This window comes from Hypanus sabinus, chromosome X1 (assembly GCF_030144855.1).
Source record: "Hypanus sabinus isolate sHypSab1 chromosome X1, sHypSab1.hap1, whole genome shotgun sequence".
Classification (NCBI taxonomy): Eukaryota; Metazoa; Chordata; class Chondrichthyes; order Myliobatiformes; family Dasyatidae; genus Hypanus; species Hypanus sabinus.
Genome location: NC_082738.1, coordinates 48,220,719 through 48,797,434, shown reverse-complemented (window position 1 = coordinate 48,797,434; position 576,716 = coordinate 48,220,719). Strand labels below are relative to the sequence as shown.

Genomic DNA, 576,716 nt, shown 5'->3' with positions numbered 1-576,716 from the left:
AGAACTGCCACTTACTGGATGTTTATTGTTTTTTGCACCATTCTCTGTAAACTCTAGAGATTGATATGTGTGAAATCTCAGGAGATAAGCAGTTTCTGAGGAAACCAGAGGTCCATGAGCCACATGAAGGGAGGGGTCAAGGTAGAGAGGGTCAGCAACTTTAAATTCCCGGGCTCAGTATATGAGTGCAATTATGAAGAAAGTATGACTGTGCCTCTGCTTTTTTAGATGTTTGCAAAGACATGTTTGCATGACATCTAATAATTCGCAAACTTCTATAGATGTGTGGTGGAGAGTGTATTGACTGGTTGCATCACTGCCTGGTATGGAAACACCAGGGCTCTTGAACGGGAAATCCTACAAAAAAATAGTGGATACGGCGCAGTCCATTATTGGTTAAAGTTCTCCACGCCACTGGCCACATCCACATGGAGTGCTATCGCAGGAAAACAACATCCATAATCAGAGACACCCAGCTCTCTTCTCACTGCTGCTATCAAGAAGGTACAGGATCCTCAGGATGCAACACCAGGTTTAGGGTCTTGAACCAGTGGGGATGACTTCATTCAACTTCACTCCCCCCATCACTGAACTGTTCCCACAACCTATGGACTCACTTTCAAGGACTCTTCATCTCATGTTCTCGATATTGATTGCTTATTTATTTTTTTTATTATTATTATTAATTTTTCCTTATTTGTATTTGCATAGATTGTTGTCTTTTGCACATTGGTTGTGTGTCCACCCTGGTGGTTCATTGATTCTGTTATGGTTTTTGGACTTATTGAATATGCCCACAAGGAAACAAATCTCAGGGTCATGTATAGTGACATATATGCACTTTGATAATAAATTTACTTTGAACTTTTGAAATTTGAACTCAAACCACTTGTCTGACACCAACAACCATTCCATGGTTGAAGTCACTTAGATCACGTTTCTTCCCTATTCTGGTTTTGGACTGAACAACAATTGAACCTCTTGACCATGTCTGCATGCTTTTATGCATTGAGTTGCTGCCACATGATTGGCTGATTAGATATTTTCATTAATGAGCAGGTGTACCTACTAAAGTAGCCACTGAGTGTAAATAATAATTACTGCAAATTTAGTTACTGAATGTTACTGCATGAATTACTGCAAATATTCAAAGGTAGTAAGTGAAATGATTAGTTGTGACTAAAAGCACAGCTTTGATAAGCTGGGAGTATTGAGCTAGAAATTGAGGATGATGGTGTGAAGGGAGAAGGTCAGAGATCATGGTAGAAGGCTTAAAATTCTGTGAAATGGGAATCTCTACTTCATTCGCAAAGTCCATTTCCAACTTGTATTAAATTTTAATCCAAAGATCATTGATTTTAAAAAATCCTTTTGGAGCATAATTTGATTTTTAAAAATTACAAAATTCCATAACTGGTCTGCTTTATTCTTTTTGCCTAATCTTTTGCTTTGCATTAGATTTTCTGAAATCTATGGGCTAGGATAGCTTACCATTGGCAAGCTATATATGCAGTCAGGAGAAAATGAAAGCAAAAGAAAGTGAGACCAGTAAAAGAAAAGTAACCATTGATGGAATTTAACAATTTAAAAAATTATGCATCATTAAATTTAAGATGATTAATTGTCAGATCTGTGTGGTGCAGTGATGAGTGTGGTTGCTGCTTCCCATGTAACCTTGCTGGATGCTTTCCCACAATGCACCCCCAAGTTCAATTGAACTACAGGAGCAGGCTGTTTATCCTCCACTAGGACATCTTCATGGCAGAAAGAGAAAGAGATCATAATGAAATAAGGTAGAAAAGTGTAACACTTGTCTGCAGAGAAACAAAGTAAAGAAACGCAAAGTGATCAGTTCATTGAGTTCCAATACTCGTAGCACAGTTTAGCAGAACTTAAAAACTAAATGACTGAAGAAAAGCTTTTGATTTATGGTCCTGCTACTTTCTGTGAATTCTCTTCTGGTTCGTATTGTCTCTGGAAGCCTGTACATTTAAAGCATTTTGACAATTAGGCTTGCCCCAGGTTCTTTAGTAATGAACATTACAGGCAAATCATTAATGGCCATGGAAAGTTGATCCTGTTCAGAGCTAACACTGTAAAGGTGTGAGGGCAAAGCAAAATCCTCAGGGGGATGAATGTGAAGGGGAAAACCTGTCCAGTTTCTGAAATTTGGAGAATTCATTTCTTATATGTTCACTTACATTACAAAAGAGAATGAATCCATTCAGCCCATTGAGTCTCTGCTGGTTCTCAGAGCAATCCCACCAATGCTTTATCTCGTAATACTTTCTCTCAACACCACCTGCCACCAGGAGGATAATTAGCTGCTGTAAATTACTACTAGCCAAAATAATGCTAGGGATTTGACAGAAGGGTGGAGCATTGGGGGTAAATGCATACAGTTACAAGGAGTATGTGCCGAGTCCAACAAACAACATCCTTGTTCAAGATCAAACTGGTATCCACTGAGCTTTGTGGCTGCGACATTGTCTGTTATGTCACTTTGCTACCCTGACTTGGGTCAAGTATTGTGCATGTTGATAAGGAGAGGCTCACAGTCGGAAAAGATATTCATAATTTCTACAGTTTGTGTCCCAATCTGTGTTGCGAAAGAAATAATACACTTGTATCTGCATATCTTATCTTATTGTCATCATTATCTTTAGTTTGGCAGATGTAAACTGCAAACTTAACAATTTGTAATGTTCTTTTTTTCAATGTGGCCGTGTTTTCCAGAAATTTTCGGCCACAATGATTCAACACCCAACAGCCTTTCACACAAACTCAAAATTTAAAACTAACTCTACTTTCTCACTGATGTGTTTGTTGGCTCCCAGGCAACATGTGCCTAATTTAACACTTTAATTATCGAGTTTAACTACTGTCTTGGTATGTCCTACCTAAGACTTTAACATCTTTCACCCTCACAAAGTGCTAGAAACTTGTATTTGTCTCACTTTGGCCACTCGTCCATATCCCATTCATTATCCAGCCATTGATGACTGCACTTTCAGTCATCCATTCATCCAGAGCAGACACTGGCATTCCCTTCCCAAATTCTCTATCTTTTGTAAGACAATCCTTAAAATTAGTCCCCACCTAATATCTCAATCTTTGCCTTCACATCTATTTCTGCCTGTATTTTAAGGATTTATTTGGGATGTTTTTATTTAAAGCCACTAAATAAGACAAGTTAGTTTTAGTTATATGTCCCTGTATATTACTTAAACATTATTATAACATTCAATCCTACCAAATTTTACCAATCACTTTCCAGATTTGCATTTCCTTTTCGATCAAGTTTGATTGCAACTGATTAACCTCTCAGACTAATGAATAACATAACTGGGTAGATTAATGCTCAGATGATTTGCCCAGCTAAGGAAAGTCATGTACCCTGCCACTGTTGTGGAAAGTTATGGAGCTTAATGAGTCCTAGTGTGTGAATACTTGCAAAGGCCAATAGAAATGTGCACTGATGAAGCTGAATTAACTAGCACCTTTTATTAGTGTTCATTTAAGTATTATAGTGTTTAATTGAATTGGGGCTACATAAATGAGTGGTGCTTATAGTTCCATCAAACAATTTACTATACTTCTTCATCAATGTTACTGTATTTTCTAGTTTTTCTGCTATTGGGTGACAAGGTAGCATTGCGGTTAGCATAACACTTTACAATGCCAGTGAATGGGGTTCAATTCCTGCCACTGTCCGTAAGAAGTTTGTACATTCTCCCCAAGACTCTGTGGGTTCCCTCTGAATGCCAACTGACATCCATAAGCTACTATAGACAATAGACAATAGGTGCAGAAATAGACCATTCGGCCCTTTGAGTCTGCACCACCATTCTGAGATCATGGCTGATCATCTACTATCAATACCCGGTTCCTGCCTTGTCCCCATATCTCTTGATTCCCCTATCCATAAGATACCTATCTAGCTCCTTCTTGAAAGCATCCAGAGAATTGGCCTCCACTACCTTCCAAGGCAGTGTATTCCAGACCCCCGCAACTCTCTGGGAGAAGAAGTTTTTCCTTAACTCTGTCCTAAATGACCTACCCTTTATTCTTAAACCATGCCCCCTAGTACTGGACTCTCCCAGCATCTGGAACATATTTCCTGCCTCTATCTTGTCCAATCCCTTAATAATCTTATATGTTGCAATCAGATCCCCTCTCAATCTCCTTAATTCCAGCGTGTACAAGCCCAGTCTCTCTAACCTCTCTGCGTAAGACAGTCCGGACATCCCAGGAATTAACCTTGTGAATCTACGCTGCACTTCCTCTACTGCCAGGATGTCCTTCCCTAACCCTGGAGACCAAAACTGCACACAATACTCCAGGTGTGGTCTCACCAGGGCCCTGTACAAATGCAAGAGGATTTCCTTGCTCTTGTACTCAATTCCCTTTGTAATAAAGGCCAACATTCCATTAGCCTTCTTCACTGCCTGCTGCACTTGCTCATTCACCTTCAGCGACTGATGAACAAGGACTCCTAGATCTCTTTGTATTTCTCCCTTACCTAACTCTACACCATTCAGATAATAATCTGCCTTCCTGTTCTTACTCCCAAAGTGGGTAACCTCACACTTATTCACATTAAACGTCATCTGCCAAGTATCTGCCCACTCACCCAGCCTATCCAAGTCACCCTGAATTCTCCTAACATCCTCATGACATGTCACACTGCCACCCAGCTTAGTATCATCAGCAAACTTGCTGATGTTATTCTCAATGCCTTCATCTAAATCATTGATGTAAATCATAAACAGCTGTGGTCCCAATACCGAGCCCTGTGGCACCCCACTAGTCACTATTCAGAACTATTGAAATAATACCGAAAATACCTTTCCAATAATTTTGTAAACAAGGGCAAGACCAAAACGTGGGTCAATGAAGCTACTTCAGAATGACATCTGTCACAGGTTGGATTAACATGAGAGTAAAATCGAGCAAGTTTATCCTTGGACATGTGAGCCCTATGGACAACCTTAAATTGTATTAGGGCATGTTTAGCACAAATAGAAGAGGAATTGACTAATTGTAAAATTTTCTCCCACTGCTCAGTGGGTATAAGACAATGAAGTTCTTTTTCCCATTTCTTCTTAACTTTTTCTGAAACTTCTGGCTGTATTTTCATGATCATATTATAAATGGTGGCTACTAAACCCTTCTGGCAAGGATTCAGAGCTAAATTTTTTTCCGTAATGTCCATTGGACATAATTTCGGAAAAGACTGTAACATATTATTCAAGAAATTTCTAACTTGCAAATATCTAAAAAAAAAATGAGTTTTAGGTAAATTATATTTATTAGATAGCTGTTCAAAGGACATAAAACTATTGTCTAAAAATAGATCACGAAAACATGTTATACCTTTTGTTTTCCTTTATACAAAGGCTTGATCCATAAAAGAGGGTCGAAAAAAAAGTTAGATATAATAGGGCTTGATAAGATAAACTTATTCAAGCCAAAAAATTTATGAAATTGAAACCATATTTGCAATGTATGTTTAACTATGGGATTAGTTAATTGTTTATTCAAATTAGATAAAGAAAAAGGAAGAGAAGATCCTAAAATTGAAAACAATGAAAAGTCTTGTACAGATTTACATTCCAAATTTACCCATTGTGGGCAAGATGCTATAATTGATCCTTGTGTCCAAAATATTAAATATCGCATATTGACTGCCCAATAGTAAAATCTCAGGTTTGGCAAAGCCAAACCACCCTCCTTCTTAGGCTTCTGTAAATATTTTTTTGTCTAGGATTTTTATTCTGCCACAGATACGAAGATATTTTGGAATCAATAATATAAAAAAAAATTTAGGAATAAAAATTGATAGTGCTTGGAATAAATATAAAATTTTGGTTAGCACTATCATTTTAATAGCATTAATTCCACCAACCAATGACAAAGATAATGGGGACCACCTGGTAACAAGTTGCTTAATTTGGTCAATTAAAGGTAAAAAATTAACTTTAAATAAATCCTTATGTTTCTTTGTAATTTTAGTACCCAAATAAGTAAAATGATCTGTGACAACTTTAAATGATAAGTGTTTATAAACTGGAACTTGCATATTTAATGGAAATAATTCACTCTTATTAAAATTCAGTTTGTAACCAGAAAAGCTACTAAACTGAGCTAGCAAGGACGAAATAGCAGGAATAGATCTCTCAGGGTCAGATATATATAGTAACAAATCATCAGCATATAATGATAACTTATAAGTCCCTTCCCCATGGGTAATACCCAAAATATTAGGTGATTCACAAATGGCGATAGCTGAAGGTTCCAAAACAATGTCTAATAGTAAAGGACTTAAAGGACAGCCTTGCCTCATACCACGGAATAACTGAAAAAAAGGAGATCTTTGGTTATTGGTGAAAACCGAAGCCAAAGGTTTATAATATATTAACTTGATCCATGATATAAATTTCAAACTAAAATTAAAATGCTGCAACGTATTAAATAAATATGGCCATTCAACTCTATCAAATGCTTTTTCAGCATCTAAAGAAATGACATATTCTGGTATTTTGGATGACGGAGTATAAACAATATTAATCAATTTTCTGATTTTAAAAGATGAATAATGATTTTTAATAAATCCAGTCTGATCTTCAGAGATAATTTGAGGTAATATATTTTCTAATCTAGTGGCCAAAATTTTACTGAAAATCTTAAAGTCTGTATTCAGCAAAGATATAAGCCGATAGGATGCACATTCAGTGGGGTCTTTATCTTTTTTTAAGAATTAGAGAAATAGAGGCATCATAAAAAGATTGTGGTAATTTACCTACAGTTAACACATCTTTAAAAATTTTACAAAGCCAAGGAGAGAGTATAGAGGAAGAGGATTTAAAAAATTCTGCAGTATAACTATCCAGACTAGGGGCTTTACCTGAATTCATTGAAAAAAATAGCCTCTTTTATTTCAGTTTCCGTAATTGGTGCGTCTAGAAGTACACAATCTTCTGTAGTTAATTTTGGGATATCCAATTTTCTTAAAAATTTATCCATTATAGAAGAATCCTCAACAAATTCTGATTGATATAAAGAATTATAAAAATGTTGAAAGGCTTTATTTATCTCTTTATGATCAATCGTCAAAGCGCCATCTCGTTTACAAATCTTAGTAATTTGTCGTTTAACCGAAGCAGTTTTCAATTGATTAGCCAATAATTTGCCAGATTTATCTCCATGTACATAAAACTGGGTTCTAGATTTAATTAACTGATTTTCAGTGGAAGCCCTCTTCAGGTAACCTGATGCTTCAGGAGACCAAGTTTTAACTTGTCCTCTAACTTAATGGAGTCTCTCCAAGTGCATAAAGAGGAAATAGCTTTATGGTTAAAAGAAAACAAGTTTTTCTCTTTAAAAATTCACAGAGTTGCTCTGTTGCTGGTAGCATTTGCACAAGTTTAACAAAATTGTGGATACTTGTACATAACAGGAACTTGTGAGAATAATATTCATCATTATCCCAAGCATATTTGTAGTACCTCTTTTCTCAGTGTGTGGGGAACCTGCAGACAATTTCACTGAATGGCCTCAAGGGAAATTGTGAATTCCAGAATGTCTGACACTTTCAACCCATTGGGACAGACAATCAGTCAGATAGAACAACCAGCCACTTTCTTACTTGGGACATTATTGCAGAAGTATTTGTATAAAGGCACTTGCACTATCCACATTCAAGATCAGGTGACATATTCAGCTCGTCCTGCATGTATGAACCTTGATCATTAGCTAGCACCCTATGCTTATGGACACAAACACATAAGGGCCAACCTGTATTAACAAATGATAACTTATGATTTCACCATTTATTTTATCGCTGTACACTTAAATAGGATTCATATTTCACATCTATAGAAAGGAAAACTTTTTCCCTCTCTATTGTTTTTATGGAATTGCCACACAGTTTGTCCCAGTCCAGTCATCGGATTGACCATACAAGATTTAATTAATCAAATCAGTTAAAATTAGACCAAAAACAAGTCAGTTGTTTTTTTTTTGACTCACTTAAGAAGACAAAAAGCAGGAGAGGGCCAGGTGGTGGTGGGGTACCTGTTCTACCATTTGACAAGATTGTGGTAAATCCAATCTTGAATGCAATCAGAGGGATGTTTAATTTTGATAGGATGACCTATTAAGATCTTAAGCAGCTTAATGTAAGGATGATAATAGAGGAATTCAATTGGATCCAGAATTTATTGAGGTCTGCACAGCAAGTTCAAACTTGTTTTGAATTAGAGGCAGAATCATACAATCAAAGAATGTCGCAAAAGAAGCCGGTGCTTGAATGCAGTAACCTGGTGAAGTCACTTCTAAAATTCACAATTGCTTTATTTAAAATGTGCCTCCTGTGATGCGATTTCTGATTATAGCATTACAGTGGTTACGCTAATGGATTTGTGATCCAGAAGCCTGGTCAGCATGGAAACAGGGGTTCAATTCCCACCACACACACGAGGGAATTAAATGCCATTAACTAAATATATTTGAAATATAAAGCTAGTATCAGTAGCAGTGATTGTAAAATACTTCAGGAAAGGAAATTTGTCTTTCTTATTTGGCCTGGTGTATATTTGACTCCAGACTCTCAGCACCTGGTTTCTGCAGTTGTTCAGAAAGACCCCCTGTTGTACCCAAGTGACATGAAAATAACAGTAGGGAATTAGACTAAATAAGCAAATCCAGTATTCACCTAGGTATTGGATATGGACACAACAAAAGCACGTGAGCCCTGTCAACTCTCCACGATCCTCCTGCCCCTTTACCTGAGAATAAGCAGGCCCATATATTAGTCAAGCCACCGCTTTACATGGTTACACTTAATGCATTATACCATTTAGCCAATGGAATAAGGAACCACTAAGAATGCAATAAAGAAAGGGAAGCTAGATTATGAAAATAAACGAGCACAAAATATAAAAATGGATGATAAAAGTTTTTATAATTGTATAAAGTGGAAAACGGTGACTAAAGTGAACATAGGCCCCTTGGACAGTGAGAAGTGGAATTGATATTAGGTAGTAAGTAAATGGCTGAGGTATTGAATGACTATTTTGTGTCAGTCTTCAAGGTTTAAGGACATGTCTAACATGCCAAAGAGAGAGGATATTGATACAATGGGAGATACAATAGCTCAATACAATAGCTATCACTAAAGAGGTAGGGCTGAGCAAACTTGTGGGCCTAAGGATAGACAAGTCCCCTGGTCCTGATGGAGTACATCCCAGGTTACTGAAAGAAACGGCAGAGGTTATAGTTGAGGCTTTGGTGATAATTTACCAAAATTCTCTGGACTCTGAGCAGGTCCCAGTGGATTGGAAGACGACGAATGTCACACTACAGTTCAAAAAAGGATGTAGGCAAAAGATAGGTAACCATAGGCCAGATAGTTTAATGTCTGTAGTTGGGAAAATGCCTGAAGTCATCATTAAAGAAGAAATAGTGAGGCATCTGGAAAGAAATGGATCCATCAGGCAGATGCAGCATGGATTCAGCAAAGGCAGGTCCTGTTTGAAAAACTTACTGGAGTTCTTTGAGGACCTAATGAGCGCAGTAGATAGAGGGGAACAGATGGACGTTATTTACTTGGATTTCCAGAAGGTGTTCAATAAGATGCCACATAAAAGACTTATCCATGAGATAAGGATGCATGGAATTGAGGGTGATGTATTAGCATGGATAGAACATTTGTAAACCAATAGGAAGTAGAGAGTTGGATACATGGGTGTTACTCTGGTTGGTTATCAATGGTGAGCGGTGTGCCATAGGGGTCAGTGCTGGGCCCACAACTGTTCACGATGTACATTAATGATCTAGAAGAGGGGACCAAGTGTAGTATATCTAAGTTTGCTGATGACACTAAACTGAGTGGAAAAGCAAATTACGTGGAAGATACAGAGAGTCTGCAGAGAGGTATAGATAAGTTAAGTGAGTGGACAAGGGTCTGGCAGATGGAGTACAATGTTGGTAAATGCCAGGTCATCCACTTTGGAAGGAAAAATGGAAGATCAGATTATTATTTAAATGGTAAAAGGTTGCAGCATGCTGCTGTGCAGAGGGACTTGGGAGTGCTTGTGCATGAATTGCAAAAGGTTGGTTTGCAGGTGCAGCAGGCTATCAAGGTATGATTTGCAAGGTATGCAGGCTAACCAGGTATGATTTGTGGAGAGCTATTTCAAGGGTGAAAAGACAATTTTGAATGAGTTTGGAGATGACATTGGATGTATGACAACTCTGGAAGGGTTTGCAAGACATTACTTCCTACAAAGAGAAACCCAATAGCATAAATGGCAGCAATGAACTACAAGATGAACTCAATGCCTTCTATGCCTGCATTGAAAGGGAGAACACAGCTACAGCTGTGAAGATCCCTGCTGCACCTGATGACCCTGTGATCTCTGTCTCAGAGGCTGATGTTAGGCTGTCTTTAACGAGAGTGAACCCTCGCAAGTCAGAAGGTCCCGATGGAGTACCTGGTAAGGCTCTGAAAACCTGTGCCAACCAACTGGCAGGAGTATTCAAGGACATTTTCAACCTCTCACTGCTACGGGTGGGTTCCCACTTGATTCAAAAAGGCAACAATTATACCCGTGCCTAAGAAGAATAATATGAGCTGCCTGAATGACTATTGCCCAGTAGCATTCACATCTACAGTGATGAATTGCTTTGAGAGGTTGGTCATGACTAGACTGAACTCCTGCCTCAGCAAGGACCTGGACCCATTACAAATTGGCTATTGCCACAATAGGTCAACGGCAGATGCAATATCTGTGGCTCTTCACACAGCTTTAGACCACTTGAACAATACAAACATCTATGTCAAGATGCTGTTCATCGACTATAGCTCAGCATTTAATACCATCATTCCCACAATCCTGTTTGAGAAGATGTAGAACCTGGGCCTCTGTACCTCCCTCTGCAATTGGATCCTTGACTTCCTAACCGGAAGACCACAACCTGTGCGGATTGATGATAACACATCCTCCTCGCTGACGATCAACACTGGTGCACCTCAGGGGTGTGTGCTTAACCCACTGCTCTACTCTCTCTATACCCATGACTGTGTGGCTAGGCATAGCTCAAATACCATCTATAAATTTTCTGATGATACAGTTATTGTTGGTAGAATCTCAGATGGAGATGAGCGGGCGTACAGGAGCGAGATATGCCAACTAGTGGAGTGGTGTCGCAACAACAACCTGGCACTCAGCGTCAGTAAGATGAAAGAGCTGATTGTGGACTTCAGGAAGGGTAAGTTGAAGGAACATATACCAATCCTCATAGAGGGACCAGAAGTGGAGAGAGTGAGCAGTTTCAAGTTCCTGGGTGTCAAGATCTCTGAGGATCTAACCTGGTCCCGACATATCAATGCAGTTCTAAAGAAGGCAAGACAGCAGCTATACTTCATTAGGAGTTTGGAGAGTTTTGGAATGTCAATAAAAACACACAGAAACCTCTATAGATGTACTGTGGAGAGCCTTCTGACAGGCTGCATCACTGTCTAGTATGGAGGGGCTACTGCACTGGACCGAAAGCTGCAGAGGGTTGTAAATCTAGTCAGCTCCATCTTGGACTCTAGACTACAAAGTTCCCAGGACATCTTTAGGGAGCAGTGTCTCAGAAAGGCAGCGTCCATTATTAAGGACCTCCAGCACCCAGGGCATGCCCTTTTCTCATTGTTACCATCAGGTAGGAGGTACAGAAGCCTGAAGGTACACACTCAGCGATTCAGGAACAGCTTCTTCCCCTCTGCCATCCGGTTCCTAAATGGGCATTGAACCCTTGGACACTACCTCACTTTTTTAATATATTATTTCTGTTTTTTGCATGATGTTTAATCTATTCCATATACGTATACTGTAATTGATTCATTTATTCATAATTATTTTATTTTGTTTTTTTTCTTCACATTATGTATTGCTCTGAACTGCTGCTGCTAAGTTAACAAATTTCACGTCACATGCCGGTGATAATAAACCTGATTCTGATTCTCATTCTGATTCATTGATGGAGGGATTGAATTTAAGAGCAGGGAGGTTATGCTGCAACTGTACAGGGTACTGGTGAGGCTGCATCTGGAGTACTGTGTGCAGTTCTGGTCTCTACACTTGAGGAAGGATATACTGGCTTTGGAGGCGATGCAGAGGAGGTTCACCAGGTTGATTCCAGAGATGAGGGGGGTTAGACTATGAGGAGAGATTGAGTTCCCTGGGACTGTACTCGCTGGAATTCAGAAGAATGAGAGGAGATCTTGTACAAACATATAAAATTATGAAAGGGATAGTTAAGATAGAGGCAAGAAAGTTGTTTCCACTGGTAAGCGATACTAGAACTAGGGGACGTTGCCTCAAGATTTGGGGGAGTAAATTTAGGATGGAGATGAAGAGGAACTGCTTTTCCCAGAGTGGTGAATCTGTGGAATTCTCTGTCCAATGAAGCAGTGGAGGCTACCTCAGTAAATATACTTAAGACAAGGTTGGATAGAGTTTTGCATAGTAGGGGAATTGAGGGTTATGAGGAAGAGGCAGCTGGTGGAGATGAGACCAAGGTCAGATCAGAAAGGCACCATTCTTATTGAATGGTGGAGCTGGTTCGATCAGCTAGATGGCCTACTCCTGCTCCTTTTTCTTATGTTCTGACTCCTTCAACATCTGCAGAATAGAATAATGCTGGATTTGTCCAGATGAGGTTCCATAGCTATTACACAGTCAGGAGGAACCAACTTTGTGAGTTCACAACTTTTGGCTTCAGATTCATGAATTGTGATGTCTTGGGTCAAACACTCTTGATTGACCTGAGGTGGAGGCCCCCACCTTCTCCAAATGATGTAGAGCTTATTGGAACCAACACTGAGGGCAACAAGGGTACAGAATGAATTGTGGGGGTGGGGCAGATTTTACCACCGGATCTGGATTGGCAATAACTGCTGATTGGGTTGGTCAAACCCAAAGTTCATTCTGTAAGATCTGGACTGACAGGCTTTGGGAGACTCAACAGTAACCATTTCTAGTCTTGTTATCTATCTGATCCCTCACTCCACCTTGACACTCACATAAGGCAACCAATCCTGGTGAAATGAATGGCATCAAGAAACATCGAAGTGTTGTGCATGCCAAGCAAAGAAAATAGCGTAATCTAGGTCAATCTGAGTGCTCCCAGGACCAGATGAAAGCTCCACAATCCTGCCAAAATGCACAATAACCTTTTTGAGAGATTCCCAAGTCCCTACGCACAAGCATTGAAGGATGAAGGCAATACACATGCATCAACACTCAACATTACCTTCATTCACTGTACCAAGTTATTCAATACATTCACTTGCAATGTGTTCATGTTAAACTTGATAGTTTATGAAATTATGTGATGCATAATTTGACAGTCAGAAACTTTTTCCCAGGGTAGAAATGTTAAGGTGGAGGGAGAAAGTGTGGGACAACTTTTTTTTTCCACATAGAGTGGGTGGTAGTGGAACCAGATACAATGCTGACATTTAGACAGAAAGACGAGTATGCAGGGAATGGAGGCGGTATGGATCATGCACAGCTGGAAATGCTAATTTAGTTTGGCACCATGTTCAGCAGAGACACCATGGGCCAAATGCTCGAGTTTAAGTTTATTGTCGTCAAAGGCATACATACGTATGGTATAAGTACTGTGAAAATTGGCTTTTTGCAGCAGCAGCACTGTGTTATAGGAAGAATTCAATCACAAGTGAACATAAATTTAAATTAACATGAATTATGCAAAACTTCCGTGTGTATAAAATAAGCAGAAAAAAACCATCAACAAGATTGAGAGAGAGGGAAAAGGTTAAGGTTTTTCAGGTCAATTTGAGAACCTGATGGCATAGAGGAAGAAGTTGCTGCTGAATTTTGAGATGTAACTGCCAGCTCCTGTCTGTTGGCATGAATAAGAAGGGTGTGTGGCCCAGATAGTGGGGGTCGCTGAGACTTTGCCTTCAGTAGATGCCCTCAGTGATGGGATACGTGTGCCACCATTCTCAGTAGGCTCTTGCATTCCTGTGCATTGAAGTCTTCATACAAAGCAGTGAAGCAACCAGTCAGAATGCTTTCCACTGGACATGTGGCAGAGTCTTTGATGACGTGCTGAAGCCCCTTAAACATCTAAGAAAGTAGAGATGCTGGTGCACAACCTTCATGTTTGCATCTGTGTGCTGGACACCCAGAAGCTTGAAGCTTCTAACCCCTTTGCACTGTAGACCCCTGTATGAGCACTGGTGTGTGTACTGTGCTGAACTGTTGTATACATTGCCACTAATGCTTCATTCCCAAACATTCCACCAATGAACATTTGAGAAGCCTCATTATCCAGTGGTGGCATTGAGAAACAGGTTGTTGTGCTTGCACCATTCTACCAGCCACTCGGCCTCCTCTCTACGCTGTTTCATCATTGATGAGGCCAACCACTGTTGTGTCATCGGTGAACTTGATTTGGTTTCTAGCAGTGCAGTTACTAGTCAGCAGTGTGAACAACAGTGGGCTGAGCACACAGCCCTGGGAAGTCAATAAGCAGCATCCTGCCATATGAGGCACCATTTTCCAGAGGCTATGATGTCATCAGAGGATGGATTTAAGCAAAAAGTGAACTGCAAATGTCCAATGTAGCTGGAAGATGGGATTTAATGCCATCCATATCCAGCCGCTCAAATATTGTTGAGGCAGGTTACTGTCGCACTCTTGGGCACCAGGGTGATGCTGAGTGAGACCCTGAGAAATGTCCAGTATGTAACATTGGAACTGAAAATCATCTGACTTACTGTATTGAGGATGCTGATATTCTAAACAATCTGTTTTTCAGAATGAAGGTTGATTTAAGAAATAAATTATCTTTGAGATGATAAAAATCAAATGAAAATGAGAAAATAGAATTTAAGGGATAGAAATTACACCCACTTAACATCAGAGAGTAATTTAAGGCTTGGACAGACACATTTTCCCACAGAAAATGGAAGGCAACAGAAGTAACTCACAGTCTGAAGGAAAATGCTGCTAATGCACTGTGCTGGAATCATGGGAACATAGCAAAAGGAATCATGCAACTGCCTAACTTTTGAATGAGATCATGGTTTATCAGTGACTTAATTACATATGTTCAGATTCAGATTTATTTATCACATACAGGGAAATGCATTATTTGTGTTATCAACCAAAGCACCCAAGGATGTGCTGGGGCAGCCTGCAAATGTCACTACGTATTCCAAAACCAACATAGCATGCCCACATACATGCTTTTCCCATGATCTGTTAATCCATTATTTAATAAAAAGATATAAATTTTAGATGGAAACTAAACAATTGACATTGTGTTGGTTCCTAATTGGAAGCCAGCATGATGTTACAGAAATAGCTTTTACTAAATAGCTAGGACATTTATCGAAATATATTCAGTCAACTGTTAAAAATCACCTTAAAGATTTTCTATACATGTTGTATGAAAATAGATTAGAATTAGTTTCTAGTGTGTACCAGGTGCTCAAGGAAAAGAGTGAATTACATGTGCTAGCCAAGTTTCTTTTTGATCATTTTATTTGCTTTCCAGTGGGGCAGCTAAGCATTTGATAATTTGACCCCGTTAGTTTCATTGCTTGATTTTTCCGAGTGAGTTCTAACTACGTACTTTGTTTTGATGTAGCACCAAAACATAGCCTTGGTGTAGATCCATTGACTGAATTTAGTTGGTGAGAATGGAACCCCTGACTGCAGGTGGAAGAGTTGAATTTATGAATTCATATTCAATTGTAATTCTTCCACATTCACTATACCAGCATGTGTCCATTATCTACTAACCTTTGCCTTGAGCTATAAGTCAAGTATTGCATACTGAACAAAAGTCAGGATCAGTAGAATTGCCAGCAATAGATCCACAGGAGAAATTCTCTGGTTTTTAATATAATTTTCTTTTTCTTGCAATTTCAGATTGATTTGAAAGACTGGGTAGTGTGAATTGAAAAGAGAAAGTAACTCAAATTCTGTGAATTGTATAAATTGGCCTTGTGCTTGAGCCTTGCAGTGAGATGTTTTAAATTAAAACTGAGTTGAATTATTTAAAGTAATAGTGAGATTGGACCTTCATCTATTCCTCATTTTATTTTTCCATATGTAGGCTTGTGTTCTGCTAAATTCTAGTAGCACAACAGTAGATATTAATTAAGCATTAAATATCCATATTTTTGTTCTTATCTCATTACAAACAACATTGAACATAGAACAGTACAAAACAGGTCCATTAGCCCACAATGTTGTACTGAATCTAATCAAATGGCCAATGAAACTCATCTCTTCTGCCTGCACAATGTCCATATCCTTCAATTTCCCTCACATTTGTGTGCCTATCTAACTGGTAAAAATTCCTAACATTTCTGCTTCTACCATCAACCCAGGCAGGCATTCCAGGCAGGTAACGCTGTAAAAAAAAAAGAAAAAAACTTGTCCATCGCATCCCCTTTGGAATTACCTCCTCTCACCTTAATTGCATGCCCCCTGGTATTATACATTTCAACTCTGGGAAAAAAGGTAGTGTGTCAACTCTATCGATGCCTCTCATAATCCTATAAACTCTGTCAGATTTCCCCTTAGCCTCTGCCACTTCAGAGAAAACAATCCAAGTTTGTACAACCCCTGGTTGTAGCACATGCCCTCTAATCCAGGCAACATCCTGGTAAACCTCTTCTTCACCTTTTCCAAAGCCTCGACATCCTTTCTGTAATGGGGTGACCAGAACCAATACCCTTGATGTGGCCTAACTTGAGTTTTATAAAGCTGTAACAAAACTTCCTGAGTTTTGAACTCAGTACCTCAACTAATAAGAGCAAGTATGTCAAATGCCACCTTAACCACCCTATCATCCTGTGTAGCCACTTTCAGGGAATTATGAACTTGGACCCCAAGATCCCTCTGCTTATCAACACTGTTAAAAGTCTTGCCCTTAACAGTGTACTTACTGCCTCTTTACATTTGACCTACCAAGGTGCACCACTTTCACATTTGGTTCGGTTAAACTGCATCTGCCCTTTCTCTGTCCACATCTGGAAATAATCTACATCCTGTTGTATTTTTTGCCAGTTATCTACACTATCCACAATGCCACTAATCTCACTTCTAACCCACCCATCTACATTTTCATTTATATATATCGAGCAGCAAAGGTCCTAGCACAGATCCCTGCAGAACACCATTAATTATGGACCTCCATTTAGAATAAATCACTTTGACTACTACCGTCTGTCTTCAATGAGCAATCCAGTTCTGTATCCAAATGGCCAATTCTCCATGGATCCCAGGCATCTTAATCTTCTGGATGAGGGATCTTGTCAAATGCCTTACTAAAATCCAGGTAGACAACATCCACAGCTCTACCTTCATCAATCACCCTCATCACCTTGTTAAAAAGCTCAATCAATTTAGTGAGATATGCTGGGTCTCCCTAATTAGGCCATGGTTTTTCAAATGCTCATAAATCTTATCTGTAAGAATTGTCTCCAGTAACCTCCTTATCATTGACATAAGACTCACCAATCTATAGTTTCCAAAATTATTCCTGTTCCCTTCTTGAATAATGGAACAATATCAGCAACTTGCCAGTCCTCCAGGAATTGGCCTGTGTTTAGAAATGACATCAAGATATTGGTTAAGGCCCAAGCAATCTCTTTTCTTGCCTCTCTCAATAACCTGGGTATATCCCCTCAGGCCCTGGGGATTTATCCACATTAATGCTAAGAGACCTAACACTACCTCATCCTTTACCTCAATTCCCTAGCCTATCAATACTCTCAGCACCAATTTTCCAATCCTCCACGTCCTTCTCCTTGGTGAATACTGATATAAAGTACTCATTAAGGACCTCATCCACATCCACATTCAAACAAATGTTCTTCCCTTCATCCTTGGGTGGTCCTACTCTCTCCCCTTGTTCTCTTCTTTCTCATGATGTATATAATTGCCAAAGAATTTTCATGGCCCCTCCTGGCTTTCTTAATTCCCTTCTTGAGTTTTTTTTCTGGTTTCTTTATTATTCTCGAGGGCTCTGTTTGATTCTAGCTTTCGAAGATTTACATACTTTTCCCTTTTCTGATGTGGACTTGCCCAACAACAGCTGTTCCTAGTTGACTCTCTCTAGTTCCTGCCTTATGCTCTCATAGTTTGCCCTGTTCCGATTTAATACTCTCCCACGACATCCATACTTCTCCTTGTCAAAGTATAAAAACTTAATGTAATCTCGAGATTCATTTTCTAACAGGCATCCACAAAACAAAGAATCCCAATAGAACCCATTAAAACAAAAGCAGACCATCGTGTGTAACGATAAAGAAAAAGGTAAGCAAATAGCATTCAGAACTGCAGTTCACAAAAGTGAGTCCACAATGTGATTGTTGCAGGCCACAGCCACAGTTTGGCGCAGAGGTGAGTAAACCTCACGGAGCAGCAAGATGAAGTTCAGTGTGGAGTTGAGTCAAACTCGTGGAGCAGCGATTGAACTGGCCCATCCCTGGCCTCTTGCCTCGACACCCTGACCTTTTCAGTCTGGTCTGGTGCTTAAATTGTCCAAATCTCAGGTTATTCCTTACCCAGGCCCTGCTGCTTCAATATGCTCTTGGGCTGGTGCCCCACCACCTCAATTCGGCCCGTACCCAACATTTCGGACTCAGCTCAGTGCTTAAATCAGTCAAACCTTGGGTCTTTCCTCACTCTCAGGCCCAGGTCTGAGCCCTTCTGCCTTGACTCTGCATTGCCTTTGCTCTTCTCGCCTCAGTTCTGCCGAATCGAATTGCCTCTAAGTCTGCACCGACCTGGACTCTACTGCTTCAATTCAGCTGGTACACACCATGCCGCAACTGCCCTGCAACTTCAAGGCTTAAGTTCCCACTGCAAAGGTGCCATGTCGTACAGGTGGTTCAAAAGCTCAACTCCAAAAGGGAGGTTACAGGCTATTGTTTGCAGTGACCATTTAGCAGAAAAGATGTGATTAATAAAATATTTAGTTGTTTTCTTTGTTACATTTGCTCACCTGAAAGTTGCTGAGCTTCACCAACACCATCCAAAACCAGACTTATCTATAGCTATCTTAAAATTGAAGGAGCTGTGGTAACTTTTCCTAACCGCTCACACAGTGAAAGGTCAGTCACCTGGCCAGGCTCATTGACCAACATCAGGTCCAGTATGGCCCCTCCTCGTGTTGGACTATCTGTACATTGAATGAAGGAACCATCCTGGATGCACCCAACAAATTTTGCCCCATCGCAACCTCTTGCACTAAAAATGTCCCAGTTTACATAAGGAAAATTGAAGACCCTATGACAACAACCCAATTCTATTTACATCTTCCCTTAATCTACCTGCATATTTGTTGCTCAATTCAGATAGCACCAGCCTATCCTCTCTCACACACTGTCTTCGAAAGCTAGAATCAAACAGAGCCCTTGAGAATAATAAAGAAGCCAGAAAAAAAACTCAAGAAGGGAACTAAGAAAGCCAGGAAGGGCCATGAAAAGTCCTTGGCAATTATATACATACATGCACATCATGAGCAAGAAGATAACAGGAGTGACTGAGAAGGTGGTGCATGGGGCAAGGTTTCAGGTTCTTGGATCATTGAAACCTCTTCTGGGACAGGGATGACCTGTACAAGAGGGAATTGGAGGGGAACCAATATCCTAGCCAGGAAGTTTACTAGTACTACTCAAAGAGTTTAAGCTAGTTTGGCAGGGGATGGGAACCAGAGCACCATGTCAGAAAGTGAAGAGATAGAGAGGAAGGTAGATGTCAGGGACAGTGAAAACAGGCAGGAGCAAAGTAATAGATATGATGGCATGGATTGTTTGATGTGTGTGTGTTTTAATGCTAAAAACATTATGGGTAAAGGTGATGAACTTAGAGCATGGATCAGTACATGGAACTGTGATGTTGTGGACTTAACAGAAACTTGGTTGAAAGAGGGACAGGAATGGGTAGTTAATGTCCTGTGTTTTAAATGTTTAAGGAAAGATAGAGACGGAGATAAAGGGAGGGTAGGAGGGAGTTGCACCACTAATCATGGACAATATCACAACTGCACTCAGAGGGGACATAATGAAGGGCTTGTCCATTGAATCGAGACGGGTTGAACTCAAAAATAGGAAGGATGCAATCACTCTGATGTGATTGTACTGAAGAGACTGGGGAACAGGCAGTTGGCTCACAAATAGAGAAAGATTGGAGTCAGTGTGTGAGGGAGGATAGGCAGGTGATAGAGAAGGGACGCACTCAGACCGACGGTTTGAGATGTGTCTCTTCTAATGCAAGGAATATTGTGAACAAAGCAGATGAGCTTAGAGTGTGGATCAGTACTTGGAGCTATGATGCTGTGGCCATTACAGAGACTTGGATGGCTCAGGGACAGGAATGGTTACTTCATGTGCCAGTTTTAGATGTTTCAGAAAGGACAGGGAAGGAGGCAAAAGAGGTGGGGCATGGCACTGTTGATCAGAGATAGTGTCATGACTGCAGAAGATGTGGACGTCATGGAGGGATTGTCTACGGAGTCTCTGTGGGTGGAGGTTAGGAACAGGAAGGGGTCAATAACTCTACTGTTTGTTTTTAATAGGCCGTCCAATAGTAACAGGGACATCGAGGAGCAGATAGGGAAACAGATCCTGGAAAGGTGTAATAGTAACAGAGTTGTCAAGGTGGGAAATTTTAATTTCCCAAATATCTATTGGCGTCTCCCTAGAACGAGGGGTTTAGATGGTGTGGAGTTTGTTAGGTGTGTTCAGGGAGGTTTCTTGACACAATATGTAGATAAGCGTACAAGAAGAGAGACTGTATTTAATTTGGTATTGGAAAATGAACCTGGTCAGGTGTCAGATCTCTCAGTGGGAGAGCATTTTGTAGATAGTGATCACAATTCTATCTCCTTTACAGTAGCATTGGAGAGGGATAGGAACAGACAAGTTAGAAAAGCGTTTAATTGGAGTAAGGGGAATTATGAGGCTATCAGGCAGGAAATTGGAGGCTTAAATTGGAAACAGATGTTCTCGGAAAGGTACAGAAGAAATGTGGCAAATGTTTGGGGGAATTTGCGTGGACTTCTGCATAGGTACATTCCAATGAGACAGGGAAAGGATGGTAGAGTACAGGAACCATGGTGTACAAAGGCTGTAGTTAATCTAGTCAAGAAGTAAAGAAAAGTTCAGAGAGCTGGGTAATGTTAGAGATCTAGAGGATATAAGGCTAACAGGAAGGAGCTTAAGAAGGAAATTAGGAGAGCCAGAAGGGGCCATGAGAAAGGCTTGGCGAGCAGGATTAAGGAAAACCCCAAGGCATTCTACAAGTATGTGAAGAGCAAGAGGATGAGACGTGAAAGAATAGGATCTATCAAGTGTGACAGAGGGAAAATGTGTATGGAACTGGAGGAAATAGCAGAGGTACTTAAATAATACATTTCTTCAGTATACACTACAGAAAAGGATCTTGGTGATTATAATGATGACTTGCTGCGGACTGAAAAGCTTGAGCATGTAGATATAAGAAAGAGGATGTGCTGGAGCTTTTGGAAAGCATCAAGTTGGATATGTCCCCAGGACTGGATGAAATGTACCCCAGGCTACTGTGGGAGGTGAGGGAGGAGATTGCTGAGCTTCTGGCGATGATCTTTCCATCATCAATGGGGACGGGCGAGGTTCCGGAGGTTTGGAGGGTTGTGGATGTTGTTCCCTTATTCAAGAAAGAGAGTAGAGATAGCCCAGGAAATTATAGACCAGTGAGTCTTACTTCAGTGGTTGGTAAGTTGATGGAGAAGATCCTGAGAGGCAGGATTTATGAACATTTGGAGAGGTATAATATGATTAGGAATAGTCAGCATGGCTTTGTCAAGGGCAGGTTGTGCCTTACGTGCCTGATTGAATTTTTTGAGGATGTGACTAAACACATTGATGAAGGTAGAGCAGTCGATGTAGTGTATATGGATTTCAGCAAGGCATTTGATAAGGTACCCCATGCAAGGCTTATTGAGAAAGTAAGGAGGCATGGGATCCAAGGGGACATTGCTTTGTGGATCCAGAACTGGCTTGCCCACAGAAGGCAAAAAGTGGTTGTAGACAGGTTATATTCTGCATGGAGTTTGGTGACCAGTGGTGTGCCTCAGGAATCTGTTCTGGGACCCTTACTCTTCGTGATTTTTATAAATGACCTGGATGAGGAAGTGGAGGGATGGGTTAGTAAGTTTGCTGATGACACAAAGGTTGGAGGTATTGTGGATAGTGTGGAGGGCTGTCAGAGGTTACAGCAGGACATTGATAGGATGCAAAACTGGGCTGAGAAGTGGCAGATGGAGTTCAACCCAGATAAGTGTGAAGTGGTTCATTTTAGTAGGTCAAATATGTTGGGAGAATACAGTATTAATGGCAAGACTCATGGCAGTGTGGAGGATCAAAGGGATCTTGAGGTCTGAGTCCGTAGGACACTCAAAGCAGCTGCGCAGGTTGACTCTGTGGTTAAGAAGGCATAAGGTATATTGGCCTTCATCAATTGTGGAATTGAATTTAGGAGCTGTGAGGTAACGTTGTAGCTATATAGGACCCCAGTCAGACCCCACTTGGAGTATTGTGCTCAGTTCTGGTCGCCTCCCTACAGGAAGGATGTGGAAACCATAGAAAGAGTGCAGAGGAGATTTACAAGGATGTTGTCTGGATTGGGGAGAATGCCTTATAAAAACAGGTTGAGTGAACTCGGTGACGGAGGATGGGAGGTGACTTGATAGAGGTATATAAGATGATAAGAGGCATTGATCATGTGGATAGTCAGAGGTTTTTTCCCAGGGCTGAAATGGCTGCCACGAGAGGGCACAGTTTTAAAGTGCTTGGAAGTAGGTACAGAGGGGATGTTTGGTAAGTTTTTTACTCAGAGAGTGGTGAGTGCGTGGAATGCGCTGCTGGCGATGGTGTTGGAGGCGGATACGATAGGGTCTTTTAAGAGACTTTTGGATAGGTGCATGGAGCTTAGAAAAATAGAGGGCTGTGGGTAACCCTAGAAATTTCCAAGGTAGGGACATGTTTGGCACAACTTTGTGGGCCGAAGGGCCTGTAGGTTTTCTATGTTTCTACTATCACTCAGGTCCTTTTCATCAGACTTTTCCTTGACTCCCCATACTCACTGCATAGGATCTCATTCTCTTTTCTATCCATGTCATTGGTGCCAATGTGCAACAGAAATTCTGGTTGCTCACTCCCCTCTGAAGAATATTCTGCAGCTCTGAGATATCCTGGACCCTATCACCTGGGGGGGGAACATCCTAATGTCTCTTTTGTGGCCACCAAATCTCCTGCCCATTCCCCTAACTATCAAGTCTCTTTTCATTATCACTCCACCTGACTTTACCCTTCCCTGCTCAGAGTCGGCTTCAGTGCCACTGGCCTGGCTGCTGCTGCTGCTGTGCCCTATTAGGTCATCCCCCCCACCCCCAAACCCCAGGCAGTATCCAGGGGTACACTTGTTGCTGAGGGGAATGGCCACAGGAGACCCCTGCACTGGCTGCTCACTCCCCTTATTTGTTCTCGTGAAGTAGATTCACCTATGTACTGTTTGAAGCCTGCACTCTGGCTGTGATTCCTTGGGAATAGTTTAACCTATGAGGTTATTAGCCTCCCGGATGATACATCCAGCTCCAGCTCCCGTTCCTTGACCTCATCAGTTGGGAGCTGAAGTTAGGTGCACTTCCTGCAGATGTAAACATCAGAGAGACTGTTGGTAACCTGAGTTCCCACATCGCACACGAGGAGCATTCCATTGCTTGAATTATCATCTTGCCTACACTTGTTAGGCATCTAACTTCTCAAACTTAAGTTCAACAATCAAAGAATGACTCCAAAAAGCTCAACACCCTTAGCCTCTTCCTGCTCTTGCCCAAGGTTGTTGAACCAAAGCCTGGTCACTCTAACACTGGCCCACTCACACAATGGCCACTCTGCTTAAACCTAACTTCTTTTTATTGTCCCTTGCTGAGGTACCTATAAACCAAGTAATCTTCCGACAGGCAGTGCTTGCTTTTTAAATCTGGCATGCAAGTTCCACAGGGAACTGCTTCCAACACCCTCTGCAATCTCCTGCTCTGCAGACTAACTTTCATGATTTAAATGAGTATGGATGATAAATCTTCCCTGTCACTTCAGAATAAAGTTACAATAGTATGGGGAACCCAGGAAGAGTCCTTGTTCAGATCATCCTGCCCTGAATTGGTGTTACTCTGAACAGGATCCATACATTGAATTAGGTTTTCAGTTTACTTTACTATTGGGACAGAGTCTGTTGCCAGTAGCAAGCACCCACATTTGCCATTAATCAACTGAGTTATTTCAAAGTTTTTGTCAATCTGCTATTATGAGTATGTTCTACATGGCGTAGTAGATCCTTGCATCTCATGGATTGGACTTTGTGAAACTTGACACCTATAATAGCTGAAAAGAAACATTTTGACATATGGCTAAACTGTACCCCTTGCCTGAACCAGCTGCCAGCTCAATCATAAGCTTTTGACTGTTTTCTGATAGCTGAATTTCAAAATTTATCAAAAGACAAAGTAGTTGAATATTTCAAGTTAAAACTTTGTGTCTTTAATTGACTTTAGTTTTTTTAAAAACTGTTTAATTTTTAAAAAATGTAAATTGTCTAATACAATTCTCCCATTTAGAATATAAAGCATAGAAATCTGCAGCACATTACAGGCCCACAATGTTGTGCTGGCCATGTTATCTATTCTAGAAACTGCCTAGAATTACCCTACCGCGCAGCCCTCTATGTTTCTAAGTTCCATGTAACTATCTAAGGGTCTCTTAAAAGACCCTATTGTAACTGCCTCCACCACCATCACCAGCAATTCATTCCACGCACCCACCACTCTGTGTGAAGCCAATAGTCAATCTTTTCCTTTGAAATTACTTGTGGGCAGATTCTCCTGCACAGGTTCTGAGAACTTTATTGAATCATTCTATTAAAATGTTGCTGATAAAGTGCAGCCAGCAAGTTTGGGAATTCCACATTTACATGGGAACCTTAACTTGATGGTAAACACAAGAGATTCTGGTGGGTCTCAGCCTGAAACATCAACTGTTTATTCCTCTCCATAGATGCTGCCTGATCTGCTGAGTTCCTCCTTTGCCATCATCACATGTGAGACTAATAATAGGAAGTGTCCAGCCGATGTCTAACAAACAAAAATCATGAAAACAGTTATTTTGTGCTTTACTTACAGGTAAAAGGTGTGTTTTACTCACTAGTTCTACCTGAGAAACTCTTATAGCAGTCCCTTTTAAAAACAACTAATATAAAAACAATAATGTGGAGGAATTGGTTTAGCTGTTAGACATGGATCGTAATTTTATGGAGTAAATGAAATGCTGTTTCTTATCTCTTTTACTGTGCAGACAGCTTTAGTTTTGAGATTGAACCTTTCTTAATGTGTTAAGGCTTTCCTGCTTTACAAGGAATTTATAACATTGTTCAATGAAAACTGTTATATAATTGTAAGTTTGAAATGAGAAATAGCAATGATTATTTCCCAGGGCAAAAATATGGCAACAGCATGCCTTGCTATGCATTTAATTGTGCAATGTACCAATCTAATTGCTATCACGCCCCTGAAGAAGGTTGTTGGCACATTGGTCTGAACAGTGTGACTGTAAGGAATTAAGCATATAGGAGATGCATGTCTTCATTTATTTTCACATGGAAATAGGAGCGTAAGTAGGTACCTGGCTCTTTAACCTACCCTACTATTCAATACGATCATGGCTTTCTATTCCAGGTTTTAGCTCCTCCTGTGTGTCAGGTCCTGATAGCCCTCAATCCGTCCATCTTTCAAAAGTTTTTCTACTGCCACTTCAAATCAATCTATGATCTAGCCAACTCATTTCTCCATTTTAAAATGGGTTCATGATAAATGTAGACTTGGGAATTTTCAGAAATCAAATTGATGCAATTTATTGGTTTTTATTTGTCAGCATCACTGCTTTGTTAGAAAGAGTAGCAAGTTTTCAGCTTGGCCAGTTGCTTTGGCCATTACTATGGCCACCACCCATTTTAATGTACTTTTTCAAGATATGGAATAAGCATGTTGAGCATATTCATCCAATGCAGGTCCTGTGAGATGGAGCAAGCTCTATGCAGCCTATCCTAACGCCATTCTCACAACACCCTGACATCCTTTGACAGCTTGCTTGTGGGAAAAGAATTTTTAAAAATACAAACGTTTGTAAATTAAAACTTTTCAAAAAGATCTTAGAAATTAAAAACATTAATATAATTCTTTAATGCTGACTCCCTGCCATGCATCTGATGCTGTTGCATGTTTCCCCTTAAAAAGTAAAAACATTCTGACAAACTATTTTAACTATAAACAGAACACAGATGCTCTTAAACATAACTGCAGTGGTTCAAAAATGGCTAGACACATTAGAATTAAATATCCCATCAATTTTGCTGGATACTGCACTGCCTTCCAGATCTCTTTCTCCCCTTTGAAAAAGTTGGGAGAAAACAGGATAAGGACGATGCGAAAAAACTGCTTGTGTGGAGAGTACTTGGGATCTGGAACTCATTGCCTGTGAAGGTGTTGGGAACAAAATCATTTCAGATTTTAAAGGAAACTTGTTAGGTCCTTGAGGGAATATAACTTGTGGAGTAGTGGGAAAGAAGACACAGTTTGATGGATTGAATAGTGTCCTAAATGATACCGATCTAATGATTCTCCAGGTCCTCCCAAGGTTATGGCCACCCAACTAATGGACAGTCCGTACATAAGATTAAGCATTTAAGAGACTGTTGGGGTGGATTTGCCAGCTGCTGTGAGGTGTAGCATGTTTTGAAGAGAGCCCAGTTTTGAAGAGAAAGCTAAACGGTTGGGCTAAATGCCACTGTATAACTATATGTTGCTTTTTGAACGTAGAAGATTATAGCACAGTACATGCCCATGATGTGCCAACCCTTTAACATACTCTAAGATCAATCTAACACTTCCCTCCTACATAGCCCTCCATTTGTCTATCATCCATATGCCTATCTAAGAGTTTCTTAAATGTCCTTAATGTATCTGCCTCTGCACCCCCCCCCCTTTGTAAAAGATCTATCTCTGTCATACCTCTTATACTTCCCTCCAATTTCCTTAAAATTATGACCCCTCGTATTATCTATTTCCAGCCTGGGAAAATGCCCCTGGCTGTCCACTCAGCCTATGCCTCTTATCATCTTGTACACCTATATCAAGTCACCTCACATCCTCCTTCGCTCGAAAGAACAAAGCCCTACCTTGCTCAACCTATCCTCATAGGGCATGCTCTCTAATCCAGGCAACATCATGGCAAATCTCCTCTGCACCCTCTCTGGGCTTTTATTTTTATTTGTTGGCCTACTTTTATATTTAAGCATATTGCCATGCTTCTGACTTGTGAGCTGTTGTTGGGTAATGAGCAGTTCTCTGGGGGAAAAAAACTGTCGTAAATTAGGGAGGATCTGTAACTGTGATTCATGATTTATTGAGCCTTTCAAATATAGTTCATGAAACTCTACAGCATGCCTTTGTTTTCCCTTCTGTTTAATGAAACCATTGAGCTTCCTTTTAAATACATTCGTGAGACATCTACAGTGCCTATCCAGCAGCAAGATGCCATCATTTTCCATTTGGTTTGTGATAGAAAAGTTTCCCAGTTGTGGAAGTAGCATTAAGAATTAGATTTTCTTTTTGGACTTTATATAAAATAAAAGGGATGAAACAATAATGACATTAAAAAGTTCTAAGATGTTTAAGGAACATTGATATGAATTTACTTTGTTTGACAAACAGAATGGCTTATTTAGACCTATTAGGTACATGAAGAGTGGTCTTTGACAAGGAGAAATATCCTTATGGGTAACTTGGGAGTTAAGGATAACCTAAAGATTATGAAAGGTGGACAGAGAATAGGAAGGAAGACTGCTGTCTTTAATGACAAACCCAACAGTGATGATAGAGACACAGTTAGAGTCATGGAGTTTAAAAAAGATTAGAGATTAATGAATATAGTCTATTTGGGGATAAAACTAGAAGTTGACTAATTATGGATAGCTCAAATAAGTATAGAGTTTATTGAAGCAATCAGAAGTTATAATTGCAAAGGGGGGAGTTGATGCTACAGGAACAAGACCATTATTTCAGTGTTTCTTTTTAATTAAATTACATTTAAAGTCTAGTACAAATACAATACAAATACAAATATTTTATTGTCACCAAACAATTGATACTAGAGTGTACAATCGTCATTGAATATTCATTGAATTAATAAATAGAAAACAGAAGTAAACTTGCTTTTGGATGAGTTAAACTGACCAAAATATTAGTGCAACGGCTTCAAAGAGAGAATACAGGCAAATGAGTCTAGCTTTGATGGGCATCTTGGTGAGCATGGACCAGTTCGAATGAAGAACCTATTTCTTTGCTATGTAACTATCACTAACAACATTTGATGAGCAGATAAGGAATGAAGACCAAAATTATCAGATCAATTACTTGGACTCAAAAGTATTCAAAATGATTAAAGCTGTAATTTGACTCTTGCCAAGAATTTGTGACTTGTAACTCCATAGTCAGACCTTCTGTTCCCACCAGCCGTTCCCTGTGTTATGGCACCTTCCTATGCAACTGCAGGAGAGGAAACACATGAACTTTCACCTCCTCCCTTCCCACCAGCAAAACACTCAAACATTCTTTCCAAGTGACCTATTGAATAATTCCTGCAGTTTTTATACTTTCTTCAAATTTATAGCATCTAGAGCTTTTTTTTGATTTTCAAGAATTTGTGGATCTAATGTGGCAGTAGAGAAGCCCTGTTTGCACTGAGGCTGTGACCAGGCAAAGGGAAGAGATAGCTGGCTGGCTGCTGCCAGACTTTGACAATATCAGGGGTGATTGGTAAGTTCGTGCCTAAGGTAGAAGGAGTCAATTTTAAAAAACCGAGCACATTTATTTTTCAACATAGTCCCCTCCTACATCTAAACACTCAGTCCAGTGGTCATGGTGCATACGGATCCCTTCTTTGTGGAAGTGGTCCACGGCAGGGGTGATTGGTAAGTTCATGGCCTAAGGTAGAAGAAGATGAGTTATTAACTTCAAGCTTTCTGCATTATCACCCAAAGAGTTGAGCTGCAAGTGCAAATAACGAGAGCGTCTTGGACCTGCAGGTGGTCCACAGCAGGGGTGATTAATAAGTTTGTGGCCTAAGGTAGGAGATGAGTTATACAGCTCTCGTTACATGCACATGCAGGTCAACTCTTTGAGTGATTATGCAGAAAGTTTGAAGTTAATAACTCATCTCCTTTTACCATAGGCCACAAACTTATCAGGCCCCTTGCTGTGGCCCACTTCTGGAGGTCCAAGATGCCAACTTTTACAAAGAAGGGATCCGTCTGCTCCACGACCACTGGACTAAATGTGTACATGTAGGAAAAATAAATGTGCTAGGTTTTCTAAAAGTGACGCCTTCAACCTAGGCCACGAACTTATCAGTCACTCCTCGTATGCTGCTTTGAAAATCTGGTTCTAAACCTAATTTTCTGTGCTTTGTGTGTTCCACTCTCACCCTTCTCTCACACGTTACTTCACCTATTAAACTGGATTTTAAGCTAGCCATGAAAGACTGCACTTCTAGAACCATGGCAAAGGCTTTCACAAGGAGTTTATTCATTTGGTAAAAGTTGGCACTAAAGTTGTGAATTTTGGATGCAGGTAACTCAAGTAAATTTCCATTATTAAAGAATCCGTAACTGCTTGATTATGTGCTAACCCATTGTGCCCATGTTGTTTCAAGGCTCATGCAAATTAAACGAAGGCTACTGGAAGATTATGGCTGAGCTTTTCATTTACTGCTGATAGTCACACTGAGAGAAGGAATGGAATTTAAATATAACGGAGCAGGTGTTTCAACTGGAATTAATTTAGAGCATTCCAATTGGGTGCTACAGCAAATACTACACATTTTGCAAAGCAATCAGCTGGAACACTTCTCTCTGGGTTAAGAATAGTGTCCAGGTAGTTAAAATGCAATTTTACAATACAGGGTGAAGCTGAAGTAAGGAGGCGCAAGACACATGTTTATAGCTGAAAAGAAGGCAAGGCTGCACTCTATAATAATTGCTTCAAGTAATTTTTCTGCTCTGCTTGCTCACACAAGTCCTGCAGAAAACAAAATCCTTTTTGACTCAGACAGTTTGGAGTAAAAAAATTCAAACTCCATTTGCAAACATCGTTTTGCAACTGAAGGATTTCCAAAGTGCTTCACAACCAGCATTGTTTTGAAATATTGTCACTACTCTGATTTAGAGAAGTCAGTATTTTAGATTTGAGTGTTGAGTTTTAATCCACTTCTAAGTTGGTTTGTAATAATTTTGTAATATAAAACCACAATTCATATACAAATTGTTGTTGGAGAGTGCTCATGAATAAAAAGATTATAACAATGTTTTTAATTAACACAAGGTGATGATAGGGAGAGTGAAGAACCTATTATTTAAACTGTTGAAGAGCATGGAGTGGTTATATTATATCCTTAAATGGACAATCAAGGAATCATTGGATATCCGTGGAAGTCCTTAAAATGCTGGGGAAGCCAGCTAGTTGGGGATGGGAGTTAATAGGCTTCTCTCTGTGCTCCAAGTAAATTATCCTTATCTGATGCAGTCGGTGCAAAATGGAAGAGGCTCCTTATCACTGCCTGAATCCATGGCTCCCTGATCGAGCTGCTAGTGCATGAGTGGGAGGAATCATAGCTGTAGGAAATGAAGCATGTTTGTAGCTATCTTGGGCTGGATTCTGTGGGAAATTCAGTGTGGATTCTAGCTATAGTATCTTGTATTCCTCCTGCTGCCTCGTCATCCATGATATGGGAAAAAAAATATGGGAATGCATGTTGGAAAGATTATTAAAGCCATTAACATTTCATTGAAAGTAATCTTACAGAAAACTGTCTGGCAGATCACACTTTAGAACTTAGAGCAGTACAGCACAGGAACAGGCCCTTCATGGCAGAGCTGATTAAATTACAAATCAAATGCCCAACTAAATAATCCATTTTGCTTACACAGTGTTTGTATCATTCCATTTCCTGCACATTCATGTGCCTATCTAAGAGCCTCTTGAACACCCACCACCACCACTCCAGGTAGCGCATTCCAGGCACCCACAACTCTTGTAAAACAAAAATACAGTCGGCCCTCCTTATCCGCGAGTTCCACGTCCACGAATTCAACCAAATGCGAATCGAGAAAACCTGGAAGTGCTCTTCCAATTCTTGTTGTTTGAGTATGTACAGACTTTGTTTTCTTGTCATTATTCCCTAAACAATGCAGTGTAACAACTATTTTACACAGCATTTACATTGTATTAGGTATTATAAGTAATCTAGAGATGATTTAAAGTATACGGGAGGATGTGTGTCGGTTATTGTGGATCGGAATCGAAAAAAAATGGAAGTTCTCTTACAAAGTAAGTCGGAACAGGTACATCCGGTATTATTTAGCGTCAGTCAGTCAAACGTTTGTCTTAGTATATAGTATATATTTTATCTTCTATGCATATAAAACACTTAAGAACGTATGTTTCAACTCCAGGCTTGGGAACGGAAGTTCCCGAGTTCGATCCAGTGACTGATCACTATCGAGTGCGCATCCGTGCCTGGTTGATGTGGAGGATCAAAACCCAATAATTAAACCACTGCGTTGCTTAGTAATAATTGTAGCTTTCATCGGGCAGGGGCTTTCTCACTTTATCCTTCAAAATTGTTGCGATCATTGACCGACGTAGCCTAACTCTTTTCCAATGACCGATGGCATTTCACCTCTTTCCGATCGCTTTATTATTTCCACTTTAGTTTCAATCGTGATTGTGATTACTTTCGTGAACAGAAACACTGTGGATTCAGAGCTCCGGCACCGGGTCTTAATGTCCGCCACACTGAGACAGGTTAAATACGGTCCGGGGTTCCGCTGAGTCCTAAGGTCCACCGCATTGCAACAGGTTGAATAAGGGACTTGAGCATCTGCATTTTTTGGTATCCGCGAGGGGTCCCGGAACCAATCCCTCGCGGATAAGGAGGGCCGACTGTATGCTTTGAACTTCCCCCCTCTCACCTTTAATGCATGCCCCTGGTATTAGATATGCCTCTCATAATCTTATAAACCTCTATCAGATCTCCCCTCTGCTTCTGCCACACCAGAGAAAACAACGAAGTTTGTCCAAACTCTACTGTAAGTGCATGCTCTCAGCATCAAGTAAACCTCTTCTGCACACTCCACCACACCTCAACATACTTCCTATAATTGGACGACTAGAACTGAATGCAGTACTCAAGATGTGGCATAATTAGAGTTTTATAAAGCTGCAACATAACTTCCAGACTCTTGAACTCGATTCCTCAGCTAAGAAAGGTAAGCATGGCCTATGCCTTTTTTTTTAATCACCCTATCAACTTGTGTAGCCACTTTCAGGGAGCTCTGAACTTGGAGCCCAAGATACTCCTGTTCATCAACATTGCCAATGTCTCTTTACTTTTGATCTCCCACAGTGCAATGCTTTATATTTGTCTGGGTTAAACTCCATCTGCTACTTCTCTGCTCATATCTGCAAGTGAAGTATATCCGGCTGTATTCTTTGTTAGTCTTCTATGCTATCCACAACACTATCAATCCTCATTTCATCTGTAAATTTACTAACCCACCCATCTAGGTTTTCATCCAGATCATTTTATATCAAACAACAGAGGCCCCAGTACAGGTGTCTATAGAACACCGCTGGTCATAGACCTCCAGCTAGAACAAGTCTCATCAATCATTACTCTTCTTTGGCCAAGCCAATTGTGAATCCAAGCAGCCAATTCACCATGGATCCTATGCATCTTTATCTTCTACATGAGTCTCCCATGAGGGACCTTGTAAAGACCTCACTAAAATCTATATAGACATCATCCATAGCTCAACCACCATCAGTCACCTTGGTCACATCCTTGAAAAGCTCAGTGAAGTTAGTAAGACGTGCCTCACACATGCTGCTTTTCCCCAGTTAGGCCATGGTTTTCCAAATGTTCATAAATTCTACTCCTAAGAATCTTCTACAGCAATTTCCCTACCACTCACATGCGACTCACTGGTCTATAGTTTCTAAGAGTATCCTTGCTTCTCTTTTTTAATAACAGAATGACAATCCTCCGGGATATTGCCCGTGGTTAGAGAGGACATGACGATATCGGTGAAAGCCACAGCATTCGCATCTCTTGCCTCGCTCGATAACCTTGGGTATATCTTAATTAGTCCTGGGGACTTATCCACTTTAACGTTCTGAAAGAGACTCCCTTATTTCAAAATGCCCTAGCAAATTAGTGCTCTACACTCATCTCCCTATCCTTGACTTCTTTCTCCTTGGTAAATACTGATGCAAAGCACTCATTTAGGACTTATCTCATATCCTCTGCCTCCAAGCAAATGTTCCCTCCTTTATCCTTGAGTGGCCCTACCTCTTCCCTAGTATTTCTCAGCTTTAGATTTATATATAGAACGCCTTGGATTTTCTTTAATCCGCCTTGCCAATGACTCTTCATGGCCAGTGTATTCTTTCCTGACTTCTTTATAATGCTGAATGGTTCTGTTTGATCTTAGTTTCCCAAGCCATGCATTAATTTCCTTTTAGCTATTGACTAAATTCATCATCTCTCTTGACATCCAAGGTGACATTATCTTCCTTCTCCTCATCCTTCGTTCATTATTGGAACATACCTGTCTTGTACTCATTGCACTTGGTCTATAAACACCATCCATATGTGAGATGTGAACTTGCCCAAAAACAAGTGTTTCCAATTTGCTCTCCCTCATTCTCCCACTGAAAGTCCAGTCACCTGGCCAGGCACATTACGCAATGCCAGGTCCTGTATGAGTTTTTCTCTTATTGTGCTATCCGCATATTGTTTTAGGAAACCCTCCTGGATGCACCTAAAAAAATGCTGTCCCATCCTAACCTCTTGCACTACAGAGGCCCCAGTCTATATTAGGGAAGTTGAAATTACCCTCTACAACAGGGGTTCTCAACCTTTTTCATGCCATGGACCAATACCATTAAGTGAGGGGTCTGTGGGCTCCAGGTTGAGGGTACCTGCTCCACAACAACCCTGTTGGTTCCACACCTTTCCCTAATGTGCCTGCATACCTGTTCCTCAATGTCGCAGTGGTTATTGAGTGGCCCCGTAGTATGATCCCATTAAAGTGATTCTACCCGTATAGACTCAGTGGATGAGCTCTCCATTATGACCCCTTTGAGTGAAGCTGTGATATGTCCCTCATTAACAGTGCAACCACCCCGCCCCCCCCTCCCGGACCTTTTACTTCCTCCTCTGTCTTTTCTAAAACATTAAACCCCTGGGACATTAAGCACCCATCTATTGTGCCCTTAAGCAAGTCTCTTATGGCCACAACATTGTGGTTCCATGTAATGATCCATACTCAGAAGTTCATCATCCTTACCCATAACACTAGCATTGAAAACTTTGTACACGTATTTCAACCTACTGTCCCACTGAGTCTATCACTTTGCTCCTGCCTGTTCTTCCTAGTAATGATGTCTACCTTCCTCTCATCCCTCCACTTTCTCACCTGGTGATGTGGTTCCCATCCCCTGTCAAACTAGTTTGACAACACACACAACGCGCTGGAGGAACTCAGCAGGTCAGGCAGCATCCGTAGAAATGAACAGTCAATGTTTCAGGCTGAGCCCCTTCGTCAGGACTGAAGAGGGAGGGGGCAGGGGCCCTATAAAGTAGGTGGAGGGAGGGTGGGAAGGAGAAGGCTGGTGGGTGCCAGGTGAAAAACCAGTAAGGGGAAAGATCCAGGGGTGGGGGAGGGGAAGCAGGGAGGGGATAGGCAGGAGAGGTGAAGAAGGAATGTAAGGGGAAAGCACTATGGGTAGTAGAAGGAGGCGGAATCATGAGAGGTGATAGGCAGCTAGAAGAGGAGACAGAGTGAAGGTGGGATGGGGGAAGGGAGGGAGAGGGAATTACCGGAAGTTGGAGAATTCAATGTTCATGCCAAGGGGCTGGAGACTACCCAGACGGTATATGAGGTGTTGCTCCTCCAACCTGAGTTTGGCCTCATCATGGCAGTAGAGGAGGCCATGTATGGACATATCAGAGTGGGAATGTGAAGCAGAGTTGAAGTGGGTGGCAACCAGAGATCCTGTCTATTGTGACGGACGGAGTGGAGATGCTCGACGCAGCAGTCCCCCAATCTGCGTCAGGTCTCGTCGATGTAGAGGAAGCCGCACCGGATGCAATAGATGACCACAACAGACTCACAAGTGAAGTGTTGCCTCACCCGGAAGGACTGTTTGGGGCCCAGAATGGTGGTAAGAGAGGAGGTGTAGGGACAGGTGTAGCACTTACGCTTGCAGGGATAAGTGCCAGGTGGGAGATCTGTGGGGAGGGATGTGTGGACCAGGTAATCATGGAGAAAACGATCCCTACGGAATGCGAAGAGGGGTAGAGAGGGAAAGATGTGCTTGGTGGTGGGGTCCTGTTGAAGGTGGCGGAAGTTGCGGAGGATAATGTGCTGGATCCGGAGGCTGGTGGGGTGGTAGGTGAGGACAAGGGGAACATAGTCCCTGTTTTGGTGACGGGAGGATGGGGTTAGGGCCGGAGTGCGGGAAATGGAGGAGATGCAGGTGAGGGCATCATTGATGACGGCAGAAGGGAAACCATGATCCTTAAAGAAAGAGGACTTTGAGTTATCCTGGAATGGAAAGTCTCATCCTGGGAGCAGATGCAGTGGAGACGGAGGAACTGGGAATTGGGAATGGCATTTTTGCATTTGGCAGGGTGGGAAGAGGTATAGTCGAGGTAGTTATGGGAGTCAGTGGGTTTATAGAAGGTGTCAGTGGACAGTCTGTCTCCAGAGATGGAGACTGAGAGATCGACAAAGGGGAGAGAAGTGTCTGAGATGGACCAAGTGAATTTGAGGGCTGGGTGGAAGTTAGAGGCAAAGTTGATGAAATTGACGAGCTCAGCACGGGTGCAGGAAGTAGCACCAATGTAGCTGTCAATGTATCGAAGGAAAAGTTGGGGAGCAGTACCAGTATAAATTTGGAGCATAGACTGTTTCACATAACCCACGAAGAGGCAGACATATCTGGGGCCCATGCGAGTGCCCATAGCTACACTCCTGGTCTGAAGAAAGTGGGAAGAGCCAAAAGAGAAGTTATTAAGTGTGAGTACCAGTTCCGGCAACCTGAGGAGTGTGGTGGTGGTGGGGAACTGGTGAGGTCTATTGTCCAGAAAGTAGCAGAGGCGTTTGAGGCCTTCTTGACGTGGAATGGTCAAGAAAGCTGCGGAAGGCTTTGAGGTCAAGAAAGTAGTTTGACAACCCCCTCCAACACCTACCAAGTATCACTAGTGAATCTCCTGGCCAGGATGTTAGTTCCTCTTCAGTTGACATGCAGTCCAAACCTTCTTGTACAGATCACCCCTGCCCCTGAAGAGGCTGCAAAGACTTAAGAACCTGAAATTCTGCGCTTTGCACTAATTCTCAGTCTCTCATTCATCTATTCTATCTTTTTATTCCTGCACTGACTAGCATGTGGCACTGGAAGAAAACCAGCAATTACTACTTTTGAGCTCCTGATTTTCCACCTCTTTCTTAACTCCCTGTACTCACTGTGCAGACCTATTCCCCCTTTTTACCTATATTATTGGAGCCAATGTGCACCATGACCGCTGGCTGCTCACCTTCCCCCTTGAGAATGTTCTGCAGCTCCTTTGATCCTGGCGCCCAGGAGACAACACACCGCACTGGTATCTCTTTACTAGCCGCAGGATTTCCTGTTTTTCCCACAACTATCGAGTCTCCTATCAGCATTACTCTGTCTGACTTTACCCTTCCCTGCTGAACCTCCGAGCTGGTCACAGTGCCACTGACGTGACAGCTGCTGTGGTATCAAAAGGGGTAATCGTATTCCTGAGGGGAATGACCACTGTGGAATCCTGCGCTGACTGCCTTCTCACTTTACCTCTCCTGGTCGCCACCTATCTTTCTGCAGCCTGTACTTTGGGTATGACTACTTCAGCGAAAGCCTTATCTAAGAAGCCTTCAGCTTCACAGATGATACTGAACACGTTCAACTCCAGTTCCATGACCCACTATGTCAGCAGCTGCAGCTGGGTGCCCTTCCTGCAGATGTAGTCATCAGGGAGACCATGAGATTCCCTGACTTCCCACATCTTGCAAGGGGAGCATTCCACTGCCTTAACCACCATCCTGCCTACACTGAATCAAGGGCTAAGTAATTTACAGTCAATAGGAGCATAGCTGTTCTCACCTGTGAACTCTCACTAAAGCCTATTCTGGTAATGCATGCACCCCATTTCAAAGTTAAGGGATGAATTGCAGACTGTGGGGTGAAATTTCAAGTAGTTGATGTTCCTCAGAAGCCAGTAATAGCAAAGGCACTGTTATTAATTAACAGCCAATTGACTTTTTAATCTGAAGGGGTGAAAATCCAGGAAATTTGCATTCGTCACTGTCTTGATTAGAGCATTGAACATAGAACAGTGTAGCATCGGAACAGGTCCTTTTCCCCACAATGTTGTGCCGATCCAATTAAATTAGTAATCAGATGGCCAGCTAGACTAATCTCTTCTGCCTACACAATGTCCATATCCCTCCATTTTCCTCACAATCTTGTGCCTATCTAAGCACCTCATAAAAGTCTGCCTCTACCGCCTCCCCAGGGCAGCACATTCCAGGTACGTCCTTTGAAATTAACCCCTCTCACCTTAAATACATGCCCTTGGGCATTAGATATTTCAATCCTGGGAAAAAGTTACTGTCTGTCTACTCCATCTTTGCCTCACGTAATCTTATAGACATCGATCAGATCTCCCCTCAGCCTCCACTGCTCCAGAGAAAACAAACCAAGATTATCCAGCCTCCAGTTATAGCGCATGCCTTCTAGTCCAGGCAACATCCTGGTAAACCTTTTCTGCACCTTCTCCAAAGTCTCGATGTCCTTCCTGTAATGGGGTTTGTTAGAATCGTGTGCAGTACTCCAGTTGTGGCCAAACTAGTGTTTCATAAAGCTGCAACATAACTTTGTGACCTCTTAACTCAGTGCCTTGACTAAGGCAAGCATGCTGTATGCCTTCTTAACTACCCCATCAACTGTGTAGCCACTTTCAGGGAGCTAAGACCTTGCACCCCAAGATCTCTCTACTCATCAACGCCGTTAAGGGTTTTTCATCCATTTTCATTTTCATCCAGGTCATTTATATATATATATATCACAAACAGCAGAGGTCCCAGTGCAGATCCCTGTGGAACTCCACTAATTACAGACTTGCCCTAGAATAAATCCTTTCAACCACTACCTTCTGTCTTCCATGGGCAAGCCAGTTATGTATCTAAACAGACAATTCTCCGTGGATCCCATGCATCTTAATCTTCTGGATGAGCCTCCCATGAGGGATCTTGTCAAATGCCTTACTAAAATCCATGTAGACAATATCCATAGCTCTACCTTCATCAATCACCCTCATCACCTTGTCAAAAAAATTCAATCAAGTTAGTAAGGCATGAGTTGCCCTGCACAAAGCCATTGCTGGCTCTCCCTAATTAGGCCATGGTTTTCCAAATGCTCATAACTCCCATTCCTAAGAATTCTCTCCATTAACTTCCCTACCTCTTACATGAGGCTCACTGGTCTATAGTTTTCAGGATGATCTCTGGTGCCCTTCTTGATTAATGGAACAAAATTAGCTACTCGCTAGTCCTCCGGAACCCTGCCTGTGGCTAGAGAAGGCATGAAGATATTAGTCAAGGCCCCATAAATCTCTTCTCTTGCCTCTCTCGAAAACCTGGGGCTCTGGAGACATATCCACCATAATGCTCTTCAAGAGACCAACACTCCTCCTCCTCAACTTCAAAATATCCTAGCTCATCATCAATACAATCCAATCCTCCACATCCTTCTCCTTGATAAATACTAATATAATGCACTCGTTAAGGACCTCATCCACGTCCTCTGCATCCAGACAAATGTTCCTCCCTTCATCTCTCCCTTATTGATTTAAGAAACCTTCCTGGATGCATCTAACAAATTCAGCCTCATCTGAACCACTTGCACTAAGAAGGTACCAGTTTCTATCAGGAAATTTGAAGACCCCCATGACAACATCCCTATTGTTTTTGCACCTTTGCTTAATCTGCCTGCACATCTTTTCCTCAATGTCCCAGTGACCTTTGGGGATCTGCAGTATAAATTAGCAAAAAAAAGGTGGCACACCTGAGGACTGGGAGAAATTCAGAGACCAGCAGAGGAGGGCAAAGGGCTTAATTAGTAAAAGGAAAAAAGATTATGAGAGAAAGCTGGCAGGGAACATAAAAGCTGACTGTAAAAGCTTTTATAGATATGTGAAAAGAAAAAGATTGGGCAAGACAAATGTAGGTCCTTTACAGTCAGAAACAGATGAATTGATCATAGGGAACAAAGACATGGCAGACCAATTGAAAAACTACTTTGGTTCTGTCTTCACTAAGGAGGACATAAATAATCTTCCGGAAATAGTAAAGGACTGAGGGTCTAGTGAGATGGAGGAACTGAGGGAAATACATGTTAGTAGGGAAGTGGTGTTAGGTAAATTGAAGGGATTAAAGGCAGATAAATCCCCAGGGCCAGATGGTCTGCATCCCAGAGTGCTTAAGGAAGTAGCCCAAGAAATAGTGGATGCATTAGTGATAATTTTTCAAAACTCCTTAGATTCTGGATTAGTTCCTGAGGATTGGAGGGCGGCTAATGTAACCCCACTTTTTAAAAAAGGAGGGAGAGAGAAACGGGGGAATTATAGACCGGTTAGTCTGACATCGGTGGTGGGGAAAATGCTAGGGTCAGTTATCAAAGATGTGATAACAGCACATTTGGAAAGAGGTGAAATCATCGGACAAAGTCAGCATGGATTTGTGAAAGGAAAATCATGTCTGACGAATCTTATAGAATTTTTTGAAGATGTAACTAGTAGAGTGGATAAGGGAGAGCCAGTGGATGTGGTATATTTAGATTTTCAAAAGGCTTTTGACAAGGTCCCACACAGGAGATTAGTGTGCAAACTTAAAACACACGGTATTGGGGGTATGGTGTTGATGTGGATAGAGAATTGGTTGGCAGACAGGAAGCAAAGAGTGGGAGTAAACGGGACCTTTTCAGAATGGCAGGCAGTGACTAGTGGGGTACTGCAAGGCTCAGTGCTGGGACCCCAGTTGTCTACAATATATATTAATGATTTAGACAAGGGAATTAAATGCAGCATCTCCAAGTTTGCAGATGACATGAAGCTGGGCGGCGGTGTTAGCTGTGAGGAGGATGCTAAGAGGATGTAGGGTGACTTGGATAGGTTAGGTGAGTGGGCAAATTCATGGCAGATGCAATTTAATGTGGATAAATGTGAAGTTATCCACGTTGGTTGCAAGAACAGGAAAACAGATTATTATCTGAATGGTGGCCGATTAGGAAAAGCGGAGATGCAACGAGACCTGGGTGTCATTGTACACCAGTCATTGAAAGTGGGCATGCAGGTACAGCAGGCGGTGAAAAAGGCAAATGGTATGTTGGCATTCATAGCAAAAGGATTTGAGTACAGGAGCAGGGAGGTTCTACTGCAGTTGTACAAGGCCTTGGTGAGACTGCACCTAGAATATTGTGTGCAGTTTTGGTCCCCTAATCTGAAGAAAGACATTCTTGCCATAGAGGGAGTACAGAGAAGGTTCACCAGATTGATTCCTGGGATGGCAGGACTTTCATATGAAGAAAGACTGGATCAACTCGGCTTATACTCGCTGGAATTTAGAAGATTGAGGGGGGATCTTATTGAAACATATAAAATTCTAAAGGGAGTGGACAGGCTAGATGCAGGAAGATTGTTTCCGATATTGGGGAAGTCCAGAACGAGGGGGTCACAGTTTAAGGATAAAGGGGAAGCCTTTTAGGACCGAAATGAGGAAAAATTTCTTCACAGAGAGTGGTGAATCTGTGGAATTCTTTTGCACAGGAAACAGTTGAGGCCGGTTCATTGGCTATATTTAAGAGGAAGTTAGATATGGCCCTTGTGGCTAAAGGGATCAGGGGGCACGGAGAGAAAGCAGGTACAGGGTTCTGAGTTGGATGATCAGCCATGATCATACTGAATGGCAGTGCAGGCTCGAAGGGCCAAATGGCCTACTCCTGCACCTATTTTCTATGTTTCTAAAACAATCGGAGTGATTGCACCCTTCCTATTTTTGAGCCCTCCATTATTGTTACTTCTGAGTGCATATCTGTGTGACATTTTCTCTGATTAGTAGTGCAACTCCAGCCTTTTACCCCCCCCCCCTATCTTTTCTAAAGCATTGAAACCCTAGGACATTAAACACCAATTCCTATCCGTCTCTTAGCTAAATCTCTGTAATGGCCACACCTTTGTAGTTCCATGTGCTGATCCATGCTCTAAGTTCATCACCTTTATCCATAATTCTCCTAGCATTAAAATACACACACTTCAAACTATCTGTTCCACTTATTTTGTTCCTGCCTGTTTTTACTGGCCCTGACAGCTACCTTCCTTTCTATTCCTTTATTATCTGACCTGGTGCTCTTGTTCCCATCTCTTTACCAAACTAGTTTAAACTTTCAAAAGTAGCAGTAGTAAACCTCTCACCCAGGATTTGGTCCCTTCCAGTGCAGGTCGCTCCATGTAGATATCAAACTATTTAATTAATGGCTGTAGTTTTGGCAAGTGACTGAAGAGATGAGAGGAGCACTGGATCATTTGGAATTGCGGTGTGAATTTATTTTTTACCAGAAGATCTTCTGACTTTTGTGCTGCAATTTGAATCCATCAGTGCAAACACACTATTCGAGTGGCTTGGGTCTTCATGAATTTCACACCTACAATTTCCAGGGGTCAATAACAATTCTTGAATTTTCAATCAATGCTTTGTCTAAGTGTAGTTCATCTTATTCTTGTCTCCCTTTTCAGCCTGATGTTGGTGGAAACTGTACACACACCACTCTGAAGATGCACTAACAGCGTCAAAAGGAATGATTGCTCTGGGTATGCAAGGCTGAAAAAGCATTTTAAAACCTTGAATGAGTCCAAGGCAATGTCTGCATGGTTTATGTTATGTTTTGTAACTCCAGAATCTAATTGAAAGAAAACCACAGGAGCTGGGATAATGGTCTACATAGTTTTGCTTTAGTGTGATGCTCACATATACTGTGGTGGCATAATAACCTATTGCATATAACCCATAATGAATCGTGTAAACAAACAGTGAATGCTTAATCAAACAATGTACTGTACTTACAATATTACCCAAATACTGAATATACTACAATCCTCCCTGCTTAGCTATAAGCTCCAAAACAATATGGCATGCATCTCAACTCAAATATGTAACGTATTGCTCTCTCGTCATGGTTATAATACTATATATATTATGACTACTATATAGCCATCCACAGCATAGTAAATTTTAAATTGTCCCATTCAGGCCTAAAGATTTAATTGCTGTGGAGGAATTCTTACACCTGTGGGGTAACATCTTTTCTGACAGAGGTGTGGGGGAGTGGGTGGTGTTCACTCTACTTGGCAGGTCAGAATTGTGGCTGAGAAATAATCTCAGATTCTGGGGCATCCTCCGTGTTGGTTGTAGGATTTGTGTCTGGGACTACAGGAAGTGGTTCTGACAGCTCTGTCACCTTCCTTCTCAAATAATTAGCTCTGCTCTCCTCAACTGACCAATGTGTTGTCTCCAGATGACATCAGGCACAGTTCCCACTGTGTAGGAGACTGGCCCAGTTCTGTCCTTAATCTTTCCACGTACCCACTTTTGATCATCTCTGTAGTCCCTCACCAGGACTGCTTGTCCAGGAGTGAAACATCAAACCTTCTTTTTTGAGGAGACTTCAACTTGTCTCAGCTCTTTGTCCTGCGTATGCCTTCTGAGATTGGGTTTGAAGAGATCCAAGCATGGGCACAAGGGATAACCCAGGAACAGCTTAGCAGGTGAGTTGTTGGTTGTGGTCTGTGCTGCATTGTGATATGCAAGGAGGAAATTGCTTAGTATCAGTGTGGTGGGTGCTGCTGACATTGCTCATAGTCTGTTCTTTAGACTCTGGATAAACCTTTCCACCAAGCCATTTCTAACTGGGTGGTATGGTGCAGATGTAATATATCTTATTGCATTTATTTTCAGGAATGACTGAAACGGTTCTGCGACAAACTGTGATCCATCGTCACTGACTAAGTGTTCTGGAACACCAGTCCTTGAGAAGAGGCTTCTCAACACATCACCAGTGTGCACACTGTGGTGGAGGCTATTGGGACACTCCTGGCCACTTTGTAGCTACATTCACTACTATCAAGAAATTGTGCAAATGAATGGTCCAGTAATATGTACGTGAATCCTCTGCCAGGGCTATGCAGGTCATTTCCATGGATGGAGAGTGTCTGCTCTTGGCATCTTCTGGACATGTTGGCATCCCGAACAGGGCTTGGCAAACTACTTGATCTACTGATTTATCCCAGGCCACCAGACAAAGCTTTGAGCCAACACTTTCATTTTGACCTTGCCGAGATGACCGGCAGGTAGCTCCTTCAACGCTTTAGCTCTCAGCTTGGATGATACAACAACTCTCAATCTCCACATAAGGTAAACCCCATCAAGGGCAAGTTCATCCTGGCACTGGTAAAAATGGGGGACAGGAAGCTCTGCTGCACATTCCAGTCATTTTGGGTGGCCCTGTAGACCTGAGACAGTGTGGGGTCTTGTCTGTTTTCCCTTTGAATCATCCCTGCTTTAATAGGAAGACATTTGAATTGCGTTAGGGAGAATATGTGAAGAGGGGTGTCCTCTTTTGTAAATTTTTCAGGTATTTTCTTTTTCAGGGGTAAATGGGGCAAATGGTATTTCCATGATTAGTCATACTCTTAATTCAATCTTGTAATTGTGTCCTCTCAGAAACCAAGCCCATCTCATGTTGCTGCTGTTAGTGGAACACCCTTCTGTTGTTCAAAAGTGGACACCAGTGGTTGATGGTCAGTGATGAGTGTAAACTCTCTCCCATTCAAGTACTGGTTGAAACGTTTTACACACCAAACCAGACTCAGTCAATCTGTGCATAATTTTTCTCTGCAGTGGCAGGGGAACGTGATGCAGAGTCTATGGGGCATTCACTTCCATCACTCATAACAATGTATGAGTACAGTGTCTGATGCCACCGTTTCCTTGTGCGTCAAAAATGTGATCACAGTAAGTGATGCTTGATTTAGAGAATTCACACTTGTTCCATTGTGCTCTGAGCCCATAATCTTCTAATCTTTTTAACACTGTCTTGAGATTTTGGAAATGTTCCTCATCATCCTTACCAGTGACAATGATGTCATCCAGGTAACACTGAGTGTCTGGGCAGCCTTGCAGCACCTGGTCTATAGGTTTCTGACAGAGTACATATGCAGATGCTAGTCCAAGAATAAGTCTATGATAGTGATAAAGCCCTCTGTAAGTGTTTATGATGAGAAAAACTTTGGACTCTTCTTCCATCTCCATCTGTAGGTAGACCTCAGCTAAGTACACTTTGCTGAAGTGTTTTCCTCCAGAAAAGTTTGTAAAGAAATCCTCTAACCTGGGCAGAGGGCATTGATGTACTTTCAGTCCTGGGTTGATGGTGACCCTGAGATCACCACAGATTCTGACAGACCCATTCTTATTGGCTACTGGGACCACTGACATTTTCCGTGGGCTCTATTCAACCTTGGAAAGAATTCCTTGAGCCTCCATGCGATCTAGCTCTTAGCTAATTTATCGTGGATGTTATAAGGAACTGGCCGGGCTTCGTAAAGTTTGGGTGTGCCATTTTCATTTAACACTGTTTTACCCTTGATATGCTTGAATTTTCCAATGCTGTGACATTATTCAGCAACTTTCTTAATTTACCTTCAGGTGTCTCTGTTGCAGGGGATGTGGCAAATAGTGGATGGATCTCCAAGTTGTAGTTGTCTCAGTCAATCATGATCCCACAATGCTGTCCCTCCTGTTTTACCATATACAGGCCCAATGTGGCTTGTTGGTTGTTGTATTTCACTGTTACAAATGTCATTCCCACAGGAGTCATCTTTTCTCCAGTATGTTATTAATTGGGTAGCCACAGGTTTCAATTCAGTGTCTCTGAAATACCATTCAAACTCAATTTGTGGAATGACTGAAACAGACATTGTCCAATTCCAATTCAATTTTAATTAATTTGTAGTTCACTTCTGGTGTAAGCTTGTCTTGTCTCATGTTAGTTTAAATCTCAAGGCAACCTAATCTTGTGGCATTCTCATCGTTATCAGATTTTTCATCAACAGCATATAGATTAGTGCTCTTTTTGAAGCAGCAACTTGAATTTTTATCTTTTTCTCTTCCCCTTGCAGTCCATTTACTTTTGTCCACCTGACATGTTCTTTGTATGTCTCCTACTTTGTTGCATTTTCTGCAAGTTTTGCCTTTAATTCTGCATTGGTCTTGTCTTTGTGAGCCCCTTCCACAACAGTGAAAGAATTGGTTTGGTTTCTGATTTGACTATGGAGTTTTGTTCATGATTACTTTCATTCCTGATTTCAACTTACTTGCATCTCTGGCTGCTGTTTCCATTGTTATGGTGATTTCACCTGCCCATTTAAATGCAAGTTGTGCTTCAGTTAGCAGCTGTTTATGAATGCTTCCACAAACGAAATGCTCTCTCAGTGCATCATTAAGCTTATCACTGATCTGACAATGCTCGGACATTTTCTTCAACTCAGCCATGTAAGCTGAAGTTGAGTACCCTTTCTTTTGATTCCACTTATGAAACCTGAAGTGTTCTGCAATCAACAATGATTTTGGTTCTAAATGTGCTTGCATTATGTTCATGATACAGCAAAGTTCATTTCGGCTGGTTTGGTAGGAGCAGTTAAACTTCTAAGCAAAATGTACTGTATGCTTTTCCATCAATTGCACTCAGTAACACTGGCACTTATTTCTTATTGGCTGTTTGATTTGCTTCAAAATACTGCTTAATTCATTCAGTATACGCCAGCAGTTAATTGTTGTGCAATCGAATGCATCTATCTTTCTAATATAGCTAGCTACTTCTGCTTTATTATTATTATTACCCAACATTCACTGTTCATAAACCCGTGAACATACAATTTGCTTGTTAATTTTGTCTGCTTTTTCACCCTTTAGTTTTAACTAGACTGTTTCTCTCTTTTCCAAAGAAACATGTACTGTGCTTTTTATTAACTCGAATGTCTTTCTGTCCTTCTGACAAAAAAAAACGTGGTGCACTTCAGCAGGTAGGTAGTCATCTCGGGTTAATTTTAAAGCTTCCCATTTGCCACTGTTATATTTTTTAACTCTAGAAACTAGTCAAAAGAAATACACAGGAGCCAGGATAATGGCCTACTTAATCAATGTATTTATAATATTACTCAAATATTACTGAATTATGGAATACAGTTTACATAGAAATTCAAATACAACATTAAAACAGTACCAATTCAATGTAATGTAAAAAAATGGGAGTTAAATTTTTTTTTAGGGAGTTAAATTTGAAGAAAACGAGATCTGAATTTTAGCTCATAAAATGAGCAGGACTTTCTTCCAATAATGAAACCAAGCTCATTTGCCAAATAATAAACTTATGTTCCTGCCTTCTGTAGATAACTGAATGTCAACATTCTATGATGTTTCACACTGATCTTCTGTGCAAGGTCGTAAAGCATTGTGGATGTGAATGCTGTCAATAGGAGAGGGCTAGAACATATGCCAACTTCAATAAATTCCGGCAGCTGGATAAGCTATGTCGTCAGTTCAGCCAAATTTCAAACCTTTCAATATTTTTTTGTTTCTTAATGTCTCTGCATTATAAATGTTAAATGGCATTAAAATTAGTAATTATTAAATTAAAAATAAAACACTTAAAACTATTTAAATATTAAGTATTTAACAATATCTTCAATTTTTTTCAATTCAATGAAATGAAGATTAAGGGTTGAAGGTACTTTCATAGATCCTTCAGCTGGATTCCCCATGAGGATTCCAAGTTTGCAACACAGTCTTTAAAAGATTGACGAAGAGCAGCACAAAGCTTGACATATAAGGTAATATACTGTCACGTCACAGAGTCTGCATAAGATCGTAGGTAATGTCAGAGACAGAGAATAGAGAGAGTACAGAGACGATTTAGTAGAATGTTACCTGGGTTTCAGCACCTAAGTTACAGGGAAAGATTGAACAAGTTAGGTCTTTATTCTTTGGAGCGTAGAAGGTTGAGGGGGGACTTGATAGAGGTATTCAAAATTATGAGAGGGATAGATAGAGTTGACGTGGATAGGCTTTTTCCATTGAGAGTAGGGGAGATTCAAACAAGAGGACATGAGTTGAGAGTTAGGGGACAAAAGTTTAAGGGTAACATGAGGCAAATTTCTTAACTCAGAGAGTGGTAGCTGTGTGGAACGAGCTTCCAGTAGAAATGGTAGAGGCAGGTTCGATATTGTCATTTAAAGTAAAATTGGATAGGTATATGGACAGGAAAGGAATGGATGGTTATGGACTGAGTGTGGGTCAGTGGGACTAGGTGAGAATAAGCATTCGGCACAGACTAGAAGGGCCGAGATGGCCTGATTCCGTGCTGTAATTGTTATATGGTTATATTTATACAACACTGAAGCAGTCCCTTCACCTCATGCTGACCAAGATGCCTCATCCAGGCTAGTCCCATTTGCCAGTGTTTGGTCGGCTCAACCTCTTCCTCCAGCAACTCATTCCAGATACATACCACCCTATGTGTTAAAAAAAAAGTTGCCCCTCAAATTCGTGTTAAATAATAATGGTTGTCTCTCAGGGTCTGAGGAAGACTACATTGTGCAGGGTGGAGTGTTTTTTGGAGGTTGAGTTGCGAGCTCGACATCAACCCGGCATGGATGGAGAGCCCGCTCAGGGACAGCCTGTCACTGGATCGAACTCGGGAACCTCCGTTCTCGAGCCCAGCTCTGATCTCACTGCACCTCCAGGTTGCACAATGTAACCAGCGTGTGAAAGATATTAAAGTGGAAAGCCTTGCACAGAGACAATCCCACTCTCTCGGCCTCACAAATCAGGATCCAGTGGCACGAAGAATCGTTACGTCTGGCAACTTCCTTGGCTGCATTGGATGGCCACGCCTTCTTAAGTGTTATGCCGCACCCTACGCACTCCACAATGTGCTTCTGCAACCCCTTCTCAGCCGTTGAACCCCCGGGGTTTGCTCCGCCTAATCCACCAAAGCAGTCTTCGCATGCTGGGATGAGCAAGTTCCTAACTCACCAAGGGTTTCAGACCCGTTGGCTACCCTCACTTGGTTTTGCCAGCCTGTCGAAGCTGTTGCATGCAAACAGCTATGAGGAGCCACGGGTGAGAGCTGGACGTTGGTGGGGACCGATAGATGACGAGCCACTCAAAGGAGTGTGAAAAGCCCCCATCTAGAGGTGCTACCCCTCCCATGCACCCCATAATAATAATAATAATAACATTTATAGAGCACTTTTCAGACAGATGATGTAGTTCAAATTGCTGTACAATGGGATAAAATGCAAACATGAATATAAAATAGAAAATAAAATTTGAATAAACATGAAAATAAAAGACAAAAAGATGTTAGTTAAAAGCAAGGTTAAATAAATAGGTTTTGAGCTGGCTTTTAATCGTGTCAGCTGAGCCTGCATCCTTTATAGTTTTAGGTATTGAATGCCACAGTTTAGGAACATGGTTCAAAAAAGGTGACCTGCCGATTATCTTTTGAGGGAGATTGTATAAACTTATGAGACTGGTGGAGACCTGGGAGCTTGAGCATGATTATAAAACCAAAACAATTCAGTGATAAACTCTGGTCACAGACGGCTACAGCATTAAAAACAAGTAAGAGAACTTTAAAACCAATTCTAAAAGATACAGGAAGCCGTTGCAGAGTATCTGGGATGGGAATGATATGTTCCCTCATCCAAGTTTTAATTAAAAGTCCAGAGATGGCATTCTGAATGAGATGAAATTTTTCAATAGTTTGGTTTAGAAGGCCAGTAAAAAGTGCATTGTAATAATTTAGTCTATTTGATATAAAGGTTTGTATGTGAAATATATGTGAAAAGTGAATTTGTTTTTCATTATGTGACAGAAACAGATGTAGCTTTGGTCACTTCCTGGAAGTGGGAATTAAAATTCAAATATGATTCAAGGATAACACCCTGGTTAGTTATTTCTGATTTTACAAGAGGAGCCAAGTTCCCAAGTTTGTCAAGAAGTCCATCTTTTTTGGCTTTGGGACCAACTAAAAGTGTTTCAGTTTTATCTTCAGTTAGTTTTAAGAAAAAATTACTCATCCATTTGTTTATCTCATCAATACCAGAAGCCAGAGAAGATAGGGTTATCACCATCAGGCTCAGCTGAAATATAGAATTGTGTTTCATCTGTGTAAGTGTGGAAATCAAGTTTATGTTCTCTAATGATGTCTCCTGAGGAGAGCATGTATAAGGAGAAGAGTAGGAAGCCAAGCCAACTTCCCAGAGCAACACCAAAAGGTACATCGTATATCTCAGAAAATTGGTCTTGACGACAGACAAAAAAAATTCTCTCTAAGATATATGAATGAAATCAATTAAAGGCACTACCAGAGAGGCCAATCCAGTTCACATGGTGATTGGGGAGAATGGTGTGCTCAATTGTGTTGAAGGCAGTATTTAGATCCAGAAGAATTAGAACTGAGACTCTGTTAGCATCGGTGCTGAGCCCAAGGTCCCTGTCAATTTTGGTAAGGGCTGTCTTTGTGCTGTGGTTTGTTCTAAAACCTGACTCAAACTTTTTTAGAATATTGCTCCCATTCAGAAAGTTGTTGAATTAGTTGAAAATGACTTTCTCAAGAATCTTGTCCAGGAAGGGAAGATTTGATCCAGGCCTGTAGTTAGTTAGCACCTCACTATCAAGGTTTGGCTTTTGAAGTAGGAGTTTGACAGTCACAAGTTTGAAGGCACTTGGAAAAACTCCATTTTCAAGGGATGTGTTAATAATTTTCCTGACAGAATGAGAAGTCAGAGTTAGAAGATGGGGGAGGGGAGAAAGAAGTACATGGAGGTAGGTGATAGGTGAAACCAGGAGTGGGGAGGGGTGAATTAAAGAGCTGGAAAGTTGATGGTGAAAGAGACAATGGGCTGGAAAAGCAGAAATCTGATAGGAGAGGGTAGAAGACCATGGAAGTAAGGGAAGGGGAGGAGCACCAGAGGGAGGTGATGGGCAGGTAAGGAGATAAGGTGAAAGAAGGAAACGGGAATGGGGAATGGTGAAGGAGAGGGGGAGCAATTACAGGAAGTTAAGAGAAACCAGTGTTCATGCCATCAGGTTTGAGGCTACCCAGAAGAAGTTTAAAGTGTTGCTTAACCTGTTCCTCGTTGTGGCAGTAGAGGAGGCCATTAACTGACATATTGGAATGGGAATGGGAAGTAGAATTGAAATGGGTGGTCACCAGAAGATCCTGCTTTTTTGGCGGATGGAGCATAATTGCTTAGTGAAGTGGTCTCCCAGTCTCCATCGGGTCTCACTGATATACAGGAGGCCACACCGGATACATTAGATGGCCCCGACAGACACACAGATGAAGTGTCACCTCACATAGAAGGACTGTTTGGGGCCCTGAATGGTAGTAAGGGAGGAGGTGCAGGGGCAGATATGGCACTTGTTCCGCTTGCAAGGGTAAGTACCAGGAGGGAGATTAGTAGGCAGGGACAAATGGAGAAGGGAGTCACATAGGGAGTGATCCCAGTGGAAAGTGGGGGGAGGGGAGCTGTGCCTGGTGGTGGGATCCCGTGGGAGGTGGCGGAAGTTATGAAGAATTATGTGTTGGATGCAGAGGCTGGTGGGGTGTTAGGTGAGGACAAGAGGAACCCTTTCTTTGGTGGGGTGGCAGGAGGATGGGTAAGTGCAGATGTACACAAAATGGAAGAGATGCATGTGAAGGCAGTGTTGATTGTAGAGGAAGGAAAGCCCCTTTCTTTGAAAAAGGAGCACATCTCATTAATTCTGGGATGAAAAACCTCATCCTGGGAGCAGATGTGGCGGAGATGAAAGAAGGGGATGACATTTTTACAGGTGACAGAGTGGGGAGAAGTATCGTCTATGTAGCTGTGAAAATCAGTGGGTTTATAAAAGATATCAGTAGGTAAGCTGTCTCTAGAGATAGAGACAGAGAGATTGAGAAAGGGGAAGGAGGTGTCAGAAATGGACCAGGTAAATTTGAGGGCAGGGTGGAAGTTGGAGGCAAAGCTGATGAAGTTGATGAGTTCAGCATGGGTGCAGGAAGCAGCACCAATGCAAATATCGTCATCGCGTAGGAAAAGTTGGAGAGTTATGCTGTTGTAGGCTTGGAACATAGACTGTTCTACATAGCCATCAAAAAGGCAGACATTGCTGGGACCCAGTGTGAATAGACAGATGGTTTACTCTTTGTTACAATCCTTGGAGTTCTGAATCAGAAATACTTGTAAATTTTGATACGGTTGTTGTCTTTTTACAAGGTTGTCTATAGAGGTTACAATATCTGTAGCTACACTCTCCCTAATGAAGTAATCCTGTTGATAAAAAAAATTACGAATTCCTCACACCTACTGGCAGATGTTTGACTGAGGACATTATAGGTTAGGGCAGGGTTCAACAGTCGGTTTATAGTTGAGGCTAGTTTTTCCTCAAAAATATCATGGTAGATTTCTAACCTCGTTTACCTCCATTTTGTCTCAGCGACTCTGCACGATCTTTTGATCTCACGGACAGAATTATTTAACCATGTCGATGCTTTGTTAAGCGATTTCTTTTTAACCCTAAGTGGGGCCACTGTGTTTAATATATTTGTCAAGTTATTGTTGAAAGAATGAACCATTTCATTTTCTGAACAGTTCAGGTTCATAGTTCAGATAAACTGTCCAGCTCAGAGAATTTAAGTTATATTGCAGCATCAAGAAACCATTGTATCTGTAATTTCTTTCATGGTCTTGGTTACAGGCAGGAGGGCATCAAGAAGTACATAAAAATCTTTCCCCTCTCAGCTCAACTGTATGCTCTCTATTTCTTGATTCCTCAACTCTGGGGGCAAGGAAGAAAAACTTGAGTGCATTCACTCTATCTCTGCTCTTCATGAGGTTTGTGGTGAGCCTGGATTCCTGGTTTCTGATTGAATTAAGCGGCCCAATATTGGTATTCAAATGATTTTTATAAAATTCCAAATGTATTGCAACTTTGCTTCTCAACTTAAAAGTCCTGTGTGCAGCCTATAATGAAGATATGTGCCACTGAAGACAATGTGAGTGTATTAGGGAAATGGTAAAATAGAAAATGTGCTGTTTGTGGAGCAATTCTAGAGAGCACTAGTGTTTGATAGGTAGGATTACATTCATCTAAAAGACTCCAGTCATTTATGTGTGCCATTCATCAGGCTAAGCTTAAAAATGTTTGGGGATTTTGAGATGGTTCTTTTTATTTTTGATTACGTGTACAGCATGATCAAAACAAACTGCCTGCACGGCACTGACTTGCACACTGCAAGTTTACAGAAGCTGTCAAGGAAAGAAATAGGGAATTGTAAGAAGCCCATACAAACATAACAAAATGAACAATTGATTTAACGCAGATTAGTTTGTAGACTCTTCTGACCTGCCTCAATTTACCTGTACAAAAGCATCTTCTCCACATCCACTCTACAATTCCCAAAAGGCACTGTGGAATCTTTCTGACCTATATGTGAGTGATCACTATCAACAACATCAAAATAAATTCTCTGTTTGACCTTTAGAGCTGTTGGTTTTCAGTCTCCTACTATCTATTGATTGTAAAATGAGATGGATTTCAGCAGCAGCAGAAGATATCGAAATGTATATACAGTAGTTTTTTTTAATGATATTATGTTGAAAATTGAGATTTTACAAGCACCAGGAGAAGTAACTAGGGACTATTTTGCTCAAAGAAATCCTTTGAATTTCTCAACACCATATTTCATAAGTGGTGCTGACCTGAATGGTATACTTGGGAAATTGAGGAGATTTAAGACTAGCACGTGTCCCATTGGAGAAGTATTTCTCAAACCACTGATGCAATATAATTGCAGATGAGCTGGTTTGCATTTGAATCAAGTGTGAGACCACACCCAGATACTTGCTTCCTATTTAATAGAAATACCATCCTTTGTTGAAGCCCTGTGTGCCAAGCTCTTGATTATATCGGTTACTATTGCTGAGGATTATTTTTAATTTTCACTGTTTGAAGTGGTGCAGTGGTCAATTTTAAAAGATATCTGAAATTTTTCTTTAAATCTCCTTTAAACATTTTAGGACAGTTTATGATTGAGTTTGCATGTTTTTTTCTTAATTCATGAGCAATTCAATTCTAAAAGCACAGACAAATCAAACAGAACTGATGGCAGGTGATTAATTTAAACAATACTGTGCAGAAGTGCTTCATAAGTCAGTCTCGCACCACAGACAATATAGAATGACTGATCTCGCTCCAGAATCAGCTAGACTCCAGCCATGTTTAACACCACAAATGTGTTATATGTAGACACTTAAAATTTCAAGCTATTAATATTCTAATATGAAGGTTTCTAATTTGTTTCATTGGAATTTCAAATCAAGATTGTTAAACTTGGTTTGAAAACTAGTGAGCCAAATTTTACATGGAATTGAGAAGAATTAAACTTTTAGAAATTCTGGGTAGCAATGTTAGTTTCAGTATTATTTATTGTTTATTTCTTATTTGGAAAAAATTACTTAATTTGGATATCCAGATTTCATTCCAGAAATTAGACCATTATAATAAATAATCCAGATTCATCCTGCTTGCTTTAACTAGTTTAATATCAAGAACTCTGTGAGAGATAATTTGCTAATAAAAATGATCTAGTGCTTTCCCAGCATATATGATGAATAAACTATTTTTGGGCTTCCAGCCAGATACAGGTATCGATTTTAACCGATGTTTTGATGCCAAACTCTGCCATCTTCATCAGGATGATGCCTGGGCATGTCTAGTCCAGTGGTACATATACCCCCATCGTCCGTGCCTTCTGATGAGTTAGTCCTCATTCAATCGGGTTTCTGCTGTCCCACATTGTTTACAATCAAATTCCAGTTCTTAGAGCGAGACCTTTGCCTTTGTTAAAATTCTTTTTCTCTAGCTTTCAATGCCTTTCTTTACCAGGCGGTGCCAAAAGCCATTGTCATGACACAGTAGTTTTGCGCTTTCAAAGTCAATACCATCCACAAATCCGTAAGGAAACTCAAATCACAGCTTATGTGGGTCAAAGATAGATAGATACTTTATTGATCCCAAGGGAAACCTGTGCCACAGTAACATTACAACTGCACAGATATATAAATATTAGAAGAGAAGTAAGAAAAAATAAATAAAAACTTACCTCAAATAGTCTTAACAGTAGGAGGCTCTTCACTTTCCTGACCTATAGGTTGACTCATTATAGAGCCTCACAGTCGACAGTAAGAAAGACCGCATATAGCTCTCTTTGGAGCAGTGCAGTTGTCTTAGTCTATTACTAAAAGTGCTCCTCTTTTCAGCCAAGGTGGCATGCAGAGGGTGAGAAACATTTTCCAGAATTGCCAGGATTTTCTGTAGGGTCATTTGTTCTACCACAGTCTCCAGTGTGTCCAGTTTGACTCCTGTGACAAAGCCAGCCTTTCTAATCAGTTTATTGAGCCTGTTGGCATCACCCATGTTGATGCCATTGCACCAGTACACCACTGCTTAGAAGATTGTACTGGCGGCAACAGAGTGGTAGAACATGTGAAGAAGAGCAAACATGAGGAAATCTGCAGATGCTGGAAATTCAAACAACACACACAAAATGCTGGTGGAACACAGCAGGCCAGGCAGCATCTATAAGGAGAAGCACTGTCGATGTTTCGGGCCGAGACCCTTCATCGGGACATGTGAAGAAGAGGCCTGTGTACTTCAGTGTCCTCAAGAAGCAGAGGCGATTCTGGCCCTTCTGCTTCACTCAAGTCTGTCATCCAGGTGCACCCCCAGGTACTTGTAGGTCCTCACCACATCCATGTCCTCACCATCAATAGTAATAAGGAGCAGTGTAGGTTTAGTCTTCCTAAAGTCCATCACCATCTCCTTTGTCTTACTGACATTGAGCTGCAGATGATTCAGCTTGCACCATTTGACAAAGTTCTCAGCTTCTCAAGATTCCCTGAGAATGCGGAGCAGTGTAAATTGGCCAGACGGGGCACATGGTGGAAATTCACATTAAGGAGTACATGAGGTGTATCCGTTTGGGTTATCTGCAGAAATAAATTGGTGGTAGCAGAACATTGCATTCACAATGGCCAAAGAATTAACATCGATGGCACAAAACTACTGTGCCATGCCAATGGGTTTTGTGACTGCCAGTGAAAGAAGCCATTGAAATAAAACTAGAGAAAAATCGTTTTAACAAAGATGAACGTCTTGCTCTAAGGAAGAACTAGAATTCAATTGTAAACAATTTGGGACAGCAGAAACCTGATTGGATGAGGACTAACCAATCAGGAGGAATGGACGGTGGTGGTATATAGACCACTGGACTAGACATGCTTAGACATGATCGCTAATGAAGATGGCAGAGTTGGTCATCGAAATTGGCCAACAGTTTACCACATCCAATTTTGTTATCCTATAGCCTGCTTCTTTGGGCCAATTGAAATCAACTCAGTGATGATAGTTTAGTTCCAGAGATCTGATTCTAGGACACTTCTTAAGAATTTCTGCACAAAAAGTGAGAGTAATTCCCATGACATCAACAAGTGTTAGTTTAAAACAAATTTGCATTTGCCGAGAGATCTGGAAATTGGCAAATGGTGACCTAAACATTGGTCAACCAGCAGGAAATAGATAAAAAAAATAATCTATTGTAAAATCCTACAAATGTATAAGGGAATTAGTTTCAAGATAAGAGGAAGTAGCAGAGAAGAAATTGTATTGGGCAAAAGAAAAATACAGAAGCATTCAACAAATATTTTAGATTTATCTTCACAGTGAAACAAAGTTAGGAATTGTAGGGAACTGAAGATCTCATTCAGGTGAGGAATAAATAGTGAAGTGGATGTAATGGAGAGTTAAGAGATTCTCAGGTTCCACAGTTATTGTGGATGCATAGGTCATCCAAAATTTCTATGTGCCAGGTTACCATGCCTTTGATGATGGGAGTCTAGCATTTTCCTTGTGGGTAACATTAGACATAGTGATCATTTTTATTCTCTCCTTTGAAAAGGAGAGAAAAGATCAGAAATCCAACTGCAGAGTCCATTCAAACTATGCAAATGTTTTTTATTAAAAACCTGATACTTGCACATATGGAGGAAACTTCCAGAGATTTGATCAGGGTTCTCTGTGCAGATGATGAACAAGCGTACAGTGCTCATGATAAAAAAGCACAAGAGATTTGGCAGATGCTGGAAATCCAAGCCACACACACAAGATGCTGGAGGAACTCAGCAGGTCAGGCAGCATCTACAGAGAGGAATACATAGCCGATGTTTCAGGCCAAGACCCTTCATCAGAAGTGGATAAGGAGGGGGAGGAAGCCAGAATATGAAGGTAGCCGAAGTATTACAAGCTGGGAGGTGATAGGTGAAACCAGGTGAGGGGCAAAATGGGTGTGTTGGGGAAGGGTTGATGCCACCCATTGGAAGTTATTCTGTGAAAAAGCGATCAGTCTCACACTGTGATTGGAACCCTACCTCGGTTTTAATGTTCGAACTGCCTGCATGGTGGTCTGACATGATTATGTCAGATACTAAGTGGCTTAAGGCATCCACTATCTTCCAGGAATTTCTTATTTAATTGTTTTCTTGGTGTTGGTCTTTAATTCTTTTTCCAGCCCTGAATCCTGAATGCCAATATGTCCATTCCCCACTTCCCCACTGCCAATTGCAGTCCCTCATCCCAAGATAAAGATCTGATTCCCATTGCCTCTTCCCCTCCTCAGTGCAGTGTCACCTTAACGCCTAGCTATTTCAGCACAAAATCTCTTGTGGGCTTGATGAATCCACACCTGGAAATTCGATACAATTTGTGGCTCCATCCTAAGGGTGGGTTAGAACATGGACAGGCTCATTGCTATTGAGGCATTGAGCCAACTAATTAAGATAATGATGGCAAATCACACTAATCCTGTCTGCCTGCATGTAGTCCATTTCCTTCTATTTGCTGCATTTTCACATGTCTATATAAGAGCTTCTTAAACACCTCTATCATATCTGCCTCCGCCACCACGCCTGGGAGCTCATTCCAGGCACTAACCTAGTCCAAGCAGAAAAATACTTGCCCCATTCATCTCCTTTGAACTTGCACCCCTCACATTAAATTCATCATCACCACCACAATTAAACATATTGGCACTAGGACTAAGATGCAAGCTACTTATTCTATCTGTAATCCTGATCATTTTATAAACTTATATCAGTTCTCCCCTTAGGTTCCGATACTGCAGACAAAACAACCTTAGCTTGTCCAGTTTCTGCTTTATGGCATATGCATTTGGTAGATCAACTAAATTGTTTTCTGGGAAGAGTGATTTTTTTTTGATCTGGGGAACCTATAGCTAAAGGACTTTATTCCAAGGATAGGCTGTTATAGGTTAAGATTTAAAACATCTTTACCCAAAGGATGGGTAAAGACATTTTACCCAAACCTTTGAAGCTTTTCACCCAGTTCAGTTGTTGAGTAGGATCAAGAACTGAGAGTTCTGGTAATGGATGCTGGTGACAAAGTGAGATGAAAATTGAGGATTAGTCAAGATCTTATTTAATAGCAGAACAAGTTTGAGGGGCACATTGGCCCATAACCTGCTCCTGTTTCTCGTTCTTATGGATTTTTTATGGGATTTATGTAAGCTGGGTTCCTTTTTGCTACTGCGGCTAACTTCTTCTATGAACTATGAGATTTTGCATAAAGTTACAATATTTGCTTTAATGAACTGGATGCGATTTTCCATTTGCTGAGAGCTGGAAGTGGTTCTAGTAACGGATCTCAAGATATTGTCAAGCAAATAAGTCTTAATGCATTATGCATTATTTTTTGCTGCTGCTATTGGAATTTCAGCTTTGAAGCCTGCCTTCTGAATGACAGCTCCTTAAAACGGAACTGTTGGATGCAAGAGGAAATGAGTGTAATCAAGTGAACAACGCATACAGAGGAACTTTGCACTTGTTCATACTTTTATGTCAAATTGATACGTACTATTCTAATGGAGTTGTTTACTCTATAAAAACTAAACAATCCAGTTAATTATTGTGTTTAAGTAGCACACAAAGGGATATGCCAGAAGCATGTTAGCAAGTGCATAAAATTAATACTCTCAGCAATTTCAACCCTTTTGAAAGAGTTGAATTGCACACAATAGCACCACTATTGCGGAATTGTAGAGAAGTGTAGTGCCAGAGTATCAAGCTGTTCAGCCTATTGTATCTATCCTTTATCGGACAGAATCCCGAAAAAAGGTGCAATGACCGAATGAGCTCCTTCTTTAGCATTAACTTTCACACATGGCATTCAGTATATTTATTTTCACCTATCAATGGAGTGTTCTGGCTACAGAATGTGCAATACACTATAATGAAATGGACAAGAACAATAATGTTACAGGAGCATCATGGTGCTCTGATTTGGACTATACTAGGTCTTGCTGGCTCTGACCTTCTGCCTGTGGTCCACATGCCTGTAATTCACTGGTCTGGAAACAGAAGGGCAGTTTTGCTAGTATTTCATATCCTTGAACTGGGCAGAGTGAACTGAATTACAGCTGGGAGGTGGAACTTTACCTTCTGTTAGGGATGTCATGGGTTTTATTTTCTGATGTTCAGGGGCATTTTACAATTGAAATAAATAATTTAAGAACAAGTATTAAAAGTGATTAATTCAAAATACCTAAAAGTACTTACTGTTGTTAATAATTCCTTGAGCAATTATTGCCATGTGTTGGCATGTGGCCTAGTGGATATGGCATTGGTCTAGTGATCTGAAGGTCACTGGTTCGAGCCTCAGCTGAGGCAGCGTGTTGTGTCCTTGAGCAAGGCACATAACAACACATTGCTCTGCGACGACACCGGTGCCAAGCTGCTTGGGTCCTAGTGCCCTTCCCTTGGACAACATCGGTGGCGTGGAGAGGGGAAGGCCTGCAGCTTGGGCAACTCCCGGTCTCCCATACAATCCTGCCCAGGCCTGCGCCCTGGAAACCTTCCAAGGCATAAATCCATGGTCTCACGAGACTAACGGATGCCTATTTAATTATTCCCATACGGGTCTGATCTGATGCAGGCTCTGAGGTGATTTCTTAGATGGAAGTCTAGGACTTTTTTGGGTTCAAATGACTGACACCAACAAGCTTCTGTCCTTTGTCATAGTTCCTTTATTATTGTTTAGTCAACATCCTCAAGATTTGTAACAAGTGCCATTATGGATCACAAGGACAGAAGCAGTTCCAGACACATTTCCCTGATCTTTCAAGGATAGGTAATAATTGCATCACTGACATTGTTGCTGGCATCCTGAAATACAATGTCCTGCAACAAAAGACAATGGGAAGAAATAAGTTGTGGTGTTTCTTGGCTCAGCCAGGAATACTGACAAATACCAGGAGGAGCATGACATTGCCAGAGTACAGTGGGACTAGAAATTCATTTGTATTATGCCAAATTCAGCAGCTTCGTGGGACTGAAAATTGCATTAGCACGAAGTAAAAGATTATTGCACACACATTTTGGATGCCTTATGTATGGCTTGCAAATATTATTTGCTGGTTTTTGGCGAGATTTTGAGGTTTATTAATATTGTTTCTCTGTTACCAAAAATGTTATCAGCAGCAGCACAACTTTCAAAATGTATTAACCATGTCACTGTTCACTCAAAGAACCAGCTTGTATTCAGATGAGAATGTAATATTTGAAGGGCTAATTGTATTAAACCTGTTTCCTAGAGTGCACACAACTGCATGTATTCAGCTCATATGGAGCACTTCCCCTTCCCTGCGCCTTCAAGTGCTGTGCTACAGCCATTACTGACTTCCAGGGCTATGCCGTACAAATGGTGCCTCACTGGCACTTGTGGGACTAAGCCACAGGAAGTAGACAGGAAGTCAATATCCATCCCAGCCTTACAGGGGTAGATGACTTGGTGCAGCACTGTCTGCACAGTGAATATTGCCAAAAGGCAGTCCTTCTGCATATCTCCAGCCTGTAGTATGAGTTTGTGTAAGCATCATTCCTCCTTCACCCATTCCAGTCTGCATCTACTGCACTATTCTGTACCATTGCATTAGGGCAGCTTGAAATATGACTCTGTATTTGTGGTCCGCAAGAGTCACCAGCACCCAGGTGTCACTTTGCACTGCACAGCAGGTGAGATCAGCCATTGCTTGCCAGAATGGAAAAAGAGAAGGTCAGTGGTGAAGAATGCAGAAGCAGCAGTTGAAAATGCTCACCAAGGCGACCATAAAGAGCTGCAACAATACGAAGGCAAAGACCAGCAGCCACTCAACTCAAATGCATATGCTAAGTTTCCCTGAAGATAACCATTTCTTGCCAAGCTGGGAGGCAGTATCCTGGGAAGCCTCTCAAGTGGCCCATAACATCTATCTGTTCCTGAATACTCAAGACACTTGTACACTCGTACGGTCTTTTAAACCATACACTATTAAAAGAACAGTGTGCAGTTAGTGTGACACAAGTTAACTACTTTCACCTTTGTGATGGAACTGCGTCGTAGCTCATGAATTCTAGTAACTTATTTTAGCTTGAAATGCATACAGACTTCCTGCATGATTAGACCAGGCTCAAGCTTCTAATTTGCTAGTTGGTTTCAATCAGACATCTCAGCAAGGTTTTATGCAAAAATAAAGATTTAATTGTATGAGCAGTTGGATTTTACTGTGAGCACTGCAGGGAATCCACCCAAGAGCTCCTAAATGACTGGAGCTGAGTCAGAAACTTCCTTTTCCTTCTTGTCTCAGTGAACCAGGTGTCTCCCCTGATGAAACGTGCTCCTCTAATTTAACCTTTTCCTTCACGGTGTAGGGATCGAAGTTGCAGTTCTCCGAGGATCAGTGCAGCCACCTTCTCCTGTTCTGCCTGATTCCAATAGCTTCCTTCCTAGTGTCTGTGGAAAGCCTAGAAAGGGAAAACGTTGTGAAGTTCAGACATCTGCGCATCTCAGCCCTCCCCAGTGTGCCTCATGACACAACAAGAACACTTGCACAGCAGAGCAGCCCTGCTCCTTATTGCTCTTAATTTCTGTATCCAGTTGAAGATGCAGCCTGTGAAATGGATGAGCTAGTGATCCAGGGTGGGCTGCTAGCATGGAGCATCTGCACAGGAGCTGAGAGTTTCAGTGGAGCCTAGTATATGAGGATGTGTCTGATTGCCAGCTTTGCAGACACACCTATGCTGTTGCTGCCAAAGGAAGCCTAATGCTCCCTGGGTCCTGCATTGTGGGCCACAACTATCAGTCTTTGATATTTGGTTGTGATTAGAATCTAAGTGCTCGTGCATTGGTGGTGTCAAACAGCATCCATCAGATCGAGCACTCTCTCCTCAAGAGTCATCGACTTCCTGATGTGAGTTCCCTTTGGTTCAGAACACCGGTCGCCTGTCTCTGGTCATCTCTGCCTATAGGAGGTAACTTCAGTGAGAGGAGGTTGAGTAGGCATAATGTATTGGCCATCTTGGATGGAGTAATATGTGAGAGTGTTGATGTAGGGGACTAGTGGAGTGAGGAACAACGTGTACTACTGAATCATGTGCAAGTGAGTGAGTGAGCAAACTGGTGCAGGCGTGGTGACTGTATAACTGTGAGTCTGGGGTTGAAGGACAGATTACCTTGGTTGCATCATTAGTGAAAGAATCTCCATGTTTGAATGTTGCCCGTTGCCACAATGAGAATGTCCCCACCTTCCAGGCTCTTCTACCTAACCCTGGGCATCCTCTCTCCCTGTCCGGCAGGTCTGAGCTTTGCATATCCTGCAGCGCCAGTGCTGTTTGCAGGGAGCGTGAGACTGAGGTGATGCAGTACGTTACTGGCCCCAGTGTAAAGAAAGAAGTGGAGCAGACTGGGGAAGGGTAGGGAGAAGAGACACAATAGAGAGTGGGGGGGGGGGATCTTGTGGAGGGCAGCAAGGAGAGTGACTTGAGGAAGGAGAGAGCAGAATAGTTGGGATGTGACATGGCAGAAGTCGAAAGGAAGAAGGGTGGCAGTACAAGCTTGTATGAGAGTGTTAAAAGAGAAGGCTTAGCAGACTGTGAACAGAGGTGAAGGTAGGAGCTAGAGATGGAATGAAGAAGTCAAAGCAGGTCAGTAGTTGAGGCAGTGTTGCTGGCAGCAGAGACATCTCTGACAATCCCCTCACTGTGCTGTGTGCAGTGATCCCTCGAGAGTCCCTGTGGCCAGGGATTTCTATAGGGTCTCCATACTCCTTCGGCCTCCCCTCACTAAGGCTCTCTGCACTCTGGTAAAAATGGGTCAGCCTGGAAGTAAACAGCTGTGTGTGTGTGTGTGTGTGTGTGTGTGTGTGTGTGTGTGTGTGCGCGCGCAGTCAGAAGCTGCCTGATGGGGTTGCAGCCCTGAGAAATATGACTTGAGGCTTTCAGTAATACAAGTTGTTTCTTAAATAGCATGCTGTCACACAGGAAAGCCTAAGTATACAGCTTTTTAAACCAAGTTGTGTAACAGTGCAATCCTTTTAGAGCTTTTAACACAGTGTTAGTGAGACTGCAATGCCATTTTAAAGTCAAGAAAGATTGTGCAGGTGTATTTCCCAGGATATTTAGCGGTCATTTGACTATGAAGTTTGCTTGGGGAGAGTTATCAAGTAGCCATGGTGACTGTGATCCTGATCAAATGCCTCAATACTAATCCACACGGGGAATTCATTTTGAGGGTGGGAACAGGAATTAGAAAATTAGAAAAAAAGACTCACAACTGGCAGCCAAATAAGACTTGCTTCTGGATTTTCCCTTCAGCTCAAACATAGAATTCACTTTCCATTAAGTGAACTGGTTATTATTATCTTTTATCTTCAGTTCTGCCATAAAAAATACATCAAATGGAACATTGTTGACTCAAACTGTTACTTTGAAAAATAATAACTATTACATGTACAGGGAAAATTTTCCGTTAGAAAATGAAAATCTGACTTTATTTCAGGATCTGTAGATGTGATTTCACAATGGGGTACAAATTGCAGAAGGATGCCCATAAGGAAACATAATCTAAACCCAAGGCAAAGTTTCTGATTGGCACTGAAGTTATTTTGATGGTCTAGATAACATTGTTGCCTGAAAATAGAGCTTAATGGAAAAGATGAATCAGATCAGAACTGTCAATGTTATTTTTTATGTTTTTGTATGAAGACATTCAACCCACTGCGTCTGTGCTGGTGCTCAGAATGCTCCTATCAATCCTATTGCCCCACTTATTTCCCTGTAACCTATTGTCTTCCACAAGCCTATGATTCCACCATGACTCTCCTGTTCCCCATCTACACTAGGGGCAATATAAAATAGCTAACTAATCTATGAACCCACATAACATTGGGACATTGGAGGAAACTACAGCACCTGGAGGAAATTCATGCAGTGAAAGGGGAAATGTGCAGACTCCACACAGACAGCACTTAAAGTCAGAATGCAATCTAAGTAATGCTTTAATGCTGAAACTAAAGATGTAATCCTGAGATTTATAAATCAGACCACGTTTGGAGTATTGCGATCATTTTGGACCTCATAACTAAGAAAAGATGTGCTGGCATCGGAAAGAGTCCAGAGGAGGTTTATGAGAATGATCTTAGAAATGAAAGGGTTAAGGTATGCGGAAAGTTTGATGGCTCGGGGCCTGGAGTTTGAGGTGGGAATCTTGAAGGGGCTAGTTAGAGTGAACGTGGAGAGGATGGGAAACTCTAGAACCAGAGGCACAAACTCAAAATACAAGAACGGAGACAAGGAAGAATTTTTTTAGCCAGAGCGTAATAATTTGCAAAATTGGTTGACACAGACATCTGTGAAGATCAAGTCATTGAGTATATTTAAAGCGGAAGATAATAGGTTCCTGATTAATGATGGTGTCAAAGAATATGGGGAGAAGGCAGGAGAGTGGGGCTGAGAGGTAAAATAAATCAGCCACGATTGAATAGTGGAGCAGACTCGATGGGCTGAATGGCCTAATTATGCTCCTATGTTGTATGGTCTAAAGTCACAGAAGCTGTGCAGCACCTGCTGCACCATTGTGCCATCTCTAAATTCAGAAGAAAGCTTAGTATCTTCTGTCTAAAGCTTCCCCCCCCCCCCCCCCCTTTCATAGTTGTTCAGTGTTGCAGCTTTAATAGTACAGTAACCTGAGCTGTGACTGGCACTTGCTTGTTCCAAGCCAGGGGGGGCTGAGTACAGTTTTTGTTATCAGAGGACCTGGCATGAATGATGAAATGTTGCATAAAATATGCACATGAAGCATGAGCTGTGCAGATCTGAATGCGTCTGTGTTTTGCAATTTAATCACACTGATTGATGTTTGATCCCTCTTGTGTTAAACGAGCAGCTGAAGGAAGGAAAAATGAGTGAATGACATTAAATTGTAAAATGCAGGAACCTGAGGAAAATTGTTTTACATCAAGCAAGCACAAAGCTTTAGAAAGGCAAAGGAGGATTGTTCTCTGTGATCCTGAGTTGTGGCTCCCACACATTGTTATGCGTTAAGCATTTCAATCCTTGTACAACTTAATTAAAGAGCAAACTTCGCAAAATGTTGGTAGAACTTAGTGAAGTGTAGATTCTGCGAAGGTGAATTGGATCCACGTATTGATTTCTGTCTTCCCATTTCTCAGGCCTGGGATTCTGGTGGTAAAGCTGACACATACATAATTTTATCTGATCTCTAAAACATGGCAGCATATGTCACATTGTGGAGAGGAGTTACACTGCAGGTGAACAGCCAACTGCTATTTAAAGCTGTTTACATTTTACTAAAGGCTTCAAATAACCTCAATAGTGGCACCTACTGTAGAAGAATAAATTAGGTGGTTTCCTCAGATGACATTTGATATAACCATGTTTTTAGAATTCTTTGGCTTCAGCCAGGCAGGCAATCCAGGAAGTGTTTGGCTTGGAGTACCTTTTTCCCATCACTGCAGAAGGCACAGGTCCAGCATGAAAATAATATGGAAACTATTTTGAACAAGAGAAAATCTGCATATTCTGGAGATCTAAGCAACACACACAAAATGCTGGCGGAACTCAGCAGGCCAGGCCGCATCTAAGGAAAAGAGTACAGTTGATGCTTTGGACCAAGACCCTTCATCAGAATGGGAGAAAAGAAAGATGAGGAGTCAAATTAAGAAGGTGGGGGTAGGGGAGGAAGAAACACAAGGTGATAGGTGAAACCAGGAGGGGAGAAGGGGTGAAGTAAAGAGCTGGGAAGTTGGTGAAAGAGATGCAGGGCTGAAGAGGGAAGAATCTGATAGGAGAGGACAGAAGGCCATGGAAGAAAAATTGAACTCCTCCCCCTTTTCCCTTCCATGGCCTTCTGTCCTCTTTTATCAGATTCCCCTTTCTCCAGCCTTGTATCTCTTTCACCAATCAACTTCCCAGCTCTTTACCTCACCCCTCCCTCCCTCCCTCCCGATTTCTTTGTGCTCTTCCTTACTCAGATTCATCTATTTTTCTCCAGTCCTGATGAAGGGTCTCAGCCCAAAAGATCCACTGTACTCTTTTCCATAGATGCTGCCTAGCCTGCTGAGTTCCTCCAAAAATTTTTGTGTGTTGCTTGGAAAATATTTCAGATTATTTTGGCTGCTGCGTAAGCAGTGTTTGTAGTACCAGTACTCTGGGTTATTACTTCAGATACTACTCTAGAAATAAGTTGCCAATTTAAGTGATGGAACTAAGGAATGCTGCAAGAAAAACACCATTCAGCCTACCAAATATATATTGGGTCTTTCTTCATGTGAGCCAATGCTACTTAAATCTTTTTCTCTGTACCCTTTTTATCAGATGATTATGCAGTTATGATTTTTCTTAAAAATCAAGCTGCAGCAGCTGGAAATGTGAAATCAAAGCAGATAATCTCGGAAAAAACTCAGGCCAGGGAACATCTGTGCAAAGGGAAACAGTTAACATTCAGGTTTCATTAGATTTGAACTGTTTCTCTTTCCATAGATGCTGCCTGACCCACTGAGTTTTTGCAGCATTTGCGATAAATTTTCTTGGCCGGATTCATTAATTATTTGTGGCAAACACTTATGCATGCTGTTTATCTTCTGTGAAGAACTCATTTCCAATCTCCTACTTAATTATTTTTTGAAAGAACCTTACAATGCCAAGTAGTGGAAGCAATCTGTCACTAATTGCCCCGTTCTGGCCATTCATAATCACACCGATAATGGCAGTTTTCCTTTATGAATATTGCTTGCCAAGTTGTTTCTGGCTCTGATGATAAGTAAGTCTGATGGAATGAGTTATGAATGTTCTCCAGAAGAAGAAAACAAATTGGCTTGGGTATTCTCCAGGCTTGCTTTTGGGTGCTGTTGATGTTGAGTGAGCCTTACCGAATATAATGTCATTTCTTGGAGTAATGTGCCAATACAGAGAATGCATTTCAGGTTGGGGCTTTGGATTGTTCTGAAATGTTATGGGAGAGAGAGGACCTGTTATGGAGAGGTTAAAGTGAAGACTGGATGCTGGTGGTAGTGTCTTGCAGTCACCAGTTGGAGGTACTTGGTGAATCTGCAACGGTTACCTGAAGAAGTGTGATGAATTCAGGAAGTACTGATTGTGTAGCAGCTGAAGAACAGCTGGTCAGTTGACTGAAGTTCAACAGCTTTTGGAGGTGCAGGATTTGTTGATGTTGGGGAGGGTTGTGGGAAGAGTTAGGAACAACCTGAAGGGTAGCCAGATAAGCAAACACATTAATTGGAATCCACTTGTCTCTATTCTCGATGCCAGGATAGGATCTATTTGGCGGCAGGGGCGGGGGGGGGGGGGTGGTTTCTTTCAAGTTACACAGAAGCAGACTTCAAGTACCGTGAACACCAGCATCTGCAGAAATGGCTTGCAGAGGGCTGGGCCCACTCCAACACGAATAAGGATCTTCAGAATGGTGTCTATGATGCCCAGGACCCTCTCTGCCAGATACTTGGCATGACTTAGATTGAATATCATGGACTTTGTGAATAGCTCGGTAAGACCCAATTATCACTCACATCTTTTCATTCGTAAAAACATGATGATAGAGGATGTTGGAGTCGTAGAGAAATACCACATGAAAACTGGCCCTTCAACCCACTGGGTGTATGCCAACCTTGAACCAGCCATTCACGCTAATTCTATGTTAATCGAATTTATTAGTCTCATGTTTTCATCAGCTCCCCACAGATTCTACCACTCACCTACACAAAGGGCAATTTGCAGTGGCCAATTAACCTATCAACCCACACTTCACATCTTATTTCATGACAATTTTTTAAAAATGTCCATTCCCTCTGATAACACTCCAAATCTGTTCACTTTATCCATTTCTTGCTTTTATTTCCATGTAGAATTCATTTAATTACAAATTTGAGACTATAAGAGGAATTGATTTTTTCTCTTGTTGGGCTTGCTTCATACCTTGATTGATCAATCAAAAGCTTATTATAACCTGCCCTCAGCACTTTGAGCTCTCACTCATTAACCCTTTACTGTTTTATTGATTGAGGCTCTTCTGGTCAGTGACCATTTTATTTGCCTGAAATCGGACCAACCACTGCCATACTCGGCTTCATCTGTTACCTTGATTAATTTCTTTTCTTGTTTTGATACACCTCCAGCTCATTGACATATTCACCAAGAGTCTTGTTTTGATATATTAGACTGCAGCCGATGGTGGCCACTGAGTTGCAGTTCCATAGTCTACCCTGAACCTTTCTGTCATCCCTGAGACTATTGACTGCCTCTAGCCTCCTTTGACTCCACTATGCTCTTTGTGTTTCCTCCCACTTGTTGGTCCTCTTCAGCCAGGCTTCTAACTTGGAGTCGAATTAGATATCAACAATATTTTTCTGCCTGAAGGTTTTCCACTGCTCTCCAACCTGACTGTTTAGTGATCTGCCTTTTTGCTATTAACAGAATTACTGTTCTCTCCTTTGCATTTCACTTCCCTTCTCTTGGGACATTCTCCCTACTCCCCCAAAGTTACCTTTTTCTGCACTTGCAGCTATTTCTGAAGCTTTGAATGTTTCCCCCTGTCAGTTTCAGCTTTACTGTTGTGTTCCCATATTCCCACCTATATCTGTTATGCAACATTTACACTTTTCTTGAACCAGACCATTTTATCCCATCCCATATTCAATCCTGCTAACATACATCATGATTACTTGTGACTCCTTCAACTGAATTCTGAAACCTTACAGCTGTTTGATTTGCTTGCCTTTCCTACCTGCCCAGTAATCACCCCTGACAGCACACCTTCCTATCCCTTACCTCCTTGCTTCAAACCAACCACTACCATATTTGGGTTAAGTTAACAGTCAAGAGCCAATGGCATTACAGGAAAGTTACTGGCATGGTTAGACCAATGGCTGATCGGTAGGAGGCAGTGAGTGGGAATAAAAGAATCCTTGTCTGGTTGGCTGCCGGTGACTAGTGGTGTTCCACAGGGGTTGGTGTTGGGACTACTTCTTTTTATGCTGTCTATTAATGATTTAGATGATGGAATAGTTGGCTTTGTCACCAAGTTTGCAGATGATATGAAGATTGGTGGAGGGGCAGATAGTTTTGAGGAAACAGGAAGGCTACAGAAGGACTTACACAGATTAGGAGAATGGGCAAGAAAATGGCAAATGAAATACAATGTTGGAAAATGTATGGTCATGCACTTTGGTGGTAGAAATAACTCTGCAGACTGTTTTCTAAATGGGTAGAGAATCCACATATCTGAGGTGCAAAGGTCTTGGGAGTCCTTGGGCAGAAAACCCTAAAGGTTAACTTGCAGGTAGAGCTGGTGGTGAGGAAGGAAAATGCAGTGTTAGCATTCATTTCAAGAGGTCTAGAATACAAGAGCAGGGATGTGATGGTGAGGTTTTATAAGACACTGGTGAGGCTTCATTTTGAGTATTGTGAACAGTTTTGTACTCCTCATTTAAGAAAAGGTGTGCTGGCATTGGAGAGTGCCCAGAAGAGATTCACAAGGATGATTCCAGGAATGAAAGGGTTATCATATGAGGAGCATTTGATGGCTGTGGTCCTGTACTTGCTGGAACTTAGAAGTATGAGGGGGATCTCATTGAACTCTTTTGAATGTTGAAAGGCCCAGACAATAGATGTGGGAAGGATGTTTCTCATGGTGAGGGAGTCACTGACAAGAGGGCACAGCCTCAGGATAGAGAGGCATCCAGTTAAAACAGAGATGCGGAGAAATTTCTTTAACCAGAGGGTGGTGAATCTATGGAATTTGTTACCACAGGCAACTGTGGAGGCCAGGTCATTGGGTGTATTTAAGGCAGAGATTGATAGATTCTTGATTGGCCACGGCATCAAATGTTACAGGGAGAAGGCCGGGGAGTGGGGCTGAGGAGGGGAAAAAAGGATCAGTCATGATTGAACGGTGGAAAAGACTCAATGGGCCAAATGACCTATGTCGTATGGTCTTCTACATATTTCACGCAAGACCCCCTACCATATCTTATTATGTCAGGGATGGCGAACCTTTTTGAGAGTGTGTGTCCAATTTGGTAATAATCTTCTAAAAATTTCTCTTGTGTGATGATAATTTTGAGAAGAGAATATCATTGATTTATTAATTAATAACAATAGTTATTTTTAAGGTAACATTTTTAAGGTAAAAGGATGAGTCCTGTTGCTTATTTACATGAATTCATTGTTTTAATAAAAATATAGCATTGGTGGTAAAGATAATCATTATGTATCATTTTATTATGGGTGGGATTTAATGAATCAAGGGGTGGCACTGCATAAAGTGTGCTAACAGAACTTTTGTACATGGCATTGGTTCGCCAGCCCTATCAAGAGCCCTAATAGCTTTCTGTGTACATCATTCCATAAACCCTTGTGTACTATCAGTATATCCTCATAAATGGCTAGTTGATTTTCAACAAACAAAAGTATCCACCAATAAACTTAAAGGACGTACTTCAGAAACTATAAGCTCAAAATGCTGAGAGAGCTGAATGGATCTATATTACAGTGACAAAGATCCCCTGTAAAGCCCGTTTGACACTACCAGTTGGGGCTGAATTTCCAGAAAGTAATACTGTACCCAGGATGACAGCTATGCACAAGTTGTTCATTGCAAAATGATGGTGACAAACTGTTGTTCTATTCGTTGGGATTAACTGTGTGGAAGTTTTTACTGTCATTAGAGTGCATGGGAAAATATAATTACTAGTTATCACATTTTTATTGATTTAAATAGGGTTGTGTACACTTGAAACAAGAAAATATTGCACCAATTTTTGATTTGATTTAAAAAGAATTCTGAAATCCCATCTGCAGGAATTTCTTTATTAATCATCCTGGGAATTTTGCTGCAGGGATGGCCATGGTGGATTAGGGGGCTTTTGGAAATACGTTTTGTATCTGCTCAACCTGATTTTAATACATCAGGACTTTTGCAGAATAGCTGTTTTTGTCTCCAATGCATTGAAACAAAAAAGCTGCTGCTCTTTATTTCTTTGAATGACGAGTAATCTTGGTTGTAAGCAACAGACCTTCTCATGATTCAATGGCACAATGCTGAATTTCTCCTGTGCACAATGGATGAACATGTTCATAGGGATTTTTTAAATTGTAGGGTCTTTCTTGAAATCAAGTCAACTCAAGCCTTAAAGCTATTTACCTATCCGTGGTTTATTGGAATTGTATCACAGACATAGGAAGATTTACAAGATTTGTTTAGATTCTCTGGGGTGAATGACTGATTGGGAGAAACAAGACTGCAGGGATATGAAAAATATTTTGCGGCAAAGTGGTTGGTTATTGGTTAGTACAGAATTGGTGGGCTGAGTGGTCTCATTCTTTGCCTGAGCAAACTTACAACATCACAGGTGCATAGCATCAGACATGCAAAATTCACAAGAAATGCACAAAGTAAGTGTAAATTGTACACAATTTTATACAAGAGGCACACAATTAGAACAAAAAAAAAATCCAAAGTCCATTACGATGCAAAGTGGTGATAGTGTTCCTATATTGAGGTAGGGATTGAATTTGTTTAAGTTATTCCAGGAACTGAATGGTGGAAGGGCAGTAGCTATTCTTGAACCTGGTGATGTGGGACTTCAGGTTTCTGTACCTGCTGCCCAGTGGTGTGAAGGTCCATGCCATTTATGAGGCCTGGGAGAACAATGAAGTTGATTCTATAAAGTTAGGCCTGCTTTGATATTAATTCAATGACAGTGCCCTACTTGCCTACTAGGGAAACATTTTCTTCTGGATTGACCATTCTTATTTGTTATTGATAATGCCTTTCCTCATGAAGGTAATTAACATTTTGCTTGTGTCATCTGCCACATCTACCACCTTTCCTTCTATTCAAGATTCAAGATTATTTAACGTCATTTCCAGTACACAAGTGTAAAGGAGAGTAGAGTAATTGTTACTCCGGATTTGATGTAGCACAGAAAGAAACACAATAAGATAATGAACATTGTAATAAAAAAAACACAAATACGTAAGTGACCTCCTATACTGCACATAGATTGATTGTATGTCCATAAAGTGACGCAAGGCACAGGAATGACTGTACATAAGGCGACTCTGACAGAAAATGATTAAGTAGTGGTGTTGGAGGGGTGTGAAGGAGTGGGTTAGTGTGCGGAGGTGTTGAACAGCCTTACTGCTCGTGGAAAGTAATTGTTTTTGAGTCTGGTGGTCTTGGCGTGAACGCTACGTAGCCTCCTCCCTGATGAGAGTGGGACAACAGTCTATGAGTAGGGTGTGTGGTATCTTTCATAATGTTACTGGCCTTTTTCCGGCACCTTTCTATATATATGTTCTTGATGGTGGGTAGCCTGTTGTAAAGCCTTCCTGTCTGCTGCAATGCAGTTTCCGTACCTTGCACATTAGGATGTTGTCCTGTAGAAAGACATGAGTATAGATGTGCGAAGTCCAGTTCCCTTTAGTCTTCTCAGGAAGCAGAGGCATCCTGATTGTGTAGAATGTGTTCTGGGACCTTGAAAGTTGTGTGAGATGTGCACTCCCCAACCTGCTTGATTTCCCCTATTAACCTCTCTCTAGCAACTGTCATTAAAGACCATCTTGGAGTAAGTACATGAGCTTGTAGGCCCACACTCATCTGCCATCAGATGTCTTAACGGTCCATGATCACTACCACATTATTTGGCTTTTGCACTATTCATTTGATTGGTAACTTAGAGTAATTTCTGTCTTATTCTTTACTGCTGCCGCAGACCATCAAATTTCATCACGTATGTTTGTGACAATAAACTTGATTGATTATCCACCCTCTTCTTGGCGATCTTCTTTCAACCCCCAACCCCAAAATCCTCTTGCCAACTCACTCCACAATGGTGAAAGTTGGGCTGGAATTTACTGCTTCATAGTTGTGGGTTATAGAATCAAAGTTATACAGCATGGAAACGGGTCCCTCCGCCCAATCCATCCATGCTGATCAAGGTATCTATCCAAGCTAGTCCCATTTTCCGTTTCATAAACAAAAAAAAGTCTGGTTCAGGATCCCTTTAAACTTTTTCTGTTCACATATCTGTCCTAGTCGCTCTTAAACATTGTAATTGTACCCAGCTCTATAGCTATCTCTGGCAACTCATTCTGTAGGCACAGCATCCTCCGTGTGTAAACAATTCCCTCCAGGTCCCTTTAAAATATTAACCCTCCTTCTGTAAATCTAGCTTTAGACCTCTTTACCCTGGAAAAAAGACTCTGATTATCCAGTTAATCTCCACCCCTCATAATTTTGTCTTACCTTTATAAGATAACCTTTCATCTTCCTGTATGCCAGGGAAAAAGTGTTTCAACCTCTCCTCATAACTCAAACCCTCCTGGTAACATCCTTGTGAATCTTTTCGGTACGCTTTCCAGTTTAATGACATTCTTCCTGTATGGATCAAATGTTGGAGTCCTTCCAAGGGTCACTACACCCCTAATTCAGCCCGGAGGTTATATTTTCATATCACACCTTTAGACTAAGTGAGCAGCCTGATTCCCATTTGCAAAGAGGTCAAGAATTTGGGGATGGAGATTAAACATGGCAAAAGAATTGGGATGATTTGAGGGAATTCGTTTCCACACCGTGAATAGTCAAGATTTGAAATTCACTGCCTAAAGGGAAGTAGAGGCAGATTCAATCATCGCTTTCAAAACTGAATTAGATAGATAACTGAGAAAGAAAATATATTCAGTTAAAGAGTTAAGGAGTGGGCCTAATTGGATTTCTTATAGGGAGACAGCATAAACAAAAGGTCAAATGGCTTTCTTCAATGACCCTTCCCATTTTTTGACTCCATTCTAACTCCCTTTTTGCCATCTAGATTTACTAATAGACTCTGCAATGGCAATAGCTTGGAACAAAAGGGCAGGGTTGGTCAAAGATTTCGGAGTTATAGCCTCAGCCTAAGAAGATTGGGTGTTGAGGTAGTTCAGGGCATTGCTGTGGTGGAGTTGGGGTGGGAGGGAGTCAGGCAATTGTGCTGCCAGAGAATTACAAGATTAGGAGGTTGGGGTCTGGACCTTGGATGGTCAATGGATACTCATGGTTGAGAGTGTGGGAGAAAGGGTTCTTTATCTATGTTCTTTTGTCCACGTTTCCACTTTCTATCTACTCTCATTTATCTTGTTTCTCCTGATGATATCCCCAGTTCTGATCTATCAGAGATATTTCTGTCAGCCTCCCTCCCTGCAGCTTTACGAGCTTCTTTTGTCCCCTCTTCAGTGCTGACAAAGCATTGGCCCTCTTTCTCTTCCTCCAGATAGAAACATAGAAAACCTAAAGCGCAATACAGGCCCTTTGGCCCACAAGTTGTGCCTACCTTAGAAATTACTAGGTTTACGCATAGCCTCTATTTTACTGAGGTCCATGTACCTATCTAAAAGCCTCTTAAAAGACCCTGTCGTATCCACCTCCAACACCATTGTCAGCAGCCCATTCCACGCTCTCACCACTCTCTGAGTAAAAAAAAACTTACCCTGACATCTCCTCTGTGCCTACCTTAAACCTGTGTCCTCTTGTGGCAACCATCTCAGCCCTGGGAAAAAGCCTCTATCCACACGATCAATGCCTCTTAAATGCCTATAATATATCTGCCTCCACCACCACCCCAGGCAGGATGTTCCATTCACCCACCACTGTGAAAACCCTACCTCTGACAACCCCCCCCCATACTTACCTTAAAGCAATACCTCCCCACCCCCCTTATTAGCCATTTCCACTCCTGGGAGAAAAAAGTCTCTAGCTGTCAACACATCTTGTACACCTGTATCAGGTCACCCCTCATCCTCCTTCACACCCACCTCACCCGAGAGAGAAAAGCCCCAGCTCGCTCAATCTGTCCTCATGAGACACACTCTCTAGTCCAGTCAGCATTTCCTCCTCGCTCTCTCTAAAGCCTCAGCATCTTTCCAGCTGTTTATGCTTTTATTCTGAAACAAGACATTGTTATGCAACTGAATTCCAGAGCAACCATCCTTGTTAGCAACCTTCCTGTTTTGAAATCTATCCTTAAAGGGAATTCATTGTTTTTAGCCAAGCATTTTCAAAGATATTTCATGCAGCTTTTTATCTAAGTGTAAACTTTCCCTCTTTTCTTTGATATTAAGTGCCCTGTGGCATGAAATCAAGCATCCCGTGTGTCTATTTGTTCTGTTACTCTTTCCTGGGCGATAGTAACTAATTAATATAACAAATATACATTTTTTTGGAAGACTTTGGTAGTGTAAAGAGACATGTTTTACAGAAGTGACATTCTGACCTCTACAAAATATGAAAAATATGTTGTGGAAAGTGCTATCAAAGTTATTATTGATGTAAAGTCATCCAATCATCTCCCAAAGCTCATTGCTGTGTCATTCTTTTGTTTCATCATGAAGACATGGGAATTATTGGGCTTCTTCTGCCCACAGCTTTCTGTTCCACAGACTGAACCCCATTTATCATTCATGGGAGTACTTCAGTCTGCATTTATACACACCAGCCTCTCCAATTTTAAAATCTCCTTGCCAATGCAACATTTGATGTTTAAACTTTTAGTGCCTTCCTCCCCTTCAGCATATTTACTGAAGCTGATCAAAAATTGAACAAGTTACCAAATTTCCTCCCTCCCCTGCTAGGAAGAAGAATTACTGGGCCATAACCTTTTGCTGAGAGCCCGTGCATGGGAACAGATTGTGATGGATCTTGCTGTGCAGGTGGGTGCTTTCATACTCTCCCAACCAGTGTGTTTGGCTGAGTGTGAATTCCAGTGTGCTCCAGGCTCCCACTTCACACCCGTGTCTACACTCTGACCATCCCTCCATTCTACCCTCCCCTCTAATGTAATGCAACCCATTTACAGTACATTTCAGCGCTGAATCTTGAGGGGGGAGGAAGGGAATGAAGCAGAAATAGAACATAGAACAGTACAGGACAGGAACAGGCCCTTCAGCCCACAATGTTGTACCGAACCAATTAAATTAATAATCAAATGGCAAATAATCTCTTTTGCCTGAACAATGTCGATATCCTTCAAGGTTGTGGTCCTTCTACATCTTCTGAAATTCCATGTAGTTATTTATAAGGCACATTACATGATCTCAAGTTACACTACTTAAACACATGTGCTTTGCTCCTTCCACACATGAAACTTGTTTCTCGGCAGAATGAGGACAAGCTGACATGGCTTCTCCACCCAGAACCAGTTTGGTACTTGGTTTTAAGCAATTCTGAACCTCTTGGCTGAAGTGTTTTCCAGGAGATGGCACAAAATTGGTCTTCATTCCCTGAGGATTCAGTATTCTTCGTTCAGCATATCACCTGATGCAGCCTGTGTACTAACAGGAGCTTGTGGATCAATGTTAGTCAATGCTGGAAAAACCTCGTTCCATTTGGTAAACTATTGTCGATTACTTTTCATTGACTCTGTTATCGGTCTCATTCCATGTCTGTTTAGATTTAAAGTTTCTCTAAGATCTGAGCTGATTTCATTTCAGCTTCACCTACCACACTTTAAAACCTATGTACATGAATCAGCTTGAGTTCCTCCTGCTGCTTTATGGCTGAGCTGGATTAATTCTGAAATACATGGAAATCTGGTGGTTGGCAGCAACAACAGCGGTGACTGAATTCAGTCTGTCAATGCTCATTTCATTTTTGGAATATGAGCCCAGAGTCTGGAGGACAGCTCTGGTTTAGAGCTTCTGCACTGGCATAAACACTGGCTTCAAAAGAGCCTCTAGAGCACGACAGTCACGTTTGATTACTGGAAAAGCCATCTAAATATTGTGAGGTAATAGAAATAAGAGGCATTGTGGGAGGTTTTGACTAAACTACATTAAACAAGCAGTGTGGAGAGGAGTGGGTTTAGAAATGCACTCAGCTGGGCTACTGTTGTATCGCGGCCCAGCTTATATCTAGTGAGGGAGACGGAGGAAGTGTTTTCCAGTGTTGTAGATGATTGCCTGTGGCATTCCTTGCTGATGGTGTTCATGTTTTGCTTTTCTAGCATTGTGCACATTGTGTATATGTGCTTGTCTGCCTGCCTAAGCTGTTAGTGGGGAGGAGGAAGGGAATGCAGGAAAACCCTGGTTGGCTGCCCATGGAGAAAACTGCTTTTGGTACAGCCCAGCATCTCAGAGACCAGTGTGGATAATTAGTCCATGTCCATTCAGTTCCAGGGGCCAGCTGTCAGCATTCTGAAATCATTACCAGGACGGTGTTACAAAGGCCTGAGCAGTGACCAGCTCCGCAGCAGAAGGAGTGTAGTGAGGACTGCACGCTAACAATATTAACCCAGCTGATGGAAAGCTGTCCCTGAAATTGAACTCTGCGGCATTAGTTGCAAAAAAATGTAAAATCATATTTATATAAAAATTACCTATTTGGTTTATTACTCAATTTTCACAGTAAGCTCAGTGTTGCAAATGAACTGGGCTAATAAATTCATGCCCGCAGCAAGAGTATTATTCATAACAGCAGACAATTAGTGGTGTATTTTACCTGAGAATCTTGCATGCCACTTATGTTAATCTCATGGTAAACTACAATGATATGGTCTGCCCCTCAATTCTATCCACTTTGTTGGGTATTTGAAAACAGATTTAGTTTGGTTGGTAGAAAAATGCATTCAATTACGTGAGAATATTCGCCTTTGCCTCCAGATGTTTTAAACTCTCCAGATTTTTGTTTTTGGCAGCATTCCTACCATCAGGGGTTAACCTTGTAGTCTGCTGTTCATCCATTTCCAGTGTGAAATATTTGTGTGTGGTGCTCAGAACTGTCATTTTTTTCTGCGACAAATGTGTTTAATTAGTGTCCTGTGCCACCCATTGCGTCATTATAGTTGGGAGATGTACCTTCACCAGGTAAAGCTGTTTCATTTTCCCAAGGTGAATGTTCTGTTAATTACTTCTCTTTGTCATGAATTTATTCCTCTGACAAATACTGTCCTGCCTGTTAGGACCGTCACAGTTTCAGTAAAGATGAATGTCAACTTCTCTAAATCCATAGTCATTTATCCTTCAGGTGCCTGTGTTATTTGATAATCATTTTTACTGTATAAATGTTCTCCAGTGCATGGTTGATATGCATGTGCATTGTTTTTCTCTGACAGCAAATTTGCATGTCTTTCTTTATTCTTTCAATAAGTATTTTCTCCAGCAAATGTCTTAGACTATCTGTCACTGATAGTTGTTTCTGAGTTGTCTCAAGACCACCATCTGGAACACACCCACACCACCAAGCATCACGCCATTATTTCTCAGATCATCACTGAACTCGCCTCATCAAAAAGTCTTAACCCCTATTCTCACCTTCACCCCACATACCTCCTAATTTTCAGTGTATTGTACTTCCCAAGATTCATAAACACAACTGCCCAGGTGGATTCATTACTTGAGCCTATGTTTACCTGACGGCTTAATTTTTCTCACCGTCACCAGCACTTCATCACCTGTCAGCCCTCCCCTACTTCTGCATCTCTAATGGTTTTGTACCTATTTGTTGATTTTCACCACCATCATCCTTAATTCCTGAACAAGAAAATCTCAGCAACATTATGTCTAATATCTACCACACTCTTACCTTCATGGGGTCTGCCTTTAATCCTACTGTCCTCTACCCCATTTCTGAGGAAAAGTGGTTGACCAGCACCATTTGTAAGCCTACTGACTCCCACACCAACCTTCTGCCATGAGAGGACAATCACGTTTTCAGTTTCTGTCACCGTTGCCAAGAAGTGTCATTGAGTTACACAGCCAAGAAGTGGGCTCTTTAGCCACTACATCAATGTTGATCTCTTTGCCCATCCAGACTAATCCAATTTGCCTGTGTAGCCCACCTGGCTTGCTGCTTACGTCCATCCAGGGGAATCAGCTTTTGGCCCTGCCAAACAGGGTATTCAAGTTTGGGTGGATGCTGAGTAATATATCCTAGTACAAACCCCCAACGCAAAATATCAGGCAGTACACCATATGTGATTAAATGATTACACTTTATATCTCTTACTTTATATCACATATCTCTATGTGGTTAGTAGACAAAAAAAAAAAGAAAAGAAAAAAAGTGCCACTTTTATTAAATAGCTCGTGCACAAAATTCGTTGGAGCTCACGCCTCAGGTATTCCTCCACAAACGACCTCCGCCGAAATGTCACCGAACTCCGGACCCTCGAATTCCTGTATACGCCATCTGGTAATCACCGAGCGCTCTCCGCACTCTTCCTTCCTCTTCACTCTCCTCGACTGAAAGGCTGCAAAAAACCCCGCTCCCAGTCATACAAGAAAGAATAACATTTCTCTCCATTGGTTAGCCACCCGTTATCTCTAGTTATAACCCGAACATCGCGTCTACAGAAAAACCATTACCTCAGCAGTTAACATTACAGAGAAGCCACTACATTCTCCCCCCACCAAATTTAGTCATGCCCTCATGACGTTGAGATAATTCGTCAACCCTTCCTGCAAAACACAGAGCCCAATCCAGGTACAAAAGGCAGTGATTAAGCTCCCCACAACAGTCGAGATCACGCCCTGTTCCCCAGGCGCTACCTAGGCCAACCTATCTGGTGGTCTCCTAATTCTCTGAGATTTCTGTACCTCCTCACCTAACTCTTCAGGCTCAGATGCTACTGGGGAAACTTCTGGTTTACTTGGCGAGGCCTCCCCCAGCCTCTCACTCGTGCCCCCCTGCAATTCGGAGCCCCTGTCCCATGTCCAGACCCTGCCTCCTCTCCTTCAGGCTCCTGCTGTAACCCAGACTACCCACAGTTGGCACCCCCAGTTCACCTGGCTCAGTGGGAGAAGGGCCAAGGGTCTCTGCCTCCCCACTAACTCCCCACCGATTGTTAGTGAAAGGCAGCATGTACCACACATCCAGGTCCTCATCCTCTGAATCAGTATCCCTCTCATGGGTGGGGCCTGGCCCAGCCTCTCCGGCTGGGGGCCCCGCAGTCGCCCCGCGTTTTTGCAATGTCCTCTTACTAGGTGTAGGCTCGAAGTTGGGCTCTGGATCTACCTGCACCTCTTGTCCCAGGGGCAGCAGGTGGTTCCGATGGGGAATCTTGATAGGACCCTTCCCCTCCTCTGGTCTCACCCGGAAAACCAGTACGTTTGGCATCTGACTCTCCACCACATAGGGAGTGGCTGCCCAGCGGTCAGCCATCTTGTGCTTTCCAGGTAGCCCCATATTCCTTATGAGGACTCGGTCTCCCGGCAGGAGTTGGGAGAACCTCACTTTCTGATCATACCTCCTCTTATTTCCACAATTCTGCTTTCTGGCCGCGACCCCAGACAATTCATAAGCCCTTTTCAGCTCCCTCCTCATGTCAGACACTTACTTCAGATAAGGCTTCGGGGGTAAGTCACCCTCGTCAGTCCCAAAACAAAGGTCAGTGGGCAACCTCACCTCGCACCCAAACATCAGATAATATGGTGAGTAGCCAGTAGCTTTGTTTCATGTAGAGTTCTAACTGCGAACCAGATGCCCAACGTGTTGACTGCACCGGCTCTTCTTGCTGATCTCCAGAGTCCCGAGCATGTCTAGCAACATCCGATTAAACCTCTCTGAGAGGGCGTGGTCCTTGACTTCTCAACTCCCAGCATGTCCAGTAACTCATAGATGAGCTTACTCTCAAAGTCCCGTCCCTGGTCACTACGTATCCACCTGGGAAGGCCATAATGCACGACATACTTCTCCCATAACACTTTTGCCACCGTAGTTGCCCTCTGGTCCTTGGTAGGGAAAGCCCATGTATACCTGGTGTAGTGGTCCGTGATGACTAAGACATTCGAAATGTTGCTGGCATTGGGTTCTATTGACAGGAAATCCATACACACCAGGTCCAGGGGCCCCACACTCTGCAAGTGGGACAAGGGAGCTGCCCACGTAGACAGTGTTTTCTGCCGTATGCATCGAATACACGACTTGCAGTATTCTTCGCGATATGATTTCAACCTTGCTGACAGCTTTAACCATACACATCTGTCAAATTAACAATTCATCTGGGGTACGAATATCTACCCCGCTCAACCCGCACACATTAATTATTGGTAGACGTTCAGATACACACCAGTGCTTGAACCCAGCTGCATCCGTAACAGCACTAATTTAAACAGGGTGATCACACAGCATCCAACGGAATCAAGTCCCGGATGTAGCCACCACAAATGTAGCCAACTGGCTTGCCACTCACGTCCATCCAGGGGAATCAGCTTTTGGCCCTGCCAAACAGGGTATTCAAGTTTGGGTGGATGCTGAGTAATATACCCTAGTACAAATCCCCAACGCAAAATATCAGGCAGTACACAATATGCAATTAAATGATTACACTTTATATCTCTTACTTTGCTATGTGGTTAGTAGACAAAAAAAATAAAAGAAAAGAAGTGCCACTTTTATTAAATAGCTCGTGCACAAAAATCGTTGGCGTTCACGCCTCAGGTATTCCTCCATAAATCAACCTCCGCTGAAACGTTGCCGACCTCCGAACCCTTGAATTCCTGTATACGCCATCCGGTAATCACCGAGCGCTCTCCGCACTCTTCCTTCTTCTTCACTTCTCCTCTACCACGGAAAACCCTGCTCCCAGACATACAAGAAAGAACAACATTTCTCTCCATTGGTTAGCCACCCGTTATCTCTAGTTATAACCCAAACATCGCGGCTACAGAAAAGCCATTACCTCAGCAGTTAACATTACGGAGAAGCCATTACTTTAGCCTTAGCAGTTAACGTTATAGAGAAGCCATTACACCTGCATTAAGACTGCATCTTTCTTTACCTTGCCAATTAGTGTCTGTTTAAATGCTTTTAAAATGTACTAATTGTGTCTGATTCCACCACCTCCACTGGCAGTGTGTTCCAGATATCAACCACGGTCTGTGTAATGAAAGGCAACACGAGTGAATCTCCTGATGAAGGGTTTCAGCCCGAAACATCATTATTACCTCCTCCCATAGATCCTGTCTGGCCTGCTGAGTTCTGCCAGCATTTTGTGTTTTTTATTCTGTGTAATGAAAAAGTGTTTTTTTATAACAAGCTTTCCCTGCCAGTATAACAACTATTTTAGCACTTTAACATTTAAACAAATTTAGCACAGTGGCAGCATTTTAATGAATAAGGACCCTTTTGGTTTACAGTACCATCAACCACACTTCTCCCTGCATTTACCACAGATTACTCCTTTTCCCTGACTCTCCAGAACCACAGTTGCATTCCCCTGTCTTTGTTTTCTAATCTTCATGTCCCATGGCTCACGTAGTACCATTTGTGTGGTGGATGTTTGAGTTAATCCAGATTTCAGATTAAGTCTACATTGTTTTCCCTACTACTGTCCTTTCTAGGTTACTGTTGGATTCTGTTCCTGTGACCTGTTTGTAAAGCTGCCAGTTTGCAAGTTGGAAGTGAGGCCGCAAGCTGAGTTTCCAGTTGGCAGTCCCGCAGCAGCTAGCAAATTCATCCTGGTGTTCTCTCAAACGCTCGTTTGTATGCACACACTGCACGTCATTTGGCTGCTTGTAATTTTAGGAGGACCTGTACTGTCCAAATCAAAACATAATGAGGGTATTGGCGCAGGGAAAGAGGCTGACGGTAGCCTGGAATTTGTGTTCACTGTAATGTTGATGGCATCAGTGCTCTCGATTATCATGGAATTCATCAGGTAGCAACTTCCAGTGTCTGCTTTGGTGCAGCTGAATGGAAGCCTGAGAATTGCCATTCAGTGTGCCTTGCTCCTCCATTAGTCTTTTTGCTATACCTTCCAATGTTAGGGACTTCGTATTAAAATACTGTACTTATCCTGCAGGTATGTACAAAATTATGAGCAGCATAGGTAGGTTGGAGAGTGGGAAATCTTCCTCAGTTGGAAGCATCTAAAACCAGTGGGTGCAGGTTTAAGGGTATTGACTAAACAGGTTAGAAAGTAATTGAGGAAATCTTTGTGTAACTTTTGAACATAGAACATAGAACAGCCCAGCACAGGAACTTTTTTATGTCTCATCCTTCTCAACCCCACCTCTCTTTCATTATTAGAGTCATAATGTGTGAAGAGGGAATGCACAAAAACAGGCCCTTCAGCCCACCATCAACACCTTTTATACTAATTCTACACACACCCCCACCACTCACCTACACACTTGGGATAATTTACAATGCATCGGTAAGCTATCAGCTAGCACTTGTTTTTAACATGGGACAGAAAGAAACTGGTGTACTCAGGGAACACACATACAGTCACAAGGAGAGTGTGCTAACTCAATGAGACAGTGATTGAACCTGAGTCTTTGGTTCTGCTGGCCAGCTACACAACTGATCAACCCAGAGAAAGCAAAGGAATCTTGGCTAAAGCAAAACAAAAATACTTTTAGCAACAGTTAGAAAAGGAAGGATTGGGGGCAACTGATTTGTAAAGTTAATAAAAACACAAAATGCTGGCAGAACTTAGCAGGCCAGACAGCATCTATGGGAGGAGGTAGTTCATCATGAAGGGTTTCGACCCGAAACATCGTCACTACCTCCTCCCATAGATGCTGTCTGGCCTGCTGAGTTCTGCCAGCATTTTGTGTTTTTATTTATTTCCAGCATCTGCAGATTCACTCGTGTTGAATTGTAAAGTTCATGTTTCTAGTATATCAGAGATCTGTTTTAGATTTAGTACATTATATGAAAGGGCAGTCAGAGTGGATCAAAAAAGCCCCAACTTTTCATGGAGAGTTGTGGCTGAACATGGCAAAGACGACTCCTTTCAATGACTTACAGTTGTGAATCTGAGAACTACCCAGATGCTGATTTTGTAAAGGTTATATCTGAGCTTTGCATCTTGGATTCACATCACCTCCTGATTTACTCAACTCCTCTCACCTAAATTTCCTGAGGATGTTGTGCATAAATGAGGAGGAGAACTGAGAGCCTTGGTGTTATTTTGACAGTAAATTAATAAATGTAAATGAAATATTGATTGCAGGAAGAACAGTGCAGATGCTTGCATTTCCACCGATTTTTATAAGCAGGTATGCCAGTGGAATTGCATTTCAAAATGGTGTGACATCTATGGCTTTTAGGATCAGAAGAGTGTTTGATATTTTTGCCCTGCACCAGTCTATGAACCCACAATTTTTGTAAATTCATGGTTTTGAAAGATTATGATAATTATATGTTTTTGCAGCAGCTTACCCTGTTTAGTACAATTTGGCTGTCAAGTAGTGCTGCTTTGCATACAAAAACCTCAAGGGAATGAAAATGCTGGTTACTGAGAAGAAATGAATGTTAAGAAAGTCACATAAAAATAAATTACTTCAAGGGGATGTGAAATAGTGTTTGTAGCAATTCTAAAGATCTAGGAAATCGCAAAGAAATTATATCAAATCAAAATTTCTGTAAGTGCATTTTGAACAGTTGTTTCCATTATAATTGCAAATTCAGGTTGTAGCTGCTTGAGTCATATTCTCTACATTTGCCAATGACAAATTTGAAAATTTTAGTATGTGGGAATTTACTAGTATTTGTGAATGGTTCAGAATGCATGCAAGCTTGAAAGTGACTCCTATGTTTGAGGTGATGGACCAGATATTTATTGGCAAACATGCTCTTGCCTATATCAAAGGTATATGTTTTTTTAATCTCTACTGACTTTGTACAAATAAAAGGGCTTGAATTTCATTTGTGATTCAAGATATTTCTTTATTGTTACCCAGTGCATTAAATGTAAGGCAAGGATTAATCTGGAAAATAATGCTAATGAAGAATAATTAACTCTTGTATTTATTTTCTGTATAACAGCTCATTGGGTTGTATAGATTTAAATCTTATTTACTGTAAATTAAACTTTTCAACAGTCAGTTTTGTTGGAATTTGAAAAGTAGTAAGATGTAAGCTTACAATCAATGGCACACCATAACCGTGGGGAAAAATGAAAAGCCTGAAACCATTTCTGAATTTCAATACGTTCCTAATTCCATCTTGTAAAAAAGACTGAATGTGCAGGCCATGCCTCACAAAATGAACAGTTAATGTGAGTGCAGTTCCTAAAACTGTAGTTGCAAGGAAATAGTAAGGAATTGAAGCTCATCTTTATTAGATGGTATATACTTTCTGGTTATGAAGTCTAAATGACAAGTTCAAATCTATTTCCTTATTTATAGTTATATACAAATGCTTAGGAGAATTAATTACTGCAATCTCAGTTGACAATAATTGGGGACCTTGTTTGTAACTTTGTAATTGTAGATCAAACCTTGAAATATGTTTTTAAAAAAGATGAATTGCAATCAACTGAATCTTTGCAGAAACAAATTGAAATCACTAATGGACTCCGATCCAAAATTGAATTCAAGATCAGCATTCCATCTGCTGCAGATAATAATGGATTAAGTATCCAGCTTTTCCATTTATGTCAAATCTTTGTGGTGTTGCCTTTATTTTAATCTTGACTACATGTTATGACTTCAGTCTTCACTTCATGTTGAACATTTTATGCTGACATTTAATCAATGTTCAAATTATGTGCTTTGGTGCAATGAGAATACCTACTAAGAGACTCACTTTATTGTGTTTCTTTAACAAGCATATTGCCATGTGCTAGTAGGTCAGAAAACAGCAAACATCTCAATGTAGTTTCACTTTCCGTTTCATCCTGAGATATAAATTAATCTTGAAAAGAATGAAACAAGCTCGTTTAAAATTGTAGGAGAGAGCTCTGAGAGTTAAAACTATCAGTTTTTCTCATACCGCCCATAATATTTCAATAACTTTTAGAGACAAAAGTATAATGCAACTTGCATGCACAGTTCTATTGTCAAATGTTTATTGTAAATATATTTTGGAATCTTTTTGATTCCGACATCACTTGGTTATATCTGGGCATCAGTAAGTATTTCTAACTCATTTTTAATAACATGTAATGGGAAAGACTACAACAGGTCAGGTCAGATAATAAGTTGGGGAGAAGATTGGCAGATGAAATTTAATCCTGAAAAAACATAAAGTGATGTATTTTGGGAATTCAAGCAAGGATAGGATATAAGCAGTAAATGGTCAGGCACTAAGGAACACTGATGGACAGAATCACTTTAGGGTTCAAATCCATAGTTCCCTGAAAGTGGACAGGTTGTATTTCCAGCTTTTCCATTTATATCAAATCTTTGTGGTTCCTGATAGTGGGAGAAAATTTGCCATGCAATCCATACATAAGTACATTGAGATACGAGGGGTGATTGATAAGTTTGTGGCCTAAGATAGAAGGAGTCAATTTTAGAAAACCTAGCACATTTATTTTTCAGAATAGTCTCTTCCTACATTTACACACTTAGTCCAGTGGTCGTGGAGCATACAGATCTTGGGCCTCCAGAAAGTGTTCACAGCAAGGGTGATTGTTGTTCATGGCCTAAGGTAGAAGGAGATGAGTTATATTGCTCTCGTTACGTGCAGTTCAACTCTTTGAGTGATAATGCAGAAAGTTTGAAGTTAATAACTCAACTCCTCCTACCTTAGGCCACAAACTTATCAATCACCCCTCGTAGCACAAAAGGGACAAAAAACAAAGCAGAATGCAGAATATAGTATTACAGTTACGGACAAAGTACGGGGCAACTAGACAAATAAAGTGCAAAGTCCTAGACGAAGCAGATTGAGAGATTAAGTTTATTATGTAAGAGGTTCATTCAAGAGTCTTGTAACATTGTAACAGGAGCTATCCTTGACTCTATCTAAAGGCAGTTTATTACCTAAATAACGGAAGATGGTAGATGACTGCAGTATCGAGGGATTGAGGTGATCTTGAGCATGAAATGAAAAATATCAGCAGGCAGAGGTAGCAATTGGTTAGAAAGGCAAATGGCTGATTGGCCTTCATTGCAAAAGGGATTGAGTTTATCATGTGCCTCCCAGGTGCCAGGGTCAGGGCCGTCTCATATTGTGTGCACAACATTTTGGAGCGGGAGGGGGAGCAGCTGGACATCTTGCTACATATTGGTACCAATGACATAGGAAGGAAATGCAATGAGGTCCTGAAAAGAGAATTTAGAGAGCTAGGTAGAAAGCTGAGAAGCAGGAGCTCCCAGATAGTAATTTCTGGATTGCTGCCTGTGCCACGCATAGAAACAGGATGATTTGGCAGATAAATGTGTGGTTGAGAAGCTGGTGCAGGGGGCAGGGCTTCAGGTTCTTGAATCATTGGGATCTGTTCTGGGGAGGTATGACCTGTACAGAAGTGACAGGTTGTACCTGAACCTGAGGGGGAGCAATATTCTCGCAGGCAGGTTTGTTTGAGCTGTGGAGAGGGTTTAAACAAACTTGGGAGGTGGGGGGTGGGAACCGGAGTGAAGGGACTCAGGATAGGACGGATGGTAAAAAAGTAAAGATGGCGTGCAGTCAGACTGTCAGGAAGGGCAGGGAGGTGATGGGACTTAGTTGCAGCCAACAGGCTGAGTATCAAATTATTAGGGATGCAGAGTCAGAAAGGACAGCAAATACGGTACTCAAGGTGTTGTATCTAAATGTGTGTAGTAAAAAAATAAGGTGGATGATCTTGTTGCAATATTACAGATTGCCAGGTAAGATGTTGCGACCATCACTGAATTGTGGCTGAAGGATGGTTGTAGTTGGGAACTGAATGTCCAAGGTTACACATTATATCGGAGGGATAGGAAGGTAGCCAGAGGGGGTGGTGTGGCTCTACTAGTAAAGAATGGCATCAAATCAGTAGAAAGCTGTGACATAGGATTGGAAGATATTGAATCCTTGAGGGTTGAGTTAAGAAACTGCTGGGGTAAAAGAACGTTGATGGCAGTTATATACAGGCCTCCCAACAATGGCTGGGAGGTGGACCACAGGTTACAGCAGGAAATAAAAAAGGCGAGGCAAAAGGGCAATGTTATGGTAGTCATGGGAGATTTTAACATGCAGGTCAATTGGGAAAATCAGGTTGGTAATGGATCTCAAGAGAGTGAGTTTGTTGAATGCCTAAGAGATGGCTTTTTAGAGCAGTTTGTCATTGAGCCTACTAGGGGATCAGCTATACTGGATTGGGTGTTATGTAATGAACTGGAGGCGATTAGGGAGCTTAAGGTAAAAGAATCATTAGGAACCAGCAATCACAATATGATTGTGTTCAACTTGAAATTTGATAGGGAGAAAGTAAAGTCTGATGTAGCAGTATTTCAGTGGAGTAAGGGAAATTACATTGGTGTGAGAGAGGAGTTGGCCAAAGTAAATTGGAAGGAGCTGCTTGCAGGGATGTCAGCAGAGCAGTAATGGCGTGTGTTTCTGGGGAAAATGAGGAAGGTGCAGGACATGTGTATTTCAAAGATAGAGAAATACTCAAAATGGTAAAATAGTACAACCATGGCTGACAAGGGAAGTCAAAGCTATTGTAAAAGCATAAGTAAGGGCATACAATAAAGCAAAAATTAGTGGGAAGTTAGAGGATTGGGAAGTTTTTAAAAACCTACAGAGAGCAAATAAAAATCATTAGAAGGGAAAAGATTAAATGTGAAAGCAAGCTAGCAAATAATATCAAAGCGGATAGGAAAAGTTTTTTCAAGTATGGTAAAAATAAAAGAGAAATGTGAGTGGATATAGGACTGCTAAAAAATGTGGCAGGAGAAATAATAACGGGGGACGAAGAGATGGCTGATGAACTAAATGAGTATTTTACATCAGTTTTCACTGTGGAAGACACTAGCAGTCTGCCTGATGTTGTAGTGTGTGAAGGAAGAGAAATGGGGTGCAGTTTCTGTTACAAGAGAGAAGGTGCTCAAAAAGCTGAAAGACCTAAAGGTGCATAAGTCACCTGGACCAGAGGAACTGCACCCTAGGGTTCTGAAAGAAGCAGCGTTAGGAATTGTGGTAGCATTAGAAATGATCTTCCAAAAATCATTGGACTCTGGCATGGTGCCAGCGGACTGGAAAATTGCAAATGTTACTCCATTCTTTAAGAAAGGAGGAAGGCAGCAGAAAGGAAATTATAGACCAGTTAGCCTGACCTCAGTGGTTGGGAAGATGTTGGAGTCGATTGTTAAGGATGAAGTGATGGAGTACTTGGTGACACAGTACAAGATAGTACACAGTCAGCATGGTTTCCTTCAGGGAAAATCCTGTCTGACAAACCTGTTGAAATTCTTTGAGAAGATTACAAGTAGGATAGGTAAAGGGGATGCAGGTGGATGTTGATATTTGGACTTTTAGAAGGCCCTTGACAAGGTGCCACACATGAGACTGCTTACCAATTTAAGAGCCCATGGTATTATAGGAAAGTTACTAACATGTTAGGGCATTGGTTGATTGGTAGGAGGCAGCGAGTGAGAATAAAAGGATCCTTTTCTGCTGGGCTGCCAGTGACTAATGGCATTCCGCAGGGGTCAGTGTTGGGACCACTTCTTTTTATGCTATATATCAATGATTTAGATGATGCAATAGATGCTTTGTTACCAAGTTTGCAGATGATATGAAGATTGGAGGGGCAGGTAATTTTGAGAAAACAGGTAGAATGCAGAAGGACTTAGACAGGTTAGGAGAATGGGTGAGAAGGTGACAAATGAAATACAATGTTGGAAAATGCATGGTCATGCACTTTGGTAGTAAAAATAAATGTGTGGTATATTTTCTAAATGGGAAAATCCAGGAATCTGAGAGGCAGAGGAACTTGGCAGTCCTTGTTCCAAACACCCTGAAGGTTAACTTGTGGGTTGAGTCAGTGGTGAGGAAGGCAAATGCATTCATTTCAAGAGGACTAGAAATAAGAATAAGGATGTATTGCTGAGGCTTTATAAGGCATTGGTGAGGCCTCACCTTGAGTATTGTGAACAGTTTTGGGCCCCTCATTTTAGAAACTAAGTGCTGGCATTGGAGAGAGTTCAGTGGAGATTCACAAGGATGATTTCAGGAATGAAAGGGTTATCATACGAGGAACATTTGGTGGCTCTGGGTCTGTACTCACTGGAATTTAGAAGGATGAGGGGGGATCTGATTGAAACCTTTTGAATGTTGAAAGGCCTAGACAGAGTAGATGTGGAAGGGATGCTTCCCATGGTGGGAGAGTCTAGGACAAGAAGGCATAGCCTCAGGATAGAGGGGCACCCTTTCAAAACAGAGATGCAGAGAAATTTCTTTAGCCAAAGGGTGGTGAATTTGTGGAATTTGTTGCCACATGCAGCTGTGGAGGCCGGGTCGTTGGGTGTATTTAAGATGGAGATTGATAGGTTTTTGATTGGACATGGGATCAAAGGTTATGTGAAGAAGACCAGGAACTGGGGTTGAGGAGGAGATAGAAAAAAAGGGTCAGCTATGATTGAATGGTGGAGCAGACTCGATGGGCCAGATAGCCTAATTCTACTCCTATGTCTTATGGTCTTATTTTGTTAATCAGCCTCATGTACAGCACATTGTCAAAGGTCTTCTGAAAACCCAAGTACACAATATCTCCAGATTCTCCTTTGTCTATCCTGCTTGCAATTTCTTCAAAGAATTACAACAGATTTTCCCTTGAGGAAACCATGCTGACTATGGTCTATTTTATCATGAGCTTCCAAGTACCCCAAAGCCACATCCTTAACAATTGACTCCAGCACCTTTCCAACTACTGAGGTCAGACTTACTGGCTGATAATTTCCCTTCTTCTACTTAACCTCCCTTCTTTGAAGAGTGGAGTGACACTTGCAATTTTCCAGTCCTCTGGAACCATTTCAGAATCTGGTAATTCTTGAAAGATCATTACTAATGCCTCCACAATCTCTTCAGCCACCTCTTTCAGAACCCCAGGGTGTACACCATCTGGTCCAGGTGGCTTATCAACCTTCAGGTCTTTCAGTTTCCCAATGATCTTCTCCCCTCTAATAGCAACTGCACTCACTTCTGCCCCCTGACACCCTCAATCTTCTGGAATACTGCTGGTGTCTTCCACAGTGAAAACTGATGCAAAATACTTATTTAGTTCATTCACCATCCTTCCAATCCTCTAAGTTCCCACTAACTTTTGCCATATTATATGCCCTCACTTTTGCTTTTATGCTGTCTTTGACTTCTCTTGTCAGCCACAGTCACGTCATCCTACCTTAAGAATACTTCTTCACCTTTGGGATGTTTCTATCCTGTACCTTCCAAATTGCTTCCAGAAACTCCAGACATTTGTGCTCTGCCATCACCCCTTCCAATTAACTAGCCAGCTCCCCTCCCATGCTTCCCTTTTAATTCCCTTTACTCCACTTGAACATCTGACTTTAGCTTCTCCCTCACAAGTTGCAGAGAGAATTTTATCACATTCTGATCACTGCCTCCTTCGGGGTTGTTTACCTTAAGCTCCCTAATAAAATCCAGTTCATTACCCAACACTCAGCATAGCTGATCCCATAGTGGACTCAGCCGCAAGCTGCTCTAAAATGCTATCTTGTAGGCATTCTGCAAATCCTCTCTTGGGATCCAGCACCAACCTGATTTTCCCAATCAACCTGTGTATTGAAATCCTCCATGACTATCGCAACATTGCCCTTTTGACATGCCTTTTCTATCTCCCATTTTAAGTTGTAGCCCATATCCTGGCTGCTGTTTGGAGGCCTGTGTATAACTCCCATCAGGGTCTTTTCCCCCTTGTTGTTTCTTAACTCTACCCACAAGGATTCTCCATCTTCCAATCCTATGTCACCTCTTTCTCACAATTTGATTTCATTATTTTTAAATCATTGGAGCCACCCCAACCCTCTGCCTAGCTGCCTGTCCTTGCAATACAATGTGTGTCCTTGGATGCTACACACCTGATAATACTCTTCTTGCAGTCACAACTCAGTGATGCCCATGAAGTCACACCTGCCATTCTCTAATTGCTCTACAAGATCATCTTCTTTATTCCACATACTGCGTGCATTCAAATAAAACACCTTAAGTCCTCTATCCATCACCCTTTTACCTTTCATCTCACTGTCTGCAATGTTGCCCTATCATCTGCCTGTCCTTCCTGACAGTATCACTACACATTGCCTCTGCTTGTAAACCAACAACCCTATCCTCAGCCCTATCATTCCGGTTCCCACCCCCTTGCCGAATTAGTTTAAACCCTCCCCAGCAAACATGCTGGAAAGCATACTGGCCCCTCTTGGGTTCAGGTGTAACTCATCCTTTTTGTACAGGTTGTACCTTCCCCAGCAAAGATCCCAATGATCCAGAAATCTAAAACCCTGCCCCTGCTCCAGTTTCTCAGCCACACATTCATCTGCCAAATCATCCTGTTCCTCCCCTCATTGGTGTGTGGCACAGGCAGCAATCCAGTGATTGCTAGCTTGCTTTTCAGCTTTCTACCTAGCTCCCTAAGTTCTCGCTTCATGGCCTCCTTGCTTTTCCTACCTGTGTCATTGACGTCAGTATGTGCCAAGACTTCTGGCTGCTCACCCTCTGCCTTTAGAATGTCATGGACCTGATCTGAGACAGCCCCGACCCTGGCACCAGGGAAGTAACATACCACCCAGGTGTCCTTATCATGGCCATAGAATCTCGTGTCTACTCCTCTAACTGTGGAGTCCGCTCTCTTCTCCCCTCTTCCCTTCTGAGCCTCCAGTGCCAGAGACCCAGTGATGTGAATGTGTGTGTAACCTCCCGGTCAATTTGCTCATGACTAATTTTGTATCCAGTTTAATGAGGATAGTATTAATGATGAAATTGAAGAATATTTATCATTTTTGCAGAATCTATTTGTTTTCCTCAATGTACTAAATGTGCAGGCAATGTCATCCAACAAATGCATCATTGTCTGCAGAAAATTGGTAGGAACTGTGGATTGCATGATTTTAATTCCTTTTGAAATATACTCTTTGACAAATAGATGAATTCTCGCCAAGTTTTTCAAGATCTTTGGAAGTTGTGTGGATTCTCCCCAGTATAATGGCTATTGACCAGTTTCTAGACTGTGGAATTGAATCCATGAAGTTTTTTTCAGAAACGATCCTCTGCAACAGGTGCACTGCTAATCAGTTTTCTGCAGATAAGTGAATGTTTGAACATGAGCCTGACATCACCTATTTTGAATTTTGCCTGCAAATCTGCCACCTCCAGAATAATGAACAGCGTCACCTTCTTCCCTTGAGCTTTGCTTCTTGCTGTAGCAGGCCCCCTACAAATGCCGGTGAGTTTGTTAGTCATGGAGTGTTACTTTGTGAGATTTCTCAATCTGTTCTAGTTAGAACTGTCTGATGGGCATCTGACTATACATAGACTAGGGAGAAGAATATTAAATGACTGAGTTACAGCTGCCCTGTCAATTTGCTTTCTGAACCCCAAACTACAAGTGGATGCATTCTTAGTGAAATGCAGAAGGAGACAGTGTGACATTGTGCATTGAGTAAGAGCACACATTGATCTGCAAAAGTAAAGGAAGTCTGTTACTTTTGTCACGTAAAGATCAATTGTAATACTGAAACTAAATGAATCTGCTCAAATAAAGCCACATAATGATCTGCATCTGGCTTTATCAGAACATAGTTTCTCAGTTTCCCTTCCCCTAGGGAAGAATGTGTGCTATAGACAAGAATGTCCAGATCAGAATGAAAGAAACTTTTATTGGTAAACTCTATGAAAAGATACTGTACATTATTAGCACACTGTGTGTGCCCAAAACTGAAGGCACAAGAATTGCTTGTTCAATATTCAACTGTTAAATTCAACAAAATGTCTAAACAAAGATCCCCTATCAAAACAAAGGACTGATAGCGTTCAGTATGTAAAGTCCATTCTTTGACCTGAAGACATTTTCTAATTCTGGGGCATTGCATGCTCTAGTTACTTCTGTAATTACTAATGGACTTTTCTTATTGGAAGATAAGCAAACTGGCTATTTCAATCGGTACATTTAATGTCAGAGAAATGTATACAGTATACATCCTGAAATGCTTTTTCCTCACTGACATCCACAGAAACAGCAGAGTGCCCCAAAGAACGAATGACACTTAGATGTCAGAACCCCAAAGCCCCCCTCCCCCTCCTATGCATAAGCAGCAGCAAAGCAATGGCCCCCCCACCAGCAACAAAAGCATCTACAGCACCCCCCACCGAGCACTCAAACATGTAGCAAAGTATCAATAAAGACACAGACTCACAGTGCCCCAAAGACTACTCATTCACCCAGTAATTCAATATACCACAGGCTCTCTCTCTCTCTCTCTCTCTCTCTCTCTCTCTCTCTCTCTCTCTCTCTCTCTCTCTCTCTCTCTCTCTCTCTCTCTCTCTCTCTCTCTCTCTCTCTCTCTCTCTCTCTCTCTCTCACTCTCTCTCTCTCTCTCTCCCTCTCTCTCCCTCTCTCTCCCTCCCTCTCTCTCCCTCTCTCTCTCCCTCTCTCTCTCCCTAATAAGGGAAAAAGAGGTGTCCCCATTTCACAGCAGGAGGGGAGACATAACAAAACAACTCACTGATTTATGGTGTTAGAAGTCTGTTGTGTCATTTTTTCTGAGCTCTGTGCCCAAAGAACAGCAGCCAGTTCACTGCTTACGATCTTCCGTCTCCCATGCGGTGGCACTGGCCTCGAGTCCGCCCACTTCCAGGGCCATGAAAATCCGGCATCCTTGGCATATCGAAAAGTGGCCGATCGTGGGGACCCGTGAGCGGGTCCCATTTCCGCAAAGAACTGAAGTCAGCGTGTTCAATCTCCTTATTGGCCACTTGTCAATACAGTGGAATTCTTCATAGAAGTGGGCATCCCAGCCCTTCTTTTGGGTCATTGGTATTGGCTTATTATTGTCACATGTACCAAAATACAGTGAAAAACTTCCACATCAGTGATCCGGGATGTTAGACAGTGCACTCAGACTGCTTGAACGGCAGCTTTCTGGACATCAGGTCCCGTGGTTCTGAGTGTCAGGGTGCAGGGCCAGGTAAGCTCAGACTCAGGCCTGGGATTTTCCGAGAGCACTACACTGTCTGTACGTGAAGCTCTATCATTCATGTGTTGCCGCTGCATGTAGTGTTTTAGGAGATGTACGGTAAATCTACTGTCTTGTTAAGTAACAGTCACTGTGGACAGGAAACATTCCCCTTTCAAAAAGGCCAAACAAAGCTAATTAATGGCCTACTCTTCGCTCATTGGGTTTGTGGGATCTACTGTGTGCAAGTTGGCTCCTGTTTTATTCAAAGTTTCAAAGATGTTCGTCGTATTTGTGAGATGGAGGGATGTGAAATCTAGTCTCTTACTGCCTGAACAATTATGTTGAGAAGGTTTGAATATGACAATAGATAGACGAAGCAACAGTGCCTTCACAATCTGCTGGAGGAACTCAGTGGGTCAAGCAGCATCTGTGGGAAGAAAAGAATTATCAATGTTTCAAGTCAGGACCTATGTGGATACAATAGAATCTTTGCGGATGCAATAGGGTCTTTTGAGAGCCTCTTAGATAGGTACCTGGAGCTTAGGAAAATAGAGGGCTATTTGCTAGGGAAATTCTAGGCAGTCTCTAGAGTAGGTTACATGATCAGCACAACATAGTGGGCCGAAGGACCTGTAATGTGTTGTAAATTTCTATGTTCTGTGTTCTATATTCTTCCACAAATGCTGCACTATAACAATTAGGATTACCATTTGTATAGAACAAAATAGGAAATGTCACAGTGTTCACAGAAATATGACGAGGTTCAGTTATATAATACTGTTTTTATCAATTTTCCAGTTGAACATTGACATTTCTGGGGTGTGAAATGCTGCAGTTATCACTTTGTGGTGTTTTGTGTTTCTGAGAAATTGACCAGGCCATTCAAGCCTTGATTCATCCTTGCCCGCCATCATGATTTATGTTCTAGGGCAGCAAGTATTAGTGTCATCCCTTTCAATACTCTTTTGAAAACATTGTGAAAAAGCTTGGATTGCTTTGATGTGGGAGCACAGTCATTGAAACAAATAGGTTTTCCCAGGATAACACTAGACTGAGGTCTCTTATTTACCTTGTGTCCTCCACCCTACCTCTACCCTACAGTAACCCATGTTGTTGATCAACCCTCCCACTAACCAACTGACCCCCATGATTCTATTACTCTAGGATGTAGCCCTCAGTCTCCAGCACTCTTTATTCCTCCTACCCCGCCATTCCCACTTTTGTCATGTATCTGATTATTGTCCCAATCCTTGACCAATCACCCACACAATCCCAGCTTTCCTTTGACAGATCCTTCTGACTACCACCACCCTTGCCCACCCAAGAAAAAGCCCCCAGTCCTTCTTCCCACTGTACCAGTGACATACAGCTCAAACCTTGGTTGACTCTAGATCTGTCAGCCATCCACAATTTCCGAATCTCACCTCTAACCTGATTCTTAGGTGGCAATTTTTGATTCCCTGAAAATGTGTACTTAAACTTTGAGGAGGCAGTGAGACTACCAACAAAATAGTTCTGGGAGTCCTGCTCCAACTCCTTTCTGGGACATGGGATTTTCCAGGTCACAGGATACCATATCATAGGAGTTCAGGCACAAATCCTTTTCTATAATTTAAGACTGAATATGTTGTGGTCATCTCCAGCTACTGACAAGGTAATATGAATTTATATCACGTATTTCTAAGAAGTTTGAGGTTGATCATTATACCATTAATAAAGATTAAAGCATAAAGCCATGGGCTTTGATGACAGCAGTCCACATCATTTTTGTCTCTGTAGGACTTTGTAGAATAACAGAGCAACCTGTTTTTGACTTTATAGATAACGTTCCAGATTGAAAGAACATCGAATTGGAGAGCTGATTGTCATTTCTTTTGAGTGATGGGATGACAAGCAGTAACTTGTATTTTAGCCTCTTGGAGATGGCTCATCTTGCTTAATCACAGTCTGCAAACTTGTGGATCTAACTGTAATATTAATGCAGTTGGCGTGTTCAGCACCTCCTTCCGTCTTTCAGTCCGATAGAAGTACACTTTGGATTGCTGGAGGTTGCACTCTAACAGTTTGAATTCAGTTTGTTTCTTTCTGAAGCTTGCTTTAATGGAAAAGTTGTGTTTATGCATGCACATAGTTTGCAGAAGTTAATATAATTTGGAAGGAAGACCATAAATAATCAAAGAATGGTTTAAAAATAATGAGGGTTGCAGCACATATTATATATCTAACAAACTGAATTTGCAGTTTAGTTGCATTCCATAGTGTATGAGTGGAGTTGAGGAATCTAAATTGTGAAGTTCTTAGATGAAAATATTTGGTTCTTTCCATTGCACTGATTGGATATTCAGAGCGATATTTTGATGTAAGTATACATTTAATGTAAAATTTCTGTTCCTGAGAACTGTCCCTATGCCGAGTTCTCTGTAATGTTTGTTTTCCATAGGTACTGATATCATATCCTACATAGACCATTATAGAATAAAGTCAAATTAAACTAATCCCTTCATTTCCTGCACATTCAAACACCTATCTAAAAGCCCCTTCAATGTTTCTCTCATATATGCTTCCACTATCATCTCTGGCATTGTATTCCTAGCATTTACCACTCTCTATATTTAAAACAAATCTTATCCTTCACATCCCGTTTAGACTTTTCCCCTTCTCCCCTCTCACCTTAAAGCTGTGCCCTCTTGTAGCCAACATGCACTCAGTGGCCACTTTATTAGGTACATCTGGACACCTCATTAATGCCAATATCTAATCAGCCAATCATGTGACAGCAGCTCAATGCATAAAAACATGCTGACATGGTCAAGAGGTTCAGTTGTTGTTCAGACCAAACATCAGAATGGGGATGAAATGTGATCTAAGTGACTTTGATCGTGGAATGATTGTTGGTTTGAGTATCTCAAAAACTGCTGATCTCCTGGGATTTTCTCACACAGCAGTCTCTGAAGTTTACAGAATGGCACAAATAATAAAAATATATCCAGGGAGTGGCAATGCTGTGGATGAAAATGTCTTGTTAATGGGAGAGGTCAGAATAGAATGGCCAGACTGGTTCAAGCTTACAGGAATGCAATAGTAACTGAAATAAGCCCAAGTTACAACAGTGGTGCACAGAAGAGCATCTCGGAATGCAGAACAGATCAAACCTTGAAATGGATGAGCTACAGCAGTAGAAGAGCATGAACATACACTCAACGGCCACTTTATTAGGTACAGGAGCTACACAGGATACACTGAGTGCATCTACCCTGAGAAAAAGAGATTCTGGCTGCCTATATCTCACAATTCCTTACATACATTTGCTATAAATCTTCGATTTCATTGAATATTCACCCTGACAATAGCCATTATTAAGCTAACGTAATACAGTGGATTCCAGTTAATTAGGACATTTGAGACCAATATATTTTGGCCCAATTAAGTGGCTGCCCCAATTAGCTGAAATAGGTAAAAAGGCATAAAAAAGACAAACTACCATTTAACTGAGTAGCAATTTATGTACTTAAATGAAATACAGAACAAATTAGAACACTACCAGTACTATGACATATTATAAAACTGTGTATTTGTTCCTAATAGTTATCGATGGAGGAATTCTTCCAGTGTACACTGCCACGCTCTTTGGACTGATTGTAAATGAACAAAAGCAGCACAGACACCTGTAGTTATCGGCTACATTCATACATTGCTTTCAATGGTTGCATCCTGCAAATCCTCATTTTCATTGTAACATTCAAGATGATCGTTGTTACTTCAAATTCTTCATGGTTCCTAACTTGTTGAAGTAGTGAAATTGTTTCATTTTCATTCCTGGCCTTTTCTGGCATCTCCAACCCTCAAAGCTTGAATCCACTGCAAGCAAAACAGTTCTGAAGTGTCTTACTGCTTGTTTGTTGCCAACTATCAGTGACAAAAATCAGGGCTTTTTGAACAGAAACACATGCAACTGATGCTTTTTTAAAAACTGTCTGCTCTAAGTTCGGCGTAGTGTCGTAACAGCCACACAAATGCATGCAACAGTCACTAGTTAGAAACTGTTCGACAGCAGTTTTCTGTCCCAATTAACCGTAATCCACTGTATATACCAAAGCCAGTAATTGATGAATGCCATGAAACACTTTGTTATTTATTATTATCAGAAACTTGAAACTTCAAAAATAGATGAGGGAATTTGTGTAAAATTGGATTTCAATAAATCAGGGTTTTTTAACCCAGAGAGTCCCTGTACTGTATAACTATCATATTACCATTTCTTTGATTCACCACAATAGTAACTTGCTGCATCAGTGCCAACATTCTTTCATGATGACTTTTCCATTTTAGTCAATGTGGGAACTATAAGTTCTTCCATAGATGGGGCAGTTGGTGGTTGACTGAGCAGGCAGGTGGATAGTTTGAGAGGCTATGTACTCCTACAATTGTTTACGCAGGGCTTCTTTGTGCTCTTGATGCATGGACTTAAGGCTGTCCACACCATACCAATACTCCTCCTTCCTTTTCTGTAGTCATGGGCTGAAGATCCACTGGAGACAGTAAGAATGTTGTATTTCTTCAAGGAGGCATTTAGCACCTGCTTGAATATTTTCCTCTGTCTGTCTTGTAACTTCTTCCATGACAGAGTTTGCAAATATTCTAAGTAGGTGAATCTGATTTTTTTTTTGGCTTCCATCCTTTGTTGACAGAGAACATTGTGATTTCTTTGGGTTCCTTTTGTAATGTCTGAAAAACTGTGGATGTAAAATATTCTCCAGTGTGCTTCTATCTTGGGTGGAACAGCACAAATTGCATCACTGTGATCAGTGTTTCATTTATTCAAGGGTAAGTATTTGTGGCTAATAAGTCAGTTATAAAATGGTTCTGTTGGAAGATTAACGTTAATCAGTTTTCAATTTGTTCTGCCAAGATAGAGCTTTCCTGTGCTAGGAAGTAGTGGGTATAAGGAGTTAGAATTAACATTTTGGAATCAGCAAGGTTTTTTGCTGTGTAACTATATCTGTTAACTTTACTCAATTATCTTCAGTACCAAGAAAGCCTGGTGATAAAGCACAATGCCCCACCAATATTCTGGACCTCCACTGCAACAGTACAGATTTATCAAATTTTAGCAGACTTTTATCTCTCATCTCTGTCAACTTTTATGCAAAAGGATGAAACTAAATGAGTGCTGGTACCCAGACATTTGCTGTGTCACTGCCTGGTAAAAGCAAAGGTATTTATCCTTCACTTAAAACATTGTCTGAAGTAACTGGAAAATGGGCAAAGTCTAAAGTTTTTATTATTTTGCAATCAAAATCGTGTAGTTAATTGTATAGTGTTGTTTACGCAATTGGCGTCTGAATTTATTTCTTAATTATGAAGAATTAGTTACTAATAATTCATCAACATTTTGTTTTCTGTAGAAAGATTGGAATATAAATTAGAATTCTGACTCTGTAAAGTGCATGCTTTAATAGAGACAAACGTTACCCTGAATACTTTGCACACAGGTCAGGTTCTGGTTATCGTTTCTAAGTAAAATAGCAAAGAAAATGTTTTATATTAGCCAAGAAATTCAATTGTGTTGCATTGTTTCTTTTCAACATTAACTCAGTTGGAGCTTGACTTTAGTTGGAGTGAATATGGTAACATCCATTGCCAAGTCAATGGCCTTTTGACTTGAAGGTAAGAGTCAAAGCAACAAAATCAATTATGGTAAAGGAAGCAGGAAATGTACCATTAAAGATTCATTCCACTACTATTTGAAGTTGGAAGAACTGTATTCAAATTTTAGATGAGCTTAATTATAATTTCTTTGATATCCATTTCCTTCCCAGTAATGTTATAAACTAGTGCTTTGCCACATTCTAGACTTAACTTTTATGGTGTTTTTGTCATCAGTATTCCATCCTCCATCCAATATAATGTCCATCCTGTGTTGAACGCTACTGTCCAGATATCATCCCACACTACATCTCATCTCCTGCTTCACTCGACCAATTAAAATCTCTTGTTAGCCTTTAGAAATGTTTCCAAAGTTGCCCTAATTTAGTTATAAACTCTCCACCAGAGCCCTCTTCCTGCGTACATTCTGTTGATACCTCCTTCTAACGCATCTTTTGTGATTTCAACATCCATGTTAAGACCTTTATCGTGGTCACGTGATCTGAAATACATCTAAACTCTTCTGCTTGCTTTATTCATAGTCAAAATTCTTCTTAACTCTGGTTCTTTGGCCAAACGTTGATTCTTCTGTTGACTACTAATACATGAGAACCCGCCCATCACTCAACTACCTTCAAATGAAGACGCACCTGTTGGAAATAAACGTAGATTATTCTTAAGATTACTTGAATGTCTCTGAACAATTTATTTTTCCTTTGGATATTGTATGAGAAGCTTTCTTTCCATGTGTTGTGAGCTAGGGGCCTCTCGGATTTTCCCCTCCTGCAGCTGAAGTGATTGATTTGTCAAATGATGGAGTGACCAGCCACATCTTAAATGAGCTTTAATTTTTTTTAAATCCTCATTGACTCATTGGAAACAGAAAAGTACTGAATTCCATCTAATTTGTTTCTGAACATTGAACTGGCCTTTAGAATCCTGGCTGGATTTGAATTCTCCACAAAAGTATAAGTTAGAATTGTAAAGGAAAGCAAGTTCTTTCTTAAAAAGACACTACATTAACCTTGGCATTGAGCTCATTGATGTTATAAAACAATAAACTAATTTTCTGGATAATAATATTTACACATGGTTATTGTATGTTTTCATTCTCAGATCCCTTTTGATATCTTAGGACTTCCCATTATTTTTCTGTGGTACAGTTGGAATAGCTGAGCACTCCACCAATAATTAAACGTCTTTCCACTTGTACAGCTGTTAGATCCAGAATTTAGTTCTTCATATCTATCTAATGTTGTATTGTTTTATGTTACCATATCTGAGAGTAAAGGATTAATGTGAAAACTATTTGCAAAAGAAATGGTCTATTTGATGTCCTAGTGTGAGTGATTGAAAGTTTCCATTTAGAACTAAATTGTAAGATCATATATCTCTCTGCGAACAGCTCAAAGTTCTTATCCTAAAAGCAGGTGTATCATCTAGGTTTTTAGTATGCTGCCATAATTTAAGAAACACTGGGTGAACTTCAGAACTTCTCAACATGTAACATTATATTTAAAATGATAATGAAGCTACCAATGACGTCCTTTCAGCTTTTATCGCTTTAAAGGCATTAAGGTCTTGCTGTGCTTCACTGGTTATTTCATTAAAGTTCGAGCAAATGGCACATAAAGATGACGTTTGTGATCTGATCTGTAAAATGAACTCTGCTATAAACAGGGTGGCTTGTTGGAGCTCTGCTGTGTTCTGTTAGGAAGCTTTCCCACCTTCTGTAGCTAAAGAGTTTCAACCCTGACACTAGGGGAACTCTTGTAGGGCAGGTTGGAAGGATAAGCCAATCACATGCTCACTGTGTATAGGTTGTTGCTTAATTAACCTTGCTGAGTAACATTTCCAGCTTTTAACATGCTATATTTCAAACCCTTATCTGAAAATGATTTCAATTTCATAAATGTACTAAAGCTTGACAAGAAATTCGATAAAATATTCAGTTAATATTTAATCATAAGATTTAAAAATAGCGTGGGTGGAGGTCAAGATTCATCTCAATCGAGTGCAAGTTCTCCTGTAAAGCTAATAAGTAGGTTTGTCTACTGCCTATTGCTGTCCGAAATTCAGTGAAGTACACTGATGGATTTTCATGACCCTTCTAAGTGAAATAGTTGGCTGGGGCATAAAATGGAAATATTAAACCTTACTGATAGGGAGCTCACATTATGCTGAAGCAGATGTGAGGGATGGTTTTAACATATGAACCAGCTGTATCTTAATGCTTGATGATCTCATAATAAGAGCTAAAATAATCCATCCTCCATTACTTGAGCCTTGACAACAGTTAGAATTTGCACTGGTGTAAGAGGTAGGTTAATAGTACTGTTTCTTGGGAAAACAAGACAAGTGCATGCAAAGCAAGTTATTTAGAATTGGTGGTTATTTTCAATTAGAACTTAATAATTTGACAAAAATGTATTGCATGCAATTCATTATATTGAACCGAGGTTCCTTTCTATAATGTTCAGTGAAGAGCTAACTTTTAGCTATTTCTTGTACTGAAAATATTTAGAACAACTGTTTTCTTTCTAAACACTTCATTCACCAAAAGGTTGCCAGATCTTTTCCTGATTTCTAACAAAAAGTAAACTGCTGGAAGAACTCTGCGAGCAACATTTGTGGAGTAAAATGGATGGTCAACATTTTGGGTCATGACCCTGCATCAGGGCCTACCTTGATGAAAAATGCCAACCATCCTTTTGCCTCTACCAGTGTTGCTTGACTCTCTAAGTGCTTCCAGCAATTTTTTTAGTTTGCTCCAGTTTCCAGCATCTGCATTCTCTTTTGTCTCTTTTCCAGGTCTACTTGTAATCCTTAAGACTAATCATTGGTTTCCATGTTTTCATATCTCCCATCACGCAACACTCCATTAAGGATATCTGTAGTTATTTTAAGAAGTCATGTCATCAAAATGAGCTCAGATACTTACTCTTCTCCATAATCTTCTCTCCAAAAACTTATTTGCAGGTTGTACAACAACACCAGCACTATGTCAAATTTGACTGTACTGCCTAACTCAGATTCCCATGTACTGTTGATGCACCGTAATGTTAACAAAATAGTTCAATAATAGCAGTATATAAAAAGCCAACTTCATCTGTTAGTCTATTTTAAAATACAGTTATGAGCTAATGTCCCTAGGCCTCCCGTCCCATGATCCTTTCCCTTCTCCAGCTCTGTATCCCTTTTGCCAATCACCTTTCTGGCTCTCAGCTTCAACCCCACACCCTCCGGTCTTCTCCTATCATTTCACATTTTCCCCTCCTCCTCCTACTTTCAAATCTCTTACTATCTTTCCTTTCAGTTAGTCCTGACGAAGGGTCTCGGCCCGAAACGTTGACAGTGCTTCTCCCTATAGATGCTGCCTGGCCTGCTGCATTCCACCAGTATTTTGTGTGTGTTGCTTGAATTTCCAGCATCTGCAGATTTCCTCGAGATCATTTTTTTAATGCTAGTTGTCTCTCACCAGAATTTTAGTTCCCTGTTCTGAACATAAACTTTTTGTTAATTATCCATTATAAATAGGGCTTGAATATTTTGTGACCTTAACTATTAAGACAAACCAAAATATCGCAAGGCCTGCAAGGAAAATAGGATTTTAGTTTTCCCACCAATAACTTTCTGTACAGGCAAATAAATATCAGCCATTTTTATGTATTCTGCTTTAAAACGTCATACATGGGTTTCAAAATACTCAAGTACAATACTGATTGATCCCAATTGTTTGTGGGGTTCTGGAGATAAAGACCAGGCAAGTAAATATGCTTGCAGAGATGGTGTGATAAAACATAATGTGTCTACCAACATGAGATTTTGTCAAAGAACTGATTAAGCTCATCTGTAGTTATTATTACTATAGCCCATGATTTAGTTTCACTTTGCGTAAGTGGAAAGTAAATGAAAAGTAGGCCCAGGTTTAAATTAAAGATTGAATTGCATTCCATTGGTGCAGATTTTTTTATTCATCCCAGTGGAATATAGGATCTCCTGTAATGTAAAAATACCCAATTTTCATTAACCTTTCCAAAAAATGAAGAAACAAAATCGAGATGAACCAACAGTGATCTCCAGCTAGTGATTTTTTTTTTGAAATATTGACATTGTATTTAATACAATCACTAGGGGGTGTTGTTGAGTGAGATTATTTTTATTTTCCTTTAAATATGATAATGTTATATGTAATTTTTCTGATGAAATGCAAATATTAATTGGAACTAAGTGTACAGAATGTGTTGTCACAGATGGACTGTTTAGCTACTTGTAGTCTGGAAATATTTGGATAAAATGCAAAACATGAAATGCATGATAATTATACCATCTGGATTTATTTCACTTTACTGTGACTTACTGTAATGAGAGACTTGAAATAAATCAACAACATTGAAGCTACCCAAAATAAGACAAAATTCTGCCTTTTTACTAGAGATTAAATCAGTTTGTCCTCCAAAAGTGACCAACACAAAAGATTAAAATACTGAAAACAGAATCAGGCAACACCTATGGAAAAAAACCAAACAAACTAAAGTTTCAGATTGATGATGTTTCGCAGAAGTTAAGATTAAAAATTAAATATGTTTAATGTTGCAAAAACTGGTGAGCGAACTACAGGCCTGTCTGTGTCACGGGTAGACTAAGAGAAATGAATGGTACAGGCGGCAGTGGTGCTCGCTAAAAGAGTGGTGAAGGAGCATTGCAATAAGCAGTATTGTGCAAAAGTCTTAGGCACATATAAAAAAACTTCTGTAAAGTGAAGATTTCAAAAATAATGGAATGAAAAGTTTCTAAATATCTAAAAATTGCTATAAAGAGCAGTAAACAGTAAAAAAAAACTAAACTTATCAACTAAATCATCAAATTTGGTGTAGCTACCTTTTGCCTTTAAAACTGCATCAATTTTCTTCAGTACTTCGTCATGCAGTTTTATAAGAAAATTGACTAAAGATTGTTCAAAGCATCTTGGAGAACTTGATACAGTTCTGCAGGTTTGGCTGTTTCACTTGCTTCTGTCTCTCCAGGTAATCCCAGGCAACCTTGATGATGTTGAGATCAGGGCTCTGTGGAGACCATACCATCTGAAACCATATAAAAAAGTCTAGGGTGCCTAAGACTTTTGCACAGTACTTTACAATAATGGAACTTGCTGTTTCCACAACAGGGAAGCAGATTTGGCTTAATAATCAGCATATGATATCAGAGTTATATATTTTTAATGGATTATCCTCTCAGCAGTGAATCAGCACTAATCTCGAAGCTATCAATCTCCACTTTAAATATACCCAGTAACTTGGCCTCTATAACAGCCTGTGGCAATGAATTCCACAAATTTGTTACCCTCTGGCTAAAGAAATTCCTCCTCATCTCTGTTCTAAAGGGATGCCCTTGTATTCTGAGGCTGTAGCCCAGAATCAGTTCTGGATTCAATCTCAGCACTTTCTCGTGGCATTAGCAAGAGCACATACTGGGTGGATTTCCTAGGGTAGTATGAATTCCTTGGGGAAGCCTTCTGACAGGCATAGGTCAAGTGGAAAAGTGTGCCCAATTGAGGGAACATGAATAGGTAGGTCCATTTCAGGATCTTATGTGACTAGTTTCATCGAGGCTGAGTTCTGGAAGAAACTGGACTGTCCCTAAATTCCACTTCCCTTGCAGAAGACACCTTAGAACTTTGCAGCAATGGAATTTGGAATGTCAAATAAAGGCTTGACATTCCTGCCCAATATTGCAGCAAAAGACTTAACAAGGATCTTTTGCACTGCAGTGTATATACAGTATGTTAGCTCACCAACTTAAACTCATTTTTCTTTTCCAGCTTTTGATTGCACAAAGAGAACATAAGTAACCTGCCATAAGCCATCATTTTAGCGGTGACAAGAAAACCTTTTTCTCTGGTGGACGGGTGCCAACATGCCTGTGGCTTCAGCTCATTCAGACGATGCAGGTGGGTTGTACAAGCTCTTCTGTGCCACCCGACTGCTTTTGCAGAGTTTTTGATGTATTAGCTTTATTTATGGATACAGGTACTGTAACCGTTGGTCTGGCTCTTGTTTGGGAAAATAAATGCAATCAATTATCTTAATATTTGAGAAATATTTAGATTAGCACTTGAATGCTATAGCACAGTAGAATAAGTTCCCCAAAGCAAGGATTAATATAGCTAGGTACTTAATGGCTTGCACAGGCACAGTGGCTTAAGTGCCAAGCTAGTTTGCTCACTAGCTGTTTCTTTGCCTGATTTTCTTACTTTGGAGTGACTTGAGGCATTTTGTTATTGTCAATGGTGCTGTACAAGTATATGTTGTTGCTGTGCATATTATTCAAAAATTGGATATGTATGTTGTTATTGTCACATACAGGTGCTATAATGTGTATTAGTTATAACATGATTGATGGATTAGGAAAAGTCATTTACAATATGTTGGCTGCATTGGTTATAACACAATCACGTTCAGGAAAACTTTTTTTTAAATATTTGTTATTTAGAGGCATCTATGGCCTGTTCTGTTATAATGTGGTTTTTCTATGAGAAGTTTCTTAGGAAAGTAACCATCCTGTTATTGCAGAACTACCTGTAGTTTATTCTTGTTAATTGCTTCACATTGAAATGGTTTCATGCTTCTTAGAGGAGAATGGGGAATGTTAAACCAATTTAAACTATTTTTGTCGCAATGACTCACAACCAAGTCCATGAGCTGTTAATTTGGTAGTCTTTTATTTTAACTTTGAGGACTAAGAAAACAAAAGTTATCATTATAACTTAAAACTTTATTCCTATTTCATTCTCATTCTTGCTTGTTTAGCACATAATGTGATTGGGATCTTTATTGGGTTGGGTAGGGCAGTGGATGTGGTCTATGTGGACTTTAGCAAAACATTTGACAAGGTTCCTCATGAGTGACTCATCCAGAAAGTCATGAGGCATGGGATAAGTGGAACCTCGGTTGTTTGGATAAAAAATTGGCTTAAAGGAAGAAAGCAGAGGGTAGTTGTGGAATGAAAGTATTCTGCCTGGAGGTCGGTGACTAGTGGAGTGCCGCAGGGATCTGTCCTGCGACTCCTGCTATTTGTGATTTTTATAAATGACCTGGATGTAGAGGCGGAAGGATGGGTGAGTACGTTTGCAGATGACTTGAAGATTGGAGGAATTGTGGATGGAGCTGTAGGTTGTCGAAGGTTACAAGAGGATATAGACAGGCTGCAGAGTTGGGCAGAAAAATGGCAGATGGAGTTCAATCCGGACAAGTGTGAGGTGATGCATTTTGGAAGGACAGTCCAGAAGACTGAGTACAGGATTAATGGTCAGTTACTTAAGAATGTAGATGAACAAAGGGACCTTGGAGTTCAAATCCATACATCCCTCAAGGTTGCTGTGCAGGTTGATAGGGTAGTTAAGAAGGCCTATGGGATGCTAGGCTTCATTAACAGGGGGATTGAGTTCAAGAGTAGAGAGGTCATGTTGCAACTCTACAAATCTCTGGTGAGACTGCACTTATAGGTTTGTGTTCAGTTCTGGTCACCTCATTATAGGAAGGATGTGGAAGCTACGGAGAGGGTGCAGAGGAGATTTACCAGGATGTTGCCTGGTTTGGAGAACAAGTCATATGAAGCAAGGTTAGCAGAGCTGGGACTTTTCTCTTTGGAGCGTAGAAGAATGAGAGGGGACTTGATAGAGGTCTACAAGATTATGAGAGGCATAGATAGGATGGATAGTCAGTATCTGTTTCCCAGGGCACCAATAGCAAACACCAGAGGACTAATGTACAAAATTAAGGGAGGGAAGTTTAGGGGAGACATCAGGGGTAAGATTTTTTATACAGAGGGTTGTGAGTGCCTGGAATGACTTGCCAGGGATGGTGGTGGAGGCTAAAACATTAGGGGTATTTAAGAGCCTCGTGGACAGGCACATGGATGAAAGAAAAATGGAGGGTTATGGGGTAGTGTGGGTTTAGTATTTTTTTAAGGATTATATGGGTCGGCACAACATGGAGGGCTGAAGGGCCTGTACTGTGCTGTAGTGTTCTATGGTTCTATGGATTTCATCAGCAGGTTGCATTATTTGTTTCCTCAAACAGCAAGCAGTCACTCTCCTTGCCAAGAACTGACCAGGCCTAAGTCTGCTTAACAGAGTATTCATAAGGAACATTTGTACACTGATCCATTGTTCCCCATGGTTACCATGGTAGTTGATTTTTCTAATCTCCTTGTTACACTAAATTACAGCAACCCTAAATCCTAGTTTCATTAGCCAGGTTGCTTCATTTTGCAGACTTTAATGTTGATGCAATGGATAAGAGTTCATCTGAGATATAGAGCCAGTTTCAAACAATTGTACTCGAGTGTAAAACAGTCAAAATTTTGTTTGCATTTATCTGTGGCTATTGATTAGTTGCATCTCCGGCTATTATCTAGAGGTTTATGTAGTTGAAGTATTTTGTGTTAATATGGATATGGTTAGAATTATGAAAATGCCGGATATTACAGCATTTTCTAATTAATTGATAATTTGTTGATAGTTATTTTTAAATAGTTGCCTTGCTTGAAAATGAACAAATAGTTTCCATTTAATGACTTGAAATTCATTAAACTTTCTTCATTACAGCTGGCAGTTACAAAGGTAATTGTTGTTGTAATTTGGTGTTATTTAGACGGGGCCCTTTGTGTTGCCTTCTGCATCAGAACAACCACAAAGTAATAAAGCAACACCCAGAATAAAATTAGGGTTCGCTTCGTAGGAAAAGGTGAAAGCTCGTGCTTTTGGAGTCATGGAGCTTTTGAAATAATTCTTCAAAATCTGAAATGTTCTGATCACGGAAATGCAGAACCATGTTCAGTCTTTGAGTTGTGAGGATCAAATTCAAAGATCACATGAGAAATATGTGGTGCTGGCTATCGAATAACTTCATTGCATCAATTTTGTTTCAGAAAATGGAATATCAAAGTAATATAAACTCTGATCCAGTTTAGATGTATGAATACCATGGGTGAAATGCAATCTTCTGAATTGCAGATAAAGACAACAATGTCTTGTCAAATACTTGCCGGTGTTTTAGTCAAATAGAGCAGATTCTAGTTAATTGGGGCATTGATTAATTGGGACAGCCAGTTATTTGGACCAACTCTCAAAGAACAAAAGCTAATTGAGAAAATAGCTGGGATTCCCTTGTTTATTTGGGACACCATGCCTCTTAATTGGGACAGGAGGCTGTTGCCAAACAGTTTCTAACTTGCATCAGATGCATGCACTTGCATTGTCATTAGACACTACACCATGCTGTGAGCAAATCATTTTTAAATAACATCCATTGAGTATGTTTACTTTAAAAGCAGTGATTTTTGTCACTGATAGTTGGTGAGAAATAAGCAGCAAGACAATTCAGAACTGTTTTGCTCACTGCAATTTCAAGCACTCAGGCTTGGAGATGCCTGAAGTGGTCAGGAAAATGAAACTATGTCACTACTTCAACAAGATAGGGACTACAAAGGACTTGAAGATATCAACAATCACTTTGAATATTACAATGAAAATAAAGATTTGGTGGATGCAATCGTCGATATATATAGTATGAAGGCAGTCCATCATCTACACGAGGTGTCTGTGCTGATCTTGTTAATTTACTGTCAATCAAAAGGACGCAGCAGTGTACACTGAATTCCTCTGTTGATAACTATTAGGAACTAATACACAGTTTTATAGTATTGTAATAATATTGAGAATGTTCTAATTTATTTTGTATTTCATTTAAATAAATTATTTATTTCTCAGTTAAATGGTACTATGTCTTTTTTTATACCTTTTTTAACTATTTACATAAAACTTTGGATAATTGGGGCAGTCACTTAATTGGGTCAAAATGTACTGGGCCCATTATGTCTCAACTAACTGGAATCCACTACATTTATAGTATAAGATGTGTCATTTGAAATTTTAGTGCCTAGGATCACTTCTGCTTAAAGGGTGGAAGCTGCTGTCTCCATGGGAGTTGAGACCCATTCATACTAATGGATTGTTTGAGACCCGTTTATGTGAGTTGAAACCTGTTCGCACTAATGGGTTGTTTTTTTTTACTTCTGTGTATCTGCTTCCTGACACCATTGGCTCATTAAGGATGGCCACTTGATGTATGTGCCTAGTCAATGGGAATCTCCATTGGTGGCAGGTTTTATGGTCTGATTTGTTCCTGCTCTCTTCAAATGTGTGGACAAGCACTTCCCAGCAAACGTCATTGGTTAGAGGACAACAATCAGTACTAGGATTTTCTCTCTGATTTTGTGAGTTGCAGGAGCAACTTTAAAACAAAAGCATATAATATACTTAAGGTTAAAGAATTGTGTTTAAATGAAAATTACTGACTATCCAAGGTCTTTCTAGAAATTACACATATTTTCCTTTATGAGCTGGCATAATGCTGGCTGCATTTTTCAATTTAGGGAAAAGTGCTATTTCCAACATTTCCACTTACACAAATTGGTAATGAAATCAAATTCAGAATTCTCTACTTATTGAATAAATCCCATGTTCAGAAGGCATAAAGGTCTATTGAAGGTCTGTTTTCAGCAGACAGGAAATAGACTGGGGCTACAGTCTCTCCAGCTTAGCACCACGATTAGGGTATCAGAACTGAACTGGGTAGCATAAACAAAAAAAACTACAGAATGCAGAATATAGTATTACAGTTACAGAGAAAGTGCAGTGTAGGCAGTCAATAAGGTGCAAAGCCACAATGAGGTAGACTCTGAGCTCAAGAATCCATCTTATTGTACAAGACATCAGTTCAATCATCTTAAACAGTGAAAATGAAGCTGTCCTTCAGCCTGGTGGTACATGCTTTCAGGCTTTTATACCTTCTACCTGATGGGAGTGGGAAGATGAGAGTCTATCTGGGGTGGGTGGGATATTTGATTATATTGACTGCTTTACTAAGACAGCGAGAAGTATCTTAGGCAGAGTCCATGGAGGGGAGGCTGGTTTATGTGATGTACTGAACCCTCTGCAGTTTCACGTGGTCTTGGTAGAGCAGTTGCTATATCAAGTTGTGAGATACCAGGATGGATGAAGATCAAAGGGGACCTGTCAAATTTCCTTGGCCTCCTGATGAAGTAGAGGCACTGGTGTGCTTTTGTTGCTCTGGCATCTGCATGGTTCTATACACAGAGAAGCTGGCTTGTTGTTGGTTTTTGGTCTTATTCTGGTTTTTACCCCCTTCCTTTCCATTTCTGATGAAGGGTCTTGGCCTGAAACATCAACTGTTTATTCCCCTCCATAGATGCTGCCTAACTGTGGCCGGCAAAGTGTGCCAACTGCACCTGCTCACTTCTTTTAAACGCTCTCTCTCTCTACCCAATTCAATGTTTTCTCAGAACTGTGGCATGCAAAATGGGCTGATTGCCCCAGCTTGCTTCTTTAAAGCTCTCTCTCTCTCTCTCTCTCTCTCTCTCCATACAATCCAATGACTCCTCAGGACTGTGGTGTGCAAAATGTACCGTCTGTAACCACTCACTTCTCTTAAACTCTCTCTTTCACTACACAATCATCACTATTGGTCCGACCAGTCAGTCTCCATGCTACAGGACTGTTGTGATGACATCAACTGGAATGTCTTTCATGATGAGGATGTCTCCAAGTTCACGGATGGAGTCACGAGCTTCATCTAGAAGTGCAGAGGATGTTGTCCCACAAAAATCAGTCAGGGTCTACCCAAACCAGAAACCATGGGTCAACAGTTCCACGGATGCTGCACTCACTGCGCGGGATAGAGTTTTTGCTGCCGGTAACCACCAGGAACTCAAGAAATGCAACTACGATCTGCGCAAAGCCATCAAGGCAGCAAAACGACAATACTGGGACAAAATCCAGACACAACTTTCCACCAACAACACACGTAGCTCATGGCAAGGTCTGCACACCATCACAGACTTCAAAGCTAAACACAGTGGTGCTGCCAACATCATTAACTCTCTCCCAGATGAGCTAAATCCTTTTTACTCTCGATTCAATGTTGCCAACACTGAGCCCCTGAGGAGAGCCGCTGATGCGACCGGCAGCTTGGTCGTCTCTGAGGCTGAGGTACACAGGTGTTTCCAACAGGTGGACAGTCGCAAGGCATCCCGGGGGGGGGGGGGGTACTCAGGATGTGCGCAGCAGAACTGGCTGGTGTGGTTACAGACATTTTTAATCTCTCCCTCTCCCAGTGTAGAGTGCCCTCCTGCTTCACCGTTGTCCCTGTACCTAAAAAGACCAAGGTAACATGTCTGAACGACTGGCGTCCTGTCACACTCATCTCAATAATAAGCAAATGCTTTGAGAGGCCGGTCAAGGACTATACCTGTAGCATGTTACCACCCACACAGGACCCTCTACAATTTGCCTACCAACACAACTGATCTACAGATGATGCAATAGCCACAGCTCTACACACCGTCCTTACACTCCTAGAGAAGAGTTTATGTGAGAATGCTGTTCTTGGACTACAGTTCAGCATTCAACACCACAATTCCATCCAGGCTTGACAAGAAGCTCAGAGACCTCGGCCTTCACCCTGCCTTGTGTAGCTGAATCCTGGACTTCCTGTCAGATTGCCGGCAGGTGGTAAGAGTGGGCTCCCTCATCCCTGCCCCCTGACCCTCAACACAGGTGCCCCTCAGGGCTGTGTACTAAGCTCCCTCCTTTGTTCTCTGTACCCCCATGACTGTTTCACTACCCACAGCTCCAATCTGCTAATTAAATTTGCAGATGTTACTACATCGATTGGACTTGTCTCAAATAATAATGAGGCAGCCTACAGAGAAGTCATCACCCTGACACAGTGGTGTCAAGGAAACAAACTCTCCCTCAATGTTGCAAAAACAAATGAGCTGGTTGTGGACTACAGGAGGAATGGAGACAGGCTAACCCCTATTGACATCAATGATCTGGGGTTGAGAGGGTGAACAGCTTTAAGTTCCTCGGCATAAACATCACCGAGGATCTCACATGGTCTGTACACACCAGCTGTGTGGTGAAAAAGAACAACAGTGCCTCTTTCACCTCAGATGGTTGAAGAAGTTCAGCATGAGTCTCCAAATCCTAAGAACTTTCTACAGGGGCACAATTGAGAGCATCCTGACTGGCTGCATCACTGCCTGGTATGGGAACTGTACCTCCCTTAATCGCAGGACTCTGCAGAGAGTGGTGCGGACAGCCCAGCGCATCTGTAGATGTGAACTTCTCACTATTCAGATCATTTACAATGACAGGTATATAAAAAGGGCCCGAAAGATCATTGGAGACCCGAGTCACCCCAACCACAAACTGTTCCAGCTGCTGTCATCTGGGAAATAGTACCGCAGCATAAAAGCCAGGACCAACAGGCTCCTGGACAGCTTCTTCCACCAGGCCGTCAGACTGATTAACTTACGCTGACCCAATTGTGTTTCTAAGCTAAGTTGACTGTTCTGATGTGCATCTTACTGTACATATTACAACTTACTATAATTTACACATTGCACATTCAGACAGAGATGTAACAAAGATTTTTGCTCCTCATGTATGTGAGGGGTGTAAGAAATAAAGTCAATTCAATTCAATGACTCCTCAGGACTGTGGCATTTTGTATGTGTTGCTCAGGATTTCCAGCACCTCCAGAATTTCTTGTGTTTATTAGAACATTCCTTCAAGGTTCAGAGTTTGCACGTTGTTGAAGCTAAATTGATCTTTCCATCTTTACAAAATGTTTTATTAAAGGTAAACAAAATGCAACTGTTAAGCTGCCATACTGCACACAGAGGTAAAGCTATTTGACTCTGCTAATTGTAAGTGGACAAAATGGAGGGGTGGTATTGATTTACTGGAATGCTGCTTCATAAATGTGTTTTATCTTCAGTAATGGGTAGAACACTGTACCTTCATATTAATTTCAGTGAGTTACTTGGAATGGAAATTTATGATGAAATGGTTGTTAAGCTGTGGTCATGGATTAAGAAATGAGCCAAAATTTTTGTCACTTATGCAGAGCAGTCTAAGTTCCAGTGACACTCCCCTATTCTTTCAGTGCTACACTGACAACTGAATTAATGCTGCTTCATGCGCCCATGTTGAGCTTGTCAGCTTAATCAACTTTTCCTCCAACTTCCGCCCTTTCATCTCTCTCCCCTTTCTTGATCACTCTGTTTTCTTCTCTGGAAATAGACTTTCTACTAATATCTTTTATACTTTCACAGTTACCTTGACTATATCTCTTCCCATCCTGTTAATTTCCTTCATCTCCTCTGCATCTGTTCTCAGTATGAGACTTTTCATTCCAGAACATCAGAGATGTCCTCCTCCTTCCAAGAACGGGATTTCCCTTCCTGCTCTCATCTATATCTCCTTCATTTCCCACACATCCGCCCTCTCCCATCTTCCCTCCTCCATAACAGGAATAGAGATTCACTTGTCCTTACCAACCAGCCCATGAACCTCTGTATCCAGCACATCATTTCCTGTAATTTCTGCCATCTTCAATGGTGTCCTGCACACCTTTCATCTCCCCTCCGTACACTCTCCCCTTTCCACAGGGTTCACTCACCATGTGACTGCCTTGTCCACTTATCACTTCCCACTGATCTTCCTCCTATTACTTAACCCTGCAAGTGGGACAAGTGCTACACCTGCCCCTCACCACCATTCATGGACCCAAATATTCCTTCCAGATGAGGCAACACTTCACTTGTGAGTCTGTCAGTGTCATCTACTGTATCTGACGCTACCTCAGCGAGACCTGGCATAGATTGGGGGAACCACTTCATTAAGCACCTTTGTTCCATCCACCACATATGGTGGGACTTCCTGGTGGCCACCCATTTTAATTTGACCTTCCATTCCCATGTCAACTTGTTGGTACACGGCCTCCTCTACTGCATCAATGAAGGCCCTCTCAGGCCGGAGAAGCAACACCTCATATTCCATCTGGGGAGCCTTCAATCTGATGGCATGAAAATGGATTTCTCTAATTTTTGGTAATTTTGCCCCTCCCCTTATTTTTGCATTCCCCATTCTGGCTCCCCTCCTACTTCCCCTTCTATCCCTTCTCCTCACCTACCTATCACCTCTCTCTGGTGCCCCTTCTCCTTCTCTTTCTCCCATGGTTAACTTCTTCTCAGCCCTTTACCTCTTCCACCTGTCACCTCCCAGCTTCTTATTTCATCCCCTTTACCCCTCACCTGGTCTCACCTATCACCTGCCAGCTTGTACTCATTCTCGTCCCCCTATCTTCTTATTTTGGCTTCTTCCCCCTTCTTTTCCAGTCCTGATGAAGGGTCTCGGCTCAAAATGTTGACGGTTTATTCCTCTCCATAGATGGTAACTGACCTGCTGAGTTCTTTTAGGATTTTGTGTGTGTAGCCAAAATAGACGTTCGACTTTGCTGATATTTGCTTTACTTTTATCCCAGTAAGTACAAGTTTGAAGTGTGTGAGTGGTTTTCAGAATCCAGATGTAATTGTGTTTTTTTTCCTCTGTTTTAATATTTATTATGGTTTTGAGTTGATGGCATTGTCAGATTTAACTGAGCAATGGGCCTTGTACTGGAGCCTTTTCCTTGAACCACCATCTCAGCTTTCATTTCTTTTTCACTTAGTTCTTCTCAGTAAGCAGCCCAGGTTTTAAATTGATGCACTGTGCATAGTACAGTGTTGAAGGCAGATTTTTGAACCTTAGTCTGGAATTACTCAAACTACAGAGTAATAAATGGTCATGATGATCAATCACTCCCTTAGTTTACATTTTTCTGTATATGAAATCCAATAGATCCATGTAAAATTAATGCACTTGCTCAGCCCACCAGGACATTAATAAAACTGTGACAAGTATTTCAATATAGGCAGTGAAAATAAATCTAATATCTGGTACTCACTGAACAGAGATAAACTATAAATTTGGAGCTCACTGAAGTGAATGGCTTGGGATTTTCTGGAAATAATTAATTAAATCTACCTCATTTCCCCGGCTAAAGCAAGCAGATTATAAAGGGGAATTGTCTTCTTGACGTTTGTTGTTGGGAAGAAGTGAAATGAAAGGTGTGCTGCTGCCATAGTAACATTGATATAAAGTTGTTTCAATATGTAAAACCAATTGAGTTACACATTAAAACAACATTTTCTGCATTAAGATTGTGATCCCATACATTTCTTTCTCTTCTCTCAATTAAATACTGTCAAAATTTCAAAACCTCATTCAGATAATTTGATATGCATCCACTCTTGGCTGTCTTGTTTGCATATCTAGAGAATGTCCTCATAAGATGATTAATTGGAGGTGAGGCACAGGAGGATGATGCCAAGTCCAATATTTTTCTCTCCTATATCTGGGGCTTTTAGAGCCATGCTTACCCTCAGTATAGATTTAAATGTTCATTTCTGCTACTTCTTTAAAGCATCTCCAACTGAGAAGAAATAGTAATGAAGGTTAGTAAAGGAGGAAATAAAGGAGTGAGTTGTAAGTGGAATGGAACAAATTGAGAAAAGATTAATTTTTGTATTGAATTTTAGGAGTTCATTACGCTAAAGTGAAACTATGATGAAATTTGAGTGTACGAATGAATGAATACCTGTTAAAAGCCTGGCAGATTATTAGCAATTTATTCAGTTGCAAATCACATGCAAAATATAACTTTAAAATCAAAACTTTGTACTTTAACTTTACTGCCACCATAATTTGACTGTACCAAACCATTTTGGTGTTTTGTGGGAGGTTCTATCATCCTTCATTTCTGCATGGAAAGGTTTCACTCACCATTTGGAGAAATACTCAAAGTTATCCAAAAGGAATGCATCTGGGGTTTTAGTAACATCCCTGCAATATTGACGAATAAATAAATCTTAGGTTCAGTGGTGTCATGTTAGCGTTTTGAGTCTTGAGTACTCTGTTGCTGCTCAATGAGACATCTGGGGAGTTTCTAAATAATGCAGAAAATGCTGCAGGGAAGAATGCAACAGGATGGAGCTCTGAGCAAGAATTCAATCATTCAGATCATAGAGCAGGTCTTATAGAGACATAGAAAGGAAAGAAACAAATTGGATTCACAGATAATTGCTTCACTGGCAATGAATTAATTTTGAATTGCAGTAACTGCTGCAGGGAAGTGCAGTTTTCAAATTTGTATAAAAACTGGGTTTGGCAAATATTAGTAAAATGAATGGCCAGACATTTAAATAGCTAAAGTGCTGGATAGAGAAGTAAAATGCAAATAGAAATTTAAACCACATCTACACAAAGATTACACATCAAAAGCAAGACTGGTGTTGATATGGGCATCTTCATACAAAGTGATTAATACCTGGAATAAGGGTCGTTGGAAGAGCATTGCTATAACCAGTGGGCAGAATGGTGCAGTGACAGACTGGCTGAAAAGTTGCTTTTCACAAGCCCGTTTCTTGTAACTCAAGTGTTTAATGCATTCCTGCTAAATTCCTATTTGGATTAATTTATAACAGGCATTTGGGTGGCATGGGAAGCATTTGTTAATATTGTGTATCCCTAAATAAAATAATTAAAAAGTAATTTTGGGTGAAATTATTTGGCACTGCATGAAAAAAACCACATGCTTTTTGTGAGTGTCCAGTGCTCAGAAGTGGACACTCAGAAGTGCTATGCACATGAGTCAAGATAAGGTGGTGGGGACAGAAGGTAAAGAGGTCGTTCCATTGGGAGTTGGATGAAGAGGTTTGTTGAGCATGAACATATGGTAACATCACAACTGTCATGGGCTGAAGGAGAACTGCAATAAGACAAGAACTCAAAGGTTACTTCTGTACAGTTCGTTCCTGTTATGTTTTGTAACTCAAAATATAAAAATAATTGAAAGAAAAACACGGAGCTGGGGATAACGTGTGTAGTCCAGTTTCTTTTTTCACTTTAGTGAGGCACCTATATATGGTGTGATGGCATGATGACGTATGCCATTCACATATTTTTACATATAACCTGCAATGAATTATAGAACTAACAAAGAATGCACAATTAAACAATATATTTACAATGTTACACAAATATAACTGAAATATTAAATACACAACATTCCTCCTTGCTTAGGGATAAACTCCAATTCAATATCGAATGCATCTCAACTCAAATTGTAATGTATTGCTCTCTAGTCATCTTCACATATATACATTCAAAAATTCAAAGATTCAAAGTACATTTATTATCAAAGAATGTATAATTTATACAAACTTGAGATTTGTCTGCTCGCAGGCAGCCACAAAGCAAGAAACCTGAGATAACCCAATTAAAAAAAAGACCAACAACCAACAGAGGGAACGAGGGAGAAAAAGCACTAATCATGCAAACAATAGAAGCAAGCCACAGTTCATCATAAAGTGGGGAAAGCCACCGTGAAGCTCCGAGACGCGAAGTGTGTAGCGGTAGGAGCAGACTCACAGCCTCAGCACCGTGGAGAGAGAAGTGAGTATTGCAGGAGAGCAAGTAAAATTGGCCTGAACCACGCCTCTAGTCCCAGCACCCTACCGTTCCAGTCTATCTGGGGCAGCGTTTAAATAGTCCAAACTGGGTCTTTCCCTGCTGGGCCCCAGCACGGGGCTTAGACTTTGCCAACCAGCCCAAAACCATTCTTATCCTTTCCAGATCGGCTCAGCACTTAGAGCAATCCAACCTGCCACGTGGTTTAGGTGGATGGGCACCAAAATTTCTCCACCTCGACTCCTCTTCAAATCGCTCATTCCAACTCCATCTCCATCTCTGAAACTGCCTTGAAAACGTATATATATATATATATATTCAGTATACTGTACTGCTATTATATAGACATCCACAGTGTAGTAAATTTTGAATTGTCCCAATCAGGCCTAAAGATTTAATCCCTGTGGAAGATTTCTTACTCTTGTGGGATAACATCTTTCCTGACCCGGTTGGCTGTGAAACAATCTCAGGTTTGGGGACATCCTCTGTGGTGGTTGTGGGAGTTGACTCTGGGTCTGTAGGAAGTGGTTATGACAGCCCTGAGCATCTTTATTCTGGACCTGATGGCATCCTGAACAGTGCATGGCAAGCTGCTCAGTCTTCTGATTTATCCCAGGCCACCAGACAAAGCTGGAATTTTGGAATTACTGCTCCACATTCCAGTCATTTTGGGTGGCCGTGCAGACCTCAGACAGTGTGGGGGTCTGTTCTGGTTTCTCTTTGGATCATCTCTGTTGTAATAGAAAGATTTTTAATTTGCATTAGGGAGAATACATCGAGGAGTGTCCTCATTTGTAAATTTTTCAGGCATTTCCTTTTCCAAGGGTAAAAGAACAATCCAAGAGTAAAAGAAGCATCCATGATTAGTTGTCCTTTTGAATTTGATCTGTAATTGTGTCCGCCAAGAAACAGCCCATCTCTGTATTGGTGCTGCTGCTGTTAGTGGAACACCTTGCTGTGGATTGAAAATGGACACTCGTGGTTGACTATCGGTAATGAGGGTAAATTCTCACCCATACAAGTACTTGTTGAAACGTTTTACACCACAAACCAAACACAAGGCCCCTCTGTCAATCTATGCATAATTTTATTCTGCAGCAGTAAGGGAACGTGACTATGGGGCATTCACTTCCATCACTCATAATGTGCAACATGACTGCACCTAGACCACAAGGTGAGGTATCGCAGACAAGCTTCACTGGACGATGTGGATCGTTATGTGTGAGTACAGTGTCTGACGTCACCATTTCCTTTACCTTTTGGAAAGACACCTCACACTGCTTTGTCCATTGCCATTTCTTCCTAATCTGTAGTAAGGAGTTCAAGGGATGCAAAACAGTCACCATACTTGGCAGGAACCTGTTATAGTAATTGACAAATCCTAAAAAGGACCATGACTGAGACAAGTCATTTGGCCTTAGGACATTCACCACTGCTTGAATGTTCCAAGCACACTTGTGTAAATCTTGTGGATCAATGGTATGATCACAGTAAGTGATGCTTGGTGTAAAGAATTCACACTTATGTTGTGCTCTGAATCCATAATCTTCTAATCTTCTTAACACTGCCTTGAGATTTTGGAGATGTTCCTTGTCATCCTTACTGGTAATAATGATGTTGTCCAGGTAGCCTTGAGTGCCTGGGCAGCTTTGCAGCACCTGGTCCATTGCTTTCTGCCAGCATGCAGGTGCAGATGGTTCTCTAAAAATAAGCCCTTTAAGTGATAAAGCCCTTTGAGGGTGTTTATGGTGAGAGACACTTTGGACTCTTCTTCTATCTCCATCTGTAGGTAGGCGTTAGCTAAATCCACTTTATTGAAGTGTTTCCCTCCAGAAGGGTTTGCAAAGAAATTCTCTTTCCTGGAGTATTGATCAACCGTCACCACACCGTACTGGGTCACCACAGATGCTGACAGACCCATTCTTCTTGGCTACTGGGACCATTGGTGTTTCTCATTGGCTCCACTCAACCTTGGAAAGAATTCCTTCAGCCTCCAGAATCAGAATCAGGTTTATTATCACTGGCATGTGTCGTGAAATTTGTTAACTTAGCAGCAGCAGTTCAATGCAATACATAATATAGAAGAGAAAAAAATAAATAAATCAATTACAGTATATGTATATTGAATAGATTAAAGATCGTGCAAAAACAGAAATAATATATACTTTAAAAGTGAGGTAGCGTCCAAGGGTTCAATGTCCATTTAGGAACCGGATGGCAGAGGGGAAGAAGCTGTTCCTGAATCACTGAGTGTGTGCCTTCAGGCTTCTGTACCTCCTCCCTGATGGTAACAGTGAGAAAAGGGCATGCCCTGGGTGCTGGAGGTCCTTAATAATGGACACTGCCTTTCTGAAACACCTCTTCTTGAAGATGTCCTGGGTATTTTGTAGGCTAGTACCCAAGATAGAGCTGACTAAATTTACATCCCTCTGCAGCTTCTTTCGGTCCTGTGCGGTAGCCCCTCCATACCAGACAGTGATGCAGCCTGTCAGAATGCTCTCCATGGTACAACTATAGAAGCTTTTGAGTGCATTTGTTGACATATGAAATAACCATATAACCATATAACAATCACAGCACGGAAACAGGCCATCTCGGCCCTCCTAGCCCGTGCCGAACTCTTAATCTCACCTAGTCCCACCTACCCGCACTCAGCCCATAACCCTCCACTCCTTTCCTGTCCATATACCTATCCAATTTTACCTTAAATGACACAACTGAACTGGCCTCTACTGCTTCTACAGGAAGCTCATTCCACACAGCTATCACTCTCTGAGTAAAGAAATACCCCCTCGTGTTTCCCTTAAACTTCTGCCCCCTAACTCTCAAATCATGTCCTCAATCTCTTCAAACCCCTAATAAAGTATAGTTGCTGTCTTGCCTTCTTTATAACTGCATCAATATGTTGGGACCATGTTAGATTCTCAGAGATCTTGACACCCAGGAACTTGAAACTGCTCACTCTCTCCACTTCTGCTCCCTCTATGAGGATTGGAATGTGTTCCTTCATCTTACCCTTTCTGAAGTCCACAATCAGCTCTTTCGTCTTACTGACGTTGAGTGCCAGGTTGTTGCTGCAGCACCATTCCACTAGTTGGTATATCCCACTCCTGTACACCCTATCGTCACCACCTGAGATTCTACCAACAAAGGTGGCATCATTAGCAAATTCATAGATGGTACTTGAGCTATGCCTAGCCATACAGTCATGGGTATATAGAGAGAGTAGAGCAGTAAGCTAAGGACACACCCCTGAGGTGAGCCAATGTTGATTGTCTGTGAGGAGGAGATGGTATCACCAATCCGCACATGTAATATAGCTCATAGACTACTTTATCACAGATGGTATAAGACACCAGATGGCTTTGCAAAACTTAGGTATGGCATTATCATTTAACATTATTTTACCTTTGATACAATTGAGTTTTCCAGTGTGATCCTTGAAGACTGCTGTGGCATCATCTAGTACCTTTCTTAATTTGCTTTCAGCTGACTCTATTGTAGGGGATGTGGCATGTATTTGGTGGATGGATCTCCAATCAAGTTGTAGTTGTCTCAGGCACTCACACCCCCACAATACAGCCAGTTCCTGCATGCCTGTGTTTACTTGGGCTGCCTGCAGAGTCTCAGCCTCAATGGCCCTGTGCATGTTGAGACCAGTAACAAGTTCTGGATGGTCACTGGGCCACAGGAGGAATGGTGTCGAGCCCCCACCCCTAAACATCTGTCACAGCCCCGGAGACAAGCATAGCTGGAATGATGCTTTGTCAGTTGTCGAAGCTTAAATGCATTTGTTCCCCAATTACAAACACATTCTCTGCATCCGTGATCTTTGTATCTTTGTCACAAGGCTCTCTCTTCACTATAGGACAAGGCAACCTCCAACCGCACCCCCCCCCCCGCCCCGCCCCAATCAATCAAAGACAATATCCACTCTGTAAATAAATGCTGCCCCCTAGGGTCAGGTTTCTGAACTCCTTTGGAATCCCTGAATGCCCCTCGATCCAGACCAGTCTCTCAACCTGCCCCCTGCCTTCATACCCCATTAACGATATCTCATTTCCGAAAGCATTCATGAATACTTAGAAAATGTAGTCATTATTTTATTGAATAAATGAAAACTGAATGTGTTAAGTCTATACCAAATTTAATAGCAGAGCAGTATATTGTATCACCCTTTATTACTTTAAATAAAATTTGCTGAAATTTGTTCTTTTTTTCCTCAAGGAATTGAGTCAAAGGATAATTATTTCAAATTATAGGATTTTATTTAGTAGAAAAATAATAGCTTTTTTCTGCACCAAATTCTGGAGGCCATACATGCTTCTTGCTCAGTGAATTATCACTAGACATGTTGGCTTTGACAGAGCAGTTCACTTCCAAGTTGGGGTCTTTTTCATTATATTTGACAAATAAGGAATGAATTGTTCAACAGCAGATTTTAGTGACACAGTTTCATAGGTATTACCATAACTTGTAAAATCATGGCAAGTTGTGCAGCTTTTAAGACCATCTTCAATAGGTTACTTGGATCCAATAATCTTCTCAGTCCTAAGCCCCATCTTAAAATTGCTTACTGTTGTGTTGCCATGGTATGAGTTTTAGTGGACATTTAAGGACTATGTAAACTACATGGTTTGACATACATTGTTCTGTTGTTCATGATTGATAGTTGACAGCTTTCAGTAAAGGATATTTTGTTAGTAACTTCTTCCTTGTTTCTTGCCTCAGTGAAAAACCAGACAAAATAGCCCAAAAACCTGCAGTTAAGACTAAACACAAGATATTCTGCGGTTGCTGGAAATCCAGAGTAATGCATTGAAAATATTGGAGGAATAAACAGTCGACATTTCGGGCTGAGACTTTACATCATTACACTTCATCATCATTACATTACAGTATTTTGCAATGTGATTGATCACCAGGCCATACGGTCGTGCTTTCTTTAGTTCACTATATTGATTTACTTGTACAATAGCAACAATATCCAGGTTGTACAGTGTTTGTCCTTAGTTATGTATGAACTGTATGTTCCATGGGTTTATTACTTTTCACAGTTAAGAATAAACCCAGTGTCAAATACCATAATGGGTCTTCACAAGAAATATAGGAGTAAAAATTCTTCTTTACATAAAAAATGGGTTGTTAATGAGAGGTGCACCAATTTTGATGGTGACTGTGGGAGGGCAGTATGCCAATGTACATGCAGTGAAACTCGTCACACACATTGGAATCAGTACCCCATGCCTCGTTTGAGTAATTGTGAATAAAGTTGGTGATGGGTGAAAAATTGTATGCAATTCATGTCACTCAATTGTCACCAGTGGCTTCTGGGTGCAAACATATCATAATAGCTGCAGCACTGGGTTTTACATTAATTCCATTATGGTGTCCATTACAGTATCATACTATGTTATTGATCACCAGGCCATATTCTAGTGCTGTCATATGATTTATTTGTACAATAGCTACAATATCAAAGTTGTACAGAATTTTTCCTTAGTTGTGTAGTATATTCAAAGACCTCAACGGTGCAACAGGCGGACGAAGTTACTTCAAACTCAACGGCTGTGAAGGTGGATGAAGGCTGCAACAAATCCATCAGCTCCAGTCGTCATGGTTTCCATGCCATTGGAATCAGTTGGTTGATTTGTGAAGTATCATGTGCTTCTTGGAGTGCAACATCAAGTACACGTTAAACGAATACATGCACAGGCGTCTTCGCTGTGTGGAAACGGAACGAAGACCATCATCCTCGACCTCGAGGGATAGCCAGGACGACGAGTATATTCCATGGTATTAGGATCCTTATGATTCTTTAATCAGTTTCTAAATATTTCTCCACACAGTATAAAATAAGAACATATGAAATAGGAGCAGGAGTCAGCCATCTGGCCCTTGGAGTCTGCACTACCATTTATCAAGATCTTCATATCTCCATATCTCTTCATATTTCATTAATAACTGGAAATATATCGACCTTGAACTTGAATGACCTCAACAGTTAAGAATCCTCAGACCTGTAGGGGAGAGAATTCCAAAGTTTAACCTCCCTCTGATTGAAGCAATCTCTTCTCATTTTGATCCTAATCAACCTATTTCTTATTCTGAGTCTGTGACCCTTGCTTCTCAACTTTCCAGCTGGGGAAACATCTTCCCAGCACCCAACCTGTCAAATCCCTTAAAGCATCTGGAATGTTTCAATGCTTCTAACGCTGGAGAATATAGACCTAGTTCACCAGATCTCGCCTCATATTGTGAAGCTGAACCTTAGCAGTCAAGCAGTGTATTTTCAAAGAATGTTTTCTTGGTATTGATGAATCGGATCAATTGTCTGTGTACAATCAATCTGATGTTATCCGACAATAAGTTGTCCCCTCTACTGCTGTTTTGTATCATATCAAGGAACTGAATCCTTTCAAAAGTTACATTAATTTTAATAGGGGAGTCTAGAACCAGAATGCACAGCCTCAGAATTGTGAGATGCCCAGTTAGAACACAGATGAAGAGAAATTTCTTTAGCCAGAGGGTAATGAATCTATGGAATTCATTGTCATAGACGGCTATGCAGGCCAAGTCTTTGGGTATGTTAAAGGCAGAGGTTGATAGGTTCTTGATTGATCAGGATGTGAAAGGTTACGAGGAGAAGGTGGAAAGAAAAGTTGAGAGGGATGATGGAATGGTGGGTCAGACTCAATGGACCAAATGGTCTAATTCTGCTCCTATGTCTTATCATCTATTACATGAGCTGCTTTAGCATTGCTTGACTATAGTATACTGCGATGTCATGATGTCATCCTAGTATGTGGTAATAATACTATCTGAGCATTATCCATGTTGAAAATTATACTTCATTCCTCCAATGAACTGCTTAGAAATTTAGTGATTCTGTTTGTGAAACTGTGTACCTCCCTAATTCTTTGGATTTGAACAAAATTGCCAGAGTACCTTTTCAGCAAAAAGCAGAAAATTTACAGTGCCGGACTTGTTCAGGTTATAAAAAGGGGATTTTTCTTTCTGCATCCAAACAGTCTCTGTCTTGCTTTGGCAAATAAACAACAAGCCTCTTACTGTGAACAGATTAAAGTAAATTCTCATTTAAGGCCAGAGGAGCTCTTTGGATCTCTGGATAAATACTGTTGTTCTCATCAAAACACTGCTTGCCTTTGATTGCGGACATTTAATGAGTTGACGCATAAAGCAAATCCCAAGGATTTGCTTCCAGGGAAGTTTTGTTGGATTAATACAAACAAGAGAGAAAGCTGTGATGTTTCCAAACAAAATAGAAAAAAAAATGTAGTTTGTTTTGTCCATTTTGAGCATTAATTTAGATGCTTAATCTTTATCATAACCACATCAATAATATCAACATTTAAACTAACGGTATATCAATTGACCTTATTTATTTTTTATTTAGAGATACTGCACAGGACCAAGCCCAGTGAGCTATCACCATCCAATTACACCCATGTGCTGTAACTAATTAACAACTAACCTGTGTGTCTTTGTAGTGTGAGAGTGAGAGGAAACCGAAGCACCCGGAGGAAACCCACGTGGTTATGGGGAGAACATATGAACTCCTTACAGATGGCAGTGGGAATTGAAGCTAGGTTGCTGTTGCTGTAAAATGATGTGCTAACTGCCCCGCTACTGTACTGCCCTGGAATGAAAGTAATCTGAGCACTAAAGTATAATATGTCCAAACAAAATTGTACTAAAATTGGGGAGAAATGCTTGTGTTTCACAGCTGTATGTAAAGGATAGCATTTGAGGGATTTTATCTAATTAGAGTAAATGCTTATATCTTATAAAACCTCAAGGCATTGGTGATGAACTGAATTCATCAATAGCAGATTCTTTTTATTTATTCAAATTTGTGATAAGAACATAATTGGAGAGGCTAGCACTTCTAATCCTTCCACAACTAACTCCTGAACTTGAAGTTAAGAAGACTCCACTATATTATAAGAGTTGGAAGGCAGGTCTGGAGTCACAAAGAAATCAAACCCAGCAGAGAGGAAGGCAGATTCCCTCCCTGAAGGAGGATTGTGAACCCAAATGAGTTTTATGACAACCTCTTTTTTTAATGGACAACATTGCTGAGAATAGCTTTCTAGTTTAAATTTCCCAAATAACATTATGGGCTTTGTTCTTGTGGTCCTTGGATTAATATTTGAACTATTGAATATTTCAGGCCTAATTGATATTTATCCAGTACCCTAATCTATCTGGTACTTTTTTTCCCTGCAATTATTGTAGCGTTACACATGTGGAGTGTGTAAGGGAGCAGCTACGTAATTTTTGGTGGGCTGTTTCTTTGTGCATGTGAGAGAGAAAGAGATAGAAAGAAATGGCAGTTGTAAGATGAGTCATTGGACACCTGACTAGACCACCTGAAATCAAAAATATATTTTCTCATCCTCTCCATAAATCTCTGTGCCACCTCGATCCCAACATAATTTTGTCTTCCACATGTACAAGATGTTGTGAGACCACACTTGGAAGTATTGTGTGCAACTCTGGTTGCCTAGCTATAGCAAGAATGTTATTAAGATGGAAGTTGTGCAGAAAAAGATTCACTAAGGTGACACTGGGACTGGAGGGTTTGAATTGTAAAGAGAGACAGAACAGACAATAGGAGATTCTTCTCTAGAGACTAGAAGGATCCATACTGCATAATTCCAGGCGCAGACTTTTTCCATGCTCTCAATCTTCTTCTTGGCCTCATTCTATTTCTGATCGATCTCTCTCTCTCCCCCCCCCCCCTCTGTTTCTGTATGTCTCTCTCTGTCTGTCATTGTGTGTTTCTCTGTGTCTGTTTCTCTCACTCCCTCTCTCTCTCTTCTCTCTTTCCATCTCTACATCTCTCACTCCCTCTGTCTCCCCCTATGTCTCACTCTCTCCCTGGCCCTCTCTAACTCTGCATATAGCTATACTCCTCTGCAACACAGTTACTTTAGACACCAAGTTTTGAGTAGCTGAGAGTTTCTGATTTCAGGTTTTTATCTTCCAGCAGCTGTCATCTACATATCAGTGCTTCCTTACCAGATATTCAGTGGATATCTGTCTTTAGTTGGTCAAAGGATTTGCACAATGCAGTTTGTATTATGCCAGACAACATGATAAAGATATCTGAGTGAAGTGTGAGTACTTATTTATCACTACCTGCTCAGTCCAGCTCAATGGAGAATTGATTGTTTTTGGCATTGGGCCCAGGAAGAGAACCCACGTTAGCTATTTGGAGATTCACATGAATAATGTCTACACCTGTTGACCTATCTTTAGCCTGGTGATTCAGTGTACTGTTTATTTCCTTCAATTAAATTGTTTTATTAACATGTTCTATCTATCCTATTATCATATACAAATTTTTTGTAAATTAATCCTCATTGATGTCAGATGAATCAAATTCCGACCTCTCTACAGCAGTGAGCCACCCTTCATGGACGTTGGAATGTGCAGATAGTGTTTATCTTGATGATAGATGATGAGGAGAAGACTTTTTTTGGTGTTATTTTGTGTTTTTATGCATTTATGTTACCCAGTGATCCCACTTAATTTCTTTCTTCGTAACATGCTGCATCCTCATCTGCAGTATATTTGCCAGAGTTCCTAACTGTTCTGATGCCATTTGCAATGGAAGTTGCTTCTGATTCCAATAGTGATAATATTAACGGAATTGGGCCTGATGCATGAGCACCTTATAGGCTTCAATTTCAATCTGGGTTTGAGTCTAGAGGCAGAGATTAAGCCTTTCTTAATTACCGTTGTTTGTCTTGAAGTTAAACAGACCAAGCTTCTGTCTTTATGCTCAGCAATATCCCTGTGGCAGATTTTTTTCTCTCTCTCAATCTGTTTTCTGTTGTCATTATTTCTCTTTATTTTCAATCTGTTCTAATTTCTTCTTGGCCTTGTCTCTTTGGTGACATCCTCTTTATACACCAGTCATACAATGCCTATCTTCCTGAGCCTTGCCCTTTCTGTTCCTCGCTCTGTCCATCTCTTACTCTTCATGCCTTGTCACTTTTCTAGACAGAGAGATGGGGAATCAAAACCCATCAACAACCACAAAAGGTTCTCCTCTCTCCAGATCTTATGAAAACATTGTCAAGCTCTCATTTCTCTTCATCCACTCTATACTGAAGATGCCATAGAGTGATGCAGCATTGAAATAGGTTTCTTGGTCTACAACCATCAAACACCCATCTACATTAATCCCATGTTATTCTCTCCATATCCCATATCCTTACCCCAGAGCCTATACACCAGGGACAATTTACAGTGGGCTATTAACTTATCGAAATGCATGTGTGAAAATGTGCAAACTCTACACAGAGAGCACCCAGGGGGGGATTGAACCTGATTGACTGAAACTGTGAGGGAGCAGCTCTACTAATTGAATAGTAGCAGTAGTTATAGTGTATATGGATTTCTGCAAGGTATTTGATAAGGTACCCTATGCAAGACTTATTGAGACATGGGATCCAAGGGGACATTGCTTTGTGGATCCAGAACTGGCTTGCCCACAGAAGCCAAAGAGTGGTTGTAGACGGGTCAGATTCTGCATAGAAGTCGGTGACCAGTGGAGTGCCTCAGGGATCTGTTCTGGGACCCCTATTCTTTGTGATTTTTATAAATGACCTGGATGAGGAAGTGGAGGGATGGGTTAGTAAATTTGCTAATGACACAAAGGTTGGGGTTGTTGTGAATAGTGTGGAGGGCTGTCAGAGGTTACAGCGGGACATTGATGGGATGAGAAACTGGGCTGAGAAGTGGAAGATGGAGTTCATCCCAGATAAGTGTGAAGTGATTCATTTTGGTAGGCCAAATATGATGGCAGAATATAGTATTAATGGTAAGACTCTTGGCAGTGTGGAGGATCAGAGGGATCTTGGGGTCCGAGTCCATAGGACACTCAAAGCAGCTACACAAGGTTGACACTGTGGTTAAGAAGACACACGGTGTATTGGCCTTCATCAGTCGTGGAATTGAGTTTAGGAGCCGAGAGGTAAAGTTACAGCTATATAGGGCCCTGGTCAGGCCCCACTTGGAGTACTGTACTCAGTTCTGGTCGCCTCACTACAGGAAGGATGTGGGAACTATAGAAAGGGTGCAGAGGAGATTTACAAGGAGGTTGCCTGGATTTGGGAGCATGCCTTATGAGAATAGGTTGAGTGAACTTGGCCTTTTCTCCTTGGAGCGATGGAGGATGAGAGGTGACCAGTTAGAGGAGTATAAGATGATGAGAGGCATTGATCATGTGGATAGTCAGAGGCTTTTTCCCAGGGCTGAAATGGCTAGCACAAGAGGGCACAGTTTTAACGTGCTTGGAAGCAGGTACAGAGGAGATGTCAGGGGTAAGCTTTTTTTACGCAGAGCGTGGTGAGTGCATGGAATGGGCTGCCAGCAATGGTGATGGGGGCGGATACAATAGGGTCTTTAAGAGGCTTTTAGATAGGTACATGGAACTTAGTAAAACAGAGGGCTATAGGTAAGGCTAGTTATTTCTGAGGTAGGGACATGTTCAGCACAACTTTGTGGGCCAAAGGGCCTGTATTATGTTGTAGGTTTTCTATGTTTCTGTGTTTTCTAACTACTATGTGGCTCCAGACTGAGAGCTTCCAGACTGTGTATAACCAGTCTCAAGTGCCATTCCCCAATGTTTGTTCTTTGTGACAACTCACCTTGACTGAGCTGGAAGATATTTAGATGAAACTTTGCTTGTCCTTCTGTAACATGCTGAAATGACAAGTTAGGAGGTATACTGTTGAAAGGTTTAATACTAACTGATGAAGCAGTGTATTTGCAGTTCAAGAAAAACAACTAACCTAAAAACACAGCACAAATTTGACTGACTAGATCAATAAAGATTGCAAATTAAATTAAGGTATGTCAGAATGTTGTTGTTTAAACAGCTCATTAATGAAATTAGCTGTACTTGCTTGTGATTATAGCACTTTGTCTTTTTTTTGAGAATAAGAATTCGGCAATTAATTTTAACACTGCCTTCTAAATGAATCTTCGTAGTAATCTAAGTACGTGAAGAGTGCCTCCCCTTTGAAAGGAAATCAATAAAATTTACAGTGTGCCATCATTTGGCATTTTGTTCTTCCTAACCAAACTGCAATCAATTTATATTAAATATTTATTATTAGTCTTGCAAGCCTCAATAAGACATGAGTATTTCTTCTCAATATGGACCAAAACTGCCTTTGATTAAGATTTAGCTGGTCTCTGAAATAGGTGCATTGTGTTTATCAATGGTCTCTTTAACTCAGTGCAGGAAGATACAGCAATAAACTGTTGGTTTGCCAATTGCAGCCAGAGGTTCAATTTCTACCATCCCCGTTTCAGGTGTGATTTTTCAGCTAAGTTACCATATAGGAGATGAGGAAAAGCCAGCTATATCTCTGCTGGAGAAAGACTTGGACAAATTAAATATTAGCTTCACTTGTAACATGTACATCAAAATACTGAAATATAGAGTAAAGTGTGTTATGTCCATCAATAGCCAACAGAGTCTTAGGATGTGCTGGGGGCAGCCTGCAAAGTATTGCCATGTTTCTGATGCCACCATAGCATGATCACAACTTATGAACCCTCTTCTGTGCCTCATTGGAAAACAGAGCAAGAACTTCCCTACTTCACATGCTGACTACTCTACCTCCCATGACTTATCTGCAGAATATGTAGGAACATAAAGAATAACAGAATTGGCCATGAATGCGCCACCATTCAATAAGGTGAAAGTTGACCTGGTACTTCAGAACAACTTCCCTGCATTAAGCCTATATCACGTGATTTTCCCTACAATCTAAAATTTAGGCAATATTCGAGCCAGTAGATTCAAATATTATCTCTTGAAGTATAAATATGCCTTTGAATGTTGATGGAGCAAGTGGAAGCAATTTGTTGGCTGGAAACAACATGTTATAAGTCACTTCCTTTCCTTCTAACAGTAGGTATTATGCAACAGAGCAGCTAAATACTCCTATCTATTTTGGAATAAATTTGAGAAGCTCCTTGAATATCCATGTCCTCAGTGATGTTGTGGCCCTGTACAAGATCCAAACACAAGGCTGACATAATCGTGCTCAAAAAGAGGTGTTAAGTGATTACCCTTGCCAGCATCATCCTGAGGTCCCTACCATCCCAGCCAACTGAATTCGCTCCATTTGATAGCAAGATCCATCTGAAATCCAGCAAAGAACATGGGACCAGAAGGCAGCTGAAATAGTGTGCTCTGGAATTAGCCACACTCCAGCCAAGCTGTTCCATTACACAGTTGTGGAAAATTGCACCATCAGGAAAAAGGAGCAAGGCAAATCTGATCTGGCTAATTTCAGTTGTTTGCAGTGTTATGGAAGGGGTCAACAATAGTCTTATCAAGTGGCACCAACTGACTAATAGCCTCTCCAATTGATGTGCATTTTGGGTTTTGCCAGAATCAATCAGTTGCAGACTTTATCACCATCTTGGTCCAAACATGGACTAGACCTCTGAACTCCAAGGTTGAATTAAGATTGACTATATGATTATAATTACTGGAGGTCAGTCATCACAGGAGATTGATCCTGGAGTTACTCAGGGCAGTATCCTAGCTCTAGCTACTTCATCTAAATCTAGTTAGGCCATTCTAATGTCTGAAGTTTGTTGATGACTACACAATGTTTGTCTCCTCAGAAAACAAATAAAATTATGCCTGCATGCATCAAAACCTAGAGAATGTTTCATGTATCCCATGATAAGTTATTCACTTCCTGGCTCCCCAAGTTACACTTGGGTGTCTCACTTACAAGATGGGTGTACTGGAATGTTCTTCACTTGTCTAGGTGCATGCAGCTCCAACAATAACGAAGAAGCTTATTACCATTAATAATAAGTAGCCAATAGAGTCAGGTCAACTCTTTGAGTGATTATGTAGAACGTCTGAAGTTAATACCTCATCAGGGGTGTTGATAAGCTTGTGGCCTAAGGTAGAAGGAGATGAGTTATTAACTTCAAACTTTCTGCATAATCACTCAAAGAGTTGACCTGCATGTACATGTAACGAGAGCTGTATAACTTATCTGTATAATTGTATAACTATCTGTGGACACTTTCTGGAGCTCCAAGATCCGTATGCTCCACGACCGCTGGACTAAGTGTGTAAATGTAGGAGGGGACTATGTTGAAAAATAAATGTGCTAGGTTTTCTAAAATTGACTCCTTCTACCCTAGGCCACGAACTTATCAATCACCCCTTGTGTAGTTATTCTTCAAATCTCACTATTCCTTCATGTTACTGTGACGAGAATTCCATCCCCAGCAGCAATGGGGCAGCATTTTCAACAGAGCAACTTTATTAGTTCACTGTTTTCTCTTGTCACTTGCACATAGACAGTAAATGCTGACTATGCCACATCCATAAAACGTGAAGGAAATAGCACACCTCTCATTCAAACTTTGACCAGGTTACAGACTTTGATGGATTTATAACATTAGATAAAGAAAACCACCTGTCACCTTCTCACTATTTATTACTCAAATATCATTTTGAGTAAAGATTCAGGTGTGATTACAGATGTGTAGCGCTTGTATGCCTGTGCTGTAGGATTATTCATACATCATTTCAATCACAATTTGTTCAACATTAAATTGAACTGTAAATCTGTAGCTGCACTGTAATATCTGTTTGACTCTGACCTGTCAAATTGTGCTGAATATCAGCAAAAAGTACACAGTATACTTTTGGAGGGGCAGACAAAGCAAACAAGATCACAGTTTTAATTAGAGTTAGAGTAGGGAAAACGAGTAAAGCTCCTTTAAGGTCCATACAACTTAGATGAATTGATGGCAAAGTAGAAGTAATTAGGTGAGGTCCAATAGCTGTTACAGAGAAGTGGCTGTATGATGATCAAGGTTGGGAAGTATTTTAGAGCACTTAACATTTAGACTTGAGCAAAATCGAAAAGGTGGAGTGGTAATGTGGACAGAAACAATAGAGAGAAATGAATTTTGCTTAGAAAACCAGTTTAGGACTCACTGAGAAACAGCTAGAGACAGGAAACTGTTGGGATGCCATAGGTCTGCTAAGAGTGGGTAAATTAGAAGCACGTGTAATTATGATAGTACAATAATCACGGGCTGACTGAATCCTGAATCCACATACAGATTGGGAAAATTCTACATACAGAATGTAACGTCTACAAAATGGTTATTGATATTGCTATTTTGATGAACCAGCTACTGTAGTTAGTTCTACCATAAACAATAAGAAAGGGTTAATCAATAATTTTATACACCCTATCTTCGTTACATGCGGGGGATGTGTTCTTTGCAGTCGATGCATAATATGAAAACACATATTGTGAATAATTATTTAAATAGAGAAAATAGGGATGTGTTCCAGAGGGCTTCCTAAATATGTTTTATCAGTAATTTATTCATATTTTCATATCAATACGACACAAAATCAGTACCACAAGGCAACATTCGTATTATATTTCATCAATTTAAGGTAATATTCAATGTAATAAATCATAGAAAGTTAACATACTAGGGTGTACAGTACTCACCAACAATGACAGGTGTGTTCGCTCTGGGAGAGGAGTGGGTGTTGTGGGTTGTCAGGATCATATCAAGCATAGCAAGGGGTGAAGGAAGACTCACAGAACTCTTAGAACTGCTGGCAGCAGGAGATGACCCGGTTTGAAGAAAGTGGTGAGGGTTGTTTGCTTGGCAGCATTTTGTTTTTCAGCATAAGTTTGCTTGTAGGGAAGAAGGGTTGACGGCAGGGAACGACTGAAATGCTGACTCCGTCCTAAACTTGGGTCCATGTCCACCGCCATTTGTGCCAAATGTTCCGACTTCCAATTTCTATCATTCCCTCACCATTGGTAAACTCCTGGCATTTTCAAAATCGTCTGTTGCTTGCAGTATGTGAGAGATAGTTTGTCGGAAAAAATATACGCCTTGGATATGGATCACACCTTGGTCGAGTGGTTGAATCAGCTATGTTGTGTTAGGCGGCAGGAAACGCACTGTTATGTCAGGATGAATGTTGTCCAGATGTTTAGGATGGGCTGGCGCATTGTCAAGCAACAAGAGAGCTTTAAAGGTAAGATTCTGTTCCCGGCAGTAGCGCCTCAGAGCTGTGATACCTTCAGCTGATGCCGCGTGGTTTATAATTTCCAACTTTTTTTCAAGTGTTAAAGTGGTTCCCTGCTACTCGGCTGATGGCCCAGAACATTCTGATTTTTGTTCTTATTCTCATCGGAGTTAAGAGAGGTGGGACTGCGCAGGTGTGTGACGCTGGGCAGTGAAGCGGGGAAAAATTGAAAAGAACACAGCCTTAAACAGCGGGCAGCGGAGTGAGCCGGGAGCAGAGTGTAGGCTTAAGGGCCTTGACTCAACGGGCTTAGATGGAAATGGGTGAGACAAGGTAGGTTTAGGTTTCAGTTTTTCCTGAAAGGGGAAGTATGAGTGTGAGGGCAGCTTGTTGTTCTCGGTGTCGGATGTGGGAGGTCCTGGAGTCTCGTAGCCTCCCGGAAGTCCAGGTGCATTGAGCTGCAGCTCCTAAGGGACCGTGTTAGGGAACTAGAGCTGCAGCTCGATGACCTTCGTCTGGTCAGGGAGAGTGAGGAGTTGACAGAGAGGAGTTACAAGCAGGGGTCACACCAGGGCCACGGGAGGCAGACAGGTAGGTCACGGTTAGGAGGGGGAGGGGGAAGAGTCAGGTACTAGAGAGTACCCCTGTGGCTGTACCCCTTGACAATAAGTACTCTTGTTTGAGTACTGTTGGGGGGGGGGCAGCCTACCTGGGGGAAGCAACAGTGGCCATGCCTCTGGCACAGAGTCTGGCCCTGTAGGCAGTAATAATAGGGGACTCGATAGTTAGGGGGTCAGATAGGCGATTCTGTGGACACAGTCAGGAGACCTGGATGGTGGGTTGCCTCCCTGGTGCCAGGGTCTGGGATGTTTTTGATCGTGTCCAAGATATCCTGAAGTGGGAGGGTGAGGAGCCAGAGGTCGTGGTACACGTAGGTACCAATGAGATAGGTAGGAAAAGGGAAGAGGTCCTGAAAGGAGAATATAGGGAGCTAGGAAGGGAGTTGAGAAGAAGGACCGCAAAGGTAGTAATCTCAGGATTACTACCTGTGCCATGCGACAGTGACAGTAGAAATGGAATGAGGTGGAGGATAAATGTGTGGTTGTGGGATTGGAGCAGGGGGCAGGGATTCAAGTTTCTGGATCATTGGGACCTCTTTTGGGGCAGGTGTGACCTGTACAAAAAGGACGGGTTACACTTGAATCCTAGGGGGACCAATATCCTGGCGGGAAGGTTTAATAGAGCTGTTAATAGAGGCTTTAAACTAATTTGGCAGGGGGATGGGAACCGGAATGATGGAATGGAGGAGAGGGGAAACAGAACTAGATCTAAGGTAGTGAGCAATAAGGATGTCAGGAAGGACAGGCAGGTGATGGAGCAAATTTGCAGCCATTGGGATGAGTTGCAGTGCAATCAATGCAAAAAGCACCAAATACTGGACTTAAGGTGTTATACTTAAATGCACACAGCATAAGGAATAAGGTGGATGATCTTGTTGTACAGTTACAGATTGGCAGGTGTGATATTGTGGCCACCATTAGACGTGGCTAAAGGATGCATGTCTCTGGGAGCTGAACGTCCAAGGATACACCGTGTATCGGAAGGATAGGCAGGTAGGTAGAGGGGGTGGCTAAGAAATCTTTATGGGTTGGGCTAAGAAATCGCAGGGGTTGAGCTAAGAAATCGCAGGGTAAAAGGACCCTGATGGCAGTTATCTACAGGCCTCCAAACAACTGCAGTGATGAGGACTACAAATTACAACAGGAAATAGAAAAGGCCTGCCAGAAGGGCAGTGTTAGGATAATTGTAGGGGATTTTAACATGCGAGTGGATTGGGAAAATCAGGTCAGCACTGGATCTCGAGAGAGAATTTGTAGAATGTCTACGAGATGGCTTTTTAGAACAGCTTGTTGTTGAGCCCACTAGGGGATCGGCTGTACTGGATTGGGTATTGTGTAATGAACCAGAGGTGATTAGAGAGTTAGAAGTGAGGGATCCCTTAGGAGGCAGTGATCATAACATGATTGAGTTCACTGAAATTTGAGAAAGAGAAGCCGAAATCCAATGTGTCAGTATTTCAGTGGAGTAAAGGAAATTAGAGTGGCATGAGAGAGGAACTGGCCAAGGTTGACTGGAAAGGGACACTAGCAGGAAGGATGACAGAGCAGCAGTGGCTGGAGTTTATGCGAGAAGTGAGGAAGGTGCAAGACAGATATATTGCAGAGAAGAAGAAATTTTCGAATGGAAAAAGGATGCAACCGTGGCTGACAAGAGAAGTCAAAGCCAAAGTAAAAGCAAAGCAGAGGGCATACAAGGAAGCAAAAATTAATGGGAAGACAGAGGATTGGGAAGCTTTTAAAAGCTTACAAAAGGAAACTAAGAAGGTTATTAAGAGGGAAAAGATAAACTATGAAAGGAAGCTTGCAAATAATATCAAAGAGGATACTAAAAGCTTTTTCAAGTATATAAGGAGTAAAAGACAGGTGAGAGTAGATATAAGACTGATAGAAAATGATTCTGGAGAAATTGTAATGGGAGATAAGGAGATGGTGGAGGAACTGAACGAGTATTTTGCATCAGTCTTCACTGAGGAAGATATCAGCAATATACCGGACATTCAAGGGTGTCAGGGAAGAGAAATATGTGCAGTCACAATTACGACAGAGAAAGTACTCAGGAAGCTGAATAGTCTGAGGGTAGATAAATCTCCTGGACCAGATGGAATGCACCCTCGTGTTCTGAAGGAAATAGCAGTGGAGATTGCAGAGGCATTAGCAATGATCTTTCAAAAGTCGATAGATTCTGGCCTGGTTCCGGAGGACTGGAAGATTGCAAATGTCACTCTGCTATTTAAGAAGGGGGCAAGGAAGCAAGAAATTAAACTATAGACCTGTTAGCTTGACATTGGTGGTTGGGAAGTTGTTGGAGTTGATTGTCAAGGATGAGGTTACGGAGAACCTGGAGGCATATGACAAGATAGGCAGAACTCAGCATGGTTTCCTTAAAGGAAAATCCTGCCTGACAAACCTAGTGCAATTTTTTGAGGAAATTACAAGTAGACTAGACAAGGGAGATGCAGTAGATGTTGTGTATTTGGATTTTCAGGAGGCCTTTGACAAGGTGCCGCACACAAGGCTGCTAAACAAGGTAAGAGCCCATGGAGTTATGGGAAAGTTACATACGTGGATAGAGCGTTGGTTGATTGGCAGGATACAGAGAGTGGAAATAAAGGGATCCCATTCTGGTTGGCTGCCGGTTACCAGTGGTGTTCCACAGGGGTCCGTGTTGGGGCCGCTTCTTTTTACGTTGTATATCAATGATTTGGATTATGGAATAGATGGCTTTGTGGCTAAGTTTGTTGATGATACAAAGATAGGTGGAGGGGCCAGTAGTGCTGAGGAAACAGAGACTCTGCAGAGAGACTTGGATAGATTGGGAGAATGGGCAAAGAAGTGGCAAATGAAATACAATGTCGAAAAGTGTATGGTCATGCACTTTGGTAGAAGAAATAAACGGGCAGACTATTATTTAAATGGGGAGAGAATTCAAAGTTCTGTGATGCAACGGACTTGTGAGTCCTCGTGCAGGATACCCTTAAGGTTAACCTCCAGGTTGAGTCGGTGGTGAAGAAGGTGAATGCAATGTTGGCATTCATTTCTAGAGGAATAGAGTATAGGAGCAGGGATGTGATGTTGAGGCTCTATAAGGCACTGGTAAGACCTCACTTGGAATACTGCGTGCAGTTTTGGGCTCCTTATTTAAGAAAGGATGTGCTGACGTTGGAGAAGGTTCAGAGAAGATTCACTGGAATGATTCCAGGAATGAGAGGGTTAACATATGAGGAACGTTTGACCGCTCTTGGACTGTACTCCTTGGAGTTTAGAAGAACGAAGGGGGACCTCATTTTGAATGTTGAAAGGCACAGACAGAGTGGATGTGGCAAAGTTGTTTCCCATGGTACGGGAGTCCAGTATGAGAGGACATGACTTGAGGATTGCAGGGCGCCCATTCAGAACAGAGATGTGAAAAAAAATTTTTAGCCAGAGGGTGGTGAATCTGTGGAATTTGTTGCCACAGGCGGCAGTGGAGGCCCAGTCATTGGGTGTATTTAAGGAAGAGATTGATAGGTATCTGAGTTGTCAGGGCATCAAAGGTTATGGTGAGAAGGCGGGGGAATGGGACTAAAGGGGAGATTGGATCAGCTCATGATGAAATGGCGGAGTAGACTTGATGGGCCGAATGGCCAACTTCTGCTCCTTTGTCTTATGGTCTTATGGTCATGACATTGGACACTTAGGAGGCATAGTTAAATATTTCAAGCACAAAATCACTGCACTGTAGGTAAAACCAACAGAAGTTTAAGAGTGCAAGATCGCACGTCCACACCTTGTCAAAACCTATGCGAGACTGGCGGGAGTGAGACTGTGAGACATGCGCACATGACTTGTATTGGCGGGAAAGCAGTGCTCCTCGCATAACTGTGAGTTTTGGACGCATATAAGGAGATGTTGGTAGAAATAGGTTCCTTCAATAACTGTGAATCCGCATAGTCTGAAGACGCATAGAAAGAGCATAGGGTGTAGTTAAGGACAGTTTAGGGAAGAGTGACCATAATATGATAGGACTTTTTTATTGATGAATATTGTTAGTGATTTAGTACATCAAAACATAAATAAAACGAACTACAAAGAGATGGGGTATGAGTTTGTTGTGGTAGATTTGGAAACTGGATTAAAAGGCTTAATACATAGTTTATAATGAATATATATCCATGTAAAATGCAAAAACCCAACAGGAAAAGTAGTGTGTTGTGATTAGCAAGAGACAGTTTTCAATAAAACGATCCATAATATTGTTTTATAAAAGAGGAGTAAAGGTTGAAGATTGGGAACATTTTATTAATCATGAAAGAAAATGGAAAATACAGTATTAGGAAGGAACACTAAAGCAGACAGCAAAGGTTTCTATCGTTACATGAAACAAAATGAATGTCTAAAGTTGATGTGGGACCTGCCCACATTGCACTGACCCCTCTATTAACCTGGCTGGTCACAGGTTCATTTAATTGCTTTAAAAAATTGTTAAGATCTGGCCTATATCCTGTTAATTAAATGTGGAAGTGCCAGGATTTACTCAATCTTATCAGTTGGAAATGGCGTTTTTAATGGGTTTCTAAACCTGTAGTCTCAAAGAGACTAATTTTTGGCTTGCAGTTTGTGACATAATTCCTCTGCTCCTGAAATCCTGTGAGATTTAAGAATAAAGAAATGTCAGACACCACCTCTTCTCAATAAATCAGCATGGTATATTTTCCTCAGTTGGCCATAATCATTTTTATCAATCCCTTCTGTATTCTCTCAAGTTCAATAAATATTCATTCTGTGTTATACAGCAGTTCTTTCTACACTGTTCTCATGAATGGGCTTGATAGATAGATATGCAGGATGATGAATTGGCGAGAGACTGTTGTGTATGATTTACAGTGAGGTTCATTCCATCCATCAGTCAAACATGTGAGAAGGGGAGTGTCCCTGGGAATTTATCTCCGTGTTTAGGAACAACAAAATAAGAAAATTGGGCACTGAGATGCAAACCTATCTTGAAAAATCAGAATTCCACTTTGTGCCATCATGGCTCAGCCACAAAGGTACCTTGTCAGTGACACTTACCCTACAGCAAGTGGACTCATTGCTAGAAGGGAAAGGAGGGATTAGCAATCAGCCTGCTGGTGTGCAGTGACTAAAAGTCAGTTAAATTTTACTGTTGCTTTACCCAGCCTGTGGTTCAGTTCAACCTTCATGAAAATGTGCTCATAATTGTCCAGTGCTAGAGGAAAGCAAATTGTGCCATCCAACAAAGCTGAATGATTTAATTCAATTCTTGTGTGTCCATGTTTATTTCAGTCCTGATGGTGCTATACATTCTAATTTACATGGGCATATGTCAGCTTGATGAGGGTCAGTGCTCTTCCCAGCAGCTTAGCTGTAGTTATGGAAACAGAAGCAACAGTATCGGCTGCAGCGTTATAAATCAGCACAAACGCCTTTGTCATTGTGATGGAACATATAGCAATTATCTTCATCAAATGCCGTGGTGAAATATTGTCACGCACGGTATTTAAAGAGTTTTTAAATTAAATGTTCCTGGTTCCCTTTTATCTGTTGGTTAGAAAAGAATGATAAGGGGGTTTATGTTATGTCACTTAATAGAATAAAAATGAACCAGTGTTGCTTTTACACAGGGAAAGGCAAATTATTTACGCTGTTGAACTCTGACATTTAGAATTCTAGACATAAATTTTGTTTGTCGTCAGTCCATGCAGTCTCTGATCCTTTCTAATCCTTTAAGACATCCACTAGTTTTTTTCTGGAGTTTATCACTAAACATAAATAAATAAATAGCATCCTCTTTATTCCAGAGACAGTGGAGGCCAAGTCAGTGGGTGTAATTAAAGTGGAGATTGATAGGTACTTGATTGGTACGTGTGTCAAAGGTTACAGGGAGAAGGCAGTAGAATGGGGTTGAGGAGGATAATAAATCAGCCATGATGGAATGGCAGAGCAGACTCAATGGGCTGAATGGCTTAATTCTGCTCCTATGTCTTCTGCTCTTTAGAGCATTTATACTAATTTATTTTTAAAATTATATTGTTTAATATGCTGCAGGTTAAAACTGTAAGGGAGAATTAAATGTATTTTAATCAAGGCAAAATTTCTTCTAAGTTTAGAAAGTTTCTAAGTAAATTTATTACTAATGTACGTATATGTTACCATATACTACCCTGAGATTCATTTTCTTGCAGGCATTTACAGGGAAATAAACAATGGAATTTATAAAACTCTATACATAAACAGACAAAGCTGACAAACAACTTATGTGCAAAAGAAGACAAATTGTGTAAATAAAAATAATATTGAGAACATGAGTTGTAAAGAGGCCTTGAAAGTGAGTTGGTGATGATTGAAGTTCTCCATGCCGGTTCAGGTAATCTGATGGTTGTTGGGTAGTAACTGTTCCTTAACCTGATCGTGTGGGACCTAAGGCTTCTGAACCTCCTACCTGATGGTACTAGTGAGAAGTGAGAGTCGTTGATGATGGATGCTGCTTTGTTGTGGCAGCTCTCTATATGTATTCAATGGTGGGGAGGGCTTTGCCTGTGATGGGCTGGATCACACCCACCACTTTCTGTAGCCTTTCCTGTTCCTGGGCATTGGAACTTCTACACTAGGCAGTTAGGATACTCTCCATTGTCCATCTAAAGATGTTAACGTTTTTGATGATGTGCCAAATCAACGCAAGCTTTTAGGAAATAGAGGTGCTGACATGCTTTTGTGCTGACGCTTATGTGCTGGTCCCAGGACAGATCCTCTGATATGTTGACATCAAGAAATTTAAAGCTATTGACCCTCTCCACCTCCGATCTCCTGATGAGGACGGGCGCATGATCAGCTCTTTGGTTTTGCCGATGTTGAGAGAGAGGCTATCGTTGTGACACCACTCAACCAGATTTTCACTCTCCCTCCTATATGCCTTGCTTATACACTGCAGAAGAGGGAGAAGATAACCAGAGCAGGCCATTCAACCCCCGGAGTTAAGGGAGAACTTAATTTATCATTTCTCCCTTAACCCTTGTACAATAAAAATATACATGCTTCAGCTGATTATTGTAGGTGGCATTTTTCAAAGACTGAGAGAGAAAGTCCTGCTTTGATCTGTGAATCCCGTAGAAGAAATCTGAGGTCTTTTCTTAAAGGAAGGAATATTTTATTTATTCCAGTAATGTAATGCCACTTGAATCATGAGATTTAGTTGTAGGTTTGCAGTGATATGAATAAGCTGACAGAGTGACTAGGTACAGTCAGTAACCTGAGGTCCAACTGCAGTTGCCAATTGTGCTTGTTTGTTTATCAGTTCTCCATATTGTTAGGCTTAGCTCCTTGGAGCGTAATTATATTACTGCTTCGAAAAAATTATTTCCCCCAAAATACTAAGCAGCAAAAAATTACAGTGGGCCAAGGACATTGGTATTTCTGCTTCCAAGCATTCAGCTGTGACAGTATGAAAATTCAATAAAATATTTTAAAACTGCAACTCACTACCAACTATGCTCAATCATCTTTACAGGGCAGATATAGGTAGAGAGTCTGATACTGTTTATTTTTTATATATAAGTATAATAATTTATCCTTAACATTTACTTTGCTTTCCCTAGGGCACATTTCCCTAAATCATATTAAAACAAACTAGCATATTGATATTGATGTCTTTCTATTCATTGCTTCAAATTTACAGAATTAAATAGATCTCAATATAATGTATCTATTTTCAGTCAGTTCACTGCTTTGTTATTTACTGTGTATTTATTGTGAAGCTTGTGTATTTATTGTCTTCTGACTTAAACAATACAGTGGTTACACAAGGAAGTCTGCAGATGCTGGAAATTCAAGCAACACACACAAAATGCTGGTGGAACACAGCAGGCCAGGCAGCATCTATAGGGAGAAGCACTGTCGACGTTTCGGGCCGAGACCCTTCATCAGGACTAACTGAAAGGAAAGATAGTAAGAGACTTGAAAGTGGGAGGGGGAAGGGGGAAATCCGAAATGATAGAAGAAGACCGGAGGGGGTGGGATGAAGCTAAGAGCCGGAAAGGTGATTGGCAAAAGTGATACAGAGCTGGAGAAGGGAAAGGTTCATGGGACAGGAGGCCTCAGGAGAAAGAAAGGGGGAGGGGAACACCAGAGGGAGATGGAGAACAGGCAGAGTGATTGTGAGAGGGACAGAGAGAAAAAAAAGAGAGAGAGAAAAGGGGGGGGGGGGATAAAAAAAATAATTAAGGGATGGGGTAAGAAGGGGAGGAGGGGCATTAACAGAAGTTAAAGAAATCAATGTTCATGCCATCAGGTTGGAGGCTACCCAGCCGGTATATAAGGTGTTGTTCCTCCAACCTGAGTGTGGCTTCATCTTTGTTTACGAGATACAGTTGTTACCTTATTTACCAAATTTTGAGTGACTGAAATTTCTGAAAATGAAAAATTTTCACATAAGTAGCAGTTTTGATAGTTGTTGAGCCTGGTGGAGGAGCCTTACTCAGTATTAAAGCAAACCTAGTATTGTTGGGAGAGGTCTGGACTGTCCTTAGACTGGCCAATGAGCTACAGTCAGCCTCCCAGAGGAAGATTATGCTTGGGATCACTTTGGAAGCATTGCGTTATGCTATGATAAAGGAAGAACTTGGAATGATGGAGAATCTCTCCCGTGTTTGAAGTTCCTTGAAAGTCAAGATGATATGGTTTAATATGTTGGAAATTCGGCCTGGAAAGAGAATTCTTCATAAACCATCTGCTCTTAGACCAAGCTTAGATAGAATGCTCAAATTCAAGTCGTCACTTTTCAGAGTTTTCACAATTCAGAGAGAAAAATTCTAGTAAATCCAGTGAAACTTGTCGCCATGTTCAGTTACAAATGTGGATGGTTGGTGCCAAATTGGGATTGCCACCTACAAGAATGGGTACATTGAGATTAAATGAAAGGTAAATGTTATGGGACAATTAAGTGTGATCTCAACCTGTCCCCATTATGGCTGTTTCTATGTTTAATGGGGGTGTGTTTGGCTGCCAGCAGGTCAACTGCTTTCTGGGTGCTGGCTAATTTTTATAACAGAGGCATCCATAATTAACATCATTAGCACTTGGCCATATGGGTACATTTTGAATGGACTTAAAAGGCATTTGAAGAGCTCAGGAAGACTGCTTCTGGATACAAGACAAGGTTGAGCAGTGCTGGATGTGGGTGTTTGAAAATAAGATTGTCTGACATCAGTGAAGCCTCATTTCCCTCTGAATAGAGAATAGAATATTCTTTAAACATGGTCAGATGGATGCTGGAGGATTGTGGGGGAGAAAGGGAACAGTGGTTGCAATGCTGCAGTTTTACATTAGAGCAAGCATCACAACCATTGTCCGTTGTGTGTGGTATGACAATAGTTATTGTAGTGGGGTGCAGAGGGTTTTAGTTGAAGCATGACAAAGGATTATTCTCTCTTGATGGCAAAAATATTGAAGATGAATGATAATATTATTTAAAACTTTTGGGCTCCAAATCAGAGCAGTTATATACATAGACTCAGTGTCCACTTTATTGTGTACCTCCTGTGTCTAATAAAGTGGCTAAAAGTGTATGTTCATGGTCTTCTGCTGCTGTAGACCACTGTTATAATGCATGGCTATTTGAGTAACTGTCACCTTCCTGTCAGCTTGAACCAGCCTGGCCATTCACCTCTGACCTCTCTCATATCACGATGTTTTTGCCCACAGAACTGCCACTCACTGGGTTAGTTTTTGTTTTTCACATCATTCCCTGTAAAGTCTAAAGACTGTTGTGTATGAAAATTCCAGAAGATCAGCAGTTTCTGAGAGATTCAAACCACTTTGTCTATTGTGTTGTTGCCTGATAGCACCCTGATAGCTGCAAGTTTCAGTTAGACTGATTTTCAAAGTGATAAAGGAAATATGTGGCTTTCATCCTCTTTCCCTGCATTGCACTGTCCATCTTTGCATTAGATTATCCCTAATCCGTGACTAATATGGCAGAGTGCTGAAGCTAGTTGTGCCACTGACTTGCAGTTTCAGAGTGTTAGGTTCAATCCCAACCGCAAAGGCTTTTTAATTTCTTCTAGGTGCTCCAGTTTCCTCCCACATTATGCAGATTGTTGGATGAATTGGCCATAGTATATTGCCATCTTGGGCAGGTGAGTGGTAAATTCAAGGGATCGTGATGAGGATCAGAATAAAAAATAGGGATTACTGTAGGATTAGCATAGGTTGATGGCTGATTGTTAGCATGCACCCAGTGGGCTGAAGGGCTTGTTTCTGCGCTGTATCTCTCTAAGAGACTATAAATCTACGATACGTTCCTAGCTTTACATCACATTTTGCAATATTTTTGTCACCATGTGGCTGTGAAGCATATCTAAGCCAAAAATAATAATGAAGTATAGTGAAAATAAGTCACTTGTTCTACCATGTACAAAATAAAAGCACGTGTGGGACCTTTGTAAGTGAAATGCATTCTGCTCTTTTTTCCCTGTTGTTAAGGTATTATGTGCATCTCATTTATGCAGAGTGACCAAGTATCATAGTCTTTTAACAAAATAACTCTCTGACTACAGGCTCCAATTTGGGCAGTATTATCATCACCATTCTTTTTTAATTAGATGCATTTGTTACCTTTGAAAGCAATAATGCTTTTGGACTGTGAATTTGCCACAAATTATTTTAATTTCTGTTGCAAAGGTAGAAAGTGTCAGGTAATTGCTTGTGAAAGCAAAAAAAAAAATAATGGGTATTTATTTGAATCTTTTTTTAGCTGGTACCCATAGTTAGATTCTTAAAATAGGGTCATAGGGGACTACAGCACAGAAACAAGCCCTTCAGCCCATCTAGTCCATGCTAAGTTATTATTCAGACTAGTCCCATCAACCCACATCTGGACCACGTTCCTCCATACCCCTCCTATCTCTGCACGTATCCGCCTTCACTACCATTGCTGGCAGCCCATTCCACGCACTCACCACTCTCTGAGTGAAAAGCTTACCCCTGGCATCTCCTCTGTACCTACTCCCCAGCACCTTAAGCCTGTGTCCTCTTGTGGCAACCATTTCAGCCCTGGGAAAAAGCCTCTGACTAGGCACACGATCAGTGCCTCTCATCATCTTATACACCTCTATCAGGTCACCTCTCATCCTCCGTCACTCCAAGTAGAAAAGGCCAAGTTCACTCAACCTATTCTTATAAGGCATGCTCCCCAATCCAGGCAACATCCTTGTAAATCTCCTCTGCACCCTTTCTATGGCTTCCACATTCTTCCTGTAGTGAGGCGACCAGAATTGAGCACTGTACTCCAAGTGGGGTCTGAGCAGGGTCCAATATAGCTGCAACATTACCTCTCGGCTTTTAAATTTAATCCCACGATTGATGAAGGCCAATGCACTGTATGCCTTCTTAACCACAGAGTCAACCTGCGCAGCAGCTTTGAGCGTCCTATGGACTCGGACCTCAAGATCCCTCTGATCCTCCAGACTGCCAAGAGTCTTACCTTTAATACTATACTCTGCCAAATTAATTGTTACCTGGATGTTCCAGATTTATGATACCTACCTTTTTTTTGTGAAAGCATGTTTAGACTAAGCTCCTCCCCCCCCACTATCTTAAAATCCTTCAACTGATTCAAGAGCTATTCCTAGTCCACGTTGTTGCAATCATTCCTTGCTGTAATAAATTAGGTCTTATCTCATTTTTGGGCCTTTGTTTCTGTTAAACCTTTTTCTATTTTTTCTTGATTGTACTAAAACTACAGTTTGTAATTGAAAATTATAACAATAATTCTCTCACACAGATCTCACAGAAATGCTCACCTACTGATAATCTTTCCAACAGTCTAGCTTCCATTCCTAAAACTAAATTCAACTTGCTGTGTAGAATTCAATGTTAAGACCACTGAGTGATGGTGAGAATTTCAGCAGCTTCCATTTTCAGCCGAGATTAGCCTTTGTTAGAGGTGGTTTGGTCCTGTAAACTGCTGCAGTGGCATTTTCAGTTTTGAATGAGTACGTATGTAAATTATTTTAATTTCTGATGAATGAAAAATAACTTCAGCGGTAAATGATCTTGACATTAAACTTCACCTCCATCCCTGTGATAAGATGTGAGATTCCTACAGTGTAATTTGGAACATGATTCCTGTTTAACAGTCGTTCTACTTGTTTCCAAGAGCTCGATAAACCTGATAAAATCAAAGAGAACTAACAAATCAAAAAAGTGGCTTGTTTGACATTCTGTTGATTTAGAAGGACAGGAGTGCTCTCAGCTCCCAATGAAAGATGAAAAGTGTAAAAATTGCTGGAATCAGAAATCAAAACAATGGAATACTGAACCTCTGTGGAAAGAGAAACACACTGAATGATTCAGTATGAAGACCCTTTGAGAGAAGGAAGATCTTTAACCTGATGACGTGAAATGTTAACTTACTCTTTCCAGAGATGCTTCTTGACCTGCTGATTATTTCTAGCATTTTCTGATTCTATTTTGGTCTCTTTTTCACTTCTATCCCTTAAGGATGGTCTTCCTCAACCATAATGACATCCACTAATAATTAATAAAAAATCAGAGGGAACAACTGGACTGGTTATCACTCTTTATGGGAAAAAATGTTCCTTGTTCAATTGATGGTTGTAACCTTCATTCAAACTTGGTGTCTTCATAGTTCTCTTTGATTCCAGATTTTTGATTCCAGATTTTATTCAATGTTTATAACACCCATTTTCCTTCCTTTCTTTAAAAAAGAGTCTAGCACAGCATTAATCCATCTTCTGCTGGTATTCTTTTCTGACAACTGCTATCTTATCCAGTGCTTTGCACATCAGAATTCTACAGTTGTCTTCAATAATTTCTAGCGGTAAAATGCAACTTCACTGTTTCAACATCTGATAAAATATTTGTTTGCACAGTAATCTGTTGGATTTGACAGACACCTCATTGACTCTTTTGAAAACTAATAAATAAGAATGTGTGCAACACAATGTGTCCAGCATCTGTAGAAATCCCTTGTGTTTAAAATAAGAATGTGTGCAGTTTGATTGATTTAACCTGTCAACTCAGAGCCAAGGAAGTCAGGAGATCGAAAACTAAAACCTGTTACTGTGTATGCATACAGGATTGAGGCTGACTGTGTGTAAACGTAGGAAATCCAAGCAACTGGACACTTATCTCAGTTAGAGGATGGATAACTAACCTGGTAATCCTCAATTTGAATGAAAATTATATTTTGAAAGTTAATGGAAATTAGACGAATTACAATATTTAAAGCGCAAGTTGCCTTTTGCCATACCCCATAAGAAAGCATTGTACATTTAAATGCTTTCCCCTCTAACCATGTGTACACTCAGTAGTCACTTCCTTAGGTACAGGAGGGGAACTCGGCGTAGTCTTCTGCTGCTGTAGTCCACCCACTTCAAGGTTTGACATGTTCTGTGTTCAGAGATGCTCTTTTGCACACCACTGTTGTAACGCATTTATTTGAGTTATTGTCACCTTTCTGACATTTTGAACCAGTCTGACCATTCTCCGCTGACCTTTCATTAACAAGCCAAATTCACTCACAGAACTGCCACTCACTGGATGATTTTTGTTTATCACGCCATTCTCTGTAAACTCCAGAGACTGTCTATTTATTTATCTATTTATTTATTTATTTATTTATTTATTTATCTGTTTAATTTTAGAAAATTACAAAGAATAAATGTGATGATAAAATAGTAAGAAAAATAATATTAACACTCCCCCCTCCCCTTAACCCTCCCCCCCTTAACCCTTGTCTAAAGAAAGAAAAAAAGAAAGAAGAGAAAGATTGCCTGGATATCGGAGGATCCCCACATGCTCCATGGAGTTCAAAATAATTTTAATATTTATTTTAACTTTCCCCAATTACTTTATAATTTTATCTTCAAAGGACCTATGTATTTAATCCTATCTTTTGTAAGTATGGGAGGCAAATTTTCAAAAATATATCATATTCACTTCTTAATTTGTATGTAATTTTTTCAAGTGGAATACAACTATGTATTTCACTATTCCAATGATCCATAGTTAAATATAAATCAGATTTCCAAGTAACTGCGATAACTTTTTTGGTTACTGCCAATGCAATTTTTATAATTTTTTTCTGATACTTATTCAATTTAAGTTTCGGTATTGTCCCTTCAATGTCTCCTAATAAAAATAATACTGGACTATGTGGGAGTTGTACTGCAGTAATTTGTTCCAATAAAAGTCTTAGATTTATCCAAAGTGGTTGAATTTTAAAACAAGACCAAGTAGAATGTAAAAAAGTACCAATTTCTTGATTACATCGAAAACATTGGTCAGACATATTTGAATTTAATCCATTTATTTTCTGTGGTGTTATATATAATTGATGTAAAAAATTATATTGTATTAATCTAAGTCAAACATTTATTGTATTTCTCATACTATCAGAACATAATCTTGACCAGTTTATTCCATCAATTTTAACATTCAAATCAGATTCCCATTTTTGTCTTGATTTATGAATTCCTAATTTAATTGTCTGTTTTTGAATCAAATTATACATACAAGATGTAAATTTTTTAATTTTTCCTTTTTGAATTAATATTTCTATTTCACTGGGTTTTGGCATCAACATTGTTTGACCCAGCTTTTCTCGTAAATAAGCCGTTAATTGAAAATAACAGAAAAGAGTGTTATTTGATATTTTATATTTATTTTTTAATTGATCAAATGACATCAATATACCTCCTTCAAACCAATCACCTATTTATTTAATCCTCTTTTGGAACCAATTATGTAAAAGTTTATTATCCATTGTAAAAGGAATAAGCCTATTTTGAATTAAAGACTCCAGAGACTGTTGAGTGTGAAAATCCCAGGAGATCAGCAGTTTCACAGATACTTAAACCACCTGCCTGGCACCAATAATCACTTCACTGTCAAAGTCACTTAGATCACGTTTCTTTCCTATTCCGATGTTTGGGCTGAACAACAACTGAACCTCTTGACCAAGTCTGGATACTTTTATGCATTAAGTTGCTACCAATGATTGGCTGATTCGATATTTGCATTAAGGAGCAGATGTACAGGTGTACCTGATAAAGTGGCCACTGAGTGTATCAGAACGTAATATTTTGTCAGGATGACAGGTTTGAGTCCTGAATAGAATGGTGAAAATGTATTTCATTTCCGAAAGCACTGAAGAATTTCTAATATTTAGTGTTCTTAGGTTAAGTGAAATTAAATGATTATATTTGATGGTATATTTATCTAATCTGTAATTGAATGACACAATGTCTGCAACCACTGCACCCTCATTTAATATTAGATTGAGTAAGCCTCAAAATCTCTTTGCTTCTGCATTATCAAGGAATTCAAGTACCTTGAACATGTCAGTTTAGTACCAAAGCCATTGAATGTTAAATGGAAAGATTGGAATCAATTTTATTCCATTAATTAAAGCCTGTAAGGACAGCAGAAAATCTTTTTGCCAGGTTTAAACTCCTTTCTTCTTTCCACATGCTTTGAAAAAGGTTCCAATGTAAATGTAGAAAAGATTGCTAGATCATTCACATTGGAAAGATTTTTTTTTAAAAAACACAATGCATACTGGAAATCTGAAATAAAAACAGAAAATGCAAATCAGGCAACATCTATAGAAAGAGAAACAAAACTATTTTTTAACGGTAAAAGATTAGCTTTATTTGTCACCTCTACATCAAAACATCAAAACTAACAGTGAAATGCATTGCTTGCATCAAATCAAATCAGCGAGAATATTTCTGGGGGCAGAAAGTATTGCTGTGCTTCTGGCAGTGACGAATCCTAACCTGAGCACCTTTGGAAAGTGGGAGGAAATCAGAGCACCAGAGGAAACTCACACAATCATGGGGAGAATGTACAAATTCCGTACGGGCAGCAGTAAGAATTGAACCCCGATTGGTGTTCACTGTAATAGATTTACACTAACCACTATGCTAGCGACCCTTTATCAGATCTGAAACATTAACTCTGTTTCTCTTTTAACATACTGCTTGATCTACTGAGTGTTTTCAGCATTTTTTTTCTTTTCATTTAAATTTTTAATTTCATTTTGCTTTGAAAATGGGCTAAGTGAGTTCCTTATACCCTGCAAGCTGACATTGTCCAATTGAGCATGTGTTGCAATAAGAAGGATACGTGGCTTGGGATAAACTTCAAAACTTGTCTTCCAGAACCAAAGGCAATTCAGCCTGGAATTCCAGGATTTGGATGAGGTTTGATCTCCCTGAGACTTGTAAACAGCTTCAGACTTGGATCAGTCAGTACAATAGTACTTCACGTACGCTCTGTCCACCAGAGAAAGCAGGATCTCCCAGTGGCCACAGGTTTTAATTCCACGTCCCATTCCCATTCTGATATGTCTATCCATGGCCTCCTCTACTGTCGAGATAAAGCCACACTCAGGTTGGAGGAACAACATCTTATGTTCTGTCTGGGTAGCCTCCAGCCTGTTGGCATGAACATTGATTTCTCTAACTTCCATTAATGCCCCTCCTCCCCTTCTTACCCCATCCTTATCTATCTATCTATCTATCTATCTATCTATCTATCTATCTATCTATTTATTTCCCTTTTTTTCTCTCTCTTTCCCGCTCACAATAACTCCTTGCCTGTTCTCTATCTCCCTCTGGTGCTCCCCTCCCCCTTTCGTTCTTCCAAGGCCTTCCTTCCTATGATACTCCCCCTTCTCCAGCTCTGTATCCCTTTTGCCAATCAACTTCCTAGCTCAGCTTCATCCCTCCCCCTCCTGTCTTCTCCTATCATTTTGTGTCTCCACCTCCCCATCCCACTTTCAAATCTCTTACTATCTTTTCTTTCAGTTAGTCCTGACGAAGCGTCTCGACCCGAAATGTCGACAGTGCTTCTTCCTTTAGATGCTCCTGGCCTGCTGTGTTCCACCAGCATTTTGTGTGTGTTGCTTGAGTACAATAGTAATATGACTTTCTGAGAGCACTGAAGATTCTAATGAAAAATTACTTTGGAATAGTTGTTTTCTAGCCTTTGAAATGTAACTTCTGTTTCAAGCTGCTGACATGATGTTGTGGTACATGGGTAACCTTATTCACTTAATGAGTGGTTACTGTGTTTGAAAAGAGTGTTGACACTGTAGTAAATCGAAAATAAAGCATAGAACATGAAGGTTTTATTGACAAACCTGGCTTGAATGCTTTGACATTTGGGGAACATTGACTTGAGTTCTTTTGAATTATTTGATATAAAATTACAACCTGGCTTTGTGAAGAAATAAATTTGCAAAGAAATTTAAGGGTGAGCAGAAATCTAATTCACACAGAATACCAATGTACATAATGGGAAATAAAATCACCATTCAACAGATTTCAACTCAGATCTTTCAGATTGAGAAGAAAGATCGTTCAAAATTGTTGCTAAATCTTGTTTTCCCAAAAAACATTCTAATGGTTAGTCCTAATGAAGGATCTTGGCCTGAAGCATCAACTGTTTATTCTTTTCAAAAGATGCTACCTGAGTTGCTCAGTTCTTCCCGTGTTTTGTATGTATACTCTGCAAGGAGCTTGTTAAGTTTTCTGATTGGAATCCAACTCTATCAACTGAAGTGCGTAGGGCCATGAGACTCAGGAGCAGAATTAGGCCGAGTCTCTCTGCAATTCCATCATGGCTGATTTATTATCCATCTCAAGCCCATTCAATGAATAAAGCATTGCCATATGAAATAAAGACTAACAAACTGTTGTGGAGCACACCATTTCAGATTCAGATTCAGATTCAGTTTATTGTCATTTAGAAACCACAAATGCAATGCAGTTAAAAAAATGAGACAACGTTCCTCCAGAATGATATCACAAAAGCATATGACAAAACAGACTACACCAGAAATCCACATAACGTTTGGCAATCCCCAATCCAGAGTCCGGAGAGGCACATTTATGTGCATTACGGAGTGAAATTTTGGAAGGAAGTGATCAGGTACTTACAAAATTTGAAAAAAAAGTTACTGAACTCTCTAATGTGCAGATTACGAAGTGTCTGTAATCTGTAGTGGCATCCAACATTTTGAAACATCCATTTGGAAATTCGATTGTCTGTTTGAAATCAGCAGAAAGCCTAAGGTGTGCACAGAGAAGCATGTTTTCATAGCCAAACGAGAGCCTGCTTCAGCAATAGTTAAAATTCATTGAAGTCATAGAGAACTACAGCACAGAAACAGATCTTTACCTTTAACAGGACAATACCATAATAGACAACACAATATCAACCAACAATTTACAAGACAATAGTACAAACAGCCATGAGCAATCCACAATTAGTAGAATGGTCACATGCGCAAATGTCAATAATCAAACTTAAATAATGTGAATATATGAACAGACTCAATAATTATCAACAGAACAAGAAATCAGAATCAGAATCAGGCTTATTATCACTGGCCTGTGTTGTGAAATTTGTTAACTTAGCAGCAGCAGTTCAATGCAATACATGATAATATAGAAAGAAAGAAACAAAAATAAGTAAATCAATTACGGTAATTATATATGTATATTAAATAGGTTAAAATAGTGCAAAAACAGAAATAGTATATAAATTAAAAAGAAATAAGATAGTATTCGTGGGTTCAATCTCCCTTTAGGAATCATATGGCAGAGGGGAAGAAGCTGTTCCTGAATCATTGAGTGCGTACCTTCAGGCTTCTGTACCTCCTTCCTGATGGTAGCAATGAGAACTAGGCATGCCCTGGGTGATGGGGGTCCTTAATGATGGACGTCGCCTTTCAGAGGCACCGCTCCTTGAAGATGTTTTGGATACTACAGAGGCTAGTACCCATGATGGAGCTGACCAATTTTACAACTTTCTGCAGCTTCTTTCGGTCCTGTGCAGTAGCCCCTCCATACCAGACGGTGATGCAGCCTGTCAGAATACTCTCCAAGATGCATCTATAGAAATTTTCGAATGTTTTGTGTGACAAAACAAATCTCTCCAAACTCCTAATGAATTATAGCCACTGTCTTGCCTTCCTTATAGCTGCATTGATACGTTGGGACCAGGTCAGATCCTCAGAGATATTGACACCCAGGAGCCTGAAATTTCTCACACTCTCCACTTCAGATCCCTCTATGAGGATTGGTATGTGTTCCTTCATCTTACCCTTCCTGAAGTCCACAATCAGCTCTTTCATCTTACTGACGTTGAGTGCCAGGTTGTTGCTGTGACAGCACTCAACTAGCTGGTATATCTCGCTCCTGTACGCCCTCTCATCACCATCTAAGGTTTTACCAACAACTATCATCAGCAAATTTATAGATGGTATTTGAGCTCCACAAGGAGAGCAGGAAAGAGTATTTAATGGATGTTGTGCACGAATAGTTAGGGTATTACACCTGAGTGTTTTGTTGAGAAGTGTCAGAGCTGATGTGTAGTCCTGGTGGTGATGGACTTTTAACGTCTCCCTGATGGCAGTTTGGTGAATAGGTGCTAGGGTGGGTGTGTCAGCAACAAATTTTCCAGCTCTTTTAAAGCACTTTTCTTCATTCAGGTGATGAACAGATCTTTGTCGGTAGCTGACAGCCAATGATCCTCTCCGCTGAATGGACCACTCACTGCAACCTGGACTTGGAGAGGGAGGAGGCAGTGGGAAACCAAATGGTGATGGAGGTGGTCACAACACTCTCACTGATGGCTGAGTAAAGATTCATCAGGATACACCTTGAGAGATCAAGTTTCCTAAGCTGGTGCAGGAAGAACAGTCTCTGCTGGGCTTTCCTCGTGATGAATTTAACATGTTTGTCCCACTTCAAAGTATTGGTAATGATTGTCCCCAGGAACTTGAATGACTGGACCACAGACACAGCCTGACCATTAATTTCCAAGCGGCGCAGGTAGGGTGTTCTCGGCAGAAGTTAATCCTCATTCCCACTGTCTTGGTAGCAATAAACTCCAAGTTGTTATGAGCACATCATGCTGCAAGATGCTCTACCCCTCTTTGATAGCAGATCACATCATTATTAAAATGAGACCAAGTAGTTGTGTCATCTGCAAGAGATTTCTCTGTGAAGGTATAAAGTGGGAACTGGAGGGATGAAAGAACACAGCTCTAGGGAGAGCCTGTGCTTATTGACATTGGACTGGACTAGTAGGAGCCCAGCCTTACATACTGCTCCCTTCCTGTCAGGAAGTTGGTAATCCACTGACAGATACTGTAGGATACAGCCGGCTGGGTTAGCTTGCTGTCGAGCAAATCTGGAACAATAGTGTTGAAGGTGGAGCTAAAATCCACAAACAAGAGTGTTGGGATGTCCAAATGTTGAAGAATGTAATGAAGGCACAAGTTAACTGTATCCTCAACTGAGCAATTTGCTCTGTAATCGAACTGTAGTGAATCAAGAAGAGGATCAGTAATGGACGTAAGGTAGGCTAACATCAAACATTCAAAGATATTTGTAATTTCTGAAGTTAGAGCGCTTGGCCTATAATCATTAAGTCCAGTGATCTTGTCTTTCTTGGCAATTGCAAGAATTGTAGCAACTTTAAAGCAGTCCAGAACCCTGAATAATTGCAGGGAGGTGTTAAATATCTCAGTGAAGACAGATGCTAGAGTATCAATTGAGACACCATCAGGGCCTGTAGCTTTCCTAATTTCTGTTTTCCAAGAAGTTTGAGAATGTCTTCATGCTTCACAGAAAGTATAGTGTGGGATGGAGGGAGGGGTAAGAGGGAGAGGAGGCTGAAGAAGGTGATTGGAGCTGCGGTGAAAGGGAGCGGAGGTTAGGGCCTCAATATTTCAGGATCAGAGGAAGTGAGCAGAGATAGATGTTGATTGTCCTTATCAAATCAACAAATTGATTGAGCTGTTTGAAGTTGGTAAGACTTTGCAGGGAACTCCAGACTATCCAGGTATTGTTGTTGAAGTCTCTCTCCTGCCAATCATTGTAAGTAACTTCACTATCTCTTCTGGTACTCTGGTTCTCATCCCCCTGCAACTTTAGTTTACCCCCCCCCCCCATGCCCCCTGTTTAGTACTAGCCATCATTACTGCTGGGATACAAATCCCCCTCCAGTTCAGGTACAAACCGTACCTTCTGTACAGGTCCCACCTTCACTGGAAGAGAGCCCAATGATCCTAAAATTTGAAGCCCTCCCACCTGCAGCAACTCAGCCACTTGTTGACTCGTATGATCTTCCTACTTATGGCCTCATTAGCACGTGGCACAGGTGACAGTCCTGAGATCACAACCCTGGAGATCCTTAGCGCCAAGCTTCCTGAACTCACTTTGCAGGACCTCATCGCCCATCCTACCCATATCATTGGTAATGACGTGGACTACAATCTCTGGCTGCTCACACTCCCACTTAGGAATACTGTGGACTCAGTCCAAGGTGACCCTGACCCTGGCACCTGTGAGGCAACAAGCTATCTAGCAGTCTTGTTCTCATCCACAGAACCTCCCTTCTGTACCCCAAAGCAATGAATCCCCTGTCGCTATAGCTCGCCTCTTCTCTCCCCCTTCCCCTCTGAGCCACGGAGCCGGACTCAGTGCCAGAGACCTGCTCACTGTGGCATCACCCCATTCTGTCACCCGCCACCAATAGTATCCAAAGTGGTATGCTGATTACTGAGGGGAGCGACCACAGTGGTACCCTACACTGGCTGGCTATTCTTTGTCCCTCTCCTGACAGTCACCCAGGTACCTGCTGCCTGCAAATTAGGCGTGACTACTTCCCTGTAGCTCCTATCTGTCACCCCCTCATTCTCTCGTATGAGTTAAAGGCCACTGAGCTGCAGCTCCAGTTCCTTGATACAGTCTCCAAGGACCTGCAGCTCACTACACTTTGTGCAGCTATAGTTATCATGGAGGCGGGAGGTCTCCCAAAGTCCCCAGATCTCACACAAGGAACATACCACTAACTTTGGACCCATTCTCAGTGCGCTAGCAATGTACTAACAAAACAAACTTACTAAAAACTTACTTAGAGCCTCCACTAAAGCTAAAGCCGGACCACTCTAACACTGCCTCCCACACACAATGGCCATCCTACTTACACCTCCTTCCTTTTTATTGGCTCAAACAATGACTCACTCCCATTGAGACCTGCAGTTTTCAAAAGGCTCCCGTCCTGCAAGATGTCTCTCCTTCACCTGGTAAAAGCAACTAACTTGACCAAGAGTCTGTGGAGACTGGAGGCTTCCTTTGAACGTTCTCCCAGATCCCAGTTAACATTGTTAATATTCAAATTTTCTGTTACATATTCACAACATTAAATTAATAACTCTCTTATTGTTCACTTTCCATGACTGTTTCCTACTTATCACCACCAATGTGTGACCCAATCTCCCTCCCACATGTAGTTTCCCACTCTTGCCAGTTAATGATTTCATATTTAGTCATTAACCACTTTCAGTGGGCACTTACTCAATCTGCCTCTTTTTTTCCCAACATTTCCCTCACACCTGCACTGTTAACATGGTCAATAATTTCCATTCAGATTTCATTCAGTGCTCACTCTGTTATCTTTACTTCCTGCTGCAGTCACCTGGGGCTGTTTTGCAATTGGTCAGGTATTAACTGGATTTACTTTTGTTCGATGTGATTTTTTAAAAATCACGGTGTTTTCCACTCAGTTTTGTTTTTTTAGTTGCTGCTCTCTCCCATTTCTTCAAATGTAATGGGCACTGGCAACTTCTCCAGATTTTTGTTGTTGTCCCCTGTTGTACCAAAATGAACTGCTGCGTTGCATTACAAATTAATTATTTGTCACAGTACCATCTGACATATTGGTGAATAATTACATTGCTAAATAAAAATGGCACAATCCACCAGGAGAGTAAATGGCATTCATCCTTAGAACATGGGTCCAAATTTTAACTGCATGCCAGTGTAGGATAAATAGATTTGCCACTGTGTGAAATCTTCAGGCAGTCAGGGTACAGCAACCTATGTGGCATATGTAATATTGGCTGGAATCACTTTAAAACTTGTTTCATATGATGAACTACTCTCTGCATTCTTTCAGCTTTAGTCAGAGATGGAATTGGCCAGAGAGAACCCCATTCTGTGGAGAAAGCCACTGTGGAGAAATACTGTTTACTTGACACAGAAATCTTTTCATTAAATAACTAATGGGGTCTAAGTCCATAGATCCCTCAAAGTTGCTGTGCAAGTTGATAAGGTGGTTAAGAAGGAGCATTGTGTGATGACGATTATTAGTCAGTGAATGAGTTCAGGAGCTGTTGCTGCTCCATAAAACCCTGCTTAACCACACTTGGAGTTGTGCTCAGTTCTGGTCACCACCTTATAAGAAGTGTGTTGAAGGTTAAGAAAGGTGCAGAGAAGATTTACCAGGATACTGCCTGGACTGGAGAACATGTCTTAAGAGGACAGCCTGAGCAAGATAGAGCTTTTCTCTTTGGAGTGAAGGAAAGGTGACTTAATAGAGATATAAGTTTGCAAGAGGCATAGACAGAATGAACAGCTAGCATCTTTTCCACAGGGTACCAATGGCTAATACCAGAGGACATCCTTTTAAGGTGAGTGGAGGAAAGTTTAGGAGAGATGTCAGAGGTAGGATTTTTACACAGAGAGTGGTGAGTGTCCAGAATGCACTGCTGGTGATGGTGGTAGAGGCTGATGCACTCAGGACATTTAAGAGACTCTAAGGTAGGCACATAGAAGAAAGAAAAAATAGACGGCTGTGGGTTATGTAGGAGGGAAGGGTTAGATTGATAGAGGAGTTGGTTAAATAATCAGAAAAGCATCATGGGCCAAAGGGCCTGTACTTTGTACCATTTTACATTCTATAAGTAAGTCCCCAACTACTCTACATCCATGATAAAGGTCACTGACATACCCAAACAAAAGAAATTGACAGGTCATGACATAAAAATAAAATAAATTCTTCTTTTAGAAGCTTAGCTTTTCAAACCTGGTAGGTTGCGGGACTAGAGGCCACTTCAAGGCGACACGTGCCACTGCAATCCGTATGCAAAAGAGAAGTGATGAATGCAGCATACATGAGTTTGAGTGCACCTTTATGGACTGGGTGTACTATATGGAATAATCAGGAGGTATTGTTGTAACAGGCACTGGTGTTTGGTTTGAAAACAGCTGTCCTCAAATATTGTTGAAGCTCAGAAATACTGCACTAATGTTACAGTTAGGCCCGCCTGCTGTATGATAAGGACTTCTTTGGCATTTCAGCGCCAGTGCTTTGTATTGTGGAATATATTTTGTTCGGGTAATTTCACTTACTTACTCTCTCCATCTCATCAAGTCATGACCTTTCATCTCTGGCCCACTATGTCTTGATGTGTCCTGGACTAACCCAGATACAGACGTAGTTTCCACCTTCTTTCATGTTGAATGGTGTTTAAGAGTAACAATAGAGATTGCAGATCTGAAGCAGGTAGTAAACTGTTGGAGGAACTTGGCAGCAACGCTTCCTCTAATTTGTAATGATCAGTGTGCGCAAAAATCTTGTGTTGTGCAATTTTTTGCCCAGTGACAACAACATGTACTCACTGAATTTTATATATAGAGATATTCATTTTAACAGCTAGCAAAACACTGACAATAAGAACTTTGATCTCCTTTGGGTCTGATTGTTTTTACTTTTGTTCATCTGCACTCTCACATAACGTATGTAGCAGCCCTGTGGTGGGTATTAAAGGATTTTCTCTCTGGAGCTTTTGCACACCATCCATATGTGATTTGCTTGCTAAATGACACTTTAAAAAGTCAAGTTTCCAAATATCACTCCACTTCTTCCCACTTGCAAATTCTCCAAAATCCTTAGCATCACAACAAGCACCGGTTTCTGTATTTCTCGTAGCTGCACGTTCCTGACCTCATGAGCTTTCGGTGTAGCAGTTTCTACTGTTTTATTAAGTCATTCCGCTTTAAATGAACTAGCAGTTCTTTTGTGCTTCATGCTCTTTGCTTCTTTGGAATTCAACATAGTGAATTGATAAGTTCTTCAATAAAAACAGTATAAAATAGTTCTAAAATCTCCAGTCAAATCATCGCAAATTCCACATTGTCAACACCATCGGAATCAGAAACTGGAAAAGGAAATGTGATTGTGTATGATCATGAAATATACTCAACATGCCAACGAGGTAGAGGGTGACAACTTATTGTGCACAGTTTCTTTGTGTGCTAGTAGCAAAAGATGCGTGTACGAGTGCATACATGTGCACACCTTAGAGGGAGCATTGCTTGGCAGGTTTGGCAGCACCTGTGGAGGTAAAGCAATAGCCAACGTTTTGATTCAGGACCCTGCAGCCAAGAAGCTGCAGTCACATGATGAAAATGGTTGCTGGCATACATACCGGTGTAGATTGCCAAGCCAGTGTGTTGCAGTGGCATAAATAAGAACTGTCTCCTGTGCTTCAGAAGCACGTCTTTCCTTTTTGTAATCAATAGGTAAACTGATCCTTTTCATTTACAGGCTGTTGCTAAACGGAAATGTTCTATGAGATCCAGTGACACAATACATCTTGGTGCTGCTTGTCAGTTTCAGCAATGATTTATAGCTGTGACCTTCTTAGGATCTGACTTGTCTAGTTAATCCAGAAATAAAATACTCATTAGCTGAAAATAGAATAGAATATTTCCCAATGCTTTATGGGCTGGGGGTGGGGTTTGTCCATCGATGTATTTTCTTCCTTTCTGAGGTAGCTGTTGATTTTCACAGGCTGTGGATGTGATGCGAACTTTTTTTTCACACTCATTACGGAAATGGATGACGGTGCTGGACTGGAATATTTTCCCAATTGTACAAATTGACATGCGTAACTTGATGCACTGACTTCAGAGGCTTCAGGCTGTAAGAGACTGACAGGATACAGGCCTTTCAATAAAGTAATGCTGCTTTCTAGCCACCTGCAGTTACCTACTTGAATCTGGGCCTCTCCCTGTCAGTTTCTGTGCCCTTCAGTTGAAACTTTTGACTGATAAAGACACCAATCAGCAGGATGTGAGCAGGGTGTTTGTTTCACTTTCCAGTCTAAGTAGCCGGGCTAATCACAAGTGAAGATAGAATGGCAGGTTTCAATAGAAGGCCAAACATCTGTGCACTTGCCTGCTCATCATAACATCTGTTGGAATTGTTTGAGGAAATAACGGGCAAGATAGACAAAGGAGAGTCAGTGGATGTTGTTTACTTGAACCTTCAGAAGGTCTTTGATGAGGTGCCACACATGAGGCTGCTGAATAAGAACCAATGGTATTACAGGAAAGATACTAGCATGGATAGAAGATTGGCTGACTAGCAGAAGGCAAATTGCAGGAATAAAGGAGGTCTTATAAAGGAGGTAATTTAGTGAGGGGAATCGATGAAGGGTGACATTTGAGGAGGGGTGTTAGTATAGCAGCCTAATGTAATGACTAAATTAAAGGAAAACTAAAAGATATTAGAAGCATAGAAAACCTACAGCACAATACAGGCCCATTGGCCCACAAAGTTGTGCTGAACATGGCATTACCTTAGAAATTACCTAGGGTTACCCATAGCCCTCTATTTTTCTGAGCTCCATGTACCTGCCCAGGAGTCTCTTAAAAGACCCTCTTGTATCTGCCTCCACCACCGTTGCCGGCAGCCCATTCCACGCACTTACCACTCTCTGAGTAAAAAAACTTACCCCTGACATCTCCTCTGTACCTTCTTCCAAGCACCTTAAAACTATGCCCTCTCGTGTTAGCCATTTCAGCCCCGGGAAAAAGCCTCTGACTATCTACACGATCAATGCCTCTCATCATCTTATACACCTCTATCAGGTCACCTCTCATCCTCTGTCGCTCCAAAGAGAAAAGGCCAAGTTCACTCAACCTATTCTCATAAGGCATGCTCCCCAATCCAGGAAACATCCATGTATTATATTGAGGGGAGGGGTCACAAGGAGTAACTCAGAGAAAATGATTCTAGTTGAGAGTGAGTCTTAAATTTTACAAAAACATAAATATCACACCGCCTCAAACAGATTATGTTAAAAATTTAGCATGCATTGTCCTCATTTGGCTCAAACAATCAGTATCATTCTCGTTGGGGCATTCAACTAACGGGTACTGGGAAATTAAAGTAAGTTTTTCTTTCAGTTGTGGGTTCACTCAGGCTTCTGGAGCTAGATTCTAGGCTTCCTCCCTTCCTTACCACAAAATCACTGGAGTGTCTGTCCCTGTGCTGCCGGCAGGCAGTCTGAGGCCATCCATTATCCAGAAAGCAGAGGTTGCTCACTGATTTCTTCTCAATCATTCTGTGTGGAATGTGCCTGTAATCCGGTGGTTAAAAATACTGTAACGCTAAATGACACGGGAGTGGCCTTAACCACCAGACTGCTGTATTTCCTGCTGTCAGTTCATAACGTCCCCTTCAAATGTGATTCCACTGCACTAGTGTGATTAATGGAAGATTATTACATTGCCATCCCAAAACAACCTCAATCACACAGATCCTATAATTCCAAGAAACACTTGTGTTTCTGGAATCATCCAGCTCAGTTTTGTCGCAAAGTAATTTTTATATAGAGATGTGATAGGCATGTGATTTCAGGATCACAAAGAAGTGTTTGCAATGTCTCTGTACTGGGCACCTTCTAGTATGAAATGGTGTCTGGGGTGGTTTGAACTGAATAATGTAATTCATTCAGATTCAAGTTTGGATTTCATTACCCGAAGCATTAAGTGTGCTAGTCTTTAGTCTCAAACCTTCCTTATTAAAATTAATCAGTCCTGATGTAAGCCTGTAACAAAGACTGTCAATATGCAATGAATCAATCTATTGTTTGTTGAACTTTGTGTTAAATGCAACTGTGATGAGGATATTCACAAATAACACTGATTGGGTACTAGCGAGGCTAGTTGGATTATTTCTCCCAAAATTGATTGTCTGGATTTGATTGGTTCATGTAGTGGACATTATAGCTCAGTTACGCCTTCATACGACTGTTTTAACAGTAGAGTTGTGTTATTGTTATTTTATTCCCATTTCCTTTTTCTCAAGGACGATGTGTATTTTCTTTTAAAGTCTGTCTACATTAAAACAGTCTCAATCTCTTTGGTGTGGCAATAAAACAAGTAGTAATTGTTTGCATTGTATTCAGCAGTGAATCTGTTAAATCAATAATGGATTTAAAAGCAATTGTCACCATGTAGGATGGAGGAACTGGATGATGGTGGATGTTAGTTTCAAAAGCCTGCAGTTGACAGCCTAAATTAAATTTTGCTTTGGTTTTTGATTTGGTGTAGGATTTCTTGCAGCTGTAATATATTCCACTGACCAGTTAGCTGCCAAGGAGATAATAAATTCTCACATTTAGTCTAATAAAACTGGAACTGTTCATGTTTCCCAGTGTCCTACCTTGGCTGCTTCAGAGCCCAAACTACAGGATTGATTGTGTCAATCTCAGTCCCAAAGGGGTGCCTAAGAAGAACAATAAGATGACTTTTCAAAGCATTCTAGAAGTGCATATTTAGAGATTTTTGAACTTTAGAGATTTTATCACTTATAAGTGATAAAGATAGACATGATAATTGAAATAAAACCGGCAACAATTCTCAATCTTCACTATCACCCAACTCTAACTCAGTGAGAAAATGCCAGAGAATTTCCTAATAGAGCCAATCTTTTGCTAGCTCTAGAGACATATTCTTCGCAAATGAGTTTCCAAGCCATGAGTGTTAACATATCATTCTATGCAACCTCAGGAGATTGTGATATCCAGCTAAGTCTCAACTCTTTGTAATTGTAGTACCTACCACAAACCCCAGTGGTTCTGAATTTTGATTATTTGAGTGGTAATGCTGATCAATGCATATCTATATTGCAATATTTTAGAGACGGGAGGGAAATGGACAGTCAACATTTTTGATCGAGATCCAATGCGAAATGTTGATTGTCCATTTCCCTCCATAGATGCTACCTGACCCATAGATATCTTCCAGCTCTTTGTGTGTTGAAACATTTTGCTTCCACGTTACTGTGCATGACACCAATCCAGTCACCAAACAGAAACATCATGGAAAGCATTGCAGGTCCACTGCAGCCTTTGCAATAACTTTGAGTTGAACTCAAACTCATAGAACACTACAACACAGAAGTCAGCCCTTCAGCCCATCTAGTTCATGCTGAACTGTTATTCTACCCATTCCCATTGACCCGCACTTGGACCATAGCCCTCAATACCCCTCCCATCCATGTTCTGTTCCGAATCTCTCTTAAATATTGCAATTGAACTTACATCCGCCACATCCACTGGCAGCTTGTTCCACATTCCCACCATGCTCTGAGTGAAGAAGTTCCTTCTCATGATTACACCTGCTATGAATCTTGCATTTTGGGACTGACGCTCCACAGTCATTAGTGGGACGTGTTGTACACATTGCTCATCAAGACCAATGGAAAACCTGAAAACTACAGGTGAAATTTCCCTAATAGATCATCTGGTTGGAAATCACAACTGCAATGATGTATCTTCAAAAGTAAAAAAAAAGCATCAGTTAAAACTATTGCAGTTTACAAGATATTAGTTATTTGTTCGTCATATCAGTGATGTTTGAGCAGTGGCGAATCAGAGATCAGGAGTGAGAGAAGGAGTGACTCACACAGGTTGGTGAGTGTGCATTAAAAAGCAGTTTTTCGTAGGAGTTTTGGCATTTGAACAGCAGCCAATCAGAGACCAGGATTTATTAGCAAGTACAAATTAAAATAAGGTAGGGACAAGTGGAGTGGCCTTTGTTGGAGGGGACAGAGCTGGAGTGGGGATTTTGCAGCTTTAGCGAGGAAAGGCTTGAGTGAAAGAAGGCAAAAACCTGTAGGTAGTTTTTATTCATTTTATTTATTGTTTCCTTCTTTATAAGTGCACAGTTAGAACAGTAGGGAGGCCAGGCAAGATAGTTGACTGCTCCTCTTCTGGGATGTAGAAAAGCAGGTACACCTCTCGGGTCCCTGATGGCGTCACCTTTAAGAAGTGTATCCTGCTGCAGCTTCTAACACTCTGCGTTAAGGAGGTGGAGCTGGAACTGGATGAACACTGGATCAGTCAGCAGGCTGAGAGAGTGATAGAGAGGTAGTTACACCCAAGGTGCTGGACACAGGAAACGGGCTGACAGTCAGGAAGGGGAAGAGGTTAAACAGCCAGTGAGAGTACCCCTGTGGCCATCCCCCTCACTTCTGATCCTGTTGGGTGGGGGGAGGGGGTGACCTAACAGAGGAAAGTCACAGTGCTCAGGTCTCTGGGACTGAGTCTGGCTCTTTGGCTCAGATGGGCAGCAGGGAGAAGAGGCAAGCTATGGTGATGGGAATTCATTAGTTAGGGTATCAGAAAGAAGGTTCTGTGGATGAGAACAAAATTCCCAAATGGTATGTTGCCTCCTGGGTGCCAGGGTCTGGGACATCTCAGACCAAGTCCTCAGCTTTCTTAACCATGAGGGTGAGCAGCCAGAAATCGTGGTCCGCGTCGGTACCAATGACATAGGTAGGAAGAGGGATGAGATTCTGCAAAGTGAGTTTGGAGAGCTAGGTGCTAAGTTAAAGGACAGGACCTCCAGGGTTGTGACCTCAGGTTTGCCACCAGTGCCATCTGCTCGTGAGGCCAGAACTGGGAAGTTCATGCAGTTTAGCATGTGGCTAAGGAGTTGGTGTAGGAGCGAGGGCTTCAGATGTTTGATTCATTGGCTCTCTGCCAGGGAAGGTGAGACCTGTACATAAGAGACAAATTGCACCTGAACTGGAGGGGAGTCTAATATATTAGTGGGAAGGTTTGCTAGTACTACATGGGGGTGGTGGGGGGCTTGGATAAACTACAGTTGCAGGGGGACAGGAACCAGAGTGCCAGATGTTGTGGAGACTGATGTTGTTAAGACCTCAGACAAAGTCAAGAAGCAAAATGTTGATCATGGTAGGATTAATCTTCTGTATATTTCAATGCAAGAGGTATGGCAGATGAGCTCAGGGGATGGATCAACACCTGTAGCCATTAGTGAGACTTGGTTGCAGGAGGGGCAGGGTTGGCAGCTCAATATTCCAGAATGTTTTGGATGTGATAGAGCAGGAGGGGTTAAAGGGGGAGGGGTGGCATTAGTAGGCAGGGAGATGTCACAGCAGAGTGGGAAATTCATCTAGTGAGGCTTTAGGGTGGAACTGAGGAATAAGAAAGGTATGACCACATTAATGGGACTATATTACAGACCACCCAACAGTCCAGGATTTAGAGGAACAAATTTAAAGAGAGATCGCAGACTGTTGCAAGAAATAAGGGTGTGATAGTAGCGGATTTGAACTTTCCTCATATTGACTGGAACTCCCATACTATAAAAGGACTAGATGGGATAGAGATTGTCAAATTTGTTCAGGAAATTTCCTTAATTAGTATGCAGAAGTCCCTGTGAGAGAGTGTGTGATACTTGATCTGCTATTAGGGAATGAGACAGGGCAAGTGAAAGAAATTTGTGTAGATGAATACTTTCCATCTAGTGATCAGAATGCCATTAATGTCAAGGTGCTGTAATTAAACAGGTCTGTTCCTCAGGTTGAGATTTCAAATTGGAGAAAGGCCAATCTTGATGGTATCAGCAAGTGTGGATTGGAACAGGCTGTCTTCTGGCAAAGGTGTACTTGGTAAGTGGGAGGCTTTCAAAAGTGAAATTTTGAAAGTACAAATCTATATGTATCTGTCAGAATAAAAGGCAAGGATAACAGGTTTTAGGGAACCTTGGTTTTTGAGAAATATTGAGGCCCTTGTTAAGAGAAAAAGGAGGTGCATAGAAGGTATAGACAGGTAGGAACAAATGAGGTGCTGATGGAATATAAGAAATGCAAGAGAACACTTAAGAAAGAAATCAGAAGGGCTAAAAGGAGGCACAGTGTTGCTCTAGCAGACAAGGTGAAAGGGAATCCTAAGTGCTTCAACAGATGCATAAAAAGCAAAAGGACTGCAAAGGACAGAATTGGTCCTCTGGCTGATCAGTGTAGTAATTATGCATGGAGCCAGAAGAGATGGGGAAGCCTAAATAGATATTTTGCATCTGTATTTACTTGGGAGACAGACACAGAGTCTATTCAAGTGAAGCAAAGCAGTAGCAAGGTCATGGACCCCGTGCAGATTACAGACGAGGAGGCGTTTGCTGTCTTGAGGTAAATTAGAGTGGATAAATCCCCAGGGCCTGACAGTGTTCACTCAGACCCTGTGGGAGGCAAATGCAGAAGTTGTAGGGGCCCTAGTAGAGATAATCAGATCATCCCTAGTGACAAGTGAGGTACCGGAGGATTAGAGGATAGCTAATGTTGTTCCTCTGTTTAAGAAAGACTCTAAGAATAAACTAGGAAATTATAGGCCAGTGAGCCTGACGTCAGTAGTGTGAAAGCTATTGGAAGGTTTTCTAAGAGACCAGAAATATGAGTATTTGGATAGACAGGGATTGATTGATTTGGGATAGTCAGCCTGGCTTTGTGTGTGGTAGGTCGTGCCTAACCAATCTTGTAGAGTTTTTCGAGGATGTTACCAGGAAAGTTGATGAAGGTAAGACAGTGGATGTTGTCTGCATGGACTTCAACACGGCAATGGACAAGGTCCTGCATGGGAGGTTGGTCAAGAAGGTTTAGTCTCTTGGCACTCAAAATGTAGTAAATTGGATTAGACATTGGCTTTGCAGGAGAAGTCAGAGAGTGGTAGTAGATGGTTGCCTCTCTGACTGGAGGCCTGTGACTAGTGGAGTGCCGCCGGGATTGGAGCTGGGTCTGTTGTTACTTGCTATCCATATCAAAGATCTGGATGATAATGCGGTTAACAAGATCAGCAGATTTGCCAATGACACCAAGCTATGGGATCTGGACCAGCTGGAAAAATGGGCTAAAAAATGGCAGATGGAATTTAATGCAGACGTGTGAGGTGTTGCACTTTGGTAGGACCAACCAGGGTAGGTCTTACACAGTGAGTGGTAGGACACGGAGGAGTGTGGTAGAACAAAGGGATCTTGGCATACAGGTCCATAATTCATTAAAAATAGTGTCACAGGTAGATAGGATCATAAAGAAAGCTTTTGGAACAGTGTCCTTCATAGATTAAAGTATTGTGTACAGGAGTTGGGATGTTATGTTGTTGTACAAGACATTGGTGAGGCCTAATTTGGAGTACTGTTTGCAGTTTTGGTCACCTACCTATGGTAAAGATGTAAATAAAGTTGAAAGAGTACAGAGAAAATTTACAAGGATGTTGCTGGGACTGGAGGACCTGAGTTATAAGGAAAGATTGGACTTTATTCCCTAGAATGTAGAAGATTAAGGGGAGATTTGAAAGAGGTATGCAAAATTATGAGTGTGTAGATCTATATAACTAGAGGTCATGAGTTAGGGGTGAGAAGTGAAATGTTTAATGGGAAGCTGAAGGGAAACTTCATTATTCAGAGGGTGGTGAGAATGTGGAACGAGCTGCCAGCACAAGTGGTGGATGCGATTTCGATTTCAATGTTTAAGAGAAGTCTGGATTGGTACATGGATGGGAGGGGTTGATCATGTCTTTGCATTACTTAGTGACCTGGAACATTGATGCTGGATCATGGAACACAATTAAACTGTGATGACTTTCGGAAGCTTACAACTACTTAGGTTTCACCAACCATAAAGCAGCCCTTCACTGACCATCTGCCAATGAGATTTTGCAAGTACCATCTATACTGATAATAATAGGGAAATCATGGAAGCAAGAACTTTTAGGTTTTTTTACAGGACATAGAACAGAATATCCAGTTACATGAACATTGCATGCACACATTTTTACAATTGCAGATTGATTGTGGACTCCAGGAAGGGGAAGTCAGGAGAACCTACACATCTTCATTGAGGGGTCAGTAGTGGAAGGGTGAGCAGTTCAAGTACCTCGATGTCAACATCTTAGACGATCTATCTTGGGCAGCAGCTTTTCTTCATTTAGAGTTTGAGGAGATTTGGTATGTCACCAAAGACTTGCAAATTTCTACAGGTGTACCGTGGAGAGCACTCTGAGTGGTTGCATCATGGCATGGTATAGAGGCTCCAATGCACAGGATTGAGAAAAGCTGCAGAGGGCTGTAGATTCAGCCGGCTCCATCAAAGGCACCAGCCTCCTCACCATTGAGAATATCTTCAAAGGGCAGTGTCTCAATAAGGCAGCATCATCACTGGGAGCCCTCACATTTCAGGAGAGTCCTTCTTTTCAGGGAGGAGGTACAGGAGCCTGAAGACACACTCAATAATTTAGGAAGGGCTTCTTCCCCTCTGCCATCAGATTGCAGAACGGTTCATTAAAACTACCTCACTAATTTACTTTCTTTTTGTACTAATTATTTATTTTTATATATTTCTTATTGAAACTTGTAGTATTGTTTATGTATTGCACTGTACTGCTGCTGTAAAACAACAAATTTCCCATATCAGTGATAATAAATATGATTCTGATTCTGACATCATTCAAATTTAACTTGCAAGTTAAATAATTAACTTGAAGAAGCGAAGTAAGACATCAAACATCAAATGCAGAGCAGTGTTTTATGAAACATACTAAACTATGAACAGACGAGTAACTCTTATTTTCATGCCACCATTTAAAGTGATGGCACAAAATTAATTTGGATGTGATGTAAAGATTTTATAAAATTTAGCTTTATTTGTAATATGCACACCAAAACATCAAAACATACAGTGAAATGCATCATTTCTGCAAAGACCAACACAGCTCAAAGATATGCTGGGGATAGCCTGAAATTGTCACTACGCTTCCCACACCAACATAGCATGCCTACAACTTACTAACCATACGTCTTTTTTTGGAATGTGGGAGGAAACCAGAGCACCCAGAGGAAACCCAGCAGTACAGTGCAATACATAAACAATACTACAAGTTTCAATAAGAAATATATAAAAATAAATAATTAGTACAAAAAGAAACCCAAAGGAAACCCAGGGAAAACACACAAACTTCCTACAGGCAGTGGCGGGGATTGAACCCCAATCTTCCGATTGCTGGTATTGTAAAGCATTATGCTAACTGCTAAGCTACCATGTAGTTTGATAGTTATATTATAGTTATGCTATGTTAGTGCATTTCCTTTATAAGATCACTGTTTGCATTTCTTCTTCGAGACTGGTTCTGTCCGTGCTCTGTATCTTGGTTGTTGCAATAAAGAAATAAAGTATTATTTTCTTTGTTCCTAATAGGGAGTTAGCATTATTAATTCCATAAATAAAGGAGATTGAATGTAAATCCATATAATGGTTAGAGAACAAAAGGTGGATATTTGGCCTATCAGATGCATCCTTGCTCAACATGATCATTATCCAACTAATTCCACTGCCCATATATTTTGAATGCTGAATTTAATCTGCCGCTGCTCATACCCTTGGCGTGGCTTTGCAGACACCAATTACTTGCTGTTTAACAAAAAAAAATCTGAATTAAATAGATGTAGAAACTTGTGCAAATAATGACATCAAAAATTTGGTGTGATTCTTTGTAATTTTCACTTTGCAGACGTTCGCTGCATTAGTGAAATTGCAGCTGTTAACCTGTTCCGTTCTTGACTTGGTGACTTGCAAAATAGGAGCTTAAAACTCTGAGATGCCTGTGCTAGGAAGTCATTGCAGGCCCGATTAAAGAGGAAATCATGATGATTTCAGTCCTGGGCTCAACTTGACACTGCTGAATTGAATGTCATGTTTTGTGATGGAAGTGAACGGCTGTTCCATTAGTGATGCAGCTGATGCTCAGTTCAGCTCTGACCTATAATAATTGTGCCTGAAGCTTTCACCATTTCAGACCGATGGAATTCAATCTTTGATTCAGCAACATGGTTTGAAACTCCAAAGCCAACATTTCCAGCTCCTGCTGTGCATGACCTTGTCAGCAGTGACAGCGTGTGATTCAAGACTAAGACGGTCCATGTAAAATTATATTCTGCTCTCAAAGTGGTCGAGAAATTAATTTAACCAACACATTTGGAATCGTTTCCAAAGTTTACTTTTGCCAAGAATGTTTTCACGAGTTGAATACTGATTGGAACATTTCCCACGAGGATACTAGTACCCAAACCCTAAAATGTGTCTGTTAAATTCCAGCTGTCATTTTCAATCCATTTTTGCAGCTGGAAAAATGGCAGATGGAACTTAATGCAGACAAGTGTGGGATGCTGTGATTTAAGAGGACCAACATGGTAGGTCTTACACAGTGAGTGGTAGGAGTGCGGTAAAACAGAGGGATCTGGGAATAAAGGTCCATAATTCACTGAAAGTGGGTTCACAGGTAGATAGGGTTGTAAAAAAAGCTTTTGGAACATTGGCCTCAACCTGGGTATTGAGTACAAGAGTTGGGATGTTACGTTGAAGTTGTATAAGACATTAGTGATGCCTAATTTGGAGTATTGTGTGCAGTTTTGGTCACCTGCCTATAGGAAAGATGTAAATAAGATTGAAAGAGTACGGAGAAAATTTACAAGGATGTGAGTAATAAGGAAAGATTGAATAGGTTAGAACTTTATCCCCTAAAATTTGGAAGACTGAGAGGAGATCTGATAGAGGTATACTAAATGATGAGGGACATAGATAGGGTAAATGCAAGCAGGCTTTTCCCACTGGGGTGGGCCAAGACTACAACTAGAGGTCATAGGTTAAGGGTGAAAGGTGAAATGTTTAAGGGAAACATGAAGGGAAACTTCTTCACTCAGAGAGTGGTGAGTGTGGTGCATTTGATTTTGATTTCAATGTTTGAAAGAAGTTTGGACAGGTACATGGATGGGAGGGATATGGAGCGCTATGGTTGGGGTGTAGGCTGGTGGGACTAGACAGTTTAAATGATTTGGCCTGGACTAGATGGTCCAAAAGGCCTGTTTCTGTGCTGTATTTTTCTATAACTCTATAAACGAAGGCCTTTCAGTCCCCACACTTAGTCCAGTATCACACATCAGCATTGTATGACGCTGTCAGCTTGGTTTTGTCCTTCTACCTGTATCGAAGCAGAGGCTAAAGAGCAAGGCTCCAGAGATAAGGACAACAGAAAGATGGTTGCAGGAGGCAGAAGAGTGGCTGTGGGATTGCTTTGAGTCAGTGGACTAGGCTGTGTTCAAGGACTCATCAAAGGACTTGAATGAATATGCCACAGTTGTCACGGACTTTACAAAAATAGTTGTAGATGAGTGTGTCCCCTCAAAATCAGTCAGCATCTTCCCCAGCCAGAAGCTGCTGAGCACATTCAGGTCTGGTGACCAAGAAGTCCAAGTACAACCTCTGGAAAGGCATCTCTCGTGCAAAGTGGAAATTCTTTTTTTTTAAACTTTTTTTTTATTGAGTTTTCAGATAATACAGAAAGAAGAAAAAAAATACCCTTCCCCCTCCCCCTAACATCCCTATAGAGAGAGAGTGGGGGAAGAGGAGAGAGGAGAGGGAGAGGGAAAGGGAGAGGGAGAAAGAGAGAGAGAGAGAGAGAGAGAGTGTGCGTGTGCCTGGATATCAGAAGATCCCCACATGCTCCACGGAGTTCGTAATAACTTTAGTATATATATTTATTTATTTCCCCAAATAACCAATTATTTTATCTTCAGAGCACCTATATATTTAATCCTGTCTTTTGTAAATAAGGGCGCCAAATTTTCAAAAATGTTTCATATTTATCTCTTAAATTATAAGTAATTCTATAAGTGGAATACAGCTGGAGATTTCATTCTTCCAATGGTCTATACTTAAGTATGCATCTGATTTCCAAGTAACTGCAATAGGCTACTGCCAGTGCAATTTTTATGAATTCTTTCTGATATTTATTCAATTTGTGTCTCGATTTTATCCCTTCAATATCACCTAATAAAAATAATACTGAATTATGTGGAAGTTGTGTTCCAATAATTTGTTCCAATAAAACTCTTAAATTTGTCCAAAAAGTTTGAATTGTAGAACAAGACCAAGTAGAATGTAAAAAAGTACCAATTTCTTGGTTACATTGGAAACTCTGATCAGATAAATTTGGATTTAATTTATTTATTTTTTGTGGTGTAATATATAATTGATGTAAAAAAATTATATTGCACTAATCTTAACCGGACATTTGTTGTATTTGTCATACTATCAAGACATTGTCTTGACCAATTTGTTTCTTCAATTTTAATATTCAAGTCACTTTCCCATTTTTGTCTTGACTTATGGACTCCTTGTTTAATTGCCTGTTTTTGAATCAAGCTATACATACAAGAAATAATTTTTTTTAGTTTTTCCTTTTTGAATTAAAGTTTCTATTTCATTAGATTTTGGCAATAACATTGTTTGACCTAATTTTTCTCTTAAATAAGCCCTTAATTGGAAGTAACAAAAAAGTGTTGTTTGATACTTTATATTTATTCTTTAATTGATCAAATGACATTAATATACCTCCTTCAAAACAATCTCCTATATATCTAATCCCTTTTTGAAACCAATTATATAAAAGTTGATTATCAATTGTAAAAGGAGTAAGTCTATTTTGAATTAAAGATCTCTTTGCTAATAAAGATTTCTTTGTCTCATCATCAACATTTATCTTATTCCATAAGTCAATCAAATGTTTTAATATAGGAGATTCTTTCTTTTCCCCGTATCCATTTAGATTCCCATTTATATATAAAATCTTCTGGTGTATTTTCTCCTATTTTATCTGGTTCTATTCTAATCCATGCCGGTTTATCTTTCTCAAAAAAAGATGCAATAAATCTAAGTTTATTTGCTTTATAATATTTCTTAAAATTTGGAAGTTGTAACCCTCCTTGATCAAATTTCCATGTCAATTTTTCCAACGATATTCTTGACATCTTACCTTTCCAAAGAAACTTCCTCACATATTTATTTAACTCTTGAAAAAACTTCTGGGGTAATTGTATTGGTAGTGATTGAAATAATTATTGTAGTCTAGGGAATATATTCATTTTTACAGTATTTACTCTACCTACTAATGTTATTGGTAATATCATCCATTTATCAAGATCTTCTTGAATTTTTTTCAATAATGGTAAGTAATTTAATTTGTATAAGTTCTTTATATCATTATCAACTCTTATACCTAAATATTTTATACCATTTGCCGGCCATCTAAATTGAGTTATTAATCGACATTGACTCTAATCTCCTTTAGTAAGAGGTAAAATTTCACTTTTATCCCAATTTATTTTGTAACCTGATATTTTCCCATATTCTTCTAATCTATAAGATAATTTACGCAATGAGTGCAATGGGTTTGTTAAATAAAGCAGAACATCATCAGCAAATAAGTTAGTCTTGTATTCTTCCTGATGAACTTTGAAACCCTTAATATCTGGGTCCATTCTAATTAATTCAGCTAATGGTTCTATCGCCAACAGAAATAAAGCAGGTGATAATGGACAACCTTGCCTAGTTGACCTTGTTAACTGAAATGGTGTTGAAATTTGACCATTTGTCACTACTTTAGCTTTGGGATTAATATTTAAGGTTTTAATCCATTTTATAAAAGATACCCCTAATCCATATTTTTCCAATACCTTAAATAAAAAATCCCATTCCAATCTATCAAATGCTTTTTCTGCATCTAAAGCAACTGCCACACTCATTTCCTCCCTCTTTTGAGCCAACTGAATTATACTAAATAACTGAGTTACATTAGCTGCCGATTGTCTATTTTTAATAAATCCTGTTTGATCCATATGTATTAATTTTGGTAAGTATTTAGATAGTCTGTTAGATAAGATTTTTGCTATTATTTTATAATCAGTGTTTAACAAAGAAATAGGTCTATATGATGTTGGCTTTAAAAGATCTCTATCATTTTTTTGGCAATACTATTAAAATAGCAGTCGAAAAAGATTCTGGAAGTTTATGCGTTCTTTCCGCTTGATGTATTAACTCCATAAAAGGAGGAATTAATAAATCTTTAAACTTTTTATAAAATTCAGGCGGAAAACCATCTTCTCCTGGAGATTTATTACTTTGAAATGATCCTAAAGCTTCTTCAACTTCTTTTAATGGAAAAGGCATATCTAATCCCTTCTGTTCTTCCGTATTTAATTTTGGAAGAGTTATTTGTGATAAAAACCTTTCTATCTTGACATTATCATTTTGTGATTCTGATTTATACAATTCAGAATAAAAATTCTTGAAAGTTTCATTAATTTCTAAAGGTTTATAAGTAATTTTATTTACTCTTGTTCGAATTGCATTTATCGTTTTAGAAGTCTGGTCTGTTTTTAACTGCCATGCAAGGACCTTATGTGATCTTTTGCCTAGTTCATAATATCTCTGTTTAGTTCTCATAATTGCTTTTTCTGTTCGATATGTCTGAAGTGTATTATATTGTAACTTCTTATTAATAAGTCATCTTCGTTTTTCTTCTGTCATATATCTTTGAGATTCTTTTTCTAATTTTGTAATCTCTTTTTCCAATTTATCTATTTCTATCATATATTCCTTCTTAATTTTAGACGTGTAACTTATTATTTGACCTCTCAAATATGCCTTCATTGCTTCCCACAATATAAATTTATCATCAACTGAATGTGAATTTGTATCTAAAAAAAAACTGAATCTGCTTTTTCATAAAATCACAAAAATCTTGATGTTTTAGTAATATTGAATTAAATCTCCATCTATAAATTGATTCCTCTTTATCTATCATTATCATTGTCATTATCAAAGGAGAATGATCTGACAATATTCTCGCTTTATATTCCATATTTTTCACTCTGTCTTGCATATTCGTTGATAATAAGAAAAAATCTATCCTTGAATATGTTTTATGTCTATTTGAATAAAATGAATAATCTCTTTCTATTGGGTTAATTCTCCTCCATATATCAATCAAATTTAAGTCTTCCATCAATGATAGAGTTAATTTTGCTATTTTTGATTTTGTGACAACCTTTGTTGATCTATCTAAAACTGGATCTAGACAAAAATTAAAATCTCCACCTATTAATATTTTGTCATGTGTGTTAGCCAAATTCAAAAAGACCTCTTGTATAAATTTTACATCATTTTCATTTGGTGCATAAATATTCATAAGTCCATAGTTCTGAAAAAATTTGACAATGTATAATTATATATCTCCCCGCCTAATCAATTAATCCATCTTGTATTTTAATTGGTAAATTTTTATTAACCAAAATTGCAACTCCTCTCGCCTTTGAATTAAATGAAGCTGCAATAACATTTCCAACCCAGTCTCTTTTTAATTTCTGATGTTCTATCTCTGTTAAATGTGTTTCTTGTAAAAAAAGATATATCTATTTTCATTTTTTTAATGTATGTTAAGATTCTTTTTTTTCACCAGTCCATTAAGCCCATTAACATTAAAACTTAAAAAAATCAGTAAATTAGTCATTATTTTCAATTATGTTACTCCAATCCATAATAATACCTAATCTTTCAACTTTCGTGGTATCTTGGGAAATCTTTCTAAAATTCTCCATGTTGCTATGTGTGTCCCCACCGACCATCCAGGCAAAAAGGTAGAAGAAAAATAAAGAAAAAAAAAACAAAATACCCCCCTACTAATGTTGTGAAAAAAAAGAACACAACATTACCCCCCTCTTTTGTATGGGTCATGGCGATCGCCATGATTACACACGTGAATACCGTAGTAATCGATCCAAAGCTCCCCAGCCCCCCCCGCAACATAAAAAAGTATATATATAAGAAGAAGAAAATACTATTCTCAATTAGTATTTCTGAAATTTTGCTTTTCTCCCCTATGTCATCCTTAAATGTCCATCACTTCCATTCATTGTCTCTATCTTTATCTTTAATCCATTACACTTGGAAATCTCTATGTGTAATTAGTGAGTAGTTGGAAGTTTTTATGCGAACTCCTCCGCTTCTCGATAATCGGTAAAAAAAATCTTCTTTTTCCCTCCTCCAAAAAAATTATCAGTGTTGCTGGGTGACGCATTATAAATTTATAACCCTTTTCCCATAAAACTTTTTTCACTGGGTTAAATTCCTTCTTTCTCTTCGAAAGGTTATAACTTATATCAGGATAGAAAAGAACTGCCTTCCCTGCTATCATCAATGGCCCGTTTCTCTTTTTGGCACGTTGGGCAGCCGCCTTCAGGATCTTTTCTTTATCTTGGTATCTTAAGCATTTTATCAAAATTGATCGTGGATTTTGGTCAGCTTGAGGTCTTGACCTTAAGACTCTGTGAGCCCTTTCAATTTCAATTAGAGTTTCTCCTTCCATTTCCAATTTTTCAGGAATCCATTTTAGAAAAAAATTTGTTGGATCTTCTCCTTCTATATCTTTTTTAAGTCCAACAATTTTAATATTGTTTCGTCTACTAAAATTTTCAAGCTTATTAATTTTTTCCAACATTTGTTTTCTTTCTGATGTCCAGGCAGTAATATCATCTTCCATTTTATTCATTCTTTCAACCATGTCTTCCATTGTAGTTTCCAAATCTATAATTCTCTTTTCCATTTTTCCTCTCTTTTTGTCATTTTCTCAAACATAATTTCCATATTTATCTTTTTTAGATTACTTTTAATGCGTCTAATTTACGCATTATTTGCATCAAAGTCTTTTCTATATTTCCAGAAGAACTTTTACCTCCATCTTCGTCTGATTTTTCCAGAGAATCTGAATCTACCTCAGATTCACTTTCACTTTCGGTTTCAATCGTAACTGGGGTTTGTAGTTCAGGTTGCTCTCGTTTGCGCATGCTCCTTCCTTCACGTTGGCACAGTTCTCGTTGGTCTTTTTCTTTAGAAATGGTCGATGTTGCCGCAGTTTCCTGTTCTGTATCGCCGGTGGTAAAATGTACCTGAGCCCGTGGTTCTTTGGCAGAGGTGGGCCTTGATTCTGTTCCAACTTGTGTTGTCTTCACGGTAGTAGTTTTCTTCATCTTCTGTTTGTGAGACATAACTTGAAACAATCTGGAGTAGTTTATAAGTAACTTTTAGAAAGTATTGACTAACTTTTCTTCATTTAAACATTAATTTACTGATTTTTTACGGGAGAGCTGGGTTCCAGCGTCTCGATCCTACGTCATCACGTGACGTCCCCCGCAAAGTGGAAATTCGAGACTAAACCTGAATCGCTGAAGGATGTTCCACAGCTGTGGTAGGGCTTGAATGTTATCACCTCTTACAAAGTGAAACCAGGCGACACAGGTGACAACAAGGCTTCTCTCCCAGATGAGCTCCATGCCTTTTATGCTCACTTTGACCATCAAAATATGGAGGCACCTTCACAAACTTCCACAGCCCCCAATGACCGTGTGATTTCAATCTCTGAAGCTGACATGAGAGCATCCTACATGAGGGTGAATCCACAGAAAGCATTTGGCCCAGATGCAGCACCTAGCCAAGTATTAAAGACCTGTGCTGATCAACTGGCTGGAGTGCTCACTGAGATCTTTAACCTCTCCCTTCCCCAGTCTGAGGTACTCGTCCGCTTCAAGCAGGCTTCAATTATGCCAGTGTCTAAGAAGAACGTGAAAACCTGCTTCAATTACTATGATCCAGTAGCACTTATATCCACAGTGATGAAGTGTTTTGAGAGGTTGGTAATGAAACATATCAACTCCTCCTGAGATGTAACTTGAATCCACTCCAAATTGTCTTCCCAGCACAACAAATCCACACACCAGATGCCATCTTATTGGCTCTTTATTGACTACAGCTCGACATTCAATACCATCATCCCCTGAAAAATAATCAATAAGCTTTAAGAGCTTGGCTCAGTACCTCCTTGTGCAATTGGATCTGGGTTTCACTTGCAGACTCCAATCAGTTCAGATTGGCAACAGCATCTCCTCCACAATCTCCATCAGCACAGGTGCACCACAGGGCTGTGTGCATAGCCCCCTGCTTTACTCACTATACACCATTGACTGTGAGGCAAAACACTACTCCAATGCCATATTTAAGTTTGCTGATGACGCCAATATTGTTGGCTGAATCAAAAGTGGTGACAAATCAGCACATAGAAAGAATATTGAAAATCTGGTTGAGTGGTGCCACAACAACAACCTCTCACTCAATGTCAGCTAGACCAAGGAGCTGATTATTGACTTCAGGAGGAGGAAACCAGAGGTCCAGGAGCCAGACCTCATTGGGAGATCAGAGGTGGAGTGGGTCAGAAACTTTAAATTTCTCAGTGTTATCATTTCAGAAGACCTATCCTGGGCCCAGCATGTAAGTGCTATTACAAAGAAAGCACGGCAGCACCTGTATTTCCTTGGAAGCTTGCGAAGATTCGGTATGACATATAAAACTTTGACAAACTTATACAGGTGTGCGGTGGACAGTATAGTGATAGGTTATGTCATGGCCTGTTATGAAAACACCAATGCCCCTGAATGGAAAATTCTACAAAAAATAGTGGATGCAGCCCAGCCTATCATGAGTATAGCCCTCCCAACCGTTGAGCACATCTATATGGAGTGCTATCGCAAGAAAGCAGCATCCATCATCAAGGAGCCCCATAATCAGGCTATGTTCTCTTCTCACTGTTGCAATGAGGAAGAAGGTAAAGGAGCCTCAGGGCTCACACCACCAGGTTCAGGAACAGTTATTACCATCAGGCTCTTGAACCAGTGGGGATAACCACTCAACTTTACATCACTAAACAGTTCCCACAACCTATGAGCTCATCTTCAAGGACGCTTCATCTCATGTTCTCAATATTTATTGCTTATTTACTTATTATTATTTTTTTCTTCTGTATTTGCATAGTTTGTTGTCTTTTGCACATTGGTTGTTTGTCCGTCCTGTTGGTTGCAGTCTGTAGTGTTCTCGCTCGGCGTGTTAAGATAACGCTGAGCTAAACACCGAGTTAAACCTTTGTCAATGATGACAGGATCCCAGTAAGATTAACCATTTACTGTTCACTCTTCCACATTAACGTATGGTGAAAACTGTTGATAAAACTATACAAGATTTGTACAGCATTTGTTTCCTTCTTATTACATTTACATCATAAATACTTGCAAGGTAAAACTACAAAAACTACATTACATTAAAGTGCAGCATACAGTCAGAATCTACCTACGCCATTGACTGCTTTAAATACACTTCAATGCAAACTATCCGCAACTCTTTAACTAACGAAAACATAAACATTATCGAACGTCGTTACTTTTAACAGGATCGGCGTTAACATTTTAATTCAACATATCAATTACCTCATAACTCACAGCGTTGCCTTCACAATGTTCCTGGTGCGTAGAGAGAAAACGTTGCTGCTTGCTTGCACTCGCACGTGTCTCGACCCCCACCTTCCCGTTTCTCCAAACCGGTATTTTCCCACAGGACGCGGTGAAACCGGATGTGACGTCATCGCATGCCGCGATATCTCACAGACAAGTTTAAACAATCCTAACTTTAACTAGAATGCTAACAAATGAATTACTAACAGAAAATATTATAAACTAAATAACTGCCATAAAGGCAACACACAGTCTTTCATTGGTTCTATTGTGTTTCTTGGAATTACTGTGAATGCCCGCAAGAAATCTTAGGGTTGTATATGGTGACATATATGTGCTTTGATAATAAGTTTACTTTCACCTTAGAACTTTGGTACTCTTTGGCCAACTAGCAGGGTTTAATACACAAAGTTGACCTTGGCGCAATATGCATTTAGCCAAGATAGAGTGAACAGCAGGCAGGAATTAATATCCAGATGTCCAGGGCACCAGATACAGTGCTTACCTGCGGTGTGCCTCCCTAGGGTCATTAATCCTAGGGAATCAAATGACTTTGTCTCCTTAAGTTTTAAATAATTCTGAGATGGCAGAATCCTGAGCAAATGACGTGCACATTATTAAAAGAGGTATTTTCAGTTTAGTGCTACGCCAACAGTTCATAATTGAGTGATAGTATCGCACAGCACAGAAACAAGCCCCTCAGCCCGCCAAGCCCATGCAGTCCATCAGTTATCCATTCCCTTCTACTGGCACTTGGTCCATAGCCTTCCATACACTGGTGATTCAGCCAATTATCTAAATAAATGTTGAAAAGTACCCTCTTCCACCACCTATTCTGGCAGTGTGTTCCAAGTTCCAGCTATTCTCTGGGTGAATTCATTCTTTCTTAGCCCCCTCCTAAACTCCTTTTCCCTCACCCGAACCACAAGTCCTTTTGTTTGGAGCATTGAAATCAGCAGGGTGCAGCGCTGTTTTAAGCCACTGAGTTTGTCCTACTCAGCTGTTCTTTTCCGGTATCTCTGTAAGTTTTTTCTTCCAAAAAATTACACAATTCCTGTTAGACTCCTGCCATTCAAGTTGCAACCACCACCAGTTGACACATTCCAATTTTTACTCACTTGTATAAGAACAGAATTTCAAGTACCTAGTTCTTCTGTGTTCTATATTAAAGGTAAGCTTAAGATGATCTACATTTTCTTGAATTAATTAAATTTGCTTTAAAGTACTTCTAAGGATGTGATGTTTAAAAGAAAATTTGTACCATTTAATTGTTTGATTGATTTTTAATTATTTCTGAATATTCCTGAATGCCACAGACATTCAGAAACTTTCAGAACCGTTTAAGCAATGAAGCCTGCTAATATGGGCATAGTTTTTTTCCAGCTATCAATTTCCATCAGTTAACTGGGTGTGACTTGTTCTGATTGGCTCATCTGACAATATTGTGCCACACAAGGCCATGCCTTCTGTAAGGTTTAATTTTATTTACTTATTTAGAGATACAGCACAGCAACAGGCCCTTCCAGCCCAACATCACCCAATTACACCCATATGACCAATTAATCTACTAACCTGTGTATCTTTGGAATATGGGAAGAGACTGGAACACCCAGAGGAAACCCATGCTGTCACAGGGAGAATGTACTAACTCCTTATGGACAGTGGCAGAATTGAACTTGGGTCACTGGCACTGTAATAAAGTTATGCTAACTGCTCTGTAACCGTGCCATCCCAACGGGCTTGATTTTACTCATGAAATTGCAATCATCATGAAGAATGCAAAATATAATCAATACATTCCATAGCTTCAGCCTAAAATTGACTTCCTCTAAACCTCTTTAGCAGATCTCTCCTTATTCTCCTCTGTTACTTGTCCGTTGTATCCAACAGTGACAAGAGATCAGTGTGGGAGCATTTTTAAAGTGGAAAATCCATGGCACTGGAGCAGTTCCTCTCTCCTAACCATGGAAGTTCAGGTCCAGTGGTATGAACAGTCGTCACAACTGGGGTCTTTCTTGTTTGAAGTAAAGGCCATGACATCTTCTGTGCTTTGTCATGTCCTTCACTCTTCACAAAGCATTGCAGAACCAATCTCCTGGTCGTTGGATATCACTGTTGATCTCATCTGCCCAGCCTGCCCGGAGTTGACTTCACATACTTTGGCAGGCATGTCCTTATCTCACCAGGGCATGAGGCCCGCTGTCTAACCCACCTGTCGAAGTGGTGTTCCAGGGTGTGGCCGCTACTGCATGCAAACAGCTACTTGGAGCCATAGGAAAGAGCTGAGTGTCCAATGGGGCCCAAAGGTGAGTGAGTTGCCCCACAATCAACATGACAAGCACCTTTATCAGAAGTGCTACCCCTCCCTGGACACCCCATACACTCCCATCCTCCTCTGTGGTAATAAGAAAACAGTGTTGGCACGTGGCCAAGTGGTTAAGGTGTTTGTCTAGTTATCTGAAGGTCACTAGTTCGAGCCTTGGCTGAGGCTGCATGTGTGTCCTTGAGCAAGGCACTTAACCACACATTGCTCTGCGATGACACCAGTGCCAAGGGGACTTTCCACTTGCAGCATGGGCAACTGCCAGTCTTCCATTTAAAAAAAACCTTGCCCAGGCTTGCGCCCTGGAAACTTTCCAAGGTGCAAATCCATCATCTATCGAGACTAACGGAGGCCTACAATAAGAAAACAACATATTCCCCATTCTGTTCCCATAACTGCATTTCTGCATCCTTGGAACTTGTAAAAGCCTTCAAACCTTTCAAAATTTGGTGCCCAAAGTATGACCAATCTAGGCTTATAGCTGTAAATTTAGTATTAATTACAGGCTTTTGCACTCTATGCCTCAGTTAATAAAAAAGAGTCAGTGGACTTATAATCTATGTGTCATAATAGGTACACTACATTACAGTAGCAACAGGGCCCACACTGTTTGGGTAGTGGCTTATTACTGAAAGCTTCAGGAGTGTTCCTTGAGCATTTCTGAACAGGCATTGTAACTCTGAGGATGGGAATATGCAATTCAATATTGGGAACAGAACCTGGATATGGTTGTCAGAGGGAAGAGAGAACCAATACTTGTGGTTTTAGTCAGAGCCGAAGTACAGTTGATGATCAGATATGTGACTAGGGTGGTTGCCAAGGACTCCTAAGAAGTGGGGAGAGTAAAGGGGCAAAGGGTGGGGGTGAGGGACAAACCTGAGTTAAACAGTGGATGGGAGATGGGAAGGGAGTTCTAGACCTTGGTTAATTGGAAGGGTGGGGATAGAGAAGGGCACCCATATGTCATTTATGAGTTCGGAATGAACAAGGTGTGAACTTGTGTCAACCTTTGTCATATTCTCCTTTATTTGGCCTCATCTTCAACTTGATTACCCACTGACCTCTGCTGTTGGTACAGTCCTTTTCCACCAGTTGGACAATGTACATTTTGATGTCTGAAGTTAGAGCACAGAGGTTTAAGAGGAGTAAGTGGTTTAGATAAGATGTAAGGAAGAATATTTTCCACCAAGAAATCTGAAAAACATGGGCTTCGGAGTGGTGGAGATAGGTATATCAAAACATTTACAAAGTACTTATGTAAGCACTTGAATTGTCAAGATGTGATAAGCTATGGACCAAATGCTGGTAAATGGGAATAGTGCAGATGGGCATGCAATAGTCTGCAAGGACACGGTGGACCAAAAGGCCTGTTTTTGTCCTGTATGACTTTGCTATAATTCTATGTATCTGGAGTGTAATGGACCCATGTCCTCTTTAAAGGTAGCACATTGGCCCATTCTCTTGCACTTCCCAGACTCCCAGAATTCCAGTTTAACATCCTCATTTCATTGAAATTAACCCTCTTTCAGTTAAGTACTTTTATTCCAGGTACGAAAACTAATCTAAACCATATGATATTGTGCTTGCTATTCCCAAGATGCTCCCATAACCCCCCCCCCCACCCCAACTCCGAACTTTCTTCACTTACCTCACTTCATTGGCCTTATGAGCACAAATCGTACAAGTCAACTTACCTCTCCTTTTCTGCCAATACAATATTTGGTCATTCAAAGTGGAATGAATCGCTATTTCTTTTTAGAGTTGATGGACTTCTCAGAAATTTGCTAGAAAATCTGTTCCTCCATCTATCCTGCTTACATTAAATTAGTCAGTTCAGTATTTCACTTTCAAGCATACTTTTTCTTGCTATTTTCTTAAATAAAATGACTTACCCTCTTTTTCCCTCCTTTTTTATTTTGAATAGCTTCCATCTCGGAACAGTAAGTGTTTAATCTTCCTCTTTTTCATCCTCCTCTTCCATTATCTAGGATGAATAAATATGTACTGTAATTTTAATAGTTTGCTCATTAAAAACAGAAAAGAGAAAGAAATAAAAATTATCAATGTCAAAGTAATGAGATAGAGCTGATGAGATAGTAATGAGATAGCTGGATTATCTGAAATTACTCTACCCAGTGCTGAGTCAAAAGGCTATAATGTGCCCAGTTGGAAGATGTAATGTTCCTCTAGCTGACTGCTTCTATTTAGGGAGAATTTGTTTAACTACCTTTAAGGTAGAAATATGATTCACAGAAGCATCGGCAACATTCATAGCAAATAAAGAAAGGAATGAGTTGTAAAAGGTACCTAAAGAGTTTCATTTGAGCATCGAACAAAGGGGGAAATCTTATAGAATTTCAAGAAGTATTCCCGGAGATTGGGCCACAGGAAGTGCTGAATGGCCTGAAGTGAGGCACAGAGGTTCAAATGGTTTGAATCTCATTCTGATTCATTGGTTTTATAACTTGCTGTGTTTATTGAAACACAGCAAGAAATTGAGCAAGAACTAATTATATTCAACAGAATGCACTTCACCTTTGAGTAAGTATCGTTATTGTATTACGAATATTTACTAAAACATTATTTATCCTTAATTTTTGTGCTTTTTTATTCCAAAAGACAGAAGGCCTCTATTTCTAACTCTCTTCACAGCATTATCATGTGCCAAAGGGTGCTAATGTTGAGGAAGTGCTTGTGAAATTTAGTGAGTGCTATAATGTAGGAAGTCATTAAAGCATAGAAAAAGGATCTGTAGGCCATTCACCCCTTTAAACAGCTCAGCCATTCAGTACAAACATGACCAACCTCCTATCTCACTACCATAGTTTTGCTCTCTTCCTGTGATGCTTTTTGTATCTAGAAATCAATTTGCTTCCTAGTTAGGTGTTTTCTGTGACAGAGAATCCCGTTCATTCAACACCCTCTGAGTGAAGAAGTTACACTCTACTTCAATCCTAAATTCCTTACCAAATCCTGATTCCAAATCTGCCCCCCCCCCCCCCCCAACCACCTTTTCCCTGTAACTGGCCCTCAGGGCCCTATTAGAACTTTGAGTGCTTCAACAAGGTCTCCACTTATCCATCTATGCTCAAATGCCTCAGAGTCTGATATTGCATTATCAGATATTGTAAGACCAATCCTTAATCAGCTAGAGTTGTGAATCCTAACTGTGACTGATGATATCTCTAAAATTGACTCTTTTGTTCCATTGATTATAGACTCTGCTATGAAGTAAAAACAAAATTATCAAAATTTAGGTACAGTGAGTTAAAGATTATGACATTATATTTATGACACGGTCATACTCAGTGACAAGATACAAGAATGTACATTGTAATGAACCACTGGCCAGTCATCTGTGAGATCCAGCCCTATACTATCATGCTCTTGATATTCTCTTGAGATGTTATGTTTCTCTTAATTCACTTTTCTCAATGTATTTATCTTTTTTCCTGCTTTCTTTTCATTCACTGGCGCTAATTTGTATTTAATAACTCCCTCATTTGTGTTCAATGCCATTAATTGTCATTTTCATTCCCATACTCTTTCTCTGATTTGTTATTTTGAAACATTGCTTGCTTATTTATTGATCTATCTATCTATCTATTTATGTATGTATGTATGTATGGGATGTGGGTGTCGCCAGCTAAACCAGCATTTATTGCCCATCCCAAATTGCCCTTGAGAAGGTGGTGATGAGCTGCCTTCCTGAACCGCTGCAGTCCCTGAGGTGCAGGTACACCCACAGTGCTGTTAGGGAGGGAATTCCATGACTTTGACCCAGTGATAATGAAGGAACAGCGATATATTTCCAAGTCAGGAAGGTGAGTGACTTGGTGGGGGATTTCCAAGTGGTGTTCCCAGGTATCTGCTGTTCTTGACCTTCAAGATGGAAGTGACCGTGGGTCTGAAAGGTGCTGCCTTAGGAACTCTGGTCTGTTGTTGCAGTGCATCTTGTAGACAGGACACACTGCTGCGACTGTTCATTGAGGGTGGAGGGATTGGATGCTTGTGGAAGGGGTAACAATCAAGTGGGCTGCCTTGTACTGGATGGTGTTGAGCTTCCTGAGCTGCACTCATCCAGGCGAGTGGCATGTATTCCATTACACTCCTGACCTGAGCCTTGTAGATGGTGGACGGGCTTTGGGGAGTCAGGAGGTGAGTTACACGCAGCAGGATTCCTAGCCTTTGACCTGCTCTGGTAGCCACGGTGATTGTATGGCTAGAACAGTTAAGTTGCCTATCAATGGTAACCTTCAGTAATGGTGTTACCACTGGATGATGGCTAGAGCCTCTCTTGTTGGAGAGAGTCATTGCCTGGCACTTGCGTGGCTCGAATGCCACTTGTCAGCCCAAGCCTGGATATTGTCCAGGTCCTGCTCCATTTGGATATAAACTACTTCACTATCTGAGGAGTCACAAATGGTGCAGAACATTGTGCAGTCATCTGTGAACATCCCCATTTCTGAACGTATTAGGGAAGAAAGGCCATTGATGAAGCAGCTGAAGATGGCTGGTCCGAGGACACTTCCCTGATGAACTCCTGTAGTGATGTCCTGAGGATGAGTTGATTGGCCTCCAACCACCACAAGCATCTTCCTTTGTGTCAGGTATGATTCCAACCAGCGGAGGGTTTTTCTCCTAATTCCCATTGACTCCCATTTTAGCCAGGACGTCTTGATGCCATATTTTGGATATCGAGGGCTATCACTCTCACCTCACCTCTGGTATTTAGCTCTTTGGTCCATGTTTAATTGGTGTCATACAAAATAAATATGCAAAATGTTGCCTCTTGTTATAATTTCATAGACGTTCATTTCTAATTCTTACTTATATCATTTGTTTTCTTTGAGATTGAACTATCAGTGAAGATAAGCCTTGTGTTTTTTTTTAATTGTTATTAAGTGATCAAGGTCTAAGATTTATTGTTCTAAGTCCTAGTACATCTAAGCAAACTATTGTTAAGCCATAAATTATAGTCATATTAAAAATGATTCTTTGTTCTTTACATTTAATTTGAAATACTGGCAGATTTTATCTATTGGACTCAAAGTTTTATTGGAAAGCACAGCATTTTTCTGTGCAGTACCAGTGAATTACAGCTACCTTTGTGTCCTTTGTGTCCACATACTCCTTTGTGTCCACATAGAGCACTTGTTACAGTTTTGATCCATCTTCTCTATGGATGGGATGTGCATACACTAAGTGGCCTTGAATCGTATATGCAGTGACGTCAAACAGTGTGGAATGGATTTTTTGATGTTATGTGTAAAATTTATTTGCACAATTAAACTCCTTTGTGGAGAATATCAGAATATCACTCCCTCCTTGCTACTGATACTGTAGAGACTCATATGTCCAGCTGACAAACTTCTTGGAGCAATTCTGTGTCTGATGCCTTCCTAATCATTGCCATTAACTTATCAAGTACTCATTGTCAGACCCCTCTACGATCACCCAGTTGTTTTTGCTTTACCCCAACATTCAGTTCCTTGTACATCCACCCCCACCACTGAATCATAAATATCTTTTAATACCACCAGGCACATGCACACTTCCCCCACTATTACCTGTCCATGTGCTCATTTCAGCACCACTACATCGCACATCCAGCTCATTACTCCACAACAGCTTCTGATTGCAAGCCTGATGTGCTGTTCCCTTGATCCCATCCTTGGTGCTTCAGCCTCTGATTCTCACCGACTGCAGGCCTAACCTTTCCTACCTCACAGCAGTCTCTGCACTAAACACAGCCTCCTTGATCAATAGCACAGCTAGCAGAGGAAAGACATCTCTTCATACAACTTGTCTGAGACCTGTTCTATCACTCTGAATACCATGGGCTTTTAACATATAGAATTTAATACTTCCCACTGATAAAAGAATTTCCAGCTAAGTTCCTTTGAGTACTGTTGTGTGATCATCATACATTGTATCTAACATCACATCAACAGAATGTACACAATTATGGTTTACAGGATATCATTATAATTGAAAATGTAGCTGATATTAGAATTTGGCAGAGGCTAGATGATATTTAACTGAGTTTTAATGTGACTTTGTTTATCTTGCCATCCCATCAGAAAGGACTTCTGTAATGCTTGAATGACCTTGGACAGGACTGAGTGTTCCAGCAGAGTGCCATTCATAGAACCACACCTCAACACCATCAGAGTTGAGGCACATTCGCAGGAGGTGGCTTCTCCTGGTATAGAACACAACAATTAATCAAGATATAACAAGCAGCTTTGCAGTTTCCTAGGGACTAGATGCTGCAGTCAAACCGATGCAAGGAAATGTACCTTATGGTTAGAAGCTTGATTGTAATGATTTGGATCTGTAATTGCCTCTCAGGGCATGTTCCTAACTTTAAATTGTGCAAAGAAAGCAAATGTTAATGCACAGCTCCTGAGGAAGAACCTCACTGGGCCCCTTCCCCCATTGTTTCCAGCTGCACTCCCCTCCTCCCTTATTTGATTCCATGCTCCACCTTCCATTCTTAACAGATTCCATCGCCTGCAGCACTTTGTTCCCTCCATCAAGACTTCTCAGCCTCTGACGCTATTTCTACCCTTCCCTCCTCCACTTACCTACCACACCTCCTCACCTGGATCCACCAATCAGTTGTCAGCTCTTGCCCAACCCCTTCCTGTCTTCTCTTTATATTGACTGCCTCACCTCTATCTGTCAGTCTAGATGTTTCAATCCAAAAGATGTACAGTCCATTTCCTCACACCAATACTGCCTGACCTGCTGAGTTCCTCCAGCTTCTTGTTTGCTGCTCTGTTCTTGCCTGGATCTAGCACCAGAGGGAAAAACTGGCAGCGAGAATTGAATACTTTTGAAGCAGCTCCCTCTGTTTTCCATACATTCAATATATTTATTGCAAGTAATAACTTGCTTGCAGATACTGCTTTCATATGGAATAACAGGACACTCTGCCTCCCTGTTATGCAATCAGTCAGCAGAAGTCTGGAAATGAGATGTAATAGGAATCTCATTCATTCATTCATGACCCTCTATGCTCCTTTGTTTCATGCTCCTGTGAATCAATTGTAAAAGGATCACTTTCATGATGAAATATCGCCACATTTCTTTCAATTTTACAACCTCTGAGAACTCTATGTGCATTGCCCAGCTCTGACACCCCACCAGTGGCAGCTAAGCCTATATCTCTCTCAGTCCTAGGCCCTGAAATTCCTTTTATAAATCTCCTTCCTCCATTAAAACTGCCATATTTTATGCCCTAAAGTCCTGAGAAGACTTTTGCGATGTTTTTCCATGTTGAATGGGTTGTATGAATGCAAGTTATTCTAAATTAGTCACAGCACCATTGATGGGGAACTGCCTGTTTTCCCAGAAATAAACCAGCCAACTTTTTATCCAGTGAGTTTTAAGCCAGAATTTTAAATTAGTATTTCAGATCCTATTGTGTCAAAAGTTGTTTTAAAATTGGAGTAAGCTCACAGCAAGCAACACAGGCTCACTTTAAATTAATGTATTGTAATAATGTTTTTATTTCTGGATAGGGAAATAGAGGCTTGTTATGGAATGAATGTAGGAGTAGGTCTTTTGGCATGAAGACCAGGAAACACTTCTAGTGTAAAGAGTGGAGAGCATGAAAACTGATCACAAAGAGCAGTTGATACTAGCTCAACTGCCCAGTAAAGTAATTGTAAGAAGTCTTGCCAGGAGAGTTTATGTACGCTTCTAAAGATAAATGTGCTGATCGCTGGCATCATCTCTCTGGGTCTGAACACTGCAAGTGCATTCCTTCATACCTTGAAATTTTCAGAGATAATTTAACAATATCAGAATTTTAATTTTACTTTTTTTCTTGTTTTCCTTTCTGAAACACTAGTTGCAGGACTTCCAACAGGGTATCAGCAAGCATCTTTAGCAAATTGATCTATGGGTCATTTTTGAGCTAGAGTGTGTTAGGGCATTTGTTGTAAAATAAAATGCTACAGCAAAATCTGCCTCAGTACTTTTCATTGGAGGTTTACAGGAATATATAAAGATTTGTTGGGGGAGGGCACTATATGGGTTGAAAAAGGGTAGGAGCAAAGGAATGATGCTGAGGCAATCTCAAGTTTGAGTCTTAAACTTGTGGATTGAAAGAGATTGTAATTATAAGGTGAATTGGGATAAGAAAATCCAATTGTGTCACTCCAAGGTGATATGCAGGGAGACTGCAATATCATTTTAAAGGACTTAGGAGCATGTAAGTTCAAACAAAATCCTGAAGAGGCACGTAAAAGAACAGAATCAAAAGCCTAGGATTGGCACATTATTTTTCAAATGTGACCTCAAATGTAAAATCCTTTTGTTCCAATATTCTGCATTGTACGTTTAGGTTAATATGGTTCTCCTTAAGATAAGGGTACTGGTTCTCGGGCTATAGAAGTCTTTTTATATCATAAATACGCATTTGACAAGTGAGGTGTAGAATAAAGCTCCCTCCACAAAGCCTTGACAGTGCAGCTTCGCCCCAATCATATGAACACCAGAGTGATGTTTCATTCCATTTTGAACACTCATTATGTTGCAAGATTACCAATTAGTGCTGAAGTAGGAAGCAATTATTACTGTAGGCCCATTTCATTAGAAATTCAATTAAGAGTGTTCAAATATATTTTTAATCAAGCATTAGTTCAACATATTCTATATTGCAGTGCTTAAATGTGCATTTCTTTGTAGTTCAGGCAGTTTTAAATGTACATATAACATTGCCACCAAAATACTGTATTCCTTCTGTACTACTCATGTGGATTAAATTAAGTTGCAAATGTTGTCCAGTGGCAGAGAAGGTACCTCAGAAAATCCATTGATTTGGTATTACAGTAGCTTTCAAGTTGGTTGCTAAAAGCTCATTTCATAAGACTTCACTGTGAGCACAAATGTCACTTCCAAGAACCAATAAATCAGAGCTGGAGGATGTTTTTGATAAACTTATAAATCAGATGCTTGTTTTTGTTTATCAAAGTTTTTTTTATAATGGATCAGAATTGAGAACGAAAAAGCTGTGCATTTCAATGCTGCCTTTGTGGTCCATCTTGCACGGTGTTAATTTGGATTATGTAATACACAAATAACTCACACTGCAGTATTGCTCCTGAAGCCTGTCCCACCATTCATTGAAATCACAGCCAATCCTTTCACAGACCCAGCTCCATTTTCCTGCCTGATCCCCGTAATTCTTGATTCCCCCATAGATTAAATGAGTCAATATTCACCACTCCCTGGGTAAACAATTCCAAAGATTTACTGCCCTCTAAATAAAAAATGCAATGTCTATCCCAGTTGTATGTGTGTGACCCATTGTCCTGAGACTCTGGCTCTCCTTCCAGACTTCCCTTGGAAGGAAACACTGACAAAATTTACTTGTCAAAGCAGTGTGTTAGTCCCTGTCTCATTCTTCTACATTTGAGGCATTCTGCCCAATCTTTCTCCAGGCGATAGTATACTCATTCTATAATTTAATGAACCTCTGCTGCTCCATCCCTGCTGTCTATTTGTTAAGGAAGGAAACCAAGACTAAGTACTCCATGCTGGTAACACAAAAGCCTTGCAAGCTGAAAGCAAAATTTCCTTTTCTTATGCCCCATTGCCCTTGCAGTAGAGATTAGCATTCCACTTGCCTTCGTAATATCTTGCTGTACCTGAATACTAACTCTTTCTCATTCGCCTGTACTGCAGCCTTGTGTTGATGTTGCCAATATTCAGAGAAAGTATTGACACAAAAAGATGGCAAAGTAATACCATTAAATGTAATTTTAAATCTATTCTAGCCAGGACTTAGGCCACTGGCTTCATGAAGGCCCAAATAAATGCAAATTTCAGTAATTCAAACATTATGAGGTCATTTCAGTGGAAAACCATGTAAGAGTGTGTATCTGAATGATTCTTTTCAAGTTCATTTGGAGTTTGATTATAAATATTGACTACAAATGGGCATTGATAAATATTCCCTTAATTGAATATTGCTATTTCATGTCAGTTTTGAGTTAAAAACTTCTACTTTTACATAAATTATCAATTACATTGTATCTATAAATCAAGAAATATTTTAATCATGGTGGAATTATTAAGAAACAGGCAAATCCAAGCAACTAGTCCTACTTGCAGGCATGTAAACCTCATGAGCAACAGACATGAGTTTGGTCTTGATATGGCACTGGGAATCAATCGTGATAAGGAGAAAAGGAATGTCCATCTTACTAGGAGGAGGAAGAGGAGAACTCCATCCAGTTAAGGTGTTTAGGGGTGTTCAGTTGATGCAACTAAGACTTAAAGCATTAATTGTTTCTTTTTCCATAGAGGCTGCCTGACCTGGTGAGTGTGCTCAGTAATTTCTCTGTTTAGGGATCAAACTTTTCATGTATTCTTGGGTGATGAATAATATTTTGGACTGGTTTAATGAAGAAGATGGTCATGGGGGTCTGCAAACACAACTTTAGCCACATAGTTGAGCAACAATATCATCTTTGGGGCCAGTCAACTGTTTGATGGCCCTGAACTTTCAGTCTCAGGCTTCTTCCAGGCAGTGGTCATAGGCAGAATAAAATTGTACAGTACAGAAACAGGCCATTCAGCCCAACTTATCCATGCACAATTCCATATTAATCCCATCTCCAAGCACTTGGTCCATAGCTGTCTGTGCCTGCGGAATTTTAAGTATTCATCAAGACATTTCTAAACTGCTGTCAACTAGTCCACTTCACCCATTTTCTCCAGAAGAGCATTCCAGGTACTTAACATTTTCTGGGTGAAGAAGTTCCCCCTCATATCCTCTGTGAATCTCTCACCCTTAATCCTAAACCTATATCCTCTACTTTTATCAATCTCTGATATAGGGAAATCTTTTCCGCAGTCTACCATATCTATATCCCTCATAATTTTATATACTTCAATCTCCTCTTCAAATCCTCTGGTTCAGGAAGAAAACACTCATCTTCTCCAGTATCCCTTATAGCTAAGTTGCTCCATCCCTGGAAACATACTGGTAAATCCCCTGCGGCACTATTACATTCTTTCTGTACCTTGGTGACCAGAACTGCATATTGTACACTAACTGAGGTCTGATCAATGCTTTACAAGATTGGAGCATGAACTTCCTCCTGTATTCAATGGCCAACTAACAAAAAACTGTCATTTATGCCTTGCTAGCCACATTGTCTAAATGCTTTGACAGCTTCAAGGATCAATGTCTTGTTCCCCTGTTTCTCAATACTTCCTAAGACCCAACCATATCCCGGTCTCAATGCTTCTTCCAAAATGCATTACCTGACATTTGTCTGGATTAAACTTCATCTGCCATTTTTTTAGCCCATTTCACCAAAGCACTGATATTTCCCTGCTGCCTAAGACTACCTTCCACACTACTAACAACTCTACCAATTTTTGTGTCATCCACAAACTGGTATTTGACAGCTACATCCAAGTCATTCACAGGTACTGTATTACAAACAGCAAGGATTCCTACACTCCTTGTGGAACACAACCTATCACAGGCATCCAGTTGCAAAACCCATCACCCTCTGCTTCCAATTGCCAAGTCAATTTAAGATCCAGTTGACCAATTTGCCCTGGACCTCATAAGTCCTAACTTATTGAACCAGTCTCTCAGTTATGACCTTGTAGAAGGCTTTACTATAGTCCATGGAAATCACATTTACTGCTCTGTTCTCATTGATACAATTGGTCACCGCTTCAAAGAATTCAATCAAATTAGTTAGGTAAGACCTGTCCTTAAAGTCATCTTGGTGATCACTGATTAGACCCTGTCCTTTCAAGTGATCATTAGTCCTCTCCCTGAGAACGTGCACAATCACTTCCAACAGTTATTGCATTAATGCAATCAGCAAGTTACTGAATGCTCTTTAGGTTAGGAATTTTCTGTTGGACGTCAGCCTTCCGATGCCTGTTCCGATGCCTGTTCCTAATCAGAGAACAACCTGAATTTGGACTTAATTAACTCCTGGATCACCCAGCATTCTCATCAAAGCAGACCTGGTGTTTTCAGGGACAGGTGTTAATTTTGTTGACTGTACTTTCTGACTGAAATTGCAATTGACAAAACTTGAGTTTGCCTCTACCTTTTTAGGGGTTTGCAAAGATTTGGCATGACATCTAAAAATTTGACAAACTTCTATAGATGTATGGTGAAGGGCATATTGACTAGTTGCATCACAGATTGGTATGGAAAAACCAATGCCCCGAATAGAAAGTAGTTGATATGGCCCAGCCCATCATGAGTAAAGTCCTCCCCACCATTGAGTACATCTACATGAAACACTGTTGCTGGAAAGCAGCATCCATCATCAGGGACTCCCACCACCCAGACCATGCTCTCTTCTTGCTGCTGCCATCAGGAAGGTGGTACAGGAGCCTCAGGACTCACATTACCAGGTTCAGGAACAATTATTACCCTACAACTATCAGGCTCTTGAACCAAAGGGGTAACATCACTCAAATTCACTTGCCCCATCATTGAAATGTTCCCACAACCTATGGGCTTACTTTCAAGTACTCTATAACTCACATTCTGGATATTTATTGTTCAATTATTTATTATTATTATGTTTTTTTTCTCATTTTGAATTTGCATTGTTTGTTATCTTTTGCACATTGGTTGTCTGCCTGTCCATTGGGTGTGGTCTTTCATTGATTCTGTTGTGCTTCTTGTATTTACTGTGAATGCCCACAAGAAAATGAATCTCAGTGTTGTATATGGTGACATTTATGTACTTAAAAATAAATTTACTTTGAACTTCTGAAAGGGGAATTTACCCAGGGTTCCGAAATAGTCAAAACCCTCTGGAGACTTTGTAGATGCCTTGACCAAGATACTTTTCTCGGCATGTGTCTTTGACTCCATTTCACATCAAACTAGCCATTAACCCTCACTCCCACCCCTGCACCACACGAAACCAAAAAGGATGTATAACAACTGAATAGAAACAGGCTTTGGAAACATACATATTCATGATTTATATATTGAATGAAATGTGGCACATACATAGATGGGAGATTATGAGCTTCATAATGAAGGTCTCGGTCAGAAACGTCAACTGTACTCTTTTCCATAAATGCTGCCTAGCCTTCTGAGTTCTTCCAGCATTTTTGGGTTTCTTTGATTTCTAGCATCTGCAGATTTTCTCTTATTTGAGGTTATGAGGGGTAAGAGGGGAGTATTAGCTATTGGACGGGGTTAGGATGGGTAAGCAGAGAGGTTCCAGAGTGATTTGGATAATACAGCAGGTATGTAACACCATAAGAAGAGAGTGGTATGTTGACTTTCAGAGCAAGAGGGATTAACTACAGGAGCAAGGATGTCTTGCTGTAATAATGTGATTCCTTGGTGAGACAACATCTTAACTACTGTGTTTAGTTTTGATCTCCTTATCTGAGAAAAAATGTTCTTACTCTGGAAGGAGTGCAGCGAAGGTTCACCAGACTGGTTCATGGGATGCCAGGATTTAAGTATGAAGAGAAACTAGGACAATTGGGATGATATTGACCCGAATCATTGAAACTTTTCAAATCCTCACTGGACTGGGCAAGCAAGATGCAAAATGGATTTTCCCCAGAGGTGGAGAAGGCCAAGTCCAGTGTTACGGATAAAGGATATACCATCTAGGTTGTGATGAGGTGAAATTTCTTCACCCTTGGAGAGATGAGCCTGTGGAACTCTCTACCACAGAAGGCAGTTAAGCACACTAATTAAATGGATTCAAAAAGATGATATTGTACTGATGGCTAAAATAATTGACAGAGGCAGGAAGAAAACATGGTGAAAATGGCCTAGTCCTACTCCATATTGCTAATTAACAAATAAAATAAAATCTGCAGATGCTGGAAATCCAAGCAAAACACACACACACAATGCTGGTGGAACTCAGCAGGCCAGGCAGCATCTATGGAAAAGAGTATTATCGACATTTCGAGCTGAAACCCTTTGGCAGAGTGGAGCTTCAGTCACAAATTCAGAACCTTGCATGCCTAGAGGAGGAAGAGGAGGAGATGCTAAGGGACCTCAGACATACTGTAAGTGTGAACTTCTTCAAGAGACAGAGCTAATTACAATCACTAAACTGGGTTTTCCCTGCCACCCAACACAGAGAACGACATCACCAGTGTCCTCTTCAGCCATTCCATTCCACTGTTTGAATGGCTGCTCCCCAAATCACAGCATGACTTCTAGCCATCTAGAAGCATGACCTTTACTGTACCTAACTGCTGAAGATGGTGCCAGTGAAAAAAATTACCAAAGGCAATGCCTTTCAGACAGTTCACGAAGCTGTTTCTTTTACTTCTTTCAAATCTGATTCTGCTACTATTGGAACCTGGGATTTACATTTTGATGGTGTGCTTTCGGGCCGATCGAGCGATCTGGCTCTTTGCTATGTCCGAGGGAGTTCGGGAAAGTTTGGAGCAGAGAGTGTGGCCTGGAGAGAGGGCACGAGCCCAAGATCAACTCTATTTCTCACCCATTAAAGCATCAAGCAAGATTGAAAGCAACAAGGATGAGAGCAGAAGGTGAGTGGGTGTTCAGCCGCATTTGCCTGTGTTCGACTGGTCCCTTTTCTTCTTGCTCACTGCTGCTAGAGGAGGGTGCCTGCATTTCACTGGTCTCTCTCTCCCTCTTGCTCATTGCTGCAGGAGTCTTGGGTCTTGGGGAAGGTTTAATTGACACGATTTGTGGATTGGACTCTGTAGTTCATGTTATGATGCGTTTCTGGTTTCTCGTTACTCTTGTTTTTTTTATTGCAGTTTTGTATGATTTTGATCAGGGTGGACTGGCTCTATGGCCAGCAGTCAATGAACAGTGCAGCACTAACTCGAACTGAACTGAACTAAACTGAACATTCCTAGACTGGTTCAATGACTCTGTGGTTTGATGTTTTCTGTTCTGTGTTTTTTGCTGTTTGCAGGTTGGGTGTTTGATGTTTTCTTTGAATGGTTTCCATGGTGTTTCTTTGTTTCGAGGCTGTTTGTGGGGAAGGCAAATCTCCGGGTTGTATACTGCATACATAATTCAATAATAAATGTACTTTAAATCAAATCAAGTTTAATTGTCACTCAAACTGTACATGGATATATCCAAATGAGACGGTGTTCCTCCTCTAGGACTAAGGTGAAAAACATACACGCACATTCAAAATTACAAGAAAGAAAATTAATAACATTGTCAGGTAAGAAAACACATTTTTAGTTCAAGATCTTGAGTGACAACTCCTACAAATTGATGGAGCCTGGCAGTCCAGTCTGTAATTCCACCAATCCAACACTGGAGGGCAGCACTGATGGGAGAGGCCACCCCAACCAAGCTCAGACGGCACGCTACAACACAAGCCTGCAGCTTGAGGCCTAGTCCTCACTACAACCGAGGTGACACTGCTGCCCAGCTACCTATCTCGTCACCAAGCAAAGGAAGCAGGCTCGTGGCAATCAATGTCTGACAGGGTCTTATGATCGGAACAGAGACATCCAAGACAGTTACCCATCGTTTCACTGCATGCTGCCTTCGCGTCAGCTCGATGGCATCAACTCCAGTGTCTGCGAGTAGCAGGCAGCAGCATGGTCTTCACCCAGGTCAGCTCTTCCGAACCCAATCCAGCAAGTCCCTCGGCCTGATGGTTCAACTTGCCTCCCTCGGCCCAACAGCCCAACTCGAATCCCTTGGTCCTACCTGACTCTCTCTGCCTGATGGCTCGAATTGCCTTTGCTGAACCGCTGGCTGGCTCTTACTACACCCCAGCCAGCTACTCCGAACAATAAACAGCTCACTGATGTGGTAGACCTACTGTACAGGTAGCTATTTGAGTCAAGAATAGTCTTACTATGTATATAAAAAAACACTTAAAGAGAAAAGAACTTTGGTTGGCCCCCTGAGAGACCGCTGCATGTAAATGTGTTGCCATTTTACTGGAAGATATCCAACAAAATGTAATGGATTCGGCCCAATCTTTGAATCTGTGAATCTTTAAGAGAACTGCCAAGAGTGACATCAACGTAGGTCTCATGAAATCCTTAGATACCACTAATTGAGAGGGACATTGGAGCATCCTTCACAAGTTTACTTACCTGTACAATTTATCTCCTCTTGTGTCTGCTACCTTTTGACATTCAACATTGACTTAATTTACAAATCCCTAGCACACATAATCTCAGTTCGAAATGATATTAAGGAAGGATCCATCATCGTTCTAACACTCTTCTCATTAAGTATCACCGCAATCTTGCATCTACGTTCAACAAGTCTCCATCTGGAGAAGAGCTAATCTATTGGGAAAAATGGGAGTTTTTTTTTATTTATTGTGAGAACCAAAGACACCCCAAACTCAGACACTGTACTTTTAGTACAGAGATAATGCTGACACATGTGCACATTAGGAGGACAAGTTTCTTATCATCATTGAAATGAAAACAAAAATATCTGAAATACTGTAACAGAAAATGCCAAGATTTTAGTACAGCCCTCAGGGCTGTGTCCTAAGCCCCCTCCTTTACTCTCTGTATATCCATGATGGTGTCACCACCCACAGCTCCAATCTGCTAATTAAACTTGCTGATGATACTAAACTGATCGGCCTAATCTCAAATTATAACAAGGCAGCCAACAGAGAAGAAGTCATCATCCCAACACAGTGGTGTCAAGAAAGCAAATTCTCAATCAATGTCACTAAAAGAAAGGAGCTGTTTGTCGACTACAGGAGGAATGGAGACGGGCTAACCCCTATTGACATCAATTGACCCGAGGTTGAGAGGGTGAAAGGCTTTAAGTTCCTCAGTATAAACATCACTAAGGATTTCATGTTGTCCGTACATACAGGCTGTGTGGTGTAAAAGGCACAACAGCACTTCTTTCACCTCAGACAGTTCAAAGTTTGGTATGTTTGGTAAATCCTAAGAACTTTCTACAGGGACACAATTGAGAGCATCCTGACTGGCTGCATCACTGCCTGGTATGGGAACTGTACTTCCCTCAATCACAGGACTCTGCAGAGAGTGGTGCGGACATCCCAGCACATCTGTAGATGTGAACTTCCTACTGTTTACAGGGACAGGTGTGTAAAAAGGGCCCAAAGGATCATTGGAGACACGAGTCACCCCAACCACAAACTGTTCCAGCTGCTACCATCCGGGAAACGGTACCGCAGCATAAAAGCCAGGACCAACAGGCTCCGGGTCAGCTTCTTCCATCAGGCCATCAAACTGATTAATTCATGCTGATGCCATTGTATTTCTATGTTGTATTGACTGTCCTGTTGTACATAATATTTATTATAAATTACTGTAAATTGTACATTGCACATTTAGACAGATGTCACAAATATTTTTACTCATGTATATGAAGGATGTAAGTAATAAAGTCAATTAAATTCAATTTAGCAAAGATAACGTTTGCTTCCTGTTTTTTGTTGTTTCAAAAGTTTCCAAAGATACCTTTAATGTCAGAGAAATGTATACAGTATGCATCCTGAAATTCTTTTTCTTCGCAACCATTCACGAACAGAGGAGTGCCCCCAAAGAATGAATGACAGTTAAATGTTAGAGCCCCAAAGTCCCCCCTCAGCTCCTCTCTCTCCCATAAGTGGCAGCAAGCAATGAGTACCCCCTCACCCCATGTGCAAAAGAAGCATCGACACCCATCACCGAGCACTCAAGCATGAGCAGAGCAACAGCAAAAACACAGACTACTTTGTTCAGCCGGTATTCTACATACCACAGGCTCACTCTCTTAATAAAGAAACAAGAGGTGCCTCAGTTTCATAGTAGGAGGGGAGACATAACAAACAACTCACTGGTTTACGATGTTATAAGTCCGTTACATCTCTTTTTTTGAGCTCTGTGCCCAAAGATCTCGGGTCTCTGGGCACATAGCCGTAGATCTTCTGTCTCCCCCGACAACATACAGATCTCCTGCCGTGACACCGACCTTTGATACACCCATCCAGAGCCCTGAGCTAGGCCTCCAAAGGTGAGCCGAATTCTTAGGCTGAGCTCTTGGCGTGCTAAGCAACGGCCAGTTGTGAAACCCTGAGCGCGGGCCCCATTCCCACAAAGAACCATAGTCAGCACGTAACTCTAGGTCAGGGTCTTCAAAAGAACCTGAAAGGGAAAAATAGAGATATTAAAGATGGAAATAGAGCTATTTTAGTTAGGATGTGGCTGTCGTGACTTCTTTTCAATGAAGAGTTATCAACCTCGTTCTCTCATTAATCTTTGAGCATGGTTTGGAAAGATCTCATTAGCCTGTGACGGTCTCTACACTGAGTTGTTATATCTGTTAGCACTACAAGATCTCTATCTAACGTGAGCAAGAAATGTAACTTATCTTCATGTTGACAGTACCAGAATGTTCAGTGTGAAGTTCTTCCAAAATCTGTTTTCTCAATGCATTTGGATTGACAGCTCTTCGTCTCTGTTTAACACAACCTTGTTCTCTTGACATCTTATGTAATCGACCATAGTATGATACAGTACCATGTTTTCACCTGGACATTTGACAGATCTGAGGCATTCTTTCAATGGTGTATACCTGCTTAAGTACAATATTCTTTTGTGTCTTTTCAGCTAGCTCCATTGTTGTAACTAGAACATCATCATCTACTACTTTATTCAGTTTATTCCACCTGCATCTACATTTAGTCCAAAATTAATCACCTCTCTATTTATGGATGCACATATTTGTTAGTGTGACTAAATGAACACTTCATCTAATATACAAAGATTTTCTTCTTTGGTACTTAATGCTATTATACATCATCTTGAGTGAACTGACAATGATCTGATTTTCATTGTATCTTGTCCACCAGAGTGTGAAAGGTAGTCAGTTACGCTTTAGCACATAATTTTGAATGCGAACACAGGCCCTTATGTGTATTAATTGTCAAATATGGCAAACTCTCCTTATCCACATTAATTTATATATGCATTTGACAGATGAAAGCTTTATACATAATGGGAACTAGTTAAAGGGAACTAATTCTGATTAACTATATAGTTCAATGTCATTTTGTAATCACTGCTGTTTTGTTGGTTTTAGATAATATTGCAATTAGTGTTGCCCAATATGGCTTGACATCACTAGCATTTTGTTCTAAGATACTTGACTCTTCCTTCACCAGGTCCTTTAAGGTAAATAGGACAGGTCAAGGTTTACGACGCTTCATCAGAATATAGTTCAATATGTTCAATTTAATGCCAGAGAAATGTATACAATATACATCCTGAAATTCTATTTCTTTGCAAAACATCCATGAAAACAGAGAAGCCCCCAAAGAATGAATGACAGTTAAATGTTAGAACCCCAAAGCTCCTCCAACTCCCCCCTTCCACGCATAAGCAGCAAAGCGACGATCCCCCCTCCCCCATGAGTAAAAGCGCATCTGCACCCTCCACCGAGCACTCGTGTGCAGCAAAGCATCAATAAAGACACAGTACCCCAAAGACTACTCGTTCACCCGGTAATTCGACGTATCACAGGCTCTCTCTCTCTCCCTAATAATGGAAAAAGAGGTGTCTCTGTTTCACAGCGAGAGGGGAGACATTACAAACAACTCACCGATTTATGGTGTTAAAATTCTATTGCATCACTTTTTCCGAGCTCTGTGCCGAAAGAACTTGGGTCTCTGGGCACACAGCCAGCAGCCAGCTCGCTGCTTTCAATCTTCCGTGTACTCCCACAGAAGGATAACCAGATGGCTTGAGTTGCAGCAATAGATTGAGGTGCTTTTATTTGTAAAAATAGTGGAAAAACAAAAACCTGGACGTCCACATCAAAACAAGAAAAAGAATGAAAAAAAAATACAATATATATATAGCTTACAATTGTCACCTGTCTGGTTCACAGCCACCCTCAGACTAAACAAAAAAAAACCCAAAGCCTTGGTAACCCGAGGCTTCTAACTGCTAAGCCCCTCCCCCTAGACCAACCAAAAGCTAATTAACTCAATTATCTTCCATTTCACCCAACCTGAAACTCTACTGCCAGTTCTCACAATAGACACATATACCTCATTATAGGAGTCACCATTTCCCAATTAAATAACTTAAATAAACCCCCCAAAACTTTACCACAAGATGAGTAATTAGGTAACCTGGTATCCTCCAGCATCAGCACACCTGTGCAGGTCGCTGCTGCCTCTATGTTAGACAGCTCTCTGCAGCAGCTCTGTTTCAGACCCAGTGACTGTGGAGGGGAGAAACGTCAGATTATCATGACACTTTGACAAAACACTTATTGGAAAGATGAATATGAATAAATTGATCTGAGATAATTAAACTGTGACATAGTGTGTTTCTTTTTTTTCCATAACTATTACTGCTGGGGATGAGTGTAAGATTGTGACTGTTGATTTATTGTGACGCGTGCACTCACCACAATGACGGAGGGGAATAATGTGTGTGGATGACCCTTTGAGTGTTTAACTGAACGTGCCTTGTGCCGTCTGTAATCAGTGATGGGCCTTCGTCACAGCCGCACCCTTGGCATATCGAAAAATCGCTGGTTGTGAGACCCTGAGAGCGGATCCCATTCCCGCAAAGAATTGAAGTCAATGTGTGACTCCAGGTTGGGGTCTTCAAAACAACCCTGAAAAGGGAAAAAAGAGATATTAAAAATAGAAATAGATCTGTTTCCAAAGATGCAAGCAAAGGAGTCGCCATTAGGTGCCGTCATCCTCAGCTCCGCCCTCAGACATATTTGTTTAAGTATCCCAGACATTTTTGCTTAATTTCCTAATTACTATATCTAAATGTGACTTTGATGCATTCATGCCAAACATTTCTCTCGAACTTGCTCCAAATCTAAGAGCCAATCCTTACTAGTTGATCAATGTAATTAGCTGGAACAACTTGTAGTTTTACATGTTAACCATTATGACTTACCAACCCTTTCATCTGACCTAAAGTCTTTAGTATTTGCCTGAATATATTTACAAATTCACTACTATTTGCTCCAGTGATGCCTGACTGCACACACTTAGGTATGATTCAGCAACTTGCTGTCACATTGATGCTTATGACAACACACTAACCACATAACACTACTTTGTCTTGATGTCACTCTGCACTCCAACTTTGCTGCTGCTGGTGTAAACACTAACAAAACACAGTTCTCCATTGTTGTAAATGGTGTCAATGCTCTGTACATTTGGTCTCATGGCTGTTTACTGTTACACAACCTTCTGTGAATAAATCACACCACATCAGTTGCTTTGGCTAACTAAGTTAGATTTACAGTCGCATTCTGAAAGTATTCCCTTTTTTACCACTTTGTTGTTTCAAATTGAAATGCGTGCCGTAACTATAATGGCTGCTGTCACATAGTTTGAATCAACATTCACAATTTGCTGGGGGAATTCGGCAGGTCAGGCAGCATCTATGAAAACAAATAGTTTGGATTCTGCTTTGGAATTGTGGCCTTCTGGAAAGTTTTGTGACTGGAAATTGCCATCATGTTTGATTAATTTAATGGCATTCTTTGAATATGTGACTAGTAGAATAGATAAGGCGGTGTGATATGTTTCAATTTTCAGGAGGTTTTCAATAACCTTTCACACAGGAACTTGGTCAACAAGGTGACAGCATGTGGAATTAGGATAATATATAGGCATGGGCAGAGGAATAATTAACAAAAGGAAGCAAAGAATGAGAATAAACAGGTCTTTCAAATATCAGTAGATTGTAACTCAGTAATCAGTGATTTTTGCCTGGTATTTGAATCTGGTATTGTCGCATTTGAACAACAATGGGTTTGGACATGCATGAAAAGGATCACCTCATAAAGCTTATTTTAATATCTCTTTCTTCTAGTCTGGCACATTCCATGCGTGGTGCACATTGTGCCTGAAATGCCAAGGACTGGACACCTTGAGGCAACCTGCCCTGGGGTTGGAGGCCTGTCTGTATGTGTGAAGGGGCACGTGGGCAGGAAGCTGGGAAAGGGGCTTGTTTTGATGTTGTCTTGTTTTATCTTGTTGTTGTTGTTGCTTGTGTTGCTCTGCTGAACGTTGGTGCCGGCATGTGTGACAACACTTGCGGGCTGCCCCAGCACATCCTTGGCTATGTTGGTCGTTAACACAAACAATGTGTTTCACTGTCTATTTCGATGTGCATCTGATAAATAAATCTGAATCTGTATGTCAGTTGGGAGCGAGCAGAACTTCATGCGCCAATGGTTACAACAGAGATACGCGTTGGTTATTATTGAAGATTTTGCAGCTGAGCATTAAGGAAAAATTAGTCACAGTGATGGCTGAGGACTAATTGAGATAGATCATTCAATTTTATTCTATGGGGTTGTTCTACGACAAGGAGTTGGCTTCCTTCACTGAGGCATGGTAAGTGCCATGGGGATGTTACAGTCCTCTGTGCCAAGTAAAGTAACAAGGATCAGGTGCTACCCTTTACCATATTGGCTGGCTCAGTGAGCAATTGCATACAGCCAAATGATACAGCCTTGTTAAGTATTTGTATGTCAGTAAAACATAATTTAACCAGATAGAATTGCTTCTCTATTGTTCTGAGACAAATTTATTTTAAATGTGAAAATGCATTACTCGTTTTCACCCTAAGTATCCTTTATTAAAACAGAAATATTTAATACCTTGAACGGTGAAGCCTACATATAATGAAGTGACATTAAGAAGCAATGCATCCATATTACTATTTAATTCACCTAATGTATTTAAACACTGTCTTACAGCATCACTTTGAATTGTGGTTTCTCTTTAGTAAAGGATAATAACATTCATGACAATATAAGTTGGCCAAGAGTTTGATAGAAATATTGTTCATTGTTTTTGGGATAAGTACAAACTGAGTAATACTCATACACTCATACACCTGCTTATTAATGCAATATCTAATCAGCCAATCATGTGGCAGAAACTCAATGAATAAAAGAACGCAGACATGGTCAAGAGGTTCATTTCTTGATCAGACCAAACATCAGAGTACTATCAGAGTAGAAATGCTATCTAAGTGACTTTGACTGTGGAATGATTGTTGGTGCCAGATGGGGTGGTTTGACTTTTTCAGAAACTGCTGATCTCCTGGGATTTTCATGAACAACAGTTTCTAGAATTTACAAAAAATGGTGCAAAAAACAAAAAAAAAAATCCAGTGAGCGGCAGTTCTGAGGCCATAAAAGCCATGTCAATGGGAGGTCAGAATAGAATGGCCGGACTGGTTCAAGCTGACAAGAAGGTGACAGTAATTCAAATAATCACTTGTTACAACAGTGGTGTGCTGAAGAGCATCTCTGAATGCACAACCTATTGAACCCTGAAGTGGATGGTCTACAGCAGTAGAAGACCACAAACATACAGAAATACACTCAGTGGCCAAGTTATTGGGTACCTCCTGTACCTAATAAAGTGGCTACTGAATGTATATGACTAATAGCTGTTGTTCTATCATTAGCAAAGTATCTTTCAGGGCCCCTACACGTTTTTGAAATTGTGGGTAGTAGGAAAACTGTGAAGGAATAATTATACCCACACAGTTATTCAAAATATCATAACAATTTTTGACATGCATTTTTATTGAACGATATAGTATACTCTTGGCATCAGGGGCTGACAGTCTTTTACATTGTTAAGAACTATGAAAGCAGTTAGTTATGCACAGTAATGTGGAAAGTGGACCTCCTAGCTTATGTTATTGGAAGTGCCACTTAAAGGATTTTGATGTTACCTGAAGTAGATCAAGCTGGAGAGCTTTTCTGGTTGAAATCACACCAGATATGAAACAGGAAAAAAGACATTCTTATGCACAACTCATGTTGGCATGTCTTTCATTTTTCTAGTGTCACGCAGCTTCAAGACCAGATGAAGGGTCTTGATCCATAACATTGACTGTCCATTTTCCTCTCTTCATGCTGCCTGACCCACTGAGTTCCCCCAGCTTTTTGTGTCTTGCAATAGATTCCAGCATCTGTAGTCTCTTGTGTCTACAAGTACCAATTCATTTTTTTTCACCCACTTCTGCATGCTTTGACATTGACTGAGACACGGAGCTCCACTTGTAGAATTAGGAACACAGCAGGCCAGTTTATTGCTTTTTGCACTATAACACTATGTTAGGTCATTGGGCAACTTTAGACAAACTGCTCAAATACCTACCAAAGTCAACAGTGTTATGCACAGCCAATAGTGAGGACTTTTGTCTAATGCTTATCTGCTGTAATACTTGTTCCACATCTACCTCTGGAAGTAATATAGTGTAATCACTTTGGGTAGGTTCAAAGTGCTCGAGGCTGAAGGCAGCAAAATGTCCATTAGTGAAGAGCCATGTTTCCAGAAGGCATAAATGACTCTTTCATCCTGGGTGAGCAAGGGTGCACTTCTGAAGGAATGAATGCTTAGGGCAAGAGCTATTTCCGAATCCTTCAGTTCCTCACACCATGTGCATTTCAACTATATTGCCTCATCCTAGATAGAAGAGCCATGCAAATATCAGTTCTGGAATTAAACAGTTCATTGGTCTCCTCAAGATGAAATCGGACAACATAACTGAAGGCCACATACTGCACATACTTGGCAAATGCAAGACAAATTCTGATGCTGGGGGAAGTGTAATAAGTAGACCTAGGGTCTGAAAAGTAGCAGGGCAAGATGATCAGGAGGCAGAAGGCAGCTGCTAGGGGGATTTTACTCTCAAATTCTATAGCCTCATCTCCCATAAATTGGGATTTGGCTGCAGAAATAAAGAGCATTTTCACAAGGAACCTAGAAATAAAAATTTCCCAGTGTTTCTGAAGTGACAAATCTTTAACAGAAATCTAGTAAATGAATAGCAAGCAGAGCCCAAATGGAACATAAAATCTCAAATCCAACTCTGCTGGTCCATTTACACTGACTGTAGTGAATGATTGAACGCTTGCCCCATTTACTTCAGTAACTTGTAACATCTGTATTTCCTGATCAATGGCACCACAGTAAAGAATTCACATCTTCACATGAAAGTGCTTATTTGTGAGGATTTCCACTCAGCAAGAGGCTGATAACCTTGATATACCTTATGAGATTATGAAATTCCTTTCAGTAATGCTCCACTATGTGGGGATTACCCATTCAGGAGAGGGTGGCCATCACTTCTGCCAGTCTCTTCTTTTTACAAGTGTGGTCACCTTCCAATGCACAAAGTCCACTGGCATGCCTCTAATTGACCAGAGCCCCTTTGAGTGATTGTGGGAGTTGCCTCTTTCAGCCCTGCAGCCTCTGCCTGTGTTGTTAGGAGAAATGTGCCTTTAAGAGATGTCAACTTCTGAAGGCTGTGCTGCAAAAGGTTAGAAAATATAAAACAATGATTTGATGTCTCTTTGAGAATTTCTGGATAGTCATGGGGACATCAGATCATTGTTTTATAGATTCTAGATATGACCTTCCTAATGCTATTTAAAGAAATGATTTTTGACAATAAATATCATGTCATGATTTTTTTTATGGGAACCCGATTTGGCAGCAGTGGTTAATGCAGTCATCTTTTAGTGCACCAAAATGATAGAATCCAATTCAAGGCAAATGTGTGGCATTTGTTTGATATAAAAGTGTTCCTGAATTTTAAACAGATGGTTTAACATGAAAGGGTCATGCATATAGATTTGCAAAGCCTTACCTGTACAAATTTACAAAGTATCTATGGATATAAGCAATTTTCCATCTTGAACAGCCATTGGGTTTACAGTATAAAGCAGTGCTGCAAGAAGAGGTGCTGGCCTTCATATGATAACTGTGAGTCTACGGTACATCCCCCTTGGAAGAACATAATGTCAATACTCTAAGGACAAATATGAACAATGTCCCATTCAATATTTCTTCACAACTTAAATTTTGTAACTTATTATCTAGTTATTCCTGCTTGCATGGGCATATAGACTGCCACATTTCCTACAATAGTTATTCCATTCATAAGTACCATTTGGGGTAAAATATATCATGAAATGCTGACACTTATGATATGCTGTATACATAGTAGCTCTTTTATTTTCTTTATATTATTAAAATTCATGATGTTATAAACAAAACTTAATATAAAGCTGACACAAGAGAGCGTAGATGCTTGAAATCTGGTGCAACCACACAAAGACGCTTAATAACCTCAGCCGCAATTACGGAGGGATATGAACAGTCCAATGCCAAGTTAAATTATTTCAGAATTTTGTACATCTGAATGAGATCTCATTTTTCTAACTTCTAGTGAATACCAGCCTAGCTGTAGCAGACTTTTCTCACGAGACATCCACCATCTCAACCTTTGGTCCACTCCTATTGCAGATGTAGACTATCTTAGGTAAGAAGACCAAAATTACACACACATCCTAGGTGTTGTCTCACCAAGGCCCTGTGTAACTGTACTAAGATTTTTTTTGTAATATGAGAAACAAAATTATTATAGATGCTGGTAATCCAAAATAACAACAAATATGAGAAATGCCCATCAGATCAAATACTGTACAAATGCTGCAAAAAACATTATTCTTATTTTAATTTTACATTCGACAGTTAATCATTTAAGGTTTCTTCCTCAGTAAAAAAAGATGATCCATTTTGCTCAAGTTTGGAAGAAATTACAGCTTTAGAACTCAAACAATTGGTTTGATTAGTCACTGAAACAAAATGCATCTGGGTAATGATCTTTTGAGAAATAAAATTAGTAGCTTTCACAGATGAACGATATTATGACAAAGCAAGTGAGGCAAAAGGTGTGATTGGATGTCTTTGGTTACTGCTCAAAAAAGACAAAAGCAATTGATGAGCAAATCTTACTGTGTTCTTAAATTGCTTTAAAATGTTTAATCTGTCATTTCTTAATGTGATGGTTCAGTTCAATTCTCTGTTATGTGGGAGGATTACATCAGGTACTTAATAGACACTTAATTTAAGTGAGATAGGGGATGATTTTCTGAAAGAGCTAGACTTCATTAGCTTGTAAACTCTAGGTTACATGATAAAACTGAGATAAGAGAACTTGCAATTCTTGGAAGTAGGTGGAATACAAATTAACAGCTGCCAGTACATTGACTGGCACTCCACAGGAAAAAAGTGTGTACAAAGTCTACAGGTGCAAGTTAAATGAGTGAAGAAACTTGACGTCAATGGACTTGATATTTGAAGTGTGGACATGTGTGTCAACAGCTGAGTTCAAAGACAAATTGTTCTGGGTGAAATTGCTGTGGAAGGAAAACTAATTGAAATAGTAAAAATCAAGTAAGATACATTATGCATATGTTTAATATAGAGATTATCAGAATAATTCAAAGAAAAGGTGGAGTCTGTGGAATGACATTCTAATTCCTTTTTATTGATTTGTTCATGGGGTGTGGATGTCATTAGCAATGCATATATTTGTTGCTTACCCCTAATGGCCCTCTCACTGTGGAGGTTCCTTAAGTCAAAGATAGGTCAGACCAGGTAAGATTTGCCTCCTTGATGGACATCAGTAAATCAAAGGGTTTTTGCAACAATCTAGTAGTTTCTTAGATGCTATTATTGTGACTATGCTTCAGTTCCAATTTTAATGATTTGAACGTAGATTCCCAGCCGCTGTGCTGGAAGTTGACCACATGTTGATAGAATAATGATTTAGGACAGGGTTTCCCTTCATGTCATGGAGCCTTACCATTAAATAAGGCCCAGGTTGGGAACTTCTGGTCTAGAACATAGAATGTAGGACACTACAGCACAGCACAGGCCCTTCAGCCCACAATATTATGCCAATCTTTTAACATACTCTAAGATCAGTCTAACCCTATCATCTAACATAGCCCTCCATTTTTCTATCATCCATGTGCCTAACTAAGAGTTTCTTAAATGTCTGTAATATATCTGCCTCTGCCACCACCCCTGGAAGAGCGTTCCACACACCCACAATACTCTCTGGGTTCAGGCTTCTGGAAGTAACCACGATGCTCTTAGACTATACTTGTGCCGCAAACTGTGAATTTGTCTGACTTTGCATGGAGAACGATATGCGAGATATGGAGATCAATCTAATCAAATCAGAAAGCATAGACTACCTGCCGCATCAATTATTTTCCTCACAATTCATGGACATAATGGAATGATTTGTTGAAATGTTTTTATTTTGCAAGTTAAGCTGTTGCTGGGGAGGGAATGTTTGCAGTCATGTGTATAAACAGATAAAAGGCTCAGATGTGAAATAGTTGAGCAATGGAGAAGGAGGTAATGGAGGATGTATTTGCATTAGAGCTTGACAGTTCAGGCTAACTGGAAGCTCTGAAGGGAGGCCAGTATGGGAGAAAAGTGGCCATGTGTTCTAAATATAAAGATTATGTATGAGACTCAGCATGATCTCAGCTCCCCTCATTAGCTTTAAAGACAGTAGCCACCATTAGAACAACATGGCAACTTCTCTATAAGAAGGGAAAATATGAAAGGAAAAATACCAGAAGTTTTTTCAGTCATATAAAGAGTAAAAGGGAGGTGACAGTTGATATTAGACCACTGAAAAATGATGCTGGTGAGGTAGTAATGGGAGATAAAGAAATGGCAGATGAATTTAATGGGTACTTTGCATCTGTCTTCACTGTGGAAGACACTAGCAGTGTGCCAGTGGTCCATGAGTGTCAGGGAGTAGGAGTGAGTGACATTGCTATTACAAAGGAAAAAGTGCTAGGCAAACTCAAAGGTCTTCAGGCAGATAAATCACCTGGGCCAGATGGACTACATCCCAGAGTTTTGAGAGAGGTTGCTGAAGAGATAATGGATGCATTAGTCATGATCTTCTGAGAATCATGGTCCTGGAGGACTGGAAGATTGCAAATGTCACTCCACTCTTTAAGAAGGGAGTGTGGCAAAAGAAAGGAAATTATAGGCCAGTTAGCCTACCCCAAGTGGTTGGGGAAGTGTTGGAGTCTATTATTAAGGATGAGGTGCCAAGGTACTTGGAGACTAATGATAAAATAAGTTAAAGTCAGCATGGTTTCTGTGAAGAGAAAACTTGCCTGACAGATCTGTTAGAGTTCTTCAAGGAATTAACAAGCAGGGTGGACAAAGAAGAGGCAGTGGATGTCACGTACTTGGATTTTCAGAATGCATTTGATAAGGTGCCACACATAAGGCTGCTTAACAAGATAAAATCTTATAGTGTTACAGGAAAGATACTGGCATGGATAGAGGAATGGCTGACAGGCAGAAGGCAGCGAGTGGGAATAAAGGTGACCTTTTCTGGCTGGCTGCTGGTAACTGCTGCTTTTCACGTCTTTTGTCAATGATTTAGATAATGGAATTGATGGCTTTGTGGCAAAGTTTGTGGATGATACGAAGATAGGTGGAGGAGTAGGTAGTGCTGAGGAAGCAATGAGATTGCAGCAGGACTTAGACAAATTGGAAGAATGGTCAAAAAAGTGGCAGATGGAATACAGTGGGAATGCATGATAATGTGTTTTGGTAAAAGGAACAATAATGTGGACCATTACCTAAATGGGGAGAAGTTTCAAACACCAGAGGCATAGAGGGATTTTGGAATCCTTGTGCAAGACTCACAGAAGGTTAATTTACAGGTTGAGAATGTGGTAAAGAAGGTAAATGCAACATTGGCATTCACTTTAAGGGGAATAAAATATAAAAGCAAGGAGATAATGCTGAGCCTTTATGAGACACTAGTCAGATGGCACTTGGAGCATTGTCAACAATTTTGGGCCCCATATCTCAAAAGAGGTGCGTTGTTATTAGAGAGAGTCCAGAGGAGGAACACAAGGATGATTCTGGGAATGAAGGGATTAACATATTAGGAGTGTTTGGCTGCTTTGGGCCTGTATACACTGGAATTTAGGAGAATGTGGGGGAGATCTCATTGAAACCCACCAAATGTTGAAAGGACTAGATAGCATGGATGTGTAGAGGATGTTTCCTTTGGTGAGGGTATCCAGAACTAGAGGGCACGGCCTCAAAATTGAGGGGTGACCCTTTAGAACAGAGGTAAGGAAGAAGTTTTTTAGCCAGAGAATAGTAAATCTGTAGAATGTTCTGCCACAGACTGCGGTGGAAGCTAAGTCCATGCATATATTTAAGGCGGGATTTGATTGTTTCCTAATCAGTTGGGGTATCAAAGGATATGGCAAGAAGGCAGGTGTGTGGGGTTGAGTAGATTCCAGGATCAGCCATGATGGAATGGCAGAGCAGACTTGATGGGCTGAATGGCCTAATTCTGCTCCTATGTTTTATGGTCCAGTTTCCTAAACAAACCTTGAAAAAGAGATTTGTATGGAGACTGATGTATCTTGATGGATGAATGATGTGGAAGTCTCTTTAGACCTGCGAGCGCAACATGAGCCAGGAGGTGGGTGGCCAACTTTCCAGACATTTGGATGAATTTTGTAGGGCTAGATACTCTGCCAACTTTTCTTCCATTGTATCTTCACAGGCTGTCCCTTGGGATCCAGGGTGACTTGCTTCCACTCTGCTTTTATGGGTTCTCAGGGGTGTAATTAGGTCAATATGGAAGCTGCATGCTCTCCTACAGCTGGTGCAGGTCGTGTATAGTTTGTAATGAATTGCACTGCTTTTGCTACTATGCACTCTTAGTGCATGAACTCAGAACAGTTCCAAATGATCCCATTCCTCTTTGAATGATCATGAGCTAGAGGTTCAGAGGAGTGAGTGGAGATGTTTTTCTTCTTCAAGTAAGCTTTCAGCACATTCATGATTCTTTTCTTCCTTTCACCCGCTAATCTCATGACAAAGCTGAGAATAGTATGTCTGCTTTGGGAGTCTGGTGTCAGTCATAAGAACAGCCAGGCCTGCGCAGCAAAGCTGACTAAGTCTAACCCAGGGCCTTAGTAGTGGCCTGAAAAATAACACTAATATGTATTCGTTTTTGTTCTGGTCAACTTGTTGAGTTTTGCAGAAACAGCATTAGTGGTCTTTTTAAATACCTTGACAATAAGATGTGTGTAAAGTTAGTATCACAAACTACCATTTCTTGACTATTTTAATAAAGCTTCAGTTTTGTGAACAATTCATTAACCTTGCCTTAACCTAATAGAATTATTTTGCAAGTTACAAGGAATATGAGTAGTAGGTGGAGAAAAATGCTCTGGCATCTTGTCACATTGGTGGAGAAGAGTGGGCCAGGAACCTGCTGTTCACATCTGGAATGCCCAAGTAAGAATTCATTTCCTTTACATTTTAAAACAGTAAATAACTAACATAAAGAACTTACTCTCACAAAGTCAGTCCATGCTGGAAAAATAAATATCTTTAATTTACACATTTTGATGGATCATGGATTGTGCATTAGGAATTGTTTATGGGACACAGCGAGGCCTCTGAGGTCGTTTTTCTTTATGAGTGGGAGGATACATGAACCACTGGTCGGTTTATTTCAATTAGCATATCTAAATGACAGAAGCAGTGAGAAAGAGCATGTGCTAAGGACCTCTTGTTAGAGTGATTTGGCTCACTGATCATAATATCACATTTTCACCCAGAATTTATAGGCTTCAGCAACAGCTGGCACTTTTGGGGAAATCTATTTTACAAAACCTATTTGTGGCCACCCTGTTTAATTCAGAGAATTAAAATGAAAGTGCTTCATTTTAGAACTTCACAATTTAAGAAAGCTGGTGAGACAATGACCTACTATGTTTTGTGTGCTGCACAAGCTAATTTCAGGAAATACGAACGTAATAGATTATTAGGGCTTAACAGTGTGGATTGAGAGATGGGAACTTTCCATTCTGGGATTCTCTATGCACATGTGGAATAGCATGGCACACACAGGTATTCATTGCTGCAGAGCTCATGTCTTAATGCCACTTCTCAGAATTTGTTCCAGCTTAGAGAATTTTGCAGAGAGAGCACTAGTAGTATTTTTCAGTGCCTTGACTAAAGTATGTAAGGCATGTGTGAAGTTAATATCGGTCCACAACAGAATCTCAGAGCACTGTAGACCTGGGTCCACATGATTTAAAGGAGAACTCGGCTCAATTAATTCCTTTCAAGTTACTTAACTCTTCTTCAGGCCCAAAATGCTGCCTGATATGTCACCCACCACACATCTCCAATGCTGCCTCATACGGCACCACCAGCCAACCCCATGCAAGCTTGTAATCCTTGCCCATTCTAATTCCACTATACCTGAGAAAACATTGGTGATCCTGGAAGAGGGTCCAGTATTGAGACCCAGACAGATGAGGAGAGCCAAGACGAGTGGCAACATAGAGATCTAGGTGATGGTGCTGCTGCCTCACAGTTCCAGTGATCCAGGAGCAGTGTGACATAACCCTAACCCTAGTTTTATAAATACTTGACAGAGGGATTGGATGGAGAAAGGGAGTTATCATCAATATAGACCAGGAGCTGGGTTAGAGTCAGTTGTGACCTTAAGTTCAGACTGGGTGGATTTTGCACATTGCCCTCTCGCGCTGAACAGCTGAAGCCGGAGACTTAGAAACTGCCGGTTCGGTCGAGAGTAAATTGCCTTTAATCACCAAGCCCGAGGGAAATGGGGAAACAAAGAGTCAACGGTCCGGATCATAACACAAACAAGGTAAATTTAAAGGGAACCCAATCCGGACCATGACAACTCTTGATGATATATGTTGAAGTTCCTCACCCAGAGTGCGTTCTCTGCTCTTGCTACTCTTAGTGTTTCTTCCAAGTACTGTTCAGCGTACGGTACTGATATATGAACTGGAAGAAGTGGCAGGACAGGTTAAGAAATTGTTGAATAAGGTGTATAAGACCATTTCTGGCCTTTATAAAGATGGCAGTCATGCTTAATTTCCATAAAAGACTGGTTCAGCCTCAGCTGGAGTAACATGTTCCATTCTGGTTGCTTCATTATAGGAAAGAAGTGGAGACATTGGAGAAGGTCCAGAGATTTATGAGAATGCTTCTTGGGATCAGAGCTGCAGTTAAAAGTATCGATCAGAGAAGCTGAGACTTGTTTTTTGAGGGAAGACTGAGAGATCTGTTAAAAGTAATATAAACTGATAAGAGATCAGAACAAAGCGGATAGCGGGAGGTTGTTCCAATTGATGGAAGTATTGAAGAGCAGATATTGCACACATAAAAGGAAGTGAAAGAGAATTAATAGTGATTTCAGGAAAAATCCTTTTCATGTAGCATGTGGTTGGAATCTGGCTGCAGATGTAGTGGAAGTGGGATCCATTGTGGCCTTCATGTATACTGTACGTAGGGTGGAACAATTTGCCAGGGCACGGAGAAAAGGCCATGAGCTGCATTGAGTGCGTTACACTTGTGGAAAGTCAGTGTGGTCATGTTGGGCTTCTCCCATGCTGTAAACATACCCTGATTCTGTTCCAGAATGATAGGTTATCAGGTAGAGTTATTGTTGCATATCTTTGACATGCTGCTATGAGGCTTTGTAGAACCTAGAGCCATTGTTGAAATTCCTAGTCTTGTACCTACTCAACTCTGTACCATTTTGCTAAAGCTGTGCCGAGGGATTGTAATGGAGGAGTCTGGGATGTTAACTCTGAGAGCAAAACTGTCAGGCTTTTGCTTGCCTAATATGGGTCTCCTTTTCTAACATAGGCTCTAATGCCACATTTCATGAGGGTGCTCCCAAAACCGACTGAGAGGGTGATGACTCAAAACCAAACCTATCAGTTTTATGAGAGGAAAAATCGGTCCTTGAATAATATTAGTATTGGGCAAGGCTTGATGCAGATTAGAGGCCAAGGCCTCTGTGTGACCTGGGGTATTCAGGGATATGGGGAACACTTTTCTCTAATTTTAAGGGAGTTCAGTGCAAAGTTTATCCTGTGTTCATTTGGCCTCATCAGTTTCTCTAATGAATTTAGTTCTCAGCAGACCTGATAACATCATCATGGCTTAACTTTTGAACTTCAAATAGGCCTATACTTCCCTGGAGTGTGAAATCCTGTCAGAGCATCACAGGGACATACAACATAGGAAGAGGCCATTGTATCATCTGATCCAAACCAACTGTCAACCTTTCATTTATACTAATTTTACATTAATCCACATTCTCCATCAGCTTAGGATTCTACCATTCACCTACACACCAGCAGCCAATTAACCGATCACTATGCATATTTTTGGGATGTGCGAGCAAACCAGAGCACCAGGAGGAAACCCAAGTGGTCACTGAAAATTCACACAGAAAGCACCAGAGACTGGGAAAGGAATAACACTACCTGATTCCCTTAAACAGACTGTTGCCTCAGTGAACTTTTGATATGCCGTTTTTCCTTGGCACTACTGGACTAAATCAATAGGTCACAGATAGGATCCAGTGGAATAATATATTAAAAGATTGTGTGCAATTGGATTTTAGTTGATGCTCATGAAGCCTTTCCCTGTGAGCTCCCAATAATCCTGGCAAGAGAGTCAAAGAGAAGATGCAACAAAGGTATTTTTGCCAGAAAGTGAGATACTAAAGGATACTTACATTTGATGGTTCCAGCTGGACACTGCCTCCACTTTGTGAACTGTTGTCCACAAGTTCGACTAGCAGAAATAAAGGGGAAAATGGGAATTAATTAATCCATAATCAAAATTAATTTAAACTAAGTTACAAAGGCACATGTACTGTAATTACTTGGGAATCTAATGAGCAGCATTGTATGAACTTGGAAGGAAATAGGAGCTGTCGATCTGACAGCTACATTTTGGTGATTTTATTTCCACATATGAATAGAATAGAGGCTGGTGGGGCATCTGTCTAGTGCACATTGCTGTCAGAATCACCCCACAATGTTCAAAATTGAGTAATGTATGATACCTGTCATAAACTCAATTGTTATTAGGATTAGAATTGTGGACTTGGTTGATTATTGTGTTCTGTTTAGTTAATTAGAATTTTAGCCATCTCTTTTGATTATGCATAAACGTACAAATTAGTATGAGAATGAATTTTGCTGATATTGTCCATTAATATATTTTCTGTGCCATTACAGAAAGAAACCAATGCAGTACCTTGCACACTAATCAATTTATTTAAGCTTTAAATGCGGCTATTTGCATAATACATTTTCCCCTAATAACTGGACTAAAAAGCTTAAATATGTTTGCTTTTAATAATAAAACCCATCTCATTTAATGAACTTCTTCCGTGCCCTAGATGTACACCTGCCCTTTAATTAACTATAGTCCACAAATATATAAAGTACATAAGAATTTCTTTGCATATTGACTATTCACGTTGGCGGCAGCTGTCACTTAATGTTAACTTGAGTAGGCTTTCTGTATTGTCCCACTGGATTTAACAGCTGTGAGATGATGATTCTTATTTCTGTTTAAAACTTAAGATGCCGGGTAGGTTTGAGGATCCAGTAGCATTAAAGATAATGTCCCATGATTATGTTCCCATTGCATTATTCTCACTTGATTTTATTTGTTTCATTTTATTTTAAAGATCCAATTGTTGCCACAATATCTACTTTCATACTGCATATTTTAATTTGAAAGCATCCAGTGACATAAATTATTGTTCTGTAACTTTAATGAATGAAAGCACTCTAGCATATCAACTGAACCATGTATTGAAGCAAGTGAAAAACTGCTGGAGGGAAATGGTCAGGCAAACTTCTGGGTCAAGACCCTGAGCTGAAAGAGTAGAGGGGAGAGTTGGTGCATTGATGACAAGGTTACTGTGTGATATGGCAGTGACTGGAGCAAAGCTCAGGATGGCTACCTGAGTTGGCTGAAGAAGCAGGAAAGGACAGCTTTTGGCTATGGCTGAGGAGGAATGACAGAAATTGGGGGACCAACTAACCCCATTGGAAGCTGCAGAAGGTGGCAGGGAGATGTACCAAGGCTAGGGGAGCAAAACATCAATGAGAGGTGGTCTCTGGCTGATGACCCTGTAGCTGACCCAATGGCATTGTTGGAGGTGCGGCAGGCAGCAATGCCAAGCAGGAAACATCTTCCAGTAAATCTCATTGGGTCAAAACACCAGACTGAAAGAGCAGAGGGGAGGTAGCCAGTATCAAGAGGTGAGGGTAAGGCATAGGACAAAAGCTGGCAAGTGGATCCAGTTAAGGAGGGGTGATTGACTGACAAGGAAAAGCTGGAATTGTGACAGAGGCTGGGTTGCAATGGAGGCAACAAAGAGCTGCAAATGATCGAATATGAAAGGAAGGTGAAGCATGGAAACAGTAAGGGAAGTGGGGTGGCAGATGGAAACAGGGACCCAGTTAGAGGAATGCTGATGTGCAGATGGAGTGGATAGAGAAGGTGAAAGAAACTGGGTGGTTGAAGGCTGATGGATGGGGTTGCATGTGTGTAGGAGGAATTGGGTAGACTAGGAGGAGAAATAAAGGGACAGAGGAGAAGCAGGTTACCCGAAATTGGAGAATACAAATTTCTTGTCATTGGATTATGGACTAACCAGGTGGAATATGAGGTGCTTTTCTTTGCATTTACACTTGGCCTCGCCCTAGCAATGGACAGAAAGACGAAGTGGGAAAGCGGAGGGGAATTAGTATGGCTTACAACCAGGAGCTCCAGATGGCTATAGCAGATGGAGCGCAGGTGCTTAGCAAAACAGTTGCCTAGTCTGTGCTTGGTCTCACCGATATAAAGGAGGCAACATCAAGAGCACTGAATGTAATAGATCAGGCTGGAGGAACTCCATGTGGAGATGAACATGAAGAGTGTACTTAACATTGCTTGTACTTAAGGCAGCTACATTGCTGTGAGAATTCCCAAAATTCAGACTACGCATAAACTGGTGTAATGTTATTTCAGATAGAAACATAGAAAACCTACAGCACAATACAGGCCCTTTGGCCCACAAAGTTGTGCCAAACATGTCCCTACCTTAGAAATTACTAGGCTTACCTACAGCCCTCTACTTTTCTAAGCTTCATGTACCTATCTAAAAATCTCTTAAAAGACCCTACCATATCCGCCTCCACCACCGTTGCTGGCAGCCCATTCCACGCACTCACCACTCTGAGTAAAAAACTTACCCCTGACATCTCCCTGTTCCTACTCCCCAGCACCTTAAACCTGTGTCCTCTTGTGGTAACCATTTCAGTCCTGGGGAAAAAACTTCTGACTATCCACACGATCAATGCCTCTCATCATCTTATACACCTCTATCAGGTCACCTCTCATCCTCTGTTGCTCCAAGGAGAAAAGGCCAAGTTCACTCAACCTATTCTCATAAGGCATGCTCCCCAATCCAGGCAACATCCTTGTAAATCTCCTCTGAAACCTTTCAATGGCTTCCACATTCTTCCTGTAGTGAGGCGACCAGAACTGAGCACAGTATTCCAAGTGGTCCTATATAGCTGCAACATTACCTCTTGGCTCCTATATTCAATCCCACTATTGATGAAGGCCAATGCACCGTACGTCATCTTAACCACAGAGTCAACCTGCGTAGCTGCTTTGAGCGTCCTATGGACTCGGACCCCAAGATCCCTCTGTTCTTAACTTTTCAGTGTTTAAGTTCTCAGATGTTAATGAAGTGTTTGGTTGAGTGCTTCCAAATAACACAAGAACAAACCTGAAACAGAATAATCTCAGATCATTTGTTTCTTTAATAATTTGTAAAATTATATTTGTTAAATAATAATTATATTAGACTATGATTATGATATATTGATGATATATATAATTATTAAATAAATGAGTCATTGAAAAGTACAGCACAGAAACAGGCCCTTTGGCCCATCTAATACATACTGAAACCATTTAAATTGCCTTTTCTCAATGACCTACTCCTGGACCTTGGCCCTCAATATCCCTACTATCCATGTACCTATCCAAACTTCTCTTAATCATTGAAATCAAGCTTGCATGGACCACTTGTACTGGCAGCTCATTCCACACTCTCACAACCCTCTGAGTGAGGAAGTTTCCCCTTATGTTCCCCTTAAAGTTTTGACATTTCACCCTTAACCCATGACCTCTGGTTGTAGTCCCACCCAACCTCAGTGGAAAAAGCCTGTTTGCAATTACCCTATCTATATTCCTGATAATTTTGTATAATCTGTCAAATCTCCTCTCGATCTTCTATGTTCCAAAGAATACAGTCCTAACCTATTCAATGTTTCCTTATAACTGAGGTCCTCCAGATCTGGCAATATCCTTATAAATTTTCTCTGTACTCTTTCAACCTTATTTACATCTTTCCTGTAGGCACATAACCAAAACTGCACACAATACTCCAAATTAGGGCTCATCAGCATCTTATAAAATCTCAACATAACATACCATCTCCTGGACTCAGTACATTGATTCATGAAGGCCAATCTGCCAAAAGCTTTCTTAACAGTCCAATCTACCTGTGATGCCACTTACAATGAATTATGGACCTGTATTCTCAGATCCCTTTGTTCTACCACACTCCTCAATGCCCTGCCACTCACTGTATAAGGTATACCCTGGTTGGTCCTACCAAAATGGCAAAATCTCACACTCGATGCATTAAATAACATCTGCCGTTTTCTAGCGCATTTTTCCAGCTGATGCAGATCCCTCAGTAAGCCATGATAACCTTTCCACTAGAGCTACAATCTCGGTGTCATCTGTAAATTTGCTGAACTAGTTAACCACATTATCATCCAGATCATTGACGTAGATGACAGACAACAAAGGACCCAGCACCGGTTCCTATGGCACACCAGTAATCAGAGAGGCAACCCTCTACTACTACCCTCTAGCTTCTCCCACAAAGTCAATATCTAACCCAAATTACTACCTCATCCTGAATGTCGAGTGACTGAGTTTTCTTGACCAGCCTCCCATGTGGGGCCTTGCCAAATGCTTTACTGAAGTCCATGTTGACAACATCCACTGCTTTGACTTCATCCACGTTTCTGGTAACTTCCTCAAAAAACTCTATAAAATTGGTTAAACATGACCTACCACACACAAAACCATGTTGACTATCCCTAATCAGTTCCTGTCTAGCCAAATAATTATAGTTCCAGTCCCTTAGAATACAGTACCTTCCAATAACTTGCTCACTACTGATGACAGATTCACTGGCCTATAATTTCCTGCTTTATGTTAAAGCCTTTTTATCATTGGAAAAACATTGGCTATCCTCCAATCCTCTGGTTCTTCTCCTGTCACTAAGGATGTTTTAAATATCAGCAATTTCTGCACTTGCCTCCTGCAGGGTGCAAAGAAACACCTTGTCAGGACGTGGGGATTTATCCAGACTGATTAAACCTTCCTGATAGCCAACACCTCCTCCTCTGTAATCTGTATAGGGTCCATGAAGTTGATGCTGCTTTGCCTCACTTCTACACAAAATGCTGGAGGAACTCAGCAGGCCAGGCAGCATCTATGGAAAAGAGTACAGTCAACGTTTCAGGCCAAAACACTTCAGCTGGACTGTTTGATCCGCCACTGATCTCCCTCCTGGCTCTTACCCTTGCAAGTAGACAAGTGCGTCACTGCCCCTAAACCTCCTCCCTTACTACCATCCAGGGCTCCAAACAGTTCTTCCAGATGAGGAGACACTTCACCTGTGAGTCTGTTGGGGTCATATACTGTGTTTGGTGCTCCTGGTATGGCCACTTCTATACCAATGAGACCTGACATAGATTGGGAAACCGCTTCACTGAGCATCTACATTCCGTCTGCCAGAACGAGCGGGATCTCCCAGTGGTCACCCATTTTTATTCCATTTCCCATTCCCATGCCTCCGATATGTCCATCCATGGTCTCCTCCACTGATCAGGATAAGACCACATTTAGATTGGAGGAACAACACATTATATTCCGTTTGGGTAGCCTCCAACCTGATGGCATGAACATCGATTTCTCAAACATCCAGTAATTCCTGGAATTCCAGTAATTAAGTACAGATGCAAAGAATGTATTTAAGATCTCCCCTGTCTGCTTTGGCTCCACACATGAATTACCATTCTGATCTTCCAGAGCACCAATTTTGTCTCTAGCAATCCTTTTGCTTTTAACATGTCTGTAGAATCCCTTAGTATTCTCCTTCACCTTGTCTGCTAGAGCAGCATCATGCCTTCTTTTAGCCTTCCTGATTACTTTCTTAAGTGTACTCTTGCATTTCTTGTACCTCATTTGTTCCTACCTGCCTATACCTGCTATGCATCTCCTTTTTTCTCTTATCCAGGGCCTCAATATCTCTTGAAAACCATAGTTCCCTACACTTGTTATCTTTACCTTTTATTCTGACAGGCATATACAAGCTTTGTACTCTCAAAATTTCATTTTTGAAGGCCTACAAACTTTCAAGTACAACTTTGCCAGAGAACAGCGTGTCCTATTCCACACTTGTCAGCTCATTTCTGATACCATCAAAATTGGCTTTCTCCACTTTAGAATCTCAACCCGCGATCAGACTATCTCTTTGCATATTTACTTTGAAACTAATGGCATTGTGGTCACTGGATGCAAAGTGTTCCCCTGCACAAATTTCTGTCATCTGCCCTGTCTCATTCCCAAATAGCAGATCCAGTAGTGCACACTCTCTCATCGAGACTTCTATGTAATGATGATGAAATTTTCCGGTACAAACTCTATCCCATCCAGCCCTTTTACAGTATGGGAGTCCCAGTCAATATGAGGAAAGTTCAAATCACCTGCTATCACAACCTTATGTTTCTTTTAATAATCTGTGATCTCTCTACAAATTTGTTCATCTAAACCCCTGGACTATTCGGCAGTTTGTAATATAGCCCCATTAACATGGTTATACATTTCTTAATTCTCAGTTCCACCCCTAACGCTTCACTAGACAAGTTTGTCAGTCTGTCCTGACTGAGCACTGCCGTGACATTTTCCTGACTAGTAACGTCACCCCTCCTCCTTTAATCCCTCCCACTCTGTTATGTCTAAAAAAAACTAAACCCCGGAATATTGAGCTGCCCCTCCTGCAACCAATTCTCACTAATGACTACAACGTCATAATTTCAGGTGTTGATCTATGTCTTGAGTTTATCTGCCTTTCCTATGATACTCCTTGCATTGAAATATACGCAGCTCAGGACACTAGTCACATCATGCTCAACCTTTTGATTCTTGACTTTGTCTGAGGTCTTAACGACATTTTTCTCCACAACCTCTCCACTAACTGTTCTGGCACCGTGGTTCCCATCCCCCTACAACTCTAGTTTAAACCCAACCGTGTAACATTAACAAACCTTCCTGCTAGGATATTAGTCCCCCTCCAGTCCAGATGCAAACCATCCCTTCTGTACAGGGCCCACCTTCCCTGGAAGAGAGCCCAATGATTCAAAACTCTTATCCTCTCCTTCCTAGAACTCTTTTAGTGGCCAATAAAACATTCTACATTCAGTATTTGTTAAACCAAGGGGCCTTCCAGGATTCAGACAATATTCTTCCCCTCAACAACACACACAAAATGCTGGAGAAACTCCTTAGCCATGTATTAAACTGTATAATCTTTTTAGTAATAATAATTAAATAACTAATGATTTGTATCTTGACATAATGTAAATTTTACAGAACATGTTAGAAAGAAACTGTTGCACCCTGAAATCCCTGTGAATTCCTGAGGGTGAATCACAGGATGGTAATTTAATCACAAACCTGAAAAAGAAACTGAAAACATATTGATGAAGCCGAAGCAATTTGTCAAAGGATTGAATTTTGATGATTATCTGTAATCCTTCCATAATATTATACCATATATATGCTAAGTTACAGATAGAATCATGATAGAGGACTTTTGAGGCGCAGAATGATTCATTGGCCCTCCCAGCATATTAGGCTATTTAAGATGCTGAAGGTAATAGGAAAGTCCGTTTCTTTCAATAACCCAGTCATTTCTTCCTGGTATCCAGATAAGGATTATGCATCACTCAAGCTGTGGATTAAAGATTTTGACATCTGACGTGTAAATTAGAATGCTATTTCAATTCATTATTCTTTTGTGACCAATATATGGTGGAGCATAATTTACAGCATTTGAAAGCAAAAGCTTGCAATAGCACAGTGCCTGATATCATGCCTGTTGGAAGTATCTCAAAATGCTTCATGTACAGTGGCTAATTCTGAAGCTGTTGCTTGCCGTGCTATGAAGGCAGTAGACTCTGTGGTTTTGGCTATATCTGTGAAAATGGAGAGAACATCAACATATCATTGATAACTTTTCTTCAGATTGTCATTGTCTATTTTTTACACTATCGATTAGGGGAAGTCGTGATAAAGGGTCTCAGCCCGGAACGTCAACTGTTTACTCCTTTCCATAGATGTTGCCTGGCCTGCTGAGTTCCTCCAGAGTTTTGTGTGTGTTAGTGAGGGGAAGAATATTGTCTGAATCCTGAAAGCCCCCTTGGTTCAACAAATGCTGACTAGCATGTTTTAATGACCACTTAAGCCAGAAAAATTGTCATCTGAAGTACAGTGTCGTCCACGCTGTAGCGCTTCCTCAAAATGACACTGAGTCTCTGCTGTAATCAAGACCTGGAAAGGAGCTTTGGACCGAGCACGAAAGCTTCAAGTTTGCAACCTCCTACCATTTGGCTCATGGCACAACATCCAAATGTGATTGTGACATGAGCTGAAATTAAAATGAGTACATAGACTTTGACATATAGAATAATACTTAGAGTACACTGTCAGTTTGAATTTCCACTCGTGTTTTCCTGGACTTTAATGACACTAATGTGATGACATAATTTTCTCAACTGGAAGGAACATAACTCTGCTGATGATGCCTAAATCATTTTAGATTCTTTTGTTAATTACATTCCTGAGAAACATATACAAACCATATTCTGATCTTAGCTTCAAATAATTTAATGATCAAAGTATGGTCTCCTGTACAGATTGGGTGACAGCTTTACAGAACACCTCTGTTCACTTTACAAAGATGACCCTGAGCTCCCAAGGCTGTCACTTTAATTCTCTCTGACGTCCCTACCTTTGGCCTCCAACACCTTTCCAATGAATTTTAACATAATCCAAGAAATAGAACGCCATCTTCCATTAGAGTACATTGAACCCTTGGGTGCAATGTCAAATTCAATAGTTTCAGATAACTGGATGTTATAGTCTGCATCACAATTGGCTTGTTAAAATTGTAGGTAATCAACCTGTAACCCAGATTAATCCAGTTTATCTCTCTTGGGACACCACGGTAGCGTAGTGGTCAGTGTGATGCTATTACAATTCGGGCTGTCGGAGTTCAGAGTTCAATTCCGATGCTGTCTGTAAGAAGTTTGTACGTCCTTCCCGTGAGCATATGGGTTTCCTCTGGGTGCTCCAGTTTCCTCCCACAGCCCAAAGATGTCCCTGTCAGTAGGTTAATTGGTCATTGTAACTTGTCCTGTGATTAGGCTAGGATTAAATCGGGCTTGCTGGGTGCTGTGGATGTTAGGCCTGAAGGGCCTGTTCTGCTGTTCTAAATAAATAAATAAAAATACAGATGCTACCTGACAGGCATTCTCTTTTATTTTAAGATTTTCATCAATTATTACATTCTGATATCAATGCTTCAACATTGTTTTTATCTGCACTCTGTTCTGTCCTCATTCATCTCTTCCAGATAGCCAAAAATCCTTCATCCCTCTGTCTCAGATGGCACCAGCAAGTCTGACTTCCCATTCTGTCAAGATTCATGCTTTTTATTTTCCCTCCCCTCTCTTCTAAGCAACATAAAATATGCTTACTTCCTCTGTTTTCCAATTCTTATCAGCTCAAACTGCCTAAGCTGCTGAGTATTTCTAGAATTTTCTGCTTTTATTTTCAAATAAAGCATCTGGCTGTGTTGATCGCAATTCAGATTGATAGTGGGTTCAGTTACCTTTGAGGTAAAAATTTTGTTTCAGAGAAAATTGTAAAATAATAAGCTTCCATTTTGATTGAACGTTTGTAATAATAAAGATTCCAGGGCTGGGGAGGAATACCATCAGTTACTAGAACAGGTGAGCAGATGCTTCGACAGTGAATACTGAGCAAGCAGCATGACAGAACACACACCCTTGCTACACTGCTGACTAATTACTTGCCAAGATAGCATCTTGCTGCTTGGCCTTTACATGTCTATGACATAATGTGTCGAAAACTTGGCTGGAAATAATTGCCTGAGGCTTTGCAAAGACATTTTTATTTTTTTAAAAATCAAAGTTGACATGCAAAATCTAAATTAGAATCTAAACTGCAAAAATAAACTTGAACTTGCCTGTGGATTATCAATATTGTCCTTAGGAAGTTGGGGATAAAGTGGGGGGGGGGGGTTGTGATCCAGCAGAAACATTTTAACATTTTGCAAAAGCTGTTTTGAATAAGGAATTATGTTAATGAAGAATGCAAATAAGATCAGTAAAAACTAAAAACAGAGCTAATGTTTCAGGTTGATAAATTTTTGGTGATTGACTAGAAATACTCACTTTGTTTCATTTCATTTATTTATTTACTGAGATACAGTGCGGAACAGGCCCTTCGAGCTGCACTGCCCTTCAACCCTCAATTTAATCCTAGCCCAATCACAGGACAATTTACAATGACCTACCAACTGGTACATCTTTGGGCTGTGGGTGGAAACCAGAGACCCCAGAGGAAACCCATACCGTCACGGGGAGAACGTACACACTCCTTACAAGCAGCAGCGGGAATTGAACCTGGATTGCTGGTACTGTAAAGTGTTGTGCTGACCACTATTTACCAACACATCTTCCACATATGCTACCTGACTTGCGAGGTGTTTCCGGAGCTTTCTGAGTCTATTGTAGACTTTGAGCAATAGTTCGTATCATATTCTATCTCTGTAATGAAAGACGTCTCGAATGAGCTAATCCCATCTCTGATCAGTGCCATTTTCCACAAAATCAGTTGTTACACAATGGCAGGAAACTACAGGAGGCTAATAATGAACATCTGGTTGTGACTGGACTTTGATGCAATGGCAAGAATCTTAGTTGATGACCTGACTTTCCCCATTAACCTTCTGCTAGAGATAATGTGTGAAGATTTTGTTAGTTTGGTAATTGTTTAAGTAGTTTTTAAATAATACTTTGCCCCATTACATTTCTAATTTGTTAAAGTAACATTGTTATTTAATCTATGGATGGTTATCACAGAACTGGACAATTGAAGTTAATACTTCACCCATTTTGTAACAGTTGAAGTGAATGTAAAACACTTTTTCTCTGTATGTCTTCAAAATAATGAGACACTATGCAATCAGGGTTAGCACTGGACTGTGTACTGAACATTAGTGATCTCTCAGTAAACATCACAAGAACATTTTCTGGTCATTAACACATTTCTAGTAGTAAGAGTTTGCCTAGTGCAAACTGCTTGCTCCTTTCCAAACCTACAGCCATGACTGCAGTGCAACAGTGCTTCGCTGGCTGGAAAACATTTTGGACTGAACCTGAGATTGCAGAAGGTGCCATAAAAATGGTCCTTCCTAGTTAGCAAGTAAATCAGACAGACATATTCATGCCTGTATATATTGCTATTAAGGGGTTGTACTGGAGGAAACTAGTGGGCAGCGTGGTAGCGTAACAGTTAGCAATATGGTTTACAGTGCCAGCTGTAAGATCAGGGTTCAATTCCTGCCACTGTCTGTGAGGTGTTTGTATGTTCTCCCTGTGACCACATGGGTTTCCTCCCACAGTCCAAAGATGTATGGTTAGGGTTAGTAAATTGTGGGTAACCCTTGCGCAATCCCCACTAATTTGATTTGATGCAAACGATGCAGTTCACTGTGTGTTTTGATTTACGAGGGGTGATTGATAAGTTTGTGGCCTAAGGTAGAAGGAGTCAATTTTAGAAAACCTGGCACATTTATTTTTCAACATAGTCCCCTCCTACATTTATACACTTAGTCCAGCGGTCGTGGAGCATACGGATCTCGGACCTCCAGAAAGTGTCCACAGATGGGTGATTGATAAGTTCATGGCCCAAGGTAGAAGCAGATGAGTTGTACAGCTCTCGTTACATGCACATGCAGGCCAACTCTTTGAGTGATTATACAGAAAGTTTGAAGTTAATAACTCATCAGTTAATAACACATCAAGGGGTGATTGATAAGTTCATGGCCTAAGGTAGAAGGAGATGCGTTATTAACTTCAAACTTTCTGCATAATCACTCAAAGAGTTGAGGTCCAAGATCCGTATGCTCCACGACCGCTGGACTAAGTGTATAAATGTAGGAAGGGACTATGTTGAAAAATAAATGTGCCAGATTTTCTAAAATTGACTCCTCCTACCTTAGGCCACGAACTTATCAATTACCCCTCGTGCATGTGACAAGTAAAGCTAATCTTTAAATCCTTATCTTTATTTGACTCAACAACCATCTGCCAGAGGAACTCAGCGGGTCAAGCAGCATCTGTGGGGGAGAAGGAACTGTCAACGTTTTAAAATCAATGTCAACAATTCCTTTACCTCCACAGATGCTGCTCAGCTCACTAAATTCCTCTAGCAGATTGTTTGTTGCTCCAGATTCCAATGTCATTTGGTATCTCAAATGGAGGTTTTGTGCAGTTTCATGGAAGTGGGATGGTAGCTGGATGAAATAAAAGCTAGCCTTTTCAGGGCAAATCATTATGGTTGCCCAAGCCCTCCTGAGTGGCTAACTGTTGCCGGGTGTTCATGAATCAGTAATTATGCTGCCATGATGTGAGAAGCAGAGTAGGTTATCTTCCATTTGAAAACTGCATGGTAATATTATGGCCTGGGAAAAAATCATTGGCAGGGAAAATGGATAGGAATTAAAATGTCACCAATTGACATGGAGGTTTGGTGTTCTAAGAGCTATTTAAACTGTAAATGTATAATGGATATTTTCAGTGCTGGAGAGGTGGGCATCTGGTATAACTAACGTACAATAGCGGTTGAAGTAGCTGATATCAATTACATCAGCTGACAGTGACCCCTCCCATTGAGGATTCTGGCCAATTCGAATTGTGTATGTGTGTGTGCGTGTGTGGATAAAGCAGGGTTTGGAGTACTTCGCTGGACAGAAGCCACTGAGAGAGACTGTAGGCATATTAAACTGTTTGCTCAGTCAAACATAAAACCTGTCAGATTCTCTTCTCGTTGAAAAACTCTGTAACAGCCAGCTGGCATATAGCTTGCTTGACCTCCAGAAGTAGAAAGAGGGCCATGAGAGCCTGTTCCTTTACCACAGAGAGCAGAGGCAGAAGGATAATTCAGAGCTTAGGTAAAGCCCAGCATGGCTAATGGTCAGCCCCATACTCCCTCCTCACAAGTGGTTTCTTCAGCATCTTTTGAAGGGACGGAGTCAAGTCAAAGCAAAGGCGGTAAGATTTCTGTGAAAAATGAGCTACTTGGATCATAAATATCATCACAATACTTGCTGTAATGAGGATTTAGTTGTTGTTTTCAAGTACATTGTGTTAGCTAAGCTGGTATATTGTTAACAGTGCACAGCACTCGTATTTGTTGAACTGCATATTAGAAAGAATTATATTGTCATAAAAGCATTGTTCCAACTCTGTATGCTTTGCTAGATTCTCTTAAATTATTCTAGTTTATTTGTTTTCTTTGTACTTTGCCTTAGCTCCTTATGAAATTATAAAACATCACAGAACTGGAACAATGAGGACTACTTGAAAAATTGTTATTTCAAGCCAATTTTGACTCAGCTGCAGAAACTGATGCCAAGTGTCAAATCTGGGTGCAGAGTAAGAATGGCAGAAACTTGTCATGTCACTACCAGCCGGAGTACGGAGTGTGAGGTATTTTACCTTGCAGTGATGTTGTCACCTTGTGGAGCTTTAAACGAGTGAAACCTTTGCCGGGTTTACACAAACACCCCAAGTAAGCAGTAATAGTTTTGCATTTCATTTAGCTGCTCTGCTCTCTCAACATTAATTAAAGATGGGGTACTTCCCAGCACTTTCTGAGGAGCGTTGGCCCAAAATAAAACTTGGTGCTTCTTGACAATATATTCCCCCTCCCTCGTAAGGTGGTGCTTATGCATGGTGTACTTGTAACCTGGCAATAGAAATCAGTGCAGTCACAAACATACTCACTGCACTGGTGTCAAGTTTTAACCAGGTGCAAAGCTATTTTGAATAAACTGCCAAACAAAGAGTAAACAATAAAGTATGTCCACATTGAAATTTTTAAAAAAATTTTATGTTTAGATTTTTTGTTACTCAAAGACCGTGTTAAACGAACCCTGCCTAAAATGACTGTTCACAACAAAAAAAAGCCCTTAAAATGAAAATGTGTCCTGAAAATTGCATTTGAAAAATAAACAAGAGTTGGAATAGCTGAGCCGGAGTTAGATAACTTGCTCTAGCTTTCCATCAGTTTGTCCTAGGAGTGATCTTAACTTGTTTTATATTGCTAAACTTCTATTATCTAGTGAATAAATAATCAATAGTCTCAGAAAATCTTGAGGGCATGTCTTTGAAATCAGTTTTCAGTTTCCTCAGTCCGGCTGAGTAAGGGTCCAGACAGGCACACGTTCAGTTGATTCTGTGATGCTATACTTATATTGGACTTGGACTTTGGGAGTTAGCAGTACAAATTAAGTTAGGCAACAAATGAGCTGTAAAGGAAGGCAAATTTAATGTTCGCATTCATTTTGAGGGGACTAAAATATAAAAACAAGGATGCAATGCTGAGGCTTGTTAAGGCAACAGTCAGACCATATTTGGAGTATTGTGATCAATTTTGAAATTCATACCTAAGAAAGGATTTGCTGTTGTTGAAGAGGCTCTGGATGAGGCTCACAAGAATGATCCCAGGAACAAAAGTGTTAACGTATGAGAAGCATTTGATAGCTCTGGGCCTGTACTCACTCGAGTTTAGAAGAATGGTGGGCAGGGGGATATCATACAGGAGAGGATGTTTCCTATAGTGGGAGAATCTAGGACCAGAGGACGCAGCCTCAGAATAGAAGGCTGAATAGAACAGAGAAGGGATTTCTTTAGTCAGAGGGTGGTGAATCTGTGGAATTCAGTGCCACAATCAGCTGTGGAGGCCAAGTCATTGAGTATATTTGAAATGGAGGTTGATAGGTTCTTGATTAGTCAGGGTATCAAAGGTTATGGAGAGAAGGCAGGAGAATGAGGTTGAGAGAGAAAATAAATCAGCCTTGATTTAATAGAGGAGGAGACTCAACAGAATGGCCTAATTCTGCTCTTGTGTCATATGGTCTTATTGTGAAATAATGATAGGAATCAAGACTGGATTGTTAACAGGAGAGATGGAACCAAAAGCCATTATAGTGTAAATATATTAGGTTAATAAACTTAATTGCAAGAAAACTGATCAAATATTTGAAGGGGAAGTCTATATGGACAACCGTTTCATGCTAAAAACATGATATTCATGTGCCTGTGTGTCTGCAATTAAGAATACAGTATATCACTCCTATTTCTCTCTTCCCCTGCCTTTCTTACTCACCATCTGTATCCAGAGATACCGGCCACATGATAGACGCACTGCCACCTGGCTGGTCGGAGGACACACCACATGCCAATCAACATTTGGTCCTCCCAACTAATCAATGCACACCTAAATTATTGGTCACCTTAATTGTATTATCGTGCCCAGCCCCATGCTATAAAAGGTGAGGCATGTCCTGGTTCACCCTCTCTTATAGACCACCTCATTGGAGGTAAGTGCATTGATTTATGTTTGGGAAGGTCTATCGTTTGTCCTGGTAAGGGAGCCGCAACTATCCAAGGTCAAGGGGGATAGCTGTTGTAGTGCTTTTCCCTTGTTCTTTGTATGTGTAACTGTACCCTGTCCCCACACTGCTTCCTGTGTATTGTAGTTGCTTGTGTTGACCCAACTACCCCTTGTAAATAAATTCCTTATTATTAAAACTGTGTGTGTCCAGGCCTCTACTGTTGAGACTCAAAGAACCGGTTATTTTCCATCAAAACACCATCACCTTCCAACATCCCCCCCCCCCCCACCCAGTTCAGTCTCACTTTTTATCATTTATTTAATTGTCTATTGTGTAAGACTCAACACCAAAAGGTTGGCACAATGGCCCAACCAGTAAAACTGCTCCCTCACAGTCCATTGACCCAGGTTTAATCCTGATGTCAGATGGTGCCTTCTTGGAGTTTACCTATGACCACCTGGATTCCCCCGGAGGTGTCTGGTTTCCTCCAACGTTACAAGGCTGTGCAGATCGGTAAGTTAATTAGCCACTGTAAATTGCCCCTAGTGTGTAAGTAAGTGGTAGGATCTGGAGGGAGGAGATGGCATTGATAGTTGGTTTATTATTGTCACATGTACCAACGTGAAAAGCTTTGTCTTGCTTACAGATCATTTCATCACATCATTACATTGAGGTTGTAGAAGGGAAAAGAATTAACAGAGTATAGTGTTAAATTTTCAGAGGAAGTGCAACACAGGCAGACAATAAGGTGAATGGCCATAACAATTGTTAAGGTCAAAAGTCCATCTTACTGCACAAGAGATTCAGTAGTCTTATAACAGTGGGATAGAAGCTGTGCTTGAACTTAGTGGGATATGCTTTCAGACTTTTGTATCATCTGTACCGGCCAACAATTTTTTTCTTAAGTGTTGCTTCCTCAGAATTTCTTTTGTTTACCATAGACCACTTGAAGCTGAACAGAAATATAATTTCAGACTACTTGTATCGCATAGGAATTGGGAGAAACAAGAAATTAACTTTTATTGAATATATTGAGTTTAATTGCATAGCAGTGCTGCCGCTTTGCAATAGTTCAACAAAGCTAAAACCGTTTTGTTGATGATTTTTGCTTCTCGCTTAAGTATCCAACAATAATCAACCAGCATTGATGGATTCCAGATGCTCTGATACCGGTTCACCATGATGGCAATGTCCTGGTGAAGCCTTTCACCACGCTCCTCACTGATAGCGCCAGGATTTGCAGGGAAGATGACTAAATGGGAATGCTGAAATTTAATCTTTAGTGACATGTTGCACTTAATTGTTTTGTACACTTGAAGCATGTTGTCAACCAGCTGCACATAGTTTGGTGCTCTGTAGTTGCCAAGAAAATTTTCAACAATGTCCTTGAATACCTTCCATGTGATTTTCTCCAGTCCCACTAGAAATTCTTCGAATTGCCTGTCATTGGTGACCTGTTTGATTTGTGGACCAACAAAAACACTTTCCTTAATCTTGGCATCAGTTATTCTGACTTGAATTATGAATTGAAATAACCATATACTGTAGGTGATTTTTGAAAACGTGGTGCATGATGGGGAGATGTCATGTTGATTTTCAAAATCAGCAGCTCAAAGTCCATAAGGCACACCCAAAGTCTTCAGGAAGCAAAATCTTTTTTATCCAGTGTAGTGGTGAAGAAGAGAGAAGATCGGGGGTAGGAGGGATCTTTGATTATGTTGGTTGCTTTCCCAAGGTAGTGAGAAGAATACACTGGTGTTATTGCAGGATTATTGTGGATGATTGATAGTCAGTAAGGACTGAAAGGTCTGTTTCCCTACAGAATAACTATAAAAACAGTTCCACAGTATATCAAAATGGAAAATGTTGGAAGCACTCAGCAGGTCGAGCAGCATTCATGGGGAGGAAAACAGAAATAATGTTTTGGATCCTTCATCAGAACTAGAAATGTGAGAAGACAAATGAGTTTTATGTTGCAGAGAGGGGGAGGAGTGGTGAGAACATAATTCCTACCTTGACATTTCTTATCTTGAAGACCAGCAGCTGAAGATGGAAAGGAAAGCAAAACGGATAGGCACAGATATGGAAAGTGGTTTTTATTTTTATTTGAAGATGCAGCATAGTACCGGGCTCTTGCGGCCCAGCGAGCTGCAATTACACCCATATAACCAATTAATCTACTAACCTGCACATCCTTGGAATGTGGGAGCATTTGAAGAAAATCCACATAATCATGGGGAGAACTTTCAAACTCCTTACAGACCACGGTAAAACTAAACCTGTGACTCTGGCACTGTAGTAGCATTATGCCTACAGACACCCTACCCTAGGTTCATCTAAAATTGTTAAGTTCAACATTAAGTTCCATGACTGAGATATTCTCAGATGGAGAATGAGCTGCTGTTTTTCAAGCTGGCAGTAGGCATTGTTGGAGCAGCATGGGAGGTGGAAGGAAGAGAGATTGGAATGGGAGTGGACAGAGAATTAGTAATGGGATACTAAAGCTGTTGCTCAACTTGTACACCTAGTAAAATACACTAAATTGGAAGAAATTCCAGTGAATTGCAGCTTCACCAGGAAACAGTGCTTGATTGGGGGCATAGAAGAGATGAGATGAAAGGTCTGGTGTCACATTTCCTTCGGTTGTGAGGAGGGGAGTGGATACTGCAGATGAATAGGTGGACCAGATAGTTACAGAGAATTTGGTCCTTTCAGAGTGCTGAAAAGAGAAAAGGACTGGGAATGCTTTGCCTTGTGGTGGAATCCCATTAGGATTGGCAGACAGTTGCTGCTTGACCTGCTGTGTATTTTCCGCACTTTGTATTTCCATGCCAGATTTCCAGTACCTCAAGTACTTGGCTTGATACTTTCATCTATAGCATGAAAATCACTTAATAACAATCAAAGGAAAACTTCACAGAAAAGTGCCACATCAGTGTTAGAGATAGAAACTAGAGAAATAGTTATCCTTTAATGATGAATACACAGTACCTAGTACAGATTTCTATTTCCATGTAAATTAAACCTGAATTTCTGATTGAATATTTGGGGGAGAATTAGAATATATTAGTAAATTTGTTACGCTCCACTGAATCGAATCTCTGAGAACCTTAGAAATGATGGAGTATGTGTTAAATGAAGAAGCTGATATACTTCCTCTGTTTATGGCAACTGCAAATCATATGTTTCTTGCAATTGTCTTGGTAATTAAAAAGCATGTGAGTCATCAAAGCAATCACTGCTCACCTTTAACACAGTAAATGTTTACAGCTAGTGTATTTAATTCAGAAATGATGCTGATTAGTCGTTGGAAATTTATCAGAATTGATTGAAACCTTGGTCCAAGAGGTGGCATGTAGAGTTAACATCAATTGTATCTTTTTGATTTCTAAACATCACATTCTCCCCTCTTATTTTTGACTCTTAAATGCAATAAATCAGAAGAGCTCATTTATTTTCAATGCAAATGATCCATTTAATTGTAATGCAGCGTGCCAATATAATTGCACTGCATGGTTATGTAGCCGAGCTGTGATAATAGTGTTAACGTATTTAGTAGAACCAGTATTGTACAACCCACGCTATTCCAAACAGTTGATATAAATCACCTGAACACTTTAGCTAGCATGTGTCCAAATTTTCACCATCTTCCACAGGCAGCCATAGCTTCCATGAACAGACCAAGAGCCATAAAATTACTTCCAAGATGCATAAACTGACACAGACTTTCTGAATAAAATATTTAAATATTTCTCTATAATTTAGTTTTTAATTAAGTTGATATTTATTGACTCTGGAGATTTTATCAGAATAAGAACAGCAAATGGTTAACTCCCTTATGTATTCATTCAGCATGACATGCCAATGAATTAATGCATTGAACTGTAACATGGTAGAACTAGGAACTGTGCCCACACAGTTGCAATTCCAAGTGCAGTGCACGGTTTTCTATGGTGCCAGTAGTGATGTTTGTAGAAGCTTCGGAGGAATTTGTAGTTTTCAGGGAAACAATGCTCCCTTTAGCCTAGTGTTAGACAATTATTCAGTAAAAAATGTTCAAATACCTACAGATTTGGGGGACTGAGAATAATATTCTATCAAATATTTGATGCCAAAAAATTGTCTGCTACATGTCACTTCAGTCTTTGGACTAATCATTGTCTTTGTGCCTTTTTATTTAATAGTGGAAAGATGGTAGGGAGGCTATAATCAGCCAAGATTATTCTTGCTACAGTAGGCTGGATTGGTGGGCTGAATAAGTAATTAATATTCATGAATTTTAGAAGTATGGTGTACTTGCAGTGTTCCACCCCTTCCAATTCCATCACTCCCTCAACCCTTCACTATGAGAAAGCACCAGGAGATAATTAGTGATCACAGATGGAAATTTCAAGTTCCAGAGGTAAGTTTGAAAAATTAGACAACAAGTTGTGACAATCTGATTAGAAGTGTCTCAAACTTGGTACCACAGGCTAAAATGTAAAGTATTTCAACACTCACTGATGGGGCAAGGGCACAGGATGAAAGATGACTGTATCTCCAACGTTATACTACATGGAGAGGTGACCCAATGTCTACTGATGTCCTCCATATAAATGGGGGTTTAGTCTTGTGGGAAAGTAACGCTATTAAATAACGCTACCTCCTCCCCACCATTGAGCACATCTACATGAAACACTGTTGCTGGAAAGCAGCATCCATCATCAAGGACCCCACCTCCCAGGACATGCTCTCTTCTTGCTGCTGCCATCAGGAAGAAGATACCCGAAGCTCAGGACTTATACCACCAGGTTCAGGAACAGTTATTACCCCCAATCATCAGGCTCTTGAACTAAATGGGATAACTTAACTCAACTTCATTTGCCCAATCAGTGAACTGTTCTCTCAACCTATAGACTCACTTTCAAGAACTCTTCATCTTGTGTTCTCAATATTCCTTGTTTATTTACTTATTATTATTATTTCTTTAGTATTTGCACAGTTCGCTGTGGTCTTTTATTGATTCTATAGTGTTTCTTGAATTTGCTGAGTATGTCTGCAAGAAGACAAATGTCAGGGTTGTATATAGTAACATACATGTACTTTGATAATAAATTTACTCTGAACTTCCATGATTTGCACATTTGATTGAGCAAATTGCAAGTGTATTGAAAAGATATGCAAAATAGTGATAATTTTATGTAAGAGAAAGGTTTAGATCAGCAGTCTATATTCAAAGTATATTTTTCTTTGGTTAGGGCTTGTCCTAACTCTAATGTGTGGTGTATGAAATACATTAAACTGCCAAGGAAGAAGGCTTAACGACTTGCATGCTGTTATTTGTGTAAAATTCTTATTTCATGAAATGAACATGTCCACAACAACACTCCTCTGAGGCTAAAATGCAAAGCATTTCAAGAGCAAAGGAGGCTTCACTGGCCAGGGCATGGGTACAGGATGAAAGATGGCTGCATCTCTAAGTTTACACTAATTGGAGAGGTGACTCAAGCTAAGAGATCAGTACAGTGCCCAGGACACAATTTTTAGTGTTTTATACACGGTAAATGTATGCAAAAAAACAAACAGGAATTGACCACTCTGTCCCTGATTTCCTGGTGTCCATGTCCTTTTATTACTTTAATGTACAAAAATCCACCCACCCCTGTCCTTGAGTCCACTTGAATAGAGAATTCTGAAAATTCACCTCCCTCTAATAAGAAATTTCTTCTCAGCTCAGTGATCCCTTTTAAACTTCCTAAGACACATCTCTTTCCTTTGAACTCTGGAGACTGTGGGTCTTGTCTAAGATCAGCTTCCCATCACTGGAATCAATTTGCTGAACTTGTGGTCCACTCTTGTCTGTTGGAAATACAATATATCCTTCCTTCAGTAGGAAAACCGGGGCAGCATACAATATCACAGTTGTGCTTTCGCCTGTGCTCTTTCAATGAAAGTGAAATCTGATTTAAAAACAGAAAATGGTGCCGGTCAGGCAGTATCTGTGGAAAGCGAAACAAAATTAATGTATCAAGACAAACCCCATCTTCAAAACTGGGAAAGGGAAAAAGCAAGTAGTCTATATCAGAATGGGTTAAGTCATCCAATGTGATATTGCCCTAGTTTTTCTCTCAGTACACCTAACCACTTGTATTCTTTTGTCTGTGTTCTTCCTCTCTAACAATCCTCATTTTACAGATTTTTATGAATGAAACACTGGCTCACTCTCCCAGGGCAACTCTAACCTCCTCTCAGCCTACTAAAAATGTCTCCTTTCTCCTATCCATCTCTCCTCCACCCACCTTACATTTTTTTTTTCTCATTTCCCATTCTAATGACTTGAAACATTAACTTTGTTTTCTTTCTTCAGATGCTACTTGGCCTGTTGAGAGTTTCCAGAACCACACATAATTGCAGCAAGTTGTCTTTTTTAATATAATTGCAGTAACACATCATTACTTTGATGCTCAGTCAAAGCAAGGACAACATATCATTTATTTTCTTAATTGTTTGCATTAATTTTGAGTGACTCGTGTCTGAGGATACCCAGAGCTGTCTCAAAACCAGAAATTTTCAATCTCTTGCTATTTTAAAACACTCCACTTGTCTGTTATATCAACAAAGTGGATGACTTCACATTTTACAAATGGTTTCTAATAGATCCGATTATTATCAGATAATATATACAATATACAACCTCAAATACTTGTCTTCACAGACATCCATGAAAAACAGAAGAATCCCAAAAGAATAAACAACAGAAAAACACTAGAACCCCAAAGCTCCCCTCTGCCTCCCTCCCTCCCCCCCCCCCCCCCCCCCCGCACAAGCAGCAACACATCAGACCTCTCCCCTCCCACTGGCCCGTTTCAGCAAAAATTATCAGCTCCCACCACCCACCAAACAGCAAAGCACACAATGAGAGACCATGATCTGCAGTTGACAAAGCTGTAGTTTACCCAACAGTTCGATTATACCACAGGCGCTCTCCATCTCTCACTAAGAAGGCACAGAGATATCACCTATTTTCACAGTGAAAGGGGAGACGAGTCACTGTAATGATATTATAGTCTGCCACGTCACTTTTTCATACATCTGCCACAGCAAAATCATGATGTTCCATCTCTCGCAACGCCTCAGTCCACAACAATGGCCTTAAACTGGTCGACTGCAGGGCTGCACCATGGAGGTGCCATCTTCCAAGTCGTGCCTGGAGATTGTTGGAAAGCGATCGGCCGACAAGCTCCAGGAACGGAAACTCATCCGCTGTGGGGGAAAGAAAAGTTTAGGTGCTATTTGCAGATCAGGATCTTGATAGAACTCCAAAACACTTAAAGGGACATTAAAGAGAGGAATTAAGCTGTTTTTCACAGATCGGCTTGACGAGGCAGCCACTTGGCACCGTCTTAACTCCACATCCCATCCCTTTTACCATGCTTCCTTGTCTTGACTCTTTTCCCCCAATACCCCTTTGGATCCTCTTCCCAACTTACACTGTCCCCAACCTTGAATTGTCAGCCAAATTAAAAATATTGTAACTGGGCTATGAAAACTCGCAGCATTGGTTTTGATAAGTGGGAATCTATAGTTTATGACAGAGGTGAATTGAGTCATTGGATGCGGGTAGGGATGTGTTACAATTACAGTCAGTGCTTTCAAACTCCACTGTGCCATGAATAAGGCTGCAGATTCATACAGCACTCCAAAGCGTTAGTCAATGACACTTTTAGCTGTTATACTTATGGCAGACGCTGTCCCTTCACAATCAGCTTATTTAGTCATCAATGGAAATCAGTGCATTATAAGGCCTGACCACAGTTTGGAAGCTGCATATCATATAAGAGAGAAAGCTATCAGCCAGCAGTGCTCCATGTAACTGTCTGGCACAGTACAGAAAGAATGCTAATATTGTAGACAATTACAGTTAGATTTGCTATACAGTGGCTAAAGTTTACCAAAAAAGCCTGTCAATATTTTTTTTTTGTCTGGAAGCACATGCGTTAGGAGGATCTACTAGAGGATTCTAAGATAATGCAAGATTTTCAAAAGGTAAATAGTGAAAGAAAATGAAGATTGACAAATAGATAAACTCAAGATTATCATGAGGGGAGAGTTAAAATAATTAAATTTATGCAAGAGATTATCTGACCATCAAATGCTTTCATGTGTGCCAGTTTCTAAGTTTGATTTGGCGCTAGGAGCTTTGATCTTCCTGCCATATCACGGTGTGCAAGGTTGGTCTATGGGCTCCTTGCCTTAAAGGAAAATCCTTACAATAACCCCAGAGAATTTAATGTAATTTGAGAGAGAATTTGATATATAAAAGAAGAATGAAGGAATATAAGAACAAAATGTGGTTAAAGCAGTTCCTGTTAAGGACCCAATGAAGTGAAATTGGGCACAATGTACTGAGAGATAGTCTCTTGTGTTTCTTTGACGATATGACAAAGTTAGATTTTAGTTGTGATTCTGCAAGCTGTCTGAAGTCATTGGATAACATCTGTCAGATGTGATCCTTTTTTAACAATGCCGGTTTAGTTCCAACGGTGGAAAATGCAAATAGAGCTGCAACCATGAGATTTCACTAATGACTCCTTACACATTTTCAAGGTCAACCTGCAGTTGCAATTTATTATAACATAATGATAATCCCTTTTGTTTTCAAATACTGACGATTCTGGTTCTGTCTCTCTCCATTACTTTATTCTTGCTCTGACCTCCTGCATCATGTTTTTCTTCCCTGCAGAGCAGTTGGCAAATCATTTATCATTGCCCACATCCTCCTTTTAATTTGCAAAATATAGGGATAATGCTTCCTAACTGTACTTGCAAATAAAGATCCTATTATGGAAAGTGCTTTAATTCACAGTGATCACAATGACAATTGATCACCATTGCACAAATGGAATATGCAGTGAATACAGGGTTTAATTTCATTAAACCATCACTCAAATAACTTGCATATTGCTTTATGTAGTGCTTAGTTATGTAGTTTCTGTGTAACTCACATAGGAAATTCCAGCCCTTTATTATTCACCAGATACTTAGTTTTAATTCTATTGATATCTCTTAATCATCTTGATTTTTCTGTGTTTAAATTTTCACTTTCTTACCTTTGCAAATTAATTAGCTGCAGTAATTAATGTCTCAAGGCACAATTGCACATACAGTCCAAATTGGCTAAGGTGAAAAATACATGGTTTTAATTAAGCAATACTTGATCTACCTTGAACAACATCCCTTATTTTGCTGTTTTGTTGATTCATAAGTTGGCTCATTCACATTGATTAAATGGAAGTGCCAATGTATTGATGTCATGTTCTATTCCCATGGAGGGGTGTTGTGAGTAGTCTGGTTGTTAAAATGGAGTTGGTTGAACAGATCAAATACAAAGGCCAGGTTACATTAACAAGGAATAGAAAGGCCAGGGGAGGGACAGCCCTTGAAATGTGTATTAGGTAAGTCTGTATTGTGGTGACATAAAACTTTGCAACGAGCCTTATGCCATTCAAACATTGAAACAAAAATACTAGGAAAACGGTTCATGTCATATGAACCAATAGTGACTTGCATATCCAGTTAGGGCATTTTCTATTTTTTTGTTCCCCCCACTCATCACCCCTACTGGGGCATAGGCCACCAACAGCAGCTTGCCAAAGTCCTCTGTCCTGGGTGGTAGAAGGTTCGTCGGCCCTGTGGCTTCTACAGACCTGCGGCTTTCACCACACAACTTCATATGTCTTCGAGATGGAGCTTCTGATGGCATCTCTGTAGCTCTGGGTTTTACAGGATGGGGTTGATAGCCCCATGTTGAACTCTCCTCTTTCAGCACCCAGGCTTGGGATTGTCCATGGAGAAGATGGGTACATTTGTACTGGAATTAATTGTGAGGATCAAACAAACAATTTCAGTGCTTGTTCATCATGAGGAGGCTCAGGAAGAGAATATAGTAAATATTTTGGTCAGATAAGGTTAAAAAAGAGGCAACTTTGATTTTGTTTTGTTTTTGCCTGGTATCTATGTATAACTTCACAGGTAACACTGCAAAACATCAGAATCATCTACTGAGAATACTGAGATGAATTACAGCTTCTCGTCTTGAGTGAAATCAGTTAATTTGGTACAGACTAGAGGTTTAATGGAAACTTATACAATGTGGCTCATTTACAAAAAAAATCTGGAGAGAGAGGATGAGAGTGTGTGTGTGTGTGAGAGAGAGAATGAATTTTCAAATGAAGTTCCTCTTCTTTGTCAGTCAGCCCCTTTTGAGCCAACCATTTTAAAGAAAACTTGTATTTGATGTTGCTCTGGTAAGCTGTTTGAGTGCATAGACAGCTTGTATCCCAAGTGGTTGTTGATGTCTGAGATTGTCCTGAGCTGTCAAATTCATGACAAACCAAGAAGCTTTCATTTATATTGCACTTTTTTTTTACCTCAGAATGCATGGTCACACTATTCAACCAGTGATTTAGGTATGCATTCGAAGTTCAAAGTAAATTTATTGTCAAAGTACACATATGTTATCATATGCAACCCTGAGATCCATTTTCTGTGGACATTAACAGTAAATACAAGAAACACAGTAGAATAAATGAAAGACTGCCCCTGACAAATGTACAAAAAAACAAGAAACTATGCAAATACAAAAGAAAAAAAGAAGTATTAATAAGTAGATAAGCAATAAATAAGGAGAACATGAGCTGAAGATTCCTTGAAATTGTGGGAACTTCAGTGATGGGGCAAGTGAAGTTGAGTGAAGTTATCCCCTCTGGTTTAATATCCGGATGGTTAAGGGATAATAACTGTTCCTGAATTAGGTTGTGATGCACCCAGTCAATATACTCTTTCACCATACATCTACAGAAATTTATCAAAGTTTTAGATGATGTGCTGAATCTTCACAAGCTTCCCAGAAAGTAGAAGCATTGCCGTGCTTTCATCATGGCTGGACCCAGGACAGAACCTCTGAAATGATAACACCAAGGAATTTAAAGTTGCTGACTCTCTCCACCTCTGATCCCCCGATGAGGACTGGCTCATGGACCTCTGGTTTCCTCCTCCTGAAGTCAAAAACCAGCTCCTTGGTCTTGATGACACTGAGTGAGAGGTTGTTGTTGTGGCACTACTCAGCCAAACTTTCAGTCTCCCTCCTAAATGCTGATTCATCACCACCTTTGATTCAGTCAACGCCAATGGTGTCGTCAGCAAACTTGAATAGGGCATACAAAAAAGCTGGATGAACTCAGCAGGTTGGGCAGCATCCGTTGAAAGGAGCAGTCAATGTTTCAACCTGCTGAGTTCATCCAGGTTTTTCATACGTCTTGATTTGACCACAGCATCTGCAGTGCACTTTGTGTTGAATAGGGCATTGGAGCTGTGCTGAGCCTCACAGTCATAAGCATAAAGTGAGTAGAGCAGGGGGCTAAGCACACAGCCTTGTGGTGTACCTGTGCTGATGGAGATTGTGGAGGAGATGTTGTTACTAGTCCAAACTGACTGGAGTCTGCAAGTAAAGAAATCGAGGATCCAATTACACAAGGAGGCATTGAGCCCAAGTTTGTGAAGCTTAATGACTTTGAATAGATGATAGTATAGAATGCCAAGCTGTGGTGGATAAAGAGCATCCTGATGTATGCTTCTTCACTGTCCAGATGCTCCACGATTGAGTGAAGAGCCAATGAAATGACATTTGCTGTTGACATGTTGTGATGATAGGCAAATTGGAGCAGATCCAAGTCTCTTCTCAAGCAGGAGGTGATATGTTTCATCAACAGCCTCTCAAAACACTTCATTACAGTAAATACTACTGGATGATAGTCATTGAGACAGGTTACTGCGTTCTTCTTAAGCACCAGTATAGCTGAAACCTGTTCAAAGCAGATGGGTACATTAAGACTGTCGAAGTGGGAGGTTAAAGATATTGGTAAACACTCTGGCCAGCTGATCAGCACAAATATTTAGTACTTGGCCAAATATCCCATCTGGGCCAGATGCTTTCTGTGGGTTCACCCTGCTGAAGGATTCACTCACGTCAGCGTTATAGACCAAAATCAGAGTCATCAGTGGCTGTGGGATTTTGAAAATCTTTTTCTATATTTTGATGATCAAAGTGAGCATAAAAAGCATTGAGCTCATCTGGGAGTGAAACCTTCTTTTCACCTATGATGCTTGGTTTCACTTTGTGGGAGCTGATAGCATTCGAGCCCTGCCGCAGCTGTGGAGCGTCCTTCAGTGATTCAAGTTTGGCCTGGAATTGCCACTTTGCATGTGAGATGGCTTTCCTGAGACCTTTTGTACTTGGTCCCCAGACGTGAATACCCTGATCTGCCCCTCGCCAGATTGCGAATCTCATGTTCCACACCGAGGCTTCTGATTGGGGAAGATTCTGAATGATTTTGAGGGGACACACTCACCTGTGACTAATTTTATAAAGTCCACATCTACCGTGGTGTATTCATTAGGATCCTCTGAGTTCTTGAACATGGTCCAGCCCACCGACGCGAAGCAATCTTGTAGCTGCTCCTCTGTCTCATTCAATGTTGTTGTGCCAGTAGTAAAGAAATAGAATCATACAGCACAGGGATCAGCTATTCAGCCACTGAATCCACACCAGCTAACAAGCACTCATATAGGTACATCCTACTTCAACACTCCTTGTACTCTCCTCCACTTTCCCCAGATTCCACTGCTTACCTTAGTACAAGCAGAATTTTACAACAGGCATTTCAAACCCCAACCTGCATGAATGAGATTTGATTGATTTCTGAGCTGAAATATTATTCAAGTGTAGATTTTAAGAAGACAAAGCAGGTATTCTCTTGAGTGCCGAAGAATAAGAATTGATCTTGTTGAAGTGCATGGGTTTCTTTATGGGGGTGAACAGGGTAGATGTTTCTCCTGGCTACGGTGTCCAGAACCAGCATTACAGTCTCAGGGTAAATTTTTTATGTCAAACAGAGATAGTGTGCAGGCTCAGTCAGTGAGTTTATTCACAGAAACTGTTGCGTAATAACAGAATTGAAGAATGTGTGTTTACTGCAGGAAAATGGCATTGATGTAACATACCAGCTTACTGAATGGCAGAGCTGGCATGAGCCAGTCACACCACAACAGTGGCTGCTAGGCAGAAAAGTGACTACCAAGTGCAGTAAGTGCAGGCAGGTAGTGCTGTGGCTATCCCTTCTAAGTCTATGGCACTGTGGATGGCTTTTCTGTACAGTATGGAAAGTAAAAGGCTAGGGGTATTGCAGTGATGGGGGATTTAATTGTAAGGAGTAGACAGGTGTTCCTGTGGCTGAATATGAGAATCTAAGATAGTATGTTACATCCATGGTGCCAGGGTCAAGGATGTCTTGAAGTGAATACGGTCACTCTGGAGGTGAAGTTTGAGTGAACAAACTATGTTGATGGATAGAAATAAGTGAGGTTCAGCAGTATGAATGTAAAGAGGTTGGAGCCAATTCATAAAGCAGAAATTGCGTGACTACTTCCTGTGCTGGTGGGTATCAAAAGAGAATAGAATGATGTGTGGCTGTAAAAATGGGTAGGAGGGAGAGATTTAGGTTTCTGGGACATTGGGACTGGTTATGGGGAAGGTGAGACTTGTATGAGCAGGATTGCAATGACATTTGGGTGGATTTAAACTAAATAAACAAGCAGAAGAGAAGCTGAGCTAGGAGCATAAAGATAAAGATAAAAACAATACATAAGAAGCAAAACAGGTGACAGGGGCATGGTCTTGCAGGTGAGGTAACGTTTGTGTCACCTCAGTCACAGTGTGGAAGTTGCAGCAAGGAAAGTGTTAATTATTATAGAGGCAAGAATAATTTACAGATAGTGTGCGGACAACCCAGACAGGAGAGTCCTTTGAAGTGAAGCCTTTGGACGTAGTTTCCCTTTTGCACAGAAGAGGCCAGGAGCCATTTTGGCTTACTGAGGTAAGATAAGAGGGTAGCAGAAGGATTTAAGGAACACACACCAGCTAGGCAACAATTGCTTTACTAACTTCAAAGTATCATCAGTTGTTAGCTTATAGTTTCTATTGACTTTAAACACCTATTTTGTGAATGATGATTGATCTTGCAAGTAAGGAATTTGAACATACAGAGTAAGGGCCAGTAACATCATGAAGGATCCCACCCATCCTACTCGGGGACTGTTTGTCTCACACTCCCATCAGTGAGGAGGCTACGTAGCATCCATGCCAGGATCACCAGGCTCAAAATCAGTTATTTTCCACAGCAATAAGGCTGATCAACACTTCCCCGCACTAACCCACCCCTCTACACCCTAGCCCCTAGCCACCACTACTTTATCATTTCCTGTCAGTCACCTTATGTACAGACACTCCTGTGCCTAGAATCACTTTACAGACATACAATCTATATATATAAGATATTGTTATGTATTTATATTTATTGTGTTTTAAAATTATTATTGTGTTCTTTATCTTATTGAGTTTATTGTGCTGCATTGGATCCGGAGTAACAATTATTTCATTCTTTACGCATAGGTTAAACAAACTTGAATTTTTCCCAGCTGGTCAATATAACTGCTAGTCAATTTTGCATAAAAATGGCATGTCTCTGTTCAGACTTCAAGGCAGGCGCCATACTGTTATCCTTGTGAAAAAAAGCAAATAAAGTGTGATTGATGTGCAAGTGTGAGTTTTCAGAGCCCAGTTAACTGGCAACACCAGCACCAATAAGAAAATGCTCAGCCCATGTACCCTTGCCAATCAAATGCAATTACCATGGTGATGTTCTCAGTCATCAACTACTGGAGCACCATGACCAGAAGCTGAATGGAGCAACCACTTAAAAAGCTGTAGTCACAGGAACAGGTTGGAGCTTGGTTTTCCTGTGGTGAAACATTCCTCCAAAACAATCTACAAAGCACATGTGCACATGTCAGGAGCATGATGGAATACTCTCTCCTTCCTCACATTAGCTTGGCTCCAGTAACAATCTAGAAGCTCAGTAGCGTTCAGGACAAAGCAACTGGTCCACCGCCGTAAGCATAGACTCCCTCCACCACTGTAGCACCTTAAGCTTACAGACACAGAATTGTCTGCACCAATTCACAAAGACTTCTAGATGGCAGTTCCCAAATCTACAAATGACAAGGACAGGAAGTATGAGAACAACCACCACAGACCCCCAATATCACCTGAATGTTTCCCTTCTTCCCCGTCAAGCTCTTACCTTTCTGTCACTCTGCTTCATCACCACTGCATTGAATTACTGAAAGTCCCTGTGCCATATCAGTGCCTTCCCAAGGGTATCTGATGAGGGGTACTAAGTGCTGTCCCTGCCAGCATCCCGTGAATGAAGAGAACAGTGATCTATTGTGTTTCTGCTTTTCTTTAGATAAGTAATTTCTTGGCCTTTGAGGCTGATGGGTTCTCACAGTTGCACTGGTTGAGTGTGTTCAGCATTACCCTGAAATGTTGCATCAATGTCCATGAAAATTTGATCCTTTGAAATATTGCAACGGCCTCAGTCCCTGGAAGTTAAATCTATGGGTTTCAATGCAGTTGATAATATCAGTGCCTCTTTTGTAATAGAAACAGCGAGGGACAGAGCTTGAGCCATGCTATAAATAGGCAGAAAGAATGGTCTAGGAATAGGTAATATGTTGAAAATAGGCTTTTGTGCAATGCCTTTTAATACAGACTTTTTGAGAATGTGTTGCACAGAAAAGTGGAAAAACAGACATTCATATCCTGATGTGTTATAACATGGCACAAATCCTGTAACATCTGATACTGCCACACCCCAACAGAATTACCTTTGTATTCTTAAATTATAAATCAAAGTTTGGAGGAAGTAATTGCAGTAGGCCAAGCAATCTTATAGTAAATTTCAAACGGGTTTCATTCTAACTGAATAGTTGAAAGGATTGTGTTGCCCCTGATTACTTCATTGGTTCTGTGGTAATTGTAAGGTTATGTGAGAGACCTTCCAGAGTGTGGTGTGGGTTGCAATGTTCCCACAGTAAATCCAGTTCCTTTGAAAAGAAATAACTCACCAACACTTGTTCAAGTGCAATACCTTATGAAGTGTTTTTGTTTCTCTGTGAGGTTGCATGGTGAAGTATTTTCTTTAGAAAACAACAGGGATGTTTACCCACTGCAATAAATGTACATTTACATTCTAAACTGTCTTCCCAGATAAACTTTACATTGGAAGTAACTTCTTCCAGGTTCTGAGATCATTTGATATAAAAGCTCTTACTTGCCTTTCAAATTAATACTTAGTTTTGTGGGTGTGGTACATTTTCCGGGCTCCAACTTAGGAGAGGTTTCAAACTCCAGCCACAACCACATGGTTGACTCAAAACCTTAAAATAAAACAAATATAACCAATCTCATTCCTCAGTAATTAAAGGGTCTCTATATTGTTTTCTTAAATAATAGAAGATTATTTTGGGAAACAGTGTATGAAGATAATTGTGGGGTGTTAAGGCCTTAAAATTCGTCTTGTCAGAGGGCGACTTGTGCACTCTTGAAGTCGACTCTGTTAAGAAGGGAAATGCAACATTGAGAAGTTTGATTTTGGCTTCAATCAAAAGCAGTAGAAACTCAGATGATTAAAACACCAAGTTTGTAAGTTCCATGCCTTAAAACTAATTTTCTGAAGCTTGAATTGTGTTTATAAGGCACTTGCTGTTTAATTTGCTGCTTTTAAATGGGATTAACTACTGTTTTTAAATGTAGGACATTAGTGATAATAGAGAATAAGAGTTGATGCACATTGATTAGGTGAAAGTAGGCTTTGAAATTTAGAAGTGTGTCGCCCACACAACCTGATGATCATTTGCCAGATGCCATTGATTTTCAAAAACATGTTCTGGCAGTGGGCTGTATTTCTCCAGCTCCTTTAATAGGTTAAAGCCCTTAAGAATGATCTTCTGCCATTTTGCATATCGTTTTGACAGGTAGTGAAAGAAATGCATTTGTAAAGTGCCTTTTTGATTCCCAAAACATCTCAATGTGTTTTACGACCAATAAAGGCCTTTGCTGATGTATGATTATTGTTGTTTAGAAAACTTAGCATCTGATTTATGCATAGTGCAAGGGGAAGTCTGAGGAAGGACATGATGGAGTTATACAAACCCTGAAGGGAACATATAGTAGGAAACCTTTCCACTTAGAGATGACTGAAAGGAGAAGGTTTAGTCTGAGGGGTAAGAGATTTGAAGAGGATCCAAGGAAGGTTTTCTCTTTCGCCTAGAGGATAGTTGGAATCTAAAATACACTGCCTTACTTACAAAGTATCTTAATGAACAACTGAATTGTCAAGGTTTTGATGGTTTCAGACTGACTGCAGGTAAATTGCATTAATACAGATAGCTTCTTGATGCTTGGCATGGACATTTTGTATCCAAAAAGGGCCTTTTGTGTGCAGTATGACTATGATATCTGTCAAAAAACACTTGTCTTGAAACATCAAAAACGCCCTTAATGGAAGAATCTTTGAAGCTGGTCATAAAACGATGAAAAACATTGAAAACGACTGAAATGAAATTGGGAGCCTACATTACCACACTTCTAGCTGATTTGTTGGACACTGTTTGTAACTTCAGGGCAAATGGATTTTTTTCCCTTTGGGGGGAAAAAATCTTTTCTTAGAACCTCTTGATTTTTTTTTTAGAACTAGAATCTAGTGAAAAGTTACATCTGTGAAATAATATTACATTTGTCACATGTAAAATGATGGCATACAGCAACAAATCTACTCCAGAACAGAGAGGGAATGATTGGATGAATATTTGCTATCGAAACCTGGTCACCCTGGTGCCATAAATCACTGTGATTAAATTGAAACATCCAATTTGAATACAGCTACCCTCCAATCACTGACTTTTTCTTAGGATAAAATTACCCTGCTGTTATTGGGGGAAGTTGCTTTAATTTATTTTACATTCTGTTTCCTCCAGTCTATAAATAGATTTTTTTTTGAGGCAAACTGATTTTTTTTTGTTGTTTTGAATCCTGACTAATGGTCCATCCCATTTTCAACCTATTGGCTGACATTGTGTTGTCAATGGAGACACTGGTGTAAATATAAAGTGCATTAACTGTATTGTGATATGGAACTTCGGACTTGCAAGTAAGAAATTCTTTTGCATAGTTATTTTAACTCCCTGCCTTTAGACAAAAGCAAATTCACAAACTCAGCAGAGAAGGAGGATGAAAGTAATTTTTTATTCCTCCGCTTTCAAAGTTAAACTGCTCGTGTAACCAACTGGAATGTGCTTATTTTGATTTTTTAAAATATTTTGAAAGCAAAAGGCCAAGGTCAAAAATTATTGCTGGTTTTTGAGTCAGCTAGTTTATAAATGAGGGCAGAATCAAAGGGATTTTACAAACATTTACAGACTCATTGCTTGATCCCTGGATTGAGAATTTAGTGCAGGTTCTAAGGTGTAGGAAGCAGATCAGATTTTCTCCTCCTTTGTGGCATCTGTTATCTATGTGTTACTTAACGTTATGTAAATTAGTCTGAAACCAAGCTTATGGACGCTCAGTTTCAGACAATTAGATTAAATCTTACTTCCAAGGGCAACATTTTATGTCGCCTTTTGCTGGTATCAGAATTGAAATTATGTATTTGCAAGTATGGTGTGATGGTAATTCCAAGCAGAGCGTTCACATATTGACGTCTCCACAAATAAGTCAATTAGATCTCTGCCTTGCCACTCAGTGCATCTGAACCTGGCAACTGGATTCTGTCTGAAGGAACTGAAGAGCTGCTCAGAGGATGTAACGTATCTCATTCAACATGGAGGAGTACTTATATGTCAGTTGATGAGGTTGACCTAGTTGTAAATAAAGTACAACGTATAGTTTTATATCTGGAAGCAATGAAAAATTATGCAAGGTTGGAGCCACAATCCCTAGTGAGTCGCACCCTTAGGCTGATGAATGTTCTATCTCTGTGAACTAATGCACTTATACCAACCTTGGAACTCTTCCTTTTCAGTTGTGAGGCTGCAGTTGCTTCAGTTATATCCTGGCTTCCTGCCACCAGGCCTGTTCAATATTTCTCCTGTGATTCTATTCCGCAATTGTTTTACAACTAACTGCCTAGCTAGGCCAGTAAGAGTCAACTGTTCAAACTGTGTGCTGCTTCCCAGCCCTTTAGGATATTAATGAACTAATTTTATTTTGCAGTTATCGCTTAACCTGACTAGAGCATGTAACTTAACAAATATTTAATCTTGGAGCTTGCTATGGTGGGATTTGAATGATAGGTGACTTCACTGCCATATCCAGTTGTCAATCACACTGGAGGTGTTGATTATGCCTCTTTGGTGGGGCTGTGCTTCGAGATGTAAAATCCTACCTTCCTTCAGAAATGTCAGACTGCAGTCTCAAGAGGTACTTGCAATGTTGCTGAAGCTTACTTATAAAGCTGCCAACTTGATTACCAGGGAATGAACTTCATGGCATTTTTCATTTGTCTGCCTTTTTGTATGCACACTGTTAAATCTGCAGTCACTAGACAAGAGTTTGCAGCTCCATATCAAAAATACTCTAACAAGTAATTTACTGGAAAGTAATATTTATGCAGATACCGCTGTTAACCCTGGTGATTTTTCGAAGGGCAGGATGATGGGTGCATGATATTATTTGATGCATATATTACAGATTCTTCCCTGTTTCAGATACCCTATCCACTTCTGACAAATACATGAGCAGATGGCATTTGGTATTGTTTTATAGAGTTACAGAATATGGAAACAGGCTTTTCAGTCCAATTCATCCAGAACGACCAAGTTGCCTGTCTGAGCTACTCCCCTTTTGCCTGTATTTAGTCGATATCCCTCTGAGTGCCAATGTCTTTTTATACGTTGTAATCGTACCCTGCCTTGACCACTTGTTCAGTCTCGTTCATATAACAATCATCTGTGCGAAAAAGTTCCTCCCAGGTCTCTTTTAAATATTTCTCCTCTCAGCTTAAATCTGTGACTCTTTTCTCCTGCAAAGATTACAACCATCCACCTTGTATATGATTCCACGTCCCTCTGAAAAGTCAGTTCTCTACCTCCTATGCTCCAGGGGAAAGGGTCTCGGCTCTCCAGCCTCTCTTTATTATTCAAGCCCTCCAGTCTTGGTAGCATCCTCATGAATATTTTCTGCATCCTTTCCAGGTTTATGATACTCTACCTATAGAGTGGTGGCCCAAACTGCACACTGCAATCTAAGTGTGGTCTCCTCAGAGACTTGTACAGTGGTGACATGGCATCCAAGCTCCCGCACTCATTGCCCTGACTGATGAAAGCAAGTGTCCCAGATGCCTTCTTTATCACCCTGACCTCAATCCAGACTAACCTAGCAAGCTGGAGCATGAAAAATTAAATTGAATATTTATGGCAAGTTTATTGTTTATAATCATGGTTTTGTGGCGACCCATTTCCTGGCACATCCGAACCGGCTCACAATTAGATAGCCTACGGGGGTTTGCGAGCACAGAGCTTTGGAGCCTCTGCGCCACGGGGGGGCAGGTTGAGGGAGGCTTAAAAGTGAGGCTGAAGATTTCGAATAAAGTTTTTTCCTTCGACTGCAGTTACCGACTCTGTGTCGTAATTTTAGCGCTGCATGTAGCACACCGCTACAATTGGTGACCCTGACGGTCCAAACAATTTTTGGACCAGAAATGACCAACGCCGCCTCTGTTCTTGCGGTTTCGTTGAAACTGCCGGGTTTCTGGACACAGCGACCGAACCTATGGTTCCAGCAAGCAGAAGCCCAACTCCACGTTCGCCAGATCACCTCAGAAGACACCCGCTACTACTACGTGGTGAGCTCCCTCGACCAGGACACAGCAGCCCAGGTCGCGGAGTTCGTACAGTCGCCCCCGGTAGACGGCAAGTACACGGAATTCAAAGCCCTGCTCCTCAGGACTTTCGGACTCTCACGGCGCGAGCGGGCTGCCCGTTTACTGCACCTGGATGGCTTGGGCGACAGACCTCCATCGGCTTTAATGAATGAGATGTTGTCTCTAGCCGACGGACACACAGGCCTCATGTTTGAGCAGGCATTCCTGGAGCAGCTGCCCGAGGACATACGCCTGCTGCTGTCCGACGCGGATTTCAGTGACCCCCGGAAGGTGGCAGCCCGGGCGGACTTGCTGTGGAACGTCACAAAGGTGAGCGGGGCTTCCATCGCACAGATCTCCCAGCCACGCTCCCGGCAGCAAACCAGTCCAGGCCCGGCCGCAGAGCCCGCCAACCCCCGTCCCAATGAACACTGGTGCTTCTACCACCAGCGGTGGGGCGCAGAAGCCCGCCGTTGTCGCCCGCCCTGCAAGTTCCCGGGAATCGCCAGGGCCAGCCGCCACTGATGGCTAAGGCGGCTGGCCATCAGGAAAGCCTCCTGTATGTGTGGGATAGAAGGTCGGGACGCCGGTTTTTGGTCGATACTGGTGCAGATATCAGCGTTTTACCTCCGACGAGTTACGACACCCGCAGCAGGGCACCGGGTCCCCCCCTGAGGGCCGTAAACGGCAGCACAGTAAGGACCTATGGCACCCGTCAGGTGCAGCTACAGTTCGGCTCCAGCCAGTTCACGTGGGACTTTACACCGGGTGCCGTAGCCCAACCGCTTCTGGGTGCGGATTTTTTACGGGCTCACAGCCTACTGGTCGACCTGCCCAGGAAGAGACTGGTACACGCTGAGACCTTTCAGACGTTCTCCCTGGGTGCAGCCCAGTTGCCAGCCCCTCACCTCAACTCCATCACGCTGTCCGACAATGACTTCACCAGGGTCCTGGCGGATTTCCCATCGGTTCTGGCACTGCAGTTCACAGCGGCCATGCCCAGGCACGGCGTACAGCACCACATCCCGACCCAGGGACCACCCCTCCACACCTGTGCTCGGCGGCTTCCCCCGGACAAGCTCCGACTGGCGAAGGAGGAGTTCCAGAGGATGGAGGAATTGGGGATCATCCAGCGGTCCGACAGCCCATGGGCCTCCCCCCTGCACATGGTGCCCAAAACGATGGGAGGCTGGAGACCGTGTGGCGACTACCGCAGGCTGAACGAGGCTACCACACCGGACCGCTACCCTGTGCCGCACATTCAGGACTTTGCAGCAAACCTGCACGGCGCACGGATCTTCTCCAAGGTAGACCTCGTCCATCAAATCCCGATGCATCCTGACGACGTCCCCAAAACGGCTCTCATCACCCCGTTTGGCCTTTTCGAGTTCCTCCGCATGCCGTTCGGCCTGAAGAATGCCACACAGACGTTCCAGCAACTAATGGACGCGGTGGTACGGGACCTGGACTTCGCGTTCATCTATTTGGACGACATCCTCATAGCCAGCAGCAGTCGTCAGGAGCATCTGTCCCACCTCTGTCAACTCTGCGCCCGACTGAGTGAGTACGGTCTTACAATCAACCCCGCCAAATGCCAGTTCGGACTCGATACCATTGACTTCCTGGGCCACAGGATTACTAAAGACAGAGCAACCCCTCTGCCCGCTAAGGTAGATGCGGTCCGCCACTTCCCCCGACCCACCACGATCAAAGGCCTTCAGGAATTCGTAGGTATGGTCAATTTCTACCACCGCTTCCTCCCTTCAGCTGCCCGGATCATGCGCCCCCTGTTCGCCCTGATGTCGGGTCCGAGCAAGGACATTACCTGGGACGAGGAGTCCGCCGCCGCTTTCGTTCAAACGAAGGAAGCTTTGGCGAACGCCGCGATGCTAGTACATCCCAGAATGGACGCCCCTACCGCCCTCACAGTGGACACATCAAACACGGCAGTCGGTGGGGTGCTGGAGCAGCTCATCGCAGGTCGCTGGCAACCCCTGGCGTTTTTCAGCAAACACCTGCGGCCACCCGAGCTCAAGTACAGTGCTTTCGACCGGGAACTGTTGGCGCTCTACCTGGCAATCCGGCATTTCAGGTACTTCCTAGAAGGTCGGCCCTTCACCGCGTCCACGGACCACAAACCGCTTACCTTTGCGTTTACGAAAGCGTCCGACCCCTGGTCGTCCCGCCAGCAACGCCACCTGTCCTACATCTCTGAATACACGACGGATGTCCGGCACGTCTCAGGTAAGGACAATGTCGTGGCGGATGCGCTCTCTCGCCCTACCGTTCATGCCCTTTCCCAAGGGGTAGACTTTGAGGCACTGGCAGAGGCACAGCAGGTAGATGAGGAGATTCCGAGTTACAGAACCGCAGTCTCCGGTTTGCAGCTCCAGGACCTCCCCGTAGGCCCGGGTGAGAGGACCCTACTCTGTGATGTCGCCACCGGCCAGCCCCGTCCTGTCGTCCCAACAGCCTGGCGGCGCCGTGTTTTCGACTCCATTCATAACTTGGCACATCCCTCCATCCGGACGACTGTCCGGATGGTTTCCAGCAGGTTCGTTTGGCACGGACTCTGCAAACAGGTCAGTGAATGGGCCAAAACGTGCATGCACTGCCAGACGGTCAAGGTGCAGCAGCACACCAAAGCCCCACCGCAGCAGTTCCATCCCGCCCACCGGCGTTTCGACCACATTCATGTGGATATCGTGGGCCCCCTGCCAGTGTCGTGTGGAGCGCGGCACCTCCTGACTATCGTGGACTGGTTCACAAGATGGCCAGAGGCGGTCCCGCTCACCGACACCACCTCCGAATCTTGCGCCCGAGCCCTGATCACCACCTGGATATCTCGCTTTGGTGTACCGGCCCACATTACCTCCGACAGAGGCGCCCAGTTCACCTCCAGCCTGTGGTCAGCTATGGCCAGCCTTTTGGGGACAGCTGCACCACACAACTGCCTACCACCCACAGTCGAACGGGCTAGTGGAGCGTTTCCACCGTCTCCTGAAGTCGGCCCTCATGGCCCGCCTGCGAGGAGGCAACTGGGCGGACGAGCTTCCCTGGGTCCTACTCGGCATCCGCACAGCGCCCAAGGACGACATGCACGCCTCGTCGGCCGAGTTGGTATACGGCGCGCCCCTGGTCGTCCCCGGGGAGTTCCTACCAGCCCCACGGGGGCAAGAGGAAGATCCCACAGCAGTCCTGGGCAGACTACGCGAGAAGCTCGGTAACCTGGCCCCCATACCCACTTCACAGCATGGGCGGAACCCGACCTGCGTACCCAAAGACCTGCAGAACTGTAAGTTTGTGTTTGTACGAAGGGGCGGGCAGCAGCCATACGAGGGGCCGTTTATGGTGCTCCGGAACAACGGGTCCACGTTCGTGCTGGACGTTGGGGGGAAAGAGGAGGTTTTCTCGGTGGACCACCTCAAACCGGCCCATGTGGACCTGGCGCAACCGGCCAAGTTTCCGGCACCTCGGCGCAGAGGCCGACCTCCCAAGCAGGTTCCGGCCCAGACTGTGGACATTGGGGGGTGTATCGCCAGTTCTGGGGGGGGGGGGGGGTTATGTGGCGACCCATTTCCTGGCACATCTGAACCAGCTCACAATTAGATAGCCTACGGGGGTTTGCGAGCACAGAGCTTTGGAGCCTCTGCGCCACGGGGGGCCGGTTGAGGGAGGCTTAAAAGTGAGGCTGAAGATTTCAAATAAAGTTTTTTCCTTCGACTGCAGTTACCGACTCCGTGTCGTAATTTTAGCGCTGCGTGTAGCACACCGCTACAGTTTAACAAAAAAAAACATAAGCAGAGTAAATCACTCCACCCTTCATGTTTGGTCTGTCATTCAGTAAGATCAGTGGCACTTTCCTGCATTAACCTCAAACTCTTGATTATCTTAATATCTAAAATCCTAACAATTTTTCTTCTGAATATACTTAGTGACTGAACCTCCACTGCTTCTTGTTAGTAGTTTAGCAGCACTGCTGGGTGCTAATTACTGGGCTAGTGGTCCCAAGGCCTAGACTAACAAGGCCTGTGTTCAAATCCCACCTCGGCAACAGGGAAGTTAGTCTCTACTCCAGAGATTGCTTCACAAATGACATTGATAGATTTTGGATATTAAAGAATTCAAAAATGTTAGGACATGAAAATGATCTTTATGGTAGAACATCTGTTATGAACTTGTTGACAAGAGGAGCAGGCTCAGGGGATGATGGCCTCTTCCCAATTATTTTTCTTATCTTATTAACTTCCCTCTGGATGAATAAAATTTCTTCCGATCTCAGTCTTGAAATATTTATGTACCTATGTACCACTTTTGTGTGTGTGTAGATGAAAACACGAGATTGCTTTGTTGAATATTTGTGGAAGTTCTTTAATGGCTGTGTTTTCAAAGATGGAATATGAATAGTCTTCAACTAAACTGGCAAAAGGAATGAAAATTAGTGTAACTCATTCCAGTGTTTTGCAAATAACTAAAATCTGTATTACTTTAGGAACAAACTTAAATAAGAAAAGCAGCTGCAATGTTACTTTTCATTTTGAGAGGACTAGTATATAAAAGCAAGGATGTAATGTAAAAACACAAAATATAAAAAGACTATAAGACTGAGAAGAAAAGGCTATAAGTCCAAGTCCATATCGAAAATGCAGGAGACCTGGGTAACATTCTCCAGGCCCTTCCCTCTCCAGTAGCAGAGCAATCAAAAGGCAGGCAGCTGGCGGCCATCTTACGCATTCGCCTTGATGTTTCAAACTCCCTCATCGCTTTAATCAGTGAACAATAGAAACTTTAATTGGTGAAATGGAGTTGAGCATTGACCCACAGCCTCCCTGCTAAGAGGTTTGCATGCACTGCCTCTGCCTCCCAGAATCTTCTCAGAGACTGCAGAGTGCTGAAGCACCCAAACTGCCTCCAAACTTCTGCATTAGCCTTCAAGTTTCAATCTCCCTCATTGCTTCAATCAGCAAAATGGAGATGAAAGTCAGCTTGTTCTCCGTAGCCGTCCCACAGTCTGCTCGCCTTAAGAGTTGCACATGCTGCCTCTGCTTCCCGGAACCTACTCATGACTGCAGAGCGGAGGAGCACCCAAATGATCTCCAAACTGTAAATCACAGGCTCCAGCAGTTTCAGAATCACATTCAAGATGAAAAACAAATGTAAAAGACATAAAAGAAATGAAATATATGATTTCATGAAGTCCACATTTGGGGTATTGTGAATAGTTTTGGGCCCCTTTCCTAAGAAAGGAGGTACTGGCACTGGGGAGGCTCCGGAGGAGTTTCCTGAGAATGGTTTCAGGAAAGAAAGGGTTAACATATGAAGAGTGTTTGATGGTTCTGGGCCTATACTCACTGGAGTTTAGAAGAATGAGGGGGATCTCATTGAAAGCTATTGAATATTGAAAGGCCTAGATCAGTGGTTTCCTAGACCACATCCCCAGTGCAACCCACCCCTTTCCGGTCATTACATAAAAACTATAAAGAGCTTTGATTTATGATGCACAGTGAAAGAAAATAGGAACAGCAAATTCATAGCAGTGACAAACAATTGCAAAAACTATGCAAATCTATTTAAAGCTACAAATAGATTTAATTATAGTGAAACAATCTGAATCAACAATTTTAGAACACAGATTAGTCATGCAACTATTCACTACATTGCATTTTCACATTTTGATGAGATGATGGGCTTGGTGCAGTGATACCAGCTTCACAACATCAGGCCTAATGCCACGAAGGAGTCTCAGATCCCCACATTCAGTAATTTGTAGTCTGTTTCGTTGCTTTGAAAAAAGTTGGGTGACTGCACAGAAACTGTGCTCCACTAAGTATGATGTCAGAAAGGCAATTAAAACATACTGACTTTTTTCTTTATACTCTGATAACAGTATATAATGATTTAATAAGCCAATCACTTATTTTTTTATGACAAGCTGTGTCTGAATTGCACATGAATGGTAAATAAGTTAGGTACAGCTTTTTTCAAGAAAGTAATAACCCCATGATTGTGTCCTGACATTGATGTTGCCCCATCTGTTGCACAAGCAAGAATGTCAGTGAGCAGAATGTCCTTCTCTTTGAAAAATTGCTCAACAACCTGAAATATTGACTCACCCTTTGTATCTGTTTCTCATCCCCTTGCAAATACTGCAACAAATCTTGAATCATGCTTGCATCTTTCATGAAGCAAACTTAATCAGGAAGCAAAGAGTCATTGCCTGGCAAAGTTCTGTTGTTCTAAATGTATTTCACAATGCGTCTTCTATATTCTCAAACATTTCACCTATTTGTCTCTGAGCAGAGTTGTCACTGAGTGGAATTGCTTTAACCATTTGGTCTGGTGACTTATGTAAAAGTGTACTCAGAATCTCCCTTACTGCTGGCAGAATCAGTCCTTCCCCTATTGTATGGGGCTTTCCAGTTTTAGATGAGCAATAACATGTTGTATTAAACATGTAAATCATCACTGTTTTGTTGTGAAGTGCTGGCTGACATGTTTTGAAATGTTATCCGGTTCTCTCCAGTAATGTTATGTCTCAGTTTGGAAAAAATTAGAAGTAGAACTTTTGATCCCCGATTCAATTTTGAGAGAAGATAGGGGTCTTTTGCCAAATACTATCATTTAATTTGAATTATTTTATATGGTTTCCTTTCAATTTTTTTATAAATATGAATTGGCGGTTGATGACTCTTTTTCTTATATAGATGGTAAGACGTATTGCTCCGGGGGGTTGATTCCTAATGTTTTTTTCCCTTTTGTTTTTGTAGTCAGTGGGTTTTTTTCCTTAGTTAGATGGTTTTTTCCCCTCCTTTTCCTTACATATAATTTTTTTCCATTTTTATATATCATGATCAGCTTTTTTTCAGCTTTATCAATTGTATACATATTAATTTGTTGAAGTATTGTATCATTTTATAGCTGTAGAAGATTTTGTACCAATAAAAAGATTCTAAAAATGAAATGTTATCCGTTTCAGAAAGTTTTCACAAAGTGACTGAAAATAAGCCAAGTTCTTTTTTTTTATCAGAGTGTATTCTCTTCAAATATTCGAGGAGCCTGGATGGCTTCATTGTCACACTTGAAAAAAAATCACACAACAGACACATTGACCACTGTTGATTTCTTAGTGCAAGTACAAATCCATATTTCAGATTCTCCACACTAAACTGTCTACACCATTTTGTCATTTTGTCTGCTTTTGCCATTTTCGTTATGGATTAATGACCACGGTCAATCACCTGCTGTTTAAATCTAACCTCAAGTGTTGTGATCAATAAAGAGGAAAGTTATGACATCATTGTAGCTCAGGCAAAAGCTGACTCTGCCTGAAGGTACATAAAGTGGAGCAGTGATATCTTGGTTAGGCCACGGGCTGGAGAAATGTGGTCAAGATCATTGAAAGGGTAGATTCTAAACTTTACCCCATTGAATGCTATACCCTAATTCACAGGAATTGTTACTGTGTGTTTAGAGTATGGGAATCGTACTAGCTAATGATGTACTACAGTATTTAACAACAATAATGCACAAGCCAGACCTGGAGATAATACAGTTTCTTCAGTCCAGATTTTTCATGATATTGCCAAATACAGAAGTGTAACATTACTTTTCAGCAACTATGACACGCTTTGAGCAAAGTCTGAGAAGAGTGGGTTAGCAAGAGATGAGGTGATTACGTAATTGCTGTAATCAATCATGAGACACTGAGGATCAATGCTTATAATAAGTAATGTATTTCTTAAATTAATCCTGTAATCTTTCAGCTGCCCACCCTTGCTCATCCACCACACCCTTTATTATTTATCATCCCCTGAGAAACTCCCACTGCCCCCGGAGGATGATATCACTCACTTTGGGAACCACTGGCCTCAAGAGAATGGATGTGGAGATGATGTTTCCTATAGTGGTATAGTCTAGGACCACGGGGCACAGCCTTCAGAATGGTGAGGAATTTCTCTGGCCACAGGGTAATGAATCTGTGAAGTTCATTGTCACACACGGCTGTGGAGGCCGAGTCATTGGGTATATTTAAAGTGGAGGTTGATAGGTTCTTGATTAGTAACAGGGAGAAGGCAGGAGAACAAGGTTGAGAGGGATAATAAATCAGCTATGATGAAAGGGCAGAGCAGACTTGACAGGCTGAATGGTCTAATTCTGCTTTTATGATCTAAGAGCAGAGATGTTTTGTAGGAGTCCATATGTCTTTGTTGTACTAGTATTTGGAGTATAATCTATGCGTGATGCATGAAAATGGACAGTTCCCTCATGTTTGGTAATAAGGTCACAATTATAAATCTGTCAGACAGACTTGCTCCAGTGCATGGGCAGGGGAGACCTATTTGTGGAGGCATGGTGCAGATGCTTAAAATAAATTGCCCACACCATGCCATACCCTGTTGTGGTTGGCTATCATTTTAAATTGCAGGAAACCTGCTCGAGGACCCAGGGTTCTCCTTGAGTAGCAGATAAGCCTCTGATGCTACCTGTAATTTCAACCAAAGGGCGAGAGACATCCAGCAAAATAGATTTACTCTTTTCTTAAGTGCCCTTGAAGGATGAAAGAAAGGGGAATACTCCTCCAGGCCCTTCAAGGAAGGCTTGGCCAATTTGGTCTAGTCCTTTCTCATCCCTCACCTGAATGTTTTTTCATCCACCAAAGGGTTTGTGCCATGGATCATTCCTGTGGGTTCTGGATGCAGCCCTCTTTCAGTTGAATTTATCACTGCTTGGAGAGATTGTGTATGATTGTTAATGGTGTCCTTCTGTGAATTGAAGAATTTCATAGTTGTATACTTTGATAATAAAGTGAACCTTTGAAGAGAAGCCAAGAGCCTTGAGATACTCTCACTTTGTATCTCCCAGTGCATTCAACAGCTCAGTGTTGGCTCACATATTCCTTTTTGCTCTCTTGTGTGAATCATTAAAACTAGTGGAGAACTTTCACAGAAAATGGGAAATGGCTAGTGGCTGACATACAACCAGTTCAACTCCTTGAGACTGTCCTGCCATCTGGTCTCTAAACTCAAATCTACTTACCAACCTTTCTGCTACTTCATATGAACTAGTTTATTTATCTTTATTTAATGAACAGTTGTGCTTTTTTCATTGTCTTTGGTTAAAAATTATAGTGAGCATCTTGGTCACTTTTTGAGCATTAGCAACTTCAGCCATTGTTGGAAAGACTCAGGCTTGTGCTATTTCAGGATAGAAAACTACATGTTATGTCGTGAATTGTGTTGCTAAATTCAGTCTTTATGACATAATGCTAGAATCAGTTGAAAGAAAGAGTTTGAGTAATGAACTTAAATGTTAACTCGGTGGTCATGGCAACGGAAGGGATCATAAAATTCAGATTGGGGCTTTACCTGAAAGAGTAATAATGTTATAGGATATGCAATAATTGAGCCAAGAGAAATTTTCAGAAATTGATAATAGGCAATGTTAAAGGGTATACTTTGTAGTCTATCTACTTTGACCAGGCTATTGGTTATCTCTTAGTCCAAGCTATTGATCTCCTGTACTTCTGTCTCTTCATGTGGCTTCATACCAAATTTTGTTTCATAGCTGTCCCAAGAAGTAGCTTGAGATATTTTATTACATTAATGGTGCAATAGGAATACAAGCTGTTATAGATCCATGGCCTTTTCTGAGACCTTTCATTATCTTCTTTTGAATGACAGTCTGATCAAATTGAAAATTCATCAGATCAAGCAAGTCACTTAGTTTCCATTTCACTGTGCTGTGAGGTTTAAGGGGGAATTGGTGACAATACTGCTGGAAGGGTGTGATAGCACACTAGGAAGCAAAGATTTTCAAGGATGTTTCCAACTTTGAAGAGCTATAAATAGAAGAGAGAAGACAGCTCAAAGAATTATTTATATGACACTTCTTAAGGATCAAGAAGAACAAGAATGTTCCTCTCAATGCCAAATGAAGGAAAATGTAAAAGGAAGACTGCAAATCTGAAATAAAACCACAAAATGCTGGAATCACTCAGTGGGTCAGCCAGCTTCTGTGAAAGAGAAACAGAGTTAATATTTCATATCTGAGACCTTTCATTAAAGCCTTTATTCTGATGAAGGTCTCAGAGCTAAAGTGTTTTTTTTCTTACTCTCTTTCCACAGATGCTGCCTGTTCACTGAGTTTCCAGTGTTTTCTGTTTTCATTGCAGATTTACAGCATCATCAGTTTTGTTTAAAATTGATTTACTGGAATTTGGGAAGAGGTTGACTAAAGTAAGACTTCTGTTTATGGAACAGGAATGATTGGGATAATGTTGTATCTTAACAAAAAGGATGAAGAATGACTTTCGGAATGGCATATGCCCACTGACACAGAATTTATGGATATCAACTATAATGGCATCTACCAAACCTCAAGGCAATGATGCAAGTTCCAAAAAAAAACACCATGCTGTCTTAAAGGAGAATCACTATAAACATTTGATAATATATCTCATGATGTTAATAATATATATTACTGTATTCTCCTCTTCACCACAAGCTGATTCAATATTATTTAACAAAAGATTTAAAATATTCTGGTAATCGCCTCTTTTTGGTAGAGAGTCTGACCTTACTCGACACAGAAAAAATTACTCTTCATTCTGCGGTGGAAATCTCTACTGACTCAGCCATCTCAGAGGGTGTTGTCCTGAGTATAATTAACATCTGGTTGGGCCACTCCTAACTACGAAAATGGGCAGAACTAGATACATTTCGGTCTCCTAGATATATGGTGCTGAGCTGCATCTTCAGCTCAAAGTTAGGTTAGAGTCCACGTTAAACCACCTAGTGTATGTGCCCTGCCCTCCTCATCCGATATGTCCAGCTGATTTGTCACCTGTACTTGACCCCATATTGCTTCGTCAGCAGTTGTGTCTGGCATCAGAAAGAGACTGAGAGAATGTCTGTTTCTGTGGTATTTCCTGGCTTTGAAAACAATATGCTGTCAAGGTGAAAGCCCATACTTGGAAATCATTGAAGCTTTCACTTTAGGAGACAGAAAAATCAAGATATTCTAATGCTGAACTGACAGTAATTATACTCAGACACCACATGGACAAAACAGTACCAGAACCATGTGGAGATGTATCACAAGACAAACTCTCAGAATGTTGATTAGTAAATAGGTACATCAACAGATTGTGGCAATTCTTTGGAATGTACGAAAGTTTCTTAAACTTCAGTCCACCTTCACATCCTTTTTCAAGAATAATATTGAAAATGGCCTTTAACTTCTCTTGTACTGGGTGTAGTCCTGCAGTGTCTGAATTCATTTGCTAAGAAAGTATACTTCCCGCTATTGTTCTCTAAAAGTAGCAGACACAAACAAACCTGTGCGGGGTCGCAGTTATAAATGAATAAGCCCTTATGCGAGATGACAGTCAAAAACTCTTGGACTGCTTCCCTAACACTGTCAGTTAATAGACATGACTCCTATTCAGCTTCAAAGTCAAAGTAAATTTATTATCAAAGTACATATGTCATATGTCATATATGAGATTCATTTTCCTGTGGGCATACTCAGCATATCTATAGAATAATAACTATAACAGGATCAATGAAAGATCAACTAAAGTGCAGAAGACAACAAACTGTGCAAATGCAAATATATTATAATAAGTAACAACAAATAACATGAACATAAGACAATAAGATAGAGTCCTTAAAGTGACACCATTGGCTGTGGGAACACCTCAATGATGGGGCAAGAGTGTAGTTATCCCCTTTTATTCTAGAGCATGATGGTTGAAGGGTGCTAACTGTCTTGAATCTGGTGGTGTGAATTCTGAGGCACCTGTGCCTTCTGCCTGATGTCTGCAGTGAAAAGAGAGCAGAGCCTGGGTGGTGGGGATTTCTGATGATGAATGCAGCTTTCCTCCGACAGTGCTTCATATTGATGTACTCATACAGATGGTAGAGCTTTAACCGTGATATACTAGCCAAGTCCACTATCTTTTGTGGGATTTTCCATTCAAAGGCGATGGTGTTTCCATACCAGGCCATGATGCAGCCAATCAATACACTCCACTACACACCTATAGAAGTTTGTCAAAGTTTTAGATATCATGCTGAATCTCCACAGACTCCTAAGGAAATAGAGGCACTGCTGTGCTTTTTGCATAATTGCACTTATGTGCTGCACCCAGGACAGATTCTCAGAAATAATAACTTCTAGGAGTTTAAAGTTGCTAACCTTCTCCACCTTTGATTCTCTAATGAGCACTGGCTCATGGTCCTCTGATTCCCCTCTCCTGAAGTCTAAAAACAGTTCCTTAGTCTTGTTGACATTGAGTGAGGAGTTGTTATGGCACCACTCAGCCAGATTTTCAATCTCCCTCCTGTAAGCTGATTCATCACCACCTTTGATTCGGCCCACAACAGTGGTGTCACCATTAAACTTGAATATGGTGTTGGAGCTGTGCTCAGCCATACAGTCCTGTGCAAAGAGAGTGGAATTGAGGTGTAAGCACACATCCCTGTAGTGCACCTGTGCAGATGGAGATCATGGAGGAGATGTTGTTGCCAATCCAAACTGACTGGGTTCTACAAATGATGAAATCGAGGATCCAATTGCCCAAGGAGATATTGAGGCCAAGGTCTTGGAGCTTAATGATTAGTTTTGAGGGGATGATGCTTTTGAATGCTGAGCTGTAGTTGATAAACAGCGACCTGATGTATGCATCTTTGCTATCCAGATGTTCCAGGGTTGAGTGAAGAGCCAATGAGGTGGCATCCACTGTGGACCTGTTGCTCCAGAAGGCAATTTGGAGCAGATTGAAGTCATCTCTCAGGCAGGAGCTGCTGTGATTCATCACCAGCCTCTCAAAACACTTTATCACTGTAGGTGTAAGTGGGTGATGGTCATTGAGGCAGATCACCACGCTCTTCTTGGCACCAGTATGATTGAAGCAGGTGGGCTCCTTGGAGGCAGTAGTGAACAACTGCCGACAGGTATTTATTTTATTTGAGGAAAAGGTCAATGTTGCAGTGACAGCATTTGATTAACAGTCGGCTTGAGATTTCCAAAAGTGCTGATGGATCTAATGTGCTTCAACAATGGGTGTTTTCCGTTTAGTTTCAGTTATTTTCTCTAAGAAGCCTGCCAATTTCTGCCTCCAAATTTGACCACGTTGCATCAGACATTGCTCTTAGCTGGAAGAACCATAATGGAGTGTCAGCATTGGCATAGGTTTTGGCTTAGGTGCTCTTTAAAATGCTCAGTTCACCTTTGAAAGCTCCTTCGTCCAGCCTCTTCTCAACAGCTTGGTTACAACTATTTGTGGTGATGTTTTAACTTGTTATTTCACTGTCAAGTCAGTAACTTCAGTCACTTCAGTGCTTTCATTTGTATAGGTTTTTGAAATTAACTTTGCCTGTTTAAATTGGAATCACATGTTCTCTGGCCACCAACTTACACACTCACTTTGGTTCACCAGTACTTGACCCACTGTGAAGCTCAAGTGTCACGTCTCTGTCCTCTTTCATGATGACACTAAGTGGTTCCTTTCATTAAATATTGTAAATGTAGCATCTGCATGGCAGTCATCACTTTCTTCATGCTATTAGAGTGGTGGATACTCTGAAAATAATGAGTATTTAATTTTGTTTGTTCAACTTAATGCTTACTTGTTTGTGCAAGCTCTGCCAATACTCTGACACTTTTTCTTGCATTAACCTGCATTCAGATGGCATGTTTCCCTGCACAGCAGTAACAGCCTCTGTTTACCTTTGAAAGTGATGTTCATTTTGTGTCAAAGCATGTTTTTTCCACTTACTTCATGTGCACACAGTTACATGGAACACCTGCTTTCATTCGCAACTCGTGGACAATTTTATTTACTAATTTCACTGCTTAAGTAACTTTCATGAAGGTCAGATTCACCGCTGAATCTGGTCGTAATTGATTCTCACACTCACCTGTCGGCAAGCATCTGGGAGGGTGCGCAATCATAATTGTGGTCTTGGGACAACTTCCTCAGTTCAGTTCCTAATGTCACAGTAGCATAGGAATTAGCATAGTGCTTTATGCCAGGAGCTGAAAGAGAGATTGTTCAGGGTAAGAATCAGTCCTGCCAGATGGAGGAGGGTTGTTGTGGTAACTACTTTAAAAAAGGACCACTTGACAATTTGATGGCCAAAAGAACATCTTTATCTGGGACAGCAAATGATATTTACAATAGAGGCTTCCAGGTACCTCGTGCGGCATGGGTGGTGGAACTATATACAATGCATACCAGAAGTAAAACCCCGCTGACCCCGGAACCAGCTTCTTATTACCAACAACTTCCTGATTAGTATAAAACTTACTTTTAATAATACTTGCATTACAACAATTGTAGTGGAGGGGTACTGGTTAGGTCTGTTGTCAGGAGGAAGAGGACAGGTTTAAGGCCTTCCTCATAGGGGCTGGAAGTGTATAGGGACGTGGAGTATTGTGTTCAGTTTTTGTCATCCTGCTTTAGGAAAGAGTGCAGAAAAGATTTACAAGGATGCTGCCAGAACTCGAGGGACTGGGTAATAGGAAGTGTTTGGACAAGCAATTACTTTATTCCTTGGAGTGTAGGAAACTGAGAGGTGATCCGATAGATATGTATAAAATCATGAGGTGAATGTACTCTGGCTTTTTTCCCCAGAGCTGGCAAATCAAGAACTAGAAGGCATAGTTCTAAGATGAGAGGGGAAAGATTTAATAGGAACCTGAGGCGCAACTGTTTTTTACACAAAGCGTGGTGTATATGTGGAATCAGCTGGAAGAGGAAAAGGTGGAGGCAGGTACAATAATAACTTTTAAAAGACATTTGGACAGATTTGGCAGGTTTAAAAGGTTATGGGCTAAACACTGGCAAATGGGACTAGCTTGGGTGGGACACCATTGACCAGTTGGCCAAAGGTTCTGTTTCCTTGCTGTATAACTCTATACTCCATGGCAGAATGGTTACAAGGATAGAAGGCATATGATCATGGAGGGATTTGGAAACAAAGGAAATATTAAGGTTTGAAGGTTTTGCTGAATGAGGAGCCACTAGAGGATCATAAGCACTGGGTGATTGGGCCTAAGTATGAGTCAGGAAACAAGGAGAATATTTTTGGATCACCTCATTAATGTAGAGGGAAAGGTATGTGACTGGTCAGGGGAACATTGGTTTTATAGAGTTTGATAAAAATACCTGTATGAGGGGGTTTTAGTGACAGAGGATATGCCCCACCACAGTTGAAGTGGAGTGCTTGTCCAGAAAGACAAAAATATGGCATCTCCACAATATTATCCAGTGAAAGTGGGGCACATTTATCATTACCTTAATGCTGGTAACACCTTGGTTGATGACATTACCTATCTTGACTCTTGAAATGTTCTGGGTGGGTTATTTATGTTGTGTCATCAGAAGAGTATAGGGATAACAATTGCAATATAGACTGGGATCTTGTTAATTTTCCATGGGCACAATTAGTAAAAGTCAATTAGAACAGTTTCCAAAATGAAGCCCTTGCCAATTATATCCTGTGCCAAATCTCACAGGAAATGTCAGCACTCTGAGAGAAGTGGCTACTGAGGTAACAGAAATGTAGAATTGTCTTCTGGCTTAGGCCAATGGTTTCAATCAGACATTTATGTCTTTAGAAGCACAGTAAGATTTGGTTACATCAGATCCAGTCTTACTTTTATGCCAAAATGCTTGGGTGCTTCCAGTAATGTGTTTGATATGATTTAGAGTAGGATGGATGAGTCTCTGTTTATTGAGATATCTCTGGAGATTACTTTTGTCCTAAATGCTCTTTCTGCTTTTGCGTTCTGAAGCTAATAAAATTTAATATTTCCTTTCACCAAATGTCTTGGCCTTTATGAATGAAATGAACTTTTTCTACAATAACTATATAACTTTTGAAGCTGTCCACCTGTATCTTAATCTTTTGATATGTTTTTAAAAGACATTTGAATTTACCTTGATGTAGGTGACAAGAAATCATAGATTCATGCATTTGCTAGTTCATATTACAGAGACCTAATTAAGTTGAAATTATTTTAAAAATTCAGTGACAGAATGTGGATATGGCTAGTAAGGTCTGGCATTTATTAATCTTTTTTTGCCCTTGGGGAGGTGGTGTTGAGTTGCTTGTGGTGAACTGCTGCCATGCTTCTGGTGAAGATGTATCCATTGGGTAGTAGAGTCAGAAGTTCCTGGTATTAAACCCACTTAAGACGACAGACGCGGGATATATTTTCTTATTAGGATATTGCATTATGTAGAGGGTGACTGTGTACCCATGCACCCGCTATTCTCATTCTTCTTGACGGTCAAGGTCGCAGGCTGGGGAGTGCAAGTACAGTGCTTCCTGTATAGTGCACATTACACGTATCTCAGCTGCAGTGTGCAGGCAGTATTGGGACCAAATATTTAGGATGGAGGGCCGATCACATGAGCTGCCTTTGTCTTGACTCGTGTTGAGTTTCTTGAGTATTCTTGAAGCTGAACTCTCCCAGACTTGTGCCTTGTGGATGGTGGAAAGGGGTGGAGAACCAGGAGTTGAGTCACTTGCTGCAGGATAGCCAGCCTCTGACCATCATTATCTGTGTGACATGAGAAGTTCTACAAATGCTAGAAATTCAAAGTAACACACATATCATTATTTCTGTGAGACTTGAAGTTATCCGTCATCAGTGGTGGCCTCTGGAGTGTTGAATGTGAAGGACTTGGTGATGGTTGTGCCATTGAACATCAAGCAAATCTTGCTCCATGGAGGTGCAGGCTGCTCTGTTTTCTGATGGATGACAAATGCAGCTGAACATTGATCAACCTTTAGTGAAAAGCTTCGAAAGCAAGACCACTGATGCACTGGTTCAAGATCGCGAGGACCAGAATGCAGCTCTGAGGAACCGCATTGAGCACAAGGTGGAGAGAATTGACCTCCAACACCCACGGCCCTTTATCTTTTGAAGTGTGATTCCATCTAGTGGAGTAGTTTTCCTTTGATACCAATTTGTTACAAGGCCTCTTTGATACCACACATAGTCAAGCACTTTAAAGTGAAGAGCTGCCACGCTTACTTCACCTTTGGAATTCAGTTTTTTCTTGTACTAAGGTATTCTGGAGCAGAGCCTGTGCTTGAGAGCACTGTTGATAACGCCTTTCATCACTTGAGGAGGTGAATGATTTTCTCTTTAATTGTTCACCATTTATGATTAGAGAGAGGAGCTTTGATCTAAAGCACTGCTTGTAGACTTTCTCAGATACATGCTGTGTTCACTGTTTAGGAATCATAGCCTCATGTTGCAGCTGCAGCAGGATCTTTCTTTTAAGACTTCTTTGGTGCCACTTCCAGTGTGTTCTTCTGCATTCCCCATTGAACCAGGGTTGACCACCTGGTTTGAGGATAACGGCAGAGTGAGAAAAATGGCAGGCCACGAGGTTACAGATTATGCAGAGCACAATTCTGCAGGTGATGATGATCCACAATGACTCCGAGATGGTAACTCTGTCTCAGTTAGTGCAACAATAGTACCATTCAACATGGTGGAAGGTGTCCATTTGTGAAGATGCTTTTTTGTCTGCGCTCCACAGGATAGTTGAATAATTAGGATCAAGTTGGATTTGCACCCCACGGGAGATGTTGTAGTGTTCTGATCAAATAACATTCATGGTTGAGGTTAATTTAAAGTCATAGAGGGATACAACAGCAAAACAGCCCTTTGACACAGCAAGTCTGCTTTGACCATCAGCATTTCTTGCCTTAATCCCATGTTAATCTCATTTCTTTAATTCTCCCTCCCTTCTCATCAACCCCTGCAGAATCTGTCACTCACCTACACAATATAGGCGATTTACAGTGGCAAAATCACCTACTAACTTGCACGTCTTTGTGATATGGGAGGAAACTGCAGTGAAGAAACACATGCAGTCACAGGAAGGATATGGAAACTCCACAAAAACAGTATCTAAGGTCAAGATTGCACCTTGGTTTTTAACGTGGTGAGGCAATGGCTCAAGCAGTTGCACTAATTAAGAGTAGAGAGTGAGGAAAAGGTGGCTAGAAATACAATGACTAGCTGGTGGTGAGTTGGGGGTGGACAGTGATGAGGGTGAATGGGAGGGAGGTGCAGGTTACTGATCAGTAAAGAGGAACGAATGTTGCTTTGCAATTCTGTGTTTGAAATCTGCTCACCAGCAAGTGTGTAACATAAGAAGTGCTGTTGAAAGAGCAGAACAATATTCAGAAGGGGTTTGAAAGATGATTCCACCCAGTTTGTTGGAGAAAGGAGAATCAGAATTAGAATCGGACTTTAATCGCCAAGTACCTGTGCACATACAAGGAATTTACTTTCGGCAGATGTTGTCTCTTTGATAACAATAATAATGATAAATATAAATGAAAATATAGATTATACATACAAGTAGTGCAATCCAAGTAATAGTTAGCCGACAGTTAACTGTTCAGCAAAGTGACCGCAGTAGGGAAAAAACTTCTCCAGTGCCTATAAGTCTTAGTCTGGAGGGATCTGAAGCGCCTACCAGACGGAAGGAGTTCAAACAGTCCGTGCGCAGGATGGAAGGAATCCTTTATGATGTTCCCCGCCCTCTTCTTCAACCTGGAAGAGTACAGGTCCACAATAAAGGGCAGGGAGGCTCCAATGATGCGCTCGGTGTTCCCTAAGTTTGAGTGTGTAAGTTGCCAGTAAACCGTATTAATGTCAGTGGTGGTAGCAAGAAGTTACAAAGCAACTCTATAGAGGCTTATTGTAGTACTTCTGAAGTGAATAAAGAATAGCTAAGGTTGCTTTTGGGTTTTCTCATCAAAGACCACATGGGCTTCAGAGAGATTAGGTGGAAGGGCAGACTAACGTACCAAGTATGTAGAAATAAAAGCTCAAAGTAAAATTTATTATCAGAGGACATACATGTCACCACATATAACCCTGAGATTCTTTTTCTGCGGGCATACTTAGCAAATTTATAGAACAGTTACTGTAAACGGGATCTGTAGACTGTAAACATCAGGAACTATAAACTGTAAACAAACTGTAAATGCAGATAATGAATAAATAGCAATAAAAAACAAACGTGAAATGACTATATAAAAGAGTCCTTAAATGAGTGTAGTTAACCCTTTTGCTCAAGAGCTTGATGGTTGAGGGTTAGTAACTTGGTGGCATGAGTTTCAAGGCACCTGCACCTTCTACCCGACGGTAGTAGTGTGGTGATGAAAAAAATATCTTTCCAACTCCATTGATCATAAACTAATGACCAATCCATTCACAAATTCTGAAATCACGCTCCATGTGCATGCCAGTCTCTCTGCCAGGAGTACAAGCAAACAAACTTGTCACCAATAACCACCTAGCAAATCCTTTCATAATCAAGTGTTCATATTCCAGAACAAACTTTTTACTATTGTATCAAAAGTTGAAGATGTGAGAGCTCCTCCTTCAGACTCACTAAAATGGAATTGGTCCCACAGCTGATGTGATGCTATATTGACATATTCAATATATCACGAAAAAGATATCAGGAAAGCTTTGGGGATTTTAATGACATGATTCAATATTTATCAATTAAACTTTTGTTGCAATTTCAATCAGAATCTACCTTAGGAAAGGATCCAAAGATTGTTTGGTTGATCAGTTGTATCCAAAAGAAAGCTCGGGGATCTCTCATTCCAGAATAATTTTTTATTTCCTGTATCATGTTTCCCTCTCTGCAATGGAGGTGCTCCTTTCCCTGATGACTCTATTCTACAAACTGGTGTTGCAAGAGACTGTCTTAGTGCAATATGTTATTTATTTGTAAGCAATTGAATGGAATGTGAGTTATTATCTGAAGATGTAGCAGAGTTCCTGTAAAAGCTATCAACATGGACAAGTTGGCCTCTGGGTGGCTATGGTTTAGGTCATTTTAATTTGCAGTAATGAGAAGCCCACATATTTTTGAAAATTGAGGCAGAAGGGTACAAAAGCAAGCTATATTTCTTGCTGATTAATCAAGGTAAAATATGACACTGTAAAATTGAAGTATTTTCACCTATTGACTATACAGGGCTTTTGCAGGTCCAAAATTGTACTCCTAGACTGGATAATCTTTTTTAAAGATAAAAGTTTTTATCAATGATTTTTACAATGTTAGGAGAGCCCAATGGAATTTATAGAAAAAAAAGTTTAAAAATTAGTGTAATTTTCCAGTATTAGGTGGTGATTTGAATTCGTGCACTGTTTCTTCAGTTCTGGAACATGGCCATGTAAGTGTCCTTCATCAAATAGGTCTGAACATTTTCAACTTCTATAAGACCTGTGTTCCTTATCTATCTCGAATTCCCTCTTAAGCCAAGTAGCATGTTGGATTATATCGGTTAGCATTCAAGTGTCAATTCCATCGGTGATCCAGAGTCAGTTATAGGCCAAACTGGGTTAAGTGCAGCAGATTTTATTTCCTGAAAGAAATCGGAGATTAGTACAACTGTACTATATTTTCATAGTCACTATTGACGCTAGTATTTTTAATCCAGATTAATTTAGTTATTTGAATTTTCATTCCTTATGTGTATGGTAGGATTGCAACACATGCCCATGTCATTAATTCAAGCCTCTGAATATTAATCCATTAATTAAACCAATGTACAACTTCCAAGCATGACAAAGCTTCTTAATAAGCAGGTATCTCAGCTTTAGATAGGTTCTCCTTTTACTCTCTTTATTTCATATTTCTCAATTTCATAATGATTCATTTTACCTTCAGGGAGCAGAAATATGTTACTCACCAAGGACCATTCTGATGCTTTCCCATCATTAACAGCCAGGGCAGAATATCTGTAAGACAACTGGGAATGAGAAACTCATCATTGATCTTCTGAAAAGTTTAATATGTTATGTTTTGTTCCTATAACAATTGTGCTAAGTAGAATTTTGTTTTATCTGTTTTCTTCCTGTTACCCTATAATTTTTCGGTGTTAGCTGCATTCATGTAATTTTCTTTAAGATTACCACAGCCCCAGCCTCTGCTAAAGCCACAGCATGCCATAAATTATTCCATAGCAACCTTCTGAATGCAGAAATTTCTCTTGGCTTGTATTAACACAAATTACATTTTCAAATGCCTACCCTTTGTCATCAAAAGAAGTTTTTTTTTTCCAGATGCATCTGCCAAAACTCTTCATAATTTAAACATTGTCAGTAAGTCATTTCTCAGTATTCGCTGATTCACTGAAAAATTTCAGAATCTTCCAGAATCTCTTTATAACCAGTATTTTGAAACCGGTAGAGTGTAAACCTATAAAATGACCAGTGATTGCCATCTTATTTGGTCACACCAGTGGTAGCCATGTTCATGTGAGGTCATACACTGTAAATGTAGCAGCTATGAATGGAAAATTAGAATAACCCACAAAACACTGGAAGGTCTGAGTGAGTCGGGCAGCATCTATGGAGGGAAATGGGCAGTTGATGTTTTGGTTTGAGAACCCTTTGTGATGGATAGTCACTGTCCTGAGACAGGAAGAATCATGTTTGCTAAACTTGCTTTCTAAACACAGCATCTGCCATTTGTAAGATCAAGAACAACTCTCAGTGAACTTCCAACAAACACTTTGACTCTCATTTTACGACCAGAAACTAAACAATCTTCAGTTCTTAAATTGTAAACGGAAAACTGTAATCAGCTTGAAGGTTGTGGTGAACTATATATACCTGTCTGGACACACCCCTCTGCTGACTGCTCCTGTGGCTCCTCCCACAGACCCCTGTATAAAGGCTGTTGGAGGCACTGCTCCTCCCTCAGTCTCCAGGATGTTGTGTGGTGGTCTCTTGCTACTAATTGTGGTCTCTTGCAGCTAATAAAAGCCTATCGTTCGCCTCCCATCTCCGAGAGTTATTGATGGTGCATCAAAGGTAAAACAAGTACTCTATTAGAATAGCTTTGCAATCAAGCTCTGTAGATAGAAGATGTTCTGTCTGGGAGAAGTAAGATGCTACCTCACTGCATCTGCTTTATGGCTTGAGAGGTGCAATATAAGACAATGGGTTTTTTAAATTTGGGTTGTTTCAAGCAGACAATCTGATGCATAAGTTGCTTAGTTCAAGGAAGCTTAAAGAACAGATGGATAATATCATTTATCTTATCAATACTGATGTATTTATAGTTAGAAGGTTTATGTACTCAGAAGTTGGCTTTACCACCTTAATTGAGGTCTATATCTTCAGAGATGCTTTTGTGAACTGGACATCCGAGGAAATATCATGCACATGTGAAGTCACCCAAGTGGAAGAAAAGGGTATACATATAGAAAGCACTTCAGGCTTATGAGGTAACGAACATCAAGGAGAATTGTAGAAGAATTGCAGGGTGAATGAGAGACCATTCCTCCAGCTTTGGTTTCTGCGACAGATGACTTGTCAGCATCGTGGTATATCTTTTTAGTTTATAGGAATTGTACCTGTGTATTAGAATTGGTTTGTGTTTTGGAAATGTTTAGGATAGAAATCCTCTGAGTTTTGAATGTGTTTTAACAATGTTGTTTGGATTTAAATGTGTATCACTGGAAAAATGAACTGTATCTTAAACCACTTTGTTAGCTGGAAGTATCTTCTCCTTGGGGACCCACCACTCAAATAGTGGTTATTGGCAGCTAAATATAAATGTTAGTGTAGTAGTTAGTGCAATGCTATTGCAGCTTGGATATCGGGGTGTGGAGTTAATTTCTGGTGTTCTCTGTAAGAAGTTTGTACATCCTTTGAGGGTGTGGGTTTCCTCTGGGTTCAAAGGTTAATTGGTCAATGTAAATTGTCCTGCAATTAGGCTAGGGTTAAATAGATGGGTTGCTGGTGGTGTGGTTTGTTGGGCTGGTAAGGCCTGTTGCATGCTACATCTTTAAATAAAATAAGAAACTTACCATAGAGAATAAACAGGGAAGTGAACTGGTCTTTGAAGGTTGAGTAATTACAGTATAATCTCCCTTTAGTGAGAGTACTCATGGCTATTTCTATCCAATAGGGTTTTTGTTTGCGTTTAGAACTTTGCAGTCAGCAAAACTAATACCTTCATAGGGACTGTCAGGTGCTCAGGAAGGACACACGGCTTTAGTAGTGGGAGAGTGGTCAAGGAGCAGGAGGGCAGCAGAAACCCCAGAGGGGGAGCAGAGAGAGAGGGACTCACCGAACTTAAAACAAAGAGAGGAGGGAAAATTTGAAGAGACTGCAATGGAGTAGCAAAATGGAGACTACTCGAGACACAGAGATGCTGGAATTTCGAGCAACACACACAAAGCTCGAGGAACGTAGAGAGGCAGACAGCATCAATGGAGGAAAATGGACTGTTGACATTTTAGGTTGAGACTCTTCATTTGAATGGAAAAGACTTGATTTTTCAACAAAATAGTAGTGTTAATTAATAAAAGCAAAGGTTTAGCTTATGGTCAGATGAAAAAGATGCAATCCACAAGATGTTTGTGTGAATATGAGATTGATCCTTCCAGAATGCAATGGGGACCTGTGTTATAGATGAGCACCTATTGTCTGCTATTGGAGTTGCGGGAAACAAACCTCAGTTGCTTATTTTTTACAGCAATAGTTACTCTTTTTTTCTATATCATGAATTGCATTGTACTGCTGCCACAAAGTTAACAAATTTCATGACATGTTGGTGATATTAAGCCTGATTTTGATTCTGTGCTGCTGGGAATATAGTATAAAGTTTTACTGCTTTCAGCAATGGACTGGGCTGAGGTTTGGGTGAGATGACCACTGATTTTAGTGTGTGTCGGTTGGAGCTCCAGTACAAATTCTAACCTGGAGTTGATAAGCCAGAAGTCAGCATGTTATATTGCATTAATCTAGTGACTTTAATGTCCTCTTTTTTCTATAGAGGGAAACTTCAGCCCCATCAGCCACCTCAGAAACCACAAAGCTGGAGTGAAAACAAATCAGCATTGTCCTTGAAGGATCCCAAGAAGATGAGGAACCAGAAAGTGTACATTGTGTACTGAATATAGCTTAATTATAGTCCCATATAAGTATTGTAACATTTATTCCCCTCGTAAGACAAAAAACTATCAAACCTGGCATTGGCTTAACTTATTTGTAATTGCACTGGACTTCTTCCAGCTCGTGGCAATATTCACAAGAATGATCTATTTCACTGTCTCCTTCCATTGAGGAGCTATTGTGCAGGAGCCCAGTGCAGGGCAGTTAAAAATTAAATCAATGTCATAATCTTCCACAGAGAAGAAATACTGGAAAAAGACAATAGGAAAGTAAATGGGAGTGTGAGTTGCTGCAACTGATCCTTAATTTTTTAGCAGGTTATAGTAATTAAAGAGAAATAATTTAGTGTTTAAGATCTAACAATTAAATGAGATACAGCTTGATGCTTTGTAATATACACCATATTACTAAGACCATGGTTACAAACCAGTAACTTGATTAAATGTATGGTCTATTAGAATAACATAACAGGCTATTTAGACAGGCTCTGTGGTTTCGATCATCTTCAGTATCCAGGCTGTTGTCTGGTTTTCACCTGAGAGTTCTTTGATCCAGATGCTGTGGTTAATGACCGATTTAGCACAAAATTGTTAGGCCATTGGACTCGCAACCAGCCAAGGAACTAACCAGATGGCCATAAATGCAAATATTTGTCTCAAATTTGTCATGAATGTACATCCAAACAACCCATAGAAATTGAAAAATTGAACCAATTGAAGGATATTGCTGGCAGATTTGTTACCATATGTCACCACATGATTAATGAGATAAGCGAGGCTGAGGCAGAGTTAGAATGTTTTGGAGTCCAGAGCTTCAATAATTCTTAATTTAAATCTTTGCATGAAGGTGACAATTCTTGTTATAGCTCTGATAGATTGTAATGAAGCCCTCATTCTTATTCATCCAAACATGTGGATTCCTGGTTTTGACTTGACTGAAGCTCTGGTGAGCTCGCATCTCGGTATCTCAACTAAGCAACTATTCATGACTATTCATCACTATTTATAATTTACTACTTATTCCTCCTTCAATTAATGACACCATGGGCTGTAGGATGATGATATAATAGCCACAATCAAAGTAATAATTACTTTGTTGCATAATTTAGCTGCTGTAGTTACAGTAGTTGTCACTTTCATTGTCTTCATAAAGGGAATGGTTTGAGTCCAAATGCATTTATAATCACCTGAGTGCTTTCAACAATTTCCCACATGCCGCTTTAGAGTACATTTGCTCAGAATTTTCTGGAAGCATAAATTAATGTGGTGGACTGGCATTTGTATTGTTTGTGCTTTGCATATTTTCAAATCCAGAGATGTGCTGCCTTTGACTGAGGCAGAATTCAAGGCATTAGAGACTGGTTGAGGCAGCAGGGGTCTGGCAGATCATAACTCAGGGTAACAATTTGGGGCTTAGAATGGTCTTTGGCAGACTAGACAGTAGCAGTAGCTGAACTGATTGGAGTCTGTGGTGAGCTGGGGCTTTTGTGAGATATTAGTTGGTCGTGCACTGAATTTATTTATGGTGGGTTCTGATCGTGTAATCCATTCTAGATGTGCTTTCAACATTTTGTCTTTCATATGGAAAGCAATATATAATTGTACCTTTTGTGTCAGCTGGGGCTCAATAAGAAACACTCTGCCTTCGGAAGTAAAAAGTTAAAGGTTTGAGCCTACTTCCAAACATATGCACTAAATCAAGGCCAGTGCTTCAATGCGATGTTGAAAGGGTGATGCACAGTGGTTAAAGCCATCTGTCTAATCAAATACACTTTAAAGATTTCATTGCATATTTCAAAGAAGACCCAACAAGTTATCAACTGTATTCTGTCCAATATTCATCTCTCAATCAACATCATGATGAAAACAGATTGTCTGCTCGTTATTACATTGCTATTTGTGTGAGCATCCTGGAATAAATGACTTGCTGCATTCTATCTGTTGCAAGTCATAGAGTCATAAATGTGACTGAACTTCAAAACATACTTTGAGGCTCTCATAGGTACTACAGAACTGCTTGGTTTCTGCTGTAGTGTTTTAGACATGCTGTGAGCTCTGGATTTTGATTTGCATGTTGTGCTCTTCTGGTTTAGTGAACTTGTAAGTACCCCATTCCAGGATGATTTCTGTTGTTATATGTCCATCTGTTCCTGGTAGTACATAGCTGGTCTTGACAGGACATGTCTCATATAAATAAGTTTTCAGGTGCACAAAAGTAAAGGTTCAAGAATGTTTTCCAAGCATCTTCAACAGCTTATAACATTCCCACCGATTCTTGGGAATCAATGTCCCATTACTGCTCAAAGTGAAGTAGAAGCATTTGGAATGGCAGATATGCATAGACAGAAGCTGAGAACTTGATAAACTACCCACGCATCATCCTTGTCAGGCACCTCCTGCCCCACCTGAGGAGAGTCTGCACTCTCCCTCAATGGCATTATCAGCTGACTGAGAACTCACGAAACAACACTGGATACTTAGCATCCTCAATACCAAGGAATGCTCATGAAGAAATAATGGAAGAATGTTTCTAGGCCAATTGGATTCTGATGGTATAATATTGCTCACTTCTACAGGCAGCTAATCCATTTATCTGAGTTTCTCTTCAACCATATAAAATGAGTTGTCAATTCCCTGGAATTGTCCTGAATATTGGGGAACTGCAAAAGGTGAACTTGCTTGAAGCAGCTGGCTCTGCCTTATTATTTGATTAGCATTCAATTCTGTATTAAATATGAATTAGACTAAATCATGTGCTGCAGTGATGTCACCAGCTGTGGTCATGTTTAGATTTAAGATGCCCACACCTGACAATGGAAAACAATGACAGAATGATACACAAAGTATACTGCAGATGCTGTGGTCAAATCAACACGTACAAACACACTGGAGGAACTCGGCAGGTTGGGCAGCATCCGTTGAAAGGAGCAGTCAGCGTTTCGGGCCGAGACCCTTCGTCAGGACTGAAGGAGGAGGGGGCAGGGGCCCTATAAAGAAGGTTGGGGGAGGGTGGAAGGGTAATCATGGTTTCCCTTCTGCCGTCATCAATGATGCCCTCACCTGGATCTCCTCCATTTCCCACACTTCAGCCCTCACCCCATTCTCTCGTCACAACAATAGGAACCGTGTTCCCCTTGTCCTCACCTACCACCCCACCATCCTCCAGATCCAGCATATTATCCTCCACAACTTCCGCCACCTTCAACAGGAGCCCACCACTAAGCACATCTTTCCCCCTCTACCCCTCTTCTGCTTTTCGTAGGGATCGTTCCCCCCGCAACTGCCTGGTCCACACGTCCCTCCCCACAGATCTCCCACCTGGTACTTATCCCTGCAAGCGTAAGTGCTACACCTGTCCCTACACCTCCTCTCTTACCACCATTCAGGGCCCCAAATAGTCCTTCCGGGTGAGGCAACACTTCACTTGTGAGTCTGTCGGGGTCATCTATTGCATCCGGTGCTCCCGGTGCGGCCTCCTCTACATCGGCGAGACCCGACGCAGATTGGGGGACCACTTCGTCGAGCACCTCTGCTCCGTCCGCAACAACAGACAGGATCTCCCGGTTGCCACCCACTTAAACTCTGCTTCACATTCCCATTCGGATATGTCCATACATGGCCTCCTCTACTGCCATGATGAGGCCAAACTCAGGTTGGAGGAGCAACACCTCATCTACCGTCTGGGTAGTCTCCAGCCCCTTGGCATGAACATTGAATTCTCCAACTTCCGGTAATTCCCTCTCTCTCCCTTCCACCATCCCACTTTCACTCTGCCTCCTCTTCTAGCTGCCTATCACCTCTCTCATGATTTTGCCGCCTTCTACTACCCATAGTGCTTTCCCCTTACATTCCTTCTTCACCTCTCCTGCCTATCCCCTCCCTGCTTCCCCTCCCCCACCCCTTGATCTTTCCTCTGATTGGTTTTTCACCTGGCACCTTCCACCCTCCCCCACCTTCTTTATAGGGCCCCTGCCCCCTCCTTCTTCAGTCCTGACGAAGGGTCTCGGCCCGAAATGTTGACTGCTCATTTCAACGGATGCTGCCTGACCTGCTGCGTTCATCCAACTTGTTTGTACATCTTGAGAGAATGATAAGGGTGGCTCAAAATAATAAACAAATAGTTAGCTAGAAGCTCAAGTCTTCTGAAGGATACACTGAGGTATTGAACTTTGCGGTTACTATAGGTTCTCCCTTGATGATTGCAATTAATGTTTGAACCTCTGATTTTAATGGCACATTTTGTAAGAAAGAGAGAAACAGAAATCTGCTCAGTGGCTGCTTTATTTGGTAACTCCTGTACCTAATAAAGTGACCACTGAGTGTATTTGTCTTATGCTGCTGTAGCCCATCCACTTCAAGGTTCAATGTGTTGTGCATTCAGAGATGCTCTTCTGCGCACCACTGTTGGAACACGTGGTTACTTGAGTACTGTCGTTTTTGTAAAGGGCTAATCTGTGTGCTAGTTGAATGTCTAAGCACCACCGTGACCTTGAACCTACCTGAACTTTGATTTACTGTTTTGGGAATACTGTAGGGTAACATAATTGGAAGAAATGTACATAATTCACTATCACCGACATAGAGTTGGTTTTGATTTAAGAGGCTGGTCTGATGTGATGATGATATTACATAAAAGGCTTTTAGCGTGCTTTTGTTGTGTAGGGTTTGCAGTTCAATAAAATGTGTTATGGGTTTCGTTAAGCATAAAACCCCTCACTTTGTTGTGCTGAAACCTACAATACAACCATGAGAATGCAATACCACCATAGGAACATGAAAGTTAGTTGAATGCAGAGGGTGGGACTCATGAAGGGTGGTGACAAGAGATGATTAGTTTTGATTCAGTGGTTTGAGCTGCTGATAATGTATTGGTCCCCTTACTGCTGTATTTCATATAAGTGGAAGGGGTATAAAAATAGAGCAGTCAGGGGGCTTGGTGGTAGCTTTTCAGGCCTCACCAATGGGCAGGTGGCAAATGGCGCTGCCAATTGGGCAGAACAGGAAGTGTGCTGCAGTAAAAGGGGTCAACACATAGCTATATAAGTATTCTAATGCTTGCTCTGCTCTGTCCTAATAAACGTAGCTTTCATTAGATAATTAGAATTTGTGTCTTTCTGCCTATCTGAGCTGCTTCCGAGAACCCTTTGTTGTAATGAAACACTGTAACTTTCCTGTCAGCTTGAATCAGTCTAGCCATTCTCCTCTGACCTCTCCCATTAACTAGGCATTTTTGCCCACAGAACTACTAATTACTGGATATTTTCTTCTTTTTTTTGTACTATTCTGTAAACTCCAGAGACTGTTGTCCGTGAAAATCCCAGGAGATCAGCAATTTCAGATACTCAAACCACCCCATCTGGCACCAACAGTTATTCCACAGTCAAAATCATTTAGACCATGTTTCTTCCCTCATTTTGATGTTTGGTCTGGACAACAACTGAACCTCTTGACCATGTCTGGATGCTTTTTATGCATTGTGTTGCTGCCACATGATTGGCAGCTTAGATATTAACGAGCAGGTGTACAGGTGTAACTGATGAAGTGGTCATTGAGTGCATATTGAATTGATAAAGCTATTCAATCTTACTGGTGGAAGGCATCTTAAAAGGATAGAGTTTCTGATGTGAGGGTTGCAATGACAAATTCTACAATATATTTTTTTTCTGAAATTCTCTCCAATACATTTCGGACAAATCAAATGCTAAAGGGTATAGGTTTAAGGTGAAAGGAGAAAAGTTTAAAGGAGATGAGCAAGACATATTAGAGGCTCCCAGGGGATGAGATAGAAGCAAATATGATAGTGATGTTTCAGAGGCTTTTGGACAGATACATGAACAGACAAAAAACAGTGTGTGGGTAGATGGTATTAGTTTAGAGTGGCTGGCACAGACATGTGGGGCTGAAGGGCTTGTTTCATGGACTTTACTGTTCAATGTTCTTCATTCATTTGTCAGAGTAAACCAGGTTCTAAAGCTTCAGGAATAAGACAGTTGGATATTGATGCTCTTTTAAACAAAATTCTAAACTTGGAAGAAAGTATCTGCAAGGTCCAAATATTTCTTTATGAAAAACCTTAAAAATCCTACATGAATATAAAAATAAAAAGATTTGGTTATGATATTTCTTTCCCTCCTATTTTAAAAGGTATTACTCAATCATTTAAAACTACCATTAAATAACTTGAAAAGAATGACATTGTTTAATAAGCAAGGTTCATACTTTAATATTCACATGGTGTAATTACAAGCCAATGCATGATCATTGCCCGTCTTTTATAATTCTTCTTCTCAGGATGTGTTGGCTATGGAATTTGTTATATCATTGTCTCTCCATAAGTGAACACTGAAAACACATCTTTGAAATGGTTTGTTAAAAATTTACACACACATCAATGACTTCCTCATAGTAACCTGGGTCATCTTCACAATAGAGGATTTTACTTATTTTATGTGGTTGGTGTTTGCATTAATGGAGTGGATTCCTAAGATCAAAACATACTGTGACAATTTTTTTTTTTGCCTTGGTCTGTTCAATCCTTGTGGCTAAAATATTTCCAGATTCAATAGAATGTTTTGGTTTGTTTTTTGTACCTTGTTAAAGTCCCACTATGTCTGGCAGTGATCATCACCTATCATTGTCAGGTTGTGCTAGTTGAAAGAGCAGAAATCCTATGAGCTGAGTCCAGGTCGTTTGAGTCATTTTTATATACTGACAATGTATGGTTTAATAATTAAAAGGATTCGAGCAACACACACAAAATGCTGGAAGAACTCAGCAGGCCAGGCAGCATCTATGGGGAAAAAAAAGTATAGTTCTTTAATGTCATTTCTTGATAACTAAATAATTGTTACTCCGGATCTGAAAGGGAGAGTAGGAGAGAGAGGGGGGAAAAGAGATAGGAAAGACCATTTGCTCAGACATAGAATTACACAGCCCCTTTGACCCAACTCAGTTATGCTGTTCAAATTGCCGATCTAGTCCCATTTGCCTGCATTTGGCCCATTTCCTTTGAAATCCTTCCTACTCATGTCCCTGTGCAAATGTCCTTTCAACATTGTAATTGTAGCCACTTGGCTTTGACTGCTCATTCCATATACCCACCATGAAAAGTTTGAACTCATGCCTCAAGTTTTTTTTTCCTTTTCAGCTGAAATTTACGTCCACTAATATTGGACTTGGGATACAGGATGGTACACAGACATGTTCCCACAATGTTGGAATAATGTGTTTTTACACAGTTTGCAATTAGAAATTAGAGAACTTGAATAAAGTTTGTCCATTGTACTTGACTTGAAGATTGAACATTACTTCTAATACAGTGTGATTTCAATCCTACTATGAGCTTCTGGAATCAAAGATCCTCACACTAACAGTTCTCTTTACACTCCTTAATGGCTATGTATTCTCCTCAATGGTGTCCCCATTATCTCCTGTAGCTGTCCCTAATACATCTCAGTATCAACACCCTAGATGAGGTTTTCTTCTCAGCTCCTGTCACCATCCCAGGAGTTACCAGCTCTCAACGCTGCCCTTGGGCTTACCTCCGATCCTTTTATCACCACCCAACGGGAATCCCCCATCTCTGTCACTGCCTGGCATCCTCTTTACCCGTCACTACCACCATTCTGACAACAGCACAGGGACGCCCCTCGCCCAACTCCATTTTCTCATTCTTCTGTAGGTCTTTGTTATCCCTCTCTCTTAGGAGTCTTCCCCACCACTCTGTCATCACACCAGGAGTCTCCGCACTTCCTCCTCTCTTCTCTCCTCCCTCCTCCCCCCCTCCCCATTCCCAGCCTCTGTCAATGACCTGAGGATCTCAGGTGCTGTCACATCTTGGGAGTTACTCTGACCTTTACATTGGACTCTCGTTTTTGGAGCTTGTACAATAACTACTAGCAAGAAACTATGAGGAAAAAATACTTCATTACAGGTTACACAATCTTAGGATGGTAAATATAATAAACTCATTGGAAATAATTTTGTCAAATTCTATGTGGTTGGGCACCAGTTGATATTTAAATATTGTGAAGTTTAACAACATATAGTACTGTGCAAAAGTCTTAGTCACATGTTAAAAAAAAATGTAAAGCCAAGATGCTTTCAAAAATAATGAAATGTAAAGCTTCTAAATATCAAAAATTTGACTATAAAGAGCAGTAAATGGTAAAAAACCAAATCAAGTCAATATTTGGTGAGACCACCATTTGCTGTTTAAAATGCATCAATTCTTTTAGGTACACTGTTGTGCAGTTTTATAAGAAGGTCAGCTGGTAGGTTGTTCCAAGCATCTTAGAGAAATTGCTACATTTCTTCTGCAGACATTGGCTATCTCGCTTGCTTCTGTCTGTCCAGGTAATCCCAGACAGCCTCGATGATGTTGATCAGGGTTCTGTGGAGGCTGTACCATCTATTGTAGAACTGCTCGTTCTTCTTTTCACTGAAGACAGTTCTTTATGACCTTGGCCGTGTGTTTTGGGTCATTGTCCTGCTGCAGAATGAAGTTGGTATCGATGAGCCACATCCGTGATAGATGAGAATCTGCTTGTACTTCTCAGCATTGAGGATCCCATTAATTCCGGATCACCAATTCTATTTGCAGAAATGCCGCTCTAACCCTGCAGGAAGCCTCCACCATGCTTCACTGTTGGCTGCAGGCACTCTCCAGCTCCTCTGTGGACAAGCTGCCTCCAGTTTGAGTCAAAAATGTCAAATTTTGACTCATCATTCCAGAGCATTTGCTGCCATTGTTCAGCACCCCAGTCCTTGTGTTCCTCTGTGTTGATGATTCTCTTGGCTTTGTTTCCACTTTAGAGGAATGGGTTTTTGGCAGCAACTCTTCTATGAATACCACTTCTGACAAGACTTCTCTGGACTATAGCGGGAGGGTACTTCAGTTCCAGTGGTTTCTATGAATCCAGAGCTGATAGCAGTGCTGGACTTCTTCCAATATAGAAATGATGTCAGTTTGATGTATCTCTCGTCTGCTCATTCAGATTCCATGGCTGACCACTGTGTTTCTGGCCCTCTGCCTTGCCTGTCTTTTTCTGCTTATTCAGAAGAGCTTGGACAGCACATTGAGGTGTCTGCCACAAAATTTCTGCTTGGGAGAGACTTGGCCGACACAGGATGACCACCTTGTGTCTTGTTGCTGTGTTCATTCTTGCCATGGTGTAAGAATTGATCATTTGAAAGTTAAACTGTTACATCTGCCTCGCCCTCACCTTTATCCTTTGCCCAGTTTGATTCCTTCCACACCCATTTCTGTTTCAGTTAATCAGTTTAGATTATTCAGTTCATGATATCATTGATCATTAGCACTTGTTAGTTATCTTTATTTCATCATGCACTGGGCGAAATACTTATATAAAGCTTGATTACTTTATGAAAAATAGCCTATGACTAATATTTTACTTTCTTGGACAAAGTACAACAATTTCTCTGTAACATTTAATTGTTTGGAAAATGTTTGAAAATCTAAAATTTGCTCTTTTCTGCTGATACATGTTTCAAAAAAACAAACATCTAAAACAAAATTTATATAAAAAATCTAGGGTGCCTAAGCCATTTGCACAGTAGTGCCGATGTTTGACCATGCAAATATAGTGGTTAAAGACTACAGAAGAAGCATACCTCATTTTTCAACATTGCCCTAAATGTATGTCCAGGAACAGTCAATTCTGAATTCAGGAAATGTTACAAATCCCATCGTGCAATTCCCTTTGATTTCTGGATTCCTCCAGAAAGATTCCTGTGTAGGTTACACATGTTTGAGTAGAAAAGCTGTAGTTAAGTTAACCCACTGTCAAAGTGTTTGGTGAGAATAATGGACTGTGGGTTCCCAGTGCTCATTAAACCACTTTGATCTTTGAACAAATTGTAGAGGTGCAATATCGGCAGACCTGCTGTGTGTGCCCACAATCCCACTTCACAGTCCTGCTTGCTCTGCCTAGTTCATTCTATGTGTACTGGAGCTCTGAGTGAAGTTCTCAGCTTTATTTGTGCTCACTAGCTTTACTAATGAGCTGTTTGATTCATGGATAGGAAATTCTCTATGGCACTTGGCATCAAGTAATTTAATGTTTGAGCCAAATATCCGAGCTCTAACAATAAATTCCTCTTTAATAGACCCCACCTCAATGATGCATGCTTCCAAATGCCACCCTGCATTTCTCTTGGAGGAAAGTACCAATTTAAAAATGTCAAATATTCCCACGTTATTTTGTTTATCAAAAGCGGAAACATTTGCAGTTTGCAAAACATCCATTTTTGAAACTTTAGATGATTATCTGATTTGTGCTAAGCCCTGTGAGGTAAGTAACAGAGCTTTCAATAAAATCTGAAATACAAAATGAAACAACTGCTTGCCATAATGTGGGAATAATTTGTCTTCACATTCAGGTCACTTTGGGGATTAGAAAGTTTGAAAAAAAAATTGAGTTCAGGAGAGATCTGAAATTAATGTTCTTGGTGATAAGGAAATACTGCCCTTGATTGGCCAATGCTACAAAAGGTAGTGGATATTGCTTAGTCCATCACAGATAAAGCCCTCCCAACCAATGAGCAAATCTACACAAGATGCTGTCACAGGAAAGCAGCATCCATCATCAGAGACACTCACCCAGAAGACGCTCTTTTCTCTCTGCTGCCATCAGGAAGAAGGTACGGGAGCTTCAGGACTCACATCACCAGGTTAAGGACCAGTTACTTCCCTTCCACCATCAAGCTCTTAAACCAAGGGGGATAACTCCACTCAACATCACTTGCCCCATTACTGAAATATTCTCACGACCAATGGACTCACTTTCAAGGACACTTCATCTCATGTTCTCAATATTTATTATTTAGTTGTTTATTATTCATTTATTTTTGTATTTACAGTTTGTCTTCTGCACTTTGAGCAGTCTTTCATTGATTCTGGTATGGTTATTATTCTATAGATTTATTGAGTATGCACACAAAATGAATCTCTGTATATTGTGACATACTGTATATGTACTTTGATAATAAATTTACTTTGAACCTCGATATTGAGGAACTGAGAGCTAGTTAGCTACTGTAGCGATGGGATACCAGTACAATTGCACACATTCAGTTGGGCCTTGAGGATGTCTCTGAAAATTCTGCATATTTGAAGCAATTTTCACACATCTACAGGATTCACTGCTTCATATGCAAATACAGGGCTTTTAATTAGCTATTCTGTCTCACTGGCCAAAGTTCCGATTTGTACATACTGTTTGGGGGAAAGCATTCAGTTGTAAAATATAATCAAAAGAAAGGATCTTTTTACTTGTCCTGATATTGTGATTATCAAATAAAACAAGAACAAAAATGAATTGAAGTGCTAACTTGAAACATTCTTTAGATATATAGAAACATTTGTCTATTTATTCCAATTTATTGTATAATAAAAATAATTAAATTATTTATTAAAATATTTTGTTTATTCCGTTCCTGGCATATATGGGGAGGAGTAGAGCGAGGTGTTGAAGTGGTTGGTAGCCAAAAGGAACTTGTTCTTAAGTCTTGAGCCTTCACCACTTGTAAACTTCACCCGAGAACAATTTCTATTAAATACTGTTTAATAGAACAATATTAATTGTTTTCCTATTAAAGTTGTTTTCCTATTAAATACTGTTAGTTGTTTCCAGATGTTCCAATTGAAATGCCAAATGAAAGATGAAATGAGCATTTCATGTCAGCATTTGATAATTAGTTGTTTATTAAATCAAATCTGATTCAAGCAGGTAATTTCCTTGCAAGAATTGTATTTATTAATATTCAAATTCATGAACAGTTGCCAAAGCAATGTGCCATTTGTATCAGAGCTCGCAAGGTTCATAAATCTGCTTTTCCTCTCTGTCACACGATGCCTTTTACTAAAAACTTGTTCTGCTCATAGTTGCTTCACTATTTGGTGGAAAATTCTCTAATGTAGTAGTATTTATTTGGTAGCGACAAAGCATAAAAGTTAATGACCAAAGTAGTCTTTTTTTTAAGAATTCTTTTGATTACCATTGTAACAGTTGCAGTTTTTAAAACCATTTAAAGCTCAGATGAGGTGGAAATTGCTGTGCAAATATTTTGTAGCTTAGACAAATGTTTGCCATTTCAGACAAATTTGCAAATGTGTTTCCTGTTTTGCACAGTGCAGATGCTTTTAACAGAATGATTTAATCAATATTTAAATCATTGTATAGTTTATTGCTGTTGGGTATTAAGCACTCACTAAGTGCAAAATCCTCCAAGAATATCACGGTTGCTGATCTGACACTTCCACAAGTGAACTTTACTGCAATTTTCAGTGTATGCTGTAGGTATATTTGTCATACAATATAGGAACAGGCCCTTTGGCCCAACTCGGCCGTGCTAACCATGATCTAGCTACCTGATCTAGGTATTGGGGCCGATTGTTATTTTCTGTTTGAAATTGATGTAAAACCATTGCTTGTTTAAAATTAGCTTTATTTGTCACATCTACATCAAAACATACAGTGAAATGCTTTGTTTGTGTCAATGCCTAAGATGCGTTGGGGGAAGCTCGCAATTTTCTCCATGCTACCAGCACCAATGGAGCATGCTAACTTACTAACCCTAATTCATATATCTTTGCAACGTGAGAGAAGTGGCAAGAATTGGACCCCGTTACCATGCTGCTCCACAGTTGCCATTGTTGGTGACAGTGGGTACTCTATAATACTTTCCTAACAGAGATTTATTACAATAATGCTGGTAGGGTAAAGGTATGTCACTGCACTTCCTGATCCCCAGAGATCCCAGTTGTGGCAAGCTCAGCTCATTACCAAATGGACCCCAAGGTAAAGCAGTCAGGATTAAGGCATGTGGTGCATGAATAAGACAGACTTTTATGAGTCTTTGGCAAACTGCCATATGTTGTTTTGGGTCCATTATATAGTCAAAATGGTTTTACACAAATCATTCATTTATATGTGAAATAATAAACGGAGACTGGATCCTGAGCTGCCCACCAGTGTACGGATCCAGCTAAAAGTTGGGCACTGTTCCCATTCACTGGAATTTTATTTTATTTTATTCACTTAATGATATAGCACAGGAGCAAACCTTTATGGTCTGATGAGCCCACACCACCCATGTGACCAATTAGCCTTCTAACCTGCATGTCTTTAGAATGCGGGAAGAAACGAGCAACTGGAGAAAACCCACAACTCCTTAAGAGTCGGTGGTGGGAATTGAACCCGGATCGCTGGCACTGTGATAGTGTTTAAAATGGTTGCTGCACCGCCATGCCAACCCGATGGTTTTCTGTTTTGCAGGTGATTGGAGGAGTGTGTGGAATTCAGCTGACAATTGGTGCCATAGGCTCCCCAAATTTTATTTGCTTTGTACTTGATGTACATATATTTAGGAAGGATTGTTTGGAATGAGTGAACAAAATAACCAAAAGATGTCAATAACCAAAACGAGTCGCTCCAGCAGCCCAGGTTTAATCTGGTTTCCTCCCACACCCCAAAGATGTACAGGTTGGTAGTTTAATTAGCCCCAATTGTAGGATTTGAGAGAAGTTGGCAGGAATTATAGAGAATAGGTTGAAGGGAAAATTAATGTGGAGAAACAGCTCTGCAAGCTGACATGCACTTGTTGGCACAGAGTGGCCTCATCTATATCATGAAGAAATATGCAAAAGAGTTTTGCTTAACCATTTGATCAGTGTGTTTGGAATTACTGCACTTGGATCAGTATTCTAAATGGAATTGAAATCATCCATCTTTTCCTAAGATCTGAAGCTTTTGCTCAGAATTGAAATGAATGGCATTAATACTGATAAAAAAAATGATAAAAAGTCTGTAAAGCAGTTACTTTGTCTTGGAACTTGCAATTACCCTGAGAAACATATTGAACTGCCATTAAAAAAATGGAAGGATTTTTTTAAGATTGATTATAAATGATCTTAAGGTTATGCTGCATAAGGAATGCTGTCAACATTAAATATGTTTGTATTTAATTCCTTTGTCAGCTTTTTGAATGGTGCTATTAATCTTTGTAGAGTTAATTGTATGCTAAATTTATAGTTAGTTTCTGCTTTTCCAAATTTTAGATAATTTGATGAGGAAAAAACATAGAAACATAGAAAACCTACAACACAATACAGGCCCTTCGGCCCACAAAGCTGTGCCAAACATGTCCCTGCCTCAGAACTACCTAGGCTTTACCCATAGCCCTCTATTTTTCTAAACTCCATGTAGCCATCCAGGAGTCTCTTAAAAGACCTTATCGTTTCCACCTCCACCACCGTTGCCGGCAGCCCATTCCACACACTCACCACTCTCTGCGTTTATATTAAAAAAAAAACTTACCCCTGACATCTCCTCTGTACCTCCTTCCAAGCACCTTAAAACTATGCCCTCTCATGCTAGCCATTTCAGCCCTGGGAAAAAGCCTCTGACTATCCACACGATCAATGCCTCACATTATCTTGAACACCTCTATCAAGTCACCTGTCATCCTCCGTCGCTCCAAGGAGAAAAGGCCGAGTTCACTCAACCTATTCTCATAAGGTATGCTCCCCAATCCAGGCAACATCCTTGTAAGTCTACTCTGCATCCTTTCTATGGTTTCCACATCATGTAGTGAGGTGACCAGAACTGAGCACAGTACTCCAAGTGGGGTCTGACCAGAGTCCTATATAGCTGCAACATTACCTCTCAGCTCTTAAACTCAATCCTATGATTGATGAAGGCCAATGCACCGTATGCCTTCTTAACCAGTTTTTTAAAAAAAATAATTTTACTTTGTCTTTATTTTAAACGGATAACCTACCTCAACCCCTTCTCGCCTGCCCTGTTGAGCCAAAGCCTTCCTACTCTGTCTCCTACTACTCCGTCGCCCGCTCTGTAATCTGTTTTTTTAAACTCTTCTCGCTGTTCTCACTGGTCGACCTCCATGCGCTTGCGCAGTTGTGCCCCGTTCAAACGTGTGAAATATTGCTGGTTCTGATTGCAGAATCTTTTTGTTTGGTTTACAATTGGTGCAAAAGCCTAAGCTCCAATCAGCTGAAGGTGCCATGTTGTTGCCCTGACGTAATTATTGGAGGAAAGCTGCCTGTTTGCCAAAACAGCTGGCATTAGGTCCAGACAGCAGCAGTTCCTGTACACTTAAACGGTACAGCGTGTACACCCTAAGCAGGGATTTTTATACTTAGGTGAAAGTTGGCACCCTGATAAGCATCATGCTCTGGAAGCTGAAGTTGGAACACTGATGCACCATCAATAACTCTCGGAGACGGGAGGCAAACGATAGGCTTTTATTAGCTGCAAGAGATCACCACACAACATCCTGGAGACTGAGGAAGGAGCAGTGCCTCCAATCGCCTTTATACAGGGGTCTGTGGGAGGAGCCACAGGAGCAGTCAGCAGAGGGGTGTGTCCAGACAGGTATATGTAGTTCACCACAGACATACTGTAATTAAACCTGAAATTTCTAGAAAGGCTCAGTATTTCCTCTGACATTTGTGGAACAAAGTCATCTTAGAAATTGCATTTTAAAACATACCATCTCATTGTGAAAGGACTCTGGATGTTAATGTATCCTTGATCACTCTGAGATGTTGAGCAATCAGAACTCTTTATACTGTTAAAATATGTGGATACTGAAAGGCCTGGATAGAGTGGATGTGGAGAGTCTTGGATCTGAGGACACAGAATAAAGAGATGTCTCTTTGAAACTGAGAAGAGGAATTGCTTCAGCCAGAGGGTGTGAACCTGAGGAAGTCATTGCCACCGAGGGTTCTGAAAGCCAAGTCATTGTGTGTATTTAAGGCAGGGATTTATAGGTTCATGATTGATAGAGGTTTAAGAGTTACAGGGAGAGTGTGAGAGAATGTGGTTGGAAGAATAAGCAGCCCTGACTGAATGGTGGAGCAGATTCAATGGGTCAAGTTGTCTGTTTCTGTATGCTTTTAGATTTTGCATTAATATGGAATCCAGCCTTGTACCTGTCCTGTTCTGTGTGGCATGGATTCTTACTACTAAATGAAAATCAGGTTTGCACAAAGGGACACAAACCTGAAACATTGACTGTTTAGCTTTCCACAGATGTTGCCTGACTTGATGAGTGTTCCCACATTTTCTGCTTTCTTTTTATTAAAAGTTAGATAGTGCACTGCCCCATTGGAAGCTTTCCATTCCCAAGCTTGCAATGAGGAATTGCAGCTGTCAGCCTGGGCCACAGCGCAGTGCAAAACCAATAATTTTAAAAAGATTCTTATAATACCAAGCCTGTATTTAGCTGCAATTTGCCCAATGCCAGTGCAAGCCTTGTTAATGCTGGCCTTTTTAGCATTTCATTCTGTCCCACTCAATAGCCAAAATAGATACAAGAGGAGAAAATAACACTGCCATGCAGTGTGCAGCTCTAAGATTGTTAATAAGGCACTTGTGAAAGAGCTGAAGGCTAATTCCACCAAATCCTCTATCGATTTAAAATGCTAAAGGTGGAATTAAAGGCATTCTGTCATTCTGCAAGAAAAGTTGGAATGATAATTTGATCTATTACCATAGCTGATCTTTCAGTTTAGTAGAAAGGAAAGTAATGAAAATGGGTATGTTTTATAATAATGTTATTTTAGCATTTGAGTTTTACACAGGGTATCTATATTGAAACGGGTTTAATCATTCTCCTGTTATCACCTCCCAGGATGCAACCAAAGTGTTGGGGCAGTTTAAAAATAAAATACATAACTTTTCATGAATTTGTGTTTGGAACACCGGAATCCAATGTGGACAGATGGAATATATTAGAATAATTAAACTATCCTTTCAGTGCCCAAATCTGAATCTGATTCAAACTTTACTTTTAGGTTTCTTGGAGGTGTGAAAAGTCTAGAACTGGTGGCAGGAGCAAAACACCTCTTCCTCCTGCTGATTGATAAGGGTCGTTGGAGGCCCCCTCAAGGAAGCCCCTGTCGCCCCAAGCCTTCATTTCTTATTCCACCCATCAGTGATGGCCACCATTCTGGTTGTGTGCCTCTTTGATCTTACTCTCCCCATCAGATAAGCCAGACCCCCATGGCTCCTATTATTTGTGCTGCCTCTCAGACCAATGGTTATGTATCAATTTGTCTTTGGTTGTACACATTGTCATGATTATAAGGAGAAATCAGCCTTCATTTAAACTAGCTACATTATATTTGGGTTAATGAGCATTAAACACTACTGTTTGCTGCTTTCCCAAAGGCCCAAGAACACTCTGGAGAACCATAAATAGACAAAACTTTCTGACGTGACATCGATAACCACTGCAATTATATTTATTTAAACACCTCATCCATTGCTTTGCATCTTAGCCTTCAAAAGATAAAATTTCACTGAAGCAATCATGTGATTACAACAGGCACTAAAAAAGTGCAGAGTCTACAATTGCACCAGCTCACACCTTAAATTCTGCTGAGATCTTCAGCTATTTTGGGATTAAAAGAATTTGGAATGCTCTAGAATCTGAAGAATATTGATTCTTCAGGTTAGACATAATGGGTAAAGAGGACAAAAGGTTTGGAATTGAGAATCTGGAGGTTGAAAACATCCAGTAGACACTTGGGATTGGCTGAGGGAGAGGACTGGAGTATAGTGAGGGTTGAAATGTCCCATTCAATTTTCTGGATTGTATTCAAGAGATTGTCCACATTCTGCATTAGGAGATCATTATAAATGCTGATTTCTAATGTGGGAAGGCTTTAAAACTCCAAGCCTCAAGATGAGGGTTTCAATAACACTGAGGGTGAAAAGCATTACTGTGAGATGAAAACTGATTGGGCAATGGAATCAATGTGATATAAAGACATTTATTCAGAGGAAAAAATCTACATCCAGTTTAAATCAGAACAAAATGGAGTTGGAGCCTGAAGCCTATAGTCTTCAATGTCACCAATGTTGTCCAGAGATATTGACTTTCACCTTATGAAAATGGTCATGCTTCTCATGCAGACAAATAGGCCTTGGCACAGAAGAGAACATAGATTGTATTAGAAAGCTTTTAGCATTGGAGATAAAATTGCTTGATGGATGTATTATGTGGAGTAAGACATATTGAAATCAAACTGTGAGCTGTGAGGAAGAGACATAAACATAGAAGAAATCATAAAGCTGACATTGACCAGCACATTCCAAATGGAAATTCTGTCAAAGCCATAAGATATGAAAGCAGGGGCTTGTGGTAACTTCTGTTCTGGCTAAATATTCAACCAATGTGACAAATTTTAAGACTCTGAGCTCCAGTTGCATCAGTGCAATGCGATCCACTCCAGGGTCATAACTATCCAAAGTTGAGAGTCTGCTATTATGGGATTTCACAGTTGCATCTGATTGTCAGTTAGTCATTTTGTGGGATAATGTCCATCCCTACTTGCCCAAAAAAATGGGCAATAACTCTGCCTCCGTGCCTGTAATAGAATTATCTCCCTGGTGTTTGAGTTGCTACTTCAGGGTTTACATCCTGCACATTTTACCTTTTGCATATTGGTTGTTTGTCAGTCTTTATTTATGGCTTTTCATCGATTTTGTTGTAGTTCTTCAGTTTACCTGTACATGCTAGTAAGAACATGAATCTCAAGGTGTATGGCAACATATACATACTTTAACAATAAATTTGCTTTGAACTACAACTATGAAGGAATGTCAATATTGTTAAAGCCAGGATGAAGAAGGACCTGGAGGGCAGTCTCATGGTGGCAGCGATCCCATGTGCCCTCTCTTGTCATCATTCCAGTGGAGTACTATGATTACTCTTTAAGTGTTTTAGAGGGCACCAGTCTGGGTGGCGCTGTCATTTCAAATCAAGCTCTTTGCTAGAAATTTGCAGTAAATCAAGTAGTTTCGAAAAAAAAAAGAGGAATGCAGGTTACAACTTTGCCCCAGACTCACAATGTGAAGTCATTGTACCAGCTGTGACTGGTCCACTTTATATAATTGGATTGTGAAACTTGCATGAGAGCATCTTAGAGTGGATTGAAATTGAATTACTCACCTACTGTACCTACTTCCTATCCCTTTGCTTATACTGACCAATTCTTTGGAAAGCCAGTGAGTATTGTGAGTTCACCCAGTAAAGTAAATTCATGCCATGACATTCTACCATTAGTATTTGTTAATAAATTATAAGGAAATATGAAGTTGCTTGTTGGTTTGTTTTGAAAAAACAAAGTTAGTATGCTTTTCACTTTAGCAGTAGTCGCAGCACTCCACTTAAGGCATGGATAGATTTTTGCATAGCAGAGGAATTGAGGATTGAAGGGAAAAGGCAAGTACTGAGTCCATGTCAGATCAGCCATGATTTTATTGAATGGTGAATCAGGCTTGATGGGCCAGATGGACTACTCCTGCTCCTGTTCTTCATGTTCTTATAATGCAAGCAAACGGGCTGAGTATTAATAGGCAAAAAGGCTGGCATAAATGGAGTGGACCGAAGGGCCGGTTTCTATGCTGTATAAATCTATGACTCTAACTCTTCTTTTCTCTTTCTCTTAGATTTCCAGCATCAGCATTTTTTTAACGTCCATTGACCCTTTACTGTTCGCCTTGCTTTAATCTGCGTTGGTACGCAGCTAGCTGTGTAACTCAAATGATCTGGCTGCATGTGGCACTGAACGCTAGGAATAATTGAAGTGTAGTAACAGATCAGTCATAATCCTGCCAATATACAGTATTTTAACATTATTGCAACATTGCCATTTTTGCCTCAGCAAATATCCACTTATAAACCAAGTGTTTTTGGTAACCATGATGCTTATTGGCACAAAGTAAATAACTGAGGAAAAGCACTGATAAAGTCTGTAATTTGTTTCAACTTCCACTTACGGAAACATGTTGGAAATGGAGCTTTTTGTCAAGAGGTTCCAATTTTAGTTATTGAACACATACATCATATTTTTGCTCGAGAAGCTTAATGCTTTCTGTAGGTAAATGGATGAAGAGCATAGTGAGAGGTCGCTCAGGAATATATGCATATGTAACAGATTTACATTGAGTAATCCAGCTACAAAAGAGGTTAATAATTATAATAAAATCCTAATAATCTGCTATCTTATTCTTTTATTTTATCACTTAGTGTGAAAGCAACAGCATAACTTTACATCTGTATATTTGCATTGACATCATAATTCAGCTAATTTTGTAATGGTTAATAAGTTTTGATTGGTACAATCAGTCTGATTTTACCAGATATAATTGCAATTTTTCATTGTTTATTTTGCTAAAACATTGAACTATCCACCTTCAATTGAGAAACTTGTAACTTAAAAATTCAAGTTATTAGATGATTTATAGAAAGTGGCTTTAAAGTGAGAGAAATTATGGTTTACACCACACATTATATAAACAGTATTCAGCAAGTCATGGCTAATTAATCCATTGGCTACGTGTAGGCCCCAATACTTTTCTGCTTACTGGTACCTTTAGTCGCAGAGTTGATTAACATCTCCATGATATGCAGTGTTGAGAGAGAAAAATGTGTTTAAATCCATTCAGAGCCCCAAACAGTCCTCACAGATGACACTTCACCTGTGAATCTGTTGGGGTATCCGGTGTTCCCATTGTGACCTCCTGTATAAAGGTGAGACCCGACATAGACTGGGAGACCACTTCATCAAGTACCTTCACTCCATCTGCCTCAAAAACTGTGGTTTCCTGGTGGCCACCCATTTCAATTCCACTTCCCATTCCCATCTGCAGATGACATTCCATGTCCTCCTCTACTCTCGTAATGAGGTCACACTCAGACTGGAGGAGCAACACCTTATATTCCATCCGGGTAGCCTTCAACTTGGTGGCGTGAACATCAATTTCTTGAACTTCTGCAAATTGCCCCTCCCTCTCTCCTTCACCATTCCCCATTCTTGTTTTCCTCTCACACCTTCGACACTTACCTTCCCATCACCTCCCTCTGGTGCTCCTCCCCTTTCCCTTTCTTCCATGGAATTCTGTCCTCTCCAGCACTTATCTCTTCTAGCAATCAACTTCTCACTCTTTACTTCACCTCCCTCTCTCCTGGTTTCACCTATCATCTGCCACCTTGTACTTCTTCCTCCCCTTGCCCCACCACCTTATTCTGACTTCATTTCCCTTCCTATCCAGTCCTGCTGAAGGGCCTCGGGCTGAAACGTTGATTATTTACTCTTTTCATAGATGCTGTCTGACCTGTTTTTCCCTCCAGCATTTTGTGTATTTAAATCTCACTGAGATGTTAGCTGTGGGGTTCAGGCCATTGGAAAATGATACTGGACAGATAGTAATAGGACAAAGAAGTGGCACATCAGCTTAATAAATTTTTTATGTCAGTCTTCACTGTGGAAGACACTAGCAGTATGCCAGGAATTCAAGAGTGTCAGAGAGTAGAAGTGAGTGTAGTCACTATTATTAAGGAGAAGGTGCTTGAGAAGCTGAAAGGTCTGAGGTAGATAAGTCACCTGGACCAGAAGGATCCACCATTGGATTCTGAGAGAGGTAGCTGAAGGAAGTGTGGAGACATTAGTAGCGATCTTTCAAGAATCACTAGATTCTGGAATGGTCCAGGGGACTGGAAATTGCAAATGTCACTCTTGAAAAAGAAAGGGAGGCAAAAGGCAGGAAATTATAGGCCAGTTAGCCTGACTTCAATGATTGGCTGTGGAGGCCAAGTCATTGGGTATATTTGAAGTGGAAGTTGATAGGTTCTTGACTATACCTAGGTTACGGGGAGAAGGCAGGAGAATAGAGTTGAGAGGGATAATAAAGCAGTCATATTTCAATGGCACAGCTGACTCAACAAGCCAAATGGCCTAATTCTGTTCCTGTGTCTTATGGGTTGATTTGGAAAAGATAAATATGATGGGGAATGATTTGATGGAACCACTTAGAGAACTGAGCAGATTTGGGCTAATTGGTGTAACTGAATAGATTAGAATGTGGCCCCATTGTCATGATGTAAAGAATTTATGACAAAGATATAGAGAAACAAATATATGAAACTAGGGTATCAACTACTGGGGTTAATGGAGTCAACATTTAAGAATCAGTTGAATGAGGCTAATTGTGAGCAACATCAGTAGATGGGATAAAGAGCATTCTCAAAAGGAAGATTATTATTGAATTGTGTTGACTGAGTTAGATGATTTGATTCTTTGTGGGAATCCCTTTGTATTTAGTTTAAGTACAAGTGTAACGTATCCCGTAACTGGAGAACTTACCAGCAAAGATAGAGAGGTCCGTTGAAGTCTGATGTCACTATTTTCAAACGTTTTTATTGATAAAGGGACACAAAAGTAGGGTTAATACAAACATTCAGATAGTGCACATCGTCAACACTCAATCTAAAGTGCGGGTATATTAATAATCATCATTAAGGAGCGAGCTCTGCTGGTGTCTAGGGGTTAATAGATTGTCCGTTGAAAATATAAAAGTCACTCAGGAGCCTGCCCTTTGAAAATCGCTGGGTTTCACGTGGGGTGACCGAGAGAGAGAGATTGGGGGGGGAGAAGAGAAAGAACTTGCCGAGTCTTGATGAATCTTCCGTGAAATCGGGGGAGCGTTGGTTTCCTCTCCCCGATGTTAGTTAAAAGCGGTTTTCTGTGATTCCAGCCACAAATTCCAATCCCGGAATCTGACGCACGTGGCTTCCTTCAGAATGGCTTCCCACTACTGCGGAAACACTCTCGTGTCTTCTGGGTGCGTCTAAGGGGCTGTCCCCCTGAGTCTCTCCTTTATACCTCCTCACGGGGTCGCAGGTGTCAATCAGGTTGGGAGGATGCAATCTCTCTCTCAACCAGCCCACCTTGCCCGAGGGCTTTTCAAGTGGTCTCCATGAGACAATAGTCGCTGGCATCTTATTCTGTATCCCTGGTGGGACCTGCAATTTGGTACGTTTCTCTCTCTCTCTCTCCTACTGGGTCTACCGACCACCCCCCCCCCCCCCTTCGACGGGTGCTCTTGCGATTCTCACAAAGGAGGGGGCTGGGATCATAACACCTCCCCTCTTAAAAAACGTTTTTACCAGCGGTTAAAAAGGAGTGGTCCACAGTCTTACAGGAGTTTTGAATCTAACACAATACACAAGTTTTTCTTTTCACAAAATACTACCGTTATACATTCAAGTCAGTATCTAAATAGTTAATGATTACAGTGTCCCTTTCTTTAATATCTTAACATGGCGAACTGTACATCAGACTTCAATTCAATAACCACCTATTTATTTTTTTTCCCTAAGCAACAAAACTAAGGAGGTGTGACCTTAGCTTAGGTGCATTTACAAAAATTTACGCGAATACTAATCGTTTCAGTCGTTTAACTTAACCGGTAGGTCTCCAAAGGGCTGTCTTTAGTATTCACAGGCTTTGGCGCAAACCCGTTCAACCTGCCTGGCTGTCTAACAATGGCATCTCCATTAACCGTCGCCTCTTTTTCGGCGAGCCCCTCCGTGGGGAACTTGAGTAATTTTTCGTGGTGAACTCCCGCCAGCCTCATTCATCGGGGTTATTTTTGCAACACCATGCCCCAAACTTAGACCCTTTTCACCCAATTCTTTGATTTTACCCAGGTGGCTGGCCCTTTTATCAGTCCCCTTCAGGCTATTGGTGTTTGATTCGAACTCTTCGCTCAAGCAGCCTTTTCACACCCCATCCTGCATCCTGGCATAACAATAGAGTGGGGGGCCCCGCTATCCCCCGGCTCACTCTGTGAGCGATCTGCCAGGTTTAAGATTTCTTCCTTTGATCTGGAAACTACAGGCTTTTCGTTTCCTTCGCCAACAATCCTCACCCCCCCCCCCATTCTTAAATTCTGCCCGATTCACTGGCCTCCCAATTTGGTGTCAAATCCCGGACAAGAAACCCAACTGTTACGAATCCCGTAACTGGAGAACTTACCAGCAAAGACAGAGAGGTCCGTTGAAGTCTGATGTCACTATTTTCAAACGTTTTTATTGATAAAGGGACACAAAAGTAGGGTTAATACAAACATTCAGATAGTGCACATCGTCAACACTCAATCTAAAGCACTGGTATAGTAATAATCATCATTAAGAAGAGAGCTCTGCTGGTGTCTAGGGGTTAATAGATTGTCCGTTGGAAATATAAAAGTCACTCAAAGTCTGCAGGCCTCAGCCCTTTGAAAATCGCTGGGTTTTCCGTGGGGCGACCGAGAGAGAGAGATTGGGGGAGAAGAGAAAAAGAACTTGCCGAGTCTCGATGAATCTTCCGTGAAATCGGGGGAGCGTTGGTTCCCTCTCCCCGATGTTAGTTAAAAGTGGTTTTCTGTGATTCCAGCCACAAATTCCAATCCCGGAATCTAACACACGTGGCTTCCTTCAGAATGGCTTCCCGCTACTGTGGGAACACTCTCTCGTGTCTTCTTGGTGCGTCTGAGGGGCTGTCCCCCCGAGACTCTCCTTTATACTTCCTCACGGGGTCGCAGGTGTCAATCAGGTTGGGATGATGCAATCTCTCTCTCAACCAGCCCACCTTGCCCGAGGGCTTTTCATGTGGTCTCCATGAGACAATAGTCGCTGTTGTCTTTATTCTGTATCCCTGGTGGGACCTGCAATTTGGCACGTTTCTCTCTCTCTCTCTCTCCTATTGGGTCTACCGACCACCCCCCCCCCCCCCCCTTTCGACAGGTGCTCTTGCGATTCTCACAAAGGAGGGGGCTGGGATCATAACACAAGTAATTAAAGATAGATTGAATTTGATCAAACCACAGCAAGTCATTCTAATCTTGATTAGTGAGATCATATTTGAATATTGAATAAGTTTTGGAAACTCTAACTTAAGGAAAACATTGAATGATTGAAAAGGGCTTAGTGAAGTTATACAGGGATCATTCATGTGGTGTTACTGTTCTTAATAATGAAAGATTCTCAACTGGCACTGAATGAAAGTATTGAGTAATGTGACTTTAGCTTTTAAACTTCTGATGTTAATACAGGTTATTTCAACTAGAGAATATTCTAAAATTAGATACTACAAGTTCACAATTAGTAAGTCATGAATTGTGAGTTTATGACTTCTTTCCCACATAATAATTAAGCAAAATATGATGAGATGAAGGGGAGTTAGAACTGCAGTGATGAACACCTTAAGCAAAGGTGCATAGCTGCATGATTGGGAATGATGATGGGAGGATTACAAGTGTAATGAAAAATGGTTAAGAGTCATGTCTTCCACAGAACATTTCATGATACTTAATTATATCCACACTCCTGGAATGGAGGAATTTGTGCTACCTGTTGTCTGTTTGAAAAGCTGATCTAAGCAGGATTGTGAAACTTAAGGAAGACACTAAAATTCCAGCTGAACTAACCTAGATTGTGAAACTTCAGGAAGAAATTTGCTTGACAAGCTTTATATTTATTGCATTTCTTCAAAAGAATATTAAGTGGCAAAGGATGTATATCAAACAGATTGTAATTGACCTGTAGGATGACAGAACATTGTAGGGTAAATGATTTTTTCTCATTCTACAGTTCTTTTGTTGCACTTATCATAGTACAGGTGATGCCTAAGATAAGGACCATTGTTGTTAGTGATGGATGATGTAGAATTTGAGGTTGAGATGAATTGTATTGTGAATGGGTGAAACAGAATTTGCAAGCAAAAATGGGCATTTTGATGAATGAAGAGTTGATCCTCCATTCTTGTCTTTCTAACATATTGTAGATGTTTTAACAATAACTATGCAATTATCTACAGCATTTTAGCCACTAAATCATAGAATAGATTCTAATTTTGTGTCTAATGTATTAATAACATATCATTAGATATTTTATGCAAGGAACACAAAACACAAAATATATTGATTACAGCATGTCTTTGTTAATGAAAGAGATATAGAAATATATTTTTAGTTAACTACTACACTGCCAGATGAGGATTTTTTTTTGTGCTCTGTTGTAAACAATTTTTTTTTGTTCTGAGTGGAGAACTTGAAATGAAGCTTACTTTGCTTTAATACTATCCTTAGAATTGACAAATCCTGTGTCAACTAAATTATCTTGGTGAGTTTCAAATTGTCTAGCTATAAAAAAGAAAATGATAACTGTGACTCTATGATTTACTGAACCCTGGAATATTTTATCCATGAGATACAAAGGAAGAACTACAAGGATGCACACAACCAATTGTTACCAGGATTTGTCTGATGCTATTTTTTTTTACCTCTTCAGTTTTATCCCACTATATTGTAAGATTGATTGTTCTTCTGGAATAATCTGTTGTTCCACTGATAATTCTTCATGATTCAATGGGGGAAGTGGACATTATAAATAGGTCAGTCCCACCTCAGTAAATATATTCACCATTTTTCTCTGTTCTTTTTACAAACCAGAACACTGTCAGATGCAGTTCTCAATTGCCTTGGCAAAAAAGATCAGCAAAGCCAGTGTAGATTCTGACTCTCTTCACAGTTCTGCAAAAAGTAATTGGTCTATTTTCCATTTGTATGTGGTTTACTGAATTGTCATCTTCAAGGTTTCTCTTACTTATCTCTGGCTTTGTTTTACTTTATTTAAAGCCAAGAACACTTCCCACTCCTTGTACATCCTTATAATACTTGGAGCTTTCTGTTTACTGTCTTCAAGACTATTTAATATCATTTCCTGTACACAAGTGTAAAGGAGAACAAAATAATCTGTACTCCAGCTCTGCAGCACAAAAAAAACCAATAGGATAAAGAATGCAATAATAAAATAACATATTAAATATAAATACATGGTATAATTGAAAAAGCTGGTCTTTCACACAAAGAGAACAAATGTCACTACTCAAGGATGGATCATGAAGGAGTTAATGAAAATTCTATCTTCATCACCTGGGTTGCTTCTACTTGAATAATATATAGCACCACAGCCTAATTTAAAATGCCTTATATTACCAACAAGTCCCATGCAGAGTGGCATGCAATGTAATTGGACATATAATTGAATGCTACCATCGTATTTTCAGGGTTGACTTGGCACCCTGGTGCAAAGTCAATTCTGAATCAGCCGTGGATAAATGCTGCTTGCTTTGACATCGCAGTAAGGAATGTGAGTCTATCATTAATGAGACAAATGTCTTCTTGAAACAAATAGCCACTGTTGTTTTCTTTTATTGAAAACAGGTTATTACCACTACCTAGAAAATGCTTATCCAGTTATCTTAAACTCAGTCTCTCTTTCAGCTCAATTATAGATTGGCTTTAAAACAAAAACAAAAATTTATTGCTGAAACATATTTATTTTGTTGTGGATGCAACAATACAGTGAAAAAAGTGGCAGAGATAATTGTGTACTCTTATGGAGGTCAACATATTCTGTCTTAATATTCACACACTGCCACTCCTGGCAAAAGTGGACCATTTTGGGTTAGATTTTTATGTAGTAGATCACCAACGATCACTACCTCCAGTTAGATTTACTCCTGCAACCTTTTACCACAGAAATGATATATTGCAATGATGCAAATAGTTTATTTGGGACATGAGGTGAACAGGACAACAATATGAGTATCACTTTCAATCAAAAATATTTTAAGATTGACAAATAAACAGAGAAAAGATGGATAGGAAAGTAAAATGAAGGCACAGTGCTGATTTTAGTTTCTAACTAGATACAAAAAGCATACAAGTTTGTATTTAAGTTTTGTTTCAGAGGAACAGAAAGGAAGAGATTTTGAAATTTCTCTAAAAGCTTCAATAGCTGAGGGAGTGATGCACTATTCTTGTAATTACTTACAAGAGAACCCAGTTTTCTTACCAGTACAAGCATGTACACCAGGCTTAAGGATGGCTTCTACCCCATTGTAATCAGACTGTTGTACAATAAGATGGATTCTTTACTTCACAATCTACCTCACTATGATCTTGCATATTATTGTTTACCTGCACTGCACTTTTTCAGTAGCTTTTACATTTTATTCTGCATTGTTATTGTTTACCTTATTCTAGCTCGGTGCACCATGTAATGATGTGATCTGTATGCAAGACAAGCTTTCCTCTGTATCTTGGTACACATGATCATAATAAACAAAGGGCGGGAATGGAATTAGTGTTAAAAGGGATCATTATAACATTATGTAAAAAAAAAACACGTTACTAACAGCACTGTAGTGGCGGGAATCTGGCACAAATTGCCGCCCTCGCTTGTGTCCTGTCAGTAATGAATGATTTGGTTTAATGAGGCTGCCTAAAAAGTCAGATGTTGGGAAGACTGGGCGATCAGTGCTGAGATGTGGTCTCTGGACAGCACAGTGAGTATGATCTACTATTAGCGATTGGCAGTTGCTGCTCCGAGTGTTGGCACACCACACGTACCATCTTCTGATTTCTCCTGTGCACTCCGAGTGTTAGGGGCATAATTGTCAGATGTCCTTGTCTGTGTCAGCTACCTGTTAATTATCATCATTTTTATTTATGTGTTTAAATAGTAAGAGATAGCTGGTGACTAAATACTATCTGGAACAGTTGTGACCTTGTGACAAACATGATGAAGTTCTACCTTAGCTATCTCATGACCAAGAAAGTTCTCATTAACCTCACTTCAGTTCATCAGCAATTACAATTCCTTTCTATCAGAAAGTTGACCCAGATTTGGGAAGCTCTGCAAGGAACAATGGTGAGCTAAGTGTGCAAAAACTCCCAGTATGACATTATAGATCAGATATCAACCTGGAAAGAATGTCAAACATCTGGGATTTGTGGACATTCAATGCAATGTCTACATGTATAGTATTAAGGATAATGTGCAGTTAAAGAAGTTCCTTTTATGTCTTCTAATTGTTTAGTGTAAAGAACATGGTTTGCTTACAGCTATATTTTGCATAAATAAATTATGTTATGTATATTTTAAAAATTCTAAGTTAGTATAATGTGCAGAATAAAGAATAGAAATATTGTGGCATCTTATCAGGCTTTATTCCAAGTGTCAAGCATAACCCTTCTCCTGCAAAGCTACCTACTGTAGAAACAAAGGACAATGGAACAATGTGTCTGCTCCAGCTGGGGCCTGCTGCAGGGAACAGTCGTATCAATCATGAGCTAGCATCAGCACTTCTCTGTTGGTGAGATTAATGATGCCTCATATTGCCCTGCTTTGTTAAACCAGAATACTTGATCCTGGACCTGAAAATAAGTTCGGGCATTGTGCTTGACTTCACCAATGCGCTCCAAAATTTCAACTTAGCATCTGGTTGCATGACAAAGGCCTGAACGAAATCAGTTATCAACTTTATTTTGGGTCATGTGTAAAGTCTAATAGAATATTTGGATTCTGGTCAGGTTGATGTTTTGTAACTCCAAAAACTAGTCAAAAGAAAAACACGGGGGTCCAGGAAAACATGTCTACTTAGTTATTCTTAGTGAGGCATTCACCTATAGCGTAATGCCATTCACGTACTTCGGACCCCTGCAAAGAAACAAGTGCTGCAATTTTTTTTAAACTTGAACATCTCTCTCTCTCTCCCCCCTTCCATGCTTCAACAGGTAAGTAGTTGTCTCGGGTTCGTTTTAAAACTTAATTGTTGTCACTGTTAGGTTTTGTAACATGATAAGTGATAGAAAGAAAAATACGTGATTAGTTGTTCGCTTGAATTCAATCTTCTAATTGTGTCCTCCAAGAAATAGAATCCATGTCTGTATATATGTGTTGCTGTTAGAGGAACACCCTTCTGAGATTTGAAAATTGACTCTAGTGATGATCAGTAATGAGGGTAAACTTGCTCCCATACAGTACTGGTTGATATGTTTTACACCCCAGGCTCAAGGTGTTTCTGTGCATAATTTTTCTCTGCAGCGGTAAAGTACTGTGACGCAAAGGCTATGGGGCATTCACTTCCATCGTTCAACATGTGACATAGCTGTACCTATACTTTAAGGCGATGTGTCACAGGCAAACTTCACAGGACAATGTGGATCATAATGTGTGAGTCCAGTGTCTGACGTCACCATTTCCTTTGTCTTTTGGAAAGCCACCTTACACTGCTTTGTCCATTGCCATTTCCTCCCGTTCTGTAACCAGTTCAAGGGGTGGAGCAGCGAAGCCAGGCTTGGCAGGAATCTGTTATAGTAATAGATAAATCCTAAAAAAAATCACCACTGTGACATGTCCTTTGGCCTTAGGGCATCCACGACTGCTTGAATTTTCTCAGCACACTTGTGTAATCCTTGTGTGTCAGTAGGGCAACCATATTGAGTGATGCTTAGTTTAAAGAATTCATATTTATTGCATTGTGCTCTGAACCCATAATCTTCTCATCTTTTTAGCACTGTCTTGAGATTTTGGAGATGTTCTTTGTCAGATGTTCCTTGTTATCCTCACAAGTAACAATGATGTCATCTAGGTAATACTGAGTGCCTGGGCAGCCTTACAGCACCCGGTCTGTACTTTCTGCCAGAGTGCAGGAGCATATGCTACTCCAAAAATAGCTTATTACAGTGATAAAGCCTTTTGTAAGTGTCTATGGTTGGAAACACCTTGGTCTTTTCTTCCATTTCCACCTGCAGGTAGGCCTCATCTAAGTCCACTTTGTTGAAGTGTTTTCCTCCAGAAAGGTTTGCAGAGATATCCTCTATTCTGGGCAGAGAGTATTGATCTACTGTCAGTACTGGGTTGATGGTGAACTTAAAATCACCACAGATCTGCACAGACTCATTCTTCTTGGCTACTGGGACCACTGGTGTTACCCATGGGCTCCACTCAACCTTGGAAAGAATTCTTTCAGCCTCCATGCGATCTAGCTCACTGGCGACTTTATCACGGATAGTTTAAGGAACTGGATGAACTTAGTAAAACTTGGGTGTGGCATTTTCATTTAAAACTATTCTATCTTTGATATGTTTGAGTTTTCCAATGCCACCCTTGAAAACTGCTGTGGCATCATCCAGCGCCTTACTTAATTCACTTTCAGTTGACTCTATTGCAAGAGATGTTGGATGCAAATGGTGGATGGATCTCCAATCAAATTGTACTTTTCTCAGCCCATCACACCCCCACAATGGCGGCCCTCCTGTTTTTAACACATACAACCCCAATGTGGCTTGTTGGTTGTTGTATTTCACTATTACAAATGTCATTCCCACAGGAGTTACCTTTTCTCCAGTATAAATTTTTAGTTAGATAACTGCAGGCTTCAGTTTATTGTCTTTGAAATGCCGTTCAGACTCATCTTGTGGGATAACTGAAACAGCTAAGCCAGTGTCCAATTCCATTTTAATTGCAGTTCATTTCTGGTGCAAGCCATATTGCTTGTCGATTGTTAATTTTTGCAATGTAAATATCAAGGCTACACAATCCTTTGTCACATCTCATCATTATTAGATTTTTCATCAACAACATGCAGATTAGTGTTCTTTTTGAAACTATAACTTTTTATCTTTTTCTCCTCCCTATGCAGTCCATTTATTTTTGTTTGCTTGACTAGCTCTTTCTATATGCCCTATTTTTTTGCATATTCTGCAAGTTTCACCTTTAAACCTGCATGTGAGCCTCTGCCATAATGGTAACACAATTTGTTCAGCTAGGCATGTTTTTATTTAGACATTGCAATTTTGTTCATGCTCACTTTCATTCCTGACTGCAACCTAATTGCAACTCTGGCTGTTGTTTCCCTTGATACAATAATTCAACTACTCTTTTTAAATGTCAGCGGTGCTTTAGTTTGGAGCAATTTACATATGCTTTATTGTAAGAGTCAACAAACTAAATGATCTCTGTGTATCATTAACTGGCAATGCTTTGGACAATTTCTTTAGTTCAGCTGAAATGGACTCCCCCCCCCCCCCCCCTTTGATTCCGCTTAAAAGTGTTCTACAATCAACAACCTGCATTATGTTCACAATATCAGCAATGCTCATTTTAGCTAGTTGGGTTGGAGCAGTTAAACTTTTAAGCAATCTGTATGCTTTTCAACCTATTGCACTAAGTAACACTGGCACTTGCTCTCATTGGCTATTTCATTTGCTTCAAAATACTGATGAATTTATTGAGTATACATCATCCAGTTATCTTTTGTTCAATCAAGTGCATTTATCTTTCTGATATAGCCAGCTACTTCTGCTTTATTTTTATTTATTGTTATTTTTATTATCACCTAGTACTCATGTTATGAACCTGTAAATTTTATCAGTTTTTTGCCTTTTTTTAACTTGACTATATCTCTCCCCATCCGAAGAAATACTTGCTGCGCTTTTTTTTTAACTTAACTGCCCCTTTCTCCCCTTCTGAAGAAAAGTATGCTGCACTTCAACAGATAGGTCGTCATCTCAGGGTAATTTTAAAACTTCCAAGTTGCCACTGTTATGTTTTGTAACTCAGGAAATTAATCAAAAGAAAAATAAAGGAGCTGGGAAAATGTGTCTACTTTTTCTTAGTGAGGCGCTCACCTGTGATGTGGTGGCATAATGATGTATGGTATTCATGTTCTTCTTACATATAACCCATAATGAATGATGTAAACAAGCAAAGAATGCTTAATCAAACAATATATTTGCAATATTTCTCAAATATAACTGAAATATTAAATGCACTACAGTTGGGCCATGTCATTTCTGTGCCCTATCCTTGATTAAGGCAGCTAACTTCTCTCTTTGTCAGAAGTAGAAATGAATGTAAGAGGTGCATTTATAAAGCCTGGGGACCAGACAGGCATTGCAAATTTGTGTATGTTAATTCTGTCTCTGGAGTTTAATGGTTTCAATATATAGATAATTCCAAATTGAAGTGTACACTCTGCTTTTTCCATAGCTATGCAGCAGGTCTTGGACAACTTGAATGACTTACCAAACTCTACTGGAGCCAAGGATCTTGATTTACTGTTCCTAAGAGGAATCATGGAGAGCCCAATTGTTCGGTCACTTGCTAAGGTAAATTTTTGAGTTTGCTTTGTGCTTTAATTTCCTGAGGAAAAGGTATGTTTAAAAAAAAAGAAATTAAATCACTATTAATGATGCTGAATATTTATTTATTGGAAAAAGAGAAGCCACTGGATGATTTCAACGTGTGTTTAGGTCAATGGATAGTCACCGTTGCAGGTTGAGCTTCTTCAACTAGATCCATTTATACTGATCTAATCCTGTTTTATTCTCCCCACATTCCCATAAAGTCCCCTCAGATTCTATCTTTGTGCAATTGGTGCATTTTGGGTTCAGAGGTTTTTTTTCAGACACTGACCCACCCCCTCATTGGTTGGCATCCATCTGTCTCAAAGGACAATGGGTGATGATGATGATGATGTGTATGCAGATCCTCAGATGCCCAGTCATCAAGATCCCCCTCTCAGCCTCACCAGTGTAGTCCAAATGAAAGCTTATGAAGCAATACATTTGGCACCAGCTTTACTGCAGGAGCTGCTGGAAGGATGTTCAATGGTGTCCAGTCACTTTAGGGGCTCCACTCCAGATATGCTGTCTGGGTTTACTCCTGTAATCTTTGTCTCTCCCGAGGCAGCCCACAAGGCAGTGAGGCTATTGACCAATAGCTGGGGATCTGGTTCACGAGCACCAGGGCGTGTCCACATATTGGTGGGCCCGTGTGCAGGGGGCAGACCTCCTCCTTGTCCTCTGTAGTTCAGCCTTAGTCTGAAAGGAGTTCAGTTTCCCTGTTGCCAGTGAGGAGGCACTACATAAGGCTTGCTGTTGGAAAGGCTAGGTACTAGCAGGGAGAGACTTACACATTCAGCTCTCACTTTTGCAAGACTGCTAGCCAGCAGTGGAAACTGAAAGTGAGAGCAACAAGAACGATCTACTACACTACCACAATGGACACAACAACCATTTTGACACCACCCCCCTCATTATAGTCCAGAAAAAGGTTGTGATATTGTAATATTGACTGTTGCTTTCCATTCACACATGCTTCCTGATGTACTTAGTTCCTCCAGCAGTTTTTTTAAAATCCAGATTCCAGCATCTGCTGTCTCTTGCGTCTTCATTTATTGCTGGCCGATCCTTTCTGCTGTACAGATTTTGGTCCTTAAGCAAGTTTAATAAAACGGATAGACAAATATGCTTTTCAAATCAACTGCTGACAAATACCACAAAATATTTAATTGTGTAAAACTGATTCCCCTTGAGAATCAACAGAGTAGTGTAAAAAGTTAGGTAAGAATATCTTGCTACCTGGTTTCAGCTGCTTAAAGAATTCTGAGAGGCAAACATTCTTTTCTTCAATCAGTTTCATACATGAAGCACATTTTCTTAAGAGAAAGAAAGTAAGTGTCCTTTTTGAAATTTGAAGAATATTGTATTTAAATGCCATAAATGAAAGGCGTTTTACATCATTTCCAACACTTAAAAAAAAACTACTCTGAATTGTGAAAGAATTCTAAACACTATGTGAGCATGCATCTACTTTTGAATTCGCCTTTGATCCTATGCTTTAAATTGGGCAGGCTGTCTTCAGGGAGGAATTTTATCTTAGAAGTTCTCTATTGAAAGATTCTTCTCCAAAAATATCATGCATAAAGATATTGGAAATTGCCCAGGGTTTGTTATTCAGGTGTTTGTTGACGGGGATTTTGCACATAGATGTCTGTCAATAAAGTTGAAATTAATCACCTACTCTACAGCAGTGGTAGGCCATGAGAGACTGCAAGCCCCTGCTAAATATGAATGTCTTGCTTTGAAAGGTTGAACATTAATTGGGAAAGCAATTTCTTTTAAGCCAACAATGTATGGTGACATGTTTTACACCATCAGCATTTGATTGATGTTCTTGTTTTCAGTGTATTTGCAACCATGATTAGATTTTTTTAAAAAATAACATTATTACACTGATGTAATTATTATGTTTTGTAAAAAGATTATTGGCAACACCAGTAGTTCCGTTACTAACAAATTCTACACAAGATTTGGTATGACCATCTGGTACAATGTGGCTTTAATTGATGCATTGTTAGCGTTCATACTAACCACTTGAAACTCTCACTGAATGACAGACTTTTTAAGCTTCTGCTTGTTTGTCAGCAACTACTGACAAAACGCAATCAGATTAGTACTTCTACACTGTCTGGCCATTCCAATGAAAGCACCACAGAATCCTGCACAAATCTCTTCTGTACCTGCTCAATCATCGCATAATGTTGGCCCCATACCAGCTCATATTCTAAGCAATGTCGTGCCACAGTAATAAAGTCATGGATTTACACATTTAAATGTTAATGATTAATATTCAGCTGAGAGCCTGCAAATTAGTGTGGTAAATTAAAGTGAGATTTTGAATACCATTGGATTGCCTTGCGGAGATTGAGATTAATTTCTTCTGCAGTGATGTTGATTTTTTGTGTAATTATTTTGAAATGTTCCTAATCACAATTAAGCTTTTGCGTTACTGAAACTAACAGTGGATTTTTGTCTATGAATCAACTAATTGAACCATTTTTTATTGACTCTGGTTTAATTATAATTGATGCAACTTTGATGAACCTTGGGCTTGGAAGACACCAGTCATGGGTATGTCATGAAAGGAAGTTGTGCCTTTTTAAACCTTCATGGGGCAGAATAAATATTTCAAGAAAATGGTAATTTGGGTTCTGCTTTTCCTGATGAGTTACTTGTGCCAAATGTGAGGCTTCAGTGTCTGGAGTCATAAATGAATGGAAGGAACAATGGGGAGACCTGTAATAGTGTGATGGCAAGTGTTTGGGGCCTGCATGTCCCTGTTAGGGTGAAGGACAAGGCTGACAGGTTTCTGAAAGCCAAGCTGATGAGATAAACTGAGGCTCTGGTTATGAAAAAGAGGGACACATGCACTGTAAAAAAAAGCAATTAGGAACTAGTGAATCTCATGGCCACAATAAGTTTTGGAGAGCAGTTTAGCTAAGAGGGCCTGGCTGGTGGCACAGTGACATCAGCGCCGGACTCCGGAGCGAAGGTTCCCAAGTTCAAACCCAGTCGGGGGCCGCTCCCGGGCACGCTTTCCATCCGTCCTGGGTTAAGTGTCGAGCTCGCAACTCGGCCTCGTTTTTAAAAACAACTGCGCTGTGAGAAGGAAGTGGGGGACCACTCACAGAATCTTTCCTCCAAGACAACCACTTGGGGGGAAAAAAAAGTGGCCGCCAAGGCTCTGGCAGAGTATGGCACACACAAAACAGCTAAGAGAGCGAAAAGAGGATATTGGAAGGATCTGGCAGGTAAGATACCGAGAGATGTAAATTCCAAACAGATTGTATAGGTATATTAAGACTAAAAAGGTGTATAGGGAGGGAATATGTTCCCTTAAAAATCAGTATGACTGCCTGTGTGTGGAATCAAAAGGAACAGATGAGATTTTTCAATGAGTATTTCACTTCAGTTTTCTACAATGGTGGAAATATGTGATGATGTCTTGGATCACATACAGATTATTAGGGAGAAGGTCTTGAAGGCAGTAAAGTGCATTAAGGTGGATAAATCCCCAGGGCCTGACCTGGTGCATTTTCGGTTCTTTTGAGAAGATAGAGAAGAAATTTGAGAAACCCTTGCAGAGATTTTTGCTTCATCTCTGGCTGCAGGTGAGGTTTCAGAGGACTGGAAAGTGGCTAATGTGGTAGCATTGCTTGTAAAAGGTAGCAAAAGCAAGCTAGGCCGATGAGTCTGATATTGATGATGGGTAAATTGCTGGAGGGAATTCTGAGAGACAGGGTCTGATTTGGGACAATTAACATGGCTTTGGGCATGGGAAGTCTGACAAATCTCTTGAAGTTCTTTGAAGAGGTAACCACCAAAAGGGTAGATAAGAGTAGAGCAAGGGATGTTGCCTATTTGTAGTTTAGCAAGATCTTTTGACAAGTTCCCTCATGGGAGGCTACTCTGGAAAGTGAGATCACATGGGATCCAGGGGAAAGTTGCAGATGGGATTTATAATTCGCTCAGTGCTATGAAGCAGAAGGTGATGGTCAAGAGTTGCTTCTCAGACTGGAGACCATGTCTTGTAGTATGCAACAAGGGTCAGTGCTGGGACCTTTGTTGTTTGCAATTTAGATGTACAATTTGGATTTGAACATCCACGGTATGGTTAGTAAGTTTGAGGATGGTATTAAAATAGGTGATGTTGTACATAGTGTACAAAGTTATGAAAAACTATCTTCATCAGCGAGAAATGTGGGCTGAGGATTGACAAATGGTTTTCAATTCAGATAATTGTGAAATACTGCACTTTGGACATCAAACCAGTGTAGGAATTATACAGTAAACAGTAGTAGTGAGTGTTATTAAAGAGAGTTCCCAAGCAGTGCAAGTACACAGATTGTGAAATGCAGCATCACAGGTAGACAGGATGGTGAAGGAGGCTTTTGGCTTACTGGCCTTAGTCAATCAGTACACTGAATATTGCAGTTAGAAAATTATGTTGCAGTTATACCAGACATTGGTGAGGCTGTACTCAGAATATTGTGTACAGTTTTAGTTACCTTGTTATTGGGAAGATCTTATTAAACTAGAAAGAGTGCAGAAAAGATCAGCCAGGATTTTGCCAGCTCCTGAAGGGCTGTGTAGACCAGGACTTTATTCCTTGGTACATAGGATATTGAGGGGTGACCTGATAGAGATATATAATTTATCTTGAGGGGAACAGATAGGATGAAAGCACATAGTCTTTTCCAAAGGAGGGATGCTAAAAACAAGAGAGCAGAGATCAGAGGCAAGAAATTTAAAAGGGATTTCAGGGCAGCTTCTTCATACAAAGGGTAGTGCATATATAGAATGAGCTGCCAGAAACAGTGGTTGAGGCAGCACATTAACAGCATTTAAAAACTATCTAAGTAGGTACATGGATAGGAGAAGTCCAGAGGTGTGGGCAGATAGGACTAGCTTGCTGGGCAACACAGTTGACATGGAGAAGTTTGGGCCAAGGGCCTGTTCCTATTCAGTATATCTCTGAGTCGAACTTGCCTTAGAAATTCCTTTTCCAGGATTGAAGAGGACAATTTCGTTTGTGCTATCTATTCCATGGCACAGTTTTTGCTTCTATTCAAGTCAGAAACTTAAAAAAGCTTGATGCTCTCCAGGATGAAGCAGCTCATTTGAATGACGTTCCGTCAACCACCCCAAAGCTTTCAGCATTGATGCAGAGTAGCTGCAGTGTTTGCTGTCTACAAAATGCACTGGGGTTTTTCACCCAGGCTGCACCAACAGCATTGTCCAAACCCACGACCTTTACTACGAAGAACAACAAAGCATCAGCACCTGTAGGCTCATCTTAAACTTCATGTTCTCATCCTTTATCAATCGTTAAGAATCCTGAAATTCCCCATCCAACAATGTGGTGGGAGTACAGCAATTCAGCCCACTACCACTCACACCAATTCACCACCAGGGGCAATTAGGGAAGGACGGTAAATTGTGTCGTTGTCAACAACATCTAGATCCTGAAAAATCAATATATTAAAATAAAAATAGTCATCATCATAGTGATCTTATCTCACTCAATTCAGCTCCTTCAGTTCTTGTGAATGGTAATCAAGGTGCTTTTAAAAGTTAAGTAGTAATAAGAAATGATCAGACTGCTTTCTGAATCCCCTTCGACTATATAGGGCAGGTGGTGACTTAATGAGGTATCTAGGGTCAAATCACAGGAGCAAAAGCAATTTGTATTGAGTTAACCTACTTCCATTAGTTACCATGTTGTGCATTTAAGTCCCTGTTCTGGAATGTCTGTCTGCATTATGTAGAGTGATGTAATATAGGCTGACACTCCAGAACAGGGAGTACTGTTCTGTCAGAGATACCATATTATCTTCAGAAGATTAGCTAGGAACACTAGATGTGTTATTTTCCTGAATATATGCGGTAAAAATATTGCTCACGTAATGTTATTTTGCAAAACTTATCTAGAAAGTATAATTTATAATATCAGAATGTGCAGCCAGGGTACCTTCTCTGGAATAATGAGCTAAACATTAACTTCTGATGTTACAAAAACCAATGGTATACAATGGATTCTGGTTAATTGAACATCAATTAATTTGGGCAACAGCTTATTTAGGACTAATCAAGAAAATAGCCAGGGCTCCCTTTGTTTATTTGGGACACTATGCCTCTAAGACTGGTGCCGAACAGTTTCTAACTAGCATCAGATAGTGTACTTGTGTGGCTGTTAGACACTACACTTTACTTAGAGCAAACAGTGTTTAACTAGTGTCTGTTTAATGTGTGTGTTCAAAAAGTACAATTCAGAACTGTTTTGCTCACTGCAGTTTCAAGCATTCAGGCTTGGAGATGCCAGCATCAGCTGGGATTGAAAATGAAACGATTTCCCTACTTCAAGTTATAGACCATGATGAATTTGAAGGAACGCACACAAAATGCTGGTGGAACACAGTAGGCCAGGCAGCATCTATAGGAACGTTGACTGTACTTCTTCCTATAGATGCTGCCTGTCCTCCTGCGTTCCACCAGCATTTTGTGTGTTTTGCTTGAATTTCCAGCACCTGCAGATTTCCTCGTGTTTGTGTTTATGAATTTGAAGGTATTGATTATCATCTCAAATGTTACAATGAAAATAAAGATCTGGATGATGCAATCATCAATGGTATTGTGTAAAGGCAGTTCATTATCGACACTAGGTGTCTGCACTGATTTTGTTCATTTACAGTCAATCAAAAGATTGTAGCAGTGTACAGGTACACGGGATGAATTCCTCTATCAATAACAATTAGGAACAAATTCACAGTTTTATAGTACTTGTATAGGTATTGATAGTGTTCTAATTTGTTCTGTATATTGTCTTTTATACCTTTTTAACTATTTCCATGAAACTTTGGCCAATTGGGAAAGCTGCTTAATTGGGCCAAAATATGCTGGTCCCAATGTGTCCCAATTAACTGGAATCCACTGTATTTTAAAAATATTTTTAACCTTTATAGTGTTAATGAAGTTTTGCCTCAAATGTAGTTTTCTTTAGGTCCCAGTGGCTGGAAGAACAAGAGAGCTTAATGAGTATTAATGAATGGGAATCGGTTCTAGAGGTCAGTACCTCAAAAAACTCACATGTACCTGTCACATCGTTGCATTCAACACATAATAACTCGTACAAAAGTGCCTTAAGCTTAAACTAAAAAGTCCTGTCCTATTCCATTATTGGTATAACTATTTTAATACGTTCCTAGCAAAGTCATTGTGTTTTAGATGCCATTGGGAAATTAACTAGGTTTGAAATTTGGAGTTCTCAGTTCAAAAGAAATTTACTTTATTCATTTTGCTTAAAAGCTTTGCTGGCATCAGCCCTTTCTCCAGGGCATTTTTTTGTTGTCAGCATTTATTTCCAAGAACCAGTCAATATTTGCTTTTGAACAATGTGAGCCTTTTTATGAACTTCCAGGCTCCAATATTTGTGTATATTGGAACCTGGGAATAATTTTAAATCAAACCTATAGTAATATAAAGGGAAAGCAGGCTCCAACAGAGCGGCTATTGCGAGAGTGGATCAGTGTTTGAGTGTTAAGAGGCATTGGCACACAAGGAGAGTGTCTAAGCCTCAGTTGAAGAGGCACAGGTAAGATTCCTTGAATTTTCTTTTGAGTCTTAGAACATTCAGATGGCAGTTAGTGTAGTAGCATGTTCCTCTGCAGGATGTAAGAGATCAGGGAGACTTTCTAGTGTCCCTGAGGACTTCATCTGTGGGAACCATGTTCAGCTGCAGCTCCTGACTGACCATGTGAAGGAGTTGGACACACTCAGGATCATCGGAGATGCAGAGAGTATCATGGATATAAGTTTCAGTGAGGTGGTCACAGGCAAAAAGCAGTTGGGTGGCTACCAGGAGATCAAAATGTGTCAGCATATAGTGTAAGATTTCTCTGTTGCCACTACCCTTGAAAACAAGTATGCTGTTTTGGACATTGTTGCGGGGATGAACATTCAGCAGCAGTAGCCAGATCTGTGGTACCAGGACCGACTCTGAGGCTCAGCGTAGGGTGGAGACAGAAAAGACTATGGTAGTTGTGGGGGTTGGAGGTGGACAGGAGATCCTATGGCTGAATAAAGGACTCCAGGATGACGTGTTATCTCCTTAACGCCAGGGTCCAGGATGTCACGGAGCGGCTACAGAACACTCTCCAGGAGACTGTGAGCAGCCAGAAATTGATGTGCATGTTGGCACAAATGAAATGGGTACAAAAAGGGATGGGTCCTGTGGAGTGAATATAGGGAGCTAAGGATGAAGCTAAAAGGAGGATAGTAATCTCTGAATTGCTTCCGATGCCACGAGCTAATGATAGTAAGAATAGAAGGATAAAAGAATAGGGAAAGATTTAAAAGGGACATGTGGGGGCATCTTCTTGCAGAGAGTGGTGAGTATATGGAACGAGCTGCCAGAAGAAATAGTTGGGGCCAGTGCAATACAGTCATATAAGAAGCACTTGGATGGGTACATGGAGGGGTAGCTAAGAGGGATATGGACCAAGTGCAGGACATTGGGACCAGCTGACTGAGAACCATGGTGAGCATGGACTTGTTCGGCTGAAGGGCCTGTATCTATGCTGTTTTACTCTGTGTCTAAGACTAAGAGTAAGACTAAGAAACAGTCTTAGACTGTGTCTAAGACTAAGAAAGATTCCTCTAGCAGACTAGGTAAAGGAGAATCCTAAGGTATTCTACAGACATGTTAAGAGCAAAACGATTGCAAGGAACAAAATTGGTCCTTTGGAAGATCAGAATGGTATTCCATGTGTGGAGACAAAACAGATGAGGGAGATTCTAAATCAATTTTTTGCATTTGTATTTACTTGGGAGGCAGAATCTATAGAAGTGAGGCAAAGCAGCAGCGAGGTCATGGGCCCTACAGAGAGGAGGAGGTGGTTGCTGTCCTGGGGCAAATCAGGGTGGATAAATCCCCAGGACCTGACAAGGTGTTCCCTCAGACCCTACAGGAGGCAAGTGCAGAAATTGCTGGGGCACTAGCAGTGATATTTAAATCATCCTTAGCAACAAGTGAGATACCAAGGGATTGGAGGATAGCCAATGTTGTTCCACTGTTTTAAAAAAGGCTCTAAACATAAACCAGGAAATTATAGGCTAGTGAGTCTGACATCAATAGTGGAAAAGTTATTGGAAAGTATTCTAAGGGATAAATAAGTATTTGGATAGACATATATGGATTAAGGATAGTTAGTGTGGCCTTGTGTGTGGTAGGTCATGTCTAACCAATCTTATGGAGTTTTTTGAGGAAGTTACCTGGAAAATAGATGAAGGAAGGGCAGTGGATGTTGCTTACATGGACTTTTACAAGATGTTTGACAGGGTCCTGCATGGGAAGTTGGTAAAGAAGGTTCATTTGCTTGGCATTCAAGATGAGATAGAAAATTAGATTAGACATTGGCTTTATAGGAAAAGCCAGAGAGTGGTAGTAGATGGTTGCCTCGCTGTCTGAAGGCCTTTGACTAGTGGTATGTTGCAGGGATCGGTGCTGAGTCCTTTGTTGTTTGTACTCTATATCAATGATCTGGATGATAACGTGGTGAACTGGATCAACAGATTTGCAGATGATGCCGAGATTGGGGGTGTAGTGGACAGCAATGAAGGCTATCGTGGCTTTTAGAGTCATCTGCATCAGCTGGAATTTAATGCAGACAAGTGCAAGGTGTTCCATTTTGATTGGACCAACCAGGGTAGGTCTTACACAGTCAACAATAAGGCACTGAGGAGTGTGGAGGAACAAAGGAATACAGTTCCATAATTTTTTTAAAGTGGCATCACAGGTAGATAGGATCATAAAGAAAGCTTTTGGAACATTGGCCTTCATAAATCAATGTGTTGAGTACAGGAGATAGGATGTTATGTTGAAGTTGTATAAAATGTTGGTGATGCCTAATTTGGAGTATTGCGTGCAGTTTCGGTCACATACCTACAGGAAAGCTGTAAACAAGGTTGAAAGAGTGCAGAGAAAATTTTGCAAGGATGTTGCCGGGTCTGGGGGACCTGAGTTATAATGAAAGATTGAATAGTTTAGGACTATTTCTTGGAACATAGAAGATTGCGAGGAGATTTGATTGAGGTATGCAAGATTTATGACGGTTATAGATAGGGTAAATGTAAACAGGCTTTTTCCAGTGATGTTAGGTGGGACCATAACCAGAGGTCATGGGCAAGGATGGAAGGTGAGAAGTTTAAGGGGAACAGGAGGGGGAACTTCTTCACTCAGAGGGTTGTGAGAATATGGAATGATCTGCCAGCATAAATAGTGGATGTGAGCTAAATGAATAGGTACATGGATGATAGTGATATGGAGGACTATGGACCTGGTGCAGGTCAATGGACTGGATAGGCAGAAAAGCATGGTTCTGTGCTGTACTTCTCTATAATTCTAAATTAAACCTGTATGCTGGAATCTGTGAGGCAATAGCCAGCAAACAAAGCATCTGTGACCTATCGATGAACAAAATCATGGCTCCTCCACAAGAAGAATCCAAATCTAAATTTCAGGTTATTAAAAAATAAAGATTTGCTCTATTTGTCACATGTACATTGAAAGAGGCAGTGAAATGCACCCTTTGCATCAAATCGAATGAGTAAGGACTGGGCTGGACTCCCTGCAGGTGTCATCACGTTTCTGGCACCCTGCATAGCATGCCCACAACTCACTAACCCTAACTTGTATGGCTTTGTAATGTGGGACTAAACTGGAGCACCCAGAGGAAACCCACGTGCAAACTCCTTACAGACTGGAATTGAATCTTGCTCTTCCAGCGCGTAAAGCATTGCATGAGCTGTAATGCTACCGTTCCGCCCTCAGGCTTTCAAAAGTATATCTCAAAGCAGCAAAACATTGTAGGACAATCACCACAGGGGTTTATTCTACTGATTTATCTGCATAACTGAATAAAGACATCACTCATCCTGAAAGCATTGCTGCACAACAGATGTCAGTCTTTTCCCCAAGAAAGCACCAATTTTTGATGTTTTTCAAAGCCAAGGGCAGAGCTGTATATTTACAGACTGGCTGATGTATCGCCAGAAACAACTGCCTCATCATTGACCATTGTGCATATTCATAGTTGTTCAAGCTTACAGCCTTAAAGTAATAAATCTTTCTTTAGCAGAATGTAAAGAACAGCCTATTCACTTGACCTACAGTAAGCATTGCTGGTAAATATTCATAACTATAAGGGTGCCAGTGATCATTGGCAAAATTCTCTGTACTATAGACAATTGTTCCAAATATTCTTTTAAGTATAGCTCTTTTCAATTAGTCTCACTGTAATCTGCAACATGTAACTTCCCTCTAAGTAATGAATTTTTAAATCAAATTAATGATCTTCAGACCTCACAATCGACTGAAGGGCTCAGCGACCCAACAGGTACAGCACCTTTAAAAGGACAAAGGTTCATTGCTATGGCTAGAAGCGAGGCGGGGTGGGTATTGCAAGCTAGGCTGAAACACAGAGGGATGAGGCCTCCTCTATCCAGCATCTTGTTTGCAAATGTGCAGTCACTGGAGAACAAAATTTAGGACTTGAAGGAAAGATTGCTGTATTGGCCCGAGACGTGGCTTTCTCCGGTCATGCCAGATACAGCAATCAGACTCGAAGGCTTCTCAATTTACAGAATGGACTGAACTGCTGGTTTGGAAAAGACAAAAGGAGGAGGAGTGTGTTTTATTATGAACTCTCGTTGGTGCTCCGATGTGGCGCTTTGTCAAACTCGCGTTCCCCTGAAGTGGAATAACTAATGGTCAAATGCTGTCCGCTCTTACCCATGGAGTTCTCATCTGTGATCCTGACTGTAGTTTACATACCTCCAGCAGCCAACTATAATCAAACGCTCATGATACTGCATGACTCCATCTCCAAACAAGAAATAATCCATCCCGACACATTTCAAATCATAGTCGGAGACTTCAACCAGACTTGTTTGAAGAAAACCCTGCCCAGTTACCATCAGCATATAACCTGGAGCAGCAGAGGTCCAAACATAGTCAACCACTGTTGTACTAAGATAACGAAGGCCTACTGTTCCACGCACAGACCGCATTTCAGGAAAGCTTATCACTTGGCTGTCCTTCTGCCTGCATAGGCAGAGGTGAAAGAGCAAAACTCCAGAGATTAGGAAAACAGAGGTGGTCGCAGGACCGGGTATGGGATTGCTTTGAGTCAGTCGACGGGGCCGTGTTCAAGCACTCATCTAGGGATCTGAATGATTGTAATGGTCTTTATTAAAATAGCTGTAGATGCATGTGTCCCCACAAAATCAATCAAAAGCCTTGGATGAACTATGAGATCCAAAATCTGCTGAGGGCCAGATCAAAGACATTCAAGTCTGGAAACCAGGAAAGTTACAAAAGGTCCAGGCATGATCTCTGGAAAGCCTTCTCATGGACAAAGTGGAAGTTCTGGATCATAACTTGAATCTATGAAGGATGCTTGACAGTTGTGGTAGGGCCTGACTAATATCACCTCTGAAACCCACGTGTGCACTGCCTTCAGGAAGGTGAACCCACTTGGCCCAAACGGAGTACCTGGCCAGCTACTAAAGACAGTGCTAGTCAACAGGCTGATGTGTTCACTGAGATCTTTAACCTCTCACTTCGGTAGTGTGAGGTACCCACCTGCTACAAACAGGCTTCAATTATACCGGTGCCCAACAAGAGCATGGTGACTCGCCTCAAAGATCATTGTCCAGTATTGTTTACATCCACGGTGATAAAGTGTTTTGAAAGGCTGGTGATGAAACATATCTGCTCCTTCCTGAGATGCAACTTAGCCTGTCATTCCACCACAAGAACACAGTAGCGAAGCACCAATGGGAGAGGCCAGGCCCCAGCCGAACGTAGATATCACATCATAACGCTTCTGTGTTTCTCACCTGGTCTGCAGCAGCAGGCAAGCCTGAAGCTTGAGGCCTAGTCCTTGCTACAACCGAGGCTACACGGCTCCCATGTCAGCTGTTCCTCCACCGGACAAGGGTAACGGGCCTACAACAACTTACATTATCACAGCCTCAAAGAATCTTGCGATCGCAAGTGAAATGTCTGAGACAATCTCCCACGATTATGCTGCACCAACTTCGATGCTTCCGAGTAGTGGGCAGCAACATGGTCTGCATCCGGGTCAACCCCTCCATACTCAAACAGGCTCCTCCAACTTCCCCGTGGGTTCCTCTAATATCTCGACTGGTTCCTTCTCCAACATCCGGGCCAACCTCTTCGACATCTCAGCCGGCTCTACCACCAACACCAGTCCAACTACTCCGATCAACGAGCAGCTCACTGATGGAGCAGCCCTGCAGTACCTGAAGTTCTTGGAGCAGAATTGTCTTTGGATTGTAAAATAATACAAAGAATCATCATATATCAGCATTGACAATCTGGCTGACTGGTGTCATAACAACAACATCTCACTCAATGTCAGCAAGACATTGCTGCTTATAGACTTCAAGAGAAGGAAACAAGAAGTCCATGAGCCGGTCCTCATCAGAAGATCAGAGGTGAAGAGGATCAGCAACTTTAAATTCCTCGGTGTTATTTCTTCGGAAGATCTGTCCTCGGCCCAGCACATAAGTGAAATTACGAAAATAGCATGACAGTGGCTCTACTTCCTGTGGAGATTCAGCATGACATCTAAACCTTTGACAAACTTCTATAGATGTGTAGTGGAGAGTATATTGACTGGCTGCATCACAGCCTCCTATGGAAACACCATTGCCCTTGAATTGAAAATACTATAGAAAGTAGTGGATATGGCCCAGTTCAACATAGGTAAAGCCCTCCCATCCATTAAAGCACGTCTACATGAAACATTGATTCTGTTATAGTCACTATTCTATAGATTTGTTGAGTATGCTCACAAGAAAATGAATCTCAGGGTTGTATGTGGTGACATTCTGCATGTTCCTGGTCTTCTGATGTGACATGCGTGTTTAGAGGGGCCCTTCTGCACACCACTATTGTAATGTGTGCTTGATTATTGGCACCTTCCTGTCAGCCTGAACCAGTCTGGCCATTCTCCTCTGAGCTCACTTATTAACAAGACATTTTCACCCACAAAACTGCCGCTCACTAGATGTCAATTTTGTTTCTCACACCATGCTCTGTAAACTCTAAAGCTTGTGTGTGAAAATCCCAGGAGATGAGCAGTTTCTGGTATATTCAAACCACCCCGTCTGGCAGCAACAACCATTCCACGGTCAAAGTCACTTCCATCACATTTCTTCCCCGCTCTGGTGTTTGACCTGAATAACGACTGAACCTCTGGACCATGTCTGCATGCTTCTATGCATTGAGATGCTGCTGCATGATTGGCTGATTAGATATTTGCATTAATGAGCAGGTGTAATAAAGCAGACCTAATGAAGTGGCCACTGAGTGTGTATAGAAATTCAGAGATAGGTTTTGGAAGGGGGTTTTGAAGCTTGAGTCCCCTTTTGACAGACTAAGTAGAAAAATATGAAGGCTCAGTTTTACTTTGCTTTCTTTCGGAAAACATTATAAAAATAGGGATTGAAAAGTTTCATAATTAATTTTAATCTTACCCTGCAACATTTATTGGCAAGTTGTTTTAATGGAACTGAACATACATGTTCAAATTAGCAAGGTACCACATTCAAAGCAATTTCCTTATCCAACAATAAGACCAATGAAAAAACTTGAAGCGATCTAAGTGCACTCATTCCCAAAGAATTGGTTGTTTGACCATCCAAATGGTAAAGTGATTGGCAAGTCTATTCTATCAAAATTTGTTTTTTTTAAAATATAGATATATAGGTCAGTTCCATTTTGTAGCCAGGAATCTGATCACAAATGAGTGATTAATGGGCCAAAAGTGAAGAGTTTCTCAAGGAGTTATGAATCCTGTATCCACAGTGCTTTTCTAATTGCTGATACAGGGTAATTATCTGATAATACCAAGCAGACATTTATTTTTTGTGGAGAGAAAATAGAGTGATTTCCTTGCCCAGTTACAGATTTGGAGTTTTGAGACTTTGGCAAAACAAAGTAATTGCGAACAAAAACAAAAAATGTGAGGGTATAAAGTTTTACAGGACTGGCAGAGCCTCTGGAATTGCTGGAGAGTCAAATGGAACAGAGCGACTTAGCAGGACAAGTGCATAGCTTATTAAGCATAGTGTCACAGGTAGACAGGTGGTGAGAAAGGCATGCTGGCCTCCATCACTGTTATGTTGCAGTCGTTGAAGTTGATGAGGCTGTACTCAGAATATTGAATACCGTTTTAGTCGCCCCATGGAAAGATGTGATTACACTGCAGAGTGCAGAAAAGCTTTACAATGATGTTGCCAGGGCTAATGGGCTTGAGTTATAGGAAGAGTTTGGCCAGACTAGGTCTTTATTCTTCGGAACATAGGAGAATGACGGGTGACCTTATAGAAATGTTTAAAATTATGAGAGGCATGGATAAAGTGGATGGTAACCATCTTTTCCACAGGGTAGAGGATGTCCAAAACTAGGAGGCATAGGTTTAGGGTGAAAGGGGAAAGATTTAAAAGGGAGCAGAGGGGCAGGTTCCTTATGCAGAGGGATGCAAGTATATGGGATGAGCTGCTGGAAGAAGTGGTTGAGACAGGTAAAATAGCATCATTTTAAAAGCACTTGGATCAGTACATGGAGGAATGGGATTTGGAGGGATATCAGCCAAATACAGGAAATTGAGAGATGGGTGAGCACCATGGTTGGCATGGACTTATTGGATCAAAGGCTCAGTATCTGTGCTGTATCTCCACAAGTTTATGACTCTTAAGTTCAGAGCAATTCCTGCTACTACTTCAGAAAAAACTATTCAGGGAATGACTAGTCAGTGAACACCTTATTGGTCTCCATTTTTGCATAAAGGGATATACCATATGCAATTGGCAGCACAGTGACACAGCCAGTAGAGCCATTTTTTTGCACTTGCAAAGAAACAGGTAAAATTTTGACTTCCAGTACTAGCTGTGTGGAGTTTCTATGTTCTCCCTTTGACTGTGTGTGTTTCCTCCATGTGCTCCAGTTTCCATCCAGATCCCAAAGATGTGTTGTTTGGTACATTAATTGGTCAATGTAAGTTGCACCCCCACCCCCCCCCCCCCACCCGTGTGTAGATAGGTGGTGGAATCAGCAAACATGTTGGTGGGAATGCGGCGAGAATAAAATGTAAAATGGTGATTAATGGCCAGCAAACCGTGTGGGCTGAGGGGTCAATGCTGCGTGGTTCAGCTCACTCCCCATTTTCTTCCTTGACTTGCTGTGCTGTCTGAAATCTTTTTTTTAAGTTTTCTTGTTAATCAATAGGCTTAAATAAAACTAGAAAATGATAAGGATACTTAACAAGTAAGGCAGCATCCATATATAGATGGGAAATACAGTAAGTTAAAGTTTTTGTTCGTACCCAAGGTATAAATGCTAGATTCTCATCCATTTTCTCTCAATTCCACCACTCCTACTGTGGCCAAATAGTCTATAAACCTGCATGTTCAATAAGGAATGAGTGACAGTAAAAATGTTAGAACCACAAAGCCACCCCTCCTCCCCCATGGATATCAGCAGTAAAGCAACGACCCTCCCCCTCCCCCACTTCAGCGAAAAAAAAGCATTAGCACCCTCCACCTACCAAGCAAGCAACAGCAAAGTCCCCCAAAAAGACTGTGATTTTCAGTATAACAAAAACTAATTGTTCACCTGACAATTCAACATACCACAAACTCACTCTCTGTCCCTAATAAAGGGATAGAGAGGTGTCATCCTTTCATAGTGAGAGGGGAGACATAAACAAAATAACTCGCTGATTTACAGTGATAACATCTGCCATATCGCTTTTCCCCTGAGTTCTCCGACTCAAGAATCAGCAACGTACTCTCCCCCACCAATGAGAGACAGAGCGAGTAATCTGAGTACAGAGCGCTGACAGTCGATCCGCTGTTCCTGTTCCATTTCCTCCTGCACCGTTTCAGTCGGCGGCACCAACATAAAATTGGTTTGCCTCAGGACTGCAAAGTCTTGGAACCCTGAAGGCGTGCTTGTCTTCTAGGCGGTGGTCTTCATCACCACTTTTCTGCATTAAGCCATAATTGTCTTAATATTTAAAATCAGGATCTAGAATCTCACTTTACTACTTTCTCTGTGAACTTCAAATTCTTCCAGCAAGTTGTTTGGCATTTCCACAGTACTCTAGCTGCAAGTTTTGTTTGCTCGGTAGGTAAAAGCCTGAATATATTTTAACCCTTTTCCTGCATGCTGTGTTTGTTCTTGAGGACAAAAGGTTTCAAAGGTACATTTAATATCAAAGAAATGTATACTATATATATCCTGCAATGCTTTTTCTTGTCAACCATCCATGAAAAACAGAGGAGTTCCCCCAACGAATGAACGACAGTTAAATGTTAGAACCCCAAACTCCCCCCCAGGTCCCCCCCTCCTGCATGTAAGCAGTAGCGAGCAATAATCCCCCCTCCCCCCACTGGCAAAAAAAAAAGCATCGGCACCCGCCACCGAGTGCTCAAGCATGCAGCAAGGCAACAGCAAAGACACAGACTTGCAGTTACTCCAAAGACTACATTGTTCACCCAATAATTCGACAAACCACAGGCTCTCTCTCGCTTCCTAATAAGCGTTGCCTCCGTTTCACAGCAAGAGGGGAGATATTACAAACAACTTGCTGGTTTATGATGTTAAAAGTCTGTTGCATCGCTTTTTCGGAGCTCTGTGCCCAAAGATCTCGGGTCTCTAGGCACACAGCCTTAGATCTTCCATCTCCCACGACACACCAGTCTTCTGCAGAGGCACTGACTTCCGATCCACCCTATCTCCAGAGCCATGAAAACTCGGTCCTCTGAAGGCGAGTGGAACTCTTAGGCCGAGACCTTGGAGTGCTGAACCATAGCCAGTTGTGAAACCCCGAGAGCAGGTCCCATTCCCGCAAAGAACTGTAGTCAGCATGTAACTCCAGATCAGGGTCTTCAAAAGAACCCTGAAAGGGGAAAGTAGAGACATTAAAGATGGAAATAGAGCTGTTTCCGAAGATGCCAGCAAAGGAGTCACCGTTAGGAGCCATTAACCCTTCTAAACTCTGCCTTCTTTCTCCCAGACTCTCTCTGTATAACCTTCTAGTCTGTTGACTTCTGAGGAAGAGGTCCAGCGATAAAGAACATATCTAGAGAATTCAATAATACATCATGCTAATATAATGCTGTAAAGAAAAATTGTTTTTTTTATCTAGATAATTCTATGATATTGAAAGCTACAATGAATGCTCTGGAGCATTAAGAAAGTTGTAGCTTTTCCTTGTAACTTTGGGAAAATATTAATCCAGTAATTCATTAAAACCTTAATGTATGACAATAAATGTTCTTTGTGTTAACATTGTTACAAGTGGAAGTTAATGCTTTTGTTGAGTGGGATTAAAGTTCTAAATGGCCAGCTCCCATTGCTAATACTTACGCACTAACGTTCTCTCTCCTGTACTGTTCTGTTCACCTTTCATATGCTCTTCCTTATCCCCATTCTTCCTCATAAACTTTAAATCCTTCCAGCATTTCAATGTGTATTTCTTGAAACCTTGCAGTTTTCCTGCTCCCCAGGTGCTGGTATCTTATACATCGTCAGCTGCTCTGAACACAAGAGATACAGCAGATTCTGGAAACCTAGAGCAACAGGCACAAAATGTGGAGGAACTCAACAAATCAAGCAGTATCTATGGAGAAGGATAAATAGTTGACATTTCAGGCTGAGATCCTTCATCGGGGTTCTCAGCCTGAAACATGGACTGTTAATGCATCTTCACCGACGCTGCCTGATCTGCTGAATTCCTCCAGCATTTTGTGTGTTTCACTGTTTGTGAAACTCATTTTTAAAATTTAATTTCCAAGATTTGATTAGAATTCAAACCCAGATCACGAGATCAATGGTGTAGAACTCTGGCTGCTGTTCTGGTAACCTCATCATTATGTGATATGAAATCTTAAAGCAGTATTCAGGTGAAACAACCATCTTACATTGAAATAATACTGACTTTTCTCCCCTTTCCAGTTCTGATAAAGGTCCTGACGTTGACTCTTTATTCCTTTCCATAGATGATGCCTGACCTGCTGAATTCCTCCAGCAATTTTTGTGTGTTACTCTATTTTACATTGAACTAATTTTTAAGAAGTCCCTAACAGAGATTTGGGTCACAGGTGGTACTTATCGTGGGATCTGATACGATGAATGTGACTTAATGTCATCATTGAGCAGTCGCTGTGGAATTCAAATATTTAATATACTTTTTGATAAGGTTTGTGTGTTGATTGGCTTTTTTTTAAGCTGATTTCCCCTGTTGAAAAAGCCCCTAGATAAATCATTTGTTATGTCTCCAGTGTGACGAATGAAATGGTGTAGGTAGGAATTATTGAAAGAGTTAACACAGCATGGGATATAAATACCTTTAAACTAGGTGTTGAAACTGTAAACAAAGGAGTTTTACGACAATCCATTTGCAGTGCAGGAAGTATATTGTCATTTATTTTTTGTTTTTGCCATATTGTTCATATTCACTGATATGGGAAGGGTAAAGAATTGCTCAAATTATTATCTGTAGTATTGTTAGAAATATCTGTATTTTGAATTTGTAATTGCCTTAGTGCACATGACAAGAGGAGTTCTTCATTACTCCAAAAAATCGAACTATCAAGATTGTGCAAACCATAAATGTTTAATGCCATGAATTAAAGCTATTGATGGTAATTGGGTGACTGGAATTGCAAGGCAGAGGAGGGGATTAAAATTCTTCTGATCGATATTCCATCAGTCATGCTGTCATAACCATCCAGAATTTATATTGATCCTACAGTGAGACTATATCGAATTTACTGTGTTTTTGTATAAATGGCATACGCTGGCAAATGTCTTGAATATAAAATTATACAAGAAAACTTTTAATGAAACTTGCTTTCAACTTTCTCATTTTATATGCAAACCCTTTGGGAAAGTCAACCTAGGGTTGCAGACTTTAAAATACTTTTCTGAAATAATGGGTGAGACCTGGTACTGCCTGTGACGTAGTTGTGTAACAGAGCACGTTACCTGGGAAGGAACCATGAATTGTGGGTCCACTTGCACTTACTGAGCCTTGCAAACTTCACAAAATGTTAAAGTTTCCTGGGTGTCAAGATCTCGGAGGATCTAACCTGGCCCAACATATCAATGTAGTTATAAAGATGGCAAGACAGCGACTATACTTCATTAGGAGTTTGAAGAGCTTTAGTATGCCAACAAATACAGTCAAAAACTATATATGTACTGTGGAGAGCATTCTGACAGACTGCATCACTGTCTGGTATGGGGTGGGGGGGTGGCTACTGCACAGGACCGAAAGAAGCTGCAGAGGGTTGTAAATTTAGTCAACTCCATCTTGGGTACTAGCCTATAAAGTGCCCAGGACGTCTTCAGGGAGTGGTGTCTCAGAAAGGCAGCGTCCATTATTAAGGACCGCCAGCACCCAGGGCAAGCTCTTTTCTCACTGTTACCATCAGGTAGGAGGTACAGAAGCCTGAAGGCACACACTCAGCGAATTAGGAGCAGCTTCTTCCCCTCTGCCATCTGATTCCTAAATTCCTAAATGAACCCTTGGCTATTAACTCACTTTTTTTTAATATATATTTGTTTTTTGCATGATTTTTAAGCTATTCAATATACGAATACTATAATTGATTTATTTATTAATAATATTGTTATTTTGGTTTTTTTTTCTTCTATATTATGTATTGCATTGAACTGCTGCTGCTAAGTTAACAAATTTCATAACACATGCCAGTGATAATAAGCCTGATTCTGATTCTGAAAGACGTGCACTTTGACTATTTACTGTAAGAGTTGGGTAGACTCAATTTTCTCTGATGGGTTCTGTCATTGGTGAGCATATAAAGCCAGTTTTGGATCTTTGCACATGTTAACAAGGGCAGACCTAAAGATCCCTCTGTGAAATTTGTCTTTATTGTTCAAAATAAGAGCTGGGCCTGATCTGTCCAGGATTCTTAGCTGCCCCAATCAGCCAAAGGATTTAACGTTTAATCTAGAAGCCTTTACTCTGGAGTCAGAATAAACAGAATTAATTTCCTGGGATGGTGAGTTTGTGGTCTGAAGGAGATTAAGAAGACTAAACCAAAACACTCTTGATATTACAAGGTTGAAGGGTGACCTCACTGAAACATGCAACTTTCTTAAGAGACTTGACAGCAAAGTTAATGCTTCCTCTGATTGAACCAGGGTCACTATATCAAAGCAAGTGGCTGGACACTCAAGGCAGAGAAGAAATTTCTTTACCCATGGAGTAATGGATCTTTGAAGTTCTCTACCAAGAGGGCTTGTGGAGAATCAAAAACTAAGTACATTTCAAAACAGAGATTGACAGATACTTTAGATGTGAAATGAACCAAGGGATAGGGGTTAGAGCAGAAATGTAAGCTCATGCTATCTGCCATGAGCTTACTGAATGGTGGAACAGACACAAGAGTTGATGCTCTATTCTTGCTTCTCTTTCACATCTTTTTATAATTGCTTCTCGGACTCCACAGTGTCATAGCTGTAGCCCCTTTCCCTTTAATGTGTATTAGGCCACTCTCAGTGAAATATGCAGCCTCATCAATAATCAGAAGTATTAATTGATTAATTAATCAATACATTCCTTCCTGGTATTTTATTTCCCTTCTACATTTATTATTTTATTTAGAGATACAACACAGTTACAGGCCCTTCGAGCACCTGGAGGAAGCCCTCACGGTGACAGGGAAAATGTAGAAACTCCTTACAGACAGCGATGGGAACTAAACCAGTGCTGTTGGTGCTGTAATAGTGTTACGCCAACTGCTCTGCTACCATGGTGCCCCCCCCCTCAACATCTCCAAGATTTTCATGTGATTTTTGAGACCACTGCTGATATTCTCTGTAAAATTCTTCATTGCATTGGAAATTATTTTACTCGTAGCATGGGCCCAAACAATGTTGTTCACTTTCACAAGGATTTTAATGCACAGCAGTTACTATTGGTTTTACTGAACCATTCTCCCTCATATCAGTCATTTCATAATTCTGGACAACAAACTACTCAAAAAAACTCAGTGGGTCAAGCAGTATCTTTGAAAGGAAATGAACAGTTAACATTTCAGGTCGAGACCCTTCGTCTTCAGTCCATAGGCCTTCAGTGTTCATGGCTGTTTAAAGCTGTCCCACCACCCAAAGATTACTATCACTCTCAACTTAGAAAGGAAGCAGTTCAGATGTTGCATACTTAGAATTTCTTTTTACTGGTATTCCTAAGAGAATTGTTAATTCTTGGTAACTGAAGCCTTCTGTTGAAATTGAAGCAGTTTCATGCAGATGAATATCAGAGTAGATATTTAGAAGAAATACTAAGTGTAAGACAGGTTTCCCTAGAATCTTACTAGGTTATCTCTGATAAATCTCATAGAAAGTTTTTTTTTATCATAAGCGATCATCTGTTGTCAATTGTCAGCATTTGGAAAATTCAGTTTAATTCAGTAGGCCTCCAGGCCTTCAACCTCCGGTTCCTGGCCTGGACCCACAGAGATCAAGCCTCCCTCCAACTTCCTGATACACCATTGGGCCTCCAACTTGTGGATGTCGGACATCCAACATCAGGACTTGACGAATGAGGGACTTCAACCTTCAGGCCTCAAATTATGGACTTGCCAACTTTGATCTCCGACTTTTGGCATCAACCCAAGGATTTGCCAATCATAGGAATTTGAACTCCAGATTTGCACAGACGTCCAATGCCAGGACTCACCCAGTGCTGAGGTGGTCACTGGTCCTTATGCTGCCTGCCCATGTGCACTTCCAATTCTGGGACTCTGCTGACCTAGGTGGACTTGCAGACCCAGGGGTTTCACCAGCCCTCTCCCACGAGGCCCGGCTACCTTGGTCATTGACCATGAGGATTGCTGGTCTTTGTCCTTGGCACCTGCCAACCCAACATCAATCTATGGAGAGCACTGGCCTTCTACCATGGGGTACTCAGTCCTGGATTCTGGTTCCTGCCTCAGACTCTTCATTTACTGTCCCTGACCTCCAACTCTCCACATCCCTGTCCCGAAACCCTAACCTATCCCTATCTCCCTGTGCTGCTCCCAAATTCATCCTTTCAAACCTAAAAAAAACCAACTAATTCTGAACACAATTTCACCAGACATTGCAGTTCAGCACTATCTTGACCAGAGGCTTTAAATTTGTCATCTTTACCTTAATGGCTTAAATGTTACCGCTAGATCATAAGCCTAATTGACCCTTTAATGCCATCTGAAATAAGGTCACAACGCATTCTGTTCAATGGATATTCACGGATTGGCAATTATCAAACACATTTCATGAGTGAGTTTATTCTCACAGTGGAATGTTAGAAACAAGATTGTTCACTATCATTCATTTTCAGAGCTGAATAAAAGCTCTTCAAAGTAATTATTATAAAAGAAGATCTTCGTGATTTTGACTCCCTGCTGGATAATGCAAACTAATACTTTGCATCATCAATTAGTTAATGACCTTGTAACCTGGATGTAAAATCTCTCTGGAAACTAGCATTTTCCTTCAGTAAATAATTATATTTCTGAAGGCAGTTAATCATTAGACATTTGTATGTACTGTAGCTTTCAAGATGAAATGTGCAGACCGCCTCAGATACAATAACTGTAGTTGCTTTTGATTTTGGAAAATCTTTAAATTATATATTGGAAAGTTGACAAAAAGCTTGACATGTGAATATTACACTGGTTAATTTGCAGTGTGCGTCTGAGAAAAAAATCTACGACAACACAAAGGAAAATATCTAGTGCAGGGGTGTGCGTAGGTTGAGAGGCCAATAAGGGCATAGACGCCTCCTTGTCTCCTCTCCCCCCCCCCCACACCCTCCCTTCATGACTGTTAGTAAACACTTTGATGTTGTGCATTCGAGGACATACATGTACAATAGAACTCTGTTTAAAGTAACCATGCAAAATTAGATGCAAATAATCAATTGATTATGCTTGATCACATGCAGAACAGACAGATGAGGAGATATACCAGCCAAGTCATTGTGTATAATGTCTTGGTATAATGTTCTTGATTAGTCAGCACATTAAAGGTTACGGGGAGAAGGCAGGAGAATGGTGTTGAGAGGGATAATAAATCAGCTATGATGGAATAATGGAGCAATTTCAATGGGCCGAATGGCCTACTTCTGCTCTTATGTTATATGGTCATATGAAAACTTGAGGTTTTGATCAAAGTCACATTTATTGTTATATGTACAAGAACTTTTGTTCACAGGTACAATGAAAAACTTTCTTGCAGTAACATCAAAGGTACATAATTGCAGCATCACAGAAGCAGAAGAAAGCAGTAGCTTAAACATAAGTTATACATATTTTTACAAGAAGGAACAAAATTATGATTTTGTATAGCAATTACCAATTTAAAGGATAGGAGCACAGATTCTGAGATATAATTTTTGGTTGTATTTGGTGTTCCTGAGCCCAATGCATTCATGGGGCTCAGGAGCATGTGGATTGCTCCACATGTTTAACAGCAGTCACTGCAAATTTGCAGTACCAGTTATGCATCCTGGTACTAGACTTAAGCGGTCTCAACCACAAGTAATCTGAGCTTTACCATATATTTATCACCTCAACAACAATGACAGCACTTCCCAGCTCAGCAAACCCCAAACTGAGAGAACAAACCCATAAGACTCAGAGAGAAGGCAAGACAATGGGGTTGAGAGGGATAATAAATCAATCATGGTTGAATGGTGTAGCAGACTCAATGGGCTGAATGGTCTAATTCTGCCCAGTGGGCTATAGTATTATGGGATATCATCATCTAGAATTTTGACATAGATATGTACAGCTGTTTTTTTTTTATGCTGTAAGTTCAACATCATGATGGGAGCACCATTATTTTAAGAAGTTGGGGGCATTTCAAGATGTACAATAAATTTGTTAAACACATTCCAAGAATTAACTGCTGATAATTTTGTGCTGAAGTAGTGGAATCAAAGGGTGTATTGTTGAAGCAATGGTTTTGTAAGGTGTATTGATAATTTCTGTCCTATGTTTGGTTAAAGCATGACATTTAAGATTTCCACCTTTGTACTTTAGCATGAGTGAGTGACCAAAGATTGCATCATCTTAACTACTTTTTCCCAGAACTAAGTGTACTGGGAGTTCAACTAGTGCCTGGTACTTGGAGGGACTTTTTTTGAATACTGGTGTGCTGCACCCAGTAATTGAGTGCTTTAAATACCAGTCCTGCTGATAGGCTTTGGGCCAAAACATCGACTGTACATTTTTTCCATAGGTGCTGCCTGGCTTGCTGAGTTCCTCCAACATTTTGTATGTGTTGCTCAGATTTCTAGCATCTGCAGATTTTCTCTTGTTTGTGTTTTAATAAAAATTTGGTTTGACAATAGCTTATTCTTTAATTTTATTGCACACAGTTGCTGAAGTATGCATGTAAACAAAGCTCTAATTATCTATAAAAGTCAATAGATACATAGTATATTTCATTTATTGCTAAGAATTTATTTCTAAACAGCTAATGAACTGAACTGAATTGGAAAGTATCATTTAGTTGTATCAGCTTTTAATAACTGTATATCTGTTTCCCAAGAAAACACTGGTTGCACATCAGCAGATTAAAATTAAATGGCTTAGAAATTCTAATGTGTTGCACAATATTTTCATGGGCTATGTAATGCAATTTTGTCAAAATTTAAAACAGAGAGCACTGGAAACATTCAGTAGTTCTGACAAGGGGTCCTGGAACCTGGAATAATACCTTTGTTTCGGTATCCACAGATGCTGCCTGGTCTACTGAGAGTTTCCAGCATTTTCTGAGTTTATTTCAGATTTTGCAGTTTTGTCATTGTTACCAATTAATTCATTAATACAATCAGGTACTACGTACACTGGTGCTGAATTTTGTGAAATTAGGTCACGTACCAAATGGCCATCATGATATCATCATCATATTCTCCACTATAATCAATGAAAATCACTGGTTGAATGAAAATTTCAGGTGCTCACAGAGTTCTCACAGTAAAAGACCTTGGAATCTCATGGTGTGTAATATCAGATGTAAAACTAATTGTATTTTGCCGAGTCAAACAACTAATTTAGTATACATGGATTTAAAATATCTTAGTATTCAAGATTCAGTATTGTTTTATGTCATTTCTAGTACACTAGTGTAAAGGAGAATAAAATAATGCAACAAAAACACAATAAGATACATTAAAAATGCAATAAATATAAATACATAAAATATGTTATATACATTGATTTTATGTCTATAAAGTGACTGTAAGCACAGGAGTGTCTGTACATAAGGTGGTTTCAGGAAATGATAAAGTAGTGGTGGTTGGGAGTGTGGAGGGGTGGGTTAGTGGGTGGAGGTGTTGTTCAGCCGTACTGCTTGGGGAGTCTGGTGATTCTGGTGCGGATGCTATGCAGCCCTCTTATTGATGGGAGTGGGATAAACAGACAATGGTCAGGGTGGGTGGAATCCTTCATGATGATACTGGCCCTTTTTCAGCGCCTTTCTGTATATAGTGTATATCCTTGGTGGGTAGGCTTGTGCCGGTGATGCAATGGGCAGTTTTGATTCCCCGTTGTAGAGCCCTCCTGTCTGCTGCAGTGCCCTTTCCATACCATGCAGTATAAAATACTTCAATTTCAGTTGAAATTTCATGGTACTTCAACCCTCATTATCTTCTGTATTTGTTTCCATATTCATTCTTATTTGTAAAATGTACAAAATATTATCTAAATGTTGTACCTTTCTCGCAGTTGTGCTGTTGCAATATCTCTAAAATGGAGTCAAATATTAGACTAATTCTGTCAATATTCGACTACTACCATTAAACATAATTTTGAAGATTTACAATTACATTCAAATTTTAAATTAATTAAATTAATTGAAAACTCTAAGGGGTTTTAATGTCAAGTCAATGTCATTGAGAGATGAAGTACTCTCTTTAAAAAGGTATCCTGCTATAATGTGTATTTGTCAATTACATTTATAATTGAAGACCTAGGTGAGCTAAGTATTTAGGGTGTTCAAGAGAAGAAAGATGCATTACTTCTGGATCAGGGGATGAGTTAGATATTTGTTGATATTCTTTTGGTATTCTAATTATTTTTTCTTTACAAGTGGTATCCATTTGTGTGCAGAGGTAAAGATTATTTCAAGTTGCTGACTGTTTGAGGTTGGAACTACTCTGATGGTTTCCATTATTATTAGTCTGAAGCCAAGTCTGGTGTTTTTATTTTGTATTCTTTGGTTCCCTCTTCATCCAAACATGTTTGTTCATCTATTAACTTGGAACATTGTTAACTGGTTATTGGCTCCTTGTTGCTTTCCTCAAGCTCATGGTACATGTCTGTAGTGCATTAATGGTGTTAAGGTTAAGAGGATTGAGAGCTTCATGTTACAAGGAGTGAATTTCACCAATAGACTGTCCTGGTCCAACCATGTCATTGCTATATCAGCAAAGCTCACCAATGGCTCTACTTCCTCAGGAGTCTAAAGAAATTTGGCATAACCCTTACCAATTTTTATCAATGCACCAGAGAATACATCCTATGTAGATGCATAATGGCTTTATGTGGCAACTGTGACCATAAGAAACTGCAAAGAGTTCTGGACCCAGCTCGGCACATCACAGAAAGCAGTTGTTCCTCACACTCGGACTCTGGCCTTGCCGCTTCAATATTCTCTCGAGCCCGGGCCCCGCCACCTTGACTCTGCCTTTCCTCGGCTTGCCTTGCCTTGGTTCTGCCGCATCGAATCGCCTCCAAGTCTGCTCCGTCAATGCCCAAACATTGGCTCATTCCCTGCTCTCAGACCCAGTTCCTGACGCTTCAATTTGCCCCGTACACACCACACCACGTCACAACCATCCTGCACCTTCAAGATTACAGTTCACACCACAAGAATGCCAGAGCATACAGGCAGCTCAATAGTTCTGCCCTGAAAGGGAAGTTGCAAGCTATTGATTACAATGTTCATTTACCAGAAAAATTGTGATTAATAAAGTAGTTAGTTTTGTTTGCTATCGGCAAGTAGGCAAGGTACTTCAACAGCGCCATCTTAAACCGGAAGCCACTCAATAGCTCGGAAGCAAACTAACTATCCAAGTTAAATTAATTCATCCTTTGTTCAAAGCCAAAATAAATTTCTGATTGCCGTTGTACATTGTATATTTATATGGGAACAGAGGATTAATCTCCTTGTATCTATATGCGTGTACTGTGAAATTTCCTAAATATAAAATCTTATGTCCACAGCTTTTACAGAAATTTCTTACAAATTTTTCACTTTCTATATCTCCCATCGTATTCTGTATATCTGTTATTAATGTATTTTTATCATATAGGCGCATGAGAAACTGGAAGACACTAAGCTGGAAGCTGTGCGTGATAATAACTTGGAGTTGGTGAAGGAGATCATTAATGATATCACTCCAATTGCCAAGGAGAATGATACTGCAGCAGAACTCAGTCATATTCTCCAAGAACCACATTTTCAGGTAAAGAGCAACTGCAACAATTAAATGATTATTCTGTGCTTTTACTGAAATTAAAATGTATTTAGTTCTTGATTAAATCACATTTGAGTTATCTTAGGTGGCTATGTTAACCATATACATAGATTAAAAGAACTATTTAAAAAGTATAGATTTTATCGAGTAGCCACAGTCAATCATTTGAATTGTGACTAACATCACTACCGAAACATTGTGCATTTAATAATGGTGTTAGTCCAGTGGCAGAACAGAATTTCACCTTGTGTATCTTTCTGCTGAAAATATATAAAATATTGAGATTAAGGATTAAAATGCTGCGCTCTTCTTTACACAGCACTCCCCACTTCATCACTGCTTAACAATTGAATGTTCAGTACTTCATTTTTTATGATGTTAATGAAGAACACTGCACATGCAGGAAATCTGAAATAAAACCAGAAAACGTTCGAAACACTCAGCAGGTCAGGCAGTATCTGTGGAAAGAGAAACAGGGCTAACGTTTCAGGTCAGAGATCCAGTTCTGGCCAAGGCTTCCTGACCTGAAACATTAACTCTTTTCCCTTTTTCCAGGGATGCTGCTTGATCTGCTATTTCCAGAAGTTTACTTATGTCCTCATTTTTATTTTGCTGTTTGTTTTTACATGCACAGTTTTAGCAGTCAAAAGTTCGATGATATTGATAATGAAATTCATAATGCAAACCCTCCCCTCCCAGCCTACGTTCTAAATATCAACAGCTTGGTCACTGTTGTAGACTTTTGAGTCATGCCTAGACCAGACCAACAGGAGCAGCAAATATCCTTTTCTGAAGTACATCCATGAAAACTGGATGTGCTTCGTGGTGGTCAGCACAAATTTCAGCTCCTCTTTCCAGATTTACTTGCTTATCTGAATAGAATTCCTTAGGTGCTGTGGTGATGTTTGGACAGTTCATGAGTCAATATGTCACTGATGATATGTGACATATAATCAGGAATATCAGTGAAGTGCTGAAACTCATTGTTAAAAATAATCAACCTTAACCTGCCATCCATTGGTACTTGATTCTTCTGGAATTGTTAATCAACATCGATTATTATCACCTTTGTTAACATTCCTTTCAATGGTCTTGTTCTGTCTGCTATCAGCTTTGTGAACAAGGAACTGTAGAACAAACAGGATTTTCAGAGTACTTCCCAGAAAAGCACGACATTAGCTGTGGTTTGAGGCACTAAGTGTGCATCTTTTATCTGTGGTGAGCTAAGCTAAAGACAACTCACAGCATAAAGCATAATACTCATTGTGCCAACCTGACCTCATGCACAAAGTGTCTTGTGAACCACTGATTTAGCAACACATTCTAGTAAATTATAATTTATTGTTTAAGAACATTGTATCTAAATGCCAAACATTTTACATATTTGCTGACTTTACGTATTTTGCCTTGATGAGTCTTGATGAGATGAGTCTTATTTTTAATTTCTGTACATTGCAATCAATGCCAGTCACTTCTTAGTGATTGACACAAACATGCCGCAGTAACTGTAAATGAAATTAATTTTGTGACAGGGTGTGTTTACCCACAGACTTGGGAGCTGAAAACAGCACATTATAGTGTTACGAAATCCCGTAACTGGATCACTTACCAGCAAAGATAGAGAGGTCTGTTGAAGTCTGATGGTACTATTTTTTTAAGTATTTATTGATAAAGGGCACAAAAATAAGATTAATGCAAACATACAGATAATATACGTCGTCAATACTAAATCTAAAGCGCGGGTATAATAATACTCAATAAGAAATAGCTCTATCGTTGTCTAGGGGATAATGTATTGTCCGATGGAAAGATAACAGTCACTATCAGTTCGTTCAAGCTGCAGCATTGTTGGGTTTTAAGAGCAATGCAGTTTAAACTTGCCCAGGTCTTTTATGATGCCAATCCGTTGGGTCAGGGGAGCGGATTCCCCCGTTGTTAGCTAAAAGCTGTTTTCCGTGGTTCCAGCCACCAATTCCAGCGACGGAATTGAACGCACGTGGCTTCCTTCAGATGACTTCCTGCTGTTACGTGGTCGCTTAACATTTCTTCTGGTGCGTCCGAGGGACTGTTCCTACAGACCCTCTTTTATCCTGACTCGCAGGGTCGTAGATGTCAATCAGGTTGGGGGTGTGCACTCTCTCCCTCAACCAGCCCACTTTGCCTGAGGGCGTTCACGTAGTATAGTAGCTCAATCCACAAATTGGTCTCCAAGAGACAATGGCCACGTCCCGTAGCTTTACATCGCCGGGGGAAACGAGCCAGCCTGCACGTCTCTTTTCCCATTTCCTGGGCCCCTTGACCCAACCCAACAGTGATCTTGCGATTCTCACAAAGGAGGGGGCTACGGACGTAACAATAGAAATTATTGCTGTGAGACCACAGCTGGATCTATTAACAACTGTGGATCACTGGAGCTCTTAGCCTCTTGCATGGAAGGTACATGATTGGCATTTGTGCTTGGATAACATGAAATTAAAATATTAAAGACTGAAGGTAGCCAATTATGATATAGTCAAACTGGAACATCTGTGGAGTACTTTAGTTTGACAGTAATTTCATTGTTTCCCTGCCTATTTCCCTTCTGTGAGGACAAAAGGTTAGATGGAGGGAGGTAGTCAATGTGTCACTGTTCAGCTATTGAAGAAAGGATACACCAGCACTGGTGTCAGTTTAGGTAAGATTCACTGGCTAATTCCCAGGATGAGAGGTTGTCCAATCATGAAAAGCTAAAATGATATGTGTGTATACTTTGGAGTCTAGAAGAACTTAAAGTCATGACAAGATGGTGAAATCTTTCAGAAACGAGGGCACATGTTTACAAGATAAGGGGCTATTCGCTTAAAACGGAAGTGCATAGGAATTTGTTCTTAGAGAGGATGGTGAATCTGTAGAATCTGCTGTCTTGGCAGGTTGTAAAGGTCAGATCACTGGAAGTATTAAAGTGGTAGATTGGGAAATTAAGGATTGGTGGGAACCAGCATAGTAGAGGAGATGAGACCAAGCAGGGCAGGGAGGCCTATTCCTGTTCCAGTTTTCTTGCGTTCTGTTGGGTGTCAAGTGTGAAATGAAAGCAAGAAGATTTAGCAGGCCACAAAAGAATAAGCTGTTTGTTGCCACGTAGAGCCTTGAGAAGCAAGTGGATTTTGGCTCACGTTGTGAGAATGTTAACGTACTGAAGTTGGTTCATAGTGAAATGTGACCTAATGCTTCTGGCCTACAGTAGACATCCTGGATTTCACTGATGCCTCTCAAAAGGGTGACAGCTGATGAAGTAGTCCCGATCCTCCTGTAAATCACCATAATAATTGAGCCATCTGGTAACGGTCAACTAGGTCCTCTTGATGTCATCATCCTGGGGCAGTAGCAGTACATCAGAAAAGGATTGTCCAAGTGACAGTTATATTTGATGATGTTGCAATAAGAAAAGAAGTCTCATGTTCTACAAATCAGCAGAATTATTGATTAAATCACGTGGCATTGCAGAGGTTCTCATTTCTTTTTAATAGGTCAAATCTAAAACTCAACATTTTAAGAATAGCTTCTTCCCCTCCATCGACAATGAACTTATGAATGACACCTTGTTATTTGTCTCTCGCGCAATTTATTTTGTTACTTGTAGTAATTTTGATGTTTTGCATTGTACTGCTGCTGCAAGCCAACAAATTCCACAACATGTCAATGATAATAAACCTAATTCTGCTTCAAAATATCATTTGTTTTGCTGTTATTTACTAAACAATATATATTAATAATAATGGGCAGGATGCGTGGAGAAAAAGGAAAAAAAATAACACTTCAATATCAAAGATGTTGCAACAAGAGACCAGGTTTGTTGAACTGAAGTGTGTAACGTGCATCACTCCCAAAAACACTGCCTTGAATCTGAGAAAATCGGAAGATTTATTTCACATTTCTAAAGTCTGCAGTGTTTTCATGTTGCATTTGTTTATGTAAATGTAATACTTAAGACAATGTGAGTCTCAAGACTGCGTGTTGATACTTATTGTAAAAGTTGAATTATAAAATTTGTCTCCAATTCTACCTGCAGTCTCTGTTGGAAGCTCATGATTCTGTCGCCTCCAAAAACTATGAAACTCCACCCCCAAGTCCAGAGTCTTATATGGACTCTACGTTCAACAATCAGCCTGTCCCACCTGATGCAGTCCGAATGGTGGGGATTCGCAAAGTCAAGGGTGAACATTTGGTAGGTACAGAGATCCAAAGATGTAATTTAGATTGTAATACAGTATGTGTGTACATATATTTATTAAAGATATTGGATGATCCATCATTTTTGCAAAATGTTTATTCAAGATATTGTGCCAAATTAGCAAAAATTTTCCAACTAAATATTGAAGGTGACTTCACAGAATGTCAGATTTGCCATCATCTGTTTGAAAAGTAGAACAATCTCAAACCTTCTCATGTTCCTCTGTTCTTCATGCCTTGGCACCAAGTACATTTCTCTGCTATTGAACCAGATATTTCTGCCCTTATATGTGCTCTACCATAAGGATCACCTACATTAAAGGTTTTAACTAAGTGCTGCAAGCTCTTGTCATGCTCAAAACCAGGCACTGGATGGCACAATCTGGTCTATATTGGCCTTGTGCTATTGGCGTAGTGTGCTATTAAGGACATACAAAATGTGTGTGGTGCAAAACACCAATACAGCTTCTGTCTTAAATTCAAGCAGAAAATGGTGGAGACACTCAGTGGTTCAGTTGGCATCTGTGCAGAAAGAAACAGAATTAACATCTCAGGTTAAGACGCTTCAATAAAATTAGAAAAATCTTTTTGAATCTAAGTATAGATTTTTCAGCCTGTAATTTTCAGCCATCCAGGCAGCAGGTGTGGAGGGGAAATTGTGGGAATTGGCCTTTGAAGTCAATGTTAGCATTGTCCCTTCTCACAGGGACAGTGGGGTGTAGGGTGGGGGGCAGAAGGAGGCTGAGACATGGAGGAATAGGGCTGGAGAAAATTGAAGGAGTACAGTCAGGGTGATGGGGATCAGTGGGTGAGATAAATGCATGAGGTAGATTAGTTGTTCAGAGGCTTAGAGAGGAGCTGAAAGATTGAAGATAAACCATGTAAAATGTAAAATACCATGTAAAATACATTTCCAATTGTGTAACCTTATACAACCTCATTTCTAGCCCATTGTTTCTGTGAATCTTAACCACAGATTAAAAAAATAATTACACTCTGTTGGCATAGAATAGTGGTCACCAACCATTTTAAGCCCAAGATCCCCTACCTCAGCCTTACTGAAATGTTTGCATTGTAGTTAGTAAAATAAGATATCAGTCCTGTTTAATATTTCTCACAAAATATTTGCTTGTCCAAAAATTTCTTGTGATAGACATTTGGAGACCTTCAGGGCATTGTGAAGTAATCCTTCAGTAAGTTGTACTGTGATTAGTTTTGAATCAAGTGCTTCAGTAAATAATATATTTTAGGATTTGTAAATTTTTTAGAACAAGAGAAAGATTACTATAAGTATTATTCTTGGCTTGATTCAAGCACCAAGGCGATGTCTTCGAGATATTTGTGTGCAGGGAAGATATGTAGAATTAAGCGATACATAAATAGTTTACAACGGTGACTTATCTTTGACATCTCAGGCATTTCACCAGCGACTGCTTGAACTCATCTGGAGTACTGCAATATATGTCATCAATCATAAGCCAGCTGGTCAGAACCTAATGCTCGCCAGATCCATTCCTTGCCTGCACGCAGCTGCCTTTTTCAAATTCACCTGATTCTCATTTTTTTTATATATCTTTCTTTCTTTCATCATGGGGGTGCCATGTCTCAGATTTATAAGGTGTGTAACTTGTACTATCCCCAAACTCAATGTCAAAGAGTATTAACTGATTATCAATGTCTTATTCTGGAATATTGCTGTCCAGCAAAACTCCACAGACTTTAGAGAAAGCTATAATATTACAACCAATCAGTCATCAGTATCTGTGTGATGAGACATAGCAGCAGAACTAGGCCATTTGACCCACCAAGTCTACTCCACTATTCCATCATGGCTGATTTATTATCCCCCTCAACCCCATTCTCCTCCCCACAATCTTTAACACCCTTACTAATCAAGAACCTATCAACTTCCACTTTAAATATACTCAATGACTTGACCTCCATGGCAATAAATTACACAGATTCACTACCTCCGAGCTAAAGGAATTCCTCCTCATTTCTGTTCTAAAGGGAAATTGTATTCTAAGGCTGTGCCTTCTGGGTCCAAGGCCCTCCACCAACCCTCTCTCCCCTCCACTCCCCAACTCCCCACCACTATCGGAAACGTGCTCTCCAAGTCCACTCTATCCAAGCCTTTCAATATTCGGTAAGTTTCAATGAGATTCCCTCCATCCCACCCCAATTCTTCTGAACTTCAGTGAGTATAGGTGTAGAGCCATCAAAGGCTACTCCTACTTTAACCCTTTCATTCCTGAGATCATTCTCATGATCCTTCTCTGGACCCTCTCCAATGCCAGCACAGCTTTCTTAGTTAGGTGCCAAAAATTGCTCTCAATACAAGTGTGGTCTAACCAATGTTATATAAAGTCCTACTGAAATAATGTGCTCCATACAGAAATAACTGCATTCATTGTACATCTCTCTTTTAAAAGTTCTGCACATGTTGTACGTTCAATAGCACTGACAGAGTTCAATTTCACCTTTAGCAATTGTTTTCTTTGATCATAGGTTGTTTTCTAATTTATTAAATTCTTTTCAAACATTTGCTTAATTTCTATTATGTAGACTAGATAAGTGTATTTTTGTAATTTTGGAATAATGGAAGCTAATTCAGGAATTAGGTTAGACCAGCATGAGGAAACACAGTTGCTTGATCCAAGGTCAGATTAAATGCTAACAGTATGTAACAGTCTGAGCTGGTCACATAGAATAATAGAGCATTACAGCATAAAAACAGGCCCTTCAGCCCATCTAGACCATGCCAAAACATTAATTTGCCTAGTCCCATTGACCTGCACCCAGATCATACTCCTCTCATCCATGTACCTATTCAAATTTCTCTTAAGTGTTGAAATTAAACCCACATTCACCACTTGCATTGGCAGCTCTTTCCACAATCTCACCATACTCTAAGTGAAGAAGATTTCCCCCTCGTGTTCCCCTCAAACATTTCACCTTTAATCCATGACCTACCCAACCTCAGTGGAAAAAGCTTGCTTGCATTTACCCCAATCTATACCCCTCATAATTTTGTATATCTCTGTCAAATCTCCCCTCAATCTTCTACATTCTTGGGAATAAAGTCCTAACCTATTCAACCTTTACTTATAACTGAGTTCCTCCAGTCCTGGCAACATCCTTGTAAATTTTCTCTGAATTCTTTCAATCTTATTTGCATCTTTCCTGTAGGTAGGAGAGCAAAACTGCACACAATACTCCAAATTAGGCCTCATCAAAGTTTTACACAATTTCAACATAACATCCCAACTTCTGTTCTCAGTACTTTGAACTATGAAGGCCCATATGCCAAAAGCTTTCTTTATTACTCTATCGACCTGTGACGCTACTTTTAAGGAATTATAGATCTGTGCTCCTAGATCGTTCCATTCTACCACACTCTTCAGTGCCCTACTGCACATTGTGTTAAGACCTACCTTGGTTGGTCCTCCCAAAATGCAACAACTCAAACTTGTCTGTATTAAATGCCATTTACCATTTTTAATTCATGTTTTCAGCTGGTCCAGATCCCACTGCAAGCTTTAATAGTTTTCATTGCTGTCCATTATACCCATTATCTTGGAGTCATCTCCAAATTTGCTGATCCAGTTTACCACATTATCATCCAAATCATTGACATAGATGACAAACAACGGATCCTTCACCTGCTCCCTGTGGCATACCACTAGTCACAAGCCTCCAGTCAGAGAGGCAACCATCTAAAAGCACTTGCTTGCTTCTCGCACGAAGACAATGTCCAATCCAATTTACTCCCTCATCTTGAATGCCAAATAACTTAACCTTCTTGACCAACCTCCCATTTGGGACCTGATCAAAGCCCTTGCTGAAGTCCATGTAAAGAACATCCACTGGCTTTCCTTAATCAATATTCCAGGTAACTCCCTCAAAAAACTTGAAAAGATTGTTGAGACATGACCTACCATGCACAAAGTCATGCTGACTATCTGTAATCAGTCCCTGTCTATCCAAATACTCATATACCAAGTCCCTTGGAATACCTTCCAGTAGCATTCCCACTATTGATGTCAGGCTGACCGGCCTATAATTTCCTGCCTTATGTTTGGAGTCTTTCTTAAACAGCGGAACAACGTTATCTATCCTCCAATCCTCTGGTACCTATCCTGTCGCTAAGGATAATTTAACTATCTCTGCTAGGGCCCCTGCAATTTCTGCATTAGCTTCCCCCAGGGTCCAAGGGACCACCTTGTCAGCCCCTGGGAATTTATCCACTCTAATTTTCCTCAAGATAGAAACCACCTCCTCCTCTGTAGATGGACACAGTCTATAGATGTGAGGCGAAGCAGCAGCAAGGTCAGGGACCCTATATTTAGGGTCTGTAAAGGCCTCACTTCTATAGACTCTGTGTCCATCTCCCAAGAAGATACAGATGCAAAAAATCTATCTAAGCTCTGCTGCTTCTCGTTTGGCTCCACACATGGATTGCCATTCTGATCTTCCAGAGGACCAGTTTTGTTCCTTGCAATCCTTTTGTTCTTAATCTATCTGTAGAATTCCTTAGGATTCTCCTTCACCTTGTCTGCTAGAGCAACCTCATGCCTTTGATTTCCTTCTTAAGTATTCTCTTACATTTCTTATACTCATCAGGTAGTCCATTTGTTCCTGTCTCCTCTCTGCCTACACCTTTTTGTTTCTTAACCAGGGCCTTGAAAACCAACGTCCCTTAAACCTGTTATCCTTGCCTTTTATTCTGACAGGAACATACAAACTCTATGCTTTCATAATTTCATTTTTGAAGGCCTCCCATTTACCAAGTATATCTTTGCCAGAAAACAGCCTGTCCCAATCTACTCTTGCCAAATCCTTTCTGATACTATCAAAACTGGCCTTTCTCCAATTTAGAATCGCAACTCGTGGACCAGACCTATCCTTTATCATAATTACCTTGAAACTAATGGCATTATGATCAAAAGATGCAAAGTGTTTCCCTCTACAGACTTCTGTCACTTGCCCTGTCTCATTCCCTACTGGACCTAGTCGCGCACACTCTCTAGTTGGGAGTTCTATGTACCGATTAAGGAAAATTTCCTGAATACATTTGACAGACACTTCTCCATCCAGCCCTTTTACTGTTTGGGATTCCAAGTCAATATGTGGAAAGTTAAAAACACCAACGATCACAGCCTTATGTTTCTTGCAACACACTGCTATCTCTCTACAGATTTGCTCCTCAATATCACACAACTATTGGGTGGTCTATAATGTAATCCTGTTAATGTGGTTGTACCTTTCTGATTCCTCCATGCTATCCATAAAGCCTCACTAGCTGAGCTCTCCAGTCTGACATTTTCCATGACTGGTAATACCAACTAACCTCCTTTAATCCCTCCCGCTCTACCAAGTCTAAAGGAATGGAAGCCCGTAATGTCCTGCCCCTCATGCAACAAAGTTTCACAAATGGCTACAATGTCATAATTCCATTTGTTGATCCATGCCCTAAACTCATCTGCCTTTCTTACAATACTCCTTGCATTGCAATATGCGCAAATCAGACCATTAGTCCCTCCATGCTTGACCTTTTGATACATCTTTCCCTACAACCACTCCACTATCTACTCTGGAACTCTGGCTCCCATCCCCCTGTAATTCCAGTTTAAATCCCTCCTCCCACCATACAGCACTCAGAAAGTTTCCCGCTCGGATATTACCCCCCCCCCCCCCAGCTCAAGTACACTGTCCCTTCTGTTTAGGTCCCATATTCCCTGGAAGAAAGCCCAATGATCCGAAAATCTGAAGCTCTGCCTCCTGGACCATCTCCTTAGCCACATGTTAAACTGTGTGATCTTCCTATTTCTCACATCATTGGCATGTGATACAGGTTGCAATTCTGAGATCACAACCCTGGAGGTCCTGTCATTTAACTTAGCACCTAACTCCTTGAATTCACTTTGCAGGACCTCATCATCCCTCCTACCCTTGTTATCGGTGCCAATGTGGGCCATGAACACTGGCTGCACATAAAAATTTTGTGGACTCAATCCGAGATGTCCCTGATCTTGTCACCCAGGAGGCAACATACCATTTGAAAATCTCATTCTCATCCTTTCTGTCTCCTTAACCAATGAATCCCCCATCACCACAACTCACCTCTTCCCCACCCCCTATCCTTCTGAGCCACAGAGCCAAACTCTGTGCCAAAGACCTAACTGCTGTGATCATCCCTCCCAACAGTATCTAAAGCAGTATACCTGTTGTTGAGAGGAATGGCCACAGGGTATTCTGCACAGACTACCTTTCCCCCTCCTGACAATCACACAGTTACCTGTGTCCTGCACCTTGGGTGTAATTACATCCCTGTATGTCCTATCTATCAACCCTTCAGCCTCCTAAATAATCTGGAGTTCATCCGGTTCCAGCTTGATCTGTTAGGAACTGTGGCTGAATGCACCACTTGCCGTTGCAGTCATCAGGGACACTGGAGGTCTCCCTGCCTTCCCACATCCCACAGGAAAAGCATTGAACTATCCTGTCTGGCATCCCAAATGCTCTAAATGTGCAATAAGAAAGGAAGAATAAATAATGAAACTAAAATCTACCTATGGCCTATGCCTCTCCTTGCTGAAGCCTCGAGGAACCAAACACTCAACTTCCCACTGGCCCACTCACACAATGGTGGAACTGCTTAAACCTAATTTCTTTTTATTGGACCTTGCCAAGTGCCTAATTATGCGCAATTTATTGTCTCCTTAGGGACTGTGATGTGCAAAAAGTGCTGAGTGCCCCCGCTCGCTTCTTTTAAACTGTCTCCCACTATGCAATCTAATGTCTTCTCGGGAACTGTGATGTGCAAAATGTGCTGACTGCCCCCACTCGCTTCTTTTAAATGCTCTCTTCCACTAGACAATCTAATGTCTCCTCAGGAACTGTGGCATGCAAAATGTGCTGACTGCCCCGCTTGCTTCTTTTAAACCCTCTATGTTGCCACCCACAGCTCCAATCCGCTAATTAAATTTGCCGACGACACTACTTTGATTGGCCTTATCTGAAACAATAATGAGGTGGCCTACAGGGAAGAAGTCCCTGACACAGTGGTGTCAAGAAAACAACCTCTCCCTCAATTTCGCAAAAACAAAGGAGCTGGTTGTGAATTACAGGAGGAGTGGAGACAAGCTAACCCCTATTGACATTAATCAATCTGTGGTTGAGAGGGTGAACAGCTTCAAGTTCCTCGGCATCCACATCACCGAGGACCTCACGTGGTCTGTACACACCAGCTGTGTGGTAAAAAAGGCACAACAGTGCCTATTTCACCTCAGACAGTTGAAGAAGTTTGGTATGGGCCCCCAAATCCTTTCTCCAGGGGCACAATTGAGAGCATCCTGACTGGCTGCATCACTGCCTGGTGAGGGAACTGTACCTCCCTTAATTGCAGGACTATGCAGTGAGAATTGCGAACAGCCCAGCACATCTGCAGTTGTGAACTTCCCATGATTCGGGATGCTTACATAGACAGGTGTGTAAAAATAAAAAAAAAAGGCCTGTAGGATCATTGGGGACCCAAGCCATCCCAGCCACAATCTATTCCAGCAGCTACCATCTGGGAAACGGTACCGCAGCATAAAAGCCAGGACCAACAGGCTCTGGGACAGCTTCTTCCAGCAGGCCATCAGACTGATGAACTCATGCTGACTTGAATGTACTCTATATTACATTGACTGTTCTATTTATTATAAATTACTATGATTGCACATTTAGTTGGAGACATAACGTAAAGATTTTTACTCCTCATGTATGTGGAGGATGTAAGAAATCAAATCAAATCAATTCAATTCAATCAATTGTACACAATCCAATGTCTCCTCAGGAGCTGTGGTGAATGGCATTTTAAGTCATCTTTTTAAGTGAATAAAATGATAGCTTAGAGAAATAATCAGCTATTCAATGTGTCAATGTACTCCTTTAAGTATTGTGATGGTTCTTTGAATTACAAAATCTTCTCATTCTATAACAAAGAAATACCTTTGTAGAAGATGTGACTGTCAGTCAATAATAAGTAGTAATACTTCTCTCCAGGGTGTAACATTCAGGGTTGAAAACAGTGAACTTGTGATTGCGCGAATTCTTCATGGAGGCATGATTGACCAACAAGGTCTGCTACATGTGGGGGACATCATCAAGGAAGTGAATGGAAAAGAGGTTGGGAATGATCCAAAGGTCTTGCAGGAAATGCTCCAGAATGCCAGTGGAAGTGTCATCCTTAAGATCCTACCTAGCTATCAGGAACCACATCCTCCACGCCAGGTAAGAACTAAGTTATTATATTCATTTGCTGATCCAAATGTTATGAACAATTCACAGTGACAATTTTTCAACCTTGACTTTATTTTTGTTGCGTCATTAGTCTGAGGATTTGCTTAATCGATATGTGAGGGATAACTAAGCTGTGTGGAATTTGAAAACAATGAAAGTGCAAAGATAAAGTGAAAATGGATGAGAAAAGGTGAACAGAGGATAGGTTAAAAGGGGCTAAAAGAGTATTGATTTGATGTTAACAAGTTTCAGATCAATGTTAATATAGAAGTTAAGAGCCAAAGAGCAGGAATAGTTTCCTTGGCCCTTTGAGTCTGCACTTCCAGTCAACTTGATCATGGCTGAACCTTAGTTAGTTGCTCTTCCTATATCTTTGATGCTTTTCATGCTGAGATATTGATCCACCTCTTTAAACATATTCAACAACTTGGTCTCCACCTGTTTCTGTGGTAGATAATTCATCAGGTCCTCCAACCTTTGAGTAAATACATTTCCCACATCTTAGTCTTCTATAGGTGCACAGTGAAAAGTATCCTAACTGATTGTATCATGGCCTGGTATAGAAACACCAATGCCCAGGAATGGAAAAGGCTCCAGAAGATGGTAGATAAAAGGAAAGCCCTCTCCACCACTGAGTACAAGAAAGCAACATCCATCATCAAACACCCAGGTCTATCCAGGTCTGCTCTTGTCTTGCTATTACCATTAGAGAGAGTACAGAAGCCTTAGATCCCACGCCACCAGGTTCAGGAATAGTTGTTGCCCTCCAACCATCAGACTCCTGAACCAGTGTAGAGAACTTCATTCACCACTAGTCTGAACTGATTCTGTAACCTACAGTGTCTCTTTCAATGACTCTTTACATCTCATGTTCTCAGTATTATTTTAATTGCACAGTTTGTCTTCTTTGTCTTCGTTGTTTCAGTCTTTGAATGTTTATGTAGGGTTCTTTTGTAAAATTCTATTGTATTTTTTTCCCTGTAAATCCCTGCAAGAAAGTGAATCAGATACCTACTTTTCTGTCTGTTAACCAGTTTCATCGTGTGACATAATCACATGCCTTACACCAATTTCTTAAGTGGGTCATCATGAAAGACCTCCTAAAAATCCACATGCACATCCTTGTATGTTTACTGTCACATTCTTTTTCTCTTATTTTCCTCTTTTAATCCCAACCTCCTCACACTTTTATATTGAATTTTAAACTGCTTCCAAATTTCTGACTTGCAGCTTTTTTTGGCAACTTTGCGTGCTTTTTTTGGATCTAATCCCGTCCTTAATTTCATTTGTAAGATATGTTGGACTGCTTATCCTTTTACATTTGTGCAACCATTGCATTTCCTACAATGTTAATCATTTTCTATTCATCATCATGCATTTTATTGACATTCCCTATTCTATCATCTTACTCCTTAGACCATTACAGTTTCATTTGCTAAATTTAGGAACATGGTTTTCAGATCACATTAGACTCCATTAGTACTCAAGAAACCTCATTGTGGAAGTGCTTGATTTCATAAAAGCATTCTTACCTGCTGGAAAGGAGAATAAATCTGCCCCACCTGGCCTAGGCAAAAGATCCATCCTATCAATACCCTGCATAATTTTATTAACCTCAATAGGGTCAATAATCAGCCTCCTACATTCCAGTGAAAATAAGCTTACTCAATCCAATTTATCCTTATTACTACAGATTCCCCCCCCCCTCCAGTTCCAGGCAACATACGGGTAATTTTTTTCCATAATGCTGTCACATCTTTCCAGTAGTGTGGTGGCCAGAACTGCACGAAATACTCTAAATGTGGTCTAAACAATGTTTTACCTCCTGTCCCTAATAAATGTATGTTGGTGGTCTTCTGCTGCTGTAGTCCATCCACTTCAATGTTTAATTTGCTGTGTGTTCAGAGATGCTCTTCTGCACACCATTGTTGTAATGTGAGATGATTTGAGTTACTGTCACCTTCCTGTCAGGTGACTATTCTCCTCTGACCTCGCTCATTTACAAGGTGCTTTTGATCATGGAACTGCTGCTCACTAGATGTCGCTCACTTGTTTTTTGCATCATTCTCTGTAAACTCTAGAGATTGAGCACAGAAATCCCAGGATATCAGCTGTTTCTGAGATACTCAAACCACCCCTTCTGGCACCAATAGTCTTTCTATGGTCAAAAGTGACTTGGGTTACATTTCTTCTCCATTCTGATGATTGGTCTAAACAGCAACTGAACCTCTTGACCATGCTTTTATGCATGGAGTTGCTGCCACATGATTGGCTGATTAGATATTTGCATTAATGAGCAAGTGTACCTAATAAATTGGCCATTGAGTGTATATTCTGCTGTATTCTTAGACAACCATCCTCTCTAAGCACAACCCTGCCAATTTTCATGTCATCTCCAAACATGGTCATTTTACCCTACGTTCCCTTCCAAGTCATTTATATTACAAACAACAGAAGTCCCAGCGCAGAGCCCTGCAGAACACTACTTGTCACGGATTTCCAGTCAGAGAAACACACACCCACCCTTACCCTCTGCCACCTATCATCCAGCCAATTCTGGATCAAGTTTTCCAATGTGTCCCAGGTCCTTTGTGGATTAACTTTCTGGACCAATTACCATGCAGGACTATGGCATATGGAAATCACACATTTCATATAGAGTCTAATGCAGGGTTTTGACCCAAAACATCAACAATCCTTTTCCTCTCACAGATGCTCCTCACCATGCCAACTTCCTCCAGCAGATTGTTTGGGTGTGTGATTTGCTTAGAAACCCAGATTCTCAGGTGAACGAAAAGTTAAATGGCACTGGAGCACCCATTTCAGAAAGCAGGTGCAAACTGAGCACTCTGTGTCCCAAAGGAAAGTATAAGAAATAATATAATAATGGTGACTCTACTAATATGAGGTTGATAAAAGTGGGCTGAGATCAATTACAATAAATGAGCCTGGGTATTGATGTAAGAAAAATGAATTAATAGTTATAATCCATAATTTCATCAAGCATTGCAGATCAAAATTGCTATGCAAATATGGCTATTCAGCAACCATCAAACTGCAACATTTCCAGTCATTCGTGCCTACTATATTCAAATGACTTGAGATTTTAATTATTGACTGGAATTTATCTAGGGGATTAATTTTGCATCAAAATTCTAATAAATGGATAAGCTAAAGCAGTCATGGGAGAAACTTTTCTTTGATATTATTTCAGCCATTGACTCATTTAGTACTGAAGCTTTAAGTAAGTTCTTGAATAATGATTATATTCATCTAAGCAGAATGCATATAATGATTACAAATAGTTGAGAAAGTGTTTTCAGAGAATGTTCCTATATAAACCCTGGTTTCTAATGAATTGGTTGATTCCACTTTAAAGTGCTGCAATCAGCTATTGTACATTTGAGCTGGAAAAAGTATAAAGTGTCATTGTTTTCCAAAAGTGATCATCATCCATTGACTTCCACTGGAAATTACACCTCTCTCTGATGACCAATTAGTCTTAGGCATTAAGTGGGTATACTTGAAAGTTTTCTGGTATTTGTTATGAAAAGACTGAGGGTGAACAGTAGCATAAGGCTTCTGGAGGCCATGTGTCCAAAGAGAAGAGCGATGTAGCAGTTTAGCTTCTTTTGAAGAAATACAAAGATGGAAGGTGGATGTCTGCTTTCCAGAGTGGTGAGTAAAATCACAACCTGCATTTATTTAATACATTTAAAATATAGTAAAATGGCCAAGGTTTTATTTGATCGAACAAAACTTGACAGTTTTATATGAGGCAATTTTATAAGACTTCGGTTAGGTTGCACTTTGGTTCTGGTTACCTCACTACGGGAAGGATGTGAAGGCTAGTGTGCTGATAGAGGCTTACCAGGATGCTGCGTGTGCTAGAGGGTATTAACTCTAGGGAGAGGTTGTTGTCTCTGGAGCATCAGAGGCTGAGGGGAGGGGATCTGATAACAGTTTAAAGAACTATCAGAGACATAGATAAGATACACAACCAGAGTCTTTTTCTCAGGAAAGAAAGGCAAAAATCTAAGGGTGTAGCTTTAAGGTGAGAGGGACAAAGTTAGAAGCAGCTGTGTAGGGAAAGTTTTTTTTTCAGTGTCAAGGGGTGATGGTCCAATAGTGGTTTTCAAAATAGGCACATGAATATGCAGGGAAGGGAGGGATATAGATCGTATACAAATAGAAGGGATCATTTTAATTTGGCATCATTCTTGGCACAGACAGCATGGGCTGAAAGGCCTGTTCCTGTGATCTACTGTTCTAGAATGTTCTATGAAACTGAGCTACAAAAGAAAATAACTGAAGGCTTGACAGACTTTAAGGAGCATTGTAAAAAGAGAAAGAAGCAGAGACAATTAAGGAGAGAAAAGTTATTGCAAATAGAAAATATAGCATTAATTGAAATTCATTTGTGATTTTCTATTTCCCTATAATTATTTTGTTATTATTACAGCCATGTTGATTCACTACAGGAATGCTGAAAAAGTGCTAATTGATTCATGCACCATCAAGGGCTGCAAATTTGTCTTGCCATGATGATTAATCATGAAATTCTAATTGGAAATGAAATACAGTTTGTGCGTTATTACAATTTGGATGTTTAATTTGTTTGGCTCAATTAGTTGGACAGCAGAATAATTGTCTTTGATGCATGGATGTGTGGGGCATCCTGGCCAGGGATGTCTCCTGCCATGTGAAGGGAGGCCATGGGGAGGAGAAAGCAGGAGGCAACCATGCACAGCCAACGAGGGAAAGAAGTGTGTGAGCAAGCACGGTGCCCACCAAATCTCCCCGGGGGATGTACAGATTTTAGTTGCTATGTTTTTCATAGTATTTATAAACAAGGATACAATTATACTGAAGGACCTATTCATTAACAAATGAAAGACTTGTATCCTCTAGCACATTAATCCCTTACAGAACGTATTTTTGTTTCTTATAGTAAGTGAAATACTATTAATAAAAGCCAGATGCTGCAGGGATTCACACAGGTGTAGTTTTATTCTCCCTTTCAAAGTGTTTATAAGAAGTGTTGAGTTCATCTGGAAGTGAAGCATCACAGCCAATTATGATGTTTGGTTTCACCTTGTAGGAAGTAATGGCCTGCAAACCCTGCCAGAGCTGACCCACATCCAATTCCATCTCTAACTTCACTTGGAATTGAGTTTTTGCTCTTAAGATACCCTTCCATAGGTCATAGTATCTGTAATTCTTGTACAGTTTAGGATGTCACAGAACTAGCCCTCAGCAGACTACAAATCTCATGGTTCATTCATGGCATACATGGGTATGTCCACTATGCTCTCAAAGGTACATACACATCCCCACAGGTCCTGAAGAAGTCAGTCACGATGGTGGTATATTCATTCAGTTCTACTTACCTCTCCGACAACACTGCACTTGTCAGAAGTGCTTTTTTTGGCCTATGGTAGATCCAAATTTTTCGTATCAAATTACTGCAAAATCTCAGCCCTGAAGATTGAGTTGCCAAGTTAAAGTGACAAATATTTTACCATTTTAAGAAAATCTGCTTTTAGGTAATTAATGTGATAAACCTACCAATGAACTTCTAGCTCCCTGTTATTATGACTTGTATAATCATCCATTTGCACTTAAAAGTACAAATATACTCACTTAATTTTCATTATATTCTGATAGTTATGCCTTACTTATCAGAATGTGAGTACTTGGATAAGTGTAGTGTCCTTATTTGATTCTTCAGTATGAAAATGGGAATTTTTATTCCCAGTTAGCAGAAATCTTATATCTATTTCTCAACGTTGTAAAATCTTAATGGCTTGCTTTACATTAAGTTGTGATCACCCAGAGTTCAGCCATATTTCCACAACTAGCTTCCTGAAGAATTAACAACAGAGGGCTTTCATTTATGCCTCTTTGGGTGTCAGGACAATATTACTGAGGAGCTTACTGAAGTCATCCCCTCTTCATCCCAAGTAAAAACAAAAAAAAAACTGAACACCCACAGCAGGTCTTATAGTTTCAGTTTCATTTGCAAACTCTATGAAATATTAACTCTGCTTATCTACAGATAATACCTGACCTGCTACCTGTTTCTAACATTTTCTGTTTTCATTTCACATTTCCACCTTCTACAGGTTATTAATGATTTTCAATTATCTTGCTCTGAGTCTACTTCATGAACCCTTCTCTTTCAATGCGCAATTCATAGTTGCCTTTGAAGACTTCTGATTCACTTTAAATACCCTCACCATTGCAGTTGATAATATTCAAACATCATTTTATCCTTGGGTGACATTAAAAGTTATTCTCAGGTTAACGCATAATTTTCTCAAAGCAATTTAGAATTTAATGTTTTCATTTGTCTATTTATTTGGTCAAAATTTATTTGGGCTTTGCAAATTGCAAAGTTTTTTAGTCAAGTTATAATCAATAGAGTCAGTTACTCCCTAACTAGAACAGGATAGTTACTATCTGTTCTGTAAGGTGGACTCTTGACCTCACAATCTGCCTCATTATGATCTTACACATTATTGGTTACTTGCATTGCACTTTTTCTGCAGGTGTTGCACTTTGTTCTGCATTATTAATGGTTTATCTTGTTCTACCTCAATTCACTGTGTAATGATTTGATCTGTATGAACAGTTAACAAGACGAGCTTTTCACTGTATCTCATTACATGTGACAAAATATTAAACCAATGCCAAGCAACACACACGAAATGCTGCTGGAACTCAGCAGGCCAGGCAGCATCTATGGAAAAGAGTACAGTCGACGTTTTGGGCTGAGACCCTTCATCAGGACTTTTCACCAGTCCTGATGAAGGGTCTGGTCTCGACCCAAAACGTCAGCTGTTTACTATTTTCCGTAGATGCTGCCTAATCAGCTGTGTTCCACCAGCATTTTGTGTGTGTTGCTCTGATTTCCAGCATCTGCAGATTTTCTTGTATTTGCAGCACCATTGCCAATCTGCCATCCACGTGCAATGTATACTGGACAGAGTTAATGCATGATTATAATCCAAATACTCTTCAAATCTGACACTGCAGCCCAAGTGACTTTTAAGCAGAAATTAAATGGAGTTTAGATCTAAAGAGATTTGTGTGGGTAAGTGTGAATTGAATTCAAATGAGATTGGAGTGCTTTGGAACCAACAAATATAATGAGTTCTGCTGGATGTAGAACTAAAGGTTCCCACAGAATTGCACCGAGGAGCATCCAGCTAAACTGGAAATGACTTAGAACCAGTGAGCAACTACTGGTGTGTGTCTACACAGAGAAAGTAGTTACCAACTGAAGAAGTATGTGAAATTCTCAGGAAGTGAATCATTGCAAGATTTCATTGCTTTCTCTTTCAAAAATACCAAGGGTAAAACAGCACGAAGATGATTTTTCTTGGGGGGAATGTTGCAGTAAGTATTCATTATCTTACTATATAAAAGTTAGTCAATTTTTCATTGATTCTGTTATATTTCTTTGTTCTACTGTCAATGCCTGCAAGAAAATAAATTGCAGATTAGTATATGATGACATATATTACTTTTTTAATTCATTTACTCTGAGCTTTGAACTTTTGAAATTTGAACACTATTTATTTAGAGATACAGCGCGGAAAAGACCTTTCTGGCCCTTCGATCCGCACCGTCAGCAACCCCCGATATGATCCTAGCCTAATCACAGGATAATTTACAATGACCAATTAACCTACTAACAGGTATGTCTTTGGACAGTTGGAGGAAAACCGAGCTTCCAGAGGAAACCCACACAGTCCACAGGGAGGACGTACAAAGTCCTTGAGGAGGATGCCAGGATTGAACTCTGAACCCCAACTCCCCAAGCTGTAGTAGCGTTGCACTAACTGCTACGCTACTGTCGTGTCCTATCTGACACTGTTACCTATTGTTTGATATAAATAATCTGAGACTATTGTGTAGTAATGTTATTGGTATTCAGGGGTGGTTATATAAAATTATTTAGTTTGGAAGAATTCTGTTCCTTATCCATGTAGGAATATTTGTTTTATATCTTATATTTCTTGAACCAATAATTTGACCTGAATTTATAGAGATGCAAGAGTTTGTTCCTCTACAAAATTAGATCATGAGCACAATGAATAATGCCGTGCTTAAAGGTGGCAATACTCTGTCTTACACTCTGCCTATTGCCAATTATCATTTCACAAGCTACCTTGAGTTAACTACTCCAAGCCTGCAGTGCTGGAAACACAGAATAAAATTCTATTGAATGCTTGTTGGGTTTTATTAGTGTCTATTTTTAATTTTGATCCCTTGTTTTAGATTTACCTACAAGTAAGTGTTTCATTTTCAATGTCTACTCTGATAATGTCCAAGACCTTTGTTATGCAACGGTGCACTGTTCTGGTCTCTATATTGTACATTGAGGCAGTGGAGAGGATTTATATGGTCATGAGAACTATAAGGTTGCAAATACTGAAGAGGAAAAAGGCCAAAAATAAAATGCTTACTCATTCATGACAATTACAACCTCTAAATACTCATTGTATCCTTATAAATTATTTTTGCACCTTTTACATTCTCTCAGTATCCATTATATAGTGTGGTAACCTGAGCTGCAGTCTAATCATCTCTCTATATAAGCCTAAAATAACTTAATTGCTTTTCAGCTCTGTGTCTCATGAACGAACCACAGTGAAGTGTTTGTATTTTATCTAGCTGCGTTAATTCATTCTTTCACACTGCGACCATGGCACGTTATGTCTCCCTGCGTTTCTTGACCTATTTACAGCTTTTTATGTGAGTGACCATGTCACTTCTTCTATTGTGTAGTTGAATGGAGTTGTCAGGGTGTTACACAACTTAGAAGTAGGCCCACCAGCACCCATTTATTTTAATCCTATTATTTATTCTCCCCACGTTCCTAGTAACCTTGCTCAGATTCTGTCACTTACACCCAAGAAGCAAAGTGCCCAATTAATCTACCAACCTGTACTGCTTTGAGATGTTGGAGGAAATCATGGCACCTGGAGGAAATTCGCAGAGTCACTGGGAAAATGTAAAAACTCTATGACATAGAAGCACCGGAAGCCAGAATTGAACCCAGGTCACTGGAGCTGTGAGAGACTGCAGCTCTACCACTAGCCTTCCTCGTCTAGTGTATAATAAAAGATCAATATTAATTTCCTCCAGCTCAGTACTGAGACCAGAAGCAGCATCTCCCATCCGACCCAGTGTCCGAGGTTTGCATCTCAGCATCTCTGATTACTGTCACCATTTTCCCTCCATCACAAAACACACAGTCAAACACATAATATCAGCGTCGCTATCCCATTGTCAATTTGTGTGCTGCTGAAATCTCAAGATTTATCTGCACCTCTGCTGTTCAAATGATTTCCTGACTGGTCTACCATTTTCCAGCCTCTGTAGAGCTAAACTTTTCCAAAACCCCAAGCTTAACTTGAATCAAGCCATTTTGGCTCTGGCTGAGGCATCCCTTGATTTTAAAATTCTCATCCTGATCTTCAAATGTCTTGCTCTAGCCCTTGAGTCATCTGAGAACTCAACTGGTCAGTCCTGATTTCCTTTGCCTACGATTGGTAATGGTTTCCTCAGCTACTAAAGCTATCCCTAATTTTCTCCCTTCGTCTTTTTTTTATTTCCATTAAAACTTAAATTGAAATCTTTCCTCTTTGATAAAGCCTGTCCTGATGTATCTTTTGGTTTGGTGTTAGATTTTATTTGACTTCCCCTCCTTTGAAGCAGTTCAGGATGCTTGCAACATCAAAGTTTGGAGATAAATGCAAATTCTTGTTTTAATGCCACACTCATTTAAGAGAATGTTGAAATAATGGTGTCAATTTCTTAAATCCTTTCAGGTATTTGTGAAGTGCCACTTTGAGTATGATCCTGTCAATGATAACCTGATACCTTGCAAAGAAGCTGGCTTGAAGTTTACCTATGGCGATATATTGCAGATTGTGAATCAGGAAGATCTCAACTGGTGGCAGGTATTGTCAGTGTCTGCACACCACTTTCTTACCTTTCCAGCACAAACTCTTCTGCATTTGCTGAATTTCTCTGAACCTGTATAATCTGATAAGTAGCTCTACGCTCATTGGGCAGGATCTTCAGAAGGTCCCCATCTGTGACTCCTGTAAGTGTCCTTTCCTATCAGGAGATGGGTAAATGGAACAGTGGCTTAGCTAGTGACATTGCTGCCTCATAGCTTCAAGCACCTTTGGTTCAATCCTGATCTCTGATGCTGTCTTTGCAGACTTCATGTGACTGTGTGGGTTTCTTTTCTGGGTTCCTCCCACATTCCACAGATGTGCAGGTTGGTAGGTGGATTGGATCCTATAAATTTTCCCGAGTATCTAGGTAATGGTAGGAACTGGGGAGGAGAGGGGAGAGTGGGCAGAATTGAACCTGGGTTGCAGGCAATACACTATAGAAACCGTGGGGCCATTTTCTGTACTGTATGACGCAATTTGCCTATCTTGTATTTGGCCTATTATGACCCCTTCTCCCCAACCACAACCAAGGAACATCTTCATGGTGTTGTTTTCTTCTAGCCATCCCATCACTGAATGGCCCATTCCACTGGTATCTGATCAAGTTGGTGTACATGCATTGCTAAGTAACAGATGCTGCTTCTGCTTCTTGCCATTAGGTGTGAGCTACCCTGGGTTTAGTTTTGACTGAGTTCTGACCTGAACTGTTGTGGGTTTAATGCTAAGTGCCCTCAACTAAGTTGCAGATTTGCATATGTGGAATTTGGACCCTTTGTGTCTGCTACTGTGTAAATCTCACAATAAGCAAAATATGTCTGATGTAAAGTTTTTGTACCTGTTTAGAGCAGAGGCTCACCCATATCCATAAGTTGCTCAGCTAAAGCAGGTTTAGTTACCCATCACATTTACTCTAAATAAATTGTCATCCACTCAATGCTCATTTGAATTAGTCCTTTTGCCCAACATCTATGCCAACCATGCTTCCAGTCAAAACATGACCCATTTGCCCATGTTTAACCTGTATCCCACTAAACCTTTCCTATCCATATACCTCTCCAAATGTCTTGAACCTGCATCAACAACTTCTTCTGGCAGCTTGTACCAATAGAGAAGCAGAATTAGGCCATTTGGCCCATCGAGTCTATTCCACCATTTCATCATGGCTGATCCATTTTTCCTCTCCAACCCAATCCCCTGCCTCCCCCCCACCCCCACGAACATGTTCCTTCATGCCCTGACCAATCAAGAATCTAGCAACTTCTGCCTTAAATAAGGACTTGGCCTCCACAGCTGCCTGTGGCAAAGTATCCCACAGATTCACCACTCTCTGGGTTAAAGAAATTTCTCCTCATTTCCGTTCTAAAAAGACACCCCTCTCTTCTGAGGCTGTATCCTCTGGTTTTAGATTCTCCCATCATAGGAAACATCCTCTCCACATCCACTCTATCAAGGCCTTTCACCATTCAATAGGTTTCAATCAGGTCATTGCTCATTCTTCTGAATTCCAGCGAATACAGGCCCAGAGCCATCAAACGCTCTCCATTTGACAAGTCCTTTAATTTTGGAATCATTTCATGAATTTTCTTTGAATCCTCTGCAGTTTCAACACATGCTTTCTAAGATAGGGGGCCCAAAACTGCTCACAGTACTCCAAGTGAAGCCTCACCAGTACTCTACAGTCTCAACATTACATCCTTGATTATATTCTAGTCCTCTTGAAATGAATGGTAACATTGCATTTGCCTTCCTCACCACAGACTCAACCTGCAAATTAATCTTCCGAAAATCCTGCACGAGGACTCTCAAGTCCCTTTGCACCTCAGTTTTTTTTCTCTCCATTTAGAAAATAATCAACCCTTTCATTTCTTCTATCAAAGTGCATGACCATACATTTCCTGGCACTGTATTCCATCTGCCACTTCTCCCGTTTTCCTAATCTGTATAAGTCCTTCTGTAGCCTCCCTATTTCCTCAAAGCTACCTGACCCCCACCTATCTTCATATTATCTGCAAACTTTGCAACAGAGCCATCAATTCCATCATCCAAATCATTGATATGTAGCGTAAAAATAATCAGCCCTAACGCAGACCCCTATGGAAAGCCACTAGTCAATGGCAGCCAACCTGAAAAGGCTTCCTTTGTTCCCACTCTTTGCTTCCTGCCAGTCAGCCACTGCTTTATCCATGCTAGAATCTTTCCGATAATATCATGGGCTTGTAGATTATTAATCAGCCTCATGTGTGGCACCTTGTCAAAGGCCTTCTGCAAATCCAAATACACAACATTGTCTGATTCTCCTTTGACTATTCTGCTTGTTATTTCTTCAAAGAATTCCAACAGATTTGTCAGGCAATATTTTCCCTTGAGGAGAACATGCTGACTACAGCCCATTTTACCATGTGCCTCCACGTACCCCGAAGCCACATCCTTAACAATCGACTCCAACATCTTCCCAATTACTGAGGTCAGACTAACTGGCATATCATTTCCTTTCTTCTGCCTCTCTCCCTACTTAAAGAGTGGAGTGAGATAATCAATTTCCCAGTCTTCTGGAATCATTCCAGAATCTAATGCTTCCACAATCTCTTCAGCCACCTCTTTCAGAACACTGGAGTGTAGTCCATCTGGTCCAGGTGACTTATCTACCTTCAGACCTTTCCGTTTCCCAAGGTCCTTCTCTCTAGTGATAGTACTTTCACACACTTCATGACCCCTGACACCTGGAGCTTCCACCATACTGATAGCGTCTTCTGCAGTGAAGACTGATGCAAAACACTTATTCAGTTTGTCCGTCTTTTCCTTGTACCCTATTACTACCTCTCCAGCATTGTTTTCCAGTGGTCTGATATCCATCCTTGCTTCTTCTTTACACTTATATATCTGAAGGAACCTTCAGAATTCAATGTACTATCCTCTGAGTGAAGATGTTGCTCCTCAAGTTCATATTAAATCTTTCCTCTCTCACCTTAAACCTATTGTATACATCCTAGTTCTTGATTCCCCAGTCCTGGGAAATAGACTGTGTGCGTTCACCCTGTTCATGCCCCTCACAAATTTAGGCATTTCTCTAAGATCACCTCTTAGTCTCCTGTGTTCTAAGGAATAAAGTCACTGTGTCAGAGGCAGGCAGCGTAGTGAAACAAGGTCATGGCATTCAGTGTAGGAATGAGGACATTACATAGCAGTTGTATAAGTCATTGAAGAGGTTGCACTTTTAGCACTATGTACAGTTTTGGTCACCCTGTTATTGGGAAAACATGGCTAAACTGAAAAGAGCGCAGAAAAGGCTTGCAAGGATGTTGCTAGGACAAGGGCCTGAGTTGCTGGAAGAGGATAGAATAGTGAAAATTGCCTCGGAATGGGAATGGGATGGAGAATTAAAGTAGAGAGCTCAGGGTCACCTATGTAGACTGAACATAAGTGTTTAGCAAAATGATTACCCACTCTGCATTTGGTTTCACCAATATAGAGAAGTCATATGCCAGCACTGAGAACTGTACAGCAGATTGGAAGAGGTGCAAATGTACCCCTGCTTCAGCTGAATGGACTGTTTGGTGGGAAGGGAAGAAATAAAGGACTGATGTTTCTCTTTCCACAGGTGCTGCTTTACTTGAAGAGTGTTTCCAGTATTTCCTGTTTTATTTCAGATTTCCAGTATCTGCAGTTTTTATAAACATTTCTTTCAATGCAATTGACAGGGCCTAGTAGGGAGAGGAGGGGTGCAACTAAGCTGGAGGGAATGTTTGGTAATAGAAATTGGAATCTAATGTAATTTGCTTTGAACATCATCTTACCTTATGCCAAATCCTAACCAACATCATTTGCTACAGATCCTTCATACATTAACCTTCTGAGTTATGTCTAGCGTACCATCTTTTATTTCCTAGTTGGGGAACTTGCAGTGGTTGATAAATTAGTCAAATGTGTTGGAGCCATTAATATGTAATAAATCACACCATTGACAGAGATTATCAGATAAGGATTAATGACTCTGTTGAGATCATTTAATACTAACAGCTGTTGACATTTAATTTACTTGAATCCTTCAACTAATCATTATGGATCTTCTGACAGTGGAAGCATGTAGAGAAACAAACATGTTTAGAAGAGCAAAATGCTATCCTGAGAAACTTTGAAATACTGTATGGCAAGAAATGGAAAAGGATAATTGAGCCCATTCAATTAAAATTTGGGTTTCTGAATGGAACTCAGGTTTTAAACTATCAATTAATGCCAACCATCCTACAGGCCTTCATATTAAAATAATTTGTGATTTGCAATAGCAAAGCATTGAATCGTCTGGATTAAATTCAGCTCATTATCATTAAAAACAGCAAATTTTCCCTCTATTATTTGTTTTGCACCATACTTTTATTGCTAGTTGTTTTTCTCTTCAATACTGCAACTCCCATCTTCCAAAGACTACTCTGACTCTAGCCTTATCCATTTCTCTTCCATCTCCTTCCCAGTTATCAGTTACAATCCAATGCTTCCAGTTCCTTCACTAACATACTCACTTTTCCTTCTTTCTTATCCTCACAACCATTTCCCCATAGCTCTATCACATGTCCTACCCCCCTCCTTTTCACAGAATTATACAACACTACAGCACAGAAACAGGCCCTTTGGCCCATCTACTTTGTGTTGAACTATTCATCTGCCTCGTCCATCAATTTGCACCAGGACCATAGCCCGCCATACCCCTCCCATCCATGTACCTACTCAAATTTATCTTAAATGTTGAAATCAACCTCACATTCACCCACTTGCTCTGGCAGCTCACTCCACACTCTGAAGAAGATTCCCCTCATGTTCCCTTTAAACACTTCACCTTTCACCCTTAACCCATGACCTCTAGTGCTAGTCTCAGCAAACATTAGTGGAAAAGGCCTGCTTGCATTTACCCTATTTATAACCCTAATAATTTTGTATACTTCAATCAAATCTATCCTCAATCTTCTTCATTCCAGGGAATAATGTCCTAACCTATTCAAGCTTTCCCTATGACAGGTTCTCAAGCCCTGGCAACATCCTTAAAATTTTATCTACATTCATTCAATCCTACTTACACATTTCCTGTAGATAGGTGACCAAAACTGGACACAGCTCTCCAAATTAGGCCTCACCAATGTCATATAAAATTTCAACGTAACATTGCAACTCCTGTACTCAATACATTATTTATGGAGGCCAATGTGTCAAAAGGTTTATTCACAACCCTATCTATCTGTAACACCACTTTCAAGGAATTATGGATCTGTATTCCCAGATCCCTCTGTTCTGCTGCACTCCTCAGTGCCCTACCACTCATCATGTAAGATCTGTCCTGGTTGGTCCTACCAAAGTGCAAAACCTCATAATTGTCTACATTAATTTCCATTTGCCATTTTCAACCCATTTTTCCAGCTGGTCCAGATCCCGCAGTAAGTTTTGATGGTCTTTCTTGCTGTCCACTATACCCCCAATTCTGATTTCATCAGCAAATTTGCTGATCCAGTTTACCACATTATCATCCAGATCATTGATATAATGACAAACAACAACAGACACAGCACTGATCCCTGTGGCATATCACCAGTCATAGGCCTCCAGTCAGAAAGGCACCCATCTTCAACCACGCTCTGGCTTCTTCTGCGAAGCCAGTGTTTAATTCAATTTACTACACCTTATCTTGAATGTTGAGTGACTGAAACTTCTTGACCAACTGCTCATGTGAGACATTGTCAAAGGTCTTGCTAAAAAGTCTATGTAGACAGCATCCACTGCATTGCCTTCATCAACTTTCCTGGTAACTTCCTCGAAAAACTCGAAAAGATTGATTAGACATTACTTATCACACACAAAGCCATATTGACTATCCCTAATCAATCCTTGTCTATCCAAATAGGTAAATTTTCAGTCCCTTTGAACACCATCCAGTAACTTACCCACTACTGATATCAGCGTCACTGGCCTATGATTTCTTCGCTTATTCTTTGAGCCTTTCTTAAACAGCAGAAGAACATTAGCTACCCTCCAATCCTCTGGCACCTCACCCCTGGCTAAGGATGTTTTAAATATCTCTGCTGGGGCCCCTAAAGTTTCTGTATTAGTCTCCCACAGGTCCAAGGGAACACATTATCAGGCCCTGGGGATGTATCCACCCTAATTTGCCTCAAGACAGCAAAAACCACCTCCTTCATGATCTGTATAGGGTCCATGACCTTGCTGCTGCATGGTCTCACATCTGTAGACTCCATGTCTATCTCCTGAATAAATACAGATGCAATAAAATTCATTTATGATTTCCCCTGTTTCTTTCAGCTCCATGCATAGATAATCAATTTGATCTTCCAGAGGACCAACTTCGTCCCTTGTTATCCCTTTGCTCTTAAAATATCTGTAGAAGCCCTAAGGATTCTCCTTCAACTTGTCTGCTAGAGCAACCACATGCCTTCTTTTAACCCTCCTGATTTCCCTCTTAAGTGTTTTTTTGCATCTCTTATACTCCTTAAGTACCTAATTTGTTCCTGAATATTTCTTGAAAGCTGAGGCCCCCTAAACCTGTTTTCCTTGCCTTTTAGGTAGACAGGATCATACAAATTCTGTACTCGCAAAATTTCACTTTTGAAGTAGTTCCGCTTACCATGTACGCCTTTTCCAGAAAATAACCTGTCTCAATCCACCACACTTCCCTAATAGAGAAAAAAATCTACCTGAGGCCTATGCATTGATGAGCCAAAGCCTCAACTCCCCACTTTAACACTTAAACTTATTTGCTTTAATAGGTTTAAAGCATTATTTAAACCTAGTGCTAAATAGTACTAGGTGCCTAATTGTGCGCAATCCAATGTCTTCTCAGGTGTGGCGTGCAAAAAAATCCAACTACCCCCATTCGCTTCTTTTAAACTCTTTCTCCCTGTGCGCAATCCAGTCAATATCTTGTCGGAGCTGTAGTGCGCAAGATATGCCAACTGCCCCTGCTCTCCTTCTACTCAATCTGGAGCCTGCTCAGGATTGTGGTGCGCAAAATGTGCCAACTGACTCCCCTTGCTTCTTTTAAATTCTCCCCGTGCGCAATCCAGTATCTCCTCAAGACTGTAGCGTGCAAAATGTGCCGACTATCCCCGCTTGCTTCTTTTAAACTCTCCCTCTCTCTCTCTCTACTCAGTCCGGAGTCTCCTCAGGACTGTGGAACGCAAAAATGCCAACTGTCCCTGCTCGCTTCTTTTTAAACACTCTGTTCCTCTACATAATCTGGTATTTTCTGGGCTACAGTGCGCAAAAAAAGTCTGCTTCCCTCATTTCTTTTAAACACTCTGTTCCTCTACATAATCTGGTATTTTCTGGGCTACAGTGCGCAAAAAACGTCTGCTTCCCTCATTTCTTTTAAACACTCTGTTCCTCTACATAATCTGGTATTTTCTGGGCTACAGTGCGCAAAAAACGTCTGCTTCCCTCATTTCTTTTAAACACTCTGTTCCTCTACATAATCTGGTATTTTCTGGGCTACAGTGCGCAAAAAACGTCTGCTTCCCTCATTTCTTTTAAACACTCTGTTCCTCTACATAATCTGGTGTCTCCTTGGGACTGTGGCATGCAAAAAGTGCTGACTGTCCCCGCTGGCTTCTTTTAAACTGACTCTCCCTCTACTCAATTTGCGATTCCTCGGACCTATGGCATGCAAAATGTGCATTGGTATGTTCTTGGCTATTCTTCCTGCCACTCATCATGCTAACAGTTGGGCTTCAATCTTCGGAAACTGTGATTGTGGAAGCCTTTCTGCACAACCTTTCCCATGTCATTTATAGAGTCCATAAACACTGGCTGAAAGTAGACCTGTTCCTGCACAGACTTGGAAGGATAAAAGTGATGTGCAAACACTGACTGTCAGCATAATATGGTTGATAGTTACTGACTACCCATAATAAATTTGAGGGTACTGATTCCAAATGCATGGTGTCCATGTGACTTACCATCCATCAATCAAATAGGACCATTTGTTTTCTTTAGCACTTGGATGGTATGGTTGTGCGAGAGCAATGTCCTGGGACTGTCAACTGACTCTGGAAACCTACAAAAATACAGGCGGGATCTATGCTTTGGACAGGTCGAATGACAATGGCCTAGGTTATTGTTCTTTTCACTAATGTCTAAAAGACAATGGGGTTAAAATTCTACCCTAAAATATCATATGAACTTCTATATCAATATATATATACATAGGATGTTTACTTGTATATGAAAAGGATTCATTGTTTTAAAGTATTATTGCCCACACAGGTAAAGAGATTGTCTTAGTCCATCATTTTGATATAACCTCAGTCCCATTTTCATTGGGCAGCTATAAAAATCCGAGCCAGGGTACTGATTAAAGGCACCCACTAGAGTTTTGTTAATCCTTACCTCTCCTCTTGTCTTCTAGGCCTGCCATGTGAAGGAAGGAGGAAGTGCAGGCCTTATCCCAAGTCAACTGTTGGAGGAAAAGAGGAAAGCTTTTGTCAAACGAGATTGGGATTTTTCCACACCTTCAGGTATGTGTTGAATGATCTGTAAATCAGTGTATTGCCCCTCTGCTTTGTAAAAGTAATTCAGACACTTGGTTAAAACTATACTGGTTATTATTATTATTATTGTCATTAATAATAATAATGACAATCCACAGTGGGTTTCACTGACCAATTCACTTTACCAGGCAAAAGAATCAGGGTCCATGGAGTTTTACTGAAGACACAAGAGACTGCAGATGCCAGAATCTGGAGCAACACACAAATTATTTGAGAGCTCAGCATCAACAGAGAGAAATGGATAGTTAGCTTGCAAATTAAATATTTGAAATTCATGATATTCCATTTGTTTCAATGGGGAGGTTTATATTAAAAATATGTAGGTTTTACAAAACCAACGGTAAAGAAACAAAACTCACAGTTTAGCATCGACTATTTCCAAATCCATTTAATGCATGTTCCACTGTCCTCTCCTATCAGATTCCATCATTTTAAGCTTTTTGTCACTTTACCAATCACTCCCAGCTTCTGGTATCAATCCCACTCCCCACCCCCACCCCCCACACCACCACATCATCTGTCTATCAGCCTCTTTCCCGGACCCAGCAAGCCATGCTCCACCCTTTTCTCCACCTTTTTATACTAGCTGGCTCCCCTCTTTCCAGTCCACCTGAAGGGTCTCAACTTAAAATGTCGACTGTCTATTACCCTCCTTAGATGCTGACTGACCTGCAGAGTTCCTCCAGCACTTTGTGTGTTACTCCATCTTGGCTACTCCTGACTGTCCAGGCAGTCAGGGAAAAACTGACAAGACAAGAAGCAATGTAGGATATGGAAAAAAATTGATTAAAAATCTCAAATCAAGGAATAATACTCACAATGTAGCATGGAATATTTTCAGATCAGATTCCCAGAATCCAGCCACACAATGTGAGAAACTTCAAACAGACCACAGTCAGCACTGTGTACTGCATGTGAGGGCGAATGGTGACCTGGTCAGGTTTTCCAGCTTTCTCTGGCTTAATAACATACATGATGAATTCTCTATCATCTATTAATAAAAATTAGGATAACTTAAGTCAGTCTACTTAATAGCGTTAATACTTCAAAGCAAGCAATTTAAATCCTTGAATATAAAACAAGATTTCAATATATACCTAAAGCAATCTATGCTCTTTTTAACTATAATTATACCATATATTACTTCATTAATAGGTGCACTGTGCGGGAGTATGGGTGGAAAAAGGAAGAAGAAGATGATGTACCTGACCACAAAAAATGCAGGTAACTATCATAGGATTTGGCAAAGTGGTAAGTATTGCTTTTAACAGGTACACAGACACACACAAATGCATATATGCACACATATATACACAATGCATGCACAAAACTTGTACACAACACAGGTATTCTTAAAGTGCAGATGGCAATTACTTCAAAGTTCAAAGTAGAATTTATTATCAGAGTGCATACAAGTCACCACATACAACCTGAGATTCTCTTTCTGCAGGCGTACCAAGCAAGTCAGTAACCGTAAACAGGACCAATGGACAACAAACCGCAAATGCAGATGTAAATAAATAACGAGCATGAAATAACAAGATAAAAAAGTCCTTGAGTGTAGCTATCCCCTTTTGTTCAAGAGCCTGATGATTAAGGAGCAGTGACTTCAGTCCACAAATGAAATTTTCAGCTAAATATTTCACTGATTTTTATTGAGAGATGGATGTTGATCAGGACTGCAGGGGGATCGGTGTTTAGTACAAAGAAGCAATATAAGCAATACTTACCTCGGATCAAACCTCAAAGGTTCACCAGAGTGACTGCAGCACCAGTTTGTTAACACCATTCTGTGCACTGCTAACGGTAATTTCGCTTTTCCCTGCGCCTAGTCTCCCTCTCCCTCCCTCTGTTTCTCTCATCCCCTCTCTCTCCTCCCTCCCTCTCCCTCTCCCTCCCTTTCTTCTCTCTGCCTGCTTCACCCTCTCTCTCTCTCAGCCCATTCCCCAATCATTGTCTTTCTGCCCCACCCACACTCTTTGCCCCCTCAGTCTCTCTTTCTCTAATGCTTATCCCATTTTAACTCACTATTTTTGTTATCTCACGTACAAGCTAGCTGCAAATTTTCAGAGCTATCTAACCCCAGATCCTTTCAAAAATACGTATTATGTTTCATCTATTACTTGCCTGTTTCTGCTTATTATTTTTCTGCAAATTATTTCATTTTTACTAATTTGCCCTGCAGATTGAACTATTCCTTACCATTCTGGTTTACTCCCTTGCAGACTGTCCTACACCCACTTAATTGTTAATTAATAAGTGAACTCTGCTGTTTAGTTCAGAATTTTATCACTATTTGGAAGTAGCAAGGATGCCACCATTTCAGAGAAAAATTGCTTATTTTGCTAATGGACTGGAATTCTATGTCAAACGTCATATACTTCAGCCACAAGGCCCTTTAGATGTTTCAACTTCTTCTTTGTTCCCTTTATCCCAGTATCAGCATTTTATTCCAATTTATTTGTTTAAAGTATTATATTTTATAAGCATGTTCCTGGTAGATTTAATGCACAGGCAGCCCCTTAAGTCAATTTTGCCAAAAGTTGGAAAATAACATGAAAGTTACTTGATATGGCAACTATACATCAATTGTATTGTCATAAATGGCATCAACAGCATATTAGACTGATAAAGAATAATTACTGTAAGTGGACAGAGAGAGGAAACTAGTTCTGCCATTTGTTGGGAGAGAGCGTGTGTATACATGTCAGACTTCTGATTTTAATAATGTTATGGGAGCTTGTTCATACAGTTCTGCTCCACATATCCACTTGCAACTGCTCAATCCCATAACTGAATTTAGTGCTCTGTGTTCATATCCTGCAAATTTTAAATGTAATTGCATTTCAGCACATTCTCTATAGTTTGTGTTATTTCTGACTTAAATGATGATCATGCTTTGCTTCTCAACTTTACACTATTTCAATAGAGTTAACACACATTTTATTTGCATTAACAATCCTTGCAACACAGTTCTATTACAACAGCCAGGTTTGCCCCGCTATCCAAAGGTAGAGCATTCCTATGAAACCATTCGTAAGCCGAAACGTCGTAAAGCGAAGAAGCAATTTACCATTAATTTATATGGGAAATTTTTTGAGCATTTCCAGACCCAAATAATAACCTACCAAATACCAATTACACATAAAACCTAAAATAACTCGAACATATAGTAAAAGCAGGAATGATATATCATTGTGAAATGAGCTTCCAGTAGAAGTGGTAGAGGCAGATTTGGTATTGTCATTTAAAGTAAAATTGGATAGGTATATGGATAGGAAAGGAATGGAGGGTTATGGGCTGAGTGCGGGCCAATGGTGAGTGTAAGCGTCGGCACGGACTAGAAGGGCTGAGATGGCCTGTTTCCGTGCTGTAATTGTTATATGGTTATATGATATGATAAAGACATAGCTATATAAAGTAGAAGTATCGTATGTATGGTGTAGTTTCACTTATCAAAATCGGGAAGACAGCGAGCCAAAATCAATCTGGAGAAAAAAATCGGCACGTACACGCATGCACACACAACTGCTTGCACAAGGTTTCACAGTCATGGTAGTCTTTCTCGGGGTAAACACACATATAAAGCGGGCGTCTATTTTTCATAAAAGTGAAAATCCTCTTTGGTTAGCGAAAACAGGTACTAATGTAAGTCTTTCGTAACGGCAAGCTGTCATAAAGCAAACGTTCAAAAAACCGGGCCACCTGAATACTAAAACATGTTAAAAAATAGGCTTACAGATTTAAAATAAAACATGCTAAAATAGGCTTATAGATTTTAAATATTCTACTACTTCTTTAAGCTACCTCTTACAGGCTATAAGGCACAGTTTGCACATGTAAAGAATGGAATGAAAATCACTCAAGAACTTTACCATTCTTAAGTGTTAGAGACACAATCTTTATACGGGGACTAGAAGTGGAGAAAGTGAGCAATTTCAATTTCCTGAGTGTCAATATCTCTGAGGACCTAACTCGGTCCTCACATATTGATGCAGCTAAAAAGAAGGCAAGACAGAGGCTATATTTCAATAAGAGTTTGTGGAGATTTGGTTTGTCAGCTAAAACACTTGAAAACATCTACAAATGTACCGTGGAGTGCATTCTGACTGGCTGCATCACTGTCTGGTACGGGGGTAAGGCTACAGCACAAGATCAAACTAAGTCGCAGAAACGTGTAAAATTAGTCAGCCGCATCATGGGTTCTAGCCTCCATAGTATTCAAGATATCTTCAGGGAGCATGCCCTTGTAAGGCAGTGTCCATCATTAAGGCCCTGTCCACACAGGGCATGCCTTCTTCTCATTGCTACCATCAGGTAGGAGATACAGAAGCCTGAGGGCACACACTCAGCAATTCAGGAACAGCTTCTTCCCCTCTGCCATCCAATTCTAAATGGACATTGACCCCATGAACACTGCCTCACTACTTTTTTATTTGTCTTTTTTTGCACTACTTACTTAAACTTAACTATTTAATAGATATTTGTGTGTGTGTAAATCAGGTTTTTCTTGATATTTATTTATCACATATTTCACTGTACTGTTTCTGTAAAGTTAACAAATTTCATGACATATGCCGGTGATATTAGGCCTGATTCTGATCCTGGTTTAATTCCAGAATTTGATCGACACGAGCTTCTGATCTACGAGGAAGTAGCAAAGATGCCACCATTTCAGAGGAAAACTTTGGTTCTTATAGGAGCACAAGGTGTTGGAAGAAGAAGCCTGAAGAACAGACTCATCATGTCTGACCCAATGAGATTTGGAACGACCATTCCTTGTGAGTAGATATTGATTTGTTTTCCTACATCCTTTGAATACCAGATCATCTTATGATCACTATTCTGGTTACTTCGTTGGTTTATGATGATTGACTTGGATTTGGAGCAAAGGAGAGCTGGAATATGGAGGGTTTTAAGATCTCTGATCTCTGGGTTCCAGGTCTGATCTTGGAAAGTGAAATCAGTTGGACCAAGATAACCAATCTAATTATATCATATATAAATGAATTACTTTTAAGCCAAGTGATCAAAATTAAACACCAGGTTCAATACACAAAGTACAATGACTTTTTCAAGTCAGATATTTTCAGCTGAAAATAGAATTGGAAGTGTTTGTAGGATAATCAGAAATACACTTTGGTAAAGTTGCATGATTTCTCAGTAATTGGGTCATCTCACATGTTCTTCTACATTTTGCATGTCTAGTAGATGGCTCTTGAACATATCTTTTTATCTTAGAACAATACCATAAGCTTGTACAAGAATTCCATAATTATACAGTCACTGTTACTAATACACTTTTATTCAAAGATATTAAAAGCCAACTGAATTTAAATTCTGATATCTTTCAAAATAGGATCTGGATTTAATTCTCTGGATTTTTACTTGTGTCATAGATTTAAACACCATGGAGACACACCCTTCAGCCCAACAATCCATGGCGATCCAGTTGTCTACTTGAGCTATCCTGTTTTTCCACATTTAACCCATATCCTGTCTCTAAGAATCCTGTCAAATAGTTTGCCCACCACCAACGTAAGACTCACTGGTCTGTAATTTCCAGGATTAGCCCTCTTCCCTTTCTTGAACAAAGCAATAACATAAAATAACAATTTTCTGGTACTCCTATGGCCGGTGAAGACACAAAGATCATCACCAAACGTGCAGCAATTTCTTTTCTTGCTTCCTATGGGCTATATCCCGTCCAACCCCCAGCCCCAGCCCCAATCCTAATGTTTTTCAAAAGCTCCAGCAGAGCACATTCAATGGGCCAAATGTCTTAATTCTGCAGAAATGACATACTCTTTTTTTAATGTCAACATGTTCCAGCATATTAACCTATTCCATGCAGTCCACACATATATCCAAGTCCCTGTCACTGGTGAATACTGAAGCAAAGTGTTCATTAAGGACCTCCTCTAACTCCAGGCACAGGTTTCCTCTTTTATACCTGTTCAGTCCTTTGTCTAGTCACTCTCCATGTAGAATGCCTTGGCATTTTCCTTAATCCTACCTGCCAAGAACTTCTCATGTCCTCTTCTCGCTCAAGTCTTTGTAATGTTGCAGGTAAATTCACTGCTATACTACTGGAAAACGTAAAGTGTGAACCGTGAGGTCTCAATATTTAACTATAGTATTTTCAACTTTGGAAGATGGAATTATCACCATCAAGACCTCTTAATTCTACTATCATCAGCTTCCTCATACAGCTAATAACCAAGCCACTATTTTTGAGGCTTAGTGGTGAGTGGTGATAAATAAGAGTTGAGATCTGTTTTTATATAATGTAAGGAAGCATCAGCTGGAATAAATCAGTACAAATGTACAAATATATTCATTAGCATCCAAAAACAGAGAATTTTACTTACAGCCAGTGGCAGACTCTCTCCTTCTCCACACCAAGGAGATCTCTCTGTTTCCTGCCAAAAGGAAAACCATCACCAGGGTCCTCTTCTACCACCTCTTCCCTATACCCGAAGAGCTGCTCTGGTGTTAAATAAAGCTGTTCAAAGTACAATTATCATTGAAATATGTATGCCATATACAACCTTGAGATTTATATTCTTGCAAGCAACCACAAAACAAAGGAATACTATAGAATTCACCAAAATCTCCACATGACAAAGACCATCAAATATCCAATGTGCGAAAAAAGAACAAATCATGCAGACAATAAAAAAGTAAGCAAATAACACACACAACATGAACCATAGAGTTCCCGAAAGTGAGTCCATGGCCACAGAGCGAGTTCAGGTCTGAGATGACACAGGAGCCCAATGGCTGCAGGCCACAGCTACAGTCAGTTCAGCACTGAGGTGAGTAAGCTTCACAGAGTAGTGAACCAAACACCGGTTTGTCCTTCACCCTCAGCTTCAATGCCTTAATCTTTTTAACCTGGCTTGGTGCTTAAATTGGCTAAACGTCGAGTTGCTTCTCACTCTCAGACCCAGGCCCTGCAACTTCAATCAGGTCCAAAGTTATTAAGGCTGTGTCATTGCCTTAACAATTTTTTCTGGTGTTCTCACTGCAATGCTGTGCCTCACCTCTTAATAACTTCCCATGGGAATGGAATTAATCTTCATACCTAATGGGGGGCTGTTCAATTTACAGCCACTGTACTACAAAGCCAAGTAATGTAGTCCTCATAGTCACGCTGCATCATGTAGTGGCACTGCCACGTTCATGTTCAGAGGCTGAGCTTCAAGCTGTTGGTGATTCACCACTGAACTGTGTGAAAGAATGGGCCTTGCACACAACATCCACAGGATAACCTGCCTGCACCATGTCGCATTACCAACAGTAAAGGTGAACCTAAGATCAAGTTATTTCTCTGGAGCCACCCCTCAGCAAAGGTAAGCATCGATGATGAAATTTGCCGTCACATTCAATGCACTAGCATAGCCTTTGATCAGTTGAGGAAAAAAGTGTTTGAATCTTTGCACCTGAGACCTGAGACAAAACTCATAGCCCACTGGTCAACAGTGATCGCTGCCCTCCTATATTCTCCTGAGTACTGGCTACTGACAGCAGGCATCTCAAAGCTATCATCAATAAAATTCCCCATGTTCACTGGCAGGATGTGCTCTCTTCCCAGCTGATATCCCCAGATGGTGTGACACTAGACCCGCGAAACAAGGGCTCTATACTAGGGATTACCAAAGCTCTGCTCAAAGTTTCCTCAAAAAAATGCAACTTTCCCACTAAAGCTTGTGGTCTCTGGCCAAGGTAGAGAACAATCAATTGTGATGGTGTTGACAGCCTCAAATTGTTATGTCAGGAGTTCACAAAACCTTGCATATATGGTGGAAGAGACTACTCACCAGCCCACCTCATCTGGCACTTCTGCCACATCTCTGGAAGTGTCTGGACTTTCCACAAAATAGGAGTAGAACCATGTCATCCTTCAATCTGTGAAACTGCTTAAGATGAAGACAATGGGCATTCATTAATGCCTAACACTTGAGCACTGTTGGATTTGATGTGACAGCTACACAACATTTCTATGGGCCCTTTTCAAGGTGCAGGTGAATTTCTGGGCCAGTGTTAGAAACAGTAGCTGTGAAACTCCTGGATACTTGTAAAAGCTGTGAAGGAGGTGTGCAGGACTGAGATCGATTGAGTGGTGTCGCAACAACAACCTTGCACACAAGGCCAAGCAATTGATTATGAAAAGAGAAACCAGCAAAGCATGTGCCAAACCTCATTGAGCAGTCAGCAGTGGAAAGGGTGAGCAGCTTTACGTTCCTGGGTATCAACATCTCAGAGGATCTATCCTGGACCCAACATATTGAGGCAATGGTGAAGAAGGCATGCCAGCAGCTATACCTCATTAGAAGTTTGAGATTTGGTATGTCACAACAGACTCTAGCAAATTTACACAGATTGTGACTTGCTTCATCTCAGCCTGGTATGAAGGCTTCAATGCACTGGATCATAAGAGGTTGTAAACTCAGCCAGCTCCATCACAGGCTTAAGCCTCCCTACTGTTGAGACATCTTTAAAAGGCAGTGCCACAGGAAACAGCAGACATCACTAAGGACTTTTATCATTTGGGGCATGCTTTCTTCATTATTATCATCAAGTGAGAAGGTACAGAGCCTGAAGTGTGTTTGGAACAACTTCTTCTCCCGCCATCAGATTTCTAAACGGTTCATGAACACTACCTCACTATTACTCTTTTGCATTATTAATTTATTCATTCTGGTAACTAATTGTAATTCTTCATGTGTTGCATTGTACTCTGCCACAAAATAACCAATTTCATAACATCTATCAGCGTTAATACTTCTGATTCTGATTAAAGACTTGAAATGTAGAAATTTAACTGTGTACAGGAGTGGTAATTGCATCTATAATTGCCTGAATTATAGTGACTTGAATAAGCACACAGCACACATTCCTCTTGTAAGATTGCATCATCAATACATAGAAGTCAATAGCAGGAAAGGAGGTCTGAACCAAAGATGAAGTACTTCTAGAAGGGGCAGATCTTATCTGAGGGTCTTCTGTATAATATTCTTTGGTGTTGCAATGATGCCCACATTTCTCAAAATTTTGTTGTTATGGTGGTCTACTTCCCTGGAGCATTCGCAGAGGAATAAACTGCACAATATATGTAACTAACATTGTAGAATAATAGAATGTATTTATTCTGTTTGCAGTTCAGCAAATTGCATGCAGTAAATGCAGAGCTTACGTGCAAGTATCAAGAACTCCTGTCATCAAGGATTCCATCTAATTTTCCATAGATCTTGCTGTGAAACAATTTTTAGGTGCACCGGTATCTTTTGTGGAATAAAATTAGCTTTCTTTTAGCCCACGTGTGACTCCAGGCTAGCATTGTGAACATGGGATTTCAGTAATAGGAAACATTTTTTTTTACCATTATTGTTGTTGTTAACAGCTTTGCCAGTCACCTCGTAAGAGGGCTAGCAATTGAAGCTACTTTGCTGCCAGAGATTGTAGTAGCTTGGACTTCAGGACCTATCTGGCCTGCCAGCAATTCCTGGAAGTTATTACTGGGAAGATTGCCGTGAAGCAAGTCTAAATTTAAAACATGAAAGTCAAAAGAAACTACAAATGCTAGAAATCCAAATATACACATCACAAAATAAGTCCATATTTTTGGTCAAAGCTTGGTTAGAAGCAACACACAAATCTGAAACCTTGCATGCAAGTTTGGATTGGCAGAAAGATATTCATTATACTATTTTTTTTTCTAAAAGCCCCCCCCCACCCCGCCCTAAGCAGGCTTCATTTTCCCTATTGAATATTGATGAGATTTTTTTTCACATTTATGTTTGAGGTAATAAAAGGGGTGAACCCAACACAAGTATTTTTGATGTTTACCTGAACCGCAAAGAAAAATTAAAAATGCATGTTAATGCTGAGTTTCTGTGGGACGTCCATCAAGTTATAAACCAGCCAGACAAGTATATTAAAGAAAAAGTTTAGTGAGGTGACAAAGAGGTGTCTTGGATATGATTACAGAGGCTGTTTACAATGATAAAGACATCATATTTTTTCCAGATGCTCCTGGTTTCACAGGAACAACTTCCTTTATTAACCTATTTATGATTGACTTTGAAGGCAAAACATGATTATCCTGGAGGCGCCAACATCAGGGATTGCTTCAGCACTTTTGACAACACTTTCCATTAAGCTTCCAGGCAACTTATACAATGTAACTCTACTAGCGGAAACAGATATCAATGAGGCTATATATTCTCCTGCCAAATGTTCAAATTTTCTATCGCCACTTAGTGGGAAATTCTAATCATGCTACTTTGAGACTTGGGCCCACCATGCAATGGCACAGTTCCAAAATTAGTACCACATGTAATTGAAGCTATAGTAAAGACTGGTTATGCTGCAGGGGAAAATGTCTTCATCCTTCAGATACCAATTAACTGATCTACCGTTTCAATTCAGACAACTTTAATTTCCTGTCCAGTTAGAAGACTGATGGGACTGAAGGCTGACAAATCCCCAGGTCCAGATGGTCCGCACCCTAGGGTACTAAAGGAGGTGGCCCTGGAAATTGCGGATGCATTGGTAATCATTTTCCAATGTTCCTTAGATTCAGGATCAGTTCCTGAGGATTGGAGAATGGCTAATGTTATCCCACTTTTTAAGAAAGGAGGGAGGGAGAAAACCGAGAACTATTGACCTGTCAGCCTGACATCGGTGGTGGGAAAGATGCTAGAGTCCATTATTAAGGATGAAATAGTGGCATATCTAGATAACAGTGATAGGATTAGGCCGAGCCAGCATGGATTTACCAAGGGGAAATCATGCTTGACTAATCTGTTGGAGCTTTTCGAGGATGTAACCAGGAAGTTAGACAGGAGAGATCCAGTGGATGTAGTGTACCTCAATTTTCAGAAGGCATTTGATAAGGTCCCACATAGAAGACTGGTGGGTAAAATCAAAGCTCAGGGCATCAGGGGGAAGGCATTGACATGGATAGAAAATTGGTTGGCAGATAGAAAGCAAAGGGTAGCAGTGAATGGGTGTTTCTCGGAATGGCAGGTGGTGACTAGTGGAGTGCCAAAGGGCTCGGTATTGGGACCACAGCTGTTTACCATTTATGTTAACGATTTGGATGAAGGCATAGAAAATAACATCAGCAAATTTGCTGATGATACTAAGCTGGGTGGCAGTGTGACATGTGATGAGGATGTTAGGAGAATTCAGGGTGACTTGGATAGGCTGGGTGAGTGAGCAGATACTTGGCAGATGGCATTTAATGTGAATAAGTGTGAGGTTATCCACTTTGGGAGTAAGAACAGGAAGGCAGATTATTATCTGAACAGTGTAGGGTTGGGTAAGGGAGAATTACAAAGAGATCTCAGAGTCCTTGTTCATCAGTCACTGAAGGTGAATGAGCAAGTGCAGTAGGCAGTGAAGAAGGCTAATGGAATGTTGGTCTTTATTACAAAGGGAATTGAGTACAAGAGCAAGGAAATCCTCTTGCATTTGTACAGAGCCCTGGTGAGACCACACCTGGAGTATTGTGTACAGTTTTGGTCTCCAGGGTTGAGGAAGGACATCCTGGCTGTAGAGGAAGTGCAGCGTAGATTCATGAGGTTAATTCCTGGGATGTCTGGACTGTCTTACACAGAGAGGTTAGAGAGACTGGGCTTGTACACACTGGAATTGAGATTGAGGGGGGATCTGATTGAAACATATAAGATTATTAAGGGATTGGACAAGATAGAGGCAGGAAATATGTTCCAGATGCTGGGAGAGTCCAGTACCAGAGGGCATGGTTTGAGAATAAGGGGTAGGTCATTTAGGACATTTAGAGTTAAGGAAAAACTTCTTCTCCCAGAGAGTTGTGGGGGTCTAGAATGCACTGCCTTGGATGGTAGTGGAGGCCAATTCTCTGGATGCTTTCAAGAAGGAGCTAGATAGGTATCTTATTCGGGGAATCGAGGGATATGGGGACAAGGCAGGAACCGGGTATTGATGGTAATTGATCAGCCATGATCTCAAAATGGCAGTGCAGGCTCGAGGGGCCGAATGGTCTACTTCTGCACCTATTGTCTATTGTTTATATGGATAGAATGGCTTCTCTTCAAATAACTCCAGTCTCATATCTAGCAATATCTAACAATATCTATATCAAGTGAAAAAAAGGGTCAGCAACAAATGAAATGGCCTTTTTTGTCTGTTCAGCCATTGTCTTTTGCCTATATTTCTTTTTCCACTCGTCCCAAATCCTTATAGCTTCATGTGTATTTCTTCATTATAGTTACTTCACGGAAACCAAAGGAGGACGAAAATGATGGCCATATCTATGCCTTTGTGTCCCGTGCTGAAATGGAAAGTGACATCAAAGGCGGTCGGTATCTGGAACATGGCGAATATGAAGGAAATCTTTATGGAACAAAGATTGATTCCATTCATGAGGTTGTTGAAAGTGGGAAAATATGCATCCTGGATGCAAACCCGCAGGTATGGGCAGAATCAGAACTGAAGCATACATTGCAATTTGAAATTCAAAATAAATGTGGAGAATTCTAGAGTATACACTTTTCCTGAAATACATATTAAACACTGCAATAAATGCATTCGAATTGCTGTTGAAATCCATAAAACTCATGCACTAGATGATGATCACAGTATTGGAAAACTCATTTGCAGTAATGAAGATCAAACTTAAATTCAGTGCCCTATAAATTATATGACCATAAGGCATAGGAACAAAATTAGGTCATTCGGCTCATCAAGGTTGCTCTATCGTTCCATCATAGCTGATTTATTATCCATTTCAACCCCCATTCTAGCACCTTCTCCCGTTAACCTTTGACACCCTGACTAATCAAGGACCTATCAACCTCCGCTTTAACTATACTCAGTGACTAGGCCTGCACAGCCGTCCGTGGCAATGAATGTCAGACACTCACCACCCTCTGGCTAAAGATATTTCTCCTCATCTCTGTTCTAAAGGGATGTCCTTCTATTTTGAGGCTGAGCCCTCTGGTCCTGTAGGAAACATCCTCTTCACATTCACCCTATTTAAGCCTTTCAGTATTTGATGGTTTTGGGGGTAATCTCATTGAAACCTACAAATTATGAATTTGAGCCTGTTCTCATTCACTCCTCATTTGTGAGGTTCAGAAAGATTTTGAAGTTATGATTTTAGAATAAATTGATGGTTACTTGCATATCAGTCAGCACAGCAAAGGATCAATAGGGGTAGTTTAAATGAAACAGTTTCACTGTGCCAGTCAATGAATATTTCTGTACTCATATCAAAACAGCTATGCCACTATATTAGGTACATGAGCACTGATATTACATATTTGAGGTGAGCCTCATTTTCTATAAATGTGTATTGTAAATGCATATGAAATTTGTCATATTTTGTTAATGAAGTGTATCTCAGTCATGTTCATACTTTCATCATACACCAGAATGGTGAAGCTTTCTTACCCAGAGAATATAGTGCTTGATCTATAAAAATCAATCATGTAGACCTACAGGCATAATTCAAACCTACAAAATGATTGCAGATGTAGACCATTTGGCCCCTCAAGCCTGCTGTACCATTTAATAAGATCATGGCCAGTCAGACTATAACATCAACTCTGCATTCCTATCTAATATTTCATTGATTTGCGTATTAAATATCGAGCTACTTTGACTGAAAATATTCTAACTTATGCTTCAGGCATCTTTTGGGAAAGAGAATTTCTTAGCCTAGGGGGTTAAAACATGCTGTCTTAAATATGTGACTCCTGACTTTTAAACAGCAATCTCTAGTTTCTTCTTCTCCCACAGAAGAAACATCCTCTCCACATCCACCTGGTCAAGGTCCCTCAGGAGCTTTATTGTTTCAACTAATTCTTTTCTGAGTTGCAGTGAATGCAGATCTACACTGTCTAATCTTTTCCTCAAAGGACAGGCCATGCATTCTAGTAAACACATTACTATCTTTCCTTAAATAAGGAGACCAATACAGAGTTCTCCGGATGCTGTCTCATTAATGCCCTACACAAACAAAGCTCATATCTGTCCTACCTTTGCATTCATTTCCTGTGTGTTAAACAGTAACATTATTTTAGCTTTCAAAACAACTTGCTTTACAAGCCTTTTCATGAATCATTCACTAGAAATCTCAAATACATCTCCAACTCAGAGTTCTACAAACTCTCATTTTGATAATATCTTTCTTCATATTTTTCCTACCAAAATTGTTATTAAAACCTTTTGCCACATCATACTCCATCAGACAGGTCTTTTCTCATTCACTTAACTGATCTGTATTCTCTTGGATCCTCCTCATGTGTGATTCACAGTTTACATTCCATAACTTTATTATCTTTATTCCATAATACATTCCATATCTTTACTATCTTTATTCCATAAGAGATTTAGCAACCAGATACAGCAGCCTTCATCTAAGTCATTTATATAAATTATAACCGGTTTAGGACCCATCACCGGTGCCTGTAGCAGACTTGTTACATGTTGCTACCCAGGCCAAGATCCATTTGTATTGGATTCACAGTCTGAATGGAAGACCAAGCCACAATCATATGGAAGGAAGTCCAGACAGGGGCGCAGGGGACAGTGTCTGGCTGTCAGTAGAAAGTATCGATTCAAGGCTGCGGCCTTGGCCTAGGAGGTTGGTGGGATGAGATATCAACAGAGCCTGCTCTTCCTAGCCCTACAAGAATGCAATTTTCAGCACTTCCTCAGGCCTATCTGAATTTCCCAGCTTTTAGAAACACCTTTAACTCTTCATTTATTTCTACACATTTATTAAGGCAGCCTTTATTTAGCCAGATCATGGTCTAGGTTAAGAGTAGTAGAGTTATACAGCATAGAAACAAGCCTTTCAGCCCAACTCACCCATGTTGACCAAGATGTCTACCTGAGATATTCCTACTTGCTTGTGCTTGGCCCATATCCCTTTAATCCTTCTCCATCTATATACCTGTCTGTTGTGTATTTAATATTTCAGTGGGATTTGAGTAATATTGTAAATATATTGTTTGATTAAGCATTCTTGTTTGTTTAAATAATTAATTATGGGTTATATGTATAAATGCGTGAATTGCATACGACATCACACTACAACATGATATGTGCTTACCTCGCTTAAAGTAAACATGAATTTAGGCTCACATTTCAGACTCCTTTGCCTTTCTTTGAATTAGTTTAATGTTTTGAAGTTACAAAACATAACAGTAGTGAAGAGGTACTTTTAAAATGAACCTGAGACAGCTACCAACCTATTGAAGTGTGCAAGATGCTTGAACTAAAAAGAGATGCAGCAAGTAAACAAAACTAGCCCAGCACATACAGACAGTCAAGTTTTTAAAAAAGGCAGAAAATGGAAGAATTCATGGGTTCAAGGAGTGAGTACTAGGTGATAATAATCATAAAAAAAAAACAGCAGAAATGGCTGGCTACATCGGAAAGATTCTCACATTTGATTCCACAAGAGCTAACTGGCTTATGTATACTAAGCCTATTGAACAGTACTTTGAAGGAAATAAAATAGCCAATAAGAAACGATCAGATTTATGGGCATACAATTTCCTGAGCAGTTTGATTGCACCAAACCAGCAGAAATGAGCATTGCTGTTCTTGTGAAAGTAATGCAGGAACATTTAGAACCAAAGCCATTGTTGATTGCGGAACACTTTCAGTTTCATAAGCAGAATCGAAAGGAAGGGGAATCCATTTCAGCATTCATGGCTGAGTTGAAGAGATTGTCTGGGCACTGTCGGTTTAGTGTTGGGCTTAATGACACACGGAGAGATCATTTAGTTTGTGGAATCTTACAAAAAAAAAGCATTCCAAAGTGGCTCCTATTTGAAGCACAACTCACATTTAAAAGTGCATTGAAATCACTATTTCAATGGAAGCCACAAACAGAGACACAATTGAGTTGCAGTCAGGAATGAAAGTGAATCTGAACAAAATCCAAACAGAAACTGACTGACCTGGCTGAACAAACTGTGTCACCATTGTAGCAGGGGTTCATATACACCAGCCCATAGCAGGCTTAGGGGCAAAACTTGCAGAAAATCCTCCACAGTGATTATATCTTTAGGCCTAAATCAGATCATTTAAAAATTTACTATCCTGTGGATATCTGTATAGTAATTATAATTATATAGTATACTGGTATATAGTTGAGATATATTCTCTATTGAGTTGGAGTTTATAGCTAAGCAGGGAGGAATGTTGTGTATTTAATATTTCAGTAGTATTTGAGTAATATTGTAAATATATTGTTTGATTAAGCATTCTTATTCATTTAAGTAATTTTTTACAGGGTATAGGTATAAATATGTGAATTGCATGGGTCATCACACCACCGTGTGATAAGTACACGCCCCGCTTAAAGTAAGCACAAAATTACACTGACATTTCGGACTCCCGTGCCTGCTATTGAATTAGTTTAATGTTTTGCAGTTATAAAACATAACACTGTCCAAGTGTCCACAACCCCTATCAGACTGCTCTTGGTGGAGGCTGGGAGCAATCTCCTTCTCTCTAGTCTCTGACTATCTCTTCATTATTGACCAAAGAGTAGTCTGCAGATATACCCAAAGTGAATAGGAGTACCTTCTCCTCAAAACCAAAATGTTCAACTGTCTCTCATTTCACCAGGAGAGAACATCAGCTTCCTCTGCCCAAGATCTCTAAATGTCCTCCAGATATTTCCTTGAAACACTGTCCTCCCTGCACATTCAAAGAAACATTACAGCACTAGGGGCACTCAATTAATTGTGTCTGTGTCCTTTATAGAACCGTCTATTTAATTACAGTCCTTACTTTGTATACATGTCATTTTGAAAATGAGACATCAAAGGCAAAGTACATTTTTCTTGAATTTTCCACTCAGTTTTATTCTAATTCAGATGGCACAACAAATTTGAAATCTGATTATCATGAAGAAAATTGTTTGACAAACCTAAGACAGTGTGGAGTAGCATCCAGTGGCAACATTATTGTCCCCAAGTCAAGTCCCATTATCCAGGATCACACATCAAGTACAGTTTGGAGAGTCCCTTGCCTTGACTCAGTCCCACTTACTGGCTGAATAAGTTGGGATGTTGTTTAAATCAAGGTCATGATACTGGGACAATCTTTTGCAGGCTCTGAAGGTTCTGCGGACATCTGAATTCATGCCTTATGTGGTATTTATTGAGGCTCCAGACCTGGACACACTCCGAGCAATGCACAGGGCAGCTATTGACATGGGAGTTACAACAAAACAATTAACTGTAAGTTGCATTTGTGTAAATCAATTTTATTTCCAGGCAATATCATCAAATCTCAGCTCGGTGAAAATGTTTCAGTGTTTACTTAGCATGGTGTAAGTACATTTTAAAAGGTAATAATAAAAGAAAGAAATTTAATTAACTGTAAACCATTAAACATTTCATAGAAATATAAATTAGGGATTTCCTCAGTAATTCCCCACTGATGGTTGATTAAACACACCCTGAGCAGGTCCACTGACATGAACTTGTTCAGTGAAAATCTGATCAGTGAACACAAGGTGCTTAGATATTTAATTACAACAACATGTATGCCTGATGGAGCCCACCTACACAAACCCTTTAACAGCTGGTGAAGCCCCCACTTGCAGGCAAAGATAGAAAAGAGTTTAATGTTTGTGAATGTTCCTGGCACTCAAAAGCATTCAAATACAATCTGAAGCTATTATTGAGATTGAACATAAAAGAATGAACAACACACACAAAGTGTCGGAGGAACTCAAACAGGTCAGGCAGCATCTACAAAGAGGGATAAGCAGTTGATGTTTTGGGCTGAGACCGTTCATTAGGACTGGAAAGGAAGTGGGAAGAAACCAGAGTAAGAAGGTGGTGGGAGGGGAAGGAGTATCAGCTGATAGTGATAGGTAAGACCAGGTGAAGGGGGAGGTGGGTGGGTGGGTGGGTGGGAGATGAACGAAGCTGGAAGCTGATAGGTGGAAGGGGTAAATGGCTGAAGAAGAAGGAAACTAATAGGAGGAGAAATGTGGACAATGGGAGAAAGGGAAGGAGGAGCAGAACCAAAGTAGGTGAGGGGAAGAGAAGGGGTAATTTGGGAGCCGGAATGGGAAAAGAGAGAAAGGGGAGGGGAGATATTACCTTAAGTTAGAATAATCAATGTTCATGCCATTTGGAGGCTACTCAGATGGATTATGAGGTATTGCTCCATTCTGGCAGCAAAGGAGGCCATGGAAAGACACGTGGGAATGGGAAGCTGAATTAAAATGGATGGCTACCTGGAAATCGCCCCTTTAAATGAACTTAAATTCACTCTAATAGATCAGAAGGATGCTAGGGAGTCTCAAACTGTTGCACAGTTGAGGAAGTAAATGTCGGCAATTTTGTTTTCGTTACAAAAATAAAAAGCTGATAGTTCTTGTAAGCTAGTAGATCATAAACAAAGCAACTCAGGCAGCATCTATGGAGATGTATATCTGAAACATATGTATATATGTTTCAGGCTGAGACCCTTCTTCAGGACTGAAAAAGAAGGGGGAAGACACCAGAATAAAAAGGTGGGGAGGAGTGCAAGGTGGGTAGCTAGAACGTGGTCAGTGAAACCTGGTGGATAGGAAAGATAAAGGCTGGAGAGGAAGGAATCTGATAGGAGAGGAGAGTGGATCATAGGAGAAAGGGAAAGAAGAGGGAACCCAGGGTCAGTTGATCGGCAGGTGAGAAGAGGTAAAGAGGCCAGAGTGGTGAATCGAAGAAGAGGTGAGGAGGAGGGTATAATATTTTTACTGGAAGGAGAAATCGATACTCGTGCCATCAGGTTGGAGGCTACCCAGATGAAATATAAGGTGTTGTTCCTCTGCCCTCATTTTGGCACAGGAGAAGGCCATGGACTGGCATGTCAGAATGGGAATGAGAATCAAATTAAAAATGTTTGGGCGGATGAAGCCGAGGTGCGTGACGAAGTTGTCCCCCAATTTACAATGGGTCTCACTAATTAAGAGGAGGCTACTTCAGGAGCACTGAACACAGAAGATGACCCCAGCAGATTCGCAGGTGAAGTGTTACCTCACTTGGAAGGGCTGTTTGCGTCCTTGAATGGAGGTGAGGGAGGAGGTGAATGGATAGGTGTACCTGTAGTATGTTGACCACTTACAGGGATAAATGCCAGGAGGGAGATTAGTGGGAAGGGACGAATGGACAAGGGAGTCACGGAGGGAGCAATCTCTATGGAAAGCAGAGAGGGGGATGGAGGTAAGGATATGTATGGTGGTAGGATCCCTTTGGAGATGGCAGTAGTTGCGGAGGATGATATACTGATCATCAATTGATCAACTAGTATATCATTTGCATACCTACATAACAATGGCCTGGCCAGTGAGAGTGTTGCAAGTATGACTGTGGAGGAGGGTGTTTGTAAATTAAGACCTCAAACTTGTGGTCTCCAGGCACCAGTGACCCCATCTTCTGATACCTGGAGAACCTAGTGCAGGCATCTCAAAGTATTGGGAAGATACTGACGCTGTCTCTTGAAAATCCTCCAAATTCATTGGTTGGTTAGGTGAACCAACATCCGAGTCCTCCTAAGGCCAATGTCTGCAGCCTCAAGGCCCTAACTACATACAATTGATTTTTTAGGGCAAACCATATCATTCGTATACTCAGCACCTGGCTTTTTAGACACACTGCTCCAAGTTCTGAAGGGCTTACCAAGCAGGCAGAGGTAAAAGTTTCATGAGGTACTTTAATCCTTCTTGAAAAACTGCACTGATGCCTGGGAACCATTACTCCTTCTGACTGCTCCAAATGGAAAAAGGACATACAGATTGACACAAACGTTCAAGTGCACTCATTGGGAACATACTGAAACACAGCATAAATGATGGTAGGAATGCACCACCTCATCCTTCTTCAGAAGATTCTCTGAGCGAGAATCCACAGAACCAGAATGAAAGCAAGTCATCCTCAATCTTGAAGGAGGGTAGACAATAGATAGGTGCAGAAGTAGACCATTCGGCCCTTCAAGCCTGCACCGCCATTTTGAGATCATGGCTGATCATCAACTATCAATACCCGGTTCCTGCCTTGTCCCCATATCGCTTGATTCCCCTATCCACAAGATACTTATCTAGCTCCTTCTTGAAAGCATCCAGAGAATTGGCCTCCACTGCCTTCTGAGGCAGTGCATTCCAGACCCCCACAACTCTCTGGGAGAAGAAGTTTTTCCTTAACTCTGTCCTAAATGACCTACCCCTTATTCTCAAACCATGCCCTCTGGTACTGGACTCTCCCAGCATCTGGAACATATTTCCTGCCTCTATCTTGTCCAATCCCTCAATAATCTTATATGTTGCAGGATCTTGGAAGGATAACAAGAACATGAAGAAATACCACTGGTGATGAGAGAACTCAATGTTTTTTGAGAGAATATGTATAGGGAGCCTATTACAGCAATGTTGCATATTTGCAAATAACTATTGGATTTTTATTTCCCTGGTGCCAATGATATGAGACTGTTTGCAGTGCGGGTGAAAGGCATCAGCAGCAAGAATGGTCACTTCCATGCAAGCTGTCAGCCTGAAGCCTGGAAAGATGTTCCTGGGGGTTAGGTGGGAAGATACAAAAAGCTGCTGGAAAATTTATTGATTTCAGATATTAGGCATCAAAGCATTGTTATCTTGCTGGCCACACGATGCAATGAATGACTACACCTTTAACTCCACTTCGAAAGTCTGGATCCACTGACACATTTCTGTCTCGTAGTCCTTTATAATTTGTCTGCTAATCTATCATATTATGTATTGCAGAATAATTAGTGAGGCGGAACACGCACATTCCGCCGAAAAGCAAATAATTCCCAATCTACTTTTATTTACTTTAAGGATGCAGATTTGAAGAAAACGGTGGAAGAGAGCTCCCGCATTCAGCGAGCGTACAACCACTACTTCGATCACACCATTATAAATGATAATCTTGACAAAGCCTTCCAAAAGCTTCAGGCATCCATGGAGAAACTCTGCACAGAGCCCCAATGGGTACCAGTGAGCTGGGTCTACTAATGTTCTTCCAAAGGGTAGAGGAATATGTTTTACACAGAGTACCATTAACTTTGTAGAAAAAGTCCTTTAGAAGTAAAGAAGCATCATTTTGGATAATTCATAAGTGGGGCAACTAGTCATGCTTCCAACAAGTATATTGTGCCAATCTTTAATGAATCATAAATAAAAATGTTTTGAAAGGAAAGGATGGGAATTCTCCCAGGCCATCTTTATGATTTTATTTTTAAGCGATATAGGAACTAGGCATAGTTTTTGGACATCAGTGTCCAGTTTGGTGGTTTATGACAGATTCTGATAGATTAACAAGATTAAACAATACAGCTTTTGTGCTCTTTGCAGCTTTTCACCAGAAAAATAAACAACAAATCAACACATTGTTGGAAATCTGAGTCAAAACAGAAAATGCTGTAAAGTCTCTTAACTCAATGATCTAAAAGTCTTTCTCTCAGCACTGAATCTTCCTGATCCACTGGGATTTTCTAGCATTTTCAGATTTTATAAGCAATTGGCATTGTATACATTAGGGAAAATAATCATGGGTATGGGTTTTTAAAATATTGATTTTCTTTAAACTTATAATCTTTTATTTCATTTCAATGCCTTTTAAATTACTCTAAAGTGGACAGGTGTCAGAATTTGAATTGAAAGTTTATCCAGAATCAAACCTGAAATCATTGCCATTACTTTGGAAAGGATTCTTTAAAATCTGTCAAAATTTGTTTCATTTGTATGCTTATGTGAGATAGTTGAATGCTGTGGTCATTGTCTTCTGCCAATGACAACATACAGTATTTCTTAAGAGTAAATTCTGTATGTGAATACGGTATTATTCCTTAATACAGTTGTCAAAATTTAATTTTTCTGTTCAAAAAGACAAACAACTAACCATGCATACTGTATAGTGAAGGAGGTACTTTGTGTGTTTAAAGTACTCGTCCTAAGTTTTATCCCAAACTTTCCTACATTTGTGATTCTACAAATTGGACACAACTATATTGCTTTGGCCTAGCACTGGGAATTTGTTTTCTAACACTCTTATTCTCAAGGACTTTTTTCATTCAGACTTAACCTAATCATTACTAATTATATTATCTGTGGGAGAGTATCCCTTTTTAATGGTTCACTGGACTTTGTAACTAAAAAAAATTATTTGGACCTATCTTGTTTACTGTCTTTAAGTTCACTGCTCTAATTGTGATAAACAGAGTTTAGATTTTTTTAATTTAATATAATTTGGATATAAGTCATTCAGTGTGGTTATGCCTTTAACAAAATAACCAATTTTCTATCCCCATTGTGAATTTACAGTTTCAGAACAGTAATGATGTGTATTCACATCCTTAAAATCTGAGCTAAAATGGGACCGAGTTCAGCAACAGTTCATAAACATATTATAAAGGTTAACTAGAAGGTTATTGTGGGCTGCAAACATAACCCAGGTCATCAAGGTCAAAGTCTTGATATTAATTAAGCTTCTTCCCTTTATTTCTTAATAAAATATAACTAAGATGAAATTAGGACAGAAAATGAACTAAAAGCATCCAGGGCAAAATATTCCAAATCTGAAATTAAATAATAAAGTTTTGGAAATACTCAGCAATCAAGGATCATTTGTAATAGGAGAGACAACATTAATGTTTCAAGATTTAGATAAAATGTTGTTGACCTGAAAGGCTAATGCTGTACATCTCCCTTCACAATTGCTGCCTGATTTGCTAAGTATTTCTATCATTTCTGCATTTATTTCAAAATGCCTTTTTTGTTGGTGAATGTTTATTTGTTCAAATATTCCATCTGTTAATTTAATAAAGGACATTTCCATTGAACTCTTAGTACAGGTAGAATATTTATAGGGCTTTGTTTAATGTGCTTATAAATATACTCAAGAGATGTTCATCAATGTAAACACTTTAGATTATTAACATTATTCTCCTTTGCCTCTTTTTGCACCATGCAAGCAAGGCCATAATCAATTAGCAGGTAACAGAATCCATTGAGTTGTCAATTTGCTGAAAAAAGCAATGCTATACAAATCTATTCTTGGTCACTATTCTCACATGACATACGTGATACTTTCCTGTTCTGAATAGCGGTGATATCAGAAGTGGTATATAATGGGCATTGCACTTAGTATCATGCATACAGCATGCGATAATGGATACACTTCTACCCTAATGTTTTTTTTCTTCATAGAACGTAGGTATTAGTATCACCCAATTACCCCTGAATAGAGTAGCTTCCTGGCCATTTAAAAGTGCATCTAACAGTTAATCACCTTGGTGAATCCAGGGTCATGTCAAAGCCAGACCTGATAAATTTCCTTCCTTCCCTTAAAACTCTATCTAAAACCCTTAGTGAATGAGGTAGAGTTTTATGAAAATCCACCAGTTCAATGATTAACTTTACTGCCGCTAACTTTTGTTTGTAGATTTAGTTTAAGTGTTTAAATTTAAGCAATCAGGTTGCTCTACTGGGGTTGGAATCACTTCAGCAGCCCAGGTCTCTAGATACTGTGCTGTTAGTTATTGTGCTCCATATTAATGCAACAGTACATCCGAGATCATATACTTGCTCTATCTCTACTCAAGTTATAAAAAGAATAGCATTTCACCTTTTGGACCTGAAGTTAAACTTTGATAGATGATGAATTACAAAAGGTATTGCTCATCGTTAAATACCTGAATATCCTTTTAGACTGTTTTTGATGTATTTCTGATACTAGCCTATTGTAAAAAGATGTTGCTTCCTGTGATTTCAGATCAGGCCCATCTCTGTAGCTGATCAGTAACATAATGAAGATCATTTTTTAAATAAATCCCGAGAGGGTGCTTTTAAAATGTTGTTTTTTTAATTGTATTTTTAACTTTGTAACAGATTTAAAGAATATATATGTAACAAGAATTTATCAAAAGAAAAATATAGACTCAATATGAATTTCATTTGAAAAATATAGGAGAGATGGTATACAATTGCTGGAAGTGTACAATTACAGTAGATTGCGTTTTGCCAACACAAAACACATATACTCAAGTATGTATATAAAAAAATATTTTCGTTGATACTTTATACAACTGTGTATTTCATGTGAAGCCTGATCACAACCGATAAATAGAATTGTAGAAATTTGTGCTTCAGTGGTTTGACTTTAAGGGCAGAAGACAGAGGAAAGCATTGTGGAAAATTGTTTCCATTCATTCTTGAAGAGGTGTTTTTGGAGTAGGCAACTGGCTTGGTTCTAGAACAAAGGATTTTTAAAATTAAATTACATCATCCTACATTCCAAACTCATTACTTAGTCAGAAATGGGAGCCTAGTTTTCTTTAAGAAAAGGTGATGTCTTACAATCTTATTTCTGTGTCTTCTCAAAAATAATTAGGGAAATATATATTTTAAGACCTTACTGTATTAAATCATTACAGGTTTGGCATCCATATAATAAGGAAAATAGTTTCTAGGATTATTATTTTGAAGGGGAATTGTTGATGTATTTATCAACTCATTAATGTTCCTCTGATTGAAGCGGTGTTCCTAGATCTTGGTCCACTCTCTTTTTGGTGGCGTCTTTCTTAGCTCTGTTGTTTTTGGTTTCTGTGGTTCGTGGATTTCAGCTTTTAAATCACCAATGACAGTGATTCTCTGGAGTCCTTTCTCAAAACTCCAATCAATGCTCCATCTTCTCCTTTATATTAACCTATGTGGTTGGGCTTTATGTAAGTCTATTACTTTCTGTATCCAAGCACTAATTTCTTTACTCATCAAAGAACTTTACTCAATATTAAATGTGTTTAACTTATGTGATTAGGATATAAAGGTAATTTCATTCATAATTTTTCTATCGTGCAATTTTTTGAAGCTTTTTAAATACATGATTATACATAATTATACATGCCTGTGTCAAGTTGCCAAAAATATCCATGTGCTTAGGGATCAAGCATGTAACCGCCAATTCTTAGCCCACTGAGAGATTTGAAAATCCTTATGTTTACAATGCCCTATAACCATGATGTACTTCAATTAGAAAAGTGGTATAATCATTTTAGAGATGATTAAGGTTTATCAGTAGCACGTATTTCCCTTTATGATGTCATATTTCTCATTACTCTTAGAAATATCTTGAAGCTTAATCCTTTCGTTGCTGGATGAATCAGTTAAATTGGATTATACATATAAATTGTATTTTGAATTGTACAGATAAACAATTCAGGTACATGGCACCCTGTAAGAACCACACATGGATATTTCCTCTTTCCATAAAGCACTCTATTCTCCTTTCCTTAGGTTAATAATAATCATTTTTGACATATGTTTATTTTTTAAAGTTTGGAATCAAAGCTATGTTGCTCCATTTACCAAATTGTTCTGGAACACATGATCAGGAGAAGACCACGTAACAAAATAAGGCTGTCCAGCTATTTAGTGTGGTCAAGCTTGAAGCAGTTTTGAGGTCAATGAATACAATGAGCTTAAGGGGTTTTAGGTTTTTCTGGCTTTTTGCTGGGATTTCTGAAGAATTTTGGTGATGCCTTTCAAATAAGACCAAAAAAGTCTCAGATCGTTTCATGTCTTAATAAGTAACTTTGCAAGTATGTTGTCACATAAAGGAGGCCTTTGTGTCTTGTGTACAAACTGGAGCATCAAACAACAGATGAGCTTCACTTCTTAATGATCAATATATTGACTTATGGTAATTTCAATGAATACCAATAAATTGAAGAAACAGGCCAAAAAAAATCAAAAACAAACTTCAGATGCTGGATATCTGAAGTAAAAACAGAAAATACCAGAAACATTCAGCAGTTTGGACAGTGCCTGTCATAAGAGAAACAAACTCAAATTTTCAAGTTGAAAAACTGCATATCAGAACTGGGAACAAGAGATAACAAAGGGAATTTGAGGTTTCAGAGTGGTCTATAAGACATAGGAGCAGAATTAGGCCACTCAGCCCATCAAGTCTGTTCTGCCATTCCATCATGGCTGATTTATTATCCCTCTCAACCCCATTCTTCTGTCTTCTTCCTGTAACATTTGATACCCTGACTAACCAGGAATCTATCAACCTCTGCCATAAATACACCCAATGACTAGGCCTCCACAGCTGTCCATGGCAGTGAATTCCACAGATTCACAACTCTCTGGCTAAAGATATTCCTCCTCATCTCCATTTTAAATGGATGTCCCTCTATTCTGAGGCTGTGCCCTCTGAGCCTATACTCAACCACTATAGAACCCATCCTCTCCACATCCACTCTGTTTTGGTCTTTCAACATTCAATAGATTCAATGAAATACCCCCTTATTTTTCTAAACTCTATTGAGTACAGGCCCAGGGCCATCAAACACTCCTCATATGTTGACTCTTTCATTCCCAGAATCCTTCTCCTGAACCTTCTTTGGACCTTCTACGATGTCAGCACATCTTTTCCTAGATAAGAGGCATAAAACTGCTCACAATACTCCAAGTGCAGTCTGACCAATGCCTTATAAAGCCTCAGCATTACATCCTCACTCTTACATTCTAGTTCACTCCAAATGAATGCTAATATTGCATTCGCCTTCCTTACCACCAACTCAATCTGCAAGTTAATCTTTAGGGAATCCTGCACAAGGATGCCCAAGTCCCTTTGCACCTCTGATTTTTGAATTTTCTGCCCATTTAGAAAATAATCTATGCCTTTTTTCTTTCTACCAAAGCACATGACCATACACTTGGTTATGCTATATTCCATCTGCCACCCCTATACCCATTCTGCCAATCTGTCCAATTCCTTCTGCAGGCTCCCTGCTTCCTCAACACTACCTGCCCTTCCACCTATCTTTGTATCATCTGCAAACACCATCAATTCCATCATCCGAATCATTGACATATAATGTGAAAACAGCAATGGGAAGAAGGTGGTGGGAAGGATGGACAGAACAAAGAGAATATCTGTTGAAGAGGAAAATTAGGTGATATGGGGTAGTTGGAGGGTGATTATGCATTCAGTAGGTAATCTATGAACTGATTCTGTAAAAGGAAAAATGCTTCCCTTTGTAGTTGTTGTATGGTGCAATTTTTCCGTTGGCTTTCCTTACCAAAGATTTACCTAATGATACTGAACAGGGTTAAATTGAAGTGTAATAGATACAGATTGGTCTGTGTGACGTTTTCAGCTCCAAGAGATCACACTCTCAAAAAAACAATTATGGTCCAAGGTAATTTCAGAATTATTTGATGGTTAACTGTTAATTTTCTAACCTAGCGTCAGTATTCTCTGCAGCTCACCATACTGAATTTTTTGGTGAGTCATCAGAATGGAAATTCATCCTAAATATGTAACCTAATCAAAGTTGCAGCAGCAGTTGATAGGGTGGTTATGAAGTCATATGGTGTGTAGGTCTTCATTAGTCAGAAGCGAGTTCAAGAACTGCTCTATAAAACTCTAGTTAGACCAAACTTGGAGTTTTCTGTTCAGTTCTGGCCACCTCATTATCAGAAGAACATGGAAGCCTTAGCGTGCAGAAGAGATTTACCAGTGTGCTGTCTGGATTAGAGAACATATCTTATAAAGATAGATTCAGTGAGCTAGGTTTTTTCTCTTTGGAGTGAAGGAGGATGAAAGTTGACTTGATAGAGGTGTACAAGACAATAAGAGGCGTAGATCAAGTGGATAGCCAGAGACTTTTTGCCCGGGACAGACAGACTAATGCAAGAGAGTGTAACTTTAAGGTGTTGTGAGGAAAGTATAAGGTGAAAGTCAGAGGTAGGATTTTTACACAGAGAGTGGTAGGTACATAGAATGTGTTGGCAGGGGTGGTGATGGAGGCAGATACATTAGGAACATTTAAGAGACTCTTAGGCAAATGGATGAAACAAAAATGGAGATTATGTGGAACGGAAGGGTTAGATTGATCTTGGAGAAGGTTAAAGGGTTGGCACACCATCTTGGGCCAAAGAGCCTGTACTGTGCTATACTGCTCTATTTACAATGTTCTAATTACAACTGTAATTTGTGCCACTTCAGATTATTTAACAAAACACTTAGTTTTTAATGAATATGCTTAAGAGGTTGCAGATAAATATGTGCTGTGTTTGTATCACAGTCAAAGTAGGTCATGAATGTCCCAGTTTGACCCCTGACTAGATCCCAGATTCTTCCGTATTTTCTCTTCAAATCATGTATGCTGTACTCAAGGCAAAAATCCATAACACTGTAAGACATAAGAGTAGAATTAAGCCATTTGACCCATTTAGCCTGCTCTGCTGTTTCATCATGGCTGACTTATCCTGTTCAACGCCATTCTCCTGCCCTCTCCTCATAAGCTTTGATGCCTTTATTAATCAAGAACTTATTAACCTCAACTTTAAATATACACAATGATTTGACTTCCACAGCTGTATATGGCAATGAATTCCACAGATTCGCCACCCTCTGGCAAAATATATTTCTCCTGATCTCAGTCCTAAAGGAATGTTCTTCTATTCTGATGCTGTGCCTTCTGGTCCTTACTAGCCCACAACTGGAAACATCCTCTCCACGTCCACTTCATTAGGCCTTTCAATATTCAATCGGCTTCATCCATCCGTTTTACTTAATCAGAACTAAGCATTCACATATTCATATTGCTATGCATTTCATTTAAATGGGGTGTGCGTGCACTTACTGAATCAATATAGAAGTGCATTCACTAAATCAAAATAGCATTGCATTTCACTTCATTCACTTGATCAAATTGTCTATACATATGCCTATTTGCATAAATTAAATATATAGTGTGTTTGCTAAGGGAAATGCATAGATTCAGTAAAGGTCGAATTAGTTGATCATTGGCTTTATCAAAAAGTTTGTGGATTTCACTTCATCCAAAATGCACGGATTTCAAAGTTCCGAGTAAATTTATTCATCGCCATATAGCTGAGATTCATTTTCTTGCAAGAATCAATGAAAAACTTCACACAAAAATGGACAAGCAACCAATGTGCAAAAGACATTATGTAAACACAAAATAAAAACAAATAATAATGAAAGAAAGAAAGCTGAGAACATGAGTTCTGAGAGCCCTTGAAAGTGAGTCCATAGTTTGAGTTCAGTAATCAGTTCACTGTTGAGGTGAGTGAAGTTATTGATGCTGGTTCAAGAGCCTAATGGCTGAAAAGTAATAACTATTCCTGAAGCTGGTGGTGTGGGACCTAAGGCTCCTGTACCTCTTTTCACTCCACTTATCAAAATGTACATGCAGTGCCCTTAATTAAAATGTCTTAACATCTCATTAATGGAATTATACAATGCATTTAACTTAGACCTTGAGTAAAACTAAAACTAATGAAATGAAAAATGAGTTGTCTTAGCCAAATCCTGGAAGCTAGTAGACCTACTGTTGAAAATAAGCTTCCAAACCAGATATTCTAAAATTTTGAGGAATAGGATTAATTTAATTTTAAGACTAGAACATTGTTGTGCATTATAAAAAAATGTTCCTGATAGCTGCATCCCACACATAACTGCTCTATCAAGATGTTATTTAGAGCTATGAGGGAGAAAAATTAGGTATATATAAGTAGTATGTGATACACAGCAAATTGTATGTATTATACACATGTTGTAAGTATACATGATGAATAAATGCTTTACACACTGAAGGAGGTGCACATAGAAAGCACATAGATAGTTGTTGCTTAGCTGCTGTTTTCATGTTGCAAATTATCATTGCTGATTGACATTTTAGAGTTTGATGTGTGACATTCTTACACATTCCCAAAAGATGAATACAACTATAGACAGTAAGACCATAAGACATAGGAGCAGGATTAGGCCTCTCAGCCCCATCGAGTCTGCTCTGCCATTCCATCAGGGCTGATTTATCCCTCCTAACCCTATCTTCTCCCCCTTACCTTTGACACCCTTACTAACCAAGAACTCATAAACTTCTGTTTTAAGTATACTTAATGGCTTGGCTTCCACAGTCATCTGTAGCAATGGGTTCACCACACTCTGACTAAAAAAATTCCTTCTCATCTCTGTTCTAAATGGACATTCCTCTATTCTGAGGCTGTGTCTTCTGGTTCTACATACACCCATTATAGGAAACATCCTCTCCATATCCACTCTTTTTAGGCCTGTCAATTGATAGGTTTCAATGAGATACCTCCTTATTCTTCTACACTCCAGAGAATACAGGCCCAGAACCTTCAAACGCTCCTCATATATTAACCCTTTTATTCCCAGAATCATTCTCGTGAACTTCCTCTGTACCTTCTCCAATGCCAGCACATCGTTTCTTAGATAAGGGGTCCAAAATTGCTCACAATACTCGGAAGTGCAGTCTGACCAATGCCTTTTAAAGCCTCAGCATCACATCCTTGCTCTTATATTCTAGTCCTCTTGAAATGAATGCTAACAGTGTATTTGCCTTCCTCTCCACTGATTTAACCTGCAAGTTAACCTTTAGAGATTCCTCCCGTCCCTTTGCATCTCAGATTTTTGAATTTTCTCCCTATTTATTCTGTCTACCAAAGTGCATGACCATACGCTTCCCATTTGCATATTCCATCTGCCACTTCTTTGTCCATTCTCCTAAACTAAGTCCTGCAGACTCCCTTCTTCCTTAACAATATCTGTCCCTCCACCTACTTTGGAATCATCTGAAAGCTTGGCCTCAAAGCCATCAATTCTGTCATCCAAAACTTTGCCATATAACGTGAAATGAAGCAATCCTAATACTGACCCCTGCAGAACACCCGTTGTCACCAGCAGCCAGCCAGAATTGGTCCCCTTTATTCCAGCTCTTTGCCTTCCGCCAACCAGCCAATTTTCTATCCATGCTAGTATCTTTCCTGTAAATATCATGGGCTCTTATCTTGATAAGCAGCCTCATGTATTGTTCCTTGTTAAAGGCCTTTTGAAAATCCACTGACTCTCCTTTGTTATTTCCCTCAAAGAATTCCAACACATTTGTCAGGCAAGATTTTCCCTTAAGGAGACCATGCTGACCTTGTCTTATCATGTGTCTCCAAGTACCCAAAACCACATCTTTAACAATTGACTCCAAAATTTTCCCAGCCACTGAGGTCGGATTAACTGGTATATAAATTCCTTTCTTCCGCCTCCCTCCCTTCTTAAATAGTGGAGTGACATTTGCAATTTTCCAGTCCTCTGGAACCATTCCAGAATCTAGTGATTCTTGAAAGATCACTTCTAATGCCTCCACAATCTTTTCAGCTACCTCTTTCAGAAACCTGGGGTGTAGACCATCTGGTACAGGTGACTTATCTACCTTCAGACCTTTCAGCTTCCCACACACGTTCTTCTTAATAATAATAACTACACCCACTTCTGCCCCCAGACACTCAAATTTCTAGCATGCTGCTAGCATCTGCCACAGTGAAGACTAACACAAAATATTTAGTAAGTTTGTAAATCTAATACATCACAAGCCAGCAGATATGTTTATACAAAAATTTTGGAATCTACGGTTCTAAGGCATTATAAATGTTAATAGTTATCTTAGAACAAAATCATTATATTTTCTCCTGTTTATTGGATTTGTGATTTCTTTGTATCATACACATGCAATGACTAATCACATAATTTTTGCTACAAATAATATAAATATCTAAGGAAACCACCAATTACTTGGCTTTTTTTTATTTAGATATACATACACATAAAATACACTTCTCCACTTTAGTGTGGGGTTTTACAATGATGTTAACAATAGAAATTATAATCAAGCAGTGAATTTTGGATTATACATTTTCATCTTTTAAAGATACAGCAATTGTATATTACCTTTCATCCTCCTTTAATACTTCTTGCCTTCTCTATATGCTGAACTTTCTGTATGATGTACACACTGAAATTATTTGTATTCTGGTCTAGGTTTTACCTATATAAAAGAGGCAAGTCAAAATATTTTTCTTAGTAACAAATAATATGTAATGGGCTAATTATGCAGGTGAATATTAGTGAATGCTTCCTTGAAACTGTGGTTCATTTTTGTATCCATGTCTCAAAAGTTGTGAGCAGAATTTTTGTTAGTAGCTTTTTCTAAATTAAGTAAGGAAAGGTGTTCAAATTGGTCAAACCTTCACATTATATAAATGATAACATTGTGTGTATTATATACTTTATTGATGGTAAATTATATGACTTGCTGTGCTCGCTAAGCAATGGTATGTACCTTTACAAAAACGGAAAGAAAATTCATGTTGTCCATAAAGTTACTGTTGTGATTTACCTGTAATCATTTTTTAAATGTTTAGATTATCTATCGAATGATCACTGTTTAAACTGCAATATACTGTTATTACGCAATACTTCTCTGATATTTCCAGGTGTATTCCAAGAGTTAAAACTAGAGTTAATTGGTTTATTATTGAAGTCTGCAGTCTCACTGTTATTATTTACTGAAATATTTGTGTATATCTAATTTCAAATAATTAAATACAAATGATCAACAATATGTATTAAGTTTCTTATTCTACAGTATGAACAAACTGCTTGTGAAAGAAACAGCAGAATAACAACTGTTTTCTGATAGATTGGTCATTTCACCATAAGTGCTATTACCACTGAATGTTTTTCCTTCTTTGAAAAATATTGGAAATGCTAGAAGCACTTGGCAGGTCATGTGTCATCAGTGTTAGTTCCCATTGCTCCAGCTCCGGTTCCAGTTCCCATTGCTCCAGCTCCGGTTCCAGTTCCCATTGACTCCAGCTCCGGTTCCAGTTCTCATTGACTCCAGCTCCGGTTCCAGTTCCCATTGCTCTAGTTCTGGTTCCAGTTCCCATTGCTCCAGCTCCGGTTCCAGTTCTCATTGACTCCAGCTCCGGTTCCAGTTCCCATTGCTCCAGCTCCGGTTCCAGTTCTCATTGACTCCAGCTCCGGTTCCAGTTCTCATTGACTCCAGCTCCGGTTCCAGTTCTCATTGCTCTAGTTCCGGTTCCAGTTCCCATTGACTCCAGCTCTGGTTCCAGTTCCCATTGCTCCAGCTCCGGTTCCAGTTCCCATTGCTCCAGCTCCGGTTCCAGTTCTCATTGACTCCAGCTCCGGTTCCAGTTCCCATTGCTCCAGCTCCGGTTCCAGTTCTCATTGCTCCAGCTCCGGTTCCAGTTCTCATTGACTCCAGCTCCGGTTCCAGTTCTCATTGCTCTAGTTCCGGTTCCAGTTCCCATTGACTCCAGCTCTGGTTCCAGTTCCCATTGCTCCAGCTCCGGTTCCAGTTCCCATTGACTCCAGCTCTGGTTCCAGTTCCCATTGCTCCAGCACCAGTTCCAGTTCTCATTGACTCCAGCTCCGGTTCCAGTTCCCATTGCTCCAGCTCCGGTTCCAGTTCCTATTGACTCCAGCTCCGGTTCCAGTTCTCATTGCTCTAGTTCCGGTTCCAGTTCCCATTGACTCCAGCTCTGGTTCCAGTTCCCATTGCTCCAGCACCAGTTCCAGTTCTCATTGACTCCAGCTCTGGTTCCAGTTCCCATTGACTCCAGCTCCAGTTCCAGTTCTCATTGACTCCAGCTCCGGTTCCAGTTCTCATTGCTCCAGCTCCGGTTCCAGTTCTCATTGACTCCAGCTCCGGTTCCAGTTCTCATTGACTCCAGCTCCGGTTCCAGTTCTCATTGACTCCAGCTCCAGTTCCAGTTCTCATTGACTCCAGCTCCGGTTCCAGTTCTCATTGCTCCAGCTCCGGTTCCAGTTCTCATTGACTCCAGCTCCGGTTCCAGTTCTCATTGACTCCAGCTCCGGTTCCAGTTCCCATTGCTCCAGCTCCGGTTCCAGTTCTCATTGACTCCAGCTCCGGTTCCAGTTCTCATTGACTCCAGCTCCGGTTCCAGTTCCCATTGCTCTAGTTCCGGTTCCAGTTCCCATTGCTCCAGCTCCGGTTCCAGTTCTCATTGCTCTAGTTCCGGTTCCAGTTCCCATTGCTCCAGCTCCAGTTCCAGTTCCCATTGCTCTAGTTCCGGTTCCAGTTCCCATTGCTCCAGCTCCGGTTCCAGTTCTCATTGACTCCAGCTCCGGTTCCAGTTCTCATTGCTCTAGTTCCGGTTCCAGTTCCCATTGACTCCAGCTCTGGTTCCAGTTCTCATTGACTCCAGCTCCGGTTCCAGTTCTCATTGACTCCAGCTCCGGTTCCAGTTCCCATTGCTCCAGCTCCGGTTCCAGTTCCCATTGCTCCAGCTCTGGTTCCATTTCCCATTGACTCCAGCTCCGGTTCCAGTTCCCATTGACTCCAGCTCCGGTTCCAGTTCCCATTGCTCCAGCTCCGGTTCCAGTTCTCATTGCTCCAGCTCCGGTTCCAGTTCCCATTGCTCTAGTTCCGGTTCCAGTTCCCATTGACTCCAGCTCAGGTTCCAGTTCTCATTACTCTAGTTCCGGTTCCAGTTCCCATTGACTCCAGCTCTGGTTCCAGTTCCCATTGCTCCAGCTCCGGTTCCAGTTCCCATTGCTCCAGCTCCGGTTCCAGTTCCCATTGCTCCAGCTCAGGTTCCATTTCCCATTGACTCCAGCTCCGGTTCCAGTTCTCATGGACTCCAGCTCCGGTTCCAGTTCCCATTGCTCCAGCTCCGGTTCCAGTTCTCATTGCTCTAGTTCCGGTTCCAGTTCCCATTGACTCCAGCTCCGGTTCCAGTTCCCATTGACTCCAGCTCAGGTTCCAGTTCTCATTGCTCCAGCTCCGGTTCCAGTTCCCATTGACTCCAGCTCAGGTTCCAGTTCCCATTGACTCCAGCTCCGGTTCCAGTTCTCATTGCTCTAGTTCCGGTTCCAGTTCCCATTGCTCCAGCTCTGGTTCCAGTTCCCATTGACTCCAGCTCCGGTTCCAGTTCTCATTGCTCTAGTTCCGGTTCCAGTTCTCATTGACTCCAGCTCAGGTTCCAGTTCCCATTGCTCCAGCTCTGGTTCCAGTTCTCATTGACTCCAGCGCTGGTTCCAGTTCTCATGGACTCCAGCTCCGGTTCCAGTTCCCATTGCTCCAGCTCCGGTTCCAGTTCTCATTGCTCTAGTTCCGGTTCCAGTTCCCATTGCTCCAGCTCCGGTTCCAGTTCTCATTGACTCCAGCTCCGGTTCCAGTTCTCATTGCTCCAGCTCCAGTTCCAGTTCTCATTGACTCCAGCTCCGGTTCCAGTTCCCATTGACTCCAGCTCCGGTTCCAGTTCCCATTGCTCCAGCTCCGGTTCCAGTTCCCATTGCTCCAGCTCCGGTTCCAGTTCCCATTGCTCCAGCTCCGGTTCCAGTTCCCATTGACTCCAGCTCTGGTTCCAGTTCCCATTGACTCCAGCTCCGGTTCCAGTTCTCATTGCTCTAGTTCCGGTTCCAGTTCCCATTGACTCCAGCTCTGGTTCCAGTTCCCATTGACTCCAGCTCCGGTTCCAGTTCTCATTGCTCTAGTTCCGGTTCCAGTTCCCATTGACTCCAGCTCCGGTTCCTGTTCCCATTGCTCCAGCTCTGGTTCCAGTTCCCATTGCTCCAGCTCCGGTTCCAGTTCCCATTGACTCCAGCTCCGGTTCCAGTTCTCATTGCTCCAGCTCAGGTTCCATTTCCCATTGACTCCAGCTCCGGTTCCAGTTCCCATTGCTCCAGCTCCGGTTCCAGTTCTCATTGCTCTAGTTCCGGTTCCAGTTCCCATTGACTCCAGCTCTGGTTCCAGTTCCCATTGCTCCAGCTCCGGTTCCAGTTCCCATTGACTCCAGCTCCGGTTCCAGTTCCCATTGCTCCAGCTCCGGTTCCAGTTCTCATTGACTCCAGCGCTGGTTCCAGTTCTCATGGACTCCAGCTCCGGTTCCAGCTCCCATTGCTCCAGCTCTGGTTCCAGTTCCCATTGCTCCAGCTCCGGTTCCAGTTCCCATTGACTCCAGCTCAGGTTCCAGTTCTCATTGACTCCAGCTCCGGTTCCAGTTCTCATTGCTCTAGTTCCGGTTCCAGTTCCCATTGACTCCAGCTCTGGTTCCAGTTCCCATTGCTCCAGCTCCGGTTCCAGTTCCCATTGCTCCAGCTCTGGTTCCAGTTCTCATTGACTCCAGCACCAGTTCCAGTTCTCATTGACTCCAGCTCCGGTTCCAGTTCCCATTGCTCCAGCTCCGGTTCCAGTTCGCATTGACTCCAGCTCAGGTTCCAGTTCCCATTGCTCTAGTTCCGGTTCCAGTTCCCATTGCTCCAGCTCCGGTTCCAGTTCTCATTGCTCTAGTTCCGGTTCCAGTTCTCATTACTCCAGCTCCGGTTCCAGTTCCCATTGCTCTAGTTCCGGTTCCAGTTCCCATTGCTCCAGCTCCGGTTCCAGTTCTCATTGACTCCAGCTCTGGTTCCAGTTCCCATTGACTCCAGCTCCGGTTCCAGTTCCCATTGCTCCAGCTCTGGTTCCAGTTCTCATTGACTCCAGCTCTGGTTCCAGTTCCCATTGACTCCAGCTCCGGTTCCAGTTCCCATTGCTCCAGCTCCAGTTCCAGTTCCCATTGCTCCAGCTCTGGTTCCAGTTCTCATTGACTCCAGCTCCGGTTCCAGTTCCCATTGACTCCAGCTCCGGTTCCAGTTCCCATTGCTCCAGCTCTGGTTCCAGTTCTCATTGACTCCAGCTCTGGTTCCAGTTCCCATTGACTCCAGCTCAGGTTCCAGTTCCCATTGCTCCAGCTCTGGTTCCATTTCCCATTGACTCCAGCTCCGGTTCCAGTTCTCATTGCTCCAGCTCTGGTTCCATTTCCCATTGACTCCAGCTCCGGTTCCAGTTCCCATTGCTCCAGCTCTGGTTCCAGTTCTCATTGACTCCAGCTCTGGTTCCAGTTCCCATTGACTCCAGCTCAGGTTCCAGTTCCCATTGCTCCAGCTCTGGTTCCATTTCCCATTGACTCCAGCTCCGATTCCAGTTCTCATTGCTCCAGCTCTGGTTCCATTTCCCATTGACTCCAGCTCCGGTTCCAGTTCTCATTGCTCCAGCTCCGGTTCCAGTTCCCATTGACTCCAGCTCCGGTTCCAGTTCCCATTGCTCCAGCTCCGGTTCCAGTTCCCATTGACTCCAGCTCTGGTTCCAGTTCTCATTGACTCCAGCTCCGGTTCCAGTTCCCATTGCTCCAGCTCCGGTTCCAGTTCTCATTGCTCTAGTTCCGGTTCCAGTTCCCATTGCTCCAGCTCCGGTTCCAGTTCTCATTGCTCTAGTTCCGGTTCCAGTTCTCATTGACTCCAGCTCTGGTTCCAGTTCTCATTGACTCCAGCTCCGGTTCCAGTTCCCATTGCTCCAGCTCTGGTTCCAGTTCCCATTGCTCCAGCTCCGGTTCCAGTTCTCATTGACTCCAGCTCCGGTTCCAGTTCTCATTGCTCTAGTTCCGGTTCCAGTTCTCATTGACTCCAGCTCCGGTTCCAGTTCTCATTGACTCCAGCTCCGGTTCCAGTTCTCATTGCTCTAGTTCCGGTTCAAGTTCTCATGGACTCCAGCTCTGGTTCCAGTTCTCATTGACTCCAGCTCTGGTTCCAGTTCCCATTGCTCCAGCTCCGGTTCCAGTTCTCATTGACTCCAGCTCCGGTTCCAGTTCCCATTGCTCTAGTTCCGGTTCCAGTTCCCATTGCTCCAGCTCCGGTTCCAGTTCTCATTGACTCCAGCTCTGGTTCCAGTTCCCATTGACTCCAGCTCCGGTTCCAGTTCCCATTGCTCCAGCTCTGGTTCCAGTTCTCATTGACTCCAGCTCTGGTTCCAGTTCCCATTGACTCCAGCTCCGGTTCCAGTTCCCATTGCTCCAGCTCCAGTTCCAGTTCCCATTGCTCCAGCTCTGGTTCCAGTTCTCATTGACTCCAGCTCCGGTTCCAGTTCCCATTGACTCCAGCTCCGGTTCCAGTTCCCATTGCTCCAGCTCTGGTTCCAGTTCTCATTGACTCCAGCTCTGGTTCCAGTTCCCATTGACTCCAGCTGAGGTTCCAGTTCCCATTGCTCCAGCTCTGGTTCCATTTCCCATTGACTCCAGCTCCGGTTCCAGTTCTCATTGCTCCAGCTCTGGTTCCATTTCCCATTGACTCCAGCTCCGGTTCCAGTTCCCATTGCTCCAGCTCTGGTTCCAGTTCTCATTGACTCCAGCTCTGGTTCCAGTTCCCATTGACTCCAGCTCAGGTTCCAGTTCCCATTGCTCCAGCTCTGGTTCCATTTCCCATTGACTCCAGCTCCGGTTCCAGTTCTCATTGCTCCAGCTCTGGTTCCATTTCCCATTGACTCCAGCTCCGGTTCCAGTTCTCATTGCTCCAGCTCTGGTTCCAGTTCCCATTGCTCCTGCTCCGGTTCCAGTTCTCATTGACTCCAGCTCAGGTTCCAGTTCTCATTGATTCCAGCTCCGGTTCCAGTTCTCATTGACTCCAGCTCCGGTTCCAGTTCCCATTGCTCCAGCTCCGGTTCCAGTTCCCATTGACTCCAGCTCCGGTTCCAGTTCTCATTGACTCCAGCTCCGGTTCCAGTTCCCATTGACTCCATCTCTGGTTCCAGTTCTCATTGACTCCAGCTCTGGTTCCATTTCCCATTGACTCCAGCTCCGGTTCCAGTTCCCATTGCTCCAGCTCCGGTTCCAGTTCTCATTGCTCCAGCTCCGGTTCCAGTTCCCATTGCTCTAGTTCCGGTTCCAGTTCCCATTGACTCCAGCTCAGGTTCCAGTTCTCATTACTCTAGTTCCGGTTCCAGTTCCCATTGACTCCAGCTCTGGTTCCAGTTCCCATTGCTCCAGCTCCGGTTCCAGTTCCCATTGCTCCAGCTCCGGTTCCAGTTCCCATTGCTCCAGCTCAGGTTCCATTTCCCATTGACTCCAGCTCCGGTTCCAGTTCTCATGGACTCCAGCTCCGGTTCCAGTTCCCATTGCTCCAGCTCCGGTTCCAGTTCTCATTGCTCTAGTTCCGGTTCCAGTTCCCATTGACTCCAGCTCCGGTTCCAGTTCCCATTGACTCCAGCTCAGGTTCCAGTTCTCATTGCTCCAGCTCCGGTTCCAGTTCCCATTGACTCCAGCTCAGGTTCCAGTTCCCATTGACTCCAGCTCCGGTTCCAGTTCTCATTGCTCTAGTTCCGGTTCCAGTTCCCATTGCTCCAGCTCTGGTTCCAGTTCCCATTGACTCCAGCTCCGGTTCCAGTTCTCATTGCTCTAGTTCCGGTTCCAGTTCTCATTGACTCCAGCTCAGGTTCCAGTTCCCATTGCTCCAGCTCTGGTTCCAGTTCTCATTGACTCCAGCGCTGGTTCCAGTTCTCATGGACTCCAGCTCCGGTTCCAGTTCCCATTGCTCCAGCTCCGGTTCCAGTTCTCATTGCTCTAGTTCCGGTTCCAGTTCCCATTGCTCCAGCTCCGGTTCCAGTTCTCATTGACTCCAGCTCCGGTTCCAGTTCTCATTGCTCCAGCTCCAGTTCCAGTTCTCATTGACTCCAGCTCCGGTTCCAGTTCCCATTGACTCCAGCTCCGGTTCCAGTTCCCATTGCTCCAGCTCCGGTTCCAGTTCCCATTGCTCCAGCTCCGGTTCCAGTTCCCATTGCTCCAGCTCCGGTTCCAGTTCCCATTGACTCCAGCTCTGGTTCCAGTTCCCATTGACTCCAGCTCCGGTTCCAGTTCTCATTGCTCTAGTTCCGGTTCCAGTTCCCATTGACTCCAGCTCTGGTTCCAGTTCCCATTGACTCCAGCTCCGGTTCCAGTTCTCATTGCTCTAGTTCCGGTTCCAGTTCCCATTGACTCCAGCTCCGGTTCCTGTTCCCATTGCTCCAGCTCTGGTTCCAGTTCCCATTGCTCCAGCTCCGGTTCCAGTTCCCATTGACTCCAGCTCCGGTTCCAGTTCTCATTGCTCCAGCTCAGGTTCCATTTCCCATTGACTCCAGCTCCGGTTCCAGTTCCCATTGCTCCAGCTCCGGTTCCAGTTCTCATTGCTCTAGTTCCGGTTCCAGTTCCCATTGACTCCAGCTCTGGTTCCAGTTCCCATTGCTCCAGCTCCGGTTCCAGTTCCCATTGACTCCAGCTCCGGTTCCAGTTCCCATTGCTCCAGCTCCGGTTCCAGTTCTCATTGACTCCAGCGCTGGTTCCAGTTCTCATGGACTCCAGCTCCGGTTCCAGCTCCCATTGCTCCAGCTCTGGTTCCAGTTCCCATTGCTCCAGCTCCGGTTCCAGTTCCCATTGACTCCAGCTCAGGTTCCAGTTCTCATTGACTCCAGCTCCGGTTCCAGTTCTCATTGCTCTAGTTCCGGTTCCAGTTCCCATTGACTCCAGCTCTGGTTCCAGTTCCCATTGCTCCAGCTCCGGTTCCAGTTCCCATTGCTCCAGCTCTGGTTCCAGTTCTCATTGACTCCAGCACCAGTTCCAGTTCTCATTGACTCCAGCTCCGGTTCCAGTTCCCATTGCTCCAGCTCCGGTTCCAGTTCGCATTGACTCCAGCTCAGGTTCCAGTTCCCATTGCTCTAGTTCCGGTTCCAGTTCCCATTGCTCCAGCTCCGGTTCCAGTTCTCATTGCTCTAGTTCCGGTTCCAGTTCTCATTACTCCAGCTCCGGTTCCAGTTCCCATTGCTCTAGTTCCGGTTCCAGTTCCCATTGCTCCAGCTCCGGTTCCAGTTCTCATTGACTCCAGCTCTGGTTCCAGTTCCCATTGACTCCAGCTCCGGTTCCAGTTCCCATTGCTCCAGCTCTGGTTCCAGTTCTCATTGACTCCAGCTCTGGTTCCAGTTCCCATTGACTCCAGCTCCGGTTCCAGTTCCCATTGCTCCAGCTCCAGTTCCAGTTCCCATTGCTCCAGCTCTGGTTCCAGTTCTCATTGACTCCAGCTCCGGTTCCAGTTCCCATTGACTCCAGCTCCGGTTCCAGTTCCCATTGCTCCAGCTCTGGTTCCAGTTCTCATTGACTCCAGCTCTGGTTCCAGTTCCCATTGACTCCAGCTCAGGTTCCAGTTCCCATTGCTCCAGCTCTGGTTCCATTTCCCATTGACTCCAGCTCCGGTTCCAGTTCTCATTGCTCCAGCTCTGGTTCCATTTCCCATTGACTCCAGCTCCGGTTCCAGTTCCCATTGCTCCAGCTCTGGTTCCAGTTCTCATTGACTCCAGCTCTGGTTCCAGTTCCCATTGACTCCAGCTCAGGTTCCAGTTCCCATTGCTCCAGCTCTGGTTCCATTTCCCATTGACTCCAGCTCCGATTCCAGTTCTCATTGCTCCAGCTCTGGTTCCATTTCCCATTGACTCCAGCTCCGGTTCCAGTTCTCATTGCTCCAGCTCCGGTTCCAGTTCCCATTGACTCCAGCTCCGGTTCCAGTTCCCATTGCTCCAGCTCCGGTTCCAGTTCCCATTGACTCCAGCTCTGGTTCCAGTTCTCATTGACTCCAGCTCCGGTTCCAGTTCCCATTGCTCCAGCTCCGGTTCCAGTTCTCATTGCTCTAGTTCCGGTTCCAGTTCCCATTGCTCCAGCTCCGGTTCCAGTTCTCATTGCTCTAGTTCCGGTTCCAGTTCTCATTGACTCCAGCTCTGGTTCCAGTTCTCATTGACTCCAGCTCCGGTTCCAGTTCCCATTGCTCCAGCTCTGGTTCCAGTTCCCATTGCTCCAGCTCCGGTTCCAGTTCTCATTGACTCCAGCTCCGGTTCCAGTTCTCATTGCTCTAGTTCCGGTTCCAGTTCTCATTGACTCCAGCTCCGGTTCCAGTTCTCATTGACTCCAGCTCCGGTTCCAGTTCTCATTGCTCTAGTTCCGGTTCAAGTTCTCATGGACTCCAGCTCTGGTTCCAGTTCTCATTGACTCCAGCTCTGGTTCCAGTTCCCATTGCTCCAGCTCCGGTTCCAGTTCTCATTGACTCCAGCTCCGGTTCCAGTTCCCATTGCTCTAGTTCCGGTTCCAGTTCCCATTGCTCCAGCTCCGGTTCCAGTTCTCATTGACTCCAGCTCTGGTTCCAGTTCCCATTGACTCCAGCTCCGGTTCCAGTTCCCATTGCTCCAGCTCTGGTTCCAGTTCTCATTGACTCCAGCTCTGGTTCCAGTTCCCATTGACTCCAGCTCCGGTTCCAGTTCCCATTGCTCCAGCTCCAGTTCCAGTTCCCATTGCTCCAGCTCTGGTTCCAGTTCTCATTGACTCCAGCTCCGGTTCCAGTTCCCATTGACTCCAGCTCCGGTTCCAGTTCCCATTGCTCCAGCTCTGGTTCCAGTTCTCATTGACTCCAGCTCTGGTTCCAGTTCCCATTGACTCCAGCTCAGGTTCCAGTTCCCATTGCTCCAGCTCTGGTTCCATTTCCCATTGACTCCAGCTCCGGTTCCAGTTCTCATTGCTCCAGCTCTGGTTCCATTTCCCATTGACTCCAGCTCCGGTTCCAGTTCCCATTGCTCCAGCTCTGGTTCCAGTTCTCATTGACTCCAGCTCTGGTTCCAGTTCCCATTGACTCCAGCTCAGGTTCCAGTTCCCATTGCTCCAGCTCTGGTTCCATTTCCCATTGACTCCAGCTCCGGTTCCAGTTCTCATTGCTCCAGCTCTGGTTCCATTTCCCATTGACTCCAGCTCCGGTTCCAGTTCTCATTGCTCCAGCTCTGGTTCCAGTTCCCATTGCTCCTGCTCCGGTTCCAGTTCTCATTGACTCCAGCTCAGGTTCCAGTTCTCATTGATTCCAGCTCCGGTTCCAGTTCTCATTGACTCCAGCTCCGGTTCCAGTTCCCATTGCTCCAGCTCCGGTTCCAGTTCCCATTGACTCCAGCTCCGGTTCCAGTTCTCATTGACTCCAGCTCCGGTTCCAGTTCCCATTGACTCCATCTCTGGTTCCAGTTCTCATTGACTCCAGCTCCGGTTCCAGTTCTCATTGACTCCAGCTCCGGTTCCAGTTCCCATTGACTCCAGCTCCGGTTCCAGCTCCCATTGCTCCAGCTCAGGTTCCATTTCCCATTGACTCCAGCTCCGGTTCCAGTTCTCATTGCTCTAGTTCCGGTTCCAGTTCCCATTGACTCCAGCTCCGGTTCCAGTTCTCATTGCTCCAGCTCAGGTTCCATTTCCCATTGACTCCAGCTCCGGTTCCAGTTCCCATTGCTCCAGCTCAGGTTCCAGTTCTCATTGACTCCAGCTCCGGTTCCAGTTCCCATTGACTCCAGCTCCGGTTCCAGTTCCCATTGCTCCAGCTCCGGTTCCAGTTCCCATTGCTCCAGCTCAGGTTCCATTTCCCATTGCTCCAGCTCCGGTTCCAGTTCTCATTGCTCTAGTTCCGGTTCCAGTTCCCATTGACTCCAGCTCTGGTTCCAGTTCCCATTGCTCCAGCTCAGGTTCCATTTCCCATTGACTCCAGCTCCGGTTCCAGTTCTCATTGACTCCAGCGCTGGTTCCAGTTCTCATGGACTCCAGCTCCGGTTCCAGCTCCCATTGCTCCAGCTCTGGTTCCAGTTCCCATTGCTCCAGCTCCGGTTCCAGTTCCCATTGACTCCAGCTCAGGTTCCAGTTCTCATGGACTCCAGCTCCGGTTCCAGTTCTCATTGACTCCAGCTCTGGTTCCAGTTCTCATTGCTCCAGCTCCGGTTCCAGTTCCCATTGACTCCAGCTCAGGTTCCAGTTCCCATTGACTCCAGCTCTGGTTCCAGTTCTCATTGACTCCAGCTCCAGTTCCAGTTCCCATTGACTCCAGCTCCGGTTCCAGTTCCCATTGCTCCAGCTCCGGTTCCAGTTCTCATTGACTCCAGCTCAGGTTCCAGTTCTCATGGACTCCAGCTCCGGTTCCAGTTCTCATTGACTCCAGCTCCGGTTCCAGTTCCCATTGCTCCAGCTCCGGTTCCAGTTCCCATTGACTCCAGCTCCGGTTCCAGTTCTCATTGCTCTAGTTCCGGTTCAAGTTCTCATGGACTCCAGCTCTGGTTCCAGTTCTCATTGACTCCAGCTCTGGTTCCAGTTCCCATTGCTCCAGCTCCGGTTCCAGTTCTCATTGACTCCAGCTCCGGTTCCAGTTCCCATTGCTCCAGCTCCGGTTCCAGTTCCCATTGCTCTAGTTCCGGTTCCAGTTCCCATTGCTCCAGCTCCGGTTCCAGTTCTCATTGACTCCAGCTCTGGTTCCAGTTCCCATTGACTCCAGCTCCGGTTCCAGTTCCCATTGCTCCAGCTCTGGTTCCAGTTCTCATTGACTCCAGCACCAGTTCCAGTTCTCATTGACTCCAGCTCCGGTTCCAGTTCCCATTGCTCCAGCTCCGGTTCCAGTTCGCATTGACTCCAGCTCAGGTTCCAGTTCCCATTGCTCTAGTTCCGGTTCCAGTTCCCATTGCTCCAGCTCCGGTTCCAGTTCTCATTGCTCTAGTTCCGGTTCCAGTTCTCATTACTCCAGCTCCGGTTCCAGTTCCCATTGCTCTAGTTCCGGTTCCAGTTCCCATTGCTCCAGCTCCGGTTCCAGTTCTCATTGACTCCAGCTCTGGTTCCAGTTCCCATTGACTCCAGCTCCGGTTCCAGTTCCCATTGCTCCAGCTCTGGTTCCAGTTCTCATTGACTCCAGCTCTGGTTCCAGTTCCCATTGACTCCAGCTCCGGTTCCAGTTCCCATTGCTCCAGCTCCAGTTCCAGTTCCCATTGCTCCAGCTCTGGTTCCAGTTCTCATTGACTCCAGCTCCGGTTCCAGTTCCCATTGACTCCAGCTCCGGTTCCAGTTCCCATGGCTCCAGCTCTGGTTCCAGTTCTCATTGACTCCAGCTCTGGTTCCAGTTCCCATTGACTCCAGCTCAGGTTCCAGTTCCCATTGCTCCAGCTCTGGTTCCATTTCCCATTGACTCCAGCTCCGGTTCCAGTTCTCATTGCTCCAGCTCTGGTTCCATTTCCCATTGACTCCAGCTCCGGTTCCAGTTCCCATTGCTCCAGCTCTGGTTCCAGTTCTCATTGACTCCAGCTCTGGTTCCAGTTCCCATTGACTCCAGCTCAGGTTCCAGTTCCCATTGCTCCAGCTCTGGTTCCATTTCCCATTGACTCCAGCTCCGATTCCAGTTCTCATTGCTCCAGCTCTGGTTCCATTTCCCATTGACTCCAGCTCCGGTTCCAGTTCTCATTGCTCCAGCTCCGGTTCCAGTTCCCATTGACTCCAGCTCCGGTTCCAGTTCCCATTGCTCCAGCTCCGGTTCCAGTTCCCATTGACTCCAGCTCTGGTTCCAGTTCTCATTGACTCCAGCTCCGGTTCCAGTTCCCATTGCTCCAGCTCCGGTTCCAGTTCTCATTGCTCTAGTTCCGGTTCCAGTTCCCATTGCTCCAGCTCCGGTTCCAGTTCTCATTGCTCTAGTTCCGGTTCCAGTTCTCATTGACTCCAGCTCTGGTTCCAGTTCTCATTGACTCCAGCTCCGGTTCCAGTTCCCATTGCTCCAGCTCTGGTTCCAGTTCCCATTGCTCCAGCTCCGGTTCCAGTTCTCATTGACTCCAGCTCCGGTTCCAGTTCTCATTGCTCTAGTTCCGGTTCCAGTTCTCATTGACTCCAGCTCCGGTTCCAGTTCTCATTGACTCCAGCTCCGGTTCCAGTTCTCATTGCTCTAGTTCCGGTTCAAGTTCTCATGGACTCCAGCTCTGGTTCCAGTTCTCATTGACTCCAGCTCTGGTTCCAGTTCCCATTGCTCCAGCTCCGGTTCCAGTTCTCATTGACTCCAGCTCCGGTTCCAGTTCCCATTGCTCTAGTTCCGGTTCCAGTTCCCATTGCTCCAGCTCCGGTTCCAGTTCTCATTGACTCCAGCTCTGGTTCCAGTTCCCATTGACTCCAGCTCCGGTTCCAGTTCCCATTGCTCCAGCTCTGGTTCCAGTTCTCATTGACTCCAGCTCTGGTTCCAGTTCCCATTGACTCCAGCTCCGGTTCCAGTTCCCATTGCTCCAGCTCCAGTTCCAGTTCCCATTGCTCCAGCTCTGGTTCCAGTTCTCATTGACTCCAGCTCCGGTTCCAGTTCCCATTGACTCCAGCTCCGGTTCCAGTTCCCATTGCTCCAGCTCTGGTTCCAGTTCTCATTGACTCCAGCTCTGGTTCCAGTTCCCATTGACTCCAGCTCAGGTTCCAGTTCCCATTGCTCCAGCTCTGGTTCCATTTCCCATTGACTCCAGCTCCGGTTCCAGTTCTCATTGCTCCAGCTCTGGTTCCATTTCCCATTGACTCCAGCTCCGGTTCCAGTTCCCATTGCTCCAGCTCTGGTTCCAGTTCTCATTGACTCCAGCTCTGGTTCCAGTTCCCATTGACTCCAGCTCAGGTTCCAGTTCCCATTGCTCCAGCTCTGGTTCCATTTCCCATTGACTCCAGCTCCGGTTCCAGTTCTCATTGCTCCAGCTCTGGTTCCATTTCCCATTGACTCCAGCTCCGGTTCCAGTTCTCATTGCTCCAGCTCTGGTTCCAGTTCCCATTGCTCCTGCTCCGGTTCCAGTTCTCATTGACTCCAGCTCAGGTTCCAGTTCTCATTGATTCCAGCTCCGGTTCCAGTTCTCATTGACTCCAGCTCCGGTTCCAGTTCCCATTGCTCCAGCTCCGGTTCCAGTTCCCATTGACTCCAGCTCCGGTTCCAGTTCTCATTGACTCCAGCTCCGGTTCCAGTTCCCATTGACTCCATCTCTGGTTCCAGTTCTCATTGACTCCAGCTCCGGTTCCAGTTCTCATTGACTCCAGCTCCGGTTCCAGTTCCCATTGACTCCAGCTCCGGTTCCAGCTCCCATTGCTCCAGCTCAGGTTCCATTTCCCATTGACTCCAGCTCCGGTTCCAGTTCTCATTGCTCTAGTTCCGGTTCCAGTTCCCATTGACTCCAGCTCCGGTTCCAGTTCTCATTGCTCCAGCTCAGGTTCCATTTCCCATTGACTCCAGCTCCGGTTCCAGTTCCCATTGCTCCAGCTCAGGTTCCAGTTCTCATTGACTCCAGCTCCGGTTCCAGTTCCCATTGACTCCAGCTCCGGTTCCAGTTCCCATTGCTCCAGCTCCGGTTCCAGTTCCCATTGCTCCAGCTCAGGTTCCATTTCCCATTGCTCCAGCTCCGGTTCCAGTTCTCATTGCTCTAGTTCCGGTTCCAGTTCCCATTGACTCCAGCTCTGGTTCCAGTTCCCATTGCTCCAGCTCAGGTTCCATTTCCCATTGACTCCAGCTCCGGTTCCAGTTCTCATTGACTCCAGCGCTGGTTCCAGTTCTCATGGACTCCAGCTCCGGTTCCAGCTCCCATTGCTCCAGCTCTGGTTCCAGTTCCCATTGCTCCAGCTCCGGTTCCAGTTCCCATTGCTCCAGCTCTGGTTCCAGTTCCCATTGCTCCAGCTCCGGTTCCAGTTCTCATTGACTCCAGCTCCGGTTCCAGTTCTCATTGCTCTAGTTCCGGTTCCAGTTCTCATTGACTCCAGCTCCGGTTCCAGTTCTCATTGACTCCAGCTCCGGTTCCAGTTCTCATTGCTCTAGTTCCGGTTCAAGTTCTCATGGACTCCAGCTCTGGTTCCAGTTCTCATTGACTCCAGCTCTGGTTCCAGTTCCCATTGCTCCAGCTCCGGTTCCAGTTCTCATTGACTCCAGCTCCGGTTCCAGTTCCCATTGCTCTAGTTCCGGTTCCAGTTCCCATTGCTCCAGCTCCGGTTCCAGTTCTCATTGACTCCAGCTCTGGTTCCAGTTCCCATTGACTCCAGCTCCGGTTCCAGTTCCCATTGCTCCAGCTCTGGTTCCAGTTCTCATTGACTCCAGCTCTGGTTCCAGTTCCCATTGACTCCAGCTCCGGTTCCAGTTCCCATTGCTCCAGCTCCAGTTCCAGTTCCCATTGCTCCAGCTCTGGTTCCAGTTCTCATTGACTCCAGCTCCGGTTCCAGTTCCCATTGACTCCAGCTCCGGTTCCAGTTCCCATTGCTCCAGCTCTGGTTCCAGTTCTCATTGACTCCAGCTCTGGTTCCAGTTCCCATTGACTCCAGCTCAGGTTCCAGTTCCCATTGCTCCAGCTCTGGTTCCATTTCCCATTGACTCCAGCTCCGGTTCCAGTTCTCATTGCTCCAGCTCTGGTTCCATTTCCCATTGACTCCAGCTCCGGTTCCAGTTCCCATTGCTCCAGCTCTGGTTCCAGTTCTCATTGACTCCAGCTCTGGTTCCAGTTCCCATTGACTCCAGCTCAGGTTCCAGTTCCCATTGCTCCAGCTCTGGTTCCATTTCCCATTGACTCCAGCTCCGGTTCCAGTTCTCATTGCTCCAGCTCTGGTTCCATTTCCCATTGACTCCAGCTCCGGTTCCAGTTCTCATTGCTCCAGCTCTGGTTCCAGTTCCCATTGCTCCTGCTCCGGTTCCAGTTCTCATTGACTCCAGCTCAGGTTCCAGTTCTCATTGATTCCAGCTCCGGTTCCAGTTCTCATTGACTCCAGCTCCGGTTCCAGTTCCCATTGCTCCAGCTCCGGTTCCAGTTCCCATTGACTCCAGCTCCGGTTCCAGTTCTCATTGACTCCAGCTCCGGTTCCAGTTCCCATTGACTCCATCTCTGGTTCCAGTTCTCATTGACTCCAGCTCCGGTTCCAGTTCTCATTGACTCCAGCTCCGGTTCCAGTTCCCATTGACTCCAGCTCCGGTTCCAGCTCCCATTGCTCCAGCTCAGGTTCCATTTCCCATTGACTCCAGCTCCGGTTCCAGTTCTCATTGCTCTAGTTCCGGTTCCAGTTCCCATTGACTCCAGCTCCGGTTCCAGTTCTCATTGCTCCAGCTCAGGTTCCATTTCCCATTGACTCCAGCTCCGGTTCCAGTTCCCATTGCTCCAGCTCAGGTTCCAGTTCTCATTGACTCCAGCTCCGGTTCCAGTTCCCATTGACTCCAGCTCCGGTTCCAGTTCCCATTGCTCCAGCTCCGGTTCCAGTTCCCATTGCTCCAGCTCAGGTTCCATTTCCCATTGCTCCAGCTCCGGTTCCAGTTCTCATTGCTCTAGTTCCGGTTCCAGTTCCCATTGACTCCAGCTCTGGTTCCAGTTCCCATTGCTCCAGCTCAGGTTCCATTTCCCATTGACTCCAGCTCCGGTTCCAGTTCTCATTGACTCCAGCGCTGGTTCCAGTTCTCATGGACTCCAGCTCCGGTTCCAGCTCCCATTGCTCCAGCTCTGGTTCCAGTTCCCATTGCTCCAGCTCCGGTTCCAGTTCCCATTGACTCCAGCTCAGGTTCCAGTTCTCATGGACTCCAGCTCCGGTTCCAGTTCTCATTGACTCCAGCTCTGGTTCCAGTTCTCATTGCTCCAGCTCCGGTTCCAGTTCCCATTGACTCCAGCTCAGGTTCCAGTTCCCATTGACTCCAGCTCTGGTTCCAGTTCTCATTGACTCCAGCTCCAGTTCCAGTTCCCATTGACTCCAGCTCCGGTTCCAGTTCCCATTGCTCCAGCTCCGGTTCCAGTTCTCATTGACTCCAGCTCAGGTTCCAGTTCTCATTGACTCCAGCTCCGGTTCCAGTTCTCATTGACTCCAGCTCCGGTTCCAGTTCCCATTGCTCCAGCTCCGGTTCCAGTTCCCATTGACTCCAGCTCCGGTTCCAGTTCTCATTGCTCTAGTTCCGGTTCAAGTTCTCATGGACTCCAGCTCTGGTTCCAGTTCTCATTGACTCCAGCTCTGGTTCCAGTTCCCATTGCTCCAGCTCCGGTTCCAGTTCTCATTGACTCCAGCTCCGGTTCCAGTTCCCATTGCTCTAGTTCCGGTTCCAGTTCCCATTGCTCCAGCTCCGGTTCCAGTTCTCATTGACTCCAGCTCTGGTTCCAGTTCCCATTGACTCCAGCTCCGGTTCCAGTTCCCATTGCTCCAGCTCTGGTTCCAGTTCTCATTGACTCCAGCTCTGGTTCCAGTTCCCATTGACTCCAGCTCCGGTTCCAGTTCCCATTGCTCCAGCTCCAGTTCCAGTTCCCATTGCTCCAGCTCTGGTTCCAGTTCTCATTGACTCCAGCTCCGGTTCCAGTTCCCATTGACTCCAGCTCCGGTTCCAGTTCCCATTGCTCCAGCTCTGGTTCCAGTTCTCATTGACTCCAGCTCTGGTTCCAGTTCCCATTGACTCCAGCTCAGGTTCCAGTTCCCATTGCTCCAGCTCTGGTTCCATTTCCCATTGACTCCAGCTCCGGTTCCAGTTCTCATTGCTCCAGCTCTGGTTCCATTTCCCATTGACTCCAGCTCCGGTTCCAGTTCCCATTGCTCCAGCTCTGGTTCCAGTTCTCATTGACTCCAGCTCTGGTTCCAGTTCCCATTGACTCCAGCTCAGGTTCCAGTTCCCATTGCTCCAGCTCTGGTTCCATTTCCCATTGACTCCAGCTCCGGTTCCAGTTCTCATTGCTCCAGCTCTGGTTCCATTTCCCATTGACTCCAGCTCCGGTTCCAGTTCTCATTGCTCCAGCTCTGGTTCCAGTTCCCATTGCTCCAGCTCCGGTTCCAGTTCTCATTGACTCCAGCTCAGGTTCCAGTTCTCATTGATTCCAGCTCCGGTTCCAGTTCTCATTGACTCCAGCTCCGGTTCCAGTTCCCATTGCTCCAGCTCCGGTTCCAGTTCCCATTGACTCCAGCTCCGGTTCCAGTTCCCATTGACTCCAGCTCCGGTTCCAGTTCCCATTGACTCCAGCTCTGGTTCCAGTTCTCATTGACTCCAGCTCCGGTTCCAGTTCTCATTGACTCCAGCTCCGGTTCCAGTTCCCATTGACTCCAGCTCCGGTTCCAGCTCCCATTGCTCCAGCTCAGGTTCCATTTCCCATTGACTCCAGCTCCGGTTCCAGTTCTCATTGCTCTAGTTCCGGTTCCAGTTCCCATTGACTCCAGCTCCGGTTCCAGTTCTCATTGCTCCAGCTCAGGTTCCATTTCCCATTGACTCCAGCTCCGGTTCCAGTTCCCATTGCTCCAGCTCAGGTTCCAGTTCTCATTGACTCCAGCTCCGGTTCCAGTTCCCATTGACTCCAGCTCCGGTTCCAGTTCCCATTGCTCCAGCTCCGGTTCCAGTTCCCATTGCTCCAGCTCAGGTTCCATTTCCCATTGCTCCAGCTCCGGTTCCAGTTCTCATTGCTCTAGTTCCGGTTCCAGTTCCCATTGACTCCAGCTCTGGTTCCAGTTCCCATTGCTCCAGCTCAGGTTCCATTTCCCATTGACTCCAGCTCCGGTTCCATTTCTCATTGACTCCAGCGCTGGTTCCAGTTCTCATGGACTCCAGCTCCGGTTCCAGCTCCCATTGCTCCAGCTCTGGTTCCAGTTCCCATTGCTCCAGCTCCGGTTCCAGTTCCCATTGACTCCAGCTCAGGTTCCAGTTCTCATGGACTCCAGCTCCGGTTCCAGTTCTCATTGACTCCAGCTCTGGTTCCAGTTCTCATTGCTCCAGCTCCGGTTCCAGTTCCCATTGACTCCAGCTCAGATTCCAGTTCCCATTGACTCCAGCTCTGGTTCCAGTTCTCATTGACTCCAGCTCCAGTTCCAGTTCCCATTGACTCCAGCTCCGGTTCCAGTTCCCATTGCTCCAGCTCCGGTTCCAGTTCTCATTGACTCCAGCTCAGGTTCCAGTTCTCATTGACTCCAGCTCCGGTTCCAGTTCTCATTGACTCCAGCTCCGGTTCCAGTTCCCATTGCTCCAGCTCCGGTTCCAGTTCCCATTGACTCCAGCTCCGGTTCCAGTTCTCATTGCTCTAGTTCCGGTTCCAGTTCCCATTGCTCCAGCTCCAGTTCCAGTTCCCATTGCTCCAGCTCCGGTTCCAGTTCCCATTGCTCCAGCTCCGGTTCCAGTTCTCATTGACTCCAGCTCCGGTTCCAGTTCTCATTGACTCCAGCTCTGGTTCCAGTTCCCATTGCTCCAGCTCCGGTTCCAGTTCCCTTTGACTCCAGCTCAGGTTCCAGTTCCCATTGCTCCAGCTCCGGTTCCAGTTCTCATTGACTCCAGCTCCGGTTCCAGTTCTCATTGCTCTAGTTCCGGTTCCAGTTCCCATTGCTCCAGCTCCGGTTCCAGTTCCCATTGCTCCAGCTCCGGTTCCAGTTCACATTGACTCCAGCTCCGGTTCCAGTTCCCATTGCTCCAGCTCCGGTTCCAGTTCCCATTGCTCCAGCTCAGGTTCCATTTCCCATTGACTCCAGCTCCGGTTCCATTTCCCATTGACTCCAGCTCCGGTTCCAGTTCTCATTGACTCCAGCTCCGGTTCCAGTTCTCATTGACTCCAGCTCTGGTTCCAGTTCTCATTGCTCCAGCTCCGGTTCCAGTTCCCATTGCTCCAGCTCCGGTTCCAGTTCCCATTGCTCCAGCTCCGGTTCCAGTTCCCATTGCTCCAGCTCCGGTTCCAGTTCTCATTGACTCCAGCTCCGGTTCCAGTTCCCATTGACTCCAGCTCCGGTTCCAGTTCCCATTGCTCCAGCTCTGGTTCCAGTTCTCATTGACTCCAGCTCTGGTTCCAGTTCCCATTGACTCCAGCTCAGGTTCCAGTTCCCATTGCTCCAGCTCTGGTTCCATTTCCCATTGACTCCAGCTCCGGTTCCAGTTCCCATTGCTCCAGCTCCAGTTCCAGTTCCCATTGCTCCAGCTCCGGTTCCAGTTCCCATTGCTCCAGCTCCGGTTCCAGTTCTCATTGACTCCAGCTCCGGTTCCAGTTCTCATTGACTCCAGCTCCGGTTCCAGTTCTCATTGACTCCAGCTCCGGTTCCAGTTCCCATTGCTCCAGCTCCGGTTCCAGTTCTCATTGACTCCAGCTCCGGTTCCAGTTCCCATTGCTCCAGCTCCGGTTCCAGTTCTCATTGACTCCAGCTCCGGTTCCAGTTCCCATTGCTCCAGCTCCGGTTCCAGTTCTCATTGACTCCAGCTCCGGTTCCAGTTCTCATTGCTCTAGTTCCGGTTCCAGTTCCCATTGCTCCAGCTCCGGTTCCAGTTCCCATTGCTCCAGCTCCGGTTCCAGTTCCCATTGACTCCAGCTCCGGTTCCAGTTCCCATTGCTCCAGCTCCGGTTCCAGTTCCCATTGCTCCAGCTCAGGTTCCATTTCCCATTGACTCCAGCTCCGGTTCCATTTCCCATTGACTCCAGCTCCGGTTCCAGTTCTCATTGACCAGCTCCGGTTCCAGTTTTCATTGACTCCAGTTCCGGTTCCAGTTCCCATTGCTCCAGCTCCGGTTCCAGTTCCCATTGCTCCAGCTCCGGTTCCAGTTCTCATTGCTCTAGTTCCGGTTCCAGTTCCCATTGACTCCAGCTCCGGTTCCAGTTCCCATTGCTCCAGCTCCGGTTCCAGTTCCCATTGACTCCAGCTCCGGTTCCAGTTCTCATTGCTCTAGTTCCGGTTCCAGTTCCCATTGCTCCAGCTCCAGTTCCAGTTCCCATTGCTCCAGCTCCGGTTCCAGTTCCCATTGCTCCAGCTCCGGTTCCAGTTCTCATTGACTCCAGCTCCGGTTCCAGTTCTCATTGACTCCAGCTCCGGTTCCAGTTCTCATTGACTCCAGCTCTGGTTCCAGTTCCCATTGCTCCAGCTCCGGTTCCAGTTCTCATTGACTCCAGCTCCGGTTCCAGTTCCCATTGCTCCAGCTCCGGTTCCAGTTCTCATTGACTCCAGCTCCGGTTCCAGTTCCCATTGCTCCAGCTCCAGTTCCAGTTCTCATTGACTCCAGCTCCGGTTCCAGTTCCCATTGACTCCAGCTCCGGTTCCAGTTCCCATTGCTCCAGCTCCGGTTCCAGTTCTCATTGCTCTAGTTCCGGTTCCAGTTCCCATTGCTCCAGCTCCGGTTCCAGTTCTCATTGACTCCAGCTCCGGTTCCAGTTCCCATTGCTCTAGTTCCGGTTCCAGTTCCCATTGCTCCAGCTCCGGTTCCAGTTCCCATTGCTCCAGCTCCGGTTCCAGTTCCCATTGACTCCAGCTCCGGTTCCAGTTCCCATTGCTCCAGCTCCGGTTCCAGTTCCCATTGCTCCAGCTCAGGTTCCATTTCCCATTGACTCCAGCTCCGGTTCCATTTCCAATTGACTCCAGCACCGGTTCCAGTTCTCATTGACTCCAGCTCCGGTTCCAGTTTTCATTGACTCCAGTTCCGGTTCCAGTTCCCATTGCTCCAGCTCCGGTTACAGTTCCCATTGCTCCAGCTCCGGTTCCAGTTCTCATTGCTCTAGTTCCGGTTCCAGTTCCCATTGACTCCAGCTCCGGTTCCAGTTCTCATTGCTCTAGTTCCGGTTCCAGTTCCCATTGACTCCAGCTCAGGTTCCAGTTCCCATTGCTCCAGCTCTGGTTCCAGTTCCCATTGACTCCAGCTCTGGTTCCAGTTCCCATTGCTCCAGCTCCGGTTCCAGTTCTCATTGCTCTAGTTCCGGTTCCAGTTCTCATGGACTCCAGCTCTGGTTCCAGTTCCCATTGCTCCAGCTCCGGTTCCAGTTCTCATTGCTCTAGTTCCGGTTCCAGTTCTCATTGACTCCAGCTCTGGTTCCAGTTCCCATTGCTCCAGCTCCGGTTCCAGTTCCCATTGACTCCAGCTCCGGTTCCAGTACTCATTGCTCTAGTTCCGGTTCCAGTTCCCATTGACTCCAGCTCTGGTTCCAGTTCTCATTGACTCCAGCTCCGGTTCCAGTTCCCATTGCTCCAGCTCCGGTTCCAGTTCTCATTGCTCTAGTTCCGGTTCCAGTTCCCATTGACTCCAGCTCCGGTTCCAGTTCTCATTGCTCTAGTTCCGGTTCCAGTTCCCATTGACTCCAGCTCCGGTTCCAGTTCTCATTGACTCCAGCTCCGGTTCCAGTTCTCATTGCTCTAGTTCCGGTTCCAGTTCTCATGGACTCCAGCTCTGGTTCCAGTTCTCATTGACTCCAGCTCTGGTTCCAGTTCCCATTGCTCCAGCTCCGGTTCCAGTTCTCATTGACTCCAGCTCAGGTTCCAGTTCTCATTGACTCCAGCTCCGGTTCCAGTTCTCATTGCTCCAGCTCCAGTTCCAGTTCTCATTGACTCCAGCTCTGGTTCCAGTTCCCATTGACTCCAGCTCCGGTTCCAGTTCCCATTGACTCCAGCTCCGGTTCCAGTTCCGATTGCTCCAGCTCCGGTTCCAGTTCCCATTGCTCCAGCTCCGGTTCCAGTTCCCATTGACTCCAGCTCCGGTTCCAGCTCCCATTGCTCCAGCTCCGGTTCCAGTTCTCATTGACTCCAGCTCCGGTTCCAGTTCCCATTGACTCCAGCTCCGGTTCCAGCTCCCATTGCTCCAGCTCCGGTTCCAGTTCCCATTGCTCCAGCTCCGGTTCCAGTTCCCATTGCTCCAGCTCAGGTTCCAGTTCTCATTGACTCCAGCTCCGGTTCCAGTTCCCATTGCTCCAGCTCCGGTTCCAGTTCTCATTGCTCTAGTTCCGGTTCCAGTTCCCATTGACTCCAGCTCTGGTTCCAGTTCCCATTGCTCCAGCTCAGGTTCCATTTCCCATTGACTCCAGCTCCGGTTCCAGTTCTCATTGACTCCAGCGCTGGTTCCAGTTCTCATGGACTCCAGCTCCGGTTCCAGCTCCCATTGCTCCAGCTCTGGTTCCAGTTCCCATTGCTCCAGCTCCGGTTCCAGTTCCCATTGACTCCAGCTCAGGTTCCAGTTCCCATTGACTCCAGCACTGGTTCCAGTTCTCATTGACTCCAGCTCCGGTTCCAGTTCCCATTGCTCCAGCTCCGGTTCCAGTTCCCATTGACTCCAGCTCAGGTTCCAGTTCCCATTGACTCCAGCTCTGGTTCCAGTTCTCATTGACTCCAGCTCCAGTTCCAGTTCCCATTGATTCCAGCTCCGGTTCCAGTTCCCATTGCTCCAGCTCCGGTTCCAGTTCTCATTGACTCCAGCTCAGGTTCCAGTTCTCATTGACTCCAGCTCCGGTTCCAGTTCCCATTGCTCCAGCTCCGGTTCCAGTTCTCATTGACTCCAGCTCCGGTTCCAGTTCTCATTGACTCCAGCTCCGGTTCCAGTTCTCATTGACTCCAGCTCTGGTTCCAGTTCCCATTGCTCCAGCTCCGGTTCCAGTTCTCATTGACTCCAGCTCCGGTTCCAGTTCCCATTGCTCCAGCTCCGGTTCCAGTTCTCATTGACTCCAGCTCCGGTTCCAGTTCCCATTGCTCCAGCTCCAGTTCCAGTTCTCATTGACTCCAGCTCTGGTTCCAGTTCCCATTGACTCCAGCTCCGGTTCCAGTTCCCATTGCTCCAGCTCCGGTTCCAGTTCTCATTGCTCTAGTTCCGGTTCCAGTTCCCATTGCTCCAGCTCCGGTTCCAGTTCTCATTGACTCCAGCTCCGGTTCCAGTTCTCATTGCTCTAGTTCCGGTTCCAGTTCCCATTGACTCCAGCTCTGGTTCCAGTTCCCATTGCTCCAGCTCCGGTTCCAGTTCCCATTGACTCCAGCTCAGGTTCCAGTTCCCATTGCTCCAGCTCCGGTTCCAGTTCTCATTGCTCCAGCTCCGGTTCCAGTTCCCATTGCTCCAGCTCCGGTTCCAGTTCTCATTGCTCCAGCTCCGGTTCCAGTTCCCATTGACTCCAGCTCCGGTTCCAGTTCCCATTGCTCCAGCTCCGGTTCCAGTTCCCATTGCTCCAGCTCAGGTTCCATTTCCCATTGACTCCAGCTCCGGTTCCAGTTCTCATTGACTCCAGCTCTGGTTCCAGTTCCCATTGCTCCAGCACCAGTTCCAGTTCTCAATGACTCCAGCTCCGGTTCCAGTTCTCATTGACTCCAGCTCCGGTTCCAGTTCTCATTGCTCCAGCTCCGGTTCCAGTTCCCATTGCTCCAGCTCCGGTTCCAGTTCTCATTGCTCCAGCTCCGGTTCCAGTTCCCATTGACTCCAGCTCCGGTTCCAGTTCCCATTGCTCCAGCTCCGGTTCCAGTTCCCATTGCTCCAGCTCAGGTTCCATTTCCCATTGACTCCAGCTCCGGTTCCAGTTCTCATTGACTCCAGCTCTGGTTCCAGTTCCCATTGCTCCAGCACCAGTTCCAGTTCTCAATGACTCCAGCTCCGGTTCCAGTTCTCATTGACTCCAGCTCCGGTTCCAGTTCCCATTGCTCCAGCTCCGGTTCCAGTTCTCATTGCTCTAGTTCCGGTTCCAGTTCCCATTGACTCCAGCTCAGGTTCCAGTTCCCATTGCTCCAGCTCCGGTTCCAGTTCTCATTGACTCCAGCTCTGGTTCCAGTTCCCATTGACTCCAGCTCCGGTTCCAGTTCCCATTGCTCCAGCTCCGGTTCCAGTTCCCATTGACTCCAGCTCCGGTTCCAGTTCTCATTGCTCTAGTTCCGGTTCCAGTTCCCATTGACTCCAGCTCTGGTTCCAGTTCTCATTGACTCCAGCTCCGGTTCCAGTTCCCATTGCTCCAGCTCCGGTTCCAGTTCTCATTGCTCTAGTTCCGGTTCCAGTTCCCATTGACTCCAGCTCCGGTTCCAGTTCTCATTGCTCTAGTTCCGGTTCCAGTTCCCATTGACTCCAGCTCCGGTTCCAGTTCTCATTGACTCCAGCTCCGGTTCCAGTTCTCATTGCTCTAGTTCCGGTTCCAGTTCTCATGGACTCCAGCTCTGGTTCCAGTTCTCATTGACTCCAGCTCTGGTTCCAGTTCCCATTGCTCCAGCTCCGGTTCCAGTTCTCATTGACTCCAGCTCTGGTTCCAGTTCCCATTGACTCCAGCTCCGGTTCCAGTTCCCATTGCTCCAGCTCTGGTTCCAGTTCTCATTGACTCCAGCTCTGGTTCCAGTTCCCATTGACTCCAGCTCCGGTTCCAGTTCCCATTGCTCCAGCTCCGGTTCCAGTTCTCATTGCTCTAGTTCCGGTTCCAGTTCCCATTGACTCCAGCTCCGGTTCCAGTTCTCATTGCTCTAGTTCCGGTTCCAGTTCCCATTGACTCCAGCTCTGGTTCCAGTTCTCATTGACTCCAGCTCCGGTTCCAGTTCCCATTGCTCCAGCTCCGGTTCCAGTTCTCATTGCTCTAGTTCCGGTTCCAGTTCCCATTGCTCCAGCTCCAGTTCCAGTTCCCATTGCTCCAGCTCTGGTTCCAGTTCTCATTGACTCCAGCGCTGGTTCCAGTTCTCATGGACTCCAGCTCCGGTTCCAGTTCCCATTGCTCCAGCTCTGGTTCCATTTCCCATTGACTCCAGCTCCGGTTCCAGTTCTCATTGCTCCAGCTCTGGTTCCATTTCCCATTGACTCCAGCTCCGGTTCCAGTTCCCATTGACTCCAGCTCCGGTTCCAGTTCCCATTGCTCCAGCTCCGGTTCCAGTTCCCATTGCTCCAGCTCCGGTTCCAGTTCCCATTGCTCCAGCTCCGGTTCCAGTTCCCATTGACTCCAGCTCCGGTTCCAGTTCTCATTGACTCCAGCTCCGGTTCCAGTTCTCATTGACTCCAGCTCCGGTTCCAGTTCCCATTGACTCCAGCTCCGGTTCCAGCTCCCATTGCTCCAGCTCCGGTTCCAGTTCTCATTGCTCTAGTTCCGGTTCCAGTTCCCATTGCTCCAGCTCCGGTTCCAGTTCCCATTGCTCCAGGTCCAGTTCCAGTTCCCATTGCTCCAGCTCAGGTTCCAGTTCCCATTGACTCCAGCTCCGGTTCCAGTTCCCATTGCTCCAGCTCCAGTTCCAGTTCCCATTGCTCCAGCTCTGGTTCCAGTTCTCATTGACTCCAGCTCCGGTTCCAGTTCCCATTGCTCCAGCTCTGGTTCCATTTCCCATTGACTCCAGCTCCGGTTCCAGTTCTCATTGCTCCAGCTCTGGTTCCATTTCCCATTGACTCCAGCTCCGGTTCCAGTTCCCATTGACTCCAGCTCCGGTTCCAGTTCCCATTGCTCCAGCTCCGGTTCCAGTTCCCATTGCTCCAGCTCCGGTTCCAGTTCTCATTGCTCTAGTTCCGGTTCCAGTTCCCATTGACTCCAGCTCTGGTTCCAGTTCCCATTGACTCCAGCTCCGGTTCCAGTTCCCATTGACTCCAGCGCTGGTTCCAGTTCTCATGGACTCCAGCTCCGGTTCCAGCTCCCATTGCTCCAGCTCTGGTTCCAGTTCCCATTGCTCCAGCTCCGGTTCCAGTTCCCATTGCTCCAGCTCCGGTTCCAGTTCCCATTGACTCCAGCTCCGGTTCCAGTTCCCATTGACTCCAGCTCCGGTTCCAGTTCCCATTGCTCCAGCTCCGGTTCCAGTTCCCATTGACTCCAGCTCCGGTTCCAGTTCCCATTGACTCCAGCTCCGGTTCCAGTTCCCATTGCTCCAGCTCCGGTTCCAGTTCCCATTGACTCCAGCTCCGGTTCCAGTTCCCATTGACTCCAGCTCCGGTTCCAGTTCCCATTGCTCCAGCTCCGGTTCCAGTTCTCATTGCTCTAGTTCCGGTTCCAGTTCCCATTGCTCCAGCTCCAGTTCCAGTTCCCATTGCTCCAGCTCCGGTTCCAGTTCCCATTGCTCCAGCTCCGGTTCCAGTTCTCATTGACTCCAGCTCTGGTTCCAGTTCTCATTGACTCCAGCTCCGGTTCCAGTTCCCATTGCTCCAGCTCCGGTTCCAGTTCCCATTGACTCCAGCTCCGGTTCCAGTTCCCATTGCTCCAGCTCCGGTTCCAGTTCTCATTGACTGCAGCTCAGGTTCCAGTTCTCATTGACTCCAGCTCCGGTTCCAGTTCCCATTGACTCCAGCTCTGGTTCCAGTTCTCATTGACTCCAGCTCCGGTTCCAGTTCTCATTGACTCCAGCTCCGGTTCCAGTTCTCATTGCTCCAGCTCAGGTTCCAGTTCTCATTGACTCCAGCTCCGGTTCCAGTTCCCATTGACTCCAGCTCCGGTTCCAGCTCCCATTGCTCCAGCTCCGGTTCCAGTTCTCATTGACTCCAGCTCTGGTTCCAGTTCCCATTGACTCCAGCTCCGGTTCCAGTTCTCATTGACTCCAGCTCTGGTTCCAGTTCCCATTGACTCCAGCTCCGGTTCCAGTTCCCATTGCTCCAGCTCCGGTTCCAGTTCCCATTGACTCCAGCTCCGGTTCCAGTTCCCATTGCTCCAGCTCCGGTTCCAGTTCTCATTGCTCTAGTTCCGGTTCCAGTTCCCATTGCTCCAGCTCCAGTTCCAGTTCCCATTGCTCCAGCTCTGATTCCAGTTCCCATTGCTCCAGCTCCGGTTCCAGTTCCCATTGCTCCAGCTCCGGTTCCAGTTCTCATTGACTCCAGCTCCGGTTCCAGTTCTCATTGACTCCAGCTCTGGTTCCAGTTCCCATTGCTCCAGATCTGGTTCCAGTTCTCATTGACTCCAGCTCCGGTTCCAGTTCTCATTGCTCTAGTTCCGGTTCCAGTTCCCATTGCTCCAGCTCCAGTTCCAGTTCTCATTGACTCCAGCTCCGGTTCCAGTTCCCATTGCTCCAGCTCTGGTTCCAGTTCCCATTGCTCCAGCTCCGGTTCCAGTTCCCATTGACTCCAGCTCTGGTTCCATTTCCCATTGACTCCAGCTCTGGTTCCAGTTCCCATTGACTCCAGCTCTGGTTCCAGTTCCCATTGCTCCAGCTCCGGTTCCAGTTCTCATTGACTCCAGCTCCAGTTCTACTTATCAATGGTCGAGCTCTGGTTCCAGTTCCTATTGTTCCAGCTCCAGTTCCAGTTCCCATTGCTCCAGCTCCGGTTCCAGTTCCAGTTCCCATTGCTCCAGCTCCGGTTCCAGTTCCAGTTCCCATTGCTCCAGCTCCGGTTCCAGTTCCAGTTCCCATTGCTCCAGCTCCGGTTCCAGTTCCAGTTCCCATTGCTCCAGCTCCGGTTCCAGTTCCAGTTCCCATTGCTCCAGCTCCGGTTCCAGTTCCCATTGCTCCAGCTCCAGTTCCATTTCCCATTGTTCCAGCTCCGGTTCCAGTTCCAGTTCCCATTGCTCCAGCTCCGGTTCCAGTTCTCATTGACTCCAGCTTCAGTTCCAGTTCCCATTGCTCCAGGTCATTTTGAGGACCTCATTGCTCTGGATCCTATTGGTCAAAATCAAAGTCAAGGTTATTGTCATATGCACAAGTTCATGTATGCACTGGTGAAATGAAAATCCTACTTGCAGCAGCATCATGTGCACATGACACATATAAGTGGCATTCACAAGAAAAGCATAAATACAAATTAAACACAATATTTGCAATAAAAACACAATTAGGGCATAAAAGCAATTTTGCTTCAAAGTGGTCATAATGTCGCTAAACTCTAATGATTAAGGCTATGCCAATTGGTTCAAGAACCGAATAGTTGAAGATAAGTTGTTGTTCCTGAATCCAGTTGTGTGGGACTTAAGTACCTCCAACCCAGTAGCAGATGCAAGAAGGTGGTATTGCCCAGTTGAAGGGAATCCTTGATGATGTATGTTGCCGTCCTGAGTCCAATTTCAGTCCCAGTTCCCATTGCCCCAGCTCCACTTCCAGGTCCCATTGATCCACCTCCAAATCCCAGTTCTGGTTTGCATTTGTCCAGCTGCAGTTTCCATGCTAATCTTTAGATCCATTTTCGGGTCCTATTGCTCCAGGTTTAGTTACGGGTCTCATTTGTCCAGACCCATTTCTGGGTCCCATTGGTCCAGGTCCATTTGTGGGTCCCAGTGGTCCTAAGCACCTGGTCCAGTTTTGAGTCTCATTGGTCCAGGTTCAGTTCTGAGTCCATTTGTCCAGGTCTAATTGTGAGTCCATTGGTCCAAGTCCATATCTGGGTCCCATTGGCCCCCACCATCTGGTCCATTTCTAGGTCCCGTTAGTCCAGGTCCAATCTGGGGTCCCATTAATTCAGCTCCAGGTCCCACTGCACCAGGTCCAGTTCCAGCTCCCAATAGCTCTGGTCCACTGCTAAGTCCTATGGTACAGCTGCTGTGTCACACCTCAACTGCCCTTGGTTTGCTGTCTCTCTGGGTGTTTTCACATCCTTCCAGTCATCTTGACTGTTTCAATCAGCTTCTCGTGCTTCCCCCACATCTCCAATATGTGTGAGCTAATTGGCTGCAGTAAGTTACAACTCAGTGGAGATAATAGACTAAAAAGACCAAGGGGAAATTGATGACCATGTGAATGAATAAGTTGAGGGTTACAGGAGTGAAATGAACTGACAGGATTTCTCTAATGGAAGCTGGCATGTAGATAGTGCTTCAAGTGTCTTCTATCATAGTGACTAAATGTGAGCCTATTGTCATAGACCTGGTGCTAAATCTCATCACCATAGACCTGTGCTTTTATAGGATCATAGAAAATGTGAGACATAGAAATAGGCCATTCAGATCCATCATTACTGTAACAGTCAAAAAAGTACTAAGCTCCCAACCCCAGTACTTGGTCTAAAGTCCTGTTGGTCACAGCTTTTCGATCACATCTTGAAGTAACCCTCAATATCTCCCACTGTGGCTGGATCCTGGGTTTCTTGATGGAGAGACCTCTGACAGTCCGTGTTGTCAGTAATATCTCTAGCTCCATCACCCTGAGCACTGATGCCCCCCAGGGCTGTGTGCTCAGCCCGTTGCTGTTCACACCGCTGATTCATGACTGCACTGCTAGATCCAGCTATAACCAGATCAATAAGTTTGCTGATAACACAACAGTGGTTGGTCTTATCAGCAACAATGATGATTCAGCATAAAGAAAGGAGATAGAGAAGTTTGTGGACTGTGGCAAACACAGAAACTTGAGTCTCAATTTGGACAAGATGAAAGAGATGATTGTGGACTTCAAGAAGGTGCAGGGTGACCACTCCCAATGGCTCCTGTGTGGAGAGAGTCAGTAGCACAAAGTTTCTTACAGGGCACATAGAGGGACATCCATTTAGAACAGAGATGAAGAAGAATTTCTTTAGCCAGGTGGTACTGAATCTGTGGAATTTATTGCTACAGGTTATTGCGGAGGCCAAGTCATTGGGTATATTTAAAGCAGAGGTCGATAAGATCTTGGTTAATAAAATGTCAAAGGTTACCGGGTGAAGGCAGGAGAACAAGGTTGAGAGGGATAATAAATCAGCTATGAAGGAATGGCAAAGCAGACTCAATGGGCCAAATGGCCTAATTCTGCTCCTCTGTCTTATGGTATTACGGTCACATAATGGATGAGCTCACCTGGTTCCTCAACACCACCTCTTCAGTCAAGAATTTACAGCACTGCCTCCACTTCCTCGGGAGACTGAGGCGAGTGATGCTCCCTACCCCCATTCTAACCACATTCTACTGGAGCACCATCAAGAGTGTTCTGACCAGCTGTATCACCATCTGGTAAGGGAATTGCAAGGCATCTGACTGCAAGTTCTTGCAACAGATTGTGAGGACTGCTGAGAGAATGACCAGGGTCTCACTCACCCCATCCAGAAGTGCTGTGTTCACAGAGCCCTCAAGGGCAATTCCCATCTGTCCCATAATCTCCTTAACCTCTTACCATCAGGCAGAAGATATCACAGCATATGAACAAGGATTGTCAGGTGGCTAACAATTCCTTCCCCCAAGCTGTGAGGTATTTGAACGCCATGTTACGACCAAATACACATTATTTATGACTGCGCCAGTAGCATTACACTGTTGTATTTTTAACTACATGTCGTATATGCACTTTATATCAACTTGTACATCGGCAGAATATTTTTAGTATCCATTAATATGATGGTGTTAATATTATTTTATGTACTGTATGTGATATATGTACTGAATTTTGAAACTTAGTCCCAGAGGAATGTTGCTTCATTTAGCTGTATACAAGTGCAGGTTGAATGCCAATAACTTGAACTTGCACTTGACAAGTCATCCAGTACAATCAGTTCCTGAATCAATCAGCTACAGTGTTAAAGCCCACATCAAGTTCTCCAGAAGGACCAACGCTGGGTATGGTTGGGAACCAAGTAGAATGCGTTTCAACAAGTATAAACTGATCTCAGTTCTTCATCTGTGTTTGTGCATTATGATCCAGGAAACCTTCACTCAGTAGTCACTTTATTAGGTACATTCTGAGTGTATATTCATGGTCGTCAGCTGCTGTAGCCCATCCACTTCAAGGTTTGATGTGTTGTGTGTTCAGAGGTGATCTTCTGCACACCACCTGTGATTATTTGAGTTACTGTCACCTTCTTGTCAGTTTGAACCAGTCTGGCCATTCTCCTCTTATTAACAAGCAAAACACACAAAATGCTCGAGGAACTCAGTAGGCCAGGTAGCATCTATGGAAAAGAGGACAGTTGACGTTTCGGTCTGAGACCCTTCATCAGGATGGAGAAAAAAAGATGAGGTCTCCCAATTTACGTTGGATCTCACTGATATACAGTAGATGACACCAACAGACTCACAGTGGAAAGCGGAAAGTGTGGGGGAATAAAATGGAATGCGGGTCATTTAGACCAATATCCGTTCTTAATGTAGATTATAGATTATTTACCTCCATCATGGCCAAACGATTAGAAGAGTTTCTACCCATACTGATATGTAACGATCAGACAAGTTTTATACGACAACGCCAAACACAAGCCGATATGCGAAGGACACTTCACATTATGGATCATATACAAAAAAATAAAATCGAAGCAATAGTGATAAGCATGGACGCTGAAAAAGCATTTGATTCGGTTAATTGGAATTATCTTTACAGAGTTTGACATAGATTTGGTTTCCAAGACACAATTATTAAAACTATACAGACACTATATGACAACCCTACTGCTAGGATTAAAATCAATGGATATTTATCAACACACACAAAATGCTGGTGGAACGCAGCAGGCCAGGCAGCATCTATAGGAAGAAGTGCTGTCGACGATTCGGGCCTAGACTCTTTATACACTGGATACAGTATATCACCCCAGTTGACTCGCAGGTGAAGTGGTGCCTCACCTGAAAGGACTGTCGGGGGATCGCTTCCTACGCGACTCCCTTGTCCATTCATCCCCCCCCCCATCCCTCCCCACCGACCTCCCTCCGGGCACTCATCCCTGCAAACGGAAGAAGTGCTACACCTGCCCCCACACTCTTCCCTCACCACCATCCCAGGCCCCCAACATTCCTTTCAGGTGAGGCATCACTTCACCTGCGAGTCAACTGGGGTGATATACTGTATCCGGTGCTCCCGATGTGGCCATTTATACATTGGGGAGACCCGCCACAGACTGGGAGACTGTTTCGCCGAACACCGGTGCTCAGTCCTCCAGCAGTGGTGGGATCTCCCTGTGGCCACACGCTTCAATTCCACAGACCACTCCCACTCCTATATGTCTGTCCATGGCCTCCTCTACCATCAAGATGAGGCCACACGCAGGTCGATGGAGCAATACCTTATCTCCCGCCTGGGTAGCCTCCTACCTGCTGGCATGAACATTCAACTCACAGACCTCCATTGATACCACTGCCCCCCCCCCTTACCCCCATCCCTATTTATTATTTCGGTCTGGTTCTCTTTCTCTCTCTTTCTCCCCCCTCACTATAATCTCCCCCCAGCCCTACCTTTCTTTCTCTTTTATTTCCCATAATACTCCACCTTCCCCCAGCCCATTTCCCTCCAGCCTATCACTTCCCAGCTCTCTACTTTATCCCTCCCCCCACTTCTTATCCCCCCTTGACCATCCCATGTTACTTCACTCCTGATGAAGGGTTTTGGCCCGAAACATCGTCACTACCTCCTCCCATAGATGCTGTCTGGCCTGCTGAGTTCTGCCAGCATTTTGTGTTTTTATATAATATTTTTATCAGTATTTACAGATGCAACAATATGTTAATAGGATGCTTAAAAATGGAACCAAGGCAAGTACATGCTTGATAGAGCTATTTAGAAAAGCATATAATTCAGATAACCGTAGTAGAATCATTTCAAGCATGTATAAGGGTTTGTCAAATTTTAAAACACATTTGACTTCATACATTAAAACAAAATGGGGGAAAGGAGGGATAATTATATCGGAGGAAGAATGGACAATAATATGGAGGTATCAATTGAAGTGTACAGTTCACAGAAATGGAGGGTGTTTGGATGGAAAAACTTGATAGGATATTTTATTACACCTTCTCAGAAATCCCATTATGATAGTAACCTCCCTGCTTGCTGGAGAAATTGTGGAAATCAAAATGCAAATCATTATCATATTTTTTGAGACTGCCCTGTTATCAAAGACTATTGGAGGGGGATACACAATGCCCTACAAGACATCTTTAAATGTGAAATACCCTTAGAGAGTAAGACCATATATTTTGGGTATGTACCTCAAGAATGGTTGAAAAGAGATAAAATATTTAATGAATATACCGTTGGTGGCTGGTAAAAAGACTCTTACTAGGAAATGGTTATCACAGAAGAGCCCAACTTTAAATGCATGGATGGAAATTACAATGGACATTTACAAAATGGAGAAGATAACAGCATCTGTTAATCATAAGCTGGAACAATTTGATTCATACTGGGGAAAATGGTTTAACTACATAATGCCTCATAGGCCTAATTTTATTCTCACAAATCAATGAATATGTTGTGGCGACTCATTTCCTAGCGTATCCGAACCGACTCACAATTAGATAGCCTACGGGGGTTTGCGAGCACAGAGCTTTGGAGCCTCTGCGCCATGGGGGGCCGGTTGACAGAGGCTTAAAAGTGAGGCTGAAGTTTTCGAATAAAGTTTTTTCCTTCGACTGCAGTTACCGACTCCGTGTCGTAATTTTAGCGCTGCGTGTAGCACACCGCTACAATTGGTGACCCCGACGGTCCAAACGATGTTTGGACCAGAAATGACCGACGCCGCCTCTGTTCATGTGGTTTCGTTGAAACTGCCGGGTTTTTGGACACAGCGACTGAACCTATGGTTCCAGCAAGCCGAAGCCCAATTCCACGTTCGCCGGATCACCTCAGAAGACACCCGCTACTACTACGTGGTGAGCTCCCTCGACCAGGACACAGCGGCCCAGGTCGCGGAGTTCGTACAGTCACCCCTGGCAGACGGCAAGTACACGGAATTCAAAGCCCTGCTCCTCAGGACTTTCGGACTCTCACGGCGCGAGCGGGCTGCCCGTTTACTGCACCTGGAAGGCTTGGGCGACAGACCTCCATCGGCTTTAATGAATGAGATGTTGTCTCTGGCCGACGGACACACAGGCCTCATGTTTGAGCAGGCATTCCTGGAGCAGCTGCCCGAGGACATCCGCCTGCTGCTGTCTGACGCGGATTTCAGTGACCCCCGGAAGGTGGCAGCCCGGGCGGACTTGCTGTGGAACGCCAAAAAGGTGAGCGGGGCGTCCATCGCACGGATCTCCCAGCCCCGCTCCCGGCAGCAAACCAGTCCAGGCCCGGCCGCAGAGCCCGCCAACCCCTGGCCCAAGGAACACTGGTGCTTCTACCACCAGCGGTGGGGTGCAGAGGCCCGCCGTTGTCGCCCGCCCTGCGAGTTCCCGGGAAACGCCAGGGCCAGCCGCCACTGATGGCTACGGCGGCTGGCCATCGGGATAGCCTCCTGTATGTGTGGGATAGAAGGTCGGGACGCCGGTTTTTGGTCGATACTGGGGCTGAGATCAGCGTTTTACCTCCGACGAGTTACGACACCCGCAGCAGGGCACCGGGTCCCCCCCTGAGGGCCGTGAACGGCAGCACCGTAAGGACCTATGGCACCCGTCAGGTGCAGCTACAGTTCGGCTCCAGCCAGTTCACGTGGGACTTTACACTGGCCGCCGTAGCCCAACCGCTTCTGGGTGCGGATTTTTTGTGGTCTCACAGCCTGCTGGTCGACCTGCCCAGGAAAAGACTGGTACACGCCGAGACCTTTCAGACGTTCTCCCTGGGTGCAGCCCAGTTGCCGGTCCCTCAGCTCGGCTCCATCACGCTGTCCGACAACGACTTCACCAGGGTCCTGGCGGAGTTCCCATCGGTTCTGGCACCGCGGTTCACAGCAGCCATGCCCAGGCACGGCGTACAGCACCACATCCCGACCCAGGGACCACCCCTCCATGCCCGTGCTCGGCGGCTTCCCCCGAACAAGCTCCGACTGGCGAAGGAGGAGTTCCAGAGGATGGAGGAATTGGGGATCATCCGGCGGTCCGACAGCCCATGGGCCTCCCCCCTGCACATGGTGCCCAAAGCGACGGGGGGCTGGAGACCGTGCGGCGACTACCGCAGGCTGAACGAGGCTACCACACCGGACCGCTACCCTGTGCCGCACATTCAAGACTTTGCGGCAAACCTGCACGGCGCACGGATCTTCTCCAAGGTAGATCTCGTCCGGGGATACCATCAAATCCCAATGCATCCTGACGACGTCCCCAAAACGGCTCTCATCACCCCATTCGGCCTTTTCGAGTTCCTCTGCATGCCGTTTGGCCTGAAGAATGCCGCACAGATGTTCCAGCGGTTAATGGACGTGGTGGGACGGGACCTGGACTTCGCGTTCATCTATTTGGATGACATCCTCATAGCCAGCGGCAGTCGTCAGGAGCATCTGTCCCACCTCCGTCAACTCTGCGCCCGACTGAGTGAGTACGGTCTTACAATCAACCCCGCCAAATGCCAGTTCGGACTCGATACCATTGACTTCCTGGGTCACAGGATTACTAAAGACGGGGCAACCCCTCTGCCCGCTAAGGTAGATGCGGTCCGCCACTTCCCCTGACCCACCACGATCAAAGGCCTTCAGGAATTCGTAGGTATGGTCAATTTCTACCGCCGCTTCCTCCCTTCAGCTGCCCGGATCATGCGCCCCCTGTTCGCCCTGATGTCGGGTCCGAGCAAGGACATTACCTGGGACGAGGAGTCCGCCGCCGCTTTCGTTCAAACGAAGGAAGCTTTGGCGAACGCTGCGATGCTAGTACATCCCAGAATGGATGCCCCTACCGCCCTCACAGTGGACGCATCTAACACGGCAGTCGGTGGGGTGCTGGAGCAACTCATCGCAGGTCGCTGGCAACCCCTGGCGTTTTTCAGCAAACACCTGTGGCCACCCGAGCTCAAGTACAGTGCTTTCGACCGGGAACTGTTGGCGCTCTACCTGGCAATCCAGCATTTCAGGTACTTCCTAGAAGGTCGGCCCTTCACCACGTTCCCGGACCACAAACCGCTTACCTTTGCGTTTACGAAAGCGTCCGACCCCTGGTCGTCCCGCCAGCAACGCCACCTGTCCTACATCTCTGAATACACGACGGATGTCCGGCACGTCTCGGGTAAGGACAATGTCGTGGCGGATGCGCTCTCTCGCCCTACCGTTCATGCCCTTTCCCAAGGGGTAGACTTTGAGGCACTGGCAGAGGCACAGCAGGCAGATGAGGAGATTCCGAGTTACAGGACTGCAGTCTCCGGTCTGCAGCTCCAGGACCTCCCCGTGGGCCCGGGTGAGAGGACCCTACTCTGTGACGTCGCCACCGGCCAGCCCCGTCCGGTCATCCCGACAGCATGGCGGCGCCGCATTTTCGACTCCATTCATAACTTGGCGCATCCCTCCATCCGGACAACTGTCCAGATGGTTTCCAGCAGGTTTGTTTGGCACGGACTCCGCAAACAGGTCAGTGAATGGGCCAGAACGTGCATGCACTGCCAGACGGCCAAGGTGCAGCGGCACACCAAAGCCCCACCGCAGCAGTTCCATCCCGCCCACCAGCGTTTCGACCACATTCATGTGGATATCGTGGGCCCCCTGCCAGTGTCGCGCGGAGCGCGTTACCTCCTGACTATCGTGGACCGGTTCATAAGATGGCCAGAGGCGGTCCCGCTCACCGACACCACCTCCGAATCTTGCGCCCGAGCCCTGATCGCCACCTGGATATCTCGCTTTGGTGTACCGGCCCACATTACCTCACACAGAGGCGCCCAGTTCCCCAGCTTGTGGTCAGCTATGGCCAGCCTTTTGGGGACTCAGCTGCACCACACAACTGCCTACCACCCGCAGTCGAACGGGCTAGTGGAGCGTTTCCACCGTCACCTGAAGTCGGCCCTCATGGCCCGCCTGCGAGGAGCCAACTGGGCGGACGAGCTTCCCTGGGTCCTACTCGGCATCCGCACAGCGCCCAAGGACGACCTGCACGCCTCGTCGGCCGAGTTGGTATACGGCGCGCCCCTGGTCGTCCCCGGGGAGTTCCTACCAGCCCCAAGGGGGCAAGTGGAAGAACCCGCAGCAGTCCTGGGCAGACTTCGGGAGAAGCTCGGTAACCTGGCCCCCATACCCACTTCACAGCATGGGCGGCACCCGACCTGCGTACCCAAAGACCTACAGAACTGTAAGTTTGTGTTTGTACGAAGGGGCGGGCATCGGCCACTGCTGCAGCAGCCATACGAGGGGCCGTTTATGGTGCTCCGGAATAACGGGTCCACATTCGTGCTGGACGTTGGGGGGAAGGAGGAGGTTTTCACGGTGGACCGCCTCAAGCCGGCCCATGTGGACCTGGCGCAACCGGCCGAGTTTCCGGCGCCTCGGCGCAGAGGCCGACCTCCCAAGCAGGTTCTGGCCCAGACTGTGGACATTGGGGGGTGTATCGCCGGTTCTGGGGGGCGGTTATGTGGCGACTCATTTCCTAGCGTATCCGAACCGACTCACAATTAGATAGCCTACGGGGGTTTGCGAGCACAGAGCTTTGGAGCCTCTTTGCCATGGGGGGCCGGTTGACAGAGGCTTAAAAGTGAGGCTGAAGTTTTCGAATAAAGTTTTTTCCTTCGACTGCAGTTACCGACTCCGTGTCGTAATTTTAGCGCTGCGTGTAGCACACCGCTACAATGTTGTAAAAAAAGATTACTCCCTACTTGTACATAGTTTTCTCCTTTTGCTTGTTTTTTCCTTCCTCTCTTTTCTATAAGTGTATACCTCAGATAAATATTCTGTGGAGATTTGTGACATATATGATTATATGATATATATGTACAATGTCTGAAATACACCTTATGAAAATGTTTGTTTGATGAACTTCAATAAAAAAATAAATTACAAAAAAAAAGAAAGTTTGGGGGAGGTATCATTCCCTACACGACTCCCTTGTCTACTCATCCCTCCCCACTGATCTCCCTCCTGGCACTTTTCCGTGCAAGCGGAACAAATACAACACCTGTCCCTATACCTCCTCCCTCACTACCATTCAGGGCCCCAAACAGTCCTTCCATGTGAGGTGACAATTCACCTGTGGTTTGGAGTCACTTACTGTGTCTGGTGCTCCCGGTGTGGCCTCCTGTGTATCGGTGATGTAGATTAGGAGACCGCTTTGTCGAGCACCTACGCTCGGTCTGCCAGAAAAAGTGGAATTTCCCAGTGGCCACCCATTTTAGTTCCACTTTCCATTTGAATTTCAACATATCAGTTCATGGTCTCTATGGGTGTGATGAGGCCACTTTCAGGTTGGAGGAGCAACACCTTGTATTCTGTCTGGGTAGCCTCCAATCCAATGGCATGAATATCGATTTCTCGAACTTCTGGTAATGTCCCCCCACAATATTCCCCATTCCCATTTCGCTCTCTCACCTTATCTCCTTGCCTACCCATTGCCTCCCTCTGGTGCTCCTCCCCCTTTTCTTTCTTCCATGGCCTTCTGTCCTCTCTTATCAGATTCCCCTTCTCCAGCCCTGTATCTCTTTCACCAATCAACTTCCCAGCTCTTTACCTCACCCCTCCCCACTCCCAGTTTCACCTATCACCTTGTGTATCTTCCTCCCCTTCCCCTGCCTTCTTACTCTGACTCCTCATCTTTTTTTCTCCAGTCATGATGAAGGGTCGCAGCCTGAAACATTGACTGTACTCTTTTCAATAGATGTTGTCTGACCTGCTAAGTTCTGCCAGCATTTTGTGTGTGTTGCTTGGATTTCCAGCATCTGCAGATATTATCTTATCTCTCATTAACAATGCATTTTGCACATGGAACTGCCACTCACTGGATGTGTTTTTATGTTTTTCACACCATAAACTCCAGAGACTGTTGTGTGTGAAAATTCCAGAAGATCAGCGGTTTCTGAGATACTCAAACCTCCCCACCTGGCACCAACAATCATTCCACAATCAAAGTCACTTAGATCACTTTTCTTCCTCATTCTGGTGTTTGGTTTGAACAACAACTGAACCTCTTGACCATGTCTGCATGCTTTTGTGCATTGAGCTGCTGCCACATGATTCATGATTAGATAATTGCATTAATGAGCAGGTGTACCTAATACCTAATACCATTGGATACCTAATAAGGTAGCCAATGAGTGTATTTAGGAAAGGCTGCAAGGAATGGCATGCTGATGAGCCTAACATCAATTGCAGGAGAGTTACAAAAAGGGATTCTGAGAGTTAGGATTGCCTACATTTGGAAAGGCATGGACTGACTTAGGCTAGGCAGTAAGGAATGGCTTTATATTAGGGAAATTATGTCCCAAGAGCTTGACGAAGTGACTAAGAGGATTGATAAGACAGATTGATAAGATTGAATAGACATTGGCTACATGGACTTGAGCAAGACATTTGACAAGATCCTATCAAACATGCCATGCTGCTCTAGAAGGTGGCATCCAAACAGTGCAAGAGAATGGGATTCAAACTTGGCTTGGTGGAAGGAGGCAGAAGGTGATAGTGGAGGGTTGGGTCGCAGACTGGAGGCCTATGACCAGTGGTGTGCCACAGGGAAGGGTCCTGGTTGCACTGTAGCTTGTCATCTTTACTAACAATTTGGATGAGAAAATAAGTGGCATAACTTGTAAGTTTGTGGATAAAACCAAAATTTGTGGTGTGGTGGACATCATAGAAGAATCTAGTTCAGCTGGGAGAGCAGGCCATAGAAAGGCAGATGGCATTTAACACTGACATGTGTGAAGTGTTGCATTTTGGTAAATTAAAGCAAGGTTTACATAGTAAATCAAAGGATCCTGGGGAGTGTTGTAGGAGAAGGATAACTAGGAGTACAAGTTGATTATTTCTTGATAGTGACAGAAGTTGACAGGGTGGTACAGAGCACAAATGATACACTTGCCATAGTTGGTCAGAGGATTGAGTACAAGAGTTGGGACAACTGCACTTGGAGTATTTTGTGCACTTCTGCTAACTTAGCTACAGGAACGAATCCATTGATCTGAAAGAGTGTAGAAAGGATTCCTAAGATTGATGCTGGGACTAGACGGTTTAATTACAAGAAGAGAATGGATGGGCTATGACTATACTCCCTGGACTGAGGTGTGATCGCATGGAAGTTTATAAAATTCTTAAGGATTGCCTGAACAAAACTGAACCTCTCGACCATGTCTACATGCTTTTATGCATTGAGTTGCTTCCACAGGATTGGCTGATTAGATATTTGGACTAACGAGCAGGTGTACCTGATACGGTGATCATTGAGTGAAAAAGAGTAAAATAGAGGCAAGAGTGGATATCGGACTGCTGGAAAATGATGCTGGAGTGGGGTGGGAGGAGGTGGTGCATTTCAAATGAATGACAGATAAACTCAGTAAGTATTTTGTGTCAGTCTTCATTGTGGAAGACACCAACAAAATGCCAGAATTTTAAGACTGTCACGGGGCAGAAGTGAGTGCAGTCGCTATTAAGGAACATAGAAAACCTACAGCACAATTCAGGCCCATTGGCCCACAAAGATGTGCCAAACATGTCTTTACCTTAGAAATTACCTAGGGTTACCCATAGCCCTCTATTTTTCTAACCTCTGTATACCTATCCAGGAGTCTCTTAAAAGACCCTCTTGTATCTGCCTCCACCACTGTTGCTGGCAGCCCATTCCACACACTCACCACTTCCTGCGTAAAAAACTTACCCCTGACATCTCCTCTGTACCTTCTTCCAAGCACCTTAAACCTGTGCTCTCTCGTGTTAGCCATTTCAGCCCGGGGGAAAAGCCTCTGACTATCCTCACGATCAATGCTTCTCATCATGTTCTACACCTCTATCGGGTCACCTCTCATCCTCCGTCGCTCCAAGGAAAAAAAACAAGTTCACTCAACCTTTTCTCATCAGGCATGCTCCCCAACCCAGGCAACATCCTTGTAAATCTCCTCTGCACCCTTTCTATAGTTTCCACATTCTTCCTGTAATGAGGCGACCAGAACTGAGCACAGTACTCCAAGTGGGGTCTGACCAGGGTCCTATCTAGCTGTTACTTTACCTCTTGGCTCCTAAACTCAATCCCATGATTGATGAAGGCCAATGCAGCATATGCTTTCTTAACCACAGAGTCATCTTGCTCAGCAGCTTTGAGTGTCCTATGGACTCGGGCCCCAAGATCCCTCTGATCCTCCACACTCCACACTAATACTATATTCTGACATCATATTTGGCCCACCAAAATGAATCGCCTCACATTTATCTGGGTTGAACTCCATCTGCCATTTCTCAGCCCAGTTTTGCATCCTATCAATGTCCCTCCCTAACCTCTGACAGCCCTCCACACTATCCACAACACCCCCAACCTTTGTGTCATCAGCAAATTTACTAACCCATCCCTCCACCTCCTCATCCAGTTCATTTATAAAAATCACGAAGAGTAGGGGTCCCAGAATAGATCCCTGAGGCACACCACTGGTCACCGGCCTCCATGTAGAATATGACCCATCTACAAGCACTCTTTGCCTTCTGTGGGCAAGCCAGTTCTGGATCCACAAAGCAATGTCCCCTTGGATCTCATGCATCCTTACTTTCTCAATAACCTTGCATGTGGTACCTTATCAAATGCCTTGCTGAAATCCATATACACTACATCTACTGCTCTTTATCAACCTGTTTAGTCACATCCTCATAAAATTCAATCAGGCTCGTAAGGCATGACCTGCCTTTGACAAAGCCATGCTAGCTATTCCTAATCATATTATGCCTCGCCAAATGTTCATAAATCCTGCCTCTCAGGATCTTCTCCATCAACTTACCAACAACAGAAGTAAGACTCATTGGTCTATAATTTCCTGGGCTATCTCTACTCCCTTTCTTGAATAATGGAACAACATCCGCAACCCTCCAATCCTCTGGAACCTCTCCTGACCCCATTAATGATGCAAAGATCATCAACAGAGGCTCAGCAATCTCTTCCCTTGCCTCCCACAGTAACCTGGGGTACATCTCATCCAGTCCCAGTGACTTATCCATCTTGATGCTTTCCAAAAGCTCCAGCACATCCTCTTTCTTAATATCTACATGCTCAAGCTTTTCAGTCCACTGTAAGTCATCCCTACAATCAACAAGATCCTTTTTCCGTAGTGAATACTGAAGCAAAGTATTCATTAAGTACCTCTGCCATCTCTTCCGGTTCCATACACACTTCTCCACTATCACACGCAATTGGTCCTATTCTCTCACGTCGTATCCTCTTGTTCTTCACATGAAGAATGCCTTGGGGTTTTCCTTAATTCTGCCTGCCAACGCCTTCTCATGGCCCCTTCTGGCTCTCCTAATTTCTTTCTTAAGCTCCTTCCTGCTAGCCTTATAATCGTCTAGATCTCTATCATTACCTAGTTTTTTGAACCTTTCATAAGCTCTTCTTTTCTTCTTGACTAGATTTACAACAGTCTTTGTACACCATGGTTCCTGTACCCTACCATTCTTTCCATGTCTCATTGGAATTTAGCTATGCAGAACCCCATGCAAATATCCCCTGAACATTTGCCACATTTCTTCTGTACGTTTCCCTGAAAACATCTGTTTCCATTTTATGTTTCCAAGTTCCTGCCAGATAGCCTCATATTTCCCCTTACTCCAATTAAACATTTTCCTGACTTGTCTGTTCCTATCCCTCTCCAGTGCTATGGTAAAGGAGATAGAATTGTGATCACTATCTACAAAATGCTCTCCCACTGAGAGATCTGACACCTGACCAGGTTTGTTTCCCAATACCAGATCAAGTACAGCCTTTCTTCTTGTAGGCTTATCTAGATATTGTGTCAAGAAACCTCCCTGAACACACCTAACAAACTCCACCCCATCTAAACCGCTCGCTCTAGGGACATGCCAATCAATATTTGGGAAATTAAACGAAGGAGAATGTTATTGGTAAGCTGAAAGGTCCGAAGGTAGGTAGGTGACATGGACCAGAAAGAGTTTGCTGAAGAGATTGTGGAGACATCAGTAATGATCTTTCAAGAATCACTAGATTCTGGAATGGTTCTGGAAGACTGGAAAATTGTAAATGTCACTCCACTCTATAAGTAAGGAGGGAAGCAAAAGACAGGAAAATATAGGCCAGTTAGCTTGATTTCAGTGGTTGACAAGATGTTAGACTCCATGATTAAGAACGAGATTTTGGGATACTTGGAGGAACATGATTAAAATGTTCCTTAATGGGAAATCTTGCCTGACAAGTCTGTTGGAATTCTTTGAGGAAGTAACAGGCAGGATAGACAAATATGAGCCAGTGGATGTTGTTTACTTGGATTTTCAGAAGGCCTTTGACAAGGTGCTGAACTTGAGGCTGCTGAAGATGATAAGAGCCCATGGCATTACAGGAAAGATACTAGCATGGACAGTAGATTTACTGACTGGCAGGAGGCAAAGTGAGAGAATAAAGGGGGCCTTTCCTGGTTGTATGCCAGTTACTTGTGGTGTGCCGCTTGCAGGTTGAGTCAGCAGTAAGGATAACAAATGCAATATTAGCATTCATTTCGAGAGGTTTAGAATATAAAAGCAAGGATGTAATGTTGAGGTTTTATAAGGTATTGGTCAGACTGCACTTGGAGTACTGTGAGCAGTTTTGGGCCCCGTATCTAAGAAAGGATGTGCTGCCATTGGAGAAGGTCCAGAGGAGGTTCCTGAAAACGATACTAGGAATTAAAAGGGTCTGAGCCTGCACTCACTGGAGATTAGAAGAATGATCTGGGATCTCATTGAACCTTTCTAGTATTGAAAGGCCTAGAGAGATTGGACATTAAGAGGGTGTTCCCAATAGTGGAGGAGCCTAGGACCAGAGGGCACAGTCTCAGAATGGAAGGATGTCACTTTTGAACAGAGATGAGGAGGAATTTCTTAGCCAGAGGGGGGGTGAATTGCCACAGCTGGCTGTGGAGGCCAAGTTATTGGGTATTTTTAAGGTGAAGGTTGTTGATTCGTAAGGGTGTCAAAGGTTACAGGGAGAAATCAGAAGAATGGGGTTAAGAGGGATAATAAATCAGCTATGATGGAATGGCAGGGCAGACTCGATGGGCCAAATGGACCAGGAATAATTCGGGTCTTAATCCTTTCTACCCTTCTGATGAACAAAACATGTAAGCTTCCAGAGTCCTCTTGATTTTGAATTGATTTTATTTCTTACATCCTTCACATACATGAGGATTAAAGATCTTCATGTTATGTCTCCATCTAAAAGTGCCATGTGTGATCATAGTAATTTATAATAAATAGAACAGTCAATGTAATATAGAGTACACTCAAATCAGCATGAGTTCATCAGTCTGATGGCCTGCCGGAAGATGCTGGCTTTTATGCTGCGGTATCACTTCCCGGATGGTAGCAGTTGGAATAGATTGTGGTTGGGATGGCTTGGGTTCCCAACCACAACCTACAGAATTCCAAAGATTCACTACCCTCGAGTGAAGAAATATATCTTTATTTTAAGTGGTCTCTCCCTCGTTACTTGGAGGCATTCTCCCTCTATCCAGCCTGTTAATCGTTGCTAAGTTAAAGGTTTTCTAAAGTTTTGATCAGATCTCCTCTTAATCTTATAAATTCTAAGGAACTTCGTCCCAACTAACTATTTAAATAATGCCTTTAATCAGATTCAGCAAGAGGAAATAAACACAATGAAAGGCTTTATGCAATTGTTTCAGCAACTGTGCAGTAGAACTCTTAAAAACTGCAACATCTATGATCATATTTTTGTGTGAAAATCTAACATGAATTATTGCTGCCCAGAGTAATACAATAATGATCTCACCAAAGTACATCACAATTTGCAAATCAATAACTCAAACTGTATGTTTAATCATTTGCGGGCAAAGCAATTTGATGTTGCAGTTGTCTACCTTGTTCAGTTAGCTTTAAATATGAAAATATAGTTAAAATGCAATGGTAATTCAATTTTTCCACATTACAGACATGGCTACACTTCAAAAATACCTCATCACCTGTAAAATTGCTTGGGGTATCCAGAAATCATGGAAAGTTTTACATATTTGAATCTTGCTTCGATTCTGTTGAATATATACAGTATATCAGCTCAATTAATAGAGACATCTTAACGCGGTTTGTATGTGCCGCTGTTGGGTAGAAACATAAGCTATCAAACCACTCCCCAAGTTCGAATGAAAAACCACAGATAGTGGAAAATAAAATAAGGAAGCTTCTATTCTGTTTTTTTTTGTCTACCAAAATAAAAGATTTCCAATTGTAGACATTCTTAGTTTTTGGTCATTTGTAATTATAAATTAATACCAATAGCCTATAAAGAAGTTTAGTCAAATCATAATGCTGCCCACTGAAGTGATAATTGTAAAATACAACCTCTCCTCAATAGGATGGTTGCTGCAGAAACACAGAAAACCTACAGCACAATACAGGCCCTTCAGCCCACAATGCTGTGCCAAACATGTACTTACTTAGAAATCACCTAGGGTTACTCATAGCCCTCTATTTTTCTAAGCTTCATGTACCTATCCAGGAGTCTCTTAAAAGACCCTATTGTATCTGCCTCCACCACTGTTGCCAGCAGCCCATTCCACACACCATCATTCTCTGCTTAAAAAACTTACCCCTGACATCTCCTCTGTACCTACTTCCAAGCACCTGAAAACTGTACTCTCATGTTAGCCATTCCAGCCTTGGGAAAAGGCCTGTGACTATCTACATGATCAATGCCTCTCATCATCTTATACACCTCTATCAGGTCACCTCTCATCCTCCGACACTCCAAGGAGAAAAGGCCAAGTTCACTCAACTGTAATTGAAATTAATTAGCGTATACACACTACTGTATGTCCAAAAATAAGATGTAGAGAATCATAAAGAGATGGAGATGATGATAGAAGAGGTCATGACTAGTGACTGTTGATCAAATTGGTATCCTGGTGTAAGATCAGCTGTGAGTATTCAGTTTAAAGGTAGAGCCAATGGGGCCCAGTGCAGTTTTGGAGTCATCCCTCATTTTAAATGAGTTATGCAGGCTGGCAGTATATTTTGGGCAAAGGGTCTGACAACTAAGGTAGAATATTAAACTGCTACTGCACTAGCTGAAATGTAATGGAAGCATTATTTTTAACTAAGGAAGGTTGAGAAGCAAAAGAATGGAACAGCAGGAGAATGTCTTGGGGCCAGTAAGTCTCACACTGGAGTCCCATCTCTGTTGTGTGGGCTGGCTGGTGAAATAAATTTGGAAGACATGAATCAAAAGATCTTAATGTTTATAAACTTGAGAAACTCATTTGACAAGTGTCAGCACATTTTGTGAATGCAAGCATGTATGAGGTTTATACAGGAATATGCAGGAGTGTAGAAATAGAAGGTTAATTGTTGAGTCTGAACTAAAAACCGCACAGCTCTTTACAATATTAGCTGATGGACTTAAAGGCTGCAGAAATAATGGTGCAATTTTAAAAATTTATTATCATTCTGTCCAAGGAGAAACAAATGGCCTTACCAAGTCAAGAAGAAAACTGTACTAGTCATACAGCAATTTGCAGATAAAGGATCCCACTTTGTAATTTTTTTCAAAGTTTTAAGAATAAATCAAGTACTATTAATTCATGTTATTCTCAGGATAGATATTGCCTCACTGTAGCACATTCCAAGCTTACAATGTGCGCTCCTCTACACTGGAAAAACTAAATGCAGACTGGGAGAAAACTTTGAAAATCTCCTCCATTCAGTGTGCAGGAGTGACCTTGAAATTCTGGTTACCTATTCCTTTAATCATGTAACCCAATCCCTCTCTGGCTTCCTGCATTTTGCTTCTTGCACTGTTCAGATGAATTCCAGAGTAAGTCTGCGGAACAGCATCTCATCTTTTAACAAGGAGTGTTTCGACCCTCAGAGTAGCATTGGATTCACCAATTTCAGTTAACTAACCTTCCCAGTCGGTCCCATGAAAAATATCCCAAGATTCTGATTGACACACTGAGTTCCTCCAGCATATTGTGTGCTGCTTCAGATTCTAACATTTGTCGCCTCTTGTGTCTTCTGTGTGCCCAGTCAGTGTTATTTTCAAAGATCATCAAGCTGTGACATTAACCTGGTTTTGTTTTTGAAAGTCAGAGACTGCAGATGCAGAAAAGAGTAGGAAAAATAGGCTGAAGATCCTTCATCAGAGGCCTTGGAAGAAAGATCTTCAACCTAAAACATTAATTTTGTTTCCCTTTGCACAGATGCTGCCTGACCAGCTGATGTTTTCCAACACATCTGTTTTCCTTCTATACGTCTTTCTCCACTGATCCTACCTGACCAACTGGATATTTTCAACAAATTCTGCCATTCTTTCATATTTCCCGAATTTGCTTCACCATCTAAGGAGGTGACAGTAGTAACTCTTCATCCACTAATTAAATAGATCATGTCTGGTTAAATTGCCACGACATGGAAAGAAATTGAATTATTTACTTACAGAGATACAGCATAGTAACAGGCCCTTCCAGCCCAATGAGTCCCCACCACCCAATTGCACCCTTATGACCAATTAATCCACTAACATGTATATCATTGGAATATAAGAAGAAACTGGAGCATCCAGAGGAAACCTACACGGTCACCTGGAGAATGTAAAAAGTCTCTACAGACAGTGGCGGAATTAAACCCGGGTCACTAGTGCTGTAATAGGGTTACAGCAATGGCTATGCTACCATGTTGTCCCAAAGATATTAAAAGATCATAAGACCATGAGACATAGGAGCAGAATTAGGCCATTCAGCCCATCAAGTCTGATTCATCATTCCATCATGGCTGATATATTATCCCTTCCAACCCCATTCTCCTGCCTTTTCCTTGCACCTTGAATGCCCTTACTAATCAAGAGCCACTGCCCAATTAAATATGCCCAATGACATGGCAATGAATTCCATGAATTCAGCACCCACTGGCTCAAAAAATTCATCTTCATCTATGTTCTAAAGAGATGTCCCTTTATTCTGAGGCTGTGCCCTCTGGTCCTAGACTTCCCCACTAAAGGAAAGATCCTCTGTACATTCACTCTGTTTAGACTTTTCAATATTTGATAGGTTTCAATGAGATACCCCCTCATTCTACTAAACTCCAGTGAGTACAAGCCCAGAGCCATCAAACGCTCCTCATACATAACCCTTTATTCCCAGAATCTTTGTTGTTAACCTCCTTTGGATCCTCTCTAATGCCAGGATATCTTGTCTTAGGTAAGGGGTCCAAAACTGCTCACAATTCTTCAAGTGCAATCTGACCAGTGCCTTATAAAACTTCAATATTACATCCTTGCTATTATATTATAGTCCCCTCAAAATGAATGCTAACATTGCATTTGCCTTCCTTACTACCAATTGAACCTGCAAATGAACCCTTAGGGAATCCTGTATGAGGTCTCCCAAGTCCCTTTGCACCTCTCATTTCTGAATTTTCTTCCTGTTTAGAAAGTACTCTATGCCTTTATTCCTTCTGCTAAAGTGCATGACCGTACGCTTTCCTGCACTATATTCCATCTGCCAATTTCTTTGCCGATTCTCCCAATCTGTCTAAGAGCTTCTGCTTTTTCAATTCTACCTGCCTCTCCAGCTATTGTTGTATTGACCACAAACCTGGCCATAAAGCCATTAATTCCATCATCCAAATTGTTTACATATAACAAAAAAAGAAGTGGTCCCAACACCAAACCCTGCAGAACACCACTGATCACCAAAAGCTGAGCAAAATAGGCCCCCTTTATTTGCGCTCTTTGCATCCTGCCAGTCTGCCAATCTTCTATACAATACCTGCAATACCGTGGGTTCTTATCTTGTCTACCAGTCTCGTGTGTGGCACCTTGTCAAAGGCCTTCTGAAAATCCAAGTAAACAATATCTACTGACTCTCCTTTGTCTATTCTGCCTCAAAGAGTCCTAGCAAATTTGTCAGGCAAGATTTCTCCTTAAGGAAGCCATGCTGATTTTGGCCTATTTTATCATGTACCTCCAAGTATCCTGAAACCTCATCCTGAATAATAGACTCCAATATCTTGCCAACTACTGAAGTCAGGCTAACTGGCCTAAAATATCCTGTCTTTTGCCTCCCTCCCTTCTTAAAGAGCGGAGTGACATTTCTAAGTTTCCAGTCCTCTGGACACCATTCCAGAATCTACTGATTTTTGAAAGATCACTACTAATGCCTCCACAGTCTCTTCAGCTGCCTCTTTCAGAACCATGGTGTGTAGTCCATCTGGTCCAGATGATTTATCTGCCTTCAAACCTTTCAACTTTCCAAACACCTTCTCCATATTAATAACAGCTACAATCACTTCTGTCCCCTGACTCTCAAAATTCTGGCGTACAACTGGTGCCTTCCATTCTAAAGAGTGGCTCAAAATACTTATTGAGTTCATCCGCCATTTCTTTGTCACCCATTACGACCTCCCCAGTGTCATTTTCCAGCGGTCCAACATCCATTCAAACCTCTCTTTTATTTTACTGGCTAGCATACCTTTATCTATTCTCTTCTTATTGCTTTTTCATTACCTTCTGTTGGCTTTTCATTTTTTCCCAGTCTTCTAAATTTGCCTATTTTTTGTTATATTATATGCCCTCTAATTTGTTTCTATGCTGTCTTTGACTTCCCTTGTCAGCCATGGTAGCACCATCATCCCTTTAGAATACATCTTCATCTTTGGAGTGCATCTATTATACGCCTTCTGAATTGCTCCCAGAAACTCCAACCATTGCTGCTTCACCATCACCAAATGTCCGATCTCCGTTGAGATCGGTAAGAGCAGCAAATTTCTTGGTGGTCACCTGGCGGGGAATCTCACCTAGTCCCTCAACACCAGCTCCATAGCAAAGAAAGCCCAGCAATGTCTCTACTTTCTGCAAAGGCTGAGAAAAGTCCATTTCCCACCCCCCATCCTCACCACATTCTACAGAGGATGTATCGAGAATATCCTGAGCAGCTGAATCATTGCTTGGTTCGGGAATTTCACTGTCTTGGTTCGCAAAACTCTGCAGTGGATAGTGAGGTCAGCTGAGAAGATCATTGGGGTCTCTCTTCTGGCCATTACAGACATTTACACCACACGCTGTCCCCATAAAGTTAACAGTATTATGAAGGACCCCACGCACCCCTGATACAAACTCTTCTCCCTCCTGCCATCTGTCAAAAGGTACCGAAGCATTCAGGCTCTCACGACCAGACTGTGCAACAGTTTCTTCCCCCAAGCCATCAGACTCCTCAATACCCAGAGTCTAGACTGATGTCTACATCATTTATTATTATATCAAAATTTGTCCTCTACTGTACCTACTGTCTTGTTTATTAATTATTAATTAATTAATTATTGTACTGCCCTGTACTGTTTTGTGCACTTTATGTAGTCCTGTGTAGATCTGTAGTCTAGTGTAGTTTTGTGTTATTTCATGTAGCACCAGGGTCCTGGAGAAATGTTGTTTCATTTTTACTGTGTACAGTACCAGCAGTTTATTGTCGAAATGACAATAAAAAGTGACTTGACTTGATCATCCCTACTAGCGTCTCCTTCCATACAACTTTGGCCAGCTCTTCTCTCATGTCCCTTTACTCCAAAGTCATTTGATTTTTGCATCTCCCTCTCAAACTTAAGGGTGAATTCTATCATATTCTGTTTGCTGTCTCCTAAGGGTTCCTTTACCTTAAGCTCCCTAATCAAACCTGGTTCATTACGCAACACCCAATCCAGAATTCTCCCATCTCATACAAAGAAAATTCCATTAACCCTGGTCCCATTTGCACCACACTAGCCATGTACAAATAGACAAAGAAAGAAAAATAAAACTTACTAAAAACTTACATAGAGCCTTTGCCCCCTTCTTGCCTCAGCTTCTTGAGCTTTACATTGACCGACTCACACAATGGCTGTTCCACTTACACCTCACTTCTTTTTATTAGCCTTTTTACTCTTTTTATTTTATTGCATAATGGACTGTGATGACTGAAGCCCATTGAAAATTCCTGAAAGTTCCTGAGCTCTTTTTAAACCTAGCACTGCCTCTCCAACAAGTGAGTGCTCACAATGATTGAAGCCCACTGACAGAAAAGCAATATTAAACCTGGTGATAGAAAATCAATACTAAGGAATGGCAACATATAATTAAGAATGCAATAATCAAAGTTGTTGGCTATAGTGAGTTAAACAGGTTCGGAAGAGTTGAGAGGTTGGCAGGAATTCCAATCCATTGAGGTAAGAAAGCTGCTTCATACTTTCTCTGACATTAAATGTACCTTTGAAACCTTTGATGAAATTATCAAGTTGAATTGTCTCCCCACCAGCCAGTTAGCCTGCTCAGTAACCAAATGTCCCTATAGTCATTATACTGTAATTACAGTGCGCAAGGATAGAAAGATCTTGACCTGGACTGTTTGCAGTGTCTGAAAAGAAGGCATCTCCTCTGCAAATATTGATGTTCACCTTACACCAGTCTATTCCTTTACATGTTACTGCCAAAATAACATTCTTGTATCTATTCCTGAAATGACCCATTGCTGTTTCTAAATACTTCTCATCAGTTATGACACCTTTCCATACACTTGGCATGACCTTTAAATAGTTGCACCGTCAAACACCTACAAATGTCACATTCTCTCGCTCTCTTCTAATGCTTCTGAGATATGCATTTGTCTCTTCTGTGATGAAGTCATGAAAGGTGAACTTGCAGAGGATTTAATCTTGTATGTAATGATAAATGATCCAGGAGCAAGGATATAGTTGTCTAATACTTATTGTCCAATATTCATTGTCCATCCAATTATGAAGATTATAATGGTGCCAATGCATTCTTCTGATCAAGTTCTCATAGAGGTTTGGAAGGGTAATTCTTAAGATTGGCGACAGATAACTGGCCATTGAAGGCAAAATGTAAGCTTGATGATCATTCAGTTTGGCTAAAGCGTATGATGTTGCATACTGTATTCCCCTATCTGGTTGCCAAGATGTCCAATGGAGTTAATTGTCCAAATTCTCTTTGTTGGAGCTTTCACCCTTGATGAGTCATCCCTTGTATAAATTTACAATTAATTTTTGGTTTCATCTTCAAAAATCTTAGTGTCGGTCACGTATTTATGCATGTATGTAATCAAACATACTGTGCTTTATTATTAGTTAATATTATTATTAAATTTATTAATTATTATTACTAAGTGTGTTTCTAAATGTTGCTGCTGTAATGAAATAATTTCCCACTTGAGATCAATAAAATTATTATTATTATTATTACATCAGTAATGCAACAACGAAAATTAACAAAGTCATTTTTACTTTATTTTGCTATTGACAAATTCTTTTCCAGATATTTATTTCCTGGCACACTTCAACTGTGATTTTATGTGTTTGTTTTCCTCAACTCGGGACAGAGTCTCTGAAATGAAATATCAGCAAGATAATTTTGCTATTTACTCAGAGCATCTTAATGGTGTAATTGATAGCATACTTTCACAGATGAAGCATGCAAATGTATTCCCTATTCCATATTTATCTAAATCTTATAAGTGCTGTATGTTTGATAGTTGGATCCTCAAAAAAGATCTTTGAAACCATCATCATCATATCTTGATAATAAGCATACTTATGAATGATCATTGTCCCCTGTATATTATTACTCTGCCAAATATATGAAGCTCATTGCACATTTCTGTTCTATCCCATTAGCTTCAGTTTAATCTAATTGTCTCTCCCATTTTATGATGGAAGGAATACTATTGATGAATAAGAAAGGGATGACCATATTATTTGAATTATATTACAGACCTACCGATAGTCAGGAAGATTTTAGAGGAGCAAATTTGGAGAGTGATAGCTGACAGTTGAAACGAAAATAAGGATGTGACACTAGAAAACACAAAATACTGGAGGAACTCAGAAGGCCAGGCAGCACCTATGGAAATGAGTAAAAAGGCAACGTTTTGGGCCGAAACCCTTCAGCAGGGCTGGAGAAAAAAGCTGAGAAGTAGATTTAAAAGGTGGGGGGGGGGGATGGAAGAGAGAAACATAAGGTGAAACCCAGAGAGGGAGGGATGAAGTAAAGAACTGGGAAGTTGATTGGTGAAAGAGACAGAAGGCCATGGAAGAAAGAAAAGGGGGGAGGGACACCAGAGGGAGGCGATAGGTGGGCAAGGAGATAAGGTGACAGAGGGAAAAGAGGATGGGAAATGGTGAAGGGAGGAGGGGAGGTTTCGGAGAATTATGTGCTGGACGAGGAGGCGGGTGGGGTGGTAGGTGAGGACAAGAGGAACCCTATTCCTGGTATGGCGGCAGGAGGATGGGTGAGAGCAGACGTGCTTAAAATGGAAGAGGTGCGGTTGAGGGCAGAATTGATGGTGGAGGAAGGGAAGCCCCATTCTTTGAAAAAGGAGGAAATCTCCTTCATTCTAGAATAAAAAGCCTCATCCTGAGAGCAGGTGCAGAATATAAGGTGTTGTTCCTCCAACTTAAGTGTGGCCTCATCATGACAATGTAGAAGGCCATAGATGGACATATAGGAATGGGAATGGGAAGTGGAATTAAAATGGTTAGCCACTGGGAGCTCCCGCTTTTTCTGGCAGATGGAATGGGAATGGGAAGTGTTCTCCATAACTTCCACCACCTCCCACATGATCCCACCACCAAAGACATCTTTCCCTGCCCCCCACCTTCTGCTTTCCACAGGGATCACTCCTTACGTGATTCCCTTGTCCATTTGTCTCTTCCCACTGATCTCCCTCTTGGCGTTTATCCTTGCAAGCGGAACAAGTGCTACACCTGCCCAACACCTCCTCCTTCACTACCATTCAGGGCCCTAAACAGTTCTTCCAGGAGAGGCGACACTTCACTTGTGGGTCTGTTGGGGTCATTTACTGTGTCCGGAGCTCCCGGTGTGGCCTCCTGTATATCGATGAGACCCGACATAGATTGGGAGACCGCTTCACCGAGCATCTACGCTCCATCCACCAGAGAAAGTGGGATCTCCCAGAGTCCATCCATTCTAATTCCACTTCTCATTCTCATTCCGATATGTCCATCCATAGATACTCCACTGATGTGATGAAGCCACATTTAGGTTGGAGGTTGGAAGAACAACACCTTATCTTCCGTCTAGGTAGCCTCCAACCTGATAGCATGAACATGGATTTCTCAAGCTTCAGGTATTTCCACCCCCCTTCACCATTCCCCATCCCCTTTTCCCTCTCTCACCTTATCTTCTTGCCCACCCATTGCCTCCCTGTGGTGCGCCTCCCCCTTTTCTTTCTTCCACGGCCTGTCTCTTTTAGCAAAATTTACTTCCCAGCTCTTTACTTCATCCCTCTCTCTCCTGGTTTCACCTATCACCTTGTGTTTCTCTCTCCACTCCCCCCGCCTTTCAAATCTACTCCTCAGCTTTTTTTCTCCAATCCTGCTGAAGGCTCTCGGCCGGAAACTTCGACTGTACTTTTTCCTAGATGCTGCTTGGCTTGCTGAGTTCCTCCAGCATTTTGTGTGTGTTGCTTGGATTTCCAGCATCTGCAGATTTTCTCTTGTTTGAGGTTATGATAGAAGGGGATTTTTAACTTTCCACATATTGACTAGGAATCACATACTGTAAAAGGAATGGCTGGGACAGAGTTTATCACATGTGTTTAGGAAAGTTTCCTTAGTCAATATGCTGATGTCCCAACTACAGAGAGTGTGATACTGGATCTCCTAATAGAGAAAGAGACAGGACAGGTGACAGAAGAGTTTGTAGGGAAACAGTTTGGAGCTAGCAATCATTATTCCATTAGTTTCCAGATAATTCTGGAGAAGGATAGGATTGGTAATTAGGTTGAGATTCTAAATTAGAGAAATGCCTATTTTGATAGCCTCACAAGATATCTGGTAGGTGCGGATTGGGATAGGTTGTATGGCAGCAAAGGGATACTTGGTAAGTGAGAGGTTTTCAAAAGTGAAATTTTGAGAGTACAGAGCTTGTATATTCCTATTAGAATAAAAGGCAAGGATAACAGGTTTAAGGAACCTTGGCTCTCCAGGGATATTTAGGCTCTGGTTCAGAAGAAGTGGGAGGTGCATAACAGTTATTGGCTACATGAAACAAATGAGGTACTTGAGGAGTATAAGAAAGGCAAGAGAACACTTGAGAGGAAAATCAGGAGAGCTAAAAGGAGGCATTAAGTTTCTTCAATGGAAAGATGAAGGCGAATCCCAGGTGTTTCTACAGATATATTAAGAGCAAATGGATAGCAAGGGACAAAATTGGTCCACTTGAAGATTAGTGTGATCATGTGATGGTGATCCAATATCTCAGCTAGTGAAGGAAAATACCACAAGATTGCTCAGCCAATGATGCTTTGCTGTTGGGTGCAGGGAAATCAGCTGCATTCCTGCCAACAATGGCTGCCAGTGAGGGGCTGGATCACACCTGTGGCTACAACACTCCAGAACCAGGTAGACAAAATGTTAAGTATCCCAGCAGGCTTTGAGAGGACACTGACTGGAAAGAGAAGCTGGGAAGTACAGAACAAAGAGCACAGTGAAGGAAGGACATGAGGAACACTTGGTCAGTTCCAATGTGAAGGAGTAGAATTGTAGTGATGTAGTCCCATGTACTATGCCATTGAAAATTATTCCACAAAGAACCATCCACAGAGCAGAATGAGAGTGCTTTAGGAACAGTCATTCTGTGGATGAAACACTTTGAATGAATTGTGAAATACATGCAACCTCTACAATTAAAGAACTCTCCAGCTGAATAAGAAAATACACAGTGAGCACTTTATTAGGCACCTCTTGTATCTAACAAAGTGGTCACTGAGTGTATGTCTGTGGACTTCTGCCGCTGTAGCCCATCCACTTCAAAGTTTGACATGTTTTGCGTTCAGAGATGCTCTTCTACACACCACTGTTGTAACATGGAGTTACTTGAGTTACATTGCCATCCTTTCAGTTTGAACCAGTCTGGCCATTCTCCCTGACCTCTCTCATTAACAAGACATTTTCACCCACAGAACTGCCACTCACAGGGTGTTTTTTTTTTGCACACCAGTCTCTGGGTGTGGAATTCCCAGGAAATCCACAGTTACTAAGATACTTAAACCACCATGCCTGGCAGTAACATCATTATACAGTCCAAAGTCACTTAGATCATGTTTCTTTCCCATTCTGATGTTTGCTTTGAACAATAACTGAACCTTTTGACCATGTCTGCATGCACTTATGCATTGAGCTGCTACCGCATGATTGGCTGATTGTATTCCTAACGAGCAGATGTACAGGTGTACCTAATAAATTGGCCATGGAGTGTATGTACTCTTTGTTTACCCCATCCTGGACATTAATTGTGATGTGTGATCAACATTGATAGGGGCCAGATCTAGGTTAAAGAGGAAAGAAAACAGTCCTTAAATGAAGCTTGAATGATTGATTCAGAATCGTGAATTGCTGGACTGGGGTCAGAACAATGCAAGCTTTAAGAAGATTGGAAATAAATTGCGTAAAAAGGGTTGTCTGAGATATCAGTAGCAATAAGCCAGGAACAGCCATCACAGGAAAGAGAGCCTTGAGCTCAGAATTCAGGAAACACTACCTGTTGGAGTGAACATGTCCAGTTTTATCTCACATGAGTAGTATTTAAGTCCAAGCTCCGAATCTTGTGATTTAATATAAGAAGTGATAAGTTGGAATGGTAAGTTGAATGTGAAGTAGTTAGAAGATGGTAGTATTCATGTGTTCTTAAGTAACTCGAGTGCTAATAAAGATTACATTGTACTAAACCTTGGTATAATATATTTTATTCAGCACATCTCTTTTCTTTCCTCATCCTTAACTTACACCTGACCTCTATCAATGTTGATCACACACCATATCTGTTATTCAGCCTGATCCAGGTAATGAGGTCGGCAAGCAAGAACACTTGGACCTCGGTGGTCAAGCTGCAATAGACAGGTAATATTTGTTTTCTTACATTCTAAGGAACTGAGCTTTAACACATCATTGACTCCTGCTTGTGTGAGGATGGCAAGTTCCACAAGGATAAGGCTTTCTACCAACCTGCTCTGAATTATCACACTGCTACTTGACCATGAAGGTTCAGAAGAAGCTATTGGAATATACTGACCATTTCCTATATCCTGGAGTCATCTTGTTGCAAAGGAAGACATAGATGATGAAATTGAATGCTATCTTCAAAGTGCCAGCAAGCCATCATGTGATTGAGCAAAAGAGTGTTTGAAGTTCAAGCCTTTAGATATGGTGCAAGCTCATGATCCACTGGGCAGCAGTGATCCCGATCTTCTTACATGCTTCTGAGACCTGGTTTACCTAAACCAGGCACATCAAGACACTGAAAAGATACCACTCAGACCACCTCGGCAAGACCCCCACCCCTCTGAATTTACTGGAAGGGTAAGTAATCTTCCCCAGGCCAACAGCCTTAGCATTGAAATCTGGTTACATTTGTGTTCAAATACCCAACAATACACTCCCAAAACAAATGCTTTGTCTTCACTTGTGTACTCATCTGTCTGCTCATTGAACCAAAAGTTTAGCAGTGCCCAATTATTGCAATTGTAATGACTGCCGTGACACAAATTCCAACCTTAAGGAGCCAATCGGCACATAAATGAAAGAAAAATAGAGGGCTACGCAGAAGGGAAGGGTTAGATTGATCTTAGTCAGCACAATATTGTGCATCAAAAGCCCTGTTCTTTCCAGTACTGTTCTATTCCATCAAGTTATCTTCAGCTTTCATCTCTCCCAATCTTCCTACCAGCTTCCCATAATTCATAATCCAAATCACCCTTCCCAGCATCCTTTGGTTTCTTTGGTTGAATTCCATCCTTTAATTTTGCCTTTTACCTATAATCTCTAAAGTATTTTACTTCCATATTATTTATTATAAAACTATTATTAGTGCTGACTTTTTCTTGTAACTACTGTGTTTATAAATTTTGCCTGTCATTCTGGGCCCTAGGTTGGCTCACAAGCTCTGTGAAATGATATCGTCAATGAGTGTAAATGCCCAGAGTTCCCTGCAAAACTTTTAAACTTGACCCTCTGCTTCTTTATCCCTACAGCTACTATTTCTTCCTCCCATTTTTCCAAGCTGCATTGCTCACTAACACAATTGTCCGTTGGTGGACTTCAACCAACTCCTCACAGATAGAATTGCAATGTATCTGATGGTTTGGATCAGTTTCTTCAGATTCACTTTCACAACCACATGTTACTCTGAATTCTAATGGCTGGTTCTTAATAAAGTGTTACGGAGTTCTTGATTCCATTTCCATTTTGTTATTTGTCAGAGTTTCAACTCAAACTTGACCTCAATTACCTGACAGAGTTGAGACTGAAATCATGTTTGCTCAAAATGCTGACTAGTGTTTCTTGTAAACTACAGTGGATACATGGATTTTGATCCTCCATATCTTAGTCTGTGTTATTATGTCAGTCAGGTGAAAACATTTCTTCAGCAGTAAATGAAAATTTAAATGAAAATGTTAGTGCTGGAAATCAGAAGTAAAAAACACAAATTCTAGAATAACTCAACAAGACAGTATGGAGATAGAGTAACAGAACTAGTGTTTCTGGGTAAAGAGTCAGTCAGAACTAGGAAAAAGAAATTTAAAAAGTTGGTTTAGAGTAGCTTTATGTTTCAGAGAAAGTGGCAGGTGGAACAGATAGGACAAAGAGAACAGAAGCGCTAAGATAAGGCCAGAGTTTGCCATGTGGATGAAGTATAGAGGTTGTCTGGTCAAATCGCTTAAAAGGCACAGTTAGACAAAGGACTGTCATGTGTTGTTAAAAGTAGGACTGTGGGACCTGCCTAGCAAGTCAGAGTGTGTTGAAGGAGAGAGTAAACCTAAGTCAATATAACAGATGAATGACTAGTAGCAGAAATGGCCAGTTCATAGATGGTTGGAGAGAAAGACTTCACTGAAGATGGAAAATTTAATATTGGGTTCAGAAGACAACAATGTGTCCAGACTGAATATGAGTTGCTGCTGAAGTTGCATTGGACTTTGTTTCAGAGTAAAAGACCACAGTAGTGTATGGGTCAATCTGTCAGGGGGATGGAGAGTGAATGTGACATTTCTGAACAAACAGGCTTTACAAAAGCTCAACTCATCCCCAATTAACCACATCCTTCTAACTCCGAGCAAACTTGCAACTTTCCACAGAATATTTTGAGTCTTTTGATGTGTTGTGTAACTAGTCATATGACAGAAGCCACTACTTATTATATCTGCTTGAATTAAACCCATTCCAAGAATCACTTGATCTTTCTTTTCATTTAGTTGTGCCATTCTGGAACATATATTCATTTGCTATCCATGACCTGGCAGAAAGGTCCTTTCAATTGTTGACTAACTTATAGGTGAACAAACGACAGACAGAGTGATCTCAGGGAAGTACTTTCAAAAGATAGGGAGGGCAAGTTTTTACATATAGAGGGATGGGTGCCTGGAATGTACTGCAATACATGGTAGTAGAGGAAAACATGATAGATGTTTTATAGCCAAATTTGGCCACAAGGCCATCAATTCTGTCATCCAAATCATTGACATATAATGTAAAAAGAAGTCATCCGAACACCAGTCCTGCAGAAACACCATTAGCCAACCAGAAAGGGCCCCTTTATTCCTACTCTTTGGCTCCTGCCAGTCAACAATCTTCTATCCATGCTAGTACCTTTTACTGTAACACCATGGACACTTGCCTTGTTTAGCAGCCCCTTGTCAAAGACCTTTTGAAAATCCAAGTAATCAACTTCCACAGACTCTCCTTTGTCTATCCTACCTGTTATTTCCTCAAAGAATTCCAACAGATCTGTCAGGCAAGATTTCCTCTTAAAGAAACCTTGCTGACTTTTTGAGAGGGTGCAGAGGAGATTTAGCAGAATGCTGCCTGGATTATGAGAATAGGTTAAGCTAGCTCTGCCTCCTCTCATTGGACCGAAGGAGCATGAGAGGTGAGTTGATAGAGGTGTGCAAGATGATATGAGGCACAGATAGAGTGGACAGTCAGAGACTTTTTCCAGGGTGGGATTGGCTAACATGAAGGGTCATAATTTTAAGGTGCTTGGAGGAAAGTATAGGGTGGATTTCAGAGGTACAGTACTGGGAAAAAGTCTTAAGCACATACTGTATTTGAGTTGCACGCCACGGGAACATTTAATAGGTAGCGGGAGCATATCTCCACTCTTACTCTGAGCTGTGACAACCTTAAGGAACAAATAGGCACATAAATGAAAGAAAATAGAGGGCCATGCAGAAGGGAAGGGTTAGATTGATCTTAGTCAGTGTTATGGTCCAGTCCGGAGCCCACATTCCGGTTCTTGATCCGGTCTGCGTACTCCAGACTCCGGGTCTTGTAAACATCCCTTGTTATGCTCTTGAGCCCAGTCACACCTGTGGATCATCGTGGCTTGTTGGGGCTCAAGGAGGCGACCATAATGCCCATCGGCTGGCGGTGTATTTAAGAGGCTCAGGGACTGAGTAGAGTGGCCTTGGTGTTGTCTTGGCTTGGAGTGCCCACTGTAAAGATGAGTTCTGTGAGTAAGTCTGGCAGCCACCCTGGACTGAGCTCCCTTCCTATCCCTCACCTCTGATGGGTAAGTCAGGCTGGACTGCTGTTGTCTGATGGAGGGCTCTGCCCCTTCCTATCCCTCACCTCTGATGGGTTGTGCCCTGTGACTTCCCAGGCCCCTGTGTTCCTGCCTGGGAGATCTGGGCCCTGCCCAGGAGTTATGTGGCCTGCCCAGAGAACTCCAAGGTCCTGCTGGACTCCAAGATCTGCCTCTGAACTCTGGAATCATGCCTGAACTCCAAGACTCTCTCTGAACCCCAGAATCACCTTGAATGCCACATCCCTGATGCATGCCATGGTCTCCACATCTTGTCTATTGTTTAGTTGTTCCTGTCCTGCCTATAGTACTTCAGTGCCTGTGTCCTGCACTTGGGTCCAGTCTTAAGTCCCCTTATGACAAGTCAGCACAATATTGTGGGTCAAAAGCCCTGTTCTTTCCAGTACTGTTCTATTCCATCAAGTTATCTTCAGCTTTCATCTCCCCAAGCTTCCTACCAGCTTCCCATAATTCATAATCCAAATCACCCTTCCCAGCATCCTTTATCAATTATATGCTTATAGCCATCACAGACATGAGCCTGCATGTGCTTCAGGACAAAGTGGAGATGGGGAGATGCATTCATCTACACCAGAGAGACTAGGGAGAGTGTAGGGGGAAGGGTTGAAGGAGGGATGGATGTTCCATACCTGGTGGATTCTTAATAATTACAGATGGTCACAAAGGCACAACAGTCCCAAGTTAGTCACACAAGGCAAGTGCAGGGAGAAATTCCATAACCTTAATTTGTTTTGCACAGATCAGGCTATAGGTTTCAGTAACTGGCAAGAGTCCTAACAATGTTGATGTACAGAGAGATCTTGATGCCCAAGTCCATAGCTCCCTTAACATGGCTGAACAGGTTGACAGTCTGGTGTTGGATTCTGATGCTTTGGTGATCCAAAGGTTCTTCAGAATTCAAGAATGTTTATCATGTCAGCACATTTGCATTAGTCCACCCACCCCTCAACCTCATCCATTCAGACAGCTTGTCTATAACCCCTAAGAAACTCTTTGTATCCTCTTTGCAGCCCACACTTCCACCCAACTCTGGAACATCAGCAGATTTGGACCCTTTTTACTTAGCTTCCTCATCCAAATTATTAACAGCACTGGTATCTGCATCATCCCACTAGCTTTTAACACAACCTCCTAACACGGAGGTAATGTGTTGATTCCACTTCTGTCCATTAACCAGTATTAAAGCCAGGCCAATATGTTATCCTCAACCAATGTGGTCCAACCTTGTTTCATAACCTGCAAGGTACCTTACCAAAGACCTTCTGAGAGTCCAGCAGCCACAGTGGGGGAGAATAAACAGTTGACATTTCAGGCCAAGATTCTTTCTTGGGATTTCCAGCATCTCTTATGGTAACTCACACAAAATACTGGAGGAGTTCATCGTTAGGCAACATCTATGGAAAGGAATAAACAGTACATATTTTGGGCCAAGACCCTTCATCAGGTCATCTTGTATTACAGAATCTTGTGTTCTTCTGAAGGTCCAAATACACTACAGCTCCTGCATAGCTTTTATCTGTTTTACTTGTCGTTACTGCTCAGAATTGTGAGAAAGGGAAGAAGTGTTTAGTCATGATAATCTGGTTATTTGGTCGTGTGGTTGACACAAAAGCTGTTTCAGGCAATTGGAGTGCGTCAACATTGCCAGTGGCCACAGAGCATCATGTATATGAGTAAAGTGGTCAGGTGTGTGGCCAGAGATGGTGCTGGTTTGTCAGGAATGTGATTAGGTCTGTGGGCAGAGCCAAGAAAATGCCATAAACAAGGAATAGTTCAGGTTCAGGAACTGGACATCAGAACAATTGCAGATCTGGGTGGGATACTTACTGAAGTAGGTGAGAAGTGAGGAAAGAGGAAGTAGCTAATGGGTCCTGGGCATCTTTGTTGATAACTGAACAGCAATAGTTCATCAGGATTCCCTGACAGCCTGAAAGCATGTTTAAAAGACTCAACTTTGAATCCCTTGGTCCCCCACAGTTGCTGGAGTAGATATTTTGGTTCACTAGGTTTGCTAGTGCTATTGGGGAGGGTTTAAACTAGATTTGCAGGGGGATGGGAACCAGAGTGCCAGAGCAGATAACAGACTGGGGGTGAAAATAAATTATGTTAAAAGTTCATGCAAAGTTGAAAATGCGTGTGGTTGTGTGTGGTGGTAGTAATTTTCTGAGGTGTGTCTATTTCAATGCGCAAAGTATTGTGGGGAAGGCAGACAAACTGAGGGCATGGTTTGACACATGGAATTATGACATTGTAGCCTTTAGTGAAACTTGGCTACAGGAGGGGCAGGACTGTCAGCTTAATGTTCCAGGGTTCCAATGTTTCAGACGTGATAGAGGCAGAGGGATGAAGGGTTGGGGGGACGGGTTGGTTGCTAGTCAGGGAAATTGTTACAGCAGTGCTCAGGCAGGACAGGAAAGCTGAGAAACAGGAAAGGTATGACCACATTAATGGGGTTGTATTATAGACCACCCAATAGTCAGCAAGAATTGAAGGAGCAAATCTGCAGAGAGATAGCAGACAACTGCAGGAAACATAAAGTTGTGATAGTAGGGGGATTTTAATTTTCCACATATTGATTTGGACTCCCATACTGTTAAAGGTCTAGATGGGTTAGAGTTTGTAAAATGTGTTCAGGAAAGTTTTCTAAATCAATATATAGAGGTACCAACTAGAGAGGATGCAATAATAGATCTCCGATTAGGAAATGAGTTAGGACAGGTGACAGAAGTGTGTGTAGGGGAACACTTTGGTTTCAGTGATCATAACACCATTAGTTTCAACTTGATCATGGATAAAGATAGATCTGGTCCTCGGGTTGAGGTTCTAAACTGGAAAAAGGCCAATTTTGAAGAAATGAAAAGGGATCTAAAAAGTGTGGATTGGGACAGGTTGTCCTCTGGCAAGGATGTGATTGGTAAGTGGGAGGCCTTCAAAGGAGATATTTTGAGAGTGCAGAGTTCGTGGGTTCCTGTCAGGGTTAAAGGCAAAGTGAATAAGAAACTGGCAAGGAGTCTAAGGAAATAAGGCAAACAAGTAGGGAGGTCATGGAACCTATACAGATTGAAGAGGAGGAGGTGCTTGCTGTCTTGAGGCAAATCAGAGTAGATAAATCCCCAGGACCTGACTGGGTATTCCCTCGGACCTTGAAGGAGACTAGTGTTGAAATTGCAGGGGCCCTGGCAGATATATCTAAAATGTCAGTATCCACGGGTGAGGTGCCGGAGGATTGGAGGATAGCTCATGTTGTTCCGTTGTTTAAAAAAGGCTCTAAAGTTAATCCGGGAAATTATAGACCGGTAAGTTTGACATCAGTAGTAGGCAAATTATTGGAAAGAGTACTAAGAGATAGGATCTACAAGTATTTGGATAGACAGGGTCTTATTAGGGAGAGTCAACACGGCTTTGTGGGTGGTAGGTCATGTTTAACAAATCTATTAGAGTTTTTCGAGGAGGTTACCAGGAAAGTGGATGAAGGGAAGGCAGTGTATGTTGTATACATGGACTTCAGTAAGGCCTTTGACAAGGTCCCGCATGGGAGGTTAGTTAGGAAGATTCAGTCACTAGGTATACATGGTGAGGTAGTAAATTGGATTAGACATTGACTCAATGGGAGAAGCCAGAGAGTGGTAGTGGAGGATTGCTTCTCTTAGTGGAGACCTGTGACTGCTGGTGTGCCACAGGGATCAGTGCTGGGTCCATTGTCATTTGTCATCTAAATCAATAGATCTGGATGATAATGTGGTAAATTGGATCAGCACATTTGCTGATGATACAAAGATTGGAGGTGTAGTGGACAGTGAAGAAGATTTTCAATGCTTGCAGAGGGATTTGGACCAGCTGGAAAAATGGGCTGAAAAATGGCAGATGGAGTTTAACAGACAAGTGTGAGGTATTGCACTTTGGAAGGACAAACCAAGGTAGAACATACAAGGTAAATGGTAGGACACCAAGGAGTGCAGTAGAACAGAGGGATCTGGGAATACAGATACATAATTCCCTAAAAGTGGCGTCACAGGTAGATAGGGTTGTAATGAGAGCTTTTGGCACATTGGCCTTTATATTGAATATTAGAGTTGGAATGTTATGATGAAGTTGTATAAAACATTGGTGAGACCGAATTTGGAGTATTGTGTGCAGTTTTGGTCACCTAATTACAGGAAGCATATTAAGGTTGAAGGAGTGCCGAGAAGGTTTACGAGGATGTTGCCGGGACTTGAGAAACTGAGTTACAGAGAAAGGTTGAATAGGTTAGGACTTTATTCCCTGGAGCGTAGAAGAATGAGGGGAGATTTGATAGAGGTATATAAAATTATGATGAGTATAGATAGAGTGAATGCAAGCAGGCTTTCACCACTGAGGCTAGGGGAGAAAAAAAACAGAAGACATGGGTTAAGGGTGAAAAGGGAAAAGTTTAAAGGGAACATTGGGGTGGCTTCTTCACACAGAGAGTGGTGGGAGTGTGGAATGAGCTGCCAGTTGAAGTGGTGAATGCAGGCTCACTTTTAACATTTAAGAAAAACTTGGACAGGTACATGGATGAAAGGGGTTTGGAGGGATATGGTCTAGGTGCAGGTCAGTGAGAGAGAGGGAGAGGGGGGGAGAGAGATAGAGAGCAGATTACTTGAAGTGTTGATGTAATCAATTCTGCAGAACAAGCAATCTGAATAAACCGTCTTCTGAAAACAGTTTTATTGTAGATCAGGTGATGGAAAATGGGCCTGGGAGGTTTCTGAAGATTTGAGTTACATGGGATTTTTGAATGAATGTGCTTATGTGATCAATAACATAAAACATTCTTTCATTGTAGAGCCTTGAAGTTTTGAAGTCTCCTTGAAGTTTGCATGATTGTGCATTAAACCATATAATCTGTTTGACACTTGAATGTAGGTCATACTTTGTTTTTTAACATTTAACACGTGAATTATCTGTAAAATGTAAAACATGGCATCAGATTTTACTGATGTGCTGAAGAAGAGAGACAGAAAGAGATAGGGACAGTGAGAGAGTGAGGCAGAAGGCCAGAGAAAAATGCAGGGATAAAGCAACACAGGGAGACCGGCAGACAGACGGAAAGCTGCACATAATGATAAAGTAGTAAAGAAGGCAAATGGCATGCTTTTATTAATCAGCATTCAGTTGAAGAATCAGGAAAGTATGTTGCAGATTTATAAAACTCTAATTAGGCTGCATGTGGAGTATTGCATTCAATTCTGATTGACCCTTTATAGGGAGGATGGGGAGGTTTTGGAGACGAGGTAGAAGAGGTTTATCAGGACGCTGCATAGAGTAGAGGGGTTTGTTGTAGAAACATAGAAATCCTACAGCACACTACAGGCCCTTCAGCCCACAAAGCTGTGCTGAACATGTCCCTACCTTAGAAATTGTAAGGAGGGGTTAAACAAATTAGGCTGTTTTCTCTGGAGCCATGGGGCTGAGGGGAGACCTAATGGAAGTTTACAAGATTATGGGGAGGTATAGAAATAGTAGATAACCAACATTTTTTTTCAAGGGTCGAAATGTCTAATGCAGAGGGCCGTTCATTTAAGGTGCATTTACCATGCATTACAGGTATATTCAAAGGAGATGCATTATACAGGACAAGTTTTTTACACAGAGCGGTGTTTTGCTTGGGTTACACATCAGGGGTGGTCGTGCAGGTAAATACTATAGAGGCACTGAAGATGTTAGTAGATAGGCACATGGGTGTGCAGAGAATAGAGAGCTATGGATATTGTGTAGGCAGCGGGGATTAGCTTAGTTAGCAATTTAATTACTAGCGAACAGAATTTGGCACAACATTGTGGGCTGAAGAGCCTACTCCGGTGCTGTAAGTTTACATCTTAATGTGAGACAGAGAGAAAGAATGATGCAGAGAGGGGCAGAGGGTGAAAATGAGGTAGAGAGTCTGAAAGAGAAACAGAAGCAGAGACAGAGAAAAGGGAAGAGATAGAAATTAGAGATAGTTTAGATTTTATTAAACATATGTCAGGAAGAATAAGTCCTATATTCTAGGATACAGGATTTGTTTAAGCATAAGATTTTGTCATATAATCATAAATCAATGTGGAGGACTTAACTTTTAAGGGCAGTGACAACTCATGAAGCTCTACCTTTTCTTGTTCTTTAGCATGACTGTTAAAGATTTATTTCTCAAAAGAATGAACCTTTTTTAAGTTACACTGTTATTTGCAAATTTCATAAAGAAAGCAACAGCCTGGTTAGTATCTGTTGTTTTTTAATGTTGTCTGAATTAGCATTTCAAGAAACAGATCCCTAATTTTCACAATGTTCATGTAGAATTCCAGTTAACATTTTCTGATTCTATAGTACTTTAAAAAAACTTGGTTATAATTTAGTTATAGATAAGAACGTTGTTTTTTTCCCCTTTTGCATGCAAGAAAGTACATCTATTTAGTACCAGTTGGAACATGTAGTAAAGCACGGTTTAATTTGATTACTATGCTTTGACCCAGCACTGATCCCTGCAGCACTCCACTAGTCACAGGCCTCCTGTCAGAGAGGCAACCATCGACTGCTACTCTCTGGCTTCTCCTGCAAAGCCAATGTCTAATGCAGGGGTTCCCAACCTGGGGTGCTCACACCCCCAGGGGGTGCGACAAAGAGTGGCTTGAGTCCTTGAGTGACAAGTCATGAGTCATCACTCAGCCAGCTGCCAGTGTGCCTTGAGAAGTGGTACTAACGTTTGTCCCAAGCACACTCCAGTCTCCCGCTGCCCGAGTCAGTGTTGAGGATTCTCATCAGTGTTACCTGGGAGTTGCACCTCAGAGTTGAGGAGTCTATCAGTGTTAGCTAGAAGGTTACATCTCAGAGTTAAAAACCATCTCATAATGCCAAAATTTTTATACATCCCAAATCAACCATCGAGTAATGACTTCGCGTTAAAACCAAACCTGCAGACAGTAGGTAAATTATTCAGTTATAAAATTTTAAAAAGCCTCATTTTGATAAAAAGCAGCTGAAGTCATTCATTCGTATTTGTCTCAATGCATTAAAGAAGTTTTTGAATTTCAAAGGTTTTTTTTCTCTTAAAAGGTTTTTCTCTTGAAGCGTTGATAATTTTGAATTGTGTTAGTTGAGGAATCATGTTTAGCACCGAGGACTTTGAATCGTGTGATGGGAGTTCATAGCTCCAGTAATCTTTGGAAATAGGTGCGTAAATTCAATAGAGAGTAGCCTAATAATTTGCGTCGTGTTCCCGTAGCATTTCCACCTGACGATTTATCTTGGCATAACCGCAGATAATATCGTAATATAATATTCGAAAACATATTTCTAGAGATACTTTGCTATAGGCATGTCTGGTTGAGTAAAGCGGTCGTCCCTGAGTTAGTCAGATAGTTTTTCTCATATTAGCTCATATTTTCCTCTTTACCCTTAACCCTTCATCATGTCAAAAAGAAGGAAATGGAGTGATGACTATGTGTGCTTTGGTTTCACTTGTACAACAGGAAATGATGGCTTGCAAAAACCCCAGTGCATTATTTGTAGCGTTGTGATTTCCAACTCAAACCTGAAGCCATCCAAGCTTCAAGAGCACTTCAGGAACAAGCATGGTGGAGCTGATGTTGAAGGACATGATGTTGGGTCATTGAAAATCAAAACAGCTCGTTTTGATTCACAAGGAACTCTTCCAAAATTAGGTTTCATTTCTGTTACAAAACCACTACTTCTTGCTTCATACCAAGTGGCATATAAAGTGGCCAAATCCAAGAAGCCCCATACAATTACGGAAGATCTCATCAAGCCATGTGCACTAGAAATGGCAACAATTATCCTGGGCAAAGAAGCAAGAAAAAAATTTGAACAGTTGTCCCTATCAAATAATGTCATTCACAACCGAATCAGTGATTTGAGTGAAGATATTTTGGACCAAGTCATCTCAGATGTCAGAGCTAGTCCTCTTAAAATCTCTATTCAGTTGGCTGAGTCAACTGATGTCTCCAGTTGTAGCCAACTCATCACATTAGTGAGGTATGTCAATGATGGTGCTGTGAAGGAAGATTTCCTGTTTTGTAAAGATCTGAAAACAAACGCAACTACAAAGGATGTGATGCAGCTGGTGAAAGACTTCTTTGCCAAACATGATTTAGATATCAAAGTCACTGGTTCTGTGTGCACTGACGGGGCACCTGCAATGCTTGGAAATAAATCTGGCTTTTCTGCATTGATGAAAAAGGAGATTCCAGACTTGCAAGTTACCCATTGTTTTCTTCATCGGCATGCTTTGGCATCAAAAACATTGCCTCCAAGTTTGAAGAAAGTCCTTGTTACTTGTGTGAAGATCATCAACTGGATCAGGGGCGTGCTTTGAACCATCGCATCTTCAAATCATTTTGTGAGGATCTGGGAAGTGAGCATTCAGTTTTGCTTTTCCACGCAGAAGTCAGTTGATTATCACAAGGACAAGCTTTAACCTGCTTCTTTGAACTACGGGAAGAAATCAAAGTTTTTCTGGAGGAGCGTGAATGCGATCTGGTTGGGGTAATGGAATCACAAGAATTCACCCAAATACTGGCTTACTTAGCTGACATTTTCACTCCTATGAATGAGCCAAGTGTTTCTCTTCAAGTAAAAGGGATAAACATATTGAAGGCTTGTGGAAAGTTGAATGCCTTCAAAGAAAAGTTACGTCTTTGGCATTGAAGGATTGAAACAGGCAGTCTCTCAAATATTCCTTCACTAGAAGAGATGGTTGATGATGCTGGATCCATAACTCCTACTGTGCGTGAAGAAATTGTGGCTCATTTGGAAATGCTGTCAGAATCGTTTGATGGATATTTTGCTGCTGGAGACCTGAAGATTTCAGAAGAATGGATCATGAATCCATATTCCTACAATTTAGAGAACATGTCAGATGATGAAGAGCTGAAGGAAGATCTTATTGATTTGCGGACAAATCGAGCTCTTGAAATGCCATTTGAAAGCAAGACTTTGGAGGAGTTTTGGTGTGCAGCACTGGATGTGTTCCCAAGACTTTGTGAAAGAGCACTCCATGTCCTCATTCCATTTGCAACAACATACTAGTGTGAATCTGGATTCAGTTCTCTTTTGTCAATCAAGACAAAATCTAGGAATCGCCTGAATCCACAGGCAGACCTGCGGATCGCAGTCAGCAAGAAAGTTCCACGTTTTGACGAAATCATAAATGAGAAGCAGGAGCAAAGAAGAAATTGAATTTTATATTCACAATTGGGATTGATTTTACTGTTTACAATTTTTTCTGAATAAATTAGAATCTGATTGCCCAATTTATATTTGCATTTTATGCACTGAGTTAAAAGCTTATTTTTTTAAGTTCAATTTGTTCACCCGCAGTATTGTATGTGGTTCAATTTGTGGTTCAAAAATTAGAAATTAGACTTCTTCATCTTCAAATGTGATATTACTTTTGTAGGGGGTGCGAACATTAATCAAACATTTCCTAGGGGTGTAGGGCATAGAAAATGTTGGGAACCACTGGTCTAATGCAATGTACTATCTCAGCTTGAATGCCAAGCAACTAAACCTTCTTGACCAACCTCCCATGCAGGACCTCATCAAATCTCTTGCTGAAGTCCATATAGTCAACATCCAATCCATTGCTTTCATCAGCTTTCCAGTTAACTTCCTTGAAAAACTCTATAAGATTGATTCGACATGACCTACCACACACAAAAAGACAAGTGGACCATCCCTAATCATCCCATATCTATCCAAATACTCATATATCCAGTCCCTTAGAATACCTTCCAATAACTTTCCCACTACAGATGTCAGGCTCACCAGTCCATAATTTCCTGGTTTGTTCTTAGAGCCTTTCTTAAATAGTGGAACAACATTAGCTATCCTGCAATCCTCTGGTACCTCACTTGTTGCCAAGGATGATTTAAATATCTCTGCTAGAGCCTTGCAATTTCTGCACTTGCGTCCCACCTTACCAGGCTGTGGGGATCTATCCACGTGATTTGCCTCAGGACGGCAAATCACCTCCTCTGTAATCTGTACAGAGTCTTGGACCTCACTGGCGTTTTGCCTCACTCTGTGTCAGTCTCCTGAGTAAATTCAGTAGCAAAAAATCCACTTAAGATCTCCCCCTTTTCTTTTAGTTCCACAGATAGTTCCGGTCTGAAAAAGGATCTAATGCTTTCCCGAAATATTTGATGAATAAACTCTTCTCGGGCTTCCAGCCAGGTACAGGTATTGATCTTAACCGACATTTCAATTACAAGCTCTGCCACCTTCATCAGGGATGATGCTTGGGCATGTCTAGTCCAGCGGTATTTATACCCCCATCGTCCATCCCTCCTGATAAGGTAGTCCTCATCTAATCCAGTTTCCGCTGTCCCACCTTGTTTCCAATTGAATTCCATCTCCTACTTAGAGTGAAGTCTTCATCTTTGTTAAAATTCTTTTCCTCTTTTATTTCAATGGCTTCCTTCACCAGGTGGTCCCAAAAGCCACTGGCATGGCACAATAGTTTTGTGCCGTCAAAGTCAATCCTATGGCCATTGTGAATTCAGTGTTCTGCTACCACTGAAGTGGATACACCTCCTGTGTTCCCTGATTCAGGTTTCCACCGTGCATCCCATCTGGCTGATATACAGGGAATCCTGGAAACACCGGCTGTTCTGAGTCCCAGGTCATTTTTGGGCTGTATAGGCTGCGATTTGAGCTTCCTTACAGGTTTGTGGATGGTATTAATCTGGTATTTTATTCAGGATTGCGGCAATCCTTCCAGAAAATGAGGGAATATAGGGAAGTCAGGCAGTAGCGACAGGTTCCTCTTCGTTGTTAGGTTCCAAGGTTTTTCCATCGGCCCTTTTAAGGGCCCAATTGATTTCCTTCACCTTGTAGCCATTCTGTAAGAATGCTGTGCGTAATTGTCTTATTTCCTGGTGGAGACTCTCCAGGTCTGAAATAGCTTTTGCATGGTTAATCAAATTTGAAAGAACTGCTCTATGGTTCTAAGAGTCCTTGAAAGTGAGTCCATAGGTTGAGAATTGGTTTAGTGCTGGGGTGAGTGAAGCTATCCCCTTTCGTTCAAATCTTGACAGTTGAGAGGAGATATCTGTTCCTGAACCTGGTGGTGTGGGACCTGAGGCTGCAGTGAGAAAAGAGTATGGCATGATTAGTGAGGTCCTTGATAATGGATGCTGCTTTCCTGCAACAGTGCACCTTGCAGATGTGCTCAGTGATTGGGAGGGCTTTACCTGTGATGGACTAGGCTGCATCGATTATGTTTTGCGGGATTTTCCATTCAAGGGCCTTGGTATTTCTATACCAAGCTGTGATGCAACCAAGCAGTATACTCTCCAAAACGCATCTACAGAAGTTTGTCAAAGTTTTAGATGACTTACCAAATCTTTGAAAATTCCTAAGAATGTAGAGCCTCTCTTATGCCTTCTTCATAATGGCACTTATGTGCTGGACCCAAGAAAGATCCTCTGAAATGATATCGCCAAGGAATTTAAAATTGCTGACCCTCTCCACGTCTGATCCCCTGATGAGGACTGGCTCATCGACCTCAAGTTTCCTCCTCCTGTAGTTAATAATCATCTCTTTGGTTTTGCTGACATTGAGTGAGGTGTTGTTTTCGTGGCATGATTCAGCCAAATTTTCGATCTTCTCCCTATATGCTGATTCACCGCCGCCGTCGATTCAGTCAACAACAGTGGTGTCATCGGCAAACCTAGATATGGCATTAGAGCTGTACTCAGCCTCACAGTTTTGAGTATCAAGTGAATAGAGCAGGGGGCTAAGCACACAACCTTGTGGTGTACTGGTGTTGATGGAGATTGGAGATTGTGGAGGAGATGCTGCCAATCCAAAACTGACTGAGGTCTGCAAGTGAGGAAATCAAAGATCCAATTGCACAAAGAAATATTGAGGCCAAGGTTTTGAAATGTTTTGATTAGTTTTGAGGTGACAGTGTTGAATGCCAAGTTGTAGTCAATGAAGAGCTTTCTGATGTATGTATCTTCACTGTCCAGATGTTCCAGGGTTGAGTGGAGAGCCAGTGAAATAACCTGTTTAATGGTAGGCAAATTAGAGCGAATTCAAGTCACTCATGCAGGATTTCATATATTTCGTCACCAACCTCTCAAAGCACTTCATCACAGTGGATGTAAATGCTACTGGATGATCATCATTGAGGCAGGTTACCATGTTCTTCTTGGGCACTGGTATAATTGAAGCAGGTGGTTACTTCAGACTGCCAAAGCAAGAGTTTAAAGCTATCAGTGAACACTCCAGCCAGTTGATCGACACAGGTCTTCATTACTCAGCCAGGTATACTGTCTAGGCCAGATGCTTTCTGTGGATTCACCATTGCACTCACCTCTGCCTCAGAGACTTAAATCACAGAGTTTGCAGGGGCTGTGGAAGCTTGTGAAGGTGCATCCATGTTTTGTCAGTCAAAGGCATTGAGCTTCTCTGGGAGTGAGATCTGGTTGTCACAGATGTCACTTAGTTTCACTTTGTAAGAGATGATAGCATTGAAGCCCTGCCACAGATGTCGAGCATCCTTCTGTAATTCAAGTTTGGTCCAGAATTGCCACTTTGCATGTGAGATGGCTTTCTGGTGGTCGTATCTGGACCTCTTGTATTTTATTTGGTCCACAGACCAGAACACCACTGATTTGGCCCTCAGCAGATTGCAGGTCTCAAGGTTCATCCAGGGCTCCTGGTTGGAGAAGACTCTGAATGATTTTTTGGAGACACAGTCATTCACAATGGATCTTATAAAGTCCTTGACAACCGTGGTGTATTAGTTCAGATCCTCTAATGGATCCTTGAACATGGTCCAGTCCATCGACTCAAAGCAATCCTGTAGCCACTCCTCAGCGACCATCTCTTTGTTGTTCTTATCTCTGCAGCTTTGCTCTTTAGCCTCTGTATGTTTGCAGGTAGGAGGACAGCCAGATGATCAGATTTACCAAAATGCCATCTAGGGATGGAGCAATAGGCACCCCTTTGGTTATCACCAGTACAGTGAAATGTTGATTATATTAACAACCAACACAACCAAGGATGTGCTGGAGGCAGCCCGCAAGTGTCACCACACATTCTGGTGTCAACATAGAATATCCACGATGCTCAGCAGAACAACACAGAACACAACAGGTGACAAAACATCAGCAAAACAAGCCCCTTTTCTTCCTCACCCCAGGACAGGCAATCGATTTTGCCCTCCATCCTCCAGTGGACTCATGGATTCACAGACGTTTGGTCTTTGAATTCCCCAGTGGACTCGCAGAGGCTTGTAAACTTGGTCGACTTCTAGACTTTCGATCAATCTTTGGGCTTCAATCCAGACTTCTGATCAACCTTTGGGCTTCGATCTTTGGTATTGACCCAGGACCCACCAGTGATGACAAGTAAGGACCCTGGATGAGGACCCGAACTCCAGGCCTTGAACACTGGACTCACCTATAATGGGACCCAAACACTAGGCCTCAAACTCCAGTCTCACCTACTTGCGCATCTTAGGAGCCAGTGGCCTTCATCCATCCGCCCAAGCACTCTGATAGTGGAACTTGATGATGACTCACTGACCTGGTGAGGGGCAAGGGGAGCCATCAACCCTCATCCTCACTGATCTGCCTGCCCGATGTCCGACCACATCCACATCGGTGGCCTTCAAACACAGAACGGAGGCTTAGACTATGGCCAGTCCTCCAATACCCCCACATCCCTGTAGCTAAACCTTAACCTGACTTCTAACTCCCCCTCTCTGTCCCCAAAACCATCCCTACAAAATCTAAAAAACCTACTAAACAACTCAGTCTGAGCTACAACTTGACAAGAGACTATCATCTTGGATGACTATCCAGGGAATTGTCCAGCCCTGATTATTTCTCATCGGCTCAATATTTATTGGTATATTGGTATTTGTTATGTATTGGAAATCCAGGCTGGTTTCTGTGATGTGCTAACCTGTGTGCACAACTCTTAGCCAAATATCCATGGAAATGGAAAGACATGAATCAGGAGCCGAATTATTGAAATCATACTCCACGAAACAGTTTACTGAAACATAATTGCCCCAACATGCATTAAGACATTAGATTCCCTCACCTGACCTATACACATAGTCTAGCATGATATTTTCAGTAATTATCAGTCCCTAATAAATTATTTTAAAAATCTGGGAGATATTGGAATAGATTTTAAGGCCTGGTTTATTTACACTTCTGATTCTAATGCAATTTGAGCTGCACTTTGACAACAAAGCACTGATTGTTTTCAAATTATGTTTAGCTTTTCAGCCTTCAGCATGGAAAATATGACATTGAATTATGTAAAAAAAAAGATTTTTTTTTATTTAAGTACCATGTTTTCATCACAGAGAAAGCACAAGCCCATAATTTTACTTCCAACCTTTGTCTTTAGCTGGATGGCCCTTGCCCTTAGTTGCTGTTTGACTTTGACTTGTTAGTTTGATATCAACATTCAATCAGTATGCTGCTATTTCTGTCCCTTGGTCTTTGTTGCATTTTAGCTGTTTTCTTCTATTTGTTTCTTGGCTCAAGTCCTAACCCTTTTGCTGTTGACGCAAGAAAACCACCTCAACCTTTGGTGCTGGACCAGAATGCCAGGGACAAAATCATTAAGCAAGGTATGTTGCTTTAACTTTGATTACATCGTACAAATCATTAAAACTATACGGTTCCTTGAAACAGAATGAAATATTACTCTGTTAAATGTGAAGGCTTTAATGAAAGAAAGTCTTGTACTATCACTATGGCCAGTCGAACCTTTTTTTTAGGGGGTGGTATCTGGATTTTTAATCATTAAGACTTTTTGAGACAGAGTAGTTACCAGGAGAATTGATCAGTAAATACATATCTGCCATTAATAGTACATTGCTGTGCCAAGTGCAGAGTCCAATTGCTTTCTGGATTTATAACTATTCACCGCTTTTCATCTGTCAATTGTTAACTGGACTTGGATCCTTAGCTGTACACCTAACCACACCAATGTAATAGTAACATGGAGATCTGATTGCCGATATTGAGGAAGGGTCAGAATCAAAGCTAGGAAATGAAGTGGGATTGGAGCTGTAGTTGAAGCTGTAGAAACATAGGATATATGACAAAGGTTATTAGGATGTTGTTGGGTGCAGACTTCCTTCTCCAGGTTACACATTCAGAAAAGGGAGAATGATAATCTAACTTGCGAACAGTCCCAACTTTGCTGACAAGTAATCTGCTGGAGTCTGATGCAGGGTTTGACTTGAAACATTTCCCATGGATGCAGCTCGATCTGCTGAGTTGCTCCAAGAGATTGTTGCTCACGATTCTAGCATCTACAGTCTTTGTGTCTCCAACTTTACTGACTATTGACAACACTGAATTGTGAGTCTTGATCAAGAATGAAGCCTCTTATTTGCACATTGGACCAAGCAGGTGACTAGCACTTCCTAGTTGCTGATTGGCATCCTAGTAGAATAATTCATCCCCAAAAGACTGGCACTGTGCAGTGGATAGTTTCAACTCAAGTGTAAATCTTTCATTTAAAAGCTGGCATTTCCATTCAGAATGACAATCTTTTACTGGAGGACAACCAATCTTGGGATAACTGCACCATGCTGTCCTGCAAGAAAAAGTCAATCTTCTGCAGATATTCTAAGGGTTAAAATGGAAGATCTGCTCGATGAACCTGTGCTGCTTCTTGTGTTCATCGAGCAGATCTTCCACTTTAACCCTTAGAATATCTTCAGACAATTGCGTTTCCTCAGATAAGGTGACTATGCACAGAACTAGAGGACATAGACATAAGGTAAGAGGGAAAAGTTTTAATTGGACCCTGAGGGCAACTTTTTCACCCAGAGAGTGATCCGTATCTGGAATGAACTGTCAGAGGAAGTGGTTGAGACAGGCACATTAACAACATTTAAAAGGTACTTGGACAGTTAAGTATATAGAGAAGGTTTAGAGGGACGTGGGCCATGTGCATGCAGATGCAATTAGCTTCGGAGGGACTCTCAGTTGGCATGGACCAGTTGGACTGAATGGCCTGTTGCCATGCTGTATAACTCTATGACTCTAAGAACAAGTTGTCTTTGCTTTTATTTTTATTTGAAGTACTTGATTTGAATGTATTTCAATGTTTTTATTGTCTTGTGTTATTTCAAGCATTTTGGTAGGTTTTAAAATTTAAGATTAATTTTAAATGTAATAATTATTATGTGATTCTGAATTTCTCCACAAGTTGAACACCAACATGGCAGATTGCACTAGTATACAGAAGACTAAAAAATTACATTTTGCTCATCCCCAAAGCAAAACTGTAAATTGTGCCTATGATAATGCATTGTTTGACAAGTGGTCTTTGTGTGAGATACATGAAAGGATGTGGTCAAGACAGGAACTGTGGTGAATGAGCCAAACGGAAACTGGAGCTGTAGATGTAAAATATTCAGCATAAGCAGGCACACTGGAAAACAGTTTTTCTCTTGGAGAAACTCTTGAAAATCATCTGCAACTCTTAGTACACTAAGTTTTTATTCTCTTACGAACAAAGGGATCAGCAGGTGATAAGATAAAATTTCAATAGCTACAATGACATTGCTTACTTCAATATTTTGTGTCTGTCAAATAGTTCTATTTGCAATGGGAGTACACTGTAACTGACAAAACACCTCTGAATGTTCAAACACTTTGCTGGGTCGAAGTCATTCACATGACTGGACCAAGATTATTTCAGGATAACAACCTCAGACATCCGGAATTAGTGTTGTCAGGGCCCCATTTCTGGGTACACCAAACTTTAATTATTCATGGAAAAAAATAGGCCTGTGACTTTGATGTGCTAAGTGACAACTTAAATCTCATCTGCGAACTTCTTTCATCCCAGTCACAAGGGTGCAAAATAACTTGGCTGAAGATAGCAGATGCCTGGTTTGCTGAAGGCCTGATGCAGATGAAAATGATTGATGGGCATGTCAGTTTACTCTTGAATGGCCATCCGTTGTGCACCAGTGGTATCTCTTCTGTTGACCATAATCTTTGCTTTCAAAGCTCTCCTTTTCATTACCAATTTATCACTTGTAGTTTACATTTGGGCAGGTTTCGTGTGAACATTGGCTCTGATTTCTCTTAAAGCTCGCAATCAATTCCTGAATGCCCTGCATTTAACAATCCCTAACATACCCCTGCGTTGGTCCCCTGGATAGGAATCTGTCCTAGGAATGCCAAAGTCTAATCATTGAGAATCTTAGCAAAAGGCCATTCACTAACAGAGCACTTAAGAGGGAACTCGGGAGGGCTAAAATAAGACATGAGGTTGCTCTGGTAGACAAGGTGAAGGAGGAATGGACAATGATGTTGATCCTCCCTTCTTAAAGAGTGAAGTGACATTTGCAATATTCTAATCCTCTGGAAACATTCCAGAATAGAAACATAGAAGACCTACAGCACAATATAGCCCTTTTGGCCCACAATGCTGTGCCGAACATGTACTTACTTTAGAAATTACCTAGGTTACCCATAGCCCTCTAGTTTTCCAAGCCCCATGTACCTATCCAGGAGTCTCTTAAAAGACCCTTAAAAGAATCTAGTAATTCTTGGAAGATCACCACTAATGCCTCCACAATCTCTTCCGTTATCTCTCTCAGAACCCTGGGGTGTAGTTTATCTGGTCCAGGGGCCTTCAGACCTTTTATCTTCCCAAACACCTTCTCCTTAGTAATAGCAACTACACTCACTTCTGCCTCCTGACATTCTCGAATTTCTGACATACTCCTTGTATCTCCCTCAGTGAAGACCGCTGTAAAATACAGCAGGTTCCAGTTAATTGGGCCAACAGTTATTTAGGGCAGCTGCTTATTTGGGACATCTCTTAAAAAACAAAAAGTAATTGAGAAAATAGCTGGGATTCCCTTCATTTATTAGGGACACTATGCTACTTATTTGGAACAGAAGACTGTGCCGAACACTTTCAAACGAGCGTCAATCGTGTGAACTTGTGTGCCCATTAAACACTTCACCATGCTTAGAGTGAACAGTTTTTAAATACCATCACTGGCGTGTGTTTGTGTACAAAAAGCAGTGATTTTTGTCACTGATAGTTGGCGAGTAATAAGCAGCAAGATAATTCAGAACTGTTTTGCTCACTGTGGTTTCAAGCATTCAGGCCAGGAGTGAAAATAAAATGATTTCTCTATTTCAACAAGTGGAAATGACAAAGAATTTGAAGATATTGACAATCATCTTGAATGGTGCAATAAAAATGAAGATTTGGAGGATAAACTCATCGAAAGCATTATATAAAGGCAATCAATTATCTACACCAGATGTCTGCACTGATTTTATTCATTTACAATCAATCAGAAGAACACATCAGTGTACACTGGATGGATTTCTCCATTGATAACTATTAGAAACTAATAGTTTTACAGTACTGTAGTAGTGTTAGTAGTGTTCTTATTTGTTCTGTATTCCATTTAAGTAAATAATTTGTTACTCAGTTAAATGGCAGCTTGTCTTTTTTATTTCCATGAAACTTTGGCAAATTGGGGCAGCTGCATATTTGCTCCAAAATGGACTTGGCCTGATGTGTCCAAATTAACCGGCATTCACTGTATTTATTAAGTTCGTCCACTGTTTCTTTGTCCCACATTACTACCTCTCCAGCATCATTTTCCAGCAGTCCGATATCCACTCTCACCTTTCTTTTGATCTTTCTACATCTGATGAAACTTTTGGTATCCTCTTTCATATTAATAGCTAGCTTACGTTCATATTTCATCTTTTCTCTCCTTACCTCTTTTTTTTAGTTGCCTTCTTTTGGTTTTTAAAAGCTTCCCAAATTTTGAACTTCCCACTAATTTTTGCCCTCCTTTTTGCTTTTATGCTGTATTTAACTGCCCTTGTCAGCCACAGTTACCCAAACTCCCTTTAGAATGCTTCTTCTTTGGAATGTATCTATCCGGTGCCTTTCAAATTGCTCCCAGAAACTCCAGCCATTGCTGTTCTGCCATCATCCCTTCCTATCAACTTTGGCCAGCTCCTCTCTCATGCTTCTATAATTCCCTTTAGTACAATATAATACATCAGATTTCAGCTTCTCTCTCACAACCTGCAAGGTAAGTTCTATCATATTATGATCACTGCCTCCCAAGGCCCCCTAATCAAATCTGGCTCATTACACAAAACCAAATCCAGTGTTGTATTTTCTCTTGTGGGCTCAACCACAAAAGCCATCTCATATGCATTTTATAAGTTCCCTCTCTTGTGATCCAGAACCAACCTGATTTTCCCAACCTAAATGCATATTGAAATTCCCCACGACTACCCTAATATTACACTTTATACATGTCTTTTCTATTTCCCATTGCAATCTATATCCCACATCCTGGCTACTGTTCGGGGACCTGTATATAACTTCCACAAGGGTCTTTTTACCCTGGCAGTTTCTTAACTCTGCCCACAAAGATTCTACATCTTCTGATCCTAGGTCACTTCTTTCTAAGGATTTAATTTCATTTTTTACCAACAGAGCCAGCCCACCCCCTCTGCCTACCTGCCTCTCCTTTTGATACAACGTGTATTCTTGGATGTTGAGCTCCCAACTATGATCTTTCAGCCACAATTCAGTGATGACTACAACATCATACCTGCCAATCTCTAACTGTGCTACAAGATCATTTACCTTATTCTGTATACTGTTGTGCATTCAAATATAACACCTTCAGTCCTGTATTCATTTCCCTTTTGATTTTGCCCCCATGTTACACTTCAACTCATCCCACTGACTACAAATTTGCTCTATCATCTGCCTGCCCTTGCTAGCAGTCTCATTACACACTACCTGTGTTTGTATACTAACTGCCTCAACCTCAGTCCGATCACACTGGTTCCCATTCCCTTGCTAACTTAGTTTAAACCCTCCCCCAACAGTTCTAGCAGACTTGCCGGCAAGGATATTGGTTCTCCTTGGGTTCAGATGTAACCTATCCTTTTCGTACAACTCATGCCTTCCTCCGATGAGATGATCCACAGACCTGAAACCTTGCTCCCTGCACCAGTTCCTCAGCCACACATTCATCTGCTAAATAATTCCACTCTTACCCTCACTGGTATGTGGCACAAGCAGCAATCCAGAGACTACTACCCTCAAACTCCTGCTTTTCAACTTTCTACCCAAGTCCCTATATTGTCTCTGCAGGACCTCATCCCTTTTCCTATCTATATTGTTGGCTACAATATGTGCCATGATTTCCAGCTGTTCACCCTCCCCCTTGGAACGTTGTGTACCAATCCGAGACTTCCCTGACCCTGGCACCTGGGAGGAAATATACCATCCGAGTGTCTGCTTCACATCCAGAGCATCTCCTGTTTGCTCCCCTTACTAGAGAATCCCCTGTCACTACTGCACTCCTCTTCTCCCCACTACCCTCCTGAGTCACAGATCCAGAATCAGGGATAGAGAACCAGTCACTGTAGCTTCGCCCGGTAGGTCGTCCCCCTCAAGAGTATCCTTCTTCTTCTTCGCCTGTCCATCGATTTCCATGTTGACTGTTCTGAAATTTCACATGCCTTGCACAGTAATAAGGCAGACAGTGTCGTTCCCCCACCATACCGTCTCTCTGGGCTTCCAATTCTGGTGCTAAGTGGTACACAGGAGTGTAACAGACTTAGCGGATAAGGAAGCTGCCCCGCAGTGACAACTAACTGGTCTAGTGATGCCATCATTGACCAGCAGCACTCCGGTTCCTCCGCATGCCACCAAGGTGGCTGTACCATTCACCCTTTTGGGTCCATCTGCCACAGACACCATCAGACGCCTTGCTGCCGGCGTCCTCGCTGGGTGCAGCCTTTGCCTGAAGAGGCAGAACCTGCAAAGTAGCAAAGGCATGCTTACCTCCTTGACTTAGCCAGCCATGATCCTGCTACCAGATCTAGTCTAGTAGTATACCGATGGAACATCACCTTCACGGCTTGGTTAGACTTGCCAGAGAACGAATCTCTGCTGTACTTCGCTGATGTTCGGCCAGAGGCACCAAGGTAAGATTTTGTAGGAGCCAAACAGTATCCAAAGCAGTACTACTTATCCATGGGGGGTTGGTTCCAGGACCCTCCACGGATACCAAAATTCGCGGATGCTCAATTCCCTTATTTAACATGTATCAGTGCAGTTGTCTTTAGGACCCAGCGGAACCCCAGACTTTATTTAACATGTCTCCGTGCGATGGACTTTAGGACCTGGCAGTGCAGCTCTGAATCCGCGGTGTTTCTGTTTACGAAAGTAATCACGACCGCGATTGAAAATAAGGTGGAAGTAATAAAGCGATCGGAAAGAGGTGAAACGCCATCGGTCATTGGAAATGTGTTAGGCTACAGTCGGTCAATGATCGGAACAATTTTAATGGAGCACGTGAAAGGCCCTGCCCCAATGAAAGCTACAATTATTATGAAACAACGCAGTGGTTAAATTATTGAAATACATATGTTTCTTAAGTGTTTTATATGCATAGAAAGGTAAAATATGTACTATATACTAAGAAAAATGTTTGATTAACTGACGCTAAATAATACCAGATGTACCTGTTCCGACTTCGAATCCGACTTAAAGACGGACTCAGGAATGGATCTCATTCATAACTCGGGGACTGCCTGTACTTTTAAGTCATCTCTAGATTACTTATAATACCTAATACAATGTAAATGTTATGTAAATAGTTGTTATACTGTATTGTTTCGGGAATAATGACAAGAAAAAATAGTCTGTACATGCTCAAGCAACAAGCGCTGGTTAGAGAACTTCCAGGTTTTCCCAATCCGCGGTTGGTTGAATCCGCGCATATGGAATCCACGGATAAGGAGGGCCGACTGTATACTTATTATTGAGGGGGATGGCCACAGGGGTACATTGCTCTGGTGACCTTTCCCTCTCCTGATAGTTACCTGGATACCTGCCTCCTGCAGCTTAGGGGTGACTACCTCCCTGAAGCTCCTATCTATCACATCCTCATTCTCCCATATGAGCCGAAGGTCATCAAGGTGCAGCTCCAGATGGCCAGTTAGAGGCCTAAATTAGAACAACAATGTGGACAGTGAGATCACTTTATGAACTACCAGGAGAAATCAATTCCATGTACCTCTGATAATTGACTACCTCTGCACCAATAACTAAGATGCTATCAATAACTAATGGAAGTAATACAGCTGCAATAATTTGCAAGAAGAGTTTGAGAAAAGCAAATTAAACCTTTTACCAGTTAACAGTAATTTAAGTGTGAATCTGCCGCAACAGATGCCTTTAAGTTACTGTCTAGATACATTCCCATCGGGGAGAATGATAGGGAAATTAAAGCCAAAATAGATGGATAACCAAAAGGATAAGGAGTAGAAAAGAGCTGGAGAAAACATGCCTAGTTATGCCTGGAGGTGCTTCCTCACCAGAGGAAACCAGGGTGATTATGGAAATTTCACAAGAGATTTAAAAAGGAAATTAAGGAAGCTAAGAGAGTCTGCAAAAATGAATTGTGGAAAACATAAAAGGGAGCCAAGAAGTATTCCTTCCTGATTCTTGTTTTAAATTATTGATCCCAATATAATTTACCTCCTGTAAAGCTGATTCACTGAGGTCCTATTACTCATCCTTAAGTTATATGTGCTATGGATCTTACTAAGTTTTAAATAAGTTCTTCTTACATGCATCATTCTATTTCCCAATGATACGTTTGACTTCACACTGTGGCACTGAACCACCAATAGTGTCCTGTTATACATGATAGTTTTGGATATCAGGAAACTGGGAAGGACTTTGCAATTCTGACTCCTGAACTCCTTGAATCCAAAGCAAAGTTACAACTGCAGTCATTGTTAAAAAGTTGACCACATCCTGTCTTTGCAGGCTTTACCGCGAACAGAGTGCCCGCTCATCTTGATGCCATTGTGATCGGCAGTGGAATTGGAGGACTTACGGTGGCAGCGGTGCTGGCCAAATCTGGCAAATGTGTACTGGTACTGGAACAACATGACCAGGCTGGAGGCTGTTGTCACACATTCATTGAAAACGGATTTGAGTTTGACGTCGGTAAGCCATTTCTAAGAAATGTCCATAGAGCTCTCAGAATACATTGCCTGGTGGCTTGATCACTTGCCTCCAATGTAAATTAAGTCGGTTTTGTCACCTAATGAAAGAATTAGAAATTGTGTGATCTATGTTCCTTGAAGCTTCACATAGAAGGGACGTGTACCCTTAGAACAGGAGGAGGAGTTGCAAAAGTCTTAGGCACATATATAGTATATAGCAATGATGCCTAAGACTTCTGCACAGTGCTGTAGTAATTTTGTGTATTGCACTGTACTACTGCCACAAAAAAAAACAACAAATTTAATTACATGTGAGTGATGCTAAACCTGATTCTGGAATGGGTCTCTATTGTGGACTGAGAGTGGGAAGGGGGCAGGGAGTGGGAAGCACCAGAGAGACATCCTGTAATGATCAATAAACTAATTGTTTGGAATCAAATTACCCTGCCAGTGTCTCAGGGTTGGGTGTGTCTGCATTCACGCCAACCCCCGCACTGACACTCTTTCTCTGACACCCGTCCAACACCCCTCCACTGTCCACTTTCCCTTCACCATTCCCACGTTGACAAATACAGTACAGTGCAAAAGTCTCCGGCACCCTAGCTATATATACTATGTGTGCCTAAGACTTTTGCACAGCACTGGATGCCTAAATGCCTGAGCTTTGAAAAAGCTGCAGGGATGGTGAAGAGGTCCAGGAATGAGTTTAAAGGAATTTCTGATGGTTCTACCTGAAAATGAGGGAGGTACGTTGCACAGTCAGAGGCAGGAGAAGAGCTGAGACTAGGACTGGAGGGGTTGTAGAAACAGCAACATGCAAGCCCAACAAAGGGTGCAAAAATCGAGTGTTTTAAGGCCTTCAAGATGGTGGATTGATGTGTATAGGGACTGGACATCCATGGTGAAAATAAGGTGATCAAGGACAGAGAATTAGAAGTTAATGAGGAGATTCAGAGCATGAGAAATGTCACGGATGTAGGTGGAAAGGGGCTGAACCAATGGGATAGAATGGAGTCAAGGTATGAGGGCACGAGTTCAGTGGGACAGAAGCAGGAAGCTGCTTTATTGCTCCATCTGCTGGTAGAACTGAATTAGATAAAGCACAGATGAGAAATCAGAAAAGCTGAACTCTAGTTGTTACGGCATAAAGTTCATGAAGTTAACCAACTCCTTCCTTTGTCCTCAGGTATCCATTATTTAGGACAAATGCATGAGTATGGACTGATGCGTATCGTCATGGACCAAATCACTGATGGGCAGGTGGAGTGGCTTCGAATGGATGATCAATATGATAATATAATCCTCGGTAAAGGTGACAACTCTCGTAAATATGAACTACACAGAGGTAAACAAGGGTTTATTGATGCTCTGAAGAGGCAATTTCCTCAGGAGAAGCAAGCAATAGAGAAATTTATGACACTTGTAAAGGTAATTTTAAATATATTAATTTTTATTTTTGATATGTTAGTGTCAGAAAAACTAAGGGACTTCCAAAAACCAGTATTTCTGTTTACCCCAAAACATTTTTGGTATCCTTTCCTCTCCTTGTTTAAGTAAAAACATGGACAATATAAACTTCCAATTAATTCACAGTCAATATGTCAAACGTTTAATTTACAGAAGTTTTATTGGAGGAAATTGGAGTTTGCTAGATTTTAAGCAAAAGTATCAATAAATTGGAAGAGGAAAAATTGGCAGGTAATCTCAGCCAAGAAATTTATAACAAGTCAGACAGAAAGCAGCAAAATGACAATGGGTGTGACTGGTCATTGAAAGAATAATGGGCCAAAGGCTTCATTCTGTGTGGTAATTCTGCAGTACTAATGGCATTGAATGCAGAATGTATCATCCTCGAAGGAATTTCTTCTCTGTTTCAATAATACTACTTGGTCATGAATGTCTTAAACAAAATAAAGCAAATTGATCAAATACATTGTGGATATTTTACCATAAATGGTTGCTTTTATCATGTGATTTTAGTCTCAGTGGCATGCACTTTCAGTTTCAGCCATTAGTCCTTCAGCTCCACCTAGTGGCTACTTTATGTGTATCAGGCATTTAGAAACCTTTGATAGAGGCTGTTAACCATATTCCATTAAATTGATAAAAGGATAGCAGTGAAACACTTTCATCCTTTGAAAAACAATGATAGTCATACTCCTTTGAAAGAGTAATATAGGAAGTCCTGAGACACAATGGCCTGTGTTTTACCAATAAAAGATGGCCATACAGAATAGAACCATAAATATTCACATATTTAAATGGTAATCATTCCATGGTTTCATGCAAGAAAAGGTAGCGTAGCAGTTAGCATCATGCTATCACGGCTAGGGGCTGACTGGAGTTTGGAGTTCAATTCTAGCACCGTACTGTAAGGAGTTTCTGTATATCCTCCCTGAGGAATGTGTGGAATTTGCCCAGGTGCTCTGGTTTCCTCCCACAGCTCAAGGACATACCGGGTAGGTTAAATGGTCATTGTAAATTGTCTTGTAATTAGGTTAGGGTTAATTGGGGCTGTAGGGTTGCTGGGGTGACATGGCCCACTCCACACTGTATCAATAAGCAAATAAAAAGAAAAATAAAGAACAATTAATAATCACATAGTTAAATGGTAATCGTTCCATGATCTTGATGCAAGAAAAGGAGACTGGAACTTCCTGAGTAATCGTAGTGGTTGGCATGCACCTGAAGGTCTGAATGGCCTCCTTTTGTCCAGTAAAATTCTATGATTCTATGTTACGACACACTCTGCTGGTGGACACCCCAAAGAGTTTCATCTCACTGAGATTCTCCATTTGAGGAATTGACTCCCAGATCCTGTGCTGGTGCTGAGTGAGGACTGAAATGGGGTCCTCAAACCCATTGACTTTGAGGAAATGTTAATGGTTGCAAGGAAGAGAAGGCAAAATAATTAATTTCCTTTACTCATGATTTGTGCAGTGCATTTTATTAATTTAAAGTGTTTTAGAACATAGAACATAGGACAGTACAGGCCCTTCAGCGTATAATGTTCATGCAAGAGAGGTAAGAGTAGATATCGGACTGCTGGAAATGACGTTGGAGAAGTCATAATGGAGGAGAAAGAAATGGTGGATGAACTTAATAAGTATTCAAGATTCAAGTTTGAAGATTCATTCCATGTACATAACTGTAAGGAGAATGAGATCATTGTTCCTCTGGGCCCAATACAGCACAAAAAACACAAAAGATAAAGATAAAAGGTTAAGATAATGAAAAACACACAATAATTATAAATACATAGGGTGATTGTATGTCGGTAAAGTGACGCTAGGCTAGAGATAGGGTGATTGACGGTTAATAATAAAGTAATGGTGGGGTTAGTGGGTTCAGATGTTGATCAGCCTTACTGCTTAGGGCAAGTAACTTTTTGAGTCTGGTAGACCTGGCATGGATGCTACGTCGCCTTCTCCCTGATGGGAATGGGGCAAACAGTCCATGAGCAGAGTAGGCACTTCATGATGTTAATGGACCTTTTCTGTGTATTTGCCCTTGATGGTGTGGATGCTGGTGCGAGTGATGCATTGGGCAGGTTTGACTACCTGTTGTAGAGCCTTCCTGTCATGGTCCGGTCCATGTTCCTTATTCCAGGCTTTCCGGTTTTCCCCAGTTTCCGGTGAGGCAGTTGATTCTCGTTTGGGCTGGCTTCATAAATAGCTTCAGGATTCAGCCTTGGGGGTTGGATTGTTCCTGTCCAAACCCCCTGTCTGCATCTCTTCCCTTTGCCTTCTGCCTGGAGCCTTGTCTTGCCTGGAACCCTTGCCTTCACTGCTGTCTAGTTCAACCACTGGAGCAAGATATGGAACTGTCTTTTGTTGATTTGAACTGTCTCTGTGTACATGCCTTCAGTAGATAGGTCTGGCTGTTTGCCGCTACCTTGTGTTGGGAACTGTCTCATCATATTCTGCATTCTGTGTAATGAGTCCTGGCCCTAGGTCCTGTACCCAAGGAGGGGTCCTGACTCTGTGTTCCATGTTCCTATCTCTCCCTTGACCAAGGCTCTGCGTTCCTGTCTCTCCCTCGACCAAGTCAAGGCTTCAGGGTCTCATCCAGTCCTAGCCACGTCCAAGAATCTTGTTCTGTCCAAGCCACGGCTTTGTGTTCTCGTCTTGTCCATGTGCCTCACCCAGCCCAGGAGTACATTGCCCAGCCCGGTGCTGGGGTTCCCTTGTCCTGTCCAAGAGTCTCATGTCCAGTCCCGTTGCCTCTCCTCGACCTGTAGCCACATCTTGTCCTTGCTGAGTTCTGGAGTCCAAGCCAAAGTCAAGATCCAGTTTCTGGGTCCTTGCCCAGTCTCTGGATCGGAGTCCAAGCCCAAGCCTCATCATGTCCTCGCCTGGTTCTGGAGACCGAGCCTGAGTAAAGACTTAGATTCTGGGTCTTGTCCAGTCTCTGGCTCAGAGTCCAAGCCCAGGCTCCTAGTTCCCAGTTCCAGGTCCTGGTTCCGCTATCCTAGTCAAGTCCTAGCCCAGGCCCGGAATCCTTGTCTCATCCAGGGCCTGTTTCATGTCCAGTGTCCTTGCTTCCCCACTTCCCTTGCTTCCTTCTCATGCCTAGTCCTGTTCCTGGTAGTTCAGTGTCTGTGTCTTGCATTTGGGTCCGCTCCCAACACCCCTTATGACACTTCCTTCCTGCTATAGTGCAGTTTCTGTGCCATGCAGGGATGCAGCTTGTCAGGATGCTCTCTACTGTGCATCTGCAGAATGATCTGAGTATGGATGTGCAAAGTCCAGCTCTCTTCAGCTTCCTCAGAAAGTAGAGGTTTTGGTGAAATTTCTTGATTGTGTAGGATGTGTTCTGGAACCATGAGATATTGTGTGTGATGTGCACTCCCAGGAGTTTGAAACTGCTGTGTCACTGATGTAAAGCGGGATGTGAGTGGCATGAGTTCTCCTGAAGTCAATACCCATCTCCTTTGTCTTGTTGACATTGAGGAAAAGGTTATTTGCCTTGCACCACGCGTTGAGCTCTGGTGTAGGCTATCTCATCATTATTGGTGATGAGCCCCACCACTGTCATGGCATCAACAAACTTGACAATGTGATTGCTCGGGTGTTGGGCCGTGCAGTCATGTGAATCATGTTTTGCATCAGTCCTCACTGTGGAAGGCACTAGCAGTATGCCAGAAACTTGAGTGTCAGAGGGCAGAAGTGAGTAGGGAGAAGGTGCTTGGGAAGTTGAAACGTCTGAAGGTAGTTAAATCACCTGAACCAGATGGACTACAACCCAGAGTTCTGAAAGAGGTAGCTGAAGAGATTGTGGAGGCATTAGTAATGATCTTTCAAGAATCATTGGATTCTGAAATGGTTCCGGAGGACTGGAAAATTGCAAATGTCACTCCACTCTTCAAGAGAGTGGAAAGCAGAAGAAAGGGAGTTATAGGCCAATTAGCCTGACCTCGGTGGTTGAGAAGATATTGGATTAGATTATAAATAGTGAGGTTTTGGGGGCACTTGGAGGCCAAAGTCAGCATGGTTTCCTTGAGGGGAAGATCCTGCCTGACAAATCTGTTGGAATTCTCTGAGGTAAGAACAGGCAGGATAGACATAGGAGAGTCAATGGATGTTGTAATCTTTGATTTTCAGAAGGTGTTTGAAAAAGTGCCACACATTAAGTTGCTTAACAAGCTAAGAGCCCATGATATTACAGGAGAGATATGAGCATCGATAGAAGATTGTTGACTGGCAGGACACAGAGTGGGAATGAAGGGGGCCTATTCTGGTTGGCTGTTGGTGTCTAGTGGGTTCTGGAGGGATTGGTGCTGGGACCGCTTCTTTTTATATTATTCATCAATGATTTGGATGATGGAATTGATGGTGTTATGGCCAAGCTTGCAGATGATACAAAGATAGGTGGAGGTAGTGCTGAGGAAGCAGGGAGCCGGCAGAAGGACTTTGACATATTGGGAGAATGGGCAGATGGAATATAGTGTTAGGAAGTGTATGACCATGCATTTTGGTAGAAGGAATAAAGGCATAAAATATTTTCTAAATGGGGTGAAAATACAAAAATCTGAGGTGCAAAGGGACCTGGGAGTCTTTGAGTAGGATTACCTAAAGATTAACTTGCAGATCAAGTCGGTGGTAAGGAAGACAAATGCAATGTTAGCATTCATTTTGAGATGACTAGAATGTAAGAGCAAGGATGCTGAGGCTTTATAAGACATGGGTCAGACTGCACTTGGAGTATTGTGAGCAGTTTGGACTCCTTATCTAAGAGAAGATATGCTGGCATTGGAGAGGATGCAGAGGAAGTTCATGAAAATAATTCCAGGAACGATAGGGTTAATATATGAGGAGCTTTTGATAGCTCTGGGCCTATACTCACAAGAGCTTGGAAGAATGAGGAGGTATCTCATTAAAAGGCCTAGATAGAATTGATTCTTTAAGGATGTCATTGCCGGTGAAGGTAGTGGGGATAAGCTCCCAATGGCAAGCGCCTCAAATAGCCTCTGCTACCAAGTCCTGGCCTTCACATGTGGCTTAGCTACTAAATCCGGCAGAACCATTGCTATTGACAGGAGAAGGGGCAAGGGCACATTACTGGCACCTTAAAACCAGTCGCTTTGGGCAGATTGGGCTCGTCAGCTGATCATGGAGAAGGAAAACTCATTTAGGAGAAAGAAAACTTTGATCTCTAACCTCTACTGTCTTGTGGCCATACCCACTCATGGGGAAGGCTTCGGGAGTAAACCCTGAGGAAAAATCCGGAGCTGAACTCCCTAAGTGTTTAACACTGACTGGCAACTTCTGCGATGCCATTGATGCCAAACTGCCATTCCTTTGAATTCATCAGCGGCGCGGAGAAGGGGAGCTTGCTTCATAGGCCACAACCTGCTCCCCATATCACACTGCCCTGCTTTGCTTACTGGCTTGCATATCATGTAGACATCTAGAACGCAATATCCATGGTCAACTCTGACCAACAGGGCACCTCAATTATAGAGTAAATGTGAAGAGGATACTTCCTATAGTGGAGGAGTTTAGGACTAGAGGGCACAGCCTCAGAATAGAGGGATGTCCATTAGGAACAGAGATGAGAAGGAATTTCTTTAGTCAGACAGTAATGAATCTGTGGAATTCATTGCCACAGATGGTTGTGGAGGTCAAGCCACTGGCTTTATTTAAAGTGGAGGTTGACAAATTCTTAGTCAAAGGTAATGGGGAGAAGGCAGGAAAATGGGTTTGAGAGCCAAGATGGAATGGCAGAGCAGACTCAATGGACTGAATGACCTAATTCTGCTCCAATGTCCTATGGTCTTGTGTGCCAACTTTTAAATCTATTCTAAGATCAATCTACCCTTCCCTCCCACGCAGTCCTCCATTTTTCTATCATCCATATGCCTATCTAAGAATTTCTTAAATGCCCCTAATGGATCTGCCTCTACCACCACCCCTGGCAGGGCGTTCCACACACCCATCTCTAACATCCCTCCTATACTTTGATCAATCACCTTCAAAATATGCCCCCTCGTATTAGCCATTTCTGCCTTGGGAAAAGGTCTCTGGCTATCCACTTGATTTATGTCTCTTATCATCTTGTACACCACTATCAAGTCACCTCTCATAAAGAAATTAACTTGTTTCATTTTTTGCTAGCTGTTAAGGGTTGCTGTATGTCAGAGAATGCAGGAACATTTTAAACAGCTGAATGTTTTAAAAACTTAAGGGAATTTTGGGGTTGGTTCAATGTGTAGTTTAAAGCTTTGTCACCACTCATGCTTCACCGCTGGGGTTTGGAAAAGCACAGGCCAGCAGGTGAGTACCTCTGCACTGGACCAGGCACAAGGTGACTCCAGTTCAATTGTGGGCATCAGGCTCACGCCAGCGTGTTTTGACTCAATTAAAGGTACATAAGAAATATTCCAACCAATGATTTGTTCAATGCGCATCTAATTGAAGTTGTCTCACAGACAAGGAAGGTATAGTGGTCTTCTGTTTATTACATTGCTTCTAAATGTCCTAAGAATGTGACCGTACAATTCCAAGAATAATAAATGGGGTCATTTTATTGACATTGCAGCAAGCTTCAAAACATGTACCCCTGATGGCTATCCTGAAAATGATTCCCCTTCCATTGGCCAAATTTCTTGTCAGAACTGGCATTATCCATTGGATCTCCACTATATTCAAGGCGGCAAGCACAAGTGTTACTCATGTTGTTAATGAGCTGACAGAAAACCCAGATCTAAGAGCCGTCTTTAGCTATATGTTCACGGGTAAGAGAATGCTTTTATGTTCCACCGCACTCTTTGTGTCTGCTACAACTATAAGATCTCAGGAAAGAATAATTTGTGAAGTTATCACATTAGCCTATTAATGCCTCTCAGGTGCAGATTCAGTCGTCATCCTATATATATTTACAATTCATTTTGTTTTTGTTCATCAGTGGATTTAGGAGCATGGGCAAACATTTTTTAAAAATTTATTTCATCGTACATACTCAATGCTCTGGATCAGCAGATCTATCCTTGAGGTATTGTCCCATGTTCTGAAGTGAGCACTGCAGGTTTGCCCAACAATTCCTTATGAACTGTTATCCCTGGAACTGTGTAACTGGCAAGGCCAGTTATTGTTGTCCCTCAATAATTTCCCTTGAATCAGAATCAGATTTATTATCACTGACACACTGTATGTCATGAAATTTGTTCTTTTGTGGCAGCAGTACAGAACAATACGTAAAATATACTATAAATTACAATAAGAAATATATATGAACAATTTTAAAATGATAAAAGAATAACTTTTGAATTGGCTTGCTTGACCATTTCACAGGGCAGTTAAAATCCAGCAATGTTGCTATTGATCTAAAGTCTCACGTTAGCCTTGAGAAGATTAGGCACTGATAAATGTTTCTTGTTTATTATTAACAATAACATTTAATTTAAAGTTCTAGATTTTAATCTCTTTATATATGTACTTAATTACTTTCCCACTTCTGTGGGATTTGAAGTCAATTGTTCAGGCTAATTAACATCATACACAATAATTTATATATACTGTACGCTTCCTTACCCAATCAGACTCTGATTTTGTCTCTGAGCTCTCCTGCTGTTAAATAACTTCTCCAAAGTTCTAGATGGGATTTTAGAGAGCATTATTACACCATGGTCCTTGTTCAGTAGATTTCAATTATAGATGATGATCTCCCAAAACAAAATAATTGCTTCATTTAGCTAATAGGAGCAGATTATCAATTTTATTAAAGCAATGAATCAGTTAATAGTAAGTTTGATTAAAAAAATAATTAATGCTTAGGATCTGTGCTGTGCAATATTAGCAAATGAATGCTTGGATGTTTATATGTAAATGTGCCTCCAAGTAGATAAAATGGTAGACAAGGTATCATTAAAACACGTTTTCTTTGATATTCATCCTGGTCAAAAGTGAAAAATGTGCTGTAGAGTTGCAGCTGCATTTTGAAAGTTTGAATTGAATTCAATTTAATGAAACCAAATTTCAGAAACAGGCTAAAACATGTAGTAAAAGCACAAAATGCTGGCAGAACTCAGCAGGCCAGACAACATCTGGGAGGAGGTAGTGATGATGTTTTGGGCCGAAACCCTTCATCAGGAGTAAAACATGAAGTAACTGCCAAATATCATGTTTGGTGATGTACATCAGGGGTGGCTTTCCAGCCAGTTAAGAGTTCATACTAATGTCACGCAGAGAAATCATTATATTATATTTCTAAATATAATCATCTGAAGATGAGAAATCAATCAGCAAATCTTTTCTATAGTTGTAAACTAAATTTCTAGTCAATTTGCAATTCTATTCTATTCTGGAGTTTAATATATGCTTGCAATGTTACATTACTGGAGTAATGATTTCAGAAAGAACAAAATTATTGCATGAATATGCAGGTTATTTACAGGAGAAATCACAGTCACTTTGCCTTTCTAGGTGTTCCTCCCAAAGACACCAGCTTTGTAATGAATGCATTACTGGTACACCACTATAAGCGTGGAGCATGGTATCCCAAAGGAGGGTCCAGCCAGATTGCTTTTCATTGTATTCCAGTTATCCAGAGAGCAGGTGGAGCTGTTCTTGTGCGTGCTCGTGTGCAACAAATCTTAATTAGTGAAGATGGAAAAGCCTGTGGTGAGTTTCAAGCCAGACCTTTCTATTACCTCTTCTATGACCCTTCCTACACACACCAGAAGAACAATGTTGAAAGGTCTAGCTAGAGGATGTTTCCGATAGTGGAAAAGTCTAGGACCAGAGGGTACATCCTCAGAATACAAGGATGTCCGTTTAGAACAGAGATAAGGAAGAATTTATTGAGCCAGTGAGTGGTGGATCTGTGGAAATCATTACCACAGATGGCTGTAGAGGCCAAGTCATTAGGTACATTTGAAGCGAAGGTTGATAGGTTCTTGATTAGTGTGTCAGATTTTACAGGAAGAAGGCAGGAGAATGGGGTTGAGAAGGACGTTGAATCAGTCATGATTGAATGGCAGAGCAGACTCAATGGGCTGAAAGGCCTAATTCTGTACCTATCTCTTATGATCTATATCATATGGTCTTGTGGTCTAATGTAGTCTTCATGAATCCAAGTGTATTAAATGGCCTACTTACCTTTGGTCCTGTCAACTGGACAATTCCTTCTTCATCTCAGAAATACTTACATTTCATCCGGAGGCTGTCCTGCTCAAATTGACAGCTTTTCACTCGCATGAGAAATTGATACAAATACTAAGAATGCAGCTCTGATTTTCACTTTGGAAGTCCAAAACCTGACCATTTTATCATTGGTATTTCTACTCCTTATCCTTGACTCTTTTTTTAATATTGAGTAGACAGAAACATGGATTCTCCTGGTACTTTGCTCAAAGGCTGACTTGTCAGCCTTAAATACAGCTGTCAGAGTGGAGAAACATATCCATGAGAGGGAATATTAGGAAAAGTTAAATCTTTAAGATTATCATGTTTAAAGGAAAAACTTGAATGATATTGAGCAGTTTGGTAAAAGAGAAAAGTTACTCTATACCCTGTAAGTTTATAGTGTAAGGTACTTGAGAACTTGACATTGAGAAATCCCCCTTGATCAAGTTGCTGTGTAGATTTATAGAGAGAACATCTGAGCGGTACTGAAAAAGACCATCTTTTTTTCCAGTACTGATGAAGGGTCAACTGTTTACTCTTTTCCATAGATGCTGACTGGCCACCTGAGTTCCTCCAGCATTTTGTGTGTGTGTTGCAGGCACTTATTTGGAAATGTTTTCCACAGACAATGTAAAAATAAATGAAAATAGAGGCATTAATTGCATCAGATTAAATGGACATAATGGAAAGATTTTATTTCCTTAATCCATTTTTATTCTGCCCATCTGCACTATTGGAAGGTCAGGTCTTCTGATTTCTCAGAAAATTCACATTCACATCAACAATCTCATATGCACTTAGAGTTTTCATCTACATGGCTAATATCGATCAAGAATTTGAGATACAGAAGACTATAAATTGCAGTTTTCATTATAGTTGATCTCTTCATCCTTGCAGAATTTAATTTTAAAGAAAATAATATCAACAGCTATAATATTTTGTGAGTTTGATTTACTATAACTATAAATTCTTGTAGGTGTGGTCGTCAATAAAGGGCAAAGGGAAATATGTATTTCTGCACCCTCGGTGATCTCTGATGCTGGAATATACAACACCTATGAGCATCTTTTACCAAAAGAAATCCAAGCCAAACCTGGTAAGAAGATAAGCTACTTTATCACCTGTGGCAAGCACATCTTATTGCATTTTCTTCCCCTGGAATATCTATACTTGTCATCTCTGCAGCACGAGACTGATAAACAGCCAACCTTTATACCTTCATTATCATTTATAAGCAAATTTCTTAACACTGGAAGGTCCAGACTCTCTCCTGCATGTACTGTAGCTGTGTCCCACTGGACGTTTCCTGACTGTGTCCCACCATTAGAATCTCCATAGCACTAGGCAATCTACTGCCTCTTTCTACTCCAAAATAGACCTGATCCAGCATCTGCAAATCTATGTATTTAAATGGAAATTGTATAGCTGTGAAGAAGAGAGCTAAGAATGAAATAAGATACATTATTAATTGTTTGTCTTTGCCTTTTAAAAAAATTTCAGAGTATTTTATTTAGGAGATTTTTTTAAGGAAAGAATTTTTTAAATTTCCCGATTGCTTATGTTATTATTAGTTGTCTCTAAATGTTGGTTAATGTTAAGGACGTTCAGAAACATTGAGAAGTCATGCACCCTTGACATCCAATAACGACTGTGATAAGACTTTGCTGAGTGTCACAGATTTCTTGAGGAGTTTTGTGGACAGCAACACGCACAAGATGCTGGAGTAGTTCAGCCGGATCAGACAGGATCTACGGAGGGAAATGAACAGTCGACATTTCGGGCCCAGACCCTTCATCAGGACTGGAAAGGAACGAGGCAGAGATGTCGACTGTTCATTTCCCTCCACTGATGCTGCCTGACCTGCTGAGTTCCTCCAGCATTTTGTGCGTGTTACTCAGGATTTCCAACATCTGCAAAACTTCCTTTGTCTCAGTTTTGTGGGCAGGGCTTGGTTTAATGCATTGAAGGAATTGGTCGCACCAGTTAAGGTCCTGCCAGTGCTCAGTGCCTCACTTCAAGATGGACCTTGCCAGCAAGATCCACCATACGGTTTTGGAGCAGGTAAGCACAGGATACAGGAGTATGGGTGTCAGGCCCCACCCATGAATGCTGATCAGTATCTTTTTACTTCATGTAGCCATTCAGTCACAACTTGACATGGTGCAGCACAGCATGGGATCATTCCTTGTATTCGTTGGTCTCAAAGGTACAAAAGAAGAGTTAGGATTGAAGGCAACCAATTATTGGATTTATCGAAATAACAACTTGGATGAGCTGTAAGTCACTACAACATCCAGCTATGTCAGTCCCGATGCCAGTAAATTAACTTCGTGCAAGGTTGAGGGGAAGTGATAGTGGGGGTTGTGCTGGGGAATGCAACATTATTTTGCAGTGTACACCAGTGTTGACTATAAATATGCCCAATAAAAACAGCACTTGTAAAGGCATTCCCACCCCAAAATTTCAAGTCCAACACTCACCAGTTTCCGTTCCTATACCTAGAATTTCTTCCCTAAAACGTACTGTATCTCTACCCTTTGCTTCCCCCTTTCAGCCTTCCTGCATCATCTCCAAAGGTTTGGATTTTCCTGAGAAATGCTAGCAGTTCCCCATATAATTCCTGGAGGTTCATGATTCCTATCTTAGCATGTGTGGATATAATAAGCCCCTAACTATCAGAGTTGGTCATTCTAAATTTACTCTAAAGTTAGTCAGCAACTGAGTAATGCCATCCTATAATTTCCCATAGCTCTGGTGGGGAATACGTTGGACCTTCACATTATTTTGCAGGGAGGCAGGGTTTTGAGGGAAGGAGGTATAATATGGGCAATTTATATTTTTTGAATTAACTTAAATGTAATTAATCATTTAAGTGTATTTTGTGTTTAAAGTTTCATTTTAAATTATAATATAGTTTTTTAGTGTGATTCAAACTCTTTGATAGTATTAACAAAATGTTCACCTGAAAATAACATGGCACAATAGAGTGCCTAAACATTTCATCAATGGGTCCTATGACCTATGGTCCTCACCAACCAGGTCACAGGTATCTTGCCTTGAAGTTCCCTTCACACATGAAGTTGGTGGGTGGGAACAACTAACATGGAGAGTTCACCATGTCCACTTGCTTCTTTTCTGTCTATCTTAACAGCCTCATTCCTATATTAATACATGATTCCATGAACAATTCCATTACATACACAACTCTGGAATCCACCCCAACATAAATATTCCCTTCATTGTCTCTACCTCTGCCCCCCCCCCCACCCATCACTTAAAATGAACTTACTTTCTCCATTTTCTGGCTTTAATAAAAAGAGCACTGATCTGAAACATTTCTTTATGCCCCTCTTCAAAGATGCTGCCTGGCCTGTTGAACATGTATGACATTTGCTGCTTTTGTTTCAGATGTTCAGCATACTCCTTTCTGTTTCAGAGAAGGTATAACTAGGCGTCAGACCTTTAACTTTCCTCATTGAAAATAAGTGGAACCACTTTACCTGAAATCACGAGCATTTCCAAAGCCGTTGTGAAAATGATTAAAAGTATTGCATAAAGGGCTCGATAGGGCACCATCATAGCATAGCTATTACAGCTCAGTGATCTGGAGTTCAATTCCAGTGCCATTCTGTGAGGAGTCTCGGTACATCCTCCTCATAGAATGTGTGGCTTTCTCCCCAGTGCTCTGGTTTCTTCTCACAGTCCAAAGCCATACTGGGTAGGTTCATTGGCCATTGTAAATTGTCCCGTGATTTGGTCAGAGTTAATCGGGTTTGTCAGATGGCATGGGTCGAGGGGCTGAAGGGCCTACTCTGCGCGGTATCGCTAAGTAAAATATTGTCTCTCTATTCCTGAGTTGTATGTTTCAGAATGAGCTACACTATTTCAGCAAGCAAGGAGGAATTTAAGAAAACTATTCCGATGTTATTCATTACCTTTCCATCTGCCAAGGATTTCACCTGGAAGGAACGACATCCAGGTAATTACCAGCAATGTGTGCTGAGGAAGTTATGCAGACAAACAGAGCATGAGACCCATTAAATAATCATTATTTGATGGATATATCGAAAGTTATGGATGTGTACACACAGTGGCCATTTGGTGCTCCTGTACACCTGCTCATTAATGCAAATATCTAATCAGCCAATCATGGGGCAGCAACTCAATGCATAAAAGCACGCAGACACAGTCAAGAGGTTCATTTGTTGCTCAGACGAAACATCAGAGTGGGGAAAAAGTATGATCTAAGTGACTTTGACCATGGAATGATTGCTGGTGCCAGACAGAGTGGTTGAAGTATCTGAGACTGCCAATCTCCTGCAATTTTCATGCACAACAGTCTCTAAAGTTTACAGAGAATGCTGCAAAAAACAAAACAGAACATCCAGTGAGTGGGCAAAAATGCCTTGTTAATGAGAGAGGTCAGAGAAGAAAGGTCATACTGGTTCAAGCTGACAGTAACTCAAAATCCACATGTTATAACCGTGGTGTGTGGAAGAGCATCTTGAAGTGGACAGGCTATGACAACAGAAAACCATAAACATACACTCAGTGGCAACTTTACTAGGTACGGGAGGCACCTCATAAAGTGGCCACTGAGTGTGTGTTGAACAAATCTTTCCTGTGCATAGTAGAGAGACATCTACTCTCCCAAAACATGAGGCTCACTTTATGTAGTTTGTAAAATTCTTACTGGCTACATTTAGGCTGCTGTAGTCTTTTCAGGGCTTGCTTAAGGAAGCTTTTATACAATCATAAAATTTTATGTTGATTTTACCTTTCTCCCTACTGCATGCCCTCCTATTGAGGAAAGGTTACACTGACACTGTAGTGCTCTTTAAGCATACAAAGTCTTCATTTTGCCATCCCAAGCTTCAGGGAAAAAGTTATTCTGAACTGTCTGGTGAGTTTCCATAATGATAGGCTTGGCCCCAGTCTGGGGCAATCGGTTTTACATACTGAGCAACATGAGCAGGTTTCTTCTAGTTAACTGCTTCCATCTTATTATTCACTGTATTAGAACGTTGGCTCATTTCAGCTGGGTGTAGAGCATGGTCTTTATCCTTCGACCATATTAACCATGAATATCAACATATAACACTATCCTTGTATGGATGTTGTGCATGTAGAAGAGCAGCAATTATTTTGCATTTATATCATTGACACGGGAGCAGCAGTGTGTCTGTGATGTCTCCTTCATATCTCAATTATTAGGTTTTCCACAACTTGTTTCAGGTGACCACTGTTTCAAATTGGAAAGATTTCAGCATTCCACTTAAGCAAGTTTTGAAGTCTGTGTGTATTGAACAAGAGCAGGAACCTGGCCTGAATCCTGCAGAGCTTTTGAGGCCAAATGTGGTAATCCCCAGGGATCTGGGCGGATATCAGATGCTTCCTCACAGTATGGAATTCAAAGACCTGTGATCTTTGGATCCACATATTTCAGTTACACAATTGCTTCACTGAACGGTTTTTTTATGTAGCCCTATCAAAGGACGAGTGTGGTGTGTGAATGTAGACAGCCATTGAAATTTAAATGAAAATTTGAAATGCTATCTACATATTTGTTCCTAAAATAATTTGTATACATTTATGCAAAGTACCTTTATGACAAAATGATAATCAAAACAATCATAGGGAGTGATCCCTCTAGATATTCTCCTGAGATCCACAGCATGACAGTAGCCTATTAGTTCACATGACAGATAACAGCAGCACATTCTTTAGAGCAAGGCACTATCCCAGCTGTAGGGCTGGAGACTTGCACTCCAGAATTGGCCACACCTGAAACTAAGCTGTTCCAGTACAACACTGCGATTTGGCCAGGTATGCCCTGATCAAAAAAAAAGAATAAATCCAATCCAACTAATTACTGCTTAATCAGTCTGCTCTCAATTAAGAGCAAAGTAATAGAAGTTGTCATCAATAGTCCTATCAAGTAGCATTTGCTCACCAGTAATCTACTCACTGATGCCCAATTTGGTTTTCACTGGAACCATTCAGCCTTGGCCTAAACAATTTTTCAGTCCTCCGGAACCATGCCCAAGTCCAATGATTCTTGAAGGATCATTACTACTGCCTCCACAATCTCTTGCATTACATCTTTTGGAACCCTAGGATGCAGTTCATCTGGTCCAAGTGACTTATGCACCTTCCTCCCCTTCTTACCCCATCCCTTATTTATTTATGTCCTCTCACTTTTTTCTCTCTTTCTGCCCATCACTCTTTGCCTATTCTCCATCTCCCTCTAGTGCTCCCCTCCCCCTTTCTTTCTCCCTAGACCTCCGATCCCATGATCCTTTCCCTTCTCCAGCTCTGTATCCCTTTTGCCAATCACCTTTCCAGCTCTTAGCTTCACCCCACCCTCTTCTGTCTTCTATTATTTCGGATTCCCTCCCCATTTTCAAATCTCTTACTATCTTTCAGTTAGTCCTGATGAAGGGTCTCGGCCCGAAACGTTGACAGTGCTTCTTCCTATAGATGCTGCCTGGCCTGCTGTGTTCCACCAGCATTTTGAGATTAGTAATAATATCTCCTCCTTGCTGACGATCAACACTGGCGCACCTCAGGGATGTGTGCTTAGCCCACAGCTCTCTCTATAACCATGACTGTGTGGCTAGGCATAGCTCAAATACTATCTATAAATTTGATGATGATACAACCATTGTTGGTAGGATCTCAGATGGAGATGAGAGGGCGTACAGGAGTGAGCTATACCAGCTAGTTGAGCGGTGTTGTACCAACAACTTTGCACTCAACATCAGTAAGACCAAAGAGCTGATTGTGGACCTCAGAAAGGGGGGGACAAGGGAACATGAACCAATCCTCATAGAGGGATCAGAAGTGGAGAGAGTCAGCAATATCACGTTCCTGGGTGTCAAGATCTTTGAGGATCTAACCTTGTCCCAACATATCGATGCAGCTATAAAGAAAGCAAGCCAGTAGCTATACTTCATTAATAGTTTGAAAAGATTTGGTTTGTCTCCTAAAGCACTCAAAAACTTCTATAGTTGTACCGTGAAGTGCATTCTGACAGGCTGCATCACTGTCTGGTATGGGGGAGGGGCTACTGCACAGGACCGAAAGAAGCTATAGAAAGTTGTAAAATTAGTCAGCTCCATCTTGGGTCCATAGCCTCCATAGCATCCAAGACTTCTTCAAGGACCAGTGTCTCACAAAAGTGACATTCATTATTAAGGACCTCCAGCACCCAGGACCTGCCCTTTTCTCACTGTTACCATCAGGTAGGAGATACAGAAGCCTGAAGGCACACACTCAGCGATTCAGGAACAGCTTCTTCCCCTCTGCCATTCAATTCCTAAATGGACATTGAACCGTTGGACACTACCTCACTTTTTTTAATATATATTATTTCTGTTTTTGCACTATTTTTTAATTTAACTGTATACATATATATATATATATATACTTACTGTAATTGACTTGGTTATTTATTTATTACTTTTTTCTTTCTATATTATCATGTATTGCATTGTACTGCTGCTGCTAAGTTAACAAATTTCACAACACAAGCTGGTGATTAAAAAATCTGATTCTGATTCGGAATTTACCTCCCTTATGGGAGTATCTTCATGAGAGGAGTTTTAAAGTTTAAAGAGAGCAATTGAGATGGACAATAAGTGCTGGCCATATCCAAAAAGAAAAAAGCAAAATAAAAACAAAATGAAGACAGGCGTATTAAATTTGATTTTTATGTGGGGAGGGGGGATTTGGGGTTGATGATGGTGCTGCCTTTCGTTTCGTGGCTACCCAGAGAAGAAGAATTTCAGAGTTGTATACTTTGATAATAAATAAACCTTTGAAACTTCTAAAGAATATTGACTTCTTCGTCTAGCCTAATCTTCCCTCGTGTGACACTCCTGCCAACCCAGAAATCAGTATGGTAAACCTTTACTACACTCCCACTATAAGTGTAGCACTTTCTCGGGTAGCAGACCAAAACTTCAAACAATACTCCAGGTGTGGTCTCACCAAGGTCTTCTATAATTTTAGTAAAACATCAGTGCTCCTTGCAATGAAAACCAATATACCACTGCCTTCTTAATGCAATCAGCTGCACTGACAATGACAATAATATCAACATTTCCCAATCTATCACCATTTAAATAATATAAAGCATTTCTGATTTTTAACCATGTCAGGAATTTCACATTTCTTCATATTTTACTACATCTGCTCACTTACTCAAAATATCTAAATCATCCTAAAGCCTCTTTGCATCTTCCTTGGCATTTACTATCCCACCAATATCGTACTGTTGGCAAACTTGCTGTGGTACCATACTCCTCACTGCTTGCCTGCCCCAAAAAATTACCACTAATTATTAGTCTCTGTTTTCTATCTGTCACCAGTTCATTAATTCATACAAGTATACTATCCATAATCTCATGTACTTTAGTTTTGAACACTCTCTGCTCATGTGAGACTTAATGCAAGGCCTTCTGAAAATTCCAATGTACTATATCCAGTCATTCTTTCATATTAATTCTAACAGTAATATTCTCAAAAACATCCATTGGATCGTTAAACGCTATCTGGCTTTCATAAATCCATGATCGTTTCATCTAATCTCATTTATATTTTCTTAATGATCTGTTATCAAATCTTTCATAATAGACTCCAGCATTTTCCCTGCCTGAAGTGCCAAGTGTTCTCTCTGTTTTAATGTTACCATTACATCTGCCACCCTCCAGTTTTTGGGAGATGACAATATGTATCCATGGCCCTGGCAGTGTATTGGCTTTCAGCCCTGTTAATTAATCATGTATAACCATATAACAATTACAGTGTGGTAACAGGCCATCTTGGCCCTTCTAGTCCATGCTGAGCACTTACTCTCACTTAGTCCCACCATCCTGCACTCAGCCCATAACCCTCCATTCCTTTCCTGTCCATATACCTATCCAATTTTTTTTAAACGACAAAATCGAACCTGCCTCTACCACTTCCACTGGAAGCTCGATCCACACAGCTACCACTCTCTGAGTAAAGAAGTTCCCCCTCATGTTACCCCTAAACTTTTGCCCCTTAACTCTCAATTCATGCCCTCTTGTTTGAATCTCCCCTACCCTCAACGGAAAAAGCCTATCCACCAGCTCTTTTTTCTAAATTCCTCCAGCTCTTTTTTATTTATGTATGTCTTCTAAATTCCTCCAGTTCTTTTTTATTTATGTATGTCTTAACTATATCTGTACTTTAACCTCTATCTTTATGTTTTATATACCTTAATTCTTTATTGCTGAATTTTTTTTGTTGCATGCTGCACCACAACACCACAGCAAATTCCTAATTCATGTAGATAAATATGGTGAATAAAGTCGATCCTATTTGATTAATAGGACTGGATGTTACAATCCCTAAAGTTTCTGCACTGCACTTGACTTGAGTGAAGTCAAGTTAGTCAACTTAGTTCTTATTAATTTCCTTTAATTCCTCCTTTTAATTTAACACTGTTCTCCAACATTTCTATGACGTTACTTTGCCCTTTTTGATGTTTTTGGACAATATTTAATTGCTCTTCCATTTCTTTGTTCACTATTATAATTCTCCTGTGGTAAGGAATCTGTCTTTGTTTTCTTCCTTTTTATTTAGATTAAAACGACCTATAATTTCTGTAGTATTCAAATATTCAAGCTCCCACCCTTGTCACTCCTGAGTTATGCTTTGCAATAGCAATTATTTACAAGTATTTGTGTTGTTAATTGGGCTGTCTTATTACAAAGGTGTTGCAAATAAAGCTACCACATTCGTAATAAAGTTTAAACAGATCTGATATAATTGTCATCACAGGGACATGACTGCAGGCACCAAGAAGTGTTGACATTTTTGGACATCCCAGCATTTGTTTTGTACTGGCACTATTTGGCATTATATTACCTTTCTATTTATATCTTAATCACTCCCAGTTCTAAAGATGACTGAATGTTACTTCAGCCATGCATTCAAGGGTAAGAGGTTTTCTTACACTAACACACGTAGGCTTGACCTTTGATTAAGTGGGCAATAATGGATGGAATTGCTTCAGGTTTTAGTGTTTTATCTGGAGAACAAATGTCACACACAACAAATACTGGAGGAATTCAGCAGGTCGGGCAGCATCGATGGAGAGGAATAAAAGGCTAACATTTCGGGCCAAGACCCTTCCAGGGTACTGACGAAGGATCTCAGTCCAAAATGTTGGTTTTTTATTCCTGTTCACAGGAGTTGCCTGACCTGCTGAATTTCTCCAGCATTTTTTGTGTGTTACTTTGGATTTTCAGCATTTGAAAAATGTCTTGTGTTTGCTGAAAATAACTGCACATTTCTCGTTGTCAGGACATTCGTGCATGACAATTCTGACCATGGCTCGCTATGACTGGTTCGAGGAATGGAAGGACAAAAGAGTAAAGAATAGAGGAGCAGATTATGAAAAATGGAAGATGGACATTGCCAGGAAACTATTAGACTGGGCCATCGATTTATTTCCCCAGTTAAAGGATAAGGTATAATCATGATGCTTTTTCTTTAACTTCGCTTGCTGAATTGAATGCCTTACTGAAACATTTAGGGTGCAATAAAGAACCCATCATGTCAGAGGGTGTAGAGACATATATAGACCAGGCCAGGATATTAGTGAAATAGATGGGATAGCACAATAATCTGGTTGTTTTAAAGTTGATCTAGATTCATTTGATGGCTCCAATTTTAAGTATTCCAGCTTTAAATATTTAAATATTTTAAATAAACTCAATTTTGACTTTGAATTGCCAGGACTCAAACTCATGTCTACCAGTGGCCTATGACTTCTGGATGATTGTCCATTAACCTAGCCACCATACCACTGACTGAGCATCTCAGCCCTCCCTGCTTACCTAGAGGCACAGAGTCTGAGAATCAGGAAGTCATGTTGTATTTATATAAAACTTTGGTTAGACTGCACTTGGAGTATTGCATGCAGCACTGGTCACCCCATTATAGGAAGGATGTGGAGACTTTGGAGATGATTCAGAAGAGGTTTACTAGGAGGCTGTGGGCACCAGATATTGGACTAAATCTGGTTCACTTGAGCTGAGAAGAAGGAGCTCTACTAGCAGCAGCATCATAATGTCACATTATGGTCATATTTGCTCACCAATATGACGATAATGTGACATCGTTTTAACAAGGTTGTCTGGTAATGAAAGCCAATGCAGTCATCCCAGTGAGATTTAATTATTTAATATGTCTATGTGCAAATCCTAGATTGAATACTTCAAAGCTGCAACTCCACTCAGTAATCAATACTACTTGGCTGCTCCTCGTGGGGAGATGTCTGGTATCAACCAGGACCTCGCTCGGTACACACCTGAAGTTTTAGCCTCTATCAGAGCAAAAACTCCCGTGAGAAACCTTTACCTCACTGGTAAGTATTCCACTGAGTCTATGCTAGTCAAGAAAGAGTGTTGGCTACATGTCTCCCTTTATTTGCAGACACAAAATCGAAAATGAACTTATAGAATTATGAACTAGAATATAAAAGCAAGGATGTATTATTGATGTTTCATAAGGTGTTGGTCAGATCACCTTGGAATATTGTGAGAAACTCTGGATCTGGTATCTTAGGAAGGATGTGCAGGCCTTAGAGAGAGTCCAGGGGAGCTTTAGAAGAATAATCTCATGAATGAAAGGATTAATATTCGAGGAGTCTTTGATTACTCTAGGCCTGTAACTCGATACCTTGAGTTCAGAAGGATAAAGAGGGATCTCATTTGAAATCTACTGGATACAGAGGGGCCTAAATAAAGTGGATGTGGAGAAGATACTTCCATTAGTAAGATAGTGTAACTTCCAAGGGCATAGCCTCAGAGTAAAGGGGTGTCCTTGTAAAACTGAATTTCTTCAGAATTCATTGCCACAGAGGGTTGAGGAGGCCATCTTTGATGTATTTAAAGCAGAGATTGATAGGTTCTTGATTGGTAGAGGGATTGAGGGATTAAGGATTACAGGGAGAAGGCAGGAAAATGGGGTTAAAGAATCTGCCATGAATAATACAGACCAAACTCAATGGGCCAACAAACCCAAATAACCTAATGATTCTCTTATGTCTTATTATTATAGTCCAACGGCCAAGTACTCTCCTTCTCCAATGCAGATCTTTCTGTGTTTGGAGCCACCAATATTGGCAGTGATAAGGCCTCATGTGCCATTGGCAGCACTGACCAGCCTGCAATTCTTCAAACTGCATTAATGGGATAGTGCAATTTTCTCTGCCCGGACTTGACCTTTGTTCTATGGCTGCTTCCTTTTATTACTATGACCATCACTGTTTACACAATATAGTTTTCTTTAATCTCAGGAATGGCACAACAGTTGTTCCATAATGAGAAAAGAATGTGAGTTATTTGTATCTCATAACTCAGTGCACTAGAGCCACCCACGACTGTGAGGTAGAGGAGCCCCATTCAATTTTGCTGCTTGTATTTTTCCTTTTGTACCTTCTGTCCCATTCAAGTACTACCTGCCAAGACTAGATATCCCAGGCATAGATCAGTAAAACTACCTGTCTCAGCTCTGATAGAAGTTTTGAATGTACTCACTAAACTTTTCTTGCAGCTGAGACAAACTAGTTTCATCAGATCAAAGAGTAAGTTGCAAATGTTGAGTATCCCTAGTATTTTCTCTTTCAATTTCATAACATTGTTGATTTCATGGTGATAGTTAGGAAGAGTCAAACTTCCAATTAATTGTGTGGTTCAGGCCCTAATTATTTACCTGTTGTGTTCAAACTCATAAAATAATTAAGGAACAATAGTTATGCCCTGTCTAAATTCATCCATAGCAATCTCAATGGTTATAACATGTTTAAGAATTCAGATGTTCTAAAAATAAGTGATGCAAATTTCAAAATCATCACAAGTAGTTTCTCAGGTTCTGATTCCTTTATTTCAAGAACTGTGATCATCTACTTATCTTGCCTCACTTTCCTGCAGGTCAGGATGTCTTTTCCAATGGGGTAGCCGGAGCTATGCATGGAGGTCTTATCTGTGCCTCCGCCGTTTTAGGGCGAATTGTATATCTGGATCTTCTTCGTCTTAAAAGGAGACTTAAGAAAAAACAGCATAAAAAAGCAATGTGAAACCCTGACTGCAGCTCCATAAGTGCTTTATTCCTACATGTTTTGATGACATTGTGCATTGCAATATAAAGGACTCCTTTGTTAACTCAGTTGTTAATGTCTCTTTATTCTCAATTCCTTTGCTGCCTTTTGGTTTACAGCTTATGATTTTTTTACTCATATATTGGACAAAAAAGCAATGTCAAAACTGGAGCCATGGTGTTTTATTTGAATTGTTCACTTTTTGTGATCTAGATATCTCTAGCAAGGCCAACATTTATAGCTCATCACTGATTGCACCTCAGAAGGAGATGACAAACAGCAGTCAAGTCAAGTCACTTTTATTGTCATTTTGACCATAATTACTGGTACAGTACATAGTAAAAATGAGACAATGTTTTTCAGGACCATGGTGTTAGATGAAACAGTACAAAAACTAGACTGAACTACATAAAAAACAACAGAGAAAAAAATTACACTAGATTACAGACCTACCCAGGACTGCATAAAGTGCACAGAACAGTGCAGGCATTATAATAAATAATAAACAAGACAATAGGGCAAGATAATAGAGTGTGTGCTTCAGAGGATATTTTAACTCTCAGCCACATGGTGTGGATCTGGAGTAGCATAACATCAGGTCAGTTAAGGAGGGCAGGTTTTCTCCACTGAAGGACCCTCATGGCCCAGATGAAAGTTATTTTTTATTTTTATTTAGAGATACTGCATGGAACAGGCCCTTCTGGCCTTCAGGTGCTTTACCTCTGTGGTGAACTACATATACCTGTCTGGACACACACCCCTGCTGACTGCTCCTGTGGCTCCTCCCACAGACCCCGGTATAAAGGCGATTGAGGCCTGCGCCCTGCTCTCTGTCTCCAGGATGTAGTATGGTGGTCAACTACTGCTTGTTCTTTCTTCCAGTCAATAAAAGCCGATATCTCGACTTCACGTCTCAGAGAGAGTTATTGCTGGTGCATCAACCTAATGCGAGATTATTGACTGAGTTTAAAACTTCACAGCTGCCCTGATGGAATTCGAACCCACCTCTCTGCATTGTTAGTTCAGGCCTCTATGTTACCAGCTGGTTAATTCAAATATCATCACTGTGCTCTAGAAGTTCTGCTCACTCCAAAACTCAAAGACAAAAATGAGATTCTCTGGGTAAACGTTCATTGGTTAAGAGCTTGCAATAGGATGGTTTAAACTATAGAAAGGTATGTGCAGAATGTCATCTACCTGATGGTCCGTGCTGTTTTAAGTAAGACAAACATGCAATGCAATTGCATTACCGTTATTGGTGAACCTGGCTGTCTCAATCGGAAACATGAATTTGAAAGGATAACAATTCTTCTCGCCTGCAAGTCATCCAGAACATTCTTCAGTTCATGCTTTTCTGGACCTTTTGTTTCTGACATTGTAGTCATTCAAAAGGAGAATATAATATTCTACACTCCATCTAACATTAGTCTCAGTCCAATTACTCCCGTAGGAGGCCGAGGTAGGAACTGGAATAAATGATGCCCCGATTCACCACAGAGGTTCAAGAAGCATGAAAGGAGAAGGCAAGGAGTCCATTGGTCCATAACTATAAAGTAATGCAAATGTCAAATAACACAGATGCTGGAAATCTAAAATTAAATCCATAAAATGCTGAAAGTACTCAGGAGGTTAAATAGAGATGGGTATCAACATTCAGATTGGTGATTCTGTTTCTCTTTCTACTGATCATGTCTAACCTATTAAAACTTCCAGCATTTTCTGTTTGATTTATGATTATGAAGTGTTTTTGTCATGATCAATGAGACAGTTAGTAACATATTAATATCCTGACCTCACTATTGATTAGAAAATCTTTGGAATATCAGAAAATATAAAGTTCAAACATTTCTGCCTTTGCGAGTTCTAACAGCTGTATTCTTAATTACTGGACTGTAGTTTTCCGATTAATGTATTTGACAAAAAGAAATCGTAATGACATTCTCTTTCAGCACAGCCAACTGGTCATCTAAAGAAAATTTGGTTTGAAGATCGTGCCCTAAAAGCCTGCACGAAACTCATAATAAACAAAATAGCAATGATTGCTGCCTTCCTGTATGTTTCTCAGACATGGAGCTAACACCTCAAATATCATGACTCCCATGAGAATCCAGTCCACAGAAACAAACTGGAAAGAAGTCATCTTCAGCCCTGAAGAACTCCCTAAGAAGAAGGAGAAGTAATTCCTAGGCTACAGTCTGGTGTAAAATGTGAACTCTGTTTTGGAATGCAGAGGTAATGAGGGAGCAAACTCGATGTATTTAAACAAAGTTTAACAAGGTTTTATGACTAATGATCCAAACAAATTCCATTCTTCATTCAAATTATTTTTGTTCAATGGATTAACATTCATTTAAGTAAAACAGTTTTAATCTGTGCTTTAATACCCAAAATTACCTCTTATAAGCTCCTAGTATATGTTGGAAATATCACATCTAAGAACTACAGATAGTTTATTGGAAGATTGGTCAATGACTGTTCATATAATATATAATTAACCTTTCAACTTAATTTTATGACAAAATGAACAAAACAAAATCCTTTCTCGTTTCTCTTTATAATGGCTGCTCTGAGATTTATAATAGCTCTGCACTGCCACTGTCAGGAAATTATTAGAACTGCAATTATCTTGAAAGAGGAAAAGGCCTCACTAAAACAAGTATCTACCACAATAAGAAAATGCAAAATAAATAAACCAATTTGCTGCTTTTACCTTTGAATTTCAGGCCAATAAATAATTGGAGCCTTGCTGCATTTTTAATTGTCCCTGATATAAAACTGAAGGCCTAGCTTGGGACATCAGTGATCCACCATTAGCCTTGGTACTGAGCAGAACAATGGGGTCAGATAAATCACAATTCAATCTCAAGCTCATATACATGCACATGTGTAGAAGTCAGAAGAGTGACGAAGACCATGTTTGAGACTTACCAGCTGGTCGCCAATGAATTACTGCTCACAAGCGAGTATGATCTGACTTAATATTGATTATATTCCTGGGAAGATCATTGGGACACCCTGTAGTTGTTGTTATTGTTGTTTATCAATGCCTCAAAAAGGTGGCATCCATCACTAAGCACCCCCATCACCCAGGACTTTCTATCTTTGCCTTGTTACCATAAAGGGTGGAGACACGGGAACCTGAAGGCACATACAATGTTTTAGCAACAGCTTCTTCCGCTCTGCCATCAGATTTCTAAACGGACAATGAACTGTCCCCATGAACACTCTCACTATTTTGCACTACTTATTTAATTGAATATAAAATGCAACAAATTTCATGACATATGATATTAGTCCTGATTTTGATTCTGATTATGAGAAACACCATTAGTTCTAAAAATTTCTGTCAAGCATGTTCATAGAATCATAACATTTACAGGACAGAAGAAAACTGTGCCCTAAGGAAAGGTCTTGGCCTGAAATGTTGATTCTTTATTCCATTAATGCCGCATGACCTGCTGAGTTCCTCCAGTATCTGGTGTGTGTTGCCCCGTACCAGGTGTTGTGTGTTATATAAAGATAGACATTGCAAACTGTATTGGCAAAATCACAGCGTTTATTTTATTTCAAGTTCTTAAAGATATGAATCCTTGCCATCATTAAAATGTTACAATAAATCCATTAGCTCAGCAGAAAAGAAAACCTTAGAAGCTGTATTGTTGAAGCCTTTACCTCTTTGAAAGACACAGGTATTTAGCTCTGACCACTTTGAAGGGTCACATTAATTGCACACATAGAAAAAAATCATCTACATATAGTACTTGCAACCTTGACGTTGTAACAATTACTGAAGGACTCAAGTCCCCATGCTCCACCCAGGCATTACTCCACACATAACCCTGCAAGGAGAGGGCTGTGTAATAAACATAATATATAATAGTCCAGAAAGAGGCCTTTCAATCCATTAAGTCCACGTTATTCCACAAGCTTAGTCTCATTTCACACCTCTTGTTCCTGATACTTTCTAAGTGTGGTGAGCGTTACTGCCCTCACCACACTTCCAGGCATTAACTTGCATTCACCTACCATTCGTTGATTAAAATATCTTTTTTTCTACTCCTCACTAATCCTTCTGCCAACTCACTTGAAGTTAAGGCTCCTGGTTAAATGTCGCTCTTCTAAGGGAAATAGGTCCTCAGCATTCACCATATTACCCCTTTATGCACCACAATTAAATCTCCCCTCAATTTCATTTGTCACAATTATTTTTAAAGCATACCATAAATAAGCAATAACATTCATCTAGTTATATGTTCAGAAAAGAGTATTTTGCAAATGTTATATAAAAACAAAGTAATTTTGCAGTGAGTTAACCAAATACAAAAAATACAATAATTTTACTATACAGAAATTATAATTGACTATTTTCAGCTAGTAATTATTTGATATGACAATAAGATATTCTGCTAAACATTATTTTGGCTAACAAAGATTAACCTTCAAGTTAAAACAATGAATCTTCTGCAGCAGTGTTCAGTATTGAAGAATGCCAACATTAACTGTTGGCCTTGTGTTAGTTCCGCATTTTAAAAAATTAAATTCCGTTTCACCAGGTGAACAGTAAGACAGAAAAGTAAAAGTAACCAAAAACATAGAAAGAAAGATGATTCACATTTTAGTTTGTACTGTAAAGAAATATGTCTTTCCCCTAACAGAAACACAAAAGTGTTTGTTGGCAATTGTTACACCCTGTCAGGCATTAGGAATCAAACAGAGTGACGGGCAAAGCACACAGAGGCCTAGGCAATGAAGTGCATCAAAAAGGGCATCATGAAGGGTCAGTTCACAGTGGGCCAACGGCCATTCATTTAAGGGCAATCTGCAGGTTAGCAGCTTAGACAATCTGTCAGCTGGAGAATTCAGGGTGGAGAGGCCAGTGCTTTCAGAGCCTGGGCCATCCAAGACAGGCCAGAAAGTGAATCAGACAACGACACCACTCTCTACAATCCACTTTAAAATAAAGCAAGATTAGACTGTGATGGGATATATGTGTGGTGAACTACATATACCTGTCTGGACACGCCTCCTGCTGACTGCTCCTGTGGCTCCTCCCACAGACCCCTGTATAAAGGCGATCGAGGCCTGAGCCCAGCCTCTCAGTCTCCAGGATGTAGTATGGTGGTCAACCACTGTTTGTTCCTTCTTTCAGTCAATAAAAGCCGAGATCTCGCCTCTACGTCTCAGAGTGAGTTATTGATGGTGCATCAATATGTGAAAATGGATGGAACATGCCAGTTTTTTTCCCATAAATTAAAACCATTCACTTACAGTGGTGAACAATGTCCAGATATGAGTGACGGAGAATTACCCTACCTATTCCATTCTGGCACATGATCATTGTGCCATTGAAGGCAACCCAACTGAAGTATTCCTCTATTGACTGCTCAATAACAATAGCATTACATTCACAGTAAATGTACAAATATGAGAAAAAAAACTGATAACTGAAAGAAAACATAGATATTGAAGATAAAATGTAGAAACCATTGTATCATCACTGCTGCTAGAGAAACAGCCGTACCGTTAACAGTAATGGAATTCACCATCTCTTCAACAACCTTTAGGTAAAGCTCAGCTCTGGTTAACAGGAGTATTAAAGCCAGTCACACTTTACCCAATACTGGCAATGCATTAAAACTGACAGATATTGCAATAGAGTATTTTTGAATATTTATTTATTAATTAAAGAACATATTAAAAGTTATAAATGTAGTAATATAATCATGATAGATCAACAATTAGCAAGTGTACTTAGATAATTTTGTATTGCAATATAAGAATGTGATATTTGTGACTTTTTAATATTTGTTGCTACTCTTAATATCGAGTATGTTAAATAGCATTGAATATTTTTGGATAATTTGCCTTGTTCTTTTACACATCCAGGATAATGAAAGCCTCCACTTTTTAACCATTAGAAGTTACCATTATGTGTAGCAGACTGTAGACTTACTGCTACAAATCTACATCAGTACTAAGCTCCTCCTTGAATTAACTCTTACTGAAATCATTCTACCTTGTTGGTGACATACATTCCTTAAAACACTTCTACACTGATTCACACACTTCAAAGCTGTGCTTTAAGTGGAAGAAGTTCAGTTCTTTTCACTCAGAAATTCAAGACTTTTTAGGTTCAAGTCACATTTCTAAGAACTAAACACATAGCTTAGATAGAAATATCTAGCATGTTGTTGACGATTCCTACATCAGCTTAACAAGTTTATTGAGCCCACTCGGATAAAGGTAGACCCTATACCATTGTTATAAATTGCCGGGGAGTTCTCCCTGGACACAAATGTAGTAAAATAACTGCAAATCTTAAATTTAGTAGCAACAGCAGAATACTAGCACATAGACCAATATGTATTTCTCTACCAACATCAATATAACAAACTATCTGGTTTGATCTTTCTGTTGTTTTTGCAATTATGGAATATGCAAATTTTCTGGTCTGGTTCTTGCATTGCAACAATGACTACACTTCAAAAAGCAGATTGCTGGATTCAAAGTGCTTTGAACACCTTGAAGGTGTGAAAGGCATTATATAAATGCAAGTACATTGTTTGCTTAAATATGTGCTAGATACATATTTAGAACATCATGTGTTGAAGAACTATACAGGAATACCTAACCTTGACTTATCACTAATTTGATGGCAAAAATATGCTAATCAATTAGCTGGACTCACAGAAATCATAAACAGCAAAGCCAATTTATTCAGAAATGTAACCATCTCCTCCTAATAAAAACAGGGTAATTTCTCCAGAAAGTTATGATAAGTGCAGAATAGTAACATATAATTTATGTGCATAAAATAAAACTCGGTTGCTTACAGCTCTTGTCAACCAAGCATGATTCCCTGAAGAATTTCCAATCATTTCCACTTTGGGTTGCAATGATAATGTTACTTCATTCAGCCTTTACGAACTCAAACTATTTAGAATATCCAGGATTTAATGGCCCATTCTATCACTTCAAATTACAATGGATTCCAGCTAATTGGGATACAATATATCGGAGCCATTACATTTGTCCAATTAAGTGACTGCCACAATCAGACTAAGTTGCATGGAAATAGTTAAAAATGTATCAAAAAGACAGACTAATGTTTAACTGAGTAACAAATTATGTATTTGAATGTTACAATGAAAATGAAGATTTGGAGGATGCAATTATCAATAACATTGTATGTAGATGATTGTCAATACCTTCAAATTCTTCCTAGTCCCTAACTTGTTGAAGTAGTGAAACAGTTTCATTTTCACTCCTGGCCGTTTCTGTCATCTGCAAGCCTGAATGCTTGAAACTTCAGTAAGTAAAACAGCTCTGAATTGTCTTACTGTTTTTTTCTCACCAACTATCAGTGACAAAAATTATTGCTTTTTGAATACAAACACACGCAACTGACGCTATTTAAAAACTGCTCACTCTAAGCATGTTGTAGTTTCTAACAGCCACACAAATGACAATTTACTTGATTACTTTTTGGTGTTTAAGAGTTGGCCCAAATAAGCGGTTACCCCGATAAACCGGAATCCACTGTATATACTAAAAGACAAAAATCTTCATTTCTTCAGTGTGTTTTATAGGAGCATGTGACTCGGCATTTCTCTTTTAAACTTTTACAGGCCTGACTTTATAGGTATAGAATAAACAGGTGGTATCACACACTGTCATTTTGTCCTTAAAAGAGAAAGTACAGTTCAGATTAATGTCCTAGTTATTGTGAAGTTGCTATTGGCTTAGAGTTTATAATCACTCTGCACCATTCAAAGATTATCTCATGCTTCAAAAACAGAAACATTGAGAATGGAACTGCAAGCAAACAAGCTTCATTGTGCTAAGTGGCATTTGTAAACTATAGACATCAGTCAGCTAAAAAATATAAGAGGCATCAACCTTGCCCATAAAATAAAAAGAACACTAATGCTCCTTCTACAGGAAAGTTTACATGAGAAAATCTAAACAGATGGATTGCTTAATTCCACCAAATGCTGGTGATTCTTACAAGGCCTTCCTGCGGCTCATTGTGTTAGTTGATCAATTGTACGTAGTTTCCAGGAAAGTAACCAGTTATGCCATTGAGGACACCTTGACACCATCCATTTTCATTTTTTTGGATGACGTAGATAATTTCTCCTTCTTCAAACGTCAAATCTTCTTCACAGCTCTTTTTGTAGGCATAGAGTGCAACAACTGAGGTGTGGAGAGAGGTGGGGGTTGGGGTGATGGGGGAAAGCAGAAGAGCATTTAAGTGTTGTGTGACACAAAGTATTGATTCAAGAAACCAGCCAGTAAAGTGAAGCAGAAATATATGCACAAAAATACCTTCACTAACACAGAAAAAAAACTTTACTGTTGATATTGACTTGCCTGAATCCAGTTTGTTTTTGCATTCTAATGTGTTATTCTATGGCAGAGAAAGGTATGTTATTAGTATAAACTCTGTATTAATCAGACAGGCAAAATAGATAGGAAACAGCTTTTATAACTAACTGTAATTTTACAAAGCAGATTCAGGCAAGGATCAGCACAAGTGTACTATAGCTAATGGGAAAACATAAAGGGGCATCTATAACATTGTTCTGGGAAGAAGCTAAATTGACGTAAATTTCAAAGGCACCCAGTGAAAACTAGAAGAGCATTAACTTTAAGAAGCCAGGGATGTGAAGGTTTTGGGGAAAGGGGAGGGAAGTGGGCTGGGGGAAGGAGTGATGATAAGGCAAAAAAAAAGGGTAACAGCCAGTCCAGTGAAGATTTTAAGTCGACACTGCACCAGGTCCATATGCATTCTGTGGGGCTTTACTTGAAAGTGGCCTCCAAACCAATAACATATAAATCTAATTAGCTAGGCCTTAATAAACACTTTCAGTCTGCATTACTGCTGAACAACTAGAGCTTATACTTATGGAAATATGAATATAAATGAAATAGATCATCAATTATCTACTACAGTATTTGTTTCCCACTGGTTCAGTCAAAAGCTAGATCAGGGCTTCCCAACCTGAGGTCCACTGACACAATGGTTAATGATAGGGGTGCATGGCATAAAAAAGATCGGAAACCTCTGCTCTAGATTAAACTTGCTAATTATTAAATTGACTTTACAAATACGGCAATTGTGATGTAAAGTATTATTAGCACCTCAGGGATGTGTGCTTAGCCCACTGCTCTACTCTCTATACCTAGGCATAGCTCAAATACCATCTACAAACTTGCTGACAATACAACCATTGTTGGTAGAATCTCAGGTAGTGACAAGAGGGCGTACAGGAGTGAGATATGCCAACTAGTGGAATGGTGCCGTAGCAACAACCTGGCACTCAACGTCAGTAAGATGAAAGAGCTGATTGTGGACTTCAGGAAGGGTAAGATGAAGGAACACACACCAATCCTCATAGGGGGATCAGAAGTGGAGAGAGTGAGCAGCTTCAAGTTCCTGGGTGCCAAGATGTCTGAGGATCTAACCTGGTCCCAACATATTGATGTAGTTATAAAGAAGGGAAGACAGCAGCTATACTTTATTAGGAATTAGAGGAGATTTGGCATGTCAACAAATACACTCAAAAACTTCTATAGTTGTACCAGGAGTGCATTCTGACAGGCTGCATCACTGTCTGGTATGGAGGGGCTACTGCACAGGATCAAAAGAAGCTGCAGAGGGTTGTAAATCTAGTCAGCACCATCTTGGGTACTAGCCTATAAAGTGCCCAGGACGTCTTCAGGGTGTCGTGTCTCAGAAAGGCAGCATCCATTATTAAGGACATCCAGTACCCAGGGCATACCCTTTTCTCACTGTTACCATCAGGTAGGAGGTACAGAAGCCTGAAGGCACACACCCAGTGATTTAGGAACAGCTTCTTTCCCTCTGCCATCTGATTCCTAAATGGACATTGAACCCTTAAACACGACCTCAATTTTCTTTTTAATATACAGTATTTCAGTTTTTGCATGTTTTTTAAAAATCTATTCAATATACATAATTGATTTACTTGTTTATTTATTATGTTTTATTTTATTTATTATTATTTTTCTCTCTCTCTGCTAGATTATGTATTGCATTGAACTGCTGCTGCTAAGTTAACAAATTTCACATCACATGCCAGTGATAATAAACCTGATTCTGATTCTACATTTAGAAGAAAATTAATATTATGAAAACTAAACAAAATCCCAGCATTACCTTTCTCGATGTAGTTGGGTGGTATCAAGTGATTGTCGTCTAAGTAGTCTATAGGAGGAGGTGGGGGTGGACATTCGTCAAAGTCAAGCATGTAGTCAGGAGGAGGTGGTGGGGGTGGACACTCAGTGACTGAAAGCAAAGGATCAAAATGAGAACATGGAATAATTGTTGGTAAGCTTAAACATTGCAGAAGGTTGTTCTTATAGCATTTAAACCAAATCACAGTAAACAAGAGAATAATGAGCAGCAGGGTTCGAAATCCTTACTATGCAATTGGACCCGCTAAACCTCAACCATGATCAAGGTGAATAGCAGAGAAAGCCTGAAGTGCTGAATAGCCTACACCTACAGCTACTTGCTCTGCTTCTATGATTCGGAGAGACCAACCAATGGGGGGGGGGGGGGGGCGCAATTTCTAAGTCGGAAGGGTGTTTGATCGAGATGAAAGCCTGAAGTTGGCTACACCTTGCATTTTAACAGTCCCACATATACAAACTGCTGGAGTTACTCAGCAGGACAGGCATATAAGACCATAAGATACAGGAGCATAGTTACGTCATTTGGCCCATTGAGTCTGCTCCACCATTTCATCATGGCTGATCCAATTTTCCTCTCAGCCCTAATCTCCTGCCTTCTGCCCATATTCCTTCGTGCCCTGACCAATTAAGAATCTATCAATCTCGGCCTTAAATATACATAAAGACTTGGCCTCCACAGCCGCCCATAGCAACGAATTTCATAGATTCACCATTCTCTGGCTAAAGTAATTCCTCCTCATCGCCATTCTAAAAGGACACCCCTCTATTCTGAGGCTGTGTCCTCTGGTCTTAGACTTTCCCACCATAGGAAACATCTTCTCCACATCCACTTTGTAGAGCCCTTTCACCATTCAATAGGTTTCAATTAGATCACCTGTCATTCTTCTGAATTCTCATGAATATAGACACAAAGCCATCAAACGCTCTTTATATGGCAAGCCATTCAATACTGGAATTATTTTTGTGAACCTCCTAATCCTAGCATTGCAGAATTTCTTGTGTTTATAGATAAACAGTTAGCTACTTGTATTTATTATTTGGAAGCTCATCTGGATCACTACCAGTGCCACGTGCTAGTCAGAGTAGAAATAGAAGGATATTTCAGTTGAATACGTGGCTTGAAAAATGGTGCAAGGGGGATGGATTCAAATTTCTGGGGCATTGGAACCAGTTCTGGGGGAGGTGGGACCGGTACAAACAGGACAGTCTGCACCTGGGCTGGACTGGAACCAATGTCTTAGGGGGAGTGTTTGCCTCTGCTGTTCAGGAGGCTTTAAACTAATGTGGCAGGGGGATGTGAACAAGTGCAGAGAGACAGAGGGGTGTAAAATGAGGGTAGAAGCAAAAAGTAGTAAGGTGAAAAGTAAAAGTGGCAGGCAGGCAAATCCAGGGCAAAAAGCAAGAAGAGCCACTTTTCAACATAATTGTATAAGGGCTAAGAGTGTTGTAAAAACAAGCCTGAAGGTTTTGTGTGTCAATGCGAGGAGCATTCATAACAAGGTGGATGAATTGAATGTGCAGATAGTTATTAACGAATATGATATAGTTGGAATCACAGAGACATGGCTCCAGGGTGACCAAGGATAGGAGCTCAACATCCAGGGATATTCAATATTCAGGAGGGATAGACAGGAAAGAAAAGGAGATGGGGTAGCATTGCTGGTTAGAGAGGAGATTAACGCAATAGAAAGGAAGGACATTAGCCTGGAGGATGTGGAATCGATATGGGTAGAGCTGCATAACAGTAAGGGGCAGAAAACACTTGTGGGAGTTGTGTACAGGCCACCTAACAGTAGTAGTGTGGTTGGGGATGGCATTAAACAGGAAATTAGAAATGCGTGTAATAAAGGAACAGTAGTTATATTGGGTGACTTCAAACTACATATAGATTGGGTGAACCAAATTGGTAAGGGTGCTGAGGAAGAGGATTTCTTGGAATGTATGCGGGTTGGTTTTCTGAACCAACATGTCGAGGAACCAACTAGAGAGCAGGCCATTCTAGATTGGGTATTGAGCAATGAGGAAGGGTTAGTTAGCAATCTTGTTGTGCGAAGCCCCTTGGGTAAGAGTGACCATTATATGGTGGAATTCTTCATTAAAATGGAGAGTGACATAGTTAATTCAGAAACAATGGTTCTGAACATAAAGAAGGGTAACTTTGAAGGTATGAGACGTGAATTAGCTAAGATAGACTGGCAAATGATACATAAAGGGTTGACGGTGGATATGCAATGGCAAGCATTTAAAGATCGCATGGATGAACTACAACAATTGTTCATTCTAGTTTGGCAAAAGAATAAACCAGGGAAGGTAGTGCACCCGTGGCTGACAAGGGAAATTAGGGATAGTATCAAGTCCAAAGAAGAAACATATAAATTAGCAAAAAAAAGCAGCACATCTGAGGACTGGGAGAAATTCAGAGACAAGCAGAGGAGGACAAAGGGCTTAATTAGGAAAGGGAAAAACGATTATGAGAGAAAGCTGGCAGGGAACATAAAAACTGACTGTAAAAGCTTTTATAGATATGTGAAAAGAAAAAGATTGGTCAAGACAAATGTAGGTCCCTTACAGTCAGAAACAGGTGAATTGATCATAGGGAACAGAGACATGGCAGACCAATTGAATAACTACTTTGGTTCTGTCTTCACTAAGGAGGACATAAATAATCTTCCGGAAATAGTAAGGGACTGAGGGTCTAGTGAGATGGAGGAACTGAGGGAAATACATGTTAGTAGGGAAGTGGTGTTAGGTAAATTGAAGGGATTAAAGGCAGATAAATCCCCAGGGCCAGATGGTCTGCATCCCAGAGTGCTTAAGGAAGTAGCCCAAGAAATAGTGGATGCATTAGTGATAATTTTTCAAAACTCCTTAGATTCTGGATTAGTTCCTGAGGATTGGAGGGTGGCTAATGTAACCCCACTTTTTAAAACAGGAGGGAGAGAGAAACCGGGGAATTATAGACCGGTTAGTCTGACATCGGTGGTGGGGAAAATGCTAGAGTCAGTTATCAAAGATGTGATAACAGCACATTTGGAAAGAGGTGAAATCATCGGACAAAGTCAGCATGGATTTGTGAAAGGAAAATCATGTCTGACGAACCTTATAGAATTTTTTGAAGATGTAACTAGTAGAGTGGATAGGGGAGAGCCAGTGGATGTGGTATATTTAGATTTTCAAAAGGCTTTTGACAAGGTCTCACACAGGAGATTAGTGTGCAAACTTAATGCATACGGTATTGAGGGTATGGTATTGATGTGGATAGAGAATTGGTTGGCAGACAGGAGGCAAAGAGTGGGAGTAAACGGGACCTTTTCAGAATGGCAGGCAGTGACTAGTGGGGTACTGCAAGGCTCAGTGCTGGGGCCCCAGTTGTTTACAATATATATTAATGATTTAGACAAGGGAATTAAATGCAGCATCTCCAAGTTTGCGGATGACACGAAGCTGGGCAGTGGTGTTAGCTGTGAGGAGGATGCTAAGAGGATGCAGGGTGACTTGGATAGGTTAGGTGAGTGAGCAAATTCATGGCAGATGCAATTTAATGTGGATAAATATGAGGTTATCCACTATGGTTGCAAGAACAGGAAAACAGATTATTATCTGAATGGTGGCCGATTAGGAAAAGGGGAGGTGCAACGAGATCTGGGTGTCATTGTACACCAGTCATTGAAGGTGGGCATGCAGGTACAGCAGGCGGTGAAAAAGGCAAATGGTATGTTGGCATTCATAGCAAAAGGATTTGAGTACAGGAGCAGGGAGGTTCTACTGCAGTTGTACAAGGCCTTGGTGAGACCGCACCTAGAATATTGTGTGCAGTTTTGGTCCCCTAATCTGAGGAAAAACATTCTTGCCATAGAGGGAGTACAGAGAAGATTCACCAGATTGATTCCTGGGATGGCAGGACTTTCATATGAAGAAAGACTGGATCGACTAGGCTTATACTCACTGGAATTTAGAAGATTGAGGGGGGATCTTATTGAAACGTATAAAATTCTAAAGGGATTGGACAGGCTAGATGCAGGAAGATTGTTTCCGATGTTGGGGAGGTCCAGAATGAGGGGTCACAGTTTAAGGATAAAAGGGAAGCCTTTTAGGACCGAGATGAGGAAATACTTCTTCACACAGAGAGTGGTGAATCTGTGGAATTCTCTGCCACAGGGAACAGTTGAGGCCGGTTCATTGGCTATATTTAAGAGGGAGTTAGATATGGCCCTTGTGGCTAAAGGGATCGGGGGTATGGAGAGAAAGCAGGTACAGGGTTCTGAGTTGGATGATCAGCCATGATCGTACTGAATGGCGGTGCAGGCTCGAAGGGCTGAATGGCCTACTCCTGCATCTATTTTCTATGTTCCTATCTGCAACTTTAGAGAAATGACACATACATTAGGGGCATTTAAGCAACTCTCAGATAGGCACATGCTTGTTAGAAAAAATGAAGAAAGTAAGGTTTAGATTGAACGTAGAGTATTTTTAAAGATTGGCACAACAGCATGTGCCAAAGGGCCTGTACTGTACTATAATGTTAAATGTTCTATGTTCTAAATATATGTTTAACGAGTTTTACATTGGTAAGAAAGAAAAGGGGTTTCAAAAAGAGCTGAATGAACTGATTTTTTTTTACATTGACTATTAGAACAGTATGAAACGCAGGTAATGAAATAAATTAATTTGTGCAAATCCATTGCTCATTTCTGTTGAAGAACACTTCAAAAATGTTTTTATTTTTGCTCCTTTTCCACTAGCTTTCCACTCACTTGGTGGATCCTTTATAAGCAATGGTCCTGATCTTGCTGACCCAATGCCTCTGCCCAGAGTCACACTCACATTATTCCCATGGCCACAGATATTTGACTGAATGCAGAGTGCCAATCTCATTATCTCAAAGACTTATTCAAGCTGAAGGTCTGTCTGTGGAGTTCCGCAGCAATCTGTACTGGGACCTCTGCTGATCATAATGTATATAAATGACCTGGATGAAAATGTAGATGAGTGCGTTAATAAATTTGCGGATGATACCAAGATTGGTGGAGTTGCGGATAGTGTAGAAGACTGGCAAAGAATATGGCACAGCATAGATCATTTGCAGATATGGGCTGAGAAATGTCAGATGGAGTTTAACCCAGACAAATGTGAGGTGTTGCTCCTCAATAGGGCAAATGCAAGGAGACAGTACACCGTTAAGGGGAAGATCCTTAACAGTGTTGCTGAGCAGAGATATCTTGTGGTCCAAGTTCATAGCTCATTGAAAGTGGCTGCACAGGTCGACAAGGTATTTAAGAAGACTTATGGAATAGTAGCTTTTATTAGATGAAGCATTGAGTTCAAAAGTGGTTATGTTGCAACTTTGTAAAACTCTGGTTAGGCCAAATCTGGAGTATTGCATATAGTTCTGATTGCCCCCACTATAGGGAGGATGTTGAGGCTTTGGAGAGGGTGCAGAAGAGGTTTACCAGGATGCTGCCTGGATTAGAGGACATGCTATCATGATTCATCTCTTCATCCAGATAAACTTGGATTGTTTTCTCTGGAGGGCCGGAGGCTGAGGGGAGATCTGACAGAGGTTTAGAAGATGATGAGAGGCATAGATAGAGTCTATAGGGAGTATCTGTTTTCCAGGCTGGACATGTCTAATACCAGGGGGCATATATTGAAGCTGAGAGGGGGTAGGTTCAAGGGGGATGTGAGGGGTAATTTTTTTTTTACTCAGAGAGTGGTGGATGCCCAGAATGTGCTGCCTGGGATGGTGGTAGAGGCAAATACATGAGAGACTTTTAAGAGATGTGTAGATAGGCACATGAATGTGAGGAAAATGGAGGGATATTGCATGGTGTATGTAGGAAGGATTAGTGTTTTGGGTGTTTTTGATTTGCCTTTTAGCTGGTTTCAGCACAACATTGTGATCTGATTGACCTGCTCCTGTGCTGTTCTGTGCTCTATGAAAGCTTTGAATGCCAGCATTACCCCCAATCCAGCTTTGCCAAGTGTAAGATCTGTGAGCATATTTCAATAATTTCTAAATGGAGCTGAGATAAGTGAATGCTATTAAGAGTGTAGTAATTCAGAAACTAAAGTATTACAAAACCACTTATAAATAATCATTAATAACTACATTTATAAAGACATGGATGTAAAATGAAATAATTGGTAAAATAGCTAATCTACTTTCTTCTTCATCTCCTAACCTATCATTCCCCAAACCCATTGAATTCTAATCTGGCTTTAAGCCCTGGAGGTAATCCTTTGGTATAATGCTGGGGAATGGTAGTAAGATTCGCCTCTTCATCTGGACTCTCTCTAGCAGCAGACTAAATTCTGGAGTTGTGTCTTTTGATAAACCATGGTTGAAAGTCCAAGATCCAATAACTGTTTAAATAGACAAATGCTGACGGGTCCATTCCAGACAAATTGGGAACAGCCAGCAAGATCGAGTCCAACAAAGTAACACATCAAAAATCTTTTGAAGGAAGAAAATCTATTCCTAACATAAACGTGTAAAGTCAGTTTCACTGAGGATCAAATATTGCTTTTCCTAACCTGCCTGTGAATTTAGAAAAAGATGAGCTGAATAATTTCTTTGCCTCTACCAGTTGAAATTTGGATTGAATTGACCACTTAGTCCAATAACTAATGTCCTGGGCATGGTGACCATTTAACAGTATATCAAGTTATAAAACCATTAACATATTTGTTCTTTTGACATTGCTAATATACTTTTTGATTCATTTATAGGATGTGAATGTCACAAGAAAGTCAATATTTATTGTTCATCCTCATTAACTCCTGAATATATCTAATCATATCAGGGACATTTAAGAGTTACCAACAAGTAGGCCTGCTGAGGTAACAATGGCAGCTCTCTGTCTTGATATATTAGATATAATTAGTAAGTTCATGGTTCCCTTTATTGGCTTTATTTACAGTTAATTATTGAGTTTATAATGACAAATGACAACTTTGAAATGTGTTTGAAATTCACTTAGTCAAGAGGTATGCAAGCAAAGAATTCAGAAACTTACTATTCTCCTGTAGGCGTGCAACAAAGCCAGTCAGGGGAATCTGTGGAACAGACGGCAATAAAGGAGAAAGGACAGGTTCTGGGGAACAGACTAAGGGAGTGGTAGAGACATACAAAAGCCCTTGTAAGTCACTAGAGCAACTGAATCAGATTAAACTGCATGAAGTGGAATTTTAAAATTCACAAAGCAGAAGAGATCTTACGTGAGAGTGGGGAGGAGAGAGGGGTACCATTTACAAATGGGTGCCTTATAGAAGGAAAGCTGGAAGACTGCCTGCACCTGAGGCTTGCAGAAGCTGCTGCGCTATCGCCTTGCCGAGGGCCCTGCCACATAAGATGGTGCTGACAGGCTGAAGCAGAGAGAGAAGAGCAGGAAATAAATCCATCAACATGTACCATCCACAAAAATGAATTACAATGTTTTCCATTGACATTTTAGCACTCTAACACAGTATTCTGAGTAATGCAATTGGTTGTTAATTCACTGCTTTTATCTATCCTTTATAATTATTGTGTTTTCACTTGTTTTGTAAGGAGTGTGGAGATGCCTCAGAGCTGGCACTCCAGTCTGTACACATACTTGGCAAATTTCACAAAAACAAGTCCATTCTGGTGTCTTGAGAATTTCTGACCAACTTAGACATGACCAGGTAATTACTCCATCAGTTATACGTCCTGTAAATGATTGATCTGATGATGTAACTATATCTCACTCAATATGTAATTTGTTGGAAAAATTCTGTTGGTTTTATCTGGAGTTGTTTCCATCATTTTGAGCATGACATTTATTTGTTGTAGTCAATGTTGGGTACAGATTTCGATTACTTTATTTTCCATAGACTGCACTAGCTTTGGAATAAGTGGTTTTCCATGTGTTCTTGCTCCATCTCCAACTCAGTGACCTGACATATAACTCATCACTGACCCTACAACAGAGATTCCTGGCTTTGACATCCTCTCCTCCAAAGACAGTCATCAGGAACTATTCAGCCAATGAGTGATGTGGCTATCTGCTCTGCAGGTGGAAAATACAAGATGAATCCACAGTCTAATTGTGGCCATAAGTCACAAATCACATCAGCCTGCCCAGTAAAAAATGCCTTCTTTCTCTCATTGACATCTCAGCAGATCAAAGAGTGGATCGACAGTCTGGATAACCAAGTACAGGGCTATTAATATCACTACAATAGAGACAGACAGTGAGCTATTAATAGACTCTCGCTACTCAATTTTGAGACATAAGAGATGGTGAAAGCTGCCTCTTAACAGAAAGATGCAGAGAAAGACAAGAAAACACAGAGAGACATGGATATGGGTGGAGAAATGGCAACTGGAGTTTAACCCAGCCCAATTTGAAGTATTGCACCTTGGTAGGTTAAATGTAAAGAGACACTACACTGTTATAGGCAAGACCCTTAGAAGTGTTGATGACCTGAGAGATTTTGGGGCCCAAGTTCATAACTCCCTGAAAATGGTTACACAAGTTAATAGGGTGGTTAAGAAGACATATGGCATGCTTGCCTTTAGTAGTCGAGATGTTGAGTTCAAAAGTTATGTTGCAGTTTTTTAAAACTCTAGTTAGGCCGCATCTGGAGTATTGCGTACAGTTCCGGTTGCCCCACTATAGGAAGGATGTTGGGGCTTTGGCTGCCTGGTTTAGAGGGCATGAGCCATAATGAGAGGCTGGAAAAAACTTGGGTTGTTTTCTCTGGAGTGGTGGGGGCTGAGGGCAGATCTGATAAAGGTTTATAAGATTATGAGAGGCATAGATAGAGTAGACAGACAGTATCTTTTTCCTAGGGTAGCAATGTCTAATGCCAGAAGGCATACATTTAAGGTGAGGGGGGATTATTTCAAAGGAGATGCAAGGGGCAAGTTTGTTTGTTTGTTTGTTTGTTTGTTTTTTTTTACACAGAAAGTGGTGGATGCCTAGAATGCACTGCCTGGGGTGATGGGAGAGGCAGAAACATTAGGGACTTTTAAGAGATGCTTAGATAGGCACATGAATGTAAGGAAAATGAAGGGACATAGACATCATGTAGGCATAAAGTTGCCCAGCTGATTACTAATTTATTTGGTTTGGCACAACATTGTGGGTTGAAGGGCCTGTTCCTGTGCTGTATTGTTCTATGTTCTGTACGGGGTGGTTCAAATAGTGGGTGGACTAACCAAATATCTGGTTGACATCTTATTGACTGCTTGAAGTTTCAAACATAGAGAAGCATGTAGAACCCATAGCAGAATCAAATTATAATTTCTTGGTTTCACACATAGAATCTTACTTCCAGTAAGATGGTGGTGCATTTGGTCACAGCAGCTTCTATGGGGCCAACCAAAGGTGTTATTGTCTTTTTTAAACATATTTTATGGTCACAATACCCTTCTGAATAATAAGAGGTCTACCCCATCAGCAAGTTGCTTGTTGGCAGAAAAACCGAAGGAGCTGGACTTGGTCTGGACCGTGATGCTGCCTACGACAATGAGGTCTCAGTGCATGAAGGAGATGTGCAGTCTAACACTGAGAGATCGTCTTAGTCGCTCTTGTGATTGTAAGACCCAATTGGACTTTGGTGGTGTGGAATACTGCAAGTCCAATTCATTGGTTTATTGGTGAACAGTTGGTGGGGGGGGGGGGGTGCAGACAGCGGGGTAGTTGTGTGGCCTCAGTCATAGCAAGAATCAGGCTTCAAGCTATGGTGTTACCTATTTGCAACTGCCCAGGAGGAGGTGTCAGAGTCGGGTCCTCCACCGGAGCGCCGGAGGTGGTGTGGTGCACCGTCCATGCTGGAGTCAGTGCTGCCCCCAGTGTTCACTCGGCAGAAGACAAGCTGTATTGTGTTTGACTGCAGACTGCTGTGACATTCAGGGACTCAAGGATTTGGACTTTTTTTATGTGACTGTATTTTACTGATATCTTTTATGTGTTATACGAATCTTGTGTTGTATATGACTGTTGCTACTGTGTTTTGCACCTTGGCCCTGGATTAATGCTGTTTCATTCCACTGTCTTAATGGGTATTCATGTATGGAAACTTGAATTTGAACTTGGCATTTTAAACATTCCCTCAGATTAATTTAAATAATATTATTGTTAAGTGAGTGAATATAAGGTAAACCTAAAGATTCCTTACCTGATGAAGGAGCATCGGACATTAAGGGGGGAGGAGGAGGGAGAGAGTCCTCAATGAAAACCTCGGGTGGAGGAGCAGGAGGGGGCAGTTCCATTGAGGACAGAACTGGTTTGCTCAGGAAGCCATCTTCAAAACATAATAACTACAATTAATCCCACTCTGTGCAGGTTTAAGCAAATTAGTCTTGTGTTAGTTAAGGACAATGACATTCTCTAACAATTACATTCTATTGCAGCAAAATTCAGATCGTAAGCAGATCTTTGGGTACCTACCTCCAAATTCAATACAGAACATGATGGTTTTAAATCCTCTCAGTGTTTTACTGACAATTAAACTTGTTATTTTACTATTTGATATTAAACAGGAGCTATCTCATACTTGGCTATTTACATGTGCCATGTAATTTTCTTTCCATTGCTGATATCACATTGAAATTATTCCAGCTAACTCCTTTATCTGAAACTGGTTCAAGCTTAAGTTAGCAGAGCCATAAATTTCAAGTCAGCACATGAGACGTTTGCAAGTAATATCCGGCAGTTTCATTTTACAGTATAAGGCTTCCAACTGTACAATCCACATGGGGGCTCTGTTCAATGGCACTAGCTTTTATAGTTCATTTAAATAAAAACATTGACCTGCTAAAATTAAAATGAATAGTTGCAAATGCTATTCCTGTATGCAGGATTAGTTTTACAAATTTAGTATGTCACATTGATAAAGTAAGGTTAAACCCCAGAAAATGACTTAATCCACATTAAGCCCACTTTGAAATTTCAATTTTAAATAAATATGAATTTTGGCACACTTGTTCACAGAACTCAGTTCATTACTCCTGTATACTAGACAATAATTATACATATCCATCAATTATTTTTTCTATCGCTCTAGGGATCCCTCATTATCATTGGAACTCTTTATATCATTTGTTTCAATCACGTCTCTTTCTAACTTATTTCTTTTGTGCACAACTTAATCTAATTTGATTCCCTTGTCTTCATTTTTAATCATGACCAATAGCTTTCAAACCCTCAAAAAGCTGACAATTTTAATTCCTACATACTTTCTAGAACAAGTAATATTGAAGAATTACCACTATAATGCCTTAAGTTCAACTTTTTTTGATGTACATATTTTTAAATTAAAGTCATACTAAAAGTAAATGTATGCATTCTTAGAACAGCGGAAAACAAGATTGCAATTTTGAAGCTAAATTACAAAAAACAGATTGGTTAATTTATGATAGTCCGATGCATCTACTTACAATGATTTCAAAGTGTACACATGTATCAATACTGACCTGGTTCATATATTACTGGGGCAGGCGGGGCGGGTGTGGAGGGTGGTGCTGGTGGAGGAGGAAGCATTCCCACCTCACTGGCGCTGGAGCTACTCCTGTTTCTACCTGGATCACTGCTTCCCAAATGCAGGAAAGAGCAAAGAAGAAAGGGAAATATAATCATGAGAATTTTCATTTTTATCTTTAAACTCCTCAAGTTTTATAATTGCTCTGACTGCGCTTACTCAAGCATCTGAGATCCATCTGGTGGTGGAGGGCAAGCCACAGGACTGCTGTACGCACTTGGGGCAACAGGAGGCTGAACCACTGCAGGGACCTTACCACGTCTTCTGAAAATGGCAGAAGCAGAAAGACTTATAAGTGCAGGACATAATAAATGGAAATTAAGAATGCAACTGTACGGTAGGCAATAAAAGCTTAAAGCTTGGGCTAAGAATGGTGACAAATTTTCTTCTTTGCTGGTTGAACAGATGAGGACAGCTTCAAATTGGTATCTGCTGTCATTAGCTTACAACATCAAAATGGGGATCTCGTTCTGAGACCATATCGAATGAGTTGGATGTAGAAACAAACTTACTCTGCCAAGTGTATTTTGAATCCTATTTGAAAGGCCTCTGCTTTATATGAATACTGTATGTAAGGGATAGAGGAGTGGTGGTTCTTCCTGCTGTGTGTAATTCCTTAACTTCTGCTAACTATTGTTCATGATGATGAGAATAATGATGATAAAAAGTTAAAGAAAGACTTTCTCATCCATACTGGCATGACCACTTTTAGTTTAAAGAGGAGTCTAGTTTATTCTAGTTGGTATTATAATTGACTAATACAGGAAAGGAAGAGCCCATCAAATGTACATTGAGTCTTTAAAAACAATCCAGGTAGTCAACCCATTTTCTTAATAACTCTGTATTATTTCTTAATTTTCTCATTTACAACTAATTACCTGCTGGAAGCTACTATTGCATTTGCATCCATTTCTTTAGAGAGTGTAACCCAGATCATAACGATTCCATGCTTGAAAGGAACGTCTCTGCATCTCTGCTCTGGATCTGTTGCCAATTACAAATTGCTGTCCTTGCAATATCTGTTGCCAAAATGCTGGAACCTAGAGCAACTAACAAGCTGCTGGAGGAACTCAATGGGTCAGACAGTATCTCTGAAGGGAAATAGATGTTCTATGTTTCATGTCGAGGGCCTTCATCTAAAGTTGAAAGAGCCAACTGAAAGGTCTTATCCCAAATCATTGACTTCACACAGGCTGCCTGACCCCCTGAGTTCTTCCAACACCTTGTTTGTTTTACCTTAAATGTTTGTTGTCTGTTCTATAACTCTCATGAACGGAAACATGTTCTGAAGCTATTCAGAACATTCAAGCTATTGCAGGCGAACCAGCTCACAAATAGCCCGCGTGCGGGGAGAGACTTTGGTAATGCACCTCTGATGTCATTTCCGCCCAGAGAGGCGGGAACTAGGGATTAAAAGCCAGTGCTGCGAGGTTCGAATAAACTAGTCTCAAAACGACTTATCGACTGCGTGTCGTCGTTTCTAGCTCTGTATGTAGTACATCGCTACATTGGTGACCCCGACGGTCCAAAGGGGATTTGGACCAAAGATGACCGACTCTTCATTTGTTCACTCAGTTTTGCTCAAACTGCCGACTTTCTGGACGCTGCGACCACGCGTGTGGTTTAGCCAAGCAGAAGCCCAGTTCCAGATTCGGCAGATATCCTCTGATTCCACGCATTGCTACCACGTGGTGAGCGCCCTTGACCAGGAGACGGCCGCCCGGGTTGCGGATTTCATACAGTCGCCCCCGGAAGAAGGCAAATATGAAGCATTCAAAGCGCTGCTCGTTGGGACTGGCCTCTCACGGCGTGAGCGGGGTGCCGGCCTGCTTCACCTGGATGGTTTGGGAGACAGACTGCCGTCAGCATTGATGAACGAGATGCTGTCCCTGGCTGACGGACACAAGCCCTGCCTCGAGCAAGCGTTCCTAGAGCGACTGCCTGAGGACATACATCTGCTGCTGGCCGATGCAGATTTCAGCGACCCCCGGAAGGTGGCGGCCCAGGCAGATGTGCTGTGGAAAGCCAAGAGGGAGAGAGTGGCATCCATCGGTCAGATTACCAAGCCACTCTCCCCATGGCAGACCAGACCAGGCCCGACAAGGGGGCGCACACAACTCAGAGGCAGGAGTGAGGAGGCCAGTGAACAGTGGTGTTTCTACCACCAGCGGTGGGGCACAGAAGCCCGCTGTTGTCGCCCGCCCTGCAAGGGCCAGGGCCAGGGCCAGCTGCCGCTCAAGACTATGGCGGCAGGCCACCAGGACAGCCTCTTGTACGTCTGGGACAAACAGTCGGGATGCCGTTTCTTGGTCGACATGGGGGCGGAAATCAGCGTCTTGTCCCCGATGGGGTACGACACCCGCAACAGGAAGCCAGGACCCACCCTGAGGGCCGCAAACGGCAGCACGATACAGACCTACGGCACCCGCACAGTGCAGCTGCAGTTCGGCGCCAGCCGGTTCACGTGGGACTTCACACTGGCCGCCGTGGCCCAACCACTCCTGGGGGCGGACTTCTTGTGAGCTCACAGCCTGCTGGTCGACTTGCAAGGGAAAAGACTGGTACATGCCGAGACTTTCCAGACGTTTTCCCTGGGTGAAGCCAGGTTGCCGGCCCCACACCTGGACTCCATCACGCTGTCGGACAATGAATTCACCAGAATCCTGGCAGACTTTCCATCAATTCTGGCACCGCAGTTCACGGCAGCCATGCCCAGACACGGGGTACAGCACCACATTCTGACCCAGGGACCACCCCTCGATGCCAGCGCACGAAGGCCCCCCTGGAAAAGCTCCACCTGGCGAAGGAGGAGTTCAAGAGGATGGAGGAATTGGGGATCATACGGAGGTCCGACAGCCCATGGGCCTCCCCCCTGCACATGGTGCCCAAAGCAGCCGGGGGCTGGAGACCATACGGCAACTACTGCAGACTGAACGAGGCTACAACTCCAGACCGCTACCCCGTGCCGCACATACAGGACTTTGCAGCAAACCTCCACGGGGCAAGAATCTTTTCTAAAGTAGACCTTGTCCAGGGATACCATCAAATCCCGGTGCACCCTGAAGACATCCCCAAAACAGCACTCATCACCCCGTTCGGCCTGTTCGAATTTCTCCGAAAGCCGTTCGGCCTGAAGAATGCCACACAGACGTTCCAGTGGCTAATGGACGCAGTGGGACGCGACCTGGACTTTGCATTCATCTATTTGGATGACATCCTCATAGCCAGCAGTAGTCGTCAGGAGCATCTGTCCCACCTCCCCCAGCTCTCCTCCCACCTGAGTGATTTCAGCCTCACGATCAACCCGGCCAAATGCCAGTTCGGTCTCGATACCATCGACTTTCTGGGCCACAGGATTACCAAAGACGGGGCAACACCTCTGCCCGCCAAGGTAGACGCGATCCGCCACTTTCCCGGCCCAACACGGTCAAAGGCCTGCAGGAGTTCATTGGTATGGTGGACTTCTACCACCATTTCCTCCCCTCAGCAGCCCGTATCATGTGTTCTTTGTACACCCTGATGTCGGGTAAAGGCAAGGATATTACTTGGGACGAGGAGGCTGCTGCCACTTTCGTTAAAGCCAAGGAAGCCTTGGCAGATGCCGCGATGCTGGTGCACCCCAGAACAGATGTTCCGATTGCCCTCACAGTGGACGCATCTGACACAGCTGTCGGTGGGGTGCTGGAGCAACTCATCGAGGGGCACTGGCAACCCCTGGTGTTCTTCAGCAAGCACCTACGACCACCCGAACTCAGGTACAGTGCCTTCAACCTGGAGCTGTTGGCACTGTATCTGGCAATCCAGCATTTCAGGTACTTCTTAGAAGTTCACCGCGTTCACGGACCACAAACAGTTGACCTTCATGTTCACGAAGGTGTCCGATCCCTGTTCAGCTCACCAGCAGCGACATCTGTCCTACATCTCCAAGTACACGACGGACATCCAGCATGTCTCAGGAAAGGACAACGTCATGGCGGAAGCACTCTCCAGACCAGCTCTCCAGGCCCTGTCCCTGGGGGTGGACTATGCAGCACTGGCGGAGGTGCAGCAGGCAGACGACGAGATGCCCAGCTACAGGACCGCAGTCTCGGGTTTGCAGCTGCAGGAATTTCTCGTAGGCCCAGGTGATAGGACCATACTGTGTGACGTGGCTACTGGCCAACCTCGCCCCATCGTCCCGGCAGCCTGGAGGCGGCGAGTTTTCGACTCCATACACGGTTTGGCGCACCCATCTATCAGGACAACCGTCCGGCTGGTCTCCAGCAAGTTCGCGTGGCATGGACTTCGCAAGCAGGTCAGTGAATTGGCCAGAACGTGCACGCAGTGTCGAACAGCCAAGGTGCAGCGGCACACTAAAGCCCCGCCGCAGCAGTTCAAACCCACCCACCGGAGGTTCGACCACATTCATGTGGATATCGTGGGCCCCCTACCAGTGTCCCAGGGAGCGCGGTACCTCCCAACTATGGTAGACAGGTTCACGAGGTGGCCAGAGGTGGTCCCGCTCACCGACACATCTGCCAATTCCTGCGCCCGAGCACTGATCGCAACCTGGGTAGCATGCTTCGGGGTACGGGCCCACATTACCTCCGACAGAGGCGCCCAGTTCACCTCCAGCCTGTGGTCGGCTGTAGCCAGCCTGTTGGGAACGCAGCTACACCACACCACTGCCTACCACCCACAGTCGAACGGACTGGTGGAACGCTTCCTCCATCACTTGAAGTCGGCTCTCATGGCCCACCTGAGAGGACCTAACTGGGTGGACGAGCTTCCCTGGGTCCCGCTTGGAATTCACACAGTGCCCAAAGAGGATCTGCACGCCTCGTCGGCCGAGTTGGTGTACAACACACCCCTGGCTGTCTCGGGAGAGTTCATACGAGCCCCAAGGGGGCAAGAGGAAGAACCCGCAGCAGTCCTGGACAGACTACGCTCGGCAATCTGACCCCCGTACCAACTTCGCAGCATGGACGGCCCCCGACCCATGTACCTAAAGACCTGCAGAACTGTAAGTTTGTGTTTGTACGAAGGGGCGGACACCGGGCGCCGCTACAGCAGCCGTACGAGGGGCCGTTCAAGGTGATCAGGAACAACGGGTCCTCTTACGTTCTGGACATTGGGGGGAAAGAGACGGTTCTCCCGATGGACCGACTCAAACCAGCCCATGTGGACTTGGTGCAGCCGGTCGAGGTTCAGGCACCGCGGCGTGTCGTGGTTTCTCGTGCCCCACAAACGACCAGGAGACGCAGAAGATTCTTCAAGAAGGGTTAAACTTTAATTTGCAAATCAAAGCTGAGACAGTCATTGAGCTAGTCGCTGATTGCCCACCGATCCTCGGACACAGCATTTTTTATTGCAATCTCCTGGTTTAGTTGTATTAGCATATGCAATCGGTCTACAGTTGTGTATCACAAGTACATCTGCCACTATTGTTTCTACCCATTGTCTTAATCATGTTCTAATCTACATCTCTTAGCTACCTTTCATTAACACACCATTGTCTTCTACATTCTTAAGATTTCATTCTCCTACTAAATTGGGTACATGCATAGCAAATAGCAAACTCAGACTACATAATCTACATCTCTTAGCTTCCTCTTATTAACACACCATTGTCTTCTGCATTCCTAAGTTTTCATTCTCTAGCAAATAGCAAGTTGCAACTTTTATACTCCAATAGGCGCAGAGGCAGACGGCCAAACAGAGACTGATCCAGACTGTGGGGGGGGGGGGGGTGTATCACCGGTTCTGGGGGGGGGGGGTTATGTGGTGACCCACTTTCTGCACAGGCGAACCGGCTCACAAATAGCCCACGCTTGGGGAGAGACTTTGGTAATGCACCTCTGAAGTAATTTCCGCCCGGAGAGGGTGGGAACTAGGGATTAAAAGCCAGTGCCATGAAGTTTGAATAAGTTAGTCTCTAAACGACTTACCGACTGCGTGTCATTGTTTCTAGCTCTGTATGTAGTACATCGCTACACTATCATATATTTCCATTAAATATTGCAAGAAAATATCCTGTTAACATCTGTCCTGAGACAACTACAGTACGTATCTGAAGTTTCATCCCTGTAAAATTCCATGATAATATTTTGAAGTACATTTGCCAAATTTTGTTATTGGAACAATTTCCACTTCAAGGGCTGAAAGACAGAAATCTAGAGATACACACATTCCACTACTCTGGACAGAAGTTCAGCAGGAAAAGATGAAACAATAGAAGAACACATTTATTGCCTGCATTTATTACTTTGCCCTTTGAAGCGAGCACCCAAACTTTGTCAATTCATCTGCCCATTCAGTACCAAGATATGTTTAAGTGATAATTGAGTTAATAAAGCCAACTGATTTCCTGCTTTTCCTACTGCACTACCACCGGTCCTACATAAAGTAGAGTGGCAGAAGTGAGAAGCCCACAGGTTAGTCTGTAAAAGGAGACATGACAGCACCTCTCCTTGTTTAGAAGTTTGCATAAAAAGCCTTATAGGCTCATCAGGCAGGTTCTTGTGCCGGTTTCCATGGTGTGAAGCAACTGAGAGTACGAGACTCCACCCTGGACAGGATGCACATCTATCGCGAGGTTAACACCAGCATTTTGCAGGTACCCATTTTCAGCTGGGTGGACTGGAGCAATGTGTGGTTAAGTGCCTTGCTCAAGGACACAACACATTGCCTTGGCTGGGTCTCGAACTCACGGCCTTCAGATCGCTAGTCCAATGCTTTAACCACTTGGCCACTCACCACACTGAAGTTTGCGTAGATCCGGCATATTACTGAAAACTTCAACAAATTTCTATAGATGCACAGTGGAGACTATCCTAACTGGTTGCATGATAGCCTGATATGGAAACACCAATGCCCAGGAATGGAAAAGTCTATAGAAAGTGGTGGATACAGCCCAGTCCAACACAGGCAAAGCCCTCCCCACCATTGAGTACATTTCCATGGAGTTTTGCTACAAGAAATTAGCATTCATCATCAAGCACCCCCACCATCTAGGCCAATGCTCTTTTCTCATTACTACAATTGGACAGGAGGTACAAAAGGTTTACCAGGTTCAGGAGCAGTTATTACCCTCAGCTCTGTACTGATGACACAACCTACAGTCTTACTTTCAAGGACTCTACAACTCGTGTTCTAAATATTATTTATTTTTTATTAGTACATTTTTCCTTGTCTTTTGCACATTGGCTTTCTGTCAGTCTTTGTATATGTATGGTTTTTCATGAATTCTTTTGTATTTCTTTATTTTCCTGTAAATGCCTCAAGGTAGTATATGGGAATATATATATGTACTGTGACTTTGACTTTGACTTTAAACCCTGGTAGTGGAAGGGGTCCTCTCCATCCTCTGCTTCCCTTGCTACTTCATTCAATGTTGCAGGTCTTTGAATCCATTGCATGAAATGGGGGAAACCATTGCAGAAAGACGATTTCTCCACGTGTTTAACTCTCACAAATGTTAACAAAGTATCCTGCTTTATAACTCACACTTACCCAATCGTTCCTTGAGAAGGTACAGTTGGGCACGTTGGTATACTTCCTTGTCTATTCTTACGTGTTAGAGTTCCCAGTCTTGAATTATTACTGCTTTCCTAAGTAAGCAAAATGAGAGTAAAATATATAACTCAGAGAAAGGATTTTCAATTGTTTTTTTCAATTAAGTAAGTGAAACTGATACCTCTGTGCTCTTCTAGTTAAAGATTCTGTGCAATGGTTCTTCTATAAATTATAATATCAAATCAAAGTATTGTTTGAAAGGCAATAAGGTAACACAATACGAAAGTAATTCCCAGTCAGATTCCAGGTGGCTAGGCAATTGCCCCTGTCAATCAGGCCTGGTAATCACACTGAATGGTTAAAATTCATTCCATGTCCATAATTTACATGTAGTTAACCTTCACATTCCATCATTCTGTAAAAATTAATCTGATTTTATTTGATGGATTCATACATTTATGCTAATAATCACTGTGTAGTTACAGAGCCATAGAGCCGGGAAACAGGCCATTTGGCCCACCACATCCATGCCAACAGATGGGCACCCATCCCTTTTCATCCCATCTTCCTGTAAACTTCTATTCCAAGACAATTTAGGTTTTCTTAAATACAGTCAGTGTTTTTGCTTCCACTACTCTCTCAAGCAGTGCATTCCAGGTAGTCATCACTTCTGTGGTGAACTACATATACCTGTCTGGACACGCCCCCTGCTGACTGCTCCTGTGGCTCCTCCCACAGACCCCTGTATAAAGGCGATTGAGGCCTGAGCCCTGCCTCTCAGTCTCCAGGATGTAGTATGGTGGTCAACCACTGCTTGTTCCTTCTTCCAGTCAATAAAAGCCGATATCTCGCCTTTACGTCTCAGAGAGAGTTATTGATGGTGCATCAACTTGCTTAGTGAAAAAAAATCCTCCTCAGATCCTCTGATTCTCTCACTCTTTCCCAAAAGCTACTGTATGTCTGATAGTTTATCTACCTCTCATTTGGGGAAAAGTTTCCTTCAGTCTACCCTATATATACCCCTCATAATTTTATATATCTCAATCATATCTCATCTTAAACTTCTCTGCTCCAGGGAGAACAAACAGAGCCCCTCCAGTCTCTCCTCATAACTGAAACACTCCATCCAAGGCAACATCCTGGTGAATCTCACCTGCATTGTCTTCAGCATTATCATATCCACCCTATATTGTGATGACTATAACTGCATGCAATGCTCCAGTTGAGGTTTGACCAATATTTTATAAAGTTGGCACATAATCTTCCTGCTTTTGTGTTCAGTGCCTCATCTAATGAATCCCAGTTTTATATATGCTTATATAACCATGTTAACTTCTGCACAACCACTGTCAAGGATCTTTGGACTTAAATGTTTCAATACTCACTAGGACTTTACTTTTCATGACTTCTACCCTAACCTCAGTCGTATTCCCAAAATATGTCCTATGTTCATCAGGATTAAGTTGAATTTGGCATTTCTCAATCCATTTCATTGACACATAAATATCATCCTGTAATCTAAGACTATTAGCCACACTGTTAATTCTACCAACCTTGCTGTCATCTGTGAACTCACTGATCATGCCTCATATATTCACATCCAAATTATTCATATATATTATAAACAGTATTTTACAAGCATCGACCTCTCTGAAACAGGATTCAATCCTCTAAAAAGGCCTTCTGTCTCCTGTTGCCAAGCCAATATTGGATCCAATTTATGAACTTGCTTGAGGTCCTGTGGGTCCTAACCTTTCAGGCCCATACTTTCTTTACCGTACTGTGGCCTGTTTGCTACACCCCAATAATATGCTACACCCCATCCCACCTCCAAAATTAGAACAAAAAAAACTAGAAATGCTGGGCATGCAAAGCAAAAAAAGGCGATTAACATTTAAGGTAAAGAAAAGAGTTAACATTTCAGGTCAAGGACCATCCATAAAAGTTGGGATGTTAGTTTATACCTTGACAAACACTGGAATATTGTGTGAAAATCTGGTTACCACACTTCAGGAAGGATATGATTGCACTGGAGAGAAAGTAGATGTTGGCTGGATTGGGGGACTTTAGTTGAGGGGAGAGATTGAATAGGCTGGGCTTGCTTTACCTGGAACAAATGAGGCTGACAGAAGTATCAAAAATAATGAGAGGTATAAACAGGGTGGATAGTCAGGGCAATGAGGAAACCAAAGACAGAGAGGTCAGGGTGGGAGTGGAATGGAGAATTAAAGCTTATGCTTACAGTGACCTTGTGGCAGACTGGAGGTGTCCTGTGAAGTAATCTCCCAATCTAGTTTTGGTTTTCCAATGTAGTTAGACTCACAGATCACAGCGCAATACAGCACAGACACAAGCCCTTTTGCCCACCAAGTTCATGTCGACCCACCTAGTCCTAGCTTCCTGCAATCAGCCCAGATCTCTCTAAGCACTGCCCCTGCATGAACCTATCCACATGCTCCTTAAATTATACTATACCTGCCTCAACTATTTCCTCTGGCAGCTCATTCCATATGCTCACCACACTCCATGTGAAAAATGGGACCATGTCTTGAGCAACCAAATTATAAATTATACCAAATTTGAGAAAGCACAGGAGAACCTGGGGTTCTGGAAGAGGTAATGGTAGAGATTGTGATGGCGTTAGTAATGGTCTTTCAAGAATCATTGAACTCTGGCATGATGCCAGAGGACTGGAAAACTGCAAATGTCACTCCACTCTTTAAGAAAGGAGGAAATTATAAACCACTTAGCCTCACCTCAGTGGTAGGGAAGATATTGGAGTCAATCTTTAAGGATGATGTTATGGAATACTTGATGACATAGGACAAAGTCTGCATGGTTTCCTTAAGGGAAAATCTTGTCTGACAAACCTGTTGGAATTCTTTGAGGAGATTACAAGTAGAATAGATGAAGTGGATGCAGTGGATGTTGTATACTTGGACTTTCAGAAGGCTTTGACAAGGTACCACACATGAGGCAGCTGACCAAGTTAAGAGTCCATGGCATTACAGGAAAGTTACTGGCATGGTTAGAGCATTTGCTGATTGGTAGGACGCAGTGAGTGGGAGTAAAATTATCTTTTTCTGGTTGGCTGCCAGTGGTGTTCCACAGGGGTCGGTGTTGGGACCGCTTCTTTTTATGTTGTACATCAATGATTAGATGATGGAATAGATGGCTTTGTTACCAAGTTTGCAGATGATATGAAGATTGGTGGAGGGGCAGGTAGTGTTGAGGGAGCAAGTAATCTGCAGAAGGACTTAGACAGATTAGGGTAATGGGCAAGAAAGTGACAAACAAAATACAATGTTGGAAAATGCATGGTGATGCACTTTGGTAGTAGAAATAAATGTGCAGACTATTTCCTAAATGGGGAGAAAATCCAAAAATCAGAGATGCAAAGGGACTTGACAGTAGAGTTGATGGTGAGGCAGGCAAATGCCATGTTCTCATTCATTTCAAGAGGTCTAGAATATAAGAGCAGGAATGTGATGCTGAGCCTTTATAAGGCAGTGGAGAAGCCTCATCTTGAGTATTGTGAACAGTTTTGGGCTTCTCATCTAAGAAAAGATGTGCTGGCCTTGGAGACTGTTCAGAGGAGGTTCGCAAGGATGATTCCAGGAATGAAAGGGTTATCATACGAGGAACGTTTGATGACTCGGAGTCTGTACTCGCTGGAATTTAGAAGAATGAGGGGGGATCTCATTGAAACCTTTTGAATGTTGAAAGGCCTAGACATGGTAGATATGGAAAGGATGTTTCCCATGGAGGGGAGTCTAGGACAAGGCGGCATAGGATAGAGGGGGCGTCCATTTAAGACAGAGATGAGGAGAAAGTTCTTTAGCCCAAGGGTGATGAATTTGCGGAATTTGTTACCACATGCAGCTGTGGAGGCCAGGTCATTAAGTGTATTTAAGGCAGACATTGATAGGACTTGATTGGAGACGGCATTAAGCATTATGGGGAGAAGGTCGGGGAGTGGGGCTGAGGAGGGGAAATAAAAGGAACAGCCATGACTGAGTGACGGAGTAGACTGGATGAGCCAAATGGCCTAATTATGCTTCTATGTCATGGTTTAATCACTGTGTCACCTGGAAAGATGGGAAAGATCCTGGATGGGATTGGAAGTGGCAAATAAACTAGTGCTGCATTTCCTCCAGCTACAGTGGAAGATGCCATGGGACGGGAAGTGGTGGATGAGGATGGAAAAGTGAATAATAGAGCGATGTGGAGAGGAAGATACATCAGTGGTGGAATCAAATCCTTTAGACATTTCAGCACATGCATTATTGTGCAGATATTATATTTTTGTGTGCAGCATGATTGAATTTCTTCAAAATTTTGAGGGCATACTGCATGGATTCCATTTGTCTGATACACAAATCAAAGGAGCACCTGGACATGTGCTGTGGTATCAATTATATGTAAAGCACGTATGGGCAGTACTTCAGTAATTTTCATATATGAGCAAAATGCTCATGACACTCATGTAGAAATAAGCCTTCTCAGCATATGTGAGACCTGCTTAATTTGCTGATGACATGACACTGATTGGTTTAGTCTCAAATAATAATGAGGCAGCCTACAGAGAAGAAGTCATCACCCTGACACAGCGGTGTCAAGAAAACAACCTCCCCCTCAATATCACAAAAACAAAGGAGCTGGTTGTGGCCTACAGGAGGAATGGAGACAGGCTAATCCCTACTGACATCAATGGATCCGGGGTTGAGAGGGTGAACAGTTCCTCAGCATAAACATCACTGAGGATTGGTACATACCAGCTGTGTGGTGAAAAAGGCACAACAGCGCCTCTTTCACCTCAGACGGTTGAAGGAGTTTGGTATGGGCCGCCCAAAATTTTACGAACTTTCTGTAGAGGCATGATTGCGAGCATCACTGCCTGGTATGGGAACTGTACTTCCCTCAATCACAGGACTCTGCAGAGAGCGGTGCGGACAGCCCAGCACATCTGTAGATGTGAACTTCCCACTATTCAGGACATTTACAAAGACAGGTAAAAAATGCCCAAAGGATCATTGGGGACCCGAGTCTCCCGAACAACAACCTGTTCCAGCTGCTGCCATCTGGCAAACAGTACCACAGCATAAAAGCCGGGACCAACAGGCTCCGGGACAGCTTCTTCCCCCAGGCCATCAGACTGATTAATTCATGCTGACACAACTGTATTTCTATGTTATATTGACTGTCCTGTTGTACATTGTGCTGTCTTTACGACAGTTATTTAGTTTATAATATTTTCGCTTAGTAATTCATTCCATAGTGTTTTCTAGTTAGAATTAGAAGTGTTCAAAGTATATTCATTGCATGTAAAATATATCGGCATGCGATGACGTCACATCCAGTTTCGCCGCGTCTTGTGGGAAAATACCGGTTTGGAATTAGCGCGAGGGTGGGGGCTCACCACGAGGCTCACCTGAGCAGAAGTTGTTTTGCAGGCATGAGAAATCACAGCGAGAGCAACGCTGTAAGTTAATAGATAATCGATATGTTGAACTAAGATGTTAATGCCGATCCTGTTAGAAGTAACGACAGTCGATAATGTTTATGCTTTCGTTAGTTAAAGAGTTGCGGATAGTTTGCATTGAAGTGTATTTAAAGTAGTCAATGGAGCAGGTAAACTCTGCCTGTATATTGCACCTTAGTGTAATGTAGTTATAGTCACCTTTGCAAGTATTTACAATTGAAATGTGATATTAAGGAAGGAACAAATACTGTATCAATCTTGTATTGTTTTATCAACAGTTTTCACCATATGTTAATGTGAAGAGTGAACAGTAAATGGTTATTCTTACTGCGATCTGGTCTCATTGACTGGTTTATCTCGACGTTGAATTCGGCGTTATTAGTACACGCGAAGGAGAACGTTACATACATAATATTTGTTATAAATTACTATAATTGCACATTTGAATGGAAACGTAATGTAAAGATTTTTACTCCTCATATTTGAAGGATGTAAGTAATAAAGTCAATTCAATTCGATTCAACTGCAGGAGTAGGACTGATCCTATAATTCATAATGCCTGGACCTAATGCACTGTAGAATATAACAAAGGTGAACCTTTGAGAGATATTCACTGGCCCATCATACATCGTTTAATATGGCTCTCCAGGGAGCAAAGAATTTGTAAATTTCTGTTTTTTAAATAAGGAAGAATGTGAAACTTCAAGATGACAAATGGCTTGGTTAATTATACTCATTCCAACTCCAATTCATCCAAAGTACTGGGCTTACTTTTTTTTTAAGAACAATGCCAAAGTGATGGATTTTTTTCCTTTTTTATCTCATACATATTTCAATAAAAATTTGGTTGTCAAAGTACCTCAGAAGTTACATTTTTATCAAAATGAATGGAGTTCTGTTGAAGGGTCTTGAGCCAGAAGCATTAATTCTGTTCCTCTTTCCACAGATGCTGCCTGACCTAATGAGTGTTTTCAAGTCAAGTTTATTGTCATTTACATATACATACGTATACACATATGTGTATATGTATATAACCATATAATGTATATAGAAATGAGACAATGTTTCTTTGAACCAGGGTGTAAAGCACAGTGGTACATATAACACACAGAACACACAATAATTTATGAAGGCAAGGATAAGATCTACAGATAAATAACAGATAGTGTAAATAACAAACTAAAGTGCATTCGTATTAAATATTGTAAGGTACAGAATAGATTAACCAGTGACACTTAGAATACAGGGAGCTCAGAAGCCTGATGGCCTGGGGAAGTCACTGTTTCTCATCCTGGCCGTTCTTGTTTTTACCCATCAGAGTCTCCTGCCTGATGGTAGAAAGTCAAAGAGGATGCTGGATGGATAGGTGGGATCCTTGATAATACTAAGGGCCCTGCATATACAGCACTACTGATAAATATCCCTGATGAATGGTAGATAGACCCCTACGATCCTCTCAGCTGTTCCCACAGTTCTTTGTAAGGGCTTCTGCATTTATTAGTTCAATGCAATTTTTCTTTCATCCAATTTACCAAATTTTACTCAGATGAAGAATGCCTTGGCTATTAATCCAATGAATATTAAATATCATAGGGCACTTAAGTGAGAAGACAGGTGTCAGAGTCTGTAATACCTGAAAGCAAGTTTACTTTGTAGGACTGAAAATAAATGTTGGCTTTGACAGTGATGCTCACTGAATTTAAAATCAAATAAAGGAGAAAATATTACAGTTCAATATTCAGTCAACATTTTTGCTAAATCTGGAAGGTGCAAGGAAGTTGATATTGCAATATGATAATTTGTTTAACTATCAGTACCCTTGAGGAAGGAGATACATTCTTTATAGACAATTCAGCGTGGATTGCATTTCCTTTATTGTCTGCTAATTATGTTAAAATTTAGAAACCCTAGTCATTGAAGAAGCAAATTAACCATATCTGTTAATCATGTGCTATGCTTTACTATGGTTGTCCCAGAAATATTAGATTGCATTAAACCACTAATATGAACAGAGGGAGATTTTGCTGAATATTGTTTGCTGCAGTAAAATAATGATATTATTCACATACTTGTATATAATTTTAGCTTTGAAATAGTCAAGCAAATATGTGTTCAGTATGTTTAATTGTCTCATTAGTGCTCCATGGCTTGATTTCTGTCTCATTGACTGTCTTAATTTAAAGACACTTCACAATAATTTTCTGATAATTCTGCTTTTAAGCAATCAACTTTCAGGTTGCTCTTACATTTACCATGCTTGATTCAAGTTTTTGGATAATAAAAACCCTTATGGAAGGTTTGACTGAATTGATAGGAATAGATTTTTATCTAAACTAGATATTTTCCTACACTTTGATTAGGAAGCAAATATATAATATTAAATTTTTCATGCCCTCCAATAACTCAAAAATTCAAGCAGATTTTTATTTCTAAAATAAGCTGAATCAGTTTTCTTACCTTAACCCCATGGCCAACGTCATCCAGGAGCGTGTAAACAATAGGTTTCCTAGTGTACTTTACACGTTGTGTAGGATTTGAAGGAGGTATAATTTTGTTAATTTTTGGTGTGGTCTTAATCGTAGTAAATGTTCCAATCTCTCGGCGAGCTACCTTTTCCTTGTGCATTTCCACCCTCTGTGTGTATTAAAGAGAAAAAAAGTTAAGATAATCAAACTATGTTAATTGTTTAGCAAGGTAAAAAAAAATCTCTTATCTTTAATACACAATGTAAATCATGATTTCAAATATCTAGGATCTCTGGGACTTAGAAACCCTGTGTTAAATGGTTATATTATCAGCAAGGCTGCAAAAAATTACAAGGAGCTATCAAATGTAACACTACCTAGTAGGAAATCAGCTTGAAGGTCCAAATGAACTTCATTTGTACAGAGCCTAAATAGAGCGGACAGCCAAAAGAGAATGGAAGGCCTAGATAGAGCAAGCATGGAGTGAATGTTACAAATGGTGGGAGAGTCTAGGACCAGGGGGCACAGCTTCAGAGTACAAGAACATCCAAGTAGAACAGAGGTGAGGAGGAATTTCTTTAGCCGGAGGATGCTGAATCTGTGGAATTCGGTGCCATGGATGGCTATGGAGGTCAAGTCAATGGGAATGTTTAAAGTAGATTTTGCTAGGTAAGGGTGTCAAAGGTTACAGTGAGAAGGCAGGAGCATGGTGTGAAGAGGGAAAATAAATCACCCATGATCAGATGGCCGAACCGATGCTATCTAATTCTATTACTATGCCTTATGACCTACGGTCTAATACGTTGATTCTATCACTTACAAGGAAACAAAAAGTTTCTATCCTAAATTATTGCTGATATCCCTATGACCTTGACATTGTTTGCCAACAGAGAAAACATAATTAAACAATGGTGCACAGTGAGCCAGCAATATGCTTCAAGGTGCAATGCTGCAAAATGCTGTGCTGCATGAGACCCATGCCCTCTTGCATGACTGTGCAGCCTGCACACCAGCAATGTAGTGAAAGGACCTTTTCATGCATGTTACACCATATTAAAGAACACAAAGAAAAACAGATGGGTCTGATCCATTGATTGCGGTATGGGGGGTGGGGGGACAGTTTCTGGGAAAAGAGATCACAGTGGCACTGCTACTGTGTTGGGACACTATGAGTTGAATGATGTGAATACGCAGTTCAGGGAGATGGCGAGCACAAACAGCTAAGGTAGGGTCAGATGGGAGTAGAGATCCCAAATGAGAGCCATCATGAAGGATGATTATTTTACATGAAATTGAATCGACTGCTCCAGATCCCACAGGACTGCTCAGGTAGCGTCCTTTCAAGCAACGATAAAACGGGCTACATATGTGACATTGGGGCTGTATCTGGTTTTCATCCTGAAATGGACCAAAATAGTGTTTAGAAGTCTATTACACATTACAATACATGCTCCTGGTTCTTCATACATTCATGAAATGGATGCATGTATGGATCTTGAAAAGGAAACTTTAAATATTCCCACAATTCAAGTTAGTCTGTAGTTCTCTCTAGTAATTATATTTTATTTTAAAATTGAAATTGCATCAGATAGGATATCCAAGCATTTCACAGTACAATTTCTAAATCTGCATTTATTGGATCATATCTGTTTATGCTTGTTCTTAATAAAGACAAACTTTGTGGGTTTACACTAGAATCTTTTTATTACTGAACTGCTGTCGGGTCACCATTGTAGCTTCTGATTCCAGGTGAACCCCTCACATTGCCCACTGGGAATTGAAGTTCTTTATTATACACATGTAATAACACAATACCATTTTTTGCTTTGATTATTTGATTAATGTTTTTGTGTGGTGTTTATAACCAATGCTTTTCAACACAATCAATAATGCATGTTTCCCTGCAAGAAGTTCAATACAAGCTGGAGCATTTTATTTAGTTTTGTCTATTAGCTGCCAAATGTAGACCCTCAAAATGAACTGCTGATTAATTTTAAAGAAGTTAGCTTTTACTCTCTTTGATGCTTACATTGAAAAATGGTTGTGATATATTTTTTTAAAGGATAAATTGATTTATTATAGTAGTTGGGACCATTCAGAAGACTTATAAAAGTGGGAAAGAAGCCTGGTGAGGTTTGGTTTTAGGCTTTTGCATCTTCTGCCCGCTGGGGGAGGAGGAGAAGAGAGAACGCTCGGGTGTGTAGATTATGCTGACTGCTCTACTGAGGCAGTGGCAAGAGTCCATGGAGGGGAAGTTGGTTTCCTTAATGTGCTGAGCTGTGTCCACAACCTTTGAAATATATAATATATTTGGGAGCACTTTAACCTAACAAATTAATTTAAAAAGTGTTAATGGAGCTTTGAAAAATGGGTTAAAAACAGGCCACTTAGGTTCACTTACCCTTTAAATCAAAGCAGGTGATCTACAGAAATGAATGGAACTTGGGTGGGTATGTCAGCTTTTGACTCACAACAAGGCTTCAAGTTCCAGGTGGTCAACGTCTCAGAGGATCTCTCTGAGGCCACACATTGATGCATTCATACAAGCGGCTCTACTTCATTCAGAGTTTGAGGGGATTTGGTATGTCACCAAAGACTCTTGCAGATGTGCAATGGAGAGCATTCTGACAAGCTGCATCACAGTTTGATTTGGAACCTATAATGCACAGGATTATAAGAGGCTGCAGAGGGTTGTGTACTCAGCCACTTCCATCAAGGGTACAGCCCTCCATGCCTTCGAGGACATCTACAAGAGGCAGTGCCTCAAGAAGGTGGTATCAATCATTAAAAAGCCTCACCATCCAGGTTATTCCCATCAGGGAGGAGGTAAAGGATGCTGAACACCCATTCTCGATGATTCATACTCTCAATGATTCAGCTTCTTCGCCCCCATCATCATATTTCTGAATGGTCCATAAAGCCCATGAATACTACTTCATTATTCAGCTGTTACTCTATTTAGTTTTGCAACTTATAATATTTTTTATAAATAGACAGTAGACAATAGGTGCAGAAGTAGACCGTTCGGCCCTTCGAGCCTGCACCGCCATTTTGAGATCATGGCTGATCAACTACTATCAATACCCGGTTCCTGCCTTGTCCCCATATCCCTTGATTCCCCTATCCATAAGATACCTATCTAGCTCCTTCTTGAAAGCATCCAGAGAATTGGCCTCCACTACCTTCCAAGGCAGTGTATTCCAGACCCCCACAACTCTCTGGGAGAAGAAGTTTTTCCTTAACTCTGTCCTAAATGACCTACCCTTTATTCTTAAACCATGCCCCCTAGTACTGGACTCTCCCAGCATCTGGAACATATTTCCTGCCTCTATCTTGTCCAATCCCTTAATAATCTTATATGTTGCAATCAGATCCCCTCTCAATCTCCTTAATTCCAGCGTGTACAAGCCCAGTCTCTCTAACCTCTCTGTGTAAGACAGTCCGGACATCCCAGGAATTAACCTTGTGAATCTACACTGCACTTCCTCTACAGCCAGGATGTCCTTCCTTAACCCTGGAGACCAAAACTATACACAATACTCCAGGTGTGGTCTCACCAGGGCCCTGTACAAATGCAAGAGGATTTCCTTGCTCTTGTACTCAATTCCCTTTGTAATAAAGGCCAACATTTCATTAGCCTTCTTCACTGCCTGCTGCACTTGCTCATTCACCTTCAGTGACTGATGAACAAGGACTCCAAGATCTCTTTGTATTTCTCTTACCTAACTCTACACCGTTCAGATAATAATCTACCTTCCTGTTCTTACTCCCAAAGTGGATAACCTCACACTTAATCACATTAAACATCATCTGCCAAGTATCTGCTCACTCACTAAGCCTATCCAAGTCACCCTGAATTCTCCTAACATCCTCATCTCATATCACACTGCCGCCCAGTTTAGTATCATCAGCAAACTTGCTGATGTTATTCTCAATGCCTTCATCTAAATTGTTGATGTAAATCGTAAACAGCTGTGGTCCCAATACCGAGCCCTGTGGCACCCCACTAGTCACCACCTGCCATTCCGAGAAACACCCATTCACCGCTACCCTTTGCTTTCTATCTGCCAACCAGTTTTCTATCCATGTCAATATCTCCCCCCCAATGCCATGAGCTCTGATTTTACCCACCAATCTCCTATGTGGGACCTTATCAAATGCCTTCTGAAAATTGAGGTACACTACATCCACTGGATCTCCCTTGTCTAACTTCATGGTTACATCCTCAAAAAACTCCAATAGATTAGTCAAGCATGATTTGCCCTTGGTAAATCCATGCTGGCTCGGCCCAATCCAATCACTGCTATCTAGATATGCCACTATTTCATCTTTAATAATGGACCCTAGCATCTTCCCCACTACTGATGTTAGGCTGACAGGTCAATAGTTCTCTGTTTTCTCCCTCCCTCCTTTCTTAAAAAGTGGTATAACATTAGCCATTCTCCAATCCTCAGGAACTGATCCTGAATTTAAGGAACATTGGAAAATAATTACCAGCGCATCCGCAATATCCAGAGCCACCTCCTTTAGTACCCTAGGATGCAGACCATCTGGACCTGGGGATTTGCCAGCCTTCAGTCCCATCGGTCTACTCATCACTGTTTCCTTCCTAATGTCAATCTGTTTCATTTCCTCTGTTACCCTATGTCCTTGGCCCATCCATACATCTGGGAGATTGCTTGTGTCTTCCTTAGTGAAAACAGATCTAAAGTACTCATTAAATTCTTCTGCCATTTCTCTGTTTCCCATAACAATTTCACCCAATTCATTCTTCAAGGGCCCAGCATTGTTCTTAACTATCTTCTTTCTCTTCATATACCTAAAAAAGCTTTTGCTATCCTCCTTTATATTCCTGGCTAGCTTGCATTCGTATCTCATTTTTTCTCCCCGTATTGCCTTTTTAGTTAAGTTCTGTTGTTCCTTAAAAATTTCCCAATCATCTGTCCTCCCACTCACCTTAGCTCTGTCATACTTCCTTTTTTTTTAGTGCTATGCAATCTCTGACTTCCTTTGTCAACCACTGTGGCCCCTTTCCCCCCTTTGAATCCTTCCTTCTTCATGGGATGAACTGATTTTGCACCTAGTGCATTATTCCCAACAATACCTGCCATTGCTGTTCCAGTCTTTTCTGCTAGGATATCCGTCCAGTTAACTTTGGCCAGCTCCTCCCTCATGGCTCCATAGTCTCCTTTGTTCAACTGCAACACTGACACCTCCGATCTGCCCTTATCCTTCTCAAATTGCAGATAAAAACATATTATGGTCACTACCTCCTAATGGCTCCTTTACTTCAAGATCGCTTATTAAATCCTGTTCATTACACAACACTAAATCCAGAATAGCCTTGTCCCTGGTCGGCTCTCATACAAGCTGTTCCAAGAATGCATCCCGTAGGCACTCTACAAACTCCTTATCCTGGGGTCCAACACCAACCTGATTCTCCCAGTTCACCTGCATGTTGAAATCCCCCATAACTACTGCAACATTACCTTTGCCACATGCCAATGTTAACTCCCTATTCAACTTGCACCCAATAACCATGCTACTGTTTGGTGGCCTGTAGACAACACCCATTAGGGTCCTTTTGCCCTTACTGTTCCTCAGTTCTATCCACACAGATTCTACTTCTCCTGATCCTATGTCCCCCCTTGCAAAGGACTGAATCTCATTCCTCACCAACAGGGCCACCCCACCCCCTCTGCCCACATTTCTGTCCCTACGATAGCACGTATACCCTAGTACATTCATTTCCCAGGTCTGATCTCCCTGCAGCCATGTCTCTGTTATCCCAACAACATCATAGTTACCCATTCACACCTGAGCTTCAAGCTCATCTGCCTTATTGCTGGCATTTCGTGCATTCAGATATAGAATTTTTAGCCCATTTCTCTTCTCTCCGTTTAAATCACTGCCTATTGTGCTTAACCCAGCTCCCCGAACTCCCATCGGGCTATACGCCCCTAGAATTTTGTTGTCCTTCCTAGATTTACTTATTCTTTCTGCACATTTAACTCCATGTTCCGTCAGATCATCCCTCTGTAAGTGTCCTCCTTATCACTTGTTCCGCCTCACCTTTCTCTACTACACACTTAATATTCCGGTACCGTGTAGTCCCCACCTGTCCTTTATTCTTCATCTCACTATCCTCTCTCACATTCTGGATCCCCGCCCCCTGCAAATTTAGTTTAAACGCCCCCCCCACCCCCCGGAGCAGCATTAGCAAACTTCCCTGCAAGAATGTTAGTACCGCTTCAGTTCAGGTGTAAACCGTCCCGTCGGAACAGATCCCACCTTCCCAGGAACAAAGCCCAATTATCTACAAACCTGAAGCCCTCCCTCCTGCACCATCCTCTCAGCCACGTATTAATCTGTATAATCCTTCTGTTCCTTCCCTCACTCGCACGTGGCACAGGTAGCAATCCTGAGATTGTTACCCTGGAGGTCCTGCCCTTCAGCTTTGCACCTAACTTTGCACCTAAACATACGAGAAGATCTGCAGATGCTGGAAATCCAAAGCAACACACACAAAATGCTGGAGGAACTCAGCAGGTCAGGCAGCATCAATGGAAATGAATAAGCAGTCAATGTTTTGGGTTGAGACCCTTCATCAGGTCCTGTATAGGTAGCATAATGGCAATAACTCTGGAGTTTCCCATTAGGTAATTGTTACATCCATCTTTTGGCAATAGCTGCACCAGAGCTGCCCTTCATCCTGGCTGCAGACTAAATCTTATGTACAAATCACTACTATATTTCTCTCCCTTTTGGCTTCCAGCAACCTTTACAGCTTCAAGAAAAAGGAAATAAAACCAAGAACTGCAACCTTTGAACATCTACACAAACACACACATAACACTACAAATTTCCTTTTAATATTAACGATGCTCTAAGTTCAATCGTTTTTTGTAAATGGAGCAGGTTGCACAATGCTCGCCACTTACAATGTTGAATAACTACATCAAAGTGCAGTCGTTTCTGTACTAAACCGTTTAAAAGTAAGTGCACATACTCAGGAAAGAAGGAAACTGTTTTTTAAAAAAATCTGCATCTAAAAGAACATAAAACAGTACAGCATCTGAACTGGCTATTTGGCCCTTAATGCTGTGCCGAACTAATAAAAATTGTAATTAAAGCTCACAGTAAATTGTTCCTTTCTGCCTCCACAATGTCCATACCCCTCCATTCACTGGCGTTCATGAGCCGAAGAGCCTTTCAATGCCTCTACTGTATTTGCTTTCCCTGACAACACACTTCAGGCACATATCACTCTGTGCAAGATACTTGTCCCACAGGTTTCCTTTGAACTTACCCTCCTCTCACTTAATACCCTCTAGTCTTAGACATTTCAACCCTGGCTGTCGACTATACCTACTGTATGTCCTCATAATCTTATGAACTTCTATCAGGTTTTTGTTCAGCCTCCACTGCTCCAAAGAAAACAGCCCAAATTTGTGCAACTTCTCCTTATAATACATGCTCTCTAAATCAGGCAGCTCTGTGGTAAACCTCTTCAGCAGCCTTCCTAAACCCTCCACATCTTTCCTGTAATGGGGTGACCAGAATTGAATGCAATGCTCCAGATGTGGCTTAAGTAGTTTTATAAAGCTGCAAAAACTGATGAAAGAGGAAATATTAAAAGCTTCTGCATTCAAAAACTTAACCTTTTCTCATCCATTTTCTGAGTCTTGCTGTGTGATTTGAGCATTGTGTGCTCACAATTGATACTCAATGGAGAGGTACAGCAGTTTGGACCTACTACTGGAGCATTGATATTTGCACTAACCATACCCTTATCTATTTCATTCCTCTCACATTCCTATCAATTCCAACCAAATTCCACCACACTGTGACACACCAGGAGCAATTTATGCTTGTTAATTAACTTATCAACACACACGTTTTTCGGATGTGGGAAGAAAACCACCCAGTCCCAGGAAGAATGTGAAAGAGACAGCACTGGTCAGGATTGAGCTAGGTCAATGGAGGTCACTGCTCTTACTGACTGCACCTCTGTGCCATTCATACTCACACTGACTCAAAAGCACACCAAGGTAAGATCTTTATAAGGGTTCATTTATTAACACATACAATGATTTTTAAATGGAAGTTGTCTGTTATGTATAAGATTTCCTCGCACCAGTTTCTGTCTCTCATGAATTGTGAGTAAGTAGACAAAGCACCAGTGACTAACAGAGGCAATTAGGGTATCTTGCATTTCTAAAACTGGGACAGAGGGGATTTTCAGTCAACACGCACAGCATTTCGAGGCAGCGTCACAAATAACTGTTTTTTTCTTTTCCACTAAAGAGATTGAGCTGGGAAAAAGATTTCAGCCCATTGTCCTATGTAAGGCGTGTGTATTTGGAAGGAAACTCAAGGGTCTTATGCACAAAGCTGTTACTCTCCAGCAGTACCACAAACTTTGTTAACACCACCCTCTTTGTGATGTTCATGAACAAGTTCTGGATCTTGTGCTTAATTACAGCAGAGTATTTCAACTGTTTGAGGAATACTGAAAGAACCTTGTGCCAAATTTGTCTATTTTCGTTTTTAAAAGCATGACAACATCAGTGCATATCTCCCTGAAGGTGAATTTGGTTAACTAAATATCCAAACACAGTGCTATACTTTTGACCGAAAGGTGGAGCAGCTTCACCTCAGAGCTGGAAGGTTATGGGATGAAGTCCTGCTCCAGAGACCGGAGAAAATCACTACAGTAAGGTGGTATTACATTGTCAGAAAAGTTTGCATGGAATCACTAAGTATGGATTTTAGAGATGCTGTTATGTCTTGCTGATCAAGGATGAACTTCTAGCCACCGGTCTTTTGAATGAAATGTCCTTTATCTCTAATAGATTTACAACATTTAATTGCTGATGTCTTGGCTAATACTTTTTTCTTTAGTCAACTGATTATTTGGTCTTAGCACATTGCTATTGAGAAATTATTGTACACAAATTAATTTTATTTAGGGTCAGTATGTGGTATTGCTTTAGAATCAATATTATACTGTATTACTATCATAATTGTGACGACACTTTAAAAATGAAATGGAAAATACTGGAAACACTCAGATCAGGCAACATATTGAAGAAAAAAAATTGGTGCTTCAGGTTATCAGACTTTGATGAAGGGTCATTGATCTGATAAGTTAGCCCAGTTTGTCTCTCCAAAAATATGGGCTGCACTGTGAAATATTTCCAGTATTTTAGTTTAGACTTCCAATATCTGTAGCACATTGCATCTGGACTCTTGAAAGTGCTTCATTGTCTATAAAGTGCATTTGACATTCATCGAAGGTGATATCTAAATACAAATCATTTTTTAATCAGCTAAATGAAAATGTTACCTTACAACATTTTTTCTGAAATGGAACTTCAGAATGGCATGGAGAAGAAATTTGTCCTCTGTAGTAATTTCTTTGTCTTTTTTTTTGTAATTTATTTTTTTATTGAAGTTCATCATCAAACAAACATTTCCATAAGATGGATTTCAGACATTGTACATATATATCACAAATTTCCACATACTATTTATCTGAGGTATGGACTTATAGAAAAGAGTGGAGAGAAAAAACAAGCAAAAGGAAAGAACTATGTACAAGTAGGGAGTGATCTTTTTTTTACAACATATTCATTGATTTGTGAGAATAAAATCAGGCCAATGAGGCGTTATGTAGTTAAACCATTTTTCCCAGTATGAATCAAATTGTTCCAGCTTATGGAACAGATGCTGTTATCTTTGTTTTTCAATGAGCAGAATACCCCAATCATACAATTCATTAATCTCTGGAAAACTGTTTAACAGTACTTTGACAGAAAGCCACATGATTGGAAAGTATAAGGACAATGGTTGGTACAGAAAATATTAAAGGAAAATTTAACAGGTAAGCAGAAAATTTGAAGTGGGCTGATAAAGAAGTTTTAGAGCATATCGAAAGTAACAATTCACACACAAAACCAAATCATTCAGTAGGTTGCATTATTAATATGGATTTTTTAATTGTAATTTTAGTTAACATTTCCAGAACCTTAAGGATTTTATTTGAAGTTCCACAAACTTGCCATTGAACTGAAAAATGTTAGTTCCTCAAGGTTGCAATGAGCATTGAAGAAAATTTCATATCATTGCCTGCTTTCCAGAGAGGGACAGACAGATGAACAGACATACAGACAGAGAGAAAAATAAAGGGGGAGGGGGAGAGGGAGGGGGAGAGGGAGAGATATTCCAGTTTTCAAAAGTGGAAAGGCAAACAAATGAAGATTAATTTTCACCTGAGATATGCAGTTGATAGAAGATTCCATCTGGGAGATTTCAGAAGCCTGTAAGTCAAGTAGTCTGAGCACCTTCTCAGCCAGTGTATTGATCTGATACACCACACCTGCAAGAGATTGGGTGGCATAGGCCTTGGTCTCCTGAAGAGCTTTAGCCTTGTCTTGAGACTGGAAGAGAAATAAATTCATTTAGGGCTTCGCCTATAAACATGCTTCGGACTGATTTTATGATGTTCACTCCAGAGGTTGAGACATGTTATTGTACTGTGCTGCACCATTTTTATTTTAAAATGTTTCTAAAGAAATAATGGAAAATTGTGATTGATTTATTTATTTGTGACAATGTTAAAATTAACCAATCATATTCAGATTTTATTATTACAATGTGTACCTGAGATTTGAAATACAACTAGTATGACAAGACAGAAAATACAGCAACATTTTCCTCTTAATTAGTTCATTTGTGCAGACAGTGTGGAAAGTTACTTTTTCCACATTTGAAAATGCAATTATAGCTCCATTCTACTGCACACCATAAACTATTCTGTTCCTAACTTTGTTTTAATTGCAACAGTTTCCCATGATATGCAGACTGTGCTCAAAACACAAGTAGGAAGCCATGTTGACTGAGCTCTACACTTTTACCTAACCCCAAGATCTGAGGAATGTCTAACATGGTTGACAATGTGGTTTAAGTGAGATAAAGTATCTTGCTTAATTTTCCACATCTTGGTAGGGAATTCATTGTAACATTTTCTTACAAATAGTAGAGTGAAGAAAAATGTGAGATGACTTGATAGATGATGAGAGGCGTGGATAGAGTGGATAGTCAGAGACATTTTTCCAGGATTGAAGTGGCTACTACAAAGGTGCATAATTTTAAGGTGATTGGAGGGAAGTATGGGGGGGGATATCAGATGAAGGTATTTTTTTCCCACATAGAGTGGTTGGTGTGTTGAACATGTTGCTAAGGGTGGTGGTAGAAGCAGATACATTAAGGACATTTAAGAGACTCATATAGGCACATGGATGAATGAAAGAAAAATGAAGGGCTATGGGGGAGGGAAGGGTTTGATTGATCTTAGAGTAAGTTAAAAGGTCAACACAACATTGTGGGCCAAAGCGCCTGTTCTGTGCCATACTGTTCTATGTTCTTAAAGAAATACAACTATCCCTTTTTCAGTTAGACAATCACAACAAGACAGGTCAGAACCAGACAAGTTCCCATGTTAAAATCCTATTTTTGCAACTACATATCCTTGATTCAAGCTGGCTTTTAATTCCTTATTTTTGGTTACATCAAATTCTATATCTTATCCCTTGTCTTTACTGCTTTATTAACCAGCTCAATAGTGCCTCCTTCTAATCCTCTCAATGGACCTAGCCCTTTTCCCATTTGAGCAATTCCCTTCTCCTGCAGATCCAGCTGTCACCAGTCTAAGTCTGTTCCTGAAAAGAGGAAAGAGATGATAATGCATCTCTACTTCAAGATGCTTTTTGTTTACAATTTGTTCAAGGGATAGTGGTTTCATAAGCTGAGTTGGCATTTAATTGCCCCTCCCTAATTGCCTTTTAGAAGGTGGTCATGAGCTGCCTTCTTGAGTTACTGCAGTTCTTGAGGTATACCCACAATATTGTTAGGGAAGAAGTTCCAGGATTTTTGTTGTTCTTTGTCAGGGACCTCACCTTCGACCTTACTGCCATGGGTGACCCTACCAGGAACATAGCTCCAGACGGTACCGCTCTCGGGATCGCAGAACCACACAAGCTTCTCCACCACAACAAGGTGACAATCCATGGAGAAGAAGAAATTTTGAACCAACAATGGTGAAGGAACTGAGATAAATTTCCAAGTCAGGCTGCTGTGTGTCTGGGAAGGGTGGTGGCATTCCCCATGCTTTTACTGCCCTCCTCCTTGCTGGTAGAGGTTGTGAGTTTCGAAGGTGCTTCGAAGGAGTCTTGATGAGTTGCTTCAGTGCATCCTGTAGCTGGTACTGCTACTGTGCATCAGTAGTGGAGTGAGTGATTGTGGATGGAGGCTTATCAAGCAGGCTGCTGACTTCTGTGTGGTGTTGAACTTCTTAAGAGTTGTTGAAGCTGCATTCATTCAGGGAAGTGGAGAGTACTGTGGCACACGCCTCACTTGAACTTTGTGGATGGTGGAGAGGCTTTGAGGAATTAGGAGGTGGGTTATTCACCACAGAATTCCCAGCCTCTGAACTGCTCTAGTAACATTGTGTATAATTTTATTCTTTTACGTTTTTATTTAAAAATACAGCACGGTAACAGGCCCCTCTGACGCAATGAGCCTGTGCTGTCCAATTAAACCATGTGACTATTTAACCGACTAACCTGTATGTTTTTGGACTGTGGGAGGAAACCTACGCAGTCACGGGGAGAATGCACAAACTCCTTAAGATTGTGGTGGGAATTGAACCCAGGTTGCTAACACTGTTATAGTGTTATGTTACCAGCTATGCTATCATGCTACCCAAATTAGTGTCCAGTGGCTGGTTTGGTCCACGATATGGATAGTAGGGAATTCGGTGATGGTAATGCCTTTGAAGTCAGGGGATAATAGCTGAGACAGATCTCTCTCTCTCTCTCTCTCTGAGGCAGAGAGGTTATGGGGAGCAAATAGAATAGGGGGATACATTTTAATTTAGTGCTGAAACATCAGTGTTTTCACATTTAGCTATAATTGGCCAAATGGCCTCCTCTACAATAATAGAATCTCTGGTTCCTTAAACTGAAATAAAATTACTTTCATCACAACTTTTTGTACATCTATAGAGTACTTAAATTCATAGTCTGTCAGTTCTCATTATAATTCAAGTCATTCCGTGAGGGCCATTCAGGTTGGACAATAGGCTGGTGGGGGAAGGAGGTGGGAAAGTGGCTGGTTGTGGTGGTTATATAAGGAAGAGGGTGAGTTATCCAGGCTTGTTTTGTGTAACTACCAAAACATTTGGCAGCAGTGCATCTCGACAATGTTTGTTTATCCAATCCCTCAATCAGGAAAAGAGGCTCCATTGGTGCAGCTCATGGAGCTGATGCCATTGTGACCTGGGTTCAATGCTGACCTCTGCTGCTGTCTGTGTGTAATTTGCAGATCTTTCTGTCATGGTCTGGACTTCCTTGGGCTGTTCCAGTTTCCTCACATATCCCATAGATATGCTAGTTAGTTGACTACTGTAACTTGCCCGTGTGTGTGGAATCTAGGGGGGAGTTGATGAGAATGGAGAAGAAAGTGTAATAGAGTAAGATCAGCTCAAAATGGTCAGCTCAAACTTAGTGGGCCAAAGGGCCTGCTTTTGTGAGGCAATTGAAAACATTTTGAGAAGTAGGAGAAGATGAGGACTGTGTGTCCAAAACTAACTGAACTGCTCCAAAACAATTCTTTTATTCCCCATGACTTATCTGTTCACTTTAAGAAATTATTGACTACCTTAAATTACCACTATTAGGTATGTAGGAAAGGTATATTACATTGATTTAGAATGCTGAAATTAGTTTTGTTATTACACTTCTTGCTTCAGCTTAACACATTTAAATATATCCCTGGTGCACAATGCAAAAATTAACAATTAACACACTGTGAATGGAGCAAATCCAGTAAACCAATTCTTAATTTTTTTATTCCGTTTACAATTGTAAATAGCGGCTGTTATAATGGCTCATACAATTAAAGCATTTCTCCAATTTTTGGCAATATGATGACAGGTTATATAATGTAACAAAGGAAAGAGTTCATTAAAATATAACAAGATAACAGAATCCTTTTAGCTGTTCAGTGTTCCAACCCTATTTTAAGTTCCTGCAGCAACAATGCAATTTTCAGAGATGTATTTAATTTTGTAATCCGTTTTCATATTCAAATGAAACAATTAGAATAGGATTATTTTCTGCTAAGCAATATGTCAAAGTGTGTAAAGTGCATAATTTATTATTGATAATGACATAGTTAAGGCAAGTTGTTCTGGTATAAAATACAAGCCACCACAAGGCAATTTCTCCCTACAAAAATGAACTTCTATAGGAACAATATTAAAAAAAGGTGTTCAGTAATTCTCATAATGTATATTAAAACCAACTGGAAACTAAAGAAAGATGCATATTGCAGAACTGGCGAGTTGTGATGTGCAAACCAAGCCATTACTTAAACCTCATTTTTGTGGTTTCACTCAAGCTTAGCTGTTTTGTAATGCACCACACATTTCAATAGTTCATCATTTTATTCACATATAACTTTGGAATGAAGTATACCACTGAAAAACCAATAACTAAGCTGCAAATTCCTGCCCAATAGGTCCTTTGGATTGAGCTGCATGAATCTCTTTTGAGAAGTGTAATTAATGCGGACAACCAAACTTTAATACAGCACGTTCCCACTGGAGCTGATAGTCAGAGAATCCTTTACGATGGCAGTGAAGGAAGAGGTGCTGACCTTGGAGATGATTGGTTGTGCATGTCAGTGCTCTGACACGGTCATAGCGGTTCTGGAAGATGATTGTGGGTGAGCAGCTAGTTCAAGGATACTTGGAGGAAGGAGTAACAGGGAGATAAATTAGGATGTCTGGGGATATCAGCAGTGACAAGCAGAGATGTAGGCAATCAATAACTATGAAAACCTAAGGAAGGCACATATCTGGTAAAGGATAAACATCTTGGATTCCAGGTAGTTATGTAGGCAGGGTCAGGCTCTTTCAAGCATATCAATAGAGGTCTCAAACATCTGGATTGGATCAATTTGACTCAAAGCATCATTGCTCATGGCCTTGCCTTTCAATGGGCTCATACATGTTGCCCAGTTTTGTGCAGTGATATTCAGACAAGCTTATCATGTCACTGTAACCTATGTGTGTCGTACACAGGGTACTAAATATCATGTTGGGTTGAACTTCTAAATTCCACCACAGAATAGAGTTCCCAAAAATATGGCACTATATAAAGGAAATGGCAAGATCAAGTTTTCAATTGAATGTGAAACTTGATACCAGTTCGAAAGCCTAAAAATTACAACTTTGCTATTGATAACTCCATTTCTTTTTCCCTTGCTGGGTTTGGTTTGCAAGCAGGATTCTTGGTCCTTGTTAAAAATATATCACAATAGGAAACCAAAAAAGATGCAAAATTAGAATATTTTATTTGTAAGGATTTGAGCTGCCTGGGTACAGATTAAATCTGCTATATAATTAACAAATGATAGTCATATTAATACGAACAAGCCAGCCATTCTAAACTCTAACAAACATCTACATATAACTTTAAATCACATTAATATCAAGATGATCCTTTCATGATTCAGTCCCCAGTTGTTTGACAACTAAATAATTTATATGATTTTGATACATCAAAGCAATCATCTCATTTGGTCTCCTCAAAATTGGAGAAAGTCAACACAGACATGGTGACTGTGTTCAGAGTATCTTCATTTGAACTCAACATCTTCAGACAGTCATTTCCATCTGTGATGGAAGTAGACAAAGATGCAAAGATGTGCAATGCCTTCAGCAACCCTGCAAATGAAGCACACTACAACCACCTAATTATGACCAGGTGATTCATCACAGTCCAGAATCGACTTCCTCTTTGTATCAAAGGCAGTCACGGTTAGATTCACAAATGTTATGGCATGTTTTTCTCTGACAACAACCTCCTCTGGGCTTCCTGTCACCTGTAGGAAAACCTGAAGGTGGACAGGGGAATCTAGAAATTGAATGCTAAGCTGCTGACACCAGAGAACATCAAGGAACTAAAAAGGGACTATGAAGATTGGGAAAGCATGAAACCCCAGTTTGACTCCCTGATGCACTGGTGGAAAGCAACCAGGAAGAGCATCAAGTGGTTCTTCACCCTGAAAGGTGTTCAGAAAGTAAGACAGAGTTAGAGAGAATTCTGCTAACTCTAGGCATACTTGTAGCAGCTTTTCCCTCTTCAATCAAGTGGTGTGGATGTAAGGGAGTTGTTCCGAGACGTAAAGAGACGCCATACCACATTATGTGTCTCAAATTCTTACAAGATCATATTCCAGTAGGTTTCAGTGAGATCTCATAACAAAATCTATTGAATATTGAAAGGCCTAGGTAGAATAGATGTGGAGAGGATACTTCCTATAGTGGGTGAATCTAGGACTAGAAGGCACACCCTCAGAATACAGGGACATCCATTTAGAACAGAGATGAAGAAGTATTTCTTTAGCTAGGGGGTAGTGAATTTGTGGAGTTCATTGCTTCTGATGGCGCAGGCCAAGTCATTGGGTATTAAAGTGGGTATTAATAGGTTCTTGATTAGTAAGGGTGTCAAAGGTTATGGGGAGAAAACAGGAGAATGGGCTTGAGGGAGATAATAAATCAGCCATGATGGAATGGCTTATGATCCAGAGTCTGTTCTGTAAACCAGGATGAGACATGCTCATAGCTCTTCCTCCAAAAGATTCACAGTTGAAGCAAAGGTATACCCAGCATTATTCTCACCCTGATGAACCCCCCCCCCCCCCGTTGTGCGGCTGCATCAGGCTTATTTGGAACCAAAGTATGTGGGTGCTGGACATTGCCGCATTACCTATGGAAAAGTTCTTCTGGACACATATTTTTGTCCACAAGTCCACCAGGCAATAAACAACATGAAGCATACTCTAGGTATTGCAGAACAAAGACTCAACAGATTTTGTGGGGTGGTTCCCTGTGTAAACTGTCCAAACCATCTGGCTGAAAGCCTCATCACCAGATCTGACCAACAAGCACTAAAACCTTACTTGGCTGGTCATGAGAGAAACCCTCCTTGTCAAATCCTTCCTGTACAGTGGAATCTCACTCCCAACACACGCTGTCTTCAGGACAGCAGTGATGGGGAGGAGCCAACTGCCCACCTCTTTACAGAATGTTGACTTCCTCAGAGGATCTCAAGAAAGGTGCAAGAGTCCTGGTCACTGTTCATTTGCATAAGAGACTGCAAAAAAGACTCAGTCTGCATAAAAGACTTCCTGATTTATGACTGTTCCCAGTGACACAGAGATGGATGACAAGTGCTGCTGGAAGATCATCAATACGATAAAAGATGCCCTTTGGTCTACCCAAAAATTATAGGTCTTCTAGACCTACAATGTCTGTCAAGGAATGTTCCCAACAGGGGCATTCCAGCAAGACTAAGTGCTGAGGGATCCACTGAAGATGGTTTCAGCCAATGCAAAGGGTCCATGTGGAAGGACCAGACTGTAGCCTCTTTCCACTATTTGACATTGCAGAGTAACATGGAAAAGCCCCTCAAAGAAATAGAAGATGTCTCACCCAGGAGGCTATATAAGTGGCAATGGTGCTATGTACCAGAAAGCAAGGTATACAAACACTATTGCGTATAGAACCAGCGACACACTGAGCATATAGACCAAATGACATTAAGAATGTAAAGAACTTTGCAGTGTGTTCTTCTTCGGTATATATACTTCATATTGAAAATAAATTTTCTTTTTCAAATCCTGTTTTCATTTGAGATTTCAGTGTTTTATTATGTAATAAGTTAATGATGCTGTTTGAATTATACCACCCCTGAACACACCTTTTGTTATTTTGTCGGCTCTATTACCACATTTTTTGGCCTTGCACTATCACTCTTTCTAACATTTGATTTCTCCTGCAATCTATCCTGTCGCAGACCATCCTTTATGTCCCCTCCTTTCTCAGCACCTCTGTCTTCAATTTTAATTAGTTCTAATGAAAGTTCATTGATCCAAAACATTAATCATGCTTCACTTACACATTTGATCTGGTGAGTATTTTCATCATTTCTTTTTACTATTTCGTATTTTGATCACATTAAAGTTAGCACCCAATGATATAGGATAACAAAAATTTTACTTTATGATTACTTTTGGATGTACCTTAAGGGTTTTGGGCTGCTGACCATGAAAAATCACTGTGAAGTTTCCCTTTCATGCACCATTTTTTTTTAAATCACCAAAATTTGTTATTTCAATTCATAATTCAAGTCAAATAAAATGGTGCCCACAATGTAAGATGAAAAGCCTTCCATCTTGTCCAGGACTTCCTGGGCATGCTTTGGAAGGCAAATGCTGCATAGCAGGAGAGGTTTTAGAGAAGCTATAAATTTCCATGAAGGATTTCAATTTTTGAGACAGATATTCTCCAGACTTATTGATGTCAAGATAAAGGAAGGCATTGTTGCTGGTCCACCAATCAAACAGGTCATCAATGACAAGCAATTCAAAGAACTTCTAGTGCGACCAGAGAAAATCGCATGGAAAACATTCAAGGATGTTGAAAATTTTCTTGGCAACTATAGAGCACCAAACCATGCGCAGCTGGATGACAACATGCTTCAAGCATACAAAACCATAAAGTGCAACATGTTACTAAAGATTCATTATTTGCATTCCCATTTAGACATCTTCCCTGCAAATACTGGTGCCGTCAGTGACGAGCATAGTGAAAGGTTTCACCAGGACGTTGCAGTCATGGAGAAACGGTATCAGGGCAACTGGAATTCATCAGTGCCGGCTGATTATTGTTGGACACTTAAGCGAGAAGCCTCAGACACCGAGTACAAATCAAAATCATCAACAAAACCTTTTTAACTTAGAAGAACTATTGCAAAGCATCAGCACTGTTATACAATTAAACATATTCTATTCAATAAAAGTTAATTTTTGTTCCACCAAATTCCTACATGATACAAGTAGTCTGATTTTTTTTTGTGTTCAACTTCAAGTGGTCTATCATAAACAAAAAAAAATCCTTAGAAAGCAACAGTTTTGGAAAAAAACTGTTTTCCAGTGTAATAAATCAACAAAAAGAAAAATCTTATCCATTACATGAAAATTATTTTTCCAAAACTGCAGCACATCCAGAATGTATGAGGAATTAAATGTCATGAATAAATTCTGCTTTTTAACTTCATTGGTTCTAAAATACCACCCATTTGATTGACTTGTACCAGAAACATCAGCATTTGCATTTCTACCACTTTCATCCTAAAGTGGGACGTCCAAAAGTTAATGAAATAATGAGGAAGGCAGCTTATAACTTCTGCTCTCATGCTGATTTTCAAGGTCTCAGCAAAAGTTCATCTCTTGTCACGTCTAAGTCTGTTTAAAAAAATTATGTAGGCAGTATTTCAAAATTAATGCAAGATTTTGAAGAACTCTGTTTCCCAGCTTAGCTCTACATTGTTATACACATGAATTCAAATTTTTCTGGCAACCTCAGTTTCCTGACAGTATTGTTAGAAGTGAGGAAGTTATGTGTTTGGCCACAATTTCAATAATTTATGCCCCATTGGGTTCTTAAAAATATTTCTATGGGAGAAGATGCCATTAAAATATGAATATTGAAAGAGCAATTCCAGTACTAGTCTTAAATGACTTATACAGTAATGCAATCTAACTATTATATGTAGTATCATTACTTCAAATCTGACAGCAGTAATCGTTTAGTACTTAATGATTTACTTTGTCCTAATCCACAAACTTTTAAAACTCTAGGCACTTCTGTCAACTGCTATAATCCAATAAGCATTGAATAAATTGCCATGTGCATTCATTAGCCGCAGGTATTGAAATGCAGAGCACACAACTTCACGGAAACTAGGAGTGTGTTCTACTGCCAGCCTTGCACCCACAGCACTCCAGTGCAAAGGAGGGCAGATTAGTACGCAAGTCTATGAGTACTGTTTAAAATTCTCATAGCAGAGCTTGACAAATACACTTCTAATTCTATGAGTGAGTAAATAATTTCTGATGCTGTTAAATAAATAAATGAAAAGATAACTGTCAATTTTTCATTCGGATTTTATCTTTCAAATATCTGCCTGAAATATTACTTTGCATTTTGTCAGTTTAGAGTACGTGAGAACAGAATTTCAAACATTGAACCAGTAGTGATAAAAAGTGTTGTAATGAGTAGAGTAGTAATATTTTGCAGAGAACTGCATAGTGGTCAGGCTATATCACAAAGTTGACACAGAAGTGTAAGCTATCATTATGAGTGAGCAGTTGAACAATGTTATTGAGAATGTATTGCAGCTATAGTTAAGACAGTCATTGTTGCAAGTACATTAAATGAATTCACATACCTCTACATAGTTACTTTCACAATGTTCTGCTACTTGCTGGAGTTTTGTGTAGTTTTCCACCAAAACTTGTTTATCTGCTGGGATGTCTTGAAGTAACTTCTGAATTTCTGCCATTTTGCAGTCAGACTGTTTCATTTCCTTCTTTCTGTGAATGCTTAGGTTTTAATGTTGAGGTTTTCCCCTGTCTCTGTCTATTTATTGAGCTCTTTCAATCAGAAGCATTCTGGGCATTCTTTGCACCAGAAAAAAAATTGCAGCGCCTTATATAAAAGCATTGTTTATTTAGAAAGGTAATGTCAGAAATTTTCTTCTGTGCAGTTTCAATTGAATCAAAACGTTATTGAAGAAAATTGTACAAACTATGTAAGATTTACATTTAAGAGGTAAAGATGTTCTTTTTAAACGAAACTGAACTTTGTTAAAGTTTATTTTTCATAAGTTAAGTAGAAGATAACTTTATTTCTCCCCCGCAATGTCAAATGAATGTATTTACCCAATTAAACATGAATAAAACAAGCTACATAGATCATATTCAATCAACATTTGGTGGGTCCTCCCAATTAAGTGTGGACACTCTCAATGAGATTCAGTTTCCATAATTCATTCTTATTAGAAAACAATATACAGTAAAATTTCTGTGTAAATTAGATCAAAACTTTTGTATTTGCCAATTATGCTTGCCCTTTAAGTGATTGACAAAAGAAGATAGGAAATAGACATAACATTCAACAACAACATACATAGCTTCTCATGACTGAAATAATAAGTGAAAAAGAGAAATTATTCTGGAGACAGAGGAGACTGCAGATACTAAAGTCTGGAGCTAAAAAACAAAATGTTGCCAGCATCTGTGGAGACAAAAGGATAGCTGACATTTCAGGTCAAGATTGCACCAAAATGATTAGTTAGAACCAGATAATAATTCTCCTTGGGTCTAATGGACATGGGCTAAAAATTCTGCCTCCAATTTTCCGAACATTTAACACAAGGACAATGTGGACAGTTCAGTCTGGAGATGTGACGTCTGCCATGTTAGACAGAACATACAGTATTGAAACAACCCAGTAAGTCCATACCAACATTGAATGCTAAGGCTATTAGATGGATACCATCAGGAATTTCTTTATCTGCAGTTAAATGTTCTTTCCCTAAACAATATCCCCAGACACTAGATATTGAGTAGAGATACCATTTTCCACAAATTTAAATGTTAGTACTGTATATTCAATTCTTGCACATTTTGATTTACAGTAAAACTCCAATAACTGGATACCCATGAGTACCAGATCAGCAGATTTTCTGGACTATTGCATGTTACTCTTATTATACACAATCATACTTTTATTTCTCTTTGTTTTTACATGTTATGTAGTATAATGTATTTTCTACTGAACCCAGTGAGTTTAAAGGAAGCTGGAAATATACAAGTACTCTGGACCCCAGCATTAGCTGCAAAGCTCCCCACATTCAGGACTCCTAGCATCCTGACCCATAATTCAACTCCAGTCATATTCTCAGCCCACAGTCCTATCCCCAGCCCAGGTTGCATTCTGGATGCCAACTCTGGCTATGCTCTAAGCTTGTTCTATGGGTCCCTGGGCCCACATTTTGGACAATGAACTAATCTGATTACAAAGAACATAAAACAAAGAACAGAACCACTCTGAATGGGCCATTTGGCCCACGATGTTCAACGTTACAAAGAAAGCATGGCAGGGCCTCTAATTCCTTAGAAGCTTGCAAAGATTTGGCATGACATCTAAAATTTTGACACACATCTGTATGGAACATTGTCGCAGGAAAGCAGCATCCATCATCAAGGACCCCACCATCCAGGCCTTGCTCTCTTCACACTGATGGAGACTCTGGAACTGCACTACCAAGTTCAGAGACAATTATTACCCACCAACCATCAGGCTCTTGAACCAACGGGGATAACTTCACTCACCCTATCACTGAACTGTTCCCACAACCTATGGACTCATCTTCAAGGACTCTCCATCCCATATACTTGATATTTGTTGCTTATTTATTTATTATTAATATTATTTTTACTTTCATATTTGCATAGTTTGTTGTCATTTGCACGTTGGTTGTTTTTCCATCCTGTTAGGTGTGGTCTTTCATTAATTCCATTGTGTTTCTTGGATTTACTCAGTATGCTTGCAAGAAAACAAATCTCAGGGTAGTATATGGTGACATTATCTGTGCTTTGATAACAAATTTACTTTGATCTTTCAACTTTGATGTTGTGTGACCTTTCATTGCCACAGACAGCTGTGGAGGCTAAGTCAATGGGTATATTTAAAACAGAGGCTGATTTGTTGTTGATTAGTAAGGGGGTCAAAGGTTACAGGGGTGCTTTGTTACCTCCTCGAAAAACACAATCATGCTCATGAGGCACAACCTGCCACTCAGAAAGCCATGTTGACTATCTCTAATAAGACTATGCTTCTCCAAATGCTCATAAATCCTGTCTCTCAGAACCCTTTCATTAGTTTACCCACCATTGATGCAAGACTCAGTGCTAGTCTATAATCAGAATCAGAATCAGAATCAGACTTTAATCGCCAAGTACCTGTGCACATACAAGGAATTTACTTCCGGCAGAGCAGATTATCCTAGGATTATCCCTATTCATAAACAATGGAACAACACTTCCCATCCACCAATCACATGGACAACTCCTGTGGTCAGGAAGGACGCAAAAATCATTGTCAACACCCCAGCAGTCTCTTCCCTCACTTTCCATCATAATCTGGGGTATATTCTGTCCGGCCCCAGGGACTTATCTGTTATTGCTGAACTTTATCTGTTGTTGTGGCACATCGGGTGGCAACCTTGCCATTTCTTTCGTACTTTTGTCTGTTTTTTATTAACTCGAGTTGCTAGCTCCATGCTCAATGCAGCACAGATGGAAAGCATGCAAGGAGCTGGATTCAAACCTGGGACCACTCGCCTCAAAATCTGATGTGGATGCCAGTACACCACCAGCTGGGATCTTATCTATCCTAATATTTACCAAAACTCCAACATTGCTTCTTTCTTACTCACCACAGGCTCCAGGACATTAGTCTGTTCCATGCTGACCTCACATTTGTTAAGGTCTCTCTCACTGGTGAACTCTGAGGCAAAGTATTCATTAATGACCTCTACTACTTTCTCCACCTCCAGGCATATGTTTCCCCTTTATCCCTAAGCAGTTCTACCCTCGGTCTAGTCATCCTCCTGGTCTTCACTTGGCATTTTTGCTAATCCTACTCACTGAGGAGTTCTCATGTCCTTTTCAAGCCCATTCCTGTTCTGATATGTTGGCCCACGGCCTCCTCTTTTGTCACAAAGAGGTCACTCTCCGGTTGGAGGAGCAATACCTTGTATTCTGTTTAGGTAGCTTCCAAGATGATGGCATGAACATTGATTTCCCCTTCCAGTATTTTTTTTTGTTCCTCTTCTATTCTCCACTCCAGCCTCCCATTGTTTCCCCTCACTTGCCTATCACTTCCCCATGGTGCCCCTCCTTCTTCCCTTTCTCCCATAACTCATTCCCCTCTCCTATTAGAGTCCTCCTTCTCCAGCCCTTTACCTTTCCTACCCACCTGGATTCACCTATCTTCTAGCAGGTCTTCCTTCCCCACCCCCTCCATTTTATTCTGGCATCTTCCCTCTTCCTTTCCAGTCCTGAAGAAGGGTCTTGGCCCAAAACATTGACTATTTGCTATTTTCCATAGAGGCTGCCTGACCTGTTGAGTTCCTTGAGCATTTTTTGTGTGTAGCTCATCTAAGTCCTTTGTAGGCTCATTCTTAGCTAACCTTATAATTCTCAAGAGCCCTGACTGATTTTTATTTTTGAAACCTTAGGTATGCTTTTATCCTCTTGACTAAATATCCATGATCTCTTGTTCGCCATGGTTCCTTTCCTTGTTTCAGTGGGATGAACCTATCCGTAACCCATGCAAGTGCTTCCTAAACAACCTCCACATTTCTGTTTTGTATTTCTCTGAGAACATTTGATCCCATGTTATAATCTCAAGTTCCTGTCTAATACCAACAAAATTAACCTTCCCAAAAATAAATACTCTACCATATTGTCTGCTCCTATCCTTGGTCAAGGCTATAGTAAAGGTACAAAATGCTTGCACATCAAGAGATCTGTCAGCTGACCAGGTTCATCATGGTCTCCCCTTGAGTTGGCTTCTCAACATACTGTGCCAGGCATCCTTCCTGGATATTCTGCTGCATCTAAACTTTTGTACTAAGGAGGCACCAATCAATATTATGGAAGTTGAAGTCACCCATGACAATAAACATGTTATTTTTTCACCTTCCCAAAATCTGCTTCCCAATCTGTTCTTCAGCATCTTGGTTGTTACAAAATAGCCCCATTAGACTGTTTGCTCCCTTTCTATATCAAGGATGGTCAACTAAATTCAAGTGCTTCAGAGACTACAAAATGCCAACTCCGAACAAGAAACAATCCATCCTGATGCATTTCAAATCAAAGTTGATGACTTCAGCCAGACTTCAACCTGCCCAATTACCATAACCTGTAGCATTAGAGGTCCCAACATACTAGACCACTGTTATGCTAAGATAAGGAATGCCTACTGTTCCATGCTCAGACCGCATTTCGGTAAATCTGATCACTTGGCTGTCCTCCTCCTACCTATAATCAGGTAGAGGCCAAAGAGAAAAGCTCCAGAAGTTAGGACAAGAAAGGGGTGGTCGCTGGAGTCAGAGGAGCAGCTGTGAATCAGTGGACAGAGCCGTGTTCGAGGACTCATCTATGGATCTGAATGAATACACCACTGTTGTCACGGACTTTATAAAACCAGTTTTAGACAAGTGTGTCCCCACAAAGTCATTCAGAGTCTTTCCCAACCAGAAGACCTGAATGAAAAAAAAAAGAATTTCCCTGACAATAAATGCACCTTTCAAACCTTTGAACCAGGAGATCCACAGCTTGCTGAGGGCCAGATCAGAGTCATTCAAGTCTGGTGACCAAGTAAGAAACAAGAGGTCCAGGTACAATCTCCAGAAAGCCATCTCACGGGCAAAATGGCAAGCCTTGAATCAACAAAGAATGCTCAACAGCTGTGGCAGGGCTTGATTGCCATTACGCCTTATAAAATAAAACCAAGTGGCATAGGTGACAACAGGATTTCACTTCCAGATGAGCTCAATGCCTTTAATGCTCACTTTGACTGTCAAAAATGGAGGAACCATCACAATCTCCCACAACCCCCTGATGACCATGTGATTTCAGTCTCTGAGGTCGATGTGAGAGCATCCTACATGAGGGTGAATCCACGGAAAGCATCTGGTCCCAGATGACATACCTGACCAAGTAATAAAGACCTGTGCTGATCAACTGGCTGGAGTGTTCACTGACATCTTTAACCTCTCTCTTCAGCAATCTGAGTTACCCAACTGCTTCAAGCTTGCTTCAGTTATAATGGTGCCTAAGAAGAACGTGGTAACCTGCCTCAATGACTATCATCTAGTAGCACTTATGCCCACAGTGATAAAGTGTTTTGAGAGGTTGGTGATGAAACTTATCAACTCTTCCTGAGATGTGACTTGGATCTGCTCCAAATTGTCTACCGGTGCAACAGGTCGACAGCAGATGCCATCTCTTTGGCTCTTTACTCAACCCTGGAACATCTGGACAGCAAAGATACATCCATCAGGATGGTCTTCATTGACTACAGCTCAGCATTCAATGCTATTATCCCCTCAAAACTAATCAATAAACATCAAGACCTGGGCATCAATACCTTGCTATGCAATTGGATCCTCGATTTCCTCACTTGCAGACTCCAGTCAGTTCAGTTTGGCAAGAACATCTCCTTCATAATCTCCATCAGGGCAGGTGCACCACAGAACTGTGTACTTAAGCCCCCTGCTCTACTTGCTTTACACTTATGACTGTGAGGCTAAGCACAGCTCCAGTGCCATATTCAAGTTTGCTGACGACACCACTGTCATCGGCCAAATCAAATGTGATGATGTGTTTTGGTTATTATTCTATGATAGATATATTGAAGATGCCTGCAAGCTAACAAATTTCAGGGTTATGTATGTTGACATACATGTACTTTGACAATAAATTTTCTTTGAACTTCAACTTTGAACTGTTGCTGACTTCCACCTGCACTGACACAATAGATGATCCCTCCATGATGTCCCCCCTTTCAGCAGTTGTGATACTCTTACTGATGAACAGTGCCACCCCCCCCACCCACTTTTACCTCCCTCCATGTCCCTTTTGAAACATCTAAAGCCAGAACATCAAACAGCCACTTCTGCCCTTGTGACAGCCGAATCTTGGTAATGGCCACAGCGTCACAGTTTTTGATCATTAAGAATTCCAAACAGGATTATTGAAGCTTTACTGTATACTGTTTTCTGATTTCAACTTAAGGTTGACTTACAAAGAGGATTTCTTGTTTTTAAAACATTTACTTTTTATTATGAGCATAAAGTAAAGTGTTAACCATTAAAAAGTCATCCTCTGTTTAGTTATCCAGAGATAGTACCATTTTGGCAAATTAGCCGAAGCCAAACTTTGGCTCCGATAGGAAGGAAGAATATTCCCATTATAACTTCACCAGGAAATAAATATGTCCTCAAGCAATCCACTTGGAAATTAGTGGTTTCATTCCCACTTTGAAACATCATGGAAGATTGTCAATATTTAAAAAAAATACGATTTATGGATGCATGGTGTTGTTAACCCAAAATCATGGATTCAGTTATAGTTTCAAGCCAAAATTCTAACTAGATGAATCTTAAAATGTCAGCGACAATAACCTCAGGCAATTCAATACTCTCAACACCTCCACTTCTCTGCACTGTCGTCTCAGGTTCCCACAGCCACATCCTGTCAGATTTTCAAATGAGCTTTGTAGACTTTGCAGAGTTTGGTTGTGTTATACCAATAAATGGTGTACAGTGAGGTCCCAATCACAACCACAGAGTAAAGTCACAGAGGAGAACATTGCCGTGGGAGTCTATTCGGCCTATCAAACCTGTTCCTATTCTGCTAAGGAGCAATTCCGGTTGCCCCAATTCCAACACTTTTCCCATACATCTACCTTACATTTCCTTCAGTTATTTATCCAATAGTGCATTCATTTTCATCACAGTCAATTAAGTTTAAATCCTAACTGCTCATTTTTTGAAGAACTTTTACCTCAGGTTGTCTCTGGTTCTTTTGCTATCCTCCCTAAATCAGTTCCCTTTAGCTAATATTAGGATAAAAATCTGTTTGTTTTGACTAGCCACATCGTGTTATGGCGCATACCTGTCAAATCTCATCTCACTTTTTCATTCTCATCCTTGGTGCCATTCAGGTCAATTTCTGATTTACTTCTTCCTACTTCCTTTCTAATGAACCTAAATCAGGAGCCACTTATCCCCCTCTAGCATTCAATAAGATCCTGGCTGAGATTTTAACCTCAGCATTTTTGTGAACTAACCTCATCTCCCTTGATCCCTTAGTATCAAAAACACTATTAGTTTTTATCTTGAATATCCTCAGTAACTGAACCTCCACAGGCTTTTCTGGTTAGAGAATTCTAAAGATTCACTACCCTCTGGGTGAAGACATTTCTTCTCACTTTAGTTCTGAATGGTTAACTTCTTATTTTGGGACTCTGATACCCCAGCCAAGAAAAACATCATCCTTGCATAAATCCTGTGAAGTCCAGTAAGAATTCTGTATATTTCAATAAGAATAACTCTTTTTCTTCTAAGCTCAAGAGAATTGAGGCCGATGTACTTAATCCAGGGGTCGGCAACCCGCGGCTCCGGAGCCGCATGCGCCTCTTTCATCTCAGTGCTGCGGCTCCCTGTGGCTTTGGAAAATAAATGATGAGTATTTAATTAAAATGTATTTTATGTTAATTTGTTAGTTTTTGAAATGTAATTCTAAATTTGAAGATTATGGTGATCTTGTACAATCTAAATAAAACGTGTTTTTAGTCGCTATTGATATACGTCACAACTGCCAATGCCTGACACCCGCCAGTGCTCGATTTCTTTAATTTTTCGATCCAAGGTGGGCTAACTATGGAGAATTCTAAAAAAAGAAAAGTGACTGAAGAAAACAGAACGTTTAATGATACGTGGGCAGATTCATTTGCTTTTACTGCTGACGAGACTGATTTACTGGTATGCTTAAAATGTAATGAGAAACAAGCAAACAACAAAAAGTCAAATGTCGCAAGACATTTCCAGAATAAACACGCAGCCTTTGCTCAAAAATATCCGGATGGAGATGAGAGAAAAAATGGTTTGCTGCTGGCGGACAATTTAAGTTCAGCGTTTTTCATAAATACAAGAAGGACTCAAATAGACATTGAGTATTTTACTTAAAAGTAACCTTCAACCCAACATCTTTTTTTCAGAGTTCAAAATGTTTTTGTTGCATGCAGAAATGTAATTTCGTTTTCTCTGCAGGAGTTCATCGATTTCATAAATGCAACACATTATAGTTTGTTTATACATAGCATAAAGGCAAAAAAAAAACGTTGTATGCAGTGCTATTTCATTTTAAATGTCAAACGGGTTTTGTGGCTCCCAGTGTTTTCTTTTCTGTGGGAAACGGGTCCAAATGGCTCTTTCAGTGGTAAAGGTTGCCGACCCCTGACTTAATCTCTCCTTACAGAACAAATTGCCATCTCAAGAACCTGTCAAGTGAATCTTCATTGCTCTCCCTTTATTGTAACAAGACTTCCTTATGAAGGGAGACCAGACCCGTGCATGGTATTCTGAGTCAAGTCTCGGCTGGACCCAGCATTATGCAATAAGGCACCTTTATTCTTGTACTTACCTTGTTACAATAAAAGCCATTATATAATTTGCCTTTCTAATTCATTGCTGAACCTGATAAACAGACACCTCTGAACACCAACAGATTTCAATTAATTTAGTATCATCAGCAAACTTGAATACGCTACCACTTGGTTCCGTCACCCAAGTCACTTGTATGGATGGTCCCAGCACTGCTCCCTGTTGCACCCCTATCATCACGGAATTACAACCTGAAAATGATTGGTTCGTGAAGATGCTTTATTGAGCACCTTCACCCTGTCTGTCATAAAAGGCAGTTGCCATTCACTTCAATTCAACTTCCCAGTTGCCCACCAACGTGACTGTTCATGGCCTCCTTTATTGCCACAATTGAGCCAAACACAGCCTCCAACCTGATGATATGAACATCAATTTCTCTAACTTCTGGAAACCACTCTCCTCTTTTTTTCCCTTTCCCCATTTTTTGTATTTTTTCCCTCATTCTGGTGGCCCTCTCATTTTTCTCT

At 41.5% G+C, this 576,716-nt stretch overlaps 3 protein-coding genes and 1 pseudogene across 8 annotated transcripts; 2 read left to right on the top strand and 2 right to left on the bottom strand.

Annotated features, from left to right (window-relative positions):
• The first annotated feature begins 99,641 nt into the window (after positions 1-99,641).
• Positions 99,642-402,177, top strand: mpp2b (MAGUK p55 scaffold protein 2b). 5 transcript variants are annotated; one of them, XM_059956557.1, is made up of 13 exons: positions 99,642-99,881; positions 106,134-106,262; positions 309,964-310,082; positions 338,525-338,677; positions 342,738-342,893; positions 350,948-351,175; positions 361,027-361,158; positions 369,566-369,674; positions 370,863-370,931; positions 374,327-374,488; positions 381,967-382,169; positions 386,834-386,962; positions 390,571-402,177. In XM_059956557.1, the coding sequence occupies exons 2-13, from the start codon at positions 106,229-106,231 to the stop codon at positions 390,745-390,747; spliced, it is 1,671 nt and encodes a 556-aa protein (XP_059812540.1). In that variant the 5' UTR covers positions 99,642-99,881; positions 106,134-106,228; the 3' UTR covers positions 390,748-402,177. The 5 variants fall into 5 exon arrangements, with proteins under 5 accessions (XP_059812540.1, XP_059812539.1, XP_059812538.1 ...); XM_059956556.1 differs by lacking the exons at positions 99,642-99,881; positions 106,134-106,262 and adding an exon at positions 229,795-230,130; XM_059956555.1 differs by lacking the exons at positions 99,642-99,881; positions 106,134-106,262 and adding an exon at positions 266,219-266,235.
• A 51,577-nt stretch (positions 402,178-453,754) lies between these two features.
• On the bottom strand, positions 453,755-459,556 carry LOC132385010 (galactoside alpha-(1,2)-fucosyltransferase 2-like; annotated as a pseudogene).
• A 17,915-nt stretch (positions 459,557-477,471) lies between these two features.
• Positions 477,472-509,932, top strand: LOC132384918 (all-trans-retinol 13,14-reductase-like). 2 transcript variants are annotated; one of them, XM_059956553.1, is made up of 11 exons: positions 477,473-477,678; positions 485,922-486,104; positions 487,290-487,531; positions 494,144-494,339; positions 496,027-496,224; positions 497,705-497,824; positions 498,866-499,004; positions 500,598-500,707; positions 507,064-507,230; positions 507,970-508,129; positions 509,697-509,932. In XM_059956553.1, exons 1-11 carry the CDS (start codon positions 477,522-477,524, stop codon positions 509,840-509,842), a joined length of 1,818 nt encoding a protein of 605 aa, XP_059812536.1. In that variant the 5' UTR covers positions 477,473-477,521; the 3' UTR covers positions 509,843-509,932. The 2 variants fall into 2 exon arrangements, with proteins under 2 accessions (XP_059812537.1, XP_059812536.1); XM_059956554.1 differs by lacking the exon at positions 496,027-496,224 and having other exon boundaries at positions 477,472-477,678.
• Positions 509,933-513,411: 3,479 nt separating this feature from the next.
• LOC132384922 (abl interactor 1-like) lies at positions 513,412-567,570 on the bottom strand. The gene is made up of 9 exons (XM_059956561.1): positions 567,397-567,570; positions 557,308-557,475; positions 547,026-547,202; positions 539,084-539,181; positions 531,752-531,856; positions 531,528-531,640; positions 530,231-530,356; positions 520,047-520,175; positions 513,412-518,059 (listed from the first exon to the last, which is right to left on the bottom strand). The coding sequence occupies exons 1-9, from the start codon at positions 567,529-567,531 to the stop codon at positions 517,896-517,898; spliced, it is 1,215 nt and encodes a 404-aa protein (XP_059812544.1). The 5' UTR covers positions 567,532-567,570; the 3' UTR covers positions 513,412-517,895.
• Between the last annotated feature and the right edge of the window lie 9,146 nt (positions 567,571-576,716).

Bases quoted from the DNA above. Each gene is read 5' to 3' on its own strand.
- mpp2b (XM_059956556.1), top strand. From the start codon at position 230,043: ATGGCTAATGGTCAGCCCCATACTCCCTCCTCACAAGTGGTTTCTTCA. The intron at 351,176-361,026 runs GTAAGAACTAAG...AAATCCTTTCAG, and splicing joins AACCACATCCTCCACGCCAG to GTATTTGTGAAGTGCCACTT. The intron at 370,932-374,326 runs GTAACTATCATA...GTTTAATTCCAG, and splicing joins CCTGACCACAAAAAATGCAG to AATTTGATCGACACGAGCTT.
- LOC132384918 (XM_059956553.1), top strand. From the start codon at position 477,522: ATGCTGCTATTTCTGTCCCTTGGTCTTTGTTGCATTTTAGCTGTTTTC. The intron at 487,532-494,143 runs GTAATTTTAAAT...TTGACATTGCAG, and splicing joins AATTTATGACACTTGTAAAG to CAAGCTTCAAAACATGTACC. The intron at 497,825-498,865 runs GTAAGAAGATAA...TACTTCATGTAG, and splicing joins AGAAATCCAAGCCAAACCTG to CCATTCAGTCACAACTTGAC.
- LOC132384922 (XM_059956561.1), bottom strand. From the start codon at position 567,531: ATGAAACAGTCTGACTGCAAAATGGCAGAAATTCAGAAGTTACTTCAA. The intron at 539,182-547,025 runs GTAAGAAAACTG...TTGCTTACTTAG, and splicing joins ACGTTGGCCATGGGGTTAAG to GAAAGCAGTAATAATTCAAG. The intron at 530,357-531,527 runs GTCAGTATTGAT...TATGTTTTGAAG, and splicing joins CCCAGTAATATATGAACCAG to ATGGCTTCCTGAGCAAACCA.